At 40.8% G+C, this 576,716-nt stretch overlaps 2 protein-coding genes across 2 annotated transcripts; one reads left to right on the plus strand and one right to left on the minus strand.

The window, feature by feature from the left end:
* Positions 1-16,961: 16,961 nt before the first annotated feature.
* Positions 16,962-273,450, plus strand: DDX10 (DEAD-box helicase 10). The gene is made up of 18 exons (XM_008156071.3): positions 16,962-17,189; positions 32,240-32,300; positions 33,326-33,456; positions 34,452-34,610; positions 35,629-35,749; positions 36,927-37,116; positions 43,294-43,420; positions 50,576-50,738; positions 54,070-54,154; positions 68,957-69,058; positions 70,200-70,287; positions 74,687-74,775; positions 79,646-80,126; positions 178,022-178,141; positions 182,170-182,331; positions 194,549-194,605; positions 256,087-256,223; positions 272,893-273,450. Exons 1-18 carry the CDS (start codon positions 17,004-17,006, stop codon positions 273,068-273,070), a joined length of 2,637 nt encoding a protein of 878 aa, XP_008154293.2. The 5' UTR covers positions 16,962-17,003; the 3' UTR covers positions 273,071-273,450.
* Positions 91,510-92,280, minus strand: LOC103299240 (transcription factor BTF3-like). The gene has a single exon (XM_054724871.1). It carries the CDS (start codon positions 92,266-92,268, stop codon positions 91,771-91,773), a length of 498 nt encoding a protein of 165 aa, XP_054580846.1. The 5' UTR covers positions 92,269-92,280; the 3' UTR covers positions 91,510-91,770.
* Positions 273,451-576,716: the final 303,266 nt, after the last annotated feature.

The following is a 576,716-nucleotide window of genomic DNA, read 5'->3' on the forward strand; positions in this document are numbered from 1 at the left end:
CAGGTTGTTCGGTCAACCGGTTTTAATGGTCACTTAGGCCTTTATATATATAGATAGTAAGCTGCAAATAAACAAATAAAGTGCGATTGAAACTCCGTGGCCCATGGGCAGAAGTTGGTTCTCAGCTCCCAAAAGAAATTTCAATCATTGTATGGTTGATATTTGGCTCTGTTGACTAATGAGTTTGCCGACCACTGAACTAAAGTATGTACTTTATTCAGATTTTCTCAATGAATGTCTATTGTTTTTTTTGTGTTTTTTTTCTGTTCCGGATCCTATTGAGGATACCAATTTACAATTAGTTAGCATGTCTCCTTAAGTTCTTCTTGACTGTAACAGTGTCTCGGATTTTCCTTGGTGATCTGACAGTTTTAAGGAGTGCTGGTCAAATATTGGGTAGACTTCTTCAATTTGGATTCTACTGATGTTCTTCTCATGATTGGATTGAAGCAATGTGTTTGGGGGAGGAAGAGCATAGGAATAAAGTGCTATTTTCATCACCTTATATGAAGGGTACCTACTCTCAGTGTAACTTACCACTATTGCTGTTAACTGTTTTTGTTGTTGCTGTAGATCTTGATCACCTGGAGGAGGTAGTGTTTATTAGGTTCTTTCACTGTAGAGTTACCCTTTTTAAACTCCCTTTCCATACTGTACATTTTGGGAGAAAGTCAATATGCACAGTTTAGACTTAAGGGGTGGAGAGTTATATTCCATCTCCTTAAAGGTAAGTATCTGCATACATTATTTAAAATTCTTTTGCATGGGACATTTTTATCCCCCCTCCCTATTTATTTATTTATTCAATCATGTATTTAAATCAGAATGGATTCCTGCATATTTATTTTATACTTTGGGTTACTATCCAATAGTGCCTTATTTATTTTGTTGCTCAACTTTTTCTAGCTTTGGCTATTGGTAGCTCTTTTGGTTGGCTCCTATATTCCTTTGATATATCCCATCATTGTGGGATTTTGTTTTCTTTTGTTTTGTGTTTTGATTACTTGCTTACTTTCTGATTCTACAAAATACCCCAGGCTCATTTTATCTATTTCTTGCCTCACTCTTAGAATCAGCCATTACTAGATGCTCAAAAAATATTAGCAATCATTTGCTTTTAATTGAAAGAACATGGTGGAGAAAGAAAGATTTTAAAATTATTTCAGAGAACTTGAGGAGGACTAATTGTAAATCATGTTCTAAAAGCAGATAAGCTAACTAGTAAACCTACTACTTGGTGGACATAAAAACTCAGGCCAAATTTGATTTACAGTAACCCCAGGAGACAACTATCATGTGATCCTATGCTGCCACCTGCTGGCCTGCAATGAACTAAAAAGAACTAGCTGGAAGTTCTTATTCCTCACTAAGTGAAAACTGGTAGAAGTTAAGTTCATCTCAGATAAATGATAAGGGTATGAGTCTTCAAATATTTTTTACTAGTAGATCTCTTGATCAGAATCCTTATGTGTGAGAGCCACAGTAATTTTTATTGGTGACATTAGTGAGTAGAAGTGGTTTTGTTTGGCTTAGTATTATCTATGGCTCAAATAGGAATCAAGGGTGTATGAAAGCTTTATTTACTAATTTACTACTATTTTCCTCATCTTTTATAGTTTTTATTATGGTTTAATTTTAGTGCATTAAACTATAACTTATTTAAAGTATGTAATTTTAACCAGCTTCAATTATTATGTTTAATTATAATTTAACCAGAGGTTCCTAAAAGGCAATCTGCAGACCAGTTCTCGTATCAGAATTGCTTAGTCTCTGTTTCATACTTGCAGAATCAGAATATTTTGGGGTAAAGCTAAGGGAGTACTATTTTAATCCTCACCCAAGGATATTTTCCCATTTATTTTTAGAGAGTGAAGGAGAGAGAAATATTGATGTGAGAGAAACACATCGATTGGTTGCCTCCTGCAGGTGCCCTTACCAGGGCCTAGGCTGGGGAGGAGCCTGCCACTGAGGTAGGTGCCCTTAACCAGAATCAAACCCGGGACCCTTTGGTCTGCAGGCCAACACTCTATTCACTGGGCCAAACCGGCTAGGGCAGGAAGTACTATTTTAAAAAATTTCCTATGTGATTCTCATGCAGCCAACTTTGGAGACCATCATACTAGATTATAAGCTCCTTGAGGCAAGGACAATTTCTTATTTATTTTTGTATTCTTGAGGCTTAACAATATCGAGCATATTGTAGGAACCCACAAAAAATAAGATAAATGAATGAACAAAGGTGTACAAAGCCAAACTTAATTGATTCATAACTCCTGGCAGTAAGCAACACAATGGCTGTGTCAGGCTAAACCTCTTGGCCTTCTAGTTTCTGTGTATCAGCCAGCTAGGTAAAGGTTGTTTGTTGTTCTTCAAAATTTCAGAGAGGTTACACTTTGGGATTAAGGTGGTTGCATGTTGGCCCTGCCAAGTTTGAGAGGGTATGAGTCAAAAAAGCTGGAACCAACTTAAGCAGCAACCTCTAAAATTTCAGAGAAGTAGTGTATCCAAAGGATTACTTCAGGCTATTATATCAACGTCACAAAGAAACAAAAAGGTATTTCATTACTTGAATAAACATATGCTTTGTTGTATTATTGATTTCCTTCCCAATAAAAAATCTACATACAGTTGAATGGATTTACCAAGAATTATTTTCTGTTTTTGTAAGACACGAGGACTTGGATGGGTTACCTTTTAGATTCTTCAGGATAAGTTATTCAGATCTTGTGGGACTTTCTTGAAATTAAACAGTATTTAATTTCAGTAACAATATAAAGAGGCAATTACAGTATAGAGGGCAGAAAAGGCTTAACAAAAGAGCTATTATTATTATTTTAATATATATTTTTATTGATTTCAGAAAGGAAGGGAAAGAGAGAAAGAGAGAGAGAGAGAGAGAAACATCAAAGATGAAAGAGAAGCATTGATTGGCTGTCTGCCTCCTGCATGCCCCACACTGTGGATCAAGCCCACAACCTGGGCATGTGCCCTGACTGGGAACTGAACCGTAACCTTCTGGTTCATAGGTTGATGAGCAACACTGGCCAGGCAAAATAGCTATTATTGAAGAGGTCCTTTGTGTGCCTAGGGAAAAAATTGACCTGTAACAGTTAACTCTAAGATATAACTTAGTAAAACTTTTAAGATTTGTTAAAAAGAAAAAGGAAAAGGAAAAAATCCCGATCCTCCAGGCAAAACAAATAATTTAGAAATATCTAGGTAATTATATAAGAGCACTTGTTTCTTGTTTTTTTCTCTTTTTTAAAAAATATATTTTTATTGATTTCAGAGAGGAAGGGAGAGGGAGAGATAGAAACATCAATGGTGAGAGAGAAACATTGACCGGTTGCCTCCTGCTCGCCCCCCTACTAGGGATCGAGCCCACAACCCAGCATGTGCCCTTGATTGGAATTGAACCTGGACCCTTCAGTCTGCAGGCCAATGCTCTATCCACTGAGCCAAACCTGCTAGGATTGTTTCTAGTTCTTATGAAAAATCATTAAGGCAATAGTAATTACTCTTAAAATTTAGCAACATTTTTGTATATATGGTTTCAAATTTTTACGAATTCTGAGATAAAACACAGAACTAAGATATTACTAGGTGTACCAGTTAATAATGGCCAATTTTGTAATCAAAGAAAACACGATAATTTCAAGAGAAACATCAAAAGTGCTTTATTCAAAGTAATGTCCATCACTAGCTACACATTGTCTTTCAGGTAATTTGTGGATACTGTCGCAATAGAACTTTTCTTGTTTTGAGGCAAACCATTCAGAGACCCAATTTTCCACTTCTTCATACGTTTTGAAGTGCTGCTCAGAAAGTGCATGTGCCATCGATCAGAACAAGTGGTAACCTGAAGGAGCAAGGTCTGGTGAATACAGCGGGTGGGTTAATACTTCCCAAGCAAGATCTTTTAACATATCTTTAACTGGTTTTGAAGTGTGTGATGGTGCGTTATCATGAAGCTAAATTACTTTGCCATGTCTTCTGGCACATTCTGATTGTTTCATGATCAAAGTGTGGTTCAAATTCATTATTTGTTATCGGTATCGATCAGTATTAATGGTTTCACCTGGTTTTAGAAGCTCATAATACACCACACCTTCTTGATCCCACCAAACACAGAGCATTGTCTTCTTTCCAAAGTGATTTGGCCTTGCAGTCGATGTTGATGGTTGACCTGGATCAACCCATGATTTTGTGCATTTGTGATTCTCAAAATAAATCCACTTTTCATCGCCAGTCACAATTCGATGCAAAAAAGACTTTCGTGCCGTTGAAGCAACATTTTACTGATGACTTTTCAGTTTTCCATTTGTCTTTCGTTCAGTTGATGTGGCACCCATTTCCCTTCCTTTAAAATCTTTTCCATTGCTTGTAAATGATCGGAAATTGTTTGCTGAGCAAAATTTAATCTTTCTGCAAGTTGTTTTTGAGTTTGACATGCATCTTCATCCAATAATGCTTGTAATTGTTGGTCTTCAAACTTTTTCGGTTGACCTGGATGTTCTTTGTCTTTCACATTGAAGCGTTTAAACCAGGGTTCACAAGTATCTTGAGATGGAGCATGTTCACCATAAGCTTCCCGAAGTATATGATAACTTTTTCTTCAAAATAAAGTGATGAATTAAAACTTCCCGCAAATGCTCTTTTTTTGGCACAAAATTTGACATTTTAAGCGTAAAAATATCTATGATGTTAACACCTTCAGCAAATTTGACATATGAAGTTTTGAAGCTTGTTGTCAATACAACAAAACAGCATACATATCAAATCGCATATATATCAACATATGTGTAACTCCATCTATTGAAAAAATCTGCATTATTAATTGGTACACCTAGTATATAACTTCTTACTAGAAATTTGAAAATAATTTTTAAAATTAAAAGAATCAGAAAACAAAAACATAAAGTCATTATTGAGGAAAATAAAAATAATATTTGGATAATTGAATGCATTTTTTCTGGAGAAAATATAGGGAATACTAGGAAAAAAGTCAGTAATTTCATCAGAATGTAGAGCTGAAAGCAGGGAAATTTACTGACCTTTATGTCAACCATAACATATGAATTTAGAGGAAATATTGGAAGAGAAAAATTAAATATACATATCAAGTACATGGCTATGAAACTTGAATATTAAATAATAGATTATTCTTTTTGGGAACTATCTACCAGAAGCCAAAAAAAATGCCCTCCCCTGAAGGCCTGGTCACCCCTAACTGCCCTACCCTGCATGCCTGGTCCCTCCCAACTGCCCTACCCTGCTGGCCTGATCGCCCAAACTGCTCTCCCCTACAGGCCTGGGTCCCCCCCTCCCCCACTGCCCTTCCCTGCAGGCCCGGTCGCCCCCAACTTCCCTCCTCTGCCGTCCTGGTCATTCCTAACTGCCCTTCCCTGCAGGCTTGATCACCCCCAACTGCCCTCTCTTGCAGGCCTGGTCCCTCCCAACTGAAGGATTCTGTTTTTATTAAAAACTGTCAATGAATGAAAAAGATCAAGGTTAAAGCCACATCTCTATGAATTCAAGAATATTGAAATAATATCAAGAATCTTCTCAGACCACAATGGCATGAAATTAGAAATCAGATACAATAAAAATGTTCAAAAACAATCAAATGAATGGAAGCTAAATAGCATGCTATTAAACAATGAATGGGTTACCAAAGAGATCAAAGAAGAAATAAAAAAAATCTTGGAAACAAATGAAAATGAACACACAGCAATCCCAAATCTATGGGACACAGTGAAAGCGGTCCTGAGAGGGAAGTTCATAGCACTACAGGCCTTCCTCAAAAAATAAGAAAAACTGGTGATAAGTTATCTAACACCACAACTTAAAGAATTAGAAAGAGAACAGACAGAAAAGCCCAGAATAAGTAGAAGGAAAGAAATAATAAAGATCTGAGTGGAAATAAATAACATAGAGAAAAAACAAAACTCAATACAGAAGATCAATAAAACCAAGAGTTGGTTCTTCAAAAGGATAAATAAAATTGATGAACTTCTAGCCAGACCCACCAGGAAACAAAAAGAGGACACAAATAAAATCAGAAATGAATGTGGTGAAGGAACAACTGACCCCACAGAAATACAAAGGATCATAAAAAGATACTATGAATGACTTTATTCCAATAAGTGAGACAATCTGGACGAAATGGACATATTCCTAGAAAAATACAACCTTCCAAAATTCAATCAGGAAGAATCAGAAAACCTGAATAGGCCAATAACTACTGATGAAATTGAAACAGTAATTTAAAAAAGCTCCCAGCAAACAAAAGCCCTGGCCCAAATGGATTCAAACGGGAGTTTTACCAAATATTCAAAGAAGAACCAACACCTATCCTCCTCAAACTAGTCCAAAAAATTCAAGAGGAAGGAACACTTCCCAAATCTTTCTATAAGGTCAGTGTCACCCTAATTCCAAAGCTAGATAAAGACACTACAAAGAAAGAGAACTACAGGCCAACATCCCTGATGAACATAGACACTAAAATCCTCAACAAAATTTTAGCAAGTTGGATACAGCAATACAATAAAAAGATCATACACCATGACCTAGTGGGATTTATTCTGGGGATTCGAGGCTGGTACAATATTCACAAATCAATAAATGTGATATAGCACATAAACAGATTGCAAGACAAAAATCACATGATCATATATCAATTGACATAAAAAAAGCATTTGACAAAAACCAACACCCTTTTTTTAAAAAAAATATATTTTATTGATTTTTTACAGAGAGGAAGAGAGAGGGACAGAGAGCTAGAAACATCGATGAGAAAGAAACATCGATCAGCTGCCTCCTACACACCCCCCACTGGGGATGTGCCGGCAACCAAGGTACATGCCCTTGACCAGAATCGAACCCGGGACCCTTGAGTCCGCTGGCCGACGCTCTATCCACTGAGCCAAACCAGTTTCGGCGCCAACACCCTTTTTTGATAAAAGCTCTCAGCAAAGTGGGAATAGAGGGATCATACCTCAACATAATAAAAGCCGTATATGGCAAACCTACAGCCAACATCATACTTAACGGGCAAAAACTAAAACCATTTCCCCTAAGAACAGGAACAAGACAGGGATGCCCTCTTTTACCACTCTTGTTCAGCATAGTACTGGAAATCCTCGCCAGAGTGATCAGACAAGAAGAAGAAATAAAAGGTATCCAAATTGGAAAGGAGGAAGTGAAACTCTCATTATTCACAGATGACATGATACTGTACATAGAAAACCCTAAAGATGCCACCAAAAAACTACTAGATTTAATAAATGAATTTGGCAATGTAGCAGGATACAAAATTAACACCCAAAAATCCATAGCATTTTTATACACCAATAGTGAACTCTCAGAAAGAGAAACTAAAACAAACAATCCCATTTACCATTACAACAACAAAAACAAAATAAGATACTTAGGAATAAACTTAACCAAGGAGATAAAAGACCTATACTCAGAAAATTACAGGATGCTGAAAAATGAGATAGAGGAAGATATAAACAAGTGGAAGAATATACCATGTTCATGGATTGGTAGAATCAATATAATTAAAATGTCCATATTACCCAAAGCAATGTACAGATTCAATGCAATCCTTATTAAAATACTAATGCCATATTTCATAGACCTAGAACAAACACTCCAAAAATTTATGTGGAACCAAAAAGACACCAAATAGTCACAGCAATATTGAAAAAGAAGAACTAAGTTGGAGGAATCATAATACCAGATATTAAGTTATACGACAAAGCCAATGTGCTCAAAATAGCCTGGTACTGGCACAAGAGCAGGCATAGACTGGTAGATCAATGGAACAGAACAGAGAACCCAGAAAAAGGACCAAGCCACTATGCTCAATTAATAGTTGACAAAGGAGGCAAGAGCTGCATTGGAGCAGAGACAGTCTCTTCAATAAATGGTGTTGGGAAAATTGGACAGATACATGCAAAAAAATGAAACTATACCACCAAATTACACTATACACAAGAATAGACTCAACATGAATAATATACTTAAATGTAAGACGTGAAACCATAAAAGTCCCAGAAGAAACCATAGGCACCAAAATCTCAGACATCTTTTGTAGCAATATGTTTACCGATACTTCTCCTAGGACAATGGAAACGCAGGAGAAAATAAACAAATGGGACTATATGAAAATAAAAAGCTTCTGCACTTTAAAAGAAACCATCAACAAAATAATAAGAGAGCCCACTACATGGGAGAACATATTTGCCAATGATACATCCGATAAGGGGTTAATCTAAAAAATACATAGGGAATTCATACAACTTAACAAAATGAAGACAAACAATCCAATTAAAAAATGGACAAAGGACCTAAATAGATACTTCTCCAAAGTGGACATACAGAAAGCCAAGAGCCATGAAAAAATGCAAAAAGTCACTAATCACCTGAGAGATGCAAATCAAAATGACAGTGAGATACCACCTCACACCTGTCAGAATAGCTATCATCAACAAATCAACAAAAGACAAGTGTTGGTGAGGTTGTGGCGAAAAGGGAACCCTAGTACAGTGCTGGTAGGAATGCAGACTGGTGCACCCATTATGGCACAGTTTGGAGTTTCCTCAAAAACTTAAAAATGAAACTCCCATTTGACCCAGTTATTTCCCTTCTAGGAATATATCCTAAGAAACCAGAAACACTCATCAGAAAGAATATATGCACCCCTATGTTCATAGCAGTGCAATTTGCAATAGCTAAGATTTGGAATCAGCCTAAGTGCCCTTCAACAGATGAATGGATAAAAAAAACAACACTGTGGTACCTTTACACAATGGAATACTACACAGCAATTTTAAATAAAGAATTCTTACCATTTGCAACAGTATGGATAGACCTGGAGAGTATTATGCTGAGTGAAACAAGCCAGTCAGAGAAAGATAAATATCATATGATCTCACTCATATGTGGAATCTAATGAACCAAATAAACTGATGATCAAAGATAGACCCAGAGACATAGAAGCATGAACTTGACTGTTTAACCTCAGAGGGAAGGCAAGGGAAGGTGGGTGGGAAGAGATCAACCAATGAACTTGTATGCATATATGCATAACCCGTGGACACAGACCATGGGATGGTGAGTGCCTTGGCAGGCAGAGGGGCGGGGGCACAGGGCGTGGGAGGAGAGTGGGCTGGAATAGGTTAATGGGGGAGAAGGGAGGACCTATGTAATATTTTCCACAATAAAGATTTAATAAAAGAAAAGAAAATTAGAATGTGGAGATCTTTGGAAGCCATTAATCTGCTACCACATGGATATGTTGGATTAAACAGAATATATTATTAAGATGAAAAACAAAAAGCAAAAGATCAAGTTTAGTTTGCAAATGGGTGCAAAAACTGGTGTTTACCACATGTTCATAGAAACCATGAAGTGCACATCAGCCCAGATGGTGTTGTTCAGTGGTTGAGCATTGACCTATGAGCCAGGAGGTCACAGTTCTATTCCAGGTCAAGGGCACACACCTGAGTTGCAGGCTTGGTCCCCAGTGGGGGATGTGCATGAGGCAGCCAATCAATGATTCTCTCTCATCATTGATGTTTCTCTCTTTTCCTCTCCCTTGCTCTCTGAAATCAATAATAATATATTTTTTTAAAAAGAGCACATCAGCAAACTACTAACTATTCAAAACTGAAATCTGATTTGAAAGGTATATGTGTCTATTGGTGCTGTGGAATTGAGATATCTGATACTTAGAGGGTAAAATATAAAACCAGATAATTAACACTATTGTAGCTGTATTGAATGAAATAATTTGAACCATTTGAATAAGGCAAGATATGCTAAATATTGCTCCATTGTTTTAGTTACAATTTCCATAGACGCCATGTAGAATAGATAACAATTATTGTAAGATTTGTGGATTTCTAAAATCCTATACTTCTCTATGTGAACATAGATTTTGCTCAGCAAATGACATAACTGGGGAATAATCTAATTGATCTACATAGTTAGTAGACTACTTATAAACACAGAGCAGAAACCAAAATAATGGATAAGGGAGAAATCCTTGTGATTTAAGATGACGTTTTCCTTCTCTCATTATATCAGGATAACATGTTGGCACTATCTTATTCAATTACTTCTCTGCAAAAACAAAAGCAATAAAAAAAATGCACTGAAGACCAAAGTCAAAGTAAACGCCAAAAATACTTCTGACAACAGTGTAAAATTTATGACAGTGAAAAAAAGTATTGTAAGTCCAACTAGATTTTGAAATGCTACAGTTTGAGGTGAAAATGATATGGCAAATTGAAAATGATCTCTTCTCAAGAAAAATGAGCTATCTTCTTGCTCAGAGATAGGTATCTGGGAAATGTAAATCTGGTTCTAATAATAATGTACATTATATAATAATATATTTTATTATTATTAACTAGAGACCTGGTGCACAGATTCATGCACTGATGGAGTCCCTCTCCATCTGGCCTGCACCCTCTTGCAATCCGGGACCCTGCAGGGGATGTTGGATAGCAGGTTTTAGCTCGATCCCTCCAGGCCCGATCCAAACAGGAGGGAGCCTGATCCCCACAGGCCTGATCCAGACAGGAGGGAGCCTGATCCCCACAGGCCTGATGCAGACAGGAGGGAGCCCAATCCTGTGCGTTGAGCATCTGTCCTCTGGTGGTCAGTGCATGTCATAGTGACCAGTCGACCAGTTATTCGGTCATTCAGTTGCTTAGCCTTTTATAGATATAGATAATTGGGAGGTCAGAAATAAAACAGTGCTACAATATTGTATATGAAAACATAATATATTTGACAAAATGATTCTCAAAAATTAACACTAGAGCATTTCATATTCATTGTACATTCTTTAAACAATGATGCAATATATAGCAAAAAATATTTTTTTACACTATTGAAAATTTTATATCATTCAAGAACTATAAACTACCTTTTAGTTCATTGAAACATGGAAGGGCATTGAAAAAAAATGTTTATCTAATTTTGTTGTTGTTGTTAATCCTCACCTGAAGATATTTTTTCCATTGATTTTTAGAGACAGTGGAGCGGGGGAGGGAGAGAGAGAAATAAAGAGAGAGAGAAGGGAAAAGAGAGAGAGAGAGGTGAGAGGTATACATTGGTTGCCTCTCACATGCAACCAGGCCAGGTATCAAACCGGCAACCCATGTATGTGCCCTTGACCTGGAATCAAACACGAGGCCCGTGGGCCAATGCTCTAACCATTGAGAAACACTGGCCAGGGCAACATTTACTTAATTGTGAAATCATAAAATATATGATGTGAAAGTCCAGTTGATGCTATCTTGCCAATACTCAATTAGAGGCAGTAAGTAATGATGTTTTATAAATTATCCATATTTTAAATGATTAGTTATCTAAAGACTAGAGGCCCGGTGCACAGATTCATGCACCCGTGGGGTCCCTCGGCCTGGTCTGCGCCCTCTCACAATCCGGGACCCCTTGGGGGATGTCGTAGAGCCATTTTCAGCCTGATCCCCACAGGCCAGGCTGAAGGACCCCACCCGTGCACGAATCTGTGCACCGGGCCTCTAGTGTGCATTTAAGATCTTTGGTTAATCTCATCCCGCCCTACTCCCTCCCCCTTCCCTCTGAGATTCATCAGTCTGTTCCATGTTTCCATGCCTGTGTTTTCTGCTCCTGCACTGAGTGTCTGCCCCCTGGTGGTCAGTGTGCGTCATAGCTACCAGCTAGTCAGCTGGTCGGCCCGTTGGCCGGTCACTTAGGCTTTTATATATACAGATTAGAATACTAGACAAAGGTATATTTTTGACAGCACCTATATTTAAATGTATTTTCTCAGTACTAATTTGGCATTACTCTTTTGGTGTGAAATTTTATATTTTAAATCACTTAAAAATAAATCTCTAGGAAACTACATAATAGGAGTAGAGAGCCTAATAAAGTATTACTAGGCAAACATTCTTGTAACTACCACCTAGGTCATGAAATAGAGCTGCGCCCTCCATCCCCTCACAATATTTTAAGCTCTTCTTTCTGTTCTGGCACCTCAAGACATTCTAGACCAGGGGTCCTCAAACTTTTTAAACAGGGGGCCAGTTCACTGTCTCTCAGACCGTTGGAGGGCCGGACTATAGTTTAAAAAAAACTATGAACAAATTCCTATGCACACTGCACATATCTTATTTTGAAGTAAAAAAAAAAAAATGGCAAAAACACCCGCATGTGGCCCGCGGGCCGTAGTTTGAGGATGCCTGTCTAGACTAATCCAGTGATTTCTTTAACCTATTCCTGGAATTAGCTATTTCTCCAAATAACTCTGGTTCATTTGATTAAAAAAAAAAAGAAGTATTGCCCTGACCGGGTGACCCAGTTGGTGGGAGGGTTGTCCCACACACTAAAAGGTTTCTGGTTTGATTCCAGGTCAGGGCACATACCTAAGTTTTAGGTTCAATCCCAGGTTGGTCTGGGGGTGTATGGGAAGCAACTGATTGGTGAGTTCTCTCTCTCTCTTTTCCTTCCTTTCTCTCTAAAAATATCAATAAAAACATGTCCTTGGGTGAGGATTCAAAAGAAAAGTATTTACAAACTAAAATCTGGTTGACAGTTATGCTCATCATTACTGGGGTATCATTGTTTTTATGCTTTTTCAAAGAAAAGACTCTTTTTTAAAAAAGTTTTAAAGTACTGGAAGAAATGAAAGTCTTTTCAGAGTTTTAGAGACATAGGTAACTTGAAGCATTATGATGAACAATCACAATTATGTAGAAATTTACAACACAAACTAACTGATGAATAGTATTAAATCGGGTACCAGTGTGTGAGGAACTAATATTACATTCCCCTCCCCCCCACATTTAGTATAGGGCCTACCCCCACTGAAGTGCTGCCTCTATTTATGGTAGCAGTTAACAGGAGCATTTCCAAACCCTTTTCAGCCCTTTGGGAGCGTTGTGCATAGTGGTCATGGTAGTGGAGAATGAGTCTCAGAATTCAAATGTGTTAAAAACTACTTAATGTCCCAACTGAAAGCCTGTCTAGGGCTCATTTCTACAGAAAACAAGTTATTGGAGCAAATAAGCATGGAAACCATTTTAAAGATGTCATTTTATTCAGTTAAGATATGAACAATTTAAATTCCAAATTATTAAATCCTAATGACTTTGGAATGTGATATTGAGTTTTTAATTGTGATAAAAACTTTGAATTTTCTATTATAAATTTTATTTATATAATAAACAAAATGACTTCTATTAAGAATTATATTTCATTATCTTAACTAGAGACCCAGTGCACGAAATTCGTGCAAAAGTAGGCTTTCCTTCCCCTGGCTGCCTGCACCAGCTTCCCTCCGGTACCTGGAACCCGGGTTTCCCTCTGGCCGCTGGCAGGCACCTGGGACCTGGGCTTCCCTCCTGGCCGCTGGCAGGTACCTGGGACCCGGGCTTCCCTCTGGCCGCTGGCAGGCACCTGGGACCTGGGCTTCCCTTGCAGCCCCAGCTTCGTCCAGAAGGACATCCGGTCTAATGAGCATATTACACTTTTATTATTATAGATGGTTTTGTTTTCATTCATAGATACAATGCCTTATCTTTCTAAAATATTAATAATATTTTTTGAATATTTCTTTTGCTCTCTGCTTGGTTTATTAGTTTTAGCTTCCAGCGCTTAAGTTAAAAAATTTCTTCAAGTGTTTGGTGATCTTTGGTTATCTATATATGTAAAAGCTTAAGCAACCAAAGGACTGAACGACCGAATGACCAGTCAACAGGTTGCTATGACATGCACTGACTACCAGGGGCAGACACTCAATGCAGGAGCTGCCCCTGGTGGTCACTGTGCTCCCACAACCAACCTCCTGCAGCCAGCCAGCCAACCTCCCGTGGTCCCTCTCCCCCCGGCTGGCAGGCCCCGATCACCCTGATAGGGACTGGGCGAGACAGCCCCAATCGGCCCCAATTGCTAGCCAGGCTGAGGGACCTCACCCGTGCATGAATTCGTGCACCGGGCCTCTAGTTCTTTTGTATTTAAGTTAGGCTGATTAGAAACAATGGTGCATGGAAGAGCTGTTATATTCAGGTATTTCTCTTAGAGCAGTAGAGATGAAATTCATTCCGTAGAGATGAATTTTCCAGGTTTGTTTGTTTATTTATTTTTTCTTTCTGTCTGAGGCATATATATGCCTGGCTGCTTCAGCTTTAGGAGAAAAATGAGAGCTTGACCTGAGAGCCTCATTGTTCTGTATATATACCTCACAAAAATTAAAAACAGTTATTTTAAAAATTAGAGGCCCCATGCACGACAATCGTGCACTGGGGTTGGGGGGGGGGGGGCTCTCAGGCTGGCCTGAGAATCTCTCAGTCTGGGATCCCTCAGGGGATGTCCATCTGCCCTCGCTCCTTAACACCCCCTGCAGCGGAGGTGGTGGGAGAGGCTCCCGCCATGACTGCTGCACTCACCAGCCATGAGCCCGGGCTTCTGGCTGAGCAGCTCTCCCCCTGTGGGAGCACACTGATTACCAGGGGACAGCTCCTGTGTTGAGCATCTTCCCCCTGGTGGTCAGTGTGTGTCATAGCGACTGGTCGTTCCACCATTTGATTTGCATATTAGCCTTTTATTATATAGGATTGTGGTAAAATATACATAAAATTTACTATTTAAACCTTAATAAGTGTATAGTTCAGTGGCATTAAATACATTCACATTGTTGTGCAACCAATCTCCAGAACTCTTTTCATCTTACAAAACTGAAACTGTATACCCATTAAACAAAAACTCCCCATCCCCTTTCCTCCAGCCCCTGGCAACCACCATTCCACTTTCTCTGTGATTTTGACTACCCTAATTATTTCATGTAAATGGCATCATACAGTATTAGTATGGCTTCATTCACTGAGCATAATGTCCTCAAGGTTCTTTCACATTGTAACATTGTCAGAATTTCTTTTCTTTTTAAGGCTGAATAATGTTACATTGTATTCCTGGATGGACACTTGGCAATTGCGAATAATGTTGCTATGAACTTGGGTGAGCAAATATCTTTTCCAGATCCTGCTTTCAATTCTTTGTATATATATCCAGAAGTAGAATTGCTGGATCATATGGTAGTTCTACTTTTAATTTTTGTGTGGATGTACTTAAAAATATTTTTTTTAGATTGATTTCAGAGAGATACTAGTAGAAACATCAATGATGAGAGAAAATCATTGATCGGCTGCTTCCTGGACTTACCACACTGGGGATCAAACTCACAATCCGGGCATGTACCCTGATTGGGAATTGAACTGTGACCTCTTGGTTCATAGTTGGACGCTCAATTACTGAGCCACACCTGCCAGGCTTGTGGATGTATTTATACTTGTTTTTAATTACTCCTCACCTGATGATATGTTGTTATTGGTTTTTATTTTATTTTTGTTAATCCTCACCTGAGGATATTTTTTCCATTGATTTTTAGAGAGAATGAAAGAAAGGGGAGACACACAGGGAGAAACATCGACATGACAGAGACACATCTATTGGTTGCCTCCTGCATGGTGACCAGGGCCAGGGATTAAGCCTGCAACTGAGGTAAGGACCCTTGACCGGAATCAAACCCTGGGCTCTTCAGTCAACAGGCTTACACTCTATCCACTAAGCAAAACCCGCTAGGGCTGATTTTTAGAGAAAGAGAGAGGAAGGGAGGGAGGGAGGTGAAAGAGAGAGAGAGAAGAGGAGAGAGAGAGAGAGAGAGACATTGATGTCAGAGAAAAGCGTCCATCAGTTGCCTTCTGTACATGCCCCAACAGGGGATTGAACCTGAAACCTAGGTATGTGCCCTGACCAGGAATGGAACCCTCAACCTTTTGCTGCATGGGGTGACGCTCCAACCAAGTGAGTCACGGGCCAGGGCTGTATATACTCTTTTTGTTAAAAATTTTAAATCCTTACCCCAGAATATGTTTATTTTAGAGAGAGAAAGGGGGAGAGAGAGAAACATTCATGTGAGAAACATCGATCAGTTGTCTCCAATGGAATTGAACCTATAACCTTTGGTGCACGGGATGACACTCCCACCAACCCAGCCACCTGGCCAGGGCTATACTTTTATATAACTTCCCCTTATTGAGCTTTACTCTATACCACATCTAGTGACCCTGAGTGTGGCGATTCTCTAGTTCACGCCCTCACCCCACAAAGCTCTCTTCTGTTTAGGCATAGGCATGTGGTTGGGGTAGTCACTTGGAGTTGGAAAGGGAATTTGAGAGCCCAAACACTCCATGTGAACTTTGAACCTAACCTCCCAGTTTTCCTGTCCCACCTGTGCACACTTCTAGGTAAATGTGCCAGAAAACCACTCATTGAAAGTCAGTTCACTTAAATAGGCAACAATGTTTCTTTTAACTCTTAGTTATCATTTTGTCTTCATAAATAGAATGTTAATGCAAATTCAGTATGCCTCTGCTACAGTTACCTGCTGCTGCAGAGTCTGAGGCCAGAAAAAGGGAAAATCTTTTATTCGTAGGGTGGCTCCCTACAGTGGATAGAGATCAGAAGTTATGAACCAGCTGTTTGATGTTGGGGCAAAATCCTTTGGGTCCCTGGGCCGAAATATGCAACACAAGTTTTATAATTATCATTTACAGATTGTGGATGTGTAAACCCAGCGCACGCGTGAACAGCCTTAGGTGTTTACTAGTTCTGACGTAACCATAGTAACAACAACCTCTGCGGAAGCGCTCATTTAAAGAGTCAACGCGCTCGGGTAGGGACTGAACCCCGCCCTCTTCCTCAGATCGCTCCGCCTCCGTATTCCCGGGACTGCTTCGCCCCGCCCTGCGGTTCCCAACTCACCAATCACCGTCCAGCTTTTCCTTGCCGGCAACGGCGCGTGCCCCGGGTAAACTCGGGGGCGGGCTTCCGGTTTCGCGCATGTGCCGTAGCCTAACTTTCCCCACGCTGGTTCCGCGTCCTCTCGCCTGGCCTGGGGAGTCTCGTGTGCGGTGGTCTGGGCTGCCGCTGCCGCCGCCGCGATGGGCAAAACTACCGACTTTCGGGGTCCGGGAGCCCGGCCCGATCCGGTGCGGAGCTTCAATCGCTGGAAGAAGAAACACAGCCATAAGCAGAGTCAAAAGAAGCAGTTGAGGAAGCAGCTAAAGAAGCCCGAGTGGCAGGTCGAGCGCGAGGTTATCAGCCGCCTCATGCTGAACTACGGGAAGGTGAGGCCGGCGCCGGGGAGGGGGCGCGGGCCAGCGGCCGAGGCGCGCGGGGTGGGCCGGCGGCCGGCTGCGTGTCGCCGCGGCGCTGGGCTGCGGAGGGGATGGTGCGGACCGGTCCCTGGGGACCGGACCTGGGGAGTCAGCCGGTGGTCCGTTGGGAAGGGAGTGAGTGAGAGGTGACCCTGGGGGTCCTGTGGAGGCCCTACAGGGGTCTCCTGGGCGCCACAGCCTAGGCCTCCCGTGAGGCCTGGCCGCTGTCCTGCTCACCACACTGTTCGTGGTCAAGATGGAAATGCAGTGGTACTTAAAGGGTAGGGAGGTTAACGCTGTAACAGTTCCAGGAATATACAGAATAATGCCAACGACAATAACGGTAATAATGACAGCAACGTTTTATTAAGCCACTTAGCATGTGTTTTACATTTTTTGGCTTGATCTCAGATATGGATTTTATCCCCATTTTACAGATGAAAGCATTGAGGCTCCGAGAGGATAAGAAACTTGTCCCAAGCCTACTAGTAGTAGGTGGCGTGGAAAGGGAACCTAAACCCATGTCTTTTTTTATTCCAAGCTTTTGCTTTTAACCACCATGCCCGGCTTGCATGCATCAACATCATCCATCTTCCTTCCTGTGCCTGTCTCATTCTCTCTACCTGCTTTATGTCCCCCTTCAAGAACTGGGAAGAAAAACTAGACTGCGGGTCTGTTTCTAGTGTCTACCATCCCACATGGTAGCTGATATTCCTAGGTGATTTTCCCAGTAGATATCACTTTGACCTCTTGACCTCTTCCCCCATCAGGCTCCTTGGGGCTGTCAGTACCCCTCTTTTCCTTCCCCCTAATTCCCATATCTGTGACCTTCAACCACCTCACTCAGCCTCTCAGTGATTGCTCCCTTCTAGTGCAGTGTAATCAGGAATTTAACATGTGGGATATTTCTGGAATTAAAGTCACCGTGTGTTGTGCTGCTATAGCTTTTCTTTAAACCCTTAAATCAACAGTAAGGTTAGAGAGAGCCTAGAGTGTGTTTTGGCTTTTGAGTTGAGATGATGGTGATCTAATAATCCTAGCTTTTGTTCATCAGATGACTGAGTGACTTTGGGCAAGTTACTCTGTTGGCTTCCCTATTCTATCTAATAAAAGAGTAATATGCAGATTGACCATCACTGCAACACACAATATAGCTGCCCCCATGTGGTCAAAGATCCTGCCCCCATGTGGATACAAGATGGCCACCACAAGATGGCCAGCAGGGGAGGGCAGTTGGGAGGTACCAGGCCTGTAAGGGAGGGCAGTTGGAGGCGATCAACCCTGCAGGGGAGGGCAGTTAGGGGTAACCAGGCTGGCAGAGGAGGGAAGTTGGGGGCAAACAGGCTGGCTGGGGAGCAGTTAGGCATCAATCAGGCTGGCAGTGGAGTGGTTAGGGGGTGATCAGGCTGGCAGGCAGAAGTGGTTAGGGGCAATCAGGAAGGCAGGCAGGTGATCAGTTGGGAGCCAGGAGTCCTGGATTGTGAGAGGGATGTCTGACTGCCCGTTTAGGCTCAATCCGGGATTGGGCCTAAACGGGCAGTCAGGCATCCCTCGAGGGGTCCCAGGTTGGAGAGGGTGCAGGCTGGGCTGAGGGACACGCCCCCCCTCTGTGCACGAATTTCGTGCATCTGGCCTCTAGTTTTTTATAAAAGGCATAGAAATGTTTACCTTACAAGTTGTGGAGAGTTAGTAAGAATGCATACAAAGCATTCTACACAATGCTTGGTACATAAATATTGCATATATTAGCTGTTATGTTACTACTGCTGCTATATACATAGCATCTCACGAAGCCATTGTAAATTACTACTGGATTGTAAATTTTGACTCTTCATCGAAGACTAGAATTGTTCTGGGGTTTAGCCTCAGCCCTTGTTTCTTCCCACTCTGTTCTTTTCCCTGGTGTAATCTCACGGTTTGTTCTTATGGACCAGTGACTGCTGCTTCTTATATTCTACCCAGAGCTCTTCTGAGTTCATATCTTTTTTATTCTGACTGTGCTGGATGTCTTTACCTGTGTCTTAGGATACCCTGACTGCCTCAAGGCAAAAACTGAGCTCATTATCTTTTTCTTCTAAATTCTCAGTCTTGTGTATTAATTTCCTATTGCCATTGTAACAATTTATCACAACCTCAGGGGCTTAAAACATGTTATGCAAAGTGCTGAAGTCCCAGAAAACCTTAGCAGTTGGTTCTTAGATTCCCAGAGAAGTAACCCGGAGGACTGGCTATGAAAGACGTGGGTTTATTAGGACTTACATGCTCACCGGTGTTGGCTGACTGGTGAAGTTTACTGCCACACCAGCTTCCACCAGTGAAGTTGAACTGCTAAGTTGGATGGCCTGCACGGGGCGACCGGCTGGTGTTATTGTTTCACCACCATCCAGACTTTCCCAGCACAAGGTTTTATAGAGTACAGAAAACTTAGAAAACAGGACATACAGGGAGAAGGGTACCTGTGTGAGATCAAAACACTAGCTGTTTTCTTGACGAAGGAGCTGGCCAGGCTCCCAAGGTCTCACAGTCCGCATACTGATGGCCTTCACTGTATTTCCCTAAGGGAGGGGGAGTTGGAGTATGGGAAGGGGCCCATAGTCTCACTTATCATACATAACAGAAAATTACTCTCTCACTATTCTGAAAGCCAGAAATCTGAAATCATGGGCACACACTCTGGAGGCTCTAGGGCAGGAGTGGGGAACCTTTTTTCTGCCAAGGGCCATTTGGATATTTATAACATTCGCAGACCATACAAGATTGTCAACTTAAAAATTAGCCTGCTGTATTTGGTCAAACATTTAATTAACTCACTCCTAATGCCTTGTCAGGGCCAGACTAAATGACGTTCCCCCACCCTGCTCTAGAGGAAAATGGATTTCTTCTTCTAGCTTCTGCTAGCTATTTGTGTTCCTTGGCTTGTGGCTGCATCACTCCAATATCTGCCTACTTGGACACATTGCCTTCTGCTGTTCAGTATCAAATCTACTTGTGCTCTTTTTTAATAAGGACACTTCTGGGGCCGACAGATAATCAAGGATAATCTTCACATCTCAAGATTATTAATCACATGTGCAAAGTCACTTTTACCATATAAGATGACATTCACAGTTCCAGGGGTTAGGCTGTGGGCATATTTGGAGATCATTATTTAGCCTACCACATCTTAGCCTACCTTCTAAGCAGATTGCTGAGCTAGAAACCTGGGAGTAATCCTAGAGATTTCCCTGTTACAACTCTTATATCCCCTCAGTCACATTGATGATCTTAAATTTCTCAAACGTGTCTCCATTCCCACTGCTGTGCCTTAGTTCAGGCCCCATCATTTCTTGCCTGGTTACTACAGTAGCTATTGCTTATAATAGAGGCCAGCAAACTTTCTGTCAAGGACCAAGTAGTGAATGGTTTCAGCTTTGCAGGTCAGAAGGGTGGATCTACTCAGCTCTGACATTGTAACACAAAAGCTTCCATGGAAATATTTAAACAAATGGGTGTGCACTAGTTGTGTTCCAGGAGAACTTTAATTATTAAAACAGGTGACTGATGGGATTTGGCCTTTATGCCTTGTCCCCCTCTAATCTATCCTCCATATTGCTGCTAGAATGATGTTTTTCCAAGATGAAAATCCAGTCACTTAACTCCTGAACAAAACTTTTCCTTGCTTCACAATTACTTTCAGGAAAATGGTTAAACAGATTAACTTATCAACATGCTCTAGTCCAGTGGAAGAATAAGTTATTTGTGGTCAAGCAGACCTGGTTTAAATCTCAGTTTGGGTATTGACTAGCCACATTTCTTAATGTTCCTGAGCTCAGTTTCTTCATTCAACGAGATTAACCACCATTTGTAAGGCTCAAATGAGGTAATGTTTGTAAAGCAAGCAGTCTGTGATAGGTATACATGAAAGCACAACTTGCAGTTTTGTGAATTGTTCGTGCTCTTTGATTCTTCTCATCCTGGTACTTGATGTCCCCACTACAGTGAGAAATCCCCTTCCTCCACATTAGGGACACCTACTTGTCCTCTCAGATTTAAATTTCTCTTCCTGCCCTCCCCCCAGGTGGAGTTAGGGCTGCTGTGCTTCTGTAGCATTTTGTATACACCTTTATTATAGTATTTATCACCAGGTTGTGATGATTGGCTTCTTTAACTTCTTTGTTAACTCCCCCACTTGACCAGTGGTTGGCAAACCGCGGCTCACGAGCCACATGCGGCTCTTTGGCCCCTTGAGTGTGCGGGCCAAAGAGCCGCATGTGGGCGCACATGTACGGTGCGATTGAAACTTCATGGCCCATGTGCAGAAATCTGTTTTCGGCTCTCAAAAGAAATTTCAATCGTTGTACTGTTGATATTTGACTCTGTTGACTAATGAGTTTGCCGACCACTGCACTAGACCATAAACCTCTGAAGGTCAGAGACCATTGATTTAATCATTACGTTTGCTTTGCTCTCCCCAGAGGCTGGTCATAGAGTGCTTGTCCTTGAGTAGGTGCTCAGCTGGTGTTTAGATATTGTTTGGTGCACAATGACCTTTTCCAGATGGGTTTATTCTAGTTGATAACATTGGTGCATTCTTTTTGGCTTCTTATTTTAAACTAGAGGCCTGGTGCACGGATTCATGCATCGGTGGGGTCCCTCAGCCTGGCCTGCACCCTCTCGCAATCCGGGACCCCTCGGGAGATGTCAGATAGCTGATTTTGGCCCGATCTCTGCAGGCCCAATCCAGACAGGAGGGAGCCCAGTCCTGTGCGTTGAGCGTCTGTTCCCTGGTGGTCAGTGTGCGTCATTGTGACTGGTCGATTGGTCGTTCGGTCACTTGGTCGCTTAGGCTTTTATATATATAGATTACTCATATTTACTAAGCATTTACATGTGTTGACTTGCCATCTCTTCAAATAACAAATAACCCTATGAGATTGTTCCCATTATGCAGGTGAGGAAACTTGAAGGCACAATAAGGTTTAATAATTTGTGCAAGGTTTAATAATTTAAACAAGTGAAAAAGTAAAAGTTCTAACCCAGGTAGCCTAAGTCTGATGCCAGAGCTCCAACCCACTACACTTACTGCGTTGCAATGCACAGATGTTTAAATCTTTTCATTAAATTGAAAGAGCAGTTTTCCCCCTTATTATTCTGTTTTAGTTTTTTAAATCTTAGAAGTATTGTTTTAAGACCTTGTCAATAGAAAATTGAAGAGTGAAATCAATTGCCAGGGCTACAAATCCCAGAATGCATCAAAGCAGATTTGTTATTCTGGAGGTAACTAAGGGGCAGAGCCTCAGCCTATGACCCCTCAGATGGTAGCATTTATGCAAAAAACTTGTTACAGTGATGTAGTACACAGGTGGTACTTAATAGCCTGAGCAATTTGATTCAGAAACATTTTGAAACAATTTGACAGGTACTTGTTAAAGTAGGTCTAGGTAAAAATAGATGAAAAACAAAACAAAAAAAAACCATGTCTGTGACCCTAGGGAGGTGGGTGGGATTGATACATTTTGACAAATGTAATAAATATGTACAATGCTGTGGTGTTAGAGGATCATGTAATTAAGAGAAAAAAGGCTGTGTTATCTGGCCAGATGAATTGGAAAAATGTTTTTCTTCTGGGCACCCTTGCTCCTGGTGGTTGTAGCCTCAGGCCTGGCTTGAGGTTGGACCTCAGCCTTACTAGAGGCCTTTGTGTAGTATGCAAACTGTCCAGTGGTTGTAGCCATGAGTGGAATTAGTTCTTTTATTTATTATTATTATTTTATTTATTTATTTTAAAAAAATCTTTATTGTTCAGATTATTACAGTTGTTCCTCTTCCCCCCCCCCCCTATAGCTCCCCTCCACCTGGTTCCCACCCCACCCCATGCCCTTACGCGCCCCTCCCCACCCCCCGTCCTCATCCATAGGTGTATGATTTTTGTCCAGTCTCTTCCCACACCCCCCACACAGACACCCCTTTCCCCCTGAGGATTGTCAGTCCACTCCCATTCTATGCCTCTGATTCTATTATGTTCACCAGTTTATTCTGTTCCTCAGATTTTTTATTCACTTGATTTTTAGATTCACTTGTTGATAGATATGTATTTGTTGTTCATAATATTTATCTTTACCTTTTTCTTCTTTTTCCTCTTCTTAAAGAATACCTTTCAGCATTTCATATAATACTGGTTTGGTGTTGATGAACTCCTTTAGCTTTTTCTTATCTGTGAAGCTCTTTATCTGACCTTCAATTCTGAATGACAGCTTTGCTGGGTAGAGTAATCTTGGTTGTAGGTTCTTGCTATTCATCACTTTGAATATTTCTTGCCACTCCTGTCTGGCCTGCATAGTTTCTGTTGAGAAATCAGCTGACACTCGTATGGGTGCTCCCTTGTAGGTAATTAACTGTTTTTCTCTTGCTGCTTTTAAGATTCTCTCTTTGTCTTTTGCTCTTGGCATTTTAATTATGATGTGTCTTGGTGTGGTCCTCTTTGGATTCCTTTTGTTTGGGGTTCTCTGCATTTTCTGGACTTGTAAGTCTATTTCTTTCACCAGGTGGGGGAAGTTTTCAGTCATTATTTCTTCAAATAGGTTTTCAGTATCTTGCTCTCTCTCTTCTTCTGGCACCTCCATAATTCTGATGTTGGTACACTTGAAGTTGTCCCAGAGGCTCCTTACACTATCTTCCTATTTTTGGATTCTTTTTCCTTTTGCTTTTCCGGTTGAGTGTTTTTTGCTTCTTTGTATTTCAAATCTTTGACTTGATTCTTGCGATCCTCTAGTCTGCTGTTGGGTCTTTGTATATTATTTTTAATTTCAGTCAGTGTATGCTTAATTTCTGGTTGGTCCTTTTTCATATCCTCGAGGGTCTCGCTAAATTTATCGGCCTTTTCTAGAAAATTCTTAAAAAACCTTATAACTGTGCTTTTGAACTCTATATCAGTCGTTTGCTTTCCTCCATTTCTTTCGTTTGTGACCTGTTTCTTTGTCTCTGCATTTTGGCTGCTTCCCTGAGTTGATAGAGTGGCTTTGTGTGCTAGGTGTCCTATAGGGCCCAGTGGCTCAGCCTCCCCAGTTACCTGAGGTGGACACTCTTGGTGCACCCCTTTGTGGGCTGTGTGCACAGTCTTGTAGTTAAGCCTCGATTGTTGTTGGTATCACTGGGAGGAATTGACCTCCAGGCCAATTGGCTGTGAGGATCAGCTGTGTCTATGATGGGAGCACTTCTGTGCTGGAGACACCCTTATGAGACAAGACTTGCTTCAGTGGGGCTTTGGTGCTCACTGAGTCTGCCCCCTGAGTGTGTCCCTTATGGATCTGAGGAGTTGTAATCTGGATGGTCCTACTCTGACCCCTGGGTACACTGGCTCTTGGATCTCCAAGGAGGTGCTAATTTAGCCTCTGCCTGAGGCCACCGAGCAGGAGCTATGGAGAGATCTGCAGATTCCTCTTCTTTTTTGGGTTTTGGAGGTGCCCAGATGAGGCCCAGCTGTGAAGCAATGCAAGCTGCTGTGGGGCCTTGGGCCTTCTTTTGGATGTTCTGGGTCTTTCTGACTCAGCTGCAGTTTGTTAGTAAGTTTAGTTTTCAAAGGACCAGGCCATTCATATGCAAAAGCCTCTGGGCACAGCTTGGATGGGGCGGAGTCTCAGGGCAGAGCTAACAGCAATGGCTTCCCGTCAGTCCTGCCCTAAGAGGCCCCCAGGTCTCAGTGTCCTGCGGTAATCACTGCAGGCACCTCTGAGAGAAAGCCGCCCTCGAGTTCCGCCCGCTGCCAGACAGTCCAGTTTCTGCCCATATGAGTCTGGGTCCCCAGAGTGTTGCCCAGAACTGGAGTTTAGAGCAGTAGGGAGCTTGTGTCTCCCTTCGAATTGAAAAAGCCAGCTGCATACTCAGTTGCCAGCCCTCTCCTTGAGTTCCTTCGTACCTCTGGACTTTACTTCCGCACCTCCTCTGAGTCTCAGTGTGCTTTTCTCTATACTTCTAGTTGTGGAATTTCCACTCAGCCAGCCTTTCTGTGGTTCTGGATGATGTCTGTTTTGTCTTTCAGTTGTAGTTTTGAAGTGGTTGTGCGTGGCAGCAAGTTCAGGTGTTTACCTATGCTGCCAGCTTGGTTTGGAACTAGTTCTTGAATGATGTGTTCTCCAGTAAAAAATATTGGCAAGGACATTGTAAGTGGAGGAAGCAACTGAAAAATAATCTGCTTTACTTAAAGTCAACTGATTGTAAATGTTAATCACATCTATAAAATACCTCACAGCAACATGAAACTAGTGTTTGACCAAACAGTTAGGTACTCTAACCTAGCCACATTAACTCAAAAAATTAACTGGCACATCATGTGTAGCAATTTAGAATAAAATTTCACAGAACAGCCCTAATTGGTTTGGCTCAGTGGATAGAGCTCGGCCTGCGGACTGAAGAGTTCCAGGTTCGATTTGGTCAAAGGCATGTACCTTTGTTGCGAGCACATCCCCAGTAGGAGGTGTGCAGGAGGCAGCTGGTTGATGTTTCTATCTCTCTCCCTTCTTCTCTGTAAAAAAAAAAAAAATAAAAATATATATATATATATATATATATATACACATATATATATACATATATACACACATATATATATATATATTTTTAAAAAATTCACAGAACAGTTCATATTTCCTAAGCCAGTTTCACTGGAATTAACATGGTTTTTTGTTTGTTTGATTGTTCATTTTTTTTGTTTTGTTTTGCTTTGCTTTGTTTTATAGGAGCTAAAAGGAGTTTTAATGTAAAGTGCATTGATAAAAATATTGAAACAAATTTTCTGAACTATTTCAATGAAAAAAAAAAACATTAGAAAATACAAAAAGATGGGAAAATACAGTGTACTTGGAGGGGGGGAAATACTCCTTGGAGTGTGGTTTGTGTTCCTGTATTGATGAGGGTGGAGAAGAGGGTTGGAGGTGGACTGTGAATGGTTTAGGAGGCTGTTGTTGGTAGAATAATGGCCTCTTAAATATGTCTAAATCCTAATCCCCAGAATAAGTTACATGGCAAGGGCTAATTAAGGTTGCTAATCAGTTGACGTTAAAATAGGGCTATTGATCTGGATTATCCAATCAATCACCTAAAGGTTCTTAAATGTAATGTGGACGAGGGAGGCAGAAGAGTCAGTGTCAGAGTGCTGTGAAGTGAGAAGACTTCCCTTCATTGCTGGCTGGCTTTGAAGATGGAAAGGGGCCACAAGCCAAGGGAAGTGAGCAGCCTCTAGAAGCTGGAGAAAGCAAGGAAATGGATTCTCTCCTAGAGCCACCAGAAAGAATGTAACCCTGCCAACAACCTTGACTTTAGTTGAGTGAGACTCATTTTGGACTTATTTGTAAGTTAATAAATTTATGTTGGTTTAAGCCACTGTTTGTGGTAATTTGCTATAGCAACAATAGGAAATTTATAGAGGCCATGCTCAGAGACTGTATCTGGAAGCAGTTAGGAGTTGTTGTTTTTTTGGCGGGGTTGGGGGGCAGTTAGAGAACATATAAATGGTCTGGAGGCCAGGAGACAAGGTAGGAGACTATTGGGATAGTCTAGGTCTTGGGTCCTCTGAGAGGCAGGTGCCAAGATGGAATGAAGTAAGTTGGAGTTTGTTTTTTTTTGAAATGTTGGTGAAGGTGAAGGAGAGGGAACAGAAATAGGGAGGGAAAAGAGAGAGGATGGAAGGAGGAACAGGTAGGAAGAGTCGTTGCCTGCAGCACAGTTCAAAGAAAGCTTCAGATGGTGCTAAAGTTGCCCATTCAAGGAATCTCCCTTCTGGATGGAATGAATGGGTCTTCAGTCCTACTGCTGCGGTGTTCAGTTGTTGGGAGCAGGCCAGGGAAGCATGGCATTTTCTGTGGTGAATCTAGGGAGTGACTACTTGACATTGTCAGCCAGATGCCCCCCCCCCCCCCCCCCCCCCCCCGTGGGAGATTTGGATGATGTATTTCTAACACCCACCACGTAAGGGGTGTGTCCTGCAGGGGTTGGGGACTGAAGCTTTGAGAGATGTTGAGCAACTGTTTTCACTGTTGCTGAATGACTCAAACTCTCTGCACCCGAGATTGATTTAGACTTTATCATAATCAGCTGTGCTCTATAGGCAGTACTCTGCATCCTAATCCGGGTTTCTTTTTCCTTAATCAGAATTTTGTGTGTATAATTTGAGGCAGATTGCTTTTCTTCTCTTGATTGCAATAGGTGGAGCAAACTAGGTTTGGGATGTAAAAATGTTATTCTTTTTTTGTGAGAAAGAAGGGAATTGTAATAAATATATAAGCATACCATAGAGACATTGTGGATTCATCCTAATAAAGCAAGTTGTAATCTTGCTGCTGATAGAGTGTCTTGCCTTTAATTTATTAAAAACACAACATTACCCTGGCCAGTGTGGTTCAGTAGATAGAATGTCGGCCTATGGACTGACATTACCGGGTTCGATTACCGGTCAAGGGCATGTATCTAGGTTGCAGGTTCAATCCCTAGCCACGGGTTCCCAAGCCCGGGTTGGGGTTCGATCAGGAGGCAACCAGTGGATGTGTGTCTTTCACATCGATGTTTCTTTCTCTTTCTTTCCCTTTCTCTCTCTCTCTCCCACCCCCATCCCTTCCACTCACTCTGAAAATCAATGGAAAAAATATCCATGGGTGAGGATTAACAACAAAAACAAACACAACAGCTGTGAAGTACAGTAAAGTGAAGAGCAATAAAACAAGTTGTGCCTGTAATAGGAGAATGGTTAAGTGATATCCACTCTATTCTTCACTCTGCCCCCTTCCACTTTTTCACCAACGTTCGTAGTCTATAACAGGTACCATCACTGAAACATATGCTCTTTGATTTTGGAAGAATATTACAGATTTTAGAATGAGTGTGAAGGTTGGAAAGACAAGGTGATTTTTCTAGGAAAAGAAAGGGATGAAGGAAATGGGTAAGGGTGTTATTTTATTTGTAGGAACCATACCCATCTTCTGCTGTGGTTTCTAAGTACAGTAAAACCTTGACATAACGGACTAAATCAGGGGAGGTTTTCTGAATGTGTATGTTAAAAAATTAACAAATTAGTTAGTTTACCTGTTTGTACTTATGTACATGTTTGTGTAATTAAAATTAAATATGTATGAAAAGCTTAATTTTACAGAAAAATTTTCTGTATGTGTTATAGTAATTTTAAATTTATACTGAATAGGTCTAGTAATTGGGTGCATTTGTTATCGGTGGAAGTTGTGTATCCCATTCCCCACTGAATGCTTGGGGGGGGGCGGGGGGGGCGGAGTCCTTACAGTATCTCGAGAAAAACAATTTTCTGAGACTTGCACGGGAGGATTAGTGATTTTTATTTGGGTGAAATTATATCCCTGAGTTTCTAAAGTCCCATTTCCCTTAACCCAGTCCTGGAAGAAGTACAGCTGGGGATTCAGTAGAGCTAAAATCAAAGCTAGTGTCCAGAGTTTCTGTTCCATGTTGCAAGCTGGTCTAGTTCAGCAGTAGGCTAGCTCCAGTCCGTTAACCCACTGTAGGCAGAGGAGCCAAGAGAGCATCGCCCTGCAACAAGAGTCCCCAAAGAGCCGAGAGAGCAAACTCCTTTGTTCGGGGAATTAAGTTATCCCACACCTTCCCAGGCTTGCAGTGGCCATGGCCATTTTGGCCAATGACCTCTTTTCCAGGTGTGACTGACAGTAAGCACCTTCACTAATTCCCCTAACTTTACTGGGCATACCTCTATCTTTCTTCCTGCCCAGTCCCTCTGCCAGCATTCTTCAGGAGATAGAGATTAGTGGCTGCTTCCTAGGGAGTGTTTAACTGTAGCTCCCTGACAAAGCTGCCCAAATGACATGCCTATAATATTTGGCCTTTCCTTTGCTCCTTTTCTGTTATTAATAACTAGGTTAATTACAGCGGTATCACATTTGCCAGTCACTGTGAGTGAACAAATGCACATGGCTGGTGTGTGGCTTAGCGCATGTCTGAACATTGGCCAGCCCGCATTAAAACTGCCACAAAGCCCAGCTGGTGTGCCTTGGTGGTTGAGCATTGACCCATGAACCAGGAGGTCACGGGTTTTGGGCTTGATCCCTGGTAGGGGGCATGCAGGAGGCAGATGATCAGTAGATACTCATCAGTGATGCTTCTATCCCTCTCTTCTTCTCCCTTCCTCTCTCTGAAAAAAAAAAAAAAATTAAACGAAAACACAAAAAACTGCTGCAGAAAGTCACATCACACAGCCATCGAACTAATTATCTCGCGTGATGAGGTGTGGTCACATGCTAATCATTAGCCAAACATTGCTTATGAGCAATGACGTATGGGTTTAAATATGTAGAATATAGTTGTAGATATGTAATATTTATTTATGCCAGCAAAATTACTACAGTGTGTTTTCCAACATATGTCCTATTTGCTAAAATTTATTAAAAATAACGGTGAACTAATAACAAAAAAATAACCTGTTAATTTAATTATAAGCAAATCTTGGTTAAAAGCATTTAAAAATTAACGGTGTTAATTTTCACATAGGACATACGGACCAGAAATTTTGTCCATTAAATCCAAAGTCCATTAAATCGAGGTCTGCAACATTGAGGGTTTATTATATTTCTTGGAATGTAATTGAGAATCTTCTAGAACAGGGTCAGCAAACCTTGTCTGTAAAGGGCCAGATAGTCAATACAGACATACCTTGTTTTATTGCATCTCACTTTATTGTTCTTCACAGATGTTGCATTTTTATTTTTATTTTTGCTAATCTTTCCATTGATTTTTAGAAAGAGTGGAAAGTGGAGAGACAGAAACACACATGTGAGAGAGACACATGATTGGTTGTCTTCAGCATGTGCCCCGACCAGGGATTGAGTCTGCAATCGAGGTCCATGCTCTTGACCAGAATTGAATCTGGAACCTTTCAGTCTGAGGGCTCTATCCACTGAGCCAAACCGGCTAGGGAGGTGTTGCATTTTTACAACTTGAAGGCAAGATCCTCCACCAGCAAAAAGGTTACTTTGCTTTGTTGAGTACCCGCTTTATTTTAGTGTTCTGGAACCGAACCCACAGTATCTTTGAGGCTTTGTGGGCCATACCCTGTCTGTCACAACTACATAGACAATATGTAAATGAATGGTTGTAGCTGTGCTCCAGTAAAACTGTATTTACAAAAATAGGCACCAAATTGGATTGAGCCATACTTCTGTTCTAGAGCATTAGCAGGATAACAATGTCCTTCAGTTTTTTGGTGACTTCTTTTTAAGACTGTGGTGTATAGCTTTACATTGTCATGGCTGATAGAGTCTGGACATGTTTTATCCTTCCAGACTCTTCCTTTAGGAGGTTAACAGACTTTAGAAAGAAGTGTTTGTTTCAAGAGCCCACTTTGCCTATTCTGTATTTCTAAGAGGGATTGAATAATATGTTGCCTGTCTAGTTCTTTCTGTAAGCATCCCATTCTCTGAAAACACGTACCAAGGTGGACTGCACCTAATTTTACTGTCCTGTTTAGAAGATTACCTTCTAAATGAGGTAATTTTCTCCTTCTAATGCAGTACACTGATTCTGCCTTCTCTTACCTGGAATGATTTGTAGGGATTAAGGCAATGTTTTAATATTTCTGTTTTCAGCATTGGAGGCCAAGAGTAACCTGTCTGGACTACAGTAAAAATCTTGGGAAAAATGTGTAGACTGTAAAATGAAATACAAGCTGTCATCCTTTTATTGCCTGGAGTGTAATTTAAATAAATGAATCTTACGAATGCAAGCTCCCCCTTTTGTGAATTATGAATAATTTGTCAGCCTATTCTCATATCTGAACAGTAGTTTTTGCTTTCAGCATGTGTAATAAAATAATTCTCCTGAACAGCCTAAATGAAATTCAGAAAATTGGGTTGATGCTAATGAAGCACATCAGTAATGCACATTTAGATAATGTAAAGTTAAAGGACAAAGTCTTCTTTTTGGGGCATCAGAGTATGGTTGAGACACTTCCCTGGTTATCTATATAATAAAGATGTAATATGCAAATGGTCGTTACACCGTGAAGCATAACGAAAGACTGGATCACGGATCAGCAGGAGGGTGGGGCAGCGAGCTGCAAGTGGGGTGGTGGAGAGCTACAGGAGGGGGTAGGGCAGCAAGCTAGGAGAGGGGGAGTTACAGGAGGATGGGGCAGCGGGCGGAGAGCTACTGGTGAGCTACTGGTGCACGGATTAGTGCACAGGGCTACTAGTTACTAAATAATGCCCCTCCTTTACTTCCAAATAAGTAGTTGTCAGATTGGATTTCGCATGCCACTGATTTATGGTTAAACTTTGAAAGGTTTGTGCTAACAAGATATATTTCTCCAACTAACTTAAATCTATTCTCCAATATGTGTAAATAGAACTATTCTCAACATTTTCTGTGATTTATTTATAGTCATTTTGTGTCTTATTTCTTAAACTGATAATTCTTTGAAGGATGGTCTGAAAGTAAATTTTATTCCTAAAATTGACGTGGTGATAACTTATTGTGTTAACATTTTAGAGTTGAAGGATGTTCAAGGTAGTAGTATGTGTTGAGTGAATTTTTTTTTTTTTTTACCATTTAAAGTTATTATGAACTTACATTTTAATTTTTATTGATTTCCGAGAGGAAGAGAGAAGGGAGAGAGAGATAGAAATATCAGTGATGAGACAGAATCATTGATCAGCTGCCTCCTGCATTGCCCCCTACTGGAGATTGAGCCCACAACCCAGGCATGGGCCCTGACTGGGAATTGAACCGTGACCTCCTGGTTCATAGTCTAATTCTCAACCACTGAACCACACTGGCCGGGCTACAACCTTATATTTTTGATAACAGCTTCCTCGAGGAATATTTCCTTTCAAAAGGAATAATGGTTTTCAGTTAGAACTCATGATTGAATTTAATCCTGTAGTACCAGGGGTAAGCTAGGCACCATAATATAAACCTCTAGCTCCCCAAATAAATAAATAATGGTTTTGTTGTAAGACAAATCAGTTATGTAGTCTGTTATTTTGCCTTATTTGACAAAGTCTTCTTTTTCTTTTTAGATAAATGTAAATGAAATAACAAGATTTTCAGATTTCCCCTTGTCTAAAAAAACATTGAAAGGTAGGTAAATGATGATCTTGGAACATGTTGGAGTTCTTAATGCTTTTTATAAATGACAACAGATTTTGAAAGTTTAACCTGAAAATCTTTATTTCGGCAAGTAATTTTGATACCATGACAAGAAACTATTCACTTAAGTTTTTTTTTTTAATTTAGTTATAAGAAGAATCTAGGTATATTCTTCCTCTTCTTCTTTTAAAAAAATATATATATTTTATTGATTTTTTTACAGAGAGGAAGGGAGAGGGATAGAGAGTTAGAAACATCGATCAGCTGCCTCCTACACACCCCCTCCTGGGAATGTGCCTGCAACCAAGGTACATGCCCTTGACCGGAATTGAACCTGGGACCCTCGAGCCCGCAGGCCGACGCTCTATCTGCGGAGCCAAACCGGTCAGGGCCATTTAAGTTTTACCAATTTGTCATTCTCATACTTTCTGGACTAAAGAACAGTAGTGATGAAAGAAGATGCTAGGGCCTCTGTATAATTAAAATGAAGCCTAATTATGTTAATATGAGCAGGAGAACAAACAAAAATGCGATACCTTTTGTTTTAGTTTGCTAGTGCCACTAGACAAAAAAACCACAGACTTGGGTGGCTTGAACAAAGAAACTTATTTTCTCTTAGTTCTGGAGGCTGGGAATCCAAAGATCAGGATGGTGGTAGAGTTGGTTTCTTCGGAGGGTCATAATGGGCTTACAGAAGGCCTCTCCTTGGCTTTATATGGCCGCTCTCTTGCTGCCTCTTCATGGAATTATTCCTCTGCACTCACATCTCTCATGTTTTTGTCCAAATTTCTCCTTTTTATAAGGACACCAGTCAGATTGGATTAGGACCTACCCAAATAAAAGGGCTGTTTTTGACTCAGTCATCTCTTTAAAGGCCCTGTCTCTGAATACAGTCACATTCCAAAGTACAGGGGTGGGTTAGGGTCTCAACACATAAGGGGCCCTCAACATATGCACAGTTCAGCCCATACTTCTATAGGAATTTCTCTAGAGTGTTATTCTCTTCACACCTGCAGGTTTGCAAGAAGCCCAGTACCGTTTGGTAACTGAGATACAGAAGCAGACCATTGGGTTGGCTTTGCAAGGTAAAGATGTCCTCGGAGCTGCCAAAACTGGATCTGGCAAGACTTTGGCTTTCCTTGTTCCAGTAAGTAGCTTATTCATATTGGGTCAGATTCTTTATTATATGATTTTAGAACATTTTGTGCCTAGATAGAAGCTAACTATGTCAAGAGTTATTTCATGTTGAATTTCCCTGGTTAGAATGCAAGCTTTATCAGACAGGTGTCTTCTTCTTCACCCTGGTCCTAACATAGCACCTTGTACATGTGAGCAGTCAGTAATTTACTTAGTGAATTATTGTGTCTCGACAAGCCATTCCAGGGTGGTAGGTCAGAATGGTTCTGCTCTGCTGAACGACGGTCGAGGGAGGCTATTGCTGCGCTCCCCTTGCAAATCTGCCAGTTGCATTTATACTTGCCATTTGTTTAGGATGAAGCTGAAATATCCTCACTTTAAGAAGATTGGGTCACTCTTTGAGAAATGATATCTATCCTTTATAGCACTAAAACAATAGAGCCTCTTAGGAATTGACTTATATTTCAGTTATGCAGCTGGTTTCATAATTTAGTTCCTTCAAAATAATTGGCTCATAAAAAAATCACATTTAAGTTTTTGTTCCAAGTATTGCAAAACCATTTTTCTCTTAAATCCTAATTTTTATAATGATGTGACTCCACAATTAAAAAACTGTCACTGTGTAACTATAGTAGCGACACAAAATGAGTTTATTTTGATGTGGTTTCTGTTCAGAAAATGGTGACATATTTTTCTGAAATCTGTTTTAAGGGTTTGGGCTATGCAGGACTTTCTCTGATTGCCAGTGTGCTCATGGCATGGCTCTCACAACAGCTGAACTGCTGTGGGCTTCTTTTTCCCTTCCCTCTATGATTTGGGGGAGGATGCTTCTGGTGGATGGAAGAAAATACACACAAAGTAAACAGTTTCTTCTTTCTGATTGGAAAATACTTGTGACTGAAAATACTTCTGCTTGGAAGGTGCCTCTGATATGGAGGGTTGACTCAGTCAAAAAGCTGCCTTCTCAGGACTTACTGAACATGAATTTGCGGCCTTTTTTTTCAGGTGCTGGAAGCCTTATATCGTCTACAGTGGACCTCCACAGATGGCCTGGGGGTTCTGATTATATCACCTACGAGAGAGCTAGCTTATCAGACCTTTGAGGTTCTCCGAAAAGTAGGAAAGAATCACGACTTTTCTGCTGGTCTCATCATCGGTGGGAAGGTTTGCCCTTTTGCCCTTATCCTTCTTTCTTTTTTCTATAACTTAATGTTGGAGCACTGTGGCAGCTGATGGGGAAGGGGTGGAGATTTCTTCTTAACAGACAGGCTGGCTCTCTAGATAGGGGGTGGTAGCATCCTGGTGTGGTCATTGTCATTTAGAGTCTGGTTGTCCATTTTGTTAGGCCCAGAAAGTCCATTTTTTAGGGTATCTGAGACCAATTTACTTTAACCAACCTGTAATTCTATTTGTTAATATACATTGAGAAAGGAATCATTTCAGTATGTAGACTATTTTCTTTTAATAAGGTATCTAAGAAGTTGAATAATTCAGAATATTGCTGAGTTAGCAGAAGAAAGGAAGACATAGTTTTGAGGAATGTTTATTTTAGGTAATGGTAAAACCTGCTGCTAAGCTTCTGTGCTACCTTGTGGTTTACCTGGAAGGCTTGTCTTTGCTAGTCTTCGCTAGACTGTAAGGATAAATGCTTGAATTTTTGAGTTTGTATGCAGCCATACCCAAAAAAGAAAAAATAGCATCACAGACCCTTACATACTCGTGTACCTGTCACCCATCAACCATGAACTTTAATCATGAACATTTTGTGGTTCTCATTTCAAGAAGAACTTTTAGAATATAGAGAGATGAGCTCTTTTTTCAGTCCATGAAATGCAGTGAGTGGTGTCAGAGAACCTGGGAATAATTCTGGCATTTAAGTTGTTTTTGGTAATTCTAAGAGGAAATCAAGACTTGGAACATTCGTATGATATTTCTCATGGCCTCAAAATCCTGCATATGATTAAGAATCTAGAGGAACATAGCACTCTTTAGGTCTTCATTAAGGACTTTTCTTTAGCCCAGAAATTTGGATGTGTTTCAGAAATAGAAGGAGAAGTTACATTTATTTCTAGAGTATCTACATTGCTGTGATGAAATGCCATATGCAGATGGCTTTTATAGTTTTGCTACACAGGCTGCTCGGTGATGTGTTTGTGTAATAAAAAGAAACAACTGTTTTCAGGATCTGAAACATGAAGCTGAGAGGATCAATAACATAAATATACTGGTTTGCACACCGGGTCGACTTCTTCAACACATGGATGAAACAATATGTTTTCATGCTACTAATCTCCAAATGTTAGGTGAGTAATGAATTTATAATGAAAAAAATCTCAGATTTAGGAGAGAGCCCTCATAAATTTTAATGATAGGAATGTTTTATTCAATAAATATTTTGATTAAAGACAACTTGAGAAATAATTTAAAACAATTTTTTGGCATATGGGTTTTAAACCCAGAGAGTACAACTAGATTTAAAAATCAGAATTAGTTGGAAGAATGTAAGTAGTCATATGAAAGTAGATACTTCAGTATGTGACGCTGCTAAGAATTAAAAAAAAATCTTTTTAGGTACAGTCACCACTGATATTATCTAATGTGTTTTCTTAAATCAGCTTTTATTTTAGAATAATTCTAGGTTTATAGAAAAGTTGCAGTGATTATACAGAGTCCCTCTATACCCTTCCTCCAGCTTCCCCTAGTACAGTGGTCGGCAAACTCATTAGTCAACAGAGTCAAATATCAACAGTACAACGATTGAAATTTCTTTTGAGAGCCAAATTTTTTAAACTTCTTCTAACGCCACTTCTTCAAAATAGACTCGCCCAGGCTGTGGTATTTTGTGGAAGAGCCACACTCAAGGGGCCAAAGAGCCGCAGTTTGCCGACCATGGCCCTAGTATAACATGTAACTGGTACCTTTGTCAAAACTAAGAGATATACATTATATAAGTTCCATACTTTATTTGTATTTCACCATTTTTTCCACTAATATACTTTTTCTATTCTAAGATCAACCAGTATGCCACATTGTATTTAGCCTAATGTCTATTTTAAATACAAGAGGCCCGGTACACGAATCCGTGCAACAGAGGGGTCCCTCAGCCTAGCCTGTGGGATCCCCCGAGGGGTCCCGGATTGCGAGAGGGCACAGGCCAGGCCGAGGGACCCCACTAGTGCACAATTGGGGCCAGGGAAGGATGCGGGAGGTTGGCCAGCCAGGGAGGGACCGCGGGAGGGCTCCAGGGCATGTCCGGCCTGTCTCATTCAGTCCCAATCAGCCGGACCCCAGTAGCAAGCTAACTTACCAGTAGGAGCATCTACCCCATGGTGGTTAGTGCACGTCATAGCGAGTGGTTGAGCGGCCTTAGCATATCATTAGCATATTACGCTTTGATTGGTTGAATGGACAACCAGACACTTAGCATATTAGGCTTTTATTATATAGGATTGTAGTTCAACCTGCATTTTCTTTTTTTAGTTCTTGATGAAGCAGACAGAATCTTGGATATGGGCTTTGCTGATACCATGAATGCTATTATAGAGAATCTTCCCAAGAAACGTCAGACCTTGCTTTTCTCAGCAACACAAACCAAATCTGTAAAGGACCTTGCACGTTTGAGTTTGAAAAACCCTGAGTATGTCTGGGTTCATGAAAAAGCTAAATACAGGTATGTGCTATTTGAAACCATATTTGATGCAGTCAAAACAAATGTTCTCTTTAGTTTAAGAATTTGACATTTCAAGTTAATACTACTTTTCTAGGGAAGAAAATACCATTTTATGAGTTATTAGGTTTGCAAGATATAGTAAGTATATTAGTAAAAATTATTTAAATTCTCAATGCATCTTTAAATGTGAGAATACTCTAATGAAGATTTTCCAAAACGTGGTTTGGGAAACAAATATTTTCTCGTAAGATGTTAACAGGTATTTATTCATCAACTATCCTTCATAAAATGCAGTGGGATGAGGCTGGGGGTGAGAGGATGCATTCCTCAGTAGATAAATAGGGAATGTTGAGTTAAAGTAAAACAGTATTCTTCAAGACTTCTCTGAACCTTTGATATTTTTATAGACATTGTGATTCTCCAAAGCAGTAGATGAATATAGCTTCCTGTATTTACCAGAATTATTTGGGTATGGGATCCTTCTTTATAGCTGCATTATGCAGGACTAATGTGCTGTGGAACACATCAAATGCATTAATATTTAGCAAAGTACTTTTATGTTTAAATTGTCTATTGTTTTGTCTTGGTTTCACTAAAAACTGGACAGTAAGGTGTGTGTTTATGTGACAGTAGAAAGTGTAATAGAGGGAGAGAGAGTTTATGTATTGTATGTGTAAATGGTTGGGGGAAATACGTTTTATTTATTTATTTATTTTATTTTTTGTTAATCCTCACCGAGGATATTTTTCCATTGAATTTTAGGGAGAGTGGAAGAGAGAGGGAAAGACAGGGAGAAACATCAATGTGAGTGAAATACATCGATTGGTTGCCTCCGACCAGGGCCAGTGCCCGAGGAGCCTGCAACCGAGGTACGTGCCCTTGACTGGAATCGAACCCAGGACCCTTTGGTCTGCAGGTCGACACTCTATCCACTGAGCCAAACCTGCTAGGATGGGGGAAAATATGTTTTAAAGTGAATTTTGATGTTATGACATTTGGAAGGATGTGTATGCTTGGTTTGAATCATTGTAGATTATGGACATATTTGACTTCCAGAAGTGCTTTCCTAGGAATATAAATTGAATGTGTTAAAGATCTCAATATGAATTCAACTCTACTATTATCTCTATTTTAACTTTTACTTACTGCTGTTAAATGTTAGGCTAAAAAGAAATAGATTAGAAAAATGAATTGGGTTATCTTCCTGGGACATCTTCAGATATAGGGAAAATGGCATTCAGTCACACCTTGACCTAGCTAACAGCTGTCTTGGATTAGAAAAAGCCTCAGAGCAAGGCTCTACACTCCCAGGTGATCCTAGTGGATAAACTTAGGAGAATCTGAGTACTGGTGGCTTTGTTTATCAAGAATTCAGGAATGGAATAGCAGGAGATACTTGAGGTATTGTTTCCTCCATGGCTTATTATTGAGTTGACATTGGTCTTGTAAAGTTGTGTTGAGGTTGCTGTTGAAATTGGTACAATTAATCTTATAATCTAAAGACTGCCTAGGTCTTTTGATTTTCTTCTTTTTGTTGTTTGCTTTCTGCCTGTTTTCAAAACACATTAGTATCTTCTAGACACTAATTTATCAATCATTAGATGGTCTGTAAAACCTTTTGTAATTTATGTTAGGTAAATTGTACAAATTATCCCTGTTCTCAATTGCTATAGATAATAGTTGGTTGTTATCTGTATTTTATAGAGATTGTTAGAAAAAACTGAATCCAAAGACTGTGTCCAAAGACATTTATTTCATAAATGATTTATCAATTGATTTTTAGAGAACGAAGGGAAGAGAGAGAGAAAGAAACATCAATTTGTTGTTCCATTTATTTATGTATTCATTGGCTGATTTTTGTATGTGTTGTATAAGTTAAAATCTGTGATGAATTATGAAACATTTCAAATTTGAGTTGGATATTCTGAGCTTATGTTATTTGGTGCATACAAATTTAATATTTCATTATGAAGTGTTCCTCTTTATCTTTACTAATACTTTTTGCCTTAAAGTCTAATTTGATATTAGTCTGCCTATAGTAAATTTCTTTTGTTTAATGTTTGCTTAGTAAATCTTTTTCTTTTACTTTCTACATTGTATATGCCCTTATTTTAGATTGTCTTTGTAAGCAGCATATGGTCCAATCCTTTTTTTTAATATAAATTCTTTATTGTTGAAAGCATTACATATGTTATGTTTCTATTCTTATTTAATCTGGTGTGATAATTGCTTTTTAACTGGAGGATTGAATTTTCTTATATTTAACTTACCCCATTATTTAAGTCTCTTTACTCCTTTCCATTGTGCCTTCATTGTGAAGTATTTTTTTACAATATATTTTTATTGATTTCAGAGAGAAAGAGAGAGGGAGAGAGAGAGAAACATTTATGATGAGAGAGAATCATTTATCGGCTGCCTCCTGCATACCCCCTACTGGGGATCAAGCCTGCCACCCCGGCATGTGCCCTTGACTGGACTCAAACCCGGGACCCTTCAGTCCTCAGGCCAACACTATCCACTGAGCCAAACTAGCTAGGGTCATTGTGAAGTATTTTAATTGCACTCATTTTAAGCCCCATAAGCCATTATTATTACTGTTTTAAAAATCAGTGTTTATTTAGAGTTATCCAAATACTTACTCTTTTCTGGTATTTTTTTTGTTTTGTTTTTAATTTATTGATTTGAGAGAAAGAGAGAGAAAACAAAAAGACAAACATCAGTTTGTCATTCCACTTATTTATGCACTAGCTTTCCCGTTGCAGGAAAAATCCTGCAATAGGATTTCCTGCTGCACTCTACCCCGCCTCCGCCCCGCCCTTGTCACCCGCCCCGCCTTCTCCTCCAGCCCGCCCTCGTTTCCCTTCGCCCCCGGCCCCGCCTCCGCCCCGCCCTTCTTCTCCCCTCCCCCCCCCCCCCCCCCCCGGCTTGCTTGCTTCTTGGAAGCTTTACTCCCTTCTGCAGCTCTTGGCTTCTTTGGACGCTGACTTGATATGCAAATTAGCCGCCATCTTTGGGGTAATTTGCATACTCGTCCTGATTGGCTGGTGGGCGTGGCTTGGCTGGTGGGCGTGGCTTAGGTGTAGCAAAGGTGCGGTCAATTTGCATATTTGTCTATTATTAGATTAGATTCCTGGTTGATTCTTATATATACCCTGACTGGGGATCAAACCCCACAACCTAGGTGTATCAGGACCACTCTCTAACCAACTGAGTTATATAGCCAGGACCTTTTCTGGTGTTTTTTTATTTCTTGTGCCATAGTAAAAAAAATTTTTCTTTATAGTTTAGGTTTACTAGTGAAAAGTTCTGTTTTGACTTTTCTGAAAATGTATTTTATTTTTGAAGGATATCATGGTAGGTGTTTTTCTTCAGTTCTAAGATATCTTTCTATTGTACTCTAACTTCCATTTTTTTTCCTGTTAAAAGCAGCTGACAGTTCTCTTGTTCCTTTGAAGGTAGTTTGTGGTTTTTAAGATTTTCTTAGGTTCTTAGCAAAATCATGAATGATGTCTTTTTGTGGTATGAGATATGGTAAGGACTTTTACCTGGGCTAGTCTGGCTTTTACACTCTGGGGCTATTCTGTTTCTTTTTTTGCCCTTAGTCCTGGAGTATAACCCTGACTCAGAGGCCTAGCCCTTCTGGGGATCTCAAGGGAAAGACAGGGGAATTTACCTTTCTATCCTTCACCTTGGCAGGCTCTGAACTTCGTGGCATTCTGAGACTGCCAGGATCTGTGCTCAGCTCTGAGCTTCCCTGTTACTTATGGTTTTCACTTATTTGCCTTGTGTGTGCTGAGTTTAGGAGTTGACATATGTGGGAAAATTGTATGAAGAATTCAGATTCAGTTTTTCATGGTTCATTCTCTAGGATCTTGAACTGACATGTTTAGGCCTAAGTCTACTACTATATCTCTCTCATTTCTCTTGCAAATCAGCAGATGCTTTGTGTGAAAAGTGGAGATTAATATGGGGCTTGCACAGGGCATTTCTAGGTTCTCCTTCAGCACCTCCTTGCTGCCTTGGTTGCTCTCTGATGCCTACAGTATTTTTTGTTTTATATTTAATCGGGCTTTTATAGATAGTGCTCTGAAACAAAGGATCAATCTGATACAAACAGCCCCTTATGACAGGAATGAGAGCTTTGTAACCTTATAATTTTAGTAGTCAGTGATGATGGTTGCCTGGATCCATTATTTCATTAGATGTGCAAAATTGTGATATTCTGATTCTATTATTTCTTAACTGGAGTACTTTTATATGAGGTTAGAATACCAGAATATATGCTTCATTCTTTTTCCTTAACAGTTTTTATATTGAAGAGTTGCTTCCCTAATATTTTCCAAAGCTTAGCAGTTTTTAAAAAAAATTTAAAATGAACTCATTGACTTAATGACATTTAAGATGAATTAATTAGTAATATTAACCTATACATTTAAACATACTATATTATTTATCCTTCAATAGAAATTAATACTGTATTTTTAGTACACAAATGGTCTTGCATCATCCCAAACTTGGTTAATAGGAGATTCTTTAAATTGTTACCTGAATCCTTTAGACACAGCCCAGTAGTTTTGGGCTTCCTTGCTTCTCGTGTTCTAGGTCCACCTTATTTTTCCATTCCATGTAAAATTCCTTTGGCAGGATATTGTGTTTAGAGACAGGTTTATTTTTTTGAAGGGAAAACACGTCATGAGTTCATGCTGATACTTAAAAAGCAAATTTAAGGTTATAGCCTTTTATTTTTGCAGCCTCTTTGAATTTCTTATATGTATTTTTTTCTTATGCCAAACATCTTCTTTCCTAATGTCTTTTACTTATTTGTTCCATTTATTAGTTAATACATCTAAAGTTCCAGGGTAATACCAATAACATTGCTAATAACATGATTACTTAAGAAAATTTATATCCCTTTGCATTTTTTCCCTTAAATATCCCAGTAAGTATAACAACAATTCAAATTTCTTTGAACTTCCTTTGTCATTAAGCTATCAACTTGCTATATCTTTAGGATTAATTGTTTTTTAAATTAAATTTAATTCGGCTCTGTATATTCCCCGGTGGATAACCAATTTTTAGGTTTTGGTTTGTCTGCCTCTTTTTTTAAAATTTTAAATATGTTTTTATTTTATTTTATTTTATTTATTTTATTTTATTTTATTTTATTTATTTATTTTTATTTTTTTAAGAGAGAGAAAGGAAGGGAGAGGGGTAGACATAGAAACATTAATGAGAGAAACATCAATCGGCTGCCTCCTGCACCCCCCCTATTGGTGATTGAGCCTGCAACCTGGGCATGTAGGTTGAACTGGTGACCTGTTGGTTCATGGGTTGATGCTTAACCACAGAGCCACACCTGCTGGGTGTCTGCCTCTTTTTTAAAGTTATAAGCAGACACAGGGATACCTGTGTACATGAATGTGCATGCGTATGTGCGTGCGTGCGTGTGTGCATCTTGTATAGCCCAAGCCAGATAATATTTGGATAGGTTATTCATTCCTTTTTTACAGCTACAAAATACTTAATTGTGTGGGTACACAGTAGTTCATTCTACAAGTTCTCTATTAATGTGGGTTGATTTTCATTTTTTGCTTTATAAATAATACCATATCTTTTTGTATGTTTATCAGTAGTCTTATTAGTTCAAAGAGTAAATATATGTATATGTCTTTTCAACATTTTATTATGAGAAATTTCAAACATGTAGCACAATTGAAAGAATTTTACAGTGAACACCTTATCCCTGCTACCTACATGCTACCTAATGGTAGTAGCATTCATTTAGTGTCTGTTTATCCAGTTCATCTAACTATACATCCACATATTTTTGATGCATCTCAAAGTAAATTGAAGCCATCTCTTCACTTCCCCTAGGTATTTAAGTGCACATATCACTAAGTAGAATTCAGTATATTAAGATTTTCTATCTTGATGTAATTTTTACATACAGTGAACAAATTAAGAGTGTGTTAGCTGAATTTTGATAAATATGTATATCTATGTAACCCAAGGCCCTATTAAGATATTGAAGTTTACCATCAGCAAGTTCCTTCAGAGAGAGAGAGAGAGAGAGAGAGAGGCATGCAACTGTAACATTTGAGTTCTTTTTCTGGTCTGATTTTCAAAATTACCAACATGGCATGTTTTTAATGTTTTTTCTCCTTTTATTTCCATAAGCACCCCTGCCACGTTGGAGCAGAACTACATAGTTTGTCAGCTGCAGCAAAAAATAAGTGTACTCTATTCCTTCTTGAGAAGCCACCTGAAGAAGAAAAGTATTGTATTTTTCTCCAGTTGTAAAGAGGTACTGAGTGTTTATTTCTCTTGTTATTTGTGTTGGATCATCCCTTTTAAAATACCAAATTTCAGGTAGACAAATAGCACTTCCTTTTCTCTTCTAGTAAATAGAGTGCTAGATGTGGTGAGGGATCCATAGATAGAGAATCCTGTGTCTTTGTTTTAAAAAGGAACTCGTGGATGAAACTATAAGCTCTGTAAGGGAAGAAACTGTCCCTTGTGCTACAGTATTGTTAGTACCTAGTACAATATCTATCTAATAATAGGGTAATATGCAAATTGGTCAGGACGCCGTCACATAATGACCAAACAGCAGGGACCCGAGGCTGCATGGCGCATGGCCAGGGCTGGGGACCTCAGACTGTGCCCCCAGCCCAGAGGGGCTTGATGGGGGTGGGGCCGGCTCGGTCTGGGTCTCCTGTGATTTCGAAGCCCCTGCGGGTGGGGGGGGACTTGACTCTGGGTCCCACGGTGTGTCCCAGACTCTGACAGGAGGGAGATTTTCACATACATTTTACTAATTTTCTTCCATCTCTGACAGTTCTCATATAGAGAAAGGGCAAATAGCAATATTAAAATATTTCTTCTAATTAATTCCCTTTTAATGTGCATGAATTTCGTGCACCGGGCCACTAGTTTAGAACATAAAAATTGGTAGAATGAACAATGGAGTGACTAGATTAACCAGAGGTCTTTATAATCTGAGATTCACATACCCTCGATGAAGACTGAATTGAATATGTCACTTATTTTCATGCTTTCATATCTTTGTTCATGCTGATCTTTGGAATGCCCTCCCTGCATTTTTTCATCCCTTTATCCCAATTCTGGGGAAATATTTAGCATACTTTAAGGCTAACAAGCTCAAATATTATACTTGGAAGTCCTTTTCTGACACTCCAAATTCCCTTGTTACAATCAACTTCCTCTCCTACCCTCTGTAGTGTTTAGTTCATAAACATTTCTTCAACACTAGCCTTGTGCTACAATTAAGGGATTCAGTGATTGTATAAGAAAACTGGGTTCCTTCCCTTACAGAGAAGAGACCCTGGATGATTTTTGCCACTTTTTCACACTCCCTGATGACTTAGTTATTGGCATAGAATAGGTTGATTGTAGATTTATAACTTTTGGAATAGCTTAGCCTGATAAGTATGAGGATGAGTCTCCCTTTATCTTATAAGGAAGAAAAGTAGTGGTTTCTCATTTTACCATGTAAAGAATGACTTTGCAGTTTTATTTTAGGACCTACTTTTAGATTTTTAGAACTTTACATCTCTGAAAGAAGGGATGTTTTTGCTATGTATATATAAGGAAATAAGTTTAGAGTTTATATTTGAAATTTTACTCCATAATACTCTGCTTTGCCTTTCATCACAGTGGATGAAGAATCTACAACTAGTCCCTCTACTGGTGCTCCCTATCCTCTCTCTGCACAAGGCGTTTGTTACTGCAGATGTCCTCTGTCCTATGTTTTCTTGTCTCCCTGTTATTCTTGAATATTGCCCAGATTAACCCTTTGCACTCGCTTTTTTCTCGATTCCTTTATTCTAATGCTAACCGTGTCGAGTCACACTCGACATCCGAGTGCAAAAGGTTAAGAATAAAATACAAAGCTCATATCCCTTTACAAACACTGCCTCTATTTTCTGCTCTTCTTCACAGCAAACTCTTTTAACGATTTATCTCTCCACTCAGCATCACTGTCTCATCTCCTCTTCTCTCCTCAGTCTTCCAGAGTCAGCCCCTTTAAAAGGTACAGCCTACCAAAGTCAGTGGTTAGTCATTAGTCCTTACTTATTTGACCTCTTAGAAGCATAGCAATGCAGTTGAGCATTCTCTCCTTCTTGAAACACTTCTTTAGACTTCTGTGACTCTACACTAACATGTTTCCCCTTGCCTCTGACTGCTCTGTTAACCTTCCTTGCTGACTCTCTTTTGCCTTCCACTGCAGGTTAAAGTTCTTCCAATCTCTGTCCTCTCCCCTTCTCTGCCCCTTTTCCATCTATTCTCTTTCTAGTTAACCTCTTCAATTCCATGGCTTTAAGTGCTGTCAGTATTCTGGCAGCTGCCAAATCCACATCTCAAACTTGATTACTAGGTATTTCCAATTGAATGTCTAAAGCGCATCTCAAATTTAACATAGGAAAAACAATTTTAAATTTTCTTTCTCCTAAGATTTGCTTCCTCATCTCAATATGTGACTTGATCCCCCCACCCTTTTATTATATTTATTCAGGTGATACTGGTTAACAAAATTATAAACGTTTCAGATGCACAATTCTATAACACATCATCTATACATTGTGTTTTGTGTTCACCACCCTAAGTCAAGTCTCTGTCCATCACCATTTTCCCCCCAATACCTTCCTCTACCTCCTCCCAACACCCCCCGAATTCTTAATTGTTGTCTGTCTTTATCCATATTCAGTCTATTGATAACTCATTAGCACTACCATTCTCACCACCCCTCATGCTGCTCTTTACTCTGAACCATGCTTAATTTCCTCATACTCCTGGTTGGTCTCTCCATTTCTTTACTCTCTTTACTGTAGTTATTCCACATTATAGCAACAATGATCTTTGGAAAGTGGAAACCAGAATATGTCACTGCCTTGCTGCAAACCTTCTAAGACTTTTTCTATAAATTTTAGAATTAAATATAAACTCCTTACTTAGAACCTATATGGCTTTAATCTATATACATCTTCCACCTCAACCAGTTTTTTCAATAGTGGGAATTCAAGGTCAGTCTTGATTTGAGAGAGACAGATTGTAGAACGTTTTCATGGACTCACTTTATACCTTAATTTCCATATGTACTTCTCTGAGATTGACTTGCCTGAGGGGGCCTCTGTGGTTTGCAGGTTCTCATTTCCCATTTCCTTTTCATGGTAGTTCTTTTTTTTTTTTTTTTTAAATATATACATTTTTTTATTGATATCAGAGAGGAAAGGAGAAGGAGAGAGAGATAGAAACATCAATGATGAGAGAGAATCATTGATCAGCTGCCTCCTGTACGCCCCCCTACTGGGGATCAAGCCCGCAACCCAGGCATGTGCCCTTGACTGGAATTGAATCTGGGACCTTTCAGTCTGCTGGCCGATGTTCTATCCACTGAGCCAAACCGGCTAGGGACATGGTAGTTCTTTTAAAAACTTTACAAAAGAAAGGCTTATGTCTTTCTATCCTTAATCTTACTGATTCATTGTCTCATGGTCAGAGAACCTTTCTGGCACCAGGGTAGCTAATCAGAAAGCGAATGACTCTAATAAGGTAACAGGTCATTTCAAAATTCAGGTGGTTTCCCATTCTTTACTTTGAACAAAATTTGAAGGGAGACTTAAATGGAGTTATTAGGTGCTAGATAATTATAAACTAGAGGCCCAGTGCATGCACTCATGCACAGGTGGAGTCTGGCCAGCCCGCCTGGATTGAGGGTCGGGGCCAAGGGAGTGTTGGTGGCTGCCCCATCCTCGAACAGGGTGGGAGAGGCTAATTGGGCCAGTTTTCTGGCCATAGTGGGCGTCATAGCGACAGATCGTTCCAGTCATTATGGTTTTCCAGTTGCTGGCTTTTTATATATATAGATTTTATCTGTCATGATTTTGCAAAATTTTTACCTTTTTATTGAATTTATTAGAGTGATATCTATATATACAAAAGGCTTATATGCTAAGTGTCCCTCCAACTGTCCGACCTTTCACTATGATGCGCACTGACCACCAGGGGGCAGATGTTCAACTCAGGAGCTGCCGTGACACACACTGGCCATTTACAAAGAAACGGCAGCACGGACCTGGTGCCGACAAAGCAACACTCGGCTTCCCCCAAGTGGGACACAGGCCCCGCCACCACCCTGGAGTGACAGCCCACCAAATTGCAGCTGATGCTGCCGAGACCCCATGGTGCAAAATGCGGCCCACAGCCCAGCCCAGCCTGGAAATGGCCACTGTGGGCACCAGGTAATGATGTCATGTAGCAACCTCTGGCTTCCTCTCCCTAGTGACAGGCCATTTAAAAATAAATGGCACTACGTTCCCCCAAGTGGGACATAGGCCCCACCACCATCCCAGAGCAACACCCTACCAAATTGCAGCCAATGCTGCTGAGACCCATAGCGCAAAATGCGGCCCACAGCCCAGCCCAGCCGGGAAACGGTCACTGTGGGCACCGGGTAATGACATCACGTAGCAGTGCCTGGCTTCCTCTCCTAGCGGCTAACCTCCTTGCAGATTCTTCAGCCCAGGAACACGACTTGCTTTATAGCCAGGTGCAAACATTTTACACTTTAACCAAATGTTTGTGAAGCTTTTTCCCATGCCTCATCTCATTTGTCCCTACAGAAGTCCTGGAGTAGGTAGATAGGAGACTCGGTGGAATCCTCTTTTCTTTTAATCAGCCGGAAAACAGACATTTAGTAAGTTTAGAAACTTGATCCGACTGGAAAGAAGTAAGAAATGGTGGAACTTGAAAATAACTTCAGGTTTTCTCACTGCGCAGAATATGGTCAAACACTGCTATAGTTAAATATTTTACCCTTTGTTCTCCCTGCATGATCTATAATAATAATCTGCTTCATGTTGATATTTGCTGCTGTGTTGCTGACAGTTACCTGAAAGAGAAGTTGGGGTAGTTCACTGGGCTTTAAAAAGTTTAGCTACATCAGAAAGCAGGTGTAATTAAGCAAGCTTATTCTATCTATACTAATAATAGAAGAATATGCAAATTGGGATGCCGTCATGTAACGACCAATCAGGATGGGGGGGGGGTCGTGGCGGAAAGCTCTCAGCATGCCTGTGCCGGTTTGAAGGGCGTGGGGAGGAAGGGAGAGCAGATAGGCAGTTAGGGGCATCAGGCCAGGAGGGGAGAGCAGATAGGCAGTTGGGGCGATCAGGCAAGTAGGGGAGAGCAGATAGGGCCATCAGGCTGGCAGGGGAGCAATTAGGGGGGATCAGGCAGTCAGGCAGGTGAGCAGTTAGGAGCCAATGGTTCCGGATTGTGAGAGGGATCCCGGATTGGAGAGGGTGCAGGCCAGGCTGAGTGACCCCCACACCCCGTGCATGAATTTCATGCACTGGGCCTCTAGTCCTATATAATAAAAAGGTAATATGCAAATTTACCCTCACACCCTCACAAGATGGCTGCCTATGACCAGGCTGGCAGGGGAGTTAGTGAGGGACAATCAAACAACTGAACAAGCAGGCTGCATGGGGCGATCAGGCTGGCAGGGGGGGCAGCTGGGGGCGATTAGGCTGGCGGGGGGGCAGTGAGGGCGACTGGGCCGGTGGGGGGGGGTTAGTGAGGGACGACCAAATGACTGAATAGCAGGCTGCTTGGGGTGACCAGGCCAGCGGGGGGGGGGGGGGGGGCGGGTGGGGTAACCAGGCTGGCTTAGGGGGCAGTTAGGGATGACCAGGCCGTCCGTGGGGGCAGTACGGATTGGGGAGGGTGCAGGCTGGGCTGAGGAGACTCCCCCTCCCTCGTGCATGAATTTCGTGCATCGGGCCTCTAGTATATATATAAAAGGTTAAGTTGCCTCACGCATGCGAGATGCATGTAAAGCTCTCGCTGATGCCAATCGCATGTGTGTGTTTCAATCTGTCATTGTCAATCGTGAATTTGGTTGACACTTCTATTATAGAGAAGGGCGAATAGCGATATTAAATATTTCTTCTAATTAATTTCCTTTCAATGTGCATGAATCTGCACCGGGCCACTAGTTGGGTAATAAAATTACATAGATTTCAGGAGTAAAATTCTTTAATACATCATCTGCATATTTATTGTGTATTCAGCACCCAAAGTCAAGTCTTCTTTCTGATTTTTATAAGAGTTCAGAGAGTTAAAGTTCATTTTAGTCCATTTCCTGTATTTTTGTGATGAGATTTTCTTAATACCTACATTATAAAGAGAAAATAGAAATAAAATAATGCTGTACTCTGCCTGGGTCTAGCAATCAGTAGTATTCACTTATGAATACATAAGATAAAGACAAGTGGTAAAACTATAACTATCAGCTCTATTTAGTCCCATAAATTAAGAGATGTAATAACATCTACTATTGTATGTCCAATATTTTACAACAATAAAATATTTTATGTCTAACAGTTTTTTAAAATCAAATTCTAGCATTTCTTGTTTTGGTCATTTCTGTACTAATAATGATTGTAGTGATAGTTTATTTAACCCCCCCCCCCCCCCAAATTTTTAATACAGCTTTATGGCCACAGGAAATTTTTAAATGTTAAAACTAATATACATATATTTGTTGTATAAAACAATAAATTTTGATAAAGTCTTCAAAAGACTTTCAAGCATAATGCTGTAAAGATAAAATTCTGTGTAGTCAGGAAATAAGAGTTCAAGGAGGAAAAGGAATGATGTAAAATTTCTTTTTGTTAAAGAGAAGTTTCTTCACATTGTATTTTTAACTTTTTATTTTTTTAAGACTTAATTTTTTTAGAGCTGTTTTAGGTTTGCAGCAAAATTGAAGGGCTGTCTCACACAATGCATAGTTTCCTCATTATTATGTTTTAAAATATATTGTTTTTATTTCAGAGAGAAAGAGAGAGGGAGAGAGAGATAGAAAATAGAAACATCAATGATGAGAGAGAATCATTGATCGGCTGCCTCCTGCATGTCCCCCACCTGAGGATCGAGTCTGAAACCCAGGCATATGGCCCTGACCAGGAATTGAACTGTGACCTCCTGGTCCATAGGTTGATGCTCAACCAGTGAGCCACATTGGCCACGTCTCCTCATTATTTTGACATGTTATAAATAATTGGTAGTGGGTATCAAATTGCTTTGCTATTTAGAATCTATTGTGTACATTTATAAGATGTTTTAAGTATTTATTTAAAAATATTAATATTTACAATATACCAGAAATTACATTCTTTGTAACCAATTAAATTTGCAAAAATATCAGCTATAAACTTAAAAAGGTAAGGGGAGTACCCCCCCCCCCCCCACCAGAATTGATTAGGGAATAACGTGAGAAAAAATGCTTTAACACCATAACTCTACTACATATTCCTTTCTCTGCTCTATATATCTTTAATAGTGCTCCTTAATACATTTTTTGCTGTTCATCTTGTAAACTTGCTTTGCTGCTGCTATCCAGATATATTAAACTCATTTTTCTGTTAATGCCTAGGTTCAGTATCTGTTTCGAGTGTTTTGCCGGCTACGTCCTGGTATTTCTATCCTTGCTCTGCATGGTCGACAGCAGCAGATGAGAAGAATGGAAGTCTATAATGAATTTGTTCGCAAGAGAGCTGCAGTACTCTTTGCTACTGATATTGCAGCCAGGGGATTGGGTAAGAAAGATTTGGAGAAAATATTCTGTGATCATGGGAAATACGATTTGCTTATAAATGTGTAGATTCTGGGAATTCAAATAGTTTGACTCAAATAATGGGCTGTCTTATAAGAGAAAAACAAGTGAATTGGTAACTGAGATGATTAGCATTAAGAATATACATCAGTGAAGATTTTTTTGTAATATTTCCATCTTTGTGCTCATATTGTTTTATGATAACAGCTATAGCATAGAATCCTGAGGAGCCTACAAAATCACAGAAGAATGAAAGGTTTAAAGATATTAAAAAATTGTCGTGTTTTTTGAAACTGAAAATTTAATAAGTAAATATTACAGCTTATTTAACAAGAAAAATCAGTGAAGTCCATCTTTTCAGCAAGCATCCTAGTTTTTATTTTAAAATCTTTTTTAATATATTTAAACCTTCAAAAAGCCACTGTGATTTACAACTGGTGGCTTTGTGAAGGTTGAATGAGGTATGGAAATAATTATGGGCAAACTAGAGATGAGAATAAATGAGATGAGAATAAATAGGTGGTAATTTGAATTCTTGAATCACTTTATTTTACTGTGTTAATTATTATGACAAATTTTAAATATACACAAAGACAATAGGTCTACTGTATGGTCATATACTACCCACTTTAAGTAACTATCTTTTTCATGATTCCTTTTCCTCCTGTCTCTTTATTTCTCTTGGAGTATTTGAAAGGATAGCTCAAGACATCATATTAGTTTATCCCTCTGTAACTGGAGGTATTTAGATAAGTATGCATGTTTTTAAAGCTCTCTAGGCTATGTCATTATATCACAACTTGGTAAAATGAACATTTTGCATTTACATTGTTTGACTACATAATTGTGTGATAAGGGAAGTAGTGTAGTATGATTGTCTCCTTTTTTGTACTTTCGTTTGTGTTTTTCTTTGAATTAATAATTAAAATTTGCTTAGTTTTGTTTCCCAGTTCTAATGTTTCTCAAATGTTCCTGTAGATGTCACATGCCTAATTGTCTAGCAGTTCATAAACAGTCTGTTTTGTTTTTTTCTCTCTTGAAAATTCCTCTTCTGGTAGTCTTTTGTTTCCAGCTCTAATCTAACTGGTTGCTTCATAAGCTTGATGCACATTTGCCATCTGGGACTTCTCTTCTCAGATCTTTCTTGATTTCTTTTCTTTTTAAATTTCATTCTCTAATAGCTTTCTAAGAAAGGGTGCATGGGAGGTAAATTTTTTGTCATTGCATATCTGTGTCCTATCTTTTTTTTCTCTCTTTAATCCTCATCTGAGGATATATTTTTATTTATTTATTGTTTTGAGAGAGAGAGAGGAAGGAAAAGAGAGAGAGGGAAACATGGATCTGAGAAATATCAATGGGTTGCCTCCTAGGATTGAACTCACAACCTAGGTATGTACCCTGACCAGTAATTAAACCCGCAACCTTTTGATGTATGGGACAATGCACTAACCAACTGAGCCACCCGGGGTGGCTCAGTGTCCTATTTTTTGAATAACAGTTGGAATGGGAATAGAATTCTAGGTTGAAATATTTTACATTATAGGTTTTGCAGATATCTTGAAATATTGTTAAACCTCTTCTATTATGTTATTATGGTGGTTATCAGACCCACAACTAGGTTGTTACTTAATGTGTTAATAAATAAGTATACATAGTACAATATTAAATTTTTAATAAAAATGTTTATATTTTATTATAATTTTTCTTTTATAGTCCTATACATTGTACTTAATACATTAAAAAAGGGTCCGTAACACAGACAATGGGGTGGTGAAGACCTGGGGGGATTGGAGGGGGCCAGTGGGGGGAAAAAGGGGACATATGTAATACTTTCAAGAATAAAGAATTATTTTAAAAAAAGGGGTCTATAGGTTTCAGATAGCCACAAAAAATGTCAAGAACCTTTGTTCTAGTTTATTTTAAAAAGTTTAGATGAATGTATTCATAAATAGCATGTACTTTCTTGGGTGTTTAAAAACTTTGCATCAGTAATATTAAACAAACTAGTCTATGACTTGCTTTTAAAGTCTTCCCATGTTAATGTGTATTTTGTAGAGTATGTCATAGCATGAATTTATCCATTCCTGGCGTAAAGGACATTCAAGTTTATGTTTTTATTCCAAAGAGGTGCAATGAATAATCTGAAGCTCTATTCTTATGTAAATGTTTAAGAATTTCTTTAGAATACACCAGTATCGTTTTTAAACTTTCTTTTATTCTTAATTTTTTCTAAATTATTTTGCTATTTTAATGAGCAACATACGCATATGGGTAAAAATGAGTTACAAGACAAATCAGTCCCTACTCTACCCCTCCTCACTCTTCAAAAAGCAATTATTTCAATCTGCTATTTCTTCTTTTGACATTTAGTTTTATATTTTGGAGTAACAATCTTATACTGTCAATTCTTAATTTGTCAAGTTTAGAAATTATCTCATGATTTGCTTTAAAAAAATATATTTTTATTGATTTCAGAGAGAGAGGAAGGGAGAGGGAAGAAGGAATAGAAGCATCAGTGATGAGAAAGAATCATTGATTAGCTGCCTCCTGCATGCCCCCTACTAGGGATCAAACCCAAATCCATCCTAGGCATTTGCCCTGACGGGGAATTGAGCTGTGACCTTCTGGTTCATGGGTCCACGTTCAACCACTGAGCCACATCGGCTGGGCTAAAAATTTCCTTTTTTTACTTCTTTATCCTGTTACTCCCATCTTTTTTTTTTTAAAGTGCTCAGTCCTTTCCTCTATGATAGAAGGTGGTCTGAAAACCTCATAGCAAAGTTTCTAAATGACTAAAGATAGTAAGAGAATGAGCAATTAAGGAATTGAGAGCAAGATCTCTGGAAATGAACGGAAACTTAAGTAGCCAGAAATATATATGGAGTAATTACTGCCAGGAAATTGGGAGAGGGACTTAATTCGAATGGAGATGGGAATAGCAGGAAAAGTAAACCTTTATTTAAATTTAGAAACCAGTTTTATGGTTCACTAGGAACCCATGAGAACTGGTTATTTTAGGTTATTAAATATCAGGATATTTCATTATTTGTATAACACAAAGCTGTCTGTCTCTGCTGTGTCAGATAAGAAATAATTTTCACATTCAAACACTGTTATTAATTTTAGCTCACTTTGTCAAAGAAGTGTTTATTATCTCTTGGTTCATGCAATTAATTTTATTTTTAAGAGTCCACAGATTATAGCTATCAGTTTGATGTGACAGAAAGTCCTAGCAAGCAGTATTGTAAAATAAAAATAGTGCAGCAGAGCAGACCTTGAAACTGACTTTCTACCTTGACATTCTTTCTGTACAGATTTCCCAGCTGTGAATTGGGTTCTTCAGTTTGATTGTCCTGAAGATGCCAACACATATATTCACCGTGCAGGTAGAACTGCCAGGTGAGTGTGCTGGCCCATTTCTTTGCTTTTGGTGCTATCTAAATAAAAAACTATGCTCCCTGAAATGCAGACAAAGAATTCAGGAAAGTGAGTATAGTTGGGCATTTTTATGGTGTAGTTTGAGAACATCTGGTCAGCTGTTATAAGTCAGTATGGCTAAGACTTGATTACTGCTGCGAAAAATCAATGAAAATCTTATTTTAGTTTTTTTGTTCTAACTTTGTTTACTTACTAAACTTTTTACAAGAACTGCTCACTGAACATCATCTCTCTGAATCCTAATGATCCCTCAGTGAGGTATAGGACTGTTATTTAATATCTATTTTTAGAGAAGGAAACTAAGTGTTTGAGCAGTTAAACAATTTTTTTAAGACACACAGCCCCAGGATTCTAATCCAGGCAGTCTGACTCCTCTAGTCTAGATCTGTACTCTTACTTTCTATGGTATCGGCCCTAAGAGGCAAGGTGGTTTTGAGTTGTAGATTTCTCTCTTTTTTCCCCCCCTAGTGTGGAAATTAGACATTGCTGGAGGCTGCTCCAAAATACTCCCTTTTTCATATATGTCCCCCCTTCTTCCCCAATAAAAACATCACTAAAACTTGGTGGCTTAAAAATCTGAAGTAATTGTTGTTCCAGTTAGTGTCTCTTCCATCATGAAACATCAATGTCCATTGACGTCCACATTATAAATATTCTCTTAACCAATTTTGATGAGAAAGAAAGTGGCAATAAAGTGGAAAACCAAAGAAATAGTCCATCTGTGGCTAATCATAATGAATCATAACCCTATTGTGGTTATCATTTTGGCTGTTTCCAATTCTTAACCATCACAATTATCAGTAAAATGAACAAGTGCTAACAAGCGGCGGGGAAACTATCTGGAAAAGAATATAGAAAAGTCATAATCATTTGGGAGTAAGTGGCATAGAAAGGTATCTAAATGAATGAAAAGAATAACAAATGTCTTTGCTATTGAGGTTGCAGTGAAGTTGGAATATGTATGCTGCTGGTAGAACTGTGAATGGTTAGCATCTTTCTGGATAGCATTTTATAATACTTATTCAAAAGTCTTAAGAGTTCTTCCTTTTGACTCAGTAACTCCATATCCAGAAATTGATCTTAAGAAAATAGGGAGAAGGAAAAAGTTTCAGTAAAGATGTTCATTTTACTGATATTTGTGATGGTTAAGAATTGGAAACAGCCAAAATAATAACCACAATAGAGTTACAATTAATTATGATTAGCCACAGATGGACTATTTTTTTTTTTTTTTGGTTTTCCATTTTGTTACCACTTTCTCATCAAAACTGGATAAACGAGTATTTATAATATGGACGTCAATGAGGCATTGACGTTTAATGATGGAAGAGACACTAACTGGAACAACAGTTACTTCAGATTTTTAAGCCACGAACTTACAATGATTCCCTAGGGATGGCAGGATCTTTAGAACAATATTGGAATACTCATCCAAGCAGAGACTCATTCTCCAGTAGTTTTTCTTCCATTTGCCCTGCATGTCCTTCAGCAAGTGGTCCAATTGTCTTCTGTCTCTTGTTTATCTATGAAGTCCTTCGGTGTTTAATTTTACATTTCTTTGTGTCCACAGTTCTCATAGCTTTAAATAAATTTTATCTTTTTGTTTGATTCTGTTGTTTGTTTCAGTGTAAGTGAAGGTTTTTCATATTCTTCTACAGCCTAAGAAGTAGAGCTCTTTCTTTCTCTTTGTTTTCTAATTATCATAAAATGTTTTGACTGTTCAAACATTTTTCATTTGGCTCACTTTTAGCCCATGGGCTATTAAACATGGGCTTTAGTCAAGGTCTCATCACTTAAGTGCTTTTCTTTTGACCACCATTAAGGGAGAGCATAGTATAAGAGTGAAAGGTAAAACTTTTTATAAATAGGATTTATGTATTAAAGGGTTCAAAGTATGTCTTTTTATTGCAGTTATATAATTTGAATAAGCAATGGGGTTAGAACTGGGTTCTGTGTATGATGTCTTTTTACATTTAGACAAACTTATCTTAGAATGACAACATTGTTTTTAATGTGATCTAAGTAAATGACCTAGGTAGAATAGCAGCCTTGTTTTCCATTTATGAGATGGTACATTGTGCTTCAGTGTCTCTGATGCATTGGGTACATGTTCAGATTATCTTTCATAGTGAGATATTCAGAAGTTTTTAGTTGTGGTTGTTGGAATAAATGTTTCTCTATTATTTAATTCTCAACAGATGTGTAGTAAGTATGAATTTGTACAGGTGCCCATGTACACATTTGCATTTTGTGGTCTTGTGGGCCTCTAGGTAGATAAAGTTGGGTCTGCTCTCTCACTAGCATATTGGATCAGGAGTAAGCAGGCTTTTAGATGTGCCATTAGTGTTGACATGGGCAGGGCAAACTAATTCCTTTATAGAATACATTTAGCAATGTTTTGATATTATTTCTCCTATATGAAGATTATTGGACATTTTAGTGCATCAAGAAAATGTTCATGAAGGGCAGATGTTTCAGGATTCTTGTTTCCTGGAGAATTTGTTAAAAATGTTATGTGGTTGAGCCTGGCTGGTGTGGCTCAGTGATTGAGTGTTGACCTATGAACCAGGAGGTCATGGTTCGATTCCAGGTCACGGCACATGCCGGGTTGTGGGCTCAATCCCCAGTAGAGGGTGTGCAGGAGACAGCCAATCAGTGATTCTTCTCATTGATGTTTCTCTTGCACTCTCTCTCTCCCTCACTTTCTGAAATCAATAAAAAATGAAAAATAAAAAAATGTTATGTAGTTCAACATGCCATGGTGAACATGAAATTGGTCTTAATGACTGTGGAGCTGCGGAGGAGGTAGAACAGCATCACAATTGATTGTATTTTAAGAGAGAGAGTACTAATTTGAAAAACTATTTTTTTAAATGCAATTTCTAATGTGGTCATTAATTTTTAATGTACAAGCCTGTTTGATCCTTCATAACCAATTAAAAATACTTTGAATTGACACTTTCAGATGTATAGTGAGTGGAAAGGTTTAGGATATGTAATGCTTATTTTTCTTTGGCAATTTAATAAAAATTGACTAAATTGCCATTTAAAAGTTGCCATTAATGAGTTTAGAGATAATTAGAAAATTTCTTAGGCCATGAGCCTGGATAATTGAATTGAATAAAGGCTAAATTAAAATTTGAAATTAATTAAAATCTTGTGTATATGCTGTAATTAAAACCAGGTTGCCAGATAGCATTTGCTTTTGGAATTGAACAATGACACGAATATAGATAAGTGAACTTAGTGCTTTGTGGCAAAATAACTAAAGTTTGGGAAAATTAGTTTTCCTCTTCTTTCCTGTGTTTTAGCTAAGTGAAAAGTATGATTCAGGTACTTGTTGCCTTAAAGTACTTACTCTATTTTAATTTTTAATTTATTCACCTGTCTAAAATTCTTTTGATCTTTAGCAGTTGAGAAAAAATTCCCTCTGTTTCCCTTAATCATCCATACCCCTTTTAACATAGTGGTTAATCTCCTTTAGAAACAAATGAGGCAAGGGACCCAAATCTAGTTTTATAAAACTGTATCCTGTGATACTTTCTACTTCTTAAATGTGATTATCTTTAGGGTTTGCAGTGTTTAGTACTCACAAAATCAGGCTCTTCCACTTAACAAAAAAGCCCAGTTGAAAATAAAGATTTGGGAATAGAAAATAGGTATATATCAGATACTCCTCACTTTCAAAATGTTTTCATTTGGGGAGTGAGGGTCTGTGGGTAAAAGGTGGGACTTCATGTAACTGTTTATATATAAGGAATTGGGAGTTGCTATATAAAAGATGGGAATATATATATATATATATATATATATATATATATATGTATATGTATATGTATATGTATATGTATATGTAACTGTTTTGTTTTCCAGAGTAGCAGTACAGTCCAGCAATATTCCAGCTCCACTTTAGGTATCTTGGCTGTGTTTTGTGGCTCTCAGATTTTGTGGGGAGTGATTTAGGTGGTTCCACTAGGGGACAGCAGAGGACAGTTCTTTGCCTTGCACACTCATGGGCAATAGTTTAGATCATCAGCAGCAAATATACAGATGGAAAGTGTTTTAAATTTCTAATGTGATAACTTGTCAAGAGTTTATGATGGTTATTTTTGGGAAATACTCGTACTTTATAGAACAGATAATGAAGAAAACAATTTAAATTGGTTTGTAAATTGAAATAATTAAAGTGAGAAGACAATTTCCATGAGTATTAATTTACTGAAGCTTATTACGTATACCTTAGGTTTAAGATAGGTACAATATTTGCTAGTGAAAATTCTTTCATTCCCTTAGTTTAGACTTTACAGAGATTCTAGCTTCAGCCCACTCTACCTTTATAGAGGCCGGTACTTCCTTACATGGCCTTCTGCCTTTGTCTATTGGTATCTGGAATTTAAAGCTTAAAAAAAGGAGGGCAAAATCAATCCATCATTTTTGCATCAAAGAAGTATTGGGGAGTTAAGGAAGATTATGACCAGTCTAGCTATCAAGGTAGATAAAGGGGCTGATATTTCTTAGGAGTCTATTTTTTCCCAGGTACTTCCCTCTTGCTCTCCTGCTGTCTATCCTCAACATAGCAGGCAGAGTGATCCTTTTTAAAACACAAGTCAGATCACGTGGCTCCTCTGATGGCTTCCCATTTTACTCAAGAGTAAAAACCAGTGGCTTTCTGGGCTTACATTGTGCAACCCCCTTCCAACCCCAGTTCCTATTATCCTATGCTCCACACTGGTCTTGTTGTTTCTCCTGTATGCCAGGCATGTTTTTGTCTTAGACCTGCTTCTCTGGACTGCTTTTTCCTTAAGTATCCACATGGCTGTCTTTCTTACCCTGCCCCAACCTCTCCTCCTTACCTGGTTCTTTTTTTTTTTTTTTTTTTCATAGCACTTGACACCTTTAAATATATTAGAGCATTAACTTATATTTATTATTTGCTTTTTGTTCTCTTTACTAGAATATAAGCTTTATAAAGGCAAGGCAGGTTTTCTGCTAAGTGATGTACTCTGAGTGCCTAGCACAGGGCTTGCAGAGTGGACACTTGATACAACACAACTAATTTCTCAAATCAGATGCATGAATTAGAGATCTTAGCTAATATATTAATTAGCTGTTTCAGTTTTACAAGTTATACTACAGTTTAGTGACTTAAAGCAAGAACTGTATGTTACGGTTTCTGTGGGTCATCTGGGTCTTCTGGCTATTGGTTAATCACATGTTCTTAATCTATTAAAACTTAAGTTTCATCTTTTTTTGTTGTTGTTGTTAGGCTACAGTCAAGGTGTCACACAGCACTTTCAGATTTAACGGGATGGACCCCTATCCGAACTTTTTGACAGGATCATTTCTTACTGCCTGGTCAAAGGTGCCTCTCAGTTCCTTTCTACGTGGTCATCCTCTTCATAGGGTTTCTCACAACATAGCAGCTGGCTCATCAGAGAGAACAAATGAGAGGGAAAGGAGAGTAAGATGGAAACCACAATGTCTTTTATGACTTGGACTTGGAAGTCACACTCCATCTTATCTGTAGTATCCTGGTGGTTACACAAATTAGCACAATTAAGTGTAGGGGGGCAAGTACGAGGGTGTGAATACCAGGAGGCCTGGATTATTGGGAGCCATTTTAGAAGCTGTCTAATACACCTAATATGAAACTTTAATAATTTCAAGGATAAAGGTAATCACGAGGTACATATGAGGCAGGAAAAAATCTGGGATTTTCAACACAGGTGCACAGGTCCATTCTTGCACATCAGGGTGTGCTCTGGCCCAGATTAATCTCAGAGTCTCTAAGTGATATGTATGGCTTATCACTTACACAGAAGTGCCATTGGTGTACTCAGTTACAAGGCTAACCGTCATGACCTACCTCTTGAATCCATAGTCTGTCAACAAACCTGGTACATCCTGTTAATAGCATCTCATAGTTGAGGACTACTCTCACACTAGCAAATTTACCAGGTTTGCTCCCAAGCAGGCCTGTCACTGGTATGTTTATGAGGAAATCTGACTGTATTGCTTTTTTTAAAATTTATTTTTTGAAGCCAGAAAGACTCTTCCCTTCCCCTACATCCACATGGGGAATGCTTGGATTATATCTTAGCCACTTCCTAACACTCAATAAATATCTGAGTGAATAAATGAACGGACTCACTTAGCTTTTATGATAGCCTTATGGAAGAGATCTTATTAGGGAACTCTTCCTCAGAGATTATGAGGTTAAATGTCTCCAAGCTCACTCAGGAAGCACCAGTGCTGGCATTATACTGGGGCAGTGGTCAGCAAACTCATTAGTCAACAGAGCGAAATATCAACAGTACAATGATTGAAGTTTCTTTTGAGAGCCAAATTTTTAAAACTTCTTCTAATGCCACTTCTTCAAAATAGACTTGCCCAGACCGTGGTATTTTGTGGAAGAACCACACTCAAGGGGCCAAATAGCCGCATGGGGCTCGCGAGCCGCACTTTGCCGACCATGGTACTGGGGTCTTTTCAGACACAGTTCACATTCTTCTAGTGTGCCCAGAGCAGCTGTTTTTACTTAATGAACTTTAGTGGCTACTCTTCACATGCAGGGCTTCTAGACTTCATGAAAGCCTGGTCCTTGGAGAAGGAAGGTAGATAGCTTCAATTTGCTACAGTTTGTGATCATACACTAAAATATATGCATTTTTTCCTTTTTTATTTGGACTATGGGAAGACACATATCGCATAGTTGATCAAACAGTCTCCTTAGAATTCAAGAAACTTGGGTTTGGCTCTGTCATCGCATGGCTGTGTACCCTTGGAAAAGTTACTAATTTCTTTAAGCCTCAGTTTCTGCTCCTGTAAAATGGGGTTAATTGTAGCTAACTCAGTTTCCTGAAAGGATAATTTTAGGTGGTATCAGTACTGCTTTAAAATGGGTTTTCTTTCTTTTTTTTTTTCTTTTCCTAAATCTATTAAAAACAGTCTTAGAATTTTTCTTTTCTGGAGATAGTTGATAGTGTTTAATGATTTCTACATTTGTCCTGTGAATGCCATAAATCTTTGTTCTTATTTATTTTTTTAGAAGCTTTCCATGCAATACACATTAACCAGCTTGGTTTCTTTGCAGTTATTTTGCAGTGAACTTCATTTGTCAAACTCTTGAGCCTATTGTGGTATACTTGTTCATGTTTTCATGATCTTTGGCTGCAGATGACTTTATTTTTCCCAGGGTATTTCCCTGTCTTTTTCTTTTTTAAATCTAGTGTAAGTCTTTAGGTATTCTGAGTCAGAGATACCCTTTTTTCCCTCGGAAATAAGCTCTCCTTTGTACCATGTTGAGCAGGAGTAACAGAACAGTTGGACTCTGCTGCCTATGGCTCGCTGTCTGCATGGCTGGCTGCACTGTTCTCCCACAGTGGCAGGAACTGTTGGGGCTCTTGCCACATGTAAGGCTGAGGCACAGGGAGAATAGGAGATAGAGGGAGGGGAAAAAAGAGAAGAGTTGTGGAATAGCAGAGTGTGACCAACAGTTGTCTCCATTTCTCTAACTCTTGATCAGACTTGTATTGAGAACAGTGATTAGTATATTAGTAGTTGCAGGGATAGAATTTTAGCTCCTGAAAGGACCTAGATCATCTCATTCAAATTGTGTAACTTATAAATAAAAAAATGTGATAAAAATGCCTGGCCGGTATGGCTCAGTGGTTGAGCGTTGACCTAGGAACCAGGTGGTCATAGTTCGATTCCTGGTTGGGGCACATGCCTGGGTTGTGGGCTCGATCTCAAGTGTGGGGTGTGGAGGAGGCAGCCAGTCCATGGTTCTCTCTCATGGATGTTTCTATCTCTCCCTCTTCCTTCCTCTCTGAAATCAATAAAAATACATATTTTTTAAAAGTGATGTACAGTGATAAAATGACTCATTATCTAGGGTTATAAATAGTACAATAGGGATTTGAAATTAGTTCTTTTAACCCCAAATCCAGTATTTTATGTACTAAATACAGCAATTTTCATCTCATGGTACACATAAACTAATTACTAAAATTCTGTGGGATACAAAAAAATAATATTTTTTTGCTGATCTGACCAAAAATAGGTACAATTTTGATTCATTCACACCGAACAGCTATTGTTGTGTTGGCTGTTGTCATTTTTTTATTTGACAATCTGAGGGAAAAGACATCAATGCCCTTGACTAAATAGGTATGGCATGTTTTAAAAATTCTTGCGGCATGATGGTTGAAAATTGCTGTACTAATGCAACTCCTGGTAGTTCGTTTACATTTTTTCATGCACCAAATATTTAGTGACCAGATTTTAGGTATAAATGATGTATATGTTAGGTATGGAAGGCAAATTCATACATGTCTTCAAAGGTAATGGTCAGAATAAGGAAATATGCTAATATTGGCAGATCTAGGATGTGTTAATGAGGTAATAGTGATACAAAAAAAATGTAGATTATTAAAAGCATATACAGTTTTTTACTTGGTTTTAATAACTTGTTTTATTATAAAAGTAACTAGCGTTCCCGTTGCAGGAAAAATCCTGCAATAGGGTTTCCTGCTGCACTCTACCCCACCCCGCCCGCTCTCCTTCCTTCTCCCCCAGCCCCGCCTCCACTCCTCCCTTCTCCCCCGCCCCGCCTTCTCTGCCAGCCCACCTGCTCTCCTCCCTTCTCCCCCGCCCCGCCTTCTCCGCCAGCCCGCCCGCTCTCCTTCCTTCTCCCCCGGCCCCGCCTCCGCTCCTCCCTTCTCCTCCCCCCGGCTTGCTTGCTTCTCCGCAGCTTTGCTCCCTTCTGCAGCTCTTGGCTTCTTTCTGTGCTGTCTTGATATGCAAATTAGCCGCCATCTTTGGGTAATTTGCATACCCTCCTGATTGGCTGGTGGGCGTGGCTTGGGCGTAGCGAAGGTGCGGTCAATTTGCATATTTGTCTATTATTAGGTAGGATGCTTATTCACTATACAAATTCTAGACAATGGCAAAACAAACACCCAAATCCTACCACCTAGGAAATTTTGTGCATTTTTAAAAAATGATAGAAATGGAATTATTCTAAATATATTATTTTATGATTATTCACCTGGAGAACCAGCCAATCTTGGAGAACTGAGGGTGGCTAGATGGTTGTGAACCTGCCAGATCATGCTCTTATCAGTAAAGGTATGGATGATCAAAATCAAAGGATATTTACAGACTCAACTGGAACAGAGTGTGTGGTGGGGAATCTGAATGGGAGTAATTGAGGATTAATAGTTCTTGGCTAGAAGGCAAACTATTGCCATTATTTAAAAATGGAAGAATTACCACTGGGATCCAATAGATCTGGATCTCCTATTATAGCTAGAAATACTAGTGTGCTTTAGGGTATAGAGATAGTTTCCTGATAGCAGAAAATCGTGATCAATCTATTGAGGATCTTTCTTTCTGGAGGGAATTCTGGTAGAGTTGAAAAAGCAATGAATTGGAAATTATAGGTCTCTGATATGTAGTGATCAGTGTGCCACCCCGACACTGCCTTTGTCATTTCAGGAATTTTATTTTTAATTTGTTTCTTTCATTGTTTGCTTGCTTTTAAGTTTGGCAAATTAATATAAAATGAAGCTCTATAAATTCTAAAGAGTTATATAAATGTAACATGCCATTAATACTGATGGTGAAAATGAGATTTTTGTTGGTTCAGATTCTGGGCTTTTTATATAGTGCCTAGAATGTCTCTTAAAATAATTTGTCTAAATATGTGGAGTTTTAAAATGTAGTTCTTATGAAGAACATTTATTTCTCTTAATACATATACTTAGCCTTGGGCTTTGGATATTGCTTTTGAAATCTAAAAGCTAGCTCATGGGTAAATAAACTATTCTTGTAAGCATAAAAAAAAGTGAAGTGTACTTATGCCTTCTTTTAAAAGTGCTTTTATTTTTTAAATAGAAGCTTACTGGAAATTTTTGGGTGTTGGTGTGTGGGAGATAATTTGTGCTTTCTGTTGCTTCCGGAAAAAGTTGTGTGACGTAAAATAGGTAAAATGGCCGGTGATTTTTTTTTTTTTAATTAAAAAATATATATATTTTATTGATTTTTTTACAGAGAGGAAGGGAGAGGGATAGTTAGAAACATTGATGAGAGAGAACCATTGATTAGCCACTTCCTGCACACCCCCTCTTGGGGATGTGCCTGCAACCAAGGTACATGTCCTTGACTGGAATTGAGTCTGGGACCCTTCAGTCCGCAGGCTGACACTCTATCCACTGAGCCAAACTGGTTAGGGTGGCTGGTGATCTTTTTATTAGATGCTTGCCTTGTGGAGTTCAACTTTGGACATTTTCCCCTTTTCCTTTGGGTATCTTTTCCTTCTAAATTTCAGTGTTGTGGTCTGTCTTAACCTTGTGTAGCCTTTATATTTAGTATACTAGAGGCCCAGTGCATGAAATTCAGGAGGTGCATGAAATTTGTGTGGGATTGGGCCTAAAATGGCAGTTGGACATCCCTCTCGCAATCCAGGACCGCTGGCTCCTAACCGCTAACCTGCCTGCCTGCCTTCCTGCCTGATCGCCCCAAACTGCTCTCCCCTGCCGGCCTGATTGCCCCTAACTGCCCTCCCCTGCTGGCCCGATTGCCCACAACTGCCTTCCCCTGCTGGCCTGATCGCCCACAACTGCTCTTCCCCGCCGGCCTGATCGCCCCCATGTGCGTGGCTATCTTATGATGACGTCACTCAAGAGGGCGTGAGGACCACCTAGGCTTTTATTAGTATAGATTCTGTTAGCTATAGTTTTGAAAGGTTTGGATATGGCCCTTTTGTGACTTTAATCATGACTCATTCTCCCAGATTCTTCTTGGGAGCATGAATGGGTAGATAAGATAGATGTAGATAATTAGATTATTCTTCTTGTTTATGAGTCAATCTAAAGATGAGAGACCTTCAGTGGATGACTTTTTGATGTTCTAGATCTTTCTCTTTACCCTTGGCTATAGTCTGGCCCTATATAGAGTCACGGGCCTATTGATTTTTCTCTCCATCTCTGCATTTGGTTATAGGATGTTAAAAGGTTTGTTTATCCTCAACCCACTAATCTCCCTTCTTCTTGATTGTTCTTTGGGCCACACAAAATAAGCTTTTTTATCAACTTCACCCATAGACTAGTTGCCTTTAGGGCATTTTAGTAAGTATACTACATAGTGGTCAGTATTAACTGATCTCTGTCTTTTTTGACTCTTATCCAGGTCCTTGATGAAATCTTATGGTCTCAGAAGTTGTGATGTTGCTTAGATATTGTGTCTTCTCATGCTGTTACCTCACTACTTCATACAGTAATAATTTCTGCCTTCAGAGTTAGTTTAGTCCAACACTGTGAAGGGGGATGCTTTAAATTCATATTTCTTCATAGGAAATGAGGATGAAACATTTGAGTCATACTAGTCTATATTAAAATACAATGAAGAAGGTATTTGGTACTAGATTTTCAGTTATGAAATATATTTAGTAAAAGGCATAAATACAGAGTGGGGCAAAAGCACATTTACAGTTGTTCGTATGAAAAGTAATACAGTAATTAATACATAATAATCTATACGAATAAAAGGGTAATATGCAAATTGGTCACGATGCCCTCACAGTAACAACCGAATAGCAGGCTGCGTGGGGCGACCAGGCTGGTAGGGGGTTAGCGAGGGATGACCAAACGACTGACCAGCAGGCTGTGTGGGGCGACCAGTCCGGCACGGGGGTTAGCGAGGGACGGCCAAATGACTGACCAGCAGGCTGCGTGGGGTGACCAGGCTGGCAGGGGGTGCAGTGAGGGGCAACCAGGCTGGCAGAGAGGGCAGTTGGTGGTGACCAGGCCAGCAGGGGGGCAGTTAGGCGCAATCAGGCTGGCAGGCAGAGGCAATTAGGGGTGATCAGGCTGGCAGGGAGGCAGTTAGGGGTGATTAGGCAGGCCGGCAGGTGAGCAGTTAGGAGCCAGCGGTCCCGGATTAGAGAGAGCCCAGGCTGGGCTGAGGGGACCCTCCTTCCCCCATGCACGAATTTCGTGCACCGGGCCTCTATTATAAGATAAACTGTTTTGTGTACTCACAACTGTGAACCTTGATGTTCACCTTTACTCTTTTCTTCTGTTTAATACTCATGCAACTGGAAAACCTAGAAAAAGCAAATAAGCATGAAGAAGATAAGACTTGACTCTCTCAACTGCTGCCTTTTGCCCCTGGAAAATTGACTCTTCATAACATTTGATTAATTTCTAATTGTTCTTTAGGTCTCAGCTTATAGAGTCATTTCCGTAGGTAGGTTTTCTTGACTCCTAGACTACATTCAATAGAGCTCTCCATTATATATTCTCACTAGAGGCCCAGTGCACGAAATTCGTGCACGGGGTGTGTGTCCCTCAGCCCAGCCTGCACACTCTCCAATCTGAGACCCCTCGAGGGATGTCCGACTGTCCGTTTAAACACAATCCCGGACTGCTGGCTCCCAACCGCTCACTTGCCTGCCTGCCTGATTGCCCCTAACCGCTTCTGCCTGCCAGCCTGATCACCCCCTAACCACTCCCATGCCAGCCTGATAGACGCCTAACTGCTTTGCTGCCAGCCGATTGCCCCTAACTGCCCTCCCCTGGTGGCCTGGTCACCCCTAACTGCCCTCCCCTGACAGCCTGGTCGCCCCCAACTGCCCTCCTATGCAGGCCCGATAACCCCTAACTGCCCTCCTTTGCCAATCACCCCCAACTGCCCTCCCCTGCAGGCCTGGTCCCCCCCAACTGCCCTCCCCTCCAGGCCTGGTCCCCCCCAACTGCCCTCCCCTGCTGGCCCAGGTAACCCCTAACTGCCCTCCCTTGCCAGCCTGGTCTCCCCCAACTGCCCTCCCCTGCTGGCCTGGTCTCCCCTAAATTCCCTCCTCTACAGGCCTGGTCCCCCCCAACTTCCCTCCCCTGCAAGCCTGGTCCCTCCCAACTGCCCTCCTCTGCTGGCCCGGTCAACCCTAACTGCCCTCCCCTGCTGGCCTGATCGCCCATAAATGCCCTCCCCTGCCGGCCATCTTGTGGCAGCCATCTTGTGTCCACATGGGGGCAGCCATCTTGTGTGTTGGAGTAATGGTCAATTTGCATCTTACTCTTTTAGATAGGATGGCTTCCTGAATGTCTACTGTGGCACTCATACCACCCTACTGTTACTCACTGGTTTTAATGTCTGTAGTGGTCTTTTAGTTCTATGACGGCCAGCATTATGTTCATTTTGTCACTCTATTTCAATGCCTGACATATAGTAGCCCCTTAATTTTAAAGAAATTATCAGTTAACTTAAAACTTTTAACAGTTTTGATTTATTTCATACTTTTCTATGTGTCTCTGTACACATAAAGATATACCCACACATACTTCTGTAAAGGTATTACACTGGAATTTCACCTTATGTGTTGAAGTGGAGTTTTGAAGTCAACATTTGAGGTAAATTTGCCCTTCAGTCTTTGTATTACAGAATAATAAGTCAACAAAGTCAGTTTTCCCTCCAGTGTTCAGTGATAAAGTTCTGCTTACATACGATGGTATTCAGTCTCTCTCTACAGAGGCATCCAAGAATTCTCCCAAACCAGACTCTAATGTATCTTCCTAGCAACCTTTCCTGCTGTCTACTTACATGTACTGGCTTTTCTTGAATTTCTTTCTAAGTTTGCCTCGTATTTTCCAGTTCATTCCTTTGTTCATGCCATTCTCCCCCTTTGGGATTCCTTAGCTTTTTTTCTTTCTGTTTTCAGGGCCCACCTCAGAGTCCATCTGCTATGCTTCTGTTTTTCTCTGACTAATCCTGAGTGGTCTCTTTTTACTTCTGAGTTCATGGCATTTATTGCCTGTGGTAGTTCTTTGACACTCATTTACCATTTTGGGGCTTTTGTGTGTGTGTGTGTGTGTGTGGGTGTGTGTGTGTGTTTTCTAGTTAACTGGATTGTTATATCACTGAAGATAAGGATATTCATCTTATATTTCTTTGTGTTCTTCAGTTTATTCCTGCCACAGTTTTTCAGTAAATTTTTTATTTAACTATAAGAACTTGCCTTCTTATTTTATGGAATGAAAACCTGAAGGGAATGCTTCGAGATTACTTTTTCTTTTGGGTCTTTAAAAAATTTCCGTAAATACCCAATTCCATTTAGTCTTACTGCTTGCATGTAATAGCTGACACTAAAGTATCAGGGAAATCTGTAATCAAGTAGTACAAGAAACTTAAGTAACTGTGGGTGCCTTTTGGCCTGTTTATGTAGAAATTTATTATGATACAGCACAAAATAAGATTTTACTAGGTTAAGGGAGAAGTACATGGATTGGAGGCAAGTTGTTCACTGGGTAGATATACATTTCTTATTAGCCAAATCCCTAGGAAGATGATTAGATTTCCTTAATGTACTGGGTTCCATGTTTATTAAATGGCTAATTTTATTACAACATTCTAGTGGCTTAAATGAGAAATTGTTTTCTTGCTGTAGGTATAGAGCTATTTAAGAAATGCTTTTTAGCCCCGGCCAGGTGACACAATTGGTTAGAGCATCGTCCCATGCACCAAGAGATTTTGGGTTCAATCCCCAGTTGGGACATTAATGGGAGGCAACCGATCTCTCTCTCCTGCATTGAGCGTCTGCCCCCGGGTGGTCAGTGTGCATCGTAGCGACTGTTCGACCAGTCATTCTGGTTGTTCCACCGTTTGGTCACTAGGCTTTTATATATATAGACTAGGTGAACTTGCTTCCCTATTACCTATTCATCAAACTGTTAAAATATAAAATGCAGATTTTGTTTTTTTGTTTAGGTATAAAGAGGATGGGGAAGCTTTACTAATTTTGCTGCCCTCAGAAGAGAAAGGGATGGTGCAGCAGCTCCTCCAGAGGAAAGTGCCTGTGAAGGAAATCAGGTAAGACAACTGGTATGATGATGGGATTGTCAAGGTAACAAAGGCATGACATTATTATGCTTACTTATGTGTGCCCAATTCCCTCCTCCCTCTAATCTATTCTGTTGTCTGGTTTGTGACTTCTTTGTTTTTAACTTTTACAGAAGACTCTTAGTGGAGAAAATAAGATGAAAAATAGAACTTGTTAGCTTCAGGAGACATTGATGGTTGAAAGGGTTAAATCTCTTAGATGCCATTTTTTAAGGTTGTTTGTCTATTTCAGAGGATTCTGTTCCCCTATCATTGAAGATATTTATATTGAGTGTTAGCAGAACTGAACAGAAGGTCACTTGTATTGGAGTCTTTGAAACACCTTAGCATTTATTTGAAGGAAAACAATTGGGAAGGTTGTTAAATTGGGGGCAGGAGTGGGAAGGAGTTTAGATGAAATAAGACTGGCTGAGTTGGTAATTGTTGAATCTGAGTAAAAGTTGTCTACCTTTGTGTATTTTGAAATTTTCTGTAATTAAAAAACTAAGTAAAACCACCTCATCTACTACCATCTGTCATCACCTCAGACTTTCAGGAACAAAGTGGTTCAGCAAAAATCAAGAAAACAAGTGGGGTTTCTTTTGTGAAACCCATACTCTTGTAAGAATTTCATTTATTCCTGTAGCCTACCTGGGCAAAATTAAATAACACTTCTTTTATATTGTGCCTAATATCCAGATAAGGAAAACGATAATATCCGTTGTTGATTTGTTTATTTGAAGTTGGTTTTGTGATATTTGACTGAAAATGGAAATACACAAATGACATTAGATTTCATTTATTCCATTTCAGTGATGATCCATCATCTTCCATAAAAGGCTACTTTTAACTTTATAGACTTAAGAAGTTACCAATGCTCATTGTATTCTTAATCTTAGTGTCACTCAGCATGGGATGTTTAGAGATCTTTGACCTTTCATTCCTTTTTCCTGAATTATTAATATGCAGGAGAGTCAAATTTCTGCCTAGTAATTTCAGTCTAATCTGGCTCATAAATGAGAAATAATGTTATAAATTTAAAAGTACTAGGAAAACAGGAAAATGCTGTGTACTATTTTCAGTTTCCAAAATTGAGATGTCTTAGTTTAACCTTTATGTTTTTGTTATAAAGAATCAATCCAGAAAAACTTATTGATGTCCAGAAAAAACTGGAATCATTTTTAGCTCAAGATCAAGATTTAAAAGAAAGAGCTCAAAGGGTAAGTCTTTTTGAATCTGATACCTTCATTGGAATGGGGCATATGTATAATAAAGTTAAATTTCATCATTTTCTGATACTTCTGGTTGCATGCTTCAGATATTCAAGTGGTGTAATATTCAAATAAGATTAGCTTACTCTTAATCTCAAAACACCCATCAGAAGGAATATACTCATCCTCAAGTTTATAGCAGCATTATTTACTATAGCCAAGATCTGGAAACAGCCCAAGTGCCCATCAGCAGATGTGTGGATGAAAAAGTTATGGTACATTTACACAATAGAGTAGTATGCAGCTGTAAAAAAGAAGGATCTCTTACCCTTTGTGACAGCATGGATGGACCTGGAGAGTATTATGCTAAGTGAAATGAGTCAGTCAGAGAAAGAGAAATATTATGTGATCTCACTAATATGTAGAATCTAATGAACAAAATAAACTGACAAAATGGAACCAGAAGCATGGATACATGGAACGGACTGGCCAGTGCCTGAGTGGGAGGGGGGGTAAGGGGGGGAGTGGGCTGAATAAAGAAGGTGAAGGGATTAGCTAAAGAACATATATGCATACCGCATGGACATGGACAATAGTTTGGTAAAGGCCAAGGGAGGGGGCATGGGGGTAGGTGGAGGTGAACAAAGGGGTGGGAGGGGGATGTCTGCAATTATCAGCATTAAAATCCTATATAATAAAAGGCTGATATGCAAATTGTCTCCTCGAACAGGAGTTTGATCAGGGGGTGGGACTGGTCTGCCAACTGCCCTCGGCCCCTCCCCCAGTTGGCCATGCCCTCGATCATTCCCTCCCACCCCCATTGGGGGCGGGGCCAGCCACCAACCGCCAGTGGCCCCTCCCCCTGGCACCGGGCCTCTAGTCTATATATATATAAAAGCCTAAGCAACCATTACGACCGGTCAACCAGTTGCTATGACCAGAATGACTGGTCAGCCAGTCCCTATGATGTGCACTGACCACATGGGGGCAGACGTTCACTGCAGGAGCTGCCCCCTGGTGGTCAGTGTGCTCCCACAGCCAATCTCTCAGGGTCCCTCCCCCGTCCCTCCTCCTGTCCGACAGGCTCCATCTGGCAGGCCCTGTCTGGCAGCTGCCACACCCCAGCCAGCCTGGCCCTGATCAGGACTGGGCGAGATGGCCCCGATAGGCCCTGATTGCCGGCCAGGCCCAGGGACCCCACCCGTGCTTGAATTTTGTGCACTGGGCCTCTAGTTTTTTAATTAAAAAAACAAAAACAAAACAAAAACAGAGATTGGAGACACAAAAAAAATTTAGTTTATTCTTTAACTCTTAAAAAATTATATATTTCTATTATCCATAAAAAAATCCTCTTAAAGATGATTTTTCAGTGCATAGTGACCTAATTTCTAGTATACTTGAAAAGTTATCAACTTTTGATTTTTTCAGTAAAGTTACTGTAACTACTGATTGCACTTTCTTGAGTATAAAATTATTATCTCTAATTATATTAGTGTGAATTTATGGAAAGCATAACACTCTTGTTAAATTGTCTTTAGGAATGAGATTTTAACTTATACTAGTAAATATGATTTAATGTTCCTAAATTACTTTTTAGGACTTAGAAATTCTCATGATTAGCAAAAAAAAAAAAAAAAGTAGTGTCACTTTAAGTTAAACTTATTTTTTAGTTCTTAGAGTCCCCAGCAGTAGATTCTTTTGAAAAGGAAGATGTGAAATTAATTTGCATTGTGAGTACAACTATCCATTCTTTGGATTGACAAATATTTGAGTCTCTGTTATAAAGCTCTTCATTTTCAACACTCTTACTTATATCATAATTATGAGATCTACATTTGCTATGTACATCTGCACTTCCTATAGCATTCCATTGGTGAGTTAGAGAGTAGAGATTCAGAGGTTGGATTCTATTCAGCAGATAGATGAAGTGGGAGGAAGAAAATAGAGGATATGTGAAAAGGGCATCCTAATAAGGAGCCCAAGTGGAAATACAGGCAGTAATCAGGCTTTTGTGTGATGATTTTGAAACTGGGTATTTTCAGCAAAGAAGTTTTATTTAAAGAGCAGGTCTTAAATTTAAAAAATTAACTTACAGTTAAATCAAATTATCATCGCTGTTCTTCAGATACATGAAAGCTAGAAGTTGAATGCTTACTATGTGTTAGGCACTTAGCCATGACATGACTTTTATGAGGCAGTTTGTACACTGTTTTAATCTTCCCAACAACTTATTAGTAGGTGGTTCTGATTTAATTTTATAGATGAGTATATAGTACTGTGAGAAAATTAAAAATTGTCCAGCGCTACATGGCTATTAGTGGCAGACCTGAGATTCTGATTTAGTCTGCCTTTCTTTAGAACTTCCGTGATAAACTCAGGAGAGACTAATTCCACAATATAAGAAACCCAAATAATGAACTATGCAAAGTTGGACTTCTATAAGCTCATTTCATCTGAAATGTACACATTTTTTTTTCTTGTACTATTAGGGCATGCATTTGGGAATGCACATGTTTTGTCTAGCAGACATACTTTAAGCTAGGAGTGCAATCTTTCATTTGAAAGCTTTGGAAATAGTATGTACATATAAAAATAATATACATAAATTCTGATATGTTGTGATTTATCATATACCCAGGAGGTCATTCAGTTATGAATCAGGAAATAAGAAAAACTGGAAGGATGCTGTTTCACTGGTTTGTACATACCACAAAATGAGCCTTCCAGAACAGATTATAGGAAAGCACATTGAAATAAATGATGTGATTTATTGGGTTTCACGCATGGCTTAACAGCATGGCTAACTGTATTGCCAGCAGCAGCAAGCTATCTAGTTTCATAGAAGGGATTTTCTAGCTTTTGGTTTTAATCTGGATAGAACAAGAACGATAAGCAACTGGGGTGATTTCTTGTGGATGGTTGTAGGGGAAAAAATTATCCTTGAATTGAACCATTCATTGTTCCTGCCTGTGTAGACAGGGAAAATGGTTTGAAGATTCTTGTACATGTTTTGAAGAAAGGATTAGTGTAAAATTAGAGAAAATGTGAAGTTGAGAAATAAATGGAAATTACATATGGTTTACAAAAATTAATTTTAAAATCTAAAAATAAAAATGCCTGCTTAGATGTGTTTCATGATCTTTGTTGCCTGTTTATTTTACAAACTGACAAAGGATCAGGACCATGTTTAATTTTTGGTTTGTATAGCTTTTTCCATAAAGGTAGTTTTATAAAAACAAAACACAAGAAAATATTGCATGATGACAAATTATTTGAAATTATGATCATGATGCACTATTTGAAATTATAATAGAAAAGAAATAAACTTAAGGAATAAACTTGTTCCTATCATGATTTTATGAAGCCTAATTTAGTTAGAAATGGTAAAATCCTGTTTTGGTGGAAAACATCCTTTGACTACTATGATAATAGTTATTACTAATAATGAGCATTTATTGATACTTTCTGCATTCCAGAAGATAAGCCCAGGTATTCTAAATACATTTTCTCATTTACTCCTCATAGTAGAAGGTGCTATTATCTCTGTTTGATATGTGAGGGAACTGACAGAAGGAAGAGGCATTCTCAGCAAGTAAAATTTGGAGCTCAGATTATCATCCGTATTCTTCTTTTTAAAAAAAATATATTTTATTGATTTTTTACAGAGAGGAAGGGAGAGAGATAGAGAGTCAGAAACATTGATGAGAGAGACACATCAATCAGCTGCCTCCTTCACACTCCCCACTGGGTATGTGCCAGCAACCAAGGTACATGCCCTTGACTGGAATTGAACCTGGGACCCCTGAGTCTGCAGGCCGACGCTCTATCCACTGAGCCAAACCGGTCAGGCATCATCTGTATTATTCTAAAGCCTGTGGTTTTCCCCATTACACCATATTGCAACTGAGTAATAATAACAACTTCTAGAACAGCTTCTTGAGAAGGTGACATTCTATGTAGAGTTGGCTTGAGGAAACCAAGTCTTAAGTCTTTTGGTATTACAGTTCTAAAAGGTAGTTTTTTTTTTGTGTGTGTATGTGTAATGGGGATATACTCAACTATTAAAAAAATATATTTTTTTATTGATTTCAGAGAGGAAGGGAGAGAGAAAGAGAGACAGAAACATTAATGACGAGAATCATTGATTGGCTGCTTCCTGCATGCCCCACACTAGGGATTGAGCCCACAATCCGGGCATACGGGCATACTCCCTGACTGGGAATCTAACCATGATCTCCTGGTTCATAGGTGGATGCTCAACCACTGAGCTATGCTGGCCTAGCTCAACTATTTTTGAAGTTTTTTACTACTGTTGAATTTTACCCTTTGGTTAATTTTATTTCATCTTGCTTTAATTCATTTTCTATTTCTGACTATTTATATGTTGTATATTAAAACTCTTTTACAGTGTTTTGTCTCCTATATACGTTCAGTATATCTGATGAAGGATAAAGAAATATTTGATGTGAGCAAGTTACCTATACCTGAATATGCCCTGTAAGTATTCGTATTATAGCTTTAATTGTGAATACTCAAAGTTAGAGGGAATTTCTTTGGAACCTTGTTATCAGAGAGTCCTAGTTTAAACCACTCTGCCTTACATTAAGATAATCTGTTAATGATCTGCAGAGAAAAAGATCCTATAAACTGGAAGACTAGTTGAGCGTTTAGTTCTTATTATACGAAAGAAGTTTCTTACTTGTAAGTATGAATTCCCTGCAGCTTCCTATAGTATGGTCTTAAAGGAGATGGAGAGCAATTGATAAGCATTCTTTGAAATCTTTAAATGTCTATATTCCTCTTATTCTCTGAAATGCTGGCCTGGATTACAATAGACAGTTCTTTTTATGCTTTGGATACAAATAACTTCCTCAGTTCTTTTATTTTATTTTATTTTATTTTATTGTTATTATTTTTTAAAATATGTTTTTACTGATTTTAAAGAGAGAGGAAGGGAGAGGGAGAGAGAGATAGAAAAATCAAGGAAAGAGAAATATTGATCACCTGCCTCATGCACGCACCCCTACTGGGGATCAAGCCTGAATCTTGGGCATGTGCCCTGACCAGGAATCTAATCTGCAACTTCTTGGTGCATGGGTAGGCGCCCAACCAACTGAGCCACATTGGACGGGCTGTTCTTCCTTTATCTTAGATTGGTTTTCTATACTGCGTACTGCCTAAATATTCTTTGTGTCTTGGTTTTTCTTACAGGTACTCAGTTACCATGGCAAAATGTCCCTGTTTAGTAACTGAGGTTACTATTATATGAAAATAAAACTCTTGGTCTTGTTTAGGCTTCTTATTTGCAGGATTTTTTTCTAACATTTTTGGCTATAAAGGAGGAGCATCCATTTTTTAATGGGGTTCTACCTGTGGGAAAAGCACTGACAATATCCTATAGAAGCACCTTTGAGGTAGATCATAATAAAAACTTGTATCTGGATGAGCGGCTGCTTTGTTCTCCATGTTAGAGTGTTTTATATATATATATATATAAAATAGAGAAATATGCACATTAGGTCATGACCAGCTCAGGAGGAGGGGCCGGGCGTGGCCCCAAGCCTGAGAGAACAACACGCAGGTGCAGCCCGGAGCCTGAGAGAAGAACACACAGGGGCACCTGCTCTGAGCCTCCGCGACGCTGCTGGGGGCAGGTCCCCAGAGGACACACACTGCCTGCTCCGAGCCTCTGTGGCACAGTCTGACATGCCCTCATCCTTCTCCCTGGAATTATTCCTTATTTTGATAATCACGTGAGTGAACCAAGTAGCAACATCACATCCCAGTTAAAAGATCATCAGTTACAGTGAAACTACACTTTCACTTCATCTCAGCCACTATTTCCAAGGCTGTACTCTGAGCCTTATCACCACCTGCAACTGCTAACAGCAGAAATCATAGCATGGCCCTGGCCAGCGTTGCTCAGTGGTTAGATCGTCCACCTCCCCACTGAAGGATCTCAGGTTCAAGGGCACAAACCTGGATTGCAGGTTCGATCCTCAGCCCTGTTCAGGGCAGATGCATGAGACAACCAATTTATGTGTGTCTCTCACATCGATGTCTGTCTGTCTGTCTGTCTGTCTGTCTGTCTCTCTCTCTCTCTCTCTCTCTCTCACAAAATCAGTGGAAAAATATTCTCTAGGGAGGATTAACAAACAAAAAAACTCATAGCATGTTGTCCCTGACGTCCTATTATATGATTTTTTTCCCCCCTGGCCTATCAATGATCTCCTCCTCTTCCTCCCCATTTGTATTATTCTTTGCATAGGCTGGGCTGTGGGTTCACCTGCATCAGTGGATAAATAGAGCCCCCACTAGGTACTTCAAACAGATAGAATTTAATATTGGGAATTGGTTACCAAAGGGTTGGAAAGGAAAGTTTAGAAGAGAAAAAAAAAAGAGAAGTTAGAGATTAATAGCTACAGGAAGCCATTCTCACTCTCATGGATGAAGGAGCCAGACCATGCCCTGCTGAGGCTGCTGAGAACTTGCTGCTGCCATTGGAACGGTGCTGCCAAGGAAGACAGCAGCCTGCGGACTGCACTGCCACTGCCCCTGCAGCTGCCTCAGCTCCTGCCCCCACCCCTGCTGAGCCCAGTGAGGAGCCGAGAGTGGAGCTTCTCCAGTGCGTCCATGCTCCGCAGTGAGAAGTTAGCTGCCAGGGGCATCTAGGAAACGCAGTTTCCCCTGAACTACAGGAAAGCACAGAAGGGCATAGATGGAGCTCCGAGCCAACAGACAAAGCCTACCCTTTGCCTATTTGGGCTTTACTCTCACCCTTTACCCTATATTAAACTTCCAGGAACCTGTATCCAATAGCAGGGTCACACAAATACCCCTTAAATAATTGAAGATGCTGTCACTTTCCCAAAAGAGAGGCACAAGGCCTCCTCAGTCATTATTTCCATCTCTAGGTGATCTGCTCCCATTTTAATTTTCTTAGAATAAAGGTAATCATAAGTAATACTTCTTATCTATAATAATAAAAGTATAATATGTTAATTAGACTGGACAGCCAAATGACCTTCCAGACAATCATTCCAGACGTCCTTCTGGAGAAAGCTGTGGCAAGGGGGGCAAGGCAGAGTCAGGGGCAATCAGGTAGGCAGGCAGGCATAGTGTTTAGGGGTGATCAGGCAGCCAGGTAGAGGGAATTAGGGGAGATGAGGCAGGAAGGCAAGTGATTAGAGGTGATCAGGCAGGCAGGTGAGTGGTTAGGGATGATCAGGCAGGCAGGTGAGTGGTTAGGGATGATCAGGCAGGCAGGCAGAGTGGTTAGGGGCCATTAGGCAGGCAGGCAGAGGGGTGAGGGGAGATGAGGCAGGAAGGTGAGTGGTTAGGAGTGATGAGGCAGGCAGAGTGGTTAGGGGCCATTAGGCAGGCAGGCAGGCGAGCGGTTAGGAGCCAGTGATCCTGGATTGCGAGAGAGTGCAATCCAGTGATCCTGGATTGCGAGAGAGTGCTGAGGGACCGCCCCCTCCCCTGCATGAATTTCGTGCAGCGGGCCTCTAGTTATAGTATAACAGATAATTTGTTAGTTGTAACATTTTAGAACCATTAAAATTGCTAGGTAATAGAAGTATGGCCAGTGACTTTCTGTCTAGGTCAGTGGTTTTTAATCTTTTTCATCTCATGGCACACATAACTAACTACTAAAATTCTGTGTCACACAAAATGTATGTTTTTTGCATATCTGACACACAAAAAAAGGAACAATTTTGATTCATTCATACCGGATGGCTGTTGCCATTTTTTAATTTGACAATCTAAGAGAAAAGTGGTCTGTGCCCCCACTAGTCAGATATTGCACGTTTTAAAAATTCTTACGGCATACTGGTTGAAAATCGCTGGCTTAGGTAATGAAAAACCACATAACACATTTTTGTTTATATACCAGTTACTCATGAAATTCTATTCTGTTTGTCTGAATGACTTAGTTGAGAGATTAGCAACAGGAGAGGCACAAGTCTTTAACACTGTAGGACCATATTTAGGGGACATTTTATTGCCACAGGTGCCAGTAGATCTTATCTGTTTATAGTTGAAGACCTTTGCTTTATATTGGTGATGCTTAGGGAAGGCAGAAAGTTAACTTCGCAGTCTAAATAATTGGTACAGTTTCATTGTAATTATAATTTCCTTTAGAAGCCTTTGATAACCAAAGCAGTACTATGTATGCAGGATATAATATAGGTATACAAAATTATTTTACTAGAAAAACCGTATTTTGAATACTTAATATATACAGTTTATTGTGCTAGCTGTTAAAATTACACATGTATAGTATATACTCCTACCTTAAAGGAGTTGTAAGTTTTAGGAGCTTAGAGGGACATATAAGTGTAATTGTAATACACTGAGAGAAATGATTTGATATGAACTTGTGATCCTAATCCATAGCCCCTATAGCAGCATTAATGACAAGTTCTCAGTAGTGGCTGCCTGTGTGCCAGGCACGATTTTAAGTGCATTGCATCTATGAACATTTTATTCTTGCAATAACCCTATCATTTTATTCTTACAACAATCCTTATCACACCATTTTGCAAATGAAGGAACTGAGGTATAGAGAGGTTAAGTAATGCCTTTTGATCATACAGCTAAGTAAGTGGCAGAACCAGGATTTGAACCTTAACAGCCTTATTTCTGAATCTACATGTTACCATTATACTTCGCAGTTTCTATGGATCATGTCTTATAGGAAAAAGGCAGTGGATCCATGTTGTAATGTTAGCTGTTTGTTGTAACAGGCTGTGCTTTAAGAATTTATTTCCAATCCATCAGTGGGAATTTAGAAGCTGGGAAAGACCTGATCATAAAGTGAACCTTATTTTTTTTTTTCTCTGGTTTGAAAATTTTTTCTGTAGAAGTGATTACCATTATATCTCTCCGAAGGGAGGACCATGATACTGGAGTTTATTCTTTGCTGAGAATTATATTTTGTCCTTCCAGGGCCATGTCTTTTCCAGTGTTAGTATTTATGTTTTACAAAGTGTTTTTATAGAGTTATTATATCACATCTCCACAACAATTGTGAGATTGGTCTGGTAGGTACTGTTATTCCATGTTTCAGGAAGTGGAGGCGGAAAGCGTTAAACTGGAAGTTGGCAGATCTAGTACTCGTATTGTTTCTTTGTTTCTGGTCTCGTGCTCTTTTATAAGATGTTAACCTCTTAATGAAAAATGGGGTATCTTCAATGTTTTCTGACAGGTATTCAGTATTTTCTGTCAAGATTTTTGTATCTCAGAAGAACATTTTCTTTGGAAAAGGCTCTAAAAATAGATCCTGACTCTTGAGAAACTTTCATAATAACCATAAACACACCATCAGTGTATTGATATAACTATTTTTAATTGCCCCTTTAAGGTCTCTTGGTCTTGCTGTGGCACCACGGGTAAGATTTCTTCAGAAAATGCAGAAACAACCGAACAAAGAATTGATAGTGACCCAAGATAAAAACGTAAGTGAGCCAAGGGCCCCCTCCCTCACCAGTGATGAAGTGGAAGAATTTAGAGCATACTTCAGTGAGAAAATGTCCATCCTTCAGAAAGGTGGGAAAAGACCAGAAGAGACAGAAGATGGACTGGCTAATGGCATTAGTGATGAAGAGGAAGAAGAAAAGGAAGGTGAAGAAGTGGAAGAGAAACTGGGAAAAGCAAAAGGGTATCAACCTCATTCTGGCCCTAGCACTGATGAGTCACAGAAGCACAAGGAAGCTCCCATGCAGTTCTTGGACAGAGATGATGATGATAATGAGGAGGAAGAAGATGAACTCGGAGATGATTTCTTTAAGGTGAAGCGACACAATGTGTTTGGGTTGGACCTTAAAGAGAATAAAGCATTACAGGTAAGTGTACTCCCAATGGAGGGTCTTCTATTATTTCTTACCACTTATTGTGTGTTGCTTTGTTGCCTTTGAGCAACTATGGGAAAGCAAGAACTAGGAAAAATTTGTAGAATGATTTTCTTTGCAGTGAACTCTCCCTCTTTCTCCATATTTAGAGATAGGTGCCAAAGAATTCTAATTTTTTTGTGACGTGGGGAAATCTTTTCATTTACTGGAATTCTGATGCATGTTTTTAAAGTAGCCAGTGTCATGATTATAACATTAAGAAAGGTGATGGGGTTTCATGGTTTATAGTGTGAGGATATTTCATTGTGATTCTTAACATACTACTGATTTAAATCATTAAAATGTTCCTTACAACAGTTTAATCTCTCTAAACATGAATTTTACTTTTAATGAGACATTTGCATTTGGGCACCTATCCAGCATCTTAAATAGAACAGTAGCACTTCTTTTTAAAGGCCATTTATGAAAGTTTATTGAAAGTTTCATGTAGATTCCTTGTTTCTCTGAAGGTACCTGCTAGGGAGGAATAAAAGAGATAGCACCTGTTTTCTGGAGTACTTGCAGGTGCACAGTAAATGCGTTTCTCCCTTGTTCCCTATTTCCCTTCATGTTTGTATGCCTTTTATTCTTGATAATTTCCTTTTTCTTTTCTTTTTTAAAAAAAAATATTTTATTGATACTTTACAGAGAGGAAGGGAGAGGGATAGAGAGTTAGAAACATCGATGAGAGAGAAACATCAATCAGCTGCCTCCTGCACACCTCCTACTGGGGATGTGCCTGCAACCAAGGTACATGCCCTTGACTGGAATCAAACCTGGGACCTTTCAGTCCGAAGGCCGATGCTCTATCCACTGAGCCAAACCAGTTAGGGCTTGATAATTTCTTTAAAGAGAATTGAATGAAAAATGGAGTTGCACTCTTATTTATATAAAGCTTAATAAAATTCTAAGACCCACAATAGGAAACATTAAATTTTGAACCATGAGTTCAAAGTAATGAAATAAAAATTTTAGAAAGGTAGCAATTATACTTACTGAGTACTTAATTATATTAGGAATTTTCTAAACATCTCATTTTTTTTTTTTTTTTTTTTTACTAACCCTATGAGGTAGGTACTCTCTCATACAGGTAAGGGGGAAAAAAACAGACACACAGACAGTAAAATAGTGAGATGTGCAATTTGTTACTGGCAAAGTTGGAATTTGAATCTAGGTATTCTGACTTGAGTAGTTCTTGACCAGTAAAAGATGTTTTTTGAAGTCTGGTTTATCACTTTTTAAAATAATTGATATATTTTGTGTGATATCTGATAAATCTGATTAATCCAAGGTCATAAAAATTTTCTCCTATGTTTTCTTTTAGGGGTTTTATAGTTTATTACTTAAATTTAGGGTAAGGATTTACTTTAGCTTAATTTTTGTGTATGATGTGAGGTAAGGTTTGAGGTTTTTGTTCTGTCTTTTTCAAAAGGATGTCCAATTAGACCAGTCCTGTTTATTAAATGCTGTTCATTGAAAGGTCAAATAAATGGATGTATGTATAGGTCTCTTTGTTGACTCAATTCTGTCTACACAGCTATCCTTTCACCAATAACACCTGTCTTGATACTGTAACTTTATAGTACATCTTTAAATTGTGTAGTATGAGTCTTCCTTCCAACTTGATGTTTTAAAACAAAATTGTTTTGGAGATTTTTGGACCATTTAATTTCCATATAAGTTTTGAATCAACTAGTTAATTTGTACAAAAAACCCTGATGATAACTTCATTGAGATTGCGTTGTATCTATAAATCTATTTGGGGAGAATTGACATCTTAATATTGAGGTGTTTTTTTTAAATAAATCTTTATGGTTCAGATTATTACAATTGTTCCTCTTTTTTACCCTCATAGCTCCCCTCCACCCAGTTCTCACCCACCCTCTGCCCTTACCTGCCCCCCCCCCCCGCACTATCCTCATCCATAGGTGTATGGTTTTTGTCCAGTCTCTTCCCGCACCCCCCACATACCTTTCCCCCCAAGAATTTTCAGTCCACTCCCTTTCTATGCCCCTGATTCTATTATATTCACCAGTTTATTCTGTTCATCAGATTTTTTATTCACTTGATTTTTAGATTCACTTGTTGATAGATATGTGTTTGTTGTTCATAATTTTTATCTTTACCTTTTTCTTCTTCTTCCTCTTCTTAAAGAATACCTTTCAGCATTTCATATAATACTGGTTTGGCGGTGATGAACTCCTTTAGCTTTTTTTTAATCTGTGAAGCTCTATCTGGCCTTCAATTCTGAATGATAGCTTTGCTGGGTAGAGTAATCTTGGCTGTAGGTTCTTGCTATTCATCACTTTGAATATTTCTTGCCACTCCCTTCTGGCCTGCATAGTTTCTGTTGAGAAATCAGCTGACAATCGTATGGGTGCTCCCTTGTAGGTAACTGTTTTTCTCTTGCTGCTTTTAATATTCTCTCTTTGTCTTTTGCTCTTGGCATTTTAATTATGATGTGTCTTGGTGTGGTCCTCTTTGGATTTCTTTTGTTTGGGGTTCTCTGTGCTTCCTGGACTTGTAAGTCTATTTCTTTCACCAGGTGGTGGAAGTTTTCAGTCATTATTTCTTCAAATAGGTTTTCAGTATCTTGCTCTCTCTCTTCTTCTGGCACCCCCATAATTCAGATGTTGGTATGCTTGAAGTTGTCCCAGAGGCTCCTTACACTAGCTTCCTATTTTGGGATTCTTTTTTCTTTTTGCTTTTCTGGTTGAGTGTTTTTTGCTTCTTCGTATTTCAAATCTTTGACTTGATTCTTGCGATCCTCTAGTCTGCTGTTGGATCTCTGTATGTTATTTTTTTACTTCAGTTAGTGTATGTTTAATTTCTGGTTGGTCCTTTTTCATATCCTCGAGGGTCTCGCTAAATTTATCGGCCTTTTCTAGAAAATTATTGAAAAACCTTATAACCATGGTTTTGAACTCTGTATCCAGTTGTTTGCTTTCCTCCATTTCTTTCATTTGTGATCTGTTTCTTTGTCTCTGCATTTTGGCTGCTTCCCTGAGTTGATAGAGTGGCTTTGTGTGCTAGGTGTCCTATAGGGCCCAGTGGCTCAGCCTCCCCAGTTACCTGAGGTGGACACTCTTGGTGCACCCCTTTGTGGGCTGTGTGCACAGTCTTGTTGTAGTTAAGCCTCGATTGTTGTTGGTATCACTGGGGAGAATTGACCTCCAGGCCAATTGGCTGTGAGGATCAGCTGTGTCTACGATGGGAGCACTTCTGTGCTGGAGACACCCTTATGAGACAAGACTTACTTCAGTGGGGCTTTGGTGCTCACTGAGTCTGCCCCCTGAGTTGTCTCTTATGGATCTGAGGAGTTGTAATCTGGATGGTCCCACTCTGACCGCTGGGTACACTGGCTCTTGGATCTCCAAGGAGGTGCTAATTTAGCCTCTGTCTGAGGCCACCCAGCAGGAGCTATGGAGAGATCTGCAGATTCCTCTTCTTTGTTTGGTTTTTGGAGGTGCCCAGATGAGGCTCAGCTGTGAAGCAATGCAAGCTGCTGTGGGGCCTTGGGCCTTCTTTTGGATGTTCTGGGTCTTTCTGACTCAGCTGCAGTTTGTTAGGTAAGTTTAAAATTCAAAGGACCAGGCCATTCATATGCAAAAGCCTCTGGGCACAGCTTGGATGGGGCTGAGTGTCAGGGCAGAGCAATCAGCAATGGCTTCGTGGGGCGGGATCTCAGGGCGGAGCAAACAGCAATGGCTTCCCGTCAGCCCTGCCCTAAGAGGCCCCCTGGGTCTCAGTGTCCCTCGGTAATTGCTGCAAGCACCTCTGAGAGAAAGCCACCCTTTTTTTCTTATTTTTTTTTCACGATAGTTACCTTACTGCTTTCGTTAATCCTCACCCAAGGATATTTTTTCCATTGATCTTTAGAGAGAGTAGGAGGGATGGGGAGACACAGAGAGAGAGGAACATCGATGTGAAAGAGACCTCCCACACGTGCCCTGACCAGGGCCAGGGATCGAGCCTGCAACCGAGGTATGTGCCCTTGACTGGAATCGAACCCGAGACCCTTCAGTCTGTGGTAGCAAAATAGGTTAGAGCTGAAATATATTATTTTAAAAACGTTTTTTCTTAAAGTAGTGCAGTTTTGTTGGTGCCTTAACCCTTTGCACTCGCTTGCTTTTTTCTCGATTCCTTATTCTACTCGGGATTTAATTTTTTAAATACCCCAGATTTTACAAAGCGCGGCAGTAGAATAAAAAACTGGAGTTTCTTTTCATACAAACTTATTTATTTGGATTTTTTTATATTTCAAATTATTGATACATTCAATAACCGTCACACTCGACATCTGAGTGCAAAAGGTTAACCATGTGTATGACTTGCCAGTTGGTTAATTGCGCATTAGGTAGGTCAGGTAGGGGGAATGTAAACAGAATTCAGACCCTCCTGGGAGTTGGTGCCTTAAAGTTAATTGACACTTCAGTAAAAGTTCAGTGGGAACAGGGTTGCCTGCGTAATAAGAAAGACCTTTTTTTCAGTAAAAGTAAAGTGTAAATATAAAGTACAAACTTATTAGATAAGATTATCATGCCAATTTCATGATGGTTTAAATCTTAAGTCTTTAGGGCGGTGCTCTCAAGCTGTGTTTGCTTAAGGGCTAATGTTCTAATTTTCAATCCATCGCAGGCCAATAATGTAGTAAAACATCTATCTTCTATATATATATATATATATATATATATATATATCTAATCTAATAATAGACAAATATGCAAATTGACCGCACCTTCGCTACACCTAAGCCACACCCACCAGCCAAGCCATGCCCACCAACCAATCAGGACAAGTATGCAAATTACCCCAACAAAGATGGCGGCTAATTTGCATATCAAGACAGCGTGGAAAGAAGCCAAGAGCTGCAGAAGGGAGTAAAGCTTCGAAGAAGCAAGCAAGCCGGAGGGGGGGAGGGGGGGCGGGGAGGAGAAGGGAGGAGCGAAGTCAGGGCCAGGGGCGAAGGGAAAAGCAGGCGGGGCGGGCGACAAGGGCGGAGCGGAGGCGGGGCCGGGGGCGAAGGGAAACGCAGGCGGGCTGGCAGAGAAGGCAGGGCGGGTGACAAGGGCGGAGCGGAGGCGGGGTAGAGTGCAGCAGGAAATCCTATTGCAGGATTTTTCCTGCAATGGGAATGCTAGTATATATATAAAAGCCTAAGCGACCAGTCGCTATGATGTGCACTGACCACCAGGGGGCAGACGCTCAACGCAGGAGCTGCCCCTGGTGGTCAGTGCACTCCCACAGTGGAAGCGCAGCTCAGCTGACCAACGGGCTCCAGACACCTGGCTCATGGCTGGTGAGTGCTGCTGCAGAGGCACTAGCCTCTCGCACGGACACTCCCCCTGCACGCCCTTTGACTAGAATTGAAACTGGGACCCTTCGGTCCACAGACTGACACTCTATCCATTGAGCCAAACTGGCCAGGACTTTCTTGACCTTTTTTGTCGCCTTCTTTTTCTTTCACTAGGTTGGGTTATTTTTCTCCTTTTACATTTTAATCATAAAACCTCCTTCTGTGTATATTTTTCCTGTCTTTTTTGTTTATGTGGCTATAAGAATACAATGTGGGATGTTTGAGTGTGAATGTTTTTGTAATGAATGGAACATTTTTGTTTGTCATTTACAAAATTGTGCAGTTTCTCTTTTAACCCTTCCATATCTTTTGGGTTATTTTTGATGGATGGGATCACAGTTGCGATGGTTCCTTGACCCCTTTTGGTATTGGGTCCTTGTTTAAATTGTGCAGGTACCCTTCAGAAAAGGAAGGGAGGAAGATTAAGAGAAAGAATTGGTAAATAGGCTTTTGGTAGTAGGCACATTGACTATACAAAGAAATGTGTAGTAAGATGTATCTCCTTGAGAGCTGGCAACATAATGTAGCTCTTCCTAAACAAACAAACAAAAAATGATTAGAAACAATACAGTAAAATTTTAATAAACTTAATATTTAAATTTTTACTTATTTTTCAAAGGACAAAAAGTTTATCTGTATTAAGCAGGTAGCAGATCATCATCAGTCTCTGGACATTTTCCCCTCAGAGAGCTGTTGCTGTTTTTGGTTTGTTTTCTTTTTTATCTTCTTTTAGCATGCCTGCTGGCTGTTAGAATAGAGTTGACAGATGGTCCTGATATACCATTGGGCAGAGAATCTGCTAGTTTTTATTTGGCATAATAAATGGTTGAAAACAGTGCTATTTTGTTACAGTTCTAATCAAGCCAGCACAGTGGTGATTCTTAGAGTGTATTACTTTTAAGCTCTGGAAACAAGTGTCTTAGTATACTGGGCACTATGAATGTCCTAGAATATATGAAGACAATCTTAACCATTAGGTACGCATGAGATAGAAATCACATATTGTAACTTTCTGAGAGCACATAGGGTTTGGCTCAGATTTTCAGGGATAACCTGTCTTGATGCAATTTTCCATCCTACTTGTCTGTTTCCTCCCACCCCTCATATTGGTGGAACAAGTGATTCAGTCTGTTAGTGGCAATCACTATAGAGAATGCTTCCAAATAACAATTTCTACCTAAGTTTATTTTCTAAATTACAATGGCACACTTCCTATTACATCCTTTGAGTGATCATTGTTAGAATAAGTCTTCCACCTGCATGCATTTTCATATCTGTAGGTTTTTGTCAAAGGAAGCCACAGCACAGGAATTCTTTTTTCCTTGCTGTGATACCTAATTTTGGAAGGTTTACTAATTTCAGAATGTTTGATGGGGGAAATGGTTGTATATTGCAGAAACAGTAAGAACCTGATAAATGTTCTTTCCTGTGGTTTGGTTCAGCATTGTTTTGTTTTTCTTGCATTTTTTGATCTATCTGGACTGTTTTTCCTACTTGCTGACATTTCCATAAAGTAGAACTTTGTAAATCAAAGAGTAGGTAAAGTCTATTATGTGCTCTATCTTGACTCTACTCAAATCTTCTGAGACTTAATTAAAAAAAAAAAACGAAGCTGAAAATTTGACTTTTAATGAATGTTGTTTTCTTTTTACTATATCCTGTTAAGGGTTTTAGATTGACTCAGTTTCAGACACACTTAGTAATGCATGTTTTAATAGCTATTGAGCCATTATATTTAATAATGTGCACAAATTATTGGTTTTTAATGGTTGTTTTTAGAGATAATACTCTGTTTCTAACTCTCTTCCTTCCACAAAAAGGAGGGAGGAGGTATTTTATTGTCCAACAATATGCTATCAGTGTCCTTGAGGCTACCTGTCTAGTTTCCAGCCTGTCTACTAACACCAACCAGATTTACGGTTACTGGATTAGATGTGGTGTACTGGTTACTCCTCTTCCTCTCCTCACCTCCCATTAACTAGCCTTGTCTTGTGGTGGACATTGCAGATTCATTTCTCTTTTCGTCTTCATTTACTGAAGAGAGAAAAACAAATTAGGCTTCAAGAATTATGAAGAACCTGAGATTCTACTCTACTTGCAGCTTAACAAGTTAGCCTGCCACGTTTTGATTTACTTTGCTAGTGACTCATGGCACAGCAGGCTACGTGAACTTCAAGTTTGCACTGGTTCCCCTGCCTCTCAAATTCCACAGGGGCCATGCGAAAGTGTGCCCAGGTTGGTGTCATCCACAGAGTAGGTTTGTGTCAGAGCTAAGAAACCCCCAGTCCTGTGAGAGGTCTGCTAGCCAACCTGCCCAACCTTCACCCAGAGGGAGACATTATCTTCATTAACCTGGTCAGGAACAAATCTGTTATCTGCCCCAAACGGAGCTATTGTATTCTATTTTTACATGCTTGAAAAGGTAATCTGAAAGAGTAATTGATAGAAGGTGTATGGAAACAGGGATGATTTTCTCCCATGCCAGTTATAGCAACCAACTTTCTATTTATCTTTCCGCTTTGGTCAGCTTCTCCCAGATCAGACTGTAGAAAAACTACTTCAATTTAAATGCCAACATGAATTCCAGCGACACACAGGTTCCTGCATGTGAAAACTGTTGCTTTTGTTTGATAAGGCCCTAAACTAGTGTGTAGTTAGGTTTTCTGGGACAAAGACAGATGCTCCAGAGCAGCGGTCGCCAACCTTTCGGACCTCGCGGACCACCAGTTGGCGACTGCTGCGCCAAAGGTTTCCTTAAACCAGTGGTTGCCAACCTTTTGGACCTCGCGGACCACCGGTTGGTGACTGCTGCTCCAGAGTGTGCTTACCCCTGTCCGGGCACTGAGCACACTGCACTGTCATAGTTTTGTTTTCCCTACTATACTGTATTCCGGTATGGAGGCAGGGAATTGTATTATTCATTCTGTGTCTTTATATCTGTCAGGGTTGCCTGTTCTTGTAGAAGATTCTCATAGCTGTTTGTTGAATGAGATGATTGAATGAATAAGTGAGGAGAACTTCTTTAACTCAGATCTGTTGATCTTTTGTTTATTCAGGTTCCTTACCCCAATTTGAGACTTAGCTATTTGATAGAAAAATGTACCTAGAACATAAGGGGTCAGAAAATATTTGTTGGCTGAATGGGTTAATCTTAGATAGGACTCTTTTCTCAGTGAAGTTATATGCTGGTATCTTGTTTTGGATGAAAAGCTGGTTAGATACAGAATAAATATCTGTGAAATCATTCCTAAACCTGAATGAACCCATCCATTGTCTTTTTCTCATAGTGATTGTTTTGATTTCTAGGGGCCTTGATGTGGTCCTCTGTGTTCCCTAGAAAAATAAAAATTTAAGTAAAAGTTGACTACCCTTCTAAAGTTGGTTGAAAATTTTTTTAGAAAAACTAAATTTTATAGAGAGTTCACCGGTAGAAATCAGTTTGACCCTAATTCTTTCTCTTGAGTGGCTTGTTTTTGTCTAAATGTGTGTAGTTCTGAGTAGAGTTATGACGAAGGGTGTGTATGTAAATCATTGTTGCCAGAAGACTTTGTAGAACTCTTGACAGCAATGTGCTTCAGCTGAAACTTCAACCTTAGCAGAGGCAGAGGTACGCTGCCAGCACAGGTTCTTGCATAAGTGCAGTGCCTCTTGAGTTTTGTTGTTCCCACATTTAAGAAGCTTGGAGAAATAGTCGAAAAACTATTATGTCATACCTGTGCTATCTCTTTTGAGACATATGTGGAAACATGATAATAAAGATTATCTAATTACTTTACACCAGAAATGTATTGTTTTGGACAGGTCTATGTGTTCACATTTGTGTTGGGTTTATGTGTTTTTACCATAATGTGTTTAGTAGTATAAAGGAGAAAAATGATTCATAAGCTTTTTCAAATTCAGATGTAGAGCTTATTTGTACTTAATTATGTTTTCCTTAATATCAATAATTTCAATGGTTTTATGTAGTTTTCTAGGAATTCCTCAAGTCAGAAGTTGAAGGAAAGAATTGTTTCATCGCAATTTGGGAGCATTTTTTCAGTAGGATCTGTGTGTTGAGTTGTGCACATTGTGTGAAATGTGAAGCCTTAGCAGATGCCAAGAAATGAATGATTATTTAATGAGGCTATTTATGTCTCTAGTTTTCTTAGGTTGAAACATCCTGCTGGACTAGTTAGAACACCAGCTTCTTTCTTCTATAAAAACACCCACATCAACTTTAGGGACTCACTTATTCCTTTTTCATTGAAATGATTCATAGTGCCAAGACCTAAAAATCATTGGGGAAAGAATAAAAATACTGAGCCTATAGGTAGAACGGGTTGGCCTAAACATTTGGGATCATGTCTGTTGACCCTAACTATCCTCTGCCACATTTTCTCTCTGTAGTTAATGTTTTATTTTCTTAAAATACTCAATACAGACATTACTGTATCAAATATGAAACAGTTAGACTTCTTAGTCCTCAGTAAAGTTGCATAGTTGCAGAGACATGATATTCATATGGAAACATTAAGTGAAATAATATAAGATCGAAATATAAGAAAGATTATGTACGATATTCATCTGTAGTAAAAAAATGTTTTGAATTTGTGCTAGAACTTTGGGCCAGAGTACTGGAACTCTTTCTGGAGAAGGTGAGACTTGATTAGTATTGAAGGTTGTGTTGGATTTGATAGGTAGAGAAAGAGGGAAAGGTTATGTTTAGTGTGATTTTATATATATATATATATACTAGAGGCCCGGTGCACGAAATTCGTGCATGGAGGGATGTTGTCCCTCAGCCCAGCCTGTACCCTCTCCAATCTGGGATCCCTCTCACAATCCAGGACTGCTAGCTCCCAACTGCTTGCCTGCCTTCCTTCCTGATTGCCCCTAACCACTTCTGCCTGCCAGCCTGATCACCCCCTAACCACTCTGCTGCCAGCCTGTTTGCCCCCAACTTCCCTCCTCTGCTGGCCTAGTCACCCCTAACTGCCCTCTCCTGCAGGGTTGATCACTTCCAACTACCCTCCCTTGCAGGCCTGGTGCCTCCCAACTGCCCTTCCCTGCTGGCCATCTTGTGGTGGCCATCTTGTGTCCACATGGGGGCAGGATCTTTGACCACATGGGGGCAGCTATATTGTGTGTTGCAGTGATTATCAATCTGCATATTACTCTTTTATTAGATAGGATAGAGGCCTGGTACAGGGGTGGGGGCCAGCTGGTTTGCCCTGAAGGGTGTCCCTGATCAGGGTGGGGTTCCCTTGGGGCGTGGGGCGGCCTGAGCCAGGGGCCTGTGGTGGTTTACAGGCCAGCCACGCCCCCTGCCAACCCAAGAGGAGGCCCTGGTATCTGGAATTTATTTTCCTTCTACAATTGAAACTTTGTAGCCTGGAGCGGAGCCACGCCTGGGGCTCCCTCTGTGGCCGGCAGCCATTTCTGTTGGGGTGTGGAAAGCTTTGCTTCCCCTGTTGCTGGGGGCAACCCTGGCCTGCTCTCTCAAGCTCCATTCTGCCGCCATTTCTGTTTGAATTTGTTTACCTTCTATAATTGAAACTTTGTAGCTTGAGTGGAGGCTTAGGCCTGGCAAGGGCAGGTGGAAAGCTTGGCTTCCTCTGTTACCTAGGAAACCTTGCTCTCTGTGGCTGTAGCCATCTTGGTTGGGTTAATTTGCATACTCGCTCTGATTGGATGGTGGGTGTGGCTTGTGGGCATGGCTTGTGGGTGTGTCGGAGGTATGGTCAATTTGCATATTTGTCTATTAGGTAGGCTATATATACATATATATATATAAATATAATCATTTTCGATTAGTCAGTTTGATTAAAATATGAATTAAGGATAGCAGGTAGGTTTCCTACTGTGTCTAACCGACCAGTTGGTGGTGGCAACTTGAATCTCTAAAGGAATGATAAAGTTAGTTTGTCTCAACAAGCCAGAGTGCAGTGGTTGAAGCGTGAGGCTCACTTTTAGTATGATATAGAAGAGTTTATTTTGTGTGTGTTTTTTTTACTAGGCAAAGATCTTTATTAACCTGTTCCAAACTTTATTCCCAAGCTTCTTCAGCTTAATTAGCTGCAAAGAATTATTTATGTATAAGCAAAAACTGAAAAGAGCTGCAATGTCCAGGGGCATTGGGCTAAAAAATATTAGAGATCTAGATTTTATCAGATCCATAAACAAAATTTGAAAAAGCAGTCATAATATAAAATAGCAGCTCCCAGAAACTTCTTCAAGTTTATCTTCTTCAGAAGTTGACTCAATTCAGTTTGCTTCATTCTTGGAAGCCTCATCAAAATTCTCCACAAGATATGGAACATCATCATCATCATCATCATCATCCTCTCCAGTAGCAAGTGGCGCTTTTCCATCCACTGATTGTTTGGGCAGAGCTTCAGCCAGTCTCCTTAAACTAGTCAGACTGTCTGCACCAAGCTGGTTTAAGATGCTGGGTAGCATTTCTGTCAGCTGCATTGTCTCAGGATGGTCTGTAATGGTGAAAGTGTTCGCTGCCAGAGATGCCTGAACTTTAGGGTTGTTAAAGTGGATCACTGTTCCTTGGTTTGTAAACATATTTACCTTTTCAATACCAGAGATATTGTTTACCCCTAACTTCTTTAAGGAGAACTGAAGTTTTTTATCATCTGCTGTAGCTGTTCTATGAACTACCTTCTTCTTTCTACAAGCAGTTCCTTTCCCACCAATGCGCACTTGTGCCTGCAGTTTGGCGAGTTTCTCTTGGTTCATAATAGTTTCTTTCATCTTGTTGGAGAGGAAACGAGTCCGAGAGGGGACTAGGGCTGACGCTCAGGGGGTCTAGGGCAGACCAGCTGAGAATAAGCCTGGTATAGAAGAGTTTTGAAATGATTACTACTTATTTCCCATTTCTGAAGGGTAGATGGAGGTGATAACAGTGAATATAAGAAGAGTTAAAGGCATTATTTTCAGGTTGCATATTTTATCAGCTCAAAATTAAAAGTCCTCTTGTGCTTAAATGTCAAAGAACTGATCCTCTTTTGTTATGCTTGAAAGAGAGGAACCATGTAATTTTCTTATTAAACATTTTCTGTAAACACTTGGCTTTCATGCTTCTTGGAGGTGCCACTGCTATATATATATTTTGTAAATGTCAGTATATATAGAGTGTGTAAGACATAAACTCTGGCCGAATAACATTTACTATGTAAATTTTTTTAAATAAAATTGAGTTATCATGACAGAAATCACATAAGAACTAAATGTTTAATAGTCATTTAAAGAGTATAGAATTCCAGCCTGGTCAGTGTGGCAAGGTGGTTGAGCATTGGTCTAAGAACCAGGAGATCACTGTTAGATTCCTGGTCAGGGCACACGTTCATGTTTCCGTCTCGATCCCCAGTAGGGGATATGCAGGAGGCAGCCAATTAATGATTCCCTGTCATTGATGTATCTCTCTCTCTGTCTCTCTGTCTCTGTCTCTGTCTCTGTCTCTGTCTCTGTCTCTCTCTCTCTCTCTCTCTCTCTCTCTCTTCCCCTCTCTGAAATCAATCTTCAAAAACGAGTGTAGAATTCCAACCAATTCTAATTTAAGTAGAATTACTCTTACTTGCAAATGGATTATTGAAATAGTCATTTGTACTTTATTGTTACAAAGGTTTTTGCTTTGTTGATAAGAAAATTAGGTAAAACAAGTAGTTAAGAGCTGTATTTTACTGAAGTTCCATATTGAATTTATTGGTTGGCAATATGGGCAATCCTTTTAAGTACTCTGTAAAAATGATTTTTACCTTGAGCTTGTAATTTCTTTAAAGAAGGAAAAAAATCATCAATATGGTCAGAGCTAAAATAAAATTGCAGAATTTGTATGAAGTACAGCTGTTGCTTTGAATGTTTTAGTTGATGGAAATGAGAAGCCATATTAAGACTCTATTATGAAAGATTCCACTTGAGAAATTGGCTGTTAGAGTGTGTCATTGTTTTCTTTGGGAAACAACCAGAAAAGCTAACTTTAAAGGAACCTTTAGTTTTAGTATATTTAGCAGTGAATGATGTTACAGCACGGCCACCAGCTTGGTTTGTCCCTCTTCTAGTACTGACTAAGCAGGTGTGACTCAGACTGAAAGTCAGTCAAATAATTGTCTTAAACTCTCTTAAGGTTCACTTGCCAAATAGAAAATGGTTGACCTGAATCTTAAGTTTTCTACTAACAAGTTACAGGATATTGAAATATTGGCATACTTTGGAGATATTGTGGGTTTAGCTCAGACCACCACAATAAAGTGAGTTGAAATTTTTATGCTAGTGAAGTGTCTTGCCTTCAATTTATAAAACACACATCTGTGAAAAGCAAGAAAGTGAAGCACAATAAAATGAGATGTTTGTACTCACACAGTGGTGCTGTAATCAATTTCTATATTGTACAGGGGTTTCTAACACTTGCTGTCATTCTCACCCTCTTCTCTTTGCCATGGGCCCTTTCACAGGCCATGTAGCTTAGCATAAAAAATTAAAGGGTCTTGGGGTGGGGTAGGTATAGGATGTCTAAGGAATCATAATAAATTGTGAAGAAGGGGATTTTTACATTAGTTTAAGATATGTCATTATCAAAGGAAACTTTCCATAATTTGGAATCAAAGACTTTAAGAGGTAGAAAAGTTATTATAATTCCCTCTATAACAAAACCTCTTATCCTGCAGTGGATAGAAGAAAAAGTCAGGGGTCCAAGTAATCCTAAATATTTTATTTTATGCATCTGAAACATTACTTTGAGAAAGGGATTATAGGCATCATTAGACTCCCAGCAGGGCCCTTTGCAAAAGAGGAAGAGGGCGAAACAAAAGGTCCTTTCTTTTTGGAGCTTTAAAATGTTGTTAGGGAGACCTCTACATCTTAAAACAACAACACAAGTCTGAAAGAGATTAAGAAATTAGCAAAAATATACATTCTTGAGCCAGGATGTGCATCAAATGTACATCACTTCATATTTATCTTTTTGTGTATGTGTGTGGGAACATTTAAATTCATTTCTCTTAGCAAATTTTAATTATACAACACAGTGTTTTCAACTACAGTCAACTCTAGGTACCGTGTTATATGATAGATCTTCAGACCTTACTCATCTTACAACTGGCAATTTGTACCCTTTTACCAACCTCTTCTTATTTTCCCTACCTCCCAACCCCTGGCAACCACTTTTCTACTCTTGCAGCGACTAGTTTTTATGTGGAGGTTTTAGAAAAACATTTGTGCAGTGTCTTCAAGTTTCATCTGAAATAGTTGTTTCTCACTTTCGATGTGTACTTAGCAAAAGATAGAGAAAACAAGTAGAGGTATCTATCCTAATATGACTTCAGCATGTCAGTGTTTGGGGTTTCTGCCACCCATTTCTATGTGGTCTTTACTTTTTCTCCTGTGGGATGAATTGGGTAGAGGTGGTTCACCAAGTAATGTAAGAAGATCCTTGATCACAGCTGCCACCCTCTGATAGCATGAACATCCAGTAGTGTTTCCTATGATAACCAGAGACGCATGTTTTGCATCACTATCATGGTCCCATCTTGATGTACTTATGAATATTTGTTCTGAGTAGGTAGCTGATGAATATCATGACTCAATGGGAACAATTTTGTTGTTCTGGTCTTTTAGCCAGATTAGATGCCATGTGCTTGTTAGTCATCCATTGTGGAATGATCGCAGTGAAGAAAACTTGTGATACTAGTATTTGAAATGGTTTTGTATTTGTCATAGTCATATTATTATATGTGTAAAACCGAAATGGCAGAAAATTGCAAAACTGTTTTCCAGAACTAAACTATAAATGTAGCATAACATTTTTGCCACTGTGAGCAGTAGCATCTTAATTTTTATGTTCCTCAAGATATTTAGTGTTACTATTTTTTAAAAAAAATTTTTATTCTTGAAAGTATTACATATGTTCCCTTGTTCCCCCATTGACTCCCTCCAGCCCGCCCCTGCCCCCCACCCCAGGCCTTCACTACCCTATTGTCTGTGTTCATGGGTTATGCATATATGTATACAAGATCTTTGGTTGATCTCTTCCCACCCACCCCTGCCTTCCCTCTGAGATTCAACAGTCTGTTCCATGCTTCTATGTCTCTGGATCTGTTTTATTCAACAGTCCATTTTGTTCATTAGATTCCACATATGAGTGAGATCATGTGACACTTGTCTTTCTCTGACTGGCTTATCTCACTTAGCATAATACTCTGCAGGTCCTTCCATGCTGTCTCAAAGGGTAAGAGATCCTTCTTTTTTACTGCTGTATACTACTCCATGGTGTAAAAGTACCACAGCTTTGTTATCCACTCATTACTGAGGGGCACGAGCAGTTTCCAGATCTTAGCTATTGTAAATTGCGCTGCTATGAACACAGGGGTGCATATATTCTTTCTGATTGGTATTTTGAGTTTCTTAGGACATATTCCTAGAAGTGGGATGGCTGAGTCAAATGGCAGATCCATATTTAATTTTTTTAGGAAATTCCATACTGTTTTCCATAATGGCTACAACAGCCTGCATTCTCACCAGCAGTGTATTACGGTTCCCTTTTCTCCACGTTCCTGCCAGTATTGGTCATTTGTTGATTTGTTGATGGTAGCCATTCGGACAGGTGTGAGGTGATACCTTAAATGTTGTTTTAATTTGCATCTCTGATGATCCCTGACTTTGAGCATTTTTTCATATGTCTCTTTGCCGTTCATATGTCTTCTTTGAAGAAGTGTCTGTTTAGGTCCTTTGCCCATTTTTTAATTGGATTGTTTGTCTTCCTTTTGTTAAGGTGTATGAGTTCCTAATATATTTTCTATGTTTATTCTTTATGTATCATTGGTAAATATGTTCTCCCATACAGTGGGCTCCGTTTTAATTTGGTGATAGTTTCTTTTGCTGCGCAGAAACTTTTTATTTTGATTTAGTCCCATTTGTTTATTTTCTCCTTGGTTTCTTTTGCCCTAGGAGATGTATCTGCAACTATATTGCTACGAGAGGTATCTGAGATTTTGCTGCTTATGGATTTTTTTCTCATGTCTTACAGTTAAGACTTTTATCCATTTTGAGTTTATTTTTGTGTATGGTGTAAGTTGGTGGTCAAGTTTCATTTTTTTTTTTTTGCATGTATCTTTCCAATTTTTCAAAAACCGTTATTGAAGAGACTGTCTTTACTCCATTGTATACTCTTGCCTCCTTTGTCAAATTTTTGAGCATAATGGCTTGGGTCACTTTCCATTGATCTATATGTCTGTGCTTATGCCAGTACCAGGCTGTTTTGATTACAGTGGCTTTGTAGTATAACTTGATATGTGGTATTGTGATCCCTCCAGCTTCCTCTTCTTTCTAAAGATTACTACAGCTATTCAGAATCTTGTTTGATTCCATATAAATTTTTGGAGTATTTTTTCTAGATCTGTGAAATATGCCATTGGTAACTTAATAGGGATTGCATTGAATCTATAGATTGCTTTGGGTAGTATGGACATTTTAATGATGTTAATTCTACCAATCCATGAACATGGTATATTCTTCCACTTGTTTATATCTTCCTCTATATCTTTTGTCAATGTCCTGTAGTTTTCTAGGTACAAGTCTTTTACCTCTTTTGTTAAGTTTATTCCTAGGTTTCTTAATTTTTTTCCCCCCAGTGGTAAATGGGATTGTTTGTTTAGTTTCTCTTTCTGAGAATTCATTATTGGTGTATAAAAGTGCCATCAATTTCTGGGTATTAATTTTGTATCCTGCTACATTGCCAAATTCATTTATTAAATTTAGCACTTTTTTTTTTTTTGGTGGATTCTTTAGGGTTTTCTATGTACAATGTATTGTCATCTGTGAATAAGGAGAGTTTTATTTCCTCCTTTCCAATTTGGATGCCCTTTATGTTTTCTCTATGTCTGATTGCTGTGGCTAGGAATTCCAGTGCTATGTTGAATAAGAGTATTGAAAGCAGACATCCCTGTCTTATTCCTGTTGCTAGGGGAAATGATTGTAGTTTTTGCCCATTGAGTATGATGTTTTGTCCAGAAGGTCTCCCAGTATAATTAGCATATTACTCTTTTATTAGTATAGATGGTTTTTCTGTATTTTAGTTGTAATTCCCATTTGGTCCTGGGAGTGTGTCAGTGTAGCATCCACTTACTATGCTGCCATTTTGGAATCTCTTTTTTTATGCTAGATTTTGAGTTACTAATAGTCAGTGAATGTTGCAAAAGTTCCATTTTTCTCCATTGGGCCTGCCACACAGTAAGTGCTGAATAAACGTTTGCTGAATTGAATTCTGGTAGCCAAGCTACAATGTCGGAAAAACATTTATGAAAATGCCTCTTATCATAAATTATAAATGTCTTTCTTATTTATTACTAGTGACTATTAGTAGTCTTTATTTTAGAAGAGTGAACTTTATAAAGCTTTAAATTAATACAAACTAAATATGTTTAACTGTTTTCTACAGATGCACTAACATCTAGCTCTTCTTCTGAAGAATTCTAGGATTCAAGTGCTTATTAAATATTTATGTTTTGATCATAAGGCACACAGCCTACACAGTCACATAAATTCTTATCCTTTGTTGGATAAGGATTATTTAAATAGAATCACTGTTTTTAATTTTCTATTTGCTTACTTTTAGACTAAAAAATAACAGAGCATCTTAAAATATAGGCTCCTCATAAACATATAAACATCTACAAAATGGAGTCATCCCCACCAAAGTGGATAAATATTATAAAAAGGAGCAACAACATTGCATTATGTACCTATTGCCTTGACAAGGATTTATTAAACAATGAAAACATATTTTGGTAAGAGTTAAAGGTACTCCTAAATGGCCCGCCATTCCCCATATGTCTGTCACATTTTTTTGGTTACCCTTTTTATATATTCCTATGCACTAATTTCTCTATATACCTGGTTCAGAACCTATTTTGTGCTATTAAAAGCCAGAGGAATAATTTAAGATGTATAGTTCCTATGGTGTATTCTCATTTAAAAATTGAAAAGCAGCATGAAAAATGAGAAGTAATGAACACTTGACAAGTAAGCCAATATATTCTCCTGGAATTAATTTGGCAATTTTTAGTAAAGTTTTATATTAATGGGTTATCAAATGAGTGAGTTTAATTTTTAATTTAGTATTCTGAACCACTTGGTACTTGCTTTTAGAGGCTTAAAGAATTAAAATATCTTCGGCTTTTTTTTGTTTAGATGCCTTACAAATGTAAAAGGCTGAATACAAAGTGATTTATGTGTGTGCGTGCGTGTGTGTGTGTGTGTGTGTGTGTGTGTATAAAATAACATAGTTACATATTATATTTATTATTGGCTACTTTTTCCCTTTTAAAAAGCCAACCCAATAACATTAATTTCCCAGTTTATCTTTTTAATTCATTGTTGACAGTTACTCCCCTTTGTCTAGTAATTTTTTTAACAAAGTTAGTTTTGATGCTGATTTGTATTGTGGTGAAGTAATGGACTCTTTTTGGTGGCCTTTTTTGGGGACAGATATGATTCTGCTGTTTTTGCTGGAATGTATTATATCACTGAATTATTTACTGTTCCTAGTACACAGAATGGCTTTAAAGCCTTGGTATGACCTTCTCTGTATGCTTTCCCTTGTGGGTTGTCCATGCTAAATGAACCAGATGCTCACTAGTGTTCTCATATTATTTATACACTTACTAGAGGCCCGGTGCACGAATTTCTGCATGGGTGGGGTCCCTTGGCCTGGCCGGCGATTAAGGCCAATGGGGTGTCTGGCTGGCCTGGGGGAGGGACCCCAGGAGGCTGGTCGACTGGACCCCATTTGGGGCCTATTGGGAGGACCGGCCGGCAGGGGGGTGAGGGACCATGGAAGGTTGGCTGGCTGGGAGGAGGGGCCGTGGGAGGTTGGCTGTCTGGGAGTGAACGGGCTGCAGGAGGTTGGCTGGCCAAGGGTGGACGGGCCGTGGGAGGTTGGCTGTGGGAGAGCACTGACCATCAGGGGTCAGCTCCTGCGTTGAGCGTCTGCCTCTGGTGGTTAGTGTGCGTCATAGCAACTGGTTGACCAGTCCTTCCGGTCGTTCAGTCATAAAGGTCGCTTAGGCTTTTATATATATAGATAGATGTGTGTGAGTATACATTCCATTTTACAAGGATTATTTTGTTAGTACCAGGTTTGGAACCTATGGCCATAATCAATTTACAAATAGAATGTGCATGATGAATCATTGGGATGTAGGAAGGAAATATTAGGACTTGTATTTACTTATTTGACCCCTCATATTTTTCTTTTTTATTTGATTTGATATATACCCACATGTATTCATGCACACATTTTATAAATAAAAATGTATGTTGAGTGTATATTTAAACTGTTTTTACTAAACGGTGTGATTAAAAACATTTGGAAACCAATTAGATGATAGGTGGATAAGAATCAAATTAGAGTGGTAGCATTAGGAAAATGAGAAGAAGGAGTGTAATTTAAGATATATCGCACATTTAGCTACAGATGAGAGATAGGATAAGATAGGATAAGTATAAGTGATAGAAAGAAGGATCAGAGAAGATACAATTTTGTTCATGATATCAGTTAGCCTGGGGGATTTATAAGAACATAGAGCAAACCTTGTTCACTTTCTGTCACCTGTGCCTCACTGGGTGAGCAGCCAGGAGGATGGTAGTTAAAAATTAGGAAGTCAGGATCAGAGAAGTGTTATTTTCAACTCGCCCTTCCCTGACCTTCCTTCCCTTATGGTAATCACCATTCTGTTGTCTATATCTATGAGTTTGTTTTTGTTTTGTTTTGTTAGCTTGGTTGTTACTCTTTTGTTTTATATTCCACATATAAGTGACACTTTAGATTGATTCATTACATCTTTAATTTTCATAGCTAACTCAAGTGCGCTCACTTAGCTTCCTGCCTTCATTGTTCTAGGAAATCTGATTTTGTTGGCTACATGTCAGCACCCCACCTTAATAGAATAGATGCTGTTGATGGGGAATAAATGTAGGCTGTGCAGCAGCCCTGGTGCACACTGCTGTGGCTTTGTAAAGCCTGTTCTTGGCAGGACGTCCTGTCATCCCTTGTCATTTAGAAAAACCTAGAGGTGTCCATGAGAGGTTGCAAAGGGAAAAGCTGCTGTTAACACTGAAAGACTGTTTTAACAATATAATTAAAATAAAAGCTGCTGTTAACACTGAAAGACTGTTTTAACAATATAATTAAAATAAAAGTTTTTTTGCAACTAAAATCACTTGCCCTTGAGAAGACTTATGTGCAGATTGTTCTGTAACTGATTTATGTAGGAGTCATGAGTTTTATAGTATACCGAAACTTTAAATCTGCTTATGAACTAGTTTGGGGTTGGCAAACTGTGTTCACTGAGACAGATTGGGCCTACCTGTTATCCGTGTTTGCAAATAAATTTTTACTTTTTAAATCAAGTTTTATTGGAACACTGCTGTGCTTATTTGTTATACTTATTGTTGCTTTCTGGCTACAGCAGCAGAATTGAGTAGTTGTGACAGAGACCAGGTGGACCAGAAAGCCTAAAATATTTATTATCTGGCCCTTTACAGAAAAAGCTTAACCTCTCCCTGAGTTGAACTTGCATGGTTTTTATTAATAGTTTTTTTCTCTTTCCCCAGTTAGATGGTTTTCTAGATGTTTATATGGAGAAACTTACCGTTTATGAGACAGTAAGAATGGTTAACAACATTTGTTCTGGAGTAATACTTTGTGAGTTCAAATCTTGACTGGGCTGTTTGTCAACTTTGTGACTTGGGGAATATTCTCTTCCCTTTAGTTTCCTTTCTGAATGATAAGGCTAATAATAGTATTAGCTCAAAGGTTTGTTCTGATAAATAAGAGATGTGTCTAGTATATGACAGGTGCTCAATAAACAATATTAGCTGTTTTCACTGTAGATTTTTTTAAAAATTTGAAACCTGAAGTAAAGGAAAAGGTAAAAGGAACTATGTCAACATAATGCATTATGTCAGCTATACTTAGCCTCTGGCTATATTAATTCATTAGTGCTGCTACAGTTTTCTTCTTTAAAGATGTTTGTTCAAGCTGCAGGAAGGTTAGTTTGCAGTTAACTTTATTGAATGTGATTTTTGTTGGTTAATCCATGTTTATTTTTTAATAATCAATTTAATGAAATTCAGTATGAAGCTGTTCATTGGACTGGGTGATGCTTACATATAAAATTTTCTAGTGCTGTGAAACCTCATGTATCTGGATGTCAGACTCACTAAGATCAAATTGCATTCTTCATCTGCCTTAATCAGATTGCAAGCATAATAAGTTCAAATTTATAGTTGTTTTGAGAATAAGGTCACTGAATAGATCCGAGGAAAGTTGAAATTGACCCTGTATTTTTATTCAATTTATCCACTTCGCTGAGCTCTTTAATTTAGCTTTTAGATTGGTGCATGCAGTTGGACTTGTCTTTTGATTTAAGTTACTATGGGCTATGTACCTGATCTTTGGTTTACATAGTTCTGAACTAGTAATGTTCCTGTAACATCTTTATGGTTCTGCTGTTAGAGCTGTGGATATGAGCTGTGAATAACTTTGTGCAGATTTCAGGTTGGTTACTATTCTCTCACTGTGGCTTGTCTAAAAACAATAAGGTAGTTTTCTCATATTTTCAGAGCATCTATTTGTGTTTTCTCGAGGGCTTGGGATAGCCATTAGGCATTTTTGTCCAGTTTTCTAGTGAGAAAAATGCAGGTCTTATGTTAGATTACAGTCAACATTCATCTAGTCATATCTTTCAGATTCTTTTGGTCTTTATTGAAGGAGAACAAGTTGTAAAGGCATTTATTGAGTAGAATCATCTCTCTTATAGTATCCCACACATATTAATTCTCTCTCCTGACCTAGGAAAATCTGAAAAATAAATACAGCCAATATAGAGCATTTGATTTTAGTCTGGGTCTGTGTTAAACTTGTCAGTGAAATGGATTCTCCCCAGGCAGCAGATGGAGGGTGAGGCTGCTGAGGACACTGCTGAATAACTTTCTGGAGTCTGTGATCTGTGGCCTCATAGGTTACCCCAGCATAATTGTAGCAACCTAGTCCCAGAACTCTCCCATTTCGCCCTGCAAAGAATTCTCCAAGCCAAATTATCAGCCTGTCTGCATTCACCTTCATCTCCAGGATCTTCCTCTTTTCCTGTCTCAAGAGAAGTAATGTTTGTTTTTCCTTTCCAGGATGAATGCTGTATATGAAAATAATTTTATTTCTAAAAATTCACTTACCACCTTTTGTGTACCACTCTGTGTAACATAAGCTACACACCTGTTAATTAAATTTTACGTAATTATCCAGTTAAAAATATTTGCTGGTAACCATATTTGTATAGTTTGGAAGCAAATGTATGCACATACCACTCCTTTTACTAATTTTAATAATTTCCGTATTTTTGTAAAACTCCTAGGTCTAATAGTCAACAGTTCTGTGGCCAGTGCAACCTCCCTTCCCCCAAGGGGTTTCCTGAAAAAGTAGTTATCTTTATTGACGCCTTTATTTTCAAGCTTCTCTTTATACTCTTGTGATTATTTTATGCCTAGATTTGACCACATTCTTTTGACTGTTTATTTCCTTCTGGAAACACCTGTCACTTTCTGTCTTGGAAACCATTATCCTTTCTGGCCCTAATTTCTTTCAGCCTTTATAATTTATTACTCTCGACACCTTGCCCTCTTTCTTTTTTCCTGGCTTTTGCCTCATCTCCCATGCCCCAGCCTGTTAATTTCTTACCCTCTGTAAGCCTCTATTCGTTTCCTATATACTCTCTAATTTGTGAACCATTTCTTCAACATTTTTCTGTTTTGTTCTTGTCAATACCTTTAATGCCATTTCATTCTTGTCTTTTGACCTTATCTACCTGACAAACTTCACACAGAATTCATCTGATTGTCCAACTTCACCATGCTTGAACTGGGGTTGCCGAGTGCCACAGCGACCTCAGAGGGGCCCAACTCTTTCTGCCTCCTCTTATTCATTTATAGTGGTAACATCAGATCTTCTCTGTTCCTAAGCCTCCTTATTGGTCATCCCCCTGTTCAATTTTATGAAATGACTCCAAAGAGAAAATAGGTGCCATCTGGCAGAAACCCTAGTAATAAGTGAGAGATAAGTCTATAATACACTTTTGTGTTCCCAACATCTACTTGCAGGTTCGTGTACAGTGGGTGTTCAGGACGTTTGACAATATTGTATGAGTTAGTTAAAAAATTTATACCATCTCAATCTACAAAGGCTTTAAAGTTGCTCATAGGAAAAACATATTAAATAGTGAAATAAACAAAAATGAAACTTTTGGATTTTGTAAAATGTCAGGACATTTTTATATTATATATATAAAATCATGAAGATTGGACAATATAGGGATTGTTCTAGTTTTCTGTGGCTGCTGTAACAAATTACTACAAACATAGTGGCTTAAAACAACACAGACTTATCCTACAGTTCTATAATTCAGAAGTCTTACATGGGTCTCATTGGGCTAAAAGTAAAGTTTTCTTTAAACTTTAAAAAAAAATCCTCACCCAAGGATATGTTTATTGATTTGAGAGAGGGGGGAAGGGGAGAGAAAGAGAGAAACATAGATGTGACAGAGAAACATGGATCAGTTGCCTCCTGTCTGTGCCCCGACTAGGGATCAAACCTTCAACCTACATATATGCTCTAACCGGGAAACAAATCTGCAAACTTTTGGTATATGGGACTTTGCTCCAACCATTGGAGCCACCTGGCCAGGGCTGTTAAAACTTTAAAAATTGTTTTGTATATAAGACTGAGTTTTGATTTGGATATTGTCTATGTCTACAGGAAGTTGACATAGCTCATTTGATTATTTGGTTTGATGTGTGAGCTGGGCTGGAGGTGGTTGTAGGTAAAGACTAAGGGAGAAACATGGAATATTAAAATATTCCTACTTTTTATATTTTTTATAATTTAAAAATGAGCACTACATTTAACATATTGAAAACCTAAACTTGTTCATTTTCTACATGACATATATGTATATGTATTTAATAGATAAAAGACATATATTTATATAAGCTATATATAAAAATGTATATATGAATTTATATTTAAATCTTTACTGTTGAAAGCATTATAGATGGATCCCGCCCTGCCCCAGGCCTTCACTACCTATTGTCTGTGTCCATGGATAATGCATATAAGTTATTTGGTTAATCTCTTTCCCCCCACACCACCCTCTGAGATTCATCAGTCTGTTCCATGTTTCCATGCTTCTGGTTCCATTTTATTCATCAGTTTATACTGTTCATTAAATTCTTTGTTAATTTATTTTGATTTTTAGATTCAATTAATAGATATGTATTTATTGCCATTTTATTGTTCATATTTTTTATCTTTTTTATTTTTCCTTTTAAAGAAGATCCTTCAACATTTTATGAAATATTGGTTTGTTGCTGATGAACTCCTTTAGCTTTTTCTTGTCTGTGAAGCTCTTTATCTGACCTTCAATTCTAAATGATAGCTTTGCTGGGTAGAGTAATCTTGGTTATAGGTCCTTGATGTTCATCACCTTGAATATTTCTTGTCATTCCCTTCTGGCCTACATAGTTTATATTGATAAATCATCTGACAGTCATATGGGTGTTCCTGTGTAGGTAAATAACTTCTTTTCTCTTGCTGCATTTAAGATTTTTTCTCTGTCTTTAACCTTTCACATTTTAATTATGATGTTTCTTGGTGTTGGCTTCTTTGGGGTTCATCTTGTATGGGATTCTCTGCATGTCTGGACTTTTAAGTCTATTTCTTTCACCAGATAGGGGACGTTTTCTATCATTATTTTTTCAAATAGGTTTTCTATTTCTTGCTCCTTCTCTTCTCCTTCTGGTATCCCCATGATGCGAATGTTGTTATGTTTGAAGTTGTCCCAGAGGCTCCTTATACTATCTTCATATTTTTAGATCTTTTTTTTTCCTTTTTGCTGTTCTGATTAGGTGTTTTTTGCTTCCTCATATTCCCAATTGCTGATTTGATTCTTAGCATTCTCTCCACTACTGTTGATTCCCTGTAAATTATTCTTCATTTCAGTTAGTGTATCCTTCATTTCTGACTTGTCCTTTTTTATGTAATTGATATTCTCACTGAGTTCCTTGAATTGCTCATTAACTTCCTTAAAGTTCTCATTAAGTTCCTTGAGCATTCTTATAACCATTGTTTTGAACACTACCTGGTAGTTTGTTTGCTTGCATTTCATTTAGTTGTTTTTCTGGAGATTTCTTCTGTCCTTTCATTTGTGATATGTTTTTTTGTCTCTATTTTGACTGCTTCCCTGTGTTTGTTTCTATGTATTAGGTAGAGCTATTATGTCTCCTGGAATTGGTAGAGTGGCCTTGTGTAGTAGGTATCCTGTGGGGCTCAGTGGCTCAGCCTCCCCAGTCACCTGAGCTGGGCACTGTAGGTGCACCCCTGTGATGGCTGTGTGCACTGTCCTACGTAGTTGAGCCTTGATTGCTGTTGGCATCAGTGGGAGGGATTGACCAGCTGCGACTACAGTGGAAGAGCTGCAGTGCAGGAGATGCCTCTATTGAGCAGGATTTACTTCAGTGGGGCTTTTGTGTTCACCAAGTCTGCCCCTTGAGTGTGGATGTGGTAAGATTGTAAACTGGCATGGTTCAGAGCTGATTACTGGGTGCACTGGCTTTGGAGCTTCCTGGGAGGGGCAAAGTTAGCTACTGCCTGTGCCCTGCTGGGTCTACCCAGCATGAGTTACAGAGTAATCTGTAGATGGCTGCTACTTGTGTTGGGCTTGGAGGTATCCAGGAGAGGCCAAACTGTGAACCAAGGCAGGCTGCTGCTAGTGCTGGACCTAGGACCAGTTATTGAGAGGTATGGGGCAGCTGAGGCCAGCTGCTGCTGTTTGAGAGATTTTCAGAAATTTTGAGGCCTGAGCCAGGACAGGCCATTCATATGGAAAAGGTATAGCAAACAGCTTGGGTGGAGCTGAAAATTGGGTGGGGTAGGGTGGGGTCAGGTTGATGGAGACTCATATGGTACCTGCCAGCACTTTTGTCTGGGAGAAAGCTGCCCACAAGTTCTTGCCCTGATGCTAGACAATGTAGTTTCTCCCTGTATGTCCATGGATCCTCTCAAGCTGTTGCCCTAGCACTGGAACTCAAAGAAAGTAAGTCTGTACCTGAGTCCTTTAAGAGGGATGCCTGGGAATCTTAGCAGCCCTCTGTGTTATTCTGCTTCTGTCCCCACTTATTTTTACAGAAGTCTCAGGGACTTCTGTCCCAGCACTGGAACCCTGGGTTGAGGGTTCTGGTGTTGGATTGGGACCCTTTGCTCCTCCACATGTGGGTGTTAGTCCAGCTCGTACCATGACTCTACCTCTCCTACCAGTGTCAGTGTAGCTGCTTCTTTAATTCTCTAGTTGTAGAGTTTCCATTCAGCTAGATTTCAGGTGGTTCTGTATTTTAGTTGTAATTTTCTTGTGGTTGTAGGACGAGGTGAGTGCCACGTTTACCTACACTGCCATTTTGACCCTCTCTCTACATGCTTTTATATAAGTTCATATGAGAATATTCTTAAATTGACCTTTGTGAATTACTGGTAATAAATTTATTTGGGTAGATTAGAAACCTCATCAGTTTGAGAATACCTTTCTTCATATTATGTTATTATTTTTTTTAATCCTCACCCAAGGATATGTTTATTGATTATAGAGAGAGGGGAAGGAGAAGAGAGAGAGAGTGAGAGAGAGAGAGAGAGAGAGAGAGAGAGAGAGAAGAGAGAGAAAGAGAGAGAGAGACATAGATGTGAGTTGCCTCTGGTACACATCCCAGCTGGTGATCAAACCTGCAACCTGGGTATGTGACCTGACCGGGAATTGAACCCAGGACCTTTCGGTATAGTTGCTCCAACCAACTGAACAAGAGCTCATTCTGTATTTTAAATGTACATATAAATGAAGTTCATAAATGAAGTTCTGAACTTCATTTATACGTACATTTGGACAACTATGAGATCATGTTGGAATTTGATTAAGGACATGTTTTTACTTAAGTACAACAATAGCATTTTTTGTTTAAAAAAAATAGGTTTGGGGTCTATAATAGGAAGGATGTTATCTTATCCTGTTTGTGATACCACAAACTTACAGAAGAATTAATTGTTAAAGCAGAACTCTAGAGTTTAGTAATGAGAAGAACCTCCTGTTATGCTATTCTCAAAGAGGAGTTTTAAGTTTGATTTTAGCTTTTGCCATGTATTTAAAAAAATATTTTAAAATTGATTTTAGAGAGAGAGGAAGGGAGGGAGAGATAGAAACATCAATGAGAGAGAAGCATCGAGCAGCTTCCTCCTGCCCACCTCCTGCTGGGATTTAAACCTGACCCCAGGCATGTGCCCTGACCAGGAATTGAACCAGTGAACCCTTGGTTCATGGTGGATGCTCAATCACTGAGTCACACCGGCCAGGCTGCCATGTATTCTTTCTCCTGGATTATTTTCATGATTATTTTCTGTCTATGATTGGTAGAGCTATCACTTAAATCTTTGAAATGATGTAAAATATCGTGGGGTGTAGAAGATTGAATAAACGAAGTAATTCAGTCACCTCAGCATATTAATTCATCACCTAAGCACATTCTGTTGGAATTCAAGCAGTGTGACAGAACATAACTCCTATATACCAGGGCCTGTATAAAAAAGTGATACAAAATACAAGATACAAAATGAAAACAATTTCCATACTCTCCTCACTTCAGATAGCTTTTATTTCGGAGTGTGATAAGGCATCCAAGGACCTGGTTGGTTTTCTGTTTCTTCCTTCCCGAATGTGGCAACAGTATGAGCATCCTTCAAGAGTGAGCCAGTCAGTGTATCACTTTTCACCTCTTGAATACTCAAAGCAAAAAAACCTGACTTCCGTTTTGATTCTGTTATGAAAATACTTTTATTTTGTACTTGTGTTTTTTACCTTTTCTTTTAGAGAACAGCAGTTTAGAGGCAGCTCTCTCTCAATTTTATTTTATTTTTTTGTGGTCTGTGAGGCAGTTCATTCTGCATGGCTGTAACTTTAGTGGGATTGAAGTAATGCTTTTGGTCCTTTTTGATTCTGGATTTTCTTTCTAAATGGATGTCAATGTTAACTTTTAAAGACCTTTTGGACTTCCGGTCCCCTGATTTAGAATGCTGTGTGTTACTTCTGACTTGGTGAGATTGCTATTTCCCTATTACTGTGTTGTCCTTAGTGATCAAGAAATTAACAGTTAGAAGCCTTTTTGTTAGGGAGCTTGGAAAACATGTATGGACTACTGTATAAGAGAGATGAGTATTTTAGAGAAGGGCCAAGTGGAAATCTAGATCTGTTTTCATTGTAGGACATTTCAACAACTGTAGTGTTGTTGTTTCTATTCTAACTTGCATACATTTTGCCATCTTCCATTTGGGGACAGAATCAGAAAGGACATCAGATAGGGGAAGCACCTTGTAGTAAGAAATAAAACTTCCTTGGTAGCATGGAGAGTTACAATTGTAGGAAATTTAAATATACATTATGTGAGAGCACAATATGTTACTACCATGGGAGATTTATTAGAATGGAAAGTAAGGTAAGTATATGTAGTATTTTCTATAGTAATATAAAGATGAAAAAAATCACGTTGGCTTTTGCTCTCATTAAGAATGAATATGATATTTATTGTTCACTGCTACGTCTCAGGCTCAATTCTGGTAGTTTGATTAGAACAGTAATCTTTCTTTTGGATTGATACTGCTGTTCTTAATATTCTTAAATTATTTAAAAAAAGAAGGCATATATTTAAATGAAAAGTTTTGAGCAAGTCATTGCCAGTAGTGCTTTTGGCTATCCCAGTAGTGTACATGGGTTCATTTACTAAATCTGATTCATTTAATAAATCTCTTTGTTAAGAATATTATTAATATTATAGCCTACTAGGTCTGAATCAGAGGTAACCTTTCCTTAACTCCAAGTTCTAAAACTCTTTTGATTTGTCATAATCCTTTTTGTGGTGGGCGTAATAAAGCTTCTTTGAGACAGCAAACAATTTGACCTTATTTTAAATACTAGAGGCCCGGTGCTTGGATTCATGTACCGGTAGGGTCCCTTGGCCTGGCCTGTGGGGATTGGGCCGAAACCGGCAGTCTGACATCCCCCTAGGGGTCCCAGAGTGTGAGAGGGCACTCAGCAAAGTTGCTGTTGCTCAGCAGCTCCTGCATTGAGCGTCTGCCCTCTGGTAGTCAGTGCGCATCATAGCTACCGGTCAGTCGGCTTTTATATATATATAGATTAGGTGTATTTTGCCAAAGTTGCAGAAAGCGACATTTTGTGCATATAAAAACACTAGAGGCCTGGTGCATGAAATTTGTGCATGTGGGGGGCATTCCTCAGCCCGACCTGCACCATCTTTAATCCAGGAGCCCTCGGGGGATGTCCAACTGCCAGTTTAGGCAGTTGGACATCCCTCTCCCAATCTGCGACCGCTCACCTGCCTGCCTGCCCTAACCACTCTGCCTGCCTTCCTGATCCCCCTAACTGCCCTCCCCTGCCAGCCTGATCCCCCTAACTGCCCTCCCCTGCCGACCTGGTTGCCCCTATTAACTTTTTTTTTTTTTTTAATCTTATCCCCTTCACACACAATTGTATTTGACTTCCTTACTGGCTTCTCCCTCTCACATAATTTTTCTCTCTCCTTTATGTAACACTTTTTCCTACTGACTCATCATTTATAAACTTTTCTTTCCTCCTTATTTCCTACTTCTGTTCCTTCTTCCCATCTTTCTCCTACCCTCCCTCTCTCCCCACATTCCTTCTTTCCTTTATCTTTACCTCTGCCCTTCCTCCCCTTTTTCTTCCTTCCCACCTTAATTTTTTTCTTCACTTCCTCCCTCGGACATGCTTTGCTCCCGCCCCCATTTCTTCCTTCCCATTCTCCTTTTAAGCTCTACCGGCTCCCCTTTAAAACTTTTCTTCCCTCCCTCTTTCTCTCTCATCCTACCCTTCCCATACATTCTTCTCTACTTACTTCCACTGTTTTAATATCTATCTACCTACCTGCCTAATTATTCACTATCATTTATCTTTTTTCTTTTCTGACTCCTACTTTTAAAATCTGTCCCCAGTACACAACTATACTTGATTTTCATTATAGCTCCTACAGTTCACGCATACAACCTCTTTCCTTCTTTAACTCTGCTCTCTACTGACTCCTTTATAAAGTTCTTTCCTCTCTCCCTCCCTTCTTAAAGCTCCCGTTCGTGGGGAGGGTGTTAACCCCCAGCCCAGGGCTCAGTCCCGGCCAGGTGTTTGCTACCCCCCATTCCCCGGCCTCCCCGCTGCTGTCCTGCTCCCATTCCCGGCCCAGGACGCCCGGCCCAGCAAGGGTGGCCAAGGCCCATGTGACCTGGGCGCTGCTGCTGCCGTGAAGCAGGAGCGCCTCTGCCCAGAAGGCCTCGGACCGTCCACCACTCCATCCCGAACCCGTGGGCGCCTCCCCACCAACGGCCTGCGCCGAGGGCCACCACCCTCCTCCCGCGTGCAGCTCCGAGTTTCCTTCCCTTTTCCATTCCTGTGTCTTTTTCTTGTTCCCTTTCTGTATTTCTGTTTCTCCTCTCAGCCTGTCTGTATGCAGGCCTGCCTTCCTCTCCCTCTCCTTTCTTATCCCCTCCTATTGTATCCTATCCTACCCTGGGCCTTGCAGTGGCTTGAGCAGAGCGGGGGGAGGGGGATGCATCCTGCTGATCCGGTCGTGATGTGACACTGTAACAGATAATTTGCATATTTCTCTATTATTAGTATAGATTTCCCTGTCGACTTCTTCAGTAACTTAAGTGCTATGGTAATAACAAAGTTTGTACACAGTGCATAATAAAAATCATTCTTAATAACTTAAATATTTAATGCAAGGGGCATTTTACTTTTAACTGAATGATGTCTTGAGGCATTTAATTCTACATGAACACTTGCTAGAAGATACTCAAATGGACAATGAGTATATATAACTTTACTATTAAAAAAGACTCAAATATATCAAAATGGCAGTTAAATCCTATAAGTTCTTAGTGACTTCTATATTTTTCCATAGTAACTTCTCAATCCATTTCAACTGAACTATCTTAAATTGTTAAGTATTTGGATTGATTCATTATTCTAGTACTTGCTATTTTCTAGATATAAGCCTTACAAAGATTTCTTTTCATTCTACCCTCCCCCCTTCTTACTATTCTCTCCACATCTTTCCACCCCCCCCCCAAAAAAAAAAAGAGAATTTTGACAGCATTGAATTATATGCTTGGCTTTTAAAGAAAAATTGTAGCTGTGTTTTTTGAGTCCCCAAATAGTACTTGAAAATTTATAAAGAAGTGGTAGAAAGTAGAAGAATGCCATATAGTGAATAGACTTTTTTGTTTTTTTAAGTTGAGGTAAATTCTGGCAGTAAAAACTGGCAATCTAGCCTTATCTGTGATGAAAATTCTGGAACTTTAAAAATAGATGTGAGCAACATAGGGAAGAAAAAGGAATGAACACTAGAAGCCAGTGTGGATTGCTCACTTTAAACCTAGCTCATTTCATTTTCTAAATAGGATTGCTAGATAGACAAGTAGAGGGAATTCTTTAGATGTGTCATGTGGTCTGTTTTTGTGGGTATTTTAGAGTACCTTTCTTTGGTAACAAGATAAAGGAGCTAGTAATTCTCAAAGAAACTTATATTTTGTTCTAAAGCAGTGCTACTCAAAGTCTGACCTGCACACCAGTGTTAGTCCATAAACTGTTATTGACCTTGATCAAATTGCTATTTAAGTTTCTAAACTGGACTCTTAATTTCTGTTTTTATCTTATAATAGAAAGGAGAGAGTTGGACTAGACCAGTGATTTTCAATTTTTTTCATCTTAAGGCACATAGAAACTATTACGAAAAATTCTGAAGCACACCAAATAAAAATATATTTATTACTGATCTGACAAAAAATAGGTATAATTTTTATCCATTTACACCAGATGACTACAGTTGTATTGGCTGTTGTCATTTTTTTACTTGACAATCTAAGGGAAAACAGGTCAGTATCCCTGACTAAATAGGTATTGTATGTTTTAAAAATTGTTGTGGCACACTATTGAAAATCGTGGACTAGAAGATCCTGTAACTCCCTTTCTTGTTCTAAATTTCAGATGCTTGGGGGTATTCTTATTCCTAATGGCTCTATTTGCTTCACTTGAAGAAAATGCTCAAATTTATGAAATAGATGTGTACTAGTGAGGTGGAAATATATCAGCAGTCTATACCTATTTAGGTAACAAAACTCAACAGAATGGATAGTTATTCCCCCTTGAGCTACTTTCCCATTTAGGAGGGTTGTGCCGTCAGGCAAACAGTGTGTGTTCATTTATATTGTGCTTGTGCAGACAAATGAGCAAACACACAAACCAGGAATTATAGAATAATAAATATGCCATTTTCTGTTGCTGGTATTACTCTCATGGTGGGAATCGGACATAATCAGTGTAGATTGGGAACCCAGGTTTGAAAACAGGGGAACAACTAGGAAGCCTAACAGATTGCCAGACAAGAGAAAAACTTGAAGGAAAAGAAGCTTCATCTAATGCTTGCTAGGTAGCATTTCTATTTATAGCACCGATGTACATTTTGAAACTTTCTTCCAGGGGTGGGGATGAAAGAGGGAGGGATGGATATGAAGGGGTAGATGAAAGCTTTAATTTAAAAAGAAGAAAAAGTTGGAGTAAAAGGAAATTATTTTGATTAATTATATTTTATTTGATCTGGGTATTTTTGGACCACATTATGAAATTAATTGTTAAGCTACAGTTGAGTTGTTCAAGTGAGAATTTTGATAAGCCATGTACGGACCACGTTGTGAATCACTCGCCAGTTGCACTTTAGGGAGCTTATTTTATGATTTAAAATACTGTACTGTACATAGGAGGTGTGTTACCTTCTCCTTATTTGTATGTTTACCATATACTTTGATATTTGAAATGTTATGTACTGGAAAGGCCATTTATATTTCTAGAACAGATTGTATTTTATGCAACCTTTTTTTCTTGAACTAACAGCAATCCTACCTAATAAAAGGGATGTATGCAAATAACTATCACTCCGCTACGCCCACGATTGGGCCAGTGGGAGGCTGGAGGCGGGACTCGGGGTGGCTGATTGGGCTGGTGGGAGGAGCCCCGTGAGTCCCCGCCCCCTGTTCCTCTCACTGGCCCCAACGGCCGGCGCTGCGGGAGGACCCATGGGGCCGGCAGAAGGCACTGGTGGCGGAACTTGGGGTGGCTGATTGCGTGGCTGCCGGCACCAGTTTTCCTCTGGCCACCTGCCGATTGGAGCGCTGGCGGGAGGCGCTCCGATTGGTGGGTGGCCAGAGGAAAACTGGTGCTGGAGGAACTCGGGGTGGTCGATTGCGCTGGTGGGAGGCGCTCTGATCGGAGGGTGGCCAGAGGAAACGGCGCTTGAGGAACTCGGGGTGGCCGATCGCACTGGCGGGAGGCGCTCCAATCAGCGGGTGGCCAGAGGAAAACTGGTGCTGGCAGAAAACTGGTGCCGGCAGCCAGGTGAAGGAAGGTCTATTGCACGAAAGTTCATGCAACGGGCTTCTAGTCCTATATAATAAAAGGGTAATATGAAAATTAACCCTAATGGCAGAATTACAGGGAATGATTGGTCCCTTTGCCATTCATTGACCGCCAGGGGGAAGACACTCAATGCAGGAGCTGCCCCCTGGTGGTCAGTGGGCTCCCACAGGGGGAGCTTCACTCAGCCACAAGCTGGGCTGATGGCTGCGAGTGCAGTAGTGGTGGTAAGAGCCTCTCCCACCTCTTTGGCAGCGCTAAGGATGTCCGACTGCGGCTTCCCCCAGGGGAAGCAGGCCTAAGCTGCAATTGGACATCCCCTGAGGGCTCCCAGGCTGCCAGAGGGAAGTCTTCCTGCCAGCTTAGGCCCGATCCTCCGGGGAGCGGGCCTAAGCCAGCAGGTGGACATCCCCCGAGGGTTCCTGGACTGAGAGAGGGTGCAGGCCAGGCTAAGGGACCCCCCTTCGAGTGCATGAATTTTTGTGCACCGGGCCTCTAGTAAGAAAATAAAAAGAAAAAAGAAAAAAAAAGCCAAACAAAGAAACCTAGGAAGGAGGTCCTAAAAGCAGTATCAAACTAGAGGTTTTCTTTTGGATTAAGGGGATCTTGATTACTAAAGGCCTTATGAGATATAGGTTCTCAAAATACCTTTATACTGATCTCATTAGATGGATGAGGCAGATCTAATGGAGGTAAATAAATGATCCTCATTAAAGGTAGAGGAAAGTAATGTCTAGATCAGTGGCCTGTTTTTTTGTTTTGTTTTGTGTGTTGTGTTGTGTGTGTGTGTGGGGGGGATTATGCAAATAAAAATTATGTTCATTTCTACCCTTATATCATACATTGAGTATTTTTATATCACACCCCCCTGGAGAACACTGTCTATTTGGCCAAGTGTAAATGTTCCTTTCCTTTTCCCCTTTTTAGAACAATGTTGACAGAAGGCTCTGCTGGCTTTCTTTCCCTGTATGTAGAATAATTTGATTCCTGTTAGAGCATCTTTGATTTCTGAATCATGCTTCAGAGAAATAAGTTCTAGTTACAAAGCAATTGTGGTGTATATGGATCCTCTTCTCTCTTATTGCTCCCTCTCTGTTTTCATTGATTTTCAAACAGATTTCCACCATGCATGTCTCCATGCATGAGCTGGAGCTGGCTGTCCTTGGCATAAATCACGTTGACTGGCAGAGCAGGTGCTCAGTTAACAGATTCAGAGAAGGGTTTGGTCTGTTCTTCAGGTTTCAGTTCCATTGCTGCCGAACCTGTCTACACTATAGCAGTAGTATGGAGAAGTTGATACCTCTTCTCATGGAGCGGTTGGCACTGATGTGGAATTTCATAGGCCTTCTTCACTTGGGTCATCCTTACTTGGGCTTTTTTTTGCTTAGTCTCTCTCCCCTTGAGTTAAGAAGAATTCATAGTAATGCAAACATTTTTAAAGCGTATCTTAACACGTTAAGCGCCATGTCAGTCACCGGTGACTGACACTATACTTTCCGTCCAGACCAGTCAGTCACTGGTGCTGCCAGCATATTGGTGAAATTGGTTATCGCGGGCTAAACGGAAAGGAAGACAAAACAGGCTTGGCGCTTAACGCGTTAAGGCAGGGGTCCTCAAACTTTTTAAACAGGGGGCCAGTTCACTGTCCCTCAGACTGTTGGAGGGCCGGACTATAGTTTAAAAAAAACTATGAACAAATTCCTATGCACACTGCATATATCTTATTTTGAAGTAAAAAAACAAAACGGCATAAACACCCGCATGTGGCCCGCGGGCTGTAGTTTGAGGACGCCTGCATTAAGGCATTCTATTACCAGAAACACAATCCTATATAATAAAGAGGTAATATGCAAATTGACCCTCACACCCTCTCACAAGATGGCCACTCCCATGTGGTCAAAGATGGCCGCCACAAGTTGGCTGGCAGGGTAGGGTAGTTGTGGGTGACCAGGCCAGCAGGGGAGGGCAGTTGGGGGCAACCAGGCCTGCAGGGAAGAGAGGGCAGTTGGGGGGTACCAGGCCTGCAGGGGAGGGCAGTTGGGGGGTACCAGGCCTGTAGAGGAGGGCAGTTGGGGGCAACCGGGCCTGCAGGGGAGGGCAGTTGGGAGTGACCAGGCCTGCAGGGGTGGGCAGATAGGGGTGACCAGGCCAGCAGGGGAGGGCAGTTGGGGGCGACCGGGCCGGCAGGTGAGGGTAGTTGGGAGTGATCAGGCCAGCAGGGGAGGGCAGTTTGGGGCAATCGGGCCAGCAGGGGAGCAGTTAGGTGTCAATCAGGCTGTCAGGGGAGTGGTTAGGGGTGATCAGGCTGGCAGGCAGAATCGGTTAGGGACAATCAGGAAGGCAGGCAGGCGAGCAGTTAGGAGCCAGCAGTCCTGGATTGTGAGAGGGATCCTAGATTGGAGAGGGTGCAGACTGGGCTGAGGGACAACCTCCCCCCCCCCCCCCCCCCAGTGCATGAATTGTGTGCACCAGGCCTCTAGTTTGTTAATAACAAATAATTCTAAATCAAATTACCAGGCAAGAGATCTGTGAATAGAGATCTGTGAATAGAGATGTGGGGAATGCTTAACACTGGGTAAGTGAGCACCATGCTTTTTCCAGTATTGAACTTACTGGATTTCCTTTCAAAATGGGCTTGAAAGCTTTGTATTTTTGAAATGTTTTATAGTTGTGCTTTGATAGAACCAAAGTCATTTGGTGAAAGAACAGTGAACTTTTAAAATTGAATTTTTAAATTGAGTTGTGATTCATTGAATAGTAGGTTCTGTTTTAATGGGGAAATAAAGTAATCTGTGAGAAAGAAAATACTTGATCCTGCTCAAAATGTATAAAAGGAAAAAGCAAAAAGGTTTCTAATCCCAATAAACATTTTTTACCTAGCAATACTGCACTAAACAGTTCAGGTTTTAAATTTTGTATAAGAATAGTTAATATTCAAAGAGAGAATATGCTATGTTCTAAGTTTTTAAATTTTCAGAGAATGCAAATTGACAAGTGTTAATCATTCAAACTATGGAACTTTCAGTATTTTATTGGCCAAGTGATAATTATGAGAATTGAGGCAATAGACAATTACTGTTTTGAAGGCAAAACGTCTAAAATCTTTGGTAGGTTTTTGAATGAAAAGTCTGTATTTTAGCGCATCTTTGTAACCCCAGCTCATGTTTGCAAACTGCCTTTGCAGTGTGCAGTATATGTTGTTAGTCTTAGTGAAACAAATGAAGTTTACCTTTTTTCATTTTATGGAATAATCAAACATTCCATCAAAGGATATCATAACTTCCAGGGAATTTTAGATTTAGCAAAGTAGAACACAAGATGAAGAGTGAGAGAGATGGGGGTTGTTAATTTTGGTGTAGGAGGGAAAAGAGAAAAGGCACCCTGAAGTCACTTTTAAAAAATAAAGTTCATCCCTGGCCCATGTTGCTCAGTGGTTGGAATGTCGGCCTGAGCATGGAAGGGTCTTTGGTTCGATTCCTGTCACAGGCATGTATCTGGGTTGCAGGTTCGATCCCTGGTCCCCATTGTATCACATAAGGAAGGCAACCTATCTATGTGTCTCACTCACACTGATGTTTATGTCTCTCTCTCCCTGTTCCTCCCTCCCTTCCTCCCTCCCTCCTTTCTCTTCCCTCTCTTTGACTCTTTCTAAAAATCAATGGAAAAAATATCCTAAGGTAAGAATTAACAACAACAAAGAGGTAATTATAACACAGGTCAATTTCACTGTGTTTGCAAATAGATGTTGTAAATTAAGAGGACATCCAAAGGGCAAAACAATGAAAGCAAAATGAAGCTTAATTTAAAAAAAAGCTGCCTTGATACTATAAATACAAGAAAAAGTCTCATTTGAGATGGACTAAGATGGGGCCTGGAATGCATTTCTTAACATTCCTTTCCTTGACTTTGTCTCTTAAAAATCTATAATGATTTGAAAACTGTGATCATAAACAATGAAAAAGTACTTGGATAAAATGACTTTTAGAAGTGTCACATCTGTGATGATTCTAGTATTAATTATAAAATAAAGTTAAAACTTTATATTCATCTACTAGAGGCCCTTCATGCATGGAGGGCGGGGGGGGGGGGGGGGGGGGCTGTGTCCCTCAGCCCAGCTTGCACACTCTCCAATCTGGGACCCCTCGACGGATATCCGACTGCCCGTTTAGGCCTGATCCTGGTGGGATCGGACCTAAACGGGCAGTCGGACATCCCACTCACAATCCAGGACAGCTGGCTCCCAACCACTCACCTGCCTGCCTGCCTGATTGCCTCTAACTGCTTCTGCCTGCCAGCCTGATCACCCCCTAACCACTCCCCTTGCCAGCCTGATCGATGCCTAACTGCTCCCCTGCTGGTACCATTGCCCCTAACTGCCCTCCCTGCCAGCCTGGTCACCTCTAACTGCCCTTCCCTGCCAGCCTGGTTACCCCTAACTGTCCTACCCTTCAGGCCTGGTCACCCCCAACTGTCCTCCCCTGCAGGCCTGGTCACTCCCAACTGCCCTCTCCTGCAGGCCTGGTTGCCCCTAACTGCCCTCCCCTGCCGGCCCGATCACCCCTAGCTGCCCTCCACTGCTGGCTTCTTCACCCCTAACTGCTCTCCCCTGCTGACCTGGTCGCCCCCAACTGCCCTCCCCTGCAGGCTTGGTCCCTTCCAACTGCCCTCCCCTGCAGGCCTGGGTCCCCTCCAACTGCCCTCCCTTGCAAGCCTGGTCCCTCCCAACTTCCCTCCCCTGCTGGCCTGATTGCCCACAACTGCCCTCCCCTGCTGGCCATCATCTGGCGGCCATCTTTTCTCCACATGGGGGCGGCCATCTTTGACCACATGGTGGTGGCCATCTTGTGTGTTGGAGTGATGGTGAATTTGCATATTACCTCTTTATTATATAGGATTAGTTTTGGAATAAAAAGCATGTTCTTATATTAGGCAAAACATGCAAATGAAAATAAATCTACATGTATTACAATTTCAAATTTCATTATTTTCATGTAGTTTTATCTAAGCAAGGTTTTAAATGACCTTCAAATTAAATAAAACTATACTACAGAAAGCAAAATTTCTTCATAGACCTGAAAGAGACAGAGAAGTCGACACTTATAAAACTCTTCCAGTTCCCTAAAGTAGGTTTGTGTACCTTGACTCTGAGGCAAGAAATATAACAATCTACTGCGTGCTAAAAATTGATTGAAGTGTCAAAACAGCTGTAGTGGTACTGAATTTAAGAGGTAGGCTGCTTCATGAGTTTTATGCTACATCATCATATTGTCCCTTCATTGAATTCTTAAACCTATACAATATTAATCATAGAATTTGAATATGGCTAAGAAAAAAATTAGCATTCAAATTTAACATACTTTAGTTTCAGAAAATTACTTACAGCTCCTTTAGAAATGTTACTTTGGACTAGATGACAAAGTGCTATTAGTTTTTCAGTAAATTAGGTGCTCTGCCTTTAAATTTGGCTCAGAAAAATATTTGTAGCTGTAGTTTCACTTCAGCTGCCGAAAGGAAATAAAATATTTTGACTGTAGTTTGAGAAATTGACAACCTCATATTAAATTCAAGAGTTATTCTGTATTTAATGCATGTCACTTTACTTCTGCATTGCAAAATATATTACTAACCATGATGTTTGACACTTGTTCATGCACTTCATTTTTCATGTGAGCATCACAAAATGTTTTCGATCTGTGTCTAAATAGATGAGATTTTCTATTAAGTCAGCTCTGCAATTCAATCATTTAATTGCCCTCTGTGTGCTTTGCACATTCCTTGGTGCAGTGAGAAGGTGTTGAATAAAGTGAAAGATTGGGATAGGTGGTGCTGTAATGAACCTTACATTGTAGCTGAATTTGATCAAGTTTTAAGGAAATTTACGGTTTCTCATTAATATGTTGGAGTATTGAATCATAGGTACCTGCAAAATTGAATGATCAGTGTGAGCTACAGTTATAAATCTCACTTTAGCAAAGGCATATTTAAATTTGATTGATGTTATCAATTATGATTTTACATTGGGTATTTTCCCCAATATAATATAATCCATGAAGTCTACATTTATAGTTCTAATTGTATTTTTTGTTATTTTTGTACCTACTTTCTCCCCCACTAGATTATAAACTTAAGAGGGTAGAACTCTTTTGTTTTTCTTTGTATGTGTTACAGAACCCAGAAATAAAATTACATGTAACTATGCAATTGATTTTATACCATATACCTAAAATTACATATTCCTGATTCTTCCTTCGTAATGTCTGATCTGTAATTTATTTTCATGGTAACAGTTAAACTAGAAACAAAAGTAGTGTAGGATTTTAAAAATTGTTTACTTCATTCAAGTACATAATCAATCTAGATAAAAGTAGTTCACACACGTGACTTTAGACACTCTTGCTTGAAAACCATTACATGCGAATTACTTTTTTAGATTTTTAAAAATGATTATAATTGCTATGAGCAAACATTTATTGAGCACCTACTATGTAAGACGTGTATGTTTTCTTATCCCAATTATTTAGATTCAGAGCAAACTTGTTATAGTGTACGTGGTTATCTTAAACATTCTCACTTTTTGGTTACTTTTGATATCATAAAAGCATACTTGATTTAACCAAGTCTGAAGTTACCCATTTCCTCTGCCCTTCTTTTGTGTAATATGAGAGTCTTTGGGACACTTTCTATATGCTTTTCCAACTCAAATGTTATTGTGCTCAGTATTTTAGTTTCATATATTTTATGCCTTCTTGTTACCCTTCTCCTTGAACAGCAATGCTTATGGTTTAAAAATATACTTGCATGTTTACTCACATGCTCAAATCTTTCTTGTGCCCCATTTTTTCTCTTTTTTGATTGTTTTCTTCTCAAAATACCACTTTTAGTAGTTCTTTCACTGAGCGTATGTTAGCAGTAAATACTTTATTTTTGTCTGAGGATATTATCCCACTGTCTTCCAGCTTATGCTATTTCTGGTGTTAGTCTGTCCTTCTTCTGTAGTACTTTGCCTTTTCTTTTTTAAAAAATATCTTTTTATTAATTTTTAGAGAGAGAAGAAGGGAGAGAGATAGAAGGATAGGAATATCAATGAGAGAAACATCGGCTGCCTCCTGCACACCCCCTACTGGGGTTTGAGACCGAAACCCAGGCATGTGCCCTGACCAGGAATTGAATCTATGACCTCCTGGTTTATGGGTTGACGCTCAACCACTGAACCACACCGGCCAGGCCTTTACCTTTTCTTTCTGATTTTCTGTTTGGGTTCACTGATTATAATGCATACATCCATCTCTTTGCGGTCTCCACTTTCGATCCTCGGTATCAGGGTTCTCTCCAGCAAGTCTGCTGTATTCAGGAAGTTTTTCTGTATTTTAGTTGTAATTCCAGTTTGGTCCTGGGAGCATATCCGTGCAGCATCCACTTACTCTACCGCCATTTTTAATCCGATTTATCTGGAAATTTCTACATCAGTTTATCAAATGGTGAATTATACCTTAGACATTTACATTTTTTCCAATTCCTGGAACCCATACCTGGTTACAATAGGAAATACCGTTTTACATTCCCCCTCGCACCCCCCCCCCCAAAAAAAAAACCAAAAAAAAAACAATAATCCAAACCATGCCCCCTTTCTCTGTCTGTTTACCTCAGTGAAGAGGATTTTTGAGCTTTACTTTTTATAGTTTGTATTACAGAAAAATATAGGCACATGAAATCTGCTGTTTCATACTATTCCTGGTATGTTTTGAGGAAGACTTTGGACATCTGATTCTTCTCCAGTGAAAGTCTCACACTACTCACTGTGCAGAGATTACAGCCTCCTCTGATTAGTGTCTTACTTGTTAGAGCCAGAAAATAGGTCAGTTTATATGATTGGGGGCTGGCAGCTATTGACCCTTGGCAATTTGTTATAACTTTTCTTTTTTTCTAAATTTCATTTATTTTTAGAGAGACAGAGAAAAACAACATGGATTTGTTGTTCCACTTATGCAACTTATGCATTCATTAGTTGCTTCTTATATGTGCCCTGCCTGGAAGTTGAACCCAAAACCTTGGCATATTAGAATGGTGCTCTAACCAACTGAGCTACCTGGCTGGGGCAATTTGTTATAACTTTTCATGTCTACTTTTATTGAAAGAGCTCAATACCAGTAGCTTTTTGAGTGACAGAATGGAGAAATGTTTTTTTTTTTTTCCTTTTTATTGAATTTATTGGAATGACATTGGTTAATAAAATTATATAGGTTTCAGGTGTGCACAGTTCTACAATACAATATCAGTATATTGTATTGTGTGTTCACTACCCAAAGTCAAGTCTCCCTTCTTCACTATTTATCCTCCCTTTATCCTCTTTCCCTCCTCCCACCTCCCTTTTCCTCTGGTAATTACCATACTGTGGTCTATTTCTATAGGGTTTTTTTTTTCTTTTTTGCTTAATCCCTTTACCTTTTTCACCTAATCCCACAGCCCTCCCCTCTGACAGCTGTCAGTCTGATTTTGTGTGTTAACTTATTTTGTTCATTAGATTTCACATATGAGTGAAATCATATGGCTACTTGTCTTTCTCTGCCTGGCTTATTTCACTTAGCATAATGCTATCTAGGTCCATCCATACTGTGGTAAAATTTCTTCTTTTTTATGGCTGCATAGTATATCATTGTGTAATTGTACCACAGCTTTTTTATCCACTAATACACACTTGGACTGCTTCCAAATCTTTGCAATTGTAAATTATGCTGCAGTGAACACAGGGATACAGCATTAGGGTTTTGAGTTTCTTTGGATATATTCCCAGAAGTGGAATTGCTGGGTCATAAGGCAGTTCCATTTTTAATTTTTTTGAGGTAACTCTGTGCTGCTTTCCCCAGTGGCTGCACCAATCTGCATTCCCACCAACAGTACATGAAGTTCCCTTTTCTCCACATCCTCGCCAACACTTGTTTTTGATTTATTGATGATAGCAATTCTGACTTGTGTGAGGTGATATCTTATTGTTCTTTTAATTTGCATTTTTCTGATGATTAGTGATGTTGAGCATTTTTTCATGTGTCTGTTGGCCATCTGTATGTGCTCTTTGGAGAAGTACCTATTGAGGTCCTTTGCCCATTTTTAAATTGGATGTTTTTTGGGGGGTGTTAAGTTTTGTAAATTCTTTATAAGTTTTGGATATTAACTCCTTATCAGATGTATTATTGGTGAATATGTTCTCCCATTTAGTGGATTGTCTTTTCTTTTGTTGATGGCTTTCTTTGCTGTGCTAAGGTTTTTAGTTTGGTGTGGTCTCATTTGTTTATTTTTTCCTTTTGTTTTCTTTGCCCTAGGAGATACATCAGAAAAAATACTGCTGCATGAAATGTCCAAGATTTTACTGCCTATGTTTTCTTCCAGGATTTTTATGGTTTCAAGTCTAACATTTAAGTCTTTAATTCATTTTGAATTTATTCTTGTGTATGGTGTAAGAAGATGGTATAGTTTCATTTGTTTTATACCTATCTATCCAATTTTTCCAACACCATTTATTTAATAGACCATCTTTACCTCATTGTATGTTCTTGTCTCCTTACAAATATTAATTGACTGTAAAGGTATGGGTTTATTTCTGGGCCCTCTATTCTGTTTAGTTGATCTCTATGTTTGTTTCTGTGCCAGTACCATGCTGTTTTGATTATTATGGCCTTGTAGTATAACTTGTTACCAGGTAGTGTGATTCTTCCACTTTGTTGTTCTATCTCAAATTGCTGTGGCTATTTGGGGTCTTTTGTGGTTCCGTTAAAATTTTTAGAATATTTGTTCTAGGTCTGTGAAATATGCCATTTGTATCTTGCTAGGAATTGCATTCAATTTGTAGATTGCTTTGAATAGTATGGAAATTTCAATGATGTTAATTCTTCCTACCCCATGAATAAGGTATATGCTTCCACTTATTTGTATCTTCTTCAGTTTCTTTCTTCAGTGTCTTACAATTTTCTGAGAACAGGTCTTTTACATCCTTGGTTAAATTTATTCCTAGGTATTTTATTTTTTGATGTAATTGTAAATGAGATTGTTTTCTTAGTTTCCCTTTTTGGTAGTTCATTATTGGTATATACAAATGCCATCAATTTCTCCGTATTTACTTTATATTCTACTACTTTACTGAATTCATTTATTCCAGTAGTTTTTTTAGTGGAATCTTTAGGGTCCTCTGTATTCAGTATCATGTCATCTGCAAATAGTGACAATTTTACTTCTTCCTTTTCATTTTGAATGTCTTTAATTTCTTCTTCTTGTTTGATTGCTGTGTCTAGCCCTTCCATATACTATGTTGGGTAAGAGTGGTGGAAAGTGGACATCCCTGTCTTCTTCCTGATCTTATGGGAAACACTTGAAGTTTTTGCTTATTGAGTATGATGTTGGTTGTGGGTTTATTGTATATAACCTTTATTATGTGGGTTTATTGTGAATAACCTCTATTCCCACTTTGTTAAGAGTTTTCATTGTAAATGGTTGCTGGATTTTATCGAGTACTTTTTCTGCGGCTATTGATATGATGATGTGATTTTTAAAAAATATATATTTCTTTATTGATTTCAGAGAGGAAGGGAGAAGGAGAGAGAGATAGAAACATGAATGATGAGAGAGAATCATTGATCGGCTGCCTCCTGCACGACCCCCACTGGGGATTGAGTCCACAACCCAGGCATGTGCCCTTGGCCGGAATCGAACCTGGGACTCTTGAGTCCGCAGGCTGACGCTCTGTCCACTGAGCCACGCCGGCTAGGGCTGATGATGTGATTTTTATCCTTCATTTTGTTTACGTGATGTATCACAGTTACTGATTTGTGCATATTGTACTAACTGCACATCTGGAATAAATCCCACTTGATCATGGTGTATGATCTTTTTAATGTATTGCTGGATCCGGTTTGTTGAGGATTTTAGCATCTGTGTTCATCAGGGATATTGGCCTATAATTTCTTTCTTTGTAGTGTCTTTGATTTTGGAATTAGGAGAATGCTGGCCTCTTGAGATTTTGGGGATAGTTTGAGAAGGATAGGTCTTAGCTCTTTGAATGTTTGTTAAAATTCACCTGTAAAACCATCAGGTCTAAGACTTTGTTGGGAGTTGATTACTGCTTCAATTTCACTATGTGTAACCTGTTTATTCAGATTCTCTGATTCTTCCTCATTCAGTTAGTGAGATTGTATATTTCTAGAAATTTGTACATTTTGTCCAGATTGTCCAATATGTTGGCATATAGTCGTTTGTAATATTTTCTTACAGTTCTTTGTATTCTTTTTTTTTTTAATTTTTAAAATTGATTTTTATAGAAAGAGTAAGGGAGAGGGAGAGAGAGAGAGAAACATTAACGTGAGAATGAAACATAGGTCTGCTGCTTCCTGCACACCCCCCACTGGGGATCGAGCCCACAACCCTCGTGTATACCCTGGCAGGAATTGAAACAGCAACCTTTCAGTGCACTGAGATGACACCCAGCAATTGAGCCACACCCGCCAGCTAGTTCTTTGTATTCTTAACTGTCAGTTGTTATTTCTCCTCTTTCATTTATTATTTTATTTATTTGGGTGCTCTCTCTTTTTTTTCTTGATGAGTTTAGTTAAAGTTTTGTGAATCTGTTTTATTTTTTTCTAAGGACCAGCTCTTGGTTTTATTGATCTTTTGTAATTTCTTTTTAAATAAATATTTTCAAAACTTTTTCCATATTAAACATTGGCTTATTTAAATGGTTGGTATTGCCAAAGCATTTAATTCTGAAAGAAGTGAAATAAGTATGAAAGCTATCTTTAGCTTATTAGTAAAATGAAGGAAACATTGTAAATATGGGGTGAATTGTCATGGGAAATTAAATGGAAATGAAAAAATGTTAATAATTCTTAAATTGGTTTTGCTATGCATATTGATTTTTAAATGTGTCAGGTTACACTGGCAGATGGGTGCTTGTGAAGACTTTGACCTTCACAAGGAAGCACACAGTTCATTTGATAATTGAGTGAATGTATCAACAAATAAATGTGTGACGTAGATCATCTGTTTAATCCAGGAGTTGGTGACCAGTGAACTGAAAACAGTAACAAAGAGGAATATATGCTAAGTATTGGTTTCTGAGATGAGTTGTGGAAGCTATGACCTATCCAGTTATGTTCGACATCTCAAAGCAATGCCTAAAGATCTTGGTTTGTTGTTCATATAAAGGCTGTCCCAAGGAATTTTTCTTTTATTACTAAAATCATACTACCTTAATTACTATCTCTATAATAAAGAGCCAGGGTGTAATGACCGATCACGACCAAAGGCTGACCATCCGGAAGTCAGCGCTGACTACTGGGGCTGCAGGCCCGGTGACCCAGCAGTGACTACTGAGGGGGCTTTGATTCAGGCCTGGAAAGAGACCTGAAGAGAGAAGCAGGGACTGATCTGTAGCGTCTGAGGCAGCTTTTGACCAGCACTTGCCTTTCTCTTTCTCTGTGAGTCTGGCCAGCAGCCCTGCCTCCATTTCTCTTTGAGCCTCTGCTGGGGCTGCTGATCAGCCCTGCCTTTCTGATCAGGCCCTGTTGATAGGCCCAGAGATGCTGACTGGCATAGAAACTGGCCAATCAGAACCAAATCTGGGTCAACTGTGAGGAGGCAATGGCTGCCTAGGAGACAGAACTTTTGACACTGGGTGGCATAGAAACTGACCAATTAGAACCAAATTGGCCAGCAGAGGAGGGCAGTTGGGGGCAATCAGGCTGTCAGGGGAGGGCCGTTGGGGGCAAGATCAGGTCAGTAGGGGAGGGCCGTTGGGGGCAAGATCAGGTCAGCAGGGGAGGGCCATTGGGGGCAAGATCAGGTCAGCAGGGGAGGGCCTTTGGGGGCGAGATCAGGCCGGCAGAGGAGGGCAGTTGGGGGCAACCAGGCTGGCAGGGGAGGGCAGTTGGGGGTGAGATCAGGCCAGCAGGAGAGGGCAGTTGGGGGTGAGATCAGGCTGACAAGGGAGGGCAGTTAGGGGTGATCAGGCAGGCAGAGGCAGTTAGGGGTGATTAGGCAAGCAGGCAGGCAGGTGAGCAGTTAGGAGCCAGCGGTCCCAGATTGCAAGAGGGATGTCCGACTGCCGGTTTAGGCCCTAAACCAGGATTGGGCCTAAACCGGCAGTCGGACATCCCCCAAGGGGTCCCTGATTGGAGAGGGTGCAGGCTGGGCTGAGGGAACCGCCTCCTCCGTGCATGAATTTCGTGCACCAGGCCACTAGTAGTATTATAGTTAAGTCATGGAAACAGGTAACATAAGGCCTTCAAGTTTAGTTTTCTTTGACGTTGTTTTGCCTATTCTAAATCTTTCGAATTTCCATAGAAAATTATGTCATTTTCTACAAAAAGTATGTGGGATTTTTTTTAAAAAATATATTTTATTGAATTTTTACAGAGAGGAAGAGAGAGGGATAGAGAGCTAGAAACATCAATGAGAGAGAAACATCGACCAGCTGCCTCTTGCACACTTCCTACTGGGGATGTGCCCGCAACCAATGTACATGCCCTTGACCGGAATCGAACCTGGGACCTTTCAGTCCACAGACCGACGCTCTATCCACTGAGCCAAACCGGTTTCGGCAGTATGTGGGATTTTAATTGCGATAGCAATGATCAGTTTGAGAAGAAATGACATCTTAACAATATTTGAGTCTTTTAATTAATGAATATGGAGTACCTATTTCTTTAGAGCTTTAATTTCTGGCAACACAATTTTGGAGTTTTCTGTTAAAGGTCTTAAAGAGTTTTGTGTTTCTTTGAAGTATTTTATGATTTGTTATTAAGACTTTTTTTTAGAGGAGTTTAAGGTTTGTAGCAAAATTGAGAGGAATGTACAGAGATTTCCCATATATTCTCTGACCCCTCACTCCTAGACTCTCCCAGAATGATACACTTATTACAATTAATGAACTTACGTTGACGCATCATCACTCAAAGACCGTACTTTACATTAAGGTGTATTCTTGGTATTGTATGTTCTGTGGGTTCAGACAAATGTATAACATGTATCCACCATTATGGATATATACAGAGTATTCTTACTGCCCCCAAAATTCTCTTTGCTTCACCTGTTATAAATTTATTTTTAAATATTTTATGATTTTCGATGACATTTGATAACTGGTACTTGAAAATTTTATTTTAAATTGTTTTTTGCTAGTACAACATAGAATACAACTGATGTTTGTATTTTGATTTTTGTATCCTGCAACATTGGTAAATTTGTTAGTTCTATTAGGTTTTCTTTTTTGGTAGATTCTTTGATTTTCTGCATGAACAGTCATGTCATCCAGAGCCTTTGGAGTGAGATGTAATGTGAATTCACATTCTGATAAGCTGTTTACTAGTTGTGAGACTATGGCAAGTTAACCTGTTTGAGTCTCATTTTCATCTTATGTGGAAAGGTAAGAAAGTCTATCTTTTATGGTTGCTTGAGGTTTAAATTATATGGTTTATAGAAAGCACTGACAAAAGAGTAGACGCGTAATGGTAGATGAGGAGATCAATATTGTGACCATAGCTATTGCTGTGTTTTGTTGCCTTGCTTTCCAAAAGTAAAATGCCAATTGACATCTACAGGGCTTCTTTTAATAGGTCAAAGAGGGACAACTGCAAATAGTGGAGCACAGGACAGGGTAGCTGAAGTTAAAGGTGAAAGAACAGACTTTACAATACTACCATGTGCAAATTTGATGCTGAGTCAGGTCTCTGAAAGACATAATTGTTCTATTCTGAGTTTGCTCATTAAAAGGAAATCCTTTTGAGATGGCTTAGAGGAGTGGTTTCAGCCTCCCTCTCCCTTCCCTTTATGCTTCCCTTTAGGTCTCGTCTGTTTGTTTATGCCAGCAAATTGTACCACTTGAATAATTAGTAGGAGTCCTAAAAAGCTTTGTATTGGAGGTCTTTTTGTTGTTGTTGTTAATCCTCACCCGAGGATATTTTTCCATTGATTTTTTGAGAGAATGGAAGGGAGGGAGAGAGACCGAGAGAAACTTGGATGTGAGAGAGACACTCCATTGGTTACCTCCCATCCTGACCAGGGCCGGGATCCAGTCTGCAACCGAGGTACATGCCCTTGACTGGAATCAAACCAGGTACCCTTTAATCCACAGGCTGTTTGTTGTTCTATCCATCGAGCCAAACTGGCTAGGGCTGTATTGGAGGTCTTTATCAAGTGCTAATTGGATTTGTAATTTTCCTAGTTTACCACCTCTTCGATAAATATACTTGTCTTGTTTCTGTGTCCCAAGGGATGCTGTTTTATTACAACACATTGAAATAATATATTCTTCCTATTCGATTCAAGCAATTTATTAATGAAGATGCCTGAGTTACATTGTTGGGAAAGGTTTTTGTTACTGACAACTTTCTTTTTATTTAGATGGGGCAGTAAATAAAACTACTTAATTTACACAAGCTTGTTAAATGAAATTCTCAAGAGGAAGGAAAATAATTTTTTTTAAATGAATCTTTATTGTTCAGATTACAATTGTTTCTCCTTTTTCCCCACATATCTCCCCACCACCCAGTTCCCACTCCCCCTCTGCCCTTACCTCCCCCCCCCGCTGTCCTTATCCATAGATGTATGATTTTTGTCCAGTCTCTTCCCATACTCCCCACACAGACACCCCTTTCCCCCTGAGAATTATCAATCCACTCCCATTCTATGCCTCTGATTCTAATAAGTTTATCAGTTTATTCTGTTCCTCAGATTTTTAATTCACTTGACTTTTAGATTCACTTGTTGATAGATATGTATTTGTTGTTCATAATTTTTATCTTTCTTCTTCTTTTTCCTCTTTTTAAGGAATACCTTTCAGCATTTCATATAATGCTGGTTTGGTGGTGATGAACTCCTTTAGCTTTTTCTTATCTGTGAAGGTCTTTATCTGCCCTTCAATTCTGAATGATAACTTTGCTGGGTAGAGTAGTCTTGGTTGTAGGTTCCTGCTATTCATCACTTTGAATATTTCTTGCCACTCCCGTCTGGCCTGCATGGTTTCTGTTGAGAAATTAGCTGATAATCGTATGGGAGCTCCCTTGTAGGTAACTAACTGTTTTTCTCTTGCTGCTTGTAAGATTCTCTCTTTGTCTTTTGCTCTTGGCATTTTAATTATGATGTGTCTTGGTGTGGTCCTCTTGGGATTCCTTTTGTTTGGGGTTCTGTGCGCTTCCTGGACTTGTAAGTCTATTTCTTTCATCAGGTGGGGGAAGTTTTCGTTCATTATTTCTTCAAATAGGTTTTCAGCATCTTGCTCTCTCTCTTCTTCTGGTACCCCCATAATTCTGATGTTGGTTCGCTTGAAGTTGTCTCAGAGGCTTCTTATACTATCTTCAACTTTCTGAATTCTCTTCTCTTCATGCTTCTCTGGAGGAGTGTCCTTGGCCTCTTTGTATTCCAAATCTTTGAGTTGATTCTTGCAATCCTCTAGTCTGCTTTTGGGTCTCTGTATAATATTTTTTATCTCAGTCAGTGTATGTTTAATTTCTAGTTGGTCCTCATGGAATTTATCGGCCTTTTCCATGAAATTCTTGAAAAACCTTATAACCGTGGTTTTGAACTCTATGTCCAATCGCTTGTTTTCCTCCATTTCTTTGGTTTGTGATCTGTTTCCTTGCCTTCTCATATTCTCTGCTTCCCTGAGTTGGTAGGGTAGTTTTGTGTACTAGGTGTCCTATTGGTTCAGCGGGTCAGCCTCCCAGTTACTTGAGGTGGACACTCTTGGTGTACCCTTGTGTACTGTGTGTCCCCCAGCAGGAGCTACAGCAAGGGCTAGTTTTCTCCTCCTTTGCTTGGGCGGTTTTGGAGCAGTCTGACTGGAGCTGCAGTTGGTTAAGCTGCCACAGAACAGGCCATTTATATGTAAAAGCCGCTGTGTGGAGCCTGGGCGGGTTTGTAGAATGTGCGGGGCGGGGCCTCAGGGCAGGGCCTCAGGGCTGGGCGGGGTCTCAGGGCGTCACTAGGCTGGGGCGTGGCCAACAGCGATGGCTGCTGTCAGCCGTCTCTGCCTTTCCCGTTTCCAAGTCCCTGCGCCCCGCGCTCCAGCGCAGTAAACAATGATTGCTGGGCGCACCACCGCAAAAAAGTCACTCTCACTTTCCGACCCGATGGCCGAGAGTCCAGCTTCTCCCCGTAGGTGTCTGGGTCCCCCGAGTGTCCCCAGAAACTGGATTTCAGAGTGATTGGGAGCTTGTCTCCCTGCGGGTTGAGGAAAAGCCGCGCACCCAGCCGCCTGCCGCCGGCCCGATTCTCGTGCCTCCGTACCTCAGCTTTTCAGCGATTGTGCTCCTTTCTGTTCTTAGTTGTCAGTCTTCCACTCAGCCAGCTTTCCCGTGGTTCTGGGTGGTAGACGTTTTTGTCTTTTAGTTGTGTTTTTGAAATTGTTGTGTGAGGCAGCAGATTAGTTGTTTAACTATGCCGCCATCTTGGTTCCTCCCTCGGAAAATAATTTTAAAAGCAGTTTACATTTTGATGACAGCTGATCCACTTACAAAGAGGCTCATTTAGTGGAATTGGATTGAATGAAAAAAATCTTTAGTTTCATAACATTGTTTTTTTATATATACCAAATGTTATTTATAATATTGAGTTGCACTAAGGGATTGGCTCTATTCCTATTGACCCTTCTTCTTCTCTTAAAAAGAAGTCACAGGGTTTTTGTTTTGCTTTCTAAAATGGTTCTATCAATTTTTAGTTGAAATGGTTTTCCTTTAAATGAGAAACAGAGTCTGATTGGCAGTTACCGAAGTTCTAAAGGTGGGAACTGGGTGGAGGGAGGCAAGGAGGGAAAAGTGGAGCATCTGTAATACTTTCAACAATAAAGATGAAAAAAGTGTATTTAATGTTGCAAATCAAAAAGTCATCTTCCCCTATTGTTTGTTTACTTTCTTGGATGAACAATTTGCTTTCTCCTTATAGAAATAAAATTAGCAAGATAATATGAATTAGCAAGAGAATATGAATAGGAATAGGACAACTGAATTGCTCTATTTTAGTTTCTCTAAGTTTTTGAAAGCTCTTTCAGTAATTTTATAAGGATTGTTTCTGTTGGCCTTTGGGAGTTGAAGGCACAGCCATGAGAAGAGATTATTCTCACATACTCCTCTTTGACCACCACAAAGGTGCATTTTCTCCTTGAGAAAGCCATTGGCAAATTTGGCTAATGCAGAACATGGGGTTCATCTGCTAAAAGGCTTGCAGCCTTAGTGCATAAATATACCATATCAGCCTTTTCAACTAATTTCTGACAAGCTCGGGTGATGACTCTGATGTATCAGAGTATATATGGTATGGGTATGGGCCTTGATTAGCTTAGAAACCACCGTTTTACCTTAGGGTTTCTGCTTAGGAATTGTGATTCTTACAGGCAATTCTGCAGAACATTTTCAGATTTGAATTTGGATGTAGAGGACCCCACATTCATCAGAGAAAGAACAAGCCTAGAACTCGTCTCCCATCAATTCATTATGTAATCATTTTTTAACACCTTGATATGCTTAAAATTTATTTGATAATTTTTTCTCATCTGCAGTTAAATTATAGTTAGACTATTTCTACGTCACTTTAGATTCTGCAATTTCATTTCCCCAGGATTTCTGCTTGCTTTTGTTCAAGACATTTTATTCATGGTAGTGTACCTTAGGCCACTGCTCATGCACCATATTATCCTTATAACTTCTATTTTTTTTATGTTAGTTTGTACATTAATTTTGTGAAAGCAATTGATGTGGCTAATCCTAAGATTCTTTTGCTTAATAGGACCATCATAAACTTTACATATAAAAACTTTTCTTTATAGTAATCTGGTTTGCAGTGTCTCCCAGCCAGTGTTCAGCTTGGATCAACTCTTCCTGAGAGCATTTAGAGTGGGAGGGGAGGGGGGCAGACTTTTGGGAATAGAAGAAGGATCCAACAAAAGAGAAGGATAAGAGGAAAGCCTGAGGGAAAGTATGTTCGGTTCTTCATATTCTAGGGTTTTGCATCCATGGATTCAACTGACCGTGGATCAAAAGTATTTGCAAAAAATGTTACATTGTTGATGATGTGTACTTTGTAGTTAGGCCTATGGTGGTTGCATCTGTACTGAATACAGACTTTTTTCTTGTCGTTGTTCCCTAAACAATAGAGTGTCACAACTATTTACATAGCATTTACATTATATCAGGTGTTATAAGCAATCTAGAGATGATTTAAAGTACAGTATACTAGTATGGGAGAATGTGCATAGGTTATATGCAAATACTACAACATCTTACCTTATAATAGACAAATATGCAAATTGACTGCACCTTCGCTACGCCCAAGCCACGCCCACCAACCAAGCCACGCCCGTCAACCACACCCACCAGGGAACCGTTGCAGGGACGCTTGGGCGCCAGCCGGGTGCCTGCTCCGATCGCAGGGACCCGGCTGGGGTGCGGTGCGGCGGAGCCCAAGGCCCGGAAAGCTGCCCGGGGCTTTCCGGGCCTTGGGCGCCAGCCGGATGCCTGCTCCGATGGCAGGAGTGAGCCGACCTGGGGGTCTGCTCCTGCAATCGGGTCGCAGGGACGCTGGGTGCAGCTGAGCCCAAGGCCACCGCCCAGGGCCAAGCCCGGACCCTGAAAGAAGGTAGAAGGCAGTGGCCACAGCCAAGGCCTGGGTCCCTGGTGCCGGCAGAAAACTGGTGCAGGCAGCCAGGTGAATGAAGGTCTATTGCACGAATCTTCGTGCAAACGGGCTACTAGTTTTATATAAGGGACTTGAGCATGCATGGAGTTTGACTGGAACCAATCCCTCACAGATATGGAGGTATAACTATCAAGAAAGGAAAAATAGCCAGTAATATCAAATTCTGACTGACAGTTTAATTTCTTTTAGATCCATTCCCTCCTCCCTGCTCACTTCTATGGCCTGAGTTTTAGGTCATTTCTTTATTCTTGACACACACATGCTGAATCTAGAATATTTTTCAATGGCTACAACATTAAGAATTTCTGTTAATCCTTTAAAAGTGAGATTATTCATCGCTTCTTTAAAACCACTTTCTAGCTCCCATTCCCAATGATTTCCTTTTATAATGTATAGGCTTCTATCATCAAACTTACCATAGTATTAGAATTGTCTCTGTGACTAACCTGTTATACTGTGAGCTTTGTAACATAGAGGCTGTTTTAAGCATCTTTGGCCATCTAGTGCCTAACATACAAGTTGGTATTAATGGAAGCTTAAAAATAATCAAGAAAGAAATACAAAGACTTAAAAGGGGTCCTTAATTTTAGCAATGAGGCAATAATTGGTGATCTTTCCCAGAGCACTTTTAATCAAGTAGTGGAGGTGGGAGCCATAATGAAGTGGGTTGATAAATGAGTGGAAGAGATGAGTGGGCCACATTTCAAGAAGGTTGGCTGTAAAAGGCAGGGGGTGGGAGTGGAGGCTGTAGCTTGCAGGGAAAGGATTATATGGTGCAGAGTTTTATATGGGGAGGTGAGAAGATGTTTAAAGGCCAAAGGGAAGGAGACCCTGAACCTCATTGAAGAGCAGCAAGTTCAGGAGGAATTGAAGGGATCAAATCCAGAATATGGGGAGAGGAGAGCCTTGGAAGTGACAAGCTGTCCTTATTTCCTTTGAAACCAAAATGAGGAAAGATTTAAATAATTGACTTAGAATTGAATTTGGGGACACAACACTTTGTTTATTTCAGAGGATTAATTCACTTTAATTTTCTTGTATAAAAACTACCTGGTGTTCATAGCTGAAGCCTGGGTCTTCAGCATGGAGACCCTGATGTAGGTCTTTATGAGATGGTCTGTGAATTCCTGATAGGGAGACTTGGTGAACAGTCTCTTTCCAGAGGTTGGGTGTAAGATAGCTGTAGGTCTTGGAGATTGCAAAGTTCCTTGGCCAAGTTCCCTAGGGTGGCATTGCAGTCTTGGCTGAAGTGTAGCCCTCATTGATACTGGCCATCAGCAGCAGCTTCTTGGGCACAGGGGCCTATATGATGCCAGTGCCCTAGAGGCAGGGATGAGGCGCACCAGCGCAGAGCCGAAGCAGCCAGTCACCAAGGGACAGCGTGGGGCTTGCTGATCTTGTTCCCCCAGTAGCCTCACCACACAGGGATGATATCCCTGCAGATGGTAGTGTCTACAGCCTCCTTGGAGCTCTTAACACCCAGACTGACATATCTATTGTAATCCTTGATGGCAAATGCCTTGAACCTGGCGCCCTGGTCAGCACAGGTCTTCTTTTGTATGGGCATAATCTTTAAAACCTCACTCTTGAGGGAGATCACCAGGAAAAAGTATGTGATCACAGATTCCTTGATGGGCAGGGCAAAAAGAGAGATTTCTTCCAGGGACTTCATCATGTTTTTGATCAGCTGGCTCTGCTTGGAAATGGGGATCCATTCCATGTCCTTGCTTGCTCCAGCTTGATTGCTGCAACTCTAAACCTGGTATCACTCCGAAACCTTTGCAGAAGCCATCTTGGCCTCCCAGTCCAGGGCTCCCCCAATGGTGTCATCTACCAGTTGGTGTTTTCTGGAAGAAGAAAAGCAGACTCCTTTAAATCTGGTGTTTCCTGTTCATGTTGTACCATAAATCAGAGCCAAAGTTGAGGAGTATCTACCATCTTCAAAGATTGGTGGCAGTTGCTTTTGATGTGTTTAGGTAGCTTCAATTGATGCACAGAACAAAGAAGGATATGTCATCCATGTAGTGTTTCATTTTGGTTTTTCAGAATGTCCTTAATTATTTCAGACTAATGTTATAAGAATTTCTGGGAGATAGCTATTAAATCACTAGAGGCCTGGTGCACGAAAATTCGTGCACTAAGGGGGTCCCTCAGCCTGGACTGCGCCCTTTCGCAGCCTAGGAACCCGCAGGGGATGTTCAATTGACGGCTTAGGCCCGCTCCCCTAAGCACTGCCATAGAGGCGGGAGAGGCTCCTGCCACTGCTGCTGTGGTGGCCAGCCATGAGCCAGCTTCTGGCTGAGCAGCCCTCCCCCTGTGGAAGCGCACTGACCACCAGGGGGAAGCTCCTGCATTGAGCGTGTGCTCCCTGGTGGTCAGTGCATGTCATAGCGACTGGTTGTTCTCAGCCATTAGGGTCACTTTGCATATTACCTTTTTATTATATAGGATTGTAAAAGGTATATGTGCAAGATGATTCTGTCTTGTACGCTACTGCATCATTGAGTTTCAGAGAGGAACCTTTAGTCGTTTGGAGAGGCAGTTGAGCAGACACTTATCTATTCAAATATTCATATAAGCTGTGGGAAAAGATCTTTGCCTGTACAGCAAAACAACATCATTCTTTGCTAGCTCCGATAAAATTGGCTTGTCCTTTGTCAGCAGAGTGACTGAGTTCTGCTTTCTGTTTAGAAAGGCAAACTTTTATCCCCAAAATTGTATTGCCAGGTGTGGCATGTAAGATATTTTTCACTGCCAGTAATGGAAAACAATTGTAAGTGGCTTAAAATATGAGGGAAATTTGTCATTTTACATGATGAGAAATCTGGATGAAAGACAGTTCAAGGGTTAGTTAATTCAACAGTTGTCAAAGTCAAGGCTCTATCCATCTTTTTGCTGACAGCCTTGGTTCCTATTGAGTTAACTTTTGTCTTAGACTTATCCCCTAATAATTAAAAGACACTATAACTCTGGACTTATCTCCTAATAATTAGAAGATACTGTAACTCCACACCAATTAAGTCAGAATGGGGAAGAGGGGCTGTCTAGGCATTGGTCTTTTAAAAACGCCCCTTTCGTTCTATTTTACAGCTCCCTGGGATTGAGAACAATGAGTTAACCCAAGTAATATTCATCCTAGAGCTTCTAAGCCCAGCTCCTCTGAAGCACGTGGCCATCCAATAACTGTAGAACGCAGTTCCTTTAGCAAGGAATAAGGGAAATTAATTCACCAATGGTGTCTGCCCCGCTACTGAGGATTCACAGTTTAAAAGGAACACTGTTTTAAATTCATGCATGATCACCATTATCACTTAAAAAAGAGCTATATACATTTTTCCTACCCCCTCGCCTTAGAAACAAAACCCCAGAGAGGCATTTTATTAACCCAGTGAACTACAAAGAGAATGTTTTGGTTAGGAAGGAAATGGATATTAAAGCATAATTTTAGTCATTTTGTATGCAGATAAACATCAGTCTTTTAGCTAAATACAATCATCTATGCTGCCTTGTCATCAGGATGTAGCCAACTCTTGATTAATCAGAATTGAGTCTCTTCTTAATGGGTTATATAAAATGTGCTCTTTATTGTGGCTCTCTTCCTAGTTATTTCCAAATACATTCTGCCTTCACCAGCAATGTATTTGGAAAAACAGAATTTATTACTGTCCCTCCTAAACTTTGTCTCGCTTAATGGCATCTCATTTTCTAGAGGATCCAAGTTTATCCACATCCATTAGTTGCCAAGACATTTTACTTGTATTTGTAGAGTGCCTCTGACAAGCCTGTTTCCTCATCATTCTTATTACAAATGTTGTGCCACTTGAAGGTCTTTTTTACTTTGATTCCTGAAATACCACCTTAATGGGTTCTCCCTCTCCATTGCTGTGCTCACACACACCTTTTTAGTTTATTCTTAATAGTGCTATTGGAGTTATCATCCTAAACTAAAGATAGGATTATATTGTTTTTGCATTGCCTTAATGACTCCCACTTATCCTATTTAATAAAAGAGAAACATGCAAATTGACCTTACCTCTGCTACACCCACAAGCCATGCCCACCAGCCAATCAGGAGCGAGTATGCAAATTAACCCAACCAAGATGGCAGTGGCCACGGAGCTGGAGCAAGCAGAAGGCTTGGCTTGCCCCCAGCAATGGAGGAAGCCAAGCTTCCCCCGCCCTGGCCTGCCCTGGCCTCTGCTCAAGGCTACAAAGTTTCAATTATAGAAGATAAATAAATCCAAGATACCTGCTTCCTACCTATGCTTGGGTCACTGGGAGGCATGGCTGGCCTGCAAACCACCACAGGCCGCCCCATGCCCCAAGGAAACCCCCACCCTTATCCAGGACACCCTTCAGGGCAAACCAGCCAGCCCCCACCCCTACACCAGGCCTCTATACTATCTAATAAAAGAGTAATATGCAAATTGTCCTCCAACATACAAGATGACTGCCCCCATGTGGACACAAGATGGCTGCCACAAGATGGCCAGCAGGGGAGGGCAGTTGGGAGGGACCAGGCCTGCAAGGGAGGGCAGTTGGGGGTGATCAAGCCTGCAGGGAAAGGCATTTGGGGGGCACCCAGCCCTGCAGGGTAGAGCAGTAGGGGAGGACAGTTGGGGGGGACCAGACCAGCAGGGGAAAGCAGTTAGGGAATGAGGCTGGCAGGAGAGGGCAGTTAGGGGTGACCGGGTTGGCAGGGGTGGGCAGTTGGGGGGGACTGGGTTGGCAGGGGAGGGCAGTTGTGGGCAACCAGGCTGGCAGGGGAGGGCAGTTAGGAGTGACCAGGCTGTCAGGGGAGGGCAGTTAGGGATGACCAGGTCAACAGGGGAGGGCAGTTAGGGGCAATCGGGCTGGCAGGGGAGCAGTTAGGCATCAATCAGGCTGGCAGGGGAATGGTTAGGGGGTGATCAGGCTGGCAGGCAGAAGTGGTTAGGGGCAATCAGGAAAGCAGGCAGGCGAGCAGTTGGGAGCCACCAGTCCTGGATTGTGAGAGGGATGTCCCAGATTGGAGAGGGTGCAGGCTGGGCAGAGGGACACACACCCCTATGCACGAATTTTGTGTACTGGGCCTCTAGTCTACAGAATAAAAACCCAATGTGCTAGATTGTCTTTTCCAAGATGGTCAGAAAAACAACTCACATCTCACACACTGTGCTTTATAATGTGACTTGGATACTCGTACCATGAAGAGGTGGGGTCTGTGTCCCTCCACTAGAGTCTGGATAGGCTTGTGACTGTTGTGGAAGGTCACTAATGTGACCTTATAGATCAGGTCATAAAAAGTGATAGAGTTTCTTTTTTAAGAAAATATTTATTGATTGATTTAAGAGAGAAAGAGAAACATTGAATTGATACATTCAATGGTTGATTCTTGTATGTGCCTTGACCAGGGATGGAACACACAACCTTGGCGTATTGGGTTGACACTCTAACCAACTAAATTACTTGGCCAAGGTGAAGTGTAGGGCTTCTTATGGAATTGAAGCCACCAAAACCTTCCCTGCAGCCTTAGCTAAGCCAGCCAGCACCAGCTTGCTGCCATGTGAGCTTAAAAGTGGATCCTTCAGCCCCCAGTAAAGCTGCCCTAGCTGATCTGCATGGAGCATGGATAAATCATCCTTGCCAAGTCCTGCCTAAATTGGAAAGTTATGGAAATCAAAATATTATTTATATTTAAAAGTGTTGTGTAGGTTGGTGGTCTTGTTTCATTTTTTTGCATGTATCTGTCCAATTTTCCCAACACCATTTATTGAAGAGACTGTCTTGACTCCATTGTATGCTCTTTCCTCCTTTGTTAAATATAAATTGAGTATAATGGCTTTGTTGGATTTCTGGGTTCTGTTTGGTTCCATGGTCTTTATGTCTGTTCTTGTGCCAGTACCAGGCAGTTTTGAGAACAGTGGCTTTGTAACATAGCTTGATATCTGGTATCCTTCCAACTTTATTCTTCTTTCTCAGGATTGCTGCTGCTATTCGGGGTCTTTTTTTATTCCATATGAATTTTTGGAGAGTTTGTTCTAGGCCTGTGAAATATGCTGTTGGTATTTTAATGGGATTGCATTGAATCTATAGATTGCTTTGGGTAGTATGGACATTTTAATGATGTTGATTCTACCAATCCATGAACACGGTATATTCTTCCATTTGTTTATGTCTTCCTCTATCTCTTTTTTCAATGTCCTGTAGTTTTTTGAGTATAGGTCTTTTACGTCCTTGGTTAAGTTGTCCCACAGCTCCCTTAAGCTGTACTAATTGTTTTTTCTTTTTCGTTTTCTGATTGAGTGATATTTTCAACTCTTATCTTTTAACTCACTGATTCGATCCTCAGCTTCTCCTAATCTGCTGTGTATTCCTTGCAGTGTGTTCTTTATTTGTATTATGTCATTCTTTATCTCAGACTGTTCTTTTTTCAAAGGTACTATATCTTTTTTCATGCTGTTGAGCATCTTTACCATCATTACTCTGAACACTGTTTCAGATAAATTACTTATCTCTGCTTCATTTATCTCTTCTTCTAGAGAATTCTCTAGTTCTTTCATTTATGGGGTTGTTATTTTGGCTGTCTGTTTGGGTTTGTACCTGTGTATTAGGTAGATCCTCTACACCTCTCAATCTCTAGTGCAGGATAGTTTTAAAGGCTGTTTCTGACTAGACAACATAGATAGTTTCTTTCTATCAGAGACCACCTCTGCCTACAGACTGATAGGATTTGGACTTGACTTGCTCTCCAACCCCTCCATGAAATCATACTCAGGTGTGGCGAGAGTGTTTTTTTTCAACAGGATCAGGGAGTTGCTTCTTCCTGGAGGCTAATTGTCATTTTTAATCTCGTAAGTGTCCTCAGGGCAAGGTGTTTTCCAATAGGGCAATAAGGTGTGTCAACTGTCTTCCCCCCCAGGCAAGGCAAATGTCCATGTGGGAAAGAAGCCCTCTATGTGAGGGAATGTCTCAGCCCAGGATACTTAGGGTGACTGCCTTCTGAGCTCTATCCTTGGAGTCCCCAGGCTCCTGCTCTCACAGCTCCCGTCCACTTTACCCACCCTCTTCTGGAGCACTGGGTGGGTGACTCCACAGGGAATTTTGTGCATTGGCCGTTTAAGAGGGTTCCTGAATTTTCAGCTGTCACTCCCTGGCAGACAGCATCCCACTGCTTTTCACAGCTAGATGTTATGTGTGTACTCATTTCAGTTTTATTGCTCTCTGCTGGGGGCCCAGCTTGAGTATTAGACCCCAGAGTTCTCAGTGGCAACCCCCCACAGTTGAGATACCTCTTTGGGACTTCAGTTGCTATCTGTGTGCGCCCAGCCAGCCCTTTCGTGCCTCTGCCCCTGTTACCAGTCTCTATGAGGTCTCCACTTTTGGTCCTCGGGTATCTTTCTCTCCTGCGAGTTTTCCATTGATTATTCAGGAAGTTTTTCTGTATTTTATTTGTAATCCCAGTTTGTGGCAGCATATCCGTGCAGCATCCACTTACTCTGCTGTCATTTTTAATTATTATTATTGCCATCTTAAAAAAACAGTGTTGTTTTTTTTTGCCATTCTTCAGGTTAAAAGTAACCTCCTTGCTGTTTTAATTTGCATACATATCCCTAGTGACTAATGGTGTTGACATCCTTAATGTGTTTGCCATTTGTATATCTTCATCGATGAAGAGTCTCTTCAAATCTTCTACCATTAAAAAAATTTGTTTATTTGTATAATACTCCATTTTAAGATTCTTCATGTATTTGGGATATGTTTTCTATTCAGTACATAGTTTGTAAATATCTTCCCTCATTCTGTGCGCTGTCTTCTCACTTGCTTGATGGATATGAAGCACTAAGTTCTTCATTTTGATGGAAGCCCAATTTATCAATGCTCTTTTTTTTGTGGTTCATTTCTTTTGTGTTTTATCTTAAAAATCTTTGCCCACAAAGATTTTCTCCCATGTTTTCTTCTGAAAGCTTTATATATTTAGCTACTGCATTAGGCATACATGGTATGCGGGAAGTTTCAAAGTTTATTTGCTGGCATATGGATATCAAATTGTTTCAGCAACATTTGCTAAAAAGACTATCTTCTCCTCATCGAATTATCTAGGCAAATTTCTTGAAAATCAATTGACCATATTTATATGGGTTTATTTTTAGAGTGTGGATTCTGTTCTCCCTTATCTGTCTAACCCTGTGCCTATATTACTCTCTTGATTACTGTATTTTTATAGTCAGTCTTGAGATCAATTCGTGTAAGTTCCAGTATTTGTTTTTTTCAGTGTTCTAACTATTCTAGGTTCTTTATATTTCCATATATGTTTTAACATAAAAACATATATGTTTTTAATTATGAAAAGATTGCTGGAATTTTGGTGAGGATTGTATTGAATCTGTTGATCGATTTGCTGACAATAACATCTTGAAAATAGTGTTTTTTATGATCCTATATACCCATTCATTTAGTTCTTTATGCAGTGTTTAGCAGTTTTCATTGTACAAGTCTTGCTCACATTTTGTTAAATTTATTCTTTGCACTAATGGTGGCAGGCCAGATAGGGCTCAATTACTAAGGAAGACTCAACGGCTCCAAATGACAAGGCTTATATATTTGTTGCAGGGAAAGAATCAAATGTAGCAAGAGCACTAGAGCATTAAAGATAGTCATTGCATCCAGAGGCTCCCTCATAGCAAGGGGTCTAGGTATGACCTCTGTCCTCTCTGTTGGTCATGTGGACACACTTTTTTTTCGCAGGTTAGGTTCCACTAATGTGTGCACAGAGCCATGGAACCCCAAATGGAATCTAGGCTGATTGATAATCCTTATACCTTGTTGATCATGTAGGCATAGTCTTTCATGTAACCATCCCTATGGTAGAGCCCTCTGGGGTGTGTCTCCCTGAGACCATATGCAAATCAACTCTTGCCAATATACATTGCTGACATTAAAAAAATATTTTTTTAAATATATTTTTTTATTGATTTGAGAGAGGAAGGGAGAGGGAGAGGGAGAGGGAGATAGAAGCATCAATGATGAGAGAGAATAATTGATCGGCTGCCTCTTGCATGCCCCACACTGTGGATAGAGCCCGCAACCTGGGCATGTACCGTGACTGGGAATTGAACCATGACCTCCTGGTTCATAGGTTGACGCTCAACCACTGAGTCATGCCAGGTTGGCTACAATGTTGACATTTTGATACAGACTGCCCTAAAACTCACTTCAGACCCATCAGTACAAAGCAACATTATTAAGCAATACATTTCTTGTCTTGACAGGAGTATGTGCCATGCAATTAGGTCTTGACTTCAGCAGAATAGCTCAGGTTATATCCAAGCATACTGGAATTAACCCACATCCCTAATACTTTTGGTCCTAATATAATTGGAATTTTTAAATATTTTTTTTTATTTGCAATTGTGTATTACTTTTATATAGAAATAAAACATAATATTGACCTTGTATTCTGTGACTTTGCTAACTCACTGAGTAGTTTTAGTAGCTTTTTAGTAGGTTTCTTAGGAATATTCACATTGAAAACTATGCAGTCTTTGATTGAGGGTAGTTTTTCTTCATTTTTTCCGATTTGTATGCCTTTGGTTTCTTTTTCTTGCCTCACCACATTGGCTAAGAATTCTTGACAATGTTAACTGAAAGTGGTGACAGCCTTTTTTCTGGTCTTAGAGTAAAGCATTCAGTATCTCAGCCTTATGTGGAATGTTGCTTCTAGGATTTTTGTAGATGTTCTTTATCAGTTGAAGGAGCTCCTTTTCTTTCTGTTCCCAGTTTTTAAAAATATGAGTGGATATTAAATTTCATCAAATGCCTTTCCTGCTTTCATTAAGACAATCATTTGGTTCCCTGGGGTTGGAGGGAGGATAGTCTGTTACTATGGTAAATTATATTGATTTTTGATTGTTAAACCAGCTTTGCACTTTTTGGAATAAATATTTTTGACCATGATTCTTTTCATATAATAGTTGGTTCTGGTTGCAAATATTCTGTTAAAGATTTTTACTTCTGTATTTATGAGACCTATTGGCCTGTAATTTTCTCTTTTTTGTAATGTCTTCATCTGGTTTGCGTATCAGGGCAATGCTAGACTCACAGAATGATTTGGGGATGTTCCTTCAGTATATTACACAAGTTTGTGTAGGGTTATTACTTATTTCTCACATGTTTGGTGCAATGCACCAGTAAAGCCATCTGTGTCTAGGAATTACCTTTGTTGGATAGGTTTTTAAACAAATTATTTTTCTATAATTAATATAAGGCTCTTCAGGTTATCTGTTTTTCTTTTCTTTTCTTTTTTTATTGAATGACCTTCAGTAGTTTGTACTTTTCAAGAAATTTGTCCATTCATGTTACTGAATTTGTTAACATAGAGTTGTTAGTAATATTCTCTTATTAGCCTTTTAATGTCTTTATGATCTGTAATAATGATCTTTCTCATTCCTGATATTAAGAATCTCTTTTTTCCCTGGGGGGAAGAAAAGCCTTTCAGTTTTATTGACCTTTCAAAGATCCAGTTTTGAGTTCATTAATTTTCAATAAAAACATTGTTTGTAATGTTTTTGTTTTGTGATGGCAGAACCATACTTGTTCCTCATGACCTTTATAGTAAAACTCCCTTGTGTTGTAGTTGAATATATACTTTTATTTTACCCATTCACCTTCTAGCAGAAAATATACTTTTGGGACAACAATATTAATTCATCTTTGTTGTTTCCACAGTCTTCAATTAAATTGGAATCAGTAATGGTAGATAATGACCTTGGAAAGTGGCGTAAGTTCATTTATTATTCTGGTAATGTATCATATGGAACTCAATAGTAAGTTAAAGCTAAAAGGCATAGAATTCTCATTATCTGGGATGGCAAATTTAGCCTTTTTTATAAAAAACTAGAGACCCGATCCATGAAATTCATGCTAGGGGCTGGGTCATGGCGTCTTGCCTCAGCCCTTGCATCCTTGGCCCTCGCAGCTGTGGCTTCATCTGGAAGGTCGTCTGGAAGGAGGTCTGGTCTAATTAGCATATTATGCTTTTATTATAGATTATTATAGACTAGTGGCCCGGTGCATGAAATTTGTGCACGGGGTAGGGAGGGTGTCCCTCAGCCCAGTCTGCACCCTCTCCAATCTGGGACCCCTTTGGGGATGTCCAACTGCCGATTTAGGCCTGATCCCTGTGGAGAAGGGTTCTTTTAGTAACTTTATCTGATTTAAGGCTTTCTTTTAACCTCACACCAAGCCTTTCTCCCATGCTGCAGTGGAGATGAATGCAAGAAATCCACAGTAGGATATAACAAAGGATATATATTATTTTCTATTTCAAAAACGATTTAGGAGGTAGAGCTCTACCTAGTAAATATGGGCTTACCTACTACATTTAACATGTGACTGGAGTTAGCACAATTTTATTTCTAAGATATTTCAGAATTGCATCTATCATGTAATTTGTAAGGAGAGCTATGTCATTATCACAGCAGCTCAAATTCTGGGGGAGTATAAATACTCCCATTATGCTTGGCCAACAGCTAGTAACAGAAGAGTGGTTATTTGCTGACCTTTTCAGATCTTTTTAGATGAGGAAAGGTATAAATAAATAAATTCTTTGATTCCTGATAAATGGCCTGGAGACTGAAAAGCAATAGAAAGGACCTCATTCTGTCTCTTGGGCAGTTTACAGCCTCTTTATCTGCGTGCTCAGCCACTCTTTAATTATTCCAAGGGAGCAGGCTCAGGCTGCATGCTTCCTCTTAACCATGCTAGAAACCTTAACAACTTCACCCTTGAACTGATCCCTTGAGTTCTCATATCTTTCAAATTTTCTGAACTGTTTCACTTCACATCCTATTTCCTGCTCTTTACTCTCATGTAATATATTGATGTCATATTAATCTTAGGAAAAACATTTAAATTATAGTTGACCCATAAACAATGCAGGTGTTAGGTAGGAACACCAACTCCCTGCACAGTCAAATATCTGCATGTTACTCTTGACTCCTCCCAGACCTTAATTACTAATAGGCTTCTGTTGATAGGAAGTCTTACCAATAAAATAGTCCCTTGATATATATTTTGTGTATGTATTATTATATACTGTATTCTTGCAATAAAGTAAGTTAGATAAATGAAATGTTATAAAGAAAATTATAAGGAAAATACATTTACAGTATTTATTGAAAACATTTTGCATCTAAGTGGACCTGTGCAGTTCACACCCATTTTGATCAACTGTTTTGCCCCCAAACTTTCAATGCTTACAAATAAGAAACTCTTATTGTTCAACTAGAAGCCTAGTGCATGAATTTGTGCACGGGTGGGGTCCCTTGGCCTGGCTGGCAATCTGGGCCAATCTGGGCATCTTGCCCAGTCCCAATTGGGGCAAATTGGGGCCAGCCGGGGGTGGGAGGTGGATAGGGGCCGTGGGAGGTTGGCCGGCCGGGGGGAGGGACCATGGGAGATTGGCTGTCTGCGGGAGGTTGGCTGTGGGAGTGCACTGACCCCCAGGGGGCAGCTCCTGCATTGAGTGTCTGCCCCCTGGTGGTCAATGCGCGTCATAGAGACTGGTCGACTGGTCGTTCCGGTCATTTGGTCGTAACTGTTGCTTTGGCTTTTATATATATAGAAAGATAAAGGTTCTTCTTGTTTCACCTTCTTGGGATGTGGATTATTCTCAGTTATTTACCATTTAAGTCTTAATGAATTATCTTTTCAAAATTTTTATTATTTATTGTGGTAAAACTTATCCTATATAATAAAAACCTAATATGCAAACTGTCCTCTTGATTGGGAATTCGACCGCTCGCTATGACTTGCTCTGATCACCAGGGGGTGGCGTGGAACATGGCAGGCGTCGGCAACACAGCGCTGGCAGTGGAAGCACTGCTGGCCCTGATGGGCCCCGACGGGCCCCGATGAGATCAGGACCGTGGCGGGATGGTGGAGCAGGTGAGTGGGTGGTGCCAGGCCAAGGTGGGTGCGAGCGGGGGCCTGATTGCCCTGCTGATCTCCCCACAGATAGCGACCAGCAGCGGTGGTGGTGGAGGGTGGGGCCACCGCCTCGCTCCCAGGCACTGAGTGAGCCGGGCAGGGGCCCAGCACTGACTGATTGACCCGCAGATGGCAACCAGTGGCCGCCAGGCCCCGATCGCCTGATTGGAGCTGGGCCCCGGGCTGGGATGGGGAATTGGGGTGGGTGGCAGCGACCAACCTCCCATGGTGCCTGGGCAGGGGGCTGCGACCTCTCGCTGGCTACCTGGGGACGGGGGTGATGGGGATGGAGGTGTGGTGAGAATAAGGGGTGTCCATCGAGCTCTCACTTCCCCTGCTATCCTCCCCTGGGATGCCAGGGCTTCCCCTCACCCACGCAGCCTCTTCTAGGTGAGCTGGGCTGCAGCCGCCGGGACCGCAGGGGCCAGTCGGGCTTCCTGTGGGTTTGCACAGGAGCTGCTCTGCGAGGCCTGCTGGGAGAGAGCATGCTACCTGCCCAGCTTCTGTGCAGTGCTGCTGGATGGCCCAGAGGCCGACACTGCCCTGGCCTGCGGCGTCCGGCCATGCTCCCTACATCTCCACGTGGGGACTTGGGCGTCATGACTCAGGCGAAGAGGAATGCGCGGGGGCCTGGGGGTCCAGGTGCTGCCCAGGGCCCAGAGGTCAGCTGGGACCTGCCCTTCCATGCCAGACACTTGCGCTTTGATCACTGGCCAGGCCTAGGGACCACACCTGTGCACTAATTTCGTGCTCCGGGCCTCTAGTTTTATATAACAATTGACCCTGTCCACGGATTCATGCACATTGAAAGGAAATTAATTTGAAGGTGGCTGGCGGGGTGGGACTGGGTGAGATGGGCCGGACATACCCTGGAGCCAATCTCCCACATTCCTACCCCGGCCAGCTGCACCTGGGGTGGTGCTGTGGCTCAAAGTTGTCTGTGGAGTGAGTGGGGTCCCTCTGGCAGGTGGGGGTCCTTCAGCCTGGCCTTCGGTGATCAGGCTGAAACTGGCTCTCCCACATCTCCCGAGGTGTCCCAGAGTGCGAGAGGGTACTCTGCAAAGTTGCTGTCATACAGGGTGTGGAACACAAATACAAGTGTGCAGTAAACCAGATTCGGGACTGACAGTGCCCCAGCAACAACATAACCTGCAGCTGAAGGTGAAATTGTGTGGCCCTGTGAGGAATCGGGTTCCCTCCTCTGGTTTCGGGGTACATCACCCGAGAATCACCGCTGCCAAATCACTGCAGCTCGGTAGCTCCTGCATTAAGCGCCTGCCCCCTGGTGGTCAGTGCACATCATAGCTACCAGTCAGACGGACACTTATCCTTTGTGTGTATGTGTGTGTGTGTGTGTGTGTGTGTGTGTGTGTGTGTGTATCCCCAAAACTATTTACATAACATTTTACTGTTGTTATTATAATTCTTCTCTTTTATTATTGGTTATTGTTGTTAATCTCTTACTGTGCCTAATTTATAAGTTAAACTTATAAGTGCTTTGCTGTTTGATACAAAACTAAATCTTTGTCCTATCTCTTGCCAAACTCTAATTCTCATTCGATTCCCTTTTACCTCTGTCTTCATCTCCACCAGATGATTTAGAGTTCACCAAATGTGGCTACTCTGCCCTTGTCCAAGCGAATGTGATTCTCCTTGCCTGGGATAACATTTTTCTTTTGAGACCCTGGATGAGTAAGATCTAGTCTGAGTTTGTTTCCTTCTGTTGCCTTTGCACAGATTTCACACTCCTCCAGAACATTTGTCACATAATTATTTGTTTGTATAATCAACATCCCCTTTAGGCTGGGCTTCTAGAGAACAGATACAATATCTGTCTTATACATTCCCACACATTCCCACACCCAGCACTCAACAGCACCATTCTTTACTTAGAGTTGATGTTCAATACATATTAGGGGAATAATAGAGATACTGAGAGGATTATGTTGACTTTCTAAAAGTAGTTTAGCTTCATTCTTTTATAGTATGACGGCATTCTACATTGTTTATTCCCTTTTCTGACTTTGTTTTTTTTGCATATGCTTTTCTTCCTTAAAATGATGACCTTAATATTTACTGCCCGGTTCTCCATTTGGTTATCTATCACACTTCAAGGACTTTTCTTGTTCCTTGTGAATGTTCTTCTTGCCTAAACAGAGCTAAATACTCCTAGTGAGACCCTATTGATAGAGAGTTTTAGAACCTCTAGTGTCAACTTTAAAAGAAATTAAAATTTTGTTGATTAATTGACAGTCATATAGAAAATTGTATGAGATGATGCTTTTGCCTGATTTTATTGGGGAAAACATGGTTGAACCATTTTGAATAATAATGTTTTTGTGATACTTAGTTTGCTAGCTATTCCATTTTCTTAGTTGATAATATTTCCTATATGCTATTATAACTTCCCTTGGAGTGTTTGCTCTATAAATTGATTTCTCATGTGGGTGATAATAGAATTTTCTTCTTTTTTTTGCATCCCTATCTATTTAGTATGTAGAAATGGGAATGGGTATTGATTATTATTTGATGTCATTTTGTCAGGTATATGCTTATTCATAATTCGTTGAGTTGGTAGAATCACAGAGTTGAAGCACCAATGTACTTTCAGATGTTTAAAATATAAAGATGTATATACACTTCTTAAACACCTCATTCCCAGACTTTGCAAAATGATTATAGTGTATCATTTCTTCATAGAAAAGCCCCTGTAGTTGTTAGATTATGTACTTTGGAATGCCAGAAGAGGTACTTTGAATGCCAGGGTGTGATTGTTTCAAATTTAAGGAAATATTTAACTGCAGGATTTAGATAGTAGTTTTCTAACAATATTAGAATTTAAACAAAATTTTATCTTCACTTCTCCTTACCTGCCTAAACTATGAAAACAAAGGACAGATCAACTATTTTGTAAACTGCAGTAGAATCAGTAGTAGGTTTCTGTTCTGTTGGCTTGACTTTCTCCTCTCCTTAAAGCTTGAGATAAGGGTGTGTTTTGAAATTATTTTAGAACCACGTTTTCAAAGTGTCTAAACTTGTAAAATGTTACACAATCCCAGGATTAGAAGTAGCTTGGTGTAGAGAGCTGCTGAACTAGATGTCAGAAACTGGTGAGTCCTGAATATACAATGTTTTGTTTTCTGACCACAGGCTAGTTTCTTAACTACTTAGAACTTTGATTTTTCTCCTGTTGTTAAAATAAAGTGAAAGCACAAAGGGAAATATTGATAGCCTGTGTGGTATAAATGTGAAGTGGCATTTGCTTCTGTGTTCAGCTCCCGTTTTCGCCTGCATCAATACATTCTCCACATGCTTCTCACCCATTTATAATGTACCCAGCCGCTTACAGCAGTAGCCCCTTCCCCATTTCCTCATAAATTTTGTTTGTTTTGCTAGATACTACTAAATAAAAACACAACTAGTAACTAGCAAAGTTAGAATTCAAATCCAAATCCTTTGACACCTAAGCCTGTGCCATTAACCAATATATATACTATCAACTATCAGTATTCTTTTACCACCATTAACTGTAGACTGGTGATCATGAGAATCTGATTTTTCAGAAATACCTATTAATTTAAAAGGGAGGTGTGAAAATCTTGAAAAATAAAGAGATTAGCATATATGGCATTACTTTGTAGTCAAAACAGAAAAAAATGGAGTTAGTGTGTGTTTAGTGCAATGTGACCTATTGTGGATCAAGTGGAACCCATCACTACTCCATTCAGAAAACTCAAATGTATGTGTGTTGGTAAATCTGGAACATTCAATTAATAGTGTCTTTATGAGATTCAGAATGTACTGTGACGTGAAAAATAGTAGATGTGTTCTTTCTTCTCTTAAACTGATTTTTAAAGTATTTATCAGTCCTTTTTTGTTTATATATAAGCAGAAGACACATCTGATTTTTTTTACACAATTTATGGTTATGAGGTAGCATATTGTTTCCCTTCAGGGATATGTCATTCTGTCAAGTCTGGTTTAGTCATGCTTAGAATAAATTGCCTTTTTTTGTGTGGTAATTTTCTGAAACTATTCCCTAGGAGATTTTTTTAAAAGATTTCATTTAAAGTGCAGCATGGGGAATATAGTCGATAATATTGTAATAGCCATGTATGTTGTCATGTGGGTATTTGTAATACCAGATGATCACTTTGTAAACTATATGATTGTCTAACCACTATGCTATATATCTGAAACTAATCCTATATAATAAAAGGTTAATATGCAAATAGACCAAACAGTGGAACAGCCAGTCACTATGACTCACACTGACCAGCAGGGGGCAGACGCTCAATGCCGGAGCTGCCCCCTGGTGGTCAGTGCACTCCCACAGTGGGAGTGCCACTCAGGTGGTAGCTGGAGCCTCTCCCACCTCTGCAGCAGCGCTAAGGATGTCTGACTGCCAGCTTAGGCCCACTTCCCCTGGGGAGTGGGCCTAAGCCAGCAGTTGGACATCCCCTGAGGGCTCCCGGACTGCAAGAGGGCACAGACCAGGCTCAGGGACCCCTGCGAGTGCATGAATTTTGTGCACCGGGCCTCTAGACCTACCTAATAATAGACAGATATGCAAATTGACCACACCTTCGCTACGCCCAAGCCACGGCCACCAGCCAATCAGGATGAGTATGCAAATTACCCCAACAAAGATGGCAGCTAATTTGCATATCAAGACAGCTTAGAAGCCAAGAGATGCTGAAGGGAGCAAAGCTGCGAAGAAGCAAGCAAGCGGGAGGGGGGGGTGGGGAGGGGGGGAAAGAGGAGCGGAGGCGGGGCTGGGGAAGGAGGAAGGAGAGTGGGGCGGGCTGGCGGAGAAGGCGGGCCGGGGGACAAGGGAGGAGCGGAGGCGGGGCGGGGTAGAGTGCAGCAGGAAACCCTATTGCAGGATTTTTCCTGCAACGGGAACGCTAGTATGCTAATAATATGCTAAGGCCTCTCAACCTCTTGCTATGGCGTGCACTGACCACCAGGGGGCAGATAGTCAACTGGTCGACAAGTCACTATAATGTGCACTCAATTCAGGAGCTGTCCCCTGGTGGTCAGTGCATTCCCACAGGGGGAGCGCTGCTCAGCCAGAAGCCGGGTTCTCGGCTGGTGAACACAGCGGCGGTGGCAGGAGCCTGTCCCACCTCCACAGAAGTGCTAAGGATGTCTGACTGACAGCTTAGGTCCGCCCCCATGGGACACTGTCAGCTGGACATCCCCCGAGGGCTCCCAGACTGTGAGAGGGCTCAGGCCTGGCTGAGGGACCCTCCCAAGTGCACGAATTTTGTGCACCATGCCTCTGGTATAAAATAATACTGAAAGTCAACTGCAATTGAAAAATAACAAAAATTATTCCTAGAATTAGTTGCTTACATTGCATGGAGACAGAGATGTACTTTTTAAATATGCACATTTTAGTGAAAATCCCCTGCCTCCACACCTCCCTTTACAAAGGCAATTTTTGAATGATAAAGTGGTAGCACAGGATACTTGTCTTATTAATTGATCTTTCCAGACTTGAAATTTAATTATACCAATCACCCAGACTTAGGTATAGATGCAACTCCTAAGTACTATCAGCAGAAGGAAGCTATAAAGTTAGTGTTGCACGTATCATTTAAAAAAATAAATCCAACATAGGAAAAAAATAGTTCTCAGAAAAGGCCATCAGATTCGAATTGTTCTATAGACCTGATACTCTGCTATTACAGTCACATGCTGTCTCCAGCAACCTTTTCTTGTGTTTCTTTTTTTAATTTAAATTTTATTTTCAATCACAGTTTACATTCAGTATTATTTTTTATTAGTTTCAGTTGTATAGCATTGTAGTTCTATAATCATATAATTTACAAAGTGTTCCCCTGATATTTTCATACCTACCTCATACATCATTATTACAGTACTAGAGTCCCAGGGTATGAAATTCATGCACAGCAGGGGTGGGGGTCCCTCAGCCCAGCCTGCCCCCTCTCGCAATCTGGGACTGCTGGCTCCTAACCGCTGGCCTTCCTGCCTGCCTGATCACCCCTAACTGCCTCTGCCTGCCTGCCTCATCACCCCTAACCACTCTGCCTGTCTGCCTGATGCCCCTAACCACTCACCTGCCTGCCTGATCGCCCCTAACCACTCACCTGCCTGCCTGATCACCCCTAACCACCTTTGCCTTGACCCCTGCCGCTGTGGCTTCATCTGGAAGGTTGTTCAGCTTTCCAGTCTAATTAGCATATTACGCTTTTATTATTATAGATTATTGACTATATTCCTTATTCTGTACTTTACATCCCCATGACTATTTTGTAACTACCCATGTGTAGTTCTTAATCCCTTCACCTTTTTCACCCAGTCCCCTAACCCCCCTCCCTTCTGGCTACTATCAGTCTGTTCTCTGTATCTATGAGTCCAGCAACCTTTTCTTTTTCTGTCTTTTGGCTGCTTATTTCAGTTTCCTCTACTTTTTCTTTTTTACTTTTCAAATGAATGATTCTTTGCCAGCAGCATTCTTTCAGCATATCCAACTTGGTTTAATATTGCAAGCTTTTGCTACCTTTGTTTCTCAGGGTCATTGTCACCCTGATGAGTAATATCACCCAGGAGCAGTATTTTAGAACCTTCAAGGTTTTTGTTTTTATCATTGCTGTTCTCCTTGTTAGTTCTCTGAGACATATGTTATGTAAAAGAGTTGTCTTTTGAGGTCATGTAGAATATACTTAACTAGAGGCCCAGTGCACAAAATTCGTGCACGCGGGGGTGGGGAGGGAGTCCCTCAGCCTGGCCTGCACCCTCTTGCAATCTGGGACCCCTCAGGAGATGTCCGACTGCCAGTTGGACATTCCTCTCGCAATCTAGGACTGCTGGCTTCTAACCGCTGGCTTGCCTGCCTGCCTGATCTCCCCTAACCACTGCCTGCCTGCCTGATCGCCCCTAACCACTCGCCTGCCTGCCTGATGGCCCCTAACTGCTCACCTGTTTGCCTGCCTGATCACCTCTAACCACTCGCCTGCCTGCCTGATCGCCCCTTATCACCTCTGCCTGCCTTCCTGATCTCCCCTAACCACTCGCATGCCTGCCTGATCGCCCCTAACCACTGCCTGCCTGATCACCCCTAACTGCTCACTTGCTTGCCTGCTTGCCCCTAACCACTTGCCTTTCTGCCTCATTGCCCCTAACTGCTTGCCTGCCTGCCTGCCTGCCTGCCTGATCACTTCTAACCACCTCTGCCTTGGCCCCTACCACCACAGCTTTGTCCGGAATGATGTCCGGAAGGTCGTTCAGCTGTCCGGTCTAATTAGCATACTAGTATTTTGCTTTTATTATTATAGATATGTAATTTCATATTCTCATTCTTTTATATTTTTTAGGTATGTATATTTCAATATTAATTTCATCAGAATGTTGTGATTTTTAATATTCTTTGTTTTATAAGGTAATTTCTAGGTAACAGACTGAGAAAGCAAATGCTCATATGTTGGAAATATGTTTGGTTATTGTTTGTGGGCTGTGTTTTCCTTTTTTAAACCTGTGAGGAGTCACATGAAATAATCACATTCCTTTGATATTTTCTTACTTGCAGGTTCTATAGCTTCTTATTCCTTTGTAGAGAAGGTACTGCTAGTGATTCTCTTTCTAAGGCAATTACCAGCATCTCTTATTTGTGGAATTTTTTTTTTTTTTTGCTTGTTTGTTATTATAGGCTTGAAATTTAAGTAGGTCAGAAAGATCAGATTCTCACAGTTAATTCAATAAACATTTATTGAGGGCAAGATATATTGTGTTAGTCCAAGTACATCAAAGAAATAAAAATCAAATCAAAGTAAAGAGCCATTCTGAAGCAATGCATTACTTTTCTATTGCTGCATAACAAATTTCCACAAACACAGCAGCTCAACACATTTATTATTGCATATTTTCTGTGGCTCAGGAGTCTGGCTGGGCACAGGGTAGGTAGTTGGTCCTCTGCTCAGGGTCTCACAAGATTGCTGCAAATGTAATCAATGTGTTGCCCAGTCTGCAGTCTCATGTAGGGACTTGAATGAAGAAAAATCCTCTTTCCAGCTCATTCAAGTTGTTGGCAGAATTTCTTTGGCAGCTGTGTGACTTAGGGCCCCTGCTTTTTGCTGGTTGTTGGTTGGGGACCACCCTTAGCTCCTAGAGGCTGCCCATAGTTCCTTGCCATGTGGGCTGTTTTATATGGTTGCTTACATCATTAAGCTGGCAAAGGGGGAATGTAGCTCTAGTTCCGTGGTCGGCAGACTGTGGCTCGCGAGCCACATGCGGCTCTTTGGCCCCTTGAGTGTGGCTCTTCCACAAAATACCATGGCCTGGGTGAGTCTATTTTGAAGAAGTGGCATTAGAAGAAGTTTAAGTTTAAAAAATTTGGCTCTCAAAAGAAATTTCAATCGTTGTACTGTTGATATTTGGCTCTGTTGACTAATGAGTTTGCCGACCACTGCTCTAGTTCATTAGTAAGATGGAATCTATACTAATAAAAGCCTAAGTGCTTGTCATGCCCTCACGCCATCACAATCCATCACCAGGGTGGGTGGGGCTTGATGCTGCATGTGCGGCGTGGGGGAGGGTCCTGGTGACTGCTCTGCGCAGCTTCCGCTGGGGGTCCTGTGGCCCTGCATGCGCTGCAGAGGTGGGACCCCCGGCTCTGGCCTACCTCTTTGGGGCAGTCCATTGAGGAGCCTTGGATGTGTGGGCAGGGCCCACCTCTTTGGGGCTATCGATCCCAGGGCTCCCGCACTGTGAGAGGGCACAGGCCAGGCTGGGGGGACACCCCCCCTCCAGTGCATGAATTTTGTGCTTCGGGCCACTAGTCCTATATGATAAAGAAGTAATATGCTAATTAGACCAAACAGCAGAACGACCGTCTGATCATCCTTCCGGACGACCTTCCAGACGAAGCCGAGGCAGTCGGGACTGCGAGGGCCAAGCCCCTTGCATGAATTTCGTGCATCGGACCTCTAGTCTTATATAATGTGACGCAATCATGGGAGTGATATCTCATTACCTTTTGCACATCCTATTGGTTGCTCACTCTTATCTAGTTTTTCTGAATTTCATTTCTTGAAAACAACAAACACATTTCCACTTGTGGGCCTTTGGTGCTTACTATTTACCTAGAAGTCCTGTGCAGATGACTTTCTCTTCCTTATCATTTAGACCTCTGCTCAAGTTAACCTTCTTTAGGAAAGCCTTCTCGCCTATCTAAAATTTCTTCATTCCACCCAGTCACTCCATAGTCTGCCTTATTTGTTTATAGCACTTAAAGCTCCTTGACATACAGTATTCTGTGTTCACGTGTGTGTTTTCCTACTAGAATGCAAGCTGCACAGTATCCTCAGTGCCTAGGATAGGACTAGTATAGTAGATATCCAGGTAAGTGTTTGTTGAATAAATGACTGAACTTCTTTTATTAGTTTTAATTATATTTTATCACTTCTAATCCCATAAGGAATTTGAAGTAACTTTAAAAATACCTCCAAATGTAATAAAATGGAAAATATCAGGCATGCAAAATATAGATAAAATAGAAATGTCTGGTGGGACATTTAATATGCAGGTTATGCAAGGCTTTGGTTTTTAAATATGGATAAGGAATTTGGCTCTGAGATCTTACCTGTTAAAATGAAAAGAACACCTTTTCCATAAGGAGAAAACATTCCTCTCCAAAGAAGCACAGCTTTTTCTTGCAATTCAACAACTATCCTATAGGACATAAAATAATACATTTTATATGGCCATGGTTAATACCTATCCGTAAAGTAAACTGGAGAGGTGATACCAGGATAAAGTTTAGGGAGAGTGTCTCTCTGAAAACTGACTGATAAGGTACCCATCTATATTTCTTTCCCACTCTTTGCTGCCGTCCCCCCTCCCCCCTTTATGCATGCATGCTTCTCTGAGTAAGGTAGAGTTCTTTTCTGACAGAGTAGTGAGATGTAGTCTACTCATTATTCTTAAACTAGAGGCCCAGTGCACAAAATTTGTGCACAGGTTGGGTCCCTAGGCCTGGCTGGCGATCAGGGCTGATCAGGTTCTCTGCCTCCCTGCCTCCCCACCTCCCCGCCTCCTCCTTCCCTCGCTGCCTGTGTGCCACCATTGCGCGGTTCCCCACCTCCCTGGCTGTCCCCCTCCTCCTTCCCTTGCCTCCCGCATCTGTCACCACCCACCCCTGGTTCCCCATCCCAGCCCGGGGCCTGGCCCTGATCAGGTGATTGGGACCTGCCAGCCGGGGGGAGGGTCCAACCACCACCGAGGTGAGTGGGCAGCGGGCCAATTGGGGCCTGCCAGCTGGGGGGAGGGACAGGGGCAGGGACCCAGGAGGTTGGCTGCCAGCCCCGAGGAGGGAGCTGGCCCTTGGCCCTACTGGGAAAGGGGCTGTGTCTGCCACCACCTACCCCCAGTTCCCCATCCCAGCCTTGGGGCCTGCCAGTGTTGTGGGAGGGGCGGGTGGTGAGGGACCAGGCAGTTGGCTGGCAGGCTCCATCAGTGAACGGGGCCTGTGGGCTGAGGGCAGCTCCTGTGTTGAATGTCTACCCCCTGGTGGTCAGTATGTGTTATAGCGACCAGTTGTTCCGTCGTAACGGTCGCTTAGGCTTTTATATATATATATAGACTAGTGGCCCGGTGCACGAAATTCGTGCACGGGGGGTGTGTGAAGGGGGGGGGTCCCCTCAGCCCAGCCTGCATCCTCTCCAATCTGGGACCCCTGTGGGAATGGGCCTAAACCGGCAGTCAAACTATCCCCTCACAATCCGGGATTGCTGGCTCCTAACCGCTCACCTGCTTGCCTGCTTGATCGCCCCTAACCACTCTGCCTGCCGGCCTGCTCACCCCCAACTGGTCTCTTCTGCCGGCCTGCTCATCCCCAACTGTCCCCCCCCTGCCGGCCTGATCACCCCTAACCACCTCTGCCTTGTCCCCGCCACCATGGCTTTGTCTGGAAGGACATCTGGAAGGTCTCATGGTCTAATTAGCATATTATCCTTTTATTAATATAGATTAGTAGCTTATTCCAAAGCAAGTTGAAAATTAGCCAGATATGTCTTTAGTTGAAGGATGCTTCCTGTAGGTGCTCAAATAAATAGCTGATAACTATTATTTTATCAAGTTACTCTATGATAGTTTGTAGTCTTTTATTAGAAAGTTTTGACATCCAGCATCTTGGATTCAGATTCAATGAGGCATATTATTAGTGAGTTTCATAATATAGTAACTCCAGAAATCTTAATATACCTAATGGAGAATTAATTGCATTTTAATAGAGAAAATTCCCATCAGTTTGACCTGTTTACTTGATTAGATTGGAATTGAATGTTCACAACTAGTTTGAGATAAATATTTTATTAGTATTATCATTAAGTTTTCTATTGCATTCATTTATTAATAATTCAACCAATTCATTTAAATTATTATATGGCTTAAATAATTCAAGTTCTCTGAAACAGTCTAGATAAGATGTAAATAATGCTTGTCAGTGATAACATACTAACTTGAAAATGACCACATTGAGTTCCCAAGGTTCATTTCATGTTCCAATGTGTTCTTTACTTTTGGACTTACCACTTCTACTCTTATACCTCAGGAATTCTTTTGGTATAAGGCAGATAATATTTGGGAGATGGAAGATAATTATTACATATCCTGTCAGTAACTGGTTAAGAAATTCTCAGTTTCCTGTTTTTGGTTTAATTATTTTGTTTTCCAATTTAGAATTGATTGTTTGGTTGTGTGTCTGTTGAGGGGAAATGATTTGCAATGTTTTTGCAATGCATCACTAATCATGAGAGGTGTAATGTTTTTGCAATGCATCACTAATCAGGAGAGGAATTTTTCGTAGCACTTTTACTTAAAAACTACAGTAAGTCCCTTTCTTGTGTTTTTGTTTTCTGATTGTCTTCTTTTATTACCATAACTGTCTCAACTCTACATGGCTGTCCTTTCCCCTTTCTGTTTTGTTCTATACATCCTGTCTCTTTTGCCTCGAAGCTTGTCACAGAACTCTTATTACCTTTCCAGTCTCCCAACTTTACTTCACCTCTATCTGTAATTACTATTGTCTTTTTCCTTGCGTGATATAAGAAAATACAATTAGTCTGTGTTTTCAGTAGTAGGTAGACCTCTCAAGGTTAACACTGGAACTTGAAAAAAAAAGGGGGGGGGCATTTAGATTGAGATTTTACCAATGTTAATTGCTTATTTGGTTTGGAAACTACATGAGTTTTTTAGTGAAAAGAGTAATTTTCCTTTTTGTTTTCCCTTGATGTAATTTATTCTTTAAAAATGTACAGGAAGGATAATTATAGGTGTTCTCATGCAATGCATGCTTTCGTTATTTAGTGGATTCTCTCTCAAAGGATTTGTTCAAGGAGAAACTATATGTCTATATCCTAGGGAGGTCATGGGCTCCAGCACTTGTAGAGTGGACTAAACGTTCCTACAGACAGTGTTTCTAGAATTTATTTGAATCAGTGACATTGTGGAGTTCCGAGAAGAGCACATACTTTAAGAGCACATTTTGAAGTTTAGTGAGCCTGTTTTTAGAGGCTGCCTCTGTTGGGTAATTGTTTAACTTGTTTCATTGTCAGTTTCATCACTTGTAAGATGCAGGCAGTACCTTAAAAGGGAAGTTGTGAGGAATGATTCAAATATTAAACATCTAGCCTGGTATCTGGCAGATAGCATCTCTAATTACTGTTTTGTAAATTCAAAGAAATGTTTAATGGCCTTTGATTTGCTCGGTGAATCCATCTGGATTGTCACTTGTCATGCATTGGAACTGAGGACACATTCAGCAATATCATGGCATGGATTAAAGAATAAATTAAGGGAAAAGGAATCATTTTATGGGGAATAGCCAGGATCAGCAAGACTTGAGGCATGAGTTCCCAATCCCCTTATTCTACATAGAGAGGTACCAGAATTTTGACAGTTTGCTCAATATATAGAGCATAGATTTTATTCCAGTGAAGGTATCCTGTTCCATATTATTCCCCCTTATTTATTATAGAGCAAGCCATAAATTCAACCTTATCAGTGAATAGTTGCACAAACTAGTTGGGAACCAGACAGTATAGTTGGATGCCTATAGTCATGTGAGAAATTCATCTGTCCAGCATGTGGAGACCTGGGGCCCATGGGAAACTGAGTCTGCCCTGCTAAGAGAAGACACTATGGTCCTGTCTGAAGCTGAGCGTGATCGCAGCCTCTCCTGTTGGGAGAAAGGGATGGAGGAGTGATTCCAGCTCATTGGCGAGGCATCCAAAGTGACTCCTGACAGCATTTTCAGACAGTTCTACTTTTTGCATCACACTTTACTGCCCAGGGTCAGTAAATCTGTTTGCTCAACAAATAAATGTCAAATTAAATGTTAAATGTTACGTTTGTTTATTTCTATGCTATTTAAGCAAGTTGATGTCTTTGAATGACTCTTAAACAAATTCAGTCTTAGAATGAATATTGTTCCCAATGAAAATTGGTCTTAATTTGCGTAGGCACAGCTCAGCTTCACAAATTATTATTGATTTGTTCAGGCACAATGTAGACGCTTACTCTAGGAATTAAAGGGTTAAGACAAACTCTCTCTCCACAGGGAAGTTAGTGTCTAAGAGGGGTAAAATAGAAGTGGAAGAATTTCTTAAAACTAGAAGAAATACCACAAGAGATATCACTGAAATGGCTGAAGGTAGAAAGTGTGAAAAGGTCTCAAAAGATAGCCAGTGTCGAATTTTACTTAATCACCTTAATTTTGTCTTTTGGGGGAGAATTTCAAGCATATTGAAAGCTTCTGCATTTTCTAGTCTGTGGATAGGACAGTAAGGAGAGTGATTAAACAACAACAAAAAGTGCTATTTGGCTTACAGAATTTGGAGCCTAGCAAAAATTTTATTTTAATTCTTTGGGAATTGCAGTATATAGTAGTTATTAATATATTGTTATTCAGAGTATTACATTTTAGTGTCACAGACTTACTAATGAAATAGTGGGGTGGAGGAAAAATAAACAAATGAGCAAGTATCTATCAACAGCTTCTGATGGCTGTCAAAATTTTTTTACTGTTTAAGTGCTAAGGAGGGCAGATAGAAATTGTATTTATCACTGCATGCTTAACCTGCAGTTTTCCAGGAATAATAATAATTAAAAAAAAAAAAAAAAAGACAAGCCGAAACCGGTTTGGCTCAGTGGATAGAGCGTCGGCCTGCGGACTCTAGGGTCCCAGGTTCGATTCCGGTCAAGGGCATGTACCTTGGTTGCGGGCACATCCCCAGTTGGGGGTGTGCAAGAGGCAGCTGATCGATGTTCTCTCTCATCGATGTTTCTAACTCTGTATCCCTCTCTCTTCCTCTCTGTAAAAAACCAATAAAATATATTTAAAAAAAAAAAAAAGACAAAGTAGTAGAGCACTGAAGGACAGAATACTTTTTTCTAGATGTTGTGCTTGTGTGAGAGAAAATAAAATTAGAGGTAAGATTTAGTCATAGCCATATGGTCCTTCTTTGAATAAAGACTACTTTTAAAGTAATTCATTAAGCCTGGCTATCTTGGCTCAGTGGTTGAACATTGACCTATGAACCAGGAGGTAACAGTTCAATTCCTGGTCAGGGCACATGCCTGGGTTGTGGGCTGGATCCCATTGAGGATGTGTATTCAGGAGGCAGCCAATCAATGATTCTCTCTCAACATTGATGTATGTATCGCTCTCTCCCTTTCCCTTCTTCTATGAAATCAATAAAAAAGTATTAAAAAAAAAAAAAGAATTCATTTAAAGCCCTGGCTGGGTAAGTCAGTTGGTTAGAGCATCATCCATATATGCCAAGGTTGCAGGTTTGATACTCAGGGCACATACAAGAATCAACCATCTCTCTCTCTCTCTCTCTCTCTCTCTCTCTCTCTCTCTCTCTCTCTCTCTCAAAAGTCAATAATTAAAAAATAATCCTTGAGGGATTCTTTTCATTTTAAAAAGATTTCCTGTTGACCAACTGTTGATTTCCATTCTATGGGGTCTCTTAGTGTTGCTATCAAAAATTATACTTCTCAAAGGAAAGTGTATTCTCTGAGATGTTTCTGATTATGACTAAAATACTCTTGTTATATGTAGTGTCAAGGAGATCGCAGATTAGGGTTTTTGGAGGACTATCCCTAACTTTGCTGGTATTGACTATGATCTTGAACTTCTCTTAACCTCTGCATATGCATGTGCATGCAGTACTATTCCTCTAGGGCCTTTTTGGCCTTCTAAGTTCTGTACTTAATAATATCAATATTTTTAATCACCATTTATGGTTTTGCATGCCATTATTTTATAAATGGTGTATTTTTAAGAATATCCAATTTTAAATGATTAAACATCATCTAAGTACACCTTGTTATAATGTAGTGCATGTAGGCTAGCCATTGACCTTTCACTTAGTCTTTTTGCTTAGCTAACTTTCTTTTTTATTTTAATTTAATAAATCTTTATTGTTCAGATTATTACAATTGTTCCTCTTTTTCCTCCCCGTAGCTCCCCTCCCCTCCACCTGGTTCCCACCCCACCCTCTGCCCTTACCTCACCCCCACTGTCCTCATCCATAGGTGTATGATTTTTGTCCAGTCTCTTCCTGCACCCCGCACATCCCTTTCCCCCTGAAAATTTTCAGTCCACTCCCTTTCTATGCTCCTGATTCTATTATATTCACCAGTTTATTCTGTTCATCAGATTTTTTATTCACTTGATTTTTAGATTCACTTGTTGATAGATATGTACTTGTTGTTCATAATTTTTTTCTTTTTCCTTTTCTTAAAGAATACCTTTCAGCATTTCATATGATACTGGTTTGGCGGTGATGAACTCCTTTAGCTTTTTCTTATCTGTGAAGCTCTTTATCTGACCTTCAATTCTGAATGACAGCTTTGCTGGGTAGAGTAATCTTGGTTGTAGGTTCTTGCTATTCATCACTTTGAATATTTCTTGCCACTCCCGTCTGGCCTGCATAGTTTCTGTTGAGAAATCAGCTGACAATCGTATCGGTGCTCCCTTGTGGGTAACTAACTGTTTTTCTCTTGCTGCTTTTAATATTCTCTCTTTGTCTTTTGCTCTTGGCATTTTAATTAGGATGTGTCTTGGTGTGGTCCTCTTTGGATTTCTTTTGTTTGGGGTTCTCTGTGCTTCCTGGACTTGTAAGTCTATTTCTTTCACCAGGTGGGGGAAATTTTCTGTCATTATTTCTTCAAATAGGTTTTCAGTATCTTGCTCTCTCTCTTCTTCTGGCACCACCATAATTCAGATGTTGGTATGCTTGAAGTTGTCCCAGAGGCTTCTTACACTATCTTCATATTTTTGGATTCTTTTTCCTTTTTCTTTTCTGGTTGAGTGTTTTTTGCTTCTTTGTATTTCAAATCTTTGACTTGATTCTTGCGTTCCTCTAGTCTGCTGTTGGGTCTCTGTATAATATTTTTAATTTCAGTCAGTGTATGCTTAATTTCTAGTTCATCCTTTTTCATATCCTCGAGGGTCTCGCTAAATTTATCAGCCTTTTCTAGGAATTTCTTGAAAAACCTTATAACAGTGGTTTTGAACTCTATATCAGTCATTTGTTTTCCTCCATTTCTTTCGTTTGTGATCTGTTTCTTTATCTCTGCATTTTTGCTGCTTCCCTGAGTTGGTAGGGTAGCTTTGTGTGCTAGGTGTCCTATATGGCCCAGTGGCTCGGCCTCCCCAGTTACCTGAGGTGGACACTCTTGGTGCACCCCTTTGTGGGCTGTGTGTACAGCCTTGTTGTAGTTAAGTCTTGATTGTTGTTGGTATCACTGGGAGGAATTGACCTCCAGGCCAATTGGCTGTGAGGATCAGCTGTGTCTATGCTAGGAGAACTTCTGTGCTGGAGACAGCCTTATGAGACAAGACTTGCAAAATTGCAAAAGCCTCTGTGCTCAGCTTGGATGGGGCAGAGTCTCAGGGCTCAGCAGACAGTCTCGGTTTCCCATCAGCCCTGCCCTGTGAGGCCCCTGGGTCTCAGTGTCCCTCGGTAATTGCTGCAAGCACCTCTGAGAGTAAGCCACCCTTGAGTTTCACCCACTGCCAGACAGTCCAGTTTCTTCCCTAATGAATCTGGATTCCCAGATTCTCGCCCAGAACTGGAGTTCAGCGCAGTGGGGAGCTTCCGTTTCCCACCCGCTAGAGAAAGCCAGCGGCGCACTCAGCAGTCAGTTCTCTCTTCGCACACTCGCGCGCACGCCTCCAGACTTCTGCCTTTCGCGGCTCCCCTGAGTTTCCGCCTGATAGTCCAGATTCCCCCAGTATAAGCCTGGGTCCCCAGGGTCTTGCCCGGAACTGGGGTTCAGTGCAGTCGTAACTGGGGTTCAGTGCAGTCAGAACTGGGGTTCAGCGCAGTCGGGAGCTTTTGTCTCCTTCCCGCTAGAGAAAGCCAGCCAGGCACTCAGCCACCTGCCCGCGTTTCTCCGTACCTCAGCCTTTTGCAGCTCCTCTGATTCTTCGTGTGCTTTCCTCTTTCCTTTTAGTTGTAGAATTTCTACTCAGCCAGCTTTCCTGTGGTTCTAGATGATGTTCATTTTGTCTTTTAGTTGTAGTTTTGAAATTGTTGTGTGTGGCAGCAGTTTAGGTGTTTACCTATCGTTAACTTTCTTATATAGTAGAAGATAGTTTTGGAAACTTGGTTGTATATGTACTTTTGAACATGGAGTGGACTAGACATGGTAGTGAGGCTTGTTATTTTTCTTTCAGTTATGGTAAATCCCATACATATCTTCTGATGTAGTAAAGTCAGCAAATTTAGAAAAATGTCAAACATTGGATCCATGGATAACTAGTAGCAATGATTACCTTGTCTTGGGGGTCTGGAAGTTTGGCGTAAGTATATCCCAAATGTCTTTAAATACAATGTAAAAAATGGTTTAACTAACCAGTTACCAAATCTGATTTGAGTTTACTGTATATCTTAGTTCTATGATTGTAGTTCTTTGTGAAGTCTTTAAATTATATAAAGATTCTATTTTTGTAAACTTCGAGTACAGATCCATGTCCATGTGTGTGTTTGTATATAATTTTTAAATTGGTGTACTGAATAACTGATATTATGTTACATTTGCTTATTACACAATCATGATGAATGAATTTTGAGAAATTCTGCTTTAGATCACAGTAACCAGACTGCCAGATAATTTGGTATTCTTTTAGGACCTGGAACCTGCTATAGAATTCTCAGTTAAACCTTATCCTATCTAATAAAAGAGTAATATGCAAATTGACTGTCACTCCAATACACAAAATGGCTGCCCCCATGTGGAAACAAGATGGCTGCCACAAGATGGCCAGCAGGGGAGGGCAGTTGGGAGGGACCAGGCCTACAAGGGAGGGCAGTTGTGAGCAATCAGGCCAGCAGGGGAGGGTAGTTAGGGGTGACCAGGCCGGCAGAGGAGGGAAGTTGGGGGCGACTAGGCCTGCAGGGAAGGGCAGTTGGGGGCAATCGGGCTGGCAGGGGAGCAGTTAGGCATCAATCATGCTGGCAGGGGAGTGGTTAGGGGGTGATCAGGCTGGCAGGCAGAAGCAGTTAGGGACAATCAGGAAGGCAGGCAGGCCAGCAGTTGGGAGCGAGCAGTCCTGGATTGTTAGAGGAATGGCCAACTACCCGTTTAGGCCCGATCCTACCAGTAGGATCGGGCCTAAACAGGCAGTTGGACATCCCTCAAGGGGTCCCAAATTGGAGAGGGTGCAGGCTGGGCTGAGGGACACACACACACACCCCCGTGCACGAATTTCATGCACTGGGCCTCTAGTCTCTATAGTAAAAACCCAGTGCTTGTGACGCCGTAATGAACAAAAACTGGTTACCAGGAGGCTGTGTGCGCAGCGAGGCATGCGCTGGTGGGCGGGGCCATGCGATTTCGTGTGCTGGGCTTCTAGTAATCACATATTATTGACTGTTATTTTGATGCTGTATAATTTTGGTCAAACTGATTCTGATTAAATAACTACTGGTTATTGCTGAGTCTCTGGTATAACTCTAAAGGAGGTAAGGGTGTATAGATAGATCAGATGCTCCACCAAGAGAAGCATACCTTAGTGCAGTGATGAGGAACCTGTTTTCTGCCAAGGGCCATTTGGTTATTTATAACATCATTCACTTACTATAATTCACTTAATCTAAATTTATGTTCTATGGTAAAAACTCCTAGATTTATTGAATTTCGAGTCCTGCTTGCAGTTGCTTTGGCAGGGTAGACCAAATGATTTTGCGGGCCTTATACAGCCATGGGCTGGACGTTCCCACCCCTGCCTTAGTGTCATATTGCTTATTGTAATTTCAGAAAGCCTGCCCTGGTCTTTTAATTTGTTAATTACCATCATCCTAACTTACTTATGTGTAGTCTTTCTCAATCCCGTTAATTCAATGGCCATGTAATTCAATTAGCTTTCCTTTTTATACAGTACTGTTTTTTAAAATATATAGTTTATAATATTTCTAAGTTCTAGAAGAATTCTAAAAGTTGTAAGAGACAACAGAAATTGATGCAGCCAGTTTGGACACAAGTTAGAAATAAATCCATACTGTAATTTTTTGAAGTCTAAATAGAGAAGCAAAGAAGTACATATCAAGCTCCATTTCTTTAAATTGCTTCCAGCTGCCTGCTTCCTAATATAGAAATATTTATTTAAAGTGGCACTTTAAAAATTAGATTCCTGAGGCAAAATATGACTGGCTCCATAATTTTGTTAACAGGAAATATCTGGCTTTTTAAAAATTTTTTGGAGGGCCATGGTGTAAAGGAAATAATACATATTTTATGGCTAGTAAAACAGAACAGTTAACAGCCTAGACAATTTCAGTGAACCAAAGGAAATTTCCTAAAGTAGTAAATGAGGAATATGAAATTATCCTTTCTGTGTTCCAGTAGTGTAAGTGCTCAAAAGGTAGCAGGAACTATCCTATATAATAAAAGGGTAATATGCAAATTGACCCTAACAGCGGAATGACTAGAAATGACCAGTCCCTATGATGCGCACTGACCACCAGGGGGCAGACGCTCAATGAAGGAGCTGCCCCCTGGTGGTCAGTGTGCTCCCATAGGGGGAGCTCTACTCAGCCACAAGCTTGGCTGACAGCTGCAAGCTCAGCGGCGGTGGCGGGAGCCTCTCCTGTCTCATCAGCAGCGCTAAGGATGTCCAACTTTGGGTTAGGTCCACTCCCTGGGGGACATCCCCCAAGGGCTCCCGGGCTACCAGAGGGATGTCTGACTGCCAGCTTAGGCCTGTTCCCCTGGGGAGCCGGCCTAAGCCGACAGGTGGAAATCCCCCGAGGGGTTCCAGACTGCTAGAGGGCGCAGGCCGGGCTGAGGGACCCCCCCACACACACACACAAGTGTACGGATTTCCGTGCACCGGGCCTCTAGTTTAAGATAATAAAAGACAAATACAATGATGGATTTGGCTGGCCATGAAGTTGGGAATGAGGCTAAAAGTAAGGAAATAAGCAAAGTAAAATACATAGCTTATATATATTTGGTGGAGAAAAGAAACTTAAATCTTATCTGGACTAATTGGGAGCCAGGAAAGATTTAAAGAGTTAGTAGACTAAAATACTATAAAGAGGCTTTTTAAAACCAAGGAAAATTTTGTGTTAATTGTGACAAGAAATTGAGGAAAAGAAGACAAATATGTTGGCAAAAACAACAACACTGGTGTTTGAATGAGAATTTGGTTGGGGGACTCATCTGAAAAATGAGAGAAGGGATAGAGGGAAACAGAATCTGTATTGGAAATCTGAAAGTTATTTTTCTGAAAGCTTTTAGTAGTTAAGGTGGAGGTACACACTCCCAGGAAGAGTTTATTCGGTTAAAAAACAGCTTCTGGAAAGTATTCCAAGGTAAGCCTGTGGATTCAGACAGTAGGAACCCTGAAGGAGGAGTCTAGCAATAAAAAAAACATTGCGTAGGATGGTAGTGCCTTATGATTCTCCATTACCAGAAGGAAGAAAGTCCAGGCAGACCTGAGATCACTACATATCTATGTAGTTTTTGGTCTGTGGGAAAAAAAGAAATAAGCAATACTCAATTGTCTGTTTTCCTATTAATGTTGACTCATCAAGATGATTTTAAAAAGAATCATGAATATTTCATAATAAATATTTTGTCATTGTTATTTAATATAGTATTCATTGACAAATTTAATCATTTTATATGTTGGAGTTGCAGCTTTGTTGAGGAATAATTGAAAAATATAATTGTATATATTTAAAGTGTACAATGTAATGTTTTTGTGTACATATACAGTGTGAAATGATTGCTATACTAAGATCAAGATAATTAACACATCTGTCACCTCACAGTTAACTCCTTTTCGTGGTGATAAGAATGATTAATTCTACTCTCAGCAACTTTCATAATACAGTATTATTAACGATACTACACCGTACATACATTAGAACTTCAGAACTTACTCATGACTAATAGTTTGTACTCTTCTTCCAAGCCCCTGGCAACACCATTCTATTTCTATGAAAGGGGCCTTTTTTTTTTTTTCCCCTTTAAAGATTCCACATATAAATGATGGTATACAGTCTTTGTCTTTTCTGCCTGACTTATGTCACATAGCATAATGCCTTCCAGGTTCATCCATGTTGTGGCAAATGTCAGGATTTCCTTTTTCTCATTGCTGAGTAATATTCCATTGTGTACATATACCACATTTTCCTGATCCATTCATCCTTTGACACTTAGGTTGTTTCCCTATCTTGGCTATTTTAAATAGTGCTGCAGTGAGCATGGGAGTGCCAATATCTCTCTCAGATACTAATTTTGTTTCCTTCAAATGTATACCAGGAGTAGGATCACTAGGTCTATGGTAGCTTCTATTCTTACTTCATTTTTTAAATTGATTTTAGAGAGAGAAGAAAGGAGAGGAACAGAGAGACACGTAGATATTTGTGAGAGAAACATCAATATTAGCGGCCTCCTGCACACCGCCTACTGGGGATTGAGCATGTGCCCTGGGCATGTACCCTCTCCAGGAATACAACCAGCAACCTTTCTGTGTACAGAACAATGCCCAACCAACTGAACCACAGTGGCCAGAACATGGTAGCTTCTTTTTTTAAAGTTTTGGTTTTTTTAAATTAATTTCAGAGAGGAAGGGAGAGGGAGAGAGAGAGAGAAACATCAATGATTAGAGAGAATCATCAATTTGCTGCTGCCTGCAAGCCCCCTACTGGGTAATGAGCCCGCAACCCAGGCATGTGCCCTTGACCATAATTGAACCTGGGACCTTTCAGTCCACAGGCCGACGCTCTTGTCCACTGAGCCAAACCAGCTAAGGCAGTAGCTTCTATTTTTAATTTTTTGAGGAACCTCATACTGTTTTCCACTGTGGCTAAACCAATTTACATTCCCACCAACAGTGTACATGAGTTCTTTTTCCTCCACAACCTTGCCAACATTTACCTCTTGTCTTTTTGATGATAGCTATCCTAACAGGTGTGAAGTGATATCTCACTGTGGTTTTTATTTCATTTCCCGGGTGATTAAAACTCTTAAAAAAAAATAGGGAAAAAGCTACTTGATTTTGGTCTTGGCAATGATCTTGTGGCTATGACACCAAAAGCACAGGCAACAAGAGCTGAAATAAACAATGTGACTACATTAGAGTAAAAAACAAACTAAAAAGGCAACCTATGAAATGGGAGAAAATATTTTCCAATGATATATCTGATAAGGGATTAATATCTGAGATATATCAGGTGCTCATATAACTCAAAAGCAAAGAGACAATTAATCTGGTTTTAAAAATGGGCAACAAAACTGAATAGACATTTTTCCAAAAAGACATACAAATGGCTATTATGTACATGAAAGTTGCTCAATATTACTACTCATTATTTCTCAATCTTTCTAAAAAGATTTTGTAGATGACTTTAAAGTAAAATGTCAACTAGTTCATCCTTAATTTAAACTGTAAAATTAGAATGACAGAAGAAATATGCTTATATAGCAGGTGGCTTTGCTTTTTTTTTTTTCTTAAAAGAAATTCCACCATGGGTAAGGTTTGGTTACTTAGGCAATGGAAATATCTAAAGTTAAGTACTTTTAGACTTTTAGGCAACAGTGTTTATAAATGCTAGGAAATGCCCTTATCTTTAACGCAGAGATGGGGAACGTCTGGCCAGTGGGCCCTATAAGGCCCATGAAATCATTTGGTCTGGCCTTGCCAAGGCATTAGGGGTGAGTTATGTAAATGTTTGACCAAATAAAGCAGGCTAATTTTTAAGTTGATAGTTTTGTATGGCCCATGAACAATGTTATAAATATCCAAATGGACGTTAGCGGGAAAAAGGTTCCCCACCCCTGCTTAACATAAGGGTTTAAGCTATAATAGGTAATTCCTGAAGTCTCCACCAGAGTTGATAGTTCTTTATTTTGTGGGTTTCCTTCAGTTTTGGATACAGTTGGTATTAGAAACTTTTAATTATTCAGTGATACATATGGGAGCTACTTTAAGGAAGCATAAAAATCTGATTTCTTTAGAGTATCTTTTCCTTTAATTCTAAATATCTTTTACTTAAGCTTCCTTTTATTTCTTTTTCCTTTGCAATACGATACTCCCTCCTGCCCCTGGATATCTAGTAGTAATACTTAAATATTAAGTTGGTTTTTTAATTATACTTTGAATCTTGTAGCCAATGTTAACTATATCATGATCCTTCTGATCGGAGCCATTATTGTTTTTTGCGATGGTGATGGTTCCTTATCTTTCAAGTTTTATCAGTTTTGTATTTTTTGATATTTTCCTTTTAGCATTTTATTTTGAAGTCTAGCATACATGTTGTGGAAGAAGTGCAAATAGAAATGGAAATTGATGTTTTACATCTTGTCAGAAAATCTTTCATAATACTTTCTGGCTGCTGCAAATTTCATTTTTATAGTGATAACATAAAGTCTTATAGTCAAAACAGAACTCTTTCCTAACAGTGGAATACCTTATATTTTTTGTGATTTAATGAATAGAAATTTAAAATTATTAATGAGCATTTTTTTTTTTTAATGAGCACTTTCTTCTTTGTCCAAGAGCCAGTGTTGAAACTTTTAAGTAAAATCTGCATGTTAAGGAGTTAAATTCATTTTTAAAAAGTCTTTTAGCCCAGCCAGTGTGGCTCAGTGATTGAGCATTGATCCATGAACCAGAAGGCCAGGGCATATGCCTGGGTTGCTGGCTTGATCCCTAGTTAGGGGCATGCAAGAGGCAGCTGATCAAGGATTCTCTCTCATCATTGTTGTTTCTATTTCTCTCTCCCTCTCCCTTTCTCTCTCTGAAATTAATAAAAACGTATTTTTAAAAAAAGAATTTTAGTTAGAAAAGTATATTAAGGTATGCCACAAAACCAGAAAATTCCATTACTTAAAAAATGTATTACATACTTAAAAATATATGCTTGCCAAAAAAACTCCAACAATTTTATTTCATATGGCAAAGTTTAAACATAAATGATGAAGTGGGAGAAAGTATTAATGCATCTTTAACAAATGAAGAGATCCCAAAAATTAATAAATAAATGCTAGGAAGCATTATAAATACTGGCAAACAATATATACAGTGTACAAGAACAAGTGCCTTTGTACAAATGCAAGTTAAGACTTCCCTGAGATGATATTTCTTCACCTAGTTGACTTGCAAATACAAAGCCTAATAACATACTTTATTTAATTAGATGTGGAGAATCAGTTCCTTTCAAATTTTTTGGTGAATTTATAAATTTGTATAACTTCTCTGGACGCTTATTTTGAAATTTAAATGTACATACTTTGAGGACTTTAGTTTTAGAAATTTACACTAGATATATAAATGCACACATATATGAAGGTTTATATATACAAGACTTTGTTTTTGTTTTGTTAATTCTCACCTAAGGATATTTTTCCATTGATTTTTTTTTTTTTTTAAGAGAGAGTGGAAGGGTGGGGGAGAGACAGAGAGAGAAACATCGATGTGAGAGAGACACATTGATTGATTGATTCCTGCACTCGCCCTGATTAGGGCTTGGTATTGAGCCTGCAACTGAGGCATGCCCTTGACTGGAATCGAACCTGGGACCCTTTGGTTCGAAGGTCAATGCTCTATCCAATGAGCAAACCAGCCAGGACTACAGGGCTTCTTTATGAGTTCTTGGTGTCCTTCATATATACTTGCGTTGGGTAGAATATCTCTGGAAGGATGCAGAAAAAGCTAGTAACAGTGTTTGCTTCTCAGGAAGTAAACTGAGGTGGCTTAAGAGGACACAAATGACAGGTTTTGTTTTTTTTAATGTCCTTTATAAAATAAACTAGAGGCCCGGTGCATGAAATTCAGGCATGAGGGGGCGGTGAAGGAGGTCCCTCAGCCCAGCCTGCACCCTCTCGCAATCTGGGATGCCTTGGGGGATGTCCGACTGCCGGTTTAGGCCTGATCCCTCAGGGATCCCTGCAGGATTGGTACTAAACTGGCAGTCGGACATCCCTCTAACAATCCGGGACTGCTGGCTTCTAACCACTGGCCTGTCTGCCTCATCAACCCTAACCACTCACCTGACTGCTTAATTGCCCCTAACCACTCTGCCTGCTTGCCTGATCACCCCTAACCGCCTCTGCCTGCCTGCCTGATCACCTAACTGCTTGCCTGCCTGCCTGATTGTCCCTAACCACCTCTGCCTCAGCCCCCGCCGCCTCGGCTTCATTGGGAATGACATCCGGAAGGTCGTTCGGCTGTCTGGTCTAATTAGCATTTATGCTTTTATTATTATAGATGAGTGTGTATTACCTGCTAAAATTAACATGCAAAAGAATGACATTGAGCTAAGACTCTCTTGTGAGCCACATGTGAAATGTGCCATCTGTATACATACAGAAGGTATTTTACATCATTGATGGCCAGCAGTGCAGCTGTGTTGAGTTGTTTGCTGCTCAGTTCAAACATCTGTCCCTCCAAAGGAAGTGTTCCTGACTTCCTCTCCTTACCGTAACTTAGCTAGGGCAAGCATCTGTTACATGGATTTAGTCATCCTTTGCATTTGTTTCTGAGCACTACTACATTTGTGATTAAATATATTTTCCACTTGTTTAATGTGTCTCTCTCCCCCCCGCTCCCCACTACCCCCAATGATAGAGTTAGGCTCAATGAGGTTTGGGAGTCCACCTGGCCTTTTCACTGCGGGGACCCCAGGATGTACCATGATGTGTCTTGTATATTGATGGCATATTTGAGTGAAGAATAATTCTAGATTATCTATCAGAACAAAGCCATGCCTATCAGGAAAAATAGAACAGAATCTTTTCACACATGTTGCCATTTTTGGTCCTTCTTTCAGTGGCTTCCCTAAAACAAGCAAAATTTGACCTGTTTTTCTTTGGGAGCAGGGGTGGGACATAGGAGAGGGGGTCACAGATCCCATTTAGAAACCATGATAAATCATAAAAAATGCAAAGATACAAATAGTCCCAAATTTTGTTACATAATTTCAGTGGTTTCATGGATTTCCCTTAAGCTCTTCCAGTAGACCTGCATCACTCCAAGCTTCCACTCTGCAGGATTGTTTTTCTGACTGACCCGTACCTATTCTGTTTTAACAGTTTTTGGTATCTTTGCTTTGTGACTTTTTCTCTTGTTCTTGAGATTGGGCTTTTATAATTTATTACAAATAATTTTAAACATACAGAAAAGTTGGGAAAAAAAAGTGTACTTTTGGACACTAGAATACCCACTACTCATCCTCCTATATAATAAAGAGGTAATATGCAAATTGACCCTCACACCCTCACAAGATGGCTGCCTACGACCAAGTTGGGGGGGTTAGTGAGGGACGACCAAAATGACTGAACAGCAGGCTGCGTGGGGCGACAAGGGCAGCAGGGGGATTAGTGAGGGACGACCAAACGACTGAACAAGCAGGCTGCGTGGGGCGACCAGGCCAGCAGGGGGGTTAGTGAGGGACGACCAAACGACTGAACAAGCAGGCTGAGTGGGGCGACCAGGCCGGCAGGGGGGTTAGTGAGGGACCAAATGACTGAACAAGCAGGCTGCATGGTGTGACTAGGCCGGCGGGGGGGCCGTGAGGGGCAACCAGGCTGGCAGGGGGTGCAGTTGACCACCAGGCCAGCAGGGGGGGGGCAGTTAGGAGCGACCAGGCTGGCAGGGGTGGGGGCAGTTAGGGGAGATCAGGCCAGCATGCAGAGGCAGTGAGGGGCGATCAGGCTGGAGGGGGGTCAGTTAGGGGCGACCAGGCTGGCAGGCAGGTGAGCGATTAGGAGCCAGTAGTCCAGGATTGTGAGAGGGATGTCCGACTGCTGGTTTAGGCCTGATGATCGGGCCTAAACCATCAGTCGAACATCCCCCGAGGGGTCCCTGATTGGAGAGGGTGCAGGCTGGACTGATGTGATCCCCCCCCGCCCCCCACACGAATTTCATGCATCAGGCCGGCCTGTAGTATTTTATAATTAACCTTTTACTATTTTACCTTTAACATGCAATTCTCCATCTATTCATCCCTCACCCTTTTTTATTTAATGCATTTCAGAGTAAGTTGCCAGTATCAGTACATTTTCTCCCATATAATTCAGCTTGCGTAGCTCTAACTAAAGTTGTTTTTGCTTACAGGATTCTGTTGAGGTTGAAATTTACAAACAATGAAATGCATTAATCTTAAGTGTAACATTTGATGAGTCCTGATAAATGTAGAGATCCGTGTAACTCAAACTCCTATCAACATATAGAGCATTACTGTCTGCCTCAGACAGAAAGTCTGGTCCTGATGATCCCCATTATTTTTGTTTTTCAGTGATTATAACTTACTCCTGTTTAATTGTCATTTTTACATCATAATGAGACTCTTAGTTTGCACGGTTTGATTGGCATTCTCTCTATCATTAATTGAGGTCTAATGACAGAATATCACCCAGGCAGATATTCTATGGTTAGGATGAACCTAACTATAAAATCAAGAAAATCCAGTAGGAGTCAGTAACATTGTCTTCACCCCTGGTGGTCAAGTTGGTGGTGTTCTTTGATAAGTGTTTGTTGGGAGGAAGTTGTAGGAGTAATGATTGGGAGTAATTGGGGGGAGAGGGGGTATTAATGCTCTGTTTTATAAAATGTCCTATTGGTAGCAACTTATTTCAGTTGACAAGCTTCCTGCCACCCTATTCCTTTTTTTAAAATTTATTTAATTTTTTAAAATTTTATTTTATTGTTTAAAGTATTACAATAGTAATACATATATATCTCCTTTTTTTCCCCCCATTGACCTTCCCCCAGCCTCCCCTACCCCCTGTCGCATGCCCTCATCCGCCCCCCCGCCCAGTGTCTTGTGTCTGTTGGTTGTGCTTATATGCATGCATATAAGTCCTTCGGTTGATCTCTTCCCCCCGCCCCCTCCCCAACACTCCCCAGCATTCCCGCTGTGATTTGACAGTCTGTTCGATGCTTTACTGCCTCTGTATCTATCTTTTTGTTGATCAGGTTATAATGTTCTTTATTTTCCAAAAATGAGTGAGATCATGTGGTATTTTTCTTTCATTGCCTGGCTTATTTCACTTAGCATAATGCTCTCCAGTTCCATCCATGCTGCTGCAAATGGTAAGAATTCCTTCTTTTTTATAGCAGCATAGTATTCCATTGTGTAGATGTACCAAACTTTTATAATCCACTCATCTGCTTATGGGCATTTAGACTGTTTCCAAATCTTAGCTATGGTGAATTGTGCTGCTATGAACATAGGGGTGCATATATCCTTTCTGATTGGTGTTTCTAGTTCCTTGGGATATATTCCTAGAAGTGGGATTACTGGGTCAAATGGGAGTTCCATTTTTAACTTTTTGAGGAAACTCCATACTGTCTTCCACAGCGGCTGCATCAGTCTGCATTCCCACCAGCAGTGCCTGAGGGTTCCTTTTTCTCTGCATCCTCATCAGCACTTGTCGTTTGTTGATTTGTTGTTGATCGCCATTCTGACAGGTGTGAGATGGTACCGATTCCCTTTTTAATTTAGGAGTTTTACCACCACAGTTCACTCATACTCTCAGAAGTCAGATAAGGAAATGAGGGTCACACTATTTCCTGAGGGAGAGTAATAGTAGCGTATCTTAGAGCACGGTATGGGGAGGGGGTTGTGAAGGAGGGGCACACCAATTTAGGGCCTTATTTCATCAGATGTTAACATTCATGCAGTCATGGACACCCTGGGGGGTGGAAGAGATGGGGTATCCCATGGTGAGAAGAAATCTAAAAACAAACTTAATCTCTGTAGAAGTCCTGTCAGATGTAGGCATAGAGATTGTAGCATATTGATGTCTCTGTCTGATGTAATAAAAATTAGTTACTTCAGAGGAGATTCATCTTTTCATAAACATTTTATGGATTTGAAATTCTAGCAGATTCTTAAGTGCTCTGATACTATAGTTTGCATGTAGTAAGAACAAGAAATATAAAAGTAGTGTTAGTAATACCTACATAATGGAACCATTAGTGCCACATTTTTTTTGTACTTAAGTCATAATGTTATTGCAGATGTGCTAGCTGATTTTCATAATAGCTATTATCATTATCTAGAAATATAATTTATTAACAACTTGTTAGAAGCCTATTTTAGTAAATTTGTTGCTTTTTATTTTATGGTGTTATGTTTTTAAACATTTTTGTATTCATCAGCAATAATATTCTTGTTAAATGAATTGTTTTTTGTGTGCATATTTATTTCCATAAAGTAACAGTTATAGTTGACGTACATCTTGAAGCTTCTGATAATTCTTGTGTCCTAGATCAATCAGTCCTGTTTTCTAACTAGTCCTGTGGTACAGAATTAAAAAACAACCCAATCAATTAGGAAGCTCAAAGTCTGGGATTTTGCAAATTAAGTGTTTATACAGTTCGTACAATTTCTTTAGGTGGCATGAAATCAATATATAATAGTGGTATTTGAGGTTTATCTAACACATATTTTATATGTTTACATTTATTATTAAACTCTCCCAACACCCTATGTGATAGGTACTATTATTATCCTCAGTTTACCTAAAGCTGAGAGGTTAAGTAACTTGCTCCTAAGTAGTAAAGCTTGAATTCAAATCTATTTTCTAAACTACACCATTTTCCTAACTTCTACTCATTCTGACTACTTGTCTAATGGAGGCTTCCTTAGATTGGTTTACTAAGTATCACCACTGGTATTACTGGCTTTAATTTAAGGAAAATAATTCAAATTCTTCTCAAAGAAATTATTTCTTGTCACTCATTAAAATAGGCTATGGTATGATCTGTAACTTCCTATCTTAGATAGGTCACTCAGCATTCACTTGCATAGGTAAGCTGTGGCTTTGTACTTTTAATATCTTGCTCTAGTGGTTTTAGGACATTAGCTAGGTGCTGATCAGTGTATCCCTGTTAAAGTCCTCATATTCCTTCTCACCTTTGGTGGCAGCTTAGTTTTCATAGGGTGTTTTCCCGTGTTCATCTAGGAAAGTATTGTAATGGCAGGAAGAATGTTGAGTGGCCATGTATTGCAGTCATCTTGCTTTCTAACTAAACATTTCTCTAGCCTAAAAGTTTAAGTTTGCACTTGAAAATTAGATGTATTTTTAAAATGTGTTGTGTTTTTTAGCTGGAAGATAGCTTTATTTATCTTACATGCTCATTTATCACATTATTATGTAGTTCTATTACCAGGATAGCATAGTTTTAGTAATAGAATAAATTTTAGAAGTTATGTCTAACTTCCATCTTATTTACACTTAAACCCCTTTAGCATGGGGGGAGGGTCATTCTATATAATAGAAGCCTAATATGCTAAGTGTCCGGTTGTCAGGTTGGCGATTCAACCAATCAAAGTGTAATATGCTAATGATATGCTAAGGCCACTCAACTGCTCACTATGACGTGCACTGACCACCGGGGGCAGATGGTAAATGCAGGAGCTGCCCCCTGGTGGTCAGTGCGCTCCCACAGGGAGCCGGGCTCAGTGGCAGAGCTAAGGATGATAACTGTCAGCTTAGGCCCACTCCCCGCCTAAGCCATCAGTCGCACATCCCCCGAGGGCTCCCGGACTGCAAGAGGGTGCAGGCCAGGCTGAGGGACCCTCCTCCCCCGAGTGCACGAATTTCGTGCACCGGGCCTCTAGTTAGTTAATAAGTCTAATGATTTTATTTCTGGACAGTGTTTTTGGTGTTTCTCATTAGCCATTGAGCAGTAAATGCACTCAGTTTTGGAAAGTGTATTTATTGCCAGACAGAGTTAAATTGTTAATATAAAGCTGCAATTTACTTAATGTTGTTTTTTTTATATTCTCTCACAGAAGAAAGAATCTTCTAAATCCAGTGTCAAGAAAAAAGTGACCAAAGTCGCAGAAGCGAAAAAAGTAATGAAGAGAAATTTTAAAGTGAATAAGAAAATAACGTTTACTGATGAAGGGGAGGTAAGATTCTTAAATGCTTCATTTCTGAGGTACAGCAGGTCCTCAATGCGTCCTTTCATTATAATGTTGATGAGATGATGTAGCAGCTTAACTCTTGTTTATAAGCCGATGGTAAAATTGGTTTCATCATCGGTCCATTTACTTGACATCCCAGAAACTAGTGAGGTTGTTAAGTGAGGACTGTATGTTCCAAGTGTTATGAAGAGTTTAACTGCCCTGCTAACTACCATTCACTAATGAGAAAAAAATGTTTTTCTAAAAGAAGATAGGCAGCCCCTGGGTCTGGGAGAGGCCACGCGCCCCTGGGTCCGGGTGAGGCCATGTGTCCCTGCATCCAGGTGAGGCCTCGCGCACCTAGGCCCGGGTGAGGCCACGTGCCCCTGGGTATGGGAGAGGCCACGCGCCCCGGGGTCCGGGTGAGGCCTTGCGCCCCTGGACCCGGGTGAGGCTGGGTCCCTGGGCCCGGGTGAGGCCACGCGCCCCTGGGTCCGGGTGAGGCCACGCGCCACTGGACCCGGATGAGGCTGGGTCCCTGGGCCCAGGTGAGGCCATGTGCCCCTGGGTCCGGGTGAGGCCTTGCGCCCCTGGGTATGGGTGAAGCCGGATCCTGGGTCCGGGTGAGGCCGTGTGCCCCTGGATCCATCCGGATGAGGCCGGGTCCCGGGCCCGGGTGAGGCCACGCGCCCCTTGGGTCTGGGTGAGGCCACGTGCCCCTTAGTCCGGGTGAAGCCGTGCTCCTGGGTCCGGGCGAGACCAAACCAGAGGGAGTCGGACCTCCGTTACCACCATTTGTCCACCATCCAGAGCAGAGGGGTCAGTGCTGACATGTACACATAAGGAACTGGTGGACATTGAAATTGGGTCTCAAAAGAACTGTTGGTCCAGAAAGAAACTCACTACAGACTGATTCATTTGCCTGTCAGCATAACTATTATTGCTCGTCTCACATTCAGTTCTTATAAGTATATATCTAGTGACATATGATCTCGCTCATCTAGGGTAAATGATGAACAACATAGACTGAGGAACAAGAACAGAACCAGAAACAAGGAGGCATCGATCGGACTATCGGGCCTCAGAGGGAGGAGAGGGAAGGTTGGGGGGAGGGGGGAGAGATCAACCAAAGGACTTGTGTGCATGCATATGAGCCTATCCAACGGTTAAGTTCAACAGGGGGTTGGGGCATCCGTGGGGAGGGGTGTGGGATGGGAATGGGGGGATGAGGACAAATATGTGACACCTTAATAAAGAAATTTAAAAAAATAATAAAATAAAAGAAGATAGGCAGTTCCCTTCACTGTTACTAAAGGCATTCCTTCAACTACTAGTATACACCTGGAGGCAAAAACGTTTTATTGGCAATAGACTGAGATACTTCTTGGTGATAACAACAGAGTTAGTTTAGAGCTTCCTAAATTCTGCTTGAATAGATTAGATTTTCTTGTCATGGCATCCATCAACATGTTCGGTGGGGACAAGCACAAGTAGTAACACAGCTACTTGCCACAACTTTGTTTGCTGGACTCTAAAAAAACTCTGCTGTGCAGTTCCTCAGTTTTAGATGCTGTGTTGGCATGTTTCTTACTTTCTGGCTTGCTATGGGAAGGATTTCTCCGCTTTAAAATAATCTCAGACACATGGGAGCCTGGCTTTCCTCTCATCATTCCCTTGGTCTGAGTGTAAATATATACCCATAGCTTAGGGAAGGGTTACCACTCACAGATTGCTCATGAAGGGTCACTCTATTACAAATTAATACTATCTTTGTTGCTAAAGAAGAAGGATATCTGGAAAGTCGAGTGACTACCCAAGGAGTAATGGCTAGAAGTTCATGGTGATTGCAGGCTCTTCTGAATATTATTTCCTGGTTTCACTCACCAGCCTACAGGTTTCCTTGTTCATCCTAACACAGCACACAGCACTCCACACTTACATAATCTCATTTTCCTTGCCTTACCTTTTGGTTCTTTCCCCCATAGCACTTACTATGTAATTCATTATGTATTGATTTGGTGGTGGTTCATTTCTTCCACAGTGGAAGAAATGGAGGGAAGTTATGTGTTGACTTTTCTCACTACTCTGTCCTCAGCACTTAGAACAGTGTTTAACATACAGTAGGCCCTCAAAAAAGTTTGTTGGATGAATGAACCATTGTCTGATACCCCAATAAAATAACAGCTTTTTATACCAACTGTAGTATATTACATTAGCTGTTTCATCATTATTAATATAAGTGATGCCTAAGCAGGCTATATCCAGTAACATATATTTTCTTTTAATTTTCAAGTTAAGAAAGATTTGGGTGTTTGGGGCAGGGGGAGGGGATTTTATTTCAGAAGTCTGGGTTTGCACTAATAATATGGAGTGAAATGGTGTATGAATCATATGAAAACTAACAAAATGAAGTGCAGTTCAAAGTTGTTGGTAGTTGCAGAGGAAGCCTGTATAATTGATAAGTAATGAAATCTTATCATTATGAAATTACTAAAAAGAGGTCAGCACCTGAGAAGCAGGCCAAGCCATACTGTAGTTGTATTACATCAGATACTTAGGGTAAAACAGGATTAGTGCTGTTAGCATAAAGAGGTTCCTTACTGTGTTAATAAGTTTAACTGCATAGATTATACCAATTGGCTCCTAGGTGGATGTAAATCCTTAACTATAAAATTTCATTGTAAACATATTGCTGATAGGAGCTCTGTGTAGCTATGAGCCACATTGAAAATTCTGATCTAAAACTCAAAGTAATGCTGCTATTGGTGCGACCCACAGAGGGATGGACATTTTTCACTCTGACAAAAAAGGGGAAGAGCAGTGGATGGCATTCTTACTGTCATAGCTGATTTCTCTCACTGCTTCTTCATTCAGTATGAGTAACTGCTAGCATGGCTGCTCATGCAGTACATTTGTGACCCCATTTGTTGCCAAAGGTTGAGACTGTAGGAATCTCATCTTGAAGAATGACTGGTGGCGATAAGAGGAAGAGGAGAAGTTAATACCTGTGACCTGTGTGCCTACAACTTCCACTTGCCTGCCAGTTAATTAGCAGTCTTTAAAAAACAATGGCATCTACTTAGTAAAATAAAAGAATCATTCTTTGTCTAAATTGTCTAGAGTTTTGCAGTGTTAGGCCTGGAATATTGTTGAGTCAAACCTTATTTTTCAGACAAGGACACAGATGCCCAGAGATTAAATAATTTATTCAGGATTGTACAGTGAGCTGAGAAAGGCAGGATATGAAGCCAGGTCTCCCAACTCCCAGATCAGTGCCCTGACTTCTATGTCACCTTGTTCCTAGCCATACACTATATGTGTAAAGTCATGCAGATCTGAGCAGGCCTAGATCTAGACTAATTTTCTCCTTTTCACTTAGTTATTTCAGTCTTTATGTGTGGTACCAGCCGATATGTGATCCATTGATCAATTTTGAGCAACTAAAGTGTGCCAGATACTGTGTTGGGCTCTGAGAATACATGAATAAGACATATAACTGTCCTCAAGGAGATAAATTCTAGTGAGAAAACCAGGAACATAAAGCAACCCAGTACAGTGAGAGAGGTGTTGGAGGGGCCCTGGTGCTGGTGGGAGGGGGCTCTCAGGCAGCCTGGCTGTGGCCTATGCACATTCAGAGCCAAGTCAGTGGACTAGAGCAGTGGTCGCCAACCGGTGGTCCGTGGACCACTGGTGGTCCCTGAGGTCCGAAAGGTTGGCAACCGCTGAATTAGAGCATACTGAGAACACTGCTTGAAATGACCTGAGGTGACTACTGCTCCTCCACATTAATTTATGAAATTTTCCTTCAGTCTTCCCCTCATTGGGTTATGGTGGCATTGCTTTCTCCCAATTGGGACAGTCTTCTGTGGCTTTGCTCACTTTAATGATGACGTTTGTTAGAAAGTTTAAAACATATAGGTAGTAAGGCAGAGAGTGTGCATATGCACTGGTTCAAAATCCTTATACAAAGGGAAATGGTTTTCTGCTGATGCTCCCTTTCCCCTGTCCCATACTGAATCTTTTCTTGTCCGCAGTTGGTTCAGCAGTGGCCACAGGTGCAGAAGTCTGTCTCGAAGGACACTGAGGAAGAGGACGACACTGGTGGTATCAATTTGGATAAAGCAAAGGAAAGGCTTCAAGAAGAGGACAAATTTGACAAAGAAGAATATAGAAAGAAAATTAAGGCAAAGCATCGGGTAAGCTTTTTCCATCATGAATTAACACTGAGAGAAATTTAATATGTCCCTATATATATATCTAAATATCATTACATATTCATTAATAATCATATCACTTTATTGTTTTCTCTGACACTTCTTTTTTGGTGGCTATTTTGTCCTTTTATCTATTTCTTCTTTTGATTGGTAGAGGCTCTGTATACTGACTGGTTTCTGAGAGTGTCACCAGATATGCTTTTTTTTTTTTTTTTAAATTAAAGTTTTAGTTTTGGGATAATTGCAGTTGCATATGTAGTCATTAGAAGTACTGCAGAGAGATCCCACGGGCTCCATTGCTATAGTTTGTCACTTCAGGAATGTTGCATGAGTGAAACTAGGTAGTATGCAGCCTTTAGGGATTGGCTTTTTTCACTCAGGTAATTCTCTGTCAATTCATCTAAGTCACTGTGGGAATTAGTACTTTATTCTTTCTATTACTGAGTAGTATTTCATGTTATGGATGTACCACAGTGTGTTTCACCAGTCACCCACTTGAGCGACATTAGTGTTGTGTTAAGCTTCAACTTAATGGTTACATTTTCCCCCCATTGCAATGATTTGGTAATGCATATAAGATTAAACTTACTATATTAAAAAAAAAGAAAACCTTGTAAAAGGGAGTGCTACTATAAAGCACGTGCCCCGTTGGCTTTAAACTTGGCAGTTTTATGTTGAAATGGGTTATTCCATTCTGATTACTCATGATGTTGCTCTCCTTTCACACTACTTAATTTCCATTTTGCTACACAAATGAGTCGATTAATGAAATAAAAAGAAATTTACATTTTTAAAGAAGTTCTGCAGCATGCTCCTGAGACAGTGCATGATGTCAGGGGAATACAACATCATAACCAAGAATCACTGCTATAATATTAAGTTCTGCATTAAAGAACGTTCAATCCTTTTGATGAGGCCTTTATTAACTGTATCCTGAGCAGGGTTCTTATAGTTTTTGACTCCTATTTGACCTTGTAATCATTTAATCGCCCAGGAGAAATTTCTTTTAAAAGAGCAGCAGTTCTCATTTCTTTCAGGTTTGATGCAGCTTCACAGTAGCATTTGATGAATAAGAAAAAGTAGATATTGGAGTTAGCTTCAGGGATAGAAATGAACTGTGAGAAAAACATTTCAGAAATAGAACTAATGAACCTGAAATGTACTGGTTGCCGTTGCTGGATATTTATGTTACTGAGAGAACTAAACATTTCCTGCATTACTGCTTATAGGATAGTACTTTACATGGAAATTTGTCATTAATATTTGTTACTAAAATATTTAATAATACTAAGAGTGTCAGTAGCTTGTTATGTTTCAGCTCATGGTCTACTTTGAATATTTGTCTAGGGGAAGATTGGGCATAAGAACATTTTATACTTTATTTTTAAATTGTAGCCAGCAGTAAAAGAAATATGAAGGCCTTTTTTAAAACATATCAAAAGTTATTTTATATAAAATAGGTATATTTTGCACAAAGTGATCATGGCATGCCTTCCATATTGGAGGTTGAAAATATGTTGCCTGAAAAACGTACAAGGGAATAACTATAAAGTAGTCTTCTCTATATTTATATTCAATTTTTAGATTTTTTAAATTTTTATTTTTTTTAATTTTTTATTTTTTTAAATATATTTTATTGATTTCTTACAGAGAGGAAGGGAGAGGGATAGAGAGTTAGAAACATCGATCAGAGAGAAACATCGATCAGCTGCCTCCTGCACACTCCCTACTGGGGATGTGCCGCAACCAAGGTACGTGCCCTTGACCGGAATCGAACCTGGGACCCTTGAGTCCGCAGGCCGACGCTCTATCCACTGAGCCAAACTGGTTTCGGCAAATTTTTATTTTTTATTGACTTTAGAGAGGCAAAGGGAGGGAGAGGGGATGAGAGGGAGGGAGGGGGAAGAGAGAGAGAGAGAGAGAGAGAGAGAGAGAGAGAGAGAGAGAGGAGAGAGAGTCTAACCTCAGTTTGTTGTTGTTCCACTTACTTATGCATTCATTGGTTGATTCTTGTGTGTGCCTTGATCAGGGATCAAACCCGCAAAAGTGGAGTATCAGTATGACACTCTAACTAATGGAGCTACCTGGCCAGGGCCTCTATATTCAGTTTTAATGTAAATGCTTCTTGACACAAATATGATTAATTTCTTGGTATTTTTTATCAGTAAAGTTATTTATCCATATGTAAGTATTTGCAAGTATTGGTTACTAACTTTTACTTCAAAAACTAAATATATTAATAATACCACACAGATTAATTTTTAATTATTATCTTAATTTCTCTAACTGAACACGGTATTTGTTTTGAATTTGTATTTTTTTCCTAATTAAGTATATTACTTACTATAATGACAATTCTTAGTTCTTCTAGCATAAGATATTACCTTGGGCAACTGTAATTATATTTTCCTTAAAGCTGTCACTTCTAATTTGTTATTTTTATGAAAGTATATGGAGAAGAATTTTATGTCCCTAAAGAATACTTGAAATACTAACTTTAGGGCCTAGGAATAAGCTTTACTTCATGAAGACAGAAAAGGTAAAGAAACTTTTGACACAAAATTATGAATAAGGAATGTGACTGAACTAATTTTACATGTGGAAAGAAAAGTGTGTAAAAATCTATAATATAATTCTATATTTGAAACATACTACATTTTAAAAAATGTGTCAATTTTATTTTTATTTATTTTCCTATTTATTGTGCCAATTTTGGAAGTTTTCATAAACATAGGAGTATTCCTTCAGTAGTTTGACTATGTTCAAAATATTTCATGATTATCTTTTTTGGTTTAAAACGATAAGATATTTAATATGTAAGTGAATTTAGTGTTAGTAATTCTTTTTGAAAGTAGTTGTTTGCTCCTGCTGTTGAAAATTAACAGCCTCTCACCGTAGTTTTGAATGCGTACTCAGTCTTTGTAATGTAGGATTCAGCTATCCTTTTTTTTCCTACCTCTTTTCCTCCATGCTATTACATCTGTTCTTGACTCATATTTTCATCTACCAAATTCTGAAAGCCCTGTAATATTTATTAGTATTGTGACTCCAGTAAATATCTTTCTTCTAAAGATTTAGAAAGTGAGCACTAAGAATTTTTAACTAGTTTATAGCAAACAAAAACAAAAACCCAAAACAACAACACAAAAATTACAGCATCATTGGGAGTAGAAGATTATCTGCCTGCTTGTTGGAACTCATAGTTACACACCTGGTGGACTTCAGGGGCCCTTTTACAACTGCTTTGGGTTAGTTAGCAGTTTTATTTCTTTTCAGAAGGCATTATTTTCTTCTGAGACCATTCCGGTTTTTAGCTTCCCCTGGCAATTCAGAAGTAACTGTACTTCACTAGGCCTATTAGTATTTTCCCTGTTGAACCTCTTGAAACTGTTCATCAGAAGTAAAATTATAGCACAATTTTGCATATGAAGTCATTAGTAAATCATATAGGCAAAAACACTGCTTTTGCGTGAAAACATTGTGTTTTTGGTAATTCAATCAGAACTGTGAAAGATGGGTCATGAATCACATTACTGAAAGGTTTTTAATTTAATGGAGTGAATGTCTGCTTTGTGGTGTATGTCATCGTTCTTAGTTATGAAAGATTACTTGTGTTTAGGGTGATAATATCTGCTTTAATAGCTGAGAGTCAAGAAGCAATTCATTACGAAGTTTTCTTTAATTCCCTTGAAATTTACTTGGAGTACTCAATCCACTTTGGATTGTGTGTTTTCGTAACACAGCCTTGTCTCAAGATGTGACTCTGAACTGCTCCGAGAGAGAGCACATCATTGCTTTGGATTCCATTTATTAGTAGCACGAATATTAGAACGTAAGCAAAGAAGTAAAGGGACTTTTTAAAAAATCTATCTTGTTGACACAGAATTTAGTTGGCATGTAATCTAGGTATCTTAAACATAATCTATATCGTAGTCAAGAAGGAGGGGAACAGTAATTAGGCATCTTAGGAATAGTAGTAACAAGAACATTAACAATAACAAGTGGTAACAGTTAGTTACTTGGGCCCTGCACTAAATGCTTCGTGTGTGTGTGTGTGTGTGTGTGCGCGCGCATGTAAACTGGACTGTCTGGCAGCAGGTGAAACTCGAGGGCCGCAGGACACTGAGACCCAGGGGCCTCTTAGGGCAGGGCTGATGGGAAGCCATTGGTGTCTGCTCCACCCTGAGATTCCGCCCCATCCAAGCTGAGCACAGAGGCTTTGCAAGTCTTGTCTCATAAGGGTGTCTCCAGCACAGAAGTTCTCCCATCGTAGACACAGCTGATCCTCACAGCCAATTGGCCTGGAGGTCAATTCCTCCCAATGATACCAACATCAAGGCTTAACTGCAACAAGACTGTGCACACAGCCCACAAAGGGGTGCACCAAGAGTGTTCACCTCCGGGGAGGCTGAGCCACTGGGCCCTATAGGACACCTAGCACACACAGCCACTCTATCAACTCAGGGAAGCAGCCAAAATGCAGAGACAAAGAAACAGGTCACAAATGAAAGAAATGGAGGAAAGCAAACGACTGGATATAGAATTCAAAACCACGGTTATAAGGTTTTTCAAGAAATTCCTAGAAAAGGCCGACGATAAATTTAGAGACCCTTGAGGATATGAAAAAAGACAAACTAGAAATTAAGCATACACTGACTGAAATAAAAAATAATATACAGAGATCCAACAGCAGACTAGAGGATTGCAAGAATCAAGTCAAAGGTTTGAAATACAAAGAAGCAAAAAACACCCAACCAGAAAAGCAAAAAGAAAAAAGAATCCAAAAATATGAAGATAGTGTAAGGAGCCTCTGGGACAACTTCAAACGTACCAACATCAGAATTATTGGGGTGCCAGAAGAAGAGAGAGAGAGCAATATACTGAAAACCTATTTGAAGAAATAATGACAGAAAACTTGCCCCACCTGGTGAAAGAAATAGACTTACAAGTCCAGGAAGTGCACAGAACCTCAAACAAAAGGAATCCAAAGAGGACCACACCAAGACACATCATAATTAAAATGCCAAGAGCAAAAGACAAAGAGAGAATATTAAAAGCAGCAAGAGAAAAACAGTTAGTTACCCACAAGGGAGCACCGATACGATTGTCAGCGGATTTCTCAACAGAAACTATGCAGGCCAGACGGGAGTGGCAAGAAATATTCAAAGTGATGAATAGCAAGAACCTACAACCAAGATTATTCTACCCAGCAAAGCTGTCATTCAGAATTGAAGGTCAGATAAAGAGCTTCACAGATAAGAAAAAGCTAAAGGAGTTCATCACTGCCAAACCAGTATTATATGAAATGCTGAAAGGTATTCTTTAAGAAGAGGAACAAGAAGAAAAAGGTAAAGATAAAAATTATGAACAACAAATACATATCTATCAACAAGTGAATCTAAAAATCAAGTGAATAAAAAATCTGATGAACAGAATAAACTGGTGAATATAATAGAATCAGGGTCATAGAAAGGAAGTGGACTGACAATTCTTGGGGGGAAAGGGGTGTGGAAAGAGACTGGACAAAAATCGTACACCTTTGGATGAGGACAGTGGTGGGGGGGTTAGGGCAGAGGGTGGGGTGGGAACTGTGTGTAGCGGAGCTATGGGGGGAAAAAAGAGGAATAATTGTAATCATCTGAACAATAAAGATTTATTAAAAAACTAAAAAAAAATAACTTCTGAAATATGTGAGCTTACCTCACATTACAGATGATAAAATTTAGACTTGGAAGGGTCAAAAAATTTTTCTAATGCCCTTACAGCTTATAAATAGCAGCTTTGGGACTCTTACTAAGGCCTTTGTTACTGTAATGACTTTGTTTTAGCTATTCAGCAGTGTTCCTGCCTATCTCAAACTTGACATCAAGCATTCTCTTACAACAAGGTAACTCTGAAGCAGTGAATAAAAAAGGTGGAGGATAATAAGAGTGGAATATTTTGAAGAGGAATGATAAATGATGGAAATTATTCATGTTTCCATGGCAAATAAAAAAAATTGTGGTTAATAGTTTATAGTTTAGGACCCCATATTAATATTACCTTCCCTGAATGTTCATTGCATAGATATGTAGTTATTAGTACCAGAAATCCATTTTTAAGTAGCTGTGGCCCTTAAAGAGTCTAAAGCATTGTCAGAGTCTGGTCTGCCTTATATGGTGTTATGAAATTTTAATAATGTCAGAAATATCATCATGAGGGTAAGGGACTAAGCATCTAAGACTTAATTCTTAAGTGGACTTTATGCGAAATGAGCCAGTCAGAGAAAGATAAATATCACATCATCTCACTCATTTGTGGAATATAATGAACAACATAAACCGATGAACAAAAACAGATCCAGAGAAGCATTGATCAGACCGTCAAACCTCCGAGGGAAGGTAGGGGAGGGTAGGGGTAAGGGGGAGAGATCAACCAAAGGACTTGTATGCATGCATATAAGCATAACCAATGGACACAGACAACAGGGGGGTGAGGGCATGTGTGGGGGTTGGGGGGGGGGAATGGGGGGTAAGGACACATGTAATACCTTAATCAATAAAGGGAAAAAAAAGCTTATTTACAGAGAAGGAAAAGAGAAGCGCTTATCCCCCCTTGCACTTTCAGTTCTTCCTACTTACCATCCCAGCCAGGTCTGTTATAAAAAAAGAACTGGCCTGTTACTACAGAACCTTTGCCTAGAATTTGGAAATGTCTGCATGGGAGGTTTCTGTTCTTATTCTCATGAGCTTAGAGCATCTTGTGATCCTCACTCAGTTCAACATCTTAGTACTTGAGCCCTTCTTAATTACAGCTATAAAATGAGACAAATATTCAAAATTGCATAGATTTTATCAACTGTGTGGCAAGTCTTTGAGCTGTTTATTATCTCTGCTTTTATTAAGTTGTTTGTTTTATGGAATTATTTTTTCTTGCCGTTGTTAATCTTAAGGATATTTTTTCCATTGATTTTTTTTTTTTTTTAGAGAGAGTGGAAGGGAGGGAGGGAAGGGGAGAAAGTGAGAGTGAGAGGGAGGGAGAGAGAGAAACATCAATGTGAAGATGTGAGAGACACATTGGTTGCCTCCCCACATGTGCCCCAACCAGGACTGGGGAGGGAACCTGCAATCCAGGTACATGCCCTTGACTGGGAATTGAACCTTAAACCCTTAGGTTCCTGGGCTGACGCTGATGCTCTAACCACTGACAAGTACCAGCCAGGGCTACAGGCCTTTTTTTTTTTTTTTAACAGCACATGGTGTTTGAGAGGTGCAGTGGTTGTTAAATTGATGGATGATAACTGAGACTGGGGTTAAGGAGCAGGAGTAGAGTTTGGTACTAATGGAAGTAAGGGGTCTGACAAGATCAGTTCACAGACTACAAAGACTGAATTTGTTTTGCCCATTTCTATATTCTCAGAGCCTGCCATGGGGCCTGATGCATAGTTGCTCAGCAAATATTTGAAAGAATTAATTAGTGAATCAGTGTTTCCATGTAAATTTTTCTCCTTGTCTTCATATCCTTGTTATAGTTGTTAACAGATTTGTATATTGAAGACCAATATTTATGATGTTTAAATGAATAGGTAACAAAGCAGAGAACCTTGTTGTGTTCCAAGTTCCTGGGAGGGTTTTAGATTTATGATTTTTTTTTTTTTGGGAGGAGAGGAGGTATCTTCAGAGCCAAAAAATCTTTGTAATCCTTCTTTTATGTACTCTTATTGACCAATTTTCTTTCCTGAAAAAGAGGTTCCTTTAATACTGAAATGAGGATAGATGTTCCCTCCTTCTCTGTGACAGCTGGGAACCTAGTTCCTTACCTCATTGGCATAGTTGCCCAAGACTCATTCAAATAAGTTATGCTTCTACCACCTCCTGAAATTTGAGTTGTATTTTCCAAATCTACAAATTTCCAAGATTGACAGAATAAAAATTATTTAAATAACGTAGTCCTGACTGCTGATGAAAGTCATATTTCATGGCACTTTCTTTTCTTGAAGGTAAGGACTATAGTATTTGAGACACCCAAAGAAGTATAACATCTATAAAGGGAGTATTTTGTAGCTTGAAATGTGATTTTTCTGTTTTCCTGTCCTGTTTAATTTTGATTTTATTACTGAATTTCATGCTCTTATACTTAATCATTTGAAGCATGGCAGAACTAAAGATAAAACATTGCCTTCTTTTTGTATGGCATAAAATAGCTTTTGGTACTAATCTATCCTCAAGAATGAAACAGAAAACTAAAGGATTTAAAGTATTTGAACTACATAAAATTAAGGTGGGTGGGAGGAAACCTCAGTTATTGAATCTGATAAAGTTCAATTATATTTTCACCTCAAGTAATTGTGCTCCAACCTTTTATCATTATAGCAAGTATAATTCATATGCTTCCTTATTAAAAATACATTTTCCTGCCGTAATATAGGAAAAAAAATCATACTTTCCAATATTCATTGCCCAAATTTTGGATTATCATAATTCTACTTTTCTGTTCTTCTCTGTTTAAAGACTACTTCTTACTCTTGCCTTTTCTCAGAGTGTTAACATGGCTTTTAAAGATAATGTACATTTTTCCAATTTTGTTTCACCCCATATTAAAAGTTTTATTTTTTTTTTCTTGCTCTTGAGTTTCATAGATATCTCTGATCTGTCTAAGGCTTGTGGCATAAATCTCAAAAAGAAAGAATTGTCCCATTGGCATGCATATCTGAATTCTGATAGCCAATTGAAATCTGAAATTTGAAATATCCTTCACTGACTATAATAATTAACAATGGAGTTTAGTAGTAGTGGAAAATTGTCAATATAATTTTGTGTGTGCTGTGATTAAATTGGCTAGACGAAAAGCTGAAGAGTAAGAGCTTATGTTTACTTTTATAGAAATGGTTTTTCTGATGTGAACATATTGAGGTTATTTGAAACATTGAAGTGCCATTTTCAAATATTCTCATGTGTTAGGAGAAGGCCAGCTATAGAATAATTACAACAAAAATCTGTGTGAGCGTTAAACATGGTTAATTATCTGTTAAGATGGGCAAAAATGAATTAAATAATGTCTACAAAATGCTGGCAGAAAAATGATGCTAAAGGATGAAAAGACCAATATGGTAACAGACCATTATTAATAATAAAAGGAAATGCAACATTTATCTAAAACATATTGATAAGACAAAATCACTATGCACCTACAGAGTTAAACAAACTTTCTAATTGAGGAGCGAGGGGTATAGACGAGGGAGTTGAGGACTTTGGCGCCATAGACCAGGTTTTAGTCTCATGTCCATCACTTACTGGCTGAGTGACAACAGACAAGTTATTTAATAAGCTTGAGAATGAGAATGATAATACCTCATCTATAAAATGAGAATGATAATACCTCTCAAAGTTTTTTTATTGTTATTAATTTTCACCTAAGGATATTTTTTCGATTGATTTATTATTTTTTAAAATATATTTTTTTATTGATTTCAGAGAGGAAGTGGGAGGGAGAGAGACAAACTTCACTGATGAGAGAGAATCATTGATCGGCTGCCTCCTACATGCCCCACACTGGGGATCTAGCCTGCAACCCTAACATGTGCTGACCAGGAATCGAACCATGACCTACTGATTCATAGGTTGATGTTCAATCACTGAGCCACATTGGCCAGGGCCAGGCTCCATTGATTTGTTTTTAGAGCGAGTGGAAGGGAGGGGTGGGGGGGGGAGAGAGAGAGAGAGAGAAGAGAGAGAGAGAGAGAGAGAGAGAGAGAGAGACAAAGAGAGAAAGAAGGAAAGAAAGAATATGTGAGAGACACATCAATGAGAGAGATACAGATTGATTGGTTCCTCCCACATACAACCTGACTAGGGCTGGGGATTGACTCTTCAACTCAAGTATGTGCTCTTGACCAGAAATTGAACTTGAGACCTTTTGGTGCTGGGGTCAATGCTCTAACCATTGAGCACACTGGCCGATGCTTAAAGTTTTAACAGATTTAAAAATATATGTAAAATGCCTAACACACTGGTGATACTTAATAATTAAGAGCTATTACTGTTAGTAAGAAAAGAACAGTAGTAATAATGTGCTAATGGGCAGATATATTCTTATAAAAGTACAACTTATTACTTTCCAGTTATTTGATGTTTTTTTATGGCTGTAGTTTTAAAATTAGTTTAAGCAGCGCAACGCTTGAATGTCTTTGTGGAAGAACATAGAATACTGCTCTGCTTAATTTTATCTCCTAAGACATAAGAATTATTTTTTTTAGAAGATAGAATAAAATTGTGTGTGTGTGAAAGAGAAGAGATAAAATTACAAATACATGCATCCACAAACTAAAGCCATCTCTCAAACTAAGCATAATTATGATCAATTGTTTTTAATTCTTTTCTTTAATATTTTGCTACTTCCTTTTTTTATTTTTGTCTGTTAATGTTTATAGAAAATCAGTAATTGATAATTTTAATGGAAAATTTGGGTGCAAACGTTTAGAAACTGCTATCTAATTACCTTTTTTTCTCCTATAAATTGAGGAAACATTGAGACGGTTTTACTTAAGCTCTTTAAAGAACCAGTTCAGGGATAGAGTATGATAATAACTATTGCATTAATTGGCTGTTTGTTAAAATAATTCTAGGTCTTATTTTCTTTTGTTATTAAAGTCACATCTGTTAAAGTTTTTAAACCCCAACTTTTTAATTTTTATTAGAATATATTGGAAAAAAGCACTAGACTTGGCATACAAAGATCCAAGTTTGAGATCAGTCTCTGTCACTTACTAAGTTAGCTCTTTGAAAAAGTCAAAATCTGGGTTTTTGTTTCATCTTTCCTTTTCCTCTGACCTTGGTCCTGGAACTCTCAAGTAATCTTTTAGCATGTTCCTCTGTATAATTAATTGCACATTGTTTTAAGTTTTACCTACCCTTTTAGTTGTATGTTTTATTTGGAAGTCAAAGTAACACCCATTTTCTCCAAAACTGGAGTAGAGAAAGAATACTAGTCACAGAAAATCATAATTTAACATTATGCATTAGGGGTGTGACACATTCACTGTTGCCGTTTGAATTTGAATTCTTGTTAGTTTAACTTAGAATTTAGATTTTTTGTTGTGCAATCTGAAGCTATAGAAAGTGAATCTCTAAGATCTGTGAACTCCCCTTTTCTTTGAGACTTTCAACATTTATATTCTCACTTTGTCGTAAAGAAGTCTATAAACCTAGATAAGGTGATTATTAGCAATTGTCTGTCCTTCTCAATGCTGTAAGCAGCAGAGCAACCTCAGGTCTGTTCCGAGTGTGTGTTAGAATTAGCTTTTAAATTTTGGAGAAAGCCATGAATAGTAAAGCACATATGATGGTGTATTCTGATTAGGAAAACTTGTTAATTCTCATGTTAATGGCTGTTTAATATAATAGTGAATCATGCTTGCAGTTTCATATTACTTCATGAAAAGAAAATTTTTAAAAATCTAAATTGTTAGCTATGAACTTTGGATTGAAAATAATCTTTTTATTATGTTAACACTTTATTCTTGAAGAGGAAAAGTGGTTTTTATTTAACACAAAATTCTTTTTAACTTTAGATGGGTCAGTTTGTTGGATTTTAATATTGTGCATATTTATTTTTTCTTATTTAAAAATGTTAGTGTTGCATTTTCTGTCAAGTTTTTGATCATTGAAAAACTAATGAGGAAATTACAGTGCAATTCAATGAAATAACATGCTTTATGAGAACAGTCTTTTATTGTTTTTTGTTTGAGGAAACATTGCCACTTTTCTAAGAACTCCAGAGATGAGGATTCATATCCTTATAAATTCTGTTTAGATAGAGGAAAAGCGAAATAGTCAAGTGTATTTTTCCTTCTTTTTATTCTAATAGCTAACATTGATTGTGTACTAGTCATATATCCCTAATTGTGCTAAACACTTATGTATTTTATTTTATATAATTCTTATACCAGTTTTATGAATTATGTTCTTCCGTTGTCTCCATGTTTAGATGAGAAAATTAGAGTTAGAGAATATAAATAAGTTGCTCAAAATTGCATAGTAAATGGTAGAAATGGGATTTGATTCTAGTTCTGTTTGACACATACTTAATGATTACAAATATGTATGCCAATCTCATAAATATTCAGTAATCATTTGGATTTAAAAAAACTGTTATGAATGTGCAGTCTGATTTACACCTAATAGATGGAAGTATATCACTCACTTTCCCCCTCTTCTTGTAGGAGAAAAGATTGAAAGAAAGGGAAGCCAGAAGAGAGGCCAATAAGAGGCAAACAAAGGTAAGGATTTATATTTTAATGAGAAAGTGTTTGTAACACTGAATGGAATTTAAATACTCTTCTTTTCCATCTGCCTTTTATGTTTATTTATACATCATGACAGTCAAATTGGATTGAAGTCTGTGTGGACCTGTGACTTTCTCATACTAATTTGTTTCCTCTGATGCGGGACAAAAATGCCCAAGATAATTTGTTGATTGCCCTTTGCCCTGCTACTCCATAGCCTTTTTTTCATTATACATTGTGCCTGTTGAATATAGCAGATGGTTGACTCTGTGGGCCAGGCCTGATAGGATTTTAAACTATATCATCTTTAGACTTGCTAAACAGCCTACATGAACCCAATCTGATAATAGATAGTTGATAGCATTGGTTGCTTCATTTCAACTCCTAGAATCTAGGGGACAGCTCTCTCTCTATATCCTACCTTCACTGTATATTCTGTAACCAATTTCCAGCAAGTATATATGTACAATAGTAAACGCCACTCACATGCAGCAGTAATTTTTATCTGGTGTGTTAGACACCGAGAAAGGCTCAGCTTCTGCATTCTGAGGACGTTTAGGAGAAATGATTTCCTAGAACCAGGCCCAGTAATGTATGTCATTTCTCATGCTCCCTTTGTGCTGTGCCTGACTGGCCATGATTTCTCCTTGGCAGTCAGCAAAGATCTGACTCCCTCGAGTAAGACCATAATGTCCTTTGTCATTTTTTTCTTTTTTTCATGCTGGCCATAGCATTTAGAGAGCAAGTCAGAGATGATGGCTCATGTTATAGTTCTGAAGTGGGAGACAATTACTGCACAGTGGGAGATGAAAAGCCCGCTTATATTCAGTATTAAATATCACTCTGTCTTCAAAGGTGCTTGAGAACGAAGCTACAGCGTGTGCAGCCTGACTGCTAAATCAGGTGGTGGATTCTGCACAAGCTTAAAATGCAGACCTGAACTGTCATGGCATGGAAATTAGATCATAGGGCTGTAGTGGGAAAATTTAAATTTAGAAGAAAATCTTTAATCTAATGAAAGCATTTGATATTTATGAATGAATATTACATGTTCACATAAGAACATACCTATTCATTTCACTAAGAAGCTCTCATTTCTGCATATAAAATTGTAAAATAAAAGTTATACACTGGACCAGAAGAAAGCCCTGTTACTCTATTTCCTTTGTGTGTATTCATGCATATTTGTGTATATTACTAAATATGCTTTATTGTATAATTGTTGATACTATATACTTGATTTTTCATAGTGTTTAAGCTGTAAGAAATTGCTCTTCCCCTTGAGCTGGCCTCTTGTGCTTCTTCGTTTGTTTCCTCATAAGTTGGTGTATGTATTTGGTTTTGATACTCTGCCAGGTGGGAAATATACAAACAGAAAGCTGAAAAGGCCAGCAGTTTGCTTTTTCCATTGGGGCAGATACCTAACGTGAAGTCCCCCAGCCAAGCTCATCCCTTTACACTTCTTCTACTCCCTTATTTGTCATGTTTGTTTGTTTTCTGACATTTAAGAAAGGAGGAGGAATTTATTGTCAAGAGGACAACTCATTTCCTTCTATTTAACCACCAAGGACCATACCGGGAACAAGAAGAGGCTCTGTAACTGACGTGGCTTTGCTGCTCAGTCTGGAGCTTTCAATGACAAAGGCTGTGTTTTAGCATCACTCTGAATGGTCGAGCCGCCTCCAGTTCACAGCCTTGTCTGAGTGCTCAGAGATGGCAGCCCTCAGAAAGAGGGATGTTAACAAAGGGATGAGTGCATGGGTAGTAGCCAAGACTCAGGTGTTCCCTGAGACACTAAGGACTGCAGTCTACTGATAGATTCAGGCCTACTGACGGATCCCAGGATTAGCCTTTTTACACTGAGCTTCTTTGCAAATGAAAGTGACAGGGATGAAGGCCTTCATGGCTTTTCAGGTGCCCCTTTGGAAACAGACCCAGAAGATGTCATTTGGAGGGACTCTGTAAAGTGGTGATGGCCCAGAGTTCTGTGATGTCTAAGAAGAAATATATGATGTGAATGATCAGGTTTCCTTTGTTTATGTGTGTGTGTGTGTGTGTGTGTGTGTGTGTGTGTGTGTGTGTGTGTGTGTGTTAAATAATGGATGTGGTAGTTTTAGAGTAAACTTTATCCTCCCTTTAATATGTTTAAACATAATCATTTTGTGTTTGATGCTGTGCCTTCTGAGGCCCTTTGGTCAGCTTCATTCTAGAGCATCCTTCAGTCACTGAACCTACAAGATTTCCAAATGGTGCTTTAGTATTACCTTCTTATAGTTATTTTAAGAAATTAGTATATAGAAACTGAAAGTGTGAGAAAGGGACGCACATAGCTTCCTTTCTGCCTGTTTTGTGCTTCTGTCAGCAAGTGTGTTTATTAAGAGGAACATATGATACAGAACTTTTTTTTTTAATTGGAAAAAAGTTTTTGAATAGAAGTTAATGTAATTATCTATAATTCCAAGAAATTTTATAAATGATGGTTGGTAGTTATCTCTTCCTTTACATAGAAAATATTCCTAAGAAAATTGCTTTAAAGTCTGAATACACTAAAATAAAGTTGGAACACACCTCACAGGAATCAGATGCAACTTTTTGTTAAAAGACAGAGCTAAGCTCTGCCTAGAATATGTTGTATGCATTGTCAGGAGTAGGAGAGAAACATGAAGTTGAAAATCTTAAGGTTTTCTGGATACCCAACATGTAGTGCTTTGGGAGATAGAGGTCTTTTGGGTATCAAAACAGGCAGAGAAATATTTGAACTGCTCAATGGACTTTTACTTAACTGACAGAATTTTGTATGTTCTTGTAACTTAGAAATTTTAAAGTGAAATCTGAAAAAAGTAGTTTTAGCAGAGATCAATAGACCACATTGCTTTTTGGGTTTCGGGAGGTTACATAATCCTGGACATACAGCTTCACTTCATTATTCAGCCAGATTTCCTCATGTTAATTTGATGCTCACAAGGGCCTATACCAGCCTCTGGTGGCTGGAACGATTTTGCAGAAATGTAAAGAAAGGAGCGACAGAGCTGAAACTTGAGGAAATAGATCCGAGAAATATCTCAGTGCTGTGCTGCTTTTGAAAAGAAAGTAGAATATAAGTCTGATAAAAGTGAACATTAAGGAGCAAAGAGTAGGAAACAGCTTAGAGGCAGTTTAACACTAGAAAATTAAGCATTGCTTTGAATATATTCCAGATGATGCTTATGATTCTTATTTTTTAGGTGTGGAAACTGATATTAAAATAACTTAAGATTATGTCATACATTAAAATGTTGAAGTTTTATAGTTGTACATTTTAACTTGATTTTTTCCTGTCTGGTTTTTATTGGATTTTTATTTTAGTGACTCTGATATATTTAATGGCGCTCTAAATGAGCCATTTGGTTTCTCTAAGCAAATGGTTCAAATAATACTTTGTTTTAGTACTAAAATAAAGACCCATTATGCTCTCCTTACTTGCCTTTTAGATGATGTGCTTTTTAGCGATGAAAACACAAGTAGGTTTAGTGTTGTTGTTATTGTTTTTAAAAACAGCAACAAAAATGTATTCTCTCCCAGTTGTGGTGGCTAGAAGTCCACAATCCAGGTGTCAACAAGGCCATGCTTCCCCTGAAGACTCCAGGGAGGAATCCTTCTGGCTTTCCTGGCTTTTGGTGACTTCGGTCATCCTTGGTGTTCCTTGGCCTGTAAACGCAGCCCTGAAATCTCTGCCTCCAGCTTCACATGGCATTCTTCTCCCTGTGTGTCTGTGGCCCTGTGTCTTCATCTCGCCTCTTTCAAAGTCAGGGTGTCCAATTAGCTCCACACCTGCTCCTACTTCTGTTTCGGCAAATTGCTTTCAGGTAAAGTAACCACCGTCAGTGTGAGAAGTCATCTCATGAGAGGGAGGAATGCTGCCCATCTCTCCTCTTGGCTTCCTTCTAAGCCAAGGGGCTGGGGTCTCTGGAAGCTGTAGAAGTTCTAGGGCCTGGGAGTTTCTTCTGCCAGTGGAACCCTGTGTCACAACATGCTCCAGGCATTGGGATCCCTCAGCAGTGACATTGCCACAGTTCCCACTTTTTTTTTTTTTTTTTTAACTGTTCCTATTGCGGTCACAGTACATTGAGAACTAGCATTCCTACTTCTTAATGGCAGTGCCTTTTCTTTTCTGCCTAGGGATTCTCAGGATGAGGGAGGAGGTAGGTAACAATATCAGAATCAATTGAAAAGAGTGTTTTTATTCACCCACCAGAATTCCTCTAGATTCTTTTTTTTTTCTCTTCAATCAACAAGCATTTTATTTTTTGGTAATTCTATTGTTTGTTTTGCTTGAAGATTATTGTAGTGGTTTCTTCTTTCTCTCTTCCTCTCTCCCCTGATTTAAGAGGAAGAAGGGGATTATAAAATTTGAACTTTTAACCATCTTGGATTATTTAAGAGGTACTTTCAGTGTTCCCTTATCTGAGAATTGGCCTTCTCTAGTCATGAAGATTTAAAGGGATAATGCTGCTCATGATATCATCTTCATGTGAATTCATGCTGTGCCTTTAAGACTCAGCTTACCGAGTTCTCCTTTTGTTTTTCTGACCCTCTCAGACACAGTGGACTCCTGTTTTATAAATCCTATTCCAGTCTCCTGTTAAAGCTTCTGATAGTTTACAGCACTTATTTGAATAGTATCTGTCTTTCCCACTCAGCTCTATGTCTTGTTCTTCTTTGTGTCCCTGTCCCAATGCTTGCTTCATAATAAGCACTTAATAAATATTTGAATGAATGACTGAGTGAGTGAATGAATTGCTTAAAGAGATACAGAATCTGATGGGAATAAGAGCATGAAATCATTTCAGTTGCCCAACTTTCTTTACAGAAATTATCCTCCCATTGTTGGATATGTAAATATAAAGAAGTTGGATGTTAGCCTGCTAGATTTGAGAGGTTTTCAATAGCTAGCTCTGATTGGAAATTTTGAACCAAAGAAGTAAATATTCCTAGGTGTAATGTCTCACAATAAAGAGTTTACTACAAAAATTAGATTCTAAAAAAATAAATTCTGAATTTAGATTTGTTCCCTGGCTCTAATAAAGTTTTTTCTAAAATGATGTGAGAGAGAGAAAGAGAGAGAGAGAGAGAGAGAGAGAGAGAGAGAGAGAGAGAGAGAGAGAGAGAGAGAGAGAGAGGACACAGACTTAAATTTTTAAAATATTTTATTGGGTAAAATATACATAGCATAAAATCTACTATTTTAACCATCTTTAAGTGTATTTAATTGGCATTAATTATAGTCACATTGTTGCACAACAACCATCACCCATTTCTAGAACCTTCTCATTATCCTGGACTGAAACTCTGTGCTCATTAAACTGTAACTCCAGAGTACAAACTTTCCAAGAAAACACGCTTACATTCCAAATAATTTTTCGGTATGTGAGGAAATAAAGACTGATGAATAGATGATTCTTCCAAGGTCTTATAGTTCAATAACAGCAAAACTCGGCTAGACCCCAGGTGTTTGGGTGGTTTTTCATTCTACCTTAACCCCCCCCATATAACAATATAGGAAATGCCAAAGAGCACTGAATGTGGCTAAGTTTTTTATTAGATTTATTTTATTCAATGTGTCACATATAAAAATAACAAAAAAATTATTAATACTATTCCCAGTCAGCCCTCAACACATACTGAAAACTGTAACCCAAGTAACATTGAATGTTTCAATAGCATCAAAGTTAAATTACCAAAAGATTTTGTGAAGAGTATCTTTTTGTGTGTGTCTAGAATAGAAATTGTAATAGCAACATTAGTTTGGGGTATGATTTCCACAGCTAATGTAAATCATAGTAGTAATTTCATTCATCAACTGCCTGCTATGTTGCAAATACTGTGATTAAATTTAGGCTTTGCCTGTATTCTTGCTTTAATACTCACAAACAGCACTGAGCGGTAACGAGTATTATTTTCTTTTAGATAAGGAAATTGAGGCTTAGGAAGCTTATGCAACTTTCCCAGATCACATAGCCAATTTATGGCAGAGCCCAGAATTGAATCTACTTTACAGCACTCTAAAGCCTTGACACTTAAGCATAGACCATACTGTCCCCTCATTTCCAAGGCAGTCAAGACTATGCCAATTTGTGAATCTTAAAAGTTAAAGCAGAAATTGCAGGTAAATACTTTCACGAAATTGTTCTCCTCATCTACAATTACTTCCATTTTGTAGTAGGTACTTTAAGAAACAGAACAGTTAGTTGCATAACCATTGGTAGATGCAGAGTATTAATTTCCTCACCAGAATCCCAGGAATCAATTTTTTCGTATGAGTGAAATATTATGAAACAATGTACCATTTCCAATCCACAGAGACCCTTTAAACATACCACCTACCGTATTCTCCTTTACTTCTTAACTTTTGTAGGAGTGTTCCTCTGCCTAAGATTCTTCTCCACTGCTTCTTTCTCCGAGCACTGTTTCTCTTTTTAAAAAAATATATTTTTATTGATTTCAGAGAGGAAGGGAGAAAGAGATAAAGATAGAAACATCAATGATGAGAGAAAATTATTGATTGGCTGCCTTCTGCACACCCCTCACTGGGGATGGAGCCCGCAACCCAGGCATGTGCCCTTTACCGGAATCGAACCCGGGACCCCTCAGTTTGCAGGCTGACACTCTATCCACTGAGCCAAACCAGCTAGGGCTAGAACTGTTTCTTTTTTAAGCCTTTCCTACAGTCTTCAGGCAGATGTTGACATTTTTTCTTTCTATTCCACTATATTTTGTACATTATTTTGCTAGAATACTTAATGATTCTCTCATTGTTAAAATCTCTGAGAATAGCAACTGAGTTTTTTCATAGCTGGTACATAGTAAATGCTCATAAATGTTTATTGAAAGAATCAATGAAATACAGTTATATTTATTCTTAAAATAAACATTTACATGTCAATGCTATGTCACTTACAGGGTCCTTAGAATACAATGGGAGTTGTATCATGTGCATTTAAATTTCTGCTAAACTGGGTATACCCAATACACCCAGTGCTCTCAAAAGTTGTTGAATTGTTCATCACAGTTTCAGACAGATCCATTAACTTAGATTAAGGTTATATATCCCTGATATTAAAACAGAATGTATTAAACTCTGTAGATAATTGGGATGCTTTTAGAATACTTGACCCATATCCTGTTTGCTAAAAAGTTAATAAATTAATCTTAAAGGTTGAAATGTCCTAATATGTACATAATGGTTTTCCTTTTCTTCCCTCTTTTTATCTAACTTAGTGGTCCTCAGACTTTACTGTAGGTGATTATACGAAACTATGTGGATTGTACTTCATGGGTGATAGAAAGAAAAATCTAGTAGTTTCATCACATTGAGTTTTACCTTGCTTCCTGGCTTTGGAATTTAACCCCCATAGAAGTGGTGACTTCACTTTGTCATCCAGTGCCTTGCTCATAAATATTTGTTGACTGACCAAAACAGGGGGTACTGTTAAAGCTTACATGTTGGCAATATCATGCTGAATATTGAATTTAATAGCATTGAACATATGTTGCCTGAATTATTGCAACGTTTTCAAATGTGGTTAGACCATGAGAAAACTGGGATGCATATCTCTCTCTACCTTCTGACTCGTGACCACAGAAGGCTGCAGTGGATGTTAAGATTAAGAGTGATCTTAAATAAAAAGCTTTTTCACAGCAAAAGAAACCCATCAACAAAACAAGAGTGATCTTAAACGTGTCCTGTGCAAGCCACTCACACAGAACAAGAAGAAATTTTTCAGAAAACAAGTCAGACTTGTTGCTTTTAAACTGGCAATGCAATACAGATTAATTTGAGACAGAACTTTAATGACTATTTCAGGGGATGTTTCTTCTAATACTTTGTAAAAAATGATGTTTCTTTTATAAAACTTGCAAAGTAAAATGTTCTATCCATATAAAATTAGGGAAAAATAGACTCAAAACACACTTGAATAAGGTGCCAAAAAGAAGTGTTTATGTGCTCATGTTCTCTCATATGTGTGTATATGTACATATACATGTATGTATATATGTATGTATACACACATAAATAGCTTTGTGTATGTTATAGACAGTAATTTTTATATTATTAAATATTCTATGGACTCTGTTCAGTTGAATGGTCACTTGCGTCCATTTCAGTACATTAATACTCTGAGTTCAGATTGGACCAAAACAGAATATCAATTCCTGTAATGCCCTTTTTAATCAATTGTGGTTTATTCTGCTTACCTCAAATTAGAGGTAATTGGACATTTATTTGCTTCAGTTGGTGGTTTATAGACAGATCAAATTAACTTTATTTGAACCATTGGGGTCAGTTGATAATTATGTGGTTGAGTGTGTGTATTTTAATGGCTAATACTCTACTCTATAGAAACTACATGAGCATCTGTGTGTGTATATGACCATCATGATTAAGGAGACTGATCTTAAAATCATTGACCCATATTTATATATGTACTAAAGGCCCAGTGCATGAAATTTGTGCATGGGGGGGGTGTCCCTTAGCCCAGCCTGCACCCTCTCCAATCTGGGACCTCTCGAGGGATGTCCGACTGCCCGGGATCGGGCCTAAACAGGCAATCGAACATCCCTCTCACAATCCAGGACTGCTGGCTCCCAACCACTCGCCTGCCTACCTTCCTGATTGCCCCTAACCGCTTCTGCCTGCCAGCCTGTTTGCCCTCAACTTCACTCCTCTGCCAGCCTGGTCACCCTTTAACTACCCTCCCTTGCAGGCTTGATTGCCCCCAACTGCCCTCCCTTGCAGGCCTGGTCCCTCCCAACTGCCCTCCCCTGCTGGCCATCTTGTGGCGGCCATCTTGTGTCCACATGGGGGCAGCCATCTTGTGTGTTGGAGTGATGGTCAATCTGCATAGTACTCTTTTATTAGATAGGATAGAGTCCTTGTGCATGGGTGGGGGCCAGCTGGTTTGCCCTGAAGGGTGTTCTAGATCAGAGTGGGGGTTCCCTTGGAGTGTGGGGCGGCCTGGGTGAGGGGCCTGTGGTGGTTTGCAGGCCAGCCACGCCCCCCGGCGACCCAAGCAGAGGCCCTGGTATCTGGAATTTATTTATCTTCTATAATTGAAACTTTGTAGCCTGGAGTGGAGCCAAGCCTTCTGCTCGCTCCATGGTGGCAGCCATTTCTGTTGGAATTTATTTATCTTCTATAATTGAAACTTTGTAGCCTGGAGTGAAGGCCTGGGCCGGCCAGGGTGTGCAGAAAGCTTGGCTTCCTCCATTGCCGGGGACAACCCTAGGCTCCTGCTCTCTCCAGCTCCGTGGCTGCAGCCATTTCTCTGGGATTTATGTATCTTCTATAATTGAAACTTTGTAGCCTTAAGCGGAGGCCTGGGCCAGCCAGGGTGTGCGGAAAGCTTGGCTTCCTCCATTGCCGGGGAAACCCAAGCCTCCCTCCTGTTCTCTCTGTGGCTGCAGCCATCTTGGTTGGTTTAATTTGCATACACCCTCCTGATTGGCTTGTGGGCCTGGCTTGTGGGTGTAGCGGGGTGATGGTTAATTTGCATATTACTCTTTTATTAGATAGGATTGCTCTTCACTAATGGTCTGCACAGCAAGATAACTTTGTTTGGTTGTTAAAGCTGTTGGCTTTTGGAAGATTATACCATCATGATTTCTGGCACAGTATATAAAAATCTCAAATACACTAGAGGTGGTGGGGGGGGGGGGAGTGCATTTTTTTTTTTTTTTCTGTCCTGAGATTTTGCTTCACAACTCAGAATCTTTTCATTTATACTTATAGAGACATGTTTAGAGAATCACATAAAACTTGATTTTAATGATTCTCAAATTGTGGTACAAGAATCTGTATGGCTCTTATGTTATTACTAGAGATTTTTTTCAAGTTGGTCATAAGCACCCAACATTAGCTATAATAGGAATAAATTATATCAAATATACACATGTATATACTAGAGGCTCAATGCATGAAATTTGTGCATGGGTAGGGTCCCTAGGCCTGGCTAGCGATCAGGGCTGGTCTGTGGAATGACCAGGGGTCCCTGCTGGCACCCGCCTTGGCTGGCTTGGTGCTGCCCACTCCCTGGCCCTGCCCCCCGCTGCCATCGCCCTGCCCCCCGCTGCCATCGCCTGCGGGAGGCGACTAGCAGGGCGATCGGGGGCAGCGCCATCACATTCATTGGCCAGCCCCGCCTTCCGCTGCCACCTGCTCACTGGCCGGCCCCACCACCCGCCGCCAGTCACCTCCCTTGAGGGGTGACTGGCAGGGCAATCGGGGGCCCCTGCTGGTACCTGCCTTGGCTGGCCTGTGGGCTGGGGACAGCTCCTGTGTTGAGTTTCTGCCTCCTGGTGGTCAGTGTGCGTCACAGCGACCAGTCGTTCCACTGGTCATTCTGCATTTTGGTCGGTTTGCATATTAGGCTTTTATTATATAAGATTACCATTTTTAAATGTATGTTTATTGCCGAAACCGGTTTGGCTCAGTGGACAGAGCGTCGGCCTGCGGACTCAAGGATCCCAGGTTCAATTCCGGTCAAGGCCATGTACCTTGGTTGCGGGTACATCCCCAGTAGGGGGTGTGCAAGAAGCAGCTGCTCGATGTTTCTCTCTCATCGATGTTTCTAACTCTCTATCCCTCTCTCTTCCTCTCTGTAAAAAAATCAATAAAATATATTAAATAAATAAATAAATAAATAAATGTATGTTTATTAAGGTTATTAAACAAATGTAAGGCTATTAAGGTTATTAAAATAGGAATTTGTATTGCTAAATATATAGTACCTTTATAAGTCTTATCTTTTCTTAAATGACATTTACCAAATGTTATTGTTATCTTGTAAATAGTTTTGTGTTAAACTTCTTTTACCAGAAGAGGTGGAAATCACTATCACAAAGCTTATTTTATATGTATGTACTTTCAGCTTAGATGTTTTAATCTGTGGAATCAGGAATCTATATTGCGTTATGGATAACTTTCGTAACTCTAGGAGTATTAGGGCCTTAGTCCCTAGAGTCATCCATGTTTTATGAAAGCTATGAAAGAAGATTAAAAATTTATATTTTTTCCAATACACATTTTGTTCTAAATTCCCTTGCTTCAAGAAGTATGATGTTTTATCTCCTAAAATTTATAAAATGGTTTCTCCCTAATGAGAAGATAATTGTTCTTTGGATTCCCATGCAAAATAAAAAGAAAAATTATATTTTCTAAAAGGGGGCACAGTAATTATTGGGCTGGTCAGAAACCTCCCCACGTAAGTGAATTTCTAAGTTTCTATACTGAATTTGAGGTGGTTTGATGACCTTGGAATGTTGTGCAGCTTTGTACTGTTTCTGTCATCTGAGAGAACCATGAGAGATATTAAATTGGGCTGTATAAGGAATAAGGAACACAAGGATGATGAAATGGACATTAATATGACTAATTCTTTATGTAACTATTTTAGCTTCATACATTGAAATATATGTTCAGTAAGTTAATAAGTGACCAGAGAAATTGGGAAAGATACAAGGCTTGAAAGATCATTTAATAAAGAAGTAGATTAACTTCCCACAAGTAGACTATTTTCATTGGATTTACCTATTTCTTGCCATAGACTCTTGTTATTCAAATATGCTCTGTGCGTATTTTGTGAGAATTAAGTATTTGCTCTCTTGCTTTCCCCATCTACAGAAAAACATAAATTTGACGGTACTTACTGTCATATACATGGTCCAGCAGTAAGAATTTACAGCAATAAGGAAGAAGTAAGCTCTTTTGTTAATGTAGCCTTGTTTTATCTTTACTAGGGGGGAGTAAATCTTTTGCAATTCCAGATCAAATGTGAAGCTTGGAATACACAGAAATAGTGTATACATGATCCAAAAGATTCTTTATCAAGAATCATATTGCTTATCTGTCTTTGGGCTATAAGATAATTAGTGTTAGAATTAAAATTAGGTATTTTACCCATCTTGATTTTCAGCTGTGTAAATCGTTTCTTCCTTACTACAGACACATTTGATTTTTATTTCATAAAGTCATTTCATTTCCTTTAGTTAGAAATGATATACATTCTTAAGCTTATACATTTATTTATATTAGTGCAGCTTTCATTAGAAACTATAAAGTTTATTGTCATAGGGCTTCAGCCTCATTGAATTGCTCTTTACATGAGTCTCATCTAAATTCTAAACACGACTGCTATTGATCACTGCCTCCTGGCATCCATCCAATCTTAAGATTTTTGCCCTTCTCAGTACAGCTGGTACATGGCATTTTTGTAGTATTCCTTTGAGGGTGACAGAAAGTGAAAAAAAGGAAGAAAAAGTAAGTCATCTCTTAAGTAAAAGAGAAAATTAAGATTGAATGATACCATGGTCAGCATTGTAAGTTCAGCAATGTTAAATCATAGATTTTGAGTTTAAGGTCGGCTTTTATCATTAACTTCCAAGTTGTTAGCACTCTCCCAAAAGAGCATGAGACTTGGAAATAGAAGATGGAGGTTCAGTTCTTGCCAGTAAGCTTTGGAATTCTGGGCAGTCATCTTTCCCATGAGTCTCAGTTTCCTCTTCTGTAGAACAGTGGTAGTGATGTTGCCTGCATTGGCAGCTTTCCAGGTCTCTTTTGGTGATAATAAATGTGTAAGGACTTGGTGAGTTTATGAATCACTATAAAAATGTTAACCATTATCAGCATGAATATACACGAAGTGGCCAGATTATTATGATCTCTGAACGCATAATGATCTGGCCACTCAGTGTGTGTGTGTGTGTGTGTGTGTGTGTGTGTGTGTGTGTGTGTGTGTGTGTATTAGAGGCCCAGTGCATGAATTCGTGCATGGGTGGGGTCCAGCCAGCCTGGCCAGGGGGAGGGGACATGGCCGGTTGGCCTGCCTGCCTGCTGGTTGAACTCCTGGTCAAGGGGACAATTTGCATATTGGCATTTTATTAGTATATAGGATATACACTGACTGGCCAGATTATTATGCGTTCAGAGATCATCATAATCTGGCCACTCAGTGTGTGTGTGTGTGTGTGTGTGTGTGTGTGTGTGTGTGTAGCCATCTCAGCCAGTCTTGTTCTGAATTACACAAAATCTAAATCAGTGGTTCAATTAGGATTGGGATATATTGAATCCAAATCACTGAAAGATGTCTTAAAATGTACATATCTACCTCTTTCCATCCTCACCCTCCTCTCATTAGAATCTATAAGTGGGGAATGTGGAATGTTGGGACAGAGTATAAGATTGCCCTGAGGTTTCCCAAACTTGGCACCTATCATATGCTGACTGCTTATGGAGAACAGAGTTCTATAACAGAAGGCCATTTCAAGTATTTTATTTAGTACTCACATCTAGATATTCTCAACTCAATTTGACAGATGAGGGACCTGGAACTTAAGAAAGAATTTTTCTCAAAGACTGATATTTGATAAGTGACTGAGTCCAAAATCTTGTATTTCACTTCTGTTCTATAAGGCAGAACTAGTAAAAAACATACAATGATGGACATTATTATAGTAGCAGCACCACCCATGAATAATGCAAGGTACAAATAATTCAGAAGTTGGAGAGGTTATTTTTGGTTTGTAGGATTAAAAAAAAAAAAAAGAGCATTCCAGAAAGGGAGGCCATTTGAGTGAGGCTTTATAGCATAAATCAAGGTAAGTGTCCCTGAAGTATTAATTGTATGGACCATAGAAATACTATATTCATGATGAGCGAGGTAGAATGTACAAAGTTGGCATCAAATAGAAGAAAGGGAGCATGAAAAGTCCCAAGTTACTATAAGCAATTTTTTCCCCCCTGGGGGTCTAGCGATTCTCAAAGTGGGCAGTACTAGTTGAGACTGGAAATAGAGGGTCTTGAATATTATAATAAGTAGACTGCACTTTATTAGTGGGTGGTAGAGAGCCATGAAGAGCTGTGAGCAGGGGCGTGTGTTTATGTATTCAGCTCATGTTTTAGTGTTTTTGCATATACATATATTGAGTAGTCTGAATAGAAAGATGGAACTTTGAAGAATAAGCCAAAATTTCACTTAATTCTTCACCTTGGCGGGTTTCCCTATAAATTTATGCAAATAATTAATTTTAAAATTGAAATCTAATATCCCTGATACAATACTTCATGTATTTGAAAATTGACTACCATAGTCAAGAACCAGGAAGTGAACAAAAGCCTTTGACCAGTCAACGTAGAAGTCACAACACCTGGGCACTGGGCATGCCATGTGTCTGCCTCCAGGAAGGTCTGCACCCATCACATATTGATTTGCATTTCAGTCACAGTCCTACAAACATGATTTTGTGGGTTATGAGGTTACAGAAGATAAATAGCAAATTAGAACAGATAGTTAAAGACCAATCACCTATCATTAGTGAAATGAGCTAACTCAACAGCAAGGAAAATTTATAGAAAAACTATTAATAAAGTAAACCTCATGATTGAAAATCACAGTAATATAGAGACACAGAGCCCTCAGTAGACCCGAGGGGCACCATTTTGTTACAGTACTGATGGTTATTAATTTATGTCCTCAGGCAGCAAGGAAATACTGTTATACTCAGTCTTCAGGCAGCCCTCCATAAATGGTTTAACTTAAAGGCCTCTTTCATATGAATAGTAGCTTAGAAACTCCTACTTTTATAGATATTACAGCTCGGTGTCCACTGGGTTCATTTTTCTTTTGTGTCCAGTGGTCAAGATTACCAGCATTATTTCTTTACCTTGTCATATGGGTTTGCAGTCAGGAAAGAAGAAAGGGCAGAGAAAAGCTCATCTCTTTTAAAACCTAGTAACGAAGGACTTTGAACTGCTGTTCATAGCAACACTGTGAGATGGCTATTTGTGTTAGTACCATTTTTCAGGTAAGGAAAGGAGACCCAGAAAGTTTAGGTTGAAGGGTAGTCGGGTGCAAGGAATGTGATTGGTATGGCTAGATGATTAAAGATCATGAAGGTGTAGTTGTAGAAGAGGGAATAGTTCACCATATGGGTTGCCACACTGTTTTGCCTGGACCCTAGAGTAAGAAACACATTTGACATTCCTTGTTAGTAATAAGTACAACATGAAAAGAAAAATTTCACAAAACAATACTACCCTTCCTATGCTTCATATACTGAGAGTTTTTCTATTTCCTTTAAAAAAATGATCATCACAGCCCACTCCATGATTTCTTAATTCACCAATGAATTAAGATGTACAGTCTGATAAAACTAGTCTAATGTGACTAAAAGTGGATTATTTTATGAGGAGGTAAAGCCCGAGTGAGATATATTGAGGTTATATTGCAGATGTACCATGCCACTGAACTTGTTCTGATCCAGTGGGCAACAAAAAAATCCCTGAAGAGTTTGTGTCCTGGTGATAACATGATTATGTCTTTGTGCCAGGAATCCTATATAATAAAAGTGTAGTATGCAAATTGTCCCCTCGACCGGGAGTTCGATCAGGGGGCGGGGCCAGCCGGGGGAAGGGAGGGAGGTCAGGCCGGCAGCCGCTAGGGACCCTACCAGTGCACGATTTTTGTGCACTGGGCCTCAAGTATTATTATAATACCCGAACAGAAGTCCTTATAAATAACTTTTACATCCATCATTTAACTTGTTTCCCATAACAACCTTGAGAGGTAGATAAGAGGATATATTTATTTCCTTCACACAAGTCAAGAAACTGAAGTTTAAAGAGGTAAAGCCCTGGTGTCAAGTTTAAAGCCACAGTTAGGAATTAAGCTCAATTTTTGTGACTGCCAGGTCAGTGAGTAGGAGGAAGAGCTTAGCTAAGTGGCCCTTTCAAAATTCTGGGCTAGAGGTAATGATAGTGATGGATATGGAAGGGAGGGATGGAAATTAAGGAAACCCAAATGGTTGCTTGAAAATGTAACTTCTTTGTTGAAAGCCATATGCATGCATTCTAAACCCTGATTCCTTTTTTCTTAAAGATAGTTTTTTTGGTTATGTTGTAAAATTCCATCCCATTTACCCAGCAAGGCCAGGGTATAAAATTGCCATTATGTTCTGTCATGGCCTATGATAGTTTTCATCACTCATTTTCTCTTTGGAAGGAACTGAATTGTGAAAGCATTTTTCATTGTTTTTTAATGTTCAAATCTGAAAATACTGATATTTAAACTTCATACACATATAATTTGAAATAAGACATGTCAGCAGGTCTTTTGTCAAGTGTGAATTATTATAGATGTGCCTGAGTTTTTCCTTTTGTTATAGGTTATTCTGTATTTTCATTGATAAGCTTTTGTTAATATCTTTTTTTTATTTCTTACCCTTCTGAAAGTCATTAACAGAATGACTTGCTCCAAATTTCACTCTGAACTGACTGCAGTTCATCAGTCTTAGTCTGAAAAGCAAGAATGAAGAAATGAATGCTTGAATATATTTGTATAGAAGTAAACTTTACAATCTCAATTTTGTACTTTTCTAATCTCTTATAATTTTGCCAAAAAAATTGTGTTTCTTTTACTAAGAAAAGTTTGATATATGTTCTGTTTTTTTAAAAATAATACTTTCTGCAAAATGTGTTAATTTTTAAAGGTTATTACTGAAATTTTGACAGTTGATATTTGTAGCTTCATTTTAGAGAATTAAGGTAAAATGTGGATATTAGTTAAGAGAGGGCTAAAATTAAAAAAATTCTCTAACATCATTTACCTGTTTTTTGTTGCCTAGAAACCTGGGAGTCATTTTTAGTTTCTTTTATGCTCATCATATGCAATTAAGTGTCAAGTCCTTGCAATTCTGGTTTTTAAACTCTCTCTCAAACTAGTACATACTCTTCTTTGAAACCTATGCTCATAAAACCGGTTGCCTATGGGACATATCCAACTGGATTTTTAATAGGAGTCTCATTAACATAGCCAAATTCAAACTTGGTCTTCAAACATGGTCTTTCTCATCCCAGGAAATGACAAGTCCATCCTTCCAGCTGCTCAGGCAAGACCTTAGAGATACCCTTGACCTATTGTTCTTATATTCCATCACCATTTCATCAGTACATCCAGTTAACATTGCCTTAAAAATGATCCAAAAAATTGGTGAAATCCAAATTAAGTCTAGAGTTTAGTTAATAGTAATATGCCAAAGTTGGCTTCTTAGTTGTGACAAATATACAATAAGATGTTAACAATTGGGGAACCTGGGTGAAGGTTATATGGGAACTCTATACTATCTTGGCAAATTTTCTGTAAATCTAAAATTATTTAGAAAGAAAAACTTTCTTATTATATCTAGAATCTAGCCATTTTTAACATCCCCACCACCATCACTTTGATCCAAATCACTATTATCTCTGGCATGGATTATTAATTGTAATAGCCTTCTAACTAGTCTACTTGTCTCCCTTCTCTTACCCTCCTTCCCACCCCCATCTCCAGTTTATTCTTAATGTAGTAGCCAAGAATGAATCTTTTAAAAGTAATTGGCATTATATCTCCTATGCTCAGCACTCAACCTTCAAAGGGCTTCTCTGTTTTATAATTAAAACTATAATGTCTCACATACAGGAACAAGCTACCAGCTTCCTCTCTGATCTTATCTGCCACTATTCTGCCATTAACTCACTTAATATTAATACACTAGGCTGATTCTGTTCTTTGCCCTTCAAACTCCAGATAGCTATGTGATTTGCTTCCTTAATCCCTTCTCCTCCTCCCACCCTGCACTCTCTTACTCTGATTTATTTTTCTCCATAGTACTTATCTCTACCACACAGTATATAAATATATGCTAGTTTATTGTTTGTCTTACCCCTGCTAGAATGTGAACTCCATGACAGGTGTGCCTTTAGTGTCTAGACTAGTATCCAGCAAATAGTAGACACTAACTACTTAATGTGTGAGTGATTGAAGCAGTAACTTTACTTTTTAATCTTCACCTGAGGATATTTTCCCCCCATTGATTCTAGAGAGAGAGGAAGGGAGAGAGAGAAAGAAACATTGATGTGAGAAAGAAACATCAATTAGTTGCCTCCCGTACACACCCCAACTGGGGATCAAATCCAAAAACTGAACATGTGCCCTGACCAGTAATTGAACCTGGGATCCTTCACTGCCTTGGGTGATGCTCCAATCATTGAGCAATACTGGCCAGGGCAGTAGTAACTTTTTAATGCAGTTACTTATTTTCACTGTGACACTTAAAAAACAATTATAGCATGACATTTATTGGAAGACATAACTTGGGTGATATTTTAGGGTGATTTCAGAGGAAGAACAACAAAACAAAGCAAAACAAAGTTGGTGGGACGACTCCAAAGCAGTGTTGCTGGTCAAAATAGGTATTATTAGATACTAGAAGCCCAATGCACAAAATTCGTGCAAGAGTAGGCCTTCCTTCCCCTGGCTGCTGACACCGACTTCCCTCTGGCACCCGGGACCCGGGCTTCCCTCGCAGCCCCAGCTTCGTCCAGAAGGACATCTGGTCTATTTAGCATATTATGCTTTTATTATTATAAACTAGAGGCCTGATGCATGAAATTTGTGCACGGTGGGGCGGGGGGAGGGTCTCCCTTGCCCAGCCTGTACCCTCTCCAATCTGGGACCCCCTCAGAGGATGTCAGAACCAAATTGGCCCAGCAGAAGAGGGCAGTTAGGGGCGAGATTAGGCAAAATGCCACATTTTGTTTCATCTTTCCCCTTTCTTTCTCATGTCCGACTGCCTGATTGCCCCTAACTGCTTCTGCCAGCCAGCTTGATCACCCCCTAACTGCTCCCCTGCTGGCCTGATTAACACCTAACTGCTCCCCTGCTGGCCCGATTGCCCCCAACTGCCCTCCCATGCTGGCTTGGTTGCCCCCAACTGCCCTCCCCTGCTGGCCTGATCTCACCCCCAGCTGCCCTCCCCTGCCAGCCTGATCTTGCCCCTAACTGCCCTTCCCTGCTGGCCTGATCTCACCCCCAACTGCTCTTCCCTGCTGGCCTGATCTCACTCCCAGCTGCTCTTCCCTGCCGGCCTGATCGCCCCAAAATGCCCTTCCCTGCTGGCCTGATCTCACCCCCAACTGCCCTTCCCTGCTGGCCTGATTGCCCCAAACTGCCTCTGCCTGCCTGATCACTCCTAACTGTCCTCCCCTGCAGGCTTAATCTCGCCCCTAACTGCCCTCTTCTGCTGGGCTAATTTGGTTCTGATTGGTCGGTTACTATGCCAGTCAGCATCAAAAGCTCCACCTCTTAGGCAGCCATTGGCTCCTCACAGTTGACCCAGATTTGGTTCTGATTGGTCAGTTTCTATGCCAGTCAGTGTCTCTGGGCCTATCAATGGGGCCTGATCAGAAAGTCAGGGCTGTTGATCAGGCCTAGAGAGAAATGGAGGCGTGGCTCCTGGAGAGAAAGAGAGAGGCAAGTGCTGATCAACAGCTGCCACAGAAGCTATGGATCAGACCCTGCTTCTCTCTTCAGGCCTCTCTCCGGGCTTGATTCGCAGCCCCCTCAGCAGTCACTGCTGGGTCACTGTGCTTGCAGCCGCAGCAGTCAGTGCTAGGTCACCACAGCAACCCAGCGCTAACTGCAGGACTGACTTCCAGTTGGTTGAGCCTCCAGTCATTGTGGATGTGATGGACCTAGGGTTTTTATATATTAGGATAGGCAATCTCTAATTGAACATTTTGGGTCTCCATTTTCAGTTGTCAGCTGGAGCATGTTTTTTTTCATAGGAAAGATGTTATACACTGAGGTTGATTTCCATTGTTACTTAGAGTGACCATATAAAGTTCCATACAAACAGGACACTATAGAGAGTGAAAATAGGTGAAATGAATAATTACACCTGGTCACTGGTCTTGGACAATCGTAAGACTGTCCTTGGCCAACCCTCAGTCATATGGTCACCCTTATTTTAACTCAAACATGCAGTTACCCTAACCCGCTGGAAAGGCCATCTTAAGTGCTCCTGGAGGCTTTGGACTGTGGAAAAATAGGCTTTTGCTTGTAGAAAATATGATTTTTAATATAATGCCACACATTTTGTTTCATCTTTCCCCTTTCTTTCTCAGCCCAGCATGCTCTACTTGTTACCCTTGCCCTGGTCAGGGGAAGGGAGGAATCTTTTCCCTCTGCTGTTCTAGAGTCTAGAATTAATTTCAGCATTTCTTCCCCTATATCCATCTACTTGCCCACATCCAAACTCCATTCATCTTCTCTACCAGTCTCCCCCCCCACACACACACACACATTTTATTTTTAAAGATTGAACTTTTTTGGTAGGTGAATGTCTCCACCTTGTTTATGTATAAAGGAGTTTCAGTGAAGTATTAAGAATTTTTTTTTTTTAGTGCTAAGAATTTTAAAAGTCAACAAATAACATCCATTGCAACATTCTCAAATTGTCCTGTGAGTTAACAATTTTGCAGTTTCCTTGATCTTTCTTTTGTACAATGTGTTCTTGAAAACACATCTTGTCAAATGTTCCTGTGACTACCAAACACCGGTATAATGCTATATCAACAAGATAGATCACAAATATATAAAAGAGATAGATGATTAATTGCAATCCAAGTTGATTTTACATAATTGACTTGCCATTAGGTGATTGCATTAAATATCCTTTAAGATCATTGTGTTTCATTTTAGTGTCTGTAAAACAAGCACTTTCTTCACTATGTTCAGCTCTTTCAGAGATGAGCAAATTGGTATACTAGGAAGCATACCATACTTAAGAAAACATTCCTCATTTCCTTAAAATTAACACTTATATAAGTTAGTGTAGGGGGTAGAGGGATCGGTTTGTAGCCTATTAAAAGTATGTGAGTTGCACAAAACTAGGAATGTTTGAGATAATATTCTCTCCAGGTTTAGAGCTTTGGTTTACAAAACAAACTTGTTTTGACAGCAAAAATATGAGCCCATTTTGATTCAGTGTGCTAGCTTCTCAACTGACTATTATTTCTGGTGCCACCACCATTCTGTTTCTTTTAGAAGAACTGTGTGGTACTCAGTGGTGTCTGGTTGGGTGTGTGTGTTTGAATTTGTGGACGTACTCGATATGTTCCTTCAGCAGTGTTTTCTGGTGCAAATATAAGTATGTTGTTTATCTCAAAAATAAAGATGTTAATTTCTCCTGTCTATTCCCCCACTCACCCATTTATCTTTCTCAGACCTATTTTTCTCATTCTCCTTCCCATTCTATCTTTCATTCTCTCATCCCTATTTCCCCCATATTATAAAGTCTTCTGAAAACTAGGAATTACTCTCAGTAAATATGAAATACGCTGTGATTTGAGACGAGAGCCACTGCCCAAAAGAAGGCTTAGAATGAATTCTCTGAGTAAATGTTTGTAGAGTAAGCACCCTAGGCGCAATTCATAGTTAAATCATCCCGAGTATTTACATTAATCGTTATAGGGGTATCATGAATCAATGGAAGGTTACCATGAGATTTAGCATTGTCATCTTGTAGCATAATTATTATGGCATTTAATACCATATTATGGTATTTTCTTTCAGTTGGAAAATGGAGCCGTGGTGTATTGTTCTTCTGAGTAGCTATACAAGGCTGTTTAATTGTCTGAAGGTCAAACTTGAGGAGATTTTGACACTCTGTCCCTGAATAGCATAATTTATCAGGAATGAACGAACGTGTTGGCTCAGTCCCATGGAAAAAGATTTACAATCTCTTTCCCTTCCTCCTTTTCACTGTCAGCTTCAGATCTCCGTATGTATGGCTGATAGTTCAGGCAGATATATATTTTTTTATCCTCAAGATTGACCAAACACCCCTTTTATATAGGAGTGAATCACTGTTTTCTTCTAGTCTATGGTTGCTTTTGTCTTATAACATTGTCCTGGGTGTTCCAACCAAGAAATTTTTATTTACCTGAGAACACCTTTTTGGGACAAATTCTTTAAGGATTTGGATTTGCTTCTCTTTTTCCCTTTAGAAGAATTTTAAATTCCTTTCATAAAACCACTTTCCAATGATTGATTGGCTAAGAAGGAGAACTTGGACTTCATGTCCTGTGACATTTGCACTGCCTGTGCATTTTGTTTGACCCTCAGCATCCCTGCAAAGTATTGTCCGTGATGCAAAGCTGCCTCGTGTGAAAGTTTCGATGTTGTTATAGTTTTATCATACAGATTATATAGCATCAAGCTCAAATAAGTTACCTTATTAATCTTTTATCCTTCTTGGTATTAGACTAAATTGGACCAAACAGTGCCTGAGCTGTTTCATTCCAATAACTGCAAGGGGTCTGTTCTGTTTGGCTGTTTAGCTATCCACAGTCGGTGGCCCTGCCTGACCTGAAGGAGAGCGCATTCTGTTTAATCTGCAAGATTGCTGAGAGGCAGGAGGGATATTGCTTTAGGTGACAATATTGTGTTGTCACAGCAGCAGAATAAATTCCAGTGTTTTACAGCTACAGGAAATGCAGCAAAACTGGTGATTGCTGCAAGATGACATGGCTTATGAAAAAGAAACGAATTGAAAACTACTGTATATGATGAGGACTAAAAGTCGCCTTGTGGAAGAACTTCAGGACAATTAGAACTGTTGGTAAATGGGAGGAGCTCTCTCATGAGGGAGAAGGTTGTGCCCTCCACTTTTCAGACATCCTTCTCGTTGAAGCAGCGGACTCCTGCCCTCCGTGAGAGTTTGAATGAGACAGCTTCTAAGGCCTGTCAGGACACTTAGAAACTCATAATTCTGTTGATTCTACTTTGAGAATAATCAGAGGAGGCAAACATATTGTCCAGCAGAGAGCTGTCGATTAGAGTGGTAGTTGCTTTAAGAGGGTGGGGGTAAAGGGGAGAGAAACACAGCCTTTTTTAAAAAAAATTATTTCTGTGGAAAATCACATTAAAGATCATTTTATGGATATTAAAATGTAGCAGATTTCACTGCAAATTTTTATAGATTTCAATTACAGTGGTACCACCACCACTAGTTGTATCCAAATAAAAGTCAAGAGTCTCTTTTGTTATAGAAGATTGTTGGTTCAATAATAGTCTGTTGATGTTCAAAATTTTCCTAGGTTTTAGGTCTTTGGAGAGAATCGCAAGCATGGAGGGCAACACTTGTTATGTCGTCTTCATAAACCATCAAAATATTCTGGAACATTTAAAATTTTGATACACGTCCAATATTGTTTTTTCCCATATAACTGGAAAATATCTAGCCCCCATTGTGGAAAGCCTGAATGGATGAAATAATGGTTGTCTTGTGACTATTTTTATGCACTATATTTAAGTTTTCAACAGAATGTTCTCAGGTTAAAGCATGGTGCAAACTTGAATATAAATAATTTATATGGTTGCTTTATTTTCATGATTTTTTGAACGTCATTATGATCTAGAAGGTATTCTGGTAGGGGGCAAGTCTAGTAAGTTATGTGTATTTATAGTTCTTATATTTATGTAACTCTCTTAGGTATAGATACCACAGGTGAAATCTAATTTTAGTGACCTGATGAAATTTTACAGGTGTTATATGTTGTATCCAAATCTCAGTCACATTTTGAAGCCCGTTGTTATATCATTGTTGCAATGAAGAATGTTACTGAGTTTCTCAAATATTTGTATAAAGCATACTTGTATTAGATATGTATTCTGTTACTAACAACTGAAGCGCCTTGGTCATACATGGCTGATTTGGAGTAAGGGGGAGGTGCCTTCTGAATGGAACTTACATTGTCCACATTTGATATCGGAAAGGTTTAGATTCTAAACTCATGTACCTGGGTAAACATAAACATTCCTGTGGGAATCCTGTGAGAGATACTTGTATAGCTCTCTGGCTCAGAGAGTTTGTCTTAATAACTAGAAAGTAGAAAACACAGTTCCCATTTGACTTGCCATTTGTTGTAACTTTACAAATTTGGCAGAATTCAACTGGTTATTTGAAGTGAGACAATCTAGTGAAAGGAAAATTAACTTTGCACCCAGGAAGTTCATTAAGACACAGCCAAATGATGCTAAGATTTCTTTTTCCTTATCTTGCTTCAATTTGTACTTTGGTGATTTTTTTCACTTCTTACCTCCTTTTTTCTCTTCCTCCCTTCCTTTCCCTCCTTTATATCAGAAGGAGGAAAGCTATTTAAAGGAAGGCTTTAACATTTGTACTTACTATTTATATATATAAAAGGCTAATATGCTAAGTGTCCCTCCCACCATCTGACCGGTCACTATGACATGCACTGACCACCAGGGGGAAGATGCTCAATGCAGGAACTGCTGTGATGTGCACTGGCCATTTACAGAGAAACAGCAGCATGGACCTGGCGCTGACAAAGCAACACTCGGCTTCCCCCAAGTGGGACACAGGCCCCGCCACCACCCTGGAGTGTCAGCCCACCAAATCGCAGCTGACGCTGCTGTGGCGCAAAATGCGGCCCACAGCCCAGCCCAGCCCAGCCCAGCCCAGAAATGGTGGCTGTGGGTGCCAGGTAATGACGTTACGTAGCAACACCCAGCTTCCTCTCCCTAGCGACTAGCCTCCTTGCAGTTTCTTCAGCCTAGGACAGTGATGGCGAACCTATGACATGCGTGTCAGCACTGACACGCGTAGCCATTTCTGATGACACGCAGCTGCTGAGGTGGCCGCATGCCGAGGATGAAACATTTGCTGCTCCTGAGGATGAAACATTTGTGAAATAATGTTTTTTCTTCAAAGTGACACACTACCCGAGTTATGCTCAGTTTTTTGGCAAAGTTTGACACACCAAGCTCAAAAGATTGCCCATCACTGGCCTAGGAACACAACTTGCTTTACAGCCAGGTGGAAACATTTACACTTTAACCAAATGTCTGTGAAGCATTTTCCCATGCCTCATCTCATTTGATCCTCACAGAAGTCCTGGAGTAGGTAGATAGGAGACTCGGTGGAATCCTTTTTTTTTTTTTTCATTAGCCAGAAAACGGAGATTTAGAAAGCTTAGAAACTTGACCCAACTGAAAATAAGTAAGAAATGGTGGACCTTGAAAATGACTTCAGGTTTTCTCATTGTGCAGAATATATTCAAACATTGCTACAGTTAACACATTAAGCTCCATGTCAGTCACCGGTGACTGACACTATACTTTCCGTCTGGACCAGTCAGTCACTGGTGCCACCAGCATATCGGTGAAATCGGATATCGCGGGCTAAACGGAAAGGAAGACAAAACAGACTTGGCACTTAACGTGTTAAATATGTTACCCTTTGTTCTCCCTGTGTGATCTACAATAATAATGTGCTTCGTGTTGATATTTACTGCGGTGTTGCTGACAGTTACCTGAAAGAGAAGTTGGGGTGCTTCACTGGGCTGGAAAAAGTTTAGCTAAATCAGAAAGCAGGTCTAATTAAGCAAGTTTATTCTATATATATAAAAGGCTAAGTTGACTCACACATACATGATACATATAAAGCTCTTGCTGGCGCCAATTGCACATGTGTGTTTCGATCTGTCATTGTCAATCATGAATTTGGTTGACACTTCCATTATAGAGGAAGGGCGAATAGCAATAATAAATTATTTCTTCTAATTAATTTCCTTTTAGTGTGCACGAATTCGTGCACTTGGCCACTAGTCTGTTTATACAAAGGCTAATATGCTAAGTGTCCCTCCACCCGTCCAACCGGTCGCTATGACACGCAGTGACCACTAGGGGACAGATGCTCAACTCAGGAGCTGCCGAGCTGCAGTGACTTGGCAGTGGCGGTTCTCAGGTGACGCACCCTGAAACCAGAGAGGAGGGAGCCCAATTCCTCATGGGGCCACGTGATTCCACCTTTGGCCATGGGTTATGTTGTTGCTGGGGCACTGTCGGCCTCGATTCTGGTTTACTGCACACTTGCGTTTGCCTTCCACACCCTGTACCATAGCAACTTTGCACAGTGCCTTCTCATACTCCGGGACCCCTTGGGGGATGTTGGAGAGCCGGTTTCGGCCCGATTCCCATAAGCCAGGCTAAGGGACCCTACCTGCTGGAGGGACCCCACTCATGCCGCAGATACTGGGAGGAACCATGGGAGGTTGGCTCCAGTGTGTGTCCAGCCCATCTCGCCCAGTCCCACCCTGCCAGCCACCTTCTAATTAATTTCCTTTCAATGTGTATGAATCCATGCACTGAGTCACTAGTTGAAAATAATATTCAAGGCACATTACCAGATTTGACTGTCTTTGAACCTCCCTGTTATTCAAAGTTAGACATATTGGATTTGTTTATAGAACAGGACATTTTTTTTTTGTTAGAGGCGGTGTAATGATTTTTTCATCTCCACATATGGAAATATTTTAAAGCCAAAAAAAAAAAAAGATAGATTGGACAGAAATTCTCGTTTGCTGTTTTTTTGTGTTTGTTTGGGTTGGTTGGTTTTTATTTGCTTTCTTTCCTTTTGGAAGAAAAGCCAACTAAACTGAGATGCTTTGAGACATCCTATCTAATAAAGAGGGAATATGCTAATTGACCATCACTCCGTCACAAAGATGGCTGCACCCACAGTTGAGGCCAACTTCCCATAAAAAGCCTTAACGAGCAATCAGCAGGGACCTGAGGCTACGCCCTCCCCCGCCCCTGTGGGGCTTGACAGGGGACCTCAGGCCGCACCCCCCACCTGGCAGGGCTTGACAGGGGACCTCAGGCCGTGCCTCCCACCTGGCAGGGCTTGACAGGGGACCTCAGGCTGCAACCCCCACCCCAGTGCCAGGCCGGGGGTCCTGGGGCTGTGCCCCCCCCCCCACCTGGCGGGGCCTGACGGGGGACCTCAGGCTGCGCCGCCCCAACGCTGGGCCAGGGGACCTGAGGCTGCGCCCCCCGCCTGGTGGGGCTTGACAAGGGTGGGACCGGTCGGATCTGGATCTAGCCCAATGAGGGGGGAGGGCCAGCTGGGTCTGGGTCTTGCGCGTTTGAGGCACACGTGGGTGGACGGGGACTTGACTCTGGGTCTCGTGGTGTGCCCCAGACTCTGACAGGAGGAAGATTTTCATATACATTTTACTAATTTTCTTTCATCTCTGACACTTCTATTATAGAGAAAGGGCAAATAGCAATATTAAAATATTTCCTCTAATTAATCCCCTTTTAATATGCACGAATCTTGTGCACTGGGCCACTAGTCCTTTTATAAAGAACGAGTTGTCTAAATGAACTTCTGGTTGCATGTCAAAGCTTTTGTGGGTATAGATGTATATCACACTACTGCTCCAGAAAGCTCTTATATCTTTTTTTTTTACCCTCATTTCTGGGTAGCTACTATGATATACTTTTACTGAAGTATGTATGACATCCCCACTTGTTCTCTTTTCTTGCCCCCCTCCCCCCCATATGATATTCCTGTTTTCTTTTGGGATGAAATTATGATTACTTGAAAATCATTCTTTTTTCCACAATAGCCCATCAAGTCAACAGAACTTCCTAGAATGTTTCGCTTTGTTTCTTTTTGATAAAGGTCTTTATTTGACACTAGAGGCCCGGTGCATGAATTCGTGCACCAGTGGCGTCCCTCGGGCTGGCCTGCGGGATCGGGCTGAAACCAGCTCTCTGACATCCCCTGAGGGGTCCCGGGTTGCGAGAGGGCACAGGCCAGGCTAAGGGACCCCACTGGTGCACGATCGGGGCCAGGGAGGGACACGGGAGGTTGGCCAGCCAGGGAGGTGCTGTGGGAGGACTCCAGGGCATGTCCAGCCCATCTCACTAGGTCCTGATCTGCTGGACCCCAGCAGCAAGCTAACTTACCAGTTGGAGCGTCTGCCCCCTGGTGGTCACTGCACGTCATAGTGAGCAGTTGAGCAGCCTTAGCATATCATTAGCATATTGTGCTTTGATTGGTTGAATAGACAGACAACTGGAAGACTGAACACTTAGCATATTAGGCTTTTATTATATAGGATATTGCTATAGTGGGATTCTCTGTCTTGAGGACTGCTTTGGATCATTCCAGCATGAACTGCTATGGTTAAAAAGAGTTGAGCCTTGAACCGCACAGGTTTGAACTGTGCAAGTTCACTAACATGTGGATTTTTTTTTTCAGTAAACATTTTCTCTTCCTTATAATTTTCTTAACATTTTCTTTTTTTTTTGGCTTACTTTATTGTAAGAATACAGTATATAACCCATGTAACAGACTAAATATATGTTAACCGACTTATGTTATTGATAAGGTCAATAGTAGGCTATTAGTAGTTAAGTTTTTGGGGAGTCAGAAGTTTTATGGGGATTTTTGACTGTGCAGAACAGTCAGTGACTCTAACCCCCTCATTGTTCAAAGGTATAATTATCCTGAAATAGTAACTTCTGCATTGCTCCTACCAATTGTGTGTGAAATAAGAATCAAATGGCTTTAGAAGCAGTTAGAAACACATGGTTTTGTTGCAGTTGGCGTGGCTATTTGATATAGATACATGCTGAAGTACAAAAAAAGACAAATGAAAATCTATGACTTTCACCTGTTTTGTTATTGAGTTAATGGCAATAAAATAGGTAACCATGCACCTAACCTGACTACTCTTACTATTTCGGGATAGGTGACAGGCAGGAATAGATTGAGTCATCCCTCTGTACATAATACTTGTTAATTTAAAAAAATTAATTTTGCCTTCTAATGGGGTCACTCTGACATAACTTGATCAAATTAGTCTTGTCAGGATGTCCCTTATTTCAAGGTATCCTTATCAGGATCAAGTTTTTGTGGGTATAATTGCATACTTTTCCAACTTTAAGATGTTCAAAAATATGTGCTAATAATTGAAGAAAATTTACTAATTTGTGGACCTCTTAAGACTAGCTTTGAAAAACACTCCACTTGACATAATACTTTTTTTGGCATTTACAGTGGTCAGTGCAAGCTGCCCTAACAGAGTATCACAGACTGGGAGGCTTAAACAACAGAAATGTATTTTCTCACAGTTCTGGAGGCTACAAGTCCAAGATCAGGATTGGTGTCTAGTGAGGTCTTTCTTTTAGGTTTGGAATCTGCTTTCTCGTTGTGTCCTCACATGGCTTTCCTCAGTGTGAATGTGTTGCAGGAGAGAGATCTCTGGTGTGTCTTCCTCCTGTGAGGAGGACACCAGTCCTGTTAGATTAGGGTCCCACCCTTCTGACATCTTTTAACCTTAATTACCTCATTAAAGACCCTGTCTCCAAATACAGTCAGTTAGGGGTTTACAATATGATTTTGGGAGGGGAGATATTTAGTTTATAACAGCATTGCGTTAAGCATTGGATATGTTAAAACATGAATTAGATCTCATCGTTATCTTTAAAGGGCTCACTCTAATGTGGAAGCTCAACATATAAAAATAATCTGTTTATAATCTAGTAAATAAGATAGCAGGTATATTCAAAAGACGGTATTATTTTAACTGGATAATGAAAAAATTGTAGGCTTTGCTATGAACAGATAAAATATAGGCATTTTGGGGAAAGGAATTGCATAACATCCCATTCCAGGGTTGAGCTGTAGTTAATAGTGAACACTGCAGAGTTTTAAACAAGAAAGTGACAATCTTAAATATATTTTAGAAAGATAGCAGTGACCATCTGGCCCAGTCTCCAGAGAGATGTAGAACTCCCTAATTCTTGAAAGCACTTAATCAAAGCTGTTTCTAAGTACTTCTCACTATATTTCTTGGAAGAGCTTTCTTCTACCATGTGATTTGGGAATCTTTTCTAATGTTGACCTTGAATTTTCCTTATGTAGTTTAAAGCATTTTTACATTGCTTTCTTCTTTGACCTTAAAAAAACTCAAAACACCTTCATTTTTATCACTACCACTGTATTTATAGATTCTTATGCACCTTTTTGCTTTCTCTGAACTAAGCCATATGTATTGCGTTTACAATAATTTTTGAAGTGCTCTTTAAACTCTCACTTTCTTGATGTACCACATGAATTATGAGCACAAATACATATGGTATAGCACCAAAAAAGGATTCAGTATTTGTTTCTTTTAGAAAGCTCTGTGAATGGTCAGACTGGGAGCTGAATGGTAGTTTTCCCCTCTCCTACAAGATAGAGAGGCTCTTAGGTGTCATTACTGCTTCCGGTAGAAAGATTGGCTTTGTCAGATATTTTTTAATAGATCACTTTGATGATGTGGAAACCTTAGGTATGAATTAAAGATAATAAGCACAGTCTGATTATAATGGCAAGCCTGATATTTGAGGTAAAACAATCTGGAAAAGTATACCTTATAAAATAAGGTTAAAGAAATTAGTAGAGTCTAGCCTAGAGTAGAAAAGCCCTTGAGAATATTTAAAAACAATCTGGAATATATAAAAGTATATTTTTCAAGTGATCATGATAACTTCATTTTCTTTTAGTATAGGTTAGAAATATGTGAGCCTAAACTGTTGTCAGAAGGAATTGAGTTAGACACCTTGAAATGGCTTACCGCAAGAGCTGTGGAGTTGGGAAATTTCAAGGGAAGGAGATGGGTCAGGCGCCATCTTTTATGGGAAAGAGTTGAGTAGATGTATTTTTAAATTTTATGTGTATGTGCTATTTTAAGATATTGTGGGTTTTACAGAATCATTATATTCTGAATAAAACACATGCTTGATAGAAAGGAGGAAAGTTTGTTTTTGCTGGTTAGAGAGCAGAACTATAAATAATTAGCTTTGTTGCAACTTTTTATTTCTGCTTTCTGCTTTTAGGCAGGGTCATTTTTCGATGATAATTTAAAAATTGTCTTTATCTTACCGTTAATCACAAATAGGTTAGAATCACCAACAAACTTTTTTTTTCACATATTGCCTATCAGAAAGAAACAAATATTCTATATGTTACTTTCAGGTGTAGACAACATTTCATTAGTTTTATTTTCAAGAAATTCATTGAAACCACCCAGCTTCCTTTCTTAAGTATATGAGACATTTCCTTTTCAGTCATCTTTCCCATTTACATTCACTCCAGTTTGACATTTCTGTTGCATCAAACTGCTACAAAAGCTTTCTGAATGGCTCCAACTCTTAGAATTATTTTACAGGGGTATAATTTACAATATAATGTATCTCATTGCAGCCCTGATACCTCCTTCACCAGTCCTGCCCGATAGTTCTATAAAATTAACCCGACAGTGTGCTGCTCTCACTGTTAGTCTGTTGTTTAACAATCTTCATATTTTGCTTTTGCTTGCTAGCTAAAATTAGAACTCTAGCCCCTCACTCTCTCTCTCTCTCTCTCTCTCTCTCTCTCTCTCTCTCTCTCTCTCTCTTAACATGGTGAAGGAGAGGGGAGCGAAAGGGAACTAAAATGTGTGTACTGTGTACTGTATGGGCCAGGGGCTTCCTTATACACCACCTCAATTAATCCTTTCTCTAAATGTATGGCATCCTAGGTAGTAACATCCCAATTTGACAAAGGAGGAAATAGCTTCAGAGATATTAAATCACTTAACTGAACTTATGCAACCATGGAAGTTGGGTTTGCTTAATTCTAGAACTTCTCTGTCTCCTTAGTATATTAGTTTTTATTTAGCAGTATCCCAGGTTATATGTTTTTCAGTTTCATTTATTTTATATGAAAATGTGGTCTAAGGCAACTCCTAAACAGAAGGCTTCCTGCTTTCTCGTTTAGGTTATTGGGATCATTTCTCTACTGTCTCTCTCTTTGTCTCTGTCTCACAACAGGGTTATAGTTTGAATAGTGCTAACCCTTTCAATTCAGTAATATAAAGTAGTCCTTTTATAATAAGAAGTGTAACTCAGGTAAATAAAATCTATGTATTTATCATTTTATCCTGTGATAGAATATGGTTCAAGAACAAACCATTAGGAGAATCACAAGTGGTCAAAATTGTCAGGTCTGAAACCAATTTATTTTATTAACTTCTTGGTAAAGAACTGAGCATCTTGAGGGTTGTCTAACCCTGAGGTAATTATGAATTGTGGGGAAGAAAGAAAACTAAAAGCATCTTGATCTTTTTAAACTTGATGAAACAGTACAAATTACTCAAGAATTCTCTGAAGTCATTTTCTGGCTTTTCTATATTGTGCCTTTGAAGAAGTGTTTGCTTAAAAAATTTTCCCTCTTGTTTTTTAAAATCTGGGGGCAGATATAACTAGTCTCATTTTTTGGTGCTAACTTAAAAAGATAATACTCAACCATTATGATCTCAGGGTGTTCCATTCATGTTCTAATTCCTCATCTAACTCAGAAATGGAGGCAATGGTTAGAAAAGAGCAGGCCCTAGTCCAGGGGAATTCTCAGTTGTTTAAGTAATAAGGTAATTTGAAACATTCTTTAAAACTATTATGTAGTTAATGTGTAAAATTTGTGTCCTTTCATTGATGTATAGGAGCCAGATTTCTGTTTTTTTGTGTGTCTTTGTTAGCTTTGGTTTCTAGTTCTCTTAGTGCTTTAGGAAATTACAGAAAACGTGTTTTAATTAATATTGTACAAACTTATTTTAATAAAAAAGGATTCAGAGAAGTAGGCCGTAATTAGGACACGAAGCTTCTTGTTTGTTCTAGGCCAGTGACATGATCTTTGACAAATCATTTAAAATCTCTGGGTCTTTAACATTTACTCAATTATTTTAAAAATGTTGCTTTCACATCTAAAATTGTATGATTTGTTCATTCTTCTTGGTTGCAACTACTATTTGGGAGGTTAGTGGGGTGGGGGGGGAAGAGACATATGTACTACTATTTGTAATACCTTAAACAATAAAATAAAATAAAATGTTTATCATTGGTAGTGAAGGCTTGGGGCGCGGCGGGTGGGGGGGGGATCGGCTAGAAGAGCTTAATGGGGGAATAGGAGGCATATGTAATATTTTCAACAGTAAAGATTTTTTTCTTAAATCAGTGGAAAAGACAGAAAAAGGTTATTGATAAAATCCTTAAACACTGATTTTAAAAATAATGAGTAGATATATTGTGTGTCCATGCTTTCCTTACATACTCTCTGTTTAAGGACACTTGTACTAGTTTCATTAAAACTTGAATTGTATTTTAGCAGGTTGCTCATTATGGTTGGTTGGAATAACAAAGAAAATTGAAGATTCAAGTCTTTTTTTTTTCTTTGTAATAATAGTAATTATGAGATTTATGGGAAACATAAGCGTTCTTTGCCTTCAGACCTGACTATAATGGAATGAAATATCAGATATCATGCATGCTGCTTTCTTTTTTACTTTCAGGGAATACATAGACTTGGAGGATAACATGTTATGAATAATTTTACAGTTTTTCACTTCTGTAGTAATCTATGCAGATCACACCTTCAATATTGAGGCTTGCTTTATTTAAACAAGTGTTGTCTCAAAGGCAAGCGCTGAATAAATAAATGTTGCAACTCTGTAGTGGTGGGCTGTGTGACTGATTTTATGGCAGATCTCCACACATCAATTCTGTACTAGGGGGAGGCTGAACTAGATTATTTTTTTTTTTTTTTTTTTTTTTTTTTTCAATATATGAAGAATAATTTATTGTAAAGACTTCAAAAACGTTTCCTAGGAGTGTGGGTAAAACATCTTGTACACTAATCTCTAATGCTTCTTAGAATATACTTCCCAGTTCCTCTCTCATCTCTCCTTACCATAAAGACATACATTAAGGTCAGTCTTAATCTTTTTTTTTTTTTTTTGATTATCTAGCAAGGTGTCATTTATTTTTTTTTTATTTTATTTTTTTTTTTTATTTACTTTATATTTCTTTATTGATTAAGGTGTCACATATTTGTCCTCATCCCCCCATTCCCATCCCACCCCTCTCCCCACGCATGCCCCAATCCCCTGTTGAACTCAACCGTTGGATAGGCTCATATGCATGCACACAGGTCCCTTGGTTGAACTCTCCCCCTCCCCCTACGCTCCCCCTACCCTCCCCTATCTTCCCTCTGAGGCCCGATAGTCCGATCGATGCCTCCTTGCTTCTGGTTCTGTTCTTGTTCCTCAGTCTATGTTGTTCATCATTTCCCCTAGATGAGCGAGATCATATGTCACTAGATATATACTAACAAGAACTAAATGTGAGACGAGCAATAATAGTTATGCTGACAGGCAAATGAATCAATCTGTAGCGAGCTTCCCCCTGGACCAACAGTTCTTTTGAGACCCAATTTCAATGTCCAGTAGTTCCTTATGTGTACATGTCAGCCCTGACCCCTCAGCTCTGGATGGTGGACAAATGGTGGTAATGTAGGTCCGACTCCCTCTGGCTTGGTCTCGGCCGAACCCAGGGGCACGGCGTCACCCGGATTAAGGGGCACGTGGCCTCACCCATACCCAAGGGGCGCGTGGTCTCACCCGGGCCTGGGACCCAGCCTCACCCGGATGGATCCAGGGGCGCATGGCCTCACCCGGACCAAGGATCTGGCTTCACCCGTACCCAGGGACGCTTGGCCTCTCCCAGACCCAGGGGCACGTGGCCTCACCCGGGCTTAGTTGCACAAGGCCTCACCTGGATCCAGGGACCCATGGTCTCTCCCGGACACAGGGACGCTTGGTCTCTCCCAGACCCAGGGCCACTTGGGCTCACCCGGGCCTAGGTGCATGAGGCCTCACCCGGATCCAGGGACACATGGTCTCACCCAGACCCAGGAACGTTTGGTCTCTCCCAGACCCAGGGCCATTTGGGCTCACCCGGGCCTAGGTGCACGAGGCCTCACCCGGATCCAGGGACACATGGTCTCACCCGGACCCAGGGACGCTTAGCCTCTTCCAGACCCAGGGTCACGTGGCCTCACCCGGGCCTAGGTGCACGAGGCCTCATCCGGATCCAGGGACACATGGTCGCACCCGGACCCAGGGACGTTTGGCCTCTCCCAGACCCAGGGCCACTTGGGCTCACCCGGGCCTAGGTGTACGAGGCCTCCCCCGGATCCAGGGACACATGGTCTCACCCGGACCCAGGGACGCTTGGCCTCTCCCAGACCCAGGGCCACTTGGGCTCACCCGGGCCTAGGTGCACGAGGCCTCATCCGGATCCAGGGACGCATGGTCTCACCCGGACCCAGGGACGCTTGGCCTCTCCCAGACCCAGGGCCACTTGGGCTCACCCGGGCCTAGGTGCACGAGGCCTCACCCGGATCCTGGGACACATGGTCTCGCCCAGACCCAGGGACGCTTGGCCTCTCCCAGACCCAGGGCCACTTGGGCTCACCCGGGCCTAGGTGCACGAGGCCTCACCCGGATCCAGGGACACATGGTCTCACCCAGACCCAGGGACGCTTGGCCTCTCCCAGACCCAGGGCCACTTGGGCTCACCCGGGCCTAGGTGCACGAGGCCTCATCCGGATCCAGGGACGCATGGTCTCACCCGGACCCAGGGACGCTTGGCCTCTCCCAGACCCAGGGGCACGTGGCCTCACCCGGGCCTAGGTGCACGAGGCCTCACCCGGATCCAGGGACACATGGTCTCACCCGGACCCAGGGACGCTTGGCCTCTCCCAGACCCAGGGCCACTTGGGCTCCCCCGGGCCTAGGTGCACGAGGCCTCACCCGGATCCTGGGACACATGGTCTCACCCGGACCCAGGGACGCTTGGCCTCTCCCAGACCCAGGGCCACTTGGGCTCACCCGGGCCTAGGTGCACGAGGCCTCACCCGGATCCTGGGACACATGGTCTCACCCGGACCCAGGGACGCTTGGCCTCTCCCAGACCCAGGGCCACGTGGGCTCACCCGGGCCTAGGTGCACGAGGCCTCACCCGGATCCTGGGACACATGGTCTCACCCGGACCCAGGGACGCTTTGCCTCTCCCAGACCCAGGGCCACTTGGGCTCACCCGGGCCTAGGTGCACGAGGCCTCACCCGGATCCAGGGACACATGGTCTCACCCGGACCCAGGGACGCTTGGCCTCTCCCAGACCCAGGGCCACTTGGGCTCACCCGGGCCTAGGTGCACGAGGCCTCACCCGGATCCTGGGACACATGGTCTCACCCGGACCCAGGGACGCTTGGCCTCTCCCAGACCCAGGGCCACTTGGGCTCACCCGGGCCTAGGTGCACGCGGCCTCACCCGGATCCAGGGACACATGGTCTCACCCGGACCCAGGGACGCTTGGCCTCTCCCAGACCCAGGGCCACTTGGGCTCACCCGGGCCTAGGTGCACGAGGCCTCACCCGGATCCTGGGACACATGGTCTCGCCCGGACCCAGGGACGCTTGGCCTCTCCCAGACCCAGGGCCACTTGGGCTCACCTGGGCCTAGGTGCACGAGGCCTCACCCGGATCCAGGGACACATGGTCTCACCCGGACCCAGGGACGCTTGGCCTCTCCCAGACCCAGGGCCACTTGGGCTCACCCGGGCCTAGGTGCACGAGGCCTCACCCGGATCCTGGGACACTTGGTCTCACCCGGACCCAGGGACGCTTGGCCTCTCCCAGACCCAGGGCCACTTGGGCTCACCCGGGCCTAGGTGCACGAGGCCTCACCCGGATCCAGGGACACATGGTCTCACCCGGACCCAGGGACGCTTGGCCTCTCCCAGACCCAGGGCCACGTGGGCTCACCCGGGCCTAGGTGCACGAGGCCTCACCCGGATCCTGGGACACATGGTCTCACCCGGACCCAGGGACGCTTGGCCTCTCCCAGACCCAGGGCCACTTGGGCTCACCCGGGCCTAGGTGCACGAGGCCTCACCCGGATCCAGGGACACATGGTCTCACCCGGACCCAGGGACGCTTGGCCTCTCCCAGACCCAGGGCCACTTGGGCTCACCCGGGCCTAGGTGCACGAGGCCTCACCCGGATCCTGGGACACATGGTCTCACCCGGACCCAGGGACGCTTGGCCTCTCCCAGACCCAGGGCCACGTGGCCTCACCCGGGCCTAGGTGCACGAGGCCTCACCCGGATCCTGGGACACATGGTCTCACCCGGACCCAGGGACGCTTTGCCTCTCCCAGACCCAGGGCCACTTGGGCTCACCCGGGCCTAGGTGCACGAGGCCTCACCCGGATCCAGGGACACATGGTCTCACCCGGACCCAGGGACGCTTGGCCTCTCCCAGACCCAGGGCCACTTGGGCTCACCCGGGCCTAGGTGCACGCGGCCTCACCCGGATCCAGGGACACATGGTCTCACCCGGACCCAGGGACGCTTGGCCTCTCAGACCCCGGGGCACGTGACCTCACCCAGGCCTAGGTGCACGAGGTCTCACCCGGATCCAGGGACACATGGTCTCGCCTGGACCCAGGGGTGTGTGGGCTCTCCCAGACCCAGGGGCACATGGCCTCACCCGGACCCGGAGTCCGGCCTCACCTGGACCCAGGGGCATGTGGCCTCACCTAGACCCAGGGACGTGAGGCCTCACTTATACCCAGAGGCATGTGACCACACCCTAGCCCAGAGGCGTGCAACCCCGCCCGCACCCGGGTCTCAGCGGGGCCCCGTCTTCCCGATCCCAATTCCTGCCGGTCAATCCCCCCTCAGCAATTCCCCTGGCCATCCTTCCAGAGCTCCAGTATGGCTGCTGCAGAACTCGTCGGGCGGCGGCTCGGCGAAGCTCCGGTGCGCCCGGTGCATGGTGGTGGGCCGGTCTGGCGTCGCTGCGTCGGCCCTTGGGTCTGCATCGGTGGCCGGTCGCCGAGCATGCGCACCTGGCCGCTTCCGGGGCGTTGAGATTCTTGACGGACTCGGAGGTCAGCAAGCGCGGAGTCTCCCACCCCATGTCTCATAGGGGCTCGTCTGTCCGTGCTTGGCTGCCAGTGGAGCCGTCCCCTCAGCCGGAGACCGCCGGGGGAACTGCGCCGAGCACGTTCCAGGCCGCTGTTGTATCGCCTGAGCCATAAGAACTAGATTATTTTTGGTAGCGATCACAATTGCTGTTTCTTGCGCAAATGTGCAGGCTGATGAGGCATTTTAAAGGTAAAGAAACTGAGGTCTAGTAGTGAGTGGCGGGGATGGTATTCAACCAACACCACCCTCACCCACCACCTCTAAAGCTCATGATTTGACCACTTCAATTACACGGCCTTCCTACTTCAACAGTCCATGATCCTTTGAATTTCTAATTCAGAAGTATCTACCCTAAATCACATTTCAATTTTTAAGATACTGCTCATATAAGTTACTAAGCATTCCTTTGTAAATTTTCTACGGCCCACACCCTATCACTATGTATATTTGTGACACTTAATGCTGTTTCTATATAACTTTAAAATAGTTTAAAATAGTTTGTACTTGCGTTCACAATACTCTATAAGGTAAATTGGGCAACTGAGGTATTATACAGGTGAGAAAGGAGATTTGGCTGGTGGTATTTTGGTGGTAAACTGAACTTCCTGGAAGCCGCTTCCTAGCTGGTTCTGTTTTCAATAGCCCTATATCTTCGATGGTTGCTTTTAAAGATTTGGGGGGGTGCGGGGGGAGATCAACACTCCTTCTTGCATCTTTGCATCTGTTACCATGAATAAATTGTCTCAGCTTCCATCCAAGGCGAGCCTCTCCACTTGGGCTCTGGATCCCCACCCCTTCCCTTCTATTCAGAAACTTTGCTCTTGGATTTTCCCAGGTCTCTTCTGTAACATTGATTTCTTCCTCTATTCTTATTAGCATGCAAACATGTTGTATCTCCCATCATAAGGGGGGGAAAATCCCTTCCTAGCTTCTACATTCTCCCTTGTTTTGTCACATTTACTGATTTTTCTTTTCTTTTTTCTTTTTTAAAAATATTTATTTAGTTTAGAGAGGAAGGGAGAGGGAGAGAGAGAGAGAAACATCAATGATGAGAGAGAATCATTGTTCGGCTGCCTCCTGCACACCCCCTACTGGGGATCGAGCCCGCAACCCAGGCATGTGCCCTTGGCTGGAATCGAACCTGGGACCCTTCAGTCCACAGGCAGACGCTCTATCCATTGAGCCAAACCAGCTAGGGCTACTTTTTACTTTTTTTTTTCTTTATTGATTAAGGTTTTACATATGTGTTCTTATCCCTCCATTGCCCCCTCACTTCTCCACTCATGCCCTCACTCCCCTGGTGTCTGTGTCCATTGGTTAAGCTTATATGCGTGCATACAAGTCCTTTGGTTGATCTCTCCCCTTACTCCCACTCTTCCCTACCTTCCCTCTGAGGTTTGATGGTCTGATCGATGCTTCTCTGTCTCTGGATCTGTTTTTGTTCATCAGCTTATGTTGTTCATTATATTCCATAAATGAGTGAGATCATGTGATATTTATCTTTCTCTGACTGGCTTATTTCGCTTAGCATAATGCTCTCTAGTTCCATCCATGCTGTTGCAAATGGTAAGAATTCTGTCTTTTTCACCACAGCATAAGTATTTCGTTGTTTAGATGTACCACAGTTTTTTAATCCACTCATCTGCTGATGGGCACTTAGAATGTTTCCAAATCTTAGCTATGGTAAATTGTGCTGCTATGAACATAGGGGTGCATATATCCTTTCTAATTGGTGTTTCTAGTTTCTTGGGATATATTCCTAGAAGTGGGATCACTGGGTCAAATGGAAGTTCCATCTTTAGTTTTTTGAGGAAACTCCATACTATTCTCCACAGAGACTGCACCAGTCTGCATTCCCACCAGCAGTGCACGAGGGTTCCTTTTCTCTGCATTCTCACCAGCGCTTGTTTGTTGATTTGTTGATGATAGCCATTCTGACACAGATTTTTTTTCTATGCTTTTGTTACCACACTTGTTCATTCTTTTCTACTTTAAACTTTTCAGAACATCAAGTTTTGAAAATCTCTCTGGAAACCTCTCATCTCTTTTACTAATTTCTCTTCTACTTCTGGGCTTCTAATTGTAATGCTCTGGGCTCAATCCTGAACCTTTGTACTTCTCTGTCTTCACTCATCGCCAGGTGATCTCATCCATTCTCAGCACTTTCTTTATATATCATTCCAAACTTGATGAATCCTAAAGTTGTATCTTTAGCCTTCATCTCTCTCCTGAGCTCCTGCTTCATATATTTAACTGCCTACTTAATATTTCCATTTGGGCAGATGTTAGGCATTTCAAATTTGTCATAGCTAAACAAACTTTTTTTTCATGCTGAGTAAGGAAATTGGCATGCTTTTAAGGTGAACAAATCAAAGGGAATGATTAAAAATTTAAATGATCTCTATTCTTGAGAAAGCACAAGTAGATGTTATGTAATGTGTAGCTTGTCAATTCATCTTCATTTATGGGCAATTCCTAAGGTATTCTGTAATCTCTCCTGCGTGTTTGGTGAGTCATTTTAAAACAGACTCAATGACAGAGAGAATCCATCCTTCCTAACAATTTAGAAACATACTGTACCTTGCAATAATTTAACCAATGCCACCCATTGCAGTTAGATGAGAAATTGGAAAGGCAAGCCATTTCGAGTTGAAAACGCAAGCTAAACAAACTATTACTTTACAAATCCCTGTCTCCATTTCTGCTAAATCTGCATCTCTCCAATCTTCCCCATCATAGTTTATGGCATCATCATTTACTCATTTGATTGGGTGAAAATCGTAGGAGTTCCTTTTAATCACCAAGCTCATTGCTACCTCTGGGCTTTATACTTGATGGTCCCTCTTCTGAGAATGCTCCTTCCTCCCCCAGATCCACATATAATTCTTCCTTTCTATCTCTCCCCCTCTCTCCCTTCACTTCCCATCTTTTCTCTTCTCTCTTCCCCCCTTTTCTCCCTCTCCCCCCAACTCTTCCTCCTCCTTTCTTCCCTTCTTCCTCTCCCCCCTCCCTTTTCTATTTCCCCCTCCCTTTCCCCTTCTCTTTCATCCCTTCTCCTCCCAACTTCCCTTCTCCTTTGTCTATCTGTCTTCCTGTTCTAGTGATGAATCCTCTGAAAAATTATATAAATTTTTTTTAAAACAAATTCATTCTTTATTGCCAAGTTTTTGGTGAAAAGCTTCCATTAATCCCCTTGAAATATGGGCTCTTCTGAAGTGACTACTAAATCTTGCCAAAGAAAATTCATTCTCATTAGAATGCTATTTATAACATTGCTTTGTCTCCTTTGACATCTAAAAATATCACTGATGTTGATCAGGATATCAGACACAAAAAACAAAGTAGCTTTTCTTTATTTGGAATGAAACAATTCAAAACCACAAGATAGCAATTAAGAGATATGTTTTATTCAAGACAAACATTTTTAGTTGTTTAGCCATCAGGTTATTAAGGTGATCTTTCTTTGAATCTGTATTCTTGTTATTTTTTACTAGCAAACATTATTCCATTAGCCACATAAAACTAATCTCAGCAGATGAAAATACACCTGCTATCTTGGACGTTTGGAGGCTGTCCCTTTTATTACCACTCCTTTAGCTTAATGAACATTCCCATTTTTATCTTGTGGGCTACCCTTAGTCACCATCTTCCTTATTTTCCTTCATTGAACATATCTTTTGGGAAATGATATATTGCTTAGAAACATTAGAAATAGAATAAATAGTTACTTAAATGTGTTATAGTTTTGGAAAAATCTACAAATTAGCAAGTTTTTATATTCATGGGGAAATAGAAGGTTAATTTTTTTGTTTGTTTTTTAGCTTCTGAATGTGAGAATACTTTGCTGTTATATTATACACTAGAGGCCCAGTGCACAAAATTCATGCACGGGGGTGGGGGGTGTCCCTCAGCCCAGCCTGCACCCTCTCCAATCTGGGACTCCTTGAGGGATGTCTGACCACCCATTTAGGCCTGATCCAGGATGAGTCCTAAACGGGCGGTCAGACATCCCTCTCACAATCCAGGACTGCTGGCTCCCAACGGCTCGCCTACCTCTGCCTTATTGCCCCTAACTGCTTTTGCCTGCCAGCCTGATCACCCCCAAACCACTCCCCTGCCAGCCTGATCGATGCCTAACTGTTCCCCTGCTGGCCTGGTCACCCCTAACTGCCCTCGCTTGCCAGCCTGGTTGCCCTAACTGCCCTTCCCTGCTGGCCTGGTCGCCCCAACTGCCCTCCCCTGCAGGCCTGGTCCCCCCCCAACTGCCCTCCCCTGCAGGCCTGGTGCCCCCCCCCAAACTGCCCTCCCCTGCAGTCCTGGTCCTCCCAAACTGCCCTCCCTGCAGGCCTGGTCCCCCCGCCAACTGCCCTCCTTGCAGTCCTGGATCTCCCCCAACTGCCCTCCTCTACCGGCCTGGTCACCCCCAACTGCCCTCCTCTGCTGGCCTGGTCACCCCTAACTGCCCACAACTGCCCTCCCTGCAGGCCATCTTGTGGTGGCCATTTGTGTCCACATGGGGGCAGCCATCTTTGACCAAATTGGGCGGCCATCTTGTGTCTTGGAGTGACGGTCAATTTGCATATTACTCTTTTATTAGATAGGATAGGCGGTATAGGTATCATGTACTATATTGCTTTACCCAATACAAAAGTCAAGGCTATTCATCACAAAAGAACTTAGTTGATCTTTATACTTATTTCCAAACAGAAAAATGGCAAAGCATTTCTTAAAATCGTAGAAGTATTTTTTCCCCCAGATATTTGTCTCTGTCTAGCAAATGAGCTGCTTAGAAAAAGGTTGTTCTTATTTTTGTTTTTGTTCTATTTTTTTCATTTTGGGGTTATTTTCCCCTAAGAAAAACTGTGGTACAGGAAGTTTATTAGGCTTTGAGCAGATCATTAGTGAATTCTCTTGATGCAAAGAATGAACTCACATTTTAAGTAACCTGAAAATCAGTCTGCTAGTGACATTGGCTAGAAATATTAAAGATTTTTTTCATTCTTTATAGTTACTAAATTAGTCTTGGTTTTTCTAACTTTTTCAACCAGAGGAAATGTATATTGCTTTGTTTGAGATAGTGTTTTTTGTGCTTATAAGCCTTATTTGTAAGATGAGATGAGTCATGGATTTTAATAGCCCTGTCAATCACTTTATAAACATGTCTCCTCAGCAGAGGGATAATGATTAGAATGAAATTAAAGATACCAAACCATTTATGTTGTAGGCCCTGAACTGTAAAAATCATCTGTCTGTATGAAATGTCAAATTAAATTCAAGTAAGGGTGACGATGCTATCAGATAATGTGATTTTATTGATATCTGCAACACCATGCATTGCTCCAGTTATCTTAAAATACTTACACATGTTCACTATATATGCCTCTACTGCCTTAGCATTGTAGTTATGTGGGCCAAGAGGCCAGTGAACTTGCTTTATACCAAAATCCAGTAAGGACCTAAATAAGTAAAGTATACTGTCTTCTGGTTGTAAAGGTCATATATCATTTTGCTATCTGTAGTCAAATATAGTTATTAATATTGCCACGTCTTGACTGTTTCTGTATATGCTCCATGGAACTGCAGTCTGCACCCATGACTCATGAAAGACTGAACCCCTGACTAGGTTTATGCTGCAGAACCCCTGCTCACTGTACCACATCTGGTGAAATTTGCTTAAATCAGAGCATTATACCAGGGAAATTGGATATGCTGTACTGGTAATATGTCAGAAATGAGATGTAGGTGTTGATATATCTGACAAGATCGATCAAATTCAGCCCCCTCTAACATTTTTTATTTTGAAGCTGAACCAGTCTATTTTCGTGGTATTCATCTCTATGGTTAAAATCTAGGTTTCTACAACATAAGCTGTTGTGATTTGGTGATAAGAACATAGAGTTTGTAGTTAGAAGATCCACTTCTAGTCCAGACCCTGCCATTTACCAACATTGTGGCCTTCAGCCAAGATATTTAAGATCTCTGAGTCTTATTTATTTACTAGTAGCCCATTTGCAGGAAGAATCCTGCAAGCGGCCGCTGCGGCCGCGTGCGCTGCCGCTGCCGCCGCTGTTGTGGCCGCAGCGCCTGCACCCGCCCTGCTCCGCCCCACCCCACCCCGCCCTGCCCGGGCTTTCCCTCTGGCAGACACCTTGCTTTCCGCTTTTCCTCCCTCTTCCTTATAAGTTGTCTTCAGTCTTCACTCCTCCCTCCCTCAGCGTATGCAAATTAACTGCCATCTTGGTTGGGTGATTTGCATACTCGCCCTGATTGGCTGGTGGGCATGGCTTTGGCTGGTGGGCGTGGCTTTGGCGTAGCGAAGGTGTGGTCAATTTGCATATTTGTCTATTATTAGGTAGGATTTAGTCTATAAAAGAGCAAAAAAGCCCATCAAATAGATTTGTTTGAGAATTAGAGTCAACATAGTAGCTCTGGCTGGTATTCTCAGTGGTTAGAGCACCAGCCTGCACATCAAGGTTTGATTCCTGGTCAAGGGCATGTACCTGGGTTGCAGGTTTGATCCCCAGCCCCTATCGGGGCATGTTTGGGAGGCATTCAATCCATGTGTCTCTCCCACATCAATGTTTCTCTCTCTGTCTCTTCCCCTCCCTTCCACTCTCTCTTTAAAAAAATCAGTGGAAAAATATCCTCGGGTGAGGATGAACAACAACAAAAAGAGTCAACATATAAAAATGTGCTGTGAACCTGGTCAGCATGGCTCAGTGATTGAACATTGACCTATGAACCAGGAGGTCACAGTTCAATTCCTGGTCAGGGCACATGTCTGGATTGCAGGCTCGATCCCCAGTGTGGGGTGTGCAGGAAGCAGCCAATCAATGATTCTCTCTCATCATTGACATTTCTGTCTCTCTCTTTCCCTCTCCATTTCTCTCTGAAATAAATAAAAAATGTATTTTTAAAAAATGTACTTTGTAAACATATTGATAATACAAATACCAGAATCCTTATAGATATCTTTCCTTAATGATTCAGTATCTTACCTTCATCAGCTTTTATAATCTATATATCTATACTAGAGGCCCGGTGCATGAAATTCGTGCATGGAGGGGGGGCGTGTCCCTCAGCCCAGCCTGCACCCTCTCCAATCTGGGACCCCTGCATATTAACTCTTTTATTAGATAGGATAGAGGCCTGGTGCATGGGTGGGGGCTGACTGGTTTGCCCTGAAGGGTGGGGGTTCCCTTTGGGCGTGGGGTGGCCTGAGCGAGGGGCCTGTGGTGGTTTGCAGGCCAGCCACGCCTCCTGGCGACCCAAGAGGAGGCCCTGGTATCTGGAATTTATTTACCTTCTACAATTGAAACTTTGTAGCCTGGAGAAAAGCCAAGCCTGCTGCTGGCTCTGCGGCCAGCAGCGATTTCTGTTGTAGTTAATTCACCTTCTATAATTGAAACTTTGTAGCCTTGAGTGGAGGCTTAGGCCGGCAACAGGAGGCGCGGAAAGCTTGGCTTCTTTTGTTACTGTGGAAACCCTCCTGCTCTCAGTGGCTGTAGCCATCTTGGGTGGGTTATTTGCATATTTGCTCCTGATTGGCTGGTGGGCGTGGCTTAGGCGTAGTGAAGGTGTGGTCAATTTGCATATTACTCTATTAGGTAGGATATATAAAGAGCCAGAGGCCATCACATCTGAAACAACCGAACGGACAACCGAACAGGCTGAGTGGAGCGACAAGTCCAGCAGGGGCTTTAGTGAGGGACGACTAAATGACTGAGCAGCAGGCTGTGTGGGGCGACCAGGCCGGCAGGGGGGTTAGTGAGGGACGACCAGGCTGGCAGGGGGCAGTTGGGGGCAACCAGGCCAGTGGTGGGGGGGTGCAGTTGGGGGCAACCAGGCCAGCAGGGGGACAATTGGGGGTGACTAGGCCGGCAGCGGGGCCAATGAGGGGTGACCAGGCCGGCAAGGGGTGCAGTTGGGGGCAACTAGGCTGGTAGGGGGGCAGTTAGGGGTGACCAGGTCAGCAGAGGGGACTGTTGGGGGAGACCAGGCTGGCAGGGATGGCAGTAAGGGGCGACCATGCGGTGGGGCGGCGGGGAGCAGTTAAGGGCGATCAGGTCGGCAGGCAGAGGTGGTTAGGGGTGATCAGGCTGGCAGGGGGGCCAGTTAAGGGCGATCAGGAAGGCAGGCAGGTGAGCAGTTAGGAGCCAGCGGTCCTGGATTGTGAGAAGTATGTCTGACTGCCGGTTTAAGCCTGATCCCTGTCAGACATCCCCCAAGGGTTCCTGGATTGGAGAGGATGCAGGCTGGGCTGAGGAGGCCCCCCCATGCATGAATTTTGTGCACCGGGCCTCTAGTCCTATATCCTATATAATTAAAGGGTAATATGCAAATAGACCGAACGGCAGAACAACCAAACAACCAATCAAAGCGTAATATGCTAATGACATGCTAAGGCTGCTCAACTGCTCGCTATGATATGCACTGACCACAGGGGGCAGATACTTCAACTGGTATGTTAGCTTGCTGCTGGGGTCCAGCCCATTGGGACTGAGCGAGATGGGCCGGACACGCCCTGGAGCCCTCCCACAGTCCCTCCTCGGCCAGATCGTGCACCGGTGGGGTTCCTCAGCCTGGCCTGTGCCCTCTCACAATCCGGGACCCCCTCGGGGGATGTCGGAGAGCTGGTTTCAGCCTGAACCCACAGGCCACTCCCCTTGGGAGGGTGCCAGATGCGCAGGGCACAGGACTGATTGGGCGTGAGCCTGTGGTCTGCACAGTGGAGCCAGGATGAGCGGGAGTGGCAGGTAGGAGCTGCAGGTGGTGTTGGATTGTGGGTTTTGGCCTGATCCCTGCAGGCCACCCAGAGGGACCTCACCCGTGCACAAATTTGTGCACTGGGCCTCTAGTGATTACATAATTGACTAGAGGCCTATTGCACAAAGATTCTTGCCATAGGCCTTCTTTCCCCTGGCTGTTGGCACCGGTTTTTCTCCGGCACCCGGGACCCAGGCCTTTGCTCTGGCCACTGCCTTCCATCTTTGCTCTAGCTGGAGTCTTTGCTCCGGTTGGAGCCTTCAGTCTTCTCCGCTCCAGCCGGAGCACCACTCCTGTAGCTCCCTTCACCCCCCGCCCTCCTCCTCATAGCAGGTGTCCTGGCTGCTTTGCACCTGCATATGCAGATTAACCCGCCATATTTGTTTGGTTAATTTGCATACTCCTGATTTTTCTTGTGGAGGTACGGTCAATTTGCATATTTCTCTTTTATTAGTGTAGATAGATCTCAGATTGACAGGAGATGGAGCCGAATCTGTATGACCCATACCACACAATGCTTCTTTTACTAAAAGTTCATTGTTCTCCAGTTTTTACTTAATTGAATATCACAGTTTTGTTTGAATAATGGGGGATTTAGTTTATTTATGACCTTAAAGTACTTACAGCTTGTAAAACTTGAGCCAGAGCACAGTTAACCATATAAAATATGCTAAATTCAGTAGCTGATATTAGCCTAACTTGAATTCTAGCAATAGTTATTTACTATGTACTTTCATGGTTGCTGTAAAACAAGTAAACCAAGACTTAAAAGCATCACACAATATCAGCAGAGCCAAAATGAAAAAGAGAAGCCTCAGAAAAAAGAACGTTGTTTGATTGTTTTGACCATGAGGCATATTAAAGAAAATTTAAGGCATAATGTACCAAGTCCTTAATAAATATGTTTTAATGATTTGTAAATAGCCTATTTAATAATTAAATAGGTTAAAGAATAGCAATTTTATTTCTTCTGTAGCAGAGATTTCCATAAAGGTGTATTGAATCTCCTTAAAAAGCTAAGAATACATGACTCTTAACATAGGGTTAGATTTTACAGACTAGACAGATCTTAGGTACTTGTTAAAATGTAGGTGCATGGCTGCCTTCATGATGTCCTTTGAGAATTTCACTGTTCTGAGTATTTGGTAGATTTATAATTCTTTCACAAAGGTAAATATAATTTGATAGAAAAGTAAGAATGAGGAAAGAATAAGACCTATATGGTACCCCCGTTCTGTGTCTGGAAGATAATAGCCTGTAAATAGGCCATCAGTTTAGGGATGATCAATCCACACCTCTCTGATAACTGCTACTGAGAGAAGAGAGACTAGGAGCTTGTCTGGAATGACAAGTGAGACCTGTGTGGGATCTACAGACCGTGTGTAAGGTCCTCAGCTGTTCTAGAGCTGCTGCTTTGTTCTCAGTGTCTTCTGATGGTCACCTGGTACCTGTAGTGCTCTAGCACCCTCGCCAACTTCTGCTTTTTAAAAAGAATAAAACAAAATGTATCACTTCAGCATGGATCTTATGACTATAACTAGAAGCCCGGTGCACGAAATTCGTGCACGGCGGAGGATTGTCTCTCAGCCCAGCCTGTACCCTCTCCAATCTGGGACTCCAGGAGGGATATCCGACTGCCCGTTTAGGCCCGATCCCACCAGGATCGGGCCTAAACGGGCAGTCGGACATCCCTCTCACAATCCAGGACTGCTGGCTCCCAACTGCTTGCCTGCTTGCCTTCCTGATTGCCCTTAATCGTTCTGCCTGCCAGCCTGATCACCCCCTAACCACTCCACTGCCAGCCTGGTTGATGCTTAACTGCTCCCCTGCCAGCCTGTTTGCCCCCAACTTCCCTCCTCTGCCAGCCTGGTCACCCCTAACTGCCCTCCTCTGCCGGCCTGGTCACCCCTAACTGCCCTCTCCTGCAAGGTTGATCACCTCCAACTGCCCTCCCTTGCAAGCCTGGTCCCTCTCAACTGCCCTCCCTTGCAGGCCGGGTGCCTCCCAACTGCCCTCCCCTGCTGGCCATCTTGTGGTGGCCATCTTGTGTCCACATGGGGGCAGGATCTTTGACCACATGGGGGCAGCTATATTGTGTGTTGCAGTGATGATCAATCTGTATATTACTCTTTTATTAGATAGATAGAGGCCTGGTGCACAGGTGGGGGCCAGCTGGTTTGTCCTGAAGGGTGTCCCGGATCAGGGTGGGGTTCCCTTGGGGCGTGGGGTGGCCTGAGCGAGGGGCCTGTGGTGGTTTGCAGGCTGGCCACACCCCCTGGCAACCCAAGCAGAGGCCCTGGTATCTGGGATTTATTTTCCTTCTACAATTGAAACTTTGTAGCCTGGAGTGGAGCCAAGCCTGCTGCTCTCTCCAGGGCGGCAGCCATTTCTGTGGCAGTTAATTCACCTTCTACAGTTGAAACTTTGTAGCCTTAAGCAGGTGAGCCCGGCCAGGGTATGCAGAAAGCTTTGCTTCCCCTGTTGCCGCTGGCAACCCTGGCCTGCTCTCTCAAGCTCCATTCTGCCGCCATTTGTTTGAATTTGTTTACCTTCTATAATTGAAACTTTGTAGCTTGAGTGGAGACTTAGGCCTGGAACTGCTATGGAAAGCTTGGCTTGCTCTGTTACCTGGGAAACCTTGCTCTCTCTGGCTGTAGCCATCTTGGTTTGGGTTAATTTGCATACTCGCCCTGATTGGCTGGTGGGCGTGGCTTGGCTGGAGGGCGTGGCATGTGTAGCGGAGTGATGGTTAATTTGCATATTACCATTTTATTAGAGAGGATGAAGTTTTTTCAAGTATCACTTTTTCTTATGCCACTTCCCTGCCTACGAACCTATGTAGACCTCCTCATTCATTATACTCCTTTTTTTCAGCACTCTGGGCCCTCCATAACCTGATGCCACCACAGATTTACTTGTTCATTATACCAAGTTTCATTCCACAGAGGATTGAGGGATCCCATGAAAACGCTTATTATAAAATAATGGAATAATATATGTATTTAGAAAGGAAGGAGGAACCATGGAAAGAAATAACAAGCAGAAGATTGAGACTAGGGAAGAGAACTCTGATGTACAGGTCAGACCTGCTATAACTTATGATAAGAATTAGCTCTGAGCTGCTAGCTATCACCTATTCTATCCCCTCCAACACACATCTACTCTAGTATAAACTTTTCCGCACTGTGCCGTGTTCAGTAGCATTTCTGTGTGTTCACTTACCATCTTTCCATACACTGTCCTTTATTCAGCATTCAGCTCACACCCATTTCCCGCCTTCCATGAAGCCCCTCCACGTGCCCCAGCCCTCTTGGAACTCCGTCTTTGACTCCTATAGCAGCTATGCTCACTGTACGGTAGTGTGAGCCTTTCATGACCCATCTTTTGTGGTCAGCAGAATAGGTTTTAAGTATTCTGAGATTTTGTATTTCTGAACTAGTCTGTTGGTGGTTCCCTTCATTCGCATCATCCTGTAGTGGTGCCTGTGTCACCAGGCCCTCGAGAGATCATGATCACTCTCCTGAATCCTTCATCGGAGTCTGCACAGAGCTGAGGTTATAACATAGCCAGTGAAATCAGGATCAACTGGCAGGTAATTAAGTCTGTCTGTGCAGTGTATGGCAAAAAGCTTTAATAATTGGAGCCTCCACTGTGGCCCTTTTCAGATATACAGCTCAACAGCTCTCCCAAGAAAAAGTAGACTTTATAGAAATAAAGTGTTACAATTCTGCACTTTTTTTTGCCTTAAAGTGCAATTGTGAGTCAGTCCCCTTCATAATGCCTGTACTCCTGACCTTACGTTCATACTGTGGTTCTGGAATGAACCTTGGATAGGCCCCAACCCTAAACATTCTTATCCTCTACAATTTACCTTGCACTCACCCAATGTTGGAATAATTTACACTCAGGATTGTGCTACTAGTTACTTGGATTTGGTGAGCAGCAGAAGTCTGCAGAACTTTTGGGGGGAGGGGGACATAGGGCAAAGAGGTGACGAGCTACCGGGATGATACAAAAACTCCTATAAAATTGGCAAAGATGAGTGTCACACACCCGGTTGTGTCCACAGTCTGTTCAAGTAGTTCTGCAGGTCTCCAGACAGACCTTCTGCAGACCTGGGAGGCCTGCCCCTCTAGCTGGGAAATGCCACACTGTCTCATACTTTCTGTAGTAGTCAGAACAGATGTAGTTCCATATGCTTTGCCATTTTTATATTTGTGTTTTCCTTCATTTGTATTATCATCCTATAGTAATGCTGTGCAATCAGCATTTTTAAAAACACACCTCAAATGAAAAGACAAAACTGAATAATTCTCCTAAGTACATACCACAGGCACACCTCATTTGATTGTACTTCATTTCACTGCCCTTCACAGACATGGCATTTTTTTAAAACAAATTGAAAGCCAGGCCCCCTCCAGGCAAAATATTGCAACTTTCTTTATTAAGATACTAGCTTCATTGTGGGTGGTCTGGAACCTAACCAGCAATATCTCCAAGGTATGCCTGTACTAACTTGAAAATATGTGGTTACTTTAGAATTAGTAAAAATACGTATTTCAAAAGGGTCTTTAAATCTATAGTACTTTTTGTCATTGCGTATAGTCTTGAAGATGATAAAAGTACAGTTACTATCATTTGAGGGGAGATGAGGATGGAGGAATCTACACTATTTTTTTTTTCATGATAAAAGAAGTCCTTGTTTTTATATACCCTTGGGTTCTAGAATTTATTCCAGATTCCCCTAGCATGCCTTCCAGGCCTTTCCCAAGCTAGCCCTTGTGTACTCTCTAGCCTGGGCTCCTACTATACTCCTGTCCTTCACTGCACTGAAAACTCTCCTTTTTCCCCTCTACCTTTCCCATTGCCCTCCACATTCTAACTTATCCTCACGACTATTTTTTATCTCTTCTGTGAAGTCTTCACTGTCTTCTTGGGTTTCTTTTGTGTATATATGTGTGTGTCTTGGCATTAATTAGGAAATTCAATGAGCAAATGCTTTACAATATAGAACTATTACTAAACTGGCATATACTAGGTTGTCAATAAATGCTTGCTGAAGGAAGGAAGGAAAAGATGTGCACATGAGAGTTCACAAATTTGTATGTAGTTTCTTGGTATAGTGATTGTTTCAGACTTACATTGGTATTTGAAGATTATCGTTACTAACATCATTGACTTAGTAATAGTTTCTGTTATGGATGAAGGGGAGCAATATTTGGTTCTTTTATATTAATTTTGTATTAAAACCCAAAGAGTTGGGTTCTAGCTCTACCACTAACTATACCTAAATTCTCTAATCCTATTTCCCTATCTGTAAAATATGGAATTCTGACACATTTTCATCCATTTGTACATTTGTTCATTAAACAAATATTTATGTTCTAGACATTGTTATTTCTATGTTTAAATTTTAATCTCTAAATAATTACATTGGTTTTTCTATGTATTGCCTATACCTCTAGAAAATACACCAAAATGTTCGTTTTATTATTTTCCTGTTAGCAGCTTATTTGCCTACCTTTTTCTTTTTTAAAAATATGTTTTTATTGATTTGAGAGAGAGAGAGAGAGAGAGAGAGAAATATTGACCAGTTGCCTCCTGCACTCACCCAACTGGGGATCGAACCTTCAACCTGGGCATGTGCCCTGATCAGGAATCGAACTGGCAGTCATTTTGTGCATGGGACGATAATTAACCAACTAAGCCACACCAGCCAGGGCTGCCTACCTTTTTCTTTTCTTTCTTTTTTTAAAAAATATTTTTATTGATTTTTTTTTTACAGAGAGGAAGGGAGAGGATTAGAGAGTTAGAAACATCGATGAGAGAGAAACATCGATCAGCTGCCTCCTTCACACCCCCTACTGGGAATGTGCCCGCAACCAAGGTACATGCCCTTGACCAGAATTGAACCTGGGACCCTTCAGTCCGCAGGCTGATGCTCTATCTACTGAGCCAAACTGATCAGGGCTGCCTACCTTTTTCTTTTGGAAAACTGTACAAAATAAATTGTTTTTCAAACATATGGTCACTAGGGGTTGTAGTCTCAACTCTTTATCTCTAAATAATTATCTATTAATAGATGATTTAATGTTAGCTCAACACCTGAATGATATACAGAAATTGTTTTTTGTCAGCCCCTTATCAGGGAAGCATTGGTTGCTAAGTAGAATATTAAAGAGATTGATATGCAAGATTAGCTATTTTTTTTCAAACAGAGAAAGTACATGTAATTTGCATGTAAATTTACATGAAATTGCATGTAAATTTATGCAGTCAATCAGTTAGCTATGATTTCCAGTTATTCATCTCCTCAAAATAGGTTTCTCATGTGTATATAAAACATTTTCTTTGCTTTTGCTGAATGGAAAATTGATTATCTTAATTGTACCTCTATTCAAACCCACATATACAGGACTGTGTGGCAAACTGGATAGAGACAGAATAGACAGTTTCAGCATGTGAAGGTTTTCACTGTACAAGTGAACTTGATCAAAATCTAGCTTGAATATTAAAATCATGTGAACTCGTTAATTAATTTCTTGATTGAAAAAAAGTAAAAGGAGCTCGGCTGGCATGGTTCAGTGGTTGAGCATCAACCTATGAACCAGAAGGTCACTGCTTGATTCTCGGTCAGGGCCGGCAACCTAGGCTCAATCGCCAGTGTGGGGTGTGCAGGAGGCAGCTAATCAATGGTTCTCTCTCATCATTGATGTGTCTATCTCTCTCTCTCCCTCTTCCTTCCTCTCTGAAATCAATAAGGATATATTTAAAAAAAAAAAAAGTAAAAGGAAAGCTCGTGAGAGCAGGAGGTTAATACACTTTAGCAGAAGAGGTCCTCGGTTGGTGCTGTGAAGATTTATAGCTGGAGAGTGAGAATTAGGAAATAGTACATGAATTTGAAGCATCCTGATTCATCCTTACTGTCTTTATTTAAGGTGAAGATGGTAAAGATATAGGAAATCAATAGTAACTGAGATTTTTATCCTTTCTATAATATAATCCATTTATATTATAGATGGAGATTGTTATGTAGAATTTTAAAAGATGTATTTATACAATTTAAAATGAGAATTGTCAGTCATTTTTCATGATAAGCCATTGCTTATTATGTGCTCGAAATCATGATTTTTTCTAATTTTTAAAAATATATTTTTATTGATTTCAGAGAGGAAGGGAGAGGAAGAGGGGGATAAAAACATCAATGGTCAGAGAGAATCATTGATTGAGCCAGCATACCGGGCATGTGCCCTTGACCAGAGCCGAACCCGGGACCCTTCAGTCTGCAGGCCAACGCTCTATCCACTGAGCCAAACCAGCTAGGGTGATTTTTTCTAATTTTAATTTATAATTTATTTTAACTAAATTTGAAACTAGAAGCCTAAAACAAATAAGGGAGCGAATTTAAGACATATTATCATGGCTTATCTTAAAGCTAATTTATTAAATTTTATAAATAAAAACTTAATTTTGTTACCAAAATATGTGGGAAATAACAAAATTAATGATTCAAAATACAGAACTTCTTAGAAAGTGGTATTTTGCTTATTTAGATATACTCTTTTTAAAAATACTTTATCTTTAAAATTTTTCAACTTCTAGTTAAGAACAACTGTGGCTTTTTTTTTTTTAATGGATTCATAAAAGTATTTATTCAGCAGTTTGATATATATTTATTACCTCACAGTGTGTTGTTTTTTTTTTTTCAATTATATAATTGGAAATTTTAAGGGAACTTAGGGACAGTTTAGACTTTTTTCATTGTGAAGACCATACTTGCTTTGAGAATAATAGCTCTAAGGCAGCAGTCTCCATGTACGTGAGCCCTCCAGGGTATGCTGCCCAGTTATGATAGTTATACATAATTTGCCTCCCCTCTCAGCTGTAATGTACACAGTTACAGCAGTGGTTGGCTGACAGAAAGTTGAACAGAGTTAGTCTATGTGTTGTGGATTGAAAAGGTATTACTGCAGGTGAGAGTCACATGGTGAAGTCACCAGTGCCTACGTGAATCATATGTTAGTTGGGATAATAAAAAAATTCATCTTACGAGTATATAAGCACTCATGGCAGTCGTTCTATCCAAACCTGACCCAGTGCCAGAATGATATATTCAAGTGAAATAATTATGGATTAAACACAGTATCTCACATTTTTATAAATGAAGTGTGAAGCATGTAGGAGTAATTATGTTGCATTGTGGACACACTTTTAAATATCAAAATATTCTAGGAGGGGGTCCTATATTTATTAACTTACATATAGTAAAATTCACTATTTGTGATATTCACTTCTAGGGTTTTGACAATTACATGGGAGTTGTGCATCTTCCACCATTAAAGGCACAGAATAGTTCCATCATCTCAAAAACTTATTTCTTGCTGTCTCCTCCCAACCTAAGTTCCTGGTAATCACTGATCTGTCTTCTTTCCTGATAGATATTCCTTTTCCAGAATTTTATGTAAATAGAGCAGTTGAGTATGTAGCTTTTGCTGTTTGCCCTTTCTTACTTAATAAGATACATTGAGATTCATCCATGATGTTGCATGTATCAGAATGTTGTTGTTGAGTAATACTCCATTCATCAGACTATTCACTGGTTGATTTACCAAGTAGTGCTTTTATTTATGCTTGAACCACCTTCCACAAGTACTCTGGTTCATTCTAACATCTTTTATAACCTTAACTAGGGGCCCAGTGCACGAATTTGTGCACCTTGAAAGGAACTGTGGGCCACAAGGCTTCGGTGGGCATGGGGGCAGGTCTCAGCCCATCCTCTGTGCCCCCGCCCGGACCCTCCTGTCATGGCCCCCAGTACCCTGACTGCCAGCAGGGCCGCCACCACCACCGCTCCCACAAACTGAAGGCTCCGGCCCTGCTCGCACCCGCTGATGGCACGGAGTGGTTGGGGCCGGCACCAGCAGCGGGTGTGAGCAGGGCCAGCGCTGCCAGCAGGTGTGAGTGGCGACTTCTGCCCCAATCGCCCCTCAGGAGCAGGGGGAGGTGGAGAATCCCTCAGGGGCGATCAGGGCTGGCAGCTGCCACTCGTACCCACTGACAGCACCGAGCAATGGGGACCAGCAGCAGGAGTCGACTGCGGGTGCGAGTGCCTGGTGGGACCACGGTGTGCGGGAGCAAAGAATTTTCAGTAACCACCAGAGGTTCACCCCTATGACAGCGACCTGCGCCCTGCCTTGGTCTGGAGTCCTGCTCACCTGCTCCCCTGCTCCACCAATCCTCCGCAGCCGATGCCCGCCATGTTCTGCGCTCTACCACTTTCTGCAGACTCCTGCCATGTTCCGTGTGCTCCCCCTGGTGGTGAACGCACATCATAGCGACGGGTTGTTCAGTACCGCCTTTAGGTCTCTTTGCATATCAGGGTTTTATACATATAGATTATTTTTATAATTCCAATTATATTCTCTTTTGTGTGTAATCTTTTGTTTTCCTAAACATGTTTGTCTAAGGAGATTTAAATCTATTGCACAAATTCCTAAGGAGATTTAAATCTGTTGCACATTTCTGCCCAAGTTAAAATTTGGTTTGGAGAAAGCATGAGAGTACTTAAGAAGGATAAGACCACCAAATTGCTGGAATATCTTTTTTAGTTTGCACAGTTGTTAATGATGATAACCATTATTGTGGATTTCCTCAAACACTTCTTATTTAGTGCTCACAGCATCATTGACTGGTAGATGGCAGTGTTTAGGTTACATACAGATGAGGAAACAGGCTCCCTGAGTTAGTAAATTGTCTCAAGGTCACACAGCTAGCCACTGGTGGAACGATCCAATCAGAGTCTTGTGACTCATATTAAAGTTTTCATTATTGTGAGAAGAATGGCAAACTGGGCTTGTAATTTGTATTATTTAATATTTAGTGTAACTTTCCTCTGGAAAGCAGAGAATGAGAAACAAAGATGATCAACAATGAAATTCAATAGTATTTAATAGGGTGTTATGAAATTTTAGCATTCTCAGTACTCCGTTGAGCTCTGGGAGATATTCATGTATCAAATAACCAAATGAGTAAGCAACAGGAAGAATAATGAATTTTGTACAAAGCAGTTTTAGAAGAAATTGTATTTTGCTGAAAGTCTTACTAATGTTAAAATGCTGAATCATAGTCTCTTCTGCTGTGCTGTTGCATACTGCACCTTCTTTAATAGCAGTGCTCAGTGAGTGTGCAGTCAGCGGTTGTTGGATACCTGATTCTGAAGATCTTCCAGGTTTGGGACTTGCTCTTTGAGGCTTTGAATATTCATGTGCCAGCCCTTTGTCTGCCATACTTAACTATGTTTACTTCTTGTGTATTTATAGTGCCTCTTCACAGTCCTTCAATCAAATATTCCTATGGTTTTGGAATGCTTGGAAAAAATAAAGAAGTCACTGAGTGAAATTTGGTTAAATTCTACTAGCTTTAAGAGGGAAATTCTGTAACGAGGTGTCCTTTGCCTAAATTCTATTTGTTCCCTGGATATTGCTTTTAGCATTCCCCAATATTCTGCATCCCTTTTGTCTTCTCAGATGCCTTTATGGTTAGGCGTAGAGCTTAAATGTGTTGCCTTCCTCTCCTTTGCGTTGCCTGTTTTCATAAATGCTGGATGTTAGGAAGGACACAGATGTTTCTGAGCAGAATCCCCACAATTGAAGAGGCCAGAACCCTTGATCAAAGTGAGGGTTTTCAGTGGCAATTCAGCCAATACAAGTGCACAAAATATACTCTGATTTATACACCAAGTATACAAATCAGCGTTAGGTCCAACATCACCATTATGGAATACATTTCTAGGAGACAGAAATACACTGAAAATATTTTAAGGTATTTCAATTAGTATTACAATATTATTAGAAGGAGCAGTGATTTCTCAGCACTATCAGCTGCTCCTGTGTTTACTGTTCTGCACATTTGCCTTAGAAGATAGATGCTCACTTTCAACAGGCACATTTAATAATATCATTAACTTTTTGGGTTTATAATTCAGAAATAAAGTGTCAGTAATTTCTCCTCTAAGTAACTTCATACCTGGGATTTATAGGTTAGGTAAATCTCAAAAATCAGTCCATCTCTTACTACTGAAGATGGTTGGCTAGCTATAGCAGTCAGAACTTTTTTTTTTAAATTTGAAAACTATGAAGTATCATGTTCTCAATTCTTTTTTAGAAAGTTGTTATGAAGTTCTATATTAGTGAGAAAAATATTTTGAATAACTTTTCTCTAAAATTTTCTTCACAGTCTTTACATTGATTTTCAGTATCAGAGTTTATCATGAATTTTGAAATTTTTCCTCATGAAGTTTTGAGGTGTCAAAGTTGACATTCTGCTTTTTAATTCATATTACTTCCTGAAAAGAACTCTTGAACAATAAGATTCCAAGAATGTCCATGTTGGTGAATCCCTTGATGGTCTGGGAAGGTGGCTCATCTGAGAGGCCATGGAAGCATTGCACCCGTCCCCACTCCATACCTTGCCCTGTGCATCTCTTCTGTTTGTCTGTTTCTGAGTTGCACCCTTTAATAATTAAACTGGTAATCATAACTATAGCACTTTTCCAAGTTCTGAGTCACTTAGAGAATTATCAAATCTGAGGAGGGAGTGTGAGAGCCCCTGAATTTGTAGTCAGCCAGGCAGAAGTGAAGGTGGCTTGGAGATCCTATTTACAGGTGGAATCTGAAGTGTGGCTGTTCTTGTGGGACTGAGTCCTTTTACCCATGGGGTCTGGGTTAACTCTGCTTGGTGTCAGAATTGAATTGTTGGAGACTCATTTGGTGCTGGAGAATTGATGTCAAAGACGCAACGTGTTTGGTGTCAAGAAAACACCACAGACCAGGCAAGAGGAAGTAGAGGAGGATTCCAAGTAGAGAAACAGCAGGTGTGGAGACTCCTGGGTGTCAAGGGGCTTGACTTGTTCCAGCCCCTGAAAGAGAGTGTGGCTTAAAAGGTTGGAAGCAGGTGATAGACACAAGTAGAATAGAAACTTATTGAAAAAAATATAAAACTAACATTCTAATTACAGCAGAGAATTGGAGTGATGGCGGAGGAGCGAGGGGGTACAGGGAGACTGGTTAGGAAACTGGTGCAATATTCACATGAGAGAACAGAGCTTGGGAGAACTGGGAGTGAAATGGGCACATACAAGTTGACATAGAAAGCACCAGGATGTGTTTCATGAAATTTATAAAATATGCTTGGTTCTGGAGAATAGTATAAGCAGCAAATTCAAAGCTTTAATGATCAAAGTTGAGATTCAGGGTGATGTAGAAGACCTGGCGGATGCCCAGGATTGCATGACCTTGGTTAAGTTATGTAGTCATCTAATTCACTTTCTCAATTTTGAAAATGGGAACAAGAATCCTTTTTCTTCCTACTTTATAGGGTTTGAAGATCAAGTAAGATAATGTGTGTCAGAGCATTTTGTAAATTGGTTACAGGAGAATGAAGGCTACTTCTCATCTGTTTCTTCCGTCATCAGAACTGAAAACAAAGTAAAAACTAACCAGGTTACATTTCTTTTCCAGATATTTTCATCTGCCCTACTTGTACTTGTAATTGAATCTTCCAAGTAACTATTTTAGGAAAAACCATTCCTATTTTAGGTGAAGTATTTTCCTCAGAAGTTCTGAAACTATGTTTCAGGAACAGCCAGTTCATAGAGGTGACCCTGATCTTTGTGTGTGTGTGACCTACTTCCCCCCAACCTCCTCAGGGCGTCTAGAGGAGTGTGAGTGTGAACGCAGGGCTTCTTGGTTCTTGTTTGTTTTAGCTGGGAGGGTGGAAAGAGAGGGAGAATGATTAGTCGGAGAGAAGTGGTTGCCCCTTCCAACCCAGCGGTGCCCAAGTGCTGAGAGAAAGAGACATACTGGAGGGGAGGGTTCATATCAGCTACATGTTAGGGGTCCACAAGTGGAAGACCATTCTAGCAGATGTTGGGCATTGAGCAGGGCCAGTGGAATCAGTTCACTCTCATTGACTGTTCATCAGAATTAGCAAAACGTGGATTTCCTGTTAGTGTTTGTGTGGGTAACTATCTCAGGACAGTTGATCATCAGGGCAGGACTGTGTCTTATTCATGGCTGCACCTCCAGAACCTAGTAGTGTTTCCGGCACATGTAATAGCTGAATAACAGCATTTTTCCTAAGGCATCTTCATGGTATTTACTAAACTGCTTTCTTAGACCATATTTAACATGCACAGTTATGCTTCTGTGCACACTGATTCTCTGGAATATATAATGTTCCCCTAATATATTGGTCCACAGTCTAGTTGATTCTCCTTCCTTAACATCTTTCATGCATGCCCCCACCTCCATCTCCACTGCCAAAGTCTTTATTGAATCCCCTGCTCACCTGGATTATTGTGTTTTTAATAATATTACCTTCAAATCTTGTTTCCTTTAACTGCCCTTCCCATTGCTGCCAGCATCTCTGAGGTGCAAATTTAATTACTCTTCAATGGTTTCCTCTTACCCACTGCAGTGAGTTTGTACTTTTTAAGTGTAGAGGTTACCTGAGACCAAACATCTTGAAAATCGTTCTCGGTCTCCACCTTCAGACAGCACATTCCTCTGAGAGCACCAGGCTGGAAAATTAGAAGTATCTGGTAGCCCAGGAGATTAGGGTTCATGAGTATATGATGATATTCAGTTTTTGTTGACATCCTTGATTATTTCCAAGTGGACTGTGTAGTCTGCTGTCAGGTGTGCTGCTTATTGCTCCTGGTGGCAACCTTGTCCCCTCTGATATTTGTCTCCAGACCCTTTATTTTTAGAAGGGAGCTTCACCAAAAAGCAATAATGAACTTAAGCACTGGTGACTAATCCTTATTTTCTTACATCTTATTTCTTTTGTTACGTGTAGACTTACCAAAGGAGAGCTGTTCAGAGTGTTAGAGGACTTCTGTAGTAGCCTGCATGTTCCATTGCTGTGCCAGTTTGAGTTTTTAGTTTATGGGAAAAAATATTTGAAAATAATCACTGAAGTTTGTTTCATGTGGTGTGAAGAAGAATTATAAACATGTCAGCTGAGAGAAATTATAATCTTTTAAATGCAAGTAGAAATGCTCATTTGTATTTCTTATCTACTAGGTGACAAAACTAGTATGCCAGAAATAAATTGGTTATAATGGATGTTTATTACATAAATGTATAGTAAGTTTATTTTGACATTGTATCCTTTATTCTTTGACAAAAATAAACTACCATGAAACAAAAGCAAAAATGGCCCACCTACCTACTTACTTGTACGAAACTGGATAGTTCCCAAGTTCATCCATGTTGGTGCTTTTCTTATCTCTTGCTATTTCTTTCCTTTTCCCATTGTTCTTATTGACTTTATACTTACACTTGAATTTAGAAGGACCCATACTGTTAATGAATTTGTACTCATCTGATTATTTTAAAACTTAGATTGTTGTGGTTATAAAATGATCAAAATCATAGGGCAAAAAGGGTGTCTATACTCTCACTCCTGGCCTTTTATACTTTCACCTAATAATTTGGGTAGTTTTAACATTTACACATGTGTGGACGGGAGCACTGACAACTTCATTTTATACTTTATTAGAGGCCCGGTGCATGACATTTGTGCACTTGTTGGGGTCCCTCAGCCCAGCCTGCACCCTCTTGCAGTCTGGGAGCCCTCGGGGGATGTCTGGCGGGCGTAAGCCAGCAGTTGGACATCCTCAGAATTACTGCAGAGATGGGAGAGGCTCCCACCACCACCACCGCTGCGCTCACCAGCCGTGAGCTCAGCTCAGGGCTTCTGTGGGAGCACACTGACCACCAGGGGGCAGCTCCTGCATTGAGCGTCTGCCCCCTGGTGGTCAGTGTGCATCATAGTGACCTGTTGTTCTGCTGTTTGGTCAATTTGCATATTACCCTTTTATTATATAGGATTTTTTGATAGTTGTGTTATATGGAAGTAACAGAACTGACTGTTTTCCCCCATATTACATTTGAGAGACTTAATAATGATTTACTTTCAAAACAGTATTTTATTTTTGAAATGACTTGTTTTCTTTCTCTTTGCAAATCATTATGGCTCTGAAAATCATATAGAGGCTTTCACCAGAATAGAAGGCTTCTAATTTGAGGATCTCAGTTAGAGGAGTATTTAGTTGTGTCTAGAAATAAGACCTGAGTATTTATTAGCTGTTTTCTTATACCACAATTTCCCTTGTGTTTTCTTAGGCCAAAGATGAAGAAGAAGCCTTTCTGGATTGGAGTGATGATGATGATGATGGATTTGATCCAAGCACACTTCCAGATCCAGATAAGTACAGAAGCTCTGAAGAATCAGATAGTGAAGAAATGGAAAATAATATTAGGTATGTTTCTATCATTGGTGGCATTAACTATATGAGTCTTCTCTGTTTAATTCAAAAGATGTAGAAACAAATGTCTCATGCTCTTCTCATCATTTTAAGGGCTCTCTTACTTTTTCTGTAATCCCTGTCAACAAATGTAAGGGTGTTATAAAAGTTGCATTTTCTTTTTCTTTCTCTATTATTTTTTTTCCTCTTGTCTCTTTCTTTGGGAATTCATTATGCTTAATTATTTGATGCACTAGGGTATATTTATTGCAGACAGAAGCAGGATTTTGATTCACTGTCAAAGAACTCTTGAAAATGTTGTTAAAAATTGTCTCTGAGTTTTAAAAAGAGAGCCATTATACTTTCACATTCTGTGATATAAAATTAAGTAACATATGCATAATATAATGGAAAGCTTATATATAAATAGCCCTTGGCAAATTCGCTCATTTTAAAAGTCTGTTCATTTGTAATGTGGACTTCTTTGCTACCTGTCCAAAATAGATGAAATGTGAAAAGTGTGGCTTGTTCAGCATTTGTTTTCAGAATACTATGTATTAGATTACATTGAGAGTCTATTGATTTAAAAGTTGAGGACATTGAACTCATGGGCATTCTAAACCAATGTGTCTATTTAGGCAGAAGGTAGATTCTAATGACAGATTAAGCTAATGTGATTGAAGGGAAGAGAAAGCTTAATGGGACCCCTAAATGCTAGCCCAGGTAGAGTTGGAGAAATAGGCTACAGAGAGCTATAATCTGGTTTTAAGTAAGAACAACATTAAGAAACGGTCTTAAAAAGATTATCTCCCGAGAAGAAAATGCTGTAGGGAGATAACTTCAGTTACTCTTCATTTTAATTTTGTGCTCATTTAAATTATTCTGTAATAGTGAGAATGTTGTCCAAAATGCAGTCTTACCAAGTAATGCTAGAAACTCAAGACATTTGCTATTGGACACTTAGGTAGTGGCTATAATAGCGTTCTAGTGTATTTGCTGACAAGGGAGTATTAGCTTTACTACCACAGGAGGCACCATAGATGAAAATAATTTAATTAGAGTTTAGAAAAATGTATAAATGTCTGACATGGGCTTAAATAATTTAGGTCCAGGTCATATTCCTAATCTTTAGAAATTAACTTTTAAGAGTAAACATACATACTTTGCTTCAGAAAGTTCCTTAGTGCACATGTTGAAACCTGAACTATGCTATGGTTAAGTTTGCTGCTCCTTTATGCTTACATAAATGTCTCTCTGTGAGAGTGGTTTAAGGGATCTCCATTCTGATAGATGTAATCTAACTTACACATATGGCTTTATAACATTAACTTCCAAATGTGTCTGTGTATGTTTACTCTCTGGAGGGAACATCAATCGGTTCTTCCAGTTTGCCATGCAGCCATACTTGGCACATCTGTCTAACACCTCTAACACAGAGAACCAGCCTTTTAAGTATCCCTTCTGTATCTGATCCATAAGGAATTTTTCCTAACATTTTATATGATAGTTTCTGGGTCATCCTTAATCTGTGTATAGCAGACATTTCATTTCATTCTCTGGCATTTCTTACTCTCAGATTGACATTTCCTTGCTACCACCTAGTTAATATGATTGGTTGTTTAATACTTTATGTGTGTTAGCCTCTTAATTAGCTTGTAAATGCTTTGTAGCTAGAAACTCATTCTTTTTGTACCAACACCTCCAGCTCCTCCAGTCTTTACTGCTATTCCTAACATTAATGTCATAGGCACAAAGAAGACGCTGAAATATTTGAATTGATTGATAGAAAATATTTATAGAGTAAAAAAGGATATATAGTAATAAACAGCTATGCAGTTGGTCCTGATAGCTTAAATGATACAGGAGATGACAGAATAGATGGGTGGAGAATTGGAAGAAGCCAAGTTCAGATGTTATAATGGTGATGAACGTGGAGATAGAAGTACCTTGAGACGCCAAAGCATTCTGACTTAAAGATAAAGATTCAGCCCTGCCTGGTGTGGCTTGGTTGTTTCGAGCATCATCCCATACACCAAAAGGTGATGGGTTCACTTCCCAGTCAGGGTACATACCCAGGTCCCAAGGTTGCAGGTTCAGTCCCTGGTTGGGGCATGAGCGAGAGGCAACTGATTGTCTCCCCCCTTTCTCCCCCCCCCCCCCACTCCCTCCCCATTCCCTTCCTCTCTCCCTCCCTCTCTCTAAATAAAGTAAACAAATAAACATGAAAAAAATTTTAAAAAAGGTAAGTGTTCAGACAAAATATTTAAGCATTACATAAAAATTAAAATAATTTTAATTCAGGCACAGCTAGTAGTAACTCTGCATTCATTGAAATTGAGAGAAATTGGTAAACTTACCATAAGCTGAAGAAAAATTCTTTTGTAGAAGAGAATATCAGCAAGGGCTTTATTTCTTGAGCCATTTAAAGGGCTTCTTTAGCAGTGTGTCTTTTGCCTACCAACAGTGATTGTCCAGTCAAACTCCTTCTTATTCTATTCAAATAAAATAGTAATTTGTCTGTGATCACAATACAAGTGAGGGACAGTGTGAACTGCCCAGATCTAACAGATTCCCTAGTTCTAATACTTCAGTCAAGTCATGTGGAGTTGCTCTAGCATTAGGAGAGGTAGCTCCGGAAACTTCCTGAAGACAAGTTGGTTTTCATTTGGCTGAAAACCTGATCCATGGACTATAGGATAGATTAGACTAGAACATGGTTCCCCAGCATTAACATTACTGACATTCTGGCCCAGATAATTCTTTGGGGGGTCGGGGAGAGTGCTTGGGAATGATTGTCAGCTGTTTAGCATCCTCCCTGGCCTCTACTATGAGCACCTTCCCAGTCGGGACAACCAGAAATATCTTCAGACATTGCAGATACCCCTTGGGGAGCAAACGCCCACAGTTGAGAGCCACTGGACTAGACCCAGAATGGCAGGTACATATTTCTGGTGTTTAATTTCCCCGTCCTTCTTCATCCATTACTTTCCACTTGGTCCAAGCAATCCTTCTCAGTATAGCCTTTATTAATCAGTTGGGATTGGAACACAATATAAAACCTGTTTGCCATTCCTGGGCTAGAAGGCAGGATTTTAGGATAAGTTACATGTGAAATTTGTATTTATAGTCTAAATTCCATTTTTCTCCTTTTGCCTCTTTTCTTAAAATCACTTCAATGGCAATGAATAATGATATATATATATATATAAACTAAATCCAAAATTGTTTTGGTTAAGAAAACATTCACAAGTAAATCCATACACACTAGAATTTTGACAGTGGTAATTGCTGCTGGTACTGCTAATTATAACAGTAGCACGAGTACAGTTTCCTGGGTTGTTGCAGTTTGGCTACATCTTTTTTCTTTGCCTTCCATGCATGACTAGATGCTATGATTTTATGGTGTCAGATTAGCGTGTCCTCAAGGCGTGCTCACAGGTTTTATTTGCTGCATTGTTTCTAACCTCCACTCTGTAGTTTTAGGAACAGTGAGTGTTCTAGCCTCTTGGTCATCTTCTTTCGCCCTGTAGGTTATTCTCTGAGTATTAACTTTGCATTTTCAGAAATGAATGTACTCTTAAGGGACTAAATACACCAAATGGAAAATGGCTATTACCAAGGTAATAGCATAGCTAGTTTCTTTGGAAGTTTTCTTTGTGTATTTTTTCCCCTTCACTTTTGTGACATTCATAAATATTCAATATGGGTAACACTTTTGTCTCTCTACATGGAAAGACACTTAGTAGGAAATAGGCAAAAGAGAGCCTTAATGGAGAATGGCTGAATCTGGAGTCAATAATTTCTCCTCAGGGAGGTCTGATAGGATTTTATACCTCTTTCCTCCTCAACTCAGTGCACAGCCACAGTCACTTTAAACCATCCTCCACCTTCTGTACAGTGATCAGAATTGTCATCTCTACCACTGAGATTCCAAAGAGATTCTGACATGCAAGATTCAGGTCCTATAAGTTAGCATGACAAAAAGAGACTCTTGCTTTCAATATGGTCCCAGGGACAATGAGAATAATGTCACCTTGAGTTCCTTTTAAGGAATTTTAAGAATGTCATCATTAATAGCTCTATTTATTATCAGATATAAAATTGTGAAATATGGGTGCAGAGGGGTGTCAGCCTGCTCGTCAACAGCAGATGCCCGACCCAGTCGGAGGCTCTAAGCTTTGGTGTGTGCTATTTTGCAAAACAAGTATAGAGTTTTGGTGCTCTCTTGTTTCTTTTTCTGTCTCCATGCTTGTTACAGATTGGTCCAGGAGGGGCTTTACTCTCTGGCTTTCACTTTGGTTCCTCCCTTGGAACTGGGGGATGAGCATAGGTAGAATTAATACAGGATGTTAGGATCTGTTGTTATTGTTACTAGAATGGAGACAGAAAAGTTTGGTAGGAAACCTAGCTCTTTGTTGCAGTTGACTTTATGACATCACAGAATTCACTAGTCTGCTAGGAACTACACAGAATTATGTATTCTTATCTCCAGTGAGTTTTCATGTAGACTTTTACACCTTTTGAGGAAAAATGACCTCAAATATTGCAATGGTCTTTTTGCTCATAAATGATTTTTCATTTCTCTATCTTCCAAATACTCCATACACTGTAGTTATACTGCTTTCACAATAAAATATTTAGACAACTTTCTACATGTGTTGCCAAGAACTGGAGTAAGAACCTTCAATGTTATTTAAATCACATTCTACTTAAGAGTTAAAAATACCCACTTGATCTGTTAGTCCCTCGCTTGTTGTAATATTTCCTCCATCCATTCTTTCAACTAAAAAAAATTTTTAATAGCTGTTATGTGCCAGGTATAGTGAGTGCAGATACAGAGGATAAAACATTAAGCAAGGGCCTGGTCGGTTTGGCTCAATTGGTTGAGCATTGTCCCATGCACCAAAAGGTCATTTGTTTGATTCCCAGTCAGGGCATCTGCCAGAGTTGTGGGCTCGATCCCCAGTAGGGGGTGGGCAGAAGGCAGCCTATTGATGTTTCTCTCTCACTAATGTTTCTATCTCTCTCTCTCCCCTTCCTCTTTCTCTAAAATCAATAAAAAACATTAAAAAAACAAACACAAAACACTAAGCTAGAAAAATACCTTTCCTGCTTTCATAGTTTTTAGATCAGTGGAGATTACAGGTAGCTAAGCATGGAATTACAAAACAATGTGGTCCATGCTGTGATTTGTGCCCTGAGGGAGGCGGTGGGGAGGGTGGGAGGTAGGGAATGGACTTGGAGATCAGGCAAGTGTGGACCTAACGTGGGCTTGATGGAAATCCAGAAGAGCTTCCTAAAGGGGGGTGACATCAAAACTAAGCCTGAAGTAAGATTAGGACTTACCCTTGTAGAATTTGAGGAAAGAGTATCTAACCATATTTCAATTAAACTTTTTTTTTTTCCCAATAAAATTGTTCCTTTTAGCTATGCCTTGCAAGCTGAGAAGTTTGGTTCTGAGCATGGAATATGAGATTGATTTTTGTATATCTAGTAGCATTCATCATGCTTGGTTTATGGCCATCTTCATGTGAATTGCTAATGATGTGAAAATTTGCAAAGTATTGAATTTGATGAAAAAGAAGCAGCTGGATGATCCAGATATTCATTATCCAGTCAAATTAAGTTTTTAATATTTATAATCTTAACCTTTTTCTAACAAAAAAAGGAAAAAGAAAAAGGTTGTGGTTAGACGCTTACTGACTTACATCAATCTTTTCTTCACAGACCACAGTCTTTGGCTAAGGCAGCCAGGTTGCTTTATAAAGAACTGTTACATTGTGGGGTATTTAGTAGGTGGCATAAGACCAATCAATTACATCTATAATTTGTACTGATACTATTGGCATCATTTAGCCATGATAAATTCTGTATGGATTGATACTTTTTCCTGTTCAGAGTAAATGTTTCACATCTTAATACATTTAGCTGTTCTTTTTGCCTAGTCTATCTGACACAGCTCTGAGCCAGAAGACTGGTCAAGGATTTTTGTCTGTTTTTTTCATTGTGAGGTTTTTGTTCTGTTTTGTTTTTAAAATCTTTTCCATATACTTTTCAGTTTTGGGGTGAACTTGCCTATCTTTGAAAGGTATCTCTTACATAAAGGAGATGAACCACTTTAATCTCTGTGGTTTCACCTAATGTTAATGTAAATTTTGGCCCAGTAACTATTCTTCCAAGATTTTACAGCAAATTTGTAATACATGGAAGGCTTTTTGCCTGGAAAAGAAATGAGTCAAAAATGAATTTCTGGGGAAGGAAATTCCTAGAAAGCATTTTCATTTCCTTCTTAACTATTTTGGGAGCTGGTATGTTACATTAAATATTTTATATAAATTTTAGTGGAATTATTGGTGCCAAATATAGGGGGTGATTTTTTTTTAAAAAATTTCTTTTTAGAGTCTTGGTACTGTTAAAAGAAAAATACTTACTGACTATAGTTTCCCCTGACTTGAATCCTGTTCGTTGGTGAATTTAGTTGAGGGAGGCAGATCGCTAAGATGGATGAATGGCTTGGATGCGTTGAAAGAAGTCGGCTCAGCTTAATGCTATATTGACTTTATTGTGTGCCTGCCTTCTTTCCTTTTACTCTTTTTAACTCCAGGAGATTTATCCCTGATTCCAGTATGCCTGACAGCTTCCAAGAGAAAATCTCCATTATTCTCTTTATTGGTAAAATACAGAGTTCCACGAATTATCAAATTTCATAGAGCTTTTATCAGAACTTAATATGAATTGTAGGTAAAAGGAGGAATTAATTTACTTGACTTTCTTTAAATTGTATTCCTTTGGTCTTTCTCCCTTATGCTAATGCCCTAAAAATAAAACAAGAATATCCTGTGTGATATTGTAGCATGAATGGAGAAACTTCCAAGGAAGATTGTTGGGGTGGAGTACTAATGCCCTAAAAATAAAACAAGAATATCCTGTGTGATATTGTAGCATGAATGGAGAAACTTCCAAGGAAGATTGTTGGGGTGGAGTATTATATGCTTGGCACTTTTAGGGGAAAGGTTGCTACCCGTTGAAGAAGGAAGGTGTTATTTCCCAGGGTGAGGGTTGGGAAGGGGAAGTTGTATTTTGTGAAATTGGGGTTTTGAAAGCTCGCAGCTTGATCTTACTTGGCAGCTTCAGTTATTGCTCTGCACTCTCTATTCCTTTGTCATTTAGGGACCCATTAAATGGCTGTCACTCAATGACAGTTATGAGTATGTTATGTTTCAGAAGTGCTAGGATGGCTAAGATGGACGAATGGCTTGGATGATGAGGCCAGGATGAGCCATCCAGCAAGGGTGATGAAGCACTTGCGGGGTTCTCCTGGCTGCTGTCCTGATTCTGGTGCAGGCAACTTTGTTTTCACTGAAAGACCTTCAAGGAAGACACTCTCTGGGGACCATCCTTTTCCTTTCCCTTTCCTTCATGTGGAATGCATTCAGACCAATGACCATATAATTTCCCTGTCCACTCCCCTTTAGGATTTTAGGTTGTACCCAGGGCTTAGGTTTTTGGTTCTGTTGTTTGGTTTTGTTTCTGCCATTATAAGTAATTTTTTAAAGGAAAACTTTTGTTGAAAATTGGGTAATTTCTCTCTTGATGAAATCATTGGAAGGGCTAATAAAGAGTAAGACTATAGTGCTAAACTTAATTTTTCCAGGTAGCTGGAACACTGGGGACGTGTTTGGGTAGGTGATGATCTTGGATGTTGAAAACTAATCAGTGAAAATAGTTGAGGAGAAAAGCCAACGTGCTCGTGGGGAACACAAAATGGTTTACACACAGATCAGTAACAACAACAACAACAAAAAAACGTAATGCAACCCAACTTGTTGGGTGTTTACGAGTTTTGTTTTTATAAATCTGGGAGAAGAGAAATAATTATGTATATTTTCTGTATTGCTGCAGAGCAGGGATTCTTAACCTGGAGTCTGTGGATGAGCTTTAGGGGCATCTCACACATATTGAAATTGTTCCCAAAATGATGGTGTGGGTGTATAGGCAGCACATAAACACTCCCCTTCACTTATCTATGAAAAGGGTCATGAATTTTTATCCAGTTCTCAAGTGTGTTTGTGAACCAAAAAGATTGGGGACCAAAACATTGTGCCAATCCCAAATGACACGGCATTTTTTAGAAGGAGACATACATGGATCAGTAGTATGATTGCAGTCCTCTGCCTTCTATATCCTCACCACCCCCAGCGTTTTCTGATTATTAGAATTCTGATCTAAGAGGACATCTTCCGCTCTTATGGTTATGTTTGTAATGAACTCTGGGCCAATAAATCTTTTCTTTGACTAAATTGTTTTTAGTACCGAGTGTTAGAAAAGACGTTAAAGGACATGATACATTTTCAGTTCCATTTCTGTATGCCTTCACCATCAGAATGAAGCTAGGCAGATTTTATGGAATGTACTGCAGTAATTAATCTTCATTAGGACTGTTGCCACAGCCTTGGAAATTAAAATTTATGATGGGGGGAAAGTCTCTGGCACAACATACTGGAATACCAGAGTGCCAATACTTAAAAGACATGTATAAAGATTTCTGAGAATTTTCAGTGGTCTCAAGATCATTTATTATTAGCTTAAAGTTTTCTTTAGGAAAATGTCTAAGGACACCCAAAGGTTTCTGTGTGGCCGAATATCCACTGTTCTCCACCTCTGTCCTCAGCTAGTGTGCAGCTAGAACATTCCACAGTTTCCCTGATTTCTTTTCTTTGTGTTCCAAAAAAGAGAGAAAAGCAAGAGTTTCAAAAGCTGTGCAGACATTACAGTAAAGGTACTGCGCTTTCTTCTAGCAGCCTCCTTGTCCTGGCTGTTTTTAAATTTTTAAAAAAATGTTATTTTATTGAGAGAGAGAGAGAGAGAGAGAGAGAGAGGAGAGAGAGACTCATTTGTTGTTCCACTTATTGTTGCATTCATTGGTTGATTGTTTTATGTGCCCTGACCCAGGATCAAACTTGCAACCTTGGTGTATCGGGACAATGCTCTAACCAACTGAGCTACCCGGCCAGGGCCTAGATTTCTGAATAGGCTTGTATAGTGATGTTACTCTTCCATTTTTGTGGTGTAACACGCAAACATCCCTCCCCCCCCCCTCCCCAATGCAGCCGCTGCAGAGGTTGGAGCAGTAACACTAGGCATCATGACACCTGGCTGCACAGCCTCTTTTCCAGTGTCAGGCTTGGAGTCTCCAGTGATTTCGGTTGCCTTTTTATAACTTCATTATTGGAACTGCTTGCCCCGTGTCCTTGGAAGTTTAGTGCTCACTCTGCGGCGCTGTGTTTCCGTAAAGCTCTGCATTACCAGGGAAGAAGTCGATAGGTTTCCCAGCAGATCTTTTTCTTCTGCCTTGACCACAATCATACCAGACAGTACTTGGAACATTCTCAAGGCTTGAAGGAGTGGTCCTCAGTGCAGCATTGTAGCCCAGGGAATGTGTTACAGATGCTCTGGCCCCTTTTTATTGGCGTTAATCCACACATTGTTTATTTAAAGTTCGCTCTTTATCAGTAAGCCCATTCCTGTTCACAGCAGGTACTAATGATTACGTTCTTCTTGGTGCAGTGTATCATTTGTCTCCTCCCTTTCCATGTCTATAAGCCTTGTCTAAAGCTTCCTAAGGAGAGAGAGAATTTTAAAAAATCAAGGGGAATAAGAGCTAGTAGTTTCCTCTATCTAGAAAAATATGGTATCAGTGAATCAGTCTACCTCCTTTGCCTTTCTGTATCAGTACATAGGAATATAAACCATATTTGTTCCTAGCAGAATGATCTCAGGAGCATCTGTATTACAAAAATAGTTGCTATAGCAGGTGTAAGATAGGCGTTGCATGAGCTTTTATGAACCAACAGACTGAATGCCTTGCCCACATTCACTACTGCATGTAATTTGGAAATAAGTTATGCTATGTTATCAAAAACTTTGCAGTATGGGGAGATATCAGAGTTTGGAAAATTAAGTCTGTGTTAGAACAAAGGCAGGCTACTTGATCCTGTGGGAAAACTGTGGCTTTTGGGGTCAGATAAACAGACCTGAATCTTAAGACCTGAATGTTTTCTAAGAAAAGAATTTTACTTTCTTTTACAAGTTACTTAACCCTTTGTACGCCATAAGCGTCTATAAACACAATTAAATTCAAAATATCGTGGCGTGTGGGGATGGTTTCCATTTTGGATGCGTGGCAGTTAACTGGTTAATGACAAGTTATTTAATATCTTGACCCCCAGTTTTAATCACCAGTCAAATGAAGATAATTCTTATGTTGCAAGGTTATCATGAAGATCTAATAAGGTAAAAAGAAAGAGTATGATACTAATAGGGTGACTAATCTATGCTGATCAATTTAATTACCAAAAGTAAAACAGTGTTAGGAGTTTTTAAATAAGTGTATTTATTTATATTACAAAAATAGAATTTAATGTCATCTCAGAAATCTACTTTCCATTTTCTTCCTCATCAAAATCATTCGTTGAGCCGCATGTAACACGGCAGGCCCTTGACTCAAAACAGTCTGCAAAAATATCTTCCAGACTAGGTTGAAATGGTGAATGATATAGTAAAAATAATGTCATGTAATATATTGCATTCAACATATGGGTAGAGTCTATATCACCAAATTGGAATTGTTGAGGCATTCAGTAAATGTGTGCCTGGCATAGAGCAATAAAGAAGAGAGACCAGCTCCCAGCCCTCTTAAAGCTTACACTCTGGTGAGGGAGACCATGAAGAAGTAAACAAAAAGTAGAAAGGAGATGGTGATAAGGGCCGTGAAAATGGTAACGAAAGGATAATGAGAGGGGTTGGGAGAGCTCACTTTATATGAGGTGTTTAATAAAAACCTCTTTGGGGTGACACCTGAAGAATTACTGAAAGCCTTCTCTTTAGGTAAAGAAGGAATGATACATGCTAACGTACTAACCATTAATTCCTTTGACCATTTATTAAAATTTAAGTATTTACCCTAACAGCATGATCATGACTGTACAATTATGTATATTCCTGCCAGAGGTGATTTCTCAGCCTCTTTTCATCCCATCATCCTTCAACCATGTGTCTATCCAAAGGTGATGCTAGTTGGCTTCATGGAAGGTGATGAGGGTAAAAAACAGCTGCTATTCTAGTCCACAGGTGGCAACTCATTAGAAAGGCATATGCCATCCTGACGTTTATGAGAATAGGGAGTGGAGTTGAGATGGTCTGAGCACTCCAGTTGAAGGCTGGAAACATATACAGGTTCTGAATTAAAATGACATGTCAGCCTTTGGGGATAAGAGGAGAAAACACTAATGTATTTTATGCTTAATAATTTAAGTTATAATTTGTTGATGGTATATCAATTCTTGAACTATGTAAATCTTTTTATTAATAGACTTTTTAGCAATTTTAGCTTTTACAGTAACAATTGAATGAAATTTTTGCCTTTCCCCCTCCCCACCCCAGCCTTTCCTATTGTCAATATTCTGTTAACATTTGCAGCCTCTCGAAGCTAAGGTTTCTTGTCAGAGATAAGACTAATAATAATAGACTTAATTATTTTAATTAATTTTAGAGGGAGGAAGGAGGAGAAAGAGAAACATCAATGTGAGAAACTTCTATTTGTTGGTTGCCTCCCACATGCACCCCAAACAGGGATTGAACCCGCAACCTGGCTATGTACTCTGACCGGGAATTAAACCCGTGACCTTCCTGTGCATGGGACAACACTTCAACCAACACAGCCACATTGGCCAGGGCAATAGACTTAATTTCAGTAAAAGCACCAAAGACTATTGTTGCTGAGATTTTGCAAATTATATAAACCTAGGAACTGGTTGAATACGCTGACCTAATGAAGAGGAAAAAGCTCTAGGCTAAAGATGCCTGTTTTTAAAGTCATCAGCATTATGGGAGCTGCTTGAAATGCTGAACTGCATGAGAATACTCAGAGTGAATATGTAAAATGAGAATAGTAGAGGACCAAGGATGCAGCCTAGAAATATGGACATTTAAGCAATGGACAGAGGAAGAGGAAGCTAAGAAGGTGCATTCAAAGAGGTAGTAGTCAACATTTAGGTACTTAAAATTTAGGTGACTTTCCATTACATCTCTTAGGGAAGCTGCAGTAATGGTATCATTTTAACTGTCCCCTGGCTGGGTGTTAACTCAGTAGAAGTCATTTGTTTAAAAAAATGAGTACTGAATATAGCCATAATATGACCATTTATTTAATTTTGAAAAATATATGCAAAGCCAAAGTTTAGAACACCAGGAACATGTGCTGTTAACAGCAGGATTGTGAGGAAACAGGAGCCTGCGCCCTCACACACTGACTGAGTGCTCTGGGTGCTGCCATGGCGATGGGCTCCTCCACGGTGCGTTGGAAATTGAATTAGAAACATCTGTTGAAACATCGCCTCCTTCACTGCAGTGGCAGTGGTTCTTATGGCTTAGAACAACCCCAACAGGACGTGATTTCTACCATTCACATGTGTGGCCATTTATTGAATGGCTTTTATTCACGTTATCTTTATAGATGAAGGTAACAAACAGCCAGCCCCAGGCTTCAAAAAGCTAAGAATTTAGTAGGCACAGGGAAGAGGTCTATTCTGTAGTATCACTCAGAATGAGTGCCATGGGAGAGCACAGATAGTGATGGAGTCATTGAGGATGAGGTGACATTTGAACTGGGTTTTGAAGGATAAGGAGGATTTAGATAGTTATAAAATAGAAAGAGGGAATTTCAAATGGAGACAAAAGAAGGTGAGAACCTAAAGTATGTTTAGGGAATAACAAGTAGTCCTAAAGAACAGAATAGATTATAGAGGCAGGCCTAAGCCAGATCATGAGAGTCCTTAAAAATTATCTACATATATAAAAACCTAAGCGACCATTACAACTGGTCGACCGAATGACTGATTGGTTGGTCTCTATGATGATGCACTGACCACCAGGGGCCAGACGCTCAGCATAGGAGCTGCCCTCTGGTGGTCAGTGTGCTCCCATAGCCAACCTCCCACGGTCCCTCCCCACGGCTGGCTGGTCCCGATCGGTCCCGATCGGCCCCGATTGCCAGCCAGGCCGAGGGACCCCATCCATGCAGGAATTTGTGCACTGGGCCTCTAGTAATAAATAATACTAGAAGCAGTCACTGAAATGTTTATGAAGATTTATAAGAGCGAGGGTGATTTTTACAAAGAAGTCTCCTTTTAGCATGTCAAGGAGTTAGTAGCCAACATTTAAGAAGACTGCTTTTTAACTTTTTCTTGGTGGGTTGTAGGCATGGAAACCAGTATTGAACAACTTCTTTAGAAACTGAAATGTAAAACCAGCTAAAATTCCTACAAATTTCTCCATGTGGTTTGTGGAGCACTGTTATCAAATCTAGAAAACTGACTTCTAACCTTTTCATCATCACAGAGAACGTCTGCTTTCAACACTAATGGTCCCTATATTTTGAAAGATTTATCTTTCACATTTGTTTTATTAATAAAGAGATAATTTTCATTCCACTCAAGCTTCTGAAGTGTCAAGTATGTACAAAGCTCAGTTAATAAATTCTGGCCAAAAGAAAACAAATACCAGAATTTAGTCTGTGGCACATAGTTGCAGGTGTTTTGAAATACTGAAAATTACCCATGACACATCTGTCCTGAGCTATGAAGCCTTACCTTTCCCCATACTTGTATGGGTCCCGGGACCCAGGTTGACACTTAAGTAGAACACTTAGTCTTTATGCTTCTGAGCTTTGTGGAATTATGAAGAATAGACATATACCTAGCTGCCCAGAACTACTTTTTCCTTCAAATTTAAGTTCCTTTATTTATTTCTTATTGCAAAGAGCAATACAAGCTTATTACAAAAAAACAAAAGATGCACGTACCAGCAGAAAGAACATTAAAAAAAAATCTCCCAAATCTTTTTCAATGCAAATATACATGCTGTCTTATTTAAGCAAAGACTCTCATTCTATATTGGTTTTATTACTGTTTTCAGTGTCAATAAAGAAATTCCTACAACATTGTTTTTAATAGCTGCATCGTGTTTCATTTGAAATTTTATAACACATTTAACAGATCAATCCCTTATGATTGGATGTTTGGGTTTCCAACTTTCTGAAATTACAAATAGCTTTGCCTTGAATATCCAGTAACTAAATCTTTATACACATCCTTAATTATTTCCTGGGGATAGATTCCCAAAAGAGGAATTGCTAGGCATGCATATGTGAATGACTTTTGAAAGGTAGTTGTAGTGATATACATTCTCACCCAAGAGTTTACATTCTGATTGAGAGTTAAGATGCTTTCGGTGGGGAAAAAGTCACTTTAGTATTAGGAAGTAGCAAGGCTAGGTGCAAAATGGCTAATAAACAATTAGAGCTGTAGTAATTCAGAGGAAAGAAATCACTTTTAATAGGGAGCGTGGGTGCCTTTCATAGAAGATGAGGAATTGAAGATGAGTCTTGAATCAGGGAGTACCCAGAGGGAGGGAGGAAGTGCCATGCTCACAGAGGGGCACTGGTGGGAACACACAAGAAGAGTCTCTGATCTCATGAGTAAGAGCCACGCGTGAGGAGTGCCCAGAAGAGGGACCAGAAGGAAGGCTGACCCTCGTGTGTTAACTCCAGGCATCCCTCCTTTTTCTGTTTCTCATACATGTAACAGACTACATTCTTGTCCTGGGTAACTAGGTAACTACAAGTACCTGAAAAAATTAAAATGTTGAAACCAGGAGTATCATATGAAATAAATCATGGCCCAGTGGAATCAGCACAGAACTGGCCATACTCAGGGACTTTTTTTTTTTTTTTAAATATATTTTATTGATTTTTTACGGAGAGGAAGAGAGAGGGATAGAGAGTTAGAAACATCGATGAAAGAGAAACATCAATCAGCTGCCTCCTGCACACCCCCTACTGGGGATGTGCCCGCAACCAAGGCACATGCCCTTGACTGGAATCAAACCCGGGACCCTTCAGTCCGCAGGCCGACGCTCTATCCACTGAGCCAAGCCAGTTTCGGCACTCCGGGACTTTTTATTAAGGCCCCTTTCTGCTAAGAATTACTCTGCTAACTGAATTCCCATCACAGGGGACACTCATTTTCACCTTTCCAGGCACTATTTAAAATGCAGTTATTTGTGGGTTACCTCAGTGTTGTCTGGTTTCTCTTTCCTCCAGTGGTAAGAGAGTACGGCTGCTGAGTCAGCATTGGGCATTTCTGGGAGGTAAATGGGGAAATGATTTAGTTTTGCTTTAAGCTGGTCATAACTGGATATGCTTACTAGGCACATTCACTTTGATAGCCAGGCTATCTTATGGAGTAATAGGCTCCATTGAAACTTGAGCAGTTTGCCTCTTTTGGAATACATCATATGCTTGGACAATAATGTAATTTCTGTGATGTGTTTTTTTTTTCTATATATATATTATATAATAGCAATGTAAGGATTTATTTGAAAGGGAGTAGTTTATAGGCAACTAACATGTATTGAGCTCTAATATGTTCTTACAGTTATATTATTTTATTTAATTCTTATAGCAGTTCTGCTAAGTAAATTATATAATCCCCATCTTTCAGATAAGGAAACGGAGGTTTAGTAATGTTAGTTAATTGGCCAAGGTCTGATTATGTTGATGTAAAAAACCAATGTTCTTTCTACGGCTAATTCTTTCTGTTACTGTTCTCCAGATGTTGACTAAAGATGTTGACCAATTCAAATTGCTTTGGGCTGAATTTAGAGTCATTCAGATCTGGGTGTGAATCCCACGGGTATAATGTGGGTCCAGTCATTTAACCTCTCTAACTTCATTGTGGAACGAGTGTAAGGATTTCACACCAAGGGTTTTCATAAAGATAAATTTAATCTATGTAAAAAATGTAGTACAGAGCCAGACCCTTGAATAAATGGTTCCTACTGCCATTGCTGAGTTTTTATTTTGTTAATTTTGTATCCAGTAATTGGGTCATCTTGGAACATGATGATGGTGTCTTAAAATCCTTTGAGGATGTTTTGCTTTCTTAATTTTTAATGTATCATGTGATTGACTCTATCTTCAGAAACTAGCTTTATTTTTATAGTCTATGCCTCAGGTGTGTGCAGAATACAGCAGTAATGTTTATGCTTCCTTAAGACTTTGTGTGGGCCTTGGATGCGGATTTTAAATGGGGAAATTTACTTGCTATCTTAATTTGTAACTTAACATTTCAGGTTCGGTTTTAGTCATGGTCTGTATATCACAACTCAGTGCAACAGATAACAGGATTAGCACCTGGTATCCTGATATCTGTTAGTCCACAGACTCCTCCTAAAGGATGGCCCAACTTTAATAGAGGGAGTTGGACGAGGCAGCACAAGCACAGCTTGGAGCCGGCCTGGAGCCAGACTGTAGACCTCTCAGCGTCCTCAAGTTGTGGATGATACATCTAGTTTTCTAGAGTTATTGTAAGGATTGGATGAGACGGTGTATGCAGACCCCCTGCACGTGCCTGGTGCATGATGGGCCCTCCCTCCCACCCAATGCTGGGAAGATACTTAACTTATGACACATATATCCTGATGTTGTTACAGTGTCTTTCCCTCTTGAATAATATCATTTTACCAGCTATCTGTTATTGGTAATTTTGTCATGTTGTGTTTGATTTCATAACAATGAATTTAATTATGTACTTACAAAGTAAATCATTGGATTTGTTCTCACCAGTGACAACAAGAAGAAGCAGGGGATGAGGAAAAGGAACAACAGTGAAGTGGAGAACATGGGACTCACAAGTCGTAACAGAAAGAAGGCCAAGTGGGAAGTCTTAGAGCCGTTGGATACGGGCCTGTCTTTGGCAGAGGATGAAGAACTGGTGTTACATCTGCTCAAAAGTCAAAGCTAAATACTTCCTGCTTCGTCTTCTCCTCGAAACCTCTGGTCATGGTTATGTGGACAAGAAGTTGAAAGGCTGTCGGCTTTGGGGAAGTTAGATAACGTGAGTCCCAGGCCTGAAGAAAACATTCCAGGCAGAAGTGAAAGAACCCAAGCCGCTTTCACAGCAAACTCCATGTGAGGGTGGATCCTAAACGTCTTGATCCCTTTTCCAGCATGTGCTCTGGTAGATTGTTTTCTTGGGCTTTATCCTGTGACATCTTGTCATTGGAAGTGCTTTCTTTGTTTTAATAGCAAGTTCTGGAGACCTTGTTTCATTGTTAGGAATTTCTTTTCTTCTTATCTTACAAAAGTGTCTATGCTGTTAAATAAAATTGCTCACAGTTTTGATTATTTAATATCTTTAAAGAGACAGAATACGATGGACCAGCCCTAAGAAAGACTGAGTATTTTTGAATTGAGATGATTAATAATAAACATATTTCCTATAAAATTATTGTTTTCATTGTGTCAGTAATATGAATGCATTCTTAAGGGAAGGTTCTGAAGATTAAAATGTTTGGCCTGTTCATGAAACAGTGAATTTTCCATATTTTTAAATTAATCTCCTCAATGATATAATTTATCTTTTACTTGGAAGATTTGCTAGCTCTCATTTATAAAATCTAGAGGCCCGGTGCATGAAAATTCATGCACTGGAGGGGGGTGGTCCCTCAGCCCGGCCTGCCCCTTCTCATAGTCTGGGAGCTCTCAGGGGCTGGAGGCGACCCGGCGATCAGGAAGGTGATGCCCCCATCACACCTCTGCTGCTGCCACTGCCGGCAGCACAAGCCTTGGCCAGCCCTGGTTACCTGTGCCTCAGGTGGCCCTGGGTGGCTGGGCAGCTGACATCTGAGGCTTGCCTGCACCTCGGGCTGGCCCTGGGCGGCTGGGGGGCTGAGGGGACTGGGGAACTCTGGAGGCAGGCATCCCAGCGGGGCTGAGGGGACTGGGTGCCGCCATCTTTTAGGGTGTGGCAGTCAATTAGCATATTCCCTCCTTATTGGCTGGGGTCTTTGAGGGCAGGGCAGTCAATTAGTATATCCCTCCTTATTGGCTGTGGGCGCCACCATCTTTGCGACGGCCTGAGGGTCAATTAGCATATTCCCTCTTTATTAGATAGGATAGATGTCCTGAATCTAAAACATGATCTAGCCGAAACTGGTTTGGCTCAGTGGATAGAGCCTTGGTCTGCGGACTGAAAGGTCCCAGGTTCGATTCCAGTCAAGGGCATGTACATTGGTTGCGGGCACATCCCCAGTAGGGGGTGTGCAGGAGGCAGCTGGTTGATGTTTCTCTCTCATTAATGTTTCTAGCTCTCTATTCCTCTCTGTAAAAAATCAATAAAATATATATTTTTTAAAAAAATTAAAAATAAAACATGATCTAGAACCTCATCTCTTAGCATGTAGTAGCTTGTAGGCCTTCTGCAAGTGCCTTCTCAGCCATTTCCTCCAGCAAATGCAGCTGCCTGGGAGAGGCCGGGAGAGTAAGACCCCGCATGGAGGTGGGCAGGTGAAGGGATGGGAGAGATGCTGACATTGTCCTCTGAGCCCCTGGGCTTCACTCATCTACTTATCTTTCCCTGTATGTCAGGGCTCGGTACTTTTTAATTAAAAACTTTTAATTTCTGTTTTCATATTTTTCCTTTGTTTTGCTTGCAAAAGGAAAGGCAGGCAAGCATGGCTCTGTTGCTTGTACATGATGCCCAGTGCTTAGGCCTGGTAGTCCTGACCCCATTGTCCACCGGCTGCCTCGGGCCTGGGCCACTGGGGGATTCACATGCAGCCCCCAGGGCTGGGGTATAAATTTCTTTTTTGCATAAACTATTTCCAGTTGTATTCTGTCCCTAAAACTGAATGGATCTTGACTACTATATACATGGTAGGGGATTTTAGTTTGCTAATTTTGAAAACACCAGAATAGAAAGCTCCTAACACATGGTAGATTATACTGTTGTTTAGCAAATATTCACTCCAACCCCCTCCCTCCCTTTGGGAAGCATATTTTCCCCATTGCTTGCTGATACTGGACTGACTGTGTGACTTACCTTAGGCCTTGGGACGTGTGCCGGGTTCAGCGGAGGCTTTAAGGTGCACTGACATTTCCATCAGCTCTCTCACACTTTGCCTTCCACTTGGGACCAGCATGGACCAAGGAGAGGACACTGCTTCAGTGTGGGCACCGGGGAAACACACTGACACCGCCGTGCAGCTCCCACGGTCTCCTCCCAAACCTGTGAAGCAAGAAATCCACTGAGACTCCGGGAGTCATCACAGAAGAGCCTGATTAGTGCAGAAGGGGAGAGAGACAAGAGCATTCATTCATTCGTCCCATAAACGTTAATAAATTCAGCAGCTGTCTTCCAGGCCCTGTACTTGTAAGAATACAAACAGTTCCCTCTCCTGCTAACATAGGGAGGAAAGAGAAAAGCAAATTCATAAATTCATTATTGTATAATGAAGAGGCAGAAAGAGGAAGATTGTTGTCTGAGGGAGAAAGCTGTTGCTGGGATGCAGGAAGAAGGGAGGACAGGGTAGGTGCTCGTCCTGGGACCCAGGACAAGGGGTGATTCTTGCCTGATGGCTTCACCGAGGCCGGGGGGCCCTTCATCAGATTCACTCGGGTGAGATGATCTCTAAAATTGCCTCGTCTCAGAGTGGATACACCCAGCAACAGAGCCCTTTGGAGGACTGCCATCTCATAAGCTTAACATGGCATTTTCGATTTGTTTGGGGCTGTAAAAAGTGGATACATTTAATTAAATGTAATTAATTTTGTTACACAACGTTTGGAGCACCCTGAACATGAAAACTCATCTCCACAACTGTCGGGGTCTGCTAGAGGATGCAATGTGCTGAGAAGGGAGGGTGGAGGGAAGGGTAGCAGTGGACATAAAGGGGGAGAGCCTGCAGCCAAGGTTTGGATCCCCTGTTTCATGTCTTTGAAGACTATTTTAACTGGACGTGTGATCATAGTGCTGAGCAGCCGGCCGGCAGACATGCTTATACCATATTACCCAGCACCTGCTGAGTCAGGAATTGGCAGCCAACCTAAAGGCTGCCCATTAACCTTTGAGAGAGGCTGGTGCAGAAAGCTCTGCCAAACACGGACGAATTGGGCAAATACATTCTTACTCTCAGAAACTGAAATTTAGGGAGTCAGCAAAATAGGCTCTGAGACAGAACAGGGAGCACATGATAAGCAAAAAGTGAATTCAGATTCAGAGTTAGGCCATCTGTAAGTGAACAAAAACTGGCCAGATGATAACAGAGCAAATGGTGAGGCTCCAATTAGTAACATACATGCAGAGGAATGAGTGCAGGGCAGAGCCGCGAGGACCTGCAGATGCCCCCTGTTGAGGTCTCAGGTCCTTGCTGACCCTCTAGGTCCTGTCTCCACGGGGCTTCTCTCCCCCTGGGTCCTGTTCTTAGATTTTGTGCAAGTTGGTTTCCTTCACTGCCTGAGTGTGAGATGCATTGCCTGAGCTAGTCTGAGGGAGTCCTTGGGTTGTTTGCACCCAAAAGAGCTTCATTAAAACTCAGAATACTCTGATGCTGTGCTTCGTAGACTTCAACATGCACAAGGCATTGCCAGGGGTCTTTTTAGAGCACTAATCTCCAATTGTTGGTCTGAGGTGGAGCCTGGGATTCTGCATTCTTACAGGCTGCCAGGTGGTGGCATGCCACTGGCCCCTGGCCACATTTGAGTAACACGACAGAATGGACTTGAGAGAGTTATTAAAATCATTATTCACAGCTAGGGGTTCTGTCAGAGTCCTAGCAGGAGACAGATGGTACACACAAACCAGGATAATTTTAAGGGGATTTAGCGAAAGGATTGTGTACATGGGCCAGGGCAGGGTAAGGAAACCACAGAGGTCCACCTGAGGCTAGTCATAGAAGTGTTACCCTCCTCACCCTGTGGGGCAGAGAGCAAAGGAGAGACTAGCAATTCTTGACCTTCAGTTGACACATGCGCCAGCCCAAGGTGACCACAGGGAACCATCCTAGAGAATAGATGCTGTGACCTCACTCTCCTGCTGCTCTGGACTCCTGCCAGGGTTCCCTCTGGCCCCAACCAAGGCCAGAAAGCAAATTGTGTAGATGTCATCTGTGCAGTCTCCAGGACACAGAGCAGGTAGGGAAGTGTAAGGGGCCAACAGAAGACATCGGGGTCGAGATGTAGGGTATAGGTAGGTGGGATTTTTTTTGTGGATGAAGAGGAGAGGCCCTCAGACTTTGTCCCTTTAACGCTGTTCTAAGTACTAGACACAGCAAGGATGGACAACAAGCAAGCCAGCATATAAAGCACCGTCGAGTGAGGATAAATGCAATGAAAAAAAAGCAGGGTGAGGAGAGAGAGCAGAGGGGCCGGGCTGTTTGATGAAGGCAGCAGAACCTCGTGGGTAGAAGTCTGAAACCACTGGGGCTGCTTCCCAAGCACATGCGGCACCTTAGTGGATGATGCAAATGAAAGCTGGTCTTCGCCAAATCAAATAACCGTTTCACACATTTCCTCTCGTCTTGAATCTCCACAGCCTCTCCTTCACTCGGAGTTCATAACCTTACTGTTCTTTCTTTTCTTTTTCTTTTCCTTCCTTTTCTTTTCTTTTCTTTTCCTTTCCTTTTTCTTTCCTTCCTTCCTTCCTTCTTTCCTTCCTTCCTGCCTGCCTTCCTGCCTTTCATTGTTTCTCTCTTTAATCCTCACTTGAGGATATTTTTCCATTGATTTTTTTAGAGAGAGTGGAAGAGAGAAATATTGATGTGAGGAATATATTCCCAGAAGTGGGTTCACTGGGTCAAATGGCAGTTCCATATTTAATTTTTTGAGGAAACTCCATACTGTTTTCCATAATGGCTGCACCAGTCTGCAGTCCCACCAGCAGTGTACTAGGGATCCCATTTCTCCACATCCTCTCCAGCACTTGTCATTTGTTGATTTGTTCATAGTAGCCATTCTAACATGTGAGATGATATCTCATTGTCCTTTTAATTTGCATCTCTCTGATGATCAGTGACTCTGAGCATTTTTTCATATGTCTCTTGGCCATCTTTATGTCCACTTTGGAGCAGTGTCTATTTAGGTCTTTTGCTAATTTTTTAATTGGATTGTCTTCCTCCTGTTAAGTTGTATGAGAACTAACACCTAACTCTCCTCAAACTATTTCAAAAAATCCAAGAGGAAGGGACATTTCCAAGTTCTTTTTATGAGGCCAGCATTAATTTAATTCCAAAACCAAATAAAGACACTACAAAGAAAGAAAAGTACAGGCCAATATCCCTGATGAACATAGATGCTAAAATCCTCAACAAAATACTAGCAAATCACATCCAGAAATACATTTAAAATATCATACACTATGACCAAGTGGGATTTATTCCAGGGATGTAAGTCTGGTATAATATTCACAAATCAATAAATGTGATACATCACATAAAACAAATTGAAAGACAAAAATCACATGGAAAAAGCATTCAAAAAAATCCAACACCCATTTTTGATAAAAACTCTCAGCAAAGTGGGATTAGAGGGAGCATATCTCAACATGATAAAGGCCATATATGACAAACCTACAGCAAACATCATACTCAATGGACAAAAACTAAAACCATTTCCCCCAAGAATGGGAACAAGACAGGGATGTTTGCTTTCACCACTCTTACTCAACATGGTACTGGAAATCCTAGCCACAGCAATCAGACAAGAAGAAGAAATAAAAGGCATCCAAATTGGAAAGGAGGAAGTAAAACTCTCATTCATAGATGGCATGATATTATACATAGAAAACTCTAAAGACTCCACCAAACACCTACTAGATTTAATAAATGAATTTTGCAATGTAGCAGTATACAAAATCAACACCCCCAAATCAATGGCTTTTTTATACACCAATAATGAATTCTCAGAAAAACTAAGCAATCCCATTTACCATTGCAACAAAAAAATTAAAATACTTAGGAATAAACTTAACCAATGAGGCAAAAGACATGTATTCGGAAAACTACAGAACATTGAAAAAAGAGATAGAAGAAGATATAAACAAATGGAAGAATATACAGTGTTCATGGATTGGTAGAATTAACATCATTAAAATGTCCATACTACCCAAGGCAATCTACAGATTCAAATACCAACAGCATCTAAAACAAATACTCCAAATCTAAAACAGATACTCCAAAACAGATACAGATCTAAAACAAATACTCCAAAAATTTATATGGATCCAAAAAAGACCCCAAATAGCTACAGCAATCTTGAGAAAGAAGAACAAAGTTGGAGGAATCACAATACCAGATTTCAAGTTATACTACAAAGCCACTGTAATCAAAACAGCCTAGTACTGGCACAAGAACAGGCATAGACCAATGGAACAGAACAGAGAACCCAGAAATTAACCCAAGGCATTATGCTCAATTAATATTTGACAAAGGAGGCAAGAGCATACAATGGAGTCAAGACAGTCTCTTCAATAAATGGTGTTGGCAAAATTGGACAGATACAAGCAAAAAAAAGAAAAAAGAAATGAGACCACCAACTTACACCATACACAAGAATAAATGCAAAATGAGTAAAGGACTTAAATATAAGTCGTGAAACCATAAAAATCCCAGAAAAAAACATAGGCAGCAAAATCTCAGACATGTCTCGTAGCAATATGTTTACAGGTACATCTCCTAAGGCAAAGGAAACTAAGGAGAAAATAAACAAATGGGACTACATACAAATCAAAAGCTTCTGCACAGCAAAAGAAACCATTAACAAAAGGAAAAGGGAGCCCACTGTATGGAAGAACATATTTGGCAAGGATACATCTGATAAGGGGTTAATATCCAAAATATGTAAGGAACTCATACAACTTAAAATGATCCTTTTAAATCACAAACTGGGTCATGTGACTCTTCTGCTCCAAATTCTATGGCTTCCTATCTCGCTTCCAATAAAATCTACTGTCTTCCATGGCCTCTAAGACTCCATATTTTTTCCTATTTCTGACCTCAACTATAACCAGCTCAAACTCCTACTGCTTAGTTAATTGGTCTCTGCTACTTAGCTGGTGAATGTGACATGATATTTGTCCTTGCTGAGCCTTGAATTAATCTACTGTAAAGTCTAATGCTAATGCTCACCCCCAACAGCTCTTTTGAGTATTCAGTGAGACAGTATATGTGGGACAGAGTATGTGCTCAAGAAAATATCACTAATGAAACCAAAACCTCTTCTTGAGATCCAGGTAGAGTACTGAATCATGAGAGACCACATAGAGAAAGGGGCTCAGACACCATCAGCCATTCCAGCCATCCCAGCTGAGGCACTAACCATCTAGGATGAAAGAAAACATCTAGGATGTTCCAAGCCCAGCCACGCTCCCAGCTAAATGTAGCCATAAGAAAGCCTGGTCACCACCACATGGTATTGAAGAACTGCCCGGCTGAACACATCAAACCCACAAAATTCTGAGAAAAAAAATGTTATTTTGTAAGCCTTTAAGTTTTGCCATAGTTCATCATGTACCAGTTGAAAACTGCAAAAGCTTAATTATACCACAATTTGTTTATCCATTTTCCTGTGGACAGACATTTAAGTTGTTTCTAGGTTGAGTCCATTAAGAATAGAGTTGCCATGAGCAATGTAGTAGGAATAGATGGTTGTACTATTAATAAACAACGAATATTAACCAACTACTGCATAAAGTCTTCCAAGAGAGCTTACTCTGCAAATTACCAAAAAGTGAATCGCTAGCTAGAGAACCTGTGTCCTCGTCAGTGTGGGGGGTGTTAGTTGATTTGTTGTAACTAACCTAATAGGAACAATGGAATATCAGTATGACGTTTAGCCATAAAATTAATAGCACGGTTCTATCTATGGGCAGGGATCCTGGAGAAGCACCTTTGAGACCTTCTATCCGAATTCTACAGAAAATGATTATTTCCACTTGTCCCAAAGGCCAGTGTAGCCTCCATGGGACCGACTACCTGAGGCAGGGTGGGGAACCTCTGGCCCACGGGCTATATAAAAGCCCTCAAAATCATTTGGTCTGGCTCTGCCAAGGCTTTAGGGGGTGGGGTAATTAAATGTTTGACCAAATATAGCAGGCTAATTTTTAAGTTGACAATTTTGTATGGCCCAGGAATGATGTTTTAAATATCTAAATGGCCCTTGGCAGAAAAAAGGTCCCCCACCCCTGACCTAAGGCTTTGCTATTCAAACTTTTCTCTGCAGGAAGGAGGTGCTGCTCGTGGCCTTTGCAGGAGCCAGTGGGGCATGACTGGCAGCACTGGGGGAAGACCTGCACTGCCCTGTGCCCCGCCCCCCCACACCCCAGCCAGTGACGATTACTCAGTGTTTGCTCTGCCATGCAGTGGCAGGTTTTTAAAAAAGTGTGAAAGATTTGGATTCAAGGGACTTTAGCATTTTGCAATTTTAAAAAAATATGGGCATTTTTATTTAAACATATAAACTTTTTTCTTTTTTACAATTTAGTACTATTTTTATTTTTCATTCATTTGAGGAAGGGAGAGTGCACCACAATTGTTTGGTGATCGTCAAAGGTCTGAATCCAACTCTACTCATCCAGGGTGAGACCTCATTCGGCGTGAGTCTGCTCCCTTAGAGCTGCGTGCCGGCCGGCGGGCAGTGGGGCAAGCAGCGCCTCTGTGGCTTCAGCCAGTCTTGCATCGGAGCTTCGTAGGCTCCTCTTATTAATGAATAAAATTTTGTTGTAGAAACTTTAAAATTATAGTTGTACAAAATGGAGAAATAAAACTTACCTAGCATTGAATGTTCAGAGATAACCGTTGTTAATATTTCAATGTATTTTCCTCCATATATATGAAAGAATTGATGGGATTATATTGTTTGTGTAAAGTACATTTTTCTTTTAATATTTAGCAGATGTTAAATACCCTTTTAACACAATTTTCAATAATTTATTGAAATTCCATGGAAGGCCCTGGTAGCAGTGAGCATACGCAGCACCTGGATCTCTGTTTCTAAAAGGAATCAGGCTCCTTGGAGAAATGGCTGATTCTAGGATGAGGGCGGAAAACGTATAAGATGAGCCTGGAACATCTTGTCATGCCAGAAAGTAAGAAAATACTCTGAAAAAAAGAAATAAAGAAAAGAGAAGAAAAACTCACAATGTGGGGGTATGCCGAAGGGGTGCCGGAGCCAACTGAGAGAGCTCGCAATGGCCAAAGCTGAAAGCGTTGGAGCAAGAAAATAAAGCAGCATTGAATTACAGCCCAGTAGATATAATAAATACTTGCTAGTCCTTGTTGACATAAAGAAATGACTGAGTACATAAACAAATGTGGGAGAAGAGACAAACAAGGCAGAAGAATTGCAGATAATTCCTGTGGATACTCTGCCCTCAGGGAGGTGGGCCATAACTCCCCTTCAGTGCAGTGACTTTCTTCCCAAGAAGATAGTGTGAAAGAGGAGGGAAGTAATTTTACTGTGGAAAAACCTGACAAACACGACCTTAGCCAGGTGATCAAGGTCAACATCAACAGTGCTAAGTCATGGTGTTTGCTCTTGCCATGTGACAAGAATGGCCTTTACTTGTGTGATCTTCCCAAAATGTATAACCCCAGTCTATGAATGAGAAAAACAGGCAAGTCCACGTTGAGAGATATTCTACAACATACCTGACCAGCGCTTCTCAAAACTCTCAAGGTCATAGAAAAAAGGGAAGTCTGAGAAACAGTCACAGCCTAGAGGAGTCTGAGGAGACATCATGACCGAATGTAACATGGTGTCCTGGTGGGATCCTAGAACAGAAATCAAACAGCAGGTAACACTAAGGAAATTTGAATAAAGCATGGGGTTTAGTTAGTATTAATTTATCAGTACTGGTTCATTGAGTGTGAGAAATGTACCATAATGATGTAAGATATTAATCATAGGGAAATTGGGTGCAGGGTATATGGGAACTCTCTGTGCTACCTTAACAATGACTCTGTTAAAGTCTAACCGTTTGAAACATTTATTTTAGAAATGACACACAACAGATGCAACACATTTAATCTAATCCTATATAATAAAGAGGTAATATGCAAATTGACCCTCACGCCCTCGCACAAGATGTGGAGGGGCAGGGTAGTTGTGGGCAAGCAGGCAAGCAGGGGAGGGCAGTTGGGGGCTACCAGGCCTGCAGGGGAGGGCAGTTGGGGGGACTGAGCCGGCAGGGGAGGGCCACTGGGGGGGATCGGGCTGGCAGGGGTGGGCAGTTGGGGGGGACTGGGCTGGCAGAGGTGGGCAATTGGGGGCAATCGGGCTGGCAGGGGAGCAGTTAGGCATCAATCAGGCTGGCAGGGGAGTGGTTAGGGGGTGATCAGGCTGGCAGGCAGGCGAGTGGTTGGGAGCCAGCGGTCCCAGATTGTGAGAGCGATGTCCAACTTCCAGTTTAGGCCCAATTCCACAGAGTGGAGAGGGTGCATACTGGGCTGAGGGACACCCCCCTCTCCAGTGCATGAATTTCATGCACCGGGCCTCTAGTCTTTTATAATTGGACATTTAAGTAGTTTCTAAAATTTGGCTTTTGAACACATTTAGAATGAACATCCTTACAATTAAATCTTTGCACACATCTGTTATTATTTCCTGTAGAATAATTTTTGTAGAGGTGAAGTAATTGTGGGGTAATGGGTGTGCGTATTATAACAGTATTAAGGATTTTGATACAAGATACTCAGCTGAAGCATGTTAACTCCAAACCATAGCCTATGATGAGGGCTGATCACAATTGGGGAGGACTGTGGGATATTCTTCTTGGCCAGGCCAGTCACATCAACTGCGACCCCCTGAGAAAGTAACTTGCAACAACAGGCCTATGTTCAGGGGTGCATCTTCTTTGAAAAGGTAGACTTGGCAAAGCACAAACTCACCCCCAGGCTGTCTTCAGGCCACTGTTAGTGAAGTTGGGGGCCCCTGGAAGAGGACACAACGTCAGGGGAGTTGGGCCATTATTGCCAATGCTCAGAGCCACCAGCCAGGCTCTGAAGAGTGAGCCCAACTGGTTTTCTTCTGGGACACCCTGCTTGAATTATTGTTCAATCAGTCAATACAATAGATTTTCAAAATAGAACAAGTAGTTAACACGATGAGGAGGTCACTGCATTCTTTGGAGTATATGTCATAATTGTGGTCAGTAAATTCCGACAGTCTTAACAAAAATAGCCTCCATAATTACTATTGAATGATATGTATGAAGGTAACTCTCCACTGGGCTTTTTGTTTTGCTGGACAATATACTATTGACAAGCTAAAAATACCAGCATTTTTTATTCATTATGTTTATAGGCATTCACTGCTTGAGTCAAGGTTAGGCTTATTAAGTGATTAAAGAGTTTTATTACAGCAGTATGTACTTATTCTAAAAGAATAAAATGCATAAAGATAAACAGCTTTTATTTTGATTGAAATCTATAAAGTTGAATTCTTTTGCTGAGATAAAATGCCAATAACTCACTTGAGGATCATGCTACCTTCTGAAAATGCCACATACCTGCTTCTTAAACGTGACAAAGTTACAGCACGTCGAAGACTTGGCCAGAGCTGAAGCAACAAATGGCTGACGGCTCCTGCATAACAGGCGCTTTCCCGGCCACAGCTCTGCTGCTGGAAGGCAGCCTCGGAGCAAGGCGGTGCAGCCAGATAGGAGGGACTTTTTACTTAAAGGCAAAATACTCCTATGCATCTTGCATTGGATGTCTGCAGCCTGCATAACAGATAAATGAGCCTATTAAGGCATCAGCTTGTCAGAAGACTTCACTTCTTCTTGCTGTTTAACCAGCCCAGTACAAAAAAAAAGGAAAGAAAGGAGAAAAATAAATGCATATCTCTAGATATCCAGGCGACATGGACAGAGCCTGCCTGGAGTTTATCAGGCAATCAGACTAAGAAGAATACTGTACATCAGTGGTTCTCAAAGTGTGGTCCTGGAACCAGCAGCATCGCCAGGAAGCTTGTTAGAAATGCACATTCTCAGCTCCAGCCACATCCGCTGAATCTGCATCTGGGGTTGGGGCCCAGCAAAATAAATCTATATATATAAAAGGCTAAATGTCTGTCCGAGCAGTAGCTATGACACGCACTGACCATCAGGGGGCAGACGTTCAATGCAGGAGTTGCCATGACACACACTGCCCATTTAAAAATAAACAGCACCACGGATCTGACGCCAACAAACAAACAACAGGCTTCCTCTCCCTAGCGAGTAGCCTCCTTGGAGTTTCTTCAGCCCAGGAACCCGACTTACTTATATAGCCAGGTGCAAACATTTTACAGTTTAACCAAATGTTTGTGAAGTGTTTTCCTGTGCCTCATCTCATTTGATCCTCACAGAAATCCTGTAGTAGGTAGATAGGAGACTCGGTAGAATCTTATTTTCTTTTCATTAGCAAGACAGGAATAGCGATATTAAGATATTTCTTCTAATTAATTTCCTTACGATGTGCACGAATCTGTGCACTGGGACACTAGTAAATAAATAAGTAAAATTGAGAAGTATATGCACTTACATTTTTTAAGAGTTCTGTTAAGATGCAATTCACATACCATACGATTCACCCATTTAAAGTATACAATTCTGCAGTTTTTAGTATGTTCACAGATTTGTGTCACCATCACCCAATCAATTTTAAAACAATTTTTACCTCAAAGAGAAACCTTGTACCCTTTAGCTATCACCTCGTATCTCTCCAGCTCTACACAATAATTAATCTACTTTCTGCCTCTACACATTTGCCTATTCGCATAAATGGAAGCATGTACTATATGTAGCCTTTTCTGTCTGGCTTCCTTCACTTAGCATCATGTCCTCTAGGTCCACCCATGTAGCAGGACTACACTTATGTGTTCATGAGTGATGGGCACGTGGGTGGTTCCCACCTTGTGGCTGTTGTGAATAGTGTTTTCACGAGCCCTCTAGTTGATTTAGTGCGCACTGTGGTTTGATAACCTCTATCGTAGATGAGGGGGGACAAGAGCTAATAGGATATAGTCTTTTAGTAAGCAGGGAGCACCATTTATCCTTGAAGGAAAAGGAAGAGCTGAGAAGAGGAGGGAACTGGGCAGAGAGCTCTGATGGTGTGTGGCCCATGGACTGGTTCCTGTGGGTAGAGGTGCGGGGACAGGCTGGGCTGAGATGGCTGAAGGAAAGGAGGCCCCGGTTATAATGGAACTGCTCACCTTCTGACCTCTAGGCTGCCCCTCGCTTCTTCATCAGCAGGTCACTGCTCCGAAGGTCCCTGGGCTCTGAGTGTGGAAGCTTCTCTTCAGAAGGAATGACTCATCGGGACCTCAGTGTCCACAGTTCCTGAAACTTTGTGAAGCTTTCCTCCCTGCACGTTCCCTTTACCTTCATCCTGTCCCTATCCCCGGTACAGCCGCGTCTCTTCGTATCAGAGATAAGGCCGCCGAGCCATCGGAGGGGGAGTGGTCTGCCTGAAGCCACAGAGAGGATGTGTTCAATGGCTCAGCCTCCGTCCACCTGCCCTGGCCTCCCTCAAACAGCAGCTCTCAATCCCAGCTACACGTTAAAACCACCGGGGGAGGGGGCTTTTAAAAAATACTGATGTTCAGGATCCATACCCAGAGATTTGATTCAATTGGTCTGAGGTAGGGTCCAGGCATCGGTATTTTTTCAATTACTTTCTTTTTTTGTATTTTCTTTAACTTTTCCTTTTGAAATAATTTCAGACATAAAAAGCTTCAAACTAGTACAAAGAAGTACTGTATGTCCTTTTCCAAATGTTAACGTCTTACATAACCACCATGTAATTGTCAAAGACAGGATATTATATTGATGCAATACTATTCACTAATCTACGGACCTTATTCAAATTTCATCAATTGCAATTTGAAATCATTTCAGTTGCTCCATCTTCTTGGTGTCCGTTAATATTTTTCCAGTGATTTCCATGTGCGGCCGGGGTGGGGACTGCTGGGGTGGGCAGTGGAGCCCTGCGGTTAGCATTCTATATGAGGACGTAATTGGCTATACAGTGAACATTGCCCATTCTCTAACATGTAAGCGTCGTATCTGAAAAGCCAGTGTGTTTCTAAGCTATTGTTATGCTGCTGCTGGGATGAATCATTTGAAGATTTCTGGCTGTTTTTTATGAAGTGTCAGTTGTTATATCTTCCAGGAGGAGAAATGAGGCTAGTTATATTCATAGCAAGCTTACCGGCACCAGGTGAAAATGGAAAATGGTACATCGGGGAAGAAAGAGTTAAAGGGCTTTCAAATAATAACTCACAATCAGGCAGTCTAGGTCTTTGCTGAGCGGAATGGCGTTCTTTAGATGTAAATGTCTCGATTGCAATTTAGATTTTAATTAGAGATGTGTTTGGACCTTAATGTAGAAGCATTTATATAGGGAGGCCAAACACACCACACTGAAAACCTTGCGTTTTCTCACAGATGGTTTATGAAATTAAAAAGTGTCTCAACCTCTAGCCTTGACCCTGCTGTTGCAAAGATGAGTCACTGTTTCAATCAGCCTGTCCGTTTCTCTGAGTGATTGGCTGGGCGCTCCACAGGGTGCCTTGCCCTGCAACCCGTTCAGCTGGGTGAGGCACAAGGGCTTTTATTTTCTCCCTCAGTCCAACTGCCTTTACCCAATTAGAATTTTCACCCTCATCTATTCATTAGCTTCCGCTCTGAATAAAAACAAACCTGCGTGTCTCTGCGGTGTGCAAATTAGCCAGGTTCTGGAGGCCCCGGTTCATAACAGAAACCCATCCACCAGGAAGTAAAAATGTTATTAAATTTGAGACTGCATCCCCATCACCAGCACTGGATTCCTCTAAGCCACAGCTGTTCGCTGCCGGCAGATACTTCCCCTGCGAGGCACCAGCTTGGAAGCATTTGAACCTAATAGCATTACACGTGTGTTTATAGCAGAAATCATATGCACGGATGCATCCACGGCCTTCAGCTCCGTGGAGAAGCAGCTGGCTGCAGGGAGGTCAGACAGCTGCCAGGGCCCGGGGCCTTGCGGGTCCCTGCACAGCAGACTCCTGTAGCCCTGGGCTTTGGAACATGCTGCTCCCTCTGCCTAGCACGCCCTTCCCCTCACCAGTCCTCAGCCCTTCTTTTCCTGGCTCATTGCTGCCACCTCCTCTCAGAAGCCCTCCTTGATTTTCTCCTGAGTTAGCAATCCTCTCTGTGTATTTGCATGGCACCTAGTGCTTATATGTGCTATCGTCTAAGTAATTGTTTATAAGTGTGATCTCTCATATTCTAACACCTGGCCCAATGCCCGCTACATAGGAAGTGCCTAAGACAGGTTTGTGTGTTGGAACGGATGAATGATGAATGGGTGCTGCTTATTCAGCCTAACTGTGTGTCAAGCACTATGCTAAGCCATTTGCATCCATGATCTCATTTAATCCAGGCGACGATTCTGAGAGGAGAGGATTGTTTTTCTCATTCACAGATAAGAAAACTGACTGAGGCAGGATTTGAATCTGGCCTGTCCACCACCGCGTGCACTGCCTCAGGGGCACGCTGGCATGGCTGGCTGGGCAGCTGCCTGCCTGCTGCCTTGGGAATGGAAGGTCTCCCCAGGGCGCTGAGCTGTGGGGCTCTGTGGGCTATGCCTGGGGTCTTGGTTCGTGGTGGAGAGGAGGGCACCCCCCTCCTCCTCCTCCTTCTCCCCCTCCCCCCTCCCCTGTGCAGAGGGTGTGCCCTCCTTGCTGATGACACAGACGTCCTCAGCTTGCACCACTTGGTGGGGGGATGGCCTGGCCTCACTGCTGCAGCCTGGCCTCACTCTGGTGGGCTGAGGCATGTAGCTGGCAATCTGGCTGCTCAGCAAGGACCCTGAGCCACTGTTTCTGACCGTCTCCCTAAGCTTGGCAGCCAGTTCCTTCTCCGAAGTCCCGGTGAGTGCCAGGGCAGGCAGGGCAGGCAGGGCAGGCCGGCGCCCTGAGGGAGGGGAAGCTGCACTCCTGCAAAGAACTAACTCACCCAAGGGGCAGGGAGAGGAGGCCTGGTTTCAGGTTGCCTCTCCCAGAGCCTGCACTCCTGCGGGGTGTCCCGTGGGGACAAGGGCCCTGCCATCAGGCGCCTGCCCACCAGCCGTGCCAGGCCTCTCCAGGCGAGTCACGCTCCCACCCACCCTCCTCCCAGGCGCACGCCTCCAGATGTTCTGGAAGACAACGCGCACAGGTGAGAGGAGGGGCTCCTTTTGTCTAGAGGCTCCCAGTAGGCTTTTCAGACGAATCATGAAAATGGTCCAAACATGTTTCAGGTTTCACAGACCCAAGCTTGGATTTCTCACCGGGGAGGCTTTGGTTTCCTTAAAACCCTTCTCCTCCACCTTCTCTTGCTGTGCCTCCCACACCTGACAGCAGAGCTTGTGTGGCTGGTTCGGCCCCAGCCTGGGCCGTCCGGGTTATTAGCATTCCCCTGCTCCCCTCCCTGTGAGAATGTCAATCCAGAGGCAGAGGTCTTTCTGGCACAAGTACCTGCCCACAGAGTCCACTAGCTAGAGACTGCCCTCTCCCACACCTGGGGGGGGGGGGGGGGCTGGCCTCATAGGACCTCTGCTCCCTCCCACTAATGGCCGAGGCCCGGCCGTGGGCCCACAAAGCTCTGCCCTGGCTGCCCTGAGAGAGAACAAATGGCTGCTCACCCAGAGTGTGTCTCAGGGGACCTCACATTAGGAGCCACAGATCTGTGGCTGTGGAACTGGGAGTTGTGGCCGAGGCTGGAGCCTAAGCTGGGGATGAGGAGCCATCGGCATAGAGCGTAGGAAGAGAGAAGTAACAAAGTGATTTTTTTCCTACAGGAGTGCATCTTGTCCAATGTCCTACATGATAAGAATGACATTTTCCCTTCCATTTCTCCCCCCTTCTAGTCTAGAAATATTCCAACTGCTGTCCCCCAGTGTGACGTCCGCGTACCTCGGGGCCCATGACCATCTGCGGGTCTTACGAGCAAGCCCATCTCTTCCCATGGACGCCCCGCTGAACAAAGCAAACACTTTCAACATTACTGAGGCAGCTCTGAAGATCCGCTGGAAATCACTCCCTCGCTCAAGAGTCACTGCAATGCGTGTATGTGTGGTATTCCCGGGGGCAGGCGGGTCAGATGGAGGCCTGGGTGTCAGGAGACGGGGATGCCGAGGGGACACACGCCACGCTGCCGGAGCGGGGTGCCCTTCGGAGCACCTCCGACAGCAGCCACCACAGACTCGGAGGACGGCTCCTGGGAGGAGCAGGACCAGAGGAAACAGGCATCTAGCAAGGGGGCTAGCCGTGAGAGAGGCTTCGGAAAGGATGAGCCGATTCCAAGGGCAAACAACATTCCAGGCTGTGCTCTCTGGGCTTCGGAAGGCTGCGACGTAGATGCTCAGGGAACAGATGCAGCACACGAGCTCACGACTGGTCTCCGTGAGGAGACCCATTAGCATTCGCTGTAGGATGTTGGACAGAGTTCTCTTCATGCCGCTCTGTAACTGAGAGCAACTCCAGGGACAGAGAACGGCCAGCAGGACGTCACCGCGGGGGCGTCCGTGTTTATCTGGACAGACGCACCTGTTTCACCTTCACGGGAGGGAAGCGTGTGTGTGTGGGTGGTGGAGCTGTTGAGGTCGTTTTTGCAGAAGAATTGCAGGCCCTTAAATCTTTGCAGGGATCTGGGAAAGAGACCCCTGAGGGGTTTGTGTTTTGGTGTGATTTTTCCTCTATGTTGGAGAGGGCTATTGAGTTCTCAGAAAATGGAAATTAGTCCTGTTCAGAGAGGCTCAAGAAGCTGCATTTAAAATACCTTAGGGTTTCCTGCTTGCTCAGCTTTAGTCCATCGCAGGGGCTGCTGCTGTGTAGGTGGGAGTGCTGTCCGACCTTGGGGGAGTGGGGGTTCCTGCACCTGCCACGAGGGGCGTGTGGGGCTGAGGCCTTACACGTGCGCAGGGCAATATGGAATAGCAATGGTTAGGAAACCAACCTGCCTGAAATGAGTTTGCTGTTTCTAGATGTGTTTGGCAATGTACACCCAAAGCTGTGAATTACGTGTTTCTTTTACCCAACAATTCCAGTTTCAGCAATCTATGCCAAGGACTCAAGGATCTTTATTTCAGCCTTGTTCTTGCCACCCCCAATCCATTTTCCCTTCCACTGCCAGAGAGACTTTCTTTTTTTTTTTTTTAAATATATTTTATTGATATTCTACAGAGAAGGGAGAGGGATAGAGAGCTAGAAACATCGATGAGAGAGAAACACCCATCAGCTGCCTCCTGCACATCCCCCACTGGGGATGTGCCCGCAACCAAGGTACATGCCCTTGACCGGAACCGAACCCGGGACCCCCCCAGTCCGCAGGCCGACGCTCTATCCACTGAGCCAAACTGGCTTCGGCTTATAAAAGCACCCTTTAGAAGAGTAGCTCTTTTTTTTTTTTTTAATTGATTTTTTACAGAGAGGAAGAGAGAGGGATAAAGAGTTAGAAACATCCATGAGAGAGAAACATCGATCAGCTGCCTCTTGCACACCCCCTACTGGGGATGTGCCTGCAACCAAGGTACATGCCCTTGACAGGAATCAAACCTGGGACCCTTGAGTCCTCAGGCCGACGCTCTACCCACTGAGCCAAACCGGTTTCGGCTAGAGAGACTTTCTGAAACCAGACAAAAGCGCGTCATGTCCCTGCTTTCTAGTTTTCTCAGGATAGGGTTTAAAACCTTTGTCTCAGTCCACGTGTGCTCTGCAAGGCGGCCTCTGTTCTGTGGCTTTGCCGTTCCCCAGCCACACTGGCTGTGTCTGCTCTTGAGCGTAAAGAACCTTTCTCTCCCACCTCAGGGCCTTTGCACCTGCTCCTCTCTCTGCCTAGAGCACTCTTCTTCTTGCTCTTCTTGGCCACGCCTTCTCATCCTTCAAGATCTTTGAATAAATGTCACTTTCTCAGGGACTTTCCTGTCTCATACTCACTCTCATACCCCCTGGCAGTCCACATCTCTTATAAACCCTAGTAGCCCTGCGCACGAGTCCGTGCGGGAGTAGCTTGCTGCCTCGTGCCTCAGCTGGCTACCCGCCCACCGCCACTGGTAGCTCTCTGCTGCTCAAAGCTCACTGCCCCGCCCGCCTGGAGCTCCCCCTGCCCCCCCTCCCCACACCCTCCCCTCATAGCTTGCTGCCCTGCCCCCTCCTGTATCTTTTCACCACCTGCTTGTAGTTCGCTGCCCCACCCTCCTGCAGATCCGTGATCTGGTCATTATGCGGTTGGTTGTTATGCCTCAAGGCTTAATGGATAATTAGCATATTCCTCTCTTATTACATAGGATGTAACTATTTATGTAACAATATCTTCCTCATTCGACAAAGTGAACCCTGAGGACAGGGAGGGTCCGTATCTACCTCTCTTGTTAGATTCCCTGTTAAATTGGGTGAATCAATAAAGCATTTGGATTCTCTGAGCACTGTGTAGTCCTTTCAAATGAAGCAATTTAGTGCCAGGTGGGTGACCTTGGGGAAGGGCTGTCAGCCTGAGGAGAAAGGCTCCCCAGTGAATGAGCGAAGCATTCACTGACCTTGAGGGAGATGCCTCAGTTTTAGGTGTTGAAGAAGCTGGAATAAGTAGGAATCAGATATTTTAGAAGATGCAAGAAATAAATAAGTCTGACCTTGTCTTCAGAACATTCCTGGCCTCTGGGATATATTTGTACACAGCTGTCATTTCCTATTTATAAAGTAGCTGGGAGGGGTTGTGGGTAGGCAGGTGGACTGAAGGACAATGGCGAGTCCATGCGGGGTTGAGAGAGAGGAGGGGAAAGGATGAAAAAAAGTGTCAGCTAGTCACTATTTGGTACATCCATTGAACAACTGGTTTTTGGCGACTTACCAGTGTGCCAGGTACTGTGCTAGAAACTTTCAGAGATGCGGGGTGGAGGGGAGAGCAGGGAATGGGGCACAGAGAATTGGAAGCTCAAGGTCTGCAGAGGAGAAAACAATAATTGGCCAACGCCAGGTGATAGAAGGTGTCCCCAGGAGGGTGACTTTGAGCCGGGCTTTAAAGAAAACTGCAACTTTCCAGTCAACAAAGAAAGGAGGGGAAAAAGGCATTCCAGAAAAGGGAATAACATGAACTTGACAAATCCCCGAGTGTTCGGGCAATAGTGAGAAACGAGCGTGCAGTGATGGGGGAGCCCAGGCCCACGTCATCTCAGCCTCCCGGTGGCAGAGCCAGGCTTTGAGCCGAGGCGACGGAGCGCCAGTCCGCCCTGGCAGCCCGGGGCTGGTCCTCACCGGCAGGGAGACTGCGTGCCATGCGAAGCTCCCGAGGTGGGAGGAGGGATTGGGAAAGACTTGATCATTTGGAAATGACCCATTCAGACTGTGCTTCAGAAAGTCCATTCTGGGAGCCGTGTGCAGACCGGATGTGCTAGATGTCGAGAGAGGCCGAAAACGGGGTGCTGCACCCCCACGTGGAGTCTCCTTAACCAGCAAAGCTCACGGGCGAGCCAATGAAACTCTGGAGCTGCTGCGGGTTGAGAACCATGGTGAGTTCCCTCCTGGAAGAGGTTCCCCACAGCAGAGCTCACCGGGCCAGACAGATGCATCTTTTAACTTGACGTCAAGTTGGCGTGTCCAAATCTAGATGGCCTTTGCCTCTTCCCGGTGAAACGGCCCTGTTTTTGTTCCCAGATATACCGCTTTGTGTCCCCTTACCACTCATGGCCCCCCGGACCTCAGAGTGGGACCGTGTTGGGGGGGAGGGTCTTACAGCTGTGCTCAGTGACGCTGAGGTCGTTCTGGGGTGCAGTGGGCTGAAAATGCACCCTGACTGGCGTCCTGTGCTAAGAGGGAAACAGACGGACCCCTGCAGAGAGGACGGAAGAAGGTGGGAGGCCCTGCGGCGGGGGCTGCAGAGGGTGGAGACAGGCACCTGCAAGCAAGCAGTGCCGGCAACACAGAAACGGCAAGAGGCGAGGGAGGCTTCTCCCCCGGACCCCGGGCTTCAGAGGGGGTGTCCTGCCGGCCAGCACCCTGGCCTAGGACTTCCAGCCCCCAAAGCTGTGAGAGAGTACATCTCTGTTATCGTAAGCCACCCGGTTTGTGGCCATTTTTATGGCAACCCCGGGAAACCGGTGCCAGGGGGGCTCAGAAACTGGAAGCCAAGGTGCTCCGTGCTGGCCTGGCTTTGTGGGGAGTCCTCTGCCCCGCGCTGAGTTAACCGGACTGAAGACAGGCCAGGGACGCTGGCCTTCCATCCTCGCCCCACCACGCGCTCACTGCGTGACCTTGGGCTCCTGCCTGGGAATGCTTACCTGTGCGATGTGGCTCGTGCTGGTCCCTGCTTCAGGGGGCTGTTTGGAGGATAAATTGAGTGGAAGTCCATCAGCATTTAGAGAAGTGGTTGCTGCGACCACTGTTGTCAATGAGGGCATCATTCCCTTGGGTTTGGATCAGGACCAGGTGCCCTAGCCCTTCACGACTCATCCCCCGGCTCCAACTGGGCACGTCCCTGCCTCGGTGCACCGCGTGCCCAGCGCCCACACCCAAGCTGCGTGCACAGGGCCCTGGGCATGAGGGCGGGGGTGGGGCGCTCCATGCACAGACACACGGGCCTGGGGCTGACTGAACACCCGTGTGCGTCTCCGATCCCGTCTGCGTGCCCCGCTGCAGGGCTCTGCCGCCCCAGAGCCGTGGGCGCTTTGGATGGTGCGGTTCCCAAGGGCCAGGTTGTTTGCTCTAGAAAAGGTGGTGCCAGCTGCCCAGCAATGCAGAGGAATCGCACCTCCAGGCCCACTGGGCCCGTTTCAGTGCGGGGTCTGGGCAGAGCTCCAAAAGCATCATTTGGAGCCTCTTTCCCAGGCTGGCCTGTCCCCTGGGTCCCAGGACAGCAGCTGGCGAGCACACCAGCGCCGAGCTTCCTGCGGCAGCAGGAGAGACCGAGAAGGATCTGAAGTGTCGTCTGGGCTCCTCACCCTCTGAGCCGGCCCTGGCTGCCTCGGGCTCCTGACTTCTCTCATCCAGGCTCTTCAGGTCTGAGAGGCACCCATCCCTCCTACCCTTCAGGGTCTGGCAGGGAACATAAACCCAAAGCACTGAGCCAAGCAGGGCTCCACACGCAGTCCATTTCCCCAAGTCAGGGCTCCCGGGAAACTATGCAGGTGTGAGGTAAAAAAAAGGGAATTTTTGCCTCTTCTCCCATCTTAAAATCCATCTCCCCACCCCGGTAGCTGAGGATGGCCGCAAATCCTTCCACCCTCTTTTCATTGCCAGTAGGATCTGTGGCCCCATTTTTAAATGGGGTGAGGGTCTGTAATGGGGTGAGGGTCTGAAATGGGGTGATGATCTGAAATGGGGTGAGGGTCTGAATGGGGTGAGGGTCTGAAATGGGGTGAGAGTCTGAAATGGGGTGAGGGACTGAAATGGGGTGAGGGTCTGAATGGGGTGAGGGTCTGAAATGGGGTAAGAATGTGAAATGGGGTGAGGGTCTAAAATGGGGTGAGGGTCTGAAATGTGGTGAGAATGTGAAATGGGGTGAGGGTCTGAAATGGGGTGAGAATATGAAATGCGGTGAGGGTCTGAAATGGGGTGAGGGTCTGAAATGGGGTGAGGGTCTGAAATGGGGTGAGGGTCTGAATGGGGTGAGGGTCTGAAATGAGGTGAGGGTCTGAAATGGGGTGAGGGTCTTGGACCAAGAGAACGTGGGCGGAAGTGACGCTGATCCAGCCGCTGGGTGCCCTGGCCTTGGTTCTGGAGCACTCACTCTCAGAGCCCTGAGTGGCAGGTGCACATCGTCCCACCATCCTGCTGGGGGAGCAGCGAGCAGCAGGGCCCTGTGACTCCATGGGGGGTAGGGGAGGGGGAGGCCCAGTGGAGCCCAGCCTTCCAGCCATCCCCGCTTTGGTGCCAGGCATCTGAGGAAAGCTGTCTGGGGATCCCCAACCCGGCCCAGCCCCCAGCCAAATACAATGGAGGAACCCTGTCAGTGCCAGGGGGACCAGAATGGCCCAGTCAAATTCCTGACCTACGAAATCGTGATCTGTAATAAAACGGCTGTTGTTTTAAGCCACTACGCGTTGGAGTAGTTTGCTTCTCAGCAATCGCTAACTGGCCCCCGCTGGAGACGCTGGGACACTGAGAGCAGAGGTCGGCTCGGCAGGACCGGCAACACCGCACTGACTAGACGAGGCAGGGACCCAAGCAGAGCCCGGGGTCCGGGAGGGCGTGAGCTGAGCAAGAAGCCTGTGTCCCTGTGCCGGGCACCTATCTGCCCTGGCAAACAGCCCAGCAATGCCAGCCGCTTGCCACCAATTAGACAAATCTCTCTCTGGAGGACATCCGAGAGGGTGGAAGCGTTTGCAGACGTTTCTTCTGTGAGGACCTGAGAGTAGAGGAGTAAACATGCTATGCTAACACAGAAAACCAGACACGGGTTATCTGATTTGACTTTGCAAGGCAAAGACATATTGGAACTGATAAGCTAGAAACTGGCAAAATATTAGATTTTCCCTCTCAATTTGTCTTTAATCCAGAGCAGGCCGGGTCCCATTATACGTCTCTTGGCCTTTTTTTCTCCCTTGAAGCCCCTTCCACAATCATAGTTACTTGTTCATGGGATTATCTGTTTAACGTCTGTGCTTCCCACCGTGGCAGCTCGGAGATGACGGGGAGTTTTCTCACTGGATCCTTGGGCCCTCGCAGTGTCTTGCTCATCACACATGCCCACTGAGGGCTTACTGAATGGATATATAGACGGACAAGGTGTCCCTGACATTGGATTTGTGGAGACCTGATCTCACCTGCTTCTCAGGCTCCTTCTACGAGCCTGCACCTCAGCCCTCCGTTCCGCTTCTCCACGTGGAGCCAGCCATCCGCTGGGCTCCCTCCTGGCCTTGTTGTGTGACCGCTCAGGGCGTTAGCTCCTCGTTTGCACTCGGTTGAACTGTGTCAGCAGGAGGAGGAGAAGCCCTGACGCACCAGGAGGTAGATTTCCTGTCCCCACCTTTCCTGCCAAGCTTGCTGTGTGGCCCTAAGCAAGTCACATAACAGATTGGGCCCAGTCTTCTGTAAATGAGCGTCATCTTTTCTACTCTGTCAACCGCACAGGGTAGCTGTGGGAATTCAATCAGAAAAGGAGGCCGAGTCATCTGTAACGCTCTTCTCCAAACCATTAGCAGTGTTATTAGCGCATTCATAGAGTTAAACTAGTGCACAACTTGGTCATGGCTCAGGATTTTTAAAAAATTGTACTTGTAGCATATGGTACACGTACCATACAGCTCACCATTTTAAAATTATAATTCAGTGATTTCTAGTATGTTCACAGAGCTGTGCAACCATCACCACAATCAGTGTTTGAATATTTCATCTCCCCCCAAAAAAACCTCATATTTGTTAGTTACACCCCATTATCCCACTAACTTCCCCAGCCCTAGGAAACCACTAATCAATCTACTCTCGCTCTATAACTTTGCCTATTCTGCACATCCTATATAATAAAAGCCTAATATTCTAAGTGTTTGGCCGTCTGGTTGTCTGGTTGTCCATTCAACCAATCAAAGCGTAATATGCTAATGATATACTAAGGCCGCTCAACTGCTTGCTATGATGTGCACTGACCACCAGGGGGCAGACGCTCTGACCAGTAGGTTAGCTTACTGCTGGGGTCCAGCTGATCGGGACTGAGCGAGAAGGGCCGAATGTGCCCTGGAGCCCTCCTGTGGTCCCTGCCCGGCTGGCCAACCTCCTGTGTTCCTCCCCAGCCCCGATCGTGTACCAGTGGGGTCCCTCAGCCTGGCCTGCACCCTTTCGCAATCCGGGACCCCTCGGGGGATGTTGGAGAGCCGGTTTCAGCCTGATCCCGCAGGCCAGGCGAATCTAGTTTTATATAAATGCAATCATAAGCATGTGACCCTTTTGTGTCTGACTTCTTTCACTTAGCACAATGTTTTCAAGGCTCATCCATGTTGAGGCATGTATCTGAATTTCTGTTTTATTTATCTACTCTGCTGTATGATGAGCACGCCACATTTTGCTCATCCACTCATCAGTTGTTGGACATCTGGGTTGTTTCACTTTTTGGCTATAGGAATAATGCGCTGTGAACATCACTCATCTACCAGTGCTGATGTAGACAGGTTTCCCTTTCTCTTGAGGATGTACCTACGAGTGGAACTGCTGGGCCATGTTTAACACCATGGCTGAGGAATTTGGTGCGTCAGGAAAAAAAAGTGAATTGACCCCTGAAATTTCTGCCTGTCTGCTGCTTTGTCTGAATGCTGTCACCATGAGGCGATGATCCTCAAATAGTTACTCCATCAATTAGAGGACTCTGGCAAAAATCAACAAGAATCAATTAGTTATATGACATTTACAATAGAGAGTATGCTAGGTGTTATTATTGGTTGTATGTTGTGCACCTGTTAGATCCATAATATTTATAACCAATGAATGGACATGTACACCTGCATACACTTTTGCCCCCAAAGAGCTGTTGTCACCATGGACCAGTTCAAACGGCCAGTCCGAGGAGCAGCACTGTGGCTCATCAGTCAGTGCTGAGCGACTGGATAGGAGCTTTGGCGAAGGTGGGGCAGAGAGGGAAGGTGTGTTTTCAAACTTCCAGGATGAGGCCAAGTAATCGCCAGTTATGGACTGCAATCCCTTCAGTCCTGTGTGTGCCCTGCCCCCTCTGGAGCAATCCCTGGCACCCCCTTTAGGGCCTGCTTCTTCCGGGCTTCAATTTGCCCCAATAACTTGGTGTCCCCTTGCCCCTTAGGAGAGCCCATTTGTCACCTCCTGCCTGAGGAGAGGCCTGGTTTCCCATTGGGGAAGCCGATGCCCCGCATCCCGCAAGGTGTCCATGGCCAACACTCATCAGGAGGCCCGGCCCATGTGCTTCTCTGCCGGCAAAACTTCTCTGCCGTCAGAGAGAGACTCGAGTCTCCATGCTTTGACTGCACAGGCTTTCCTGGAGTTGCCCTTTATTATGGGAGCAAAAAGCCTGCTGGCGTCACTGGCATGAGTTGCTGTCAGGTCTGGAGTAGGTGCCTGTGGACTTGAGGAATGCTAGTTCCCAGGTGCTGCCCGTCTCTGATAAAACTCAGCCTTTTCCTCCCAAGCCATTTCCCCAGGGCTGAGACCTCCGTTCGCCAATTTATGTTTCCTTTAAACAAGCGTGCTCTTGGAAGGACCCTGGTCCAAGGCTGCCTGGCCTGGCCGGGCCTCTGGCCCCCAGGCAGGCCTTCTAGTCTCTGCCTGCCGCCTCCCAGACGCACTCGCCAGCCAGCCACCCACCTAACTCAGAGCTTTTCCTCTGGAGAACCAGAGGGGACCAACTGTTGAGCAAAGTGGGGTGAGGACAAGAAGCCACATGTGTTTTCTCTGATCCCAGGCTTGGCAGTGAATGCTCATTCTGCCTCCTGCTTCCCAGATGTTTTCGGCATTGTCTGAGGTCATTGGTCCTGGGAAGAACGCAGGCCTCCGAGCCCGGGATTGCTTCCTGTTCACCGTCCTCTGTGGGCCCGAGTGTCGAAATGTCGCATCTGCAGATAAAGAAATCGCACAGTGACCGTTTTGAGAGAGAAACCCTTGTGACTGAACGTATAAAGATTTCTGCAGAACCAGTATGTTTCGCCTAATGACTAGTGCTATTTTAATAATTGGCATATCGATTCCTCTGTCAGGGAAATAAATTGGTCAGGTGCTCACATCATGCCGTCAGATCAATTTTGCTGCACCTGCGGGGCCGAGGGCATTCTTCATTGTTAGCGCGTAACACCCTCATTGATAGAGGCTGGATTGCTTCTGGGGATAACAATTTATTTTTATTGGCAAGAGGATGTGTGGTGTTTCCCCAAAGTGATTAGAACTGAGACCCATGTGCGATCGTCGGGAAAACACCTCTGACATTTGGATCCCAAAGAGACAGCCCCTGACCTGTGCTGCTTCTGTGCAAGTCACATGGGAGTGAGCGTCTGTCTCCACAGGCACCCGGGGGAGGCCCAGCAAGTACGAGATGCTCACAGGTTCTAACTGCGACGGGCTTATTGCAGCTGAGCTGCCGTGAGTGAGGCTCCGGTCCAGTGTCCTCTGCACAGTGACCAGCCACCGACTTACCACTTTCTGTGCCTACTTTGCTTTGCCAGCGTCACTGGGGAGACGAGGAGCTTTCTAGGATGTGGAAACTGGGGCAGACCCACGTCCCTGGAGGCTCTCCTCTGCACAGTGCAGGCAGCCCTCACCGCACCCGGAGTGCAATGCCAGGCTGCCTTACCTTAACCTCTCTCCCCGCCCTTCGCGCCCATGCCATTCAAACCTTGCCCACATAGTTGCAGGCACACATCAATTCTGAGCAAACAAGTGCCCCACAGAGTTCACTTGTTTGTAGCGTTTAGTATTCTGTGCGGCTAGTTTCTCTTACACATGTTATGATCTTTACGTGCAACCAGCAGCAAGTGCGTTTGGAAGGGAGCCCATGGCAGAGAGGCAGCGCGAGCCTGTGTAGAACTTTTGGTTCATCCCAGCCCCACCCCCGCCCTCTCCGCCCAGCACCTGATGCGATTATGCCACACTAAAAATAGGATGGTTCTCACAGCCCTGCTGCAGGTGGGAGCTTTGTGGCAAGAGATTGCCTTTGCTTTTCCTGGCTCCCTTCCCAAGCCCTTGAACATGTGCGGGGCTGTTGCTGTTTGATTATAACATGTGCAGGGTGGGCTGGGGAGGTGGGAGCAACACTCCGATTGTGCTCACGGTCAGTGGCAAGGCCGGGCAGAAGGGCTTCCCTAGTTCTCCCGCTCCCACGATTCAGGGAGGGTTATCAAGCTGGTCCTCACCGTGGGAAACGGAGGCACCATCTCACTGGGACATTTGGAGGTGCTGTGTCCTGGTTTCCTAGGGCAGGAGTAACAAAACACCACAGCATGGGTGGCTTAAGCAACAGAAATGTATGGCCTCACATTCCTGGGGGCTGGGAGGCTGAGATCAGGTGCTGGCAGGGCTGGCTCTTTCTGAAGGCGAGAGAATGTGCTCTAGGCCTCTCTCCCAGCTTTCAGCGCTTTGCCGGCAACCTCTGGTGTCCGTTGGCTTGTAGAAGCATCACCCATATCATCCTTCATGTTCACATGGCGTTCTCTCTGTGTGTGTATCTGTCTCTGTGTCCAAATGTCCTTATTTTATGAGGACACCAGTCATGTTGGATTAGGGCCCACTCTAATGACTTCATCTAACAAAGACTTTTTTTTTGCTCATCTGCAAAGACTCTTCAAATGAGGTCACATTCACAGGTTAGGACTTCATCACCTTTTTGGAGGACACAATTTAACCCATCATATGTCCAATTCAATGCCAACAGGAATCCCCAGTTTTGAGTGTGATGAAGAAAGACACTTTATTCTGTGCAAAACAGCTCACTGTGATACAGCATGGCCATGAAAATAGCTCTAGGCCAGGTGGCCCTGGGGCCAGGCTCCTCTCTGCTCCATGTTGGTCTATTTGGCCTGTTCCATTCTACTCTGCTGGCACGCCTTCTGCATTTAGTGGAAAGGGAAAGTGAGCTCTGGGACCCAGAGGGGGACTGGCTGACATAGATGGAAGTCCCCGCCCCTGGTCCCTGATTGGTCCATCCTCATGTAAATGAGGGCTCCAAACCCTCCAAGTTTGATTAGTTCAGAATAGGGCTGCTCTGATTGGATAGGGAAAGCCTCAGTCCTACTGGTTGAAATACAATTCCAGAAACTCCTTTAAAAGGACTGGCTCAGGTGACAGAAACACAGGGTGCACAGGCAGGCAGCTCAGTGCAGAGGCAGGGAGTCCAGCACCTGCTTCTCTGTGAAGCGAAGTTTGGATGAGAGGCCCCTGTGTAGAAATGGCTGCTGGGCTCTGTTTTTCAAAATCTGAGCCCAGTTAGCCACCAGGAGCTCTTCCTAGTAGGTGTCTTTTTTCTCTCATGTCCCCAGGGTGTAAACTCTCCTGTTCTTCCAGATTAGACCTGTGTGAGTGCCCAGTGGTCCCGCTGACATCCCACACAGCAGCTGCAGAGAAGACGGAAAGTGAGAAACATGTTGAGCAGCTGTTGTGGTGCGGCCGTGGGAAGCTGAAGTAAAGCTGGGCTTAGAGGGTACCAGATGAGGCCAAGAGGCGTGTGACACGTGGGTGAGACGTTCCTGCCTCCCTCCCTAGACTGGAGCTCACGAGGGCAAGTCCGGGTTGGTCTTTTCCACCATTGTCTGCATCTCGCACAGCACAATGCCTGGTGCATCACAGCAATCAATTCATACTGAAAGAACACAGGGATGTGGGGATTTGTGTCTAGTCCCAATCTCTCTATCACAGCTGGAGGTTTTGGAGACTTGAAGTAGCTAAGTAGGCTGCTTAAGTGAATTGGGGAAATAGGATTCTCTCTCTTGTTCCACTTCCGCACACACAGCTACACCGCTGGGGAGTTTAAAAGCATCATCTGCCACCTCCTCTCCCCTCTCTGGTCCCTAAACATCTAGGAGACAGAGTGAGGAATGAAGGCAGAGCAAGACACTTAATTTGTGTTAAAAGAATTGATGTACCTCAACTGTGTTTTTGGTGAAACCACCTTGCAATGTGTCTTTTAGGTATTTTAATGACCACATCCCTTTGCCCAGGTCCCAGGATGGGGCCTCAGGAGAACAAATAGTGCTCTAACAAGGTTACCGAGTGTTACCATTGTCCTCATCTTTATTTCAACCTTTTCTTGCAGCGAGAGAAGAGAGGTCACGTGCAACATGCTCATTTAGAAGTAATTTCTAACATCTGTCTGCACTGAGCGCCACATTAGGTACTAAGTGTACGGAGCGTGTTCAGTTGGGATCCTAATGAGGGCCTGCCAAGCATTTACCAATCAGCTGAGACTGGGTGGGATGGGGACACTGTGACCCGCTTCCAGGAGTCACTCATGGAGAAAAGCAGAAAAAGGAAATCTCTTTTGTTCTGACCTCAAAGTACTTCTCAGGCTTCTGTACCCATAACCTGGGCTAGCTAGGTGCATGCTGCCTTGGGACCATGGGTCCCCCCATCCTTCTCCATGGACACATGCCCGGTGCCCCTCCACCCTCTGACTGTCTCAGGAATTATCTATGTAGCCTCGAGCTGATTGGCCTACCCCCCTCTGCATGACCTAAAAATCAGGGACATTTACATAAAGCATCACATGTGATGGGACAAATAAGGCCCCATGCCTCTTCCCTTCCACTCTCTCAAGTGTCCCTAGGTGGCGGGGGATGGAGGGGGTTGACTAGGTATTATTGCAACAGTCACCAGGTCTCACTCTGTCGCCTAGATGTTTAGGGATCAGGGAGCAAGAATCATCCAAATGTGGGGGGAAGGCTCATTTGTGAATCTGCAGGGAGGGAGTGGGAAGGGTGTGGCGGATGGGTGGGTGTGGTGGCAAGTGCAGCAGCACTGGCCAATACCCCCTCTGACGCCCTCCTCCACTGAGACGCACATGGGTGGACAAGTGGAGGGACTGCTTTCAAGGTAAGGAGAGTAGCCCTTTAGGCCAGCTCTCCCCGCTGGTCAATGCCCCCAAAGCACCGGAGCCTCCTCAGGGGTATGCAGAAGGCACATTGTAGTGGCTCCCTCCTTGGGCTTGGAGACAGAGAGCCGAGTCCCCGCGGCCCCTGCTAGGTGGGGCGCCTGTTCAAGTGGCTGAACCCCAGCAAGGCCCCGTTCCCTCCTGTTTAAAATGGGAGTAATAGAAGAAGCTACCTCAAAACGTTATCATGAGAATTACATGTAACGCTGCTTATCACAAGACCTGGGAACAAACCGGATTTTAATAATCAGTTGAAGTATGTTTGCGCTAGGCGACCCTGCTAGCGGTCCCAACTGTTGAGCCAAGTGGGGTGAGGACAAGAAGCCACATGTGTTGAGAACCCTGCGAGCGGTTCTCAACCTGCCGCGACCCACAGGTTGAGAACCTCTGCTGTAGAGCCTAAGACCATCGGAAAACACAGATATTTACATTACGATTCATTAACAGTAGCAAAATTACAGTTATGAAGTAGCAACGAAAATAATTTTATGGTTGGGGGTCACCACAACATGAGGAACTGTATTAAAGGGTCGCGGCATTAGAAAGGTTGAGAACCACTGTTCTAGAGTGAAGGGAGGTGAAACTAAAAGAGGTTGGAGATTATCTGAGGAACGATTCCCAGGTGCCTCTGCCCGTGGAAGGAAGCCTGTCACTGAACTAGGAGGTTAGTGATGATCCCAGAATTTCTCGGCTCCTTTCTGCCTTTGGAGATAAGACTTCCTCTTTTGCTATTAGTGGGAAGGCAGCGAGTCAAAGCTGACACCCCACGAGTGCTGAGCACTCTGAGTGAAGAAAAATTCTGGTTATTTCTCTGCCAAAAGAACTGGAGAGGAGGCCCCTTTTACAAAAACACAAAAACACGAACAAAAGCAGAGAAGACTACCAAAACAAAAAGCTATGCTTTCTTAAGGATTTGGCCTAGTCAAGATATTTCCTTCTTGAAGAGTCAGGACTGATTTATGTTTATTACTTAGAAATATTACCTTTTATTGCACAGTTACTGTATCCAGTTCACTATACCCGGACGCCGCTTCTTCTGTTTGCGCTGTCATAAATCATTGAGTGACGGTTCATAGTAACACTGGCTTCCTCACTCTGAGGCCTCTTGTTGCTAATGGGGATTATAAAAATAGACGGAGGTGTGAAGAAATGTGTTGTCTGAAACCTGCCAGGCTTGGAGGGAGCAAAAGCAGAGATCTGGAAAGCGAAGCTGTAAAAGCTTTGGGGATGACAGGCGATGATCACCACTCCATCACCCGCTTTCGCGTGGCTTGCCTTTACTTACGGAGAGCCCTGTGAGGCAGACATTTTGGCCTCGACCTCCAGGTGAGGAAACCTGGCAGCTTCCTAGTCCAGAAGGCTCTCCTCCCATCACAGCCCCCTCTGGGCCCAGATGGACATGTGCCTGGCGTTGGTGCATCCAGGCTCATTTCTTGCAGCCACGGAGGATGCTGCCCGAGACCTCTGCAGCCTGTGATTTCCCCGCCTGCCTGATTGGAAGTGAGCTGGGCTGAGATGCGGGAGCGGCTCCAGGCTGCTGCACAAACATACTTCAATCGTCCGTAAAAAGGGAGCAGAGAAGCGGAATGGCCATTAGGCTCCGCAGAGGGGAGTTTTGCCGTAAATCCTCAGCCTTTTCGATAGCTCCGTTTTATTAGGGCACGAGCCAGGGATATTTTTCTTCATTTCCTAACTTAGTGCTCACGCAAGGATTATTGCTTTGTAATGTTTCATTCTCTTGGCGCTGCAGCCGAATTAGATGAAGACCAGTGGGAGCTGGAGGGGAGGGGGGGGGAGGCATCGCCTCTCCTCAGGATCTGCCTCTTGGCCCAGTTTCCTGTGTTTAATGAACACAGCGGCGAACATAGGAGTTGACCCACATGCTGGAGGCCTCCGCAGAATCAGGGCAGGCCTGCAGGAATGAAGAAAAATATCATCTAAAGTGTTTCTGAAATTGGATTGCTCCTATTTCCTCCCCCACCGCCCCCCCCCCCCCCCCCCCAGCAGGCCTGGGTACAGGCACCCATGTGATTTTCTAGTTGGAGCTAGGCTGAGGGGAGGGGGAGAAGCATATGATGTATTTTTTTAGGTTTTCGTGTTTCGTGAGCCTGCGAGTAGGTTAATGTCATTGCACTCCCAATGTCTCTGTGCCTAAGTGGCAGCTGGAGTCGAAGAAGCGCGCTGGGTTCGGCGGGCGGAGGCTGTGGACGGGGAGAACTCGCACAGGACCTTGACGTCAGAACTAGACACCCGTTTGGCAGGAGTTCTGGGACAACCATCGGCATTCTGTGGAGACTGGGAAGCGGGCGGTTCTTCAGAGGGCCTGGCCCCGTGGCATCTCGGTACCCAGAAGAAGGAGGGCACAGGCTGCGGGAACTTCTCACCCCCTCGGTGCCTAAGAGGCCAATGAAGAGCCGAGGGCTGGGCCTCTCTCCTGAGGCTGAGGCGTTGAGTACTTTGCTCCAGCAGCCTCAGCGGGACCTGCTTTCTTACTGTCAGCCTTGGGGGAAGAGACCCCTTCCTGGCCACCACCAGCCAGACCTGACCCCGCCGAGCCAGCGAGAAAGAGCACGCAGGTGGGAGACCCCCGCAGCTAGAGAGGGAGATGAGTGAGAAGCCACCGCCACAATCTCAGCAAAAGACAGCTGCTGGGGGAAGTGGACAGAAATGCAGTAGGAGAACCCAACGCGAGTTAATGCAATACAAAAACACATTATAATGTGAAAATATCCTCATTAATCAATTCCGTAGATGTGATTGAAAAGAGTTAACAGTCACTATGGAGACCCACATTGGTGGCTTGGAAGATCAAACCACAAGAGGGAAAGCACAGGGAGAGGAAAATCATAAGAAAAAAAAGGAGAGTGGGGTGATAGAACCAGGAGAACTAACCTGCAAGAAATGGGGCTTACAGAAGGAAAAAGGATCCGCCGAAGATGAAGTAATAATTAAACGTACAGTAGGAGAAAATTTTCTGGGAAGACCTGACTCTCTATATTGAAGGGATGAGCCAAGTTCCAGGTCAGATTAATGAGAAAAGTGAGACCCAATTTATCCTGGTAAAAATTCCTGAACGCTAAGAATAAAATCTTGTGCATTTTTGACAGGAAGAACAAGTTATTTGCAAGGGAATAAGAATAAGGTTGGCATTGAGACTTCTCATCTGGAAGCTAGAGGATATTGGAACAAAATGTACAGAAAACACACCACACAAGAATCCTATTCCCAGCCAAGACATCATTCGCCTGTCAAGGCCAGGGGAAAAAAGTGATTTGAAGACATGTAACACGCTGGCGTGTTTCACTCACATTCACCATCTCAGCGAGATGCTGGAAAAGGACTCTAAACAAAGGGGAAGTGAACTGAGCCAGGAGACGACGAACTGGAAACAGTGCTAAGCAAAAAGAACCTTGCTCTCACTGACCACAGGTTCTGAAAGACTGAGCCATCTCCAGCCTGGGGCCAGCAGTGTCAGGAGCAGAGCAGAGAGCAAGTCTTGATGAAAGAATTCCCAGTGAAATCAGGCGCCATGACTCAGATTTGCCTAATATTTAAAGAAAGACAGTGGCAGTGTTATTTAAACTATTCTCAGCCATAGAAAAATAAAAAAATTAAAAAAAGAGTTGGATTCATTAATGGGGCCAACCTAATTTTAATACTCAACTCATAAAGGAGGTATAATTGGAAATTTAAAATGGCAAACCAATCTAACTTGTGACAGTTGATGCAAAAAAATAAAATAAATAGCAATTAGAATCTAATGAAGTTTTTAAACACTACACTGTGACCTAGTAAGACTTATTTTAGGGATGGCAAAATAGATAAAAAAGGAGTATCTATTAATGTAATTCATTACATCAGCAAACTAAGAGAGAAAAAATAATATTATTAGATTAATAGATTTTAAACATTCATTGTATAAATATTTTATAAAAGAAAGCTAAGTAATAGAGAAATAGAAGTAAACAATTTAAATACATTAAGGACCATTCCCCAAAATTTACCAGCAAATATAATCCTTAGTGGCAAAACACAAAATCAGGTGTTTTGTTAAAATCAGGAACTAAAGAGGAATATATCTACTATCATTATACAACATTGTATTGAAGTTTTTAGTGGATGAAATATGAAAACAAAAAATTGATATTAAAATTATTTCTTTTTACTGGTGATATACTTTTCTTTAACCTTTTATAACTCAATCTTTACCTTTAGTTATTAAAAAATACTCAAGTTAATAAGATCATTTTGTAAGGTAGCTGAAATAAGTTACATATACAAATACCAAAAAGTCTTTTTCTACAAATAAGCAGTTAGAAATGGAAATTTAAAAATTTATTCATCATAGCTTTAAGTACTATGACATATTTGTAAGAGAGCAAATTAAGAAATATGCAGAATCTATATGAAGAGAACTATAAAGCTTTATTGAGTGATATACAACAATCTCTGAACATTTGGAAAGACTTTATTTTTAAAAAATTTTTAATACAAAATTTAGAAATTCCTATAAGTATTCTAACAGGGAGTGTTTGTCTGGAGAGTTAAAGAAAATAATGTATATGGAAGAATACATTTATGTAAAAGAAAAATGCAATGGCGGAGAGACTGCCCTCATCAGATATCACCACCCACTTTAAGACTGTGAGGTTAAATCAATATATTCCTGGCATGGGTAGACAAAGAGGCTAGCAAAACAGAATAAATAATCCAGAAATAGAGCTTGATTTGTGTGAGAATTTAATGTATTTCAGAAATGACATTTTAATTTAGCAGGAAAAGGCTGGATTTAATAACATGGCCTTGGGATTCCTGGTTTCCCAACTAGAAGAAAGTAAAATTGGATCACTTTCATAGGCACACAATAATGTAAATCTTGCCCCTTCACTTGTGCAACCTGGTGGCAGGAGAGTTCTTAACCAAGACTAGAAACCCACTAGCTATTAAAAAAAAAAAAAAAAAGATTTCACTAAACAAAATGAAACAAAAATAAGTGAATGATAGTCATAGAAAAAAATCAATGGAAAAAACAAACAGGATCAATAGCCATATATCTAAAAATATACAAACAATTCTGGAAAATTGTCAAAAAGGGACAAACTACCCAGTAGAAAAATGAACAAATAATATGCAGAGGCTGTTGGCATAAAAACAACTCCAAATGGCCAAAACTTTATGAGAAGATATTAAAAGTCACTGGTATTCAGGGAATCCAATTTTAAATAAGAGGGAGACATAAACTGGCCAACTTTAAAAGAGCAAGAACATCCATTCCTGGGGGTGGGGTGGATATGGAGAAGAATCCTCTTATACAATGCTGGCAAAATGTAAATTTTTATAGTCTTTGTGGAAAGCAAACTGGTAAAGCCTTTAAAATTAATTACATCTTTCTTTTGGTTCAATCATCTGAGTTCTGGGACTTTATAAAAAACAACAACAAAAAAACCCCTAAACACCTCTGCCCTGGACAGTTTTTCTCAGTGGTTAGAGCGACAACCCAAGGTTCGAAGGGTCACGGGTTTAATTCCCAGTCAAGGGCACGTACTTCAGTTGCAAGTTCCCCAGCCTCGGTATGGGCGCATGCAGGAGGCAACCAATCGAAGCTCCTCTCTCTCTTTCTCCCCCTCCTCCCTCCCTTCAACTCTCTTTCTAGAAATCAATGGTGAAAAAATATCCTTAGATTAGGATTAACACACACACACACACACACACACACACACACACACACACACACACAACCAAAAACAACTTCCCCCAAACAAACACCCAAATAGTATGTAGAGATTGTGATAGTTACTTTTATGGTAACTTGCCTAGATATTTAGTTAAACATTCTGGGTTTGTGAAAATGTTTTTGGATGGGATTGACATTTGAATCAGATTGAATAAGGCAGATTGCTCTCCCCAATGTGGTGGGCCTTGTCCAATCAGTTGAAGAAGTAAATAAGAGAAAAAGGCTGCCCTTCCCGAGAGTAAGAGGAAACTCTTCCTGCCTGACTGCCTTGAACTGGACATTGAACTTTGCCTGCCTGCAGACTCGAACTGAAGCAGCAGTTCTGCTTGGGTCTTGAGCCTGCTGGCTTTTGGACTGGAACTTACGCCTCTGGAACTTGGGCGCCCCCGATTCTCAGGCCTTTTCACTTGGACTGACACGGCAGCATTGGCCTTCCTGGGTCTCCAGCCTGGTGGCTGCAGATCTGGGGACTTCTCCGCTTCCACAGCTGCATGAGCCAGTTCTGTATCATAACTTTTTCTCTGTACACGTGCCTCCTCTCGGTCCTGTTTCTTTGGAGATCCTCGACCAATGCAGACTTACACAGAAAAGATAGAATGACTGTTTGGTGGGAGAGAAGTGGTTTCATCAGTTTTTGTATTTTCATGCATACCAAGGCATCTTGTGCACGTATTTAAAAGTAAAAGGAAAACAAAACGAAATCACCTCTAACTCCGTTGCCTGACATGGAGGGATTTCCCTGAGGTGGGCTGTAGTGAGAAAAGCAAGATGCAGAAAAGGGTTTAAAGTAGAATTCCATTTTTGTGAAACAAACAATGACATATCTCTTCTCCATGTATATGTTCATGTATGTGCACGTGTATGTGTTTGTACATTATTATATGAGCACAGGGAAAAGTATGGCAGGACACATGTTAGGCTGGTACCAGAAGATTGCTGTTTGGGGAACGAGGCTATGATGTGGGTGGAGCCATGAGGGAGGAGAGCAGGGTTGCAAAACAAAACAAAATAACCATCATCGCCGATATGATACACTTGGGCATACAATTATACCTGTTTAGGTATAAGCTATAAAATGAAATATATAAAAAGAGAAACAATCCTGGTGGATGGGGCAGCTAGGGGCTTTGCAGATCTAGCCTGGTCGGCAAGATGGAGTTGAGGCTGGTCAGGATGCATCTCCGCGGCGCTGACCTGACCAGCTCCATCACGGGTGGTTTGTTCATCATACAAGATAAGCCACTTGACAAGTTTGGTTTCACCAAAACCACAAACTATTTTGGGGTCAGATTTAAAGCTCAATACCGAGTTGGCTATCCCTGATGTGAATAGGCCAGATTGGCACACAAGAGGACTCGGCGTTGTTTTAAAGTAATCAGGTTACTGTTAGGGTAGGTCTGAAAGTGTTTGCAAATGTATGAAAACTCAAAAGGCCTAGAAAGTTCCTCTGCTTCCTCGTCTCAGACTAAAATACACATTCCTGAACTGTTCCGTTAACATTCACTTACATTTAAAAGTGTCTTGAAGTTGTCTTCTGTGTAAGCACCAACAAATTCTCCTATAATGCCAAGGTTTTCTTGGTGGGTGAAGGGGAAAAGGTGTGTCTATTGCACCTTTATGACTTTAAAAATAGAATCCCAGAACAGATGTCTGTGTTTATGTACAGAAAGAGAATCCATCTCTTTGTCTCTGTTATGCCTGCTACTTCCACCTGCTCACCACTGTGAAGGGTTGCCTTGGTTAGTCAGGAGGGGAGGCACATCTGCCCTCCCAGTAATTACCTGCTGCCCGCCCCGAGCACTTGCAGGAAGGCTGTTTTGCTGGGGGCTGCTGGGAAGGAGGGAAGTTCTGAATCAGGGGTCAAGTGGCTCTTGCTACATTGTTAGTGAACCGATCCAGCCTTCTAAAGCTCAAGGGGCTGTACAGTATGGGGTCAGCACGCTGCAACTGCAGAATTGCCTCTTTGGCCTCTGATGAGGAAGCTGTCTGAATGGGCATCACTCAGACATCATCCTGCAGGTATCCTGCACACGCCATCTGTCTCAGGCGGGCACAGGGTTCCCTCCAGGTAAATTTCTTATTTGGCTTCTGCCAAGTACATCAGCATAGACTGTGGTCCATTTTCTCCCCTGTGGTGATCTTGTTCTTTCATGATGTTTGATGAAATATAGGAGGGTTTTAAAAAATCTCTTCTGTCTGATATGTGCAGAAAAGAAAAGAAAAGAAAAGAAAGGAAACTAGACCACCTTCTTACACCATACACAAGAATAAACTCAAAATGAACTAAAGATTTAAATGTTAGACCCCAAACCATAAAAATCCTAGAAGAAAACATAGGCAGTGAAATCTCAGACATTTCTCATAGCAATATTTTTTTTTTTTTACTGATATGTCTCTCGGGTAAGGAAAACAAAAGAAAAAAATAACAAATAGGATTGTATCAAACTAAAAAGTTTTTGCACAGCAAAGGAAACAAAATAAAAACAACAACACACTGAATGGGAGAACATATTTGCCAATGATATATCTGATGAGGGGTATATATCCACAATTTAGAAAGAACTTACAAAACTCAACACCAAAAAAACCCCCAAACAATCCAATTTTAAAAAATGGGCAAAGGACCTGAATAGACACTTCTTCAAAGAGAACATACAAATGACCAATAGACATATGAAAAAATGTTCAATGTCAATAATCATCAGAGAGATGCAAATTAAAACCTCAGTAAAATATCAACTCACACCTGTCAGAATGGCTATCATCAACATATCAATGAACAACAGTGCTGGTGAGAATGTGGAGAAAAGGGAACCTTCATGCAGATGAGGTGCAGCCACTGTAGAAAGCAGAATGAAGTTACCTCAAAAAATTCAACATGGAACTGCTTTATGACCCAGTGACTCCACTTCTGGGAATATATCTGAAGAAACCCAAAACACTGACTCAAAAGAATACATGCACCCCTATGTTCTTTGCAGCACTATTTACAGTGGCCAAGATTTGGAAGCAGCCCAAATACCCATCAGTAGATGAGTGGATAAAAAAGCTGTGGTACATTTACACAATGGAATACTACTCGGCCATAAAAAAGAAGGAAATAGCATGGATGGACCTAGAGAGTATTATGCTAAATAAAATTAGCCAGTGAGAGAAAAAGACAAGTATCATATGATTTCATTTATATGTGGAATCTAATGAACAAAATAAACTAACCAACAAAATAGAAACAGACTCATAGATAAAGAGAAGAGACTGACAACTATCAAAGGGCTGGGTGAAAAAAAAAAAAAGTGGGGAGTTAAAAAATGAAACAAAAACCCCCTCATAGACACAGGCAACAGTATGGTGATTATCAGAGAGAAAGGAGGGGGAGGTAGATGAGGGTAAAGTGGGGATAAATAATGATGGAAGGAGATTTGACTTTGGGTGGTGAACACACAATATACAGATGATGTATGATAGAATTGTACACTTAAAACCTATTTGATTTTATTATCCAACTAGAGGCCTGGTGCACAAATTCATGTATGGGTGGGGGCCTGAGAGGGGATGTAGGGAGGAGGGGGGGTGGGATGAGATTGGCCCTCTGGGCAGGCGATGGGACGCTCTTGCTGGTCTGGGATCCGGATCCGTCCAGCTGACGTTCATGCAGATTGTTGGGAGCCACCTGGCGCCGCTTTTATAGCCTTTCTTCCTTGGGGAGCATCTAGGGAGGGGAAGCGGCTGCAGTGCCCAAGGAGGACTTCCAGGAGGGCGGCAGTGCTGTCGGGATTGTGCCGGTGATGCTGGTCCCTCGGTGTCTGGCCCGTTCTCCAGATATTGGACCTGCAGGACTACTGAGGGAGTGGCTGCCACCGGGCCGCTGGGCCACTGGGATGGGTCTGTCAGCTGAGCAGCGCTCTGGCTGTGGGAGCACACTGACCACTAGGGGGAAGCTTCTGCGTTGAGCAGCTGCCCCCTGGTGGTCAGTGTGCATCATAGTGACCGGTCGTTCGGTCATTTGGTCACTGAGGCTTTTATATACAGTATATAGATGTCTCCCCAATAAATTCAATTAAAAAATCTCTTCTATCCAAGATAAGCAGCACCACTCTGTTCTCTGTTTACCTTTTCATCCTGCATCTCTGTGTTGCAGGCTCCCCCGGCGCCCTCCGCACTGCAGTGCTTGACATCACCGGACAGGACGTTTATTTACCTCTCCAGGAGAGGTTTGCTTCCACACCAGTGAGAGGCATCTCAGACTGACTCCTGGAGACAAAATAAATTCTTATCGTTTTTGTGTGTCATTGATTAGTATTTGAAGGAATCTTTTGACCAAAACCAAATGGGGTGTTAGGCAATGTGCATTTTATTTGGAGACAAGCAGGCCATTTGATTGGATAAGAGGAGTGAGAGCAAGACAGAGCACACGAGCGCACAGAGGACGAGTCTTTAGGATATCCAATTCTTCAGGCTACAAATTGGGACCCATAGTCTGGAAAATATATTTGTCATAGTGGAGGCAATAAGACAGACCATTTTATGTCTGTTCCAGAACTTAGAAGGCAATGAGAACTCCATCTTGGTGTATAAAACAAGGGAAGCAGAGAGAACTATGCCATTCAGCTCTCAAGGGAAACAAATTGTTAATTCATTGCTGCCTCTGAAATGCCCTTGGCCCTAGAGGCTTCCAGAGGCCACAGCTTCACTCTGTTGAATAATTATGCAGGGGAATCACATCATGGTCTACCTTCTGCCTACTTCCCCAGTAAATGATTAGAAATGTTTTGAAACAATTTCCAACCAGTTTTACGGACCAAGCCTCCAGATTGCTAATGCTGGAAGTTTCTGGGAAATAATTAAGGACAGTTACTGTAGGTTGCTGTGTTGAGTCTTGCTTCTGGGTACATTCTGCACTTGAAAATGAAATTGGAATTTTAAAAACACAGTCAACATCTTTGGTATTTTACAGCTTCTGCGTAACCCCTGGGTTTTTGTCTTTAGTGCTCTTGGAAATGAAAATGGACTTTTGGTTTACTTCTGGCTCCAAGTTGCTGCTCATGTTCCCACCGACAGAGTGGTAATTGCTCTTACAGAACAGAAACATGAGCCACCAGGATTTTTCAGGAAAAGGGCCAAATTGTTTTTAATGTAATATTTCTCAAAATCACTCATAATAGACTGAAACAATCTATTTTGAATTTGGAATCCGGGAAGCAATTATCTTAATGGATTGAATTCCAATCTCTGCTGAAAAACTATTTTTATTGAGTTTGGTTCTTTCAAAAATTGGGGCAAATAATGCCATTTTTCGGTGTATATACAGGGTGGGGCAAAAGTAGGTCTACAGTTGTGAGTACGTGAAACACAGAGTTTATTCTTGTAGTATTATTTATTAATTATTGCATTTTCCATATGAACAATTATGAACCTACTTTTGCCCCACCCTTAATTTCATAGTTAAAAAAATAGGTACTATCCTCTTATTATCTCTAGTGAAGGGGCATTTCATTAACTACATGAAGTCCTACAGCTGGAAGGGACCCAGTAATCATATTATTCATCTCCTTAATTTAATTTAATTTTATTCTTTTAGGATTAAAAAATATGTTTAAATTAATTTTTTATTTTTCAATTAGAGTTGACACACAATATTATATTAGTTTCAGGTGTACAACCTAGTGATTGATTTGACATTGTATAACTTACTAAATGATCATCCCAATAAATCTCATTTCCATCTGATACCTTACATAGTTATTAGAATATTATTGACTATATTTCCTATGCTGTATTTTACATCCCCATGACTATTCGGTAACAACCAATTTGTACTTTTTAATTTCTTCACCTTTTCGCCCATCCCCACAACCCCCTTGCATCTGGCAACCAACAGAAAGTTCTCTGTATCTAAGAGTCTCTTTCTGTTCTGCTTGTTCATTTTGTTTGTAGATTCAATTGTTGATAGTTATGTGTTTATTGCCTTTTTATTGTTCATATTTTTTATCTTCTTCTTAAAGAAGACCCTTTAACATTTCATCTGATACTGATTTGGTGGTGATGAACGCCTTTAACTTTTTCTTTTTATGTCTGTTTTAATTTTAAATGATAGCCCTGCTTGGCAGTATAGATCCTTGCTCTTCTTCACTTTGATTATTTCGTGCCAATCCCTTCTGGCCTGAAATGTTTCTGTTGAGAAATCAGCTGACAACCTTCTGGGAGCTCCCTTCTAGATCACTAACTACTTTTCTCTTGTTGTTTTTAGATTCTCTTTTTGTCTTTAACCTTTGACATTTTAATTATGATGTGTCTTGGTGGGGGTCTTTTTGGGTTCATCTTGTTTGGAACTCTCACCACTTCCTGTACGTCACCAGATTAGAGAAGTTTATTATTATTATTTTTTCAAATAGATTTTCAATTTCTCGCTCTATCTCTTCTCCTGTTCTTGAAGTTGTCCCAGAGGCTCCTTATAAAATACTCATTTTATTAAAATTCCTTTTTTCTTTTTGATGTTCTGATTTTTTTTTTCTTCCTTATATTCTAAATCGCTGGTTTGACTCTTGGCTTCATCTATTATACTATTGATTCCCTGTAAATTTTTCTTCATTTCAGTTAGTGTATCCTTCATTTCTGACTGGTTCTTTCTTATGGTTTCTATGTGTTTTTTATGCTGTTGAAGTTCTTGCTAAGTTCATTGAGCTTGTTATTATCAGTGTTTTGGTCTCTGCATCTAATAGATTGCTTGTCTCCACTTTGTTTAGTTCTTTTTCTGGAGTTTCGTTATGTTCTTTTATTTGAGACCTGTTTCTTTATCTCTTCATCTCTGTGTTTGTTCCCATGTATTAGGTAGAGCTGGTACATCTCCTAGGCTTGGCAGAGTGTTCTGTAGGGTCCAATGGCATAACTTCCCTGTTCACCTGAGCTGGGCAATCCAGGTGTGCTCCCTCCCATCACCCCATGTGGACTGTATACACCCTCCATTGTATTTGAGTCTTGATTGCTGTTGGCACATCAATGGGAGGGATTTATCTCCAGGACATATGGCTGCAAGGATTAGCTGTGACCACCAACTACCACAGAGGATCAGCTGTGCAGGGGCCTACCCCACGGAGTAGGACTTACTTCAGCAGGGCTCTGGTGTCTGCTGAGGCAACACCTTGAGTGTGTCATTTGTGGAGGTGGTTGGGTGGTAGCTTGGACAGTCTGAAGCTGTCCACCAATTGTGCTGGCTCTGGGGCCTCCTGGGAGGTGCAGGCCAAGGTCAGCCACAACTTATGTTCTTTCCAGAGCCACCCAGCATGAGCTACAAAACAATCTTCAGCTGTAGCCGGTTTGGCTAAGTGGCTACAGCATGGCCCACAGACCGAAGGGTTTTGAATTCGATTCCCAGTCAATGGCACATACCTCAGTTGCAGGTTCTATCCCACACCTGGGTCAGAGTGCATACGGGAGGCAATCAATCAATGTGTCTTTATCATATAGATGTTTTTTCTCTCTCTCTCCCCTCTCCTCCCTCTCTTCTACTCTCTCTAAAAATTGATGAAAAAATATCCTAGGGTGAGGATTAAGCAAAACCAAACAAAACAAAAATCTGCATATGGCTGCTGCTTGTGCTGGGCTTGGAGGTGCCCAGGTGAGGCCAAGCTGTGAACCAAGGCTGGCTGCTGCTAGTACTGGGGCCACTTAGTGAGAGGCCACTTAGCGAGAGGTATGGGGCATGCTGAGGGAAGATGCTGCTTGTTTGAGAGGATTTTAAGAAAGTCTGAGAATGAGCCAAGGCAGGCCATTCATTTGGAAAAGCTACTGGAAACAGCTTGGGTGGGCCCAGAGGTTGGATGGAATGAGATCTCAGGCAATCATCAGGGCATGGTGAACAATGTAAGCCAGGTTGATGAAGACTTAGAAATGGCGCCTGCCAGCCAGCTCTGTCTGTGTGTGGGGGCTGGGGGTGCGGGGTGTTTCAGAAAAGGAACAATGGCCTCTGCCAGCACTTTTGTCTGGCAGAAAGCTGCCCCTCCAGCTCTCGCCCTGATGCCTGGCAATTTAGTTCCTTCCCGTATGTCCCTGGTACCTTTTGAGCTGCTGCCCCAGTGCTGGAGCTTGGAGACAGTGAGTCTGAGTAAGTTTGTGTATGGGCCCTTTAAGAGGATAACCTAGGACTTCAGCAGCCCTCCATCTCACTCAACCACAATCCCCACTGGTTTTTATAGCCAGAACTTATAAGAATATCTCTTTCTGGCATTGGAACCCTGGGCTGGGGCCTAGTGTGGGACTGGGAATCCTCGCTTCTCAGGGGGGACCTCTGCAGCCAAGATATCCCTCCCAGTTTTTATCTGCCACATACCATGCGTGGGACCAGCCCATTCTGCATCTTCACTCCTCCTACCAGTGTCAATGTGGCTTATTTTTTATATCCATAGTTGTAGGACTTGTGTTTAGGTAGATTTCAGTAGGTTTTGAATGATGGTTGCTCTGTAGTTTAGTTGTGATTTTGATGTGGTTGTGGTTGTGGAAGGATGCGAGTACTGCATATATAGATGATGCATATAAAAATGTTCAGAGATATTGTGCTGGCCACAGGTCTCACAGCTAGTTAAATGGTATTCAAGACTATCACCTGAGTGTCCTTATTGTCTGGTACTCTTTCCACTTTGCTGTATTGCACTAAAGAGCACATTGACCTATCAGATTCCTTACCTTGAAGATGATGGTTTTCAGTACAGTCAAGAGCTGCTGTGGCTCTGCTCCATTGGTGCAATCTTCCAAGGACTCCACATTTTGACTTTTACAAGCATCACTTCTGTTTATGTTCCTTTGCCTTAGAAAAGTCTTTATTTACGTATGTAAATATAAATTTAATTAGGCATAGATTGAACTAGAATTAGAAAATTGATTATTGTTGGTAGCACCTTAGGGATCAGCTAGGTAAACTTCTCAATGTGGTCTCACCATGAGTAGAATGATTTTTCTCTTTCTGGGGTCAGTCTTGACTAAGGCAGGCATGATCAGGTATTTTTTCCTTCTGGTAAAATGTCAAATGAGCCCAAGCCACTTGAGTCCTTCTGTTGGAGAAAGGACCAGAGATAGGTCCAGTGGGAACATGGGCATTTATCTCCACGCTTTCTTACATGAGCGGAAGTCTTGAGGTGGAGGCACCTTGTAGATAGCCTTCATTCAGGAGCTGAGCTAAGTTTCCCCCTAGAAGATGACCCGGATCTTTTTTTCTTCTGTGATGATGAGTTAGGTACTTGTTTGAGGGGTTTGGAGTAGGAATTGATCATTGAATCCTCCCATTCACTCCTCTTTGCTTTGGGATTTCTTCTAGGGAATCTATACACACAACACAAGGACCAAGGACATAGAAAGCACATTCTCAGCATTAGTAGTAGTGATAGAACTCGGCAAAGACACAATAACCAGCCACTGCTCCCCTCCTGACCCCTGGGCAGGGCTTCTCTGGTAGAACTGAGTTGGAAGGCTGCTTGCATTAAACTTGAACTGAAATGCCATCTTCTGCTTCCTTCCCTCTGAATATCTGCTTATTCTCACCCTTACCCCCAACATCCCCAACCGAAAGAGGGAATCTTTGAATTGTGAATCAAGGATAGGCTAATCCAAAATACACCTATTAACACTAAGAGAAAAGATGCTAGACATCACCAAGGGACATGTTTGTTGTCAGTGTGTGGCCCAAAGTGGGTTTGGCTCAAGGCTAGGTCAGCAGCCCAAGTCAGGCTGCTTAGAGAGAGGAGAGGAGATGGATGAGCACTAGGGTGTTCAAAGGGCCATAAGCTGAGCCCGCTGCCAATGGTGTAGGAAGCAAAAACCAAAAAGTAGTGTCATTCCTGTTTATGACATAGTAACTCACCTTCTGGTGAAATGTAGCCTAATGAACTTCAGGCTCTGAGCAATTAGAGAGACAACCCCTTCTCTTGAGGACAGGACTAGGAAGTAAGTGGAGAGAAGGCCAGTGTATGAGCACAAAACCTTTCTTTCTGTACTATGGGCCAAGACCAAAATGTTGGGAAATAAGTTGAGAATTTCCCTTCTTAACATTCGTAGACTAAAGGCTTATAGGTTCACAGATTAAGGATAAAGCTCATTTAAGTTAATGTGAAGCCTAAAGTAGAAAAATAAATTGATGTCATTTCATTATTTTCACAACAAAAAGTAGTAATCTAATTGCCATCATTTTCCCTAGTGAATTCCCATAGTTCTTAGCAATACTATCAAGAAGAGATAGGTGACCTTGGGAAACTATGTTTTTATGGATAGGTGACCACCTCCCTAGAACTCATTTTCCTCTGTTGTCAAATGAAAGTTTTGAATTGGATGCTATCCTTTCTGATGCTAAGGTTTTATGGCAACTATGACTTGAAAATGTTTAGAGTTGCACAGGCCAGGTTAAGTTAGGAGGATTCACTCCATTCTCCACTCTAGTTCTCTGGAGAAGTACACGCACTGACTGCTCAGTGTGTAAAGAGTCAGAGGGAGACTTAGGAGACTCCTTAGGAGAGGAGTGGGATACAGTGGCATTAGGAAGAGAGGAGACGCATTTCTGCTTCAAGTTCAAACAGATTTGGAACATTTCAGCCATTATCCAGAGATCAATGGGTCAGGCATTTGATAGAAGTAGATTTCAAGCCGACCAATGGCATCAAGAATTCCAAGTTGGGGACAAAAGAGGGCTTTAACATTTATCCCCTTTCCAAAAGGAGATGCCCTAACGGTCACTGTTGAAGTGTTGAGACTTGGCAACACTCTGTCTTAATATGTAAAAAAGTAGACTATTTTATTATGTACATGAAGATACTACTACATGTTTTTCTTTCACTTAACCTTTTGTAACCTTTTAATAAGAATATTTTCAAGTAGAGGAAGGAATAAAGATATTAGCTTTTAGTGGGGTGTGTTTCTCCCAATGTATTAAATGAAACTAGATATAATATTTGAGTTTCAAAAAAGAGTAAGCTGGACTCTTGCAGCCTTGTGACTGGGTATACTCTACAGTAGTATAGAAAACATTGTTAAGTTCTGGCTTTTACAGGCCTCAAGACTCTTACAAATAGCATTAAGGAGCTTCTTCTTGGTATAATTGAATTTATAACAGCAATTTGCTAAGAAACTATGTTTTTATGGATATAACAAAGATAAGCATGGCAAAGTTTACATTAAGTCTGAATTCATGAACTTTCTCTCTCTATCCCATATTATCCATTATTTTCCACTTCATTTCATGCCAGATTATGAGTTAAGTTTAAACTCTTCTAACCAGTCTTGGATTCTATCAGTGAAATTTTCACATGAGAAACACAAATTCTGGTAGGGAGCTTCAATTTGTCTATATATAATTTCTAATTTGTGTTGTGCTATTTTAGTGGGAGGATAATGGCATGAAGTAGAAACTGTCCTTTAATAGACAGATGAAAGTAATTACAGTGATTATAATAGATGCTGGCAAATATTGCAACACATCGACTAATTTAGTTCACATTACAGAAACTACTAGAACTGAAGCATTAAATTCTAACTGTGCAATTATTTTTTTAAAGTTCATAGCACAAATACTTTGAATTAGTAATTTTATAGAAACCATCCCCATCTTTATTGATGTAAATTCGTGACCTTTGTTCACAAATCAATACCATCTAAAACTAGAACACAACGACATACTCTTCTTTGCACTTTCTTCTGTTCTCTCCTTCCTCCCTCCCATTCTTCTTTCCTGAGTCCTTTAAGAGCTTGTCTCTCTTCCTGGGTATTTACCCCTGAGGAGTTATATGCCCAAACTCTTTGCCTTGACACGGGTAGAGGCACTAAGAAATGGCCACATAATCAGAAGCCAGAGATTGAGAAGGAAGAAAATCGTCTCATTTTCAAAACATCTTGAAATACCAGGGATAAAAGAGACAACAACTTTTCAAGCTGGGGGCATCCTGTCCACTCTGATGGCGACTTTTTAGCTTGCAGGATTTCCTTCGGGCTGGGTCTGTCTGGAAAGTTTTCATTGTCAAGGTTGACTCGACACTGGTTTAATCTGGAGAACTCAGCTGCTCAGCCTTTGCTCTCTCATTCTACTTCCTTCTCAGAATCGATGCTACTTTTCAGCAACTCTTGCAAATGCTTTTGCTAAAAATGTTCCCAGCAAAACCAGAATCCTAATTACCCCTTCTGAAGCAGGCGGCCTAGTGCCACCTGCTCCCCTCTCCTCCTCTTTTCCAAAATAAATTTTCCTCTTGACCAAACTCCCTTGATTTTGCATTGGCATTTTATAGCACTGTACACATTATGCAGCACTTAAATCACACCTAATTACCATCCCTGCCAGCAGAGCTTGCTACCCAGAATGGGAGAGCCCAAAAGAAACCAGAAAAGAATCAGCCATTTGAAAGGAGTGTCAAGTACTTGCAGTTTGCTGTCTTCTGTTAGGAGGACTGGGAACTCAAGACTCTCAGTTTGTAAACCCTCCTGCCCCCCGCCCGCCCGCCCGCCCCCACCTGCCCCCACCACCAGACACAGTCTAGTGAGTAATTTAAAAGCCTTGTTCTGACTGGGTTGTTGAAGTAATATCACACAATTATACATGAAGATCTGGCAGGAAGAGCTCTCCAGTTCTTTGAAAAGATTCTTGGAAAAGGAGAATGAATATGTCTATGGAAGAGGCTTTGGGCATCAAAGGCCACAGCCCAGGTCTTGCAGAGCCACCTCTTCACAGAGGAAGCTGAAGGTTTAATGTTAGAGAATGTTCAGTGACCTGCGTTTTCGTTATCGCTTTATTTAAACCATTTTCAGCTCTGGTTTGCTTTTGTAGTTTGCTTTTATTCTTTAATGATGCTGAGCCAGTATTTTTCCCCCTTTTAGCTTGCAGAATGCTCAGTTGTACAATAATTTTTAACATTGATCAAAGTCAAATATAATTAGGTATTAGGTCTTGCAGAGCAAAATTTAAATAACTTTTAATATAACCTGTGCATATCCAGTTCTAGTAGCCGAGGGCCCCCAGTTAAGTTGTGGGTGGATACATTTATGAAATTCTCAAAATTCTTGGTGTCTGAAGGTACTCCTCTTGTTCCCAAATTGTTGCAGATAATTTTCTTATTTTAATGGAACTTGAGGGCAATTTAGAAATTAAATGCCCTTTAATACTACCTCAGTGATATGTACGTGTTTACACATGCTGTCTCCTCTCCCTGAAATGCCTTTTTCTCCACCTTTACAAGTTTTTTCTAGTTCACCATCCACCTCCCTCCTCTCCCATGTTTCTTTGACATTATGCACTTCTTTTTTTTTTCCAAAAAAATAACTCTTTATTGTTCAGATTATTACAGTTGTTCCTCTTTTCCCCCCCATAGCTCCCCTCCACCTGGTTCCCACCCCACCCTCTGCCCTTACCCGCCCCCACACTGTCCTCATCCAAAGGTGTACGATTTTTGTCCAGTCTCTTCCCGCACCCCCACACTCCCTTCCCCCTGATAATTGTTAGTCCACTCCCTTTCTATGCCCCTGATTCTATTATATTCACCAGTTTATTCTGTTCATCAGATTTTTTATTCACTTGATTTTTAGATTCACTTATTGATAGATATGTATTTGTGTTCATAATTTTTATCTTTACCTTTTTCTTCTTCTTCCTCTTCTTAAAGAATACCCTTCAGCATTTCATATAATACTGGTTTGGTGGTGATGAACTCTTTTAGCTTTTTCTTATCTGTGAAGCTCTTTATCTGACCTTCAATTCTGAATGATAGCTTTGTTGGGTAGAGTAATCTTGGTTGTAGGTTCTTGCTGTTCATCACTTTGAATATTTCTTTCCACTCCCATCTGGGCTGCATAGTTTCTGTTGAGAAATCAGCTGACAATCATATGGGTACTCCCTTGTAGGTAACTAACTGTTTTTCTCTTGCTGCTTTTAATATTCTCTCTTTGTCTTTTGCTCTCAGCATTTTAATTATGATGTGTCTTGGTGTGGTCCTCTTTGGATTCCTTTTGTTTGGGGTTGTCTGTGCTTCCTGGACTTGTAAGTCTATTTCTTTCACCAGGTAGGGAAAGTTTTCTGTCATTATTTCTTCAAATAGGTTTTCAATATCTTGCTCTCTCTCTTCTTCTGGCACCCCCATAATTCTGATGTTGGTATGCTTGAAGTTGTCCCAGAGGCTTCTTACACTATCTTCATATTTTTGGATTCTTTTTTCTTTTATGGTTGGGTGTTTTTGCTTTTTCGTATTTCAAATCTTTGACTTGATTCTTGCGATCCTCTAGTCTGCTGTTGGATCTCTGTATATTATTCTTTATTTCAGTCAGTGTATGCTTAATTTCTAGTTGGTCCTTTTTCATGTCCTCGGGGGACTCACTAAATTTCTCCTCGGTTTCTAGAAGATTCTAGAAAAAACGTGGTTTTGAACTCTATATCCAGTAGTTTGCTTTCCTCCATTTCTGTCATTTGTGACCTGTTTCTTTGTCTCCACATTTTGGCTGCTTCCCTGTGTTGATAGAGTGGCTTTGTGTGCTAGGTGTCCTATAGGGCCCAGTGGCTCAGCCTCTCTAATTACCTGAGGTGGACACTCTTGGTGCATCCCTTTGTGGGCTGTGTACACTGTCTTGTTGTAGTTAAGCCTTGATTGCTGTTGGTATCACTGGGAGGAATTGACCTCCAGGCCAGTTGGCTGTGAGGATCAGTTGTGTCTATGATGGGAGAACTTCTATGGGAAAGGACTTGCTTCAGTGGGGCTTTGGTGCTCACTGAGTCTGCCCCCTGAATGTATCCCTTATGGATCTGAAGAGTTGTAATCTGGATGGTCCCACTCTGACCACTGGGTACACTGGCTCTTGGATCTTCAAGGAGGTGCAAATTTAGCTCTGCCTGAGGCCACTCAGCAGGGACTACAGAGAGATCTGCAGATTCCTCTTCTTTGTTTGGGGTTTGGAGGTGCCCAGATGAGGCCCAGTTGTGAAGCAATGCAAGCTGCTGTGGAGCCTTGGGCCTTATTTTGGAAGATCTGGGGCTCTCTGACCCAGCTGCAGTTTGTTAGGTAATTTTAGATTGCAAAGGGCCAGGCCATTCATATGCAAAAGCCTCTGCGCACAGCTGGGGTGGGGTTGTAAATTGGGTGGGGCAGGGTCTCAGGGAATTAACAGGGTGGAGCAAACAACAATGGCTTCCCATCAGCCCTGCCCTAAGAGGCCCCCGGGTCTCAGTGTCCCGAGGTACTCGCTGCAAGCACCTCTGAGAGAAAGCTGCCCTCCTGTTCCAGCCAGATGCCAGACAGTCCAGTTTCACCCTGTATGAGTCTGGGTCCCCAGAGTCTTGCCCGGAACAGGAGTTCAGTGCAGTTGGGAGCTTATATCTCCCTCCCGATTGAAAAAGACAACCACGTACTCAGTTGCCAGCCCTTTCCACGCACGTGCCTCTGTACTTCTGCAGCTCCTCTGAATTTCAGTGTGCTTTTCTCTTCTAGTTGTAGAATTTCCACTCAGCCAGCCTTCCTGTGGTTCTGGATGATGCCTGTTTTGTCTTTTAGTTGTAATTTTGAAGTGGTTGTGCGAGGCAGCAAGTTCAGGTGTTTACCTATGCCGCCATCTTGGTTTCTCTGACATTGTGCACTCCTGTTTACTTGCCAACATGCGAAGGTGAGTTCCTGCAGATCAGCAGTGTGTCCTTTTGTCTTAGTTTTCACTGTGACCTCAGTGCCCACCACAATGCTGAGCACATAGTAGGCACTAGATGGACATCACCACATTGAGGAGATAGCAAGCCTGCTCCATGGCTCAGCAGGATCTTTCATTGCTCCTTGAAGAAAGCGTCACCCAGCAACAATGTTGAGCTGTTAGGAATTGGGCTTTTAGGCATAGGCATTGCACGGGCTGTCTTTAGGATCACCATGACCACCTGAGCTGGAAAACAATCTTTTAAAGATGTCTCAAGGATCTGACATAGAGATTGACATACATTTCTCATAAGTGGGAAAAGGATTGAGCATCTTATCATTACACTTCAAACTAGTACCCTTTGTTCCTTATTTGAAAGAATATCAAAATGATTGCTGAAATATTTATGAAAGACAGCAAAAGAAGTGAAATTTTATAAAAAGTGAAAGATAAAATAGTTAAAATTAATTTGTCACTAAAGACCAATAAAACCGAAAAAGTTTTTAATTATTTTATATTCTGCAATATTTGATACCTAAAATATATAACACATATATGTTATAAGACATATTAATAAAATAACCACCATGAACTCATTACCCAGCTTAACCTTTTGCACTCGGATGTCGAGTGTGACTTGACACGGTTAGCATCGGTAGCAGCTCGTATGTCGAATTGTATTGAATGTATCAATAATTTGAAATATAAAAAATCCAAATAAATAAGTTTGTATGAAAAGAAACTCCAGTTTTTTATTCTACTGCTGCGCTTTGTAAAATCTGGGGTATTTAAAAAATTAAATCCCAAGTAGAATAAAGGAATCAAGAAAAAAGCAAACGAGTGCAAAGGGTTAAAAACTAAATATTAAAAATATATAGTTGACTCTTGAACAAGGAGGGCTATTAGGCAGCCACACCATGTTGAAAATTCATGTTTAACTTAAACCTTTCAAATCTGCAGACTCAAACAACTACAAGTTGAAAACACTATTTCCTATTTTCCTATTGGGTTGGGAATCCAAGGCTGGGGAACTGTAGTTGAACCTGTGGATGCGAAACCTTCGGACAGAGGATTTTTTATTGAAAAAATCTGTGTATATATATATACTCAAACCCGTGTCATTCACGGCTCAACTGTAGTTTCATCTATGTGCTCTTTCTCCATCCCAAGTCCCTGTCTCCGTCTCTGAGGTAAGTGTTCTCTTGATTTGGATTCATGATAGAGAGGAAGAAATGCCATAATGTGATTAATATGGGTTCACATCATTTCTACAAATCTTCAATTGAACTTACCTGATAAGCAATCATTTCAATGGCTTGTTAATCCATTCATTCATTTCATAAATACTTGTGTGATTTCAACGTGCCAGACAATACTCAGTTCTGGGGCTAGAACCAGGAAGCAGCCATAGTTCCAGGCCTCATAGGGCTCATGAAATAGTCTAGGAGAACACAGCACATACAGAGGTCCACTGAGGGAGCTGCTGGGAGGGGCTGTCAGCTGGTCGAGGTCAGACAAGGTGAAGGACAGGGAGTTGAAGCTGATTCCTGGGAATCAGTGTGCACAAAGTCCTGGGAGCATATAAAAGCTCGAGCATTCGGGGGAACTGCATGGAGCTCAGCAGGTCTGGGAGGGGTGTGATGAGTCTGGAAAGAAAGCAGGACCAAGTCAGAGAGAACCTTGTGTGACATTATTAACCAACATATGGCTTTTGAGCATATCCTATGAGCAAAGCACTGCGCTTGGCAATAGGGATACCAAAAGTTAAAACAGCAAATCCTTGCATTTAAGGAACTTAAAATTTTGTGAGATGCAGCACATATATGAGTTTGTGCACATACACGAGGAGAACAGAAATGACATCACCATCACAGAGATGGCTAGGTTCTAAATAACAGGTAATTTCTCAAGGGCTACACAAAACCGGGGAGAAATATTTGAGACTGAAGATGCTTATAACATGGTCCAAATGTTTGGGTGTTCTGTTAGCAAAGGCAAAAATAATGGTACATTGAATAAATTACCATGATGTTCTTGGTTTCTAACTTCCCTAAGCAATCGTTATGGAATTGCTTTGCTTCAAACCCATCAGCTCTCCTGAACAATGCTCTCTAAGACAGCACTGTCCAATAGGTATTTCTGTAGTGATGGAAATATTCCAGGAAACCACGCCTAGGAAAACAAGCAGAAAATGGGAATGAAGGTGGGGGCAGGTATGAAGTGAGAAAGGTAGGTAAGCTTGGTCTCCATGTACATGTGCAGAGGCCTGTCCCGATAAGCGAAGGGATTCCCATAGGTGGTCTTTGTGAGTTCCACTCTCTTCTCTCACCACCCCCTGCACCTTCCCTAATGATATTACATTATTACTGAAAGCGTCTCATGCCCCTGTCCCTTTTGCTTACCCTGTTCACTCTGTGGTGAAGGTCTTCATCCTGTCTACTCATGCTTCAAAGCCCACTTCAAATGCAGCCTTCCCCACCACCAGGCACAACCATGGGCCCTGTGTGGTCCCAAGCTGTGTGGTTACGCTTCTTTCAGCATTTACCATGTCTTCTAATTGTTGACTGTGCAGGGGGCTTTCTTATTCCTTACTGCATTTTCTTCATTGCCCACCTCTGAACAGAGATATGCACATAGTAGGTACTAAAAAAAAATGCTTGTTGATTGAGTGAGGGCACTCCATATCTGCGATGGGAACAAGGTTCCACTGACCCGGTGCAGTTCCTGTACAGCTGGGGACCTGGCAGCCTCAAATAGCAAACACCCAGCATACAGAGCAGATGTCGCCGTCTGTATATGTTGCTGCTAGTCATGAATTTCCAGCAGCTCTAGGGTCTGCTTTAACGAGCAAGCTGATTAATTACAGGCGAGACTACATAGGCTTGGAGAAGAAGAGTCACTTGAACACTTTTATCTCCCAAGGATTAGCTTAAGCCTTTCTTTATATTCTGCAGTGAGAACAAGAAAGCAAAGGGAAACATTCATTGCCTTCCAATTCAGCCTTTACAAAGGGATGTACAAGTGGATGCAAACTCACTTACTACATAGAAGCAGATGCCTCAAGTACTCAGGGGCCTAAGTTAAAAGAGCAAACTGGCGGAGCCTTCTGTAAAGTGAATGGGTATTTGTTCTCAAATTCATGGTTGACAGGTTGTGGTCAGACTTGCTATGGGTTGAAGAGTATCCTCAGTTAGTGTCCCTTAGGGGCACCTTCAATGATGCTTTGGGTGGATCCAACAGATCCCCACTCAGGCTGGGCCAGCAATCAGCTAGGGTGTAATTAGCTAGTAGTGGTTCAATCCTATCTAATAAAAGAGTGATATGCAAATTAACCATCACTCTGCTACACCCACAAGCTATGCCCACCAGCCCAATCAGGAGTGAGTATGCAAATTAACCCCAACCAAGATGGCTGCAGCCATGGAGTGAGCAGGAGGCTTGGGTTTCCCCGGCAATGGAGGAAGCCAAGCTTTCCACACACCCTGGCAGGCCCAGGCCTCCACTCAAGGCTACAAAGTTTCAATTATAGAAGATAAATAAGTCCCAACAAAAATGGCGGCAGCCACAGAGCTGGAGAGAGCAGGAGGCTTGGGTTTCCCCAGCAATGGAGGAAGCCAAGCTTTCTGCACACCCTGGCAGGCCCAGGCCTCCACTCAAGGCTACAAAGTTTCAATTATAGAAGATAAATAAATCCCAACAAAAATGGCTGCAGCCATGGAGTGAACAGGAGGCTTGGCTCTGCTCCAGGCTACAAAGTTTCAATTAAAGAAGATAAATAAATCCCAGATACCAGGGCCTCTGCTTGGGTCACTGGAGGGTGTGGCCAGCCTGCAAACCACCACAGGCCCCTTGCCCAGACTGCCCCATGCCCCAAGAGAACCCCCACCCTGATCCGGGATACCCTTCAGGGCAAACCAGCTGGCCCTTACCTGTGCACCAGGCCTCTATCCTATCTAATAAAAGAGTAATATGCAAATTGACTGTCACTCCAATGCACAAGATGGCTGCCCCTATGTGGTCAAAGATCCTGCCCCCATGTGGACACAAGATGGCCGCCACAAGATGACCAGCAGGGGAGGGAGTTGGGAGGGACCAGGCCTGCAAGGGAGGGCAGTTGTGGGTGATCAGGCCAGCAGGGGAGGGCAGTTAGGAGAGACCAAACTTGCAAGGGAGGGCAGTTGGGGGCGATCAAGCCTGCAGGGGAGGGCAGTTAAGGGTGACCAGGCCAGTAGAGGAGGGAAGTTGGGGGCGACTGGGCCTGCAGGAAAAGGCAGTTGGGGGTACCCAGGCCTGCAGGGGAGAGCAGTTGGGGGGGCCAGGCCTGCAGGGGAGGGCAGTTAGGGGCAAACAGGCTGGCAGGGGAGCAGTTAGGCATTAATCAGGCTGGCAGGGGAGTGGTTAGGGGGTGATCAGGCTGGCAGGCAGAAGCAGTTAGGGGCAGTCAGGAAGGCAGGCAGGTGAGCAGTTGGGAGCCGGCAGTCCTGGATTGTGAGAGGGATGTCCGACTACCGTTTAGGCCTGATCCCAGTAGGACATCCATCGAGGGGTCCCAGATTGGAGAGGGTGCAGGCTGGGCTGAGGGACACCCCCTCCCCCCGTGCATGATTTTGTGTACTGGACCTTTAGTTAATAATAATAATCACTAATATTTACTAGGAATTTGGTTTGTGCCAGGGGCTATTCTAAGCCCTTCAATGTGTGAACTCATTTACTTGTCATGGTAACCCTATGTCATAGGACTATTATAGTCACTCCAATTTTGCATCTGAGGAACTGGGGCCCAGAGAGGACACGGAACTCACCTAAGGTCTCACAGTGTGTCTGGATGTGCAGCAGCGGGATCTGGGCCTTCTGTGCAGAGTTTGCACCTGTGTGAACAGTGCTGTCTGACACTCCGGCAGGGTCAGAGAGGTTTGGAGGCAACCTTCACACTGCCAGCTTGCCCCGTGGTGGTACTATGGGCTGAATTGTGCTCCCTCAAATCTACATTTGGAGATAAGGCCTTTGAAGAGGTGATTAAATTAAAATAAGGTCATTAGGGTAGGTCCCTAATCCAATATGGCAGTGTCCTTATCAGAAGAGGAAATTTGGACATGGACATGTATAGAGGGAGGACCACATGAGGGGAAGGAGAGCCATCTATAAGACACCAAGAGAGGCTCAGGAGGAACCAACCCTACCAGCACCTTGGTCTTGGATTTACAGCCTCCAGAATGTGTGAGAATAAAATTCCAATGTTTAAGCGACACAGTCTGCTACTTTTTATGGCAGACCTAACAAACTAATACAGATGGTCAGAGGTGGTGAGTGTTGTGCCCAACTTTGTTTTCCTAGACACTGTTGCTAAGGAGCTGGGCATCCCTACCCATCTAGTTTGGGTGGATGGTCAGGGATTCCTTGGGTGATGTGCCCTTTGGGTGGCTGGCAGAGCCCTCTGCCCTTCCAATCCGCAGCCCACTGACCTCTGGCTGCTGTTGGATTTGTAGGTCCTTGTTAAGTCATCATCAAGTGCAACGTATTAAACTGCAGTGAGTGCCCTGAGGGAGTTGTTTTGCTGAACGCCTTTGGGTCTTTCTTTCATAATATATGGCTCCCTGGAAACCAAAATAAAAGGCTGGGACAGGTACCTTTTGAAGGCTGGGAAATTCCCTCAGGTAATCGAAATTCACGCTAAATCCCTCTCACCCAAATCCCCAACACAGAGCAGCCTACAGAGAAAAAAGCTCTTGGATATTCTTGATAGAAGCTGTATCCTAAATACTGATGATTTCCCCCAAGCTCATTAGAACATACAGAAGATTAGAAAATCCAATTAAAACAAGATCCCAAATGGAGTTCTCCTAATGAGTCTGAGCTGGGTATCAGGTAGGTCTGAGGAGATGGGATCTAAATTTTATTCTGTTTGTATTATTATGCAAACATCGCCGTTTTATTTCCACGGACCAAATTATCTTTCTAACTGGCTCCCAGCATGGAAAACTGTGTGCTGTTGAAATGGAGGTGATTTCTAGTCTCTTTGCCAGTGAGGAGGAAATGCCCTCATGCTTGGGTGTATGCACGCACCCACATGCATAGAATACATTCAGTTCCACTTAAATATTGCTTTAAACCACAGAGTTTAAAACCCACCCCTTGTTCGTGGTCCTGATTCTGGAGCAGAATTGCTTGTTTGGCTTTATCACCTGAAAGCTGGTTTTAGCATTTACACTTATTCAAAGCCTCAGATGTGCTGCACGAGGAAGATATAGAAGAACAGAGACGTTGATCTCTGTTCTTATCTGGAACTGGCTCACAGACTTGAAATAAGAGCTGCTGGATGCTGACCTGTGGGGTCCTAACTGCAGACAAAGTGGTCGAGAAGCCAAGGGAGACGACACTTCTTGGGAGGGTCTGCTCTACTCTTAGCAGCTCCCCTCTCCCCAACCCCTCGTTTCTGGGAACCACAACTCCATCCACAGGGTCACCAGGTGATTCTGCAGGTGTGCCCTGGAACCCTCATGCCAGCCCAGCTGTGACAACCAGAACGGATGCCTGAGCCTAATCAGCCAACTGGCTTTTCTCCAGTGAGTCTGTGGGCTGACCCCGAGGCCGTGAACTTGGGCCATCTTCTACTGTGGGGTGGAGAAACAGAGTGCCAGTCTGGGGGGACATAGGGATGAAGCAGGTGTTGCCTCAGAAGCCACCTATGGCCTTTCTCAGTCTGCACTTGGGAGAAGCACCTGGCATCTCTTTGATAAATTCATTTCTACATAAGCTTTTTCCTTTTGATTTCTGTAATCAGCAAATAGAGTTCTAAACAAAGCACCTGACTCATTCATCAGTCAAGAAGATACATTAGGACTGGAGTGGGTGGGAGGGGATGTCCATGGGGAACATCATTAAATGAAAACCCAATATTTCAGGGCACGAGAAAATTGTCTAGATTCCCCTGATGTGAAGGGATCTAGAGTCTAGAGAATTTTCTTGTTGGATTTGGGAGGAAGGACTAATCTTTTCTGTGACTGTCCTATGGGGAACATTAATCATTATTCCTGGTTTACTGTAATCCCTGCTCTTGACTGTGAACTTTAGGTAGACATTTTACTTATATAAGAGCCTGAGACACCTTCTTTAGTTTATTTTGTAGAACCAAATACAAAAATTGATATCTTTCCCTATTACAAGGGGAAAACCAGAAAATTGGAAATTACAGAAAAGTACAAGAAAAAAAATCACCTAAAATTCTACCATAGGAAGGTGACCACTTTAAACATTTTCTTAATTAAAAAAATCTAACTGTAGCTATCTGTCTTGATAACTCCATATATCTAACTATCTAGCAAACTACCTCTATTTAGCTATCTAGTTAGTTGACTCTATTTATATTACTTTTTTTTTTCATAAAAATGAGGCCATATAGTACTGCTATTTGGGGATCTACTTTTTCTCTCTAGTCAACATATCATTAACATTTTTTCATGTCATAAAAATTTCACACTTTTTTAATGACTGCATTATATTCCTTTATGAAGATACACCATTAACTATTGCTCCAGTTAAAATTGTGAATAGTGGTTATTACACATCTTTATAGAAGACTCTGTGTATAGTGACTAGTTTTGTTAGTCTGTAAAGTAGAAACAAGAAATTTAAATCTTTTCTAGGGCTATTATAAGGGTCATATAAGATGATTTATGCACACACTTAGCTCTGCACTTGGCAAATAGAAGACATCCAATAAATCTTGAGTCTTCTGGAGGAGACATAAAGGTGAAATAGTCAAGAGCATGGTTTTGGAGCCCAAGTATCTGAATTAAAATTCTGTCTTCAGATTTTTGTCCAGGGAGTCCTTTGTTTTTTCCCTCGTGTCATACATTATTCAGTTGTATGACTCAGGGTAAGTTAGCCCCTCTGTGCCTTATTCCCTTATCTGAAAAATGTAGGGGATAATAACAGTAACTTCCTCCCAGGCTTGTGTGAAGATTAAATGAATAAATTCATGCAAAGTACTTAAAAGAGAACCTGGATCATAGCTGTTGTTAATTTGTTTCATCTTTATCTGGTTCACATTTAAAAAGGTGTTTAATTTAATTTACATTTCTTTGACGACTAGTAAGGTTAAACCATTTAAAAAATTACATATAGCAGCCACTTTTATTTCTTTTGCAAAATGCCTATTTATGTTTATTGACCATATTTCTATTGAGGGGTTTGTTTTACTTTGGATTTATGAGAACTCTTTTTTGTTGTTAATCCTCACCCGAGGATATTTTTTCCATTGATTTTTAGGGAGAGTAGAAGGAAGGGAGTAAGAGGAAGAGAGAGAGAGAATGAGAGAGAGAGAGAGAGGAGAGATCTACAGGGGTGGGGATTGCACCTGCAACCCAGATACATGCCCTTGACCTGAAATCGAACCTGTGATCCTTCAGTGCATGAGCCAATGCTCCAACCACTGAGCACACCAGCCAGGGCTGGACTTATGAGAACTCTTTATATAAAATGTAAGATCTGTATGTGTCATACATGCCACAAATATTACTTGATATAGCTCTTGCCTTTTATTTTCTAGCCTGATAAGGAACTGAGACATGGCATGACTCAATAGGAAAAGATAAAGAACTCCTCCATCTGCAACATTTCCTTCAAGGAAATGACAGTTTAGTAGAGAAAACAAGTCATACAAATGGAAATATAAGTAATGAGAGGCCACAAAGTAAATACAAAGTAAGTGGGATCAGCAGTACTGGTGAGAACTGTCTACTTTGCAATAGCTTCTTTCATTGCTGTGGAGGTCAGGTGAGCCATTTTTGCATCTTGAGTTGGTGAGCAGTATTTACCATGGAAGTATCTGTTTTGAAGTGATTTTTACACTTCAAGTATTGTGAAGGTTGGATTAGAAGATGATTTGAAACCACGTGACCATCCAGAAGAATGTTTGCTATATCTGGGAATGAAGGGGTGAGGAACTGGGTTAGGATATAACCTTGCAACCTTAATTGCAAAGTTAGTCTGGAAAATGTAGTTCCCAGTCTTGTAGCCCTGTGATGCAAGGGAGAATGAGATGGGGGAATTGCTAACAGACAATTCAATACAGCTGCTATTTAGGGTAGGGTGGTGAAAACAGTCCTTTCAGAGGAGGCGGGGCCTGCAACATCCCCAGATTCTGTTCCCCCAAACATATGTTACTATTCTTTACCATCAACCTTGAAACAGACTCTTTGGAGGTTTTTCTTTCTACAATCTGACACTCCTAAAATTCATTCCCCATTCTGCAGTGATCTTTAGAAACAGTGTCTTTCTAAAATATAAATTGAATCATCACTATTACAAGGGTCTTCGGGACGAAGTCCTAAGCCATTGCACGGCATTGAGGTGTTGCATGTCCCAGCCCTGCCTGCCTTTTCCGCCTCACCTCTCCGTGGCCCCTTCAGATTCCCCCTGCTTCACTTGACAATCTCCAAACACTCTCTTATCTCACGTAAGTGATTTGTCTGGGTCTATTGTTCTCTCTTCTCTACTTCCTGACTCTTTGTCCACTCTTGTCTTTTCTGTTCCACTAAACCAGTGGTCAGCAAACGCATTAGTCAACAGAGCCAAATATCAACAGTACGATTGAAATTTCTTTTGAGAGCCACATTTTTTAAACTTAAACTTCTTTCTAACGCCACTTCTTCAAAATAGACTCGCCCAGGCCGTGGTATTTTGTGGAAGAGCCACACTCAAGGGGCCAAAGAGCCGCATGTGGCTCGCAAGCCGCTGTTTGCCGACCACGGCACTAAACCATTGCACTTTCTCACCGTCCTTGCAGCTACTGGTGTCCATGGGATACTGCTCTGAACAATATGTTCTTGGCAGAAGTCACTGCATAAGGCACCCATTCCCCAATAAAAAGGCCAGGTTTGTCCAGGGAGTCTTTTGTTCCTTCCCTCACGTCCATTTCTTCTTTCTGGAAAATAGAAAAGAGATCTGCCATGCCAACCCCGGACTTGCCTCTCCTGGGCTTCTGCTTGAGAGATAAACTGTATTTGGGGGAGTTATTGATCAGTTTTCTTTGATTTCTATGGAACTGACACAGACCAAGCTCAGGTATAAGCCCTTCTGGGAACATCCCTGTCATTCATCTGTTATCCTGCATAATCCTGTACTTATTTCTCGCTTAGAATTTATCTTCATTTATCTATTTCTCATCCTGGAATTTGAGCTTCTTAAGAGTAGAAGTTACCAATTTCTCTTTGTCTTTCTAGCGTCAGACACAGTGCCGGCTTCATAGTGGTCATTAACGGTATACCTATGGCCCTTCCAGAAGTGCTGATTTAACAGAGGGAAACCATGTTGTTTGTGGACATAGTGCAAGGAGCCACGTAGCGGAGGGAAGGATGGAGAGAGAGGTTAGACTGCAGTTAAAGTGAGGTGCTGGAGGAGATAAGAGTGAATGGGATCAAGAGCAGGTGGAAGTGTTAGTATTGGCAAAGAAGCCGGACACGTCTCAGATAAAAAAGTGAAGGAAGTTCAGAGATATTTTAAGGAGAGACTGTGATAGCTGAGGGAATTAAACCACATTAAGTTGTTATAATCTTCCCAGTAAAAACGAAATTATCTATAGAAAGTGAGGTGGCACATTTTGAATTGAGGTTAAGGGAAGCGGGCGAGTGGCTGTTATGAAAAGTACCACTCCAGGGAGAGAGCTGAGTCCAATGAAAGGGTTCTCCGTGGAAATAAGGGCCCTGCTGGAATTGGTAGCATGTATTTGATTTTACCTTGAAAAGGGCTCAGGTTCATGTTATTAATCTCTCCCCACTTTGCCGACTTCCAATGTATTCTGGAGACAGTCTTGGGAAAGAGGGGGTTGCTTAGCTGTGGAAGGGCTGCATTTGGATGGCAGATGGTATCCTAAGGTGGAAGTGAGTGCACTGTTGAAGTGACTACCTATGGGATGTGGGTGAATGAACACTGGGAGGGGCCGGCAGAGTGGGAAGCTAATATAGGTGAGTAAATGGAGATCACGAGCGGCTAGAGAGGTGAAGTAAAGGATCAGGGATGGGAGGGAGGGGTTTATAGACATGGTACGATGCTTTACAGCAGTTATGAGGGATGATATTGATAAGGGGGACTTATAATCTGATAGATAGAGCACCTGAGTTAACCTGAAAAATAATCATATTATTTTAAATCTTAGAACACACATACTTATGTGCATAGGGGGTTAAGTTTCTTATATGTGCACAGGGGGTTAAGTCTTTCTTAAGTTTTCTTTGCAAGGCTTGTGCGAAGTGATTAGGGAGGTGTCTCAGCTGTGAATCCAGCAAGCAGAACAGATAGGCATGGTCAGAATGACCCATCAGGAGTCAAAACATCTTATTTATCAACATCATCTCATCACCTGACTTCCATTCCCCACCCCCACTCCCCTCTATAATCCTGTCCCCTAGACCTTGCTGGGAGGACAGGATTTAAATGCTTTGTCAGCGCCCTGTCTTCTTGGTTAGTCTCCTCAATAAACGCCTAATGTGATTCAATCCTGCCTTCATGATTGGACACAGCCGCAGGCAGCCCGAGCCCAACCGGGGGTTACCCCCATAACAATATGTCTGTGGAACTCTTATGTCCCTGCAGGGTCTGGGTGTGAGCAGATATGGAGGTCACTAGCTTTGTAGACAAACCAGAGGCTAAGGAATTAAGAGGCTTGTCAACAGGGGTGTTGAAAACCTTGATGAGGACAGGGGGCATCATAGATAGAGGAAGGTAGGCTGTGATGAAGTCCAGAGGAAATGTGGAGGCTGACGGCCTTGGCATTGTCTGTTGAGGGAAGGAAGTTTAAAGATGGACCCAAAAATGGAGAATGGGAAACGGGAGTGCCCGTCCCCTATGTGTGGGTGTGAGAAGTCTTTTCACCGAAGGACTGGGGGGAAAGCAGAGCCAGCAGAACAGTGTTTCCATGACGAGCACTTGCAGGGTGCACTGGAACATGGGCTCTGGAGTCAGACTGATCTGCTTCGAACCCTGACTCCTGTATGTACTCCTGTATAAGTCAGTCTCCTGGGCCTTAACTTTCTCATTTGAAAAACAGGGATACCGGTTTTTTACTTATAGCTTAAGTAAAAAAAAACTAGTGAGAATTCGATGGTAAAATATATAGAAGTGCCTGGTTTACTAGTAGAGTAGCTGTTCAACAGTGAAACTAATATTGCTTTTCCATCAGGGAATTTATAAAGGAAGAGCTGACGGCAGAAACCCTGGGTTGCTATAGGTTCATTGGAGTCTGGCCCATCTGGCCACACTTGTGAGCACAGGCAGAGCGATCAGGGGAGGGGGTGTGGTCTCTGAGGCAGTTGTCAGTGGCAAGGGTTGGGAGGAAGGATAGGGAGACATTCGCAACAGAAGGTCCAGCACATCCTGGCAGCTCTTGGAGACACTGGGGAGGGAGGCACGAGGTGGGCACCAGGCTGGTGTGGAGAGAAGCCATTTCTGAGACAGCTGCAAATATGACCCGGTGGAAGGAGCAGGGGCCTGGGGCTGCCTTGGGCTGCTTCTTGCACCCAAACCAGCCAAGGAGCTGTGTGACCTTGAGGAAGCCACCAGAGAGGCATGTGAAAGTGGTTTGTAGCCTGTGCAGTGCTGTGAGGGTTTGCAATGGGGCTCAGGGGACAGTCCTGGGACTGTGTCAGACATGAGTGCATGCACACTGGTGACACTAACTTTTATTTATTAATAAACCTTATTTTTAGAGCAGTTTTAGGTTCACAACAACATTGAGAGGAAAACAGATTTCCCATATACCTGCGGCCCTCACTCACGCACAGCCTCCTCATTATCAGCATCCCTCACCAGAGTGGTACAGTTGTTACAACCACGGCGCCTACAGCGGCACATCTTTACCGCTCAAGGTCCATCCTTTACATTAGAGTTCACTCTTGGTATTGTACATCCCATGGGCTTGGACATGTGTATAAAGACATATATCTGTTATAGTTTCACTGCCTCAAAATCCCCTTTTCCTTCTATTCATCCCTCCCTTCCACCCAACTTTGGGCAACCACGGATCTTGTTACTGTCTCTATAGTTTTGCCTTTTCCAGAATGTTACATCGTTGGATTGATACAGTGGGTAGTGGCCTTGGTTTTAGGCCCTTGCAGAGGAGCATAGCATTTACACAACTGCGTGAGGCAGGTGTTCACATCCCCCTTTCATAGCCCAGACGCTGAGCTCAGGGGGTGCCAGGTTGCTCCAGGAGGCCACACAGCAGGCGAGGGTGCTCCCAGGTATGCGATGCTCTTCCGCCAGGAGGCCTCGCGGTGCAGACAGAAAAAGGCTCCGATGACGGTGACGCCTTGTTGACCCGTTCTGTAGGCTTTTTTCTGTCCTTGCTTTCTAGGATTTTCTCTTTCTTTCTGGGAAAATGTATCCCAGATACGCAGTTTTGCTGCATCCGTTTCAGCCAGGAAGCTGATTTTTGTTTGCTCTACGGCTCCCGTGAACTACCGCTGTCTCCGTTTCTGCCAAATCAGCCTGAAAGACACTCTCCTGCCTCGTCGATCTCCTCTTGTGTCCCTTGGGCCAGTCACTCCCTGCCAGTCCCCATCTCATGCCTGTCAGTGATGGATTTGCGTCTGGGCCACCGCACGCAGCCTGCCTCAGAGGGATGCGCTGGGCCCTGTCATTGCTTGCATTTCTGCTTGAATACCCAGCTCTCACCCCCACCCCTTGAGATGTGTTATCCTGTGATTCATTACATTTAGCCAGGCTGTGTCATAAATGAATTCTCTAATGGGACAGAGGAGTCCTATAAACGCCAGTTGCATTCTGTAGCCTTGCCTGGCTGGCCGAGGGGGCAGAGGTGTGTGGTGGTGTGAGCTGGAGCTCTGGGAGGGGAACACCCATCTTACAAGCCTGTCGGTATGCAAGAGAGCAATGCTATGCACTTGGAGCCGGGCTCCTTTTCATACTCCGTGACCCGCTAGGTGAGGAGGGATCAGGGCTTCCTTCAGCAGCAAGAGAGTGGAGCTTTGCCGTGGCAAGCACAGGTGTTTAGTGGTCCCCTGTGTGGACCAAGGACCAGAGTCGGGAGGAGCCTCTCTAGGCAATGGTTTTGCAAAAGACCTTGGGATGTCTGCACAACCCCCAGAACAAGCCCTCAACTGCGATTGCATTTGGTCAGCATTTTGATGGGGGGGCTCAGCACTGGATTTAAATGGATTTAAGGTCCATGCAGAAATGTGATATTCATGCATATCTGAGTTTGTAGACTGAGATTCCTCCCTACTTATCCTAAAGCTGAACCCACCCTCCCTGTCCCAAGACCTGGGCCAGTCTCATCCCTGAACACTCCCTCTTCCAGTTTTACTTTGCAGTGTGGCCAGGCAGCTTGCAGTTCTAAGCAGAACTGCCTTTCCACCTCAGTGCCTTTGCTCGGGCCCTGAGAGGAAACATCTGAACAAAGCTGTGTATGTGCAGGTTTGTGTGTTGTGTGGGTTATCTATTCACCCCACCGCTCTGCATGCAGATAACAACCAGGAATAGAAGGACACACAGACACCACTGACAAGCAGCCTCAGGTGACCTGGCTTGAGACCTCGGCTCAGTAGAGATGCTCTATACTGGACGGGGTTGGCCAATGGCATCCCACTCTTGGCAAGTTTGAATGCAATGAGCAGAAAATCAGCATGGGAAGAAGTTAAGGAAAAGGTGGTAGACAGAAGCTAGTGTAGGGGGGAGGGAGGGAGAGAGAGAGAGAGAGAGAGAGAGAGAGAGAGAGAGAGAGAGACTTAATACCATTGTGATGGTCACTAGAATAAGGGGCAATGGATTACTTCTAAGAGAACACAGGATAACTGAGCACTAAGAACTGTGTTGATTCTTGAGTGTTCCTAATGAGGTCCAACTGTCTTGCTGAAGAGATGGTTTCATGTCCCTTATTTCTCTGTGCATCTTTATATTAGAGGCCCATTGCATGAAATTCGTGTGTGGGTAGGGTCCCTAGGCTTGGCCAGTGATCAGGGCCTATCTGTGGGGTGACCTGCAGGGCGATCGGCAGGGTGATCAGGGGTGGGGGTGGGGAGGGCCTGCTGGCACCTGCCTTAGCTGGCCTGGGGCCTGCAGGCTGGGGGCAGCTCCTGCATTGAGCATCTGCCCCCTGGTGGCCAGTGCGCATCATAGCGACCGGTTGTTCCACTGGTCGTTCTGCTATTAGGTCAATTTGCATATTAGGCTTTTATTATATAGGATTCCCAGTAACTGAAGCAACCTTTTAGTCTTTCAATCTGGAAAAATTTAACATAGGTCTGAGGTCCCCTCTGCCTAGATTGCTTTTTCCCCCCGTTTTCCTGGCTAACCTCTATTCTTACCTTACAGCTCTGTCCAGATGCTCCCCCTTCTTTTGTCGTCTCCTCCTTCTCTCCCCTCAGGCCCCATCCTCTGTGCTCCTAAGACTGTGAATGTCTCCAGTCTCCAGTGCTGGGCTTGCCTCACTGTGTGGTAATCATCTATTTATTGTCCCTATTAGATGTCTGTCCCTTGATGGCAGGGATTATATCTTACTCATTTTTTCCAACTAGCAAATATCAGAACTTGAAATTGAACTCACTTTTTTTACTACTAAACTCTAACACTGCTTTATCCTGTCTCCCAGTAGATTTTTTTTCAGCAAGAGATTTTTCCTAGCCCTAGCTGGTTTGGCTTACTGGATAGAGCATTGGCCTGTGGACGGGGAAGAGGCAGGGGGAGGGAGGGTCTCAGGTTCGATTCCTGGTCAAGGGCACATGCCAAGGTTGCGGCCTCATCCCCACTGGGTGGCATGCAAAGAGGCAGCCTATCAATGATTCTCTCTCATCATTGATGTTTCTATCTCTCTCTCCCCCTCCCTTTCTCTCTGAAATCAATAAAAAAATATTTTTTTTTAAAAAGAGAGATTTTTCCTAGCATCTCTAAACTCAAAGAATTGGCATCTTTATTTGCAGAAACCTATCTATACCTCAGAGTAAAACAGTTACGCATTACTATCAGGTTTGCTTGCTAATTTCTTATTTGAAAGATATAATGCACAGTGATTTTTTTCTTACTGAAGAGTAGTAAGGTTGATAGATAATTTTATGGTTAAACACATCTTTAAGATCTATTTTCAGGTTCCAACTGTTAGGTCGAGACAGGGGGAAAGTCCACAGCCATACAAACATCCGCAAGGTAGATGGTGACAAAGATAACTGGCGCCTTCCCAGATCCTTGCCATCCTTCCCAGACCCCTGCCCGAGGCAAGAATTCCACACCTCTCATGCCCTCCACCCTCCCCTCACTAAACAACTGTATAAAGGAAGTACCTAAGCCCCCGTTTTGGCGCTAACTTCCTTGGCCCACTCTCGGACTGGTGAGTTTCGCCCGGGAGCGCAAGATTAAAACCTCCCCCCTTTCCATCGCCTGGACTCTGTGTCTTGTTTCCTGTGTCGCAAACCTTTCACCAACTATGTTAAAATATACCGAACACATTTGTGGAAAAAAGGGCCCTGAGATTTATAGTGGGCTGCGAACGAATCGAAGGAGCGGCTTCTGGAAGCATGGCTACAGAAAACTAAATGTATTCAGGAGGAGAGCAGGGAACCTGCCAATGTGGGGAGGACCTACAGGCTGGGCAAGCAAGGTGCTTAGAGTTTGAGACGAAAGGAGACACCACTCGAGGTCATGCATGAGAACCTGAGAGTGACACCTACCTAAATTTTGTACCCTAGTGAAACAGGAATTTTTGGACTGGAACGCATGGTGTTCCCCTGGGGAGGATGATTTTTCCCAGGCTCTTTGTCTGTCAGAGTCGAAGAATGAAACCACGGACAGAAGATGGTATAGTAAAGGTGGAAATTTATTGAAGAACAAGTACAGACTCCCATGTGGGGAGGGGGAAAGAATCCCACTGAGTCCCCTTTTCCTATGGTTTATAAAGGCTGCAGATCCTGGTGCCTTGATATCCCCTCAGATTGGTCACCATCCCTTTCTGATATGGTTACTATAGTAACTCCTGAGCTCAAAGGTGAACCTCACACAGGGACATGTGAGGCTCTCCTCCCCTCCTCCCTCATTGTCTCCCTCTTCCCTCTGGGCTGTCCTGTTCTCTCTGTGAATGAGGGGATTCTTTCCCTTTCTTCTGTAAATGACACCCTTCTGCAGCTCCCAGTCCCCTTATTCTATGGAAATGTGCCTTCTGCTGTTTCCAGCTCCCTTATTCTATGGAAATGTACCCTCTGCAGCTCTGTAGCCCTGTGCTTTGTCCATGGACCCCTTAATTTTTTAAAATTTCCTAAACCTGCCTATTTCACCTCCAAAACTCCTATTTTACCCCCCAAACTCCTTTCACTAGGTATCTTACTTCTCTCACCCTAGTCTTGGCCTTGGCTATGGATTTGTTGTTTTAAAACCTAAAATAACCTTCTTATATTTGTATGTCTCTGTGACTGGGAGCTTTTGAGAGATGGGATTGTGACTGTTGTGTTTCCTATCACCTTCCCAACACCCAGCACAGTGCCTGGCACACTGTCAGCCCTAATGCGTGTTTGTTGAGTGAATGAGCAGGATCTAGAGGAACCAACGCAGATTGAGCAATAAGGAGTATTCACCATGTCTTTTAGTTTATTTATTTTTAAAAAAATATATTTTGTTGATTTTTTACAGAGAGGAAGGGAGAAGGATAGAGAGTTAGAAACATCGATGAGAGAGAAACATCGATCAGCTGCCTCCTGCACACCTCCTACGGGGGATGTGCCGGCAACCAAGGTACATGCCCTTGTCTGGAATCAAACTGGGACCCTTCAGTCTGCAGGCCAACACTCTATTTACTGAGCAAAACTGGTTAGGACCACCATGTCTTTTAGAGCAGGCAAGCAGAAAGAAACCGGCATCTTAGAACTGATCATTTAGGTTAGGTGAGAGACAGGTCCTTGTACCTCCGAAGCAAGGATAACTTAACTCTTTTCTTCTCTAATGGAGTTTTACAAAGAAAACACTAACATTTACGTGAGCTTGTTTAGGGAACTAGATGAGCTAGACATTGGAAGAACCTCCAGATTCTTATTCTGTTATTCATTAATCCAGCAATCATTGATTCCCCCGCAGTCATTGATTTCATCTCTATTTCATGTCACAACTGACTCACTGCCGTCGCATAATTGGAGGCCTGTGTATAATTATAGAAGCTTCTTGACCTAGCTGTAGGAATTCGGTGAAGCTGGTGGTCCTATTGGAGGGAGGTATGCGGCAGGGCTGGATCTAGCACCACACTACAGGTACAGGTCCTACACATTCAGGACCAGCAGTTGGTTGGTTGATTGAAAAAGTGACCAAATTGAAGAAGCATACAATGTGACTCATAGGTTCCCTAGAAATGTGTAAATGTGAATTTACTTGCTGATACTTTGACACAAAACCAAAGCCTTTGAGTATGAGTACCTCAGTCTGTATGTTTTACAGGAGCACTGCAGCACATTGGTTCTGTCAACTCAACTAGTAGAAATAGGTTAAGAGAATATCTACTAAATCCATATTATATTACCAGTTCCAGAATTTGACTTTCCACTTTGGAAGGCCAGAAAATCACTCCTGATAGGGACAAAAGGGAGTCAGACTTAAGATACTGGCTCAGACTAATGAATTCACTGAAGTCTTTGGTCTCCGGCAGTTTAGTAACACTTCATTTACAACCAAGGATACCTGCCAAAGGACCCAGGCTATTGGGAATCTAAACGATGAGCGTATTCTCTCTCTGTTTTCTCAGCCCCTCTTATTTTTTATTCTTTCATAACATAACCAGACAAAATTTGTAATTATTTTAATGCCTGCTTATCTGGTAATTGCAATTGAGGGTTCAACGAGGGCATTACAATAGTTTTAATAGGCTTTATTTTTTAAAGCAATTTTAGATTCACAGTAATACTGAGGGGTGAGTACAGAGATTTCCCATATATCCCCTGATACCTCCTATGCATACCACCCTGCATTATCAACATCAGAGTGATATCTTTGTTGTAGATGATGAACCTACACTGACACATTATCATCACCCAGAGTCCATAGTTTACACTAGGATTCACTCTGATATTGTACATCCTATGAGCTTGGACAAATTGACATGTATTCACCATTATAGTGTCATACAGAGTGGTTGAACCATCCTAAAAATCCTCCATGCTCTGCCTACTCATCTCTCCCTCTCCTTAGCTCCTGGTAACCACTGATATTCTTACTCTTTGGCTTCTTCCTCTTAGTAACATGCATTTAAGTGTCCCTCATGTCTTTTCATGAGTTGATAGCTCATTTCATTTTAACACTGAATACTATTTCATTGTCTGGATGTTCCACAGTGTATTAATTCATTCACCTACTGAAGGACATTTTGGTTTCTTCTAAGTTTTGGCAATTATGAATAAAGCTGCCATAGACATCCACATACAGGTTTATGTGTGGCCATAAGTTCTCAGTGTATTTGGGTAAATAACAAGGTGAATGGGGATTCTTTTGGTTGGTCTGTGTTATTATTATTTTTCCCCCCGGCCACTGGGAAGGACCCATTAGAATATGAGAAGCTGAAGTTTCAAGGATGTTGCAGATACTAGAGATCCCGAGTTCCCGAGGAAGTGGTCAGGACTTAGTACAGTGATTATTTTCAAGATGGAAGAGGAATTTCTTATTGGATGTAGCTGGAGGGAAGGAGGGAAGGAAAGGTGGGATATAGGAAGGAAGGTTAGTAAGTGGGAAGGGAGTTGTGAGAGTTCTCAGTAGCTTCTATTTCTTGGTGGAATGAGAGATAATGTCCAGAGGGTTTCAGAAGAGCAGAGGAGGCTTGGAAGAGCAGTTTTGCAGAAGAGCCTTCTCACCAGGGAAATGCTCAAGTTGGCTGGCTTTTTGGGCCCCTTTGGGGCTGGAATCCATGACTGGTTGTGGCTTTGGTCTCTAAGAGCCCCCAGAGCTCGGACGTGTAGGCATGAGAAGGTAGAAGCTGGATTGTTCTATAGTAGCTTTGCCCGGTGGGTGCATGGAGCTAATACTAGTAACACTGACAAGGATGTGGTCGAAGGGATGGCTTTTCTGAGGCCTCCTTTGCCCACTGTCCTGCTTTTTGACTCTTTTTCTGCAATGGGGCCACTGGTGGGTGAATGAAGAGCGGCTAGTGATAAGCTAACACATGTGTGAAAGTGTCTTAGGGGCATTCTGTTGAACTTTCCTTATATTGAAGCACCCTAAAAATGTGGGTAATGCAGCTTAGGATTTGTCAATTCAATGGTTTAAGTTAATAAACACTAACAATGCCAGTGCCTGGAAAGAGAAAAATGAATATGAAGAAGCTCCTGTGCTCCAGGAGTTTACAGTCTAACGGGAGAAACAGGTAAGTCATTACATGTTAAGTCCAAAGACAAAGACGTTTACCTGGGGTTGTGGCCTCGCAGGGGAGGTTATGCTGACTCAGTCGTTTCCCACAGCCAGAAGAGCCAGGACCTCTGCTCCACCGCTCTGGTAGGAGGGACGCCTGGAGGCCCAGGTTTGGGTGGGCTGCAGCGCTGGCTTCCTATGTGGAAGCTGGGGCCAGCTCTCAGGAGAGACACCCAGTTACCTTTGGGGCTGTGCTCGCCTTGGCTGAGGTTCCCAAGGAGCCTCTGCCAGCCGCTTCAGCAGGGCCCTGTGTTTTTTTTTTTTTTAAACTTATCTTTATTGTTGAAAGTATTACAGATTGTCCTCTCTTTCCCCCCATCGACCCCTTCCAGCCCACACCTGCTCCCCGCCCCAGGCCTTCACCACCCTATTGTCTGTGTCCATGGGTTATGCATATATGCATACAAGGTCTTTGGTTGATCTCTTTCCTTCCACCCACCCCTGCCTTCCCTCAGATTCGACAGTCTGTTCCATGCTTCCATGTCTCTGGATCTATTTTGTTCCATGACAGGGAATCTGGCAGGAGCAATGATGCATTTTGGAGGATTGTATTCTGCAGCTGAGGATAGGGATTTGCTGTAAAGGCCACTCAGCCAGGGACCTGAGCGGGCAGCGTTGGTCAGGAAGGGAGGAAGGGGCTTCTGTCTTCACTGTAAAGCTTTGCACTCACCCTCATGTCTCATCTCCATGGAGCCTGCGGAGGCATGTGGCTGGCTGCTTTGGGATGAACACCAGGTAAGGTTGGGAGGCAGCACATGCTGAGGCTTTCTGTGGGGTTCACTCTTGCTATCTGACTGGGGAATGGGTATTTTTCTCTTTTGTCTTTTTTTTTTAAACAAAACTTTTTTAGAGCAGTCTTAGGTTCACAGCAGAATTAAGGGAAAGGTATAGAGATTTCCTATATACCCCCAGACTCACACAAACATGGCCTCTCCCATATTATCTACATCACTCAACAGAGTGGTGCATTTGTTACAATTGATGAACCTCCATTAACATGTCATAATTACCCAAAGACCACAGTCTACATTACAGTTCACTCTTAGTGTGGTACTTTGGTTTTGGACAAATGTATAATGACATATATCCATCATTAAGGTATCATACAGGACATTTTCCCTGCTCTACAAGTCCCTATGCTCTGCCTATTCATCCCTTTCCTGCCCTCCCCAACCCCTGACAAATATTGATCTTTTTACTATCTCCATAGTTTTGTCTTTTCCAGAACATCATATAATTGAAATCATATGGTATATAGTCTTTTCAGATTGTGTTTAAAGTTTCTCTCTGTCTTTCATGGATTGATAGCTCTGTTTTGTTAGTGTTGAATAATAATATTCCATTATCTGGGTTTACCACAGTTTATTTATATATTCATTTACTGTAGGATATGTTGGTTAATATTTTATGACAATTTTTTTTCAATTATGGCTAAAGATGCTAATAAACATTTGTGTGCAGGTTTTTGTGTGGACATAGTTTTCATTTCCTTTGAAAATGAATCAGAGTTGTTGGATCATATGAAAAGAGTATGTTCAGTTTTGTAAGAAAGTGCCCAACTGTCTTCCAAAGTGGCCGCGCCATTTTGCATTCCCACCAGCAGTGAATGAAAGTTCCTGTTGCTCCACATCCTCATCAGCATTTGATGTTGTCCGTGTTTTGGATTTGGGCCATTCTAATAGCTTTGTAATGGTATCTCACTATTGTTTCAATGTGCATTTCCCTGATGACATGTGATGTGAAGTGTCCTTTCATATGTGTATTTTCCATCTGTGTACCTTCTTTGGTGAGGTGTCTGATAAGATCTCAAGCCTATTTTTAAATTACTTTTTTCCCCCTTATTATTGGATTTTAAGAGTTCTTTTTATATTTTAATAACAGTTCTTTATCAGATTGTCTCCATTTTTCAGGGATGAAATTCTTACCCAGAATTCCCCAGCTAATTTCTCACATATCTCCTAGGATGATGACTACCAGAAAGTCTAGGAAGGTCAGAAAGCAGCATTTGTAGCCTCTGTATTTGGAGACAATCAGACAGAAGGGGGATGACAAAACCTGCTGGGTGACCAGTCATTGGCACCTGACCAATGGAGATGGTAAGGTCCTGAGAAACAATCACATTTTTTCCCTGAGGTCACATAGCAAATAGGATGTAGGACTCAAATCTACATTTTCAGCTGGGTATCCAAAATGGGCAAGTGAGTGTGTGGAGAGGGGAATTTTTGTATCAGTACATCTCTTCTTCCCATTTGACCTACAGAGAACACATGGCCTGATATTTAGCTGATCAAGATCCCAACACTGTAATTTGGAGCCTGATTCTTTATGGGCCAAGGATAGGCCAAGGGATTACCAACTTTTCATTTTGTCTCTTAGCTTACAGGCTAAGATACCAGATCGGTTATATGGCCATCACAGTAAATGCTGGTGTTTCTTCTGTCAGAATTCATCTTTTGCAAGGTGTTAGTGATTTTTTTTTATTGGTCAAAGGACAAAATAAAAGTGCTTGAGTCTCTAATTTCCCTAAGGTGAGCTATTTTAGAAATCTTCAGAAAGCCAGGTAGGAAAAGATCACGGCCCAGATCAATAACTGCTTCCTGGACTGAGAGCAGAAGATGGTTTATTTATGCGCCTGGGATGTTGTTGAGTGCATGCAACACCCCGATCTTTGTCACATGGGCATAGATAACACCAAGCAGTGAATTATTAAAACCAAGAGAGGCTTGCTTGATTCACATCTTTTCCTGTATTGATGCTGCAAAAAACAACTTCTACTCTCTTGACTTCCTTGAAAAACTTCCCAGTGCTGTTATTTGGAATTAACTTTTGTCAAAGACCTTAAGTTCAACTTAGGCCAAATGCATCTAATACAGTAATTGTATTCTGAGGAGGGTGTGTGTAAGTGCTATTTGGCAAAATCACATCATGTTTTAATTGCACTAGAGAAACAGGCAAGTTAAAGCAACCTTGAAGCCTAATCCTTTGCAAAGAGAAGGCTCAGTTTGTAATGCTATTTGTAATGCTAATAAACTCTACCCTACATATCTGGTTAGTGAGTTGGAGTTTCTGTACTTCCACAGTATGAATGGATAGGAGGACATTACAACATTTTCCCCCCTGTATCTTGGTGCATGGCCGCCCCACTAGTAGACAAAGGGTGGAAAATGTATCAGGAGCTGCTTTAATGATTTGAAACATGATTAAGGAGACTCAGAAGAGAATGCTGAGAAATTAATCTTTGTGCAGAGAATGGAGGGGTGCATATGGGTACATTCTCATCAGTATGCATAAGGACATTGTGACCCTATGGTCAGATAGCATGGAATATCCTGCACAGACAAATTGTATGTGTTCCTGGGCCTGTGATCATTGTATCAGTTTCTCTTCAGTCTAATATCAATTCTATGTTCCTACTGTCTCTTTCCAAATGTTTATGCTAGTACTTTATTAGTCCCCAAAGCCTATCTAGAACAGGATGCTGGAAGGTTTTTTATTTAGATTCCTTTGCCAGATGGAACTTGAACCCTTCTCTCAGACCTTTGACCATAATTCCTAACCATATTCCAAACGTAGGAATTTCCAGAGAAAGATAGATCTGTTTCCATCATATCTGGTTCTCTTTTTCTTGAGATTTTCTAGCATCCCAAGCCCCCGTGCTTTTGTCTAAGCTAATGGAGAGCCATATTTCTTCTCCCTATTCTTCAAGCAACTAAGCCTTTTGGACCTCAGTGCTTTTGTTCATGCAAAACTCTGTCTGGACTTCTCCCATATCAACTCTCACTGTCATTGGATAAAATGCTTTGGGTTTTAAATATCAGGAACCAAGTAAACCTGGCTTAAATAAAAAAATTTACTGGAAGGACAGATGGGAGATTCAAAGAACCCAAAGGCAGTGATATAACTGGGCCTCAGGAACCAGGAAATGGGGCGCAGTAGAAATTCTGATAGTATTCCCTTCCTGCATCTCTCAGCTTTTCTTTGCACACACACTTCATTCTTTGCTTTTTGTTGATGGGCTTCTTTGCCCTCTGTTCACATGGCCTTCATCAGCCCCCAAGTTTTCTAAGCTACAGACTCAGTGACTCAGAAAGGCTAAAGATCTCTTTATTTCTGGGTCCCAATCCCAATTCCAAGGAAGGGATTCTGATTGGTCCAATTTGTGTCAACGGTCCATTCCTGGACCAATTATTTACCTGTAGAGTCTGGGATCAAGTAGTAGAAATGTAATGTAGTATTAATACTATGCCTATGGCCAAGATGGACAGATTCCAGAGAAAATGGGTGGGCAAGTCAAAGGATGCCTGCTATACTCCTTCTCCACATCTGTGAAATAAATAGATTTCCTTTCTTCCTACCTTCATTCCTCCTTCCTTCCTTTGTTCACACATTTAGTAAATGTCTCAGGCAAAATGCTAGTTGCTAGAAATACAGCTCTGAACAAAACCTGATCCCTATCTCAGAGATTTTATAGATGAGCAGAGAATACAGTATAGGAAAACTGCTGCTTATCCTTTATAATGCAGTTCAAGTATCACTCACATGAGTGGAAAAGTCCCTCTCCCTGTCTCCAATCATATAACTTGGCTGGTATTCCCTCTCTCTCTTTATTCCTTGTGGTTCCATTCTATTGTTGTAATCACATTTCATTTATATGCTCTATCTCAGTATTCTGTACATTTTTGGAGAAAGAGATGGCCTTTGGATTCAGAGAAGTTGGCCCAAGGTTATGTGCTCCATTGAAAGAGTAAGGTTATGTGCTCCTTTAGGAAGAGTAAGGCTCACCAGCCTCTATTTTCTCCAAGGTGTAAGGTTGATGAGGGGCCACTGCACAGCTACATGTACCAGTGTAAAGGGCTTGGCATCTCTTGGGAGGATAGGGCTACCATGGACACACAAACTATTAATTTTGAACAGGAGTTGAAGGAATTAGTCAGCTGCCCATGAAAGCAGTAATTGAGAGCCCTCAATTGTCCCAGTGGGAAATTCTTCACAGCTGTTTTTATTACACAAAAGACAGATCAGACCAGTAGTTTGATGGCTTTGTTGCTTCGTTGAATCTTTGGGTTTTCCTTCCTAAAAGGGAGGCTCAAGACAGAGGTAGCTCTCTTCTGATTACTCCATTCATTATTCGTTACTTCCCTTCCTCATCAAGCCCCTATCGATGCCAAGCGCCACACGATGGACTCAAGATTCATACTTTATTGAGAGGAAATAAGTAAAATAAAATTTGCTCAAAGTACAGTTTGAGTGAGTCACAGAACAGTAAACAGTATCTAGGTTTGATTTAAATGATAATTTTTTTCAAATTATAAAGTTTTACAAAGCATTTAGCCAGGGCTTGTTATGCTTGTAGAACTGACTCATGGTCCTTTTGGATTTTTGAGTGAATGCCATTGTTAGCTTCTAGTTTTCAACAATACATAATTGGCACCCAAGAGCTCACATTTTCCCTTCTTTCCATGAGTTGGTTGTGATTGGCAGGAACATTTCTCTCGGGTCTGTGCTTCCATTCTCCCGAGAGCCTGATAATATGCTGGCTGCTCATTCCTTGCCATCCTCGCTGGGGTGTACACTGAGGTGTAGGGTGCTTAGGGCGATGGGTAAGGGAAGTTTCTATTGTATTTGCTCAGAAGTTCTCCTTTACATTTTATCTGTGTTCCACATTTTGAGGAGAAAAATCCATGGATATAATTGCCTCCTAAATAATCCTCCTTCTCCCCATCCCCCATTTTTTTTGGGGGGGAAGGATGCTTCAAACAATGATGATGTTAGCTAGCAGAGTTTCCTCTAATCAAGATGCCTTTGTTTCCTCCTCTGTAAAATGAGGTTAATAGTAGAACACACTTCATGAGGTTGTTGTGAGGAATAAATAAGAAACTAAATGAGAACAAGTATGTAAAGCACTTAGAATACTGTGTGACTTAGTAAGTGCTCAGGAAACTTAGCTATTATTAATTTTTCAAAGACTCTGCAGATACTCATCACTATATGTAGAGAAAGGTAAATGAGCAAGTGCGCAGGATTCATCCTTCTACTCCTGCTGCCCCTCGTGCCACCATCCTCCATGGCACTGGAACCTGGGAGAAGTCCCCTGCAATGGCTGGGATACCGCTGCTGTCTGGTCTCCCATCCTCCTGACTAAAAGTGCTCTTATCCCAAACTTAATATGTAAAAATAAGTGGGAATCCTTTGTACATATGTGGTTTCAGTCCTCTGCCAGAGGGTTTCTGCTTCTATTTTTCTCTCACTCAAAGTGACCTTTCACGTTAAACAGTGAGCAATTGCTAAAGAATAGTTAAGAAATCTGGATTTTAATTAACTTTATCTCTAATTGTAATGTAGCTCTGAGTCACTTTTTTTTTTTTTTTGTAAACAAGGCAAAGAACTAAAAAGATTAATAAAGGTCGTCAAGACTGGGGAAGAACAAAACTGAAAATCCATAATGACATCTTACAAATCCAATACTGGGCTTCATTTGATTGCATGAAGCCAGGCAAAGGTAGAACAGTTATGTGTGCTTTGATTTGTAAGAAAATGGAGGCACAGTGGAATAGAGTCTCTTTCACATGCTTGGTTTTGATATTTTCTCTCTGTGCTTAAGCCCTTTCTACCCTGTAATGTAATTTGTTTTTTCTTTTGTCCTTCTCCCACCAGAATGAAATCCATCTTGTTCATCTTTGGGTCTCTAGTGTTCATTTCAAAGCCTGGCACATAGTATGTGCCCAATAATGGAGAATGAATGAATGAATGAATGAATGAAAGGAGAGTAGGACCAAAGACTTACACCTATGATTTGTAGGCAAGTGCTTGTTTTACTCCTTTTACACTGATTCCCAACCCATGGTGACCATTAAGTTATTAGAAAAAAAAGGAGAAATGGCTATTTATGAAGATGTAAACAAGAGGCACTAAACTAAGAATATAGATTTTTTTTGTATTTGATTTTTTTTTAAAAATGGGACACTCAAAGAAGCGTACAATCTGACAACATTAATCAGTCACGATAGATTTATTGAGGATTTGCTCTGTTGGCACTGAGCTTAGCGGTGCCGTCTAGCTATCTTGTTTGGAGGAATGAATGAGATAGGAGATAGGAGGAATAGATGAGAGCAGCTTTCCCAGAGTCGACAGTAAGAACTGAAGGTCCTAAGAGATAGGGGAGGGAGTCGGGGGTGACCTCATAGAAGAGGTTGGATTTAGCCTGGGACCTAAAGGATCAGAGGGAAGTAATTAGAGGATAAAAATAGCCTGAGAGAGGGGAAGCATCGGAGTGGAAAGTTCCGTGTGCTTGTGGACTTCTGGGAATTTTATGTATGTATGTATGTATGTATGTATGTATGTATGCATGTATGTATTTTTCAATCCTCACCCAAGGATATTTTTCCATTTTTAGAGAGTGGAAAGGCAGATAGAGAAACATCGATGTGAGAGAGACACATTGATTGGTTGCTTCCTACATGAGGCCTCACCATGACCAGGGATTAAGCCTGCAACTGAGGTACATGCCCTTGACCAGAATCAAACCCGGGACCCTCCAGTCCTTGGGCCAACACTCTATCCACTGAGCCAACCCAGCTAAGGCTGGGGATGGGTGGTTTACAAGACCTTTCGGGGGATGAGAAATTCCCCTACGACTTCCACTCCAAGCTGGTTCACAGTTGCTCTGTATAATGGTCGTAAGTTGTTCTCCTCTAATGACGTGAATTACTTAGCAGAGATGTTCTTTTGTCAAAAGAGCCAATATTAAAGGTGCCATGGGCAGGAAAGAAGTACGTTGTTTCATCAAAGAAAACGATAAATTGAAACATGCTAAAATCTCTCTCTGGATACCCCATGCACTTCCCAGCATGGACATTTGAGTTAGACACAAAAGGGCTAGACCTTTTTTTTTTTTTTAATCTGCCACTTTCTAGATAAATTTAGCAAGTTATTCACCTCCCTGAACCTTAATTTACTCAGTTATACCACAGAGTAAAATAAAGTTATCTTGCAAAATTACTGTGAGAATAAAAGGAGAAAATGTAGGGAAAGTGCTTGGTATGCAGTGGGTACACAACAGGTGCTGGCTCATTAGATGCCTTAAGTTCCAACTCAAATGCCCACAGGGACCAGGTGAAGGATGTGAAGTAATGGAGACCAAGTATCAACTGTGTATAAGGGCCTGGTGAGGACTATGGCAAAATAGATGTTGCATGTGCTCCCTAAAAGGAGCAGCTGCTCCTCAGAGCTATCAAATTATTGTTACACTGCAATTTTATCTTCCTGCAGTCAGATCTTTATTAATTTATAAATAGGAAACCAGTAAGCTAGAATTTTATAGGAAATCCTTTGATTTCTCTTTGTATTAGAACCTCAGGTTTTAGTTAGGTACATGGTCTCCCCCTGCTCTCTCTCTCTCTCAGCAGCTAAACAGTATATTTTCTAGCTTCCCTTGCAGCTAAGTGTGGCCATTGACCAAGTTTTGTTCAACAGAGCATTAAAGTGAGTGACATGTGCAAGTTCATGATCATGTCCTTAAAAAGAAGCTCTTTGAATTCCACTTCTTTTCCCCTGCTTCTTACAGTTGGTGAGCCTGTTTCAACCACATGGATGGATTTGTTGTTTGCAGGGACAGCTGGGAGCCACCAGGTAGAAGTGGAATTTTCTACACCGGTGGACTGCTTACCAGTTTACATCTTTACTGAGAAAGAATTAGATGTCTATCTCACTTAACCCACTGTTATTTGGTCTCTAATAAAGCAGCAGGGCCGATCTCCTAAATAATGCAACCAACTTACAATTAAAATAAACAAAGGAAACACTATACATATAAAAATATATTTATGGGCTGTTGAGATGTCAGTTTTCTAAAGGAATGGAGCAGAGTTAAGACTCAATGCATACTGGCTAGAAACTTTATATAAGTACAGACTCATACAAAGCAATTTGCCTCTGATACAAAACAGAGTGTACAGACTCTGAGTGTGGTAGGAATTCCGAGTAATGGGGTACCAACTTAAGACGTCTTGCATCCTTTGCTGGATCACTGACAGTGCATTTGTCACTGCCAGGAGCCCTACAGTGGCCACAGTCAAGGTGGTACAGGTTGGACTGGGACAGGTGCATTCTATGCCTGCGATAGGTGTGTTCTGTGTCTGCTGATCCTAGTCGTCCTCCAGGAGAGAGAGGCACGAGGAGACCTGGGCAGGTGGCGGTCCCATTGATGAGCACCCATATTTTACATCTACTGTGTCATTTAAACCATCCTACCCCCATGTTATAGGTGAGGAAACTATGGCTGAGATGAAATAACTGTCCAGTAATAATTGATAGGAGCAGGGATTCAAACCCATGAATGTTTGATCCAAAGTCCTTGCTTTTTTCTGTTACCCAGCCTTAGTAGCGGCTTCCTTGGTGTGCTGTGGCAGGCTGAAGCGCATTGTTAATCATAGCAAGGAAAATGATGAGAAAGAATAAACTGAGAGCTCTGTTTGACATTATAGGCATGGCTTGAAATAAATTCATGAGTAAGAAATTCAAGGGGAGAGAGGACGATGAAGTGAAAGAAGTGCTTTTTTTTTTTTTTTTAAGGTTTAATCACATTGAACAAACTTAGAAGTAACAAATAGTGTTTGGAGCATCATTTTCTTGAAGTTCCTGCAATGATGCATTATTTCGATCTCTAAGAAGAGAGGATCATTAAACAGGAAGATTATTTGCTTATTTGAGATGACAAATCTATTCTGATCATGGATGCAGACTCTCAGGAGTCTGATCATAAGCACATTTTCTTAATCCTTGCAAAGATTAATGAATGATAATTACTTTATTCAATGGCAAGAACTTTGGTTTGGAGAATATGCCATATTAACAATTTCAGTTCTTCATATTCTAAAATGAATCTTCCTAATGCATTATTTATAATCCCTGTGTTTTACCCCTCCCTTCAGATCCACTAGTAGACTCTCTTTATTTTATAGTATAAAGTAATTTGACTATTTCATGACTGTCAGTTGCTGCTTTAAAAAAATCACACTGTTGGTCTCAGTTCTCTGGTGAGCGAGAGCTATTACTCAGTATTTGTTGACATTGTGGCTGTGGGAGCTTTGTTTCCTTCCAGTCAAATGAACTCCCATTTCAATATTGAAGTTTCGGGAACACCAATGAGCAGTCCTAAAATTACCCAGTGGATGCTCTTAATTGCAATGCAGGGCCTGGAGACCATTGCCGAGTTGCAAATGAATAAAATCCTTGTGAAATGGAAAGGTCATATTCAAAGAGATTGTAGGATTTAAGCTACAAAAACCTGGGAAGGCATTTACACTGGCACAGGAAAACATTTACCCTGACGCAGCCCGGACCATTAGTGAGGAGTAAGAACAAGAGTGTTCTGCACACCCGAGACAAGGTTAACCACTGGACAGGCAGGAGGCGGGGGTGTCCAGCAGAACTGTGGATGGGGGCCGCATGTCCCATTTGTCCCATTTCTCTCCTCCAACCCTCAGGGTGACAGACAGGAGAGCTTCTTTCAATGATAACTGCCAATTTCTCCAACCTCGATTCCCACAGAAAAGCCAATAGAGGCCATGGAGATAGAATTGGGTTTCCTGTTCAACCTCTCAGTCCCAGCTACACATTCATATCCCTTCCTGAAAGTAAAACTCATTTCTACCCATTTTACAAAATATGTTATTCAAGGTATTTATGTAGAAGAGTTTCCTACAATTATTTCCCAGGCCTAAGACCTCTGTTTTCCCACCCTGAGTTTCAGCTCTAATCCCTTGCCTGGTTCATGGCCCATATGCCTTTAAGTCTCCATTCTTTTCCCTTTTCTTGGCTTTTCCACTTTTGCATGGTGATTTACATCAGCATTTCTGCTTCACAGACTCATTGTGGCAGGATCATAAATCTTCTTTCTTTCTTTATTTTTTCTTGTTACAAGGACCCAGAAATACTTCCTTCCTAACAGCCCTTTGCTCATATGATCTGCTTCTATGGTCTTAGCCTTCTGACTCCCAATCTGTCATTTTTGGAGTTGGGACCTAGCCTCTGGCAAGTGTGGCCTTGTGGGCACGTGACCAGAGACCAGGCCCTGGTCTCCCTAAGGTGCAAAGACAGTTCTCTGGTCTCCCAACATTTCTGTATCTCAAAAGGGAGCAGAGCCTGGATTTTGAGCTTAAATCTTTACATCCCAGTTTCCCCATTTTTATTATAAAAGCAGATGCTCGACCTTCCTTTCATCAGTTGTGTGCACTATACCCAGCACTTTTCTCAGCTTTGAGGTAAGATTCAGCGCTTCGATTGGTTTCCACAGGAAATTCAAGTAGGTTTACTGAATGTCTCTGGGGTCACAGGAGAGGTCCCCTCACGAGGCACACAGCCTTTCTCTCAGAAAATCTTGGTCTGTCTCCTCTTCCGTTTTCCCTCCTTCCTATGCCTGAGCCAGGTTTCTGCTTTTCTGCTGTTACTTCCCCCAAACAGTTCTTTCTGATTTCCTGGGCATTCACTGTTCCCTGTCTTTATTATGTAAAATAGCCTTTTGCTCCCTGAAGGGAATCTAGAGTCCAATCCAGTGCCCTTGCCTGGGAAGCTCATTCTTCTAGACATGGATAAGTGTCAACAGCTTTGAATTTTAATTTTTTTAAAATAGCTTTTCAACAAAGCCAGCTTTCTCCTTAGAGAAGGATTCTCTGACCAGCTCCTATTAACAAAAAAGATAAACATTTCTGCATATCTTTACACATAAAATGGGGTTATTAATACTTCACAAGGTTGCAGAGAAGATGAAAGGAAACAGTGAACATAGAGGATTGAGCACTGAGTCATTTGTCATCATCATCATTGAATGGAATCACATCATGCAATTTTTATCCCCTCTCTCTGGGTCTGTGTGGCTACCTCCATTCCAGCACTGACAGCTGAACTGTCTGAGGCTGCTCCTACCTTTGAGCTCCCCAAGGGCAAGCACTTCATCTTATCCATCCCACAGTATCTCCAGCAGCTACTGCAGTATCCATCACAGAGTGATGCACAATAAATGTTTGTTGAACAGTTAAATCTCTTTGGCCTGGGGAGCTTCTGGTATATTCTCTACTATGTGTAGACAAACAAGATCTAGGGATAAATTAAACCATGGTGGGGCCATTGCTGAAATCAAGCACTGAAAGCACTTTGTAGGGAGGGGCAAGGAGCAGCTGTGCTTGCTCATTTGTGGATCCCCAGAGCCCAGCACACAGAGGAGATGCCGGGCTCCACACTGGTAACAGACTTCTCACATTCATTTTATTTTTTAGCAGCTTGATGTTGAATATTTTAAATTTAGTAAATTATTTAATGTTTTAATAAGTAACCTTTAATGTCAATGAGTGAGGTTGTAACTATATGAACTATTTATCATAAATCACTCAAAGCAAAACAGAAAAGATTTAGCTCTAAGAACCTCCAAGCTTTCACCAAGTACTCGCTGTGCTTTGCAGGCTGGTTCTCTTTCCACTGCTTGAGCAGGCACATGGCTAAACGGATGGACTGAGAAAGAAATCTCCTTGGCTGCCTGGGATCTAATTTTGTGTGACTCCTTCCCTGCATACTCGGCTTCTTCCAGACCCAAGAAGAGTGTGTGGTGTAAGGGCTGGGCATATCCCAGGAATATGCCAATAACTTGATGCCCTATCAATCTGATATTCATCAGAGGCTGAGGACCTATTTCATGGGGGAAAGATGCAGATTATAACTCTAAGCAGTTTATATCAGCCCCAAACTTGTGTGCCCAACTTAGAAAAGAGAAATCTCGACATTAACCCGATCAAAGCAGCTCATGAACGTGCCATCTCATGTTATTTGAACATGTTCCTGGGGTGGGTGAAGGGCTCCTTCAACCCCAAGTGGTTTTTAAAAATGTCTTCCAACCACATAGTCAAATGCCCTGAAAAGCTCTTGTAAAAGACTTTGTTTCTTCTCATGAAATCTCCAATGATGTCTTAGCATCCATTGTTGATTGACACCCCAGCTGATGTCACCTTAATTTTGATTCACATTTAGCTTCACCAAGTCACAATCTAATAATACAAAATTCACTGCTTTTTTCTCTGTATTTTCCTGGTATTTCCATAATTGATTGTGCAATGAGCTGGACTTATATCAAATCCTCTGGCTTGGGAAGTAGTTGAACTCTGGGCCAAGAAAAGTATCTTACAAATGTATGACTTTATTTATTGCATAGGAATATATCATCTGAATAGGATTATATCTTGAAAGGACTTAATAATTTTGGCCTCCACTGGTTTTGGGTATATGGTATTGGTTTTATTATTCTAGCAATTGGTGACAGTTAACTATGATGTTCTGAAATGCTCTTCCAGGTTTTGTCTCTCTTGGGAGGTTCTGGAATAGCACTGTGGAGCATTCCACCAAAGTAGTCCAGATAAGTATGGTCTGACTGACCGAACACTAGTTGGGCTCTCGAACGAACTTTGAGCTGCTGCTCAGGTTTACACAGCTGTATAATGGGAATAATGATACCATGTTTCTTAGTAATGGGTGAACTCAGCTGATAACCAATCTCATTCTTATATGGAGAACACAAAATTTCTGTGCTGACAAAGACCATAGATACCCATGCCAAGTGCTTCCTTTTACTGAAGGCGCACCTGAGGCCAGAAGTTAAACGACTTTCCTAGGTTAACTGTCATAGAGAAAGAGGCCCTCTCTACACAGCCTACATCAGCTCCTGTTACTATTCACCATTATCAACATTTTCTCAGGTTTCCTACAAATAGCACCACATCTAAGAATTCTCCGCAGGTGGTGGAATTTGTTACCTCAAGCTCTGCGCCAGTATCCAGGTGAGTAAGTTAGCCATCGAGGGCAAGGACAGTTAATAAAATCCAATCTCTTGTAGAAAATCAGCGAACGGATGAACTCATTGGCTGTAGGGGTATTCTCAGATCCAGATGGACACTTGACAGAATTACATCAAATTTTTATGGAGGCAATTAGTTCCCTTAACTTAGGGCTATTCAATTATAAACTAACAATCAAACCTCAGCCTACAGCATTAAAATGTGATTAGTTCTTCCCTGATAATATGGAAGAAACAACAAGGTGATGATGAGGGAGGAGTGAGCAAGTCTGAGGTGTAAGTGGATGAATTTTCAGAATATTTGTTCAGCATTCGCTCCAATGGATGACATGGCAGAATTTCTTTGGTGAGACCCATGGGCTGTTTCTTTTGTTGCTGAGAATGGGGAGTTCTGTATCTCTTATCTTTGACTTCTGCCAAGGAATTTTCTAAAATATAATGTGCTATTCTGGTTTAGATACCAGTTCAAAAAGACAGCCGGGACCATGCTGCCTGGAGAAGCGACAGCTGAGGAGGGCATGAGTTGTCTGCTGCATGCGGCCTTTCCAGATAAGCCAGAAACAAGCTCTTCTTTACTTCCACTCAAGCCAAGTGGAAACGAGATTAGATCTTAGTAGATTCTGGGTTAAAAATTAATTACCATTAATTGAGGGCAATATTATTCAGAATTCTTGGTTGAAAAGCAGAGAAACCCAATCCAGATTTACTCAAACAAAAAAGTAATTTTTTTTTATTTGTTTGTTTTTAACTGACAATATCATGAGTTGTCCAGTTCAGGAACATGTTGATCCAAGGTCTCAGTCACATCATTAGGACATCATTCTTCCCTCTCCATCTCCTGGCCTGCCTTCCCTTCCCTTTTTTCATTTCTTTCTCCCTACCTCCCTTCCAAAATAATTTATTGAATTGAAATTAACATAACGTAAAATTAACAATTTTAAGTGAACAGTTTCAGTACATTCACAATGTTATGCAACCCCCACCTCTATGTAGTTCCACACCATTTCCATCACTCCAAAGTAAAAGCCCATAGCCATTAAACAGTTTCTCCCTCCCAACAGTCCCTGGCAATCACCAATCTGTGTTCTGTCTCTATTGATGTATCTATTCTGGGTATCCTATCTAATAATAAAGTAATATGCAAATTGACCATCACTCCAACCCACAAGATGGCCACCCCCATGTGGTCAAAGATGGCTGCCCCCATGTGGTCAAATATGGCTGCCCCCATGTGGACACAAGATGGCTGGCAGGGGAGGGCAGTTGTGGGTGATCAGTCCAGCAGGGGAGGGCAGTTGGGGGACACTAAGCCTGCAGGGGAGGGCAGTTGGAGGGATCAGGCCTGCAGGGGAGGACAGTTAGGGGCGACCACGCCTGCAGGGAAGGGCATTTGGGGGCTACCAGGCCAGCAGGGGAGGGCAGTTAGAGGCAACCAGGCTGGCAAGGGAGGGCAGTTAGGGGTTACCAGGCCAGCAGGGGAGGGCAGTTAGGGGGGACCAGGCCTGCAGGAGAGGGCAGTTGGGGGGGACCAGGCCTGCAGGGGAGGGCAGTTGGGGGCAATCAGGCTGACAGGGGAGCAGTTAGGCATCGATCAGGCTGGCATGGGAGTGGTTAGGGTGTGATCAGGCTGGCAGGCAGAAGCGGTTAGGGGCAATCAGGCAGACAGGCAGGCAGGCAGGCAGGCAAGCGGTTGGGAGCCAGTAGTCGGACATCCCTTGAGGGGTCCCAGATTGGAGTGGGTGCAGGCTGGGCTGAGGGACAGCCCTCCATGCACGAATTTCGTGCACTGGGTCTCTAGTTTCATATAAATGGAATCATGATATGTGACATTTTATGCCTGGCTTTCACTTAGCATCATGTTTTGGAGTTCCATTCATATTGTAGTATATATCAGTACTTTACTTTTTATGGCTGAATAATATTCCATTGTATGTTTAGACCACAATTTGCTTCTCTATTTATCCCTTGATGGACATTTGACTTGTTTCTACCTTCTGGCTATTGTGAATAGTGCTGCTGCGAGTATGTATGTACATGTACTTGTTTGAATACCTAATTTTATTTCTTTAGGGTACATACTTTGAAATAAAATTGCAGGATTATATGGCAATTGCATTTTAGCTCTGTGAGAAACCACAAAACTGATTTCCACAGTGGCTAAACCACTTTACATTTCCAAGAGGAATATACAACCGTCTAATTTTTTCCACATCCTCACCAACACAATTTCCCCCACCCTTTAAATAAATTATAGCCATCCTAGTGGGTGTGAAGTGGCATCTCACTGTGGTTTTGATTTGCATTTCCCTGATGACTAATGATGTTGAGTACCTTTTCATGTGCTTATTAGCCACCTGTGTATCTTCTTTGGAGAAATGCCTACTTTCTCTCATAGGGGCTACACTCTCCTTCAGCCTTTCACTATGGGAAGGTGACAATCAACTCAAATTTCCTGGGCTTTGGAATGCAGAACTTTCAGATTTAAAACCAAGAAAGTTCCAGGCAAACCAGCTGAGTTGGTGGCCCAAGTAGAGGGAAAGATGGCTCCTGGAATCTTGGGGTAATATGATTTTACAGTTTAGGCACCAGAGCAAGAAATAGCATCATTTCCCCATAATTCTAGACCAGTCATGGTGACTGTTCAGCCATTCTGATTGGCCTGACTTGAAACACGTGTCCATCCCTGGACTCTCTGTGGCCAGAGAGGTGAATTACTTTGAAGTGGTTAAGCATGTGTTCACCCTGAGTTGAAGGGTTAGTTTCTTTTTAAAAAAATAGGGTTGGACTATGATTACCATGGAATTGGGGAGGTGATTCTCAAATAAAGGGATGTTTTATTTTTGTCACAAGCATCTGTATGGACTAACTATGTGCCTGCATAGAGATTCTTCCATTTAGTCCTCAAAATAACCCTACTGCATAGATATTGATACCCAGCTATTTGCCCATGTATGCCAAATTGCAGCTTAGAAAAGTGAAGTTACTATGCTCAAAGTCACATAATAAGTAAGTGCTGGAGGCAGAATAGGTCATTTAAAAAAAATTAAAATATAATTGGCATATAACATTGTATTAGTCTACAACATAATGATCTGTATCAAATGTATATACACATATGTATCTGTGCATATATTCATCTATCTATATAAATAAATTATTTAGGTTAATTTTTAACATGACATAGTGTAGGAAGGAGTTTTCAGGCAGCAAGGAGAACTAACTCCAGAAAGAGGTTAAAGAAGCTGCCCTTGTGACGTTGTATCAGCCAGGGCCTACTCAGGAAAATGAGCCTCACCAGTTATTTGAATAGAGAATTTAATAAACAGAATTTATTAAATAGATATTTAAATAGTTAAAGGCAAAAGGGAACATGGAGGTAATATAAGTATAGCAGCTTCAGGAAGGAGCTGCTATCTCTACAGCTGGGAACAGAGGCAAGAGGTTGGGGTTAAAGAATCTAGAATCTGGAAGAAGAGTCCAGACAGCTGGCTGTGCTGCTATCTCTAAAGAGATGCAATAGCCTTAACTGGTTTGGCTCAGTGGATAGAGCATCGACCTTCAGACTGAAGGGTCCCAGGTTCGATTCCGGTCAAGGGCATGTACCTTGGTTGCAGGCACATCCCCAGTGGTGGGTGTGCAGGAGGCAGCTGATTGATGTTTCTCTCTCATTAATGTTTCTAACTCTCTATCCCTCTCCCTTCCTCTCTGAAAAATCAATAAAATATGTTTAAAAATAAATAAATAAAGAGATGCAATAATGCTGGTCCTGGGAGTATGGGTAGCATTTGAAACTAGAACCAACTCCATTACCTCTGTAGGTACTGAAAGCATAAAAGGAGATAGAGTGCCCCCTGCAGCCTGCCAACCTCCCTCTGGCACCCCCTGTTGGCAGAGTCTAATAGGGCACCAGCTGGCAGAGCAGAAATACGGATTTTTAGGGTCCCAGCTTTAGCATCACAAAGCAGGTTACAGCTGGGTGAGTTGGGAGCTGAGAGACAGTAGCTTAACATGTTAAGTGCCAAGCCTCTTTTGTCTTCCTTTCCGTTTCAGTCACAGGTGACTGACATGGCGCTTAACGTGTTAATCACCAACACTACTGCCTTTATTGATTTATTTTTGAATTGAAATAATATCTTCTTTATTTTTAAAAATTTTATTGCATTTATTAGTGTGATACTGGTTAATAAAGTTATATAGGTTTCAAATGTACATTTCCATAATACCACATCTGTATTGTGTTCACCATCCAAAGTCAAGTCTCTTTCTGTTTATCCCCCTTTATCCTCTTCTACCTTCCCCAACCCTATTTCCGTCTTGCAATCATCATACTGTTGTCTATGTTTATGAGGTGCTTTTTTTTTTTTTTGCTTAATCCCTTCACCTTTTTCACCCAGCCCCCAATCCTCCCCTTTGACAGCTGTCAGTCTGTTCTCTGTATCTATGAGTCTGTTTCTATTTTGTTGTTAGCTTATTTCATTCATTAGACTCCATATGTAAGTGAAATCATATGGTATTTGTGTCTTTCTCTGCCTGGCATATTTCACCTAGCACAGTGGTCGGCAAACTCATTAGTCAACAGAGCCAAATATCAACAGTACAACGATTGAAAATTCTTTTGAGAGCCAAATTTTTTAAAATTAAATTTCTTCTAACGCCACTTCTTCAAAGTAGACTCACCCAGGCTGTGGTATTTTGTGGAAGAGCCACACTCAAGGGGCCAAAGAGCCGCACGTGTCTTGCGAGCTGCAGTTTGCTGACCACGGACCTAGCATACCAATGGTAAACTTCATAGAACTAGAACAAATATTCCAAAAATTTACATGGAACCACAAAATACCTCAAATAGCTGCAGCAATCTTGAGAAGGAAGAACAAAGTTGGAAGAATCACGTTACCTGATATCAAACTACACTACAAAGCCATAGTAATCAAAACAGCATGGTGCTGGCATAAAAGCACACATGTAGATCAATGGGACAGAATAGAGAGCCCAGAAAGAAACCCACACTTTAATGGTCAATTAATATTTGACAAAGGAGGCAAGAACATACAATGGGGTAAAGACAGTCTCTTCAATAAATGGTGCTGGAAAAATTGGGCAAATAAGTGCAAAAAAATTAAACTAGACCACCTTTTTACACCATACACAAGAATAAACTCAAAGTGGATTAAAGACTAAAATGTAAGACTTGAAACACTACTGCCTTTAAAAGTGGGAAGCTCTTATCTTTCAGAGTCCACAGAGGACTGTTCATAAATTAGAAAGATGGCAAAATTTTTCTTTTACAATCCCAGAAGCCTTTTATTTTCTGAACTTAAACTTACTTTTGTAGATTTAAGGAATTAGCATAATTAACGTCTGTCTTCCTTTGTGCAGATGATTGCCAGGCCTCTCCCCAGTTCTACTCTAGAGAACATCATTGCTGAAACTTTCAGACCATCTCAAATTCATTTCCATTCTGCAACTTATCCTTTGAAGTATTGTTAGGAGCTGATGTGGAAAGACAAGGGCTTTGAAATCAGAAAGGTGTAGATTTAATCTTGCCTCTGCCACTTAGCTTGTGGTTTAACTTTGGATAAGTTAGTTTTAATTTTCTCATCTTTATTTAAGAGGCATGGACAATATACATCAATATCATAGGGTTTTTATAAGGTTTACATGGTATAATATGTAAAAAAACAACTGGCATGCTGTCTGGCACATCTTATCAATGAAGCTTAATAAAAACAAATTCCATTCCTTTTCCTATTACTCAGCCCTCTACTTATGATCAAATTATAAACTTCAGACAAATCACCTCCCTGAATTCAGACTCTTAGTTTAGCAGCAGCAAAATGAAAATTGGGCAGGCAGTAGTGTCCCCCACATAATTTCCATTAGTTCTGTCTTAAAGCACCCACAAATAGTCCAATGATATGAGTAACAGTAAGATCACCTGTGAAATCACAGCCAAGACAACTTCCCTATTTTTCCCCTCCAATTAGACAACCAACCTTGCGTTTCCCCTACGTAGAAACTTTGGACCCCAAAACTGGTTGTTGTCTTCTCCTTGTTCCCCTGAACTCCCCCAAGATTTCTTTATCGAAAACTGGGGAAAAGACACATCTTCAAACTAGACAGGGTGGAAGAGGGTTACTGGTGCATTCCAAGCGTGCACTTCCAAGGTTTGGGAGATGGAGTTTCTGAATTAACAGAAACAGCCTCTCCTTGGGAAGTAGGCCGGGGGTAATGCTGGCAGGAGTGACAGATATTCCTTGGGCCACTTTATAATGAAATTATAACTAGGTAAACAGTTACAGATGTGCAGAAGTCTTGGGTGCCTGCCTCAAAGTATGCTCTAGGGTAGCAGAGAGGGTCATAGATAGTTGTTTCCTTTTCAGGAAATGAGTAATTGGATCATAACTTGCCTTTACCTCATCAGAAAGCATAAGCTTACTGAGCATCTCCTGTACCCTCCCTGCCTTTTACAGAACCAGCAAAGAGTTGGTATGTGTCCCTAAGAGCTTTTCTGAATGCAGTCTTTGCTAGGGGGCATTGCTCCCCAGAGCACCCCCTGTAGAGCAAGGGTTAACACATGCTGCTACTACAGCTTTTCCAATCGGAAAACACATCATGGAGCTAAATGCATTTGGCTTCAGTGTCCTCAGAGGCCTGTTTGCACATGGGAGTTAATAACCTGTGAAAACTCAAATTTAAAAACAAACTCATCTTTAAATCACATGAGGGCAGAGAAGCAGGGCCACACTCTAGCTTTCTCCCTTTTAAACAACCTGTTTCCTTTTTCTCTTTGTTTGTTTTGTCTTAACTTCTTATCCTTTCTTTGAATCAAAGTGCTTCCTGGACTGCAAACTCACTATGCTGCTTTTTCAGCCTCGATTGAATTTTTACGGCAAGTCATAAACCCTTGGAAATAGGATTTATAATGGAACCGCTGATGCAGGCCTAGCTAGTGTGGCCAGAGAGGTGTTCTAATAATCCTGGAGAGTAATATTCTCTAAATCTAATACTCTATAGATTTTTCCCTTGCTGTGATTCGTACTGACCCAATTCTTTCTTTAACTTCTTCAATGTCAAAGCCATGACTGGCAAAGCCTGTGGTGTCTGGCAGAGCATTACAGTTAATTCCTATAGGCACAGACCTGGGGGCGGGGTTGGGGGTGGGGGGTGGGGAGGGAGTTCTGGAAGGAGACCAGATCTCTGGAGTGAGGCAGGCTTAGGATGGAAGGGATGGGCACAGCTGGCTGTGGCTGGTCCAGAGCGCAGAACCTGGAAGGAGGGAGAGTTTCCAGGTAAGCAGACAGGCTGCTCGGACAGGTGTGCTGAGTACAGTGATGGGGAGCCAGGGAGAAATCCAGGCAGGTGGCTCTCTTAAGGGAAGTCTGATGGCAGGTAACATAGTTCCAGGCCTTGGCTCTGGTTCCTGGGGCTTGAGGGTATAATGTCTTGCCCCCAGTTCCTGGCACAGGGTTTCAGAAACCCTGGGAATTTCCTGAGTGATGGGAGTGTCATTTGTTATTCATAAAGAGACCCTTTCTATCATACCTGAGTGTATGCTAATGAGATGACTCAAGGTGGCCCCTCAGATAGTTGCAAGGGAGGGGCTGGCTCCACACCGCTATTAGAGTTGGAACTTCCAGTCCACTCTTCACTATCTGCAGAGTGGAGGAGGGTTGGAGATTGCGTTCAATCACCAATGGCCAATGACATAATCAATCGTGTCTATGTAAGAAAGTCTATTAAAAACTTTTTTTTTTTTTTAATATTTTTATTGAGGTATTATATGTGTACATATCTTACTATTACCCCCCCCCACCCCACACCCACACATGCCCTCCCCCCCAGAGTTTTGCGTCCATTGTTTATGCTTATATGCATGCATACAAGTCCTTCGTTTGATTTCATAACTCCCCCACCTTTCCCAAACTTTCCCCCTGTACTTTGAAAGTCTGTTTGATGCTTTACTGTCTCTGTATCTATCTTTTTGTTCACCATTTTATAATGTTCTTTACTATCCCTAAATGAGTGAGATCATGTGGTATTTTTCTTTCATTGACTGGCTTATTTCACTTAGCATAATGTTCTCCAATTCCATCCAGGTTGCTGCAAATGATGAGAATTCCTTCTTTTTTATGGCAGCATAGTATTCCATTGTGTAGATGTACCACAGTTTTCCGATCCAGTCATCTGCTGATGGGCACCTAGGCTGTTTCCAAATCTTAGCTATTGTAAATTGTGCTGCTATGAACATAGTGGTGCATATATCCTTTCTGATTGGTGTTTCTAGTTTCTTCGGATATATTCCCAGGAGTGGGATTACTGGGTCAAATGGGAGATCCATTTTCAGTTTTTTGAGGAAACTCCATACTGTTCTCCACAGTGGCTGCACCAGTCTGCATTCCCACCAGCAGTGCACGAGGGTTCCTTTTTCTCCGCATCCTCGCCAACACTTGTTGTTTGTTGATTTGTTGATGATAGCCATTCTGACAGGTGTGAGATGGTACCTCATTGTTGTTTTGATTTGCATCTCTCGGATAATAAGTGACTTTGAACATGTTTTCATGTGTCTCTTGGCCTTCCTTCTGTCTTCTTTTGAAAATATTCTGTTTAGGTCTGTTGCCCATTTTTTTATTGGATCATTTATCTTCCTCTTATTGAGTTGCATAAGCTGCCTGTAGATGTTGGAGATTAAACCTTTATCAGTGATAGCATTTGCAAATATGTTTTCCCATGCAGTGGGCTTTCTTGTTGTTTTGTTGATGGTTTCTTTTGCTGTAAAAAAGCTTTTTATTTTGATGTAGTCCCATTTGTTAATTTTCTCTTTAGCTTCCATTGCCCTAGGGGCAGTGTCAGTGAAGAAGTTCTTGTGGCATATGTCTGAGATTTTGTTGCCTGTGGATTCCTCTAGTATTTTTATGGTTTCCCGTCTTATGTTTAAGTCCTGTATCCATTTTGAATTTATTTTTGTGTATGGTGTAAGTTGGTGATCTAGTTTCATTTTTTTGCATGTATCTGTCCAGTTTTCCCAACACCATTTATTGAAGAGACTGTCTTGACTCCATTGTATGTTCATGCCTCCTTTGTCAAATATTAATTGAGCATAGTGGTTTGGGTCGATATCTGGGTTCTCTATTCTGTTCCATTGATCAATATGTCTGTTCTTGTGCCAGTACCAGGCTGTTTTGAGAACAGTGGCTTTGTAATACAGCTTGAAATCAGGTATTGAGATCCCACCTACTTTATTCTTCTTTCTGAGGATTGCTGAGGCTATTCGGGGTCTTTTTTTATTCCAGATGAATTTTTGGAGAGTTCTTTCTAGGTCTGTGAAATATGCTGTTGGTATTTTGATGGGGAGTGCATTGAATCTGTAGATTGCTTTGGGTAGTATGGACATTTTAATGATGTTGATTCTACCAATCCAGGAACATGGTATGTTCTTCCATCTGTTTACTTCTTCCTCTATCTCTTTTTTCAGTGTCCTGTAGTTTTCTGCGTATAGGTCTTTTACCTCCTTAGTTAAGTTTATTCCTAGGTATCTTAATTTTTTTGGTGCGATGGTAAATGGGATTGCTTTTTTAGTCTCTCTTTCTGTAAGTTCATTATTGGTGTATAGAAAAGCCATAGATTTCTTGGCGTTAATTTTGTATCCCGCTACATTGCCGAATTCATTTATTAAGTCTATTAGTTTTTTGATGGAATCTTTTGGGTTTTTTATGTACAATATCATGTCATCTGCAAATAAGGACAGCTTCACTTCTTCTTTTCCAATTTGGATGCCTCTTATTTCTTCTTCTTGCCTAATTGCGATAGCTAATACTTCCAGTACTATGTCAAACAGGAGTGGTGAGAGTGGGCATCCCTGTCTTGTTCCTGTTCTTAGGGGAAATGGTTTTAGTTTTTGCCCATTGAGTATGATGTTTGCTGTGGGTTTATCATAAATAGCTTTTATTATGTTGAGGTATGAGCCTTCTATTCCCACCTTGTTGAGAGTTTTTATCAAGAAAGGGTGTTGGATTTTGTCAAATGCTTTTTCTGCATCTATTGATATGACTATGTGATTTTTATCTCTCAATTTGTTTATGTGATGTATCACGTTTATTGATTTGCGGATATTGTACCATCCTTGCATTCCTGGAATAAATCCTACTTGGTCATGGTGTATGATCTTTCTGATGTACTGCTGGAGCCGATTTGCTAGAATTTTGTTGAGGATTTTGGCATCAATGTTCATGAGGGATATTGGCCTGTAATTCTCTTTCATTGAGTTGTCTTTATCTGGTTTTGGTATTAGGGTGATGCTGGCTTCATAGAAGGAGCCTGGAAGTGTTCCTTCCTCTTGAATTTTTTGGAATAGTCTGAGGAGGATAGGTTTTAGTTCTTCCTTGAAAGTTTGATAAAACTCTCCTGTGAAGCCATCTGGCCCCGGGCTTTTGTTTGCCGGAAGCTTTTTGATGACTGCTTCAATTTCTTCCATAGTTACTGGCATGTTGAGCTGTTTAGAATCTTCCTGATTGAGTTTTGGAAGGTTGTATTTTTCTAGGAATATGTCGATTTCCTCTAGGTTGTCCAGTTTGTTGGAATAGAGTTGTTCGTAGTATTTTGTAACAATCCTTTGTATTTCGTCGGGGTCTGTTGTTATTTCACCTCTTTCATTTCTGATTTTGTTTATTTGGGTCCTCTCTCTTTGCTTCTTGGTGAGCCTGGCTAGAGGTCCATCAATCTTGTTTATCCTTTCAAAGAACCAGCTCTTGGTTTTGTTGATCTTTTGTATTGTTTCTTTGGTCTCTATGTCGTTTATCTCCGCTCTGATCTTTATTATTTCTTTCCTTCTGCTTACACTGGGCTTATCTTGTTGCTCTCTCTCTAACTCTTTGAGTTGTTGGGTTAGGTAATTTATTACCATTGTTTCTTGTTTTTTGAAGTAGGCTTGTAGAGCTATGAACTTCCCTCTCAGGACTGCTTTCATTGTGTCCCATAGATTTTGGATTGTTGTGTTTTCATTGTCGTTTGTTGCCATGATGTTTTTTATTTCTTCCTTGATGTCTTTGGTAACCCAGTCATGGTTTAATAACATGCTGTTTAGTCTCCAAGTGTTTGATTTCTTTGGGTTGTTTTTATTGTAGTTGATTTCCAGTTTTATGCCACTGTGATCTGAGAAGATACTTGATATGATTTCTATCTTCTTGAATTTGGAGAGACTTTGCCTATGTCCTAACATATGGTCTATCTTTGAAAATGACCCATGTGCACTTGAGAAGAATGTATATTCTGTGGCTTTGGGGTGAAATGTTCTGAAGATGTCGATTAATTCCATCTGTTCTAGTGAGTCATTTAGGATTGATGTTTCTTTGCTGATTTTTTGTTTAGAGGATTTGTCCAATGGTGATAGTGGGGTATTGAAGTCTCCTACTATGATTGTATTACTGTCAATCTCTCCTTTGATATCTTCCAGGAGTTTTTTAATGTATCTTGGTGCTCCTGTATTGGGTGCATATATGTTTACCAGAGTTATTTCTTCTTGTTGGATTTCTCCCTTAAGTATTATGAAGTGGCCTTCATTATCTCTTGTTATGTCCTTCACTTTGAGATCTAATTTGTCAGATATAAGTATTGCAACCCCAGCTTTTTTTTCATTTCCATTTGCCTGGAAAACCTTTTTCCATCCCTTTACTCTCAGTCTGTATGCATCCTTTTTTTTGAGGTGGGTTTCCTGTAGACAGCAGATATCTGGGTTTTGTTTTCTTATCCAGTCTGTTACCCTGTGTCTTTTGATTGGGGCATTCAATCCATTTACATTTAAAGTTATTATTGATAGGTACTTATTTGACGCCATTTTTATTCTATACCCCTGTGTACCTTCTTTGCTTCCTATTTCTTTCTTTCTTTTTTTTTTTTACAGCAGACCCTTTAGCATTTCTTTCATTGCTGGTTTGGTGGTGATAAACTCCCTTAGTCCTTTTTTGTCTGTGAAGCTCCTGATTTCACCTTCAATTTTGATTGATAGCCTTGCTGGGTACAGTATTCTTGGATTTAGACCCTTCCTTTGCATGACTTGGTATATTTCATTCCATTCCCTTCTGGCCTGATGAGTTTCTGTTGAGAAATCAGTTGCTAGTCTGATGGGGGTTCCTTTGTATGTAACTGTCTGTCTCTCTCTGGCCGCTTGTAAGATTCTTACTTTGTCGTTGGTGTTTGCCAACTTAACTATAATGTGCCTTGGCGTCGGTCTTTTGGGGTTCATTTTGCTTGGAACTCTGTGAGCTTCTTGGATTTGTGTGGGTTTTTTCTTCCCTATATCAGGGAAGTTTTCTGTTATTATTTCTTCAAACAGGTTTTCTATTCCTTGCTCAGTTTCCTTTCCTTCTGGCACCCCTATTATCCTGATGTTGTTTTGTTTTGTATTGTCCCGAAGTTCCCTTACGCTCTCCTCAATCTTTCTAATTTTTGTTTCTAGAAGCTGTTGTAATTGGGTATTTTTTTCCATCTTGTCTTCTAGCTCACTTATGCGGTCCTCTGCTTCATCTAGTCTACTCTTGATGCTTTCTATTGAGTTCTTTACAGCAGCGATGTCATTTTTCATTTCTTCTTGGTTCTTCTTCATTTCTTCTTGGTTCTTACTCATATTGTCGAATTTGTCTTCCATCCTTTTCAGCCACTTTATGACCATTTCTCTGAATTCTTTCTCTGATAGGTTGTTTGCCTCTAAATCATTTACTTCCTTTTCTGGTGATGCCTGCTTCTCTTTCCTGTTTGGGCTGTTTCTTTGTCTCCCCATGGTCTCTCTTCTCCGGATGTCTGGTTATATAGATTTCTCTCTCTGGCGTTGATTTAAAGGTATAAAATACAACACAACCAGGCACAACAGACAAGGCACTGAACAGAATTGTATTCACGATATTAATAACCTCCAATAAAGGTAACCACCAGAGAAAGACAAATTAGGGAATAGGAGTGGAAGAGGGAGAGTAAAAAGAAAGAACAACAACGAAGAAAAAAAAAAAAAAAACAACAAAGAGTGTGAATCTGAACTTGGGAAAAGAGCAGAAAGAAAGAAAAGAAAAAACAGAAAAGAAAAAGAAAAGAAAAAAAAAAGTAAGAGAGACAAGAATGATACTAAGAGAGAAAAGGGGAACAAACTATATATATGGGGAGTAAACTCCACTAGAACAACCACTATTCCCAGCAAATTCCAGCAACACGAGCCTGGAGATTAATACAAACTGCAACAGCAGCTAATATCAAGTGAGGCAAGGGAAAACAAAAGTAAAAAACAAACAAAAACAAAGCAAACAAAAGAACCAACCAAACCAACAAAAAGAATAATCAAAACAATCTCATAAAAAAGCATAAAAATTCAATCTAATCAACATTCAAGCAAACAACAACAAAAGGCCCGAGAGAAAAATAATTTTTTAAAGGTAGCGTAGAGTGAGGTTTGTATGGATTTGGAGCAGGGGGTTGGGAATTAGATATATAAGTAGGGTGAAGTTTTAGCAGGGAGTAAACTGAAAAAGTAGGGAAAATCTAAAGCCAGAAAGGGTTAAGCTAAACTGGGGACCAAAAGGGGAAAGGTTAGGAGGAGAGTGATGGCATAATTTTAGCTTTGAGATAGGGTAAAGCGATTGTAAGGGAAAGATGCAAATCGAATGTAGGACACTAATCCAAAAATAAAAGAAAGGGAAAATCTAATGAGAGTAAAAAGAAAAAAAAGTAAAATAATAGTAATAATAGTGCTGATTGAAAATAAAAATGTAATAATTAAAAAGGTGAAAATCAAGTGAGGAAAAAGAAAAAAATATTAGTTTCTTAAGTAAAAGATGCAAAAAATGAAAATAAAAAAATATGAGAATAAAAAAATTAAAAAATTGAAAAAAGAATTGAAAATTAAAAAATAGGAAGACTAAAATGTGCAGTAGCGGCTGTCATTCACTTCCTCTATTATTCTGTTTGGTACGCCTTTTTCCCAGTCTGGGCGGTATTTCAGTTCAGCTTCATTCCAGGGCTCCTCAGTGTTGGAAGCCAGTCCTGCTTTTTAAGCCAGCCCTGTCTTAATTTCTCGTATTTATTTTTGATTACACCAGAGACAATTAGCGTTTCAGCCCCTGGGTGGCAGTGTTTCTGAATTGACTTCCGGGCCTCTCTAGCTCTTTTTTCTTTTTCCCCCTTCTATGGCACTCACTACCAGTTTGTGGAGGTGTGCGCCTCAGAGCTGCCTCTCTGATGGTCACACGCAGCTCTGGCCCCAGGTTCCGAAAAAACACCTTCCCCCTGCAGTCTTTCAGGGTTTCCACCTGGGTTTACCTCTGTATTGGGCTTAGCAATCAGAGTCGGAAAGAGCCCAGGTGTGCGTACCGTGGGTCTGTGCCCCAGACTAAGGAGCCTGCACTCCTTTGAAAATTCTTAGTCTGACCCTCCTCGTCAGATTAAAATGAGTTGCTTTCAAGAGGTCACTTCTGTTAGCAGCTCAGAAGACCCCCCTCCTCATTCACGGATCACGGCAGTTCCAACTGCCGCCGCTTTTTCTAGGCACAGACCTCCCGGCTCCTGCCGGTCCTGCGGCTGCCGCGCTTCCCTCACCCAGCGCCTCCCTCACCCACCGCGGGGATCAGAAACCGCAGCTTATTTCAGACAAAATCTGACCTTTCCGTGGTGCAGTGAAGAGTTTCTTTGAATCCGAGTGTTTGCGCTGATAGGGGACCGGTGGTCTGGTGCTCCCAGCAGTTCAGTGTTTGCAGTTGTCGCAGAAAGTCAGGTTTCCACTAAAATCCTCCTTTCCTTGCAAGATGGCGAGGCGCCCGGCGAGCCCGCAGCTCCAGGAGGGGACCCAGCCCCTGTGGCTGCTGCGCGGTCAGAGGAACACTGCCCAGCACTCCCCCGCCTTCTCCTGGAGTTTAGCTGTCCCTTGGCTTACCCACATACACTCCCTCTGCGAGCCTCTGCTGCTCCGACTCTCCGCCCCAGGAACAGACTCCAAACCCGACTCTATTCCGTCGCCATTTTTTCTGTTCCCTATTAAAAACTTTTGAACAACAGGCTTTGGGGAGCTTCCAAGTTTGTGATCCCCTTGCCCTGCTGGATTGATGGCTCGCCCACAGAGGCCATGGAAGCTCTGCACTCCCCACGCCCCTTGCCCTCCTATGCATCTCTTCCATCGGCTGTTGCTGAGTTATATCCTTTATGATGAAACTGCAGTCCTAAGTGTAGAGCTTTCTTGAGTTCCATGAGTAGTTTTAGTGAATTATCAAACCTGAAGATGAGCCATGGGAACTCCCGAATTTATAATTGGCTGGGAAAATGTGTAGCTGTCCTTGGGACCCCATTTATAGTTGGTGTCTTGTGGGACTGAGTCATTAGCCTGTGGGGTCTGTGTTAAATCTGATACATAGTGTAAGAATTGTATTTAATTGTAGGACACAGTCAGAAAATTTGAGAATTGGTTGCTGTTTGGAAAGCAATGAAGGAGTCACAGGGAGGAGGGTATTGGCAGGAGCAATGCAGGAACCCAAGTCTCAGAAAAAGGAAGGCCCAGAATCCAATATGAGTTCTGCTATTTACTAGATGTGGGGCAGCAAACAAGGGATTTCTGTTTTCCCATCAGTGAAATGGGCATAATAACGTATTTGGTAATTGGTTGCATTCTCTTTATTTTATAATTGGTTTGTAGTAGATGATAAAAAAATATTTGTGCAATGAATGAGTGAAGGACTATGCAAATAGTAAACAATCCACACAGGGTCTCAGACCCAGGGTACAAATTATTTTGTATGAGAGAGCTAGCTATGTATGCACTTAAGGTACATAATCAAGGTTGGTGACACCGAAAAGGGTTTCTTGGTCCTACGTGTCTGTACAAAGCCACTCAGATCCCTTCACCACCTTCTGTCTGAGATGAGGGTTTGGAAGCCAGCAGGTAAAAGTAAGGAGACCTCGGTTAAGGGGACAGGTCTGGCTTAAATGAAGTGGTAGAGGAGTAGTGAGCGCAGGCTCTGCCTGCAAACTGCCTGGGTTCCAATCCCTATTCTGCTCACTAGCTGTGAGACACCAGGCAAGTTGACTTCCCCGACTTTCAGTGTCATCATGGATAAAGTGGGGTTAAGAGCAGTTCGGCCTCGCAGGCTATTGTGAGGATAACTGTTGGTTCACTACTCGGGAGCTTCCCAGGTGAAATGTGAGGCAGGAAGAGACTGAAGGAGGCGCTCCAGGTTGGTAGGTGGCAGGTCTAATGGACACGGGAGCTTATGTAGGGGGCTTGCCTTCAGCAGCTGCAAGACGACTAGATCTCTGCATGTGCCTACAGAATCTCTGTTTACACAGAGGTCTTAACTGGGTGCAGTCCTGCATACCGTCCAGGTGGGCTCAACAACACCTGTCTCAAGGGCGCATTCTTGAAGTGGCTCAGGCTACAGAACGTGGGCTCACTTATATCCATGGAAATGGGGGAGGGAGAGGGACTACCAATTGCCTGGGTCACGTCCTCCAACAATAGCTTGAGAATATACCAGGCACGTGACGGAAACTTAAGAATTGATTGATAAGTGTTATTATATATTACTGCTGCTGTTATTATTATTTTGTATGAGAGAGCTAGCTCAATAGTTTGGGGGTGGCGCTGTCACAGGAAAAGCAGGGATGGGGTGGGAGTTCCCTGAGTGCCCTTAGAAGCTTCCAGGAAAAGAAGAGCCCAGGAAGGAAGATGAAAAGAGCAGACCCCTTGGTGGAGCAGCCCCAGCTCAGCCCAGACTGACTGGAAAATGTACAAGGTCGGGCCGGAGACACTGAAAGAGCTTCCCACTGTTTCTCTTTCTTCTCAGAACCCGAAAGCACAATTTCTTTCTACTTTTGCCCATTTTCCTCTTGGCAAGCTGCGGCGGTGGGCCCTGCCACAGGGTGAAGTGCTTGCTAAGCCCTGTTTGAACACAAAGGGTGGTGGGGCTTATGGCCACATGCCTGGGTGAGCTGAGGTGAAGGAGAAGAAGCATCCTCTTTGCGTGCCTGTCTGTGGGAGAGCCTCACAGAGAGGTCTCCTGTGCAAGGGATGGGGATGAGCAAATCGCTTCAGCTCAAAAGAGCCTCAATAATTGATAGACAATCGATTTGCCTCTTTACATGTAGCTTGATGTGGCTTGATGCCTGATGCTTAGCAAAGGTCATTGAAGATGGTCTTTATGAGAAATGCTAAAGGAGACTGTGAAAAGCAGGTGTCTTTCTTCCTATTTTTCCTGTCTTTGCAAAGCTTCTTGAGAAACACTACAGGGCTTTGCCTTCATCAAATAACAATGATGGGCATTGTGTAGCTTTTCCGGGGAAAGACGCTGAAAGAACCATAGAGAGTCAGGCATAGGCTGCAGTGTTACAGCTGGAAGGAATCTTAGGGAGCATCAAGTCCAAGTTCACCAGGCTAATTAACGCTAGTTTACAGCATAGTTGGGGAAATTCACCTGCTGACACACTTGTCTTCTATAGGCTCTTATTTATTTATTTATTTATTTATTTATTTATTATTTATTATTTTTTGTGATTTAATCCTCACCAGAGGATATTTTTCCTTTGATTTTTTTTAGAGAGAGTGGAATGGAGGGGGAGAGACACAGAGAGAAAAACATCCATGTGAGAGAGACACTTTGATTGGTTGCCTTTTACAGGAGCCCCTGACCAGGGCTGGGGATAAGCCTGAAACAGAGGTACATGCCCGGAACTCTCCAGTCTGCAGGCTTACAATCTATCCACTGAGCCAAACTGGCCAGGGCTTATATAGACTCTTAATGACAATTTTGCTGATATTGTTTTTGAACAAAATAAATCACAGGTGGTCTTCTGTGGACAGGGACTAGCCTATTGGCAAGTTAGAGCAGGGTGCCCAGGTGCCAGGTGAGAGTTCAGTGGCCCCTGGAGAAGAGGGAGAAGCTGTGGACTCCCTTTGGAAGGTGGCTCTCTCAGATACAGATTGGGGTGGGGCACAGCTACCTCTGATTGGGGTCCTTCCCTCCTGTGTGCCTTTTTAGGTTTCAGTGGAAAAACCTTTTTATTTTTCCTTCTGGTCTTTGGCTCTTCTTTTGATTCATTTTTAAAGCAAGAGCAGCAGTAGAAGGCTGGATGTTTTTCTCCTTGTTTAGCCTGAAGGCCATGTGCAGTTTGGGTAGTTAACCTCATAAATAAAGTCCTTTGAAAAAGAGCACGCCTGTTTTTGTCAAACTCGGCAAAGCTTGAGATTCAGCATTTTCCCAGGGAGCTTCGCTCAGTGGAGAATGACAGAGAGCGAGGGCTGGGAGCACGGTCTTCTCCTGGTGGTAGTTTATTTTGGCTTCCACAGGACTTAGGCTGCACACATGGCCTCCAGGGTCGCCATCCTAGTGGAACCCCAGTGTTGGGACTCTGGTCCTGACTGCCTCTGATGTTCCCCAATGACTAAGGTGCCCCACCTCTCTCTGCTTCGTTGGGATTTCAGCTCCAGCTTTGCCGCCCTCTCATGTGGGCTTGTGCTGTCTTCCGGCTTCCAGGGAACCCGCAGCAGGGTTCTCCCCTCCTGGGTAGCAATCATGTGCTGACCTTCCTCTACCCCTTCGTCCTATGAAATGTTCTTGTCTTGGATGTGCTTCCCTACCAGGACTGTGGGTGTTTACAAGGGACTATCTGGAGATGAATAGCCTGAAGGAAACATTTTCCATGGTGTCGGGAGTAGGAACATTTGGGTAGCAGCGGGTCCTAGCTCCCTCCCTCCCCTTGGCTTGCTGTACCCATGGGAGAATTAGTTGCCCAGTTAGTCCCCAAACATCCTTTTCTGTTTTCTCATTCTCTCACTTGAGGTCAGGGCCTCTCCTTTCGTTTTTCCCTGACATCACCTCACTCTGTGTTGGGACCCTGCTCTGGGGCTTGGACACAGACCCCTTTCCTTTTCACCCTTCAGGACAGCTGAGAAAGGGTGGTGTTTTCCAAAAAGAACTTTTGTGGAATTTATGCTAATGAGCCTTTAATAAAGAACACCTACATTTCCCCCCTAAAATTTTTCTAAATGGGAAAACTTTTAAAATCCAGGCATAAAGAGGCCTAATAAGGTAGGTTAAGGAGAAAAGTTACTTAGAAAACAACTTAAAAAGGAACCTAAAGTTAAGTACTGAGTTTTCTATGTCAGGTCAAAAGAGGAGGCACATGAGTATGTAGCTACAATTGAAGGAAGAAAATGCATTTGTTTGAAGAGAAATTTTCTTCCTACAATTCCAGTGGTAAAAATAATACATTGAATGGGATATATTTAAAAATATATATATATATATATTTGCATCTCTGTATTCATGACTTCCTCCTCAGCTAAGGATATCCATCTGCCTATAGGTATGTTAGAAATGTTACAGAAGGCATGAAAAGAGAAGGTACAGATTAATGTTCAGCTTCTGGCATGCAGAACAGGAGTCAGTAAGACAATAGCCTTGAAAACCAGGCATTTTAGAGTGATAAAGTATTTATTAAATTAATCTAGGTGCTACCTAACAAATCAAGGGCTAAGCTGGTAGGATTCATCTCCTGTTATGTAGATAAAGCAACCTTATTCAAGAGATGATTCAGGTCATAGAGTTCTTTCAATGTGTAGAAAAAACCCCTCTTTGTTTGCAATGAAGTTTAGCCACTCGATTAGACAGGAAGAATGACTTACAGTACTCAAAGTGTGGTCCCAGATCAGCAGTACCAGCATCTTTTGGGAACTTGTTAGTAATGCAAGTTCCCTGGTCCCACATCAGATTTACTAAACAGAAACTCTAGGGATAGGGCTCAGCAATGCATTTTTTAACAAGCTCTCTGGGCATTTCTGATACACACTAAGAGAACCATTGATAGAGGACATCATACTCTTCAATCCAGGGCATTTGGGAGGATGGAGGAAAGAGGCATGAGAGATGCATGTTTCTACTTTTCTCAAAGCTTCAGCTCAGAAATGGAAGGAGTTTGAGGAGTGAGAATGACACAGAGTTCTCTCACCCACACTCCTATTTGCAACTCTGTGTGGTGACCATCTCTTAGGTTAGCCTACACCTACTACACCAACTGAGGATGGAATGGAACTGGAAGAGAATTTGGTATTGCTATATGGTTAGGATGAGAAGCTTTAAACTTTAGTTTTTCTAGGCATCCCATAAGTCCCCTGTGGCACAGAGAGGTCCCAGACTTCACTGAGAATCCAGCTAGGAGGTTGTCCATAGGTGTGGGTCCGTTAGGGGGTGAAGTGGCTTTGAGCAAGGGTCGCAAAGTAGGTTTTCCAGGTCCAGGCAATGGGAGGCATAGTCATATCTGAGAGGATTCTCTAGAATCAGAAAGATTCCCACTTAATCAGGTTGGTACAGGCTCTCTCTTGCCAAGCTGAAAGAAAATGACACCGGCCACAGGGTGGACAAGGGATATTGCTCAAAGTCCAAGACTAAGTCACCCATCCCTTCCCCCATTACATGAGTTAATGCATTCCTTTTTTACTCTAGTCAGTTTAATAGTTTTCTGTCACTTGCAATGGAATATGTCTGGAAAATATGCATCTTACTAGTAAACTCACTAATGCAAAATGAAGCTCATCTTTCCTAGTTTGGCCCTGCTCTGTAGTCCATGTCATTAATGATACCCCCTTCCATCCCGTTATCTAGGCCAAATACCTGGGTTTCATCATTGATTTTTATTTTCTTTCACCTCCCCCTTTTCCTCTTGGATCTGATCACTTTCCTTTATCCCACCCTAGTGCAGGCTGCCATAACCTCCCTGGATTATTGCATTAGCTTCCTAACTAGTGCCTGCCATCATTCTTGCCTCTTCACTTCTCCATAGTCAAGCAAGAGTGATTTTTCTAAGGTGAAATTTCATCATGTGACTCACTGGCTTCTGTCTCAGACACCTGGCCTTTGTTATGCATTGTGAACCTCTAGGAGGCTTTAGGAGACACAACATTTTCCTAATAGACTTGACCATAAGGCTTTATTAATGAAATATTTCATGGGGATATGTTCTGCTGAACACGACTTGGGAAACAATAATTGAGAAGAATTTAGGGGCAAGAGTTACAAATTATTGAATTCTTATTACAGATAGGCAATGCTAAGTATTTTACATGCATAATCTTATGTAACCTCCAAAAACAGTCTTTGAGGTTGCTATTTGCATTTATAGATGAGGAATTCATATATAGAAGTTTCAGTTAATATCTCAAATTCACATGGGTGATAAATGGGAGAATTGGGATTTGGAACTAGGATCTTCTGATTCAGAAGACTGTATGTTTAAATCACTAGCCAATACTTTTTGAATTGTGTTACATAGCCCTGGGGTTCTATGGTTATGCCTTACAAGCAGCTGTAAAGGAAGGAGCAGGAGGAGGTGGTGATGAGGGGGAGACAAACTCTATGAAATTGTGGGTCCCCGAGGGCCACTTCAACCAGAACATCTATGTCTTTATCTCTTTTATAAATGGAGGTTCTGCAGAAGACTTTTCTGGTGCAAGTGGTTGGAACATGTTGGAAACTACTGCATTACTCCATACTGATATTCAAGTGAAACTTTCCTGTTACGAATCCTTTATTTCCCATTTATTCTGATTCTTGAGGCTGCATTTATTTCTTTTTTAAAAAACATATTTTTATTGATTTTTAGAGAGAGAGGAAGGGAAAGGGAAAGAGAGATAGAAACATGGATGAGAGAGGAACATCATCAATCGGCTGCCTCCTACACGCCCCTTACTGGGGATCAAGTCTGCAACCTGGGCATGTGTCCTGACTGGAATCTAACAGATGAACTCTTAGTTCCTGGGTCAGTGCTCAACTGCTGAGTCACACTGGCTGGGCTTAAGGCTGCATTTCTTTGAAGATACTGAGGGAGCATTTGACTGACATCTAGAGTTAGCTCCTTGAGCTTGTATTGTTGGTAGTTCCTGCTTATGAAATAAAAGACTGAACAAAGTTTCCTGAGCTGTCCTCTGACTTACATGAAACAGAGTGGGGTGGGTATAATAGTATATTCCACCTAAGCCTGCCTGCTCCTTATCTCACATATTAGATTTAGGGAGTTGCAATTTATTCTAGTGGAAAGCTGGCATAGGATATTGAGGGAGATTCAGGAGATGGGTCTGAGGAACTTGAAAAGATAAAAAAAGGTGAAACAAAGAAGAAATGTAAATGGAGGAGAAGAGTTTTCAAAGGGCAGGTTCCTCTCTCAATAAAATTAGTTGCGAATTTGATTCAGAATGAACTTCCTTTCATCTCAGGTATTTGTTCTCAAGCTGTAGACTGGTTGGCATAGATCTCTGTCATCTGCCTTGATTTCTTCTCTTCCTAGCCTGTTGTCTTTTTCACTTAGACACCATCTGCCATTCAGGAGCAATCTGCCTACACATGTATTTATGTACTGGCTTCAGTGCCTTTCCCCAGATGTAAGCCTCCTGTAGTTCTGGGGATTTTTGTTTCATTTCTACTTCCAGACTCTTTTCCCTAATCATGTTGGTCAATGCTATTGGGTTTCAGTGAAGACTCAGATGTTCCTAGCCTGGGCCATCCTGGTACAGTAGTCTTCCCTTAGCTATGGTCCCGTTTTCTGTGGTTTCAATTACCCATGATCTGAAAATATTAAATGGGAAATTAGTGAAATAAATATTTTATAAGTTTTAAATTGTATATTGTTCTGAGTAGCATGATGAGATCTCATGCTTTTCTGCATGGTCCTGCCCCAGACATGAATCATCCTTTGTCCAGTGTATCCACACTGTATATGCTACCTGCACATTAGTCACTTATTAGCCTTCTCTGTTATAAGATTTGTTACGAGAGAGAGAGAGAGAGAGAGAGAGAGAGAGAGAGAGAGAGAACACATTAACATAACTTTTATTATAGGTATTGTAATAATTGTTCTATTTTATTAGTAGATTTTGTTGTTAATCACTTAGAGTGCCTAGTTTATAAACCAAACTTTATAAATGGTATGTATGCATAGGAAAAAGCATATTACATATAAGGTTTGGTGCTACCCAGGGTTTCAGGTAACCACTGGGGGTCTTGGATGGTGTCCCTGAAGATAAGGCAGGACTACTGTAACTGCGTAAGTTCCAAGGAATCTGTTCTCTAGGAATATGCTTTTACATTGTGGCCTTTGGGAAGCCACTCCGAGTTGTTATTTGTAACTGGTTGTTAAATTAATTAATGCTTCTAATGAATTAGGTGTGTTTGATTGGAGGTGTTTTGTGCACAAGTCCCATTAATGTGGGGGAATTATGTAGTAGATTCAAATCTCAGGAAATGATTGTATTAGGTAACCTCCTAGGTCTTTTGATCTATTCATTTCTTTTGCAACTCTTTTGATCTCTACCACTCTACATTTTGAGCCATGGAGGTGAGCCACCATTGGTACCAGTACCCTTCAGTTCATAGGTCACAATTAAGGGAGACTTAACTACAGAATTACATCTAGTCATAGCTACAAATATGGATGCCACTTAGAAACAAATTAAGGAAGAATGTGGGGAGGTAGTGGCTGAGGGAAATGTTGCCAGGTTAACCCCCCTCCCATGTGCTTGTGCATGGAGTGACTTATATTACCATGAGGTCTTAGTTATTTGGGTAAAAAGTGATAAGAAGTATTGTTGATGGCAATTGCTTATTATTGTTGTTGTTCTCTTCATTTAGATACTTTCATAAAGAAAAGTTTCTCAAAAGGCCTGTGGAGGTCTGAGGACCACGCATGTCTGATGAGCGGTGGTAGCATCTGTAATCTTGGTGCCTTTCTTGAGTAAAATAAAATTGAAGAATGTCATATACCCAAAAGCATGACACAAAATTAATCAAACTTAGTACCTCTTTTCTTCAGGGATTCCTAAATCCTAAATCTCAGCCTTTTGAAAGTTACTGCAAAGATCATAAGGGATAAAAATGGCTAAATTAAAACCCATGGAAGAGTATTAATTTAAATTATGATAATATGACCTATTAAAGAAATGCACTCTGGTCTCCCACCAGACCAGGCTAACATCAATCAATTTTTGTAAATCATTCAGGAATAAAATGGGAGTTACTTACAGTAGTGATCAGAAATTTAAAATAAGTGAAACTAGCTACCTTTCTCTTAATGCTATTTATACAGAGAGTGATCATTTCTGCCATTTTCTCTAGCTTCCTACACTTTACCTAAGCTTTACACTTAGGTGAAAAATGATAAAAACATTATAAATTCAGAGAGATGCCAAGTAGATTCCTGCCCACATCGGGAGGGTCAGATAGAACTTCACCCAGGTGCTCCTCTTAACTGCACCATCATTTACAAAGGAACATCGTCCCCAGCCAACCCCTCCCATCTTGCTTTTAAGTTCAATAGGCACACAGTCATGTATTTTAAGTGGGGAACTTATGACCAGGGTTGGAGTAGTTTTATCTAGCATGCTGAACAAAATTTTAAGATATCAGAGATTTGGGTAGAGCTTGAAACAAAACAAACATAAATAAAACTTTAAGTTGGGAGTAGACATTGGAGAAAGAATAAATGAATGCACATCACAAGGTGCTAAGATCACAGAGATCATGTCTTAGAAGTGACCTGTGATATCATAAGGATGTAATTGTACATTGAGGAGCCTTGGCCAGTTGGGGTAAAATGCAAACATGCTTTGTTTCTGATGTTACAGTTAGCTAAACTCTATTAAACTTACTTTTCATTAATTCTACAAATATTTATTGAGAGCTTATTGTATGTCAAGCGCTATTTTAGGTGCTGGGGATACAGTGATAAATAAAATCAAATCCTTGCCCTCATGGGTCTTGTACTTGTTAGATAATAGTTTCCTTTATCAATCTGATTCTATACTTTTTTCAGATAATTTGGTTTATTTTAAAGCCACTGTGATCTACTAAGAATCTCTTTGTTTTGGGTTATTCTGTGCTTTACTTAATGCTAGATACAATGCATTAAGTGCAAGTCAGTCAATCCTAGTACAAAGAGAGCTATAGAGGTAAATTTTTGTCTTTGGAATGTTGGCAGCAGAGCAAGCAACTAGGACAGAGACTGGGTGTAGGATTAGTAGGACAAAAAGACCAGGTAAAAAGCACAGATAACAGGATAGTAGTGATTTGAGAGGAGTGGGAGAAACTGGCATCGGGAACTAAGTGAGTTGGTGGGGAGATAAACTTGATACTGAAGACCCATGAAGAAGTCTCTGAACCAGAATCTGGTAGGGAAACAGAAGAGGCATAAACAACCAATGATACTCAGGCGTGTGTGTCAGCAACAAGTATAAGTAAACAATAGGGTATGACACAAGTGTACTAGGGAAATAGCCAGAGATTAGTAGAAACTGAAAGAGAAGAGGCCAGAGGTAGCTGGAATAGGCATTATCTGGGAGTGAGGACCAGGTTATCTGGGCAAGTGAGATGACGCTTATAGGGACAAGCAATGAATACAGGAGGAAGTTACACAAGGGAAGGCAGAAAAACCTAAATTGGAACTGGAAAGTGCTTATGCAAACAGATTAAGTATTGAGACTAGGAAATCTGAATCAAAGACAGAAAACTGTGGGGTTGGAAGGAAAGTGAGACCATGGGTCTAGATTGGACAAGAAGTTCAGGGGTCCTTGTTAAGGAGGAGTAGGCTAGTTTGAGGAAGTCCAGTGGACTGGGTAGGATGGGATTGGAAAATCTTGGTTGAGAACTGGAAGTTGACAAGCAAGAACAGTTTTGGGGGGCATCTTTGAGCATATGGGGCCTCTTCACTGGGTAACAGTCCTCCTTGCAAAGGACCCAGTTTCTGACGAAGGAAGCTAACATTTATGAGCACTGCTGTGCATCAGGCGGTATTAAAGACATTGCACATATAAATGGTAATGATGGATATTTTTAATATAGAGTATACTGCTTCTACTCTGTTCCCATTCTCCACACAGCAGGAAACAGGGCTATTTTAAAACCTGAGTCAGAGTTGGGATTTCTGTAATGGTGGTGGGAGGAGTTTGGTGGGCCCTTTCCCCAGTAAAATAATCATTTAACTGACGAAAATGACATATATGAAAAAACTATTTAAAGCCACTGGAAATTGTCCTTAGAGTACACAACTAGTGGAGAAATATTTATTCAAGAAAACCTCCCAAATCTCAGTAAGAACAATGAGTCTGTGGCATTTGAACACCCATTTCTCCCTCCCCCAAGTCCCTGTGGCAGAAGCTCTAATTTGGGCATCTACTTTGAACAGTGTAGCCAAGAAGAAGGGGGCTTTCCCTCTTGCCAGCATCTAGGACTACTGGTTCATCCAGCAGGGTCAGGCCAGTGTCTCTTACCTACCACCTCCCCTAAGTCTGTGTCACAAAAGCACTATTTCAGGCAGGTACAGCTGAGAGGACTGGTGCTCCCTTCTCTCCCATTTGTATGGCAAGGGCTGTCACTACCCCCAGCTCCTATGAAGGGGGTACAGAGGTTTTTTTCCAGGCAAAGAATTTAGGCCTTAAAGATAGTCCCACAATTTTGCCTGAGGGGGTTGAATTTATTTGTAACAGAATATGGAGAAGTTTATGCTTAGGATTTTGTTGAAAACAATACATACCTTGATGGTGAGCAATGAAGAGGACCTGGTCGTTTTATGATATTAGTAGGAAAGAAATAGAAAAGAAGACCCAAGAGGAGACCTCCTGAGTCATTCTCATCCCTGGGGTTCCAGAAGGCTGTATATATGTGCTTATACCCATGTAGGAGCAATCAGAGCAGAATGTGGGGCTGACTTGAAAGCATGACCTAAGCCACATACAGATCCATCAGCAAAATATAGAAGCCTTACTGGCTCAAGGGAAGTAAGCACAAACTTTGCCTAAACATTAGTTGAACAAGCTACTCTGACCCAGGAGTGATTCCTAGGAAGCCAAGCTTCAAAATACAATTGCTCACTTCCCTGGCAGTCTGTAAGACTATATGTGTATACAAGACTGTGTTTTGGAGTGAATGGTGAGGAAAACTGAACTACTAGCCCAGGGCTGAATGTGGGAAAAAAAATTACAAACTCCCTGAACTATAAAAGCAGTCTCTAGCCACACATATTTAATAGTAAGAGTGTATATCTAACTTGCTCAGCGGGCTTATGCACAAATGTTGACCAAAAAGTGGCTCATATAGATCTAAGAGTAATCCCTAGAAGCCAGGAAAAAAGTAAAAAGTAAGGGGAAAAAAAAAAAAAAACTAAGCAAGCTGTACACTGTGGGGAAATGACTTTCAATAATTAGTTCAGCAGTCTAGCCAGTGTGACTCAGTGGTTGAGCATTGACCCATGAACCAAGAGGTCACTGGTTCTATTCCCAGTCAGGGCACATGCCTGGGTTGTGGGCTTGATCCCTAGTTAGGGGTCATGCAGGAAACACCCAATTGATCATTTTTCTCTCACTGATGTTTCTATCTTTCTCTGCCTCTCCCTTCCTCTCTCTCTCAAAATATATCAATAAAAATATAATAAAAAATGCTTTCATGAAAAAAAAAATAGTTGGTCCAGCTAAGTCACTAAAAACTAAACACACGATAAAGCAAACGAGTTCCCAAACACTTGCCAAAGAGGGAGAGATCAATATTGAGTTGCTATAATATATTACCTAAAATGCACAGTTTTCGACAAAAAAATTATGAGCTATGCAAAGAAACAGGAAAGTGTCATATATATACAGGACAAAAGAGCAGGTGATAGAAAATAATTTTGAGGGTACCCAGATGATAGATTTAGCTAACAGAAACTTTAAGGCAGCTATTATACATATATTCAAAGAGGTAAAGGAAACCAAAGATTTAGAGGAAAGTGTACCAATGACTCATCAAATAGAGGCTATAAAAAAGAGAGAAATAAAAAAGACTGAACATAAATTCTGAAATTGAAAGGTATAATAACTGAAAGGAAATATTCACTAAAGGGACTCAACAGTACATTTGAGTGGGCAAAAAAATTCAGATAACTTGAAAATATATCAATAAAGATTATATAATTTGAAGTACAGAAAGTAAGAAGAATAAAAAAAAAATGAACAGAGCCTCAGAGAAATGTGAAACACCATTTCATGCACCAACATATATGAATTGGTAGAATCAGAAGGAGAGAAGAGAGAGGTGCAGAAAAAATATTTTAAAAAATCATAACTAAGAACTTCCAAAATTTAGTGAAAAACAGTAATATACACATTTAAGCAGCTGAATGAACTCTTAGCAAGATAAATGCAAAAAAATTCACACTCAGAAACATCATACTCAAAATGTTGAAAACCAAAGATAAATATCTTGAAAATAGTAAGAGAAAAATAATTCACTGCAGTAAGAGTAACAGCTTACTTCACATCAAAAACAATAGTAACAGCTTACTTCACATCAAAACAGCAGTGTGACAATATATTCAAAGTTCTGAAAGAAAAAAAAAATCAACCAAGAATCCTATATCCAATCAATCTAGTTTCAAAATGAAAGTGAATTAAAGGCAATCTCAGATAAATAACAAATGAGAGAATTTATTGTTGGCAGGTTATAAAGAATTCAAAAGAAGTTTTTCAGGTTGAAAGAAAATGGCAACAGACAGTAATTTGAATCTACATAAAAAAATAAAGAGATCTGGTAAAATAATTATAGGTAACTAGAGGCCCAGTGCACGAAATTCGTGCACGGGGGGGGGGGTGTCCCTCAGCCCAGCCTGCACCCTCTCCAATTTGGGACCCCTCGGGGGATGTCCGACTGCCAGTTTAGGCCCCATCCCACAGGTCTCGCAATCCGGGACCACTGGCTGCTAGCCGCTTGCCTGACTACCGGCTTAATAGCCTAACCACTCCCCTGCCGACCTGATGGCCCCCAAATGCCCTCCCCTGGCGACCTGATGGCCTCCAACTGCCCTCCCCTGCTGGCCTCCTCTGCCAGCCTCATGGCCCCCTGCTGGCCTCATGGCTCTCAGCTGCCCTCCCCTGCCGGCCTCATGGTCCCCAACTGCCCTCCCCTGCTGGCCTGGTCGTCCCTTACTACCTCTGCCTCGCCCCCACCACCATGGCTTTGTCTGGAAGGAAGTCTGAAGATGCCCGGTCTCCCAGTCTAATTAGCATATTACTCTTTTATTAGTATAGATGGTAAAAGATGGTATAATTGCATATTTTTTCTAATTTAAAATAAAACAATAGTTATTCAATGGTATTGGATGTATAGCATATAGAAATATAACATACTTGAAATAACACCATAAAGGAGGGAGGGGGAATGAAATTATATTGACTGGAGTAAATGATACCAGATGATACTCAAATCTATAAGAAGAAATAAAGATAACCACAATTGGTAAATAAGATTATATATTTAAAAATATTGTAAATATATTTGTGCTCTCATTTATTCTCTTAACTTACATAAAAGACAATATTATAAAAAGCAGTAATTACATGTATTGTTGGGTTTGTAACATAATATAGGCATTAATATCTATAACAATAATAGCACATAAAAGGAAGAGGAAATAGATCAATATAAAGATAAGTTTAATGTCTTAGTAGAATTAGAAGTGTATAAATCTGAAGTAGACTCTAATAGGTTAAAATGTACTTTGTATGTTCTAGAAAAACTGTTGAGAAAATGACTAAAATATAGTTAAAAATCAATAAAGAAATTTAAATGGCACACTAGGAAATATCCACTTAACTTAAAGAAGGTAGTAAAGGATAAATATATAAACAACACAGATATGTGACATATACAAACAAAAAGCAGAATGATGATTGACTTTCCAACCAATCAATAATAATATTAAATGTGACTGTAATTAAAAAAAGGGATTGTCAGACTGGATTAAAAAAACAACAAACATGCTCGCACTAAGTATTGTCTACAGGAGACACTTTAGATTCAAAGATACAAATAGGTTGAAAGTAAAAGAATGGAAAAAGATATGCTGTAAACAGCAGCCATAAGAGATACAGACTGATAAAATAATCAGAAAAATAGACTATAAGAGCTAATATCAGATTAAATAGACTATCAGATAAAATATAAGTCAGATCATGCCACTCTTCTGGTCAGAATTCTCTGGTGGCTTCTTATTTATGAGAATAGAATCCAAATATTTAAATAATCAACTACCCCTCACCTTCCAATCTCATGTCATCCTTTCCTGAAAATGCCTTTACTTTATTCTACACTTGAACTTAGTTTGGATGGGTATAGTACAGTGGTCGGCAAACTCATTAGTCAACAGAGCCAAATATCAATAGTACAACGATTGAAATTTCTTTTGAGAGCCGAAAACTGACTTTTGTGCATGGGCCACGAAGTTTCAATCGCACTGTATGTGCACGCCCGCATGTGGTATTTTGTGGAAGAGCCACACTCAAGGGGCCAAAGAGCCGCATGAGGCTTGCGAGCCACAGTTTGCCGACCACTGGTGTAGTACATTTTTCTTCAATTCTAGTCCTTTGAAATGTCCTGAAAATGTGCCTAAGTATGGGTCACTTTTCTTTCATTGTATTGGACACTCAGAGGGTCCTTTTGATTTGTAAATTCGTGTGTGTGTGTGTGTGTGTGTGTGTGTGTGTGTGTCTTTGTATGAATGTATGTGTGTAATTTCTCTCCCTTCTCCTGTTTTCTCCTTTCCTTCTAGGATAACATATTTACCAATGGCTTTCCAGGATCAGTTACTGCTGTACATGACTGTCACCACCCTTCATATGTTGAGTTTTATTACTTCTGTCCTTAGGATATTTTCATATCCTCTGCCAAAGTCTGGATGGAACTTACTGCAACCACAAGTGCACCAAACCTATTCTCTTGATCAGCATTTGAATAACAGTTGATTGTCCAAAGAAAACCAGCTGTTAGGAGTGACTACAGGATGAACTAAAATATGATGGGCTATAGATCAATTGGATGGCCCTGCATCCCCTCATCCTGTCCCCATTTCTTTTGTTGGTCTCTGAGGGCTCCTGACTGATTCCTTTTCACTTGCGTGTTGATACTGCTTTTACACACCAATTCTCCCAAATTCTGACCAGCACAGCCCATGATATCTCCATCTGGTTCCAGGGTCATGCACTTAATCATTCAGTTCTTCTACCTCTAAAATTAATAACCACCTAAAATAGCATTAGTTTCTATTTAAAATAACATTAGTCTTTATTTGTTGAGCAAAGATACTAGTAGTTACCATGATCCTTATTTTTCATAGGAGGCAACTGAAGTTTGTCTGGGTGAAAGAGCAAGGTTTTCAATCCAGGTTGGACTTCAAGGCTTCATGCTTTTTTAACCTTTTATGCTGCCTCTCAGTCCATACAGTGTTGGCATAGGGATCAAATGAGGCAAGCAATGTTAGACTCTGCATAGACCTTGGTTATGTTAATGGATATGCAAAGTCTCCCCAATGTTTTCTCATTTTATATGATGATTTCTGGGAAGATGGGGAAGGTGGGCTGGGTTATTGAAGGAAGGGAGGGCTCTCAGCATTGCCCTTAAAGAACCTCATTCAGAGGTTGGACAAGCAGAGCTGGGTGATCACAGCAGAGCTTTTGTTGGCATTTCCTCCTTCACGAATGACAAAGCCAAGGACAGTGTGTTCCAGCTTCAGGGGGAAGCAAACTGTATTAGGAAGTAAATCTCCATCTTGCAAAAGGTTGAATAAAGTGCTCCTTCAAAAAAGCTCACCAGATGACTAAATTTAGGGTGGTGAACACCATGAGGTCAAGAATATTATTTGGCCTTAGGCCCATAGCATTTTCATTTGACTGGGAATTAGATGCACTTCATTTTCTCTAAGCTTTCCTCTTGACTCTCTCTCAGTGCAGTACCTTTGATTTTAGAGCAGGAGACTGTGCTGATAGTTGGGTGGAGCCCTGTGGCTATGACTAATGTCCCTGTTGATATGACAGTTTTTTGAGATACATTTTCTGTGAGTGGTTGAGTGTGCATTGTGATGTTTTTATATAATTTTGTTTTATTATTCATCAATCTAGAGGAGCCTTTCATGACATATCTCTGCTCTACTTTCTCCTCTACATTCTCTTCTCTGACTGAAAGTATTTTCAAAGACAAGCAGGTCTTTGGCAACATGAGCCCTTTGCTGGTCATAGATAATGGGTCTGAATGCCTGTTCATCTGCTTATTGATTCAATGCTACCACTCAGGGATGTCCAGCTTCCTAGTCATCATTTTACTAACCTGAATGTGAAAATAAACATCCAAGCCTATCAAATTTGTGACAAAAGGAGAGTAAAAAAGTGTGGACTTTGGCGTTAGCAGGTCCAACTTCCAGTGTCAATGTTGTTACTTACTGGACCCATTATTTGCTTCCCTGAGCACTGGTTTTCTTATCTGTAGGAAGATGGTGATAATACTTTGCTTGCAAGCTTTTATTTGACTTAAATGGGATGTATGCAGGTGCTCTATAAGTGCCTATTCCTTGCCTTCTTTTCTTACAAGGAACAGCTGGTTTACCTTGTTAATCTTTCCTCTGCCTTCTGGCATTGCCCATTCAATAGCACCAACCCCTGGCTCACTCATATAGATAACTCACTGTGAACTCTGGGGAGATACACATTTTCATGCCTGGGGACTTCCACTTTCTTTTGACCAAGTATATTGGTTTATCCTCAGTAGACCCGAGTAATTTTTTTATTACAACTATTAATACAATTCATTCACTTATTCAACAAATAATTATTGAGCACTTCTAAATGCCAACACTGTGTTAAGTGCTAGAGATACACTTTCTGTCCTCAAGGAACCCATAGTTTAGTGGAGAAGATAGACAAGTTGACATACGATTGCAGTAGAGCCAGCTAATGTTAAGATACATGAAGATGCACATAGAAAGGGCATCAAAACCAACCTTGGTGAGTCATTAAGGACTTCTTGAAAAAGAGGACATTTATACTGAGATCTAAGGATGAATGAGAATTGGCCAGACAGAAGAGCGATCAGGATAGAGTGGGTACAAAGGGTGGTGGAAGTGAAGACAGTTATATTTGTGCAGCATAGAATGGCCAGAGTATTGGGAGGCATTGAGCTGAACTTAGTACTGTCTACTAAGAAGCTCTTGAGAGGCCGTGGGGCCTGGTGGTATTTCAGAGAGGCAGAGGGTCATCAAGGATGACTAGTGAGAATTGTATTTTTGTAGAGTATTTTAGAAGATACTTTATTACTCTCAGATTATATTCTGAAACAGTCCCAGTGTGATATTTTTGTTGGTTGATAGATGGTTGTTTGTGTGCTTTTATGTGTGGAATGGTGCAAGGTGTAGGGGAGAGTCACTTCTCTATGAAGTTTTATGGCATGCTGCTAACTGTGTTTTCTTTAAGGTTGTTTATTCTTTCAGCCCACGCAGTTTGAAGAACATGCTGTGACTCCTTCAGCCCAGCTAGCCCCAGCTTCTCATCCCCACCAGTTTCTCATGAAACTCTCATAGACCCTCCATGAGAGATGCAGCTTTAGACAGGGTTTAGGCTGACTGATGGATAGGAGGGACACATAATACAAGAAACAGGGCTATGGACTCATGAGGGGCATAGAAGTGTGTATGTGTGTGTGTGTGTGTGTGTGTGTGTGTGTGTGTGTGTGTGAGTGTAAGGTGGGTAGGAGGCCAACACACCTCCAAAGCTGGCTTCTACTTTTATTTTCCTTCTCCAGTGCTTCTACCCTGCCTATCTGATGTATGTGGGGGAACACCTAGGAGCTCCATTATAGAGTTGAACCTGGATTAGCCAGCTAGGGTCAATGTTTCAAGTCTGTCCTGGTAGAGTAGGAGGCTCTTTCATTTGAATTTGCAGCCATGATTTCAATGAGGAGGAGGATTGTTTCTTTGCTCCTGCTCTCTCACCCACCTCCCTACCACACCCCAACTACCATGAGTATAATAAAGGTAGTTCTGTTTGACCCAGAATCTTTAGATCCTGAGATAGCAATTCTAAACTCATTCAGTAATTCTGGGGGACCCTGAGCTGATATCTCAATAATCCTAGATATGACATTTTTTCTAGCACTTTCATCTATTCCCATCTTTAAATCAGAATCCCTGTATTGCCAGAGAACATCTCAGAGGTTATCTCGTCCATCTTGTGACAAAACTGATTCATCAGAAAGTGAGTTGACTTGTCCAAAGGCACAGAGCTGGATGATGTGAGAACGAATTCTTAGCCTAGTACTCTTTCCCCTAAATATCACAGGCTTATCTGCCATCCTACATACAGTCTTAAACATTAGTTTCAGAAGTGAGAGAGAGAACTAACATGTGGTACACACTATGCTAAGGGACTTATACATATTTACCTCATTGGCCCATCATCCTAGCCCTTCAGATAGGGCCACTGGCACTGATAGCCTAAGAAGGGAACAGATTCAGCGAATGAAGCAGCTTAGCCAGATGGATTGGGGTTTGGAACAATGCCCAAAGCCATGTTTTTTTTCCAGACAACTTTATTTCAAATTGCCGTACATGAGCCTAAGAATCGATGGGCTTTGGACTGGGGTCAGGTGTTACTGTCTTTTGCTATTAATACTGTGCAGAAATTCTAACCTGGGTCTGTCTGCCTCTGCATTTTCTCTTTCTTTTTATTTTATTGTTGACAGTATTACAGATGTTTCCCATTTCCTCCCTTTTTGGTTCCCTCCACCCAACCCTGCCCCACCCTACGTATTCCCCATGCTATCGTCTGTGTCTATGGGTTATGCATATATGAATATATGTTTTTTGGTTACTCTCTTCCTGTCCTCTTTCCCCTGCCCACCCTTATCACCCCCCACTGAAGACTGCTATTCTGTTCCTGCATCCATACCTCTGGCTCTATTTTGTCAGTTTATTTTATTCTTTAGATTCCACTTACAAGTGTGGCCATGTAATATTTGTCTTTCTCTAATTGGCTTACTTTGCTTAGCATAATATTCTCCACGTCCATCCATGCTGCCTCAAAATGTAAAAGATCCTTCTTTTCTACAGATACAAAGTATTCCATTGTGTAAATATACCAAACTTTTTTATCCACTCATCTACTAATGGGCATTTGGCCTATTTCCAGATCTTAGCTTTATAAATAATGCTATGAACATAGGGGTGTATATATTCTTTCTGATTGGTGTTTTGGGATTCTTAGGATATATTCCCAGAAGTGGGATCATTGGGTCAAATGGCAAATCCATTTTTAATTTTTTGAGGAACCTTCACACTGTTTTCTACTGTGGCTGCACCAGTCTGCATTCCCACCAGCAAAGTACTAGGGTTCTTTTCTCTACATCTTTGTCAGCACTTGTTGGTAGCCATTCTGGCAGATATGAGGTAATACCTCATTGTCAGTTTAATTTGCACCTCCCAGATGATTAGTGACTTGAGCATTTTTTCATATGTCTCTAGGCCATCTATAAGTCCTCTTCGGAGAAGTGTCTATTCGGGTCCTTTAACAATTTTTTAATTAGATTGTTTATCTTCCTGGTGTTGATGTGTATGAGTTCTTTGTATATTTTGGAAGTTAACCCCTTATGAGATGTATCATTGGCAAACAAACCCATACAGTGGGTTCCCTTTTATTTTGTTGATGGTTTATTTTGCTGTGTATAAGCTTTTTAGTTTGATGTAGTCCTATTTGTTAATTTTCTCCTTTGTTTCCCTTGCCCTAGCAAACATATTGCTATGAAAGATGTCTGAGATTTTGCTGCATATGGCTTCTTCTAGGATTTTTATGGTTTCACAACTTAAATTTAAGTTTTAAGTTTTTTTTAATCAATTTTGAGTTTATTCTTATGTATGGTGTAAATTGGTCTAGTTTCATTCTTTTGCATGTACCTGTCAAATTATCCCAACTCCATTTATTGAAAAAACTATCTTTACTCCATTGTATGCTCTTACCACCTTTGTTAAATATTAATTGGCCATATTGGCATGGGTCGACATCTGGGGTCTCTTTTCTGTTTCATAGGTCGATATGCGCATTCTTGTGTCAATACCAGGCTGTTTTGATTACAATAGCTTTGTAGTATAGTTTGATATCTGGTACTGTGATCCTTCCAACTTTGTTCTTTATAAAGATTGCTGTGGCTATTCAGGGTCATTTTTGTTCCATATAAGTTTTTGGAATATTTGGCATAGATATTTGAAATATGCCATTGGTACTTTTATAGGTATTACATTGAATCTGTAGATTGATTTGGGCAGTATGGATATTTTAATTCTTCCAATCTATGAACATGGTATATATGCTTTCACTTTTTTGTTTCTTCCTCTATTTCCTTTTTCAATGTCCTATAGTTTTCTGAGTACAGGTCTTTGACCTCCTTGGTTATGTTTATTCCTAGGTGTCTTTTTGTTGTTGTTGCAGTGGTAAAGGGGATTTTTTTTTTTTTTTTTAGTTTCTCTTTCTGAGGGTTCACTATTGGTGTATAAAATTGTCATCAATTTCAGGGTGTTAATTTTGTATCCTGCTACTTTGCTGAATTCATTTATTAAATCTAGCAGGGTTTTTTTGTTTTGTTTTTATTGGAGTCTTTAGGGTTTTCTATATACAATATCATGTCATCTGCAAGTAGTGACAGTTTTACTTCCTCTTTTCCAATTTGGATGCTTTTTATTTATTCTTATCTGATTGCTGTGGCTAGAACTTCCAGTACTAAGTGCTGAGTAAGAGTGGTGACAATGGACATCCTTGTCTTGATCCTGATCTTAAGGGAAGTGCTTTTAGTTTTTGCCCATTGAGGACAATGTTGGCTGTGTGTTTGTCATATATGGCCTTTATTACATTGAGGTATGGTCCCTCTATTCCCACTTTGCTGAGAGTTTTTATCATAAATGAGTGTTGGATTTTGTCGAATGCTTTTTCTGCATCTTGATGTGATCATGTGATTTTTATCCTTCATTTTGTTATTTTTATCCTTCATTTTTATCCTTCATTTTATCCTTGGTGTATCATGTTTATTGACTTTTGAATACTGAACCCCTTGCATCCCTGGAATAAATCCCACTTGGTCATGGTGTATGATTTTTTAAGATGTATTATTGGAGCTGATTTGCTAATATTTTGTTGAGGATTTTAGTATCTATGTTATCAGTGATATTGGCCTGTAATTTTCATTCTTTGTAGTGTCTCTATCTGGTTTTGGCATTAGGATAATGCTGGCCTCATAAAAAGAACTTGGAAGTCTTCCCTCCTCTTGAATGCTTTGGAATAATTTGAGGAAGATTAGTGTTAGTTATCCTTTGACTGTTTGGTAAAACTCACCTGTGAAGCCATCCGGTCCAAGACTTTTGTTTGCTGGGAGTTTTTCAATTACTACTTTACTTTCCTCAGTTGTTACCAATCTATTCAAGTTTTCTGCTTCTTCCTGATTGAGTTTTGGAAGGTCGTATGTTTCTAGGAATTTGTCCATTTTGTCCAGGTTGTCCAGTTTGTTGGCATATAGATGTTCAAAGTATTTTCTTAGAATCCGTTGTATGTCTGTGATGTCAGTTGTTATTTCGCCTCTTTCATTTCTGATTTTATTTATTTGGGTCTTCTCTTTTTGTTTCTTGGTAAGTCTGGCTAAAGATTCATCAATGTTATTTATTTTTTAAAGAATCAACTTTTTGTTTCATTGATGTTTTGTATTTTTTTAAATCTTTATGTCATTTATTTCTGCTCTGATCTTTATTATTTTCTTCCTTCTACTTACTTGGGGCTTTTCTTATTGTTCTCTTTCTAATTCTTGCCTCTGCATTTTCATTGTTGCCCCTCCACATCAAGGCCTTCAGGGATTAGTCTCTCTAATGTGACACCTTTGTCACAATCTTGGTTGAGTTCAGTGTCTGCCTTATCTTATGTTATTTTCTCATTCAGCCATCTTGATTCTTCTCAGATTTATTCTTTATCTTTGGATTGTTTATAGAGTATTTGCTGACTGTGGGAAGAATAACTTTAAAATGCAAAGCTCACTAACATCAAATATGGGTCTCAAATTCTTTCAAGTAGTCTTTTATAACACCTTACTGAAAAGATCTCTTAGCTGCAGGCTTGTAGATAACACATTTAACTGACACCTGGAGTTCTTATTTATATTACTAGCAGAGGCACTTGGAAAAGGTGAGTATGACTAAAGTTGTGGTTTCTCTATACTTAAATACAAGAAGTTCTTTCTCCGGTCTCTGAGTCAGTCACAGCTGATTTAGAATTTTGTAGCCATGCACTCAACTCCTTTCATATGCATTGAGCACCCACAGGGTGCAGGTCACTATAGTGAAGACAGGCTGGGTTATCTCAACTTGTCTCTGATTCTTCGAAGCTAGAGAATTGGAATGTAGAATTTAAAAGGGCCAGAGTGGAGTTTCACAGAATATTTCTTGTCTTAGGTTCAAGTTATTAATGTCAGGCTTTGGGCGTCTTCATGAATTTTGAGTTTGATGTGCCAGGATGTTCTCACTTGGCCCTACAATCTTTTCCTGAAATCATTATACTCCTTCTTCACATCCAGTCTCGGCTGCCTCTCTCTTTCATGACAGCATTTTGAGGAAATTCCAAAAGCTCAGCACCTTTCCTTCTTGGTACATAGAGCACGTGACAAGGCCCCACCCTGAAGACTTAGTTCTGCAGGTGCCAAGTATATTTTCTCCCTTGCTTGTGCACATACATCTCTGTCAATGCCTCAGCCAACAGCTCTCTGGCTTTTTACTGAATTACTGATGCTCTGTGAACTCTCACATCACCTTTTTCTCCCAGACCTGCTATGGACTAATGTTTCTCAGGAGAGAAGCCCCTAAGACATACAAGGGGTTGGAAAGGCCCTGGGAAAGAGTACAGCTTACTGTCCACATGATTCCTCTGCAGATGGCTGGGAGATGAAGTGTGGGGAGAAGATAGAGAGGAAGGCAGTACTAATTTTGGACATCAACCCTTTTCTTTTAAAAAAAAATATTTTATTGATTTTTACAGAGAGGAAGGGTGAGAGATAGAGAGTTAGAAACATTGATGAGAGAGAAACATTGATCAGCTGCCACCTGCACACCCCCTATTGGAGATGTGCCCTCAACCAAGGTACATGCCCTTGACTAGAATTGAACCTGGGACCCTTCAGTCCGCAGGCTGACGCTCTATCCACTGAGCCAAACCGGTTAAGGCACCAACCCTTTTCTCTTTTCAGCATGAGACCTGTTTTTTATAAATCTTTTGCAATGCACCTGGAACTCTCCAGATTATGGAACGCCATAAGAAACTATGGACACATGAGTAATTAAAGAATTAAAGGGATGTTTTAGTGTGTAAGCATGCCCTGGTTGACATCAATTTTTCACTTTTAGTCAGGAAATGTCTTTCTGTCCCCCTCCACCCCAGTACCTTTTGTTTCCTTCCCCTCACTTTGCCAGCTCATTTCTACCTTATTTGATAACTTACCTCTACCTGAAACTGGTTGGCTTCTCAGTGCAATGTGTTCTGTGATGATTTTCAGCTGTGGGCTTCAGTATGCCTGTCAGGACCTTATTCTTGAGTGTCTGAGAATCTGAGAAGTAGAAGTTATCTCGGTCTGGGGGTTAAATTAAACTTCTGTGTGTTGCTGCCTTATTTTAAAGATCATAAATGCCCCAAGGGGATTGTGGCAGCCTATCCTTGTGTAGTAATTCCCATTATATTATAGGGTATAGTGTGACTGGTTCTGTTAGGATCTTTGTTATTTGTTTGATATAGACAAACCCTGGCCTAGTACAAGACGCCAAGAATGAGGTGAGAGGTCCCTGAGGTGAAATGACAGAGGAGGTAAACTCTCGCTGGTGGCATCCAGCCTAACTTATTGAGATGGAATGGCTAGTAAGGACGGCCTAGACAGTCTCTCTCTTCAATCTCACCTCTTGCAGCTGCTTAGTAAATGGCATGACTGAGGGAAAAATATGGACGCAGTCTTACTTCCCTGGAATTCATTTATTTAGTAGAAAGGATTCTAGAATTAGGTGGTTTTTCTCCCCTTCATTTTTTCCTAATAGATTTGCTCTCCTGCTATATTGTAAGATTGATTTCTATCTTCAAAATGTGTTCATGGGGATAAAGGCTTTTTAGTGAGTTTGGAATCACTCATAAACATCAGGCATCTTTGGGAGCAGTGGGGCTGTTTCTACCATGCGCATTTTTCACAGAGAGCAGCAGTACCTGCCATCATCTTGATTTCCAATTTCGGATTGTCCTTGTCTGTTTGAAGCTTGGGCATGTGAACTCCAGATGAGCTTTGCATGGTTAGAGGAGAAGGAGCAATGACAGCTGATTGACATGGGGATGGCTAAGGAAGCCAGGCTGAAGCAGACGCCCTGATTCCCAGGAAACCCCCTTTGCTGAGTGCTGGCTTGTCACCAATGAAACCAAATTTCAAAGTGATTTTAGTTCACAGGTGTTAGTTCACTGAATCCTCCAGTTGCTTGTGAAAGAGAAAGAGGAGGGAAGATTAAGTCCTTGTGGCAGAAGCTGAGAGCGTGAATGTTTTGGTGATGTAAGCTTAGCCAAAAGCAGGTTGGTGGTAGAGCTTGGATAAGAACCCAGTTATTTTCTCACTGTATTTGGAGGAATCAAGGCCTGGGGAAATGTTCTTTAGGAGTCTATATAAAACTCCTTAGATTGTATAGTACCAAGGAACTCAGATGGGATCAGAAAATTAACCTCAAAAGATCTGGATTTTTAAGTAGCAATCAATATGCCTTTATGTTAAATTCCTACCACGGTATTTGGCTTATAGTAGGTACTTAATAAATATTTGTTGAAATAATAAATAAGCTCTCATCTTCAAGCCCCAAACTTTGAGGAAATAGAGCTCTTATTAAGTAGGGGATATAGAGAGATGAGAGGACATACCTATCGAGGTCCAGCCAAGGGGCTTTGAAAGGACCTCAAGGCAGCAAAACCTGTGATCCAAAATTAGCCTCTGGATGCCTGCATCTCAGACACAGACCTCCATTCATTTGCTCCCATAGGTTTTGAACTGACTGTTCTAGGATTTTTTTTCTTCCATTGTCCACTTACATTCTGGGAACCCATACCTGGAAAGGGAACTGACACTTTCCATCAGATATTTTCCAGAGCTCCCATAGTGGCCCGTGATATGCATGGCCTGCTACATATGACAGTGTTTTAGAGGACAAGTTGTTGGGATTTGATTTTCTCTTGCTGTTTCTCAAGATTCTGACCTCTCATTGGCTTTTGACTCATGATTTTCTGACTTAGAATAGACATAATCTACTCCATCATGTCACTCAGTTATGATTTCTTCCTTTAGGTTTCCTTGATGTCCTTGTACTTTGGCCATGGTGTCTTCTCTCTGAATATCTGGATCTGCTCTTTGGGATCCTTGACGACTGACCACTTGCCTGACTTAGACTCCAAACTTCATCTTAACTTTTGACTTGTTGAATCCTCTACCCTCTGGCCCTGTGACCTGAATTAGTTTCAGTCTTGTGATTTTTTCCTATCTTTTCACTTGACCACTTGTACCATTGTTCACGTAGGGGAGAAGTTATTTTGTAAGTTGAGAGCAGAACAAATTATCAAAATATTAGCTGATGGAACTTTGAAAATGTGTGTGTGTGTGTGTGTGTGTGTGTGTGTGTGTGTGTGTGTCAAACTCTTCACTTTATTGATAAGGAATCAGGTTCTAAGAGTTTTAGTAATTAATCTCACAGAGAGGGTTGGTGGTTGAGTCAAGTGTAGAACTCAAGTGTTTTGTTTCCCACTTTGAACTGTGGTATCTATTTTTGTTTTTGTTGTTGGCTGTGGTCATTTTTTTATTTGGCAATCTAAAAAAAAGGTCAGTGCCCCTGCCTAAATAGTCAGGTATTAAAGGGTGTTTTATGTGTGTTTTTTTTTTAATTTAATTTATTTTTATTGTTGAAAGTATTACAGTGTTATATTGTAAATCAGAAGATGCCTTAATCAAAAGCCAAATTAATTTGGAGTCTTTTGTTATCACGATAGCCCTAGGGGGCTCAGAGTAGAATATCTCTGTCAAATTCTGGGCCCCAACATGGTGGAAGTCTTTCCTGTTTATATTTTTTTCAGCTCTTTGTCTTCCAAATTTGGAACGAGACTTCCAGACCTTCTGCGAAAGAAGTCCTGTGTGCTGGGACAGGGCAGTGAGACCATATATCAAGGCCCAGCCCAGAACCAGCACTGACAACTCTGTCTGGGGCATAGTTTATGGCCTCTCTGGAATGAGAGTAGTCTTATTCTCCCTATTATTTAAGTAAGCAAGCATTTACAGAAGCCAGAATAGCAGGGTTAAAATTTCAAACAGCAGTTTTTACACATGATGGAAGTACCTCCCAGGCTTCCCAGGTTCTCCTGTTGTAGTTGGGATTTGAATGTTATTGTCCTGTTCATGGATGGAGTCTCCTCTCAGGCTGGCTGACTATGTGATTTACCCCCAACCACATCATAGGAGCTGTGGTGGAGGTGCTGACTGAACAGAACAAAATACAAGATAACAAAACAGGAAACAAAAGAAACAGAACAAAATCAAGATCCCTATAGCACCAACAGAAGCAACCATCAGAGAAGGGAGAATTAGGAAAGAGAAAAGAGAGCAAAAATGATAGAAAGAAAAGGAAGAAAAAATATGAGGAGAAAACAAAATGAAACAAATAAGCAAACAAAGCACACACACACACACACACACACACACACACACACACACACACACACACAAACCACAATAAAAATGGGGGCAAGGGAGAGGAATATGTAGATGCAGACCTGGAATAAAGAAAATAAAGAATTAGTGGAAAAGGGGGAGGGAAATGGTTTAAAATAAAGGAGGAAGAAAAAACAACAAAAAGAAAAGAAAAATATTTTGAAAAGGAAAACAGAGGAGAAAGCAGATAGACCTAAAATAAGGGAAAAAGATGAGAGCAGGAGAAAAAGAAAACAGAGGAAGAAAAAAGAAAAAAATTGATTAGGAAAAGGGAAGAGGAAAATTAGATAAATGAATGAAACTACAGAAACTAGAATAATAACAAATCAAAGAGCAGATGGATAAAGAAGATAAATTAAAATGGGAGAAAAAAGAAAGGAAAGAGAAAAAAATAAAAACAATAAAAGTGAAGTGGTGTTCGTCTCAGCACAGTTTAGTGCCCCTAGGGGGCTCCCTTTGGAGCCTAGTCCTCTCTTCTGTCTGCCAATTCTGGGCTTCCTGTGAGGTGCTAACCATTGTCAGGAACTGTCTTCCTTTGGCTTTCAGCAAACTTCCCCTCTTCCCTGGGCTCCGCCTCTGCCTGCCTTTGCCTGCTAGCCAGCTGTCAATCTTAATCACTCAAAAGGTTTTTCTGAAAGGGCTTTAGGTGGGGGAGATGCTATTTAGCATTCAGGAAATGTGGTGGGTGTGTTTCCCTGTCCTGGGGCAAATACCCTGCTGGACAGAGATTCTTATATAGAGACCTGAGGCTTCAGCTGGAAACTTGGAGTTTTTATCAGCTCTCCCATGTGGGGAAAGTACCAGTCTGGTTCCCAGGATAGTGGGGCGGATGGTCCCTCCTCCAATCCAGTCACCGATGCTTCTAACACTGTCCAAACCTGTATGCTTGGCCTCTGCTTTTGTTTCCTCTGAAAAGGGCAAAATGCAGCCTGTGGCATGCAGGGCTCCTGAGGGTGGGACAGGCTGTATCACGTAAGGCTTTTTTTTTTCTTTTTCTGCCCTGTGGCTACTTGGAATGGCTATCTTCTCTTGGGGCTTGCGGGAGAAGGGGGAGGAGAGGGTGGAAATAGCTGTTTTGGTTTGGGGCCTACAACCACTTCTTCCCACAATGTTTCCTACTCCAGCCTCTCCTTAGGCACCTCAAGTCTATGCCTCCCTCCCTGTACCAAAGCCTTGGGTGAATAGCTGCAATTGAAAACTCCTGTGCTCTGGGTTTTAAAAATAACAACAACAACAAAAAAAATGAAACTGCAGCTCTCTCTGACCGGCTCTAGTCTACCGGCCCCAGATTCTGCCATGGCCAGCAGCAATGCCGCCTTTCACAGCTGCATTTTACAGGGGCTCTGGTGCTCCGGGCTCAGGAGCCTTTATCTTCTGAGGAAACAGACCCTCCCATGGACAGAAGCTCCCTCCTCACTCTTGGCCTGCTGGCCTGCTGCCCCTGGAAGCTGGGTCAGCTCCTCTCATGACCTTGACCTTCCTACTGGTCTCCAGGTGAAAGGGCTAGCTAGCTAGCTTAATTAGGAAGGTTTAGGGAATAAGGAGGGTTCATGGGAGAGGAATGCCTAGATGGAGATTTGAAGACACTAGATGCTTATCTTACTTGTACAGAGAATAGAGAAATGCTCCAGGCAGATGGGAAAATTTCTGCCCTGAGCCATTAAAACAGCCATAAACCAAGGAGAAAGAGAGAGAGAGAGAGAGAGAGAGAGAGAGAGAGAGAGAGAGAGAGAGAGAGAGAGAGATCTGGCCTGAGCATTTGGGAGATCAAAGGCAACTCTAACTAGCAAGATAAGGGGAAGAGAAGAGGGGCATCTGAGCTTTGAAACGAATTCTTTGTAGCAGAATGACCAATGAGGAAAGCAAAGGGGGTCCAAAATTAAGGAAAGGGACCAATTAAAGAGGGTCAGGTTCAGACAAAGACATGCAGCTTATATAAACCAGAGACCAAGAGACATGAGACACTTTTTTTCAAGATTGATTTTGAGAGAAAGCAGACGTTTCCCATTTGGGGACCGCTCCCCAGCCAGGGCTTCCCTTTGGGGACATCCCTACCCAGATGGAGTTTGTATCTGTTTCCAATAAACTTCTACATTTCTTTAAATCAAAAAAGCCTTTTTGTCCATGAGTTTATTCTTCAAATTTCATGAGGACAAGAACCCACGGGAAGAAAAGTCTGCACCCCGAACCCCATGTTTTACAGGTGTTTTTTGTCCTTCAGTTGGTAATTCCAGGTGAGTGTTCTCCAGTTTAGTTGTAGTCCCAGTTTGGCCCTGGGAGGGTGCACAACAGGTCTGCCTATTTGGCCACCATTTTTCCTCTCCTCTCTCTCTCTTTTTTTTAATTTAAAAATATCTAAATTCCACTGGCAAAGGAAAGGAGCAGCAGAAACATCTTTTCTAATAGTAGAGGTGCACACTCCTCTCCCGTGTCCTTTGACCTTCTCACCCATACTTAAGCTCCTAGGGAAGGAGAGGAATTTCAAATACAAGTGCTCTGATTGTCTAATGTGTCTAGTCTCCCAAGAGTCCAGGCTATGGGCCATTACCAAAAGCATTATAGTTGGTTCCTACAAAGAAGCATAAGGTGATCCCCATGGTAACCATGACCAGAATGGAAATGGCAGCTTGTATTGCATGCTGGAGCTAATTGTTGGCTATAGAAGACCACAGACCATAAGATGCAATGAGCTCCAGGGTCTCAGACTGGTGACTTGGATGCCAGCCAACGTTTGTAAGTAAGTGAGCTTGAATAAGCTTAATTTATTAGCTGTACAAATGAGAATCAGAATCAGAGAAATTCAGATTTAAAATCTGGCCTGTATTTTGTCCTGGAGCTAGTCATCTGTGCCAGGCTTGGTCCTGCATAGACTTTCTCAGCAGCTGAGGAACATGGCTGTGCCCTGGGACACCTAACCTGGGCCGGCCAACTTGTTTTTCCTGCTGTCTCTCCTCTAAATCATGTAATGCCTTCTTGAATTCTGTCTTAGGGCAGAGCCCGTACTTTCTAGGGCCTCCACTTGTCCCTCTCGTCCTGCTGTAGGGACATCTGGGTTGCAGGTATAATTTGTGGTAGGAGTCATTTAAAGAGGTAGTAATCTTGGTTGTGGAAGCTTCCATGGCCCAAATTCAATTCATACGCCCTCTGCTTTTTGCTGCGAGTGACTGCGGACTGAGGAATCCTAGGCCAAAGGGCAGGTTTCTAAAAACCACAAGAGAAGAAGCAGTGGTTTTGGACAAGGTCAGATAGGTGTCCATGTTACCTAGGCTGCTTCCTGCCCCAAGTATTGCTGTGAGATTTCTCTGCCCACATCATCCTGTCTGCCCCACCGCTATGTTTTACTGCTTTCTACTTCCTTTCTTCCCTGTTAGAAAGGGAAGCCTACATTTTCTAGCAGACATTTCCGTAGCTTCAGTGGCTTGTGACAGACATGGCCTAATTTACATGCCTTTAAGTGTTGTTAGAGGAGATGTTGGGACGGCTGCTGTAGGCTGGGATTGGAAAAAGGGGAATTCTGGTATTGAGTTATAGCAAAACACCTCTTCCATTCAACATAAAGCACTCAGTACACCTTCACTGAGGCCTATGATGGACCAGGGCACAAAGATGAGTGAGGAAAAGCTTCCTGGAGGAGGTGATGTCTGAGCTACCCATCTCAAAGGATGATGAGCCAAGGGAAGAGCAGAAGGAAATTCCAGTCAGCAGGTGAGCAGGAGCAAAAGCATGGAAGCAAGGGATGGGGTGTACAGGGATGTCACAAGCATTTGTATTTTTCTAGTTGACATGAATCAAAGCCAGAGATTGAGACAGGACTATTGGAATCATTTATTATCACGTGCTGGTTACATTATTTCTTCTATTATTATTGCTATTGGAGGGACTATAATGAAAGCTATTTAAATTTTTTTTTTATGTCAAAGAGGAAGGGAGAGGGAGAGAGAGAGATAGAAACATCAATGATGAGGGATAATTATCGATAGGCTGCCTCCTGCATGCCCCCTACTGGGGGGCTGAGCCCACAACCTAGGCATGTGTCCTGACTGGGAATCAAACTGTGACCTCCTGGTCAATGCTCAACCACTGAGCCACACCAGCCAGTCCTGAAAGCTGTTTTTGATTATTTATGTTAATAGAGCTTCAGACATTACAAAATAATAGATAATTCTCAAGTCACTTACATCTGGCCAGGGAAAGTGGCCAGGAGAAAGTGTGGGGTGTAAGGCCTGCTTTCCTCCCCTTTATCAGAGAGTATATTTGAGGGATCTGGGATCTGCTCCAGTCTCTGTGCAGCTCTCTCTCTGTTCTCCTCTGGGGTCCGCTGTGGGTCCTGCCTTCCTCCTGTAGCCACATATGCCAGGGAATGTGTGAGGGAGACACTGGGCTGGAAATAAGGCTTCAAGTTGCCCCTGATATTTAAACTGGCTGACCCGAGACAAGTCAGTTCACCTCTCTGAGTTTTAGTTTCCTCATTTGTAAAATAAAAGGATTAATACTCTGAAATCCTGGCGGGCAACTATGCTCTGGAGGTAATGTTAGCTATTGTTTTCCTGAATATTTCACTTAAAAATGACCTGGGTACATTTTAAAAAATGAAATAAAAATCAAATTACAAAATAAAATATTATAAGTGTATAATATAATATTTTAAATAGTAAACAAAAATATAATGATATATATAGTATATTATCTATTTCTCTATATAAAATTACACATATACATACACATTTCAGGGTATTAGGGCTGCTAGATTGTGTTTCTTAGGTCAGATTTGAAAGTTATCTTTGGATGTGAGGTATTTTGTAGCATCATTTCAGATAAAGTAAGAAAATCTACGGGAAAAGCCAAAGTAAAAACTGCTCTCCCCCATCTCATCCTCATTCTTTTTAGTACAGCCTAATTGGAATCTATATTAACTGTGTCTTCTGGGTATACAGGGTAGGAAAAGGGAGCTTTTCACAAGGAATTAGGTTAATATGAAATGGAACATGGCCTGCAGACATTCCCAGGGCCAACTGTGCATTCACTCTCAGAGGTTGTGAGGGAGTCATTCGTATTCATAATTCAATAGTTACCATGTGTCAGGCATAGTGCTCCATATACAGCCATTATACAACCTTGCAAGGTATGTATTCTTCCCAACATCTTGCAGGTGAGGAAACTGTGGCTCAGAGAGGTTCAGCAACATGCCCACAGTCACAAAGCTAGTGCACCAGGATTTAGAATGTGAACCAAATCTGTCAGGAAAGCTGGTTCTTCCTTCTCGGTTACCCTGCCTCTCACCTGGGGGACTTTGGTGGTGTGGCATGAACTGTATACCATACCTTCACCTGCCTGTGGGTCCTGGGGAGAGACTTAGAAACTGAGGAGTGTAGAAGTTTCATCTCCATCTGGGAGAAGGAGTTGCAATGATTCTTAAAGAAGATTATATAAAGGACATGATTATAGTCAGGGGCAGCTGAGTCTCTCTTCTCGACCTAATAAAATATTGTGCTATTAACCCGATAATTGTAGGATGTGCAGTTCATGGCTAATTTACTTGTTTTGTGAACATGTACTATTTATAGGCTCAGCATCTGCTGCTTCTGGAAATGACAGCTCCCAACTTCGTCTTTCTTGTTTCTGCCCGAATGGCTATATTTTGTCATGACTTCATCCCTTGGACCACCACGGACTAATACAAGGTTGGACATCTGATCCAGCTGGGGCCAAAGTAGCCTGCTGTCTTGCCAGAGTTGACTGGTTTATGTTTGGGCATCTGACTGGATCTGGGCCACCAAGTTCCTCCTGCACTGGGATCAGAGAAAGCAGTAAGTCAGTCTCTGAGGGCTGGAGCTTTAAGACCTACAACACTAGGCTTGCTGGTCACCACCGAGAGGAGAATGCAGCTGGGGCACCCGGAGGAGCAGAGGCTGGGGAGGGAGAGGAATCCTCGCGGTGAATGTCTTCCCGCTTTGAGATCTTATTCAGGTCCAAATATGCCTGGCTTAGGTTCCATGAAGCACCTTAATACACTTTCTTTGCCTTAACTATTTCTGGGTGAGTTTCTCACACTTATAATCAAAATACCCTCATGCTCTCACTTTATCACTTAATTTTTAAAAATATATTTTATTGATTTTTTACAGAGAGGAAGGGAGAGGGATAGAGAGTTAGAAACATCGATGGGAGAGAAACATGGATCAGCTGCCTCCTGCACACCTCACACTGGGGATGTGCCCGCAACCAAGGTACGTGCCCTTGACCGGAATCAAACCTGGGACCTTTCAGTCCGCAGGCTGATGCTCTATCCACTGAGCCAAACTGGTTTCGGCTATCACTTAATTTTTTGAGTAGCCCTAATAATTGTTGATGAATTGGGTTCCACAGCAGGCTGGCTAGTTTAAGTGCTTAGAGCTCAATGCTAATGAAGCCAAGGGTTTGCATTGTATTGAGGGGCTCTGTTCCACACTCACTTATTTCATCTGTTTCTCAGCTTACTGTTTTGTAAACATTAGTCTTGTTTTTCTGAGAAATTTCAGCTTTGGGCCTAGCTCTTTAAAAAGGGAGACCAGAATTCCAAACCCTCGATTCGTAACATAAATGTGTACTCGGTAGATCTCTGGACTGATAACAAAAATGTTCTGTGCTTTGTGTACCAGCTTTGCTCTTGCTCTCCCAGCTTCAGGCTGGATCTGTGTTCTGAGCTCTGAGTTTGGCCTCTGGCTAAGGCTCTCAATCAGCTCCACTTACACGTGAGTGTAATACATTGGTAATATCTGGCACCCTAAGTCCCAATCAGTTGTCTACTTCATTTCTGGAGCCTTGTTTGAGGTAGAACTGAGGAAATATTTTAAAGCATAGGGTTGGATCAATTAAAATTCATCATCACTCCTTTTGATCAGAGGTCAATAACATTCTTTTCCTTACAAAGAACAGCCTCCATATTCATGTTCAGCTGAGTTCAACTTGCTGTAAAATCTTCTAAGCGCAAAATAAGGGATAGCAAGGAAAAATAAGCCCCCCCCCTCACCGTTTTCCTGGAAATAAGTAGAGCTCTTTTTTGAGTTATATTACACAAAATATATTTTCTCTGTTCTTATTTTTAAATGTATTAACATCAGTTAGAAGGGAAATGATAAGAGAAAGTAATTTTTAAAAAATGTACAAATTGATATTCTGCCAATGATTTTTTTGTTTACATCTCAAACATTACCTTGAACAACAAACTATTTTCAATACAACGAAGAGTATTTTACTCAATACAGTTCCCATTTGGTTTTAGAAAGCATTAGTGCTTGAATAAACACTGAATGGCTGTTCTGCAAGATGAAAATAAGCGGCTAATCACTTCTGGATCATGTCTAATAACACTTGGCTATTACCACTGAAAACTACCACTGGGATGGAGGAGCAGCTATAATGAGACTGGCTGCAGGGCTCCAGGAAGACCCAACCCCTGTTGGCTTTCAGTGATGAATAAATATGTGAGGAATGAATATAGATGGAAAGCACAGTGTTTGTTTATGAAGCTGTCTCCCAAATTAGGTATGTGTGTGAGAATTCTTGCTCAAGGGACAGACCCCCCCACCAGGTATACACGGGGGCCTTCTCTTGGTGGATTCAAGGTTTCAGGGGTTTGCTGAATGCTTTGGGCCAATGCAGACCTTTTCTATCCAGATTATTGGTGTTACTTCACACCCATTTGGTGGTGGTGCTATTCATTATAATGCAGCAGCATCTGCTGTTATTTTCAGGTGCTGGGAATAGGAGTGATGTTGGGGAAGAGGAGCAGGGCGAGGACTTGGGAGAAGGTGAGAGGGTGTGGCTCACAGGACAGGGCACTGCTCAAGGGGGAAGACAAGAATAAAGATCCCTCGAATATAGCCGGCCAGGGCCTCTTGGCTCCCTAGCCCCAACCTGTCTCTGCTCTCACCTTACCGCTGCTCGTATGATTTCCCATGACATGCCTCATTTTTCAGTTACATTGTTTGCTGAAGAACAAGGCAACCTCAGTACCATGCTCAGACTGTTTCTCTGCTTGGACTGCATTTACATGTATCCAATCCTCTCTGTCTCTTTCCAGAAATTGTCTCTGTTGCTCAAAGCCCAGTTCAAATGTTACTTCCCTGATTCCTACAGGCAGAAGTTCTTCCTCAGAACTTCCATGACATTTGGTATCACTTGTATTTATTATTTTTCACATCTTTCCATTTAGATAGATGATATCATACTGTATGAGTATTTCTGTGACCGCTTTCCCCCACTTTTTTGGTAGTCATCCATCTTGATGTGTGCAGCTGTAGCTCATTCACTTCACTTAGAAGATTCTGTAGCATTAAATTGCCATATTTTTTTCCATTTCTCGGTGATACACATTTGAATTGTTTTCATTTGATTGCTCTTTATTCCCATTAACTGCTCTGTCTTCTAGTACATATGTGCAGATATGTCCAGGATACATAGTTGACTCTTTTTATAAAAATATTTTTATTGATTTCAGAGAGGAAGGGAGAGGGAGAGAGAGATTGAAACATCAATGATGTGAGAGAATAATTGATTGGCTGGTTCCTGCCCACCCAACACTGGGGATTGAGCCCAGACCCCAGGTATGTACCCTGACCGGGAATCCTCTGGAGGTTGATTCCAGGATTCCCTCCTGGATACTAAAATCTGTGGATGCTCAAGTTCCCTGTATAAAGTGGCACAGATACATGCATACAGTCAGCCCTCCACATCCCTGGACTCCCAATTTTGGGTTGGAAACAGTACAGGTATTTATTGAAAAAAAGAAAAAAAAAGAAAACACACACACACACACACACACACACACACACACACACACACACACACCTGTGTACAAATGATAAGTAGACTCATACAGGTCAAAACCGTGTTTTTCAAGGTTCAACTGCATATGAATTGAAGAAGATTCTTTGTATTTATTCCCTAGAAGAGTTTTTAAAAGATTGAAATTCCATTTATTTTTCTTTCTTTGTGGGATGATAATTAACTACTAATTTAATTTCTTTAATGATTATGGAACTCTTCAAGTTCTCTATTTCTTCATGAGTCACGTTATGGTAATTGCTTTTTTTATAGGAAAGTGTCAATTTTATGTGTTTTAAAGTTTCTTAGCTGAAGTTATTTTCTTTTTAATTTTCTGCTCTATCTGTAGTGTGATCCCTGTTTATTTTTTGCTGTTGTTTATTTGTCTTTGTTCTTTTATACTTGATTATATACTTTACTCTTTTATACCTGATTAGTCTAACCAGGGAATTAGCATTTTTATTAGTCTCCTCAGAGAAATATTTGTTGGATTTGTTGGTACTCTATTTTAAAGTTCCGTTTTCTCTGTTTCTGCTCTTATAATTATTCTTTCTTTCTTTTTAGTTTCTTCGGGCCTTTTTCCATTGTATATATATATATTTTTTTAAGACATGGATATTTACCTGAAACATAGTTTCTTTTAAAATGTTTCTTGAAACGTTTTAAGTGTATAATTTTTTATTACTAATATATTTATATTGTGTTTTGTCCTAAAGGTGACGTAGAAATCAATTAAATTTATTTTTAATTCTAATTTTCAATGGCAGTTGACATTCAATATTATTTTGTATTAGTTCCAGGTGTACAGTATAGTGGTTAGACAATCATAAACTTCACAAAGTGATTCCCCCAATATTTTAAGTACCCACCTGGCACCATACTTAGTTATTATAATATTCTTAACTATATTCCCTATGAAGTAGTGAAATATAGTTTTTTTGAAGAGCTATTTCCATGATGCCACTCCAGAAATCACCAGGACATATACTTACTAGATAATAGAAAGTTTCATTTAGAAAAATCATACTGTTTTAATTTATTTTTAAAGATAGACATTAAAAAGAAAAAGAAAAAAAGACATTCAACTTAAACATTTTAGCCTTTTTCCTCTAGTAAGCACACAAAATTTTAATATGCATTATTACTAGTCAACTCCAATATTTTAATTTACTTCTTCATTGACTCATATTTAAAATATTTTAATTTCCAATCATAGGGTCTTATATTATTTTGTTACTAACTTCTTATTTAAACTATTAGAGGCCCAGTGCACGAAAATCGTGCACAGAGGGTCCCCTCAGTCCAGCCAGCACCCTCTCCAATACGGGACCCCTTGGGGGATGTCCGACTGCTGGATGTCCTGTAGATTGGGCCTAAACCGGCAGTCGGACATCCTTCTCACAATCCGGGACCACTGGCTCCTAACTGCTCACCTTCCTGCCTGCTTGGTTGCACCTAACTGCCTCCCCAGCTGGCCTGGTTACCCCCAATTGCCCCCCCCCTGCAGGCATAGTCGCCCCCAACTGCCCCCACCCCCCACTGGCCTGGTCACCCCTTACTGCACCCCCTGCTGGCGTGGTGCCCCCAACTGTGCCCCCCTGGCCAACCTTGGTCGCCTCCAACTGCCCCCCCGCAGGCCTGGTAGCCCCATGCAGCTTGCTGCTCGGTCGTTTGGTCGTCCCTCACTAAACCCCCTGACAGCCTGGTCACCCCACACAGCCTGTTTGGTCATCCATTTGGTTGTTTCAGATGTGATGGTTGATTAGCCTTTTATATATATATAGATGGTCAAAGAATATGCTGCTCTGTGTGATGTGGGAAATTTGAAATTTGTTGAGACTTATTTTATGGCCTAATATTGAGATGATTTTTGTAAATGTTCAATGGATCTTGGGGATAATATGTACTCTTATTGTTGGATACATGGCCCTATCAGTATGTAGCAGATCAAGCTTTAAGTTAAAATTTCGTCTGTTTGCTGAAAACTCCTGGGAAGATAGTATATTTATTCATTATTTGACATTCATTTGATATCTTTTGAGGTTATTTTTATTTTAAATTCTTTATTGTTTAAAGTTTTATATATGTCTCCTTTCCCTCCCCCCTTGACCTCTTCCCTGCCGCTTCCACCCCCCCCCGCCCCAGCACATGCCCTCACTCCCCTACTATCTGTGTCCATTGGCTATGCTAATATGCATGAATATAAGTCCTTTGGTTGATCTCTTAAACACCCCCCTTCCCCACCACCACCATCTCTGCCTTCCCTCTGAGGTTTGATGGTCTGTTGGAAGTTTCCATGTCTCTGGATGTATTTTTGTTAATCAGTTTATGTTGTTCATTATATTCCAAAAATGAATGAGGTCATGTGATATTTATCTTTCTCTGATTGGCTTATTTTATTTAGCATAATGCTCTCCAGGTCTATCCATACTGTTGAGAATGATGGGAGTTCTTCCTTTTTTTATAGCAGTGTAGTATTCCATTGTGCAGATGTACTACAGTTTTTTAATCCACTCATCTGTTGATGGGCACTTAGGATGTTTCCAAATCTTAACTATTGTAAATTGTGCTGCTATGAACATAGGGGTGCATACACCCTTTCTGACTAGTGTTTCTGTTTTCTTGGGCTATATTCCTAGAAGTGGGATCACTGGGTCAAATGGGAATTCCATTTTCATTTTTTTGAGGAAACTCCATACTGTTTTCCACAGTGGCTGCACCAGTCTGCATTCCCACCAACAGAGCACTAGGGTTCCTTTTTCTCCGCATCCTCGCCAGTGTTTGTTATTTGATTTGTTGATGATAGCCATTCAGACAGTGTAAGATGGTACCTCATTGTCATTTTGATTTGCATCTCTCGGATGATTAGTGACTTTGAGTATGTTTTCATATGTCTCTTGGCCTTCTGTATGTTGTCTTTTGAAAAGTGTCTGTTTAGGTCCTTTGCCCATTTTTTTGATTGGATTGTCTATCTTCCTTTTGTTAAGTTGTATGAGTTCCTTGTAAATTTTGGAGATTAAGCCCATATTGGATATAACATTGGCAAATATGTTCTCCCATGCAGTGGGCTCTGTTGTTTTGTTGATGGTTTCTTTTGCTGTGCAGAAGCTTTTAATTTTGATATAGTCCCATTTGTTTATTTTCTCCTTAGTATCCATTGTCCTAGGAGCTATATTGGTAAAGATATTACTACAACATATATCTGATATTTTGCTGCCTATCAATTCTTCTAAGATTTTTATGGATTTACATCTTATGTTTAAGTCATTTATCCATTTTTAGTTTATTTTTATATATGGTGTAAGTTAGTAGTCTAGTTTCATTTTTTTTTTTTTTTTGCATGAATCTGTCCAGTTTTTCCAACACCAGTTATTGGAGAGACTGTCTTGCCTCTTTTGTCAAATATTAATTGAGCATAATGGCTTGAGTCAATTTCTGGGTTCTCTGTTCTGTTCTATTGATCTATATGTCTGTTCTTGTGCCAGTACCAGGCAGTTTTGAGAACAGTGGCTTTGTAATATAGCTTGATATCTGGTATTGTGATCCCTCCAACTTTGTTCTTCTTTTAGGATTGCTGTAGCTATTTGGGGTCTTTTTTAATTACATATGAATTTTTGGAGAGTTTGTTCTAGGCCTGTGAAATATGCCGTTGGTATTTTAATGGGGATTGCATTGAATCTATAGATTGCTTTGGGTAGTATGGAGATTTTAATGATGTTGATTCTACCAATCCATGAACACGGTATATTCTTCCATTTGTTTATGTCTTCCTCTATCTCTTTTTTCAAGGTCCTGTAGTTTCCTGAGTACAGGTCCTTTACCCCCTTAGTTAAATTTATTCTTAGGTATCTTAATTTTTTGTTGCAATGGTCAATGGGATTTTTTTTTTAGTTTCTCTTTCTGTGTGTTCATTATTGGTGTATAATAAAGCTATAGATTTCTGGGTGTTAATTTTGTATCCTGCTACATTGCCAAATTCATTTATTAAGTCTAGTAGTTTTTTGATGGAATCTTTAGGGTTTTCTATGTATAATATCATGTCATCTGCGAATAATGACAGTTTTACTTCTTTTTTTTCCAATTTAGATGCCTTTTATTTCTTCTTCTTCTTGTCTGATTGCTATAGCTAGCACTTCCAGTACTATATCAAACAGGAGTGGTGAACGTGGGCATCCCTGTCTTGTTGGTTTTAGTTTTTGCCCATTGAGTATGATGTTGGCAGTAGGTTTGTCATATAAGGTTTTTATTATGTTGATGTATTCCCACTCTGCTGAGAGTTTTTATCAAGAAATGATATTGGATTTTGTCAAATGTTTTTTCTGCATCAGTTGATATGATTATGTGATTTTTGTCTCTCAATTTGTTTATGTGATGTATAACTTTCATTGATTTGCATATATTGTACCAGCCTTGCATTCCCAGAATAAATCCCACTTGGTCATGGTGTATGATCTTTCTAATATAATGCTGGATCTGATTTGCTAGAATTTTGTTGAGGATTTTAGCTTCTATGTTCATCAGGGATATTGGCCTGTAATTCTTTCTTTCTTTGTAGTATCTTTATCTGGTTTTGGTATTAGGGTGATGCTGGCTTCATAGAATGAGCTTGGCAGTGTTCCTTCGTCTTGAATTTTTTGGAATAGTCTGAGGAAGATAGGTTTTAGTTCCTCCTTGAATGTTTGGTATAACTCCGCTGTGAAGCTGTCTGACCCTGAGCTTTTGTTTTCTGGAAGTTTATTGATTACTGCTTCAATTTCATTGTAGTTATCAGCCTATTCAGGCTTTTTTATTCTTCCTGATTGAATTTTGGAAGATTGTATTTTGCTAGGAATATGTCCATTTTGTCTACGTTGTTCAGTTTTTTGGAGTAGAATTGTTTGTAGCACTTTTTTTTTTTTTAAACAATCCTTTGTATGTCTGTGGGGTTGGCTGTTACTTCACCTCTTTCATTTCTGATGTTGTTTATTTGGGTCCTCTCTCTTTGTTTCTTGGTGAGCCTGGCTAGAGGTTCATCAATCTTGTGTATCATTTCAAAAAACAGCTCTTGGTTTTATTGATGTTTTGTATTGTTTTTTTTTTGGTCTCTATGCTATTTATTTCCTCTCTGATCTTTATTATTTCTTTCCTTCTGATTACTTTGGGATTATCTTGTTGCTCTCTTTCTAATTCTTTAAGGTGTAGAAGTAGATAATTTATTACCAGTTTTTCTTGTGTTTTTTTTTTTTGTTTGTTTGTGGTATTTTGTTTTTGTTTTTTATTTGTTTGTTTGTGTTAGGTACTCCTGTAGAGCTATGAACTTTGCCCTCAGTACTGATTTCACTGTGTCCCATAGATTTTGGAGTGTTGTGTTTTTATTGTCATTTGTTTCCAGGATGCTTTTTGTTTCTTCTTTGATCTCTTTGGTAACCCAATCATTGTTTAATAGGATGCTATTTAGCCTCCAAGTGTTTGATTTTTTTATTGTAGTTTATTTCTAATTTTATGCCATTGTGATCTGAGAAGATGCTTGATATGATTTCTATCTTCTTGAATTTGAAGAGACTTAAGCCTGTGTCCTAATATGTGGTCTATCTTTGGAAATGTCCCATGTGAACTCGAGAAGAATTTATATTCCATTGCTTTCTGGTGAAATTTTCTGAAGATGTCAATTAGTTCTATCTGATCTAGTGAGTCTTTTAGGATTGCTGTTTCTTTGTTGACTTTTTGTCTAGAAGATTTATCCAGTGATGTCAATGAGACATTAAAGTCTCCTACTATGATTGTATTGCTGTTGATCTCTCCCTTGATATCTCCCAGAAGTTTTTTTTAATGTATTTGAGTGCTCCTGTAATGGGTGCATATATATTTACCAGAGTTATATCCTCTTGTTGTATTGATCCCTTTAGTATTATGTAGTGGCCTTCCCTATCTCTTGTATGGACTTCACTTTGGGTCTATTTAGTCAGATATAAGTATTGCTACTACAGATTTTTTTTTTAAAAATTTCTGTTTGCCTGAAAAATTTTTTTCCATCCCTTCATTTTCAGTCTGTGTGAGTCCTTTGTTCTGAGTTGGGTCTCTTGTGGACAGCATGTATATGGGTCATGTTTTCTTATCCATTTAGCCACCCTATATCTTTTGATTGGAGCACTTAATCCATTTACATTTAAGATTACTATTGATAGGTATGTGTTTGTTGCCATTTTTATTCTTTATGGCTGTGTTCCTTCTTTCCTTTCTATTTCTTCTTTTTACAACAGTCCTTTCAGCATTTCTTGCATTGTGGGCTTGAAGGTAGCAAACTCCCTTAGCCTTTTTTTTTGTCTGCGAATCTCCTGATTTCACCTTCAATTTTGATTGATAGCCTTGCTGGATAGAGTATTCTTGGATTCAATCCCTTGCTTTGCATCACTTTATATACTTCATTTCATTCCCTTCTTGCCTGATGTGTTTCTGTTGAGAAATCATTTGATAGTCTAATGCAGTGGTTCTCAACCTTTCTAATGTCGCAACCCTTTAATACATTTCCTCATGTTGTGGTGACCCCCAACCATAAAATTATTTTCGTTGCTACTTCATAACTGTAATTTTGCTACTGTTAATGAATCGTAATGTAAATATCTGTGTTTTCCTATGGTCTTAGGCTCTACAGCAGCGGTTATCAACCTGTGGGTCGCAACCCACAGATTGAGAACTGCTAGCAGGGTGGCGACCCACAGGTTGAGAACTGCTAGCAGGGTCGCCTAAGACCATCGGAAAACACAGATATTTACATTATGATTCGTAACAGTAGCAAAATTACAGTTATGAAGTAGCAACAAAAATAATTTTATGGTTGGGGGTCACCACAACATGAAGAACTGTATTAAAGGGTTGTGGCATTAGAAAGGTTGAGAACCACTGGTCTAATGGGAGATCCCTTGTAGGTAACTTTCTGTCTCTCTCTTGCAGTCCTTAAACTTATTTCTTTTTCATTAACGTTTGCCATTTTAATTACGATATGTCATGGTGTGGTTCTTTTTGGTTTCATCTTGTTTGGGACTCTCTGTGCTTGTGTGACTGTTTTCTTCCCCAACTCATGGAAGTTTTCTGTTATTATTTCTTCAAATAGGTTTCCTATTCCTTACTCCTCTTCTTGACCTTCTGGTACCCCTATTATGTGGATGTTGCTTCCTTTAATGTTGCCCCAAAGCTCTCTTAAACTCTCCTCCTGCTTTATTTTTTTCTTCCAAAAAATCAGATTGTGATTTTTTTTTTCTACCCTGTCTTCTAACTCACTGATTCGATCCTCCGCTTCTTCTAGTCTACTGTTGAAACCTTCCTTTGTGTTTTTTACTGCAGCTATATCATTTTGGATTTCCTCTTGAGTCTTACATATGTTGTTGATTTTCTTATCCAGCCAGTTTAGGAACTTTATGACCCTTATTCTGAATTTTTTCTCTGAGATATCACTTGCCTCCATTTCATTTAGTTCCTTTTCTGGAGATGCCTCCTTTTCTTTCCTGGGGGGTTGTTTCTTTGTCTCCCCATTTTTTTCTGTCTCTTTCTGGCCCTGGGCATCTTGTTTGTGGTTTGAGAGGTTGAATACCCTATCAGGCCCATGGTCCAGAAATTGTTAGCCCAGAGGCTGGGTCTGCCTTGAGTCTCACACCTTTATTGTCTCTGCTCTGAGTTGTATTCCCTTTTCCCATGGATCTGTTCTCTCAGTTTTCTGCCTCAGATGCTTGGGGTGGTAGATGCATGTGCATAGTTCCTCTGGTGTGCGACTCCCTGTGAGGATCTAGAGCCCTCTGACATTTGATTCATTGTGTGGCTCTGGCACCCATGGCAGGGTGGCATCCTACATCCCTCTGGCAGCACACTTGCAGCGTGGTCCTGTGGCCCCTGGCTGGGAACACCATATTGCTCTGGGTCACCCTGGCAGCACTCTACTGTGACCTGGAGTGGGGTGTGTGCTGAGTTGCTCCAAGTAGCTCGGTGGGACTGTGGGTTGCTCTGGGTCACATAGTCAAAACTCTCCTGTGGCCCAGAGTGTAGCATGCACTGGGTTACTCCAACTCACAGTGGCAGCAAGTCCCGGGGCTCAGGGTTGCTCTTGGTCACACAGTCTTTGCTTTCCTATGGCCTGGAATGAGGCACATGATGGATTGCTCTGGGTCACCCCTCCTGGGGCCCTGGGTGAAGTGGGCTTGGGTATCTCTGAGTTGCACAGTCTGCACTCTTCTGTGTCCCAGAGTGGGGTGCACACTGGTTTGTTTTGGGTCACCCCAGCAGCACTGTCTTGGGGGCCAGGGTGGAGCAGGTGCTGGGTAGCTCCAGATCAGACTGGCAGCACGGTTTGGGGCCTGGGGCAGTGGCAGGGCACAGGGGTCCGCCTGGATTGCACTTACTGCAAGGTCCTGGAGCCAGATCCTGGGATGCTGGGCCCCCGAGGGTGGTGAGGACTCCTGGTGTGGGAGGTCACTCTGGCAAGCATTCACTGCAGACATCTGGGAGCCTGCCAGAAGGAACTGCACCACTCACTGCTAGGGCACGGTGGTGGTTCCATGAAGGTTATGGCTGGCAAGTGGAATTCTCTAAGTGTCCTCTGCCCTTCCTTATTGAAAATTGCCTCCTCAGCTGTGTCTTATTTGTTAATTCTGGGTGGATGTTCTCCGATTTAGTTGCTTTTCTGACCTGGCCCCAGGAGGAGGTGTGTGATACTTCTGCCTATTTGGCCACCATTTTGAAATCCTGAGGTTATTTTATTGGGTACATATGATGATCCTTATTTATTGAAGTTTTTATCATTAAGCAATGACCCTCTTTAAATAAGCTTTTTGTCTCAAAATTTAATTGTCTGATATTATTTGTTCTCTGTTAATTAGTATTTATCCAGTATGTGCTTTTTCCATTTTTATAGTTTTAATTTTTTTATGTTTGTTTCATCAAAATAACATATTGCTTATTTAAAAAATTATCTGATAATCTTTTAACTATAAATTATATTTGCATTTATTACTGTGACTGATGGATTTGAACTCATTTTTACAACTTTATGTTGTACTTTTATTTGTCCTCCCAGTTATCCCTGGCTTCTGATTTATAGGCCATGATCTGATTTACATCCCATATTCCTTTTCCCCCTCTATAGCATTCTCTTACTTTTTTAAAGATCAACACTATGCTTCAAAGTTTGCTTTTGTTACTTCTGCAGGGGATACTTATATTACATCAGAAGAGTTCCTTTACTTATATTGAATGCGGCATAGTTAGCCACAATGCCAACATTAGAATTGTTGTAGACTTCTCCCCTTATTATAAGATCTTAGAGGACAGGGACATTTTCTTTTTGATGTATTGTTAAACCCACAGCAATGGACATAAGTGTGTACATGTAATAGATACTCAGTAAATGTTTGTTGAATGAATATATATATATATCCTATATAATAAAAAACTAATATGCAAATCGACCAAACGGTGGAACTACCTGTCGCTATGATGTGCACTGACCACCAGGGGGCAGACGCCTAATGCAGGAGCTGCCCCCTGATGGTCAGTGCACTGCCACAGGGGGAATGTCTCTTAGCCAGAAGCTGGGCTCATGGCTGGTGAGCGCAGCAGTGGTGGCGGGAGCCTCTCCCGCCTCTGCGGCAGTGCTAAGTATGTCTGACTACCAGCTTAGGTCTGCTTCCCATGGAGAGTGGGGCTAAGCCATCAGTCGGACATCCCCCGAGGGCTCTGGGACTGCGAGAGGGAAGAGGCTGGGCTGAGGGATACCCCTGAGTGCATGAATTTCATGCACTGGGCCTCTAGTGTGTGTATATACATATACATACATATATACATATATATATATGTATATGTGTATATATACATATATATATATGTATACACACACACACACACACATATATATCTATATAAATACCTCTGACTTCTCACTTCCCAGGGCCAACTCTATTTAAGGAATTTTGTAGATTCAAGGTTTTAAGATGCAATCCTCCTGTGAATACAGTGTGACCTATGTTCACAGTGAATATTCTGTCTACAGATCTATATATAGAGATAATGAGTGAAGAATATACCAGGGATGGTTATATATAGATTTATCTAGCTCAGAAAGCAAGGGAAATTAGAATAGATCTCTTATACAACTTTTGAAATATGGTACTATTTTCTACAGTTTTAATTCTAATAAACTAATTTTAAAAATATATATTTATTGATTCAGAGAAGACAGGAGAGGAAAAGAGAGATAGAAACATCAAAGATGAGAGAGAATTATTGATTGGCTGCCTCCTGCATGCCTCACAGTGGGGATTGAGCCTGCAACTTGGGCATGTGCCCTTGATCAGAATCAAACCCAGTACCCTTCAGTCTGCAGTCCGATGCTTTATCACTGAGCCAAACCAGCGAGGGCTAATAAAATTATTTTTAAGAAAAAACATTTTACAAGATTGTCTCTCAAATATTCAACTTTTAAGTACCACACTTCTGTTTGAAGATAGATCTGTTTTCATTTTTGCTTAATATCTTAACCTCAAGGGCAAAGTCTGCCAGACTTCTCACTACTGCTGTTTTTTTTTCTAATCTGCTACCAAATGGAAGATGACCAACTATAAATCAAACTTTGGGACAACTTTAGTACAAACGTGTTCCCCAATTGAGATTATTTCAAGCTACTATTATGAAAAAGCTAAAATACGCAGATGTGTTGATGACATTTTATGTTATGAAAGATTAAAATCGGGTCTTTGCTATGTTTGATTCCCACTGTAATTAGTCTTTCCTTTATAAAAACATCATTACCCCATTACTCCTCTGCCACTTGTTAAGAGAAAATTATAGATTACTTTTAGTATTTCATTCACCTTTTATCTATCAAAATGTGGTGCTGAATAAGAGAAGCATTTTATTCAGAATGTACAGTGTTCTAGAATGTCAAGTCTCCACAGAAAGAAGAAAAATGAGAGTGCAAATAGAGAAACCACAAAGAGCCCTTTCAGATATATTATGTTCAAGCATAACACACTTGGATATGCACATACACATACATTTTACAGTGGGGAACAGTGAGTAGATCACACAGACCTTCAGCTAAACAGTCAGAAAAGAATTTTTTCCTCTTTGGTTATTGCCAAATGCATAATTCCCCCGTGGTTTTGGGAGGTACGCAGGCAATATTCAAGATGAGAAAATAAGATAAAAGGGGGAGCTGACAACATGTGTATGGACTGAGTTTTGGCATATGAATAACTGATCTTTGATAAACAGTTAATGGTTGGAAAGTGAGCAAGGTTAGTGAGTATTTGTTGTGGGTTGACTTGTGTCCCCGTAAAAAATATGGTGAAGTATTAACCCCCAGAACCTGTGAATATGATCTTATTCATAAGTAGAGTCTTTAAAAATATAACAAAGTAAGTTGGGGTCATACTGTTTTAGGGTGGACCTTAGCTCAGTGACTGGTGTCCTCACAAGAAGAGGGACATTTGGATGCAGAGACGTAGACACACAGGGGGGAAGCCATGTGAAGATGGAGGCAGAGATCAGAGTGATGCATATAAGCTAAGGATCATCAGGGGTTGCCAGCAGCTGCCAGATGCTGGGAGGCAGGAGCAGATTCTTTCTAAGAACCTCAAAAAAAGGAACCACCTGCTGACGCCTGATTTTGGACTTCTAGTCTCCAGGACCATGAGAGAATAATGTCTGTTGTTTTAAGTCACCCAGTTTTTATTCACCAAAAAAGTGCTTTTTGGATTTCAATGAATTAAAAAAAAATCCTGGTTATTTATTAGTGTCAGTGGTAGCATAAATATTAAATAGTAAAATTAAAGTGATCTAGACCCACTCTAAATTCTGGAAAGTTTCCAATTTTTTAAAGATATAATTGACTTATAACATTATACTAGTTTTAGGTGTATAACATAATGATTTGATAAATTTATATATAGATAAATGGTCACCACAGTAAACTTAGTTTACATGCATCAACACACATACGTACAGTTTTTTTTCTCTTGTGATAACTTTTAAGTTCTACTTTCTTAGAAATTTTCAAATATTTAATCCAAATATTACATCCCCATGACTTAATTGTTTTATAACTGAAAGTTTGTACCTTTTTATTATCGTTACCATTCGCATACCCCCCACTGCTCACCTCTAGCAACCGCCAATCTGTTCTCTGTATATCAGTTCTGTTTTTCTCTCTTTCTTTTTTTAGATTCCACATATAAATGAGATTCTGTGGTATTTGTCTTTCTCTGTCTGACTTGTTTTGCTTAGCATAATGTCCTCAAGGTTCATCCATTTTATCACAAATGGCAAAATTTTATGAGTTTTGATAATTCTTTGTATTATTTATTTGTTTGTTTGGTCTAAAACCCAGAAGGCCATCTTCAAGCCCCTTTTTAAATAGAAAGCTATAGCCCTAGCTGGTTTGGCTCAGTGGATAGAGTGTCCGCCTGTGGACTGAAGGGTCCCAGGTTCAACTCCAGTGAAGGACACATGCCTGGCTTGTGGGCTCAATCCCCAGTGGTGGGTGTGCAGGAGGCAGCCAATGAATGACTCCTCATTATTGACGTTTCTTTCTCTCTCTCCCTCTCTCTTCCTCTCTGAAATCAATAAAAATGTGTTTAAGAAAAAGAAAAACTTGAAACATTGAAAACCACCCCATCTTCACTCCTGCTTGCTTCTAGTGCCCTTCCCCTCATTGTTAGTGGATTTTCAAACTCCCCTTTGCCTTGAAAAGGATAATTTTGTGAACACACAAGAATAGAAAAAGTAAAATTGCATGGTTTCAAATGTTGCTAAGTCCCTAAAAATAATGGGTACACGCTGAGCTTCTGAGGAGAGGTCTGCTGGGTAAACCACGGGTTGGCCTGTGAGCCACGGCATCGTTTTGTCCTATCCAGGCTGTTCTCAGGCCAGGCCCTGCGGAGGCTTCTCTCTGTCCCAGGGCACTGGGCTCGCCTCTTTCAAAGCACCGTGCATTAGTGCAATGGTCTTTCTTTTAGCTAATTTTCAATCTCTGACTCTGGTTCATGTCCCCCACTAGATCCAAGGGCCTGGGGCAGGTGCCTTTTGTATTCCATCTTTGTGTTCCTGGGATTCAGCATCCTGCCCCGTGAAGAGCAAGCTCTCAGCCTTGGAACAACGGCCCCTCTCTGCCCTCACAGGCCCCATAGAGCAATCTGGCATTTTTATTTTAAAGCAACATTGACAAACGGTAATAGCTTTCCATTTGAGTCCACATTTGTTAACGCTGTGGTACTGGCACACATACCAACATAAAAACAGTCACTTATACAGAACAAGGGGTGTCCTGAATGAGCCCCCGTGTCCAGGGAGGGAGGTGAAGAGAGAGGAGGGAGGTGAAGAGAGAGGAGGGAGGTGAAGAGAGAGGAGTCAAACTAGTCACAGGTATAGAAGAGAGCCTCAAATTTCAGGTTATTTATGTTCTCCCTGTCTCTCTCTTGCAGTGACTTGAGTTAGCCGTGGATGCCCAGGCTTTAAATTAGTGATGGTGCTGCTATTGATTTCTGGGAGCACATCTGAGCTAGTCATATTTTAGCTGATCTCTCAGGAATTGCCCGCAGCTGCAAATTAATCCGGCTCCCTTTACCCTGCCGTGCTCTTTGGCAGGGTTTACAGGCTGGCTGTTCTGCGTTAACACGCGTCTTGGAGTGGGACTCTCCTGACAATGATTATTTATTTCCAGGAGGTGGTCTTCTCACAGGAGCCTACCCATCCCTGAGGGGTAGACACACAGGTGCCGCGGGCATCCTGCCAGCTGAGCACTGCAGGCTGAGAGTGGCTTCCTCTGCTTCCTGTGATTCCCGTGCCCTTCCCTGCCATGTGCATTCCCGTGATAAATCACCCCAGAAAGGTTTTCCCTGCGTTTTGACAGGATAAAATTGTGTGATCCCGTTAAGAGCCCCAGAGCCAAATCTCTCCAAAGCACAAAGACAAGACGAGCTTGCCAGCTGTGGATGGCTTGTCTTTCCAGCTGAGAGGGAGACACTGAAAAACCTTAACTGACATTGCTCACTTTCTGCCCTTGACCTAAAGGAGAGAGGGATAGCACTGCATATTTTCATTCGCAAAGTCCTGTGTAAGTGAAGTCAGTGAAGGCATTCCTGCACGGGGCGAACACCAGGCTTCAGAAGAATGTACCAGCCCTTCCTTCCTTCCTTCCTTCCTTCCTTCCTTCCTTCCTTCCTTCCTTCCTTCCTTCCTTCCTTCCTTCCTTCCTTCCTTCCAAAATTGTGAGTGCTAAATGTAACAGGCACTGTGCTAAATAATAAATAAGATAAAAATCCATGCCCTCAAGGAGCTCACAGTGTGGTGGGGAAGAGAGATATGCAGATAGATAATTATATACCAACATTTGGAATGCAGTGGTATAAAAAAGCACCAGGTATTACAAGAATGGTTACCAAACTCCAGTGGGGAGAGATGGCAATGAGGATGAGTTTCCTGGTGAAAGTGATGCTGAGACTTGTTCCATAGCACAAATAAGAGTAAGGTGGATTTGGGGTGGGAGGTGGGCTATCTTGGCAGAGAGGGCAGTTATGAGCAAGGCCTCCTTGTCAATCCCTGTTGCCTTAGTGTCGAGATTTGCTCATGGACAGTGATTCTTATATTTGCTCCTTCTGTGTTTTCCATCCTCAGATGTGTGTTACCTCATTATCTGAACCTCTCTGCCCTGACTCCATGTGGATTTTATTGCATGGACCAGAGTTTAGCAGCCAGCTTAAATGATCTTGACCATCTTCAGTCTCCCCCTTGATTTTAGGTTCACCCCTCTCTTCTTGACACAGAGTCTTCTGGAATATACAACCAGTTAAAGATCAAACACATGTCCTGAGAAACAAGATGGTCAAGTCAATGGGAAACTCAGGTTGGGTTTGTGTCTTCTCCATCTTTTTATTTCCAACTGCCTTATGCATAAGAGGGCTCAGGATATATTGACGAGAGAATGAACAAACAGGTGGCCCACCTAACAGGCTCCTCACGTTTTGTGTCTTTTATTATTCTGGCTCTTCAAACAGAGAAAAATATTACCAATGCCATTTTTTTTTTTTAAGGAAAATTCAACTTATTTGTACAGTCAGAAGGAGGCTGTAGGAGGGATTTGAGGGGACCTGCAGTCAGATGACCATTGTGCCTCACAGGTAAGCTGTACACAGAAAGGAGAAACCCAACTTTTGTAAGTGAGGGAGCCTGGGCACAGAGGCTGCGGCCTGGAAATGATGGTGGAGATGGATTCATCCCTCTTGCCTTCAGTGGCTCGTATTTAGGACTCTGCCTTGGCTAGACAGGAAGACACTTACATTCTGCGTATGAGGGAGGAGGGAATACTTTTTCCAGGCAATTAGCTTAAAAAGAGAGCAGTTTCTTGGCTGTACGGAAATGCCAGAAAAGATTTCGAAGTCTCTGAAGATCAGAACAAAGTCAGGGGGGTAAATGACATTTTCTTCGTGAGGGTGGATATCCAAGTATTCTGTGTCCCTCAGAGTGCTTTGTCCTTTTACACTGGGATGGGGCCTCTGGAAGGCCATTAGCTGTAATAACAGCAATAAAACCACCTTACATATGCATGGCACTTTGCAGTTGCAATGTGCTTTTATATATGTAATTCAAATTATACAAGGAGCTTCTTGTGGGGGAGGGGGAGGGTGGGAAGAGGAGGTTTTCAAGGGAAGATTGATTGTTTCTGTTCTTTAGGAAATTTAACCACCAGCTAACTCTTTGTCTCTGGAGTGAGACTCAGCTCAGTTTAAACAGTCCAGAGGGTAGGGCTTCTTGGCTCCCCCCACCACCTTGTGCTCCACTTGCATCCCCAGAAGAGTCCTGATCCCCAAATTTTCCCCAGGAAAGCCTGAGACTCTCCAGGCGACCCCCTCAGAGTGGCATGAGGCTTCTTGCAGTCTTGCCTCCTGTCACCCAGTGGCTCAGTTTCTGGAAATTGTGCCGAAAAGCAGAGCTTCATAACATCACTGCTTGCTTGTGTTGCAGGTGTTCTGGGGGTCCAGGGACCTGAGGGTCCGAGACCCACTGTGGGTTCTTGGCTTCATGCAGGAAAGAATTCAAACTAGAGGCAGCATGGAGTTTAGAGTGACAGTGAGTTTATTAGTGAAGCAGTGAGACAGAGAGCGGCTACTCCACACACAGACTAGCACCCTTTAGTGGAATTTGCTTTCTTTATTGAGGTCCATTTAATCTGGGTGGGGGGTGGAGGGGGAGGGCAGGGTATTCACTAAGCGGGAGGCATATTCAGCATCTTCCCAGGAAAGGGCTGGAGACTTTTCTGAGGACCTCCCTTGGCCACACTGTGTCCTTATATGGGCTTTCCGTGTCTGATCGTGGTGGCACAGGGTGGGTGGCTCAGCATGCTGATGGGTTACAATGAGCCTATAATGAGGCTAGGGGTTACCCTCAGGTGAAATTAGTCACCATGCTGGATCCAGCTGGTCTCTGCCAGTTTTAAGGCATAAATCCAGTGCGGGGTGGCCTTCCTTCTTCACAGTTTCTGTAGCTTTTATTGATTGTAGCTACTTCACCACATTTCCTATCTCACTTGGGTGCCTCCTGCTTGCTTCCTCAAATCACAGTCCCAGATGCCTCTACCACTGAGACCAGGCTCTGCCCCTGGCCACGCCATTGGACTGTGTTCTGCTGCTTTTTGTAGCCATTGCCGCTGTGGTCATCACTAATTTTGATGTCAGTAATTCTACTTCAGTCTCCCTGTGGTGCTAATGCCACAATAATCACCACGGCTACCATTTTATGTCTCTTTTACCACCTTTAGTATATAGGCAACTAAGCAACAACTGATTCCTGTGAACAACTTGTATTCTTTTGGTTTCATCCCATTCTTAGGTCCTTAGGGCCAAGAAAGCAGGATCTCAGGACAGAGCTGTCCCACCTGCTACTGCACGTGGCTCTTGGCTCCCACAGCCACTGTTCTGGCAGGTGACGGGCAGCGCTAAACCTTCCCCTCAACCAACCCGTGCTTGATGGAGAAAACGTATTGACTCAAGAAGATTTAGGGCAAACTTTAGTTATATACTCTTTCAACACAAGAATGATACGGTTCAAGCCCCACTTCCTGGTCCTACCAGCAGGAGGCAATAATAATAGCTGCCTCCAAAGGACTAGCCAGTGATGGGCAACCTTTTGAGCTTGGTGTGTCAAACTTTGCCAAAAAACTGAGCATAACTCGGGTAGTGTGTCACTTTGAGGAAAAAACTAATTCCAAGACTCTAGTCGCAAATGTTTCATCCTCAGGAGCAGCAAATGTTTCATCCTCGGCATGCGGCCGCGTGTCATCAGAAATGGCTACGCGTGTCAGTGCTGACACGCGTGTCATAGGTTCGCCATCACTGGACTAGGCAAATAATATGTACTTATTCTAATTCTCACCACCAAGCTACATGGATATTGTTCCTAGTTTATAGATGAAGATACTCAGGGTCAGAGAGGTAAAGTAATTTGCCTGAAGTCATACCGATAATAAGGGCCAGAGCTGGATCTTCTGCTCAGATCTGTCTGGCCTCTAAACCATGCTCTTTCCACTCCTGAGGCTGCCCACTCCTCTGTTCTTCTATAATCAACGGAGACCAAGCCTCGGAACTGGCTTCCAAAGCACGAGCAGGTTATCCAAAGTCATGTCATTTATTTTGTTCTTCGTCATTTTTAGTTAATTTAAATAAATACTCATTATCTCTCAAAACCTCCAGAAAATTGGTAAGGCGATAATTATTAAAATAGTAATTGTAAATTGAGGAATCTGGAGCTTAGAAAGAGTACATGATTTCCCCAATGTTACAAAGCTAAGAGGTGATGGGGAACATCTAGGTTCTCTGGATCAAATCCCTGTGCATTTTAAAGTAGTTCTGGTTTAAAATATGATTTCAAAATAACATATTCCTTATAAAAATTAATAAAACCCCACAGGGAATAAAATAAGGATTCTACATAAATCTGACTTGCAAAGATCCCAGGTTCTCCTGTCTGTCTACGTCAGCAGGACAGGCACTTTTTACTGTTTGCACGTGGGGATGACCCCTGCCTACTCTGGGACCTGATTACCATCCAGCTATGGCATGACTGGGTTGGGTGCAGCTCTGAGGAGGGTGAGTATGAGTCACCTACCGAAATTTCCTCTGTGGGACCTCACTAGTCCCTTACAGGCTTGACCCTGCACCTGACCTCTTCATCAGCCTTCTCACTTGCCTCTGAAGACAGGTTCCACCTAGGACTGCACAGGCTCAGAGGAAAGTCATTCCCTCATCTCAGGAAACCGTGCCAGGGAGAGAACACAAGGGAAGTAAAGCTTTTCTCATTCCTGCCCCTCCCTACGGCTGCGAGCTCCAAGCGAAGACCTCAGAGGCAGTAACTGCAGGATCATTGTTGGCACAGTGATGCTCACAGGCACAAAGGAAGCTCTGGGCCTGAGACCAGCATATTAAGAGTTTTTGTGAGGGCAGGGCCGTGAGGCAAGGGGCTGTTTGTTCCTCAATGTTGACAACTTTGGGTCACCCTGAGCTGACAGCAGCTTGATAACAATTCTCCTAGCCCTCAGAACCAGACACATGGGTTAGTCTACAGCCAAGCTTACAGCCTCCCCAGGGTCTGCTAACCCCACACAGGCTCAGAGCCTGGGTCCTCAAAGTGTGGCACCACCACTGGGATTCTCACCCAGGCCCAGAGACTCAGAAGCCACATGTTAATATGATCCCTTGGCGGAGGCTGAGAAATATGGTTGAAGAAGGCGAAAGGACAAAGGAAAAGGCAGCAAGAGAAACAGAGATAAAAAGGTCAGACATAAAATCCAACTGCTTCTCAGAAGGGCTGTGAGAACATAAAACTTGCTTTCAATCTCATGCTTTATGTCAGAAATCTCCACTTTTGATCAATGTGAGCCTGGGCCTTTGTGTACATTTCATAAGCTAGGATTTCTAGGCAGTGATCAAAATATTCTACTACGGTCTACGAAGCCAAACAGGAGCAAGTGAGTAATGGTGACGCTGAGAAATCGCTAAGCAGAACAACCCAGAAATCAGATTTCCATCCCAGGGAGCCTGCCCAGGCCACCTGCATTTTGCAACCTCAGGCTGCTCTCCCGCCTCCTCCATTGCCTCACTGACCCTGAGTGGGTCCCAGCCCTGAGCCCTTCACATCTGAGCTGAGGACACATAGATCACTGCCCTCCCACAAAGCCATCAGTTCATCATAATCAAGAACTTACTCTCCAGTTGGCCCCTCACAACCTGGATTAGATATAAGGATGTTTCTTTCCTTAGTGAAGATATTCTTGATCATTCAAGTTTTGAGGGCGGTGAACAGCTTGTTTCTTTGATCTCTTCTATCCAAGGCAACTCCTGATGTCTTTAAGTGAGCATAAACCATGGAAGTCCTGGCTAACCACCAAGCTGAAGCGTGTCCCAGGAGGTTTCCTGTGATGAGGGAATGACTTTCCTCTCGTCCTAGGGACATAAGGGCAGTGTCTACATGACAGTTCCAAAATGTTCCAAGAGTGGGGGAAAATGAAAGGTGGGACCAGTGGTGTTGTGCTCTTTATTCAGGGTCGATATTGACTGACTTCACTGTTTTTCAACAGTTAGAGACAATCTGTTCTTTAGTTGAATTTATTTTTAATTACATTTATTGGAGTGACATTGGTTAATACAATTATATAGGGTTCAGCTGTACAATCATCTGTATATTGAGTGAGAGACAAGCTGTTTTGATTACTTTTCTTCCCCGTGCAGCCTATTCTACTAGGCTTCTTACCTCACCACGACTGGAAAATGTTGGTAGAACCCAACCTGGGCAGCCATCTGTGATGAGGTTTTAGCCTTATTATCCTTAAGCAAATTGGGTGCCCTTTTGGTTCCCTGACTTACTGGATCTCTGGCCACTTGGAAATCAGGGAAGGTCTAATGGTTCTCCTTCCACAGGCCTTGCCCTAGGTACCCATCCTGGGCTCCACAAACCTCAGCCTTTGCTCTTCTCTTTCTGCCACAGCTCATTGGATCAGGGGTGGACATCTGAGCCAGAGGTGGTACTCCATTATCTGACCCGTGGCTTATTGACTGGAATCTGGTCTTTTCCTTACCACACAGTCACAGGTAAGGGTAATGGCCTTGCCTTAGCAAGTGGCTAATTTTTGATTCAAGGGTAAAACATTATGGAGGTCACATGGCCTTAACCTAAGCCACATGCTGCCAACAGATTTGTCAGTAATGAAGGTAATATTTTAATTTCTATGTGCTTGATCCCTGTGTGTATCCCACAATCAGTTATGAATTTGACAGAAGAAATAGATGACACTTTATGGCTCTCCACACCCCAACAACAGTAGATGATCCAGAGACTTCGTGAAGGAGATAAGGTGTAGAATTTGGGGATCAAAATAACTGGTACATCCCGGGCTGGCTGTTCTAGTCATTAAGGTTAATAGGTGGAGCCCCGTGGGTTTTTCGACAAGTGACCTACATTCTGCTGTGTGGCTGGCTTTAGAAGAGGTGTAGTTGGTTTCTAAGAAGCCTTATAAATGGCTTTAGGTCCTGAGCTTAATAAGTGAGCCATGTGGGAGAATGAAACGGGTGGGTCACTTCTGATTATGGCAGCTCTGTCTGCAGGCAAGAGGAGGTTTTTGTACCGGAAAGTGGGTGTTTCTATACAGGCAGGACTGGAGCAAGTGAGGAAGGGAAGGAGAGAAAGGATTGTTATGGGATGGTTTCCATTATGGGCAATGGTGCCCTGTGGGGATTAAGTAGAAAATGCTAAGGTTGTCCCTCTGCAGCATGGGAAACTAGGCTGCTGATCCACCTGCTTCTGTTCCCCATGGATGAAGAGCAGTCTCCTCATCTTCTGAAATGTACTGTACAGCATTGAGCAGCTTTCCGATGTTTCAGAGAGAGAGTCTTGAAGCACAGAAACATTGGGAAGTGCTTGGCAGAGGACACAGGAAACATGCCTGAACAGTCTACCTCAGCTGTGCTGAAATCAAATGAACTTGGGTGGAGGGGGGGAGGGGAGGGAATGTGGCATGGGGCCTCCAGAGCTTCCGCTAGAAATCAAATTAACTCAGGAAATCAAGGAATAAAAGTAGTTGGAGAAAAATATTTCAGTTTTACTATCAGAATAGGAGCACGGGGAAAATAAAATAAAATAATGGAAGAGTATGGTTAAGCTGTGATAAAGAGATTTCTCCAGGAGATGTGTTGTAATCTAGAAGCCAATAAAATAGAAATTTAGTTATTTGAAAACTATGGATATGGACGGGAAAATGAGACATGCTTAAGTGTAATTACTCTTAAATAAGACTTGGACAAGAGGAATGTATTTTGTATGTTACTAAGTCAGATAGTGACTGGGCTCTAAGGAAGGCAAGAGAAGCAATATTTTAGGGAGAAAACCGGAATGACTCCTCAGAAGATGTTAGAATCTATGACATGATTGAAAAGCATTCCTTCAGAGCTACAAATGAAGAGTCCATAGTAAGAGCAGGGACACCCATCCTTGCACCTGGGACAGCTATACCAAGGGGCTAAGGAAAAGTTGACAGGAGACTATTAAAAAAAGGAATGATTTGGAAAACTCCAGTATGACACAGATAGCACTTGTACCTTGAGGGAATGTACCCAAGAAATGTATGGAATTAGTACACTAAAAGAAAGCACAGAGAAAAGGGAATGTTAAATGGGAGCAGGCAGATAATAATAAATAAAATTCAGGCCTGGGTTGATCTGGTGGGAGAATGTCCTTGGTAAATGAGACTATGCAACTTGATGTGGCTTTGAAGATGGGAAGGTTTGAACAGTGAGGATGGTGGTAAACGCAAATTATTTTGATTTCATAGTTTTTGCTAAAGAAGAATGTGGAAGACTAAATCATATGTCTGGGCCAGAAGGGAAAGTAAAAGAAAAGAAGATAGGCAGATTCTAGGAACAGTTTGGCACTACCTGTGTTAGAACAGAAAGGATGTCTTCAGAAGCAGTGAGAACAGTTGGAAACTCAAATGAGCCTTCCTGAAGGGAATGGGGCAACAATAGATGGAAATGGAACATAAAAATGTGCTCAGTCTTCTCCCCTTACTCCTCCAGATCCATTGTCCATCCTTCCAGGACCTGCTCTGTGCTTCTGGGGGCATATTTTTTCTGAGGCTGCTCTACCCTCTAGATCTGGTTGAGTGTGGCTACTGGAAGGTCAGCATGGAGCAGAGAGCAGGCCTGGAGAGAGGCTGAGGTGTCTACTCACTGGCTCATTTCCTGCTCCTGTAGCTCCTTGGTCTTACTCCTTAAGCCTGGGCTGGTAATAGCTTATTTGGATGCTTCCTTCATAGGTTACATTTACCTGCCCACAAACCCTCAAACATAGTGCTAAAAAGAAAGCTGAAAAATGTAGAGGTTTTAGGTATGCAGATAAGCAAAGAAAGGCCCTATGGTTGGTATCAATGGAGCATAGTATTTATATGTCGTTATTTAATAGCATTGCCGAACATCTGGTGAGCTTTATTAGATTTGATGGCTGGGAAAATTTGGGATGAGAAATGGAATAGAGAGTGAATTTTTCAGCTTTGAAGTTGGTTGAATTAATGAACAGCAGCAATCCTTTACAGAACTCCTGGAGAGCAAAATGCTAAACTGCCCCCCAGTGGTCCCAGAAGAACCCACGTAGGAGCACAGGTTTGCACTGACCTCATCGAGATAGGACAGACTTCTGACTCATCTGTTTGAATATGGGATGACTGCACAGGTTCTCAGCTAAGGCTACTTACTCATTAGAATATCCTGGGAAGCTTATAAAAAACTCCTCCTACCCAGACCGTTTCCCAGACCTACTAAATCTGAATCTTTGGAGGATGGGACCCAGACATCAGTATTTCTAAAGTTCTCCCAGTGTTTGCAATGGTGGCTGGAGTTGAGATCACTTGCTTAAAGGTCAAAAAAAGAAAGGGAGGCAGGAAGAAGGAAGGAATAAAAAAGGAAGACACCCCAATAAGTGCTAGGTTGAAAATACTATTTCCCCCTCTTCCTGTTTCCAGGTAGGATAATTTTGAAGATTAATAATCCTGGCTACTTTCTGATCTCACTCATTGCCCCCCGCCCCTCAAGGTAATAGAATCAAATTCTGAGTTTGGGCATACATTTGCCTCCTCTCTCTCTCTTTTGGATCCTCTGCTGAAAGAGCTGTCTGCTCTCCTCTGGCTAAGAGGTTAACTTAGTGTCAAAAGCCTTATGGTTTTTAATGCTGCCTGTGTAGTCCATCTCTGCCAGTGACTGGATGCATAGCATTAATTCAAGGCTTAGATGTGAGGAAGGCCACTGGTCAAGAAATTAGTTATGTTCTCCAATAGCTTTATCATTTAAAAAAATAGTTGATACTTTTAATCTTCATGCATCTGGCTTTTGTATTTTTCTCTCAATTTTTTTCTGACCTTAAGAGAGAAATAGAATAAGCCAGGACTCAGGGTGGACTGATACATGTGGGTGCTACAGGCATGCTAATAATTTGGTCACTCTCTAAATCAATATTTTAAAAATATTTGTTCAACACATATAAAGAAGGGGATCAAATTTATATTTTGCTAATAAAAGTCTTATGCCTCTATCTTTATGTCCAGAATTAGATGCATTATATCAAATGAACCTAATGTTTTAACTTATTTAGTTTATCTTTCACTTCTAGGTCTTTATGGCACTCATGATTGGATAGCTTTAGTCACTCAGACTCACTAAGGCTAGAAGTCATTTAAGTAGGAATACTTACTAAGTATTATTCAAAATATCTTGAAAGTCATTTTTTTTTTTTTTTACTGGCTTATAAGGTAGGCAACTTGCTGGTTGTTTCTACTTTATCCTCATTTTCATTTGGAATTTTCTAAACCAGATGACTTCTTCAAAGTCATATGACAAGCTGTGGTCATACAACATAGATAGTGGTAAGTCACTCATTTGTAGCAAAGATATTACCCAATGTTGCCTGGGGCTGCCCGCTTCAGATCACTGGAGCTGCAAAATGAAATGTGCATTGGTAACCTCATGAAAATAGTCAACACAGAGATGGGCACCTGTGAGGAGTGCTGTCTGAAATGTTCACATGACGGACTGACTTCCTCTATGTGAGCTGGACCGCATTGTGCTTGCGATGCAGTCATGAATGGAAACTGACAGCACAACTCTGGTCTACTACCTAATGCTTTAATGTCCCTTAGAGACTACCACACGGAGCCCCTACTTTTCAGGCTTTCTGTTCACCAGAGGCTGATTAGGATGTAAGAGGAGAGACCACCAGCCAAAATGCCAAAGAGAGGCCAGGCTTCAAGTTAAAGGTGCTTGGCTTATTCTGCAGAGTTGCAGATTTGAATGATGGAGACTGGGCTAGAAATGATGGGTAGAGCTCTTGTGCATGCCTTTTAATGAAAGATCCAAAGGGCCTACCAGATGGATAAATGTGGAGTGAATTCTGATGATAAGATGTTTATATGATGTGATTTTTTTTCACTTCATTAATGGAGGCATTAAAAAATTATGTATCTAGGTTTCCTAGAGCAAGTTAGGGCAGACTTGAAGTAACATAAAGTAAAATATTTTCCATCACTGAGGTACAATAGACTATAATAGGCTTGAATGAAGTAATTAAAAACTATTTATGTGTATGGCCTATTGATATTGTTTTATTAATGTATTATGTAAACTTATTTTTAATTGAAATTTTGTATTAATATGTAACTGTATTATTGATAGTTAGACCCTCCTTTTATGTTCAAATTTCTCTAGAGAAAATCAGAAATTAATGTCTGCAAAGATCAGTGGAAAAATACTGGATTTTATTTGAGTCACTTAGAAACCAACTGAGCTAATCACTTTATAATGTCTTGGTCCTTGTATTAAAACCAATTATTGCTCTTTCATTTCCATCTCTAATCAGGAACAAAAAGTAATCTAAAAGCACTTTAAAACTTAGGTGTGCTTGTGGCATAGGTCAAACCCTGTCTTACCTATAATTAACTACAGGCTTCTTCCCTGTAGTTAATGAAATTTGTCTTTCTATTTTCCTTGGTGGTACTTTGTGCAACTTACCTTCTGCCTCAAACTTGGAAGATGAACAGGAGCCAAATATTATTACTTAATTCCCAGTGGTTGTATCAATAAGGGACTTCATTCATTATAATAATTACACTGAGTGGCCAGATTATTATGATCTCTGAACGCATAATAATAATCTGGCCACTCAGTGTGTGTAGTGTGTGTATATGTGTGTGTGTGTGTGTGTGTGTGTGTGTGTGTGTGTGTATTAGAGGACTGGTGCATGAATTTGTGCATGGGTGGGGTTCAACCAGCCTGGCCAGGGGGAGGGGACATGGGTGGTTGGCTGGCCTGCCTGCTGGTCAAACTCCTGGTTGAGGGAACAATTTGCATATTAGCCTTTTATTACATAGGATATACACTGAGTGGCCAGATTATTATGTGTTCAGAGATCATAATAATCTGGCCACTCAGTATATATGTCTATTTCATCTCTACATCCTCAGCATACTTTCTACTATAGAAATGAATGCTTGTTGAATAAAGGAACATTTTTTTCTAGAACTTCTACCCACCAACATGTTTCATTGAAACACATTAAGAAGTTCAGCTTGTTGAAAATGTTATCAGCTCCTATCCTGTTTTAAAATGCAGGATGATCCCATACATCAAAACAATAGTATCTTGCTAGCTTTTAGAAGGGTTTCAAATTTGATGAAAGTCTGACATCATTTTTTTAGTGTGACTGTGATATCTATAATAATAAAAGCGTAATATGCTAATTAGACTGGACAGCTGAACGACCTTCCAGATGTCATTCTGGATGAAGCCGCAGCGGTGGGGGCCGAGGCAGAGGCGGTTAGGGGTGATCAGGCATGCAGGTGAGCAGTTAGGGGCTATCAGGCAGGGAGGCAGGTGAGTAGTTGGGGCAATCAGGCAGGGAGGCAGAGTGGTTAGGGGCAATCAGGCAGGCAGGCAGGCAGAGTGGTTAGGGGTGATCAGGCAGGCAGGCAGGCAGGCAGGCAAACGGTTAGGAGCCAGCAGTCCTGAATTGCGAGAGGGTGCAGGCCAGGCTGAGGGCCTTCCCCAACCCCTGTGATTGAATTTCATGCACCAGGCCTCTAGTATATTGATAATGTAAAATCAGGAGTGGTTAAATTGGCTGAGATTTTACTTTGTTCAGCAAATCAGTTTTCTAGTTATTATGAGTTGGCAGTAATATGATGGAGTATTTGGATATATAAAAAGACACTTGGCAGATCATGTTTGGTTTACACATTGAAAATCTGACAAGTTTAGCGAAAACTAATTAATAATAAATCTTAGGAAAAGTCAGAAAGTGTGAATACTCACATTTGTTATGATTAGTTTTTCCCCCACTGTGTTCTTTACACTGGTTTACTTTCTAGGGATCTACTTCAAGTTTACTGACCCATTCATTGTCTTGTCATTTCCAATGTTATTTAGCCCATTGAGTGAATATTTCATTTTAGATATTATAATTTAGAATTATAGACTTTACCATTTATCCTTTTTTTGTAATTTCCATTTTTTCTGCTAATCTCTATTTTCTGAGTAAGATCATATTTCTTTAAGTCCTTGAAGATATTTATTATAAACTAGAGGCCCGGTGCACGAATTTGTGCAGTCCCTCAGCTTGGCCTGTGGGATCAGGCCAAAACTGGCTCTTCAACATCCCTTGAGGGGTCCTGGATTGCAAGAGGGCACACCAGGCCGAGGTACTCCACTGGTGCATGCTTGGGACTGGGGAGGGACACGGGAGGTTGGCCAGCCGAGGAGGGACTGCAGGAGGGCTCTAGGGCATGTCTGGCCTGTCTCGCTCAGCCCCGATTGGGCCAGACCCCAGCAGCAAGCTAACCTACCGGTCAGAGCGTCTGCCCCCTGGTGGTCAATGCGGTTGAGCGGCCTTAGCATATCATTAGCATATTACGCTTTGATTGGTTGAACGGATGACGGGACGACCGGACACTTAGCATATTAGGCTTTTATTATATAGGAAGTGATTTTAAATCCATTGTCTGAGAATTCCAACATCTATATCATCATAGGATCTGTTTCCATTCATATTTTTCCCCTTGATTGTGGTCTACATTTTCCTCTTTCTTTGTATGTCTAAAGTTATTTATTGAATGTTATATATTGATACTGTAAAGAGTCTGGATTATGTTGCCTTCCTTTAAAGAGTATTGAGATAGATAAGTTTTGGTGTCTCTTCTTGATCTCTTCAGGCTTGATTTTCAGCTTTGTGAGAGTAGGGCTATCCAATGAACCTTTCTGTGATAATGAAAATGCTCTGTATCTGTGCTGGCCAACCACTAGTAACATCTAGCTATTGAGCATTTCCAATGTGGCCAATGACATTGACAAAAATGAATTTTAAATTTTATCTAATTTTAATTACTTTATGTGGTTAGTGGCTACTGCCACTCTAAATGAAATCTCACTCTAGGTTGTGGTCCTTTCTCATTGACCTTTCTGGAATTCATTGAATGTCTGGTGTTGATGTGTCTCTCTATTCTGACCGAGCCAGAGTATCAGTGGTCTTCCAGAACTGTGTAACTCGAGTATCTTTAAAGACCATTCTCTGCCAGGCTTTGTGGAGTCTTGCCCTGCCTGTGCACAGTCAAGCCCTTAGCCAAGTAATCTTCATACTGACTTGCTATAATCAGGATTTGGAATTTTTAGCATATTTTGATTTTGCATGTTTCATCGTTCTGTCACTGTGCCTAAAGATGACTATAAAATTGTGATCTTTAGGTCTTATCAAGTAAGGCAGGCTATAATGATGACCTTTGGCTCCTTCATCCCTGTTCCCAAAGCACTTTCATGTCCCATTACATGTCTTACCACATACATGTCTGCCTTCCCAGCTAGTCTGAGTTATTTAAGAGGAGCGACTTTGTCTTTTTCACCTTTTCTAGGTACTTTTCTTCAGTACCTAGAACCTGATGGATGTATAATGATGTTGGATTTTTGAGGGATTGACAGAAGGCAGGAGAAACTGAACTTACACCAGAGTAGACAAACCAGCACTGGAAAAGCAATGGGTTCCCAAGTGCACTGAGAGGCAGTCAGATAGGCACTGGGTTCAGCAGGCTTTGTCTAGAGATTGCTACACACTCACAGTCCCTTTAAAAACTTAACATATTAAGAAGACTGATCCCAATATTATTCCACTGTTCCAATGGGGTCCTAAGAGAGCAGATCTCGATGGCAGCAAAAAAAGTGGGAGAGGCACACCTGTGAATATATCCTCATGCCCATAGTAGTGAAAACAGCTAACATATTTTGAGTAATTATTGTATGTCAGGCATTATTTAAGTTTCTCACAGCAAGTCTGTAAGTTAGGTATTATTATCATCTCTGTCAAAGAGAGAAAGAGAACTTGACCAGTTTTTAGAAATGAAAACCTGTCAGAGAAGGGGTCTGACCAGGCAATGTGACTCCAGAACCCGTGTGCTTAGCCTCCTCATGATCTTGCTTCTCATATTCTTTTTCTGGATGATTGTCTTGACATAAGGAAGAATGGTGAATATAGCATTGTTTACCAGCAGGTTTTAGCAGCAGTTTTTCAGCAAACACGCCTCTGCAGGGCCGTGCTAAATATCAGTAGTTAAAAGACATACCATATAGAGTCCTAGTTTAAGAAACTTGAAATCTTGTTGGGCAAATAAGACATAGAATTAAAAATTGAATAGTGATATAAAACATATGCTAAAGACAATGATAAATTATACAGCTATGGTTAAAATTTATTATTACATAAGACACTTGGGTAAAATAATCATATAAATTAACCATATTACAGGTATAGGAACTGAAGTACACAGGTTAAATGATTTTCTCAAGCCTTAACCACTCGCTGGTCTGTCCGTCTGTCCATCCATCCATCCATCCATCCATCCATCCATCCATCCATCCATCCATCCATCCATCCAATATTTCTCAAGTACCTACTTTGTTCCAGAAACTGTGCTTAGGTCCCAGGGATCTATGTGGGTAAGAAGCTATCCTTGTTTCCATGGAGCTCTTGATTCAGTGGTGGGGACAAGCCTGCAGAACTTATGAGCATCTAATACACTATGTAATGTTTTCTTTCTTTTTGTTTATGGTTTTCCTCTATTACAGTGGAGGCAGATATATCTAATCTAAGTTTTGTGGGGCCTAAAGTTTATACAGTCTTAAAAACTTTCATTTAAGAAAAATATTACAAAATTATTAACATAAAATTAGTTCTAAATGAATATTGGTTTGGAATAAAAAATGCACATTTATCAAAGCTAACAAATGATAGAAACATCATAAATTCTAGAAAAATAACATGCTATTCTCATTAATTAAATGCCCATCATTGATTCTATACTTATTCTTCATACAAGTTTTGACTACATACTCTTTGATCATCTCTTTTATTATAATAATTTTACAATTTATTCTATTTAAGACAATAGAATTATACTTTATTCTTCCCTAGTTGATAAAATTTGTTACTTATTATTGTAAGTTGAGAAAAGTGTCTTTCAGCTTCATCGTTTGTTATTTTGATTTTATCTGAGCATCTGTAGACATACTCACTCTGTGTAGGATACTTACATGTTTGTGCTCTGTGAGCACAGGCCTTCTAAAAAACAATTTCTTCTAAAAAGTAAAATAAATGTAGAATGAATTTCTAACTGCATTCATTGTATTATTGGATACATGTTGGATGTGAGAAGATTTTTGTTTCCACTTGCTGTTGATGAAAACAAAATGGTCTGTTTACAATGTTTCACATTAGATTTTGGACAAACTAGTTTCTGGTTGATATGTTTAAACCATATATCTCCTCCACACACATCTGGTGCTGGGCACTGCAGGGTAGGTACATGTGGCTAGATCACATCTGGCCCAGTACCTCTGTGTGACAGTGGCTGGTGAGTTGGCACAGTACATCGTAAAAGTATTTCCTGAGGCCATTTCTACTTCAAGAAGGCTAATACTAGCTTAGTTGTATACAAAAGTGACCCTGAACCACATAAAAGTACCCCACAAACCCAAAGCACACATATCCACTTTGACATCCCGTTAGCCAGATCCCTTGAGTGTCCACTGCGACTCCAACTTCTCCTCAGAAGACGTGAGAGTGGAGAGAAAGAGGGTGATTTTAACTGAGCATGGTGAAAGGGTCTTACTGGTACAAATCTGGAAGAAATGTATGGCCACATGTCTCTATGACCCCTCCTAGGATGTTAGGAGGTGTACATGTAAGTGAGGGGCTGTGATGCTTAATCTTCATTAGCTTTATGATAAATCCACATATCTGGTGCCTAGAATAGTGCCTGGGACTGACTGTATAAATTGTGTGGTGAATGAATGAATGATAACACAAAGAGCTTAGTGTCATAACAAAACTTTGAAAGCATACTGTGCAGGCTAAAGCTGGGCCTGCTGGCATCAGGGCAGCTTTTCCAGCTGCACTTGGAAGAGGAGAGGCAGCAGCGACATCTGAAGCAGAGAAGCAGCATGAGATGAGACCTTGAGTGCAGGGCAGGCTTATGAGTTGGTGGCAGAGGCTGGATTTCACAGAAATCTGTCATCTTACACCAGTGGTTGTTCTACCACCTCACAAACAGCCGCTCATTTATTTTGAAATTGGTACTTCTTCTGCTTTTTAATCCTTAGAAAATGCAGTGAGAAGAAACTGCTGTAGCAGATTGTATACTCCAAGATGGCACAACAGGCTTGCTCAGCCTGCATGCATTTATTATAATAGGATGTTGACATTTTGCCCACTGAGGACTGAGAGTGACAGGATGAGGGTGGTGAGCTCCTCAAATATTTTTACATGAAGACACTGAACGTAGCAAAAATGTTCTTCACAGACAGGGTTGTATGAATAAATGCACAGCTTTGTGGTTGCTGCTTTTGGGCATTTGCTCTTCTTTGGCCTTTATGACATCTTCACTTTCCCCCTTGTGTTGTCACAGAAGCAGGTACTGCATTCATCGTGTTATTGGATACACATTGCTTTTACTCATTCACTAAATAGTTATTGAGTGTCCACTCTGCATCAGACACTGTTCACAGGCACATGAATAAAACTTACAGTCTCTGCCTGCATGGAGCTTAAACAATAGTAGAAGGAGATAGACACACACATACACACATACCCTACCTAATAAAATAGTAATGTGCAAATTGACCGCACCTTCGCTACGCCCAAGCCACGCCCACCAGCCAAAGCCACGCCCACCAGCCAATCAGGCGAGTATGCAAATTACCCAAGAAAGATGGCGGTTAATTTGCATACACTGAGGGAGGGAGGAGGAGTGAAGACTGAAGACAACTTAGAAGGAAGAGGGAGGAAAAGCGGAAAGCAAGGTGGCTGCCAGAGGGAAAGCCTGGGTGGGGTGGAGTGGGGCGGAGCGGGGCGGGCGGCAGCAGCACTCGGGTGCAGGCGCGGCCGCAGCAGCCGCTTGCAGGATTCTTCCTGCAAATGGGCTACTAGTATATACATAAAATAATGTTGTATGGCATGAATGTTACAAAGAAAAAATAAGCAGAGAAAGGTGGTAGAATGTGACAGGGAGTCCTTTTAAATAGGATGATCTCAAATGGCTCCTTTGAGGAGGAGACGGCCGAGCACAAAATGGAATTGAGTAATAGAAAAACCATGAAAATATGGGGAATAGTGTTCCAGGCAAAAAGAACAAGAGTAAGGGCCCTAAAAGTATTGCATACATTTTCATTCTCCCGGGCAATGGTGCATTAAATGCTCCAGGGAGGGGATCTGGGTCCCGCTGCTCTGTTACTGTGACCGTGTGCCAGCCGAGACCTCTTCAGCTTCCCACCGAAAGGCACAGAGCTGCCTACCACGGAACAGAGACCAACAGTGGTCCCGGGAGTTTTCACCATTCAACTCACGCCCAGCAGGACCATTGCAGCAAGGGGTTACTGCTCTTCCGTGGAGTTCTTTGTAACACTGGGGCCAGTGTTTGTCTCTAAGTAGGTTGCTGAGTTTCCTGCTCTGCTGAACGAAGCTCAGCCCAGTTGTTGCTAGAATCTCACTTTTTAACAATATTACAGTTTACCTGCAAATATAGGGTTTTACTTGTATGGATTACTCGCCCAAGAACCAGATAGTCTCTGTTGTGTTTACCGGTTTATTGCATCTGACTGCTGAGATGTGTCGTGGGAGAGTTTGGGCATTCTGGAAAAAGCATGGGCTCTCTGAGGCCAAACTCAGACCCCTTAATAGCAATATGGCCTTGGGCAGATGATGCCTCTCTGCTTACTCATCGCTCAAATGGCTACAGGTCCTTCTTGAAGCTGAGTCTCTTAATTCGCTTCACCAAATCCTTATCAACTCATGGATGTGGTAGTATTAAATTACCTTAATTTACTGAAAGATAGAGTAAGAGACATTTATGTGCACAGCGAGCCTGCTCCCTAGAAGGAGGCTCTCTGCTGGCAGACACACTCATTTTAATGATCACTCACTCAGCCTTCCTCTTGGCAGTCAGCTACTAGTTACTTGCTCTTGAGAGAGCCATCAATCCCGTTACTGGGTACAGAGGCCGGGAGAAGAAACATGGATCAGATTTAACAAATAGCTCTCAAATGTTGCTCATTAAGCAATATGCTATGGGTGGATCCAAAGACTCTTGGGGGCTTAGGTAGCAGGCTTAGAGGGTTCTGTCTGCTTTTCTGAAGTTTGTGGTCTAGAGTTCGTGTGCTGACAGTCTCAGTGACAGATCGTGGGCAGCTCCTAGGAAGCGTGTGTTTCCAGGAGATAGCAAATAATACACAGGGTCCACAGACGTGGGGTTGACATTTAAAATTTTTTCACAGCTAATATTTCAGCTACTCTCCCTAAAACCTTTGTGAGCCAACAGCCTTACACAATAGCCAGCAAATCCTATCTTCACCGCACACTGAAATGTCTCTAATGAGAAAAGTTGTCCTTCAGAAGGGATGGCCCGGGACCTTATTACCGACTCTCAAGGAAGCTCCTGTGCCTGGTATCCAACAGAACGTTGTGATGAGTCTGCTCATGTACCATCCTTATTTAATTACACGAGGACACAAGTGAAAGCCCTGAGTGATCAGACCCCTAGCCTAGGGAGGGACTCAATAAAATCAGTGGTTTGGATCATGGGGCTCTTGGGTGGGAAAATTGTCACTTATTTTGGAAATCATTATCTTAATCAGTGTTTTCTCTTGCATGTGCTGGTATGTTACTGTGGTAACTGCCTCCAAGTGGCTGCCAAACAAGCCACTTCCATGATAGTGAATTCCCTTGCTGACTGCTCAGGGCACATTGAGGGAGAGGAGAGCATGTATGACTATAAGAGCCCGGCCATTGGAGGTTCCTCACTCCTTCCCCTGTCCTGGGAATGTTCCCATGGCGGGAGCCATTTTCAACAATGCCATCTTGAGAGAGCAATGTGTTGTAAAAATGACCTGGACTAAATATATGATCGAACCCAGTTAAGATCTTTTAAGAGTCTGGGGCAGAGATCTACTTGCCTTGAGGCCAACCAAGGCAAGCCTCATATGTCAGTTCTTCATTAACCTTTTGCACTCAGATGTCGAGATTAAAATTACTCTTTGAATGTATCAATAATTTGAAATATAAAAAAACCCAAATAAATAAGCTTGTATGAAAAGAAACTCCAGTTTTTTATTCTACTGCCACGCTTTGTAAAATCTGGGGTATTTAAAAAATTAAATCCCGAGTAGAATAAAGGAATCGAGAAAAAAAGCAAGCGAGTGCAAAGGGTTAAACCTACCATCTACCAAAAAAACCCACCTTTGTGAGGAAAGCAGAACAGATATTATTCTTTTCATTCGTTCAATCAGTATTCCAGCTGTCATTTACAAAATACCTACTGTGTCTCAAGCAGGAATAGTCTTTTTCTTTCACATACAGTATCTCACTCAATTCTCAAGATACCTTGAAAAGTGTTGTCAAAGTTCCCATTTTTCATTTGAGACAGCCTCAGCCTAGGAAGGATCAAAGCAGGGCCGATATTCAGCAGCTGCACACCCAAGTTGCTATACTCTTCGTTAAAACATCAAAATATTTCCAAATCTTTGAGAAATAGTGCAATGAGAAGAAGCTGGAGCTCCTGAAGAAGCCCTATTCTTTTGATCTGGCCTATTATCCCCAACCCCTCCCATAATTCAGTAACTAACTGGTCAGTGCTTGGCACAGCAGGGAGCTTCCCCAGCATGGCAGCTGGGTTGGTTCTAACTGGTCAGTGCCTCTGCCATACTTGCCAGGAAGTACGTGGCTACCACCCCTGGACAGAAGGGAAATTAAAGTTCAGAAAGATTAAGTAGGTTATCCAGAGTCCCAGGCAGGCCTCAAATCCAGGTCTTTTGGTTCTAAATTGTGTTTTGTTTCTTTCACAACCAATACTACCCTACATATCAGTGAATAGGACTGGAAATACTAGGTCTACAGAGTTTACATTTTTCTCTCTAAATAAATTGAGAACTTTTTATTGCTTATTTCTCAACAAGTAACTTAATATATCCTTCCAGCTTGATTGGTTAAAACTTTAATGTTTCACCGACAGAAGCAAATATGGGAAGATCATCTGCAAACAGTTTGGTTCTGATATTCTTAGAATTTGTGGGGCATTTACCACAGTGGAAAGTAGCACACTCTTTATAAGGAGGATGCTTCTGTTCTCAAACACATCTAATTTGATCTTCTCACCACTCTGTGGGCAGAATCTCCCCCTGGCAGGAGTGTCCCTGACATTTCTAATCATTGGTAGTGGCATTGCTGTTGCAAGTATTGTCTTTTCTAAATGTAGAGTTCAGGACTGCAAGAAGTAGTTTCAAGTCTGGGCAAAGGAAGGGCCTACCTGCAAGGGCTTCATAGTTACTGAATATCAGAGCTGAAAAGGCTTTAGAAATTTCCTAATTCATCAATCAAAATGTTTTAAAAGGTACCAAGAACTAAGCTATGGGAGGCTCCAAGGATACAGAACTAAAAATCAGTTTCTACTCATGATGAACTCAAAGCTCACTGAGAAACAGACCAGTAGAAAGATACACTCTAACAGCTGTTATTAGAACTGGAAGAGGAGCCAACGGTGGAAGTAAAATGTATTGCTATGCAGGCTAAGCACCTTACACGGTTGGAAGAATCCTCCTGTCTTTCATCAGAAAAGGTCAACACTGGGTTGAACCAGGATAAGGGAGTATTACATGGATAGGATGGAAGGATAAAGGGTGAACAGCTCAAGTATTAGCCAAAGAGTAATTTATATGATGGATCATAACATCTAGGTTGCTTATGGAAGGATGTGACAGTTTGGGAAAAAGTGGAGGTTCCATTGCCTGGATGTCTTAATGAGGCTAAATGTTAGGAGCAGAAGTGATAAATGTTGCTGTTCAGAAGTGCAATAGAGAAAAAGGTCCAGGGAATGACCATGTTAGGTAGCTGAGGTGTGCTGGGCTGAAGCAGCAGCAGCACTTTTGTAGACAAGCCAGGCTTCAGCCAGAGCATGATGGAGAAGGGAGTGTTCTGTGAAGAGATTGAGAATATTGTGGTATTTAGAAGAGAGGAGTAGGAGGAGGGAGCGTGTGGGAGGACTGGAGTATTGGGTTGCGATTGGAGTAAAGGAAGCACAGAGAATAAAGGTGTGAGAGGATAAATGATGGCTGGCTGGCATTTTGGGCGGGGGTCATGATGGGAAAGAGACAATGCTGGCATGCCTTCCAAATGAAATACTCATTGAGGTTGTTTCAGTGCTGCAGGTCTCAGGTGGACTGAGGTCTCAGGTGGACTCAGGGCCTCAGAGCACATGCTGAAAGATGTACTTTTGTTTCAGGCTCCAAATGGGACGTAGGAGAAAGTTCCAGTGTTCCTTCTCATACATTCTTGACCTGAGCAAGAGTTAGGATTGCTCTGTTCCCAGAATACTCACCTTGATTTGGAGAATTCATTTTTCTGAGAGGAGACAACTGGGTGGATGCTTTTCCAGAGGGGATTCCAGCCCAAGTGTGCAGACAATGAATTAGCAGTTCTCAGGATTTTGCCTTCATACAATAGCATCATCAGCCATAATAAATTTGTTATGTGTTAAATTTGAAATGCCCCCTGTTGGAAAGATATGGTTTCTTGGAAAGTCTAGTTGTACTCAGATACATTTTATTTCAATTTACTTCAAAAGTCTAAAAGCTGGAAAAATGGCATCTCTGTTGTTAAGAATCCATGTCTTTAGAGGAGGCTATTCTATTGACTTTAACTCTAGTTTTGAAGGCTTCCCAGTTGTTTTAGACAGACCAGAGCCAGTCTCTCTCACCAAATGGTGAGTTCTTGAAGGTTGGATCAGGAGGGGTATTCAATAAATGTTTGGAGAGTTATCAGCAAGTATTTGTACATTTCTTGGTACAATGGGGCAGCTGTTTCTTCTGTAATAATGCCTCTTTCAACAGGCCCTTCTTTTATAATCTTGCCATCTCCAACCCCCATGGTAGTGCAGGCTCTAATATCTCATAACCACTATTCCTCCAAATCTCCCCTCTCAAACCCATCCTGAAGATTATTGTCTAATACTTTTCTAAAACATTATGTATACCACTTCAATCCTTTGTGTAAAAGCCATCACTATATCCCTAGTCCCTAAATGATCACATCTGGTGTTCAGAGTGTGACATTCAATGTCTTACATGATAATGACCTACACCTTCCCTATTCAATCTGTCATTTATCCTTTATGGGACCTAACTTTCTAGCTAAATTGATCTATTGACTATATTTTGTTCAGGCCTGAGATTTTCTCACCCTTGTTTCATATTTTATGTTCCCTTTGCTTGGAATAGCAACCCCTTCCTTCTGCTTGTTTCCTGCTTTCACAGTGCATGTGAGTGATGTTTTGAGGTATTGACTATAAATGCAATGAGAACTCACTCAAAGTGAATCCAGTCATTCAGTCACTCAACCAACAGTTATTAATCTTATACTATGATTAGCCACTGTTTTATGTACTTTTAGGCAACAATAATAAAAATAGCTAAAGCATATGTGCTAGAAACTATTCTAAGTGTTTTACATATAATTGCTCATATAAGTCACATAATTAACCTAACTCAAATGATATCACTTTAATGTAAATGTGAACCAGATACAGTCTGCTCTCATGAGACTCACAGTCTCGGTGGGGGAAACAGAAAGTTAAAGGCAATCATGATACCGTTTGGTAACAGGGCTTATCACACGATGCTATGGGATTACATATGGTTCGGTATTAGTTTTATATAACTGTAACAAATTACCACAGACTCAATGGCCTAATATAACAGAAAGCTATCTTATAATTTTTATAGGTCAGAAATATGGGCATTGCAATGCCATATTCTTTTCTCTCTCTCATGTTCTATTGGGCTGAAATCATGGTATCAGATCGCATCTCCTCTGGGGCTCGAGGTTCTGTTCCAAGATCACGGTTGTTGGCAGAATTTATTTCCTTGAAGTTGTAGGACTGAGGTCCCCATTTTCTTGCTGGTTGTCAGCTATGATTCTTTTTCATCTTCTCAGGGTCTTTCTAAGATTCTTTTCATGTGCCTCCTCCACTTTCAATCCAGCAATGGCACATCAAAACTCCTTCATGCTTCAAATTTCTTATTTCTTCTTCTGCAACCACCCAGAGAAATCTCTGCTTTTAAGGGGCTCATGTGTTTAGCCAGATCCACATGTATATCTCTCTTCTGATTAATTCATAGCCAATTGATTAGTAACTTTAATTACATTGGCAATATCCTGTTTGCCGCCCAATGCAACATAATCACAGTGGTATTGGCCTGTCATATTCACAGGGAAGGGAATTATATGTGGGAGAGGGTCACTGGGGGTCATCTTAAATTCTGCCTGTGGATACATAGAATGAACACTTCACCTAATTTTGGGATTGGAATGGGAGTACATAGAGCAGGAGAAAGCTTTTCAAAGGAAGTGACATTTAAGCAGAGAACTAAAGAGTTTATAGAAATTAGTCAGGTGAAGAAAGATGGAGTGAAAATGGGAAGAGAGGATTCCTGATCAATGTGGTAGGGATAATATTTGATATCAACCAATGTTCTTTTTGCTTTGCACATTTCTTTTCTGTACCGAAATCTTCCATTTATGTTGTATTTTTGTTCCTGGTAGTTCCCTCTGCACCGTAACCCATCTATTTATTTTGGGTCGTATAGGGCAGGCTGAGCTGATAGCTTCAGGGAAGGAATGAGTCAATATTCAGCTTTTGTGTTCTGTAGCAAACTTAAAACTCAGCAGATAAAACACATAAGTCTTTTTCAGTCTTAAAAGTCAAAACCCTGAAGGACACAGATATAGAATTTGAATTGGAAGACTGAGAATCTGTCAGAGCATTTCTCCAAACAAGAAGAGATAAATTCTTCTTGGGAGAAGAGAGGATAATGGAGGAGAAAAGTAATAGTGTTAGAAGCTTGTGTGGGCATCTAAGGGGAAATGTACCCTATACTTGGTGTGAGTTCTCTCTGGGTGAGGATAATAACATCACCATATAGATTGGAGGGTCTGAGAGCAGAGGGGAGCTGAGTCCCACTTCCCTATTTGGAGTCTTGGGGGAGGGGGGTCATCAATCTTATCAGAGTTCCCTTCTCTCCAGGGCAAGAGGGCATTAGTGAAGAGATGGCTGTGAGGGATGTCTAGAGAAAGAAGCCTGAGATAGCCTCCATTGGTTTTCAGAGATGCTGTGAGTGTGAACCAGTAGACCTGACCAGGCTTTGTGGACAGAAAGATAAGATGCAGCAGAAGATGCTGGGTTGGTCTGTAGAACCAGAGACCTCATGGGAACTGACACCCCCAGGTAGAGAAGACTGATGCTGGATCAGCGGGGGGAGCATATCTCAGCAGGTGCTGGAAGAAAGAGTGGACAATGCCAAGGTGGTAAGATTCTCCCCACCCCTGCCCCAACCTAAGCATTATGAAGGTGTCCCTGGAATTTAGACACAATCCTTGGAAAAAGAGAAAGCTGAACATCCAGGAATGACTGAGAAAATTCTGATCTGAGCAAGAAAAAGCACATGTGACTAAGATTAAATTATAACCTCTAGTTGGAATGGGGGCTTGAGCTAGAAATCAGATTTAATTACAGAGAAAGATAAAGAATTACATTTCTAGATGTCTGAGATTGTGGCCTGGGAAACTTGTACCCACTGCAAACTTCTGAAAATGGTGAAATCATTGTGACTAAGGAGGTTGAGTGACTTAGGCTGGATTTTAAAGAATTTGAAGGCCCTAGCTGGTTTGGCTCAGTGAATAGAGCATTGGCCTGCAGACTGAAGGGTCCTGAGTTCAATATCAGTCAAGGGCACATGCCCAGGTTGCAGGCTCAATCCCCAGCAGGGGGTGGGCAGGAGGCAGCCTATCAATGATTCTCTCTCATCATTGATGTTTCTGTCTCCCTCTCCCTCTCCCTTCCTCTCTGAATTTTATATATATATATATATATATATATATATATATATATATATATATATATAATTTGCGGGACAGGACAATGGGCTGTGGGGAAGCAGAAATGATTATGGAGCATAAGCAAAGGAAGCGAGGTACAAATGGGGGGAGAGGAGTGGGGGAGTCTCCCTGGGGCAAAGAGCTCTTTCAAGGGAGACACATGGTGAGATATGGAGGATGGCATCAGATTCTGAAGGGCCTTGGTGGGTCCTGACCACCAAGAGATGGTGCTGATTAGGGTTGTAAGATTTCAACCTTAATTGAGAGGGGAAACTGAAGCAATCCTTATTGAGTGCTTTCTGAGGCCAGGTACTTTGCAAATTATGTACATTTATTTGTAATAATCTTCATGGTGTGCATTACTTCCATTTTACAAATGAAATAAGCCTCAGGATGTTAAATTCCTTTTATAAATTCAAATGGCTTTGGTTGATGGAACAGGATTTTAAACCTTTGTCCTTGACTTCAAAGCTCTGGCATTTCCCACTGCACCTGAGTCTTCTGTGGTAGATTTTTGAAGGGGGGAAGGCTGGACAAATTAGCAGTTTTTGAAAGATTGGGTTGGCATAATTGTGATTGATGGATTGGCGAGGGAAGAGGCTAGAAAGCAGAAACGGGAGCCTTAATTTCAGGAGTGGATGATATGGGGCCAGATTTGGGAGATGCAGATAAGGAAGGATATATGCAAGAAACAACTTGAAGGACTGAAGTTGCATGAGATGGATATGATAGATGAGGCAACATAAAAAAATTAAATTATTTCCCTCCCCAGTGTCCAATGGTTTCAACTTCATTCTCCATAAACCTGAAGCTATTAAAAATCAAAAACATTAAAAGAAGTAATAGCCCAAGGCTTTTCACTTTTTGCAGGTTTATTCAAGGACATCTAGTTCTCATAATTAGTTTCCAGAAGGTATGAGCTCTACCTGCAGTGTTTCAAAGAAACATTTTACCTTTTTGTCAGCTTTTCGATAGGAAAATTCCCTTTGCCACTGTTGTAGCTTGCCACACATCCAGAGCTACACAGAATGTTCTTTTGTAACATATGGGAAGAGAACAATGAAAGCACAGTGCTCGGAGAGCTCTGAAATTTATGTAATTTATGCCCACATTTTCATGGAATTTCTGGTAACAGGACATCTGTAAGCTTGCTATCAGCAGTCTGCCACCAGCAGCTGGTCCCTATTTCTGAAGCAGGGCTCCATCCCAGGTCTACAAGTGTTTGGCAAGGAGTTAATTTTCTTTTCCTGAGGCCTTGCCTGGCCTACAGCTACACTGATGATGATAAAAAAAAAAAAAAGTCCACTTTCTGGGTAATACATCAGGTTCGTTGGATGCAAGCAGTGAAAACAGATGCTGGCTAGCTTAGGCCAAAAAAAAAAAAAAAAAAAAAAAAGGAAAAGTTAAGGGTGTTTCATGAGACTGAAGGAAGTTGATGAAGTAGGGAAGAAGCTCTGGGTATCTCAGCAGGATAGCAGGCAGGATGTGGTGGATCTCTCTGGAGTCCTGAAATCAATGCAGTCCAGGTCTCAGACTTAGTTCTCTCCCATTCAAATTTCAAATTCCCAGGAGAGAATGTGATGGGCCACTTAGATGTGGGGCTCCCTGTGTCTGTAGTTTCTAGAAGGAATATCATATAAGTCATTTCCAGAAAAAGGACTCGGTCTGAGTCAGACTGTCATCCCATGAGATGTCTACAACAATGGCCTTGAAGTCAGACAGATCTGGGTTAACCCTCAGCTGTTCTTCATTCATTCAAAAATATTTATTGAGAATCGATCATGTCTAATATGGCTATACATTTCATACTTGTAGGTGTTCCATAAATCTGGGTTTTCACTTTCTGGAGAAGAAATATGAAGAAAGTCCCCAATATGTGGGTTCTGATAGTCAAGTTTATTAATAAAATAAAAAAGGGTTTATAGACAGCAAGTTCCCTTTATTAAGAAACTAGAGGCCCGATGCACAAAATTGGTGCAAGAGTAGGCCTTCCTTCCCCCGGCTGCTGGCACTGGCTTCCCTCCGGCACCCGGGACCCGGGCTTCCCTCGCAGCCTCAGCTTCGTCTGGAAGGTCGTCCGGAAGGACATCCACAAGGACGTCCATCTAATTAGCATATTACGCTTTTATTATTATAGATAAGGCAGTCTAAAGCAGACCCTTGTTGTAAATACCTAAAGGTAGGTAGGCATCAAGTGGCTAGGTCAGTGGTCGGCAAACTCATTAGTCAACAGAGCCAAATATCAACAGTACAACGATTGAAATTTCTTTTGACAGCCAAATTTTTTAAACTTAAACTTCTTCTAACGCCACTTCTTCAAAATAGACTCGCCCAGGCCGTGGTATTTTGTGGAAAAGCCTCACTCAAGGGGCCAAAGAGCCATATGTGGCTTGCGAGCCGCAGTTTGCTGACCACGGGGCTAGGTGAACTACTAGGTAATACTTGATAAGATTGAGTCTGTAAATGTAAATTTGTACATTTTTCAGGATAATAAATAATAATGTATGTCAAAAGCTTTAGAAGTGTTTTTTTTAGACACAGAAATTTGACTTCTAGCCCAGCTCATATGGTTCAGTGGTTGAGCATCCACCCATGAACCAGGAGCTCACAGTTCAATTCCTGGTCAGGGCAAATGCCCGGGTTGTGGGCTTGATCCTTGGTAAGGGGCGTGCAGGAGGCAGCTGACCAATAATTCTCTCTCATCACTGACGTTTTTGTCTCTATCTCCCTCTCTCCTCCTCTCTCTGAAATCAATAAAAACATACTTTTTAATAAAAGAAAAAAAAAATTTTACTTCTAAGCATTTATCTAATGGAAATAATATGGCAAGGTTAGAGATATTATACTATAAAATATTCAACATGGCAGATTTAAAATATGGAAATGATCTGAATATTAGATAGAAAAGGGTTGGTTAGATTGATTATTATAATATTTATTTAACAGACCACCTAGCCATTGTTATCATGTTATAAAGATTATTTATTGATATAAAAGATGCCAAGTAATGCAAGGAGCTTATAAAACTGTATTATTCCCATGTGCTTGTTGGTTTGTTTGTTTTGTTTTTGTAAAAAACAACAGGGAAAAACATGTATATATGAAAATGTTTACAGATAACAGTACTTACCTCTGAATAATGATATTATAGGGTTTTCAGTTTTTACTTTTAATTTCTTGTTTATATCTTCAAATTTTTCTACAGTAAAAGTATTATTTTTAAAACTTGTAAAAAAACAATTCAATATTTTTTTTAAAATTCCAATGATTGTCAATCTATTACTTTGTAAAACTGCCAGGCTTCCTACTTTAATGAACCAATCAGATCCTACTCCCTTTGCTGTTGTCAGAATCAGTGAGGAAAATTGACCTTTCTTTTTTTCTGCCTCTGCATAAGAGAACCAGCTTTTGCATAGTTTGCCACTATCAGAATACCCACCCTTGGGGCGTGACTTGGGGGTGTGAGAGGGGCAGAGCTCAGAGGAGGCTTGGAAGGACCTGCAGAGAAAAGCAAACAGGTGATGTGGGGCAATGCTGGAACTAGGAGCCACAAGGATCTTCTTCCTCCTAGTCCCGCAGTGAGGCAGCCAGCAGAAACCTGTGATTGATGTCTCTGCTACCTGTGTCCTTTACATTCAGTGGATCATGGAGCAGGTTACACCTCTCCTTGAGCCACTAAAGCAGTGCAACAACTTTAGTTGGTGGCTACGTTCTCTGGACTGTTTTAACTTTATCTTAAAGAGTTTAAAAGGATGACACTAACAGGTTTGGCTCTGAATGGAGCGTCGGCCCCACAAGTGAAGGGTCAGCTTGATCCCCCACTTGTCAGAGGTGCATGTGGGAGGCAACTAATCTATAGGTCTCTCTCACATCGCTGTTTCTCTCTCTGTCTCTACCCCTCCCTTTCACTCTCTCTAAAAATCAATGGAAAAATTTCCTCGGGTGAGGATTGACAGGATGGAAAAATACAAACTCAGAATAACTACAAAATGCCCCCCCACCCCCGCTTTTTACACTTAATTCTTTGCTGTTTATTTTGAAATAATAATAAAAGGCTATTAGACTCTCCCTAGCCATTATGTTGGAAGAAATTATGTGACGCTTAGCTCTCTAAGCCTGTGCTTAGGTGACTCAAATGCTGATACAATTTCTGCTCATTGCTTGGCAAAGCTTTCCTGAGTTATAGGGTTTATGGAGGAAGAGCCAGCTGTATGCTTAAGTATCAATTTTCCTACCACTCAGCATCTCTGTGTCTTAGTTTACTCATCTGTAAAATGGAGGTCATAACACATGTTTTTTAAAAATATATATTTTTTTATTGATTTCGGAGAGGAAGGGAGAGGGAAAAAGAGATGGAAACATCAGTAATGAGAAGGAATCGTTGATCTGCTGCCTCCTGCAATCCCCCCACTGGGGATTGAGCCTGCAACCTGGGCATTGCCCTGACTGGGAATTGAACCGGTGACATCTTGGTTCCTGGGTCAATGCTCAACTGCTGAGCCACACCTGGCTGGGCATAAGACATGTTTTTGTATTTACATTTTTTTGTGTGTAACTTCTGCAAATTATTTTCAGCACTGTGCAGGAGTAATTTCATTTTCTCTGCCTTTCACTATGCAAGGCACCAAGGCTGTTCTCTGGTATATTAGCAAGCACTAAAATGATCACAATACCATCATTTAGGACTATATGCTGTAACCACGGGAAATTCAACTCAAATTGTGTTATGTCATAAAGGAAATTTGTTGGTTGAAAAGATCAGGGGTAGATGTAGCTTCAGGTGAGATTTGATCTACCTTCTTAATAGTGGCACCAGAGAGAATTTATCTCTCCCATCCCACCCACCTTCACCACCAACTCTTCGCTTCCTTGATGCTCTAGTCTCTCTCTCCCCTTTTTGACTGGAGTCAAAAATCTCAGATTGTCCATTTCCATCCTACAGGGGAAAAAAGGCAAAGTCTCTTCTGGTGTTTCTAGTTTTCTTTACCTGAAACTGTAGCTTCATGTTTCACTGGCTCTGACCAGGTTTCATGTTCATACCAGTCTTGGTGGGGAAAGTGGGGTGCGTTATTGGCCAGGCTCAGTCAAGTTTTATCCCTAGAGTTAAGGTTGAGTTGCATCCCACCCAACACACAGAGCTGAGAATGGAGAAAAGGTGGTTTTATAAAGGAAATTTGATTATAAGAAATACTTGATACTCCTAGAAGGACAAGGAATAAATGTTAAATGCAATCAACAGATGGTTATCACTGTGTTTTCAATTTCCATTTCCCTGATAAATAACGATGGTGAGCAATTTTAATATACTTAATTGGCTTTTCCTCTTTCATGAAGTGACTGTTCAGTTTTTTCTAATTTTTAAAAATTGTGTTGCTTTTTTTCTTATCGATTTGTACAAGTTTTTTTTAATTTTAGATATGAATATTTTGCCAGTGATATGTGTTGCAAATATTTTCTCTCATCTGTGGCTTGCATTTTCATTTTCATTTTTTTCTTTTTTTTTGGTGTGTGTTAATCTTTACCTGAGGATATTTTTCCATTAATTTTTAGAGAGAGTGGAAAGGGAGGGGGAGAGACAGAGAGAGAGAAACATGGATGTGAGAGAGAGACACATCAATCAATAGGTTGCTTCCCACACAGGTCCCACTAGTGCCGGGGATTGAGCCTGCAACTGAGATATGTGCCCTTGACCTTAATCAAACACAGGGCCCTTTAGTCTGAGGGCCAATGCTCTATCCACTGAGCCAGCTAGGGCACCTTTTCATTTTCTTAAAGGAATCTTCTTCTAAACAGAATTTCATAATTTGAATAAAGTCCAATTTATCAGCTTAATTTCTTAGGATTAGTATGTTTAATGTCTTGGTTAAAAATTCTTTTCTAACCTCATCTGTCCTCGGTTTTCTTTATTGTTTATTTTACCATCCACATTTAGATATGCAATCTATCTAAAATTAAGTTTAGTATACAAAACCAGTTCAACCCGGAGTTTTCTCTTTGGGGAAAGTTTTTATTACAAACTAGGGGCCTGGTGCACGAAATTCGTGCACCGGGAGTGGGGGGTCCCTCAGCCCAACCTGCCCCCTCTCACATACTGGGAGCCCTCAGGGGGTGTCCTACTGATGGCTTAGGCCCGATCCCCATGGGAAGCGGGCCTAAGCCGCAGTCTGGCCTCCCTTTGTGGGAGGCAACCGGGCTGGTCAGGGGAAGGCACCAGCCCCATCACCCTGCTGCTACAGCCACTGCCAGTCACCACAGCCACCAAGGTGTTTTCATCAACACGGACTCCAGTCCCTTCACCATGAAAAAATGACAACTTTCTTTAGGCATTTTCAAGATGTGTCTTTCATAGGATATGCATTTCTTTCTTTCTTTCTTTTTTTTTTTTAATCCTCACCTAAGGATATGTTTCCATTGACTTTTAGAGAATGTGGAAGAGAAAGGGAAAGACAGAGAGACACATCAAAGTGAGAGGAACACTTTGATTGGTTGCCTCCTGCATGAGCCTTGATCTGGGTCCTGGCCAGGGAGGAGCCTGCAACCTAGGTACATGCCCTTGATCAGAATCGAACCCAGACCCTGCTGTGGGCATGCAGAGGCTCTATCCACTGAGTCAAACTGACTAGGGCAGGATATGACATTTCTTAGCCCTCCAGCAGCAGACCTTCGTTTTTTTCTCCAGAAGTGTGGTGGAAAAACCCTAGATCACCTTTTTGGATTCTTATTACCCAAGTTACTAAGAATATTACCAGTGGCACACAGGAAGCGTAGCCAATGTGCAGTCAGAAAAGGTGTTTCCTCTATAGTTCACACCAATCACCGGCTGTGCCCTGCCCAGGTCTAAAGCCTCTGGCCGAAGCTTTAGGCCTGGGAAGGGGACCTCCAGCTTCCTGTGATCGCAGACACCACCCACTGGGCAGGGGACCCCAGCTCCCTGCAATCCACCACAGGAGCAGACCCCCTCGCAGGAGCGGACCCCCAGTTGCCTGCAATCCATTGCAGGCTCCCTGCTGGTGCCCAGGCTCCCTGCTGGTGCCCAAGGCCGGAAAAGCCTCCGCCGGAGGCTTTCCCAGCCTTGGGCTTGGCTGGACCCCAGCCTCCCTGCGACGGTTCGCAGGAGCTGACCTCCAGTTGCCTGCGATCCATCGCATGCTCCCCGCTGGTGCCCAAGGCTGGAAAAGCCTCTGGCAGATGGTTTCCTGGTGGGCATGGCTGGTGGGCGTGGCTTGTGGGTGTAGCGGAGTGATGGTTAATTTGCATGTTACTCTTTTATTAGGTACGATTCACTGTCTAATGGATAGTCACATCTTTTATTTTTTCTTGTGTCAGTTTGGTTAGTTGTGTTTTTTTGGGATGTGTTAATTTCACTTAATTTGTTGAATTTATTGGCATAAAATTTTAAATAATATTTTATTATTATCCTTTTAATATTTACAGTAGGCCTTGCAACCTTTTTCTGTATGGGCCCAATAGTAAATCTTTTAGGCTTTATGAGCCATGTAGCATCCTGTATAATAAACCCCTAATATGTAAATCCACAGAACAGTGGAATGACTGGTCGCTATGACGCGCACTGACCACCAGGGGGCAGACGCTCAATTCAGGAGCTGCCCCCTAGTGGTCAATGTTCTCCCACAGAGGAGCGCCATTCAGCCAGGAGCTGGGCTCACAGCTGGTGAGCGTAGCGGTGGTGGCAGGAGCCTCTCCCACCTCTGCTGCAGGTGGGTGGTAAGGAGCAAAGGGTCCTGGACTGTGAGAGCCCTGAACTGTGACAGGGATTCCCCTAGGGGATCTAGCCTAAGCTGGCAGGCAAACATCCCTGCGAGAGGGCGCAGGTCGAGCTGAGGAGCCTCTCCGTGCACAAATTTTGTGCACTGGGCCTCTAGTCTTTTATAACAACTCAGATCTACTGTTGTATGTGAAAGCAGCCATAGGTAATATATCAATGAGTGAGCATGGCTCAATAAAACTATTTGTGGACACTAAAATTTAAATTTCATATAATTTTATGTTCTTCTTTTGATTTTTTTTCTCAACCATTTAAAAATGTAAAGACCTTTCATAACTTGTAAGCAATACAAAAACAGGTGGTGCTTGATTGGGCCCAGGGGCCATAGTTTGTGACCCAGATCAATAGCATCTTCAGCTGTATCCTCTCTTTCATTCCCAAATTGATCACTTATGTTTTCTCTTTTTCTTTTCTTTATCAGTCTTGCTGGACTTTTGCATTATTATTAATTTTTAAGAAGAAATATTTGGCTTTGTTGTTTTTCTCTATAGTTTTCCTATTTTGTACTTCATAGATTTCTATTCTTATCTTTATTATTCCATCTACTTACTTTATGTTTAATTTTAAGTCATCAATTTTAAAATTCTCTCCTTTACTAATACAAGAATTTCAACCTACATACTCCCCCTGATAAACATTATTTTAGGTGCATCCCATAAATTTTGTTATATTGTATTTTCACATTCATTCTGTTCACAAATTTTAAAATTTTGCTTGTAAATCTTTGATGCAAGGGTTATATAGAAGTATGTTGCTTAATTTCTAAATATTTGATAGTTTTTGGTATTAATTTCTAACTTATTTCTGTTGTGAATATACTCTATAATATTATACTCTAGAAGAGAACATATTCTGTAAGATTTCAATCTTTTGAAATTTGCCAACACAATTCATGGCATGTAATATAGTTTATCATGGTGAACATTCTATGTGTGCCTGAAAATAATGTTTATTTTACATTTGTTGGGTTAGCTATCACTATCTTCTGTAGTCATAAATTTTATTTTTTTATATGTTTTAAATTCTACATAAACAATGTTATTATTTTTGCTTTCAAGTCAGTTGTTTTTTTTTTAAACATTAAAAGAAGAAAATGTACTTTTAAAATTTACCCATGTATTTTCCATTTCTGGCCCTAGTCTGCAGATTCATTTCAATTATTTCTCTTCAGTTTGAAAACTTGACTTCAGTATTTCTTATAGTGTAGATATACTGGCAACAGATTCTTTCAGCTTTTGTTTATCTGAACATGTCTTTAACCCTGTCTTTGAAAGGGTTATTTTTCCTGATATGAAATTCTTAATTAGCATTATTTTTAACACTGTGAAGGAGTAATTTCATTTTCTCTGCCTTTCACTGTTTTTGATGAAAGCTGCCATTATTGTAATTGTTCTCTTTATTTATAGTTTTCAGCAGCTTGGCTATTATGTAATGTGGTGTGACTTTTCTTCATATTTATCTTAAAGTTTGCCAAACTTTTTGAATGTGTTGGTTAACTTATTTTATCAGAGATTTTCAATCATTATTTCTTCAAATAACTTTTCTACTCAACTATATTTCTCTTCTCTTTCAGAGACTCCAATTACTTGTATGCTAGACCACTTGATATTTTTTCAAATATAATTGACAATCTGGTAATGAAAAGCATATATTTTCTCCTCTCTCAGTATGATATTTCTATTGATTTGTCTTCAAGTTCATTTACCCTTTATTCTGTATAGTCCAATCTGATTTAATATTTTTATTTCAAATATTGTAATTTTCAATTTTAGAATTTCCATTTCATTCTTTTAAAAAATAGTTTCTACATTTTTGTTAAGATCCTCTATCTGTTAACTCATTTGCCTATCTTTTTCTTTAAGTTCTTGCACATATTTTTAATAGCTATTTCATACTTCTTGTCTATTAATTCCAGTATCTTTGTTATCTTTGGGTCATTTTCTTTTGACTCCTACTTCTCTTGGTTCTGGGTCACTTTGCATATGTAGTATTTTTAATTATATGTTGTACATTGTGAATAATATATTGAAAGGAGGCTGGATTATGTTATCTTCTTTTAAATAATATTGAATTTTGTTCTGTCAAATAATTAAATTATTAGAGGAACTTCTTGATTCTGTTAGGCTTGGTTTTAGATTTTGTCAGGGTGGGTTTATCTTTATTTTGTCCTCAGTCGTAGGGCATATCCTTATTCAATGTGGTCTTTATTCCCAAGGAATGGCCTTCCTTGGGTCCCAGATGACTGTTTGCGATACTCAGGTTTCACTATTTTGGCTGAGCTAGTGTATCCAGGCATTTTTAAATCATGGGTATCTCCATTCAGTCTTCACTCTCCAGGAGCCGCTGTCTGTTAAGTGTCATGGAATTTCATTCTGCATACAGACAGCCTAGAGTTTAGCCAAGGACTTGAGGGAAACCTCTATACGATGTTCTGAGGCCCCTACTTTGCAACATTTTAAATTTTAGTACCTTGTTCACAATATCCAGTAATCCCACCAGGACTATGGTCCTGTGCTTCTCATTTTCTAATGCATGACAACGGTAGTATCAAATATCTTTTGTCCAGTTTTATAGTTGTTTATGGCAGAAAAATAGGTCTAATGCTAGTTATTCCATCATGTGCAAAAGCAACTGTTACTACATTTATAAAGGATTAATAATTTTTCTGGTGTTTTGAACCATTTGTTAGCAAACATTTTTTTATACTCACATTTTAACTTCTGCAACAATTTTTTCTTCTGCAGTAGACAAGTTTTGTTGTACTCTTGAAGGGAAGTTAATCTTCACCATTATTTTTAATTTTGGTTCTGTCCTGTTTGGAGTGTATGAACACTACAGAAATTGTACAAGAACATGAACAGATATAGCACATTATTGCTCTTCCTCAAGACATTGTCTAGTTTTCTTGAGTAATGAAAGTCAGGGTAGCTCAAGGAAACATTAAGTAGAGTTAATAAAATAATGCTATTTTTCAGGGAGTCACTACTTGAATTATAGTCTGTATATATTTAGCACTTATTTACTAAGCAAACAATTCTCTCAATAGATAATAAATCCTTGACAGATGGTAATAGAATGAGGGGATTGAGATAGTAGTTTTTAATGGATGATAATACATTATTTTCTGAGTGTGGTTAATAAGGACCTGAGTCATACTCTAGAGTGATTTTTATTTTTGACAAAATATGGGCAAAGTAGTCATCTCACTGTACTAATTTTCATTGATAATTCTTTGAACACCCAAAGAGTATACTGAGTGCCTACGTTTCAGGCACTGTATTAGGAAGCTGAGAGCTGAGCCTGGGCCTGTCTTATTTACCATCATATATCCATTGGATAGCAAATTCTCAAGAAGTATCTTTTGAATAAAAGAATGAAAGTCCCAGCCCTTGAGGAATCTAGGTGAAGGGACAGAAACGTAAATGAACTATTTTGATATAATTTGAGATATATCCTGATAGAAATAGGTACAAAGAGTTATGTGATTAAGTTGGAAGGTACAACTAGGTTTCTCTAATGTTGCCTTTCTTTTAGGACCATTAGTCTAAGAACATTAAGTTCACCCACTAATTTGAATAAATTAGGAAACAATTGTAGCCCCCATTCTGGAGAAGTGGTTGAGCCTGGAGTATCCTGTGGTGTCAGAAAGTAAGTGCTGAAAAAAAAGAGGATATTTTAAAAGGAACACAAGAGTTGATCTAAAAGAGATAGCAATGGTCCCAACTGAACAATTTGGGAAGCAAAATAAATAGCAATAGTATTGAGCAATAGCTCAAAAAATAAAATAAATATTCACAAGTACATGCTAATATAAATAATTGAGTGGAAAATAAAGGGATATTCTTCCTTACAAAGGAAACTCAATTAATAGATATAGGAAGAATGAGGGCCAAAAAGTCACCAGTAGAACACCATATTAATAATTACTGCAGATAAAATCCATGCATGCATACTACAATCTGTGGGGAAAAAGATTTTTCATAGTATTTACTCAGGACAAATGGAAAATATTTACTAATTATGAATAAATTTTCTACAAAAGTAGGAAATCTGGGCATGCTCCATTTTAACAAAGTGATCAAAGTTCAAATCACCAGTAACAGCTCACACAGGCATCATGTACTCTATTTTAGGATGAAAAAGACTTATCCCATCTGTGGGTATTCTTGGCAAATATGGATAAACACAGTCTAATCATGAGAAGGCATCAGACAAACCCAAATTGAGAGACATGCTACAAAATACCTGACCAGTTCTAGTTCTCTTCAAGAGCGTCAAGGTCAGGAAAGACTGAAGAATAAATAGCCCCAGATTGGAGAAGACTTAGGAGACATAACAATGAAACATAACATGGGATTCTGAACTGATCATCGAATAGAAAAAGGGCATTAGTGATACATTGGCTAAATCTGAATAAAGTCTACGGTTTAATAACAATATTGTACCTGTGTTAATTTCTAGTTTTGATAATTGTACTATGGTTATGTTAGATGATCACATTAGAGGGAGCAGGGTGAAGGGTATATTGGAATTCTCTAGTATTTTTGCAACTCTTATATAAGTCTAAAGCTATTTCAAAATAAAATGTTACAAAAATTAGAAGGCTTGCAGTTAATCTTGTTCCTTTGGGGACAACTATACACATTGTCCTTATAAAATTGCTCTTGATAATTGAAATGGGAACAAGGCTGATGTGGATACCAGCAGGTGAATGAACTGAAGGAAACACAAATGCCTCAGGTATGTATGAGCTTTAGACACTAGTAATGAAGCCATTTTTCATATTTGTTGTCTCACTCTTTAACTCAAGGCAAAATCATAGGCTCTGCCAGCTATTGGGTAGCCACTTAGAAAAAGAGCATTTCAATATCTTAGCAATCTAAATGCTTTTTCATTCTTCTGTGGAAAAATTGATAAATGCTTAAGCACAGACCATAGTTGGTTTGTATTAGTAATTTTACTCCTACATACTATTCTAGGGGGGAATCTCAGAGACAGGCAGATAATGAATTGCCAGAGAATATTTTGACTATTAGATCTGTGAGGGGATTAGGAATCTGAGAAAGAACAGTGTCTCCAAGATAGAAAGTTTCACAGATCCTTCTTAGGAGAAAAACGGTTTTCTAATCAAGAAATCTATAAATCATTAATTTTTCAAGTTAGTAAGTTTTTGTTGAGCAGTTACTATATGCCAGGCATTTTTCATGTGCCATCCCATTTAACCATAAGCAAAACAACTTTTATATAATTATTCCCATTAATAGGTGAGGAAACCAAGACTCAGAGATTGTCCAAAGACACAAACTTGGCAGGTAGAGAAGCATCCTTACTTACAGGTAGAGGAGCATCCTCAGAACAGCAAGTTCATCCAGTAAATTTGATAAAAGGAATACTTGGTACTGTATCAGGCTGTGTAATACATGCTGGTTGATGTGTACAGATTCAGAAAGTCTAACTTTAAAGTGGACTGGGGGAGCTGAGATAATAACCCAGGATTGTCTGAATCTAGAACTAATGATCCTTGTGTTGCATCAGATGAATTTTGTAGGGGTTCATATGGAACAGGTGAAACTTACACTAGGACTGGATAAGTGGTTAGGATTTAAATGGGCAAGAAGAGATAAGGAGGTACCATGTTAGAAGTACACTAGATTCTTGACAGTCCCTTTATAATTTGAAGAATTTTCACTCATTTTCTACTATATTTTTTCCTTGGATATGGGTATCTCTTCAAAGAAATCTACCTTCCAACCATCTTCAAGTCCAACTGATAGATTAATAAGTACTATTTGCTATCGATCTATTCTCAGATTCTTAAGAATTTCCCTTCTCTGCTAAGAAATGGCTTGGGATAATACTGGTGTGTTTAAACAGTGCATATTGTCCTACTCTCCTATCCCCCTCTATCTGTTAGCCCTGGCCTAAGTCATCCTCTTCTCCCAAAATATTTTGGATTCTTGAAGGGAGGGGATGCTAATGGGGTTATTCATTAAGATCTCCTCTTTTGGCTGTCTGCTTTGCCAGAAAGATGATGAATGAGCAGGTCAAAGATAGATCTCTGCCAGACTTTAAGCTTTTCATGTCTCCAATTCTAATCTATTAGGGAAAACTTTATTTTAGAATTCAGATGGACCAAGAACAGAGTAAGTGAATCCTTATCAACTGAACCATTGATTTTACCATGAGAAATTCTAAAAGTTAAACAATTACTTTACTACCACAAACTGAGCAATTCTTGTGCTGAGTAGAGTATGTACCATAACCTTTAACTTGAAATTAAGAATTGAGAGCAGATTTATAGAATACTTGAAGTAGTCTTTTGTGGACATTAAATAGAGATGAAAAAGTTTGAATTCCAATGTCATCATGCAGTTCCCATCTCTGCAAAAGTTGCTAGAAAAGAGATCGACTTAATCAGTAAGCACTTGTTAAGCAAGTAAGCTCCTTTTCAAGCATTGTGCTAAGTATGAATATGATATTGCATCTACCCCCAGAAAGGGTAGATAATTATAATCCAGCGAAGAAAGCTAACTATGAATAGTTACAATGTACTGTAATTTCATACTGCTAGGATGAAAGTATACATAAAGATTTGGAGAGTAAAGAGAGGGCAGTGATCACCTCTGGGGTGGGAATGGTTGACATAAAGCCAAGTGGATCCATGGTAATAAATAGATCAGAGGTTGGACTATATATGGCTTGGTTGGAGTGAAAGGTTTGCTATAGTCTGTTCAGCTGCTATAACAAAATACCATAGATTAGGTGGTTTATAAACAACAGAATATTATTTCTCTCAGTTCTGGAGGCTGAGGAGTCCAAGATCAAGGCATCAGTGGATTTGGTGTCTAGTGAGGGCCCTCCTCCTGGTTCATAGAAGGTCATCTTGTGTCTCTCCACTTGGTGGAAGGGGCGAGGGCTCTCTCTGGGTCCCTTTTATAAAGGCAGTAGTTCCATTTATGAAGGCTCCACGGCCATGACCTACTCACCTCCAAAGGCCCCATCTCCCAATATCATCATATTGGGGGTTAGGATTTCAATATAGGAATTTTTGGAGAACACAAACTTTCAGACCAAAGCAAGGTTCTAGTTTGACTATTTCCAAACATCAATATAGGCTACTAAAACAATTTCCTGAATGAGCACAGCTTTAAAAAATTGTTTTGAAGGCCAAATTAATGCTATGAATGCAAGAAAGAATCATTAAATAAAGTCAGTAAAATTCCAGGGCAGTTAGGATGTTGGTCACTTTTCTTTCAATAGAAATAATTTTGAGACAGTGATAAGACCTAGTAATGACTAAAACTAGGGAATGCTGGCTTGATCACCTTTATTTTCTACTTCCTCCTGAGACAGTCTACGTGACACATCTTTAAATGTGAAATCTTAGAGAAAAGAGACATGTCCTACCTGACCTTGCTTCAGTACTTTGTATTTTAATGATAAGAGCAAGAAACAACATGAAAAATAATCTACTTCTAAATGCTAGTGGCAAATTATTGTTAATAAACTAGCTGCTTTTCTTGCAGGTTGATTCACTGTCATGTCAGTTCTCCACTCTCCATGATGCACATGTGGGTTATATTACATTAACTTCATCAAACATTTATTGAGAGCCTGTTGTGCACCAGACACATAGTCGATGGGATACAAAAAAGATCTGGAAAGCTGAACTCAAGAAGAGTGTTGGTTTCCCTGCAATGGTAGCATGATTAAACCTCATGTGGTGCCCATGGAATCAGCAGATTTAGACACTAGAAATCAAATCCTTGTGGATATGACCATTTGAACATCAGTAAGCCAAAGGAAAAGGATGCTAAAATTTCACAAATGAATTGTACCTAACAATTCATTTGTGAAATTTTAGCCAAAGACCTTGAAAACTGACAGTTGTCTTCCATTTTTCATACATGAACACAGTGCAAGAAACACTGTATTCTCTTTCTCTTTCTAAGCTCTAAGCAATCATGCAAACATAGTCCACTATGGCATCAACGTGTTCTGGAGTATGTTGCAGGCAACATATGTTCTGCAAAGCACAAACAGAGAAGTGGCAATCAAAGACTGAAGGGCAAGACTGGCTTCTGATTTTAAAAAATTCTCTGTGTGCCAGTTTGCTTTGCAGTGTTGTCTCTGGTGACCTAGCACAAGCTGCTGTGGATAGAGGATGACTTTTGTCACCTGTGACTGTCAGTGGCTTGCTAGAGCAGCGGTGATAGCTTCTGAAGGAATAGCAATTGTCAACTTATCATAAACAATGCCGTTTGGAGAGTACCTAGAACTGAGAGGAGAATGAACTAGAACATAAAGGATCCTGATTTTGTTCTGGGTTTCCACATGCTATACATTTCTAAGACATGTCAGTATAAACCTTTGTCTAACTTGTTAACTTTGCTAGATATATTGTCATCTCTGGGTCAGTTCCTTATAAGTTTTTACTTTCATATTGCTGATAACAAATATTTGTCTTTTAAAAAATTCTAGCTTATAGTGATTCTTTTAGATTTTAACTACCTATACTTGTATTTCTCTATAAATTAGCTAATCTATTATTGATGAGAGTATGAAATAAATTTAGTCTAAGCTATTACATATATTATTAGCAAGACTTAGTATCAAGGTTCTCAGATTCTCTTTAGTTAAATAAAATATACATTTCTTTTTGCTCAAGAAAAAAAATTTGTTGGTTTCATTTAAATTAACTGTTATTATAGTCAAAGGATTCTGACAATTCATACACCCAGAATAACAGAGAAAAATATAGATATTTGACAGTTACATAGTTAGTCGAAACAAATTATTATCTTAACAGTTGGTATCAGAATTTCTCTTAAGGAAGACTGTTTAAGGAAAAACTTTGATAAGGTCCTTAAACAAACACTTTTTGTTTAGTAGGAGATAAAAGATATGAAGAAAGCATATTGGAATGAGGAAGTAAAAAAAGTAGGAGCAATGTGATAGAGTTCCCGGGGTGGTTCAGAACAGGGATGTGCCATATTCAATTTTAAGTTTTTGTGTTGTGATAGAGTAAACTCCCTTTATGTCCCTCTTGCAAATAGTCAATAAACTCTACTGCACACAAAGGCTCTGTCTGTATATGTACATGTGTAGAAAGGAGGGGAATATGAGAGAGAGAGAGAGAGAGAGGGGGGGGGAATGTATGAATCATGAAAAAGAACTGTATTTTATGCCTGTGCTGAAACTCAGGGTAGAAAAGAAACAGAACTAATAGGTGAGTCAATTTCTCAGCTGGATGAATTTATAAAACTGTGGTAGAGGTAACCAAGAGAATTTAGGTTATCTCCACCTCAAACCTTGAACTTACAGATATCCTTAGGAAGCCATTGGACATTTGAGTTAGTCTTATCTAGATCTCTAGTATCATATCATTCTGTTTTATTGCCTCCACAGCACTTGATATATTGCCTGAAATAATCTTATTTTATATGTCCCTTTATTGTTTATTTTTCTATATCTCCACCTTATTCATTGTCCCCTTAAATATAAGCCTCTCAAAATTGGGCTGTTGCCTGTCTTGTTCACTGCAGTAGCCCCAGTGCCTGGCACAGTGCCTGTTCAATCGGAGGCACTCAGTATTTGATGAGCGAAGGATCTTCGAACTACCTGCATTACATACAGCTCATACTGAAGTTGTTCTTTGAAAGTTTACTCTGCTTGTAGACAGTATCATGCAGTTTGGCCTGTATGAAGACTATATTTCCCTTCAAATGTGTTAGTGATTATTTCTTATAGTTTTAAGTTAGTTTGGGGTAAAAAATGAGAAACTTACACTTTTATCTTTATTACTAGAAAATGTCCTTTCTACCCCTCTCTATCCCTGAGCCCTTCAGTAGTTCTATATTAGCATCACCATGCGCATTTCTGATTCCACTAAGATAGTGAGGGAGTTGGAAATGGTTAACTTATTTAAGGAGATCAGGGTGCCATCCTGAGGAGGCTTAATGTCAGTTGATGGAGTGGATATGGAGACAGACCATGTCATGAGAGTGCTGCTGTCCATACTCCCTTTGCCTCTCCCTCTTGTTTTATGTTTATTGCAAAGATTCTTGGTGGCTGGAGACAGACAGGGACCTCCACAAGGATCAGATTCACATAGGAATGGAATAGCTCACTATCTTGCCATTTTGATCTGGAATCAAAGGCTCATATTTGAGAATTCCCATCGCCATATTCTTCCTAATGTTGAACATTCTCCTGTCAAAGATGCATATTTTTGTATGAAGTTTGATCCCCTAGTTTTTGACATCTGGATACTATTCATTGAACCTACTTTTACTCTCTCTCCTCAGCATTACTTGCTGTTTCAAATATCCCTTGGGAATAGGGTTGTCAGATAAAATACAGGACACTGAGTTAAATTTCACATAAACGGTGAATAATTTTTAATATATGTATGTGCCAAGCAACCTTTGGGACACACTTGCACTAAATGATTTATAGTTTGTTTAAAATTAAAACTTCACTGGTGTTTTTATTTGCTACATCTGGCAACCCTACTTAGAGAGAAAAGTCACTTGGGGCTGAGAGGCAGAAAGCCATGGTTAGGACAACTGTAGGATACACGCGGTATAAGCCTGTCTCATGCTGGAAAGAATGTGAAACCACTGCCGTACAAAATGCTGGCAAGAATTGGACTTATTTTTTTAGCATTTTTCTTTTCAAAACACGTGCCAAAGTAATTTCCTAGATGGGGGTAATGAATTCCAGATCTTTTAATACCATGCACTGTAATTAGCTGGATAATAATCTATAATTATTCAAGGAAAGTGAGCCCATGTATAAATTATTAGAGTTGTACACTGTGCTCTTTCTGTGGAAGAGCTTTTGGCCTTTTCTAATGAGTGGTGGCATTCAGAATCCTCTGGTGAGTGTTTGGCCTTCTCTGCTGGGCCATCAGCCTCCTGCTTGGCCATCCTCCTGGACTTCTCTCACTGTCTTTGGAGAGGTCAGGCAGATGCTGCTGGATCTGCTGTGTCAGTAGGTGGCACCGAGCCCAGGCAGGCCTACAGAAAGCCATGTGAGTTCTGGGAAGCAGAAGGCCAGGTAGGCACTTCTGTAGTCGCTGGAGATGCAGGCGCCCACAGCTATGTAGCCTGGACATGGGGGACCAGTCAGGTGGAAAGTGGAGGACATTGTGTGGGTAGGGTCCTTTGGCACACCCCACATCCCATGGCTATCACCCATGGGCAATGCTTTCTACACACAGCACCTCCATCCAGGTACAGCAATTGTCAGAACTATGATGCTAATAAAAGTTTATCATTTGAGTTTCCCCAATTACCTTCTCACTCCTGCAATACCCCTGTATGCTTAGGTATTAACATCTTACTTCTTACTCTCTAAAGAATTTAAAATTTAAAAGTCAAAATCTGGCAAGGCTTTTTTTTTTTTTTGAGAAGCAAGAAGCAAGCCTCTAACTGAAATTTCAAACATCATGGAGACCGTTGGGGAGATATTTTAACAGTTAGGAACTTGCTGGTAGTCCTTGGTTCATGTCACATGGAAAACTCATATAAAGCACATCATTTCTTAATCTTAGTGGCTGTTGAATATCTCAGAAGGAATATGAGAAGGGCCCAATGTAGTGACAAATTGTCCCAGTATTTAGGTCCCCAAGCTGCCATTCTGGTGGATTATTGGCCCTCTCATTGAAGGGGCCCTGACATCCAGGAGTCTGAGAGTCTTTTAGATCTCCTCTGAGTGTAACCGATTTTTATATGTTCACCGTTAAAGGATCCTGAGAGTCTATTTTATGTATTAAGCATGAGAGGGGAAAAATCTCAATAAGGCTTACGTTTATTGAATGCCAAGTATGTGCTAGGTAACTTATTTTTTCAATCCTCACAATATCCCTATAAAAATATCATTGGACGCGTTCTACATTTTAGTGGGGTGAGGCTCATTGAGGTTAATGATTTTCCCAAAAATTAGTGAGTGGTAGAGTCAGAATTTGAACCCAGGCCCATCTACCTCCACTTTGTTTGGAGACTCTCATCATTACATTATTCTGTTAAGGGTGGCCCTGGGGTAGCATCTGGCAAAGAACTGACCTCCGTTTAAGCTGTAGAGCCTGGAGGGACCTAAGTGATTATCTACACATTTACATTTTGAAAGTTAAGAATATGAGGCCGGGCTTCTAAGAGACTTGCATAATGCCCCTCAATTGTGTAGGGATAGTTTCGATGAGAACCCAATTTCATATCAGCACTCTTTCCATTTGCTCCACAACTCTGGGCCCAATGTTTGAGCCACGAGATAAGTTTGTGTTGAGGTTTGGCTGTCTGTGTCTCCTTGTAAGGAGTGCTACTGTCCGTGAGCCTGTGTTGTTCACCTCGGAAGGGGGCAGGAATCCGGTCTGCCTGGTTTTCTTTTCCCATCTCCCAGGTCCTACCAGGAACAATGAGGAACTTCCTGTTATTGTTATTGATAATGATGCTGCTGCTGATATCCTTTAAGAGCCTTTGATTGGAGACAAAAATTCTCTGGGCAATCCATACCCAGTGAGAAACGACTTCTTGCTCTGTAAAGCAGTGCTGGTACCTGAGAGGTCAGATGGTTGGGGAGAAATACAAACCGCATATCTGGCATTTATTACCAATTTTTTGTACCTGTAACTGGATTTCTTTTAGGCCCTGGGTTTTTTGTTATATGTACTGACTAAGCATATTTTCACAAGCAGCATTTTAACTAGACCACACAACTGTTAGGATGAACAGGAGGACAGTCTTACCCCCCTCCCCCCACCGCTTTTAAGGCTCTGTAAAGTACTATTACTAGAAACCAGTCGAAGACCCATTCAGCAGTCAAAAACTACAAGAATACTGAGATAGGAAGCATTCTCTTCAATTCATATCAACACTCAGTTCCTGACTTCCTGCTGCAGCTTGTGCATTGAGTAGGAGGCAAGGGAAATATAAAATTCAGTCCTTTTCTGCAATGCATTTATAATATGATCGGCAAACATGTCTGGAAATCTACACAATAAAATGAGATCAAATAAGTGACAAATGAGTGGCGTGCATGATAAGATGAGAGGAGAAAGGCCATGTTGAACTTGTGTGGGAAGCTAAGGCTCCATGAACTAGGCAGACTATAAGCTGGATCTGAAGTTCATTTAGAATATCAGGGTGACACTGAGAATGGTTAATGTGTCTGCCATAGATGAAGAACAAGTGTGGACTTCAAAATGGCCTCAGTGAGTTGGAGGAAAGGTCAGAAACGGACACAAAAGAGGCCACAAGGGCATCACCATTCCTTCACACAGGGTAGATGAAAGGGGGGCTGTGGATCGAGTGCTGTTTCCACAAGTTTTGTTAAGTATCTATGAAGTGCTGGGGATACAGAGGTGATCAGAAACATATAATACCCCGATGGAGGTGTTGGGAGGAGCCCAGATTTTTTGGGGTTGTGTACCTATCTAAGTCTATTATTTAAGTTTTAGATAATGAAGGACCGAAAGATTGAACTTCCTAGAAACAGAAAATGTAAGGAGAGTGCTTGGTGCTTTTGGACAGATAAAGGCCCTAAGGCAGTGGTCGGCAAACTCTTTAGTCAACAGAGCGGCAAACCGAGGCTCGAGCCACGGTTTGCCGACCACTGCCCTAAGGGATCAGATTGACTGGAGCAGCTGACCATAAATCACCAATTGGCGCTGTGTTATTGTTACTATTGTTTAAAAGCAAGACTAACACTGGTCTTGCATAAAAAAAGTCTCACTAAATAAGTAAGTGGTCCATTGTATGAAAGTAAATAATTTTTCTCATCTTTAGCATGCAGAAATTTTGTTGTTCCACGGAGTCAGACCACACAAAGGACAAGAAAACACAAGGATCTACTCCTTCTATCCTAGTTCTATTCCACTTGCCTCCTACTTCTATCCTGGTCCTCCTCCATGCCTTCTGTAAGAACTAAATTAAAATACAAAGACCTGTAAGATACTCTTTATTTAAAGGCCTGTACACATTCAGACTCTCCACATTTTATTCTACTGTAACTTCACTTTCCTCTCCTGACACCCAGCCCAAGAGCTGCTCCATTGTAACAGTAACTGCCAGGCTTATACATGAACTGGAGCTGGAACCCATTGTCTGTGTGGACAAGGCAGTTCACAGAACAATGACTGTGGGAAGTGATTGCTCACAATTTGGTGGAACATGGCCTTCTGACTGTGTGAACCACAAGATCACTTAGCTCAGAAGTCCAGGCAATAATAACAAGGTCCTTTCTTGAGGACCCCTTAAGTGAAAGCCACAGCCATGGCAGCTGAGTTCAGAAAATCCTACTGGGGCAGTTTTTAACCTTTGAGAAACTTACAAAAGTCTTGTCAATGTGCGATTTTCTACTGGTTTCCTTTTTCTCTACAGATACACTTCATGAGAACAGAGCCCATCCATTCCTTCACCTGTGCAGTTTAGGGTTTGGGAGCCCACTCCCCTCCTAACATTATGGCATTTTAGTGTAGAGACATGTCAGAGAGCTAATTCACAATAAAGGATGAAAGTCACTAGCAGGCTGAAAAAGAATTTCTCTAGAACTAGTGTTTGTTTTTTCTTCTTGTGAAAATACATCACTTGTCATGGATCCTTCTTAAATTTTTTAAATAATAAAATATTTTGGAACTTTGAAAAATCTCTGTCACCTTTTATCAGAGTTGATACTCTTTGGATAGGGAATTAAGGGACATCAGTTCAAATGCCAGCTTTACCACTAATGATCTCAGTAATCTTGGGCAAGTCTCCTTAGTTTCCTCATTCTATGTAGCTGCTGGGGTGTCCCTTGGCTGAGCCTAAACTAAGCATAGGTTGGGCTGGGGGTCCTGGTAGCCCAAGCACAACTTCCACCTGTCCTGCTCTCATGAAGTGACCTTCACGAGACCCTCTCCCACCTTCTCAGTCAGGAGAGAAAGGAAGCACATTTCTCTAAGGATACAAGAGAGGCACAAGAAAAGATTAAGACAGTGAGGGGCAGATAACTTGGATTCATGTTGAGCCTCTATAGAAAGAAAAATTAGAATCAGAAGCTGAAGAAACTATTTCTGGGAAAGTCTTGGTGAGTCTGTGGGCATGGGAAAAGCTCCTTCAGGCCTCAGTTGGCACAGTCCAGCCCAGGGTGACAAGGACACTCTCTCCATCCACCACATGCAGCAGCTCAGAAGAACACAGAATACAACCAAAGCCTTTCTAGGCTTGGTGAAGCTGATAGCTCTTTAAGAGAGTTACCAGGGGAAGTGGTGACAGGTAGGGATCTCTAGCCTGCTTGATCATTGAGCATCCAAAAAACCCCCACAAAAGCCCTTTCTAGGAAAACAGGTTAGACCAGTGGTCGGCAAACTCATTAGTCAACAGAGCCAAATATCAACAGTACAACGATTGAAATTTCTTTTGAGAGCCAATTTTTTTAAACTTAAACTTCTTCTAATGCCAGTTCTTCAAAATAGACTCGCCCAGGCCGTGGTATTTTGTGGAAGAGCCACACTCAAGGAGCCAAAGAGCCGCATGTGGCTCATGAGCCACAGTTTGCTGACCACAGGGTTAGACTATATCAATTCTGACTGGAAGGTATCACTCCTTCAGTCCCACACCTTGGCCAGCCACAAGAGAAATCCGTTTTTATAGTGGGGAATATGGTGAGGAAATTTGGTCAGCTTTTTGCAAAAAGAATGGGGTCAGAAAACAAAATGTTTTCTTGGAGCGTTCGCTTTCAGCCTTAACAAAACTTGGCTGAACGTGCCTCTGAGAGGCATGCTCTGGGGGGAAATAAACGGGGGTGTTGGCCATTTACATGCCCTCTCACTGGAGTGTCTTTGTTTTGGCAGACAGGGCTGGGATTGCTGTGATGGAAAGCTTGGGTATAACAAGCCACTCAGAAATATGGAAAAATGTAGGACAGGGCAGGTTCAGTTTCTTAAGCCTGGCCAACTGGTAAGGAATGAATACTCTCCACTTATCTGTGACTGTTCTTGCAGAAAGCCACAGCCCATTAGTTTTCAAATTGTGTCCTACAGAACCTTAAGTTCTCTTCAGTGGCCACTCAGAGGACACCCCAGTGGAACTAGAGAGACTAAACGGTGATGGTGGTGGAGGAGGGAAGCCAAGGGGATAGGATTCTTGGTCTCCTGCCTATACCTGAACCAGACCAGCTCTGCTTTAAATATTGAGCCACCGCTGTGGCTTTGTTTAAACCCAGCACTCCTTGGATGCACCATGGCCATTTTGACAGAGGCTGTGGTAGAAGGAAGTAGTTAGTTCACAGTGCCTCAAAAACTCATTGCTAAGAGAGCCTGCAAACCAGGCTTTGATGCAAGTTCAGGTTGCAGTGAATGCCTTTTAGTTCCCTGGGTTTCTCATAGGCTTCAAGAGAAGAGGAAGAACTCAAAATCAATTGGCATAGTCAGTAAGGCCCTTGCCAGGGTTGAGGTGACAGCATAATGGGTGACTTTACATTTCATAGCATTGTCCAGGTAAAGTGCAAATGTCACCAAGACTGATAGCATCCTCTAATCGAAAGTGTCATTGTTTCTAAAACAAGGGCCAGGGAATTCTGAAGCAAAAAAATTCACTGTTATCATTGGACAGAGAATGACCATTTCATAGAAGAAGCTTAGGGAGCCTGTAATTAATGATTCAGAAGCAAAGGTACTTGAGAGCATGGGAACTATATGTTCTGACCTTCCTTTCCAATTCTTAGGTAATACAGGACAATTTTCAATTGTCTCACATATTTGAGGGCTGGTGGAGCTCCTGAAGAAGAGAGGTCAAGGTCAACTCTATTCTCACAGTTGTTCAGACTATCAACCTTAAAATCTTCCTTGACTCTCCCATCCATCCACCAGCTAGCTTTGTTGGGTCTGTCCTCGATGTGGATTCAGAATTCTACCATGACTCATCTCTTGCCTATTACCACTCTGGTCTCCATCTCCTTTTCCTCTGGATTCCTGCAATAGTTTCCTAGCTTGCATCCTATTTCCACCATCTATTCTCAGTAGAGAAGCCAGAGTGATTCTGTTCAAATGGGAGGAATGTGGGTCATTGTACTTCTCTGCTTAAAATTCCATTTCATTCACAGTAAAAGCCAATGTCTTCATAATGGCCTGTGGGTTTCCTCTACTTGATCTGATCTTTCCTTGTTTCTCTGAACTCATCTCCTATTCTCTCCAGCTGTACTGGCCTCCTTGCTGTTCCTTGAACTTTCTGGACTCATACCTGCCTTAAGGTCTTTGCACTATCTGTTCCTCCTGCTTGAAATGTTCTTCCCACAGATGTCCACAGGATTAATTTATTCACCTCCTTTAAGCTTTTGTTCAAATGATATTTTCTCAATGAGGTTTCCCCTGAATACTGTATCTAAAATTGTTCCTACCCTCTACATACACATTTGTTATTCATCTTTGCTTGGTTCTACATTTTATTTTCCCCCAAAACATATTTTAGAGTTCTATATGGTTCACTTATTTATTATGTCTATTTTGTATCTTTTCCTGACAGAGTGTAAGTTTATGAGGTCAAGGATCCTCATCAGTTTGGCTCACTACTATACTCAAGTGCCTAAACTCATGCATGGCTCAATTAGGTGCTCAATAAAATTGTTTAAATGAGTGAATAATGGAATTGATCAGAATTATTCTCGTCTCTCTTCTATTTTAACATAGTGTGATTCTCTGATAAGAGTAAGAAACATTTCTCGTCAACCTTTGTTTTCTGGTAAAAAGAACACACAAAACTAGATTTGAGGAGTTAGGTAACCAATTGCATCCCTCCTGATTCGAGAAGTGGTCTTGCAACAAGTATTCAGCACTATTATACACTTGGTGGTAGCTTTTGATGTCCCTACAGTTGTATTTCGATGATATCCCTACATGAAGAGGAAAGGGGAAAAAAGAAGCACAAGTTCCTCATCTAAGGAGAAGAGTTCTTGTCAGTGCATGGGGCATGTGGTAAGGAAACGTCTAAGCAGTTACAACTAATATGAATGTGTTGGCTAATATTTCTAATTATAAATTGATAAATTGGCATTTGGGCTTACAACTCAGTCTCGTATGTGTTTTAGTTGATGGGAGTTTTTCAGGCCTGAGTGGGACCGGGAACATGGTGACTCAGTTGTGGTTAGAACCTTGTAAGGTATTGTCCAACTCAGGCTGATGTCACCCAACATTGCACATCTTCCATCTCTGTCTCCTGGTTTGATTAGGAACATACCTGTTTAAGAGAGTGAACTGATTTTCATCTGTATTAACTGGAATTATTTGTAAGGAAGTTATTAATGAATAAAAATATAAATTGTTTAAAAATCATGTAGCTGTGAAGGTTGTATTTGAACTTCAGTTTTATAGTTTCTACCAACTTCTATAATTTTACAGTATTGCCCAAACTTGTTCTACCATCCTTTATCTATCTGTAGAAAACATTTTCAGAAAACTGAAATGAAATTAAGCTAGAGGTATAACACATGGGCTGTTTTTTCCCCCCAGCTTTATTGAGGTATAATTAATAATTAAAAATTGTATATATTTCAGGTGTACAACTTGATGATTTGATATAAATATTCATTGTGAAATAATCATCATAATCAAGCTAATTAACACATTCATTACCTCACATAGTTATTATATTTTTCATGTAATGAGAACACAAGATCTACCCTCTCAGCAAATTTCAAGTATACAATACACACACACACACACACACACACACACAAACACACACACAATTACATTTTCTTCTTCTGTAGATGGATACTTAGGTTGTTTTTGTATCTTGACAATTATGAATAATGGTGAAATGAACATGGGAGTAAAACTATCTCTTTGAGATCTTGATTTTACTTACTTTGCATTACTGGATCATAAGACAGTCTTGTTTTGAATAATTTGAGGAATCTCCATACTGTTTTCCATGATGCCTACACCAATTTATATTACCACAACAAAGCGCAAGGGTTCCCTTTTCTCTATATCATCACCAATGCTTGTTACCTTGTCTTTCTGATAATAACATTCTCACAAGTATGAGGTGATATGTCATTGTGGTTTTGATTTGCATTTCTATGTTGGCCTTTAGTATGTCTTCTTTTGAAAAATATCTATTTAGGTCCTTTGCCCATTTTTAAATTGCATTTTTAGTTTTTTTTTCCTATTAAGTTATATGAGTTCTTTATATCTTTTGGATATTAATCTCTTATTAGATATATAGTTTGCAAATATTTTCTTCCATTCCATATGTTGCCTTTTCACTCTCTTGGTTGTTTCCTTTGCTGTGCAGAGCTTTTTAGTTTGATACAATTCTACTTGTTCGTCTTTGCTTTTGTTGCCTGTGCTTTGGTGTCACATCTGAAATGTCATTGACATGGGCTAGTCTTTATTTTTTGGAAAGCAGAATAAACTGTTATGTTAATGTGATAAAACAGAGTTCTTCTTTGAAATCGTACGCAACTCAATAAATGTACAGGTACCCAGTTTGTGGGCAATCTGTGGAGCAGAGGCAGTATTCACATTCCTGACATCAAATTAGAAGGCAGGTACCTAGAGCCTCTCAGGGCACAGTGCCCAGTGAGGTCCCACAAATGATTACTGTCATTCCTGCCTTTCAGATTGGAGGAAGGAGACAAAATCCCCGAAAGTGTATATTAGCCCATTTTCCAAGTTTCGTTCTCTTTTCAATATACATTCTGCTCATAGACTGGGTCCTGGGAAATCAATCCATCACTTCCCAGCTCCTTCATGGTAATGGTCTTTTCATCTGAGCATTGGGTGAGTGATTGCAATGACCCAGTTTGTTGTAATATCCTGTGCATTAGTGTATTGTGTATTGTTGCACTGCATTACAGTATGGTGATGACTCTGTTTGAGCACAAGGGACATTTTCTGGAATCTCGTCTGTGTGATTTCATAATATTACTATGCTGTATATGGACTTGTCTCAAGTACTGCAGTTAAACACACACACACACACACACACACACACACACACGCACGCACACACAAACTTCCATTAACATGCAATAAATGTAAACTGGAATGATGCAGTTCTGAGTTGCTTTCTTTTACTTTCAAATATATTTCCCTAAGAGGCACCTATAATTTAAATAGTAGAGTTCACAAAACTTATTGAATGCAGTCTCTTTCGGTGGATATAGGTCAACCCAATCCTTTTAACATTATTTGGTCACATTGAAAAGGCCCTCTTGGTTCTTATTATATACTTTAGTTGTTTGATAGGATGTGTGGATGAAAGATGCAGACTCAGATTATCTTGAAAGCATTTCAGGAGCTCCTAACATGTTGGCAAGGGCAGTAATGATAGAAAATCCCTTGTCTGCTGGGTGATTAGTGAGACTCAGTTTGTGCTCCTCCTAATGTATCCTTTCTCTTTTGGGCCAGCTATGGATGAGTGATTTGATAGTTGGCTTATTAGTTTCAGGTTTAAATTGTTTATTGGTGACTTCTGGGTTTGAGTAATCAGCATCTTCACATCTTTCCACAGGGAGATTACGCCCCCCAAATGCTTTCAATGTGGTGGTGGTTATCTTCATATTTTTCTCCCTTCCCTCCATATTCCTGAAGCTGCATCATTCTATGTGGCATGTGTAAAAACATAAATGGGGAACTTGGAAGAAATGAAAAGCAAGACAGTTTTCAGTGCATTAGATAAAGAGCACACAGAGGAATGCAGCAGTTTTGAATGAGCTTTTGGTTTGAGTTCTGAAGCCAAGAAAGATTGCAGATTGTCCTGGAACACACTTCTAACCACTCTGGCACCAGTCCAATGGTTCATTCTTCCCCTAAGGGCATAAAGAGTGCCCCTGGATTTTTGGTTGAGATATTTCTGTTCTTTATTCCTCCTGCCCTTAATCTCCTGGCTTCTGAAGTTGAAGTGTGGTTTTTTGGGTCCTGCTGGAAGAAGTTGGGGAACTTGTGATGTGTGATGAGTTCTGACCTGAGAGAAGTGGGATTCTTTGGGCAGTCCTGGTGTTGTAGGTGTACAGCCTACGTCTAGACACATCTCAACGAGCGAGGAGGAAGAGGCTACACTAAGGTTTGGAAAACTTTGGGGCTGATATATTGGTATTTGGGGGAAAGAGTGGAATTTATTTCCTTCTATAGAGAAATTCGTAAGTGAATATTATCATCATGGCCTGCTGTTCCTGCTACAGAAGGACACAGACAGGTGTGATGACAGCACAAGAGCTTGAGCTGGGCACTTTTGATATAGAGAACAAAGCCACAGTTTCCCCCTCACATTCCAATAGGAGAGACAGCGGACACAGACAGGTGAGATTACGGCACACAGTGGCATTGTGCTGAGGGTAAGCATCGTGATGTGTGGGCACACAGAAGAGGTGCCTCCCACACAGGCTTGGAAAGGAAGCCTCCAAATCAGTCCCAGTGGATCAGGAAGGGTTAGACACCTTCCTGGAGAGTCTGCTTTTCTGGTAAGGAAATCATAACAAGCATTATAATGAAATACAAAACTTGAATAGTCGTTTGGATTTCCTGTTAAGATTTGTATTCAACCCAAGAAACCTGAGGTCAGAAGGTGACTATTTACAAAGGTGGTTGAGAGGGAATTATTAAAGAAATGTTCTAACAAAATGGAGTCAGTTTCACTGGCCTGGTGTTACTCTTTGAATCAAAGGCCCATCTTTGATCTTTTCAGACTGAACTGACAGTGTTTCACAGCATACAGTGTCTTATCATCTATTTTGCTCCCCAAGCATACATTTCTTCCTTTTGCTCAACTGCAACCTCGTATTTTCATTTCTGGCTTTCTCAAGATTATAGACAGGCCTGGAGCTATTACTTATACCACAAACAATGGATGATTGTCAGGGAAATTGCCAAAGGTAAAGGGGCCTTTGCCAATATCACATGAAGATAACTGGGTATTTTTTCTTCTCTTTTTCTGACATAAAAAAGGAGACCTGGGGCTTAAGCAGTGCTACCTCCCATCAAGTGTAGGACCTCAGTGATGAGAGAGCTCTACTCCTTCTACACCTAAACTTGTGTCTGTGAGCTTTAGTGGTAAACACAGAGTGACAAGGGGGGGGGCAGTTGGATGACTTATGCCCTAATTGATGACTGCTCTGAAAATCCAGAGGCCCTGATTTTGAAGCAAGATATCTGACATATGTTGACAAAGCTTTTTAATGGGTTAGGCATAGGGGATAATATCACTGTGATGGTTTGGAGAAGGAATTGAATTAATAGATGAGGGAACTTTGAGCATATGTGAAGGTTGACTTTGATCCCACTCCCGTCAAACTCAAGCAGCTGAAGTTCTCAAGGGGTTGAAGGCAGAAATGGAAAAGTGTGACATTAGTATAAAGTTTGCTCACTGGTATCAAACAAATCTGGGTTTCAGATCTTGGTCTTCCACTCACAAGCTATGTCCTTTTAGACATTACTTAACCTGTTCACTTTCTCTTATATAAAATGGAGATAATTATTTTCAGGATGAATATTAAAGACTAATTAATTAATATTGAGATAAAAGAAGGATGTACAAAAATGAATACTACAATGCCTGATTATAAAGAACACCTAAAATAATAAGAAATATTAACCAGTAGGTGAGATATGTAAGAGTGATGCAGGTGACTCCTAGGACAATGGGAAACCTTTGTAAGGCAATTGACCTTATCCACTTATTATTATTGACTCTGAAGTGGATAACATCAACAATGAAAACAACAATACAACAACAATTTGGGTTATAGTAGGGTTCTGGTGTTATTAATGATATCAATACTCAAATGCTGTCTGACATCTGACATCCATTCTTCATTTTCCACCTTTGAAGCCTCAGCTTAGAGCCTAATTAGCACGGACTTCCTTCTAAGTCTTGGGATATGAAGCCCTCTTATTAGCAACATGGAGGAAGTAGTTAAGGAAGTGGGAGAGGTAGCTAGCTGATTTATGGAACAGGCATGGGATGTAATTCACCATCCGGCTGTATAATGTGGGCAATAGAAAAGCACCAGAAGGAGATGACAGGGCCAAATGTCTGGGCAGTGTATTCACCAGCAATGTGCATTCTAGGAAAGAGAGGCGACAGAACACAGAGGGATTGGTACCATTAGGAAGATATGGCCCTGCTGGTCCTTCATCCCTGGAGGAAGGGGGGTCAGGAGAGGGGACTGAAAGTTTCTTTCCCCCACAGTAGGAATGGAGCTAACATCTACTGAGTAATCCCAGGCAGGCCTGTCTGGCTCCAAATCTCATGTCCTTAACCTCCCTGCTAGGAAGTACCAAGAAGGAAGAAGTTGCAACTGCTTAGATGTAAAAGATAAGCTAAGTGAGAGTCCTTTGTGAAAATGATCCTAGATGTTGCACATACTAATGTTTTTTTTTTTTCTTTTTACTTTATTTTTATTATTTAGACTATTACAGATGTCCCCATTCCCCCACTTCCGTTTGGACATCCCCCAACTTTGCTCCCCTGCCCCCATAATGGGCTTTTCTTTTCTTATCTTTAAGCTTGCAGAATGTTTTCAATCATATCATACTTCACTCTAAGTGTTTTTTCTCTGCTCTCAGCTTTTAAATTGTGACCAACTCGGTAGATAAGTTACTTTATTTTTATCTATCTTCGAAATACTTACTGAGACATTTGCATCAGTTATCTTTCTTTTTCTTTTTTTTTTTAAGCATTGAGTTATACTGCCAGGTAAGCATTCATGTTCTTGTTGTACACAATCAATTTCATGTACATGTTAATGGAGTTAGGTCTGTGTGACTTGTAGTAAGATCTTATTTAGGCAGATACAGGCTGGTGAGGCTCTGTTAGAGAGCACTAGGCTGAAGAGCTAAAGTGATCTAGATCCAGCTGTTATCAGGCACTTCTAATTACATAATCATGATTCTAGAAACTGTCTCCAGCCATGTTCTCTCTCTGAGGAGACAGGATAAAAAATCCAGCTCAATCACAGTGAGTATGCCCCTCTAGGACTGGGGTCTCTCACTCTTTTCTGTGTACTTTGGAAAGAAACCTGATGACTCGATGGAAGGGTTTTATAAATAGGAAAGCCCCACCTGTAGGAATCCCTTTCCACGTCCCGCGTGGTCCAGGGTTCCAGTTCAGGGTTCGGGTTCTGGAGAAGGGCCGCACACAAATGAATGGAGACTTGAGAAATTCAATTTGGCGAAATGGGGGGCCAGGCGGTAGTCCACCTCTAGTGGGAGAACTCACGACTCCTCTGGCTCTGCCATCCCTTTTATTGAGGCTTTGGGGAAAACATCTTAATCAAGATAAACAGAAATATACATGTAGCCCTTAGGCAGGAAATAACAGAAACTTATATGGGACAAACAAAGGTGGAAGCTGCTTCAGCTAACAATATCTCAACTAAAGGGTGAGTGGTTAGAGCAATTAAGGTTGTTGACCAGCCTTCCTGGCTTCCTGTCAACATCTCTCTTTTTAGTAAAACTGATTTGTTTCCGGCACCCACCTTAATATTACCTGTTCTCACTATTCTTACTTCAGTAGTAGTTTGATTCTCTCAGAAAATGTTTGTGATTTCTTTGTTCTTGGCATGTTCTAGATGTTTTAGAGAGTTTTAAAAATATTTTTAATTAAAACACTTTTAAGAAAAGTTTTTTAAAAATGTAATTCTTCCCCTTAAGATTATAATTTGCTGGGAATATCTGGCATTCATTAATGATATAAATTAGAAAATTTAAGGGCTTTAATTAATTGTAGAAAAAATTTAAGAAGTGTTTTGGAGAATAAATATGTTGGTCGTGCAGCTCTCAATCACAGTATTATTACACGTGTGGCACAATGAGTCGCAAGGTATTTTACAGGTAATTTACTAGTAATAATATTTGAAGACCTAAAATTTGTGAATTATTTATATTTCACGTGGATTTTTCACAGTGTAATCCCTAAAAACATTCCTTGTTTGAGTGCTGAAATACTTTCTTAGACAGAAAATGAGAGAGGTTGAAACTAAGGGCTATAATTACGGGACTGCTTCCTGTTTAAGGGGTTGAGCCCTGGAGTCAGGTCATCAGAGTTCTCTCACTTGGACCTCCTATCGCTGAGACTCCTTTGTTTGTTATAAGGATTCAAGAACATAATCCCTGTGTAGCCAGGCTTACCTTGCCATGAGGCAACTACTAGAATAAATGTCAGCAATGTCATTATTAATTACATACAGCACTAGGTACACAGCTATTGTTCTCAGAGACCAGAAAAGGGAGCGAGCAGTGTTAGCTGCAGTGAAGAAGGAGGCCTAAAAACAGGATCTGTGTAGAGCTCAGTGCAAGTTTGCAAGAGAGATTTATTCCACTTCTGGCTGCATAAGCCTCAGCTGCTCCTTGTGCAGGCCCCACACTATGCCCATTTCTTGGTTTCCCTATTACTGATAAGCTTATCTTAGATTTTCTAGCAGGTGTCCTTGGAGTTTGGCTTGATCTGTATGTGATTGGATGTTTGGTTTTGGGAAGGTGTGTAATGCTCTGATTCTCCTCTGTCTTATTTATTTATTTATTGATGAGAGAGGGGGAGAGAGAGAGAGAGAGAGAGAGAGAGAGAGAGAGAGAGAGAGAGAGAGAGAAACATTGATTTGTTTTTCCACTTACTTATGCACTCATTGGTTGATTTTTGTATGTGCCCTTACTGGGGATGGAACCCAGAACCTTGGTGTATTAGTATGATGCTGTAACCAACTGAGCTACCTAGCCAGGATCTGATTCTCCTTTCTATTCCCCACACTCATGGTGGAAAACCTCCCTCCTGGCTCCTATCTATCTTTTCTTTTCCCACACCAAGGAAGACTGGCCCTACCCGAGTCAGGACCTTCACCCTGAGGTGGACCTTTGTGCTATTCTTCAAACCACTCCCATTTTCCTCAGTAACTCTTCCAGATCACTCCACTGTTAAGCCCACTTATTCTTTTAAAAAATAAAATAATTGTATTATAAATATTTTTAAAAGACATAAAAGTAAAGAGTTATAATAAAGCCCCACAAATTTATATACATATACAATAAAGATTTTATCGTATTTGCTTCATCTCTATTTCTTTGGCTCTTTCTTTGATGAATTATTCTTTTAAAAAAATATATTTTATTGATTTTTTACAGAGAGGAAGAGAGAGGGATAGAGAGTTAGAAACATCGATGAGAGAGAAACATCGACCAGCTGCCTCTTGCACACCCCCCACTGGGGATGTGCCTGCAACTAAGGTACATGCCCTTGACCGGAATCGAACCTGGGACCCTTGAGTCCGAAGGCTGACACTCTATCCACTGAGCCAAACTGGTTTCGGCTGATGAATTATTTTAAAGTAAAATGTAAATGTGTTATTTTATGACTATGTGCTTAAGAACACATTTCTGAAAATTTTCTCACACAACCACAATGCTGTTATCACATCTAACAAAATAAAAAATAATTCTTTGGTGTTAGCAACTATCCCAATTATTAAAAAAAATAATCATCATCTGAGGATATGTTTTTATTATTTTTAGAGAGAGAGGAAGGGGAGAGAGAGAGAGAGAGAGAGAGAGAGAGAGAGAGAGAGAGAGAGAGATATCAATTGGTTGCCTCCAATATGTTCCCTGACCAGGGATTGGAACTGCAACCCTAGGTATGTGCACTGATTGCCTCAAATAACAACTGAGTCACTTGGCCAATGCAGGAAGCCAGTTCCAGCATGTCATAATTGCAAGAGTTTCATCAAAAGGTTGATGGAACTTGGGGACTCAACAAGGGCTGAGTCACATATGTTGTCACCTGTTGGGAATGGCTAAAGGCATTTCCCCAAACCTGAAAGGGATCTATAAATTGATTGGTTGCTGCCAGACAGCTCAGGGCATTTTAATCTACATGTTATTGCCTCCTACTGGCCAAACACCTGAATAGCCGTAGGCTATTCCCCAATCTGACAATGCTTCTGTATGTTAACCCTACCTTTTGAAGTGTATATCTCCACCCTACCTTAGCACAATTTGTGTTAATAAAAAGCAAGGGGTCCTGAGACAAGGGGAACTTGATTTCTTCAGCCAAGCTCCTCTGCCTCCCCCGATATGCCTTTCAAAATTATCTTTTGTCTCTGGATGCTTAATCTACGCACAGCCCTGTCTCCAGATTGCTGAACCCTTCTAGATGCCGGATCAAGACCACCAGCATTAAATGATGCCCAACGTCTGGCAGCCAGGGCTATCAAAATTCTTTTTAAAGTTGGTGTTTGAATTAGGATCCCACACAAGCCTCCCAAATTATGTTGAATAGTGTCATAGATTTCCTTTGATCTAGATCGATCTCCTTCCCCCTCTGCCCTTTCCATGAACCCCTTCCTTTCTTCCTTTTTTGTTTTTTAAACTCATACCATTAACTTATTGAAGAGAAGAAGGCAATCATCCTTAGAAATGTTCTTAGTTTGAATTTATCTGTTTGCTTCTTTATGAAAGTTTGACCCCTCCAGTGATACTGAGTTTCCATAAAAGAGCAGAGAATGTTTTTCTATTTATTTAAGTGTATTTTTTTCATCTTTCAGTAGTGTTTAAAATTTTTCCTAGGTAGTTTCCCTTTTTAAGCTGGAACCTTTATTCCTTTATATGGCATAACATTTCAGTGTTTGAATACTATATGGAAGCTATTGATTTTCATATATTAATTTCATATCCTATTAATTTACCACAACCTCTGATTTTTGTAGTAATTTTTTCATTGATTCACTTGAGTTTTCTTAATATGCACACTTATTATCTAAATATAGATTCTAGCTTTGATTCCTAATTGCTTTGTCTTTTCTAATTTTAGTGACTAATTTTTCCAGTATCATGTTAAATATTAATGGATATGGTGGGCAACTTTGCATTTTTTCTTACATTAATTGGAATGCCTTAAGTGTTTCCCTATGAAGATGTGTTAATTGATTCTTATCTTAGTGAATGAGTGTGTATGTGCGACTGTGTATGTCTGATCAAAAATAAATGTTGAATTTTTTCAAATGCTTTTTGGTATTGTGAGAGATGTTCATATGATTTCTCACTTGACCTATTGCTACAGATTAATTATATTAATGGATCTCCTCCTATGAAGTCATCTTGAATTCCCAGAATAAATTCTCTTTGATCATGATGTATTTTATTTCAATATGACATAATATTCTATTCCTAACATTTTACTTATGAGTTTTACATTAATTTTTATAAGTGAGAATAATATATAGCTGTCTTTATTATGGCTTTTATGTCAATGAATATTTTATATTTGACAGAACATTTTTGAATGATATTTCTTCCTTTTCTATGATCTTGAGCAATTTACATAGCAATCAGAGTATATTTTCTGGTGGCATTCCACTATAAAACCATCTGTTCCTGGTGCTGGTTTAAAGAGTAGCTTTTTGAAAACTCTCTCAGTTACCTGTATGGTAATCAGTCTATTTGGAATTTTCTACCTCAACATTTTATTTTGACTGAAGTTACCTACTCCATCTAGGTTTTCAAATGCAGGAATAAGCAAAAGTAGGATTACAATTGTACAAATAAACAATACAATAATAAATAAATAATAATAATAATACAAGAATAAACTCTGTTTCATATACTCACAACTATAAACCTACTTTTACCCACCCCTGTATTTGCAAAGACTTATGCCAATATAATTGCATAGGTTTTTTAAAAAATTCCTTATTTTGGTGGTTGTATTTTTCTTTATTATGTTTATTTTGTATATTTGTGTTTCCTACCTATTTATTAAAAAGTAATTATAGATTTTTTCATTTTATTAATGTTTTCAAAGGAAAAGATTATTTACTTATTAATGCTATATTATTTCTGTTTTCTCTATCAGTTATTTCTACTTTTATATTTAGTAACTAGAGGCCTATTGCATGAAGAGATTCGTGCAATAGGCCTTCCTTCCCTTGGCTTCCAGCACCGTTTTTCCTCTGGCACCCAGGACCAAGGCCTTCGCTCTGGCCAAAGTCTGCCTTCTTTGTCCTTGCTGCAGACTCAGGCTGGAGTCTGCCATCTTCGTCTTCGTGTGCAGTCTTGTCTTCACTCTGGCACTCTGCTCCTGTAGATTCCTTCGCCCCCCACCCTCCCTCTCATAGTAGGCGTCCTGTCCCACCTGACCATTCTTTGGCCTTCTAATTTGTATACTCACTCTGTGGGTGTAGTGGAGGTACAGTCAATTTACATGTTTGTCTATTATTAGGTAAGATTCTTTTATTCTGCTTTCTTTTGATAGTCTTTGTTGTTATTTTTCTCACTTTTGGAATTGAGTGTTTAACCCATATTTTTCATTTCTATTGATAAAGTTATGAATTTTTACTTGAGCATTTATGTTACCTGTATTTCCTAGACCAATATATTGCATTTTACTTATTGTTGCCTTCTGGAAATTCTGCAATCATTTTTTATATTTTCTCCTTGACATGAGATTTGAATGAGTTTTTGTGTGTTTGTTTACATTTCCAAGTAGGAGGACTTTTAAAAGATCTTACTCATTTTTAATTTTATTGCCCTTTGGTCAATAAAATATAGTTTACATTTAAAAAATGTATTATAACTTCCTTTGTGGCCTAATATTTTGTTAAGTTTTGTAAATGCTCTATGTACTCTCTCTCTCTCTTTTTTAAATCTTCATCTGAGGACATGTTTTCATTTATTTTAGAGAGAGAGGAAGGGAGAAACATCAATCAGCTCCCCCCCATCTCCCCCGCCATGAACCCCAGGTATCAAACCAGCTACCCAGGTATGTGGCCTGACTGGGAATTGAGCCTGTAACCCTCTGGTGGGTGGGGTGATGTTCCCACCAACTGAGCCAGCTGGCCAGGGCCCATGTACTCTCTTAAAGAAGGTGTCTTCTCTATTATTAGAAAACAGGGTTCAATACATATCAGTAAGATCTTCCTTATTGGTTGTTTAGATCTATATTCATTCAATTCATGTGGGACTAAAAGAAACCAGTGTGATAATAACTTTTTTATTAGGTGAGTTAAACGCACTTGCATTTATGGACAGGATGGGCATATTTGGTATTGTTTCATGTTGTTTTCACTTTAAACTTATGTTTGTTTGTTTTTTGCCTTCTATTGATGTTTCTTTTGTTATTTCAAAGTTTTAATTTTTGTTAAAACAGACACATTTCTATCTTTGTTAAATACTTTTAGTCACCTCTTCTTTAGATATATAACCTATTGATTTTCTACTATGACCAGTACTAAGGTTAACTAGTAACCATTTCCTCTTTTCTCCACTGTCTACTCCATGTTTCAATTTTAGACATCAGTATTATATTAATGTTATTTTTATAGATTTAAATATACTTAGCTTTTACTACTTGATTTGCCAGCTTCCAAGCACACATAATCATATCCCAAGTTAATTCCTATACAATAACTAGTAAGCTTATTTTATTTTCCATTTACTCTTCCTTTCTCATCTATTTGATTTGTAGCAAGTGTTATGGGGACTGTAAGAAACTACAATGTCTCCATATCATGTTGTCCTCTCTGCCTCTTAGTTGATAAATTTGCTTCCTATTTCAATAAGAAAGCTTAAATCAAGTATATTTGTCTGTAAACTTCCTGCTTACTTGCCCCATATACAAATATATCTGTATCCAGATTTATCTTTATCATTTTTTTTTCAACTTCAAAAAATTATTCTTAGTGTAACTTAAGGGCAATCTCTTTGGTTCTTTCTCATCTTACCACTTCTGGTAACTAATTTGATCAGCTATTCTCCCCTTTTTCCTTTATCTTTAGCTTCTGTGGTACCTGAGTCCTTCTCATTATCCCATAAACAAGATTATCTTAAAAAAAATAAACTCTCTTTGACACTGTATCCCCTTCAAGGTACCATCCAATTCTCCTCCTCTTTTTACCCCCAAATTGATGATTCATAGTCTTCATTTCCACACCTCGCAATTGTACCTCATTACAAATTGTCTTTCATTTCTACCACTCCTTTTGAAGGGGATCTTGTTATAGTCACCAATAAGTTCCTACTTGCAAAGTTTATGGAAACCTCTCTATTTACCTTATTTGACCTCAGTATTATATTGAAACTATTGACATGCTTTCCTGTATTCTCCTGTGTGTCCCTGGAAATCTTCTCTGACCATTCCTTCACTGGTTCATCTTTCTTTCCCTACAGCTTGATATTCCTGCTTCCTAGGGCTCCATTCTAAGTTCAAATGTTTTCTCATTCTAGATCTTCTTCATTTTCATCTACTTTCATAACTTTATCTACTACTCACAGGTTGGTGACTTTAAAGTTGTACCTCCTGCCCAGTTCTCTCCTCTGAACTTCAAGTTTGTTAATCTATCTGTAGGCTAGGAATCCCCAAGCAGATGTTTCAAAGATATCTCAAACTCAGTACACCTCAAAATGAACTTGTCTTCCTTTTCTAGAAGTCTCTATTTTGGTGGTGGCAGTTACATAAATTAGAAACCTAGGAATCATCCTTGATTATCTTTCTCTTTCAATCATCTCCAGGTATTCACATACCAAATCCTATAAAACTTGCTTCCAAAATACTCTTTAAATTTGTCCCTCTGTTTTTTTAATCTCTACTGTTATTCCATCATCATCTCTTTCCTGATGTGATACTAACTGGGCTCTTTGCTTCTAGTCTTGTCTCCCTCAATTACCCATGTGCTCTGTCTAATTGTGTCACTGTTCTACTTTAGGTTTTCCTAATGGTCCCTGTAGCCTTTGTGATAAAAATCAAGTTCTGTGACCTGATATGCAGAGACCCTGATGGTCTGGCCCATGGCTTGCTCAACAGTTTCTTCTTTCCTCTGCTAGACTCTAACATGTTTCACCAATATTGACCTGCTCTAGCTCTCTCAATACACTGTGTTGTCTTGCTTTTCTATGCCTTTGCTCTTGCTGTTTCCTTCATACCCTTTTCTTCACTTGGGTAATTTCTATTTATTCTTTAAGACCAAATTCAGATATTAACTTGTTTTTGAAGACTCCCTGACATCTGGCCACCCCTTGCCCCAAACTTAAGCTGGATTAATAACCCCTCCTCAGTGTTTATCAGCACCCACAGCTCACTGATGTCATTTCACTTAACATATTATATTGCAACAAATGCTATGTATTTTTGCCTCCACCTCTATCTTCCTTTAGATCCTCATATTCTACACAGTAGTGAGTTAATATACATGCTTTTGAATAAAACTACCCATTTAGATTCAGCACTATGGATGCAAGCAAGAACGTGGTTGTTACTCTCCCACCACCCCATATTTTTATAACATTTATAATATTAGACCCAATACCTTGCATAGAGTTTGTGCTTAGTAATTACTTTGTGCTAGATAAGTTGATGGATATCCCTGCTCCTAAGGAGCACAATCTTCAGTGAAATAATAATACCAGAAGGAAAAGCTCCCAGGCTTAAAATGTGAAGAAATATTGCTTAGAGGAAAAGGTCCATGAATAGGTTATCTGGAGACCTGGCAACTCTCACTAACTAGCTATGGCCTTATAGGACAACCTTCCTGAATCCTTGAAATAAAGTGATGGTCTGGGTAAGTATTGTGATCCCTCATAGCTCTAACATTTGACTCAAAGTAATAGTCCAGCCTGTTATTTTCAAGAAACCATTTCAAATGGCATAGTTTGGAGTTAGCTTGGTGGAATGAATAGGCAACTTAAAGAAAACCTGAGGCAATATCATTATCACCAAATATCTTCCCTCTAGACACAGCTTCATGAATTCCATCAGATGCTATGACCTTCGTTTCATGCCAGCTCTCCTCCATTTTTGAGCTCTTACTCATTCTGTTCCTCCCACTCACAATGTTCTTCCTTTCCCTTCTGCCTACCCATCCTACCCCCCTTCCCTCCAAGGCCCAGATCACATCACTTCCCTACTTGTATTTCCCCTTTATCTGAGCTTCTGTTCACTAGAATTATGATTACCATCCTTCTATGTTTAATTGTTGCCCAAACATTTAATGTGACTTAAATTTACTTTTATGATGAAATTTTCTAAGCTCATAGAAGACTGAGGTATGTGCCTTTAAAAATTTCAAGTCTTCATTAGGGACTGGTACTATTTTGGGCTCATAGTGGGTCCTTATAAAAATCTTGCTGGCTGATTCATCTATGTGCCAATGTTAGAAACGGTGAACATTGAGCAAGGGCTGTTGGTATTGTGGGGAAATTTCCAGCAGAGTTTCCTCCTAGAGAAGATTAGAGTTTCAGCACGAGCATAAGACTTCTGCTGCAAATCTGAAATCTGCTACAGACGCTGTGCAGTTTTTTATTTTCAGGTTGTTAGCACTGATTGATGATAATCACTTTCCCAGGGGAGTTGAAAAAGATCAGTTTGGGATCTGTGATCTTTCTCTCTTGAGACCATTTGAAGCTCATCTTTGCTTATTGGGTATAGCGTCTGTGGTACAAAGCCTGCCACCATCATTAAAGCTGCCTAGGCCTCAACTGGACAGATTCCTTTGCTCAAAACAAGCCGCCCCAACCCTAATAACTTCCTGCTGAGCTGGTCTGACGCCTGCTGCTGTATCTCAGCAGTGCACAGCTTTGCCACACCACTTGAAGCTTTGCTCCAGGTCATCCTTCACACATTTGCCTGCTCTCCTTTGCAGAGTCATGGCTAAGCCTGCCTGTGTGACATACTCTATACTACTGGCAGATGGAGTCACCAAGAGCAACCTTTTGGAGGCCAGCCAGGGAGCCAGAATGGGAAGTCTCGTGGCTATAACTCAGCTGGGCAGGTGCTGAGGATGACAGATGTGCTGACTGGAGGAGCTCCCTGATGAAGAAGCTGGCAGGCACTATCCTGTGGATTTTGGCTGAGGACTCATTCCACTGTCAGGAAACCCTTGACTTCTCTCAGATGGGGCTCTGAGTATGTCTCTTCCCCAAATTTATTTAAGCGGTTACTACTAGATGCACTGCCATGTTTCCCCACAGACTCTGGCAGAAGGTTCTTATTTGTACCTTTCATGAACACTTTACAGAATATGCCTCTTACTCCTTTAAGATCTGGTATTCAGTTCATTCTAATTCAACAAATATTTGTTAAGAGGCTCGATTGCTGGTATACCAACTGTGAAGAGGATAGACATGGCATATGTTCTCTGAGATTATAATGAAAATTTATCTCATGTGTTCTTCTGGAGATTTTAAAATTGCATGTTTACATCTAAATCATTAATTCTTCTGGAATTAATTTGGATAAATAAGGAATGAAATAAGTATATTATTTTTATCAGTTTTATAGATGGCAACTCACTTGTCCTTTCTTTTGAATAAGCAATCCCTCTCCCTGCATGTTCTTCCTTTAATATGGGAAAGTTCTTCCCCTTATGACTATAATTGGTTCTAAGTAGATTTTTTACTATTATTTTAATGACAAAAATTTCATATTTCAAAAGAAAAACAGTTTATGCTAAAACAATCCCAGACCACATTGAAATCTATACAGTAACTTCATTAATTAATATTTAGCTAATATTAATTATGGCATAATAATAATGGCATAATAAAGGCAACTTTCATTAATTAATTTCTCTAAAATATGGTTGTATACCTGTACTCACTCATCTCTCTCATAGCTATTAGATAATGTTTCAATCTTAAAATAATCCACATAAAGCATTCATATGATTCACAATATTTCAGTAACTGAATTTTTTTTTTTGGGGGGGGGATTTTCTTTTTTTTTCTTTCTTTATTTTTTTTAAAATATATTTTATTGATTTTTTACAGAGAGGAAGAGAGAGGGATAGAGAGTTAGAAACATCAATGAGAGAGAAACATCGATCAGCTGCCTCTTGCACACCCCCCACTGGGGATGTACCCGCAACCAAGGTACATGACCTTGACCGGAATCGAACCTGGGACCCTTGAGTCCGCAGGCCGACGCTCTATCCACTGAGCCAAACCGGTTTCGGCTCTTTATTTTTTTTTACAGTATACAAAATAAATCTATTACCAGATTGTAGATGTGAAATAATTAGCCATTTACATGCAATAAATATTAATATTTCAAGAAAAACAATTTAAAATATAATAATGTTACATGCAATAAACATTAATATTTCAAGAAAAAAAGATTTTAAATATAATAATATTACCAAAACTGTACTAACATAGTATAATATCACAACAGAAGTTGTAGGAAATATTAAAAATCTGCAAATAACAGGATTACTTCTATTATATTCTAAAATATTTTTCCCTCTAGTTTTATTTTTGTTCATCAGTTTATGTTGTTTATTAATTCCACAAATGAGTGAGATCATGTGATATTTATCCTTCTCTGACTGGCTTATTTCGCTCAGCATAATGCTCTCCACGTCCATCCCTGTTGCGAATGGTAAGAGTTCTTTCTTTTTTACAGCAGCGTAGTATTTCATTGTGTAGATGTACTACTGGTTTTTAATCCACTCATCTGCTGATGGCCACTTAGGCTGTTTCCAAATCTTAGCTATTGTAAATTGTGCTGCTATGAACATAGGGGTGCATATATCCTTTCTGATTGGTGTTTCTGATTTCTTGGAATATATTCCTAGAAGTGGGATTATTGGGTCAAATGGGAGTTCCATTTTTAATTTTTTGAGGAAACTCCATACTGTTTTCCACAGTGGCTCCACCAGTCTGCATTCCCATCAGCAGTGCACAGGGTTCCTTTTTCTCTGCATCCTCACCAGCACTTGTCATTTGTTGATTTGTTGATGATAGCCATTCTGACAGGTGTTGGATTTTGTTGAATGCTTTTTCTTCTTCAATTGGTATGATCATGTGATTTTTGTCTCTCAGTTTGTTTATGTGGTGTATCATGTTTATTGATTTGTGAATATTGTACCAACCTTGCATCCCTGGAATAAGCCCCACTTGATCCTGGTGTATGATATTTTAAACGTATTGCTGGATCCAATTTGCTAAAATTTTGTTGAGGACTTTAGTGTCTATGTTCATCAGGGATATTGGCCTGTAATTCTTTTTCTTTTCTGAGAGAGGAAGGGATAGAGACAGAATGATAGAAACATCAATGATGAGAGAGAATCATTGGTTGGCTGCATACTACATGCCCCATACTGGGGATTGAGCCCAGGCATGTGCCCTGATTGGGAATAAAACCATGACCTCCTGGTTGTTAGGTCCACACTCAACCACTGAGCAACACCAGCCAGGCTCTTATTAAATTTATTAGGTCCTTTATTCTTTTAGCTGCTGTTTAAATAAGATCTTTTCTTTTTTAAAAAAACATATATTTTTATTGATTTCAGAGAGGAAGGGAGAGAGGAGAGAGATGGAAACAACAATGATGAGAGAGAATCATTGATTGGCTGCCTCCTTTACGCCCCCTACTGGGGATCGAACCCGCAACTCGGGCATGTGCCCTTGACTGGAATCAAACCTGGGACCCTTCAGTCCACAGTCTGACGCTCTAACCACTTGAGCCAAACCAGCTAGGGCAAATAAGATTTTTTCTAACTCATTTTGTTTTGTATATAGAATAAACATTAATTTTTGTACATTAATTTCATATTAAGTTAGCTAAACTATGTTATTATAATATACTAGTAGCCCTGCACACGAATCCATGTGCGAGTAGCTCGCTACCCCTTGCTTCAGCTGGCCACCCCGCCCACCGCCTCTGGTAGCTCTCTGCTGCTCATAGCTCGCTGCCCCACCCTCCTGTAGCTCTCCACCACTTGTAGCTTGTAGATCGGTGGTGACGTTATGGCATCCTGGCAAATTTGCATATTTCTCTATTATTAGATTAGATTTTCAATAGATTTTCCCAGTTTTCTAAGTTACATAACCATATAGTTGTTTTAAAAATCTTTATTGTTTAAAGTATTACATATGTCTCCTTTTTCCCCCATCAATCCCTTCTAGCCCCTCTTTCCCTCCCCTGCCTCTGGCCCCCACCCTAGGCCTTCATCACCCTATTGTCTCTGTCCATAAGTTATGATTATATGCATACAAGTTCTTTGGTTGATCTTTTCCCACTCACCCACCCACTCCCACCTTCCCTATGAGATTTGACAGGCTGTTCCATGCTTCTATGTTTATGGATCTATTTTGTTCATCCGTTTACTTTGTTCATTAGATCCCACATATAAGTGTGATCATATGACACTTGTCTTTCTCAGACTGGCTTATATTGCTTAGCATAATACTCTCCAGGTCCCTCCATGCTGTCTCAAAGGGTAAGAAATCCTTCTTTTTTAGTGCTGCATAGTATTTCATGGAGTAAATGTACTACAGCTTTTTTTTTTTTTTTTATCTACTCATCTACTGATGGGAACTTGGGCTGTTTCCAGATCTTATCTATTGTAAATTATGCTGCTATGAACATAGGGGTGCATATATTCATTGTGGTTGGTGTTTTGAGTTTCTTAGGATATATTCCTAGAAGTGGGATCACTGGGTCAAATGGCAGTTCCATATTTAAGTTTTTGAGGAAACTCCATACTGTTTTCTATAATGGCTGCACCAGTCTGCAGTACTAGGGTCCTCTTTTCTCCACATCGTCACCATCACTTGTCATTTATTGATTTGCTGATGGTAGCCATTTTGACAGGTGTGAGGTGATACCTCATTGTCATTTTAATTTGCATCTCTCTAATGATCAGTGACTTTGAACATTTTTTCTTGTCTCTTGGCTATCTGTATGTCTGCTTTGGATATGTGTTTATTTAGGTCCTTTGTCCATTTTTTAATTGGATTGTCTTCCTTTGTTAAGTTTTATGAGTTCTTTATATATTTTGGACATCAACACTTTATTATATGTATCATTGGCAAATATGTTCTCCCATATTTGCCAATGATACAGTGGGCTCGCTTTTCATTTTGTTGATGGGTTCTTTTGCTGTGCAGATGGTTTTTATTTTCATGTAGTCCCATTTGTTTATTTTCTCCTTCATTTCCCTTGCAGTAGGAGATGTATTCACAAATATATTTCTATGAGATATGCCTGAGATTTTGGTACCTCTGGTTTCTTCTAGGATTTTTATGGTTTCACGACTTACGTTTAAGTCTTTTATCCATTTTGAGTTTATTCTTGTGTATGGTGTAAGTTGATGGTCTAGTTTTATTTTATTTATTTATTTTTTTGCGTGTATCTGTCCAATTTTCCCAACACCATTTATTGAAGAGACAGTCTTGAATCCATTTTATGTTCTGCCTCTTTTGTCAAATATTAATTGAGCCTAATGGCTGGGGTCTATTTCTGGGTTCTCTGTTGCTCCATTGTTCTATATGCCTGTTCTTGATTACAGTGACTTTGCAGTATAACTTGATATCTGGTATTGTTATCTCTCCAACTTTGTTCCTCTATTTCAAGGTTGCTGTGGTTATTTGGGGCCTTCTTTGGTTCCATATAAATTTTGGAGTGTTTGTTCTAGATCTGTGAAATATGGCATTGGTATTTCAATAGGGATTGCATTGAATCTATAGATTGCTTTGCACAGTATGACATTTTGATGATGTTAATTCTACCAATCCATGAACACCATATATTTTTCCACTTGTTTATATCTTCCTCTATCTTTTTTCCCAATGTCCTGTCGTTTTCTGAATACAAGTCTTTACCTCCTTGGTTAACTTTATTGCTAAGTATCTTAACTTTTTTGTTGCAATGGTAAATGGGTTATTTGTTTAGTTTCTGTTTCTAAGAATTTATTATTGCTATAAAAAAAATACCATCACTTTCTGGGTGTTAATCCCACTACATTGCTGAATTCATTTATAAAATCTAGTAGCTTTTTGGTGGAATCTTTAGGGTTTTCAATGTACAATAAGATGTCATCTGTGAATAATGTTTTACTTCTTTCCCAATTTGGATGCCTTTTATGTTTTCTTCTTGTGTGATCACTGTGGCTAGGACTTCTAGGACTATGTTGAAAAGAGTGGTGAAAGCGGACATCCCAGTATTATTCCTGTTCTTAGGGGAAATGGTTTTAGTTTTTGCCCATTGAGTATGATTTGGCTGTAGGTTTGTCATATGTGGCCTTTGTTATGTTGAGGTATGATTCCTATGTTCCCACTTTGCTAAGAGTTTTTATTAAAAACTAGAGGCCCATTGCAGGAAGATTCCTGCAATAGGGCTTCCTGCAGCGGTCTCCACAGCCCCGCCTGCTTCCCTCCCTTCTCCGAAGCCCTGCCTGCTTCCCTCTCTTCTCCCCCCGTCCGCCTACTTCCCTCCCTTCTCCACAACCCCACCTGCTTCCCTCCAGTCTCTGCCACCCTGCTTGCTTCTCTGCAGCTTCGCTCCCTTCTACAGCACTTGGCTTCCTTCTACGCTGTCTTCAGTCTTCACTCTGCACCCGGATATGCAAATTAACTGCCATCTTGGTTGAGTTAATTTGCATATTTGCTCCTGATTGGCTGGTGGGTGTGGCTGGAGGGCGTGGCTGGTGGGCATGGCTTGGTGTAGTGGAGGTATGGTCGATTCGCATGTTTCTTTTTTTTAAAATATATTTTATTGACTTTTTACAGAGAGGAAGAGAGAGGGATAGAGAGTTAGAAACATCGATGAAAGAGAAACACTGATCAGCTGCCTCTTGCACAACCCCTACTGGGGATGTGCCCGCAACTAAGGTACATGCCCTTGACTGGAATCGAACCTGGGACCTTTGAGTCTGCAGGCCGACGCTCTATCCACTGAGCCAAACTGGTTTTGGCCACATGTTTCTCTTTTATTAGATAGGATAGGTGTTGTATTTTGTTGAATGCTTTTTCTGCATCAATTGGTATGATCATATGATTTTTGTCTTGCAATCTGTTTATGTGATGTATCACAGTTATTGATTTGTGAATATTATACCAGCCTTACTTCCCTGAAAAATCCCACTCGATCATGGTGAATGATCTTTCTAATATATTGCTGGATCTGATTTGCTAGAATTTTGTTGAGGATTTTAGCATCTATGTTCATCAGGAATATTGTCCTGTAATTCTCTTTCTTTGTAGTGTCTATATCTGTTTTTGGAATTAGGATAATGGTGACCTCATAAAAAGAGCTTGAAAGTGTTCCTTCCTCTTGGATTTTTTGGAATAGTTTGAGGAGGACAAGTGTTAGTTCTTCTTTGAATGTTTGGTAAAACTCCCCCTGTGTATCCATTTGGACTAGGGCTTTTGTTTGCTGAAAGCTCTTTTATTATTGCTTCCATTTCATCAGTAGTTATCAGCCTTTTCAGGTTTTTTTATTCTTCCTGATTGAGTTTTGGAAGATTGTATTTTTCTAGGAGTTTATCCATTTCATCCACGTTGTCTCAACTTGTTAGGATATAGTTGTTCATAGCATTTTCTTAAAATTCTTTGTATTTCTGTGGTGTCAGTTGTTAATTCGTCACTTTCATTTCTGATTTTATTTATTTGGGTCCTCTCTCTTTGCTTCTTGATAAGTCTTGCTAAAGGTTCATCAATTTTATTTATCTTTTCAATGAACCAGCTCTTGGTTTTATTGACATTTTGTATTTTTTTTTTTTTAGTCTCTATGTAATTTATTTCTGCTCTAATCTATTATTTCCTTCCTTCTACATATTCTGGGCTTTTCTTGTTGTTCTCTCTCTAATTCTTTAAGTTATAGGGCTAAATAATTTATTATTTTTTTTTCTTTTTTGTTTGTTTTGCTATGAACTTTCCTTTCAGGACTACTTTTGCTGTGTCCTAGAGACTTTGGGTTGTTGTGTGTTCATTTTCATTTGTTTCCTAGAAGTTTTTGATTTCTTTCTTGATCTCATTGGTAACCCATTGTTTGTTTAATAACATGCTATTTAGCCTCTATGTGTTTGAAGGTTTTTGAGTATTATTACTGTAGCTGCTTTATGATTTTATGCCATTATGATCTGAGAAGATGCTTAATATTATTTCAGTCTTCTTGAATTTGTAGAGACTTGTTCTGTCCCCTAATGTGCACTTGAGAAGAATGTATATTCTCCAATAGCTTTGGGGTGGAATGTTCTATAAATGTCAATTAAATCCATCTAATCCCATGTATCATTAGAGTGACTGTTTCTTTGTTAATTTTTGTCTGGATGATCTATCCAGTGAAGTCAGTGGAATATTAAAGTCCTCTCTATGACTGTAATGCTGTTAATTTCTCCCTTAAAGTCATTCAGAAGTTTTTTACATATGTAGGTGCTCCCTATATTGGGTGCATATATGTTTACCAGTGTTATATCCTCTTGTTGGATTGATCCCTTTAGTATTATGTAGTGACCTTTGTTGTGCTTTCTCATGGCCATCATTTTGAAGTCTATATTGTCAGTTATGAATATTGCTACCCAAGCTTTTTGTTTCCATTTTCATGGAAAACTTTTTTCTATCCCTTCTCTGTCATCCTGTGTGAGTCTTTTGTTCTGAGGTGGGTCTCTTATTGACAGCATACATTTGTGTCATGTTTTAGTATCCATTCAGCAACCCCATGTCTTTTGATTGGATCATTTAATCCAATTACATTTAAGATTATTATTGATAGGTAATTTTTTATTGCCATTTCAATTCTTTTTGCCTAGTCTCTCTGTCTCTTCTTCTCATTACAGCCATCCCTTTAGCATTTCTTGCAGTGCTGGTTTGGTGGTGATAAATTTGTTTAGGCTATTTTTTGTTTGGGAAGCTCCTTATTTCAATATCTATTTTGAATGATAGCCTTGCTGGATATAGCGATCTTGTTTTCAGATCCTTGCTTTTCATTACCTTGAATACTTTATGTCCTTTTCTAATGGCCTGTAGAGTTTCTGATGAAAAATCAGCTGAAGCCTTATGGGAGCTCCTTTGTAGGTAACAAATTGCTTTTCTTTTTATTTTTTTCTGCTGCCTTTAAGATTCTCTGTCTTTACTTTTTGGCATTTTAATTATGATGTGTCTGGGTGTGGGCCTGTTTGAGTTCTTCTTGATTGGGAGTCTCTGTGCTTCCTGAATTTGTGTGACTTTTTCTTTTGCCAGGTTAGGAAATTTTCTGCTGTTATTTCTTCAAACAGGTTCTCTATCCCTTGCTTACTTTCTTTCCCTTCTGCAACTTCTTTTATACAAATAGTGTTATATTTCATGTTGTCCCACCACTCCCTTAAGCTGTCCTCCTGTTTTATAATTGTTTTTTCTTTTTGTTTCTCTGAGTGATTTTCTCTACCCTGTCTTCTATTTTGTTGATCTGATCCTTAGCTTCCCCTAATCTGCTGTGTATTCCTTTCAATGTGTTCTTTATTAGTGCTGTGTCATTCTATATTTCTGACTATATCTTTTCTCATACTGTTGAGCATTCTTGCCATCATTATTATGAACTTTATATCCGATAAATTTCTTATCTCCATTTCATTTATCTCTTCTTCTGGAGAATTCTCTTGTTCTTTCATTTGGGGCTTTTTATTTTTCTTTGTCTCTCCATTTTGGCTGCCTGTTTGTTTGTGTCTATATATTAGATAGATCTGCTATGACTCCCAATCTCTAGTGCAGGACACTGTCAGACACTGTTTCTGACTGGCTCTGAGTCCCGTGTTTGGAGCTATCAGCAATCCACAGCTTTGCTTGCTCTGGAAAGGACTAAAATGTGCTCCAAGGTTTGCTTTTCCTAGCTCCAGACTGGGGATTAGATCAGGCAAAGACTGAAAGCCTCCAGAGAGCCCCTCCCCCCCTTCAGTCTGGTTGTCATTCAGTGTTGATTAGCCTCAGGGTATTGACCTCAGGGTGGGATGAGAGGTTTTTCAATAGGGTGGGTCAATTGTTTCTGCCTGAAGGCTGATTGTTATTCTCAATCTCTTAATGGGCCTCAGGAAATCCACAGGATGGGGCAAGGGATTTCCCCCCTAGGAAAAAGTTGCCTGGATGGTAAAGGTCTGCATGAAGAGGATGTCCTCTGCAGTATGAAGAAATAACTCAGCACAGGAAACCAGGGTGTCTGCCTTCTGAGCTCTAACCTTAGAGCCCCCAATCCTGGCTTCTGCTCACACAGCTCTAGTCCACTCTGCCCTCTCTCTGCTGGAGTGCAAAGTGAGTGGATGCACATGAAATTTTATCTGTTGGCCCTTTAAGAGGGTGCCTGCATTTTGAGTCAGCTCTCCCTAATAGACAGCAACCCTGTTGCTTTTTACAGCCAGATGTTATGTGGGCACCTTTTTCAGTTATGGTGCCCTGGGCTGGTGGGCACAGCTTGGGGTTTAGTCTCCAGTGTTCTCAGTGGGAACTGCTCCCTCTCCCCCTCACAGCTGAGATATCCCTCCAGAACTTTAGGTGCTATTTATGGGAACCTAACCAGCTCTTTAGCACCTCTGCACTTCCTACCAATCTCTATGTGGTTTCCACATTCTGTCATTGGTTACCAGGGTTCTCTCTTGCTAGTCTTCAGTTGATTACTAAGGATGGTTTTTCTGTATTTTAGCTATTAATTCCAGTTTGGTTCTGGGATTGTGTCACTGTAGCTTCCACTTACTCTGCCACCATTTTTGAATCCTACCATATAATTTTTTAATTGATTTATTACATATAGGGATTAGCAGAGCAGGAAGTATTTATGTATGAGGAATGGATTAGGTATTGTATGAAATGCCTTTTTGTCTATGCAGATAATAATGTAATCTTTCTTTTTAGACTTATTATTATGGTGATTTATATAAAGAGATTTCTAATATTGAACATTCTCACATTCTTTGAGTTAATGCCACTTAGAGATGATGATTTATTCTTTCAATGTTTTGTTTATTCTATTTATTGATATTTTATTTAGGACTATTGCATTATTTCATAAGTAACATTAGCCTATAGATTTTTGTGTGTGCAATCTTTTGGCATCAATATTACACTAGCTTCTTAAAAAGGAATGTTATGAAATAGTTTAAAGAGTACTGTAATTACATATATAAAAGATTGATGCAATCACTCCTGAAACATCTAGACACCTAATGGTTCTCTTATTTAATGTTCATTATCAATTTATTTCTGCATTTATCTTCTAGTTGGCTTACATTCAGCTTCTAGTAAGTTTTCATTTCAAGAACAAGCAGCTTTTCTTCTTTGACTTGTGCACATTTGGATTTGTTTTTTGTTGACATTATATTTATATGACAATTATCTGGTATGGCTGAGACTGCTGGCTGCTCATCCAAGTCTATTGTTTCTCATTGGGTGCACACTTTACTATATGTCCCAGTGTGCCTTGAAGTTAGATATGATCATGAGTCTGGCTGAGTTCTAGACAAAGAAATATGAATGGAGCTGATGTGCACTAATATTAGGCCCAGCTTTAGAAAACTCTCCACACATTTACTGTGAATCAGGCACTGTTCTGGGACTTGGGATAAGGCAGTCAGTCCAGGAAAACCAGCTCCCTGCTCTCCTGAAGCTTATATTGAGATTGAGAGAACATGATATAAAGAGAAGGAAAATATTTGCAAAAAAAATATCCATAGTAGCCATAATTTTTTGAAACCCAGGAATATAAACTGTAGGCAACATTTGGGAGAGAATCTGAAGTTTGGTGTGATTAGAATGTAAATGGTGTGAGTGGTGATGGAGTGGTGTGTTGAGAAATGAAGCTGGTGAGGTGGGCAAGGACAAGATGGTGCAAAGCCAAGCTAGGGGATTGAGTGTAACAGTGAAGTCATGGTTTCAGTTGTGTGATGTCAGTCAAGTCACTTTGATAGGGATCCAGAGAATGGACTAGACTGGTGCTGCACAGGAACCTAGATGATCAGTTAGTAAGGTCCTGGAAAGAGATGTTGAGTGTAGGAGGGTGGGGTTAAAAGAAGAGACCATTAAAGGTAGGTCATTAAACCTTTGTTACTGGTCAGATGTGGAGCATGAAAGAAAGGAATAGTCAAAGATGAGTGCCAGGGTCTTAGTGTGGATGGACAGTGAGAGCAATTTTATATACATTCTTATCTATGGGATTAAAAACATTTTAGTTAGTTAAAGGTTCCTTATTTAAAATTTAGGGGAAAATGCCTGATGACATATCTAGTTGGTATTGGGATTTTTCACCATAAATGGTCAATTTGAATGATTTTTTCTTTATTTTCTTTTATTTTTCCCCCATCACCATTTATCACCCCTATACCCCTCTCTACTTCTACTCATCCCATCCTCTCTTCAATCACTGCACTGTTGCCTGTGTCAATGAATTCTTTCTCTGTTTTTATTTTTTGCTCAATTCCTCCACCTCTCCCCCAAACCCCTCCACCAGTGCTGTCTACATGCCCTCTACTAGTATGTATGAATCTATCTCTGTTTTGCTTGTTAGTTCAGGTTTTTCATTAGATTCCACATATGAGTGAAATCTATATGGTACCTGTTTTTCTCTGAGTGGCTTATTTCACGTAGCATGTTCTCCAGGCCCATCCATGTAGCCCCAAAAAGTAAGATTTCCTTCCTTTTTTATGACTGAGAGTATTCCATTATGTAAATGTATCATAGCTGTTTTATCCACTCATCTACTGATGGATACTTGAGCTACTTCCAAATCTTGGCTATTGTAAATAATGCTGCAATGAACATAGGGGTGTATATATTCTTTTGAATTAGTTTTTTTTTTTGTTTGTTTGTTTCTTCTGATTAATTCCCAGAAGAAGAATCTCTGGGTCATAAGGCAGTTTTATTTTTAATTTTTTGAGGTAACTCATACTGTTTTCCACAGTGGCTACACCAATCTGCATTCCCAACAGCAATGCACAAGGGTTTGCTTTTCTCCACATCCTTGCCAGCACTAGTTGTTTGTTGACTTATTGATGATAGCCATTCTGACAGGTGTGAGGAGATATCTCATTGTGGTTTTAACTTCATGTCTCTGATAATTAGTGATATTGATAATCTTTTCATATATCTATTGCACATCTGTATGTCCTCTTTGGAGAAGTGTCTATTCAGGTCCTTTGCCCATTTTTAAAAATTGGATTATTTGTTTTTTTGGTGTTGAATTTTATAAGTTCTTTATAAATTTTGGACATTAACCCCTTATTAGATGTACCATTAGGGAATATGTTCTCCCATTCAGTGGGTTGTCTTTCATTTTGTTAATGGTTTCCTTTGTTGTGCAAGAACTTTATAGTTTTATGTACTCCCACTTATTTTTTCATTTGTTTTCCTTGTTTGAAAAGATATCAGAAAAAATATTGCTATGAGAAATGTCTGAAATTTTACTGCCTATCCTTTCTTCTAGCATTTTTATGGGTTTGAGTCTAACATTTAAGCCTTTAATCCATTTTGAGTTTATTCTTGTGTGTGGTGTAAGAAGGTGGTCTAGTTTCATTTTTTTGCATGTATCTGTCCAATTTTCCCAACACCATTTATTGAATAGACTATCTTTAGCTCATTGTATGTTCTTGCCTCCTTTGTTGAATATTAATTGACTATAAATGTGTGGGTTTATTTCTGGGCTCTCTGTTCTGTCCAGTTGATCTATATATCTGTTTTATGTCAGTACCATGCTGTTGTTGTTTTTTTCCATGCTGTTTTTAAAAAATATATATTTTTATTGATTTCAGAGAGGAAGGAAGAGAGTGAGAGAGAGAGATAGAAATATCAACGATGAGAGAGAATCATTGATTGGCTACCTCCTGCATGCGCCCTGATTGGGAATCGAACCATGATTCCCTGGTTCATAGGTCAATGCTCAACCAGTGAGCCACACTGGCTGGGCAGTACTATGCTATTTTGATTACTATGGCCTTGTAGTATAGTTTGATATCAGATAGTATGATTCCTCCAACTTTGTTTTTCATTCTCAAGATCACTGTTGCTATTTGGGTTTGTGGTTCTATATAAATTTTTGGAGTATTTGTTCTAGTTTTGTGAAATATGCCAATGGTATCCTGATAGGAATTGTGTTGAATCTGTAGATTGCTTTGGGTAGTATGGACATTTTAATGATATTATTTCTTCTTATCCAGGAACACGGTATATGGGTCCACTTACTGTCTTTGTATCTTTTTCAATTTCTTTCTTTAGTGTCTTATAATTTTCTGAGTACAGGTCTTTTACACCCTTAGTTAAATTTATTCCTAGGTATATTATTCTTTTTGAAGCAATTGTGAATAGTAAGTATTGCTTTTTTAGTTTCCCTTTCTGGTAGGAGGTGTTTTTTTAAAATGTCTTTTCTCTTACCCTTTAGGCAAAATTGAGATTTAAAAGTATAGGTTTAATTTGTTTATTTTAAAACATTTTTCAAGCTATTATAATACCTTACTTTAATGAACTTCATGCTTCTCTTCATGAATGTTTCCATTATTTACCTGCAAGCAGACTGAATAGCATGATTTCTAAGTGGGTAGTTTATTCACAGCTTTCTTTAGAATTTAAAACTGCTGTTAGAGTTGCCAATATAAAATGTTTTCTCTTTTGTATTAATGTTTTTTCATGCTTTATACTACAGGATATTATCATTCCTATGGGAAATGAATAATTATGGTTCATAAGTCTAACAGCTCAGCGTAACAGTAATTAACATGTCAGAAAGGTACCTGTCAAAGTAAATTAGGACACATACCCGAATGATAATTCAGTATTTATAAATTTTAGTGAAGCAAATTTTTAAGGTATGGGAAAACTTAAAAGTCTGTGAAGGCTCCCTGGATTTGACTCATAGTTTAATAATTTGAGGTTTTTAAATCTATTTGCTTATCATTAGGTTCAAAAGCATACATACAATGATAATGGGAGAATAAATCGATTCTCATACACTTTCTATTTTTTACCTTTTGTTTATTATCGTTAAAAATTCGCACTCACTTAGAATTAACCCAAAATGTGGTAACTGAAATATTAAAAGCAACTTATAGTGCTAAAATTATAGCAACATAGAAATTGTCAGGTCCATGGCACTTAGATGGCAACACAGCTTTTTGTTTGTTTTTAATAACTCTTGTTAAAAATATGTAGAATGTTGTTTTTCATTAATGTTTGTTTTTAAACATAATCGTATGTGCTTTACTTATTTTGGAACTACATGGATTTATTAAAATACTTGTAAATCATTTAGAATTTTACACATTTCTTTTATTCTTCACAGGTCTTGAGTTTAGAGACTTACTGAATTATGTACTAGGCCAGCTTTTCTTAATTAAAAAAAATTTTTTTTGGCCAAGTGTAGCTTTATTTATTATTTATTTATTTATTTATTTTAGGATTCCTCACACTAACTGTTTACTTTTCACAGCACAGTTCCATAATTCTTAGGTAATTTTTCATGTGTGCTAGGCAAAATAAATCTTTAATTTCACTAAAACACAATTCTGATTTTGGTAGGTGACATTTTTTCCTTGCCAGGTTTTTCATATTTAGGTCCATGAATTTTTTTTCATAACACCATCTGTCTACTTTTTTATTCTCTTGAGAGTGCCAGCACTCTTAGGCTAATGTGTAGGGAAGTGAGGCACATTCCAGAAAAAGAATGTGTGCTCAAGATATTTAAACCAAACTACATGGCTAAGAATGTTTAAAGCTGATCTTATACTAGACAGTAGCATTAAAGCAAACTTCCCTTTTCTCATTTCAGTGTCATTTCTCCAATTCTTTTTCTTTTGGATGTATTACTTTAAAAAACGTGGTGTGTTTTTTTTTTTTTTTTTTTTTAGATAATTACAAATTTACATGCAGGAAGATTCTGACTACATTTAATTCATTTCTCTCCAATGACAACATCCCCCAGTGATAAATTATAGTACAATATCACAATCAGAATATTAACATTGATATAATATTCAGATTTTCCTGGTTTTACATGGACGCCCTTGTGGGGTATGTGAATATGTTTTTTGTTCTATAATTTTATTGCATGTATAGATTCCTGACCTGGCACCATAGTTGAGATACAAACCATTTCTGTTCCCACAGAGAGCCTTTGTGTGCCCTGTTATAGTGCTCCCTTCTACCCCACACTCTGAATTTCTAATACCACTCATCTGCTATCATCTTGAAAATTTTGTGATTTCCAAAATTTTGTATTAGTGTTATCATACAGTGTGTAATTTGCTTTTCTCACTCATCCCAATTCCCTGGAGACTCATCCAGATTGCTGTGTGTAGCAATAGTTCATTCTTTTTATTGCTGAGTAGTATTCCATAGTAGGGCATACCACAGATTGTTCACCCATTCATTTATTGAAAAACACAAAAGTTGTTTCCAATTTTGGACTATTTTTACAAAAAAGCTACTATGAATATTTGTGTACAAGGTTTTATGTCAAGATAATTTTCTTTGTGATCAATGCCTAAATGTGTAATTGCTGTGTTGAACAGTAATTGAATGCTTAGTTTTATAAGAAATTGCCAATTTATTTGCCAGAGTGGCTGTATCATTTTCATCCCCCCGACCCCAGCAATGTGTGAATGATCCAGTTTTTCTGCAATTTTTTTCTGTATTTGGTGTTGTTCTTATTTTTTATTTTAGCCATTCAGATAGGTATGATTAATAATCCACGACTACTTGCTTTTGGTATAATTGATTTTCTATACATTTTTTCAGTTTCTGATTTCATTGATATCTGCTCTTATCTTTATTTTTTCTTTCTTCTTCTTGGTTTGAGTTTACTTTGTTCTTCTGTTTCTAGATTTTAGAGGTAGGAATTTGTCTTTGATAGCATACATTTCTTCTTTTCTAATATAAGCATTTAGTGTTATAAATTTCCCTTTTAGCACTGTTTTAGCTGCATCTCACATATTTGGATATGTTGTATTTTAAGTTTTTTTTTTGTTTGTTTTTTTTTTAATATTTTTATTGAGGTATTATATGTGTACATATCTTACTATTACCCCCCCCACCCCACACCCACACATGCCCTCCCCCCCCCAGAGTTTTGCGTCCATTGTTTATGCTTATATGCATGCATAGAAGTCCTTCGTTTGATTTCATAACTCCCCCACCTTTCCCAAACTTTCCCCCTGTAATTTGAAAGTCTGTTTGATGCTTTACTGCCTCTGTATCTATCTTTTTGTTCACCACTTTATAATGTTCTTTACTATCCCTAAATGAGTGAGATTATGTGGTATTTTTCTTTCATTGACTGGCTTATTTCACTTAGCATAATGTTCTCCAATTCCATCCAGGTTGCTGCAAATGATGAGAATTCCTTCTTTTTTATGGCAGCATAGTATTCCATTGTGTAGATGTACCACAGTTTTCCGATCCAGTCATCTGCTGATGGGCACCTAGGCTGTTTCCAAATCTTAGCTATTGTAAATTGTGCTGCTATGAACATAGTGGTGCATATATCCTTTCTGATTGGTGTTTCTAGTTTCTTCGGATATATTCCCAGGAGTGGGATTACTGGGTCAAATGGGAGTTCCATTTTCAGTTTTTTGAGGAAACTCCATACTGTTCTCCACAGTGGCTGCACCAGTCTGCATTCCCACCAGCAGTGCACGAGGGTTCCTTTTTCTCCGCATCCTCGCCAACACTTGTTGTTTGTTGATTTGTTGATGATAGCCATTCTGACAGGTGTGAGATGGTACCTCATTGTTGTTTTGATTTGCATCTCTCGGATAATAAGTGACTTTGAACATGTTTTCATGTGTCTCTTGGCCTTCCTTCTGTCTTCTTTTGAAAATATTCTGTTTAGGTCTGTTGCCCATTTTTTTATTGGATCATTTATCTTCCTCTTATTGAGTTGCATAAGCTGCCTGTAGATGTTGGAGATTAAACCTTTATCAGTGATAGCATTTGCAAATATGTTTTCCCATGCAGTGGGCTTTCTTGTTGTTTTGTTGATGGTTTCTTTTGCTGTAAAAAAGCTTTTTATTTTGATGTAGTCCCATTTGTTAATTTTCTCTTTAGCTTCCATTGCCCTAGGGGCAGTGTCAGTGAAGAAGTTCTTGTGGCATATGTCTGAGATTTTGTTGCCTGTGGATTCCTCTAGTATTTTTATGGTTTCCCGTCTTATGTTTAAGTCCTGTATCCATTTTGAGTTTATTTTTGTGTATGGTGTAAGTTGGTGATCTAGTTTCATTTTTTTGCATGTATCTGTCCAGTTTTCCCAACACCATTTATTGAAGAGACTGTCTTGACTCCATTGTATGTTCATGCCTCCTTTGTCAAATATTAATTGAGCATAGTGGTTTGGGTCGATATCTGGGTTCTCTATTCTGTTCCATTGATCAATATGTCTGTTCTTGTGCCAGTACCAGGCTGTTTTGAGAACAGTGGCTTTGTAATACAGCTTGAAATCTGGTATTGAGATCCCACCTACTTTATTCTTCTTTCTGAGGATTGCTGAGGCTAGTCGGGGTCTTTTTTTATTCCAGATGAATTTTTGGAGAGTTCTTTCTAGGTCTGTGAAATATGCTGTTGGTATTTTGATGGGGAGTGCATTGAATCTGTAGATTGCTTTGGGTAGTATGGACATTTTAATGATGTTGATTCTACCAATCCAGGAACATGGTATGTTCTTCCATCTGTTTACTTCTTCCTCTATCTCTTTTTTCAGTGTCCTGTAGTTTTCTGCGTATAGGTCTTTTACCTCCTTAGTTAAGTTTATTCCTAGGTATCTTAATTTTTTTGGTGCGATGGTAAATGGGATTGCTTTTTTAGTCTCTCTTTCTGTAAGTTCATTATTGGTGTATAGAAAAGCCATAGATTTCTTGGCGTTAATTTTGTATCCCGCTACATTGCCGAATTCATTTATTAAGTCTATTAGTTTTTTGATGGAATCTTTTGGGTTTTTTATGTACAATATCATGTCATCTGCAAATAAGGACAGCTTCACTTCTTCTTTTCCAATTTGGATGCCTCTTATTTCTTCTTCTTGCCTAATTGCGATAGCTAATACTTCCAGTACTATGTCAAACAGGAGTGGTGAGAGTGGGCATCCCTGTCTTGTTCCTGTTCTTAGGGGAAATGGTTTTAGTTTTTGCCCATTGAGTATGATGTTTGCTGTGGGTTTATCATAAATAGCTTTTATTATGTTGAGGTATGAGCCTTCTATTCCCACCTTGTTGAGAGTTTTTATCAAGAAAGGGTGTTGGATTTTGTCAAATGCTTTTTCTGCATCTATTGATATGACTATGTGATTTTTATCTCTCAATTTGTTTATGTGATGTATCACGTTTATTGATTTGCGGATATTGTACCATCCTTGCATTCCTGGAATAAATCCTACTTGGTCATGGTGTATGATCTTTCTGATGTACTGCTGGAGCCGATTTGCTAGAATTTTGTTGAGGATTTTGGCATCAATGTTCATGAGGGATATTGGCCTGTAATTCTCTTTCATTGAGTTGTCTTTATCTGGTTTTGGTATTAGGGTGATGCTGGCTTCATAGAAGGAGCCTGGAAGTGTTCCTTCCTCTTGAATTTTTTGGAAGAGTCTGAGGAGGATAGGTTTTAGTTCTTCCTTGAAAGTTTGATAAAACTCTCCTGTGAAGCCATCTGGCCCCGGGCTTTTGTTTGCCGGAAGCTTTTTGATGACTGCTTCAATTTCTTCCATAGTTACTGGCATGTTGAGCTGTTTAGAATCTTCCTGATTGAGTTTTGGAAGGTTGTATTTTTCTAGGAATATGTCGATTTCCTCTAGGTTGTCCAGTTTGTTGGAATAGAGTTGTTCGTAGTATTTTGTAACAATCCTTTGTATTTTGTCGAGATCTGTTGTTATTTCACCTCTTTCATTTCTGATTTTGTTTATTTGGGTCCTCTCTCTTTGCTTCTTGGTGAGCCTGGCTAGAGGTCCATCAATCTTGTTTATCCTTTCAAAGAACCAGCTCTTGGTTTTGTTGATCTTTTGTATTGTTTCTTTGGTCTCTATGTCGTTTATCTCCGCTCTGATCTTTATTATTTCTTTCCTTCTGCTTACACTGGGCTTATCTTGTTTCTCTCTCTCTAACTCTTTGAGTTGTTGGGTTAGGTAATTTATTACCATTGTTTCTTGTTTTTTGCAGTAGGCTTGTAGAGCTATGAACTTCCCTCTCAGGACTGCTTTCGCTGTGTCCCATAGATTTTGGATTGTTGTGTTTTCATTGTCGTTTGTTGCCATGATGTTTTTTATTTCTTCCTTGATGTCTTTGGTAACCCAGTCATGGTTTAATAGCATGCTGTTTAGTCTCCAAGTGTTTGATTTCTTTGGGTTGTTTTTATTGTAGTTGATTTCCAGTTTTATGCCACTGTGATCTGAGAAGATACTTGATATGATTTCTATCTTCTTGAATTTGGAGAGACTTTGCCTATGTCCTAACATATGGTCTATCTGAAAATGACCCATGTGCACTTGAGAAGAATGTATATTCTGTGGCTTTGGGGTGAAATGTTCTGAAGATGTCGATTAATTCCATCTGTTCTAGTGAGTCATTTAGGATTGATGTTTCTTTGCTGATTTTTTGTTTAGAGGATTTGTCCAATGGTGATAGTGGGGTATTGAAGTCTCCTACTATGATTGTATTACTGTCAATCTCTCCTTTGATATCTTCCAGGAGTTTTTTAATGTATCTTGGTGCTCCTGTATTGGGTGCATATATGTTTACCAGAGTTATTTCTTCTTGTTGGATTTCTCCCTTTAGTATTATGAAGTGGCCTTCATTATCTCTTGTTATGTCCTTCACTTTGAGATCTAATTTTTCAGATATAAGTATTGCAACCCCCGCTTTTTTTTCATTTCCATTTGCCTGGAAAACCTTTTTCCATCCCTTTACTCTCAGTCTGTATGCATCCTTTTTTTTGAGGTGGGTTTCCTGTAGACAGCAGATATCTGGGTTTTGTTTTCTTATCCAGTCTGTTACCCTGTGTCTTTTGATTGGGGCATTCAATCCATTTACATTTAAAGTTATTATTGATAGGTACTTATTTGACGCCATTTTTATTCTATACCCCTGTGTACCTTCTTTGCTTCCTATTTCTTTCTTTCTTTCTTTTTTTTTTTACAGCAGACCCTTTAGCATTTCTTTCATTGCTGGTTTGGTGATGATAAACTCCCTTAGTCCTTTTTTGTCTGTGAAGCTCCTGATTTCACCTTCAATTTTGATTGATAGCCTTGCTGGGTACAGTATTCTTGGATTTAGACCCTTCCTTTGCATGACTTGGTATATTTCATTCCATTCCCTTCTGGCCTGATGAGTTTCTGTTGAGAAATCAGTTGCTAGTCTGATGGGGGTTCCTTTGTATGTAACTGTCTGTCTCTCTCTGGCCGCTTGTAAGAGTCTTACTTTGTCGTTGGTGTTTGCCAACTTAACTATAATGTGCCTTGGTGTCGGTCTTTTGGGGTTCATTTTGCTTGGAACTCTGCAAGCTTCTTGGATTTGTGTGGGTTTTTTCTTCCCTATATCAGGGAAGTTTTCTGTTATTATTTCTTCAAACAGGTTTTCTATTCCTTGCTCAGTTTCCTTTCCTTCTGGCACCCCTATTATCCTGATGTTGTTTTGTTTTGTATTGTCCCGAAGTTCCCTTATGCTCTCCTCAATCTTTCTAATTTTTGTTTCTAGAAGCTGTTGTAATTGGGTATTTTTTTCCATCTTGTCTTCTAGCTCACTTATGCGGTCCTCTGCTTCATCTAGTCTACTCTTGATGCTTTCTATTGAGTTCTTTACAGCAGCGATGTCATTTTTCATTTCTTCTTGGTTCTTCTTCATTTCTTCTTGGTTCTTACTCATATTGTCGAATTTGTCTTCCATCCTTTTCAGCCACTTTATGACCATTTCTCTGAATTCTTTCTCTGATAGGTTGTTTGCCTCTAAATCGTTTACTTCCTTTTCTGGTGATGCCTGCTTCTCTTTCCTGTGGGGGCTGTTTCTTTGTCTCCTCATGGTCTCTCTTCTCCGGATGTCTGGTTATATAGATTTCTCTCTCTGGCGTTGATTTAAAGGTATAAAATACAACACAACCAGGCACAACAGACAAGGCACTGAACAGAATTGTATTCACGATATTAATAACCTCCAATAGAGGTAACCACCAGAGAAAGACAAATTAGGGAATAGGAGTGGAAGAGGGAGAGTAAAAAGAAAGAACAACAACGAAAAAAGAAAAGAAAAAAAAAACAAAGAGTGTGAATCTGAACTTGGGAAAAGAGCAGAAAGAAAGAAAAGAAAAAGAAATAACAGAAAAGAAAAAGAAAAGAAAAAAAAAGTAAGAGAGACAAGAATGATACTAAGAGAGAAAAGGGGAACAAACTATATATATGGGGAGTAAACTCCACTAGAACAACCACTATTCCCAGCAAATTCCAGCAACACGAGCCTGGAGATTAATACAAACTGCAACAGCAGCTAATATCAAGTGAGACAAGGGAAAACAAAAGTAAAAAACAAACAAAAACAAAGCAAACAAAAGAACCAACCAAACCAACAAAAAGAATAATCAAAACAATCTCATAAAAAAGCATAAAAATTCAATCTAATCAACATTCAAGCAAACAACAACAAAAGGCCCGAGAGAAAAATAATTTTTTTAAGGTAGCGTAGAGAGAGGTTTGTATGGATTTGGAGCAGGGGGTTGGGAATTAGATATATAAGTAGGGTGAAGTTTTAGCAGGGAGTAAACTGAAAAAGTAGGGAAAATCTAAAGCCAGAAAGGGTTAAGATAAACTGGGGACCAAAAGGGGAAAGGTTAGGAGGAGAGTGATGGCATAATGTTAGCTTTGAGATAGGGTAAAGCGATTGTAAGGGAAAGATGCAAATCGAATGTAGGACACTAATCCAAAAATAAAAGAAAGAGAAAATCAAATGACATTAAAAAAAAAAAAGTAAAATAATAGTAATAATAGTGCTGATTGAAAATAAAAATGTAATAATTAAAAAGGTGAAAATCGAGTGAGGAAAAAGAAAAAAAAATTAGTTTCTTAAGTAAAAGATGCAAAAAATGAAAATAAAAAAATATGAGAATAAAAAATTTAAAAAAGAATTGAAAATTAAAAAATAGGAAGACTAAAATGTGCAGTAGCGGCTGTCATTCATTTCCTCTATTATTCTGTTTGGTACGCCTTTTTCCCAGTCTGGGCGGTATTTCAGTTCAGCTTCATTCCAGGGCTCCTCAGTGTTGGAAGCCAGTCCTGCTTTTTAAGCCAGCCGTGTCTTAATTTCTCGTATTTATTTTTTATTACACCAGAATCAATTAGCGTTTCAGCCCCTGGGTGGCAGTGTTTCTGAATTGACTTCCGGGCCTCTCTAGCACCTTTTTTTTTTTTCCCCTTCTATGGCACTCACTACCGGTTTGTGGAGGTGTGCGCCTCAGAGCTGCCTCTCTGATGGTCACACGCAGCTCTGGTCCCCAGGTTCCGAAAAAACACCTTCCCTGCAGTCTTTCAGGGTTTCCACCTGGGTTTGCCTCTGTATTGGGCTTAGCAATCAGAGTCGGAAAGAGCCCAGGTGTGCGGACCGTGGGTCTGTGTCCCAGACTAAGGAGCCTGCACTCCTTTGAAAACTCCTAGTCTGACCCTCCTCGTCAGATTAAAATGAGTTGCTTTCAAGAGGTCACTTCTGTTAGCAGCTCAGAAGACCCCCCTCCACATTCAGGGATCATGGCAGTTCCAACTGCCGCTGACTTTTCTAGGCACAGACCTCCCGGCTCCTGCCGGTCCTGCGGCTGCCGCACTTCCCTCACCCGGCGCTTCCCTCACCCACTGCGGGGATTAGAAACCGCCCCTCATTTCAGGCGAAATCTGACCTTTCCGTGGTGCAGTGAAGAGTTTCTTTGAATCCGAATGTTTGCGCTGATACGGGACCGGTGGTCTGGTGCTCCCAGCAGCTTAGTGTTTGCAGTTGTCGCAGAAAGTCAGGTTTCCACTAAAATCCTCCTTTCCTTGCAAGATGGCGAGGCGCCCGGCGAGCCCGCAGCTCCAGGAGGGGACCCAGCCCCTGTGGGTGCTGCGCGGTCAGAGGAACACTGCCCAGCACTCCTCCGCCTTCTCCTGGAGTTTAGCTGTCCCTTGGCTTGCCCACATACACTCCCTCTGTGAGCCTCTGCTGCTCTGACTCTCCGCTCCAGGAACAGACTCAAAACCATACTCTATTCCGTCGCCATTTTCCGTATTTTAAGTTTTTTGTTTTGTGTATATCTTAAAATTTTTTCTATGATTTCTTATTTCACCCAGGGATTATTTAGAAATGGGCTGTTTAATATCTAAGCATTTAGAGAATTTCCTGATTTCTTTCTACTATTGATTTCTAGTTTGATTCCATTATGATCAGAGACCCTTATATGAATTCAATATTTTTAAATTTGTTGAGTTTTGTTTTATGGTTGAGGACCTGGTCTAGCTTGGTGAATGTTTCATAACTATTTGGGGGAAAAATTATTGTTAGGTGAAGTGTTCTGTATATGCCATTAGATCCTTTTGGTTAATTGTGTTGTTCAATTCTATATCCTTGCTGATTTTCTCTCTAGCAGTTCTATCATTTGCTGAAAGTGAGATGTGAAATCCCTAATCTCTAATGACATAATGTACATTTTGCTTCTTTATTTGTTCCTCTGTTCTTCTGCCCCTCTAGAATGCAGCTTCACCGGAGCAGGAATCTGTGTCTATTTCATTCACTTCTGTGTCATTCAGCAGGCAGTATGCTGGGTGCAGTATGTGTGACTGCAGAGAAAGAACTAAAACTGACTACATCTTCGCTGGAGGGATCGTCTCTCATTCCTTGTGGGCTTAGGGCCCAGAACAAACACTAGCTTTGGGTAGATGTTTAGTAATATCTGGAGACTGAGTAGATGCATTTCTTGGATGATTCATCCCCAGACGCTGGGAGGCCTATCAGGCGTATTGTTCCTTGAACCGATGCAGCTTTGAATTGTCCTCTGCAAGGTTGGCGTCCTTGCTTAGAAAGCTCTATGGAGAAGGAGGATGGCAGGCAGCTTCTTAAGAGGCAGCAGATTGCACTTCAGATATATTTCTTTCTTTGCTTTGTAAAGTTTTCTGGCACAGCTGAGAGTGTTCACAAAATTTTACCCAATGTTGTCTAATTACATTTTGGAATTTTGCTCAATATCATACAATTTTAGAATTTTACCATCTCATTATCCAGCAATTTGGGTGGTTGAGGGTGAATGGTTGTGGATGATGATTCTGGTTGCCTTTGTGAGTGTATAACTCTTAATTGGGCCAGCTTTAAGGGAGTTTAAGGAGCAACGGGTTTTTTCCTTGTAACAAACAAAAGATTGTACTGTTAGAGGATGGTAAGAATGCCAGGATTGCAGGATAGACCAGCAAACATAGAAATCAGACATTCAAGTCAGACAGATTGGGTTCAAATTTCAGCCCTGATATTCATTAATTATAAACCATTACTCAAGTAATCTCTCTTAGCTCAATTCCTGCCTCTATAAAGTGGGGATAATTATTTGAAATGTTACATAAGGATTGAATGAGATTAAACTGTCTAAAATGGAGCCTGTCATAAATTAAGGACTTAATAAATATTCATGTATTTTATTCCTCCTCTATTTTTGAAATGTGAGGATGAAGAATTCTCTCCATCTCCAAGAACATGTACCCTGTGTCCATGTTATAGTTTGGCATTGCTCACAGGCAAACATATTGTGGGGCGCTGAGAATCTGGCATAGGCAACAATAAATGAATATTCAATCACTTCTGATGAGAATGAAAATATAAGGGAAATGAAAAGATCAAACAAAAATGTGAGCACATATCCCTGTAAAAGAAAAATAGATAGAATTCAAAAGTAGTTGTAATACACTATATTTATTTCCATTTTCCATGTTTCTATTACAAGTAGGATATTATCTCATAATGATGACTACTGATGTACATGTTATCCATTCAGTTTTTATTATCAGATTTTAAGTGCCCTTAAAAGGTGTGTATTATATCCATAGTCTCACATTCCCTAGACCAGACAAAGTTTCTACTAGATATTTTATAAATAACATTTCCACTTACGTTCATCTTTTGTAGTGCATAATGATCACAATGTTTTTTGGGAACTTGGAAATGAAGGAAAGAAAAATTGCCTGGGTTAGTAAGCTAAAATATTGATCCATAATGAATCAGAACAAATATATGTAATTCTTTATTAAAGTTAAGATTGCTCCTAGGAATCATAACCTGATTGAATTATAAGCTGCCCAAAAAGATGTCATTAAAATTTGAGTCATATAGCACCCTTTATTTTGACTACATGATTATGAATCAGCACTTTAATTATAGTTTATTTCTCTCTGTGGCATGCTATGTACTGCCTGGAAGATCCAATGGGTCTGATATCCTTAGAAATTTTATTTCTTATTTAAAAATCACAAAGGTTGTTTGTAGTCTTGTACACTTCGTTATGCTGTGCTCTTGATGAGTAGGAAAAATTAGATTTCTGGGTTTTTAAGACTAAGGACTAGGTTATTGACCAATTCAATTCATTTGGGAAGTCCACTCTGGGGAGCCTCTAGGGAGGTGACATGCTAGTTTGACAAGTGACACTCTAAGCTTATCACTGACTCTTCTTACTTGAAACATGCTCACAAAGTGACTTACCTGGAAACTCATGACATATTGAAGAGACAATATGAGTACAAAAAAAGTAACCGATTAAAAACAAGTAAGAATTTTATATTTGGAAGTGACTTCATAGTCTCTTTTATAGATGCCAATGGAAATGCTATAAAGTCTTAGGTTTGGAAGAATCCTAAGATACTGGCTAGTATCATCTCCCCACTTAATTCAGGAAGCCTCTTTATCTTTAGCAGGCCATCATTAAACCTCTGATGGAAGCTCATTAGCCTTCAATGAGGGATGGGGGAGGATGGGAGGAGATTAACCAAAGAACATATATGCATCTATGCATAGTCCATGGACACAGACAATAGTGTGGGGAAGGTTAGGATGGGGTGAGAGCTAGATGGAGGGGGACAAAAGGGAGGAATGGGGACTAACTATAATATTGTCAGCAATACATTAGAAATTTAAAAAAATACTTATGTAAAATTTTTATAATACTGAAATGCACAGATCTGAAGTTACAATTCCATGAGTTTTGTTAAGTGTGTGTGCCTGTGTAATCACCACTCCAAACAAAATATATAACGTTATCGCCTCATTTTTTCAAAGAGATGTGGTTATTGGAAGATTACTTCTTATGTTGAAGCACAATCTGACTGTTTAGAATATCTTCATGCTAGTCCCATTTCCCTCCTCTGGAACGTGCATGTTCAGCCTGATTTCTCTTCTCCTTGGCAGTCCTTCAAATATTTGAGAATTGAATATGAGAAAACAAACTTCAACAATAAATTAAAAAAAAACAACAAACAAAAAACTTCAGAAAACAGAGTCACATGTTCCAACAGGATTCCAGAAGATAGCTCCGTGTATTCTTTTGCTTAGAAAGTCCGGTGAAGTGGAGCCTGCTACTTTCCATGTGTTAATTGTGTGATCTTGAGAAGGTTTCTGTGCCTCTATAAGCTGCAGTGTCTCCACCTGTAAAATGAGGACAATTCCTACCCTCTGGCATTGTTGGGGGGAAAAAAAGATATAATGGAACCAAAATGCTTAACATATTTTATGGCTCTTAGTAAGGTACACAGTAGAAAGTAGCACATAATTATTGTAAACAAAGTAAATTTGAACATTCTTGAAAAATCCTTGGATAAAACTTGTTTCTAATTCTGTCTAGTTTTTTTGACGGGGATTAAGGAGCACAATGTAGTGAAAAGAGAACTGGATTTGGAATCAGATTATCTGGGTTTTAATCCTGGCTCATTCATTTATTAGCCTGTGAGCCTCAACACAACACTTAACCTTCCTGGCCCTTTCCTACATACCTACAGAAGGGATAATAATGTTGGCTAACCCATATCATAATGTTGTTGAGCAGTTCGAGATTAAAATTCAGTATGCATTAAAGTTTTCTTTGAACTGCAATTTTCTATAATAAGTAGTGGGGGGGGGAAATGATGGTGGTGTGGTAGAAAATATCAGCTTGATATTCCTGATGTCTTTCTGCTATTGCTACCAGTTATGTGGGGCTAATGATCCAATAGCAGGCACTGTCATATCCGAAGGTGCAGACCATAGAGAAGGGGAAAGTTTTCAATTTCCGTTATTTGGAATTCCCAGCAGAGGCCCACCTGCTTTTCATTTCTGTCCTTTTACTGCCAACAACATAGATAAAACTCATTGGCATTTGTACAGATAAATCACTGTCATTTTGTGTATGTGGTATGCATATATTTTCATCTCATTTTTAACTTTTAAAATTATGAGCTATGAGAAAAATGTATACAGTATATATATTTGTAAACACCAGCAAAGTCAAGAAATAGAGCATTATCAGCTTACAGAGGGCCCCATTCACCCCATCCCTTGTGCCTCTCCTTTATCACTGTATATGTATTCATATATGTATATGTGTATATATTTGCATTGATACAGTATTTTAATTTACCATTCCTATTTCATTTTTTTTTGGTTGATCTAATAATGCCCTTTATAGCATTTTCTCCCTCCAGCAAAGGATCCAATCCAGGGTCAGAGGTTACACTTAGTGGCCATGTCTCTTTAGAGGCCTCTTTTAATCTGAAACATTTTTATAGCTTTTCTTTGTCTTTTGTGACATTGATATATATAGTCCTTCCTCCCTCCTTGAAAGAACATCCCTCACATTGTGTTTGTCTTGTGTTTCCTTTAATCATGGTCAGATTAAGATTGTGTTGCCTTGGCTGTAATACTGCACAGGTGATGTTGTGTCCTCAGGGTGTCACATCTGGAGGCACATGATGTCCATCTGTTCCCCATTGGTCATGTTAATATTGATCACCCAGCCAAACGTTGCCTGATTTCCCCACTGTATATTCCTGTTCGTTTTCCCCCTTTGCAACTAATAAGCACTTTGCACAGAGACCTGCAAATACTAGTATACTGTTTCTTATGAAGTTTTCCCCTTGAATTAGTATCCATAGGTGATTCTTGCTTTATCCTGTCTTTATTACAATGACTGTGAAATGATGATTTTTTTAATCTCCAGCACCATCATTTTTCACTATTATACTATAAGCAATTATCTAATATCTAAATAATTTCACAGTTCTTTATTTACTTAACTAATTATTATTTGTATCAACTCAAGAATTGTTATTTTTAAATTGTTTATAATTTGTTACTGAACATAATTTTTTTTTTTTTTAAACATCGATCAGCTGCCTCCTGCACACCCCCTACTGGGGATGTGCCCGCAACCAAGGTACATGCCCTTCACCGGAATCGAACCTGGGACCTTTCAGTCCGCAGGCCGACGTTCTATCCACTGAGCCAAACCGGTTTCGGCTGAACATAATTTTTGAGGCTGAAATGTTCTAGGTTTGTCCACTGAACGTCCCTCCAAGCTGGCTGCAGTATCCTTGTATGTCCTTGTGATATCCACACATCACTGCTTCCCCCCCCCCCCCGCCTTTTTTGGCACCTCCTTACTTTCTTGTGTAACATATCCAAGTTATTTAAGATAGAGTTCAAGTGTTATCTTTTCCAGGGCAACATCCAAGACTACTTCTGCCCCAAAGATGGTTTAACTTTTCAGCACACTGATGTACAAATAATACAGGATTCTTATTCTTTCGTATCCTTAGAAGTTATTTCTAGTTGTTTCATATATTTGACTTACCTCTTCAATAGATTGCGTTTTAAGACCACAATCTGTGTTTTCTACCTAAAAATAAGATCCTCCTTGGAATCTTAAACTATTTAGTTATACAAGAGATGTCAAATAATGGTTCTTATGAATAAGTAAATGAAGGAAGGAAATAGTCTCTCAAGAAAAGTGTTTCTATTTTACGCTTTTCAATTTATATGCTGATTGGAGTTAAGTGTTGGAGGGTAATTAGACTAGGAGGAGAGAGCCTAGAAATTGTGTGTCCCTATACTAGTGATATAGAAAATAATAAGACAAAGAGGCAGTGACCTCATTAGAGAACGTTTAATGATCTCAGTTACCCAATGACGGGTTGATTTTTTCTTTTTATTCAGAATTTGAGGCAGTTTTTTTGCATTATTGTATTTTAGCAGGTGTTGGTGTTATTTTTTGAAGTGATGTAGTTGATATTTTTACATTACTTGTTTTGGTAAAGGTTATCTTTATTAAAATTCATTTCTTAGATAGACTCAATGATTTTAAAAGTTATTAACTGTCTTACTATAAGGTTTTGTGATGGTGAACATATTCATTGTAGGAAGTGAATAGTTGAAGCCTTCACTCTTGAACTGATCCTGTCATGTCCATTTTTTCCTGTTGTCCCCAGAACCTGCAGAGACCAGATGATGTATGTTTATGAACATGACTCCCTTGCCTCATACCCCATTTCTACAAGTACTTGGATCTATTCTAGTTATAAAATTTAGCAAAACTTCCTAATCTGATTTAGTCTAGAGAGATCTAGTGAATATCAGAGAATGTTTATATAATGAAAATTTTATTTTAAAAAAAGCAGTATTGTAACAATAACTCCTCAGAACACATTCATTGTGTTAAAGGCCCTTGAAGACCTGATTTGCTAGAATAATTGACCTATTGATCATTTGTATGCAACTGAGTGTGTTTTTCAAAGAGACTCAGCAAAGGACTGGGCTGGATGTAACCATGGAGGTCATTTGGTCAGACCTACTCGTCTTACACGAAAGGAGTTTGGGACCCAGAGAAATCAGTGAGAGCTAGTTAGTGACAAAGTTGGTGAAAGGACCTGCTCTTCTGATTCTTAGTTGAGTGTTCTGTCTACTATACCTCAGAACCCGGAGTGTTCTGCTAATTAAAGTCTCCCACCTCATGGCATACCCACCACACCCACCATCTGCTTAGTAAACTTTTGAGAAAGCATGGAACTTCAGCCCACTATGAGCATTGCCCAGAATTTCAAATGTCTGAAATCTAAAATTGTGTGTTTTTCTTATAAGTCTCACTAAGCCATCAGAAGTTTCAGGCACTCTTTTGCTAGACGGAAAATGAGTTAACAAAACACAGAACAAACTTTGTAGAAGTTTCTGCGTTCTATAAAGGCGTTCAGATTAATCTGCAATCTCTTTAGTTACATTGCCACATCACAATAAACTTGGTATGAGCCATAAAATTTTCTCCATGTTATGCTAATTAGCTCTTCTGTTCCATTTTATTCATTCAATAAATATTTGAGATTTATTATGTGCCATGCCCAGTGCTTACAATTGGGGCTATAAGGCAACTTGCAAGAATTAATCACTGAGATTGATAGACACTTGAAAACTAAAACTACTAAAGTGAAAATTTATGACAGAGAAAGAAAATGGAGCCATAAGAACATATGACAGGAGGACCTAACAATTATGAGAAGCGATGCTTAAGTTGAGACCTGAAGGAGGCCTCATAGATGAAGGCACAGGGAAAGGTCATTTGAGGCAGAGGTAACAACATGTGGGAAACTGAAGGCAAGAGAGACCTCAGCAAGAACAGTGAGGGCTGGAACATAGGCATTCAGAGGACTTAGGGGAGAGGAGACTCAGGACCAGGTACTCTAATAGAACCTCTGAACCTCCCGGTTTCAGAGGTTCTATTAGAGTGCCTTGAAGGCCAAGTGATTATGTTCTGACTTTATCCTAAGACAAAAAATAAGGCAGTGAAGGATTAATAGCCCCCTCTGTGGCATTTGTCTTATTATTTTATACTCATTGACTTATGGTGTACCTCCCTGATAGACTCTGCACTCCTAGAGGGAAAGGCTATATCTTTTCCATATTTGCATACTGTGTCCGACAGCATGCCTGACACAGGCTAAGTGTGCAGTGAAACATTAAATGCTGAATGAATGATAAAATTAATAAATCATTATCACCACTCCCTCTGGTTCCAGCCTCTGAAAAACTGCAGGCTTCCTTTGCACATGAGGTTATGTTAGAGGAAATTATTTTTGTAGAGATAGGAGGATGAGTTTCTGAGATGTTCTAGAACTATGTTTATAGGATATAGTCTTCTTCACTGTATCCCCAAGAGAAAAGTATAGGAAGTTAAATTACAGGTTATTGCCAAGAGAAAAGTATAGGAAGTTAAATTACAGGTTATTGGGGAAAAATGTTTACCGGCTATGTGTGCTTGATGTTTTTGTCGTTTGCTCCTCACAACAATTTAACTTTGGGTCGAGATAATAAGAAATCAGAAGTGCTCCCTGTTTAAAGCATTTGTTGATAAAAGCCCTGTGCCCTTCAGGTAATTGTTTTGTTTTTTTCAGAGAATCCAGTCCTTTTTATTATTTTTTAAATAAACTTTTTATAGTTGATAGTATTACAGATATCTCCCCTTTACTCCTCTCCTCCCAGCCCCTACCCAGCCCCCATGTCTTCACTACCCAATTGCTCATGGCCATGGGCTATGCTTATAGGTTTATAAGTTCTTTGGTTTCTCTCTTCTCATCTCCCCAACACCACATTGAGGTATGTCAGTCTGTTCTATGCCTCCATACTTTAGGTCTTATTTTATTGGTCAATTCATTCTGCTCAATAGATTCCACAAATGAGATCATGTGATATTTGTCTTTATCAGATTGGCTTATTTCACTTAGCATATTTTCCAGGTCCATCCATGCTGTCCCAAAGGGTAAGATACTTCTCTTTTTTACAGCTGCATAGTATTCCATAATGTAAATGTCCCACAGCTTTTTTATCCACTCCTCTACTAATGGGGTCATTCTTTACATGGAAATGTTGACATTCTAAAGACCACATCCACAGGTGACCTCATTGATGCAGCCCTTCTGTCTAAGTACTGTTCTGGCTAAACGCTGTTTAAGGTTCAAATTCAGACACACTGGCTTAGGGTCAACCCTAAACCATCTGTTTGTTATTTATGTATATATGTTGGGGTCCAGCACAAAATCACCATACTACTTGGTGACTTTGTAAATTTCCCTTTTGTTCTGTTTTTAATTAGTGTAAAAAGTTGCAATTTCATAAAACAGTTATTTTTGACAGTGATGAAAGTTATTGTGGTTGCTTTTGGTGACTACTTTTTTACAATCATAAAATGAAGTATTTTACTGATTTCTGACCCTTCTCTTCAGGAAAGGCAGTAGCAGACCTCCATTCAGTACTTATTGCCATGGAAACCAAATCTAGGGTAAGCTGCTGCTTCAGAAATGTTCACTGGTCTGTGGGTTTCTTGGTGAGGCTCTTTGCCGATACTGCAACCCCTTATGATCTCTTTCTATTAACACTTTGTGCGTGTGTGTGTGTGTGTGTGTGCGCGTGCGTACACACACAAATAGGGAGATGTATGTATGTCAGAGTATTTATCTCCACTTATAATTCACATGACTCAAGTTATACAATGAAACATGTTCTTTGATGTAATTAATATTACAGTTCTTTTTTTATCTTGATCTAGTGGAACAAACACATGATGGATTAAGCTCTGTCTTTCACTTACATCTCATAAAATACTAAGATGCAAACCATAACTACAGTGCCCCAGCATCACTAAATTAGATGTTCCTTTGAACTAGCAGGGGCCTGTATTACAGCTGAAACTGGATCAGTAGGTAGTACAAAACCAAAGAAAAGTAATGCCACACTGCCTATGAGTTTGCAGAAGCAATATCTAATACAATGTGGTATAAATAATTCCTAGCATGCTCCAGATTAAACCACAGTGCCTTTGTGCACTGACTGTGTTCCTACACATGGATCCACTGCCAGTGACCCTCTGCTGACTGACTATAGGGCAGTGGCCATTTCTGCAGCCAAGATGATGAAGACTGGGTGTCACATAAGACTGTTATAATGACCAGGTACCTCATAAATACTGTAGGGAGAAAAGAACAGTGAACCCAGTGTTGAGCCTGCTTTCCTTCCTTGTTGGTAGATTGTCCTTCCTTGTTGGTAGAGGGTGAAGGTGGTTCTCCAGAGGTTTTCCTTCAATTTCCTTTGCTGCTATGTTAAACCGTCTGGTTTCTTGCCAGAGGGCTTTGTCCAAGACCTAGGTTATTTCTCTGTGGTTTCTCACTCATTAACAGGATCCACTCTCAAAGCTTCACTTCCCATCCTTGTGCAGCATTCAGCCTTCATTTCTTTCCTGATCTCTAGCCCCCCATTTCCAGCTTCCTGCCAACTATGGCCTCCTAGATGTCCTATGTGTCTCTTTCCTCACAAACCAGGTCAGTTCCCTGGCGTCTGTAGTGTTGTTAAAGGAACTACGCTCATTTTCTCGGTCAGTTGGGCTTATACCTTGCTCTCATTTGTGACTGCCTTTCTTCTTTTTTGCCCCCAAACTACTGTTCATACATTACTGAGTTTACTTCGATAATAATTCTTACATTTCATTCCCAATTATATGGCCATCATTATGTAGATCCTCATTATCTCTCATTCAACATTTTCCTTAGTTTAACAACCAGACTTCCCAATTACCAGCCTCTTCTTTTCCCAACCCATTCTGCAAGTTGCTGCCAAATTATTTGTCTTAAACCATATCTCTGATTAGGCCACTTCTTTATTCAAGAATCTACAATGGTTCCCCATTGCTTGTTAGCCAAATATTCACAACAAACCATTTTTTATTCATTACATGTTCCAGACTTATTCCCTGATACTACCCCAAATTCTTTAAGATGTTTGTTTATCTGAGAAACTTGCTTGTATCCAAATATATTCCTGTATCAAATAAGCAATTTTTAATTTGTTTGAGTGTTGGCTTGTCTCTCTTACTCACTAGACCGTAAGTTCCAGGGTTGGCAGTGTGTGTGTTTTCAATCATCATTGCATCCTCTTACCTAATATAGTACCTGACACATAGCACAGTATGTAAATTTTAAATGAATAAATATATTATGTTATTTGCTTCCACAGAACTTTGTAAATGCACTTCTCATGGATAGACTATCTTATTTGCATAACTCTGCCTATTGTTATACTTTCTATACTTCAGTACTCATTCAAATATCTCTTCTATGTTTCTTAATCTTTTTTCCTTCTCATTCAACTTGTGTTTCCTTTCTTCACTTCCCCAACTTAGTGTGTTCTTTCCTCCTCCTTCTGGTTGCTTTGACACGCCCTTATGCCACTTAACATATAATACATCATATTTTGGATATTTACACACTATTAGCCTTAGCTGCAATTATCAATGGATATTTTATGCTGATTCTCTTTGGCCCCGTTTTCCTAAAAACAAACAAACAACAAAAATGGGGAAGTGTGTAGAAAGCATGGTTATTACATTTGTGGATGCTATGAAGGCCGGGAGAGGAACCAATGCCTTGGTATTCAAGAAGGCCTTGGATACAAGAAAAATGGACCAAAGTGAAATTAAAGAAAAATGTGTTTTATACACAAAGGGCTTAAAACCAACTGTACAAATATAGGATAGGAAACATGCAGGTTAGTAAAAACTTAGAGTCTTGGTTGACACTTGGTTAGTATGGAAAAAAAATGATGTGGCTATTAAAACGATGAAGCAATATTGATCATAGAAGGAGGTGGTAATTCTCCTTTCCTTAGGCTTAACCATTTACACTCTAAGAGAAAGAGAATCACTGGGGAATGTTAAATGGAGAAGGTCCAGAATTTTGAAGGCTCTGGAAACCAATAAAAAGTGTATAGAGTAGGAAAGAAAGAATCCATAATTCTGCTTCTGAGCGAGAATTCCCATTAATATTTTGGGAGCAGCATTAGAAAATAAGGAGGTTTGTGGAGGGGGGAGGGTGAAGTTCCAGCTTTAGGAGGGTGTTTGGGGAGGACCTTTTAGAGGCAATGATAAATAAGCAGAAACCTGCAGGATAAGGAGTGGTTAGGCAATCGAAAACCCAGGGTTAGGCTTTCCAGATGGAGATAGTAAGTACAAAGACAGTGGAGCAAGAAACTTGTTGCTGAAGGAGCAGGGAGGAAATGAGTGCAGTTGGAATGTGTAAGCAAGGGGAGAATTGTAGGTGAGGTTGGTGAGGAAGGTAGGAGACCAGACATACAGAGCCCTGAAGGGCACATAGACCATGTTTGCATTTAATTCCTAGTACACTGGGGAACCACTGAAAGCAGGAGTAACAGGATCTGGTTTATTTTTCTGATAGATGACTCTGCTGTGCAGAGACTGGACTGAGATGGAGTGTGGGGCCAAGAAGCAGAGACTTGTTGATAGGCTAACACAGTAGTCCCTGCCAGAACTGACAATGGCCCAGACTAGAGTAGCGGAAGAGGAAGGAACAGTTTGGTCTTTTTGAAAATAGAGATAGAACTAATAGAACTTTGTGATTTTATGTAGGGTGTGATAAAAAAGTGAAATAAAGGGTAACAGACCATTTTATATCAGAAAAACATAGTGTCTGTTTATTATTTTCATGTTTACTACAGTTACTATAAAGTAAAATCCATGTAGTTCTCATCACAGAGAGGAGTCAGTCATTCTTAACTATTTTTTGTTTTATAAAAATACTAGAGGCATGGTGAATGAAATTAGTGCACTTGGAAGGGATCCCTTAACCCAGCCTGCATCTTCTTGCAGTCCAGGAGCCCTCAGGGGATGTCTGACTGCTGGCTTAGGCCCAAGCAGGCCTAAGCCGGCAGTCGGATATTCTTAGTGCTGCCACAGAGGTGGGAGAGGCTCCCACCACCTCCGCTGTGCTCGCCAGCTGTGAGTCCGGCTTCTAGCTGAGCAGCACTCCCCCTGTGAGAGTACACTGACCACCAGGGGGCAGGTCCTGCATTTAGTGTCTGCCCCCTGGTGGTCAATGCGCGTCATAGCGACTGGTTGTTCTGCTGTTCAGTCAATTTGCATATTAGCCTTTTATTATATAGGATTGAGTCAACAAATCCTTGCAGACATGCTTGGCCTAGGTGGGAGCACTTTGACATTTAAAATCTATCAGCTTTTGGTCAGGCGATGCAAATCTTCCTCCAAAAATTACTTTATTGAATTAAAAAAATCTTTATTGTTGTCCAGCTGGGATGTTGCTCAGTGATTGAGCGGCAACCCAGTAACCAAGTGGTCACAGATTTAATTCCTGGTCAGGACACATGACCCAGTTGCAGGCTCAATCCTCAGTAGGCAACATGCAGGAGGCAGCTGATTGATGATGTTTCTCTCTCATTGTTATTTCTACCTCTCTATCCTTCTTCCTTCCTCCCTCTCTAAAAATCAATAAAAACATATTTAAAAAATAAAAAATCTTTATTGTTGAGAGTATTACAGATGTCCTCCTCCCCTACTGCCTCCCTCTACAGGGAGCCCATAGATAATGCATATATGCATATAAGATCTTTGGTTAATTTCTTACCTCCCCCTCTTCCCTCTGAGATTCATCAGTCTATTCCATGCCTCTAATTTTATTTTATTCATCAATTAATTTTGTTCATTTATTTTGATTTTTAGAATCAATTATTGATAAATATACATTTATTGCCATTTTATTGTTCATATTTTTTATTTCTTCTTCTTCTTCTTCTTTCTCTCTCTTCTCTCTCTCTCTCTCTCTCTCTTCTTCTTCTTCTTCTTCTTCTTCTTCTTCTTCTTCTTCTTCTTCTTCAAAGAATATCTTCAACATTTCATGTAATGCTGGTTTGGTGGTGATGAACTCCTTTAGCTTTTTCTTATCTGTGAAACTCTTTATCTAACCTTCAATTCTAAATGATAGCTTTGCTGGGTAGAGTAATCTTGGTTATAGGTCCTTGATATTCATCATTTGAATATTTCTTGCCACTCCTTTCTGGCCTACAAGGTTTCTTTTGAGAAATCAGCTGACATTCATATGGGTGCTCTCTTGTAGGTAACTAACTGTACTTCTCTTGCTGCTTTTAAGATTCTTTCTTTGTCTTTAACCCTTGGTACCCTTAGCATTTTAATTTTGATGTGTCTTGGTGTGGTCCTCTTTGGGTTCCTCTTGTTTGGGACTCTCTGTGCTTCCTGGACTTGTAAGTCTATTTCTTTCACCAGGTAAGGGAAGTTTTCTGTCATTATTACTTCAAATAGTTTTTCAATATCTTGCTCTCTCTCTTCTCCTTCTGGCACCCCCATAATGTGAATGTTGGTATGCTTGAAGTTGTTTCAGAGGCTCCTTACACTATCTTCATATTTTTGGATTCTTTTTTTTTTTTTCTGTTCTGATTGGGTGTTTTTTGCTTCCTCATATTCCAAATCATTGACTTGATTCTCAGAATACTCTACTCTACTGTTGAATCCCTGCAAATTATTCTTTACTTCAGTTAGTGTATGCTTCATTTCTGACTGGACCTTTTTCATGTTTTTGATATCCTCACTAAGATTCCTGAAAGTCTCACTTAGTCCCTTGAAGCTCTCAGTAAGTCCCTTGAAGCTTTCACTAAGATCCTTAAGCAACCTTATAACCATTGTTTTGAACTCTGTATCCAATAGTTTGCTTTCTTACATTTCTTTCATTTGTGACATGTTTCTTTGTCTCCACATTTTGGCTGCTTTCCTGTGTTTGTTTCTATGAATTAAGTAAAGCTGTTATGGCTCCTGGAATTGGCAGAGTGGCCTTGTGTAGTAGATATCCTGTAGGGCCCAGTGGCTCAGCCTCCCCAGTCACCCAAGCTGGGCATTCTAGGTACACCACTGTGTGGGCTATGGGTACAATCTTATTGTAGTTGAGCCTTGATTGCTGTTGGCATCACTGGGAGGAATTGACCTCCAGACCAATTGGCTGTGAGGACCAGCTGCAACTACAGTGGAAGAGCTGCTGTGCAGGAGACACCCCTATGGAGCAGAACTTGCTTCAGTGGAGTTTTGATACTCACTTAGTCTGCCCCTTGAGTGTGTTGCTTGTGGTTGTGTAGAGTTATAATCTGGTATGGTCTGAAGCTGTCCACTGGCTCTGGGGCCTCCTGGGAAATGCAAAGTTATCCACTGCCTGTGGCCACCCGGCAGGAGCTACAGAGCAATCTGCAGATGGCTGCTAATCATATTAGGCTTGGAAGTGCCCAGGAGAGGCCCAGCTGTGAATTGAGACATGCTGATGCTAGTGCCAGGTCTTGGGCCTTTTATTGATAGGTTTGGGGCATGCTGACACCAGATGCTACTTGTTTGAGAGATTTTAGCAAAGTCTGAAGCCTGAGTCAGGATAAGCCATTCATATGGAAAAGGTGCTACAAACAGCTTGGGTGAGACTGCAAATTGCATGGGCAGGGACTCAAGGAACCACTAGGGTGGAACAAATAGTGTGCTCCAGGCTGATGGAGACTCAGATATGGTTGTCAGTCATCTCTGCTATTGGGGAGATCCCAGCACAGGAACAATGACCCCTGCAAGCACCCCCATCTGGGAGAAAGCTGCCCCTGAATTTCTGCCATGATGACAGACAATGCAGTTTCTCCCAGTGATGCCAACAGCAATCAAGGATCCCCCAAAGCCACCTCCCAGCAATGGAACTCAGAGGAAGTGGGACCGTGTAAGTCCATGTGCTGGTCCTTAAAGAGGAATAGTTGAGTCTTCAGTAGCCTCTGTGTTACTCAGCCACAATCCCTGCTGATTTTTACAGCCTGAAGTTACAGGGACCTATCTTCCCAGCTCTGGAATCCTGGGCTGGGAGTCTGTTATGGGGCTGGAACCCCTTGCTTCTCATGGGAGGCCTCTGCAGTGGTGATATCCTTCCCAATTAAAAGAATGCCACATGTGGGTGTCGGGCCAGCCGTTTTGCACCTCTGCCCCCCTACCAGTATAAATGTATTCTCTTCTTTACTTCTCTAGTTGTAGGATTTCCATTCAGCCACTTTCATGTGGTTTTGAATGATGGTTGTTCTGTATTTTAGTTGTAATTTTGATGTGGTTGTGGGAAGTGGCAAGTACCTGTGTTTACCTATGCTACCATCTTGGTTCCTTGTACCTATAAAGCTTTCTTTTTTTTTTTTTCTTATGGAAATGTATTTTTTTTTAATGAATCTTTATTGTTCAGATTACAATTGTTTCTCCTTTTTCCCCACCTATCTCTCCACCACCCAGTTCCCACCCCCCTCTGCCCTTACCTCCCCCCCCCCCCGCTGTCCTTATCCACAGGTGTATGATTTTTGTCCAGTCTCTTCCCATACTCCCCACACAGACACCCCTTTCCCCTTGAGAATTATCAATCCACTCCCATTCTATGCCTCTGATTCTATTAAGTTCACCAGTTTATTCTGTTCCTCAGATTTTTAATTCACTTGACTTTTAGATTCACTTGTTGATAGATATGTATTTGTTGTTCATAATTTTTATCTTTCTTCTTCTTTTTCCTCTTTTTAAAGAATACCTTTCAGCATTTCATATAATGCTGGTTTGGTGGTGATGAACTCCTTTAGCTTTTTCTTATCTGTGAAGCTCTTTATCTGCCCTTTAATTCTGAATGATAACTTTGCTGGGTAGAGTAGTCTTGGTTGTAGGTTCCTGCTATTCATCACTTTGAATATTTCTTGCCACTCCCGTCTGGCCTGCATGGTTTCTGTTGAAAAATTAGCTGATAATCGTATGGGAGCTCCCTTGTAGGAAACTAACTGTTTTTCTCTTGCTGCTTGTAAGATTCTCTCTTTGTCTTTTGCTCTTGGCATTTTAATTATGATGTGTCTTGGTGTGGTCCTCTTTGGATTTCTTTTGTTTGGGGTTCTGTGCGCTTCCTGGACTTGTAAGTCTATTTCTTTCATCAGGTGGGGGAAGTTTTCGTTCATTATTTCTTCAAATAGGTTTTCAGCATCTTGCTCTCTCTCTTCTTCTGGTACCCCCATAATTCTGATGTTGGTTCGCTTGAAGTTGTCCCAGAGTCTTCTTACACTATCTTCAACTTTCTGAATTCTCTTCTCTTCATGCTTCTCTGGAGGAGTGTCCTTGGCCTCTTTGTATTCCAAATCTTTGAGTTGATTCTTGCAATCCTCTAGTCTGCTTTTGGGTCTCTGTATAATATTTTTTATCTCAGTCAGTGTATGTTTAATTTCTAGTTGGTCCTTTTTCATATCCTCGAGAGTCTCATTGAATTTATCGGCCTTTTCCATGAAATTCTTGAAAAACCTTATAACCGTGGTTTTGAACTATATGTCCAGTCGCTTGTTCTCCTCCATTTCTTTGGTTTGTGATCTGTTTCCTTGCCTTCTCATATTCTCTGCTTCCCTAAGTTGGTAGGGTAGTTTTGTGTACTAGGTGTCCTATTGGTTCAACGGGTCAGCCTCCCAGTTACTTGAGGTGGACATTCTTGGTGTACCCTTGTGTACTGTGTGTCCCCCAGCAGGAGCTACAGCAAGGGCTAGTTTTCTCCTCCTTTGCTTGGGCGGTTTTGGAGCAGTCTGACTGGAGCTGCAGTTAATTTGGTTGAGCTGCCCCAGAACAGGCCATTTATATGCAAAAGCCGCTGTGTGGAGCCTGGGCGGGTTTGTAGAATGTGCGGGGCGGGGTCTCAGGGCTGGGCGGGGTCTCAGGGCGTCACTAGGCTGGGGCGTGGCCAACGGTGATGGCTGCCGTCAGACGTCTCTGCCTTTCCACATTTCCAAGTCCCTGCGCCCCGTGCTCCAGCGCAGTAAACAATGATTGCTGGGCGCACCTCTGCAAAAAAGTCACTCTCACTTTCCGACCCGATGGCCGAGAGTCCAGCTTCTCCCCGTAGGTGTCCGGGTCCCCCGAGTGTCCCCAGAAACTGGATTTCAGAGTGATCGGGAGCTTGTCTCCCTGCGGGTTGAAGAAAAGCCGCGCACCCAGCCGCCCGCCGCCGGCCCGATTCGCGTGCCTCCGTACCTCAGCTTTTCAGCGATTGTGCTCCTTTCTCTTCTTAGTTGTAAATCTTCCACTCAGCCAGCTTTCCCGTGGTTCTGGGTGGTAGACGTTTTTGTCTTTTAGTTGTATTTTTTAAATTATTGTGTGAGGCAGCAGATTAGTTGTTTAACTATGCCGCCATCTTGGTTCCTCCTCGGATATCCTGGACTATAAAGCTTTCTTAAAAAGTATCTTTTTCCTATTAAATGAGTATTTGTTTTATGGTGGAAAGTTAAGAAAATAATGGTCGACAGAGGAGACATAAATGTTATCAGTGGTATTTCTAATACCTTAGATCAGCAATTTTCAATCAATATGCTGCAAGCATTTTTAAAACATGCAATACCTGACTATTTAGTCAGGGGCACTGACCTCTTTTCCATTAGATTGTCAAAAAAAGAAAAGAAAAAAAAAGACAACAGCCAATACAACAATAGCTGTCCAGTGTGAATGAATAAAAAACACTTTTTTTTTGGTCAGGTCTGCAAAAATTGTTATATATTTTTTATGTGCTGAAGAATTTTACTAAGTAGTTATGTGTGCCATGAGATGAAAAAGGTTGAAAAGTGCTGACCTAGATATATACCTGTTACCATTTTGTGGCTGAAACTTTTATAGAGGGCAGATTTACATAGAGCTAATGAGCTTGTGCAAATCCTTTCCAGACTCCAACAGAAGCCCAGGTAATTCTGTATTCATCATTTTGTCATCTTTTCCTAAAATGATCTTTCCCCATATTTTATAAACTTTATTTTTGTGCAAAACCAGAATCCAGTTTTATTTCCAGATTATTTACTTACAAGTAAATTTAATTTTATGAGAAATAGGGTTATATTCTACTAGATTTCATTTTCTAAAAATTATCAAAATCTTTCCATGCTGTTGAATAGTTTATAATTATATTTTATGGGGTGTTTTCTTTTGCCATATGAGTATACCATTGTTAAATTATAACTTTTTCTACTTGTATTTTATACTTGTTAAATTCATGCAGTTGATCACTTACTAGAAGGGATGATTACCTAGCACTCTCTGGTCATGAGTTCTGAAGTATTTCTATCTATATGGCTATTTCCAGGAGTGGAAGTAAAATCATTTGTTTTCTCAATATTTCTCTTCCTGTTATAATACTACTGTGTATTTGGGTGAAGTTTGGGGTGATTCTTGTTTTAGTTAGAATTAATCCAATTTTCCATATTATGTGAAACAATTACATTGAAATTATACTTGCTAAGATTTATTTAAAATTTATAGGATGCTTATTAGAATTATTAAACCAGTTTAAAATATAATATTTGTCTTCTTCAAAAAGATAAAAACAGATTGGGTGAATTAGTTCTTGCACACATTATTTGTAACATGCATATTAGGTATTCACATATAACAGCATAAAGTCTTAATGAGAAAGCCAATAGTCTAATTTTTAAAAGTATATAAAGATAATTTTGGAAATCCAGAAAATGCCTACAATGAAATATAATTTCATCCCAAAGAGTGCAGAGTTATAATCCAAATTTTAAAATAACAATGGAACTATGTTACAAAGGTGAATGCATTTGGTTTTCAGTAAGTCCACAAACATGATCAGATATCTTGCATGAAATGACTTAATGCTGATAACTGTTAAAACAACCATTTGAATGTAGGTGTTAAAAACTATTGCTCATCAAAGGGTATGGGTATTTCCTGATTTATGAGTTGTTTATATTGTGTGTGCTAGTGTACTTCTAGCACTGGTGATGATTTTCACCAGTTTTCCACTGGTTCGGTCTATCAGTATGGTAGATTGAGCTGATGTGGGAAGTGTGGAGAGCACATTCCCAATTCATGGAGCTGTTACAATGCAATCAAGTTAGAAAACCCAGCTCAAAGGCAAAGAAGAGAAATTCTGAGCAATCAGAAACTAAGAGGAAACAAAGCCAGGGCATGAGAGCAGGTTCAATCCGAAAGCCCACAGAGCTGTGGAAACTTGACACAAGCCTAGCGGGCTAGAGGTTTACAGATGAGGGAGAGGGTGGGTGGATTCAAGGCCAAGGACCCTGTGTGCCTGGAAGTGAGTCTCCTGCTTATGCTCAAAGCTGGGACAGACTTAATCAGGACCAATTCTGTCCACTGGCCCCGGGACACAGAAAGCACAATGGGTACCTTGGGTAACAATTAGAAAAAATTATCTATGAGAAAATGGAACCCCAAGCCTCTTCTGGAGATGGGGGAGTTGAACTAAGAAAATTTTTTTCAACAAATATTTGTTGAGTATTTATGTTATTAAGAACAGCCATGAACTTACTGTTTAATTTCTTCACAAATATTAACTTATTTCATCCTGATAATGATTTTCTGAGAAAAATCTATTTAGTGAAAAATGACAAATGCAAAACTGCCCTGTGGGGGTCTCCTCCTCAGCTTAGTTTGCATGGAATTCCCACAGGAAAGAACTTGCTAAAGGTGATCTAAGCCGGAAATGACAAAGCCCATATGAAAACAAGTAGGATACGAAATCAGCAGACACCATAAACCGGAGAGTCCATTTTCATTACAGTTCATAGAGAACCATGTGGAAATGATTCTATTTTCTAGGTGACAGAAGTTGAAATCTGAATAGGTTTAGTGACCTACACAGGCAACTAAATGGAGAACTAAGATTAAAATCTAAACCAGAGGCCAAACTCTTGATCACCAGCCTTTATTTTTTCCTCCAAAATGAAATTCCTTACAAGATAAAGTTGCCAAACTCTGAATCTATGTATATGTCTAAATACAGATAACCACAGAGACACTTTTCTGTCAATAATAGCTATCGTTAAGTTAAAAGTACTAGTTAAAAGAAATATACACCCAAGACCAGGCAAGTTCCTTTTTATCAATGTAAGATACACCTGTCATTAATTTTTTGTTCTAGTTTTCTCTTCTAGTTTCAAACTTAGCCTGATTTTCTCTTCCCAAGGCAGAAACCTTGGGACTTGCCTGTTCCCCTCCTTCCAGACATGGCAAGCCCTTAATGAACTCCTAGCCCCATCAGGGGAGAGGCATGGTTTTTTCCTTCGGGCTCTGGTAAGTAACCCCAAAGCCATTTCCAACAGTTGGGTATTCATGTTTTACCTTCACTTTCTGTTAAGGGAAAAGTTCTAGCTGTCAGGCCTCTCTCCAACTGAACTAAATCCCACAAAAGAAAACATGGTGCCATGGTCTAAACTTGACTTCTTCAGGGTTTCTCCAGTCAGAGCTGGTTTCCTTGGTTCCTCCATGCAGGTCCACTCATCCCATTCATGCTCTTCCTTTCATAATGCCTGTTTAGTTCCAGCAAGCTCTTTCTCTCCAAACTTTGGTTTGTGAAGTCCCTGAGCTATCTCCTTGTGTTGACCAGACAGTTGTTAGGACACAGTGCTTGGTCACATCTACAGCCATTTACCTTATATTTCACTTGAACTGCATCCTTCACCTTCTCAGCATCTTGCATTAATGATAACTCTTTAGCTTAACTCAATATGGACTTCAAGATGCTCTTCTCATCAGGACTGCCTCCTAACCTGTGGTTCTCATTGTCCTCCTGCCATGGAGCCCAGTCCTCTGCTATAGTCAGGCAGACGGACTTGCTCTCTCTTGCACCTGTCTTCTCTCGTCTGTCAGCCACTGAGAATGCTGCTCTGCTCCTAACCTGAAAGTTTCTCCCTTGGCTTTATTGCTAAACCATTCTCCACCCTCTGGAAAACCTTCATTTAGGACTAACTGTCAACATCCCATTTAGCTCAGAAATGCTATGAGCCCTCCTCAGAACCTTCCAGATTAGCCCCTGTTGGTTCCAATAGTTGGGGATCCCTCACAGTGTATTGGCAGCCCCCACTCACCTTGCCTTCTGACCTGTGTATAAAAAGAGAGGCCTATGTCAACCACCAACTGCAGGAAGAGCAGGTGCTCCTCTGAAGGCCAATAGAAAGGGCAGGGTTTTCTCTGAAGCATTCTGCCATTGTGAGGAGGACAAGCTGGAGAACACTTGAGAATGGGGTAAAATGCAGAACAACTGAGTAATTGCTCAAAAGAGAGCTATGTTGAATTGTCAAGATAAAGTCCCCCCCACAACCGCCTGCAATTTTTGCTGTCACTGGAACCGGGGGCTTAAGCGCAAGGGGGGAGCATTTAAACAGCACAAAGGGTGGTATTTATTTTTTCTGCACATATGAGAAGTTGTGTATAATTTTGATCCATCTTCCACTGGTTATTGGGAATATTCAAGCAAACAACATGTTATGTGCCTTGTTCAGCATGTGGTACTCAGAGTTCAACAAAAGCCAATTTATCCTCATTTATAAGTTGATAAAAAGTCCTGACATTTTTTTCAGAGGCTTTTTATGCTGATGAAAATTCAGAACATCTTATTTGACAGCCAGGAAAAAGATTTTCTTGAAACCAACAGGGCCTCAAAGAATGATAAAAATAGAAATGAGAATACTAGGGATAATAGTTGGCTTCCTTTTTTCTCACCTTTAGCAGTAGCCTGAATAAATGAAATACACTAGTGGATGCAGATGGATTGTGAGAAGCCACTCCAGGTCACCACTATTTCTCAGGGCTCCTGGCTGGTCACACACACCTCCTCATCACCACTATGGTCTCAAGTGCAGGCTTCGGTAAGCGCTCACTCTTTCCTGCTGAGTAGGAAAGGGACTTTTCCCCATGGGTCATCATTGCTCTATAGAATTCTCTGAAAGAATCCTTTCAATCTTGTAAGAATGGAGCTGCTCACAATGATGCCAGTGGAGACGCAGAACTTTTTATGGGACTTGCTCTCAGAAACACTCTTCACTGGGAAAGATAAAGAAGATAATGACTCATAGGCACACTTTCCTGCTCCTGATGTCCTTGGGTTGCATAATCAGCATTTGAGGTTGTTGGTGTCTTATACTCAATATAGTTAAAGTCACAAAATAAGAGTGGAACAAACCTCATTAGGTCCAGGTCAGGTGGAGCTGTTGGAGAGGGAGCACATTCCTGGTCACACATGTGTTTTCTTCCAAGCTCTGCAGAGCCTGGAGCTCTGGGGATGTTGCTTATCCAGAACATTCTCCTTAATTTATAAGACTGATAATTATGTGGCAGCTCATCCCAAGGGAATGTACCTAAAAATAGGCCTTGGAGATTAAATTATATTATTTCCAGATGAGGGTTGTTTTTTCCCCTTAAAGGTTTGAGTATATCTGAAACATGTTTAAATATATTTATTTTTTTGAAATTTGGGTATATCTTGGGGTTATTCTGGTTTTGATTTTATAATTTTAGGACTTTATTTAGTAACTGTATAATTCCAAATCTCAAAATTTGGTAGGATATACTTTTTGGGTCAGGTAATAATCTAGGAGATGTCATTTAGATGTTATAATATTAGAGCTTTTCTCTGGACTTAAAAAAAATTGGGATGGGATAAATGATGTAATAGTTACAGCCAGGACTTTTGCAGAATTTTGGACATTGTTATTGTCTTTCATGTCTATGCACATCAATTTTCAAATTGGCACAGCTATTTCATACTTTTGAAGTATACATTTGAAGAACAAATGCAATAATATTTGTAAAAGATCTTTCAAATAAGTAACATACTGTAAAAACTCAAAGTTCTATTACAGAGAACTGTTCCTTGGTGCAAAGAATTATGGAGCCTGATAAAACAGGGTGGGGAAGACTCTTATGGAGAGGGAAGGGAACCAGCATTTTTGGTGTCTTCAGTATTTATCACCCATGATCTCATTATATCTTTAAACAATTCTTGATGTCAGACCTCACCATATACATGTTTAAACCGAACCTCACTCAGTTTCAGAAACTGTAAATCTTTGGCTCCAAAGCTAAATCTTTTCCGATGGACCCAGGTGAATATCATGTTCACTTTTCTCTGAAAATTTTTTCTGTATTATTCTATTAGGACTCTCTATTTCTGAACAACCTGTTAACCAGATGCAAGACCTTCTGAACTTCTCTCAATTTTTTAAATGTTTTTTATTTTTTTATTGCTTCAGAGAGAAAGGGAGAGGGAAAAAGAGATAGAAGCATCAGTGATGAGAGAGAATCATTGATTGGCTGCCTCCTACACGCCCCACACTGGGGATGTAGCCTACAACCCAGGCATGTGCCCTGACCAGGAATCAAACTCTGACTTCCTGGTTCATAAGTCGATGCACAACCACTGAGCCACACCAGCTGAGCTGAATTTCTCTAATTTTTGAATCTTGCTTCTATTTTCAATCTCTTTTGTGCTAAAACTTTATCTTTCAACATTCCTAGTTAGATTTTAATTTACATCATTTTATATTTATATTTTAATTTATATTTATATTATTTATATTTATATTTATATTATTTATATTTATATTTATATTTATATTTATATTTATATTTATATTTATATTTATATTTATATTTATATTTATATTTATATTTATATTTATTTATATTTATACTAGGGGCCCGGTGCACGAAATTCATGCACTGAGGGTCGGGGGTCCCTCAGCCCAACCTGCGCCCTCTCACATACTGGGAGCCCTCAGGGGATGTCCTACTGATGGCTTAGGCCTGCGCCCCACGGGGAGCGGGCCAAAGCTGCAGTCTGGCCTCCCTTTATGGGAGGCAAACGAGCTGATCAGGGGAAGGCACCAACCCCATCACCCTGCTGCTGCAGCCACTGCCAGTCACTGCAGCCACCAAGGTGTTTTCATCAACACGGACTCCAGTCCCTTCACCAAGAAAAAATGACAACACTCTTTAGGCATTTTCAAGATGTGTCTTTCATAGGATATGCATTCTTTATTTATTTTTTATCCTCACCTGAGGATATGTTTCCATCGACTTTTAGAGAATGTGGAAGAGAAAGGGAAAGACAGAGAGAAACATCAAAGTGAGAGGTACACTTTGATTGGTTGCCTCCTGCATGAGCCTTGATCTGGGTCCCAGCCAGGGAGGAGCCTGCAATGTAGGTACATGCCCTTGATCAGAATCGAACTCAGATCCTGCTGTTTGCAGGCCAAGGCATTTTCCATTGAGTCAAACCGGCTAGGGCAGGATATGACATTACTTAGCCCTCCAGCAGCGGACCTTCATTTTTTTCTCCAAAAGTGAGGTGGAAAAACCCTAGATCACCTTTTTGGATTCTTATTACCCAAGTTACTAAGAATATTACCAGTGGCATACAGGAAGCTTAACCAATGAGCGGTCAGAAAAGGTGTTTCCTCTATAGTTCACACCAATGGAGGGCTGGGCCCTGCCCAGGCCTAAAGCCTCTGGCCAAAGCTTTAGGTCTGGGCAGGCCCCTCCAGCTCCCTCTGATCACCAACTCAGCCCCTGCCCAGGCCTACCCAGACTGAAAGCCTCTTGGGCAGGAGCGGACCCCCAGCTCCCTGCAAACAATCAGAGGGGGTCCGCTCGTGCATCAGGCTGGAGGCTTTCGGCCTGGTGCTTGAGCAGACACCCAGCTCCCTGTGATCGATTGCAGGGCGTCCGCTCGTGCACCAGGCTGAAGCAACCCCATGCTCCCTGTGATCGATTACAGCGGGTCTGCTCCAGCACCAGGCCGAAAGCCTCTGCTGAAGGCTTTCGGTCTGGGGCCGGAGTGGACACCCAGCTCCATGTGATTGATTGTAGGGGGTCCACTCCTGCACCAGGCCAAAGCAATCCCCAGCTCCCTGCGATAGATTGCAGGGGGTCCGCTGGTAAACCAGGCTGAAGCAACCCCCAGCTTGCTGCGATCAATTGCAGGGTTCTGCTCCAGCACCAGGCCAAAAGCCTCCACCGAAGGCTTTCGGCCTGGGACCGGAGCAGACACCCAGCTCCCTGCGATCCATTGCAGGGGTTCTGCTTAGGGTGCATATGTATGCAAATTAACCGCCATCTTGGTTGGGTTAATTTGCATACTTGCCCTGATTGGCTGGTGGGCATGACTTGGGAGTAGCAAAGGTGTGGTCAATTTGCATATTACTCTTTTACTAGGTAGGATTTATATTTATATTTATATATTTTTAATTTCTTTATTGATTATGGTATCACATAATTGTCCTCATCCCCCCATTCCCATCCCAAACCCCTCCCCATGTATGCCCCCACCCCCCTGTTGTCCGTGACCACTGGTTAGGCTTATATGCATGCATACAAGTCCTTTGGTTGATCTCTCCCCCTTTCCCCCACCCTCCCCTACCTTCCCTCTGAGGTTAGACAGTCTGATCAATGCTTCCCTGTCTCCGGGTCTGTTTTTATTCATCAGTTTATGTTGTTCATTATTTCCCCTAGATGCGTGAGATCATGTGATACAAGAAATATACTTATAAGAACCGAAAATGAGACTAGCCATAATAGTTATGCTGAGAGGCAAATGAATCAGTTTGTAGTGAGTTTCTTTCTGGGCCAACAGTTTTTTTGAGTCCCAATTTCAATGTCAAACAGTTCCTTATGTGTACATGTCAGCAATGATATTTCAGTTCTGGATGGTGGACAAATGGTGGTGATGTAGGTCCGACCGTCTCTGGTTTGGTCCTGGGCATCCTTCAGGGATGCACAGCTGCTGTCTGCTAGTATGGCAAGGCGTTGTCAGCGTCTTCCATCTCTGGAATGTTTCTCTTCTGTCTTCATGGCTGGAGCAGTCCTGTCAATTCCTCTCTGTTGCAGGAGTCCACATGGTCTTGGAGTTGTTTTCTAAAAACATACAAACATATTCTTGACCAAAAGTTAATAAAGGAATATTTTCTATAAATTTGACTTGGGATCTTTTTCATTTTTTTGCCCAAATGATTTTCCTCTGGTTTGTTTTGACACCATGTGTGTTTTTCATGGGTGTCTTGCTGTTATCATTACAAATGAAAGTTAATTTTCTAAAGTACAAATTTTCTAGACGTAATTTACTTACAGGATATTTTTTCTTACATGACATTCTTCTACTATCACCCCCTTTTTTATTTAAATATTAGGAAGCTTTTGGAAATTTTATAATGTAGTCTTTTTTTTATTTATAATGTAGTGTTGATAGCTTTTACATTTTAATTTTTTTCACTAAAATATGACTGCTTTAAATTCATTACATGTTATGCAATTTTACCATGAGATAAACTGCCAATAAAAATTTTTGTTAACACTTTAGGAACAGCTTTTTGTACAGTATAATCAATTTTTCTAGAATATTTGCTTATTTCAATTAGTCAATTTAAATTACTCTGAAAACTTGACTACTATTCTACTGTCAAATTCAACACTCTGATAACAATCTTATTTTACCCTGTGTATATTAGTGGAAAGGATTATTTGCCTTCTTGAGTAGGCCCTGAGCATTCCTCGTACTAGGCTGGATTTAGATATCAAATACCCACTTCCCCACACCATGGGTATATTTATATTCTTTATATTTATACTAGATGCCTGGTGCATGAAATTCATGCACAGGTAGGGTCCCTAGGCCTGGCTGGAGATCAGGGCCAACCAGAGCCTTCCTTCCTCAGCTGTCAGCTGCTGGCTGGGGCCTTCCTTCATTCCGCACCACCCCCTGGCGGTCAGCGCATGTCATAGCGAACGATCGAACCCCTGGTCTCCCAGTCAAACTACTGAGGGGACACTTTGCATATTAGTCTTTTATATATATAGATTATATTTTTAATAGGCAATGTTGTTTTCCTGTCTTTAGAGTTCTCCTTATACATTATCCTGTTTTTGCTTCATGGAGGGTGCATTTTCCCAATTCTATGAGGATTCAATGATAATATTATTATGTGGAAATTTTCTTCTTACAACACAGTCCTCGTTTTCTTCAAATTATATTTTTTTGTATGTTTGTGTTAGGCTCTGTTTGTAATATCACAGGCTTTTTTGAGGGTCCTTAGAGTCCTAGTCTTTTCACAATGCTTAGAAATGGGAAACAAAAAAAGCTGACTTAAAACTCTTACTCAGCCCAGCTGGCATGCCTCAGTGGTTGAACATTGACCTATGAACCAGGAGGTCACAGTTTGATTCCTGGTCAGGCACATGCCTGGGTTGTGGGCTCAGTCCCTAGTGTGGGGCATGCAGGAGGGCAGCTGATCAATGATTCTCTCTCATCATTAATGTTTCCATCTCTCTCTCCCTTCCTCTCTAAAATCAATAAAAACAACAATAACAAAAAGCCTCTTACTCTATGTATTTGTGTGTGTGTGAGTGTATTAGGTGTGTGTGTGTGTGTGTATGTGTGTGTGAGAGAGAGAAAGATAGAGAGAGAGAGAGAGAAAAGCAGTGTTGAATATCATTGTAGGGTGGAATTTTAATTGTAATTAAAGAGAATTTATTAATCCATTTAGAGAAAATTGGCATATTTGACATATACCTCAATATGAACTTTCAGAATTTTTCTTGTAGAGATATTTCACATTCTTTAAAAAGTTTGTATTTGTATGTACCAGACATTTTGCATTATATAATAAATAATATATTTAAAATTTATTTAATATTTTTGTTGTTAGATTATAGAAATAGAATTGATTTTTACATGTTGACTTTGCATTAAGCAGACTTACTGAGCTCTCTTATTAAATTTAATAATGTATCTGTAATTTATTTAGATGTCACAGATACATGATTATATCCTCTGAAAATATGACCTTGTATCCTTTCTAGTTCTTATATATTTTATTTATTTTTCTTGCATTACCATGTTGCTGAGAATTCCCAGTTACAATATTGAATAAAATTGGTGATAACGGTCATATTTGCCTAGCTTCTAACAAGGTTTTATGTCTACTTATTAATTCACTTGTTGCACATCTGTTGCTCATAAATGTTTTTAGATTGGAGAAATTTATTTTTTCCTATTTGCTAAGAACTACTATAAGAAATGGATGTGTCTTAAACTTTTCAGAATTTTGCTTTTTGCTTTTATTGAGAGCATCATATATTAATCTCTATCTGTTAATATGGTGATTTGTGCTGAGTAATTTTTTAATATGAAGCTAATGTTAAACTAGAATTCCTACTTTAAATATAAATTTCTCATGATGTATGATCATTTATGTATTTTTGGGTCTTTGGTTTGCTGATATTTTATTTAGAATTTTTGTCAGCTGTGCGTATAATCTCTCAGACATATGTTTTCCCAGCAATTTTTCTTCCTTTAATTGTTTGTCTTTCTCTTTTTGCCTTTCTTACATTCTCTTTCCTTTTCTTTCCCTCCTCTCCCTCCTTCATTCTTTCCTTCCCTTCTCCTTCTCTCCTCTCTGTCTTCTTTGTTTCTGAGCTCTGATTGGCTCCAATGCAAGTTTCCCTACAGTTCTCTGGGTTGGGGTTTAGAAGAAGGTGCTATGCATTTAATTCTGGTTCATAATTACTCAGGAATTATAGCCATTTGGGAGCCTAACTTAAAATGGAACAGGCTCTTATGAGATTCCTCACCTCTGTTTGGGCCAGTCGTTGTCTAGTTAGGTCCCATCTGAAACCCAGTTCTTGATATTGCGCATGTCCTCAGGATAAAAGCAGTTTTGTGCTCTATAAGTATTCACTTTTCATCTCAGGGTTCCAACTTTCTCCCCAATAGTATATATTTGTTTTCAGCAGAAATGTTGATGTCAATAACTTATTATCAGAAACAGAACTTATTTACAATATGTTTTAATGATTCATTTAACATTTTGTTGTTTTATAGCAGAAGGATTTCAGGAAAATTGAATGGGAAGATCTCTGTAAGTATTTGCTGTAAATACTATCATTTAGAAGTGTAAGTGACCACCTTGGGGCACTTTGAATAGCTCTGGTTATCAGTTCACTCTTTTAGTGCTCTTTTTGGCAAAATGTATGAGGATCTTAAAAGTTCCTTTCATATTTTGGGCCCTTAGGCCAACACTAGGCTGCACAGCTCTCTCGTTAATATGAATATGACTGAGGTCATTTTTGTACTACATGAAATTTATCTCCAAAGTGTAGCTCATAAGAGGGATTAGGATGAAAATGAGCACAGTCGGACATGATTCCAAGTGGATATTGAAAGGAATGCCGCCAGCAGCTTTCTTAGCCGTGGGCTGAGCCGTCCTTTCATGGCCTTGGATCTGCGCTTGGATTGTGCTCATCCATCAGGTTCCTGGCCGTTTGTTTTGACGTATACCTCTGGCACGTGGGACACTTTAATTGTGGCTTAATTTAGGGTTGTAGAAGCTTCTTTCTGCTCAGCGTTTCCTACCTTGCCATTTTATATTTATACATTCATATGTCTATGATGTCACTGTACATGTTTGCTTTGTTTTGGAGGGGGATGCACCTGTAAGTGAGGGCAACCAGTGTACACTATTCTGGATGAAGAAGTAAATTCATCCCCAGTAGTGATTCATACAACGAGACATACAAAGGATTACACACACAAAGAGATTTATTTCTGAAGCCTCTCTTGATAGAACCTCTTGTTCTGACTGTCTCTTGATCGAAGGTTCTTACAAATTTTTCAGCTGCTTGATCCTATGTTTTGTTTCTACCTACTTAAATCTCCAAGGACAAGAGCATGCTTTTGTGTGTGGATCCACTTACATTTGAAGATGGTTCAGATAGTAAGTTTTTGGAAGCTCCACACTGGCTCATACCTCTGGGTCTTTACCCATGCTGCTTTCTCTCTCAGCTTCCTTTTCATCCCATTCTGCCTAATTCCTTCTTATCTTTCACAACTGCTCTGGGAAACTTCTCTTGACTTTCTAATCTGTATATACTTATACATTTGCATTCTTCTTAGCCTGTAGTTGTTCTATATTGTAGCAAACAGGTAATAAACTCAAGCTATAGAGCCACATTACCCAGATTCAAACTTAGGCTCTGTTAGGAACAGGCTGTGTGACTATGGTCAAATTACTTCACCTCTCTGTGCCTCAGTGTCTTCTTCTGTAAAACAGGTTAGTAATTTCTGAAAGATTCAGTAAGAAAAAATTATATATATAATTTGTGCACTGTGGGGGTGGGGGGGGGGTGTCCCTCAACCCAGCCTGCACCCTCTCCAATCTCCGGGGATGTCCGACTGCCGGTTTAGGCCAGATCCCTGCGGGATGGGACCTAAACCAGCAGTTGGACATCCCTCTCACAATCCAGGACCACTGGCTCCTAACCGCTCACCTGCCTGCCTGCCTGATTGCCCCTAACCACTCTTCTGCTGGCCTCATTGACGCCTAACTGCTCCCCTATTGTCCGATTGCCCCCAACTGCCCTACCCTGCTGGGCTGATCACCCACTACTGTCCTCCCCTGCCGCAACCTGCCTCCTCCACTGGGACCCACCTCCTTTGTGCGAGGTGGCAGAGATGCCAGGATTAGCCTCCTGTGTGCCACGCAGAGCAGTGGGACCCCCAGGCCTCACTGCACTGAGTGGCCACTGGGCCCCACCTCCACTGTGTGCACGGTCATCTTGTGGCAGTCATCTTGTGGCAGCGGTGTGCAAGGGCGTTGCTCAAAGGCATCGCACGAGGGCATGATGCCACCTAGGCTTTTATTATATAGGATAGAGAGAGAACTTAATATTGTTTGGTACCTAATAGTAACTCAGCAAAGGTATAAATGTATGCTAGTATTTTCAGCGTTTTTAGTTTTGTGATCATTGGCTAACTTCTATGAGATCCCACATCTCCTATCTCCAGACTGAGATCTCTTTCAGGTCAGACACCATCTTTCATCTCCATCTTCTCAGCACCTGGCATGGTACCTGACCTGTGGCAGATTCTCAGGATGAATAGGGCCAAATAATGAATGAATCCTTGGTTCCAGAGCTCCCAGGAGAGTTGCCAGATGGTTATGAGTGTCAATAGTTTAGTACTTTATGAGCCTAACTTCCTATGACATGTCTCCTTCAAGAATTTTTCCAGGGTGGTCTTTTATACATGACTTTATTGCCATTTGTGCCCAAAGAAGTTGTGACTATCAATGTTGGAGGTGGGTGGATATATGTCTGTTGTGTGTGTGTGTGTGTGTGTGTGTGTGTGTGTGTGTGTATGTGAGAGAGAGAGAGAGAGAGAGAGAGAGAGAGAGAGTTCTCTGATAGCCAAAACTGCCTGTAGCAATTAGCTAAAAATTACTTTACTAATGCCCCAAAGTCCTTTGAGAAATGTTTACCAGCCATTTTCAATGCAAATTCATGAAGATATGGGTGCAAGTCAATAGCAGACGCTGCTACCTCTACCCCTACCCGCCACTACAGGTTATCTTTGTTGTTAATCCAAGACAATCATTCAGCCCTTCTGTGAAGACATAGACCCACAGGCTTCAGCGTGTGAGGCCGAGAAGACGCTCCCAAGGATGGCCTTGTGAGGCAAGTCTGCCAAGGCAACAGATACTCTGGACGCCCTTCTCCTCTTGCTGCAAGGAGCCACCCACATGCCACAGCTTGAGCGTGTGTAAGCCCTGAAAGAAGGCGCGGAGCGTGTTGGAGTCCATCAGTGTTCACTTAAAGTCTCTATCGCTCGTCTCATGGATCAGGGTGATGACCTCCTGCCGAGCATCATGAGACAAAGCAGCGAGTCTGAGAGGGACACTGGGCAGAGAGGCTGTTATCCTTGTTTATTCTGACCATGTGCCTGGAGCAAACAGTGAGGGTCTTCCTGAACTTCCATCCCCTAGAGGTCATGATCACTGTTTCTTTCCCTTTCGTCATGCTTTGTATTTCTCACAGGCTTCTGGGTATTTAGGAGTCTTGGCTCAGGTGATGCCACTTTACTAGGTCATGCTATTGCTGTTAAAGGTTCATGTTCTCAATGTTTGGTTTACCCTTTGCATTTGGCATTGCTTCACTCCAGCAGCACCTTGAGGTTGAGAAAAGCCTGGGCTTGGGGTCAGAGAGCTTCCTTCTTCTACCTGTCACTCAGGTGAGGCCCTGGGTAAACCACTTTGCACTTGGATTTCACATCTGCAAAGGAGGTGGCATTGTAATACTGTCTGCCTGCTTTCCTCACAGGACTGTGCAGAGGATAACGCTTGGCAATGAAAGTGCTTTTATTATCACGATAAGGCCCGCTTCTCCCTGGCTCCATTGGCATGAATTGGCTTTAAAGTATTCTACCCTTCCTAGGGAGAAACTGCTGCTTTAGGGATAGTAACAAAAGTAGTACTTCCTGGTGAATAGGTCAAATTATGTTTTGATTTCCGCCCCCCCCGGCCCCGCCCCCTGAGAAATTCCAAGCAAATTCACTGTATTTGAATCCCTTTTGAGCTTCAAAGTCTTTCTTAATTAACCAGGGAAATTTAAAAAAAAAAATGGTGCAGCCTTTTATTTTCATGTCTCTGCCCTTAAACATTCTGTTTGGAAAAAGAAGATGGTTTTAGACAAATTCATATGTTTTATTCAGATACATTTCCTGGGATCATTAGTAGAAAAGATATCAGAAACCCCAAAAGGGAGCATTTTGCAGACAAGAAGAATTTTATACATAACTGATATAATTAATTCTTTACAAATCTGAGTTTCCTCAGACTACTGGCCCCACTAGGACAAAGATTGGACTCTATTAATCTTTAAATCTCTTCATAATAGGGTATTCATACTGGTTTATTACATTAATAAGTGAATACATGGAAACATGGCTAAAAGAGTAGACGCTGTTGCTTTCTTCAAGTTTCTCAAATATCCAGAAAACATTTCCTGAGCTTCTATCGGGGGTTAGAGTCTAAGGAAAGAGAAAACACTTTTCTTAGAAAGCCTAATTATTGGGGAGAATGTGGCATGAGTAACAGGGTAGTCATTGCACTGTGGGGTTGCAGGAAGAGGAGCCTCACTCCTCCTGGGGGGTGAGGGGTGCGTGCCCAGGGTCACGGAGTGTCCAGAGCGAGGGAACAACTTGGCCAGAAGACCAGAACCCTGAGACGTCACCAGTCTCTTTTGCTGGAGTGGACTTCTGCGGTGGCTTCTTTAGGGTGGCTCGACTGGTGTTCTACACGCTGTCACAGGGAGACATTTGCAATGGTGTATAATTGCATTGATAAAACACAGTATGTCTTTAAAAAATATGAAATGTTATGAAAGAAATACTGGTTTATTAATACAAAACGTGGTAAAAACTTACAGTGTACAAAAGAATAAAATAGTCACCCATGATACTTTCATTCAGCGTCAGTAATTGTTAACATTTTATATTTTCCTTCTTCCGTGAGTATTATTTTATCCAGTTGTGATTAGACTATAGATATAATTTTCCTTAGCATTTTTAATGTCACTAAATTTTCTTTTAAAAATCCTTTTTGAAGGCTGCATAATATTCAATAATATTTGTGTATCTATATTGCTGAGAATCAGATCTGTTTTTCTGGTGTGTTTTTTACTATGAATGTCATCTGTGGCATTAATTTTTGTATTTTATTTTTTCCTTTAATATAAAATCCATTAATGTGAAATGTGCTGGGTTAAAAATTGTTATAACTTAAAGTTCCTTCTATACAACACAATGCAAAAATTTTTTTTCTGAAAATGTTAAACCTTGCTTACATCCTTAAAACTGTTTATTCAGTATCTATTTTACTAGAGTCTCACCCATGGAAGATATTCTCAATTTAAAAATATCCTACTACTTCTTTTCAGTAGGTAAAAATATGGTACTTCACTACAAGTTTCTCACTTGTCATGTTAAATAATGCATTTAAATGTTTTTCAGATATTTATTAGCAGTTTTTCTTGTAGCCTATGTGTTTATATTCTGTACCCCTTTTCTATTAGGAGGTAGGGGGGTAAACAGGTTAAAGTTAATATTTTGTTATTGGATTATATGGGTTGTAGATATATTACCATTTCATTATACTTAATGCAAATATTTGTATATAGTTTTAAATAATTACTTTCCAAATAGTTTTATCTAAAATACAGATATTTAATATTTTTATGCTGTCAAATATGTCAATATTTTAAGATTTGGGGGGATTTTCTTTAAGCCTAGACTATCCTTTTCTGCTTAGAGAACAGCCAAATATTCAGCTATATTTCTTTCTGTTGTTGTTGTTGTTTTTTAATGGGCTTCAGTTTGATATTTGGAATTTATTTGGATAGCATGGAATGATAATTGTACAGATTATTTCTCAAATAGCTAAAAAATGGCCACAGTACTGTTTACTGGGTGCCTCTTCCTTTTCTTCTTGATTTGTGTTTTTATGTTAATTTCCTATATGTACTAGCTCCTGTTTCCCAGAATCATATCATATCGTATCATATCTGTTTATATAGGAAATGATAGCTTCATAGATTTGCCCGTCTATTTTCATACAAGTGCCACACTGATTAACTTCAAAATGTTTTAACGTTTAGTGAGGCCATTGCTCTTTTGAATTTTTTTTCTTAGCTATTCTAGATAAACTTTGGATTTATTTTGTCAAAATATTTAAAAACATAGTTGGGATTTTGATTGGGGTCACATTAAATCTTAAAATTAAGTTGGAAAGAATTGGAACTCCTTATTAGCTGTCTTCTCATTCAGGAGGCTGGCTTGCTTACTTATACGAGCCTCTTATATCTCCCAGTAGTTTGGTAGATATTATTCCCATGCAAGTATAATGCTAACTTTCTTTTCCTTAAAAATCTAAAGTCATCAGTCAGAGTCATTGTTTATGTGGTCACAACTGGCTCTGAGCTCATGCCTAAGTTGATTGAAGTTTGATCATTTGCCATCTTGTTTATTTTCAATTTTTAAATTTTTTTCCATTTCTTAAATGTATCTTTTAATTGTTGATAGTATTACAGATATCTCCCCTTTCTTCCTCCTCCCGCCTCCTCCCAGCCCCTAACCACCCCCTAGGTCTTCACTACTCTCTTGCTCATGGACATGGACTATGCCTATAAGTATATAACTTCTTTGGTTTCTTTCTTCTGGTCCCCCCAACCCCACATCAAGATATGTCAGTCTATTCCATGTCTCCCTGCTTTGGGTCTTATTTTGTTGGTCAATTCATTTTGTTCATTAGATTCCACAAATAAGTGAGATCATATGATATTTGTCTTTCTCAGTTTGGCTTATTTCACTTAGCATAATATTTTCCAAGTCCATCCATGCTGTCCCAAAGGGTAAGAGATCCCTCTTTTTCACAGTTTCATAGTATTCTATAGTGTAAATGCCCCACAGCTTTTTTATCCACTCATCTACTGATGGGCACTTGGTCTGTTTCCAAATCTTAGCTATTGTAAATAATGCTGCTGTGAACATAGGGGTATGAATATTCATATTTTGGCTGCCCGTAGTCTGTACCCATTGACCTGGATGTGGAATTAGGTCTCATTTTATGGTAGATGCACACATTATCACATTGAAGTTCATGTGCTCACTATATACAATCTACTCTCAAAGGCATTTGTAGATTCAGAAGGTTTGAATAAAAGATTGAGGGGACATAAAAATGAAGCTTAATCACTCAGCTTGTTAAAAACCCTGAAAGAATCCCACCTTGCTAATCAGCCATTGTCCATCCTCAAAAGCCTCTATTTATCATGCAGGAGAGTTTAGGTATCTCTTTGTTTCCTTTTCCTAATTCCCAGGGCCTCAATGATTTTCCCTCTTCCCCAGTGACTCAACAAGATATTTTTCTACATACAGTTCTGTGCCTAATCCAAGACCAGATGTAAAAATAATATCCCCAGCAATACAGGGTTTTCATATTTCTTATTGGGTTTATTCCCATATTTTTAGTTGCTATTAAGAATAGACATTTTTATTTTAGCTAATTATTGGTGGTATTTATGAAACCTTAAAAATTATACATTCATTTTATATACTGACACATTTCTAAACACTCTTATTAGTTCTAAGAGTACATTTCTAAAAGTCTATAATGCCAATTGTAATTAATATACTCTCCTGTTTTCCAATAGTTGGATATCTCATTTTTGTCTTATATCATATTGTAAAATATGGATATTTTATATGTGTGTTATCACCCAGCTCCTGTATCAAAGATTCTTTAATATTTATATAATCAGCTTAGGGAAGAGATGATATAAAAGTTATAGGCAGTGCCGAAACCGGTTTGGCTCAGTGGATAGAGCGTCGGTCTGCAGACTGAGGGGTCCCGGGTTCGATTCCGGTCAAGGGCATGTACATTGGTTGCGGGCACATCCCCGGTGGGGGGTGTGCAGGAGGCAGCTGGTCGATGTTTCTCTCTCATCGATGTTTCTAGCTCTCTCTCCCTTTCCTTCCTCTCTGTAAAAAATCAATAAAATATATTTTAAAAAAGTTATAGGCAGTGACTATAAAGTTATATTTTCTGATTTTTCTTCCATTATCTCAAGGTATCCCTGAAATATTTATTTTTAAAACTACTTTCTGGTGAAAACAGCAAAAAATTTTTTTCTTTCTTCCTGGCTTCTGCTGCAGTAGGCCACCAATCAGTCTTCTAAAGAAAGAACCTTAAATTTTTGTTTAGAGCATTGTTTCTTCAGAGAAGGAATCATCATTTCTCATTATACATTCCTGACATGAAATTTCTAACACAACTTTCACATGTTCCCCTGACTGTGATAATCCCCTATCTTTCAATTAATTTTGGGGGATAGAAATCATAAAGGTTAAACTGAACTTTCTCTTTTCTTACTATAATCTAGCATTAGTAGTTAACATAGAAAACTTTAAAACTAGTTTAAAGAGTTGACTCTTTGAAGGAAATTTCTGACTGAGAATAACAAGGAGAGCTGAAATTTTAAAATCTACTTAAAGAAATGAGTGACCTAAAAAGGCAATAAAGAATTCCTGGGTGAAGATCTGGAAAAAGTCAAATCTATTTGAAGCTCTCTTACCCCTAAACATGTCTACTAATTCCTGAGAAGTCTGACAATAGGCTGAGAAGCTGACCAGAGTTTTTGGAGGCTTTGGAGGCTGGTGGGACGGACATTGTAGCACACAGACTGCCAAGGCATAAAGGCCCAGTGAATCCCTCTTGCTTTGGATTACACAAGGAAAGGCTAACATCTACAGGTAAGGGTGAACCAGATGAACTAGAAAGAACAGGTTTTCATAGGAATTACTGCCCAGGGTCCAATCATCTTATGTATGAAACTGTCAGAGACAAATGGAAACCCTCTTGGGAAAAGGAAAACATTATTCTAGTTATTTCTACTTTTTAAAAGGTACAATATGCATTACATAACAAAAAACACCTAGAAGTATGAGGTAAGGCAATATGACCAAAACCCAGCAGGAAAAAATAGACAATAGAAATATATTCACAGGGACTTTCCAGATATTTGAGTTCACATACAGACAAACATTAAAATAAACATGCTTACTATATTCAGATAAATAGAAGATAAAATAAAAATGTCAATGAACTGGAAAGTATAAAAAAAAGAATGACAGATGTGAAGGAAGAAAAAAAAAAAGAAGCAATGGAAATTCCAGAGCTGAAAAATACAGTAACTGAAATTGAGAACTCAGTGGATGGTTTTTATAGCAGATTGGATGTAGGTTATAAAAATAATCAATAAGTATAAAATAAGTCAATATAAATATCTAGAATGAATCATTAAGAAATAAGATGATGAAAAACAGAAGAGAAGGTAAAAAATAAAGAGTACACAAGGAAGTCTAACACTTATAAATAGAATCACAGAAAGATGGAAGGGAGAGAATGGAGCAGAAGCAATATTTTAAAAGATAATGGTATAGAAACTTCCAAAACTGATGTGCAGCCTCAAGTTACAGGTTTATGAAGCCCTATAAGAGTCAAAGGAAGAAAAATTTAAAGAAATCCTTACCTAAGACAACATGGGAATAGTAGTGGGTACAAAGAGAAGTACTTAACCTTCAGAGAAAAATGGACCATTTCCTTTAAAAGACCAACAATTAGACTGAGAGCTGACATTTCAACAGAAAAACGGAAACCAGAACGCAGTGGAAACATATCTTAAAAATTGTTAAAGAAAACTACTGTTATTCAAAATATCTATATTCAGCAAAAATATTCTTCAAGATAAAGGTGAAAAATTCTCCAGACAAAGGAAAATCAAGAGAATTCATCAATCCAAGTCTCTCATTAAAGGAAATAAAAAATAAATTCTTTAGGATTTTATATTTAAGAGATGCAAGAAGGACTGAGGAGAATAAAAAAGGGTAAGTATGAAGTAAATAAAAATAAATAATTGTTTAACACAACAATAAAAGTGTCCTGTGAGTTAAAATTAAACAGAATTGAGGTGCTCAGCACCTGTAATATGTAACTTGGGGGGGAGGATTTTTCTAAGGTCATAGCATTATTGTCCAGGAAGATACTAAAGTTCCACTGAACATTAAACATTGTGCTTTGATTATGCTACGATAAAGTGGCATGTTTTAATGTTTAGAATAATCACTAAAAATTAATAAAATTCTGTCTCTGCTAAGAACCAGGATGACGAATCTTAGGCCATCACTTGACCAGTTTCAAGATCCTTTTCAGAATCCACTAGGCTAATCTGCATACAGAGAACTTTTCAACCTCTTCTGCCTGATCTCTTTGTTCTACTTCCCTTCTCCCTCCTTATAAAAACCTCTGCCTGCACCGATTAGGGGAGATGAGCTTTGGACAAGAGTCCCCCCATCTTATCAGGTGGCCAACACTTGAATGTAGTTAGAGCTTGGAATTTATTAACCTTTAGTATCCTATTTCTCTCTTTTTTCCTCCTCTCTTCCTTATCATAGTTATTATTATTATTCTTTCAGGCCATTCGCTATCTTTTAAAGGAAGAAAAGATCTATCTCTCCCCTCTCTCAAGGCTTCAAACCCACACTAGGAAGCCTTCTTAGGGAGACCACCTTTTTCCTTTGAGAACCATTATCAGGACTTGTGCCTGGGAGCAAAAGCGGTTCTGTATATGCAGGTGATGGAGAGGGGCCTACCAGGCCAGCTGATTTAAATGCAGTTCTTAATTTAATGGCCCTGATGGTTGCCTCCATTGGTCTCTCTGACTCATTGTGTTTCGTTGCTTCTTCAAGGCGCCCCTTGAGAAGAACTGTATTCCCCTTTGGTGTGTTGGACGGATGTTTTTGCTGCTATGGCTTCTCTGTCTATCTCGCCCCAGGGATTTCCAGACACTACAAATTTGTCCACATTTTAAATATGGTGACTTAGTTCTTTATCATTTTCAGTACTATTATGGTTTTGTTCTTTAATATATTTGCTTTTTGTCACGTCAACAAAACTTTTGGTGACAGGGATAAGTATATGTGCTCACGTTGCTACTTTGAGCAGAAGTACCCCTCTTCCATCTTATTTATTCAGAATTAGACTGTATTTGAATCTTATTATGTAGCTGTGTTGTCTGATTACCAGTTCTCTTTCTCTTCCTATAAGAAGATGCTGTACAGCCCTAGCTGGTTTGGCTCAGTGGATAGAGCGTTGGCCTGCGGACTGAAAGGTCCCAAGTTTGATTCTGGTCAAAGGCATGTACCTTGATTGCGGGCACATCCCCAGTAGGGGGTTGTGCAGGAGGCAGCTGATTGATGTTTCTCTCTCATCGATGTTTCTAGCTCTCTATCCCTCTTCCTTCCTCTCTGTAAAAAATCAATAAAATATATTTTAAAAAAAAGAAGATGCTGTATCTTCTGTCCTTAAGTTTAGCTTAATGTCTGTTAGCTTTCTCCATTACTTCCTAACTAGGTAGCTCCTTTTCTTCCTGGGAACTTCATGCTTTAATGTCTTTGTGGGGTCTAATCTCTAGAATAGTGCCCTGATTTGGCACTGGTGTTTGAGTAATTTAAATTAAATACAGAGTCTCCCTCTATTTTCTTTATGTATTTTCATCTAAGCAATTTTCTGCAAAATGTATCACATCATTCCTCTTATGGATGGTCAGTTGATACAGGTACTTGGTCACTGGGAAAATACAGGCCTCTTGCTCAGCCTTGGCCTCCCAATCTGTGACTCCTGTGTCCCTTTCAATTTCCAATGATGGCTGAGAGAGTAATTTATGGCTTGCAGATCCCTCCTGTAGTAATTTAGCAGAGGCAAGGAAGTGGTAGGAAAGGTATAAGTTGAGAGTAGGAATAATTTATACAGCTACAGACCTTTCATGAAAATTGAAAATTCTCAGAGGGCATCGTAAAATTGGGCTCAATTCCAGCTTCATTTGGTACCCAATATATCTGACATTTAATGTGGGCATGGCAGTAAAAGCCTCTATGTAGGAATGATAGTCATCATCAATGGGATGGATACGTCTTCACTGTAATTGGTCTCTGGTATGGATGACAGACTGCAGAGAAAGGATCTGACAAGGGCTAATCAGCAATCTAAGGCTCAGTCCAAATAGTCTGGGCTTCATGGGTCAAATATTGCTTCTACAGGGCATGGAAGTGACAGCTAGTTGCTGGCCAGGCCTCAGCTAGACTCCCCTCACTGAGGGGGATGGGGCTATGAATGTACCTCCCACCATGAGGACTGACTCCAGCCAGGCTGGGGTTCTTCCTGCAGGCTAAGCCTGGGCAAAGTAGGGATTAGCAGGTCATCTTTTTTTTGTTTGTTTGTTTGTTTGTTTTTTGTTAATCCTCACCCAAGTCTAATTTTGCCACTACTTTTCAAAGAGAGTGGAAAAGAGGGAGGGAGGGGGGAAGAGATAGGACAGAGAGAAACATTGATGTGAGAGAAACACATGGATTGGTTGCCTCTCCCACATGCCCCAACGAGGCCAGGAATGGAACCTGCCACCCAGGTACCTGCCTGGACTAGGAATCCAACCTGTGACCCTTCCCTACACTGCTGATGCTCTAACCATTGAGCCATGCCAGCCAGTGCTAGCATGTCACCTTTTTTCCTTAAAATTGCTCCTCTGGTTTTCCGTGTAGCTCCCATCTTTAACAGCTATTGCTCTTTGCAGCTAGGCTTCCATATTTGCCAATCACAAGCGGGCCTCATTCATAAACATGGGTGATGGGTGAAATCAGCACATCTGTGCTCCTCCTTCCCAGCCTCTGATCCCATGAGAAGAGCCAGAGTGAAGCAGAATCTTGAATCAAGCAGGCTGTGGGGATTGCAACCAGTGGCACCAGCACTTCCTCTGCCTTGAGACTTTTTTTAAACAAGTTTGACAGACAGTGATACTACTGGGTGCTGACAGACCTTGCAAGTTCATCTTGCCAACTGTTCCTGCCAAAGCTAGAAGGTGAAAGAGCAGCAACAGATGCTGGCATTACAGCTGCAGCCATCTGCTAGAAGATAAAATGCATTGCCAAGAACAGTGCTGGAGAGGAGAGGGAAAGGAGGGACACACTTGGTATGAGCCAGCCACTCCAGCTTAGACTCCAGAACACAGCGAGCTAATTGGTGGTTTCTTGTTTAGTTTTCCTCATCTGCCACTCGGCCTTCTCCAACTCTATTATTTCCTAGTGAACGTTTAGATGGTGAGTAATGCCCCTTTTGGGGAAGTGCTTTTCAGAGTCTATACACACCTGGGCCTGCATTCTCAGCAGCAATTAGGTCACCACTTGACCCTCTAGTTCCCTGATCTCTAGTCTTGCCAATTAAAATCATTTTTCCTCTCTCTTGGATCCTTTTCAATCCCAGTACAGAAGCTTATGTTGCACATGTGTAGATCTCCCAAACATAAAAGTTACCATGATTTTGCTATTAATATGTAGGTCAATGAAGGCTATAAAAAAAATCTAGGATGCTGGCTAAGCCAACTTCTCTAGACCTCTGTGTGAATTAATAAATTCTAACATTGATTGAGCACTTAATATGTGTCAGGCACTAATTTAAGCACTTGATTAACTTAACTAATCTTCACAACTCTGAAAGTAGTTATTGTTATCCCTATTTTACATCTGAAGAAACTGAGGCATAGAAAGTGTAAGTAATGTTTCCATGCAGTTAGAAGTGATAGAGCTAAGATTCAATTCTAGACAGCTCATCTCCGGACCTTGGACTTCTACATACCATATTATACTGCCTCTCTAGAGTCCCTTCCAAGCGTTAAGATTCCCCACTTTTCTTCAAGGCTCTAGCTTTTTCTTTTCTTTCTTATATGGAAGACACAATTGCTAGAGTTCAGGACTTTAAATAATTACGAATTTCTCGTCCTACTAGAAATGTTGCAAGTCATATTTGGATTGTTAGAACTCTCTGCTGACTTCCAGCCTCCTCCCGACTCTTCAGTGCCTGCAGCTGCCTATCACCCACAACATGCCACTCCTCCTCAACCCTCAGGAGCACCCACTGACTTTTCAGATGACGTGTCAGTGTCTTCTTCCTTCACATCTTTCCAACTGTGAGAATCTATGTTCCCGGTGTGATATCATCTCTAGCACAGTCCTCCTTCCAGTAAAACTTGCATGCCTGTTTTCCTATCTTCCCACGTTATTTCTCCCCGAACATTTTGTTTTCATAAGGAAACTACTGTTTTACGATCATTTGCTTCTCAATTTGCAATGTGCTTTCACATACGGCATTCCATTGGCTCACCATGACAAACCCATGAGGCATCTGCCTAATTGGTCTTTCTACCTCCAGACATGCCCACTCCAATTTTTTCCTTCTCATTTCTGTTAGAGGCATCTTTCAGAAAGAATAAATCTATCCATATCACTCCCTGCTTAAAACCTTTCTCAGTGTATACTCATGTTCATAGGATCTTGCTGTTTTCCACGTTCCAGCCATTTTCTCTTTAACCTTTTCTCCTTACCACATGACTCAATGTCTCTGAGCTTTTCCTCTCCCCTTCTTGGGCTGTCATCTGCCCTCCCCATTGTTATCTGCCTAGTTCCTGTTGTCCTCTATAATTTAATGGCCAGCTTTTCCAAACCAATTCTCTGCCCACCTTCCTGCTCTAAGATCATGCTCCCTTAGTATCCCATCCACATCCCAACATTTATCAGTTTGTATTGAAATGCTGTATTTGTTATGTGACTTCTCTTTCAAACTACATCTGTTCCTGGAGTGCATAAACTATGTCAAATACACTTTGAAGCTTTTGAATCCCCAGGTTGAATTCTGCTAAATAAAGTATGTTGACCTCAACTGAACAAATCCCATTTTGTTGATCAGTAAACTGAGTCTGAGAAAGGTTAAGTCAACTTCTGCAGGTCTCATGTCTAGAAAATGATAGATTTGGGCCTCAACTTCAGAACTGTCAATGCCTTAGTACTCTTGCCCAAGTTGTTCTAAATATGTGGAATAATATGTCTCCTATTTTATATGACAAATCTCTCCCTCTTTTTCCAGTAGCATATCAAGATCTGCCATCTCCACCTATGTTCTCCCTCAACTCAAGCTTATAATGACTCTACTTAGTTATTACCTATTTTATGTCTTTTTTTTTTTTGCTCAGTTGTCTCTAATCTTTAGATCAGGAACTGCTTCTTCTTTCCTCTCTGCCGCATTGCCTATTAAAGTGCACCCAGTGGGCCCCCATCAATGCTTGCCTTCTGACTGAAGTACATCAAGACAAGCCTCAGTGCTCATAAACAGAACACTTGCCCAGTTTGTGGGAGTAGTTATTGAGCCCTACTCAGTGTCTTGGGCTGGCAAGGCATACACAGCCATGAGCTTATCATGCTAGGATTGGTCAGTCATCTGGAGACTTTCTCCCAAACCTAATGTTCTGGGTGTCTCTCCCCTGGCCTGCCCCAGATCCCTGTAGGTGTCCATTTCACATCTCTCACTGGAGCTGCTGGGACTGGAGATGAGGGGAAGGCCTAGGAGAGGGGAGGTAGAGAAAGGCTATGCTTTGTACCAGGCTATCAAGTTTTCCATGTTTTGGAGAATTCCAGGCACATCCTGCTCTTCTCTGTTTACTAGGTGATCTCCTGAGATATGGATGAGGAGAAACATATTGTATCCCCCTTGGCCTGCAGACACCAGACAGCATCAGCACGGCCACTGCAGTCACATCAGCGCTTCTTCCCAGGCTCAGAGCTAGCACTGGCCAATACTTAAACCCATCGCACTTTGTCAGGGGAATGCCAATTAGTTTACTACAAATAGCCACTTTCCCAACTAATCTCTGCTCCCAAGCATGATAAGATTATTATTATTCTTTTTTTATGACAAGAACTTCATGTTGTATTCGATGGGGAAACAAAATACTTTTCCAGAGCTCTGGAACCCAGAGAGCCGTTGGCCTCATGCTCAGGAAGGGTAAACCAGGGCTCAAGGATTGTTTGTCTTCATGGGATGTTGAAGAATGTGGTGGCAGTGGAAGAAGGTGGGCTCTGGATTTCACACAGCCTGGGTTCAAGTTCTTGTTTTGCTATTTTCCAGTAGTGTGAGTTTAGAAAAAATATTCATCTTCCCAAATATTTTTTCTTTTCTTTTTTCCTCACCTGAGGATATATTTTTATTGATGAGAGAAGAGAGAGAGAGAGAGAGAGAGAGAGAGAGAGAGAGAGAGAGAGAGGCATTGATGTGAGAGAGAAACATTGAGCAGTTGCCTCCCATATGTGCCCTGACCAGGGATCAAACCCACAACCTATGTATGTGCTCCAACCAGGAATTGAACCTGCAACCTTCTGGCGTACAGGATGATGTCCCAATCAACTAAGCCACACTAGCTAGGGTGGTTCTTAAGTGCTAACATACCCATTTTTTGAGGTTGAAACTCCTAAAAATGCATATGGACATATATAAATTTTCCTTAATAGATGCATAGATCGCTTTATCACATGTTTTTAATGTATAAAAAGTTTTTATGTATCTACAAATCTTTTAAATGCATTGAAGATTAAGTTGAATATATGGAAGAAGTCTATAATGTTTTATTAGAGCAAAATTGTTTTTAAACATAATAATTATATTTGTTTCTTACTTTTTTTGCACCTGTGATTTATTAATGCAAAACAATTCAGTTTCTTTTTTCCTGAAAAAAAACAGAGGTAATGGCCAGTCATTTGATGAAGCCCTTCAAGTTCTTGCAAAGATTTTATCACATGCTTCATTTTTCAAGGACAATGACTGAGAGATGATAAAGTTACACGGTAAAAATTTGAGTGACTTGCAATAGGTTCATTCTATATGAATGCAGATTTTTTCTTCATGTAGATTTTCTAAAGATGGGTTAGGAAAATTAAATAGATGTCTGTCTGTGTGGTGGAGCTCCACCCTTATCCTAAATGAAACAAACTGGCATTACCAGTGGGGGGTGCAGGCAGGAGCCTGGTAGCAAGTGTATTGCCAGAAAACTGGCAGAGATGAAGGCGGGACTGGCACAGGGCAGGGATATCTCAAATGGATGGGAGAGAGGCAGAGCATTTTCATGAGGGTCACTACAAGTGGTGCGTACATGTGGCTGGAAATGCTCGACACTGACTCCCAATTGATGAAGTGATTGGCTGTCTCCCAATTGATGAAGTGATTGGCTGACTCCCAATTGATGAAGTGATTGGCTATCTCTAATCTAAGAGGCCAAGAACCTGCGATGGTGGCAGCTCTGCTTTTGAGGCAAGAAGACATAAATGTCAGGGCCAGGGATTTCTATCAAAGGATGACCTCTGCCTCTCATTTCACAGTGACCCAGCATCTGTACATCATTCAGGGGTAAATCTAATCACAGGTAGCACCCTGACTGTGCAATGTAGAGTGCCTTTTACCATTGCAGCTAAAGACTTCTCTTTGCATTCAGCTCAGTGCCAAGGTGGCATTGAGGGCTGGTGACTGGCACGAACTATGGAGTCTATTGGATTATATGTCATTCATTATGTAATGGATATGTATCACTTTTTTTGGACAGCTTCCTCTGTTTGGAAATATCATATGAACCTGTCTCTCTCGGTGATGCACGTTGTCCTCCTATCCTCCCCTGCAGGTAGGACACAGGCATGTACCAGGCTTTACCAATCAGATGCAGCTGCTCTGAACCTGGAGTTAGGAACTAGGAATACCAAGGAGCTAGAATGGAGGGACATGAGTTTTCAGGGGCAATAGTGATAGCAGCACAGTGGCTAAATCCACTGACTAGGGCCTGTAATGGTGGTGGTGGTAGTGGGGTGTCTGGGTTCCAGAGGTGACAGTGTCCTCAGTGGTCTGGTTTTGTTATATGGGGATTTGGGCTGTGGTACAGGTTAATACATTACCTTCCCTTGTTCTTAACTGTTTTCCAAGTCTGGCCTTCCTGGAAACTGTGAACTATCCAGTAGCCTTTCAATAAATTTGTTTTCTGCTTATGTCAGCCAGAGTTCAATAAAGCAGACTGTTGTAGGATACATACCCAGGTTTCTGATGGTAATTGCTTTCTGGAATCAAGTTTGTGGCCTGTGGCCTCCCTACATCTGATATGTCTTTACAAGGATCTAAAACTATTTTATAAATAGCTTATTATCATAATCTTTTAAACTCTGTGATTTCAATGTCATATTTTTAAGTTATTCACAAAATCAACATTGAATAAACACCTACTATGTACCAAATATATTTTTTATATAATTTTATGGATCCAGTGAGGAAGGGAGAGGGAGAGAGGGAAACATCAATGATGAGAGAGGATCATTGATTGGCTGCCTTTTACACGCCCCCTACTGGGGATAGAGCCTGCAACCCAGGCATGTGCCCTTGACCGGGAATCGAACCTGGGACCTTTCAGTCCACAGGCAGATGCTCTATCCACTGAGCAAAACCAGCTAGGGCTGTACCAAATATTATGCTAGAAATTGAGTTGACCAATAGCTCCTAGTCTCATGGTGCTCACTGTCTGAGAAGGGACACGTACAAAAAAAAAAAAAAAAAAGTGGGAAGGAGTTGCCATATTGTTACTGTGAAAGACAGTGGACTATCTATAATAATAAAAGTGTAATATGCTAATTAGACCGATGACCTTCTGGATGAAGCCATGGTGGGTGGAGGCCGAAGCAGAGGTAGCTGCTGCGGCGGTGGGGTCCGAGCCCTTTGTATGAATTTTGTGTATCGGGCCTCTAGTAGAAACATATAAGAAGACTATCTAACCCAGTGCTATGTTGGTTGGATAACTGCGTATAGTATATCTTCACCTGAGTTTTCTACTTTTGTCTTAAATTCATCTTCATTTTATACTTCTGCCCCATTACTTCATTTCCTTATTATTATATTTCCATATAGACACCATTATTCTCCAAGTTACCTAGATCTATAGTTTGAGGATAATTTTTTTTTTTTTTGCTTCTCTATGTTCACTTAGTTACCTAAATTACAAATGAAAGACACATACTTGCAAGCCACACCTGAAACAATAGTTTCATTAATACTTTATGTGATAGTCTCTATTATTTCTATCCTATTCTATTACAGTTCATGTGTCAAAAAATGCACTTACAACCCACTAAATTTATTGTATGACTGACTAATATTTTATTGCCCATTCTTGAAAACTGCTTTCTTCTATATATTCCAACTTTTACTTCCAACTAGATCTTTTCTTTTTATTTAAGCACTAGAGGCCTGGTGCACGAAATTCGTGCATGGGGGTGGGTGTCCCTCAGCCCAGCCTGTACCCTCTCCTATCTGGGATCCCTCTCACAACCCAGGACTGCTTGTTCCCAACTGCTCGCCTGATTGCCTGCCTGCCTGCCTGATTGCCCCTAACTGCTTCTGCCTGCCAGCCTGATCACCCCCTAACCACTCCACTGCCAGCCTTATTGATGCCTAACTGCTCCCCTGCTGGCCCGATTGCTCCTAACTGTCCTCCCCTACAGGCCTTGTTACCCATAACTGCCCTCCACTGCAGGCCTGGTTGCCCCCAACTGTCCTCCTCTGCTGGCCTGGTCACCCCTAACTGCCTTCCCCTGCTGTCCTGGTCACCCCCAACTGCCCACCCCTGCAGGCCTGGTCCCCTGCAACTGTCCTCCCCTGCAGGCCTGGTCCCCGCTAAATGCCCTCCCCTGCAGGCCTGGGTCACCTCAACTGTTCTCCCCTGCAGGCCTGGTCATCCCCAACTGCCCTCCCTTGCTGGCCATCTTGTGTCCACATGGGGTCAGCCATCTTTGACCATGTGGAGGTGGCCATCTTGTGTGTTGGAGTGATGGTCAATTTGCATATTACATCTTTATTATATAGGATGACTCTTCCATTCTTAAATAGTATCAATAGCAAACTTTACTTCAATCCACTTTCCCCTAATCTCTAGTCCTCTCATAGCCCAGAGGATGTCCATTTTCTTTCTTTTCCATTCACTTCAGCTTTCATCACTAGTAATTCAGAGAAACTTCCTTTTCTAAATCCATATTTCTAAATCCAGAGGATATACAGGGTGAGTAAGAGTAGGTTTACAGTTGTGAGTACATGAAACAGTTTATTCTTATATTATTGTTTATTGATGTATTATTTTCCATATGAATAGCTGTAAACCAACTTTTGTCCACCCTGTATTTTAGTCTTTTTTTTTTTTTTTTTTTGCTATCTCCCTCCTTCAGAAACACTCTGAACATCGTTGCTGTGACCCCCACCTACTTGTTTTTCTTTTATTTCTCTGGTCTCTCCTTATTTTAGATCTTCTTTTCAGGCTCATCTTCTTCCATCTGGCCATTCAAAATTTCTCAAGACTAAGTTTTTTTCCAACTCTATAGTTTCATACTCACAGCTTTAATTTCCATCTACCTGCTTCTGTCTCATTCTTGGCATTATTGACATTTGAGGCTGCATCGTTCTTTGTTGTGGGAGGCTGTCCTTTGCCTTGTAAAATACTTAGGAGAGTCCCTGGTCTCCACTTACTAGATACAAGGGGCAACCCCTCAATCTCCAGTTCTGATAACCAAATTCCTCCAAACATTGTCAGCTGTTCTCTGGGAAGCAAAGTCCCTCCAGTGAAAATCATTGTTCTGCCCTGACCTCTCACCTGCACACTAGGCTGCATTTCCAACCACCTAAACAACATTTCCACTTGGATGTTTCAAAGACATCTCAAACTCATCATGTCAAAATTGAATTTAACTTACCTATCCTTTCTGGTCAACCTACCTATCAATTCTGACCCTTTGTTAATAATACATTCATCCAGTGTCTCATGCTATAAAGCTAAATGTCACACTTGACATATTCCTCTCCTTTCATCACCTTTCTTCTCCTTCCAAGTTCAAAACTCATGGAAATCATTGGAAGTTCAGAAACCCTTGGCTCTGTTCCTTTCTATCCTTTCCTCTAAGTGCTCTGTGCTAGTTTGATTGTTTTTCTCTTAAAAAAACCTTCCACATTTCCCCCTTTTTTCTTCTTATACTGATCCTTCCATTTCACACTTGAATTATGCCAATAGCCTTTTTACCAGTTTTCTCTGGCTCTAGTCTCTCCTTCCTCCCCTTCTAATATAGAAATAAACCCAGAGAACTCTTCCTGAAGTTCTGTCCATAATTTTTAAACTCCATGTTTATTATTCATTGCTCTATTCAATAATTAAAAACTGACCTGCATTTTTCTTTGTTGAGATTCTTCAGTCTGGTTTTTACCACTCCACTAGGACCTATTGCTGGCCCCATCCAAATGTGCTCTCTGCTGCTGCCATAATCATTTCCTCATCAGTATCTCATTGGATATTTGCACATGTTCTCCCATTTGCAACTCTACCTCCTCTCTTCCATTCCCGGAAATCTTCATTTCTGAGGGCTAAACCAATAAATCTTCCCTCAGCTAATCTCCATATAGCGCTCTCTCTCCAGTAACCCCTCATTTATACTTTTAGTCAACACCAAATATGTTCTTAAAAAAAAAACCAAAAACATTTTTATTAATTTTAGAGAGAGAGAGAAGAAGTGGGAGAGAGAGAAACAGCATATGAGAGAGAAATATCAATTGGTTGTCTCCCATACACACCCTGGTCAGGGACCAAACCTGTAATCTGGGAATGTGCCCTGACTGGGAATCAAACCAGAGACTTTTGGGTGTATGGGATGATGCTCAACCAACTGAGCCACACCGGTGATGGCTCAAATATGTTCTTAATTGCTTAATTTATTTTTAATTTTATGAATACTAGGTTTTCTACTTCCATCTTAATTCAAGTTTATTGAAAGCACGGTCTTTATCTTTTTAAAAAATATATATATATTTTTATTGATTTCAGAGAGGAAGGGAGAGGGAGAAAGAGATAGAAACATCAATGATGAGAGAGAATCATTGATTGGCTGCCTCCTGCATGCCCCACACTGGGGATCAAGCCCGAAACCCGGGTTTGTGCCCTTGGCCAGAATCGAACTGGGACCCTTCAGTCTGCAGGCCGACACTATATCCACTGAGCCAAAGTGGCTAAGAGCAGCAAGGTCTTTATCTTACATATTGACTGCATTCCCCATTTCATTGATCAGAATGACCAGTGTGTAGTACATTTTAATAAATATGTAAATAAATGTTGCTAGGTTTTAAAAACCTTCTAGACAAGGCAGAAGGCCTCTTTCAGTCATTTCCCCCCAGGAAGGTCTTCTTCACACTCTAACAGACTCCCTTCTTTTATAGCTTGAACTTCATTGTCTTGTTTTTACACTCATAAAAATAAAGATAAAAACTTACCTTTTTATTAACATAAAAACCAATGTCCTCCTTTTAATTTGTTGAAGTTATGTTTTAAAAATAGCCCACTGCAGTAGAGATTTAAATGCGTTTATTGAAATAATTTACTCTCTACTTAAAAATGTTAGGACTGTTCTCTTGAACTCACTTTTGGAACACCTTTTTAAAACTTTATTTATAAGAGAGGGATAAAACATGGAATTATCACTGGAAGCCAATCACACTTGGGATCAATGTCTACGAAAAAACAAAAAGAAAAAAACCATGCCTGATCAGGAGAATGAGCCTATCTCAGAACAGAGTGCAGACATTCTGATTAGGCTCCCATAATCATTTTCTGTGGGGGTGAGTTTTAATATTTGAAGGTTAGAAAGGTGAACTCAAGCTGAGTGCAGTGTCTGAAAACAGCCTACTTTTGCTAAGCAAATTACTTTTGGAGTGACTCAGTGTTGGATTCAGAAATGGTTGAGCTGGCTCTCAGAGGAGAAGGCTGAGGGGAAATGGTAGTTCCTGCCAATGAGATGCCAGTTACTCATCCGAGCCCATCAATCAGTGGTGAATGGTGGAAATGAGATTGAATGTCTCGATTCCTCTGATAATGAAGGAAATGAAGATATCCTGGAGAATGTTCAGGAGCAGAAAAGGCTTTGGATTTCAACATTCTCCCATGGAGATGGGTTTGCAAATATTTTCTCTAGGATCATGCTTAGTATTCACTATAAAACATTCTCTAAGGCTCTCAAAGAATTTTTCAAATAACATCCCAATTCTGTATATGTTTGGCAGAAAAAACATGTATTGTGGGCTTTTCTCCAGATTTTGGATGTAAATAAACAAGGTTCATATTCAGACTTAAGTACAATTTATCCAGCACTTACCATGGGCCATATACTGCATAGCTTTTATAGTTGATGCTTTTATGTAATTTTCCCAGTGACACTGTGAAATAGATATTAACATTCCCATTTTACAGGTAAGAGAATTGAGGCTCAGAAAAGTTATGTAGTCTGTCAAAGGTATCTTGTAAGTCAGGGTCCTGGATGAAAATGCATGTTATTTGATTCCAGATATCGTATTTGTTTCACACTGCCCTATACAAAGTCTTGTAAATGTTCCAAATGACATGAAACTCACTTCTCTTTCAGCTTAAAATTAGTAACCACTTGAGAAATTAGTAACTTAAAATTAGTAATTGCTTGAGAAAACTGTACATGCTATTCTACAGCTCTCTGTTTTTTATATGTGAGTTAAATGAGGTATGAGCCATATGATTTCAGGTCACACAAACTGACTTGGATTTGACTGAAAAATGTTCAGAGTATATGAATGCACACATTTGTACATAACTGCACATGATAAAGGAGTCCTAGCAGGTGGTAGATCAGGGCTCTCTCATTTGAGGACCCCATGACACATGAGGGCTGTACTTGTGCTTTAATTAATCAGTATAATGTACTTCTGTTTATCCTGTATAATAAAGCCCTAATATGCAAATCGACCAAATGAAGGAATGACAGGTTACTATGATGCGCACTGACCACCGGGGGCAGATGCTCAACGCAGGAGCTGGCCCCTGGTGTGCTCCCACAGGGCAGCGCAGTTGGACATCCCACAAGGGCTCCCGGACTGCGAGAGGGCACAGGTCCGGCTGAGGGAACCCCCCGCCCTCTCAGTGCATGAATGTTGTGCACCAGGCCTCTAGTTTTAAATAATTCTGTGGTTACTCTTAGGCAGGACAGATCGTCCCATTAATTTGTTTCTGGCTTCATCACTCCCTGATCATTACTTACAGCTGATTCACACCATTCTGTGACCTGCCTGACCCCTGAATGCATTGGAGTTTGGATCCCTGATTAAAGGCTTCAGAATCCATTATAATTTCACTTTAAGATCTAGTGGTTTCATTGCCTGAGAATTTTAGATTTCATCTTAGAGAACATCATGACCATACAACTGACTAATTTCACTACAGGCTGGATTCTGCTAGGTTGGCTATATTTAAGACATAGTTCTTAGTCTCCAGGAGCCCACAGACTAGTGAGGGGATAATATATAAAAATATAAATATACCATGCAACACAAGAGGTATGCAGAGGTAAAGACACACTCTACACTAAAGGTATGTACAGGTAAAGAGTGAAGCCTTCAACAGAGCATAGTAACTTATGAATTGTGTCTTGAAATTACAGCAGAAATTGCCCAAGGAAGGCCATTTTTGACACATGAGAAGGCATAAATGTGTTAAAGTACATGGCTTGATGGGGTAAAAACAAGCTGTCTGGTAAGAGTTGAAATAAGAAAGGAGAATGTTAGAATGCAGAAGATCTTATAGTTGTATTAACAAGTTTAGATTTTATTCTATAGATAATGGGGAATTATTAAATGATTTTAATTGATGAATTAACATGACTGAATTTTTGTTTTGGGAGGAAGCTTTTTGAAGTTAAAATTAGAAGGAAAAGACAATAGAGATCATGGTAGGAGCTTATTCAATAGCACAGTTAAGACACATAAGGGCTTGAACTGAGGAAATAGCAATGGTAAGAAGCATAGTTTCAAGGGATTAGTGAGAGATAGGATGGACCAGATTGAGTAAGGATCGAGGAGTTGTCCTAGGTGCAGTTATCTAGGCTGGAAATGGACTGCCCTTTCCCCAGATCATTGTCCTCTGCTGAACAGAAACCATTTTTTGAAAGAGATATATCTCCAGCCTCATCTCCAGGGAAAGCCAGCAGCCAATAACTGAATCATATGGGGGTACAAGAGGCTTGTGACCTCAAGTAAAGGTGCTACCACTAGCTAGCAGCTTTATATAGCATGCTTTCCCCTTTTCTGCTTTCCTTACTTCTTTCTTATGCAAGCAGGTTACTCATCAACCACTTGAACAAGAATTCTAGTCTCAGGCTCTGCCTCTTAGGAACATGCAAACTTGAGCAGACCATAGAATCCCATGAATGCTGTTATGAATATCAACTGACCCATAAATATGAGAAGAGGCTGTCAGATGTGGAGATGGGCAATTCACTGATATCCTCAGAAAGAGTAGTTTCTTATTTAGAATAGAAATGGTGTATTTATGGGTCAGTTGATATTTATAACAGCATTCATGGGATTCAATGGTCTGCTCAAGTTTGCTTGTTAATACTGTTCAACATACGCCATTTTTGCTAAACTCAGGTTGAAGGTATAGGGGCCAAGCAGAAGTAGCTGAAAGATTTTTATGTTCTAGTGTGCTGCTGAGCATAAAGATTGGCCCATGAAAAACAATGTATTTATTATTTCATAAGCGATGTTACAACAAATGGCTGGCCATCTGTAAAAAAAAAAAAAATGTGGGCTTGAAACTCACTTCTGACATTTAGATAAATTCCACATGAACCAATGTTTTAAACATAAAACAAAAAAGAACTATAAAAGTCTCAGGGTAAAAATATAGGCAAACTTTTTATAGTTTGGATGTGGGGTTGTATCTAAGTAAAATAAAATAAACCACAGATGAAAGTACTACATGAAAACTTACGATTTCTGCAGGACCAAAATAAGTGTTTAATCATAGCTAAGGTTTGAATACTGTATGTGTATTTTACAAGTAGTATCTCATTTATTTTTCTTACCAAATATTTGAGGTAAATGTTATTCTCATTCTCGGTTATGGCATCAAAAGATTAGGCAAATTTTCTAACATTACAACTTAGTAAGGAGCAGAGTTATAATTTAACCCAAGTAGTATGCTTCCAGAGCCCATGCTTTATTTTGAACTTTCTATTTTTAAAAAGCTTTAAACCCACAGAAATTGGCCAAAATTGTACAGTTAACTCCTATATATCCTTCACCCAACTTCCTCCAGTGTTGACATCTTACAAAACCACAGGATTAACAAAAAGAAGATATTAATATTGATATAATATTATTATCCTAATTTTTAAACTAATATTATTTTTTCCCATTCCAAGATCCAATCTAATACCTGACATTGCATTGAGCTGTGATGTCTTTATAGTCTTCTCCCAAACTATAACCTTTTCTTCAGTCTTTCATGACATTGGCACTTTTGAATATTATTGGTCAGGAATTTTATAAAATACTTTTCAATTTGGGCTTGTCTGATATTTTCTGATGATTACATTGCTATTGTACATTTTTGGAAACAGTAGTACAGAGGTGACGTGGCCTTATGAGTGTATGATATGATATTAGTACATCTTAAAGGTTAACTTTATTATTTGGTTAATGTGGTGTTTGTCAGGTTTCTCCAGTGTAAAGTTAATATTTTCCCCTTTTCAATTAATAAATATTTTTGAGGAGACCCTCAATTATATGCAAATATTCTGTTTCTCTTTAAATTTTCACTCACTAGCCCTAACCGGTTTGGCTCAGTGGATAGAGGGTCAGTCAGCCTGCGGACTCAAGTGTCCCAGGTTTGACTCCGATCAAGGCCATGTACCTTGGTTGCGGGTACATCCCCAGTGGGGGGTGTGCAGGAAGCAGCTGATTGATGTTTCTCTCTCATCGATGTTTCTAACTCTCTCTCCCTCTCCCTTCTTCTCTGTAAAAAAATCAATAAAATATATTAAAATAAATAAATAAATAAATAAATTTTCACCCACTAATTTCAGCATTCTTTTGTGGGTCTTGCCTACAGCAATTATTACTGTGATTTTCTAATGGTGCTATTTCTATTCCTCCTATATGAATTCAAATTCTTTTGTAAGAAAGCATTGCTCTTTTTCTCTTAATTAATTAATTAATTAATTAATTTAGTCATTTATTTATATGAAGAGGATAATTATGTGTTTTCCCTGTGCCATAAGTAGAATCAACCAGTTTTCAAAGGAGCTTTGTAATTTTAGTGGAGTATTCAGATACCAAGATCTTGGTGGCCCCTCCCTTCTTTTTTGAAGTATATTGTTTGCTGGATATAGAATTCTAGGTTGATTTTTTTCCTTTCATAATGTACATATTGTTTTGTTATCTTCTGGCTTATATTGTTTCTGATGAGATAATAATGGTGATTGTAATTTATCATTGCTCTCTTATAACAAATGTTTCTGTTTTCCTAAAATTACTTTTAAGATTGTCTACTTATCTTTGGTTTTCAAAAATTTGATTATAAATTTGTTTGGTGTGGGGTTTCTTATGTTTACCCTTCCAGGGATTATTGAGTTTTCTGGATATGTGGTTTTATTGTTTTCATAAGTCCTAGAAAATATTTGTCCATTCTTTTGTCAAGTTTTTTGCCTTTTCTTACTGGTACTTCAATGAATATATGTTAGATCACTAATTGTCACACAGGCCACAGAGCTCTATGCATTTCTATTTTCAGCCTTTTTCTCTCTGTGCTTCCATTTAAATAGTTTCTATTGTGATCTCTTCAAGTTCATCAATCATTTATTCTGTAATATCTAAACTGCTGTTGATACCATTCAATACTTTTTCACTTCAGATATTATATTTTTATCTCTGAATGCTTCATTTAGTTCTTTTTTTATTTCTTTAATTTTTTAACATATATATTTTTCTTTTAAATCTTTGAGAAAAATTATGAGTGGTTTTAAAGCCCTAGTTGGCTAATTACATAATCTTTGTTATTTATTGATTTTCTTATGTTTCCTGATACGTGTTCCTGCTAATGGGTCCTGTTTCCCTGCTTTCATTGCATGCCTAGTAAATGGATCAGATGATTGACATTGTCAATATTATGTCTCTATGTTGTTGGTCTTTCTTTAAAGAGTTTTTCTTAAAACTTTTTTTATTGATTTTAGGGAGAGGAAGGGGAAGGGATAGAGAGATAGAATCATTGATGAGCGAGAAACACTGATTGGCTGACTCCTGTATGTCCCCTACTGAGGATCGAGTCCGCAACTGAGTATGTCCCCTGACTGGAAATTGAACCGTGACCTCCTGGTTCATGGTCCTCAGTGAGAAACACTGGCTGGGCTCTTTAAAGAGTTTTAAAGGATGATTTAGTAGCTATTTTTTTTAGATCATCTCCATCCATTTGAGGACTTAAAACTTTATTTTTATTTTGGGAATAAAATTTACAATTTAACCTTTTTTTAAATGAACAATTCAGTAGCGTTAAGTATATTCACACTATTGTGCAACCATCACTACTATCCGCTTAGGACTTTTATATCAACCCATCCAAAACTCTGTACCCATTAAACAATAACCCTCCAACTCCTGGTAAGCACCATTTCCTTTGTGTCTCTATGAATTTGAATTTTCTAGGTGCTTCGTGTACGTGCAATCATACAATATTTGTTCTTTGTATCTGGCTTATTTCACATAGCATAATACCTTCAAGACTTATTTATAATTGTAACATGAATCAGAATTTTTTCAAGGCTGAATAAAATTCCATTGTGTGTGTGTATATATATATATATATATATATATATATATATATATATATATGCCATGTTTTGTTTATCCACTCATAACTTGTTGGACATTTGTATTGTTAAAACTTTTTGGATATGTGACTAGTGTTGTCATGAACATGGGTATACAAATCTCTGTTCAAGTCCCTGATTTAAATTATTTTGGATATATAGCTAGAAGTGTAATTGCTGAGGCATACATATACATTTCTATATTTACCTTTTTGAGGAACCAACAAACTATTTCACACAGTGACTGCACCATTTTATAACTCTACCAGCAATGCACATGGGTTACAATTTTTTCACATTCTTGCCAATACTTAATGTTTTCTGTATTCATTAAAAATAGCTATGTTAATGGCTATGAAGTATCTCATTGTGCTTTTAGTTTAGTTTGCATTTTTCGTTTTAAAAAAATATTTATTGTTGAAAGTATTACATATGTCCCCCTTTTTCCCCATTGACCCCTTCTAGCTGACCCCTGTCCCCTGCCCCAGGCCTTCATCACACTATTGTTTGTGTCCATGGGTTATGCATATACTAGTATGCATACATGTTCATTGTTTGATGTCTTCCCACCCACCCCTGCCTTCCCTCTGAGATTGGACAGTCTGTTCCATGATTCTATGTCTCTGGATCTATTTTGTTCATCAGTTTATTTTGTTCATTAGATTCCACATATGAGTGAGATCATATGACACTTGTCTTTCTCTGACTGGCTTATTTCACTTAGCATGATACTCTCCAGGTCCCTCCATGCTGTCTCAAAGGGTAAGAGATCCTTCTTGTTTACTGCTACATAATATTCCATGGTGTAAATGTACCACAGCTTTTTTAAACACTCATCTACTGATGGGCACTTGGGCTGTTTTCAGAAAATAACTATTGTAAATTGCCTACTATGAACATAGGGGTGCATACATTTATTCTGATTGGTGTTTAGGGTTTCTTTGGATATATTTCTAGAAGTGGGATCACTGGGTCAAATGCCAATTCCATACTTAACTTTTCCACAGTGGCTGCACCAGTCTGCATTCCCACCAGCAGTGCACTAGCGTTCCCTTTTCTCAACATCCTCGCCAGCACTTGTCATTTGTTGATTTGTTGATGGTAGCCATTCTGACAGTTGGGAGGTAATACCTCATTGTTATTTTAATTTGCATCTCTCTGATGATCAGTGACTTTGAGCATTTTTTCATATGTCCTTTGGCCATCTGTATGTCCACTTAGGAGAAGTGTCTATTTAGATCCTTCACCCATTTTTAAATTGGATTGTTTGTCTTCCTTTTGTTAAGTTGTATGAGTTCCTTATACTGTATATTTTGGATATTAACCCTTTATCAGATGTATCATTGGCAAATATGTTCTCCCATGCAGTGGGCTCTGATAATTTGCATTTTCTTAGTAACTATTGATGTTGAACATCTTTTCATATGCTCATTGACAATTTGTATATATTCTTTGGAGAAATGTCTGTTCAAGTCCTTTGCCTATTTTTCTTTATTTTTTTATTGTTTCCTTTTTAAAATTTTTTCAGTGAAGGTATTTGTATTTATTAAGGGACTTCTTCCAAGGACATTCATATTCTGTCAATGCTGCAAGGTATATATTTTATTCTATTTTACAAATGAGGAGACTAAGGATAAAGTTAAGTATCTGGAACATGGCCACATGAATAATAAAGCTAATCATATAAACTAAAACACCCCCTTACATTCTCAAATTGTCAACTTTCTTACAGAATAATCTCACCATTTCCAGATGATTTCTGAAGCTATTTTTCATTGTTGTTGTTGTTTTTAATTGAATGTCCTGGGTGACATCTATAATAATAAAAGCGTAATATGCTAATTAGACTGGAAGACCTTCTAGGACGAAGCTGGAGCTGCAGCTGCAAGGGAGGGATCCAGGCAGCCACCACAATTGCAAGGGAGGATCGAGGCAGCTGCCTCAGCTGCAAGAGAGAGATCGAGGCAGCCAAGGCTGTGAAGGCCTACTCTTGCACAAATTTCCTGCATCATGCTTCTAGTTGGTTAATAAAATTAAATAGGTTTCAAGTGTACAATTCTATAATACTAGAGGCCTGGTGCACAAAATTCGTGCATGGGGGTGTGTCGTCCCTCAGCCCAACCTGCACCCTCTCCAATCTGGGACCCCCTCAAGGGATGTCTGACTGCCTATTTAGGCCAGATCCTAGTAGGATCGGACCTAAAAGGGCAGTCGGACATCCCTCTCACAATTCAGGACTGCTGGCTCCCAACTGTTTGCCTGCCTGACTGACTGATTGCCCCTAACTGCTCTGCCTGCCAGCCTGATCACCCCCTAACCACTCCCCTGCCAGCCTGATTGATGCCTAACTGCTCCCCTGCCAGCCTGATTGCCCCTAACTGCCCTCCCATGAAGGCCTGGTCACCCCTAACTGCCCTCCCCTGCAGGCCTGGGTCTCCCCCAACTGCCCTTTCCTGCAGGCCTGGTTGCCCCCAACTTCCCTCCTCTGCCAGCCTGGTCATCCCTAACTGGCCTCCCCTGCAGGCTTGATCACCCCCAACTGCCCTCCCTTGCAGGCCTGGTCCCTCCCAACTGCCCTCCCCTACAGGCCATCTTTTGCCAGCCATCTTGTGTCCACATGGGGACAGCCATATTTGACCACATGGGGGCAGCCATCTTGTGTGTTGGAGTGACAGTCAATTTGCATATCACCCTTTTATTAGATAGGATAAAGGCCTGGTTCATGGGTGGGGGCCAGCTGGTTTGCCCTGAAGGGTGTCCCTTGGGGCGTGGGGTGGCCTGGGCAAGGGGCCTGTGGTGGTTTTCAGGCTGGCCATGCCCCCCAGTGACCCAAGCGGGGGAGCTGGTATCTGGGATTTGTTTATCTTCTATAATTGAAACTTTGTAGCCTTGAGCGGATGCTAGGGCCAGCCAGGAAGCTTGGCTTCCTCCATCGCCAGAGGCAACCCAAGCCTCCTGCTCTCTCCAGCTCCATGGCCACCACCATTTTTGTTGGGATTTATTTATCTTCTATAATTGAAACTTTGTAGCCTTGAGTGGAAGCCAGGGAGGGCCAGAGCGGGCAGGAATTCGGCTTTCTCCATTGCCGGGGAAACCCAAGCCTCCTAATTGCTCCGTGGCCGCAGCCATCTTGGTTGGGTTAATTTGCATACTCACTCCTGACTGGCTGGTGGGCGTGGCTGGTGGGTGTAGCAGAGGTACAATCAATTTGCATGATTCTCTTTTATTAGTGTAGATACCATCTGTATATTGTATTGCATGTTCACCACTCCTAGTCAAGTTTCTTTCCATCATCATTTATACCCCTTTACCCTATTCTACCTCCCTCCACCTCACTTTCCCTCTGGTAATTAGCATACTGTTTTCTATGAGTGTTTTTTTCTTAATCCCTTAACCGTTTTTATCCAGCCCTCCTATCCCTTCCCTCTAATTGCAATCACTCTGTTTTCTGTATCTATGAGTCTGTTTCTATTTTATTTGTTGGTTTATTTTGTTCATTAAATTCTACATATAAGTAAATTCATATGGTATTTTTCTTTCTTTCACTGGCTTATTTCACTTAGCATAATACTTTCCAGGTTCATCCATGCTCTCACAAAGGGTACAATGATTTCTTAGGTATGACACTAAAAAGTATAGCCAACAAAAGAAAAAAATAAACTTCAAATTAAAACTTTTGTATATCAAAAGGCACTAAAAAGAAAGATTAAAAGAAACCCCACACAATAGAAGAAAATATTTACAAATCATATATCTGAAATGAGATTAATATCCAGAATATGTAGAGAATTCCTACAATGCAACACACAACTCAGTTTAAAAATGGGCAAAGGCAAGTGCCCATGAGTAGATTAGTGGAATATTAAACAACTGTAAAAAAGAAAAAATCTTACGTTTCTTTTCCTGTAATGCCTTTTTTTTTCTTTGTTGAGAGGTTTTTGGTAACTGATTCAATCTCCTTACTAGTTATAGGTGTATTCCAATTTTCCATTCTTCATGATTCAGTCTTGGTAGATTGTATGTTTCTATGAATTTGTTTATTTCATTTAGGCTATCCAACTTTTTGGTGTATAATTTCTCATAGAAATCACTTATAATCGTTTTTATTTCTGTAATATCAGTAGTAATGTCCTCATTTTTATTTATTATTTTAGTAATTTGAGTCTTCTCTCTTTTTTTTTTTTTTTTTTAGTTGATCTAACAAGGGCTGGCCAATTTTATTGGTCTTTTCAAATAATAAACTATTGGTTTTGTTTATTTTCTCTATTGCTTTTCAATTTTATATATTATTTATCTTTAATATTTAATCTTTCTCTTCTGCTAGCTTTGGGTTTAGTCTGTTTTCTTTTTCTAGTTCCTTAAGGTCAAATATTAGATTATTGATTTGAGATATTTCTTCTTTTATGATGTAAATTTCCCTTTTAGCATTACCTTCCCTGCATCCCATACATTTTTGTGTTTTGTTTTTATTTTCATTTGTGTAAAGATATTTTCTAATTTCTCTTGTGATTTTCTTCTAAGACACATTGTGTTTAAATGTGTGCTGCTAATATT

Source organism: Eptesicus fuscus, chromosome 13 (genome assembly GCF_027574615.1).
Source record: "Eptesicus fuscus isolate TK198812 chromosome 13, DD_ASM_mEF_20220401, whole genome shotgun sequence".
In the NCBI taxonomy this organism is placed as follows: domain Eukaryota; kingdom Metazoa; phylum Chordata; class Mammalia; order Chiroptera; family Vespertilionidae; genus Eptesicus; species Eptesicus fuscus.

Excerpts from the sequence above, each read along its gene's own strand:
- DDX10 (XM_008156071.3), top strand. The coding sequence starts at position 17,004 with ATGGGCAAAACTACCGACTTTCGGGGTCCGGGAGCCCGGCCCGATCCG. Across the intron at positions 70,288-74,686 it reads TAAAAGAAAGAGCTCAAAGG|TGTTTTGTCTCCTATATACG; the intron begins GTAAGTCTTTTT and ends ACTCTTTTACAG. Across the intron at positions 178,142-182,169 it reads CGTTTACTGATGAAGGGGAG|TTGGTTCAGCAGTGGCCACA; the intron begins GTAAGATTCTTA and ends TCTTGTCCGCAG.
- LOC103299240 (XM_054724871.1), bottom strand. The coding sequence starts at position 92,268 with ATGAAAGAAACTATTATGAACCAAGAGAAACTCGCCAAACTGCAGGCA.